We start from the raw sequence: 515,826 nt of genomic DNA, 5'->3' as shown, positions 1-515,826 counted from the left end.
ACAAACTGAGTTTCAGATGGACTAAAACCTCAATCCCAGACCTTTGGCAGGGCCAGAGATCATCTTCCCTAGACTTACGCAGCTGACAGAACCAGGGTGTTTCACTTGAAAGAGGTGTATAACATCAAGACTTGGATCCACTCCAATTTGCCTACCATCACAACAGAAGCACAGCAAATGCCATTTCATTGTTCGGGTTGGCAAAAACATCTCCTCCACAAACTCCATCAGCACAGTTGCACCACAACACACTGTGCTTAGCCCCCCGCTCTACTTGCTTTCCTTTCTGCTGCCTCCCTCCTATCCTAAAGAGTGACATTTGCAATTTTCCATTCCTCCATTTCCAGACCCATGCCAGAGTCCATTGATTCTTGAAAGATCATTACTAGTGCCTCCACAATCTCTACTGCTACCACTTTCAGAACCCTAGGGTGCAGTTCATTTGGTCCAGGTGACTTATGTACCTTTAGATATTTTGACTTTTTGAGCACCTTGTAACATTGACTGTACTCACTTCTCTTCCCTCACAACCTTCAACAGCTGGCACACTGCTATTTGCTATTTTTTTCCACAGTGAAGGCTGATGAAAAATACTAATTTAGTTCATCTGCCATGTCTTTGTTTCCTCTTATTATTTCTCCAGCCTCATTTTCTAGCGGTCCTATATCCGCTCTCATTCTCTTTTTTTATATATACTTGAAAAAGCTTTTTCTTTCCACTTTGATATCATTTTCTAGCTTGCTTTCATATTTCATTTTTCCCCTCAATGATCCTTTAGTTGCTCTCTGTATGGTTTTAAAAGCTTCCCAATCCTCTATCTTCCTGCTGATTTTCACTTTGTTGTATGCCCTCTCTCTTGCTTTTACATTAGCGTTGACTTCCCTTGAAAGCCATGGTTGTACAATTTTGCCATTTGAGTATTTCTTTTTTTTTGTGAATACGTCTATCCTGCAGCTTTCTCATTTTTCCCAGAAACTCAAGCCTGCTCTGCTGACAGCCCTGCTGGCATCTCCTTCCAATTGACTTTGGCCAACTCCTCTCTCATAGCACTGCAACTTCCTTTGCTCCACTGAAATACTGCTATGTCAGATTTAACTTTCTCCCTTTCAAATTTCAAGTTGAACTCAGTTATATTGTGATCACTGGCTAGTAAGGTTTCCTTTACCTTAAGCTCCCTAATTGCCTCCAGTTCGTTACATAACACCCAATCCAGTATAACTGATCCCCTAGTAGGTTCAATGGCAAAAAGTTCTAAAATGCCATCTGGTAGGCACTTAACACATTTACACACTTGAGATCCATTACCAACCTGATTTTCCAAATCTACCTGCATGTTAAAATCTCCCATGACTATCATAACATTGCCCTTTTCACATGCCTTTTCTATTTCCTGTTATAATCTGTCGTCCTCATCCCAGTTACTGTTTAGAGACCTGTATATACCTGCCATCAAGGCCTTTTTACCCTTGCAGTTTCTTAACTCAATCCACAAGGATTCAACAGCTTTCAATCCCAAGTCATATCTTTCTACTGATTTGATGGCATTCTTCAACAGCAGAGCCACGCCACCCCCTCTGTCTACCTTCCTATCCCTCCAATTCAATGTGTAACCTTGGACTTTCAGCTCCCAATTACAACCATCCTTCAGCTACGATTCAGTGATGGCCACAACATCATACCTGGCAATCCGTAATAGTGCATCAAGATCATCCACCTTATTTCTTATACTTCGTGCATTGAGATATAACACTTTGAGTACTGTACTTGCTACCCTTTTTGATTCTGCATCCCTCATGCACTGATACTCACCCTGCTAGCTGCAATTTTGTCCTATCATCTGCCTGCCCTTCCTGACAGTCTGACTGCACGCTATCTTTGTTTTTTTACCATCCGTCCTATCCTGAGTCCCTTCATTCCAGTCCCTATCCCTCAGCAAAATTAATTTAAACCCTTCCCAACAACTCTAACAAACCTGCCCACAAGAATATTGGTCCCCCTCAGGTTCAGGTGCAACCTGTCACTTTTGTGCAGGTCATACCTCCTCCAGAAGAGATCCCAATGATTCAAGAACCTGAAGCCCTGCCCCCTGCACCAGCTTCTCAGCCTTGCATTAATCTGCCAAATCATCCTGTTTCTACCCTCACTGGTGAGTGGCACAGGCAGCAGTCCAGAAATTACTACCCTGGAGGTCCTGCTTCTCAGCTTTCTTCCAAGCTCTCTAAATTCTCTTTTCAGGACCTGTTTGCTTTTCCTTCCTATGTCATTGTTACCAATATGTACCAAGACATCTGGCTGCTCTGCCTCCCCCTGTTGTGGATGTGATCCAAAACATCCCTGACCCTGACACTTAGGAGGCAACATGCCATCCAGGTGTCCCGTTCACATCCACAGAATCTCCCTGTCTGCTCTGACTATTGTGTCCCCTATCACTACCGCTGCCCTCTTCTCCCTCTTTCCCTTCTGCACCACAGACCCATGCTCAGTGCCAGTAAACTGGTCTCCATGCTATTCCCCTGGGATGTCATCCCCCACAACAGTATCCAAAATGTTATATTTATTATTGAGGGGAATGGCCACAGGGGTGCTCTCTACTAACTGCCTATTCATTGTCCCATTTCTTCTCCTGATAATCACCCAGCTACCCACCATGTGCAATGTTGGGGAGACAACTTCCTTGTAACTCTGATCGATGATTTCCTCACTTTCCAGGACAAACCAAAGGTCATCCAGCTTCCCCTAACACAGCTGCAGCTGGAACACTTCATGCAGATGTCGTTCCCTGGGAGACTGTATTTCTGACATGAAGAACACACAATGGCTATTTAAACTATACTAATTACCCCTGACACAATAAGGAAAAGGGGAAACTTAACAGGATATTATAGACCAGTAAGTCTTACATCAGTGGTTGGTAAGTTCATGGAGAAGATCCTGAGAGACAAGATTTATAAACATTTGGAGAGGTATAATATGATTAGGAGTAGTCAGCATGGCTTTGTCAAAGGCAGGTTGTGCCTTACGAGCCTGACTGAATTTTTTGAGGATGTGACTAAACACATTGATGAAGGTAGAGCAATAGATTTAATGTATATGGATTTCAACAAGGCATTTGACAAGGTACCCCATGCAAGGCTTATTGAGAAAGTAAGGAGACATAGGATCCAAGGGGTCATTGCTTTGTGGATCCAGAACTGGCTTGCCCACAGTAGGCAAAGAGTGGTTGTAGACAGGTCATATTCTGCACGGAGGTTGGTCACCAGTGGAGTGCCTCAGGGATCTGATCTGGGACCCTTACTCTTCGTGATTTCTATAAATGATGAGGAAGTGAAGGGAGCAGTTAGTAAATTTGCTGATGACACAAAGGTTGGGGGTTTTGTGGATAGTGTGGAGGGCTATAAGAGGTTACAGCGGGACATTGATAGGATGCAAAACTTTCCTTGGAGCGACGGAGGATGAGAGGTGACCTGATAGAGGTGTACAAGATGATGAGAGGTATTGATCGTGTGGATAGTCAGAGGCTATTTCCCAGGGCTGGAATGGCTAGCATGAGAGGGCACAGTTTTAAGGTGCTTGGAAGTAGGTACAGAGGAGATGTCAGCGGTAAGTTTTTTACGCAGAGAGTAGTGAGTGCGTGGAATGGGCTGCTGGCAATGGTGGTGGAGGTGGATGCGATAGGATCTTTTAAGAGACTCCTGGTTAGGTACATGGAGCTTAGAAAAATAGAGGGCTATGGGTAACCCTTGGTAATTTCTAAGGTAAAGATATGTTAGGCACAGCTTTGTGGGCCAAAGGGCCTGTATTGTGCTGTAGGTTTTCTATGTTTCTATGAAACTTACCCAGAGCCAATACTTCTGAGCCGAAGCCTCCTTTGAGCCAAATCCCAACACTCCCAACAATGGCCACTCTACTTGTCCCTTCTGTCCTTTTATTTACTCCTTTCTGCACTGCTGATTGGGCTACCAGAGTGACACAGAATACCTGCAAAGCTCTCCTTTTAAACGAGTGCCACCAACCTGTGAGAAACCTCCTCACTGGAAACCATCTCGAAATCTGTGATGTGACAAAGATACAGAAAGTTGTTACTACTCAGAGAGTGTGTTACTTTCCACTGGAACAAGCGGAATAGAGTTTGGAATTGGTTTATTATTGTCAGGTACACTGAGGTACAGTAAAAGATTGTCTTACATAGTGCTCATACAGATCAAATGCACTGAGGTAAAACAATAACAGAATGCAGATTAAAGTGCAACAGAGCAAGTAAAGTACAGGCAAACAACCTCTTTTTTCTTATTCCTAACTGAAAAGAATCCATGCTTAGCTTTCCAATTATCTGTGTAGTTTCTCAGGAGATTTCCTGGCATTGGGATTGAGTGGTACAGCAACTGGGAATTGCTTTGTATGTATTTTGAACAAAACTACTGGAAAACAATATTACCAGTACACCCCACAACCTTACATCTACTTTGTTCAACCATTGATAAGATAGAGTCATAGCTGACAAAATGACCACAGATTTTAGAGTACTTTTGCTGATTTTTATGTGTCTCCTAAATCAAACATCTTTGAATTCTGATCAGCTCACATCAGGATAGATGAGAGTGGTGGCAAAGGTTAATCCTGAGCATGAGTAATGAGATCAAAGCGACAGCTCAATGGTTATTTAAATCAGTTCAATTGAAACAATTAAAATGGACATGTCTCCATCCAAACACTAGAATCCCAAAATACACAACTGAGGATAAAAACTGGAAGGACAAACCTCCTTGATCCACCCGCACAAAATGGAAAGAAGTGGTGAACAATTTTTAGAGATTCCCATCAGCTGGTGAAAGCTAATGAACTGCATCTGCTGGCTGCTTCCTTTCTCTGGTCTGGACTGCTTTCTCATATCCTCATGGTGTGTGGCTTTGGCAGAAGTCTGCTACGTTATCTAACATTAATAGTTAACCACAAGGTTTCATTTTGGACATTGTATATAATTTAAAAAATATAATTTGTTTCCAAGCATTCGTAACACCCAATTAAAGAATAAGCAGAAAATACGAACTATTTCCCATTGCCATTGGATCTAACTTGCTTTCACAGCGTTAAACATTGTGTGTACTCTAGCACCAACAGGGTTCTTCTCATTGGAGCTGGTACAGGAGCTTAAAGCCACACAGTCCAAGTTTTAGGAACAGTTTCTTCCCTTCCTCTATCGGATTTCTGAACGGTTCATGAACAGTACTAGTTTCTTTTTTTTTTACCAATTTATTTGTTTTATTGCAATTTTATGTTTTTGTGCTGTACAGCTATGACAAAACAAATTCCATGTTCTATAAGCCAGTGATAATAAACCTGATTCTGATTCCAGTAACTGTGCGGGTACATTCAATGCACGTATTGTATATTTTTCAGAAAACAGCTTGATTACTGTGGAAATTAACACCAGCCTCGACAACAATAATCACATACCATCAGGGGGAGTAAGCACTAGAAAATCTGTAGCTGCTGGTAATCCGAAGCAACACACACAAAATGCTGATGGAACACTGCAGACCAGGCAGTGTCTATGGAAAAGGGTAAATAATCGACATTTCAGGCTAAAGGGTCACGGCAGAAACATCGACCGTCACTTTTTCCATGGACACTGCCTGGCCCGCTGAGACCCATCGGGGGAGGACGGGTTTGTGTGTGACACCGGGGAAGGTTTTGAGTGTGTGACACCGGGGAAGGTTTTGAGTGTGACACCGAGGAAAGTTTTGAGTGTAACACCAGGGAAGGTTTTGAGTGTGACACCGGGGAAGATTTTGAGTGTGACACCGGGGAAGGTTTTGAGTGTGACACTGGGGAAGGTTTTGAGTGTGACACCGGGAAGGTTTTGAGTGTGACACCGGGGAAGGTTTTGAGTGTGACACCGGGAACTACTGTTTGAGGTGAGTCTCCAGCTCGGGATCGGAGTTGAATTGGGACGGGTGGGGAGGGGGCTAGGGTTGGTTATGTGGCCGGGCGTGGTGGGAGACAATCGGAGGTAGGGGACTGGAGACGAGGGACATGATCGGCAGTTGGAATCTGCAGGAACCAGGAGCAAGGTAGTGGGAGAGATGGGGAGGAGGAATGTTGATTGGGGCCAGGGTACGGGGACAGCACTGAGGGTTCGGATCTGCAGGAGAAGGGATTGGTGTTGGGGAATAGGTCTAAGACAGGGCCCAGGGGACGGGAGGTGATGAACAGCACTGAGGGGAGAATGAGGACGAGGGAGTGACATCAGGATGGGGAACAAAGCCAAGGTTTGGGATCTGCTGGAGCAGAGAAGGGAGGGACGGGTGGAGGATTGGGGTGACAGCGGGAAGGAGGATAGGGATTGGGTTAGGGAATCAATCAGATCAGGGGATGGGGAGGATGACATGCTCGGGTTTTGTTAGAGTATGGTTGAGGAATTGGAATGGGGATTTGTGACTGAAGACAGGGAACGGATTTGGGAAGGGGAGCAGGGAAGTGGGGAAGGGGATGAGGAATGAGGGGATTGGGAGAGGGGTTACTAACTGGGAACAGGGAGCAGGATCTGATAGGGTTCGTGATTGGCGGGACGGAGAGTAGGGGATGAGGACTGGACTGGAGTTTGGGATCTGCTGGAACAGGGTAGTGGGGCTGGGCAGAGAAAGAATTCGGGACACGAGTGAATCTGCAGATGCTGGAAATAAATAAAAACACAAAATGCTGGCAGAACTCAGCAGGCCTGACAGCATCTATGGGAGGAGGTAGTGATGACGTTTCGGGCCAAAACCCTTCATCAGGAGTGAAGTAATATGGGATGGTCGAGGGGGGAAAAGAAGTGGGGGAGGGATAAAGGAGAGAGCTAGGAAGTGATAGGCTGGAGCTATAATGGGCTAGAGAGTGTGTTTCTGGTTCGGTGTGTGTGTGTGCATGCCTGCCTTTGTGTGTGTCTGTGTTGTTTGTGTGTGTGTAAGTAAACAGGAATATAGCACAGTAACACAATGATTAAGCTATTCACTGCACAAACTGTCAGCAGAGAAATTTATTTTAACTGTGAGTCTTCCAAAATTACCAAAATATCACCATCAGTCAAGATTTGTGAGATGAGCCCAAAATGAGGAGTTGGAGATTTTAATTTTTGCGCAATAGTCTGAGTGAAATTTGATGTGCTGTGTAGAAGCAGAAGGGGCAGGGGTTTGTACAAATATTATAATTTTTTTTTAATTTCAAAGGTTATAACCAAACATTAAAAAAAATGTATGATGAATCAGAGAAAACCAAGAGGTGGGAAGGAGGCTATGAACGGACGTGGTAAGTATTGTAGTTTCATTTCAGGTTAACTATTTCTCTGCTGTATACACATTCTCCACACTTACCTTATTACTGTCCTTGGCAACCAATCGGCCATTCGATTCTGTATCCGACTCCTTTCAACTTTGGCTGTGTGGCAATAATTCTTGCATCATAAGTCAGTTCATATCCCAAATGAGCAAGCTAGTTCTCTTGTGTACTATTAAGAAAGGGCTGGTCTATGGATAAAAGTTTAAATTAATGTATTAAATGTTCCAGGTCTGTGTGAAAGATACTGTGGTGGCATTTCAACAAAGTGCAGGAAAATATTATTCTTAAGCAATATTTATCCCACAGTGATCATCTGCACAAATATTATTGTTATTTCAAAGTCATTCTGTGCTATCTTGTCTTGTACAAATTGGTCCCCACATTTTATACGTTACACAAATGATTACATTTCAAATGAAAACTGAACCCAGCTTTCCTAGACTAACTTTTTGACTGAAGTGTTTTATTCCTGGAGACATTTGAGAAAATCTGTTCTGTAGTTCTCCAAATCTGTCAAATCCAATTTGAATTGGGCTGACTAGAATTGGACGTGGCTTAATCAATATTTATATAGGTTCACTGTAATGACCCTCCTCTTGTACTTTGTGCCTTTTTTTACGAATCACAGCATCCCATTTGTGTCACTAACTAATTTACCTGCCACTTTAACCAATATGGGGATATTCACCTGTTCTTCTCTGACACAGTATCTTAGAAATGATTTGTTTTGGTTAACCCTGACCTCTGCCCCTCCCCCTCCCCTCCACTAATAGTCTGCTACTTTGATTTACAGGGAAGTCCTAAAGGAAGATGAGTCAGGTTCTCTTAAAGCAACAGTTGATGATCTTCTCTTCAAAGAGAAAAGGAAAAGGTATTATGGAGTACAAGTGAATGCATCTTAAATCATTGAGGCATAGTTTCTGCCTTGTGCAACTGAGGATCTGTTCTTTGGGATGCATCAGTTTAATAAAAGAGAAAACAGCAGAGTCTTTGACCAAGTATCATTAAGTTTCGCCAGTTACCCTGACAAGTTTCCCTTCCTTCCCAAAGATGTTGCCTGACCCACTGAGTTCCTTCAACAGGTTATTTGTTGCCTATTAAATAGATTGACTGAACTATAGTAATTTTCTTTATCTGGAAATGATCTGGTAGATTACAATACACCCTATCCTTGTTATATGTGTCTTCAGACAATGCGGATTCACAGTTATGCGAGGAACACTGCTTTCCTGCCAATACAAGTCAGGTGTGCGCACCTCACGGTCTCACTCCTGCCAGTCTCGCATTGGTTTTGGCAAAGTGTGGATGTGTGATCTTGCGCTCTTAAACTTTTGTTGTTTTTACCTACTGTGCAGTGATTTTGTGCTTGAAATGTTTAACTCTGCCTCCTAAGTGTCCAATGTCTAGTCCTGGGCCATCAGCCAAGCGGTAGAGAACCGCTTTTTAACACTTGAAAAAAAGTTGGGAATTATAAACAGGGCGGCATCAGGTAAAGGTAACACATCTTTGGGACGCTACTTCGGCCAGGGTGAGTCCACGATCAGAAGCATAAAGAAAAATGAGAAAATGAGAAAGTGGCGCAACAGCAGTGTGCGCGGCCACTCCAGGAATGAATATCTGTTATCTGTAAGTAGGGGCCGTGCACAACCTTGATTTGATGGTGATGGACGTGAGAAGCACGGAGGAACATCTGGTGAAACTTCTGACATGCCTGTTTCGCTGCCGCTGCTGCTGTGCGATCGAGAAATCTCCAGAGAGGAAGGCCCCGAATCCTCGGCTTTGCCTGTTGCTTGGCAACCAGGGCCGAGGTCGAAGCGCTCGGTAGAGATGGTGCTCGGTGCTTGGTGTCGGAGGGCTGGTCGGAGGCTCGAAGTTTTTCGGGCAAACTCAAGAGTTGGCTGTGGTCGGATGCTTCCAGAGGGGGCTGCATCGGGAAGCTTTGCGGCGCTGGAGGTTTATGGCAGGAAGAGTTTTTCTTCCTTCTACCATCTATGTGAGATGATGGGCTATCGAGGACTTTGAGACTTTCTTTTACCATGTCCATGGTCTGCCCTTATCAAATTACGGCATTACTTTGCACTGTTGTAACTATATGTTATAATTATGTGGTTTTTGTAAGTTAGTCTTGGTCTGTCTTGTGTTTTTGTGATATCATACTGGAGGAACATTGTATCATTTCTTAATGCATGAATTACTAAATGACAATAAACGAGGACTGAGTGTCCTCACAATCTAACCTAATCTAATCTAATAAATGCTGAGAAAATAAAAAGTGCAGTGATTGATTCACTGCAAGTTTATTCAAAGATCGTTACCAAAGTGCGTAACCGGATTATGACAAAAATGGAGAAAATGTTGAGTTTGTACATTGAGCATGAAACAAAGAAAAATAAACACTTAGTTCCGATCATTTTCGTGTGAAAGCTTTGGAAATTTATGGTCGCCTTTGTTTAGAGGCTAGTGAGGAAGTGTCAAGTGATATTGTTACCTTTAATGCAAGTAGGGGATGGTTTTCTAAGTTTGTAATCGTCACAGGCTTCACAATTTAGCTGTGCGCGCAGAGCAAGCTAGTGCTGAACACAAAGCTGCTGAATCCTACCCTGTGCAGTTGCGGGCTGTGATAACTGAGTTAGGCATCACATCAAAGCAGGTGGTTGATGCAGATGAGACTGGGCTTTTTTTGGAAGTGTATGCCAAAATTCACTTACATAAGTAAGGATGAAAAAGCAGGACCCCACCAGTAAGCACATCTTTCCCTCTCTACCTCTCTCTGCTTTTCGCAGGGATTGTTCCCTCCATGACTGCCTCGTCCACACGTCCCTCCCCACAGATCTCCCACCTGGTACTTATCCCTGCAAGCGTAAGTGCTACACCTGTCCCTACACTTCCTCTCTTACCACCATTCTGGGCCCCAAACAGTCCTTCCAGGTGAGGCAACACTTCACTTGTGAGTCTGTTGGGATAATCTATTGCATCCGGTGCTCCTGGTGCGGCCTCCTCTACATCGGTGAGACCCGGAGCAGATTGAGGGACTGCTTCGTCGAGCACCTCCGCTCTGTCCGCCACAACAGACAGGATCTCTTGGTCGCCACCTACTTCAACTCTGCTTCACGTTCCCATTCGGATATGTTCATCCATGGCCTCCCCTACTGCCATGATGAGGCCAAACTCAGGTTGGAGGAGCAACACCTCATATACCGTCTGGGTAGTCTGCAGCCCCTTGGTATCAACATCAAATTCTCCAACTTCCGGTAATTCCCTCCCTTTCCCTTCCCCCATCCCATTTTCACTCTGCCTCCTCTTCTAGCTGCCTATCACCTCTCTCATAATTCTGCCTTCTACTACCCATAGTGCTTTCCCCTTACATTCCTTCTTCACCTCTCCTGCCTATCCCGTCCCTGCTTCCCCTCCCCCATCGCTTGATCTTTCCTCTGATTGGTTTTTCACCTGGCATCTTCCACCCTCCCCCCACCTTCTTTATAGGACCCTTGCCCCCTCCTTCTTCAGTCCTGAAAAAATGTTGACTGCAAGTTTCAACGGATGCTGCCCGACCTGCTGAGTTCATCCAGCTTGTTGTACGTGTTGAAAAAACTGCGTCAGGTTTCAAGGCAGCAAAGGATAGATTGACTTTGCTTATGTGTTCCAATGCCGAAGGAGACTGTAAGGTGAAGCCTCTCTTAGTTTACCATTCACTAAACCCCTGTGCTCTTAAGGGTTTGAGTACTGTACACCCTAGTATGTTAACTTTCTGTGATTTACTACGTTGAATGTTACCTTAAATTGATGAAATATAATACGAATGTTGCCTTGTGGTACTGCTTTTGTGTCACATTGGTATGAAAATGTGAATAAATTACAGATAAGACATATTTAGAAAGCCCTCCAGAATACATCCTTGTTTTCTCCACTTAAATAATTATTCACATTATGCATTTTCACATTATGTGTTGACTGTGAGGAACGTATACCCCGCATATAACGAGGATAGGGTGTAATTCAGTCAGCATAATTAACAAGATTCTAAGTCATCACATGAGATAAACATGATACTTGCCGAAGAAGATTCAGATTAATTTATGAGGGCCAACGTGGATTTATGAAAGGTAACTTGCATCCAGAAACTTTGAAATTGCACAATGGATTTTTGAGAGATTCACATAAATCATGTCAGTATGGTATTTGATAAGATTTGGAGCCTCCATCAGGTGTATTGGTGAATGTTATTAGAAATGTAAGAGATTCTGCAGATGCTGGAAATCTTGAGCAACACACACAAAATGCTGGAGGAATTTAACAGGTCAGACAGCATCTATGAGGGGAATAAACAGTCAATGCTTCGGGCCAAAACCCTTATCAGAACTGATGAAGCGTCTTGGTCCAAAATATTGACTGTTTATTCCTTTCCATAGATGCAGCCTGACCTGCAGAGTTCCTCCAGCATTTTGTGTGTATGTTGAATATTTTAGAGTGTAGAAAGAAAACAAATTAAAGCACAGAGAATAACATGTAAACAATTATTTTGTGTTTGAATATTGGGCTAGTTGTTTAGTGTAGATAATTGGCATTTAGCTTAAGCAGAATTAGTAACAAAAATAATGCGCAATGTATTTTCAATGAAAGAGGACACTAAAGGCTGATAGAGTAGAGAAATTAATGTTAACTTACTGTTAACGCAATGTTTATCTAAGAAGAATATAGATGGATAATGGGGAAACAATAAAATGGTTTTGGAATTCTGATAACAGTGGTAGGACATTTAGATGAGGTTGTGTGCATATAGGACGTGAAGGTAACAGGTAACAGGACTATATACTGTATTATTTACAGCAGAACACAAAAAATGACTGGGTAGAACTAATTCTGTCAAAGTCATTGGGAAAATTGCTATCAGAAATTTGTCTCCAAATTTGGATTTCTTTACTTTTTTTGAAAAAAGAAAGTTAAAGCCAAAGAGAGGGGCCTTAGAGCCAGAGAAAGTTGTTGCTCTGTCATTGCCTTCTGAGTTGTGGAGCAACAGAGCAGAGGCTCTTCAGTCCATCCAACCCATTCTTGCCCCAGTTTACTTTGTTCTGCCTATATCCCTGCAAGCCTCTTCCCTCTGTGTACTTACCCAGTTGTTCTTAACTGATACCGTTGTACCTGGCTCTCTTCCTCTGGCGGCTCATTCCACGTGTATGATAACATGGGCCCTTGGTCTCACAACCTGCCTTGTTATGATCTTGCCACTTTACCATTTACCGGCACTGCAGATTTTTGGTAGCTTACATACTTTATTCTGCATTTTACCTTATTCTAGTTCAATACACTGTGTAATGATTTGATCTGTATGAACAGGATGCAAGACAAGCTTTCCACTCTATCTTTGTAAATATGACAGTAATAAACCAATTCCAGTACATTTCTATAACATCGTCCCTACATTTCAAATGACATATCCTGGCTAAGCTCTCCCTTTAATCCAAAGGTTCCCAGCCTGGGGTCCATGGACCTCTTGCTTAATGGTATTGATCCTGTTACGAACCCCGTAACTGGGTCACTTACCAGCAAAGATAGAGAGGTCCGTTGAAGTCTGATGGCACTATTTTTAACAGTATTTATTGATAAAAATACACAAAAATAATTTCAATGCAAACATACAGATAATATACGTCGTCAATACTAAATCTAAAAGCGCGGGTACAATAATAATCAATAAGAAATAGCTCTATCATTGTCTAGGGGATAATGTATTGTCCGATGGAAATATAAAAGTCACTCAAGTTCATTCAGGCTGTGGCTTTTGGTTGAAGAGAGAGACGGATTTTTAGAACTTGTCCGTTTTCCTTTTTATGATGTCGATCCTTCGAAATGTTGTCGGTGGTGATCTCTTCTTTAGCTAAGCCGTCTTCCGTGGTAAGGCCCCAATCCCAGGCAATGGGAAAGGACACACGTGGGCCTTCCACTGGCTGTTGCTATTAAACGCTGTCACGGGATTTCTAGCGTTTCTCCTGGTGCGTCTAAAGGGGTTGTTCCCCAGACCCTCTTTTATCCTGACTCACGAGGTCTCAGATGTCAATCAGGTTGGGATGATGCAATCCCTCAACCAACCCCCTCTGATCGTTCCCTGAGGGCTTCCATGAAGTACAGTACTCAATACACAATTCCGTCTCCAAGAGACAATGGCCGTTATCCATGGCTTTGTATCGCGGAAGCCAGGACACATTCCAAACGTCTCTCTCTCATTTCCTGGGTCTCCTGACCTGAATTAATAGCGATCTTGCGATTCTCAAAAAGGAGGGGGCTTCTTTGTACCCTTCGGCCCCTCAGAGTTGGGGCACAGTCGTAACAATCCATTGCATAAAAAAGGTTGGATACTCCTGCTTAAACCTGGCAACATCCTTGTAACTCTTCTCCACACTCTTCTTCAGTTTAATCACATCTTTCCTATAACAGGGTGTCCAAAACTAAACACCACACTCCAAGTGAAGCCTCACCAATGGCTTATACAACTGCAACCTCATGTCACAGCTCCCATACTCCTGTGTTCAACAGTAGGATACAATTGGAAGAAATTTGGGACTTTCTTATCCACGAGCTTCTCCCTCAGAAGTGTTTAAGGTGTGTTAAGGTGATGTGAGTGATTTGAGAGACCAATTTTGAAATCTAATTTCTCTTTACTTTTAACCATCCCTGTGTAGGAGTAACATCACGTACAAATACAGTAACACACACACATAATTTAGTATTGTGCTGAAATGGGTAATAAGAATTGACAACGAGAAGACTGAACGACTCCTATTTCAATGTACTGTTGAAGAGTATTTGCTCTTTGTTGACTCTTATTTTTAAAACTGATCCTTGATTGTAGAAATAAAGGTTTTCCTTTGGTTGCCAAGTTCGAAATAAAAGTTAACAAATGACAAAGCAATGGGCAGCTCAGAGGATTGTTAGGATACAGAGGTGGAACTGGAATAGGTTCCTAATTTTAAAGAAGAAAATGGATAAATATTTGTAACTGATATGAAAGTGAAAGGGTATGTGTGGGACATGAAGATAGGAAAATGTGTAGATCACTTCCAGTGATGTGAAAAGCTCATGTAAATTTCCTAAAAATAACGTTTGTCATAAAATTCCGCAAATAGATAAGTCTGTCTCTGTGTATCCTACTTTAACATAGATAATGGATATTAAAGTAATTGATCTACCACTGAACAGGTACATTGTTATTTTGTCCAGTTCCCATTAATCGTTCTGATTTCTCCTATGTAGAGTCTTCGAATCACATGGCCAAGTTAGACTAGGAATGGTAAGTGTATTTTTAATTGAGAAGATGATATATTGATTTTACTTTGTGTACTGCGGAGATAGCAATATATTCTAGATAATAATTTTTTATTTGTTTTATTTATTCTAATTTGAAGATGCGGCACTTATATGTGATAATAGACATGTCTAAATCAATGGAAGACCAAGATCTGAAACCCAATCGACTTACATCGACGTTAAAGGTGAAATGAAAGTTGTGTGGTGTGTTTTCTTTACCATGTTAGCTGTTTCATAACAAATTGGAGCATTAAGGGATGTAAGTGGCTCTGCTTTTAATTAAAAGGATATGCAATGAAAAGCTACAACCTTTCTGTTCCCCGTCCCTATCTGAGCCTACTACCAACACCTTATTCTTTTTTAAACACAAGAGATTCTGCAGATGCTGGAAATCCTGAGCAACATGCACAAGATGCTGGAGGAACTCAGTAGGCCAGGCAGCATTTATGGAGGGGAATAAACAGTTGACGTTTTGGACTGAGATCCTTCCTCTGGACTATTTTTGCCTGTATTACTTATTCTCTTGAGCTAATTGGATGATTAATTTGTGCAAGTCAAAAAGTAGATGAGGTAATTCCAATGGCGTTGATTTTCTGTTTCACCACCCACCAGCCCCAGATATAGCAGTCCAGGTGTTAAATGAGAGAAGAATTTCAGACTGATGCGTCGAGCAGTTGCTGTAAAGAAATCACTTGTGCAACAAGAAACTATTGGTGAGAAGTGGAACCCTAACTAACAGCAATATGTTTCATTTACTTTCCAACATATCCCCATTCCACTGGGCATTAGTAACAATGTTTTGAAGTTAGAACAGATAAAGCTGAAGTGATAAGTTCATTTCTCCCTTCCTGATGATGTCCACGGTCTGTATTTTCAACGATGAAAAATTGTTAAAGGATAACTGGATAATCAGTTCATCTCTCCTCTATTGATTAGTCGTTATTTCCTGATTTTGAGTAGTCTCATTCTCTGTTACACTGCTTGCATTTAGGGCAGCAATGAAGTCCTCCATCTCTGATGGTGTTCAGGCTTCCTTCATCATGTCAGTAGCTTCCTCTCAGTTTTCACTACTGTCAGTCATGCAAGTCCCAGGACTAAGGAATACATAGAAGGATCCGTGACAATTTTGTTTTACCAGTCAGGGTTGTTAGCTCTGAGCTGAGCCCGTGACCCTGGATGACCAGTGGACCACTGTTAATCTAGCCTCTATCTTTTGATCTTTTTGGTATGGGTGACCCTACCAAGAGCCAAAACATAACGCCCTGACTCCAGCCAACATAGCCCTCTGGCCATTGAGGCACACAGGCTTCCAAATAATGAAAAGGTTGTGGTCCTCTTGGACGGATTTTGAGAAAACCTGATGCTAATCGGTAGCATTTCGTTTCTTTTCATTCAGACCCACTTCACAGTTGCAGTTACTTGCTTGAGAAATTTTTCTTTCATTACATTGCTTTGTGAGCTCTGAATGGGAAGGGCTCTCATCCAGAACTAAGAAGACAAACATAGAAACATAGAAAACCTACAGCACAATACAGGCCCTTCGGCCCACAGAGTTGTGCCAAACATGTCCCTACCTTAGAAATTACTAGACTTACCTATAGCCCTCTATTTTTCTAAGCTCAATATACCTATCCAAAAGTCTCTTAAAAGACCCTATCGTATCCGCCTCCACCACCGTTGGCGGCAGCCCATTCCATGCACTCACCACTCCCTGCGTAAAAAAACTTACCCCTGACATCTCCTCTGTACCTACTCCCCTGCACCTTGAACCTGTGTCCTCTTATGGTAATCATTTCAGCCCTGGGAAAAAGCCTTTGACTATCCACATGATCAATGCCTCTCATCATCTTGTACATCTCTGTCAGGTCACCTCTCATCCTCCATTGCTCCAAGGAGAAAAAATAACGTTATAGTCAGAGATTCATACAATTCAGAAACAGGCCTTTCAATCCACTGTGTCTGCACTGACCATTAAACAGCCAATTTATGCTAATCTCATTTTATTCTTCCTTCGTTTCCTATCAACTGCTCTCATTCTGCCATTCACCTACACACTACAGGCAGTTTTCACCAGGCAAGTAACTTACCAATATCTTTGGGTTGTGGGAGTAAACCTACACAGATTATGCAGAATTCAGAGTCCAGTTTCAAATGGTATCCTCACTGTCTCTTGCTGTCTGCTGCTAATTCCTCCTGGTTAGACATAAGCCCGATACTGTTATGGTGGAAGTCGAAAATAAAAACAGTAAACATTAAAAATACTCAGTACATCAGGCAGCATCTGTGAAGAGAAGATATAAATTCAGGTTTCAGCCCATTTGGTAGCATTTCATGATTAGGTGTAATTCTACAGGCTGCATTTCTCAAATAACAAGAAGAAAACAAGCAGGTACTAGAGAGGTTAATCCTGGAGTAGAGAGCATATCTTATCTCTTGTAGGCTGAAGGGTGCGTACTGTGCTGTACAGTTGCAGGTTCAATGTTCCAGGACTATCTGCATCAACCTTGCACAATAGGGTTACTGAAGGATGCACTTTATACTTGTCAGCTTGTCACGTGTGTGAATTGCTCACTTTGTTACATGAAAGCGTGTGAACATTATTCTTTTTCCTTCTTTCTGCAGCTGCTGGAATACTTTGTAGAAGAATACTTTGACCATAATCCCATTAGTCAGGTAAGAGCAAGTATTTGTTGATCATGTCAAAACAGGTATTTCTGGGTCAGCTAAGAACAGGTATCTGTGGGTCCAGTTAAGAGCAGGTATCTGTGGGTCACCTGTAGTGAGGTGACCAGATCTGAACACAGTACTCCAAGTGGGGTCTAACTAAGGTCTTATATAGCTGTAGCATTACCTCACGGCTCTTGAACTCAATCCCACAGTTGACGAAGCCCCACACTCTATACGCCTTCTTAACAACATTGCCAACCTGTGCAGTAGCTTTGAGCCCAAGATCTCTCTGATCCTCCACACTGCCAAGAGTCTTACCATTAATACTATATTCAGTCTTCAAATTTGACCTACCAAAATGAAACATTTCACACTTATCTGGGTTGAAGTCCATCTACCACTTCTCAACCCAGTTCTGCATCCCGTCGATGTCCCGCTGTAACCTCTGACAACCCTCCAGCCTATCCACAACACCCCCAACCTCTGTGTTATCAGCAAACTTACTATCCCACCCTTCTACTTCTTCATCCAGGTTATTTATAAAAATCACAAAGAGGAGGGGTCCCAGAACAGATCCCTGTGGAACACCACTGGTCACCGTCCTCCATACAGAATATGAACCATTTACAACCACCCTTTGCCTTCTGTGGGCAAGCTAATTCTGGATCCACAAAGCAAAGTCTCCTTGGATCCCATGCCTCCTTACTTTCTGAATGAGCCTTGCATGGGGAATCTTATCAAATGTCTTGCTGAAATCCATATACACTACATCCACTGCTCTACCTTCATCAATGTGTTATGTTACTTCCTCAAAGAATTCAATCAGGCTCGTAAGGCACAACCTACCCTTGATAAATCCATGCTAGCTATCCCTAATCAGATTATGTCTCTCCAAATGCTCATAATTCCTGCCTCTCAGGATCTTCTCCAACAACTTGCCCACCACTAAACTTGTTTCTCAATCATGGCACTGATATTGGAGGGGGGGGGGGGGGGTGGTCGAATTGTGGATTAGTCCCAAAGCATTATTTTTCATTGCAGCAAATTATTAACCATTAAAGCAGGATTTTTTTTTGTATTCAGATTGGTATCATTTCTACAAAGAACAAAAGGGCTGAAAAGCTTACTGAACTTGCAGGTAATGAAGCACATTTAATATTAACGTCAATTACAAATAACATACAGGTGTGCTGATCGTCTGCATGGCAGAACATTCAGTTGCAAAGAGCTGAAAATTAATAAACCGACTGTGGGATGTGATGAGCTGGAACTGGTCTGTCTCTCCTGCTCCGAAAAATCTCTCTGTTCCGATCCACTGTGAATAATATTTGAAATATATACCCAGTGACCTCTTTATTAGGTATCTCTTAACACCAACAGTCATTCCATGGTTAAAGTCACTTAGATCATATGTCTTTCCCATTCTGATGTTTGGTGTTAACAACGACTGAACCTCTTGACCATTCCTGCATGCTTTTATGTATAAGCTGCTGTCATATGATTGATTATATATTTACATTAATAGGCAGGTGTACAGCTGTAACTAATACAATGGCCACTGAGTGTATCTTTTAAATATTACTGCTGGGAGATGTAGCATAAACTAACTCTTAACTGTACAACTTACTGTGAATGTCTGTAAAACACTGCAGTCATCCCAGAAGTGGTCGTAACTAAACAATTCACTGTGCAGTGTCTGTACAAACACTTCAGTCATCCCAGAACTGGTTGTAACTGTATAGCTCACTGTGAGTGTCTATAAACAAAATCCTCCATCTCTTTGTTCTAAATGGATGTCCCTCTTTTCTGAGGCTGTGCCCTTTGATGCTAGACTCCCCCGCCATAGGAGACATCCTCTGCACATCCACTCTATTTAGGCCTTTCAATATTTGATAGGTTTCAATGAGATCTCCCCCCACCCTTTGTTCCAAACTCCAGCGAGTACAGACCCAGAGCTATCAAATGTTCCTCATATGATTACTCTTTCATACCTGGGATCATTCTCGTGAACCTCCTTTGCACCCTCTCCAACATCAACACATCAGACACTCCTCATACACTGACTTGGATCCACTAATGCCCATAATCAATTAGTATGCAATCAACTGGATAAGCTTGAGCACTTAATCTCTTTGGGAGTGACAAGTTTTCCCATTAGAATATTTTTATCTATTTTTTCCCCAATCTGCTCTCTTCCTTTATTTAAGGCCTCACTAATCCATACAAAACCCACAACCCTCTGTCCTTCTTAAGTGAGTTTCCTTGTTGTGTGAATAAGTGCTGTTAAGCTACCTGTTGTGGGGTATTCGAGCAATCACATCCAACATCACACCCCCATGGTAAAATCCTGTTAATCAATTTAACTTATAGCTGCAGATCAGTCATAGGACATCAGGAGGAAGAACCATGAGTGATTTTGTTTTCTTTCCTTCTCCCTGGCATTTAGTTATACTGTAGTTTTGAAATTGTGGTTTGTTTCTCATTGTTTTTGCATTAGGAAATCCAAAGAAGCATAAAGAAGCATTAATTAAAACTGTTGGTGTGTCATGCAGCGGGGAGCCATCTCTTTATAATTCCCTGTCTCTAGCTATGGATACCCTGAAGTAAGTGCCCTTAGAACATATCCCTTCACGGCTTCTCATTTTGTTTCTGTATGTTCAACATGGACTAGATGGGCTGAAGGGCCTTAGCTATGCTGTAGTGTTCTATGACTCTATATGTTACTCTTTCCTGAAGTGTTGTCATCCCTGATTATCTAGAATGAAAACTCAGGACTGATTCCTCAACCACATTTTATTTGACCTGTTCAGGAGAACAGCACAGCCCCTGTCACCACACTGAATTCTGAATGGAGAAATGCCACTTTTGTACAAAATTGTCTCAGTTCCAGATATTGACCAGTTGATAACTCTGTATATTTGAATTCCTTACTTGCAAGATCAATCACCAAACACAATGGTTCAATAGTTCAATTCAATATAAGAGAAATGTATAGAATATACATCTTGAAATTCTTTTTCTTTACAGACATCCACGAAAACAGAAGAGTCCTCCAAAGAATGAGTGACAGTTAAAACATTAACAGGTGTTAACAATCAATAGAAATTAACAACTGAAGATACTTTGAAGTTAGTAAAGTGATTGTCCCTTAGTTGGTGTGTACCTTGCATCCTTCAATTACAATCTTATCTCCATATGCCAAATAGCACCAGGCCCCTGCTGTGCAAAGGGAAGCTATGTTCTTCCTTTAAAGGTCTCACTTGCCTGGGCTGACTACACACTATAAAACCATAAGACCATAAAAAATAGAAGCCATTCAGCCCATCGAGTCTTCTCCACCGTTTCACCATGGCTGATCCGTTTTCCAATCTCCTGCCTTCTCCTTTTATCCCTTCATGCCCTGACTAATCAAGAATCATTCAACCTCTGCCTTAAATATATGTAAAGACTTGGCCTCCAAAGCTGCCCATGGCAATGAATTCCACAAATACACCACTCTCTGGCTAAAGGAATTCCTCTTCATCACCATTCTAAAATGACGACCCCCTATTTTGAGACTCTGCATCTGGTCCGACGCTCTCCTGTCATAGGAAATATCCTCTCCGCATCCACTCTATCAAGGCTTTTCAATATTCAATAGGTTTCAATTAGGTCCCCTCTTGTTCTTCTGAATTCTAGTGAATACAAGCCCAGAGCCACCAGATGCTGTTTATATGCCAAGCTGTTCCATCCCGGAATCATTTTCGTGAAACCCTTTGAACCCTCTCTAGTTTCAGCACATCCTTTCTAAGATGAAGGGCCCTAACCTGCTCTCAGTTCTACAAGTGAGGCCTCATCTGTGCTTTATAAAGTTTCAACATCACATCCTTGCTTTCATATTCTAGTCCTCTTGAAATGAATGCTAATGTTGCATTTGCCTTCCTCACCACAGACTCAACTTGCAAATTAGCCTTTAGGGAATCCTGCACAAGGACCCCTAAGGCCATTTGCAACTCAGATTTTTGAATTTTCTCTCCATTTAGAAAATAGCCAACCCTTTTATTTCCTCTACCGAAGTACATGATCATGCACTGCCTGATACTGTATTCCTTCTGCCACTTTTTGCCCATTCCCCTAATCTGTCTAAGTCGTTCTGTAGCCTTTCTACTTCCTCAAAACTACCTGCCCCTCCACCTATCTTCATATCATTTGCAAACATTGCAACAAAGCCATCAATTCTGTCATCCAAGTCATTGGCATATAACGTAAAAAGAAGCAGTCCCAACACAGACCCCTGTGGAACACCACTAGTCTCCAGCAGCCAACCAGAAAAGGCTCTCTTTATTCCAACTCTTTGCCTCCTACCAATCGGCCACTGCTTTATCCACGCTAGAATCTTTCATGTAATACCATAGGCTCATAACTTACTAAACAGCCTCATGTGTGGCACCTTGTCAAAGGCCTTCTGAAAATCCAAGAACACAACATCAACTAATTCTCCTTTGTCTATCCTGCTTGTTAATTCCTTGTTCAAGGAATTTCCACAGATTTGTCAGGCAAGATTTTCCCTTCAGGAAACCTATGGCCTATTTTAACAAGAGCAAGAGGATAAGAAGTGAAAACACGACCAATCAAGTGTGACAGTGGAAAAGTGTGTATGGAACTGGAGGATATAGCAGAGTTAGTTAATGAATACTTTGCTTCAGTATTCACTACGGAAAAGGATCTTGGCGATTACAGGGATGAGTTACAGTGGATTGAAAAGCTTGAGCATATAGACATTAAGAAATACGATGTGCTGGAGGTTTTGGAAAGCATCAAGTTGGATAAGTCTCCGGAACCAGACGAGATGTACTCCAGGCTACTGTGGGAGGTGAGGGTGGAGATTGCTGAGCCTCTGGCAATGATCTTTGCATCATCAATGGGGACGGGAGAGGTTCAGGAGGATTAGAGGGTTGCAGATGTTCCCTTATTCAAGAAAGGTAGCAGAGATAGACCAGGAAATTATAGAACAATGAGTCTTACTTCAGTGGTTGGTAAGTTGATGGAAAAGATCCTGAGAGGCAGTATTTATGAACATTTGGAGAAGCATAATATGATTAGGAATAGTCAGCATGGCTTTGTGAAAGGCAGGTCATGCCTTACATGCCTGATTGATTTTTTTGAGGATGTGATTGTAGAGCAGTAGATGTATGTAGATTTCAGCAAGGCATTTGATAAGATAGCCCATGCAAGGCTTATTGAGAAAGTAAGGAGGCATGGGATCCAAGGGGACCTTGCTTTGTGGATCCAGAATTGGCTTGCTCACAGAAGGCAAAGAGTGGTTGTAGATGTGTCATATTCTGCATGGACGTCGGTGACCAATGGTGTGCCTCGGATCTGTTCTGGGACCCCTTCTCCATAGGATAGAGGTGTATAAGATGATGAGAGGCATTGATCATGTGGATAGTCAGAGGTTTTTTTTCCCAGGGCTGAAATGGCTATCATGAGTGGGCAGAGTTTTAAGGTGCTTGGAAGTAGGTACATGGGAGATGCAAGGGGTAAGTTTTTTACGCAGAGCGGTGAGTGTGTGGAATGGGCTGCCGGCAACATTGGTGGAAGTGGCTATGATAGGGTCTTTTAAGAGACTCCTGGATAGGTACATGGAGCTTAGGAAAATAGAGGGCTATGGGTAACCCTAGGTAATTTCTAAAGTAAGTACATATTCAGCACAGCATTGTGGGCTGAAGGGCCTGTATTGTGCTGTAGGTTTTCTACGTTTCTATCATGTGTCTCCAAGTACCCCAAAACCACATCCTTAACAATTGACTCCAACATCTTCCCAACCATTGAGGTCAGCCTAATTGGCCTATAATTTCCTTTCTTCTGCCTCTCTCCCTTCTTGAAGAGTGGAGTGATATTTGCATTTTTCCAGTTTTCCAGTGATTCTTGAAAGGTCATTACTAATGGCTCTGAAATCTCTTCAGCCACCTCTTTCAGAAAAAGAAATTTCTGTAAAAAGAAATTTATTTTACTATCTGTAAACTCTGCTTGTCTGGACATTGTCTTAACCCTTCCTTTGCTGCAACTTCAACAGTGCTTCCAAGGTGTATTTGTCCAAATTGAAATGCCATTCAAATTTCCATTAGTTTAATATAGATGACATAACCCTGATTTTCTCTTCTCAATCTAAAGGCACATGCCAGGACATACCAGTCGTGAAATACTTGTGATTTTTAGTAGTCTCACGACTTGCGACCCATCTAACATCTATGATCTTATTAAGGTAAATGTTTCGTAAGTTTTGTTCATTGCTCATGTTGTTGGCTTGCTGTGTGCCTGTTCTGGGAGGGTGCAGAGCTTGGGAATTTTATAATATAGGGCACTGCTTCAAATTCATCAAGTGAGAAATTTCCCAACACAATGACTGTCATTGGGCAGGATAGAGTTGGAATGATTAATACTGTGCCAGCATTTCTATTGAGCTGAAGGAGCAATCACCTTGAGCTACTGTTCCATATTTCCTCAAAGATTCAGGGTTTGTTCCTTGGCCAAATACTAACTGATATAATTTGTGTACTAAGCATGAGGTGGTAAAATACAGGTATAGTTACCCAGTTACAAAGCTGGGTCATATGCAACTGCTCAGAGATCTCCAGTTCCCCTGAAAGGCCTGGTTGTTAACTTTATACTGAGTTAGTACTAACATCAGGCCTTTTAGAGGTAGCATAGTAGTATCTGTTGGGCTGTTAAAAAGATTGTACATTGACTTGATGTCCTAGATCAGTGTTTCCCAACCTTTTTTAGCCGAACGTCCCCCTAAAGCACTTACATACTTTCCAATGCCCCCCAAAAGCACCTTTATACTTGACAACACCCCTCTTAGGCACAATATACTTTCCGGCACCCCCATAATATAAAAACATGTATACCATATGCTAACATGAGAAAATGATTCTGCTTTAAATTTTTATTTGCCTTTAAACCTAGCTTACACGGTATCTGTGTGCTGTATAGCGGTTTTGATATCAGTGTGATCCTGGAGCTTGATGGTTTTTAGCAAGAGTTGAAATATGTGGTTCAAGTTGAGTCAGCAAAAGACTTATGAGCCCATGCGTAACAGTGTCCAAGCGGTTTCTGTTTTTGTGAGTATGTGGTTCACTGCACTGAAGCCTCTTTCAACAAGGTAGGAAGATGAAAATGCAATGAACAGCAGTTTGGCTCGTTTCCAATGACCAGAAAACTTACACAGTGTAACCATATACCAAAAAAGACAACGTTTTTGAAAAGCATTTTTGCTTCATTATTCTGAATTTTGATAATTTTTTATTGCAAGCTCTCTTCCTGTTCTTCCACCTTGCAAAGAAATGGGTTAATTACCCAGTCCGGAATTTCCAGATTGTTCAAATCCTTGAATTAATTCTGAAAATCCTTCTTCAGTGACTGCAGGTATCAGCAGCATTCTTGCAAATCACCGTTTGTGAAAGAGAATGCTATACTTTCCTTGCTGGCAAAGTGTGAGGACATTCTTCTCCCAATGTTTTGCTTGTATATTTCCAATTTTCTGATAAGAGTGGACACTGCACTTTTTAGCTGGATTTAATTGAAATTCTTACCTTGAAGTTTCATATTTAGAATGTTAATTTTGTCATACAGATGGACTAGGTATGCCACATCTCCACATAGAAATTCAATCTTGTTTCCCAAGCTCTTGTCAACTTTGAGCAAAAATTCAGCCACAGTATCAAGAAGATCAAAGAAACGTTTTAAGCAGCAGCTTTTTGACAGCCAACGCACTTTAGTGTGAAGCAAGCGTTCAAATTTTTCATCATTATCTTGGCATAACTGGCAAAATATTCTATTTAATGGATGAGCTTTCATTATGCTGATAGCAGATATTAAAGGATCATGCTTGAAAAAAGCTACAAGCTGAGGTTTTTGGCTGCGAGATGTTGATGATGAATTACACAGTGGATTGCAATCAAGCTTGGAATTTCTGTTTCCATAAATGCCACTAAACCAGCATGGTGACCTGTCATCTATGGTGTTCCATCTATTGCAGAAGAAATCATGTTCCTAATCAGAATATTTTTATCAAATATATTTTGAGCTTGCCATAAATTGATTCTCTGTTGATATTTGTTTCAGCTTTTTACAAAAGAGAATCTTTTCATAAACTTTTCCTTTTTTGATAAACCGAACTTGTGCCATTAGCAATTCCTGGTTGTCTCGCACAGCCGACTCATCCAGTTGCATCCCAATTTCTGTTTCCTGTAGCTCTTGTTGATATGCATTGTCTTCACTCATTTCGTCAATACAACGAGCTACAGAGTTATTACTCAGAGGAATTGATTTTTAAATACTGCTATCCATTTTGAGAACAGCCGTGAGCACTTCTGATACCGCAGGCATTATTAATCTTTCACCAATGGAATGAGATTTTCCACACTTTGCTATTGTTTTGTAAATGTTATAAGAAGCAATGGGACTGCTATCAAGGTAGCTTTTTTGGCAATTGACTCGAGTGTGCAATGCTTTTCAAATGCTTCTTTGATCTGCTGGAACTGAGTAATACCATAAGTAGCCTTTTCAGGGTGTCTTTTAACAGACAGACGTACTTTATGGATCCCGAGGGAAATTGGGTTTCATTACAGCCGCACCAACCAAGAATAGTGAAGAAATATAGCAATATAAAACCATAAATAATTAAAAAATAATAAGTTAATCATGCCAAGTGGAAATAAGTCCAGGACCAGCCTATTGGCTCAGGGTGTCTGACACTCCGAGGGAGGAGTTGTAAAGTTTGATGGCCACAGGTAGGAATGACTTCCTATGACACTCAGTGTTACGTCTCGGTGGAATGAGTCTCTGGCTGAATGTACTCCTGTGCCTAACCAGTACATTATGGAGTGGATGGGAGTCATTGTCCAAGATGGCATGCAACTTGGATAGCATCCTCTTTTCAGACACCACCGTCAGAGAGTCCAGTTCTACCCCCGCAACATCACTGGCCTTACGAATGAGTTTGTTGATTCTGTTGGTGTCTGCGACCCACAACCTGCTGCCCCAGCACACAACAGCAAACATGATAGCACTGGCCACCACAGCCTCGTAGAACATCCTCAGCATCGTCCGGCAGATGTTAAAGGACCTCAGTCTCCTCAGGAAATAGAGATGGCTCTGCCCCTTCTTGTAGACAGCCTCAGTGTTCTTTGACCAGTCCAGTTTATTGTCCATTCGTATCCCCAGGTATTTGTAATCCTCCACTATGTCCATGCTGACCCCTTGGAGGGAAACAGGGGCACCGGTGCCTTAGCCCTCCTCAGGTCCACCACCAGCTCCTTAGTCTTTTTCACATTAAGCTGCAGATGATTCTGCTCGCACCATGTGACAAAGTTTCCCACTGTAGCCCTGTACTCAGCCTCATCTCCCTTGCTGATGCATCCAACTATGGCAGAGTCATCAGAAAACTTCTGAAGATGGCAAGACTCCGTGTTGTAGTTTAAGTCCGAAGAAGTGTTCCTGCAATCTTGATGGTTTCATGGCTTCATTAGACAGTACAATGTTACAAATAAAACACATGGAGCATAGTTGATCTGATGGGAACAGAATAAAACTATACTCCAGGTATGTAGGACTGAATTGACATGCTTTCCATAGTTTCTGTTTCTTAGCAGGATTAGAATTCAAGGTTTCATCACCTTCAGATTCCTAGAGATTGCACTATACATATTTATCCATCATTAACAGGGCTAAATTAAAATAAAACTTTAACACAAACTTGGAATGCCTATCAAATGTTGACAATGGCAGCAAGTTGACATGGATAGAACAATAGTAGTGGCATGCAAAGGAATGGCGAGGTGAAGATGAAGATGATCACAAAAGTGAAAATTACATTGACATTGAATGTTAGTTGGGATACAGCAAGTGTTCAGCAAGCTACCTTTAAACTATTCCGGTTAGTGTAATTGACCAATCATGTAAGGTCCCATAATTATAGTGTCATAGTTAGAGTGCCATTTACTGCTCTCCCCCCCCCCCCCCCACCAGAATTCTTTTACCCCTAATACTCCCATAGGACACGTAACTACCGCCTTGGAGGCTGATAACGACCCCATTGCGAATCACTGTCCTAGACAGAAAGTGGAAAAATAACATTATCAAATTTGCAGATGACACAAAGCTGGGTGGAAGTGTGAAATGTGAGGAGGATGTTATGAGAATGCAGGGTGACTTGGACATATTGGGTGAGTGGGCAGATGTATGGCAGATGCAGTTTAATGTGGATAAATGAAAGGTTATCCACTTTGGTGGCAAGAACAGGAAGGCAGATTACTATATGAATGGTGTCAAGTTAGGAAAAGGGTAAGTACAACGAGATCTAGGTGTTTTGTACATCAGTCACTGAAAGTAAGCATGCAGGTACAGCAGCAGTGAAGAAAGCTAATGGCATGTTGGCCTTCATAACAAGGGGAGTTGAGTATAGGAGCAAAGAGGTCCTTCTGCAGTTGTACAGGGCCTTGGTGAGACCACACCTGAAGTATTGTGTTCAGTTTTGGTCTCCAAATTTGAGGAAGAACATTCTTGCTATTGAGGGAGTGCAGTGTAGGTTCATGAGGTTAATTCCCGGGATGGCAGTACAGTCATACGTTGAAAGATTGGAGCGATTGGGCTTGATAACACTGGAATTTAGAAGGATGACAGGTGATCTGATTGAAACATATAAGATTATTAAGAGATTGGACACGTTAGAGGCAGGAAACATGTTCTCGAAGTTGGGGAAGTCCAGAACCAGAGGCCACAGTTTAAGAATAAGGGGTAGGCCACTTAGAACGGAGTCCAGGAAAAACTTTTTCACCCAGAGAGTTGTGGATCTATGGAATGCTCTGCCTCAGAAGGCAGTGGAGGCCAATTCTCTGGATGCTTTCAAGAAAGAGTTAGAGCTCTTAAAGATGGCGGAGACCAAGGATATGGAGAGAAGGCAGGAATGGGGTACTGATTGTGGATGATCAGCCATGATCAGATTGAATGGCGGTGCAGGCTCAAAGGGCTGAATGGCCTTCTCCTGCACCTATTGTCTATTGCAAACTGCAGGATTTCTACTACAAATTGTCTGGTTTACCTCTTCCGGAAGCTGTGAATCTGCATTGAGTCATTCGCAGTGTTTGTTGTAGGTGATTCATTGATGACAGTGGTGAGGTACTGGAATGTATTTAATACCTCAGCAGAAAGTCAGGCACCCATAGGTTGGGCAGAGGCAAGTAAATTCTCACGTCATTCACAAGAGTATTGTATCATTAAATATTCATTGAGTATTTTAATATATTATAGTGATGCTAATTTTCCTTTAACTTTAAGTGCCTGAAAGCCACTAAAATCCGTGTGTCTGTGATTGGCCTATCAGCAGAGGTCCGTGTTTGCACAGTTCTTGCACGGGAAACTGGTGGTAAGTTTGTTTTTAGTGTTAAAGAAATGAAGTCTACTTATTTTGATGTGCTTGCTTTAAGTTCTGTCTAGTGTTTCAGTGATTAACAAGACGATTCACGTGTAAATCTAAATGCAGGAATAGGTGTTGCAAATGTGGAACGAGCTGCCAGTGCAAGTGGTGATGCAGCTTCAGTTTGAACGTTTAAGAGAAATTAGGACAGGTATATGGATGGGAGGGATATGGTGGGTTATGATCCAGTTGCAGGTCGATGAAACTAGACAGATAAAATATTTGAAACTACTAGATGGACCGAAAGGCCAATTTCTGAGTTGTAGAGCTCTCTGACTCTACGTTTTAAATTTTGCATTTACAACATCTGTTTTCTGATATGTGGGTAAATTGTTAATTATGGTATATTCAATATGTCAGGTGTCTCCAAGTGATAGAGCTTTGACCAGTTGCCATTCTGGACACTGGAAATTTTGAGAGGAGGGAACTTTAATCAGGACCACTGCCCAAGAAAAAAAGGCAAGGGTGGTTTGCAGCAGCGTAATAGAGCTTTGACCAGTGGCCAGTTAGCGTTTGGGATTAATTAAGTTAAAGAAAGGCAGAGGCAAGCTCAGTAGCCATCATTGCAGCGGCTGTCGTCTGAGTGGACGTAGAGTGGTGATCTTATGGCTTTAGCTCTTCGAGGCTTCAGTGAAGAAAGTCTTCACCCAGAGAAAGCAAAACTCAAGTTTTTTTTCCTTCTCTTTATATCTGCTCAGCTAGACAGGCAGGATAGTGCAGTGCTCCTCTTGCGGGATGTGGGAAGGCAGGGAAACCTCCAGTATCCCTGACCACCTCAGCTGCGAGAATTACATCCAGCTGCAGCTTCTAACAAACCACATTAAGGAGTTGGAGCTGTAACTGGATGAACTCCGGATCATTTGGGAGGCTGAAGGGCTGATAGATAGGACACACAGAGAGGTAGTTACACCCAAGATGTAGGACGCAGGAAACTGGGTGACAGTCAGGAAGGGGAAGGGGTTTAAAGAGCTGGTGCAGAGTACCCCTATGGCCAACCCCCTTAACAACATTTTGGATACTGTCAGGCATATTATGTAACAAAGGGAAGTCACAGTGGTTGGGTCTCTGGCACTGAGCCTGCCTCACCTGGAAGGACTGTTTGAGACCATGAATGGTGGTGAAGGAGGAGGTGTAGTGGCCTCACCACCATTCAGAGCTCCAGACAGTCCTTCCAGGTGAGGCGACACTTCACCTGTGAGTCGGCTGGTGTGATATATTTGTCCAGTGCTCCTGGTGTGACCTATATATTGATGAGACCCGACGCAGACTGGGAGACAGTTTCGCTGAACACCTATGCTCGGTCCACCAGAGGAAGCAGGATCTCCCAGTGGCCACACATTTTAAGTCCATGTCCCATTCTGATATGTCTATCCATGGCCTCCTCCACTGTCAAGATGCAGCCACACTCAGGTTGGAGGAACAACACCTTATATTCCATCAGGGTAGCCTCCAACCTGATGGCATGAACATTGATTTCTCTAACTTCCGTTAATGCCCCTCCTCTTACACCATCCCTAATTTTTAATTTCTAATTTTTTTTCGCTCTTTCCCTCCCTCTCACAATAACTCCTTGCCTGCTCTCCATCTTCCGCTGGTGCTCCCCTCCCCCTTTCTTTCTTCCAAGGCCTTCCATTCTGTGTTACTCCCCTTTCTCCAGTCTTGTATCCCTTCTGCCAATCAACTTCCCAGCTCTTAGCTTCATCCCTCCCCCTCCTGTCTTCTCCTATCATTTCGGATCTCCCTCTCCCCCTCCCATTTTCAAACCCCTTACTATCTCTTCTTTCAGTTTGTCCTGACAAAGGGTCTCGTCCCGAAACGTCGACTGTACTTCTTCCTATAAGTGCTGCCTGGGGTGCTGCGTTCCACCAGCATTTTGTGTGTGTTGCTTGAATTTCCAGCATCTGCAGATTTTCTTGTGTTTGGGACATCTCCTTCATTCTAGGTTGAAAAGCCTCATCCTGGGAGCACATGCGATGAAGACGGAGGAATTCAGAGAGGGGGATGGCGATTTTACAAGTAGCAGGGTGGGAAGAGATATAGTCCAGGTAGCAGTGAGAGTCTGTTGGTTTATAATAGACAGCGGTGGATAAGCTGTCTCCGGAGATAGAGACAGTGAGATCGAGAAAGGGAATGGAAATGTCAGAAATGGAACAGGTGAATTTGAGGGCTGGGTGGAAGTTGGAGGCAAAGTGGATGAAATCAACGGGTTTAGCACAGGTGCAGGAAGCAGCACCAATGCAGTCGTTGATATAGCGTAGGAAAATAGCGGGACAGTCACCAGTGTAGGCTTGCAATATAGACTGTTCCACGTAGCCAACAAACAAGCAAGAAGGCATAGCTGAGACCCATGCGAGTGCCCATGGCTACCCCTTTTGTTTGAAGGAAGTGGGAGGACCCAAAGGAGAAATTATTTAGAGTGAGGACAAGTTCTGTGAGGCAGAGGAGAGTATGGTGGAGGGGAACTGGTTGAGTCTAGTGTTCAGAAAGAAACTGAGGGTTTTGAGGCCTGCTGGTGGGGGATGGAGGTGTACAGGGACTGGACATCCATTGTTAAAATAAGATGATGGGGATCAGGTAGCCTGAAATCCTTAAAAAGATAAAGGGCGTGTGAGGTGTCACATATGTAGCTGGGAAGGGACTGAACCGGGGGGATAAAACAGAGTTGAGGTATGCAGATATCAGTTCAGTGGAGCAGGAACAAGCTGAAATTCCTGGACAAGTAGGTTTGTGGATTTTGGGTGGGAGGTAGAAACAGGAGATGTGGGGTATGGGAACGAAGAGGTTGATGGCAGTGAATGGAAGATCCCCAGAGTTGTTGCAGCTGCGGAACTCACTGAGGTGTGGGTGCAGGGGAACAAAGGTGAGGACAGAACATTCTGTCTTAGAGAGGGGAAGGTTGGAGGGCATGATGAGAACCTGGCATGGATGAGAGCTGCAATCAGAAGGGGGAAATGGGGTTGGAGAATGGAGGTTTGGAGTGTTCAGAGATGGTGGGATGAGAGGAAGGTGGAGTCTCTGAGGACCTGAGAAAGACAGGATTGTGGAGTGGTGGTGGGGGAAGGAGAGATGGGGGTTCCAGCGGCAGCGCATGAAGATCCAGTCTGGAGATCAAGGCTGGAGTCGGCACTTTGGTGGTGTCCGAGATGGTTGGAACATGCATTGATGGCGGTGGAGTCTGGGTTCTGAGTCTGCTCTGGATTGTTAGAACCATTGAGATCAGCAGCAGGGATCGTGGTCTGGAGACATCCAGGCCTGCCGGTGTTGGAGTCAACAGACTCTGTGGTCTGTAGACGGGCAGTCTAATGATCCTTGCAATAATAGGCACCAGTGACATGGGTCAGATGAGTGACGAGGTTCTGCAAAGGGAGTTCAGGGAGTTAGGTGCTAAGTTGAAGTGCAGGATCTCCAGGGTTGTTATCTCAGGGTTGCTACCCATCCCTCATACTAGTGAGGCTAGAACTAGGAAGATGATACAGTTTAATGTGTCTGAGGAGTTGGAGCAGGAGGGAGGGCATGAGATTTTAAGATCATTGATCTCTCTTCCAGGAAAGGTGGGACCTATACAGAAGGCATGATTTGCACCTGAGCTGGGGGGAGGCTAACAACCTAGCAGTAAGGTTTGTTAATACTACATAGTGTGCTTTAAACTAGAGTTGCAGGGTGATGGGAACCAGAATGCCAGGACAGTTAGTGGAGAGGGTGTGGAGATGTTGGTAGACAAAGTTAGGATTCAATAGGTTGAGCGTGGTGTGACAAAATTGAAAAGGGTGAATACAGGACTGAAGGTGTATTTGAGTGTGTGCAGTATATGGAATAATGTAGATAAACTTGTAGCACATTTGCAAATTGGTGGGTATGATGTTGCAGGCATCACTGAATCATGGCTGAAAGAAGATTATAGCTGGGAGCTTATTGTCCAAGGATACACATTGTATCGAAAGGATAGACAGGAAGGCAAAGGTGGTGTTCTTGTGGTAAAAAATTAAATCAAATTGTTAGAAAGAGGTGACATAGGGTTGGAAGGTATTGAATGATTGTGGATAGAGCGAAGGAACTGCAAGGGTAAAAAGACCCTGATGGGAGTTGTATACAGACCCCCAAACAGTAGTAAGGATTTTGCCTACAAATTACAATGGGAGATTGAAAATGCATGCCAAAAGGGCAATGTTACAATAGTCATGTGGTACTTCAATATGCAGGTAGATTGGGAAAATCAGGTCGGTACTGGATTCCAGGAGGGGGATTTCTAGAGAGCCTATGAGATGGCTTTTTAGAGCAACTTGTGCTGAGTCCACTAGAGGATCAGTTATTCTGGACTGGGTGGTGTGCATTGAGCCAGAATCAGTTGGAGAGCTGAAGGTAAAATAACCCTTAGGGGAAAGTGATCATAATATGATTGAATTCACACTGAAATTTGAAAAGAAGCTAAAGTCAGATGTATCAGTGTTACCATGGAGTAAAGGGAATTACAGCGGCATGAGAGAGGAGTTGGCCAGAATTGATTGGAAATGAACACTGCCAGGGATGACGGCAGAGCAGCAACAGCTGGAATTTCTGTAAGCAATTTGAGAGGCACAGGATGCATACATTCCAAACAGGATGAAGTATTCTAAAGGAAAGATGACACAGTCACGGCTAACGGGAAGTCATAGAAACATAGAAAACCTACAGCACAATACAGGCCCTTTGGTCCACAATGCTGTGCCGAACAAGTACTTGACTTTAGAAATTACTGACGGTTACCCATTGCCCTCTATTTTTCTAAGCTCCATATATCTATCCAGGTGTCTCTTAAAAGACCCTATTGTATCTGCCTGCACCATCATTGCTGGCAGCCCATTCCACGCACTCACCACTCTCTGTGTAAAAAAACTTACCCCTGACATCTCCTCTGTACCTACTTCCAAGCACCTGAAAACTGCCCTCTCTTGTTACCATTTCAGCCCTGGGAAAAAGCCTCTGACTATCCACACGATCAATCCCTGTCATCATCTTATACACCTCTATGAGGTCACCTCTCACCTTCAGCCACTCCAAAGAGAAAAGGCCGAGTTCACTCAACCTATTCTCATAAGGCATGCTCCCCAATCCAGGCAACATTCTTGTAAATCTCCTCCACACCCTTTCTATGACTTCCACATCCTTCCTGTCGTGAAGTGACCAGAAATGAGCGCTGTACTCCAAGTGGGGTCTGACCAGGGTCCTATTTAACTGCAACATTACCTCTCGGCTCTTAAATTCAGTTGCACGGTTGATGAAGGCCAACACATCATACCCCTTCTTAACCACAGAGTCAACCTGCGCAGCAGCTTTGAGTGTCTTGTTCACTCGAACCGCAAGATCCCTCTGATCCTCCACAGTGCCAAGAGTCTTACCATTAATACTATATTCTGCCATCATATTTGACCTGCCAAAATGAACCACCTCACACTTATCTGGTTTGAACTTCATCTGCCACTTCTCAGCCCAGTTTTGCATCCTATCAATGTCCCGCTGTAACCTCTGATAGCCTTCCACACTATCCACAAAACCCCCAACCTTTGTGTCATCAGCAAATTTACTAACTGCTCCCTCCACTTCCTCATCATTTATAAAAATCACGAAGAGTAAGGGTCCCAGAACAGATCCCTGAGGCACACCACTGGTGACCGACCTCCATGCAGAATATGACCCGTCTACAACCACTCTTTGCCTTCCGTGGGCAAGCCAGTTCTGGATCCACAAAGCAATGTCCCCTTGGATCCCAAGCCTCTTACTTTCTCAATAAGCCTTGCATGGGGTATCTTATCAAATGCCTTGCTGAAATCCATATACACCACATCTACTGCTCTTCCTTCATCAGTGTGTTTAGTCACATCGTCAAAAAATTCAATCAGGCACATATGAAAGTAAGCTAGCTAGTAATATTAAAGAGGATACCAAAAGTTTGTTCCAATACATAAAGTGTAAAAGAGAGGCGAGAGTGGATATTGGACCACTGGAAAGGTAGGAATGGGTGACAACAAAATAGTGAATGAACTGAATAAGTATTTAGCATCAGTCTTCACTGTAGAAGGCAGCAGCACTATGATGGAAGTTCCAGGTGTCAGGGGGCATAAAGTGTGTGACGTTACCATAACTGGAGAAAAGGTTCTTTGGAAACTGAAAGGCACCTGAGTGCCCTAACTGGGTAGCAATGGAGTTGAGCTCCACTAAAGAATTATCTATATCTGCACTTCTTGGCTCTGCACTCCCTAGCAGTCTGCCCAGATCAATAGCTAATCCTCTTGTTAGACACACTTTGCGTATATGGGCTCAGTTCAGGAAATGCTATGGTTTCCAGGGGTTTTCCATTTCTAGCCCAGTCGCACATAATCACCTTTTTTTACCTACTATGTACGATTCAGCATTCCATGTTTGGCACAGGAAGGGCATTAGACATTTTGAAGATCTCTTCATTGATAATTGCTTCGCTTCTTTTCAGCAGCTCTCTGTTAAGTTCAACCTGCCTAACACTCACTTTCACAGATATCTCCAAATCCGACACTTTACTGCTCCTTTAATTCCTAACTTTCCTGAAATGCCTGCGAAAAATGCTATGGACCTATTTCTTTCCATTAATCCACTAGGTAAAGGTTTAATATCAATTATCCGAGATAAACTAGCAGCCTTACGACGGGCCCCTGTGGATAAAATTAAAATGGCCTGGGAGCAGGATTTAAATATCTCCTTATCCGAGGAGAGCTGGGACTCAGTACTCAAATCGGTTAACTCAACCTCCCTTTGTGCTCGCCATTGCCTTTTACAGTTTAAGATTGTTCATAGAGCCCATATGTCTAAATCTAAACTATCTCGATTCTACCCTGGCATTAGTCTGCTCTGTGATAAATGCAAGAGGGGCGTGGCCTCTCTCATCCATATGTACTGGTTCTGTCCTAGCTTGGAGAAATTCTGGAAAGATGTCTTCACTACATTATCAGGTATTCTGAATCAGCACCTAGAACCTAACCCCTTAATTGCTCTGTTCGGTTTTTGGGGCGAGACGGATTTATGTCTGGGTCCGACCAAATGTCGAATACTATCCTTTGCCTCTCTCCTGGCGAGACGCTTGATCCTCCTTAGATGGAGAGATGTTGCCTCGCCCACTCATGCGCAATGGCTTAACGACATTATGGCCTGCTTGGACCTCGAAAAAATTCATTATTCAGTTCTTAATTCGGATCTAAAGTTCCATAAGGTCTGGGGACCTTTTATCGAGTACTTTCATAACCTTCCTCTTGACTAGGGTTTTTTTTTCTTTTTTTTCTTCATTTCGGTCCCTTGCTTTCAGCTCCTTTTTTTTTCTGGCAGTAGGCATTATTATCCTCTGTTGCTAAGTGTATTCGCAGTCTGGGAGTTTGACTGTCCTGACTTATACTCTCTATATTGTGTGGTGGTTGGTCTGGAGTTGTTGTTTTTTTCTTGTGTTATGGGGCTTGGGGAGGACACTAAGCTCACCTGTCTTTAATTTAGGTGCTTTTTTGTTAAATTCTCTTCCTTTGTAGCATATTGTTATTGTATGCTTAATTTTGCACTGTATTAATGCTCCTCATTGGGATTTGGGGTTTTTAATTTTGTAAAATGTTTTGAAAAACTAATAATAAAAAAAAAGAAGGAAACTGAAAGGTCCAAAGGTAGATAAGTCATCTGGACCAGTTGGTGTACACTCCAGAGTTCTGAAAGAGGTGACTGACGAGATCGTGGATCCATTAGTAATGAATTTTCAAGAATTACTAGTTTCGGGAATAGTTCTGTAAAAATGGAACATTGCAAATGTCCGTCCACTCTTCAAGAAGGGAGAGAGGCAGAAGAAAGGAAACTGTAGGCCAGTTGGTCTAACCTCAGTGGTTGAGAAGGTGTTGGAGTCAATTGTTAAGGATACTTGGCACATGATAAAATAGGCTGCAGTCTGCATGGTTTCCTGAAGGGACAATCTTACCTGACAAATCTTTTGGAATTCTTTTAAGAAGTAACAAACAGGATAGACAAAGGAGAATTGGTTGATATTGTGCGCTTGAATTTTCAGAAGGCCTTTGACAAGGTGCCGCACGTGAGGCTGTTTAACAAGCTACGAGCCCATGGTATTACAGGGAAGATTCTGGCATGAATAGAGCAGTGGCTGATTGGCAGGAGGCAAAGTGGGGGAATAAAAGGAGACTTTTCGGACTGGCTGCCAGTGATTAGTTGTGTTCCAACGGAGTCTGTGTTAGGACCAATTCTTTTTGCTTTATATGTCAAGATTTGAATGCTGTTTTGTTGCAAAGCTTGCAGACAGTATGAAGTTAGATAGAGGAGAAGGTAGTTTTGAGGAAGTAGAGAGACTACAGAAGGACTTAGATCAGGAGAATGCACAAAGAAGTGGCAGATGGAATACAGTGTTGGGAAGTGTATGGTCATGCACTTTGGTAGAAGAGATGAAAGGGTAGACTGCTTTGTAAATGGAGAGAAAATACAAAAAACTAAGGTGCATAGGGAATTGGATGTCCTTGTGCAGGATTCCATAAAGGTAAATTTACAGGTTGAGTCTGTGGTGAGGAAGGCAAATGCAATGTTAGCATTCATTTCAAGAGGAGTAGAATATAAAAGTAAGGATGTAATGTTGAAACTTTATAAAGCATGGGAGGTTTCACTTAGAGTATTGTGAGCAGGTTTGGCCCCCTTATCTTAGAAAGGCTGTACTGAAACTAGAGAGAGTTCAAAGGAGGTTCACAAAAATGATTCCAGGATTGAATGGCTTGTCATATGAAGAGCATCGATGGCTCTGGGCTTGTAGTCATGAGAATTCAGAAAAATGAGGGGTGACCTCATTGAAACATATCAAATGGTGAAAGGCCTTGATAGAGTGGATGCGGAGAGGATATTTCCTGTTGTGGGAGTGCCTAAGACCAGAGGACACAGCCTCTGAAAAGAGGGGCGTCCTTTTAGAATGGAGATGAGGAGGAATTTTTTTCACCAGAAGTTGGTGAATATATGCAAATGTTTTCCATTGTCAGCTGTGGATGCCAAGTCTTTATGTATATGTACGCAGAAATTGATAGATTCTTGATTGGTCAGGGCATGAAGGGATATGGGGAGAAGTGAGGAGAATGGAGGTAAGAGGAAAATTGGATCAGCCTTGATGAAATGGCAAAGCAGACACAGTGGGCCAAGTCACCTAATTCTGCTCCTCTGTCTTGTGGTTTTATCATCTTATGACTGTAATATCATATATCACACAATCGAAAATTACTTTTGGAGATGGAACGTAGTTTGTTGATTGTGTCTTAAACAAAGAACAGAACCATTTGCTCAGTTATATGTGGTATCTTAAATTATTACGCCAATATTGCACTAAAATTTGTATTTTTATGAGTTTAGTCTGAAACCCAAGCAGTCATAATACTTAATAAATAGGTTTATTTTTGTGGCATGTACCATGGTACAACATGGAATTAATTGGTATTGGAGATATTTTAGGCACTGGTTTTAAATTGGTCAAACTCATGCAATACAGAAAAGTGAGGCAGAGTCAAGATTTCATGACTGAACTCATCCCTGGGGAAAGATATTAATAGGAAATGGTAGGGCACAATGGGGTGTTACTAATGTGGCAGGGGGATGGGAACAAGTGCAGAGAGACAGAGGGGTGTAAAATAAGGGTAGAAGCAAAAAAGTAGTAAGGTGAAAAGTAAAAGTGGCAGGCAGGCAAATCCAGGGCAAAAATCAAAAAGGGACACTTTTCAACATGGTTGTATAAGGGCTAAGAGTGTTGTAAAAACAAGCCTGAAGGCTTTGTGTGTCAATGCAAGGAGCATTCTTAACAAGGTGGATGAATTGAATGTGCAGATAGTTATTAATGAATATGATATAGTTGGGATCACAGAGACATGGCTCCAGGGTGACCAAGGATGGGAGCTCAACATCCAGGGATATTCAATATTCAGGAGGGGGTGGGGTAGCGTTGCTGGTTAGAGAGATTAACGCAATAGAAAGGAAGGACATTAGCCTGGAGGATGTGGAATCGATATGGGTGGAGCTGCATAACACTAAGAGGCAGAAAACGCTGGTGGGAGTTGTGTACAGGCCACCTAACAGTAGTAGTGAGGTTGGGGATGGCATTAAACAGGAAATTAGAAATGCATGTAATAAAGGAACAGCAGTTATAATGGGTGACTTCAATCTACATATAGATTGGGTGAACCAAGTTGGTAAGGGTGCTGAGGAAGCAGATTTCTTGGAATGAATGCGGGATAGTTTTCTGAACCAACATGTCGAGGAACCAACTGGAGAGCAGGCCATTCTAGATTGGGTATTGAGCAATGAGGAAGGGTTAGTTAGCAATCTTGTCGTGCGAGGCCCCTTGGGTAAGAGTGACCATAATATGGTGGAATTCTTCATTAAGATGGAGAGTGACATAGTTAATTCAGAAACAAAGGTTCTGAACTTAAAGAAGGGTAACTTTGAAGGTATGAGACGTGAATTAGCTAAGATAGACTGGCAAATGATACTTAAAGGGTTGACAGTGGATATGCAATGGCAAGCATTTAAAGATCGCATGGATGAACTACAACAATTGTTCATCCCAGTTTGGCAAAAGGATAAACCAGGGAAGGTAGTGCACCTGTGGCTGACAAGGGAAATTAGGGATAATATCAATTCCAAAGAAGAAACATACAAATTAGCCAGAAAAAGTGACACACCTGAGGACTGGGAGAAATTCAGAGTCCAGCAGAGGAGAATGAAAGGCTTAATTAGGAAAGGGAAAAATAATTATGAGAGAAAGCTGGCAGGGAACATAAAAACTGACTCTAAAAGCTTTTATAAATATGTGAAAAGAAAAAGATTGGTTAAGACAAATGTAAGTTCCTTACAGTCAGAAACAGGTGAATTGATCATGGGGAACAAGGACATGGCAGACCAGTTGAATAACTACTTTGGTTCTGTCTTCACTAAGGAGGACATAAATAATCTTCCAGAAATAGTAGGGGACTGATAGTCCTGTGAGATGAAGGAACTGAGGGAAATACATGTTAGTAGGGAAGTGGTGTTAGGTAAATTGAAGGGATTAAAGGCAGATAAATCCCCAGGGCCAGATGGTCTGCATCCCAGAGTGCTTAAGGAAGTAGCCCAAGAAATAATGGATGCATTAGTGATAATTTTTCAAAACTCTTTAGATTCTGGATTAGTTCCTGGGGATTGGAGGGTGGGTAATGTAACCCCACTTTTTAAAAAAGGAGGGAGAGAGAAACCAGGGAATTATAGACCGGTTAGCCTGACATCGGTAGTGGGGAAAATGCTAGAGTCAGTTATCAAAGATGTGATAACAGCACATTTGGAAAGAGGTGAAATCATCGGACAAAGTCAGCATGGATTTGTGAAAGGAAAGTCATGTCTGACGAATCTTAGAGAATTTTTTGAGGATGTAACTAGTAGAGTGGATAGGGGAGAACCAGTGGATGTGGTATATTTGGATTTTCAAAAGGCTTTTGACAAGGTCCCACACAGGAGATTAATGTGCAAACTTAAAGCACACGGTATTGGGGGTATGGTATTGATGTGGATAGAGAATTAGTTGGCAGACAGGAAGCAAAGAGTGGGAATAAACGGAACCTTTTCAGAATGGCAGGCAGTGACTAGTGGGATACCGCAAGGCTCAGTGCTGGGACCCCATTTGTTTACAATATATATTAATGATTTAGACGAGGGAATTAAATGCAGCATCTCCAAGTTTGCGGATGACACGAAGCTGGGCGGCGGTGTTAGCTCTGAGGAGGATGCTAAGAGGATGCAGAATGTCTTGGATAGGTTAGGTGAGTGGGCAAATTCATGGCAGATGCAATTTAATGTAGATAAATGTGAGGTTATCCACTTTTAATGGTGGCCGATTAGGAAAAGGGGAGGTGCAACGAGACCTGGGTGTCATTGTACACCAGTCATTGAAAGTGGGCATGCAGGTACAGCAGGCGGTGAAAAAGGCGAATGGTATGTTGGCATTCATAGCAAGAGGATTCAAGTACAGGAGCAGGGAGGTTCTACTGCAGTTGTACAAGGCCTTGGTGAGACCTCACCTGGAGTATTGTGTGCAGTTTTGGTCCCCTAATCTGAGGAAAGCCATTCTTGCCATCGAGGGAATACAGAGAAGGTTCACCAGATTGATTCCTGGGATGGCAGGACTTTCATATGAAGAAAGACTGGATCGACTAGGCTTATACTCACTGGAATTTAGAAGATTGAGGGGGGATCCCATTGAAACGTATAAAATTCTAAAGGGATTGAACAGGCTAGATGCAGGAAGATTGTTCCCGACGTTGGGGAAGTCCAGAACGAGGGGTCACAGTTTAAGGATAAAGGGGAAGCCTTTTAGGATCAAGATGAGGAAAAACTTCTTCACACAGAGAGTGGTGAATCTGTGGCATTCTCTGCCACAGGAAACAGTTGAGGCCAGTTCATTGGCTATATTTAAGAGGGAGTTAGATATGGCCCTTGTGGCTGAAGGGATCAGGGGGTATGGAGAGAAAGCAGATACAGGGTTCTGAGTTGGATGATGATCAGCCATGATCATACTGAATGGCGGTGCAGGCTCGAAGGGCCGAATGGCCTACTCCACCTATTTTCTATGTTTCTATGTTAATAAATAGACCTCTGAGTTTAAATCCATAATCCCCTGCCAATGGAGTGATGAAAAAGGCAGATGTCATTATGGCTTTCATATATTAGGGCATGGGATATAACAGTTGGAACGTTGTGTTGCAACTTTACAAAATACTGGTTAGATTTTGCAGAAGTGTGTGTGGTTTTGGATTCCACACAATAAACAGGACGGGGTTGTATTGGAGTGAGTGCAGAGGAGATTCAACAGGATGTTGCCTGGTTTAGAGGACTTTCATGATGGGGAGAGACTAGACAGGCAAGGATTGCTTTGCCTGGAGTGAATGGAGACTGATGCAGATGTACAAAATTATAAGACGCATAGATTAGGGTACATAGATTCCATTTTTCCTCAGTAGGTTTATCACACAGAAAAAGATGAAGGTGACAGAAAGGAGTGGTAAAGAGCATTTCAGGACAGAGTTGTTTTTTCCTTCAGAGTGGTAGATAGCTAGAACTTATTGCCAGAGCAGGTAGTGGAATCAACATACAGTTAATTTAAAGAGATATTTAGACAGGTTGGTAAATAGGCACAGCTTAGTGAGATGCTGACGTAATATCAGCGCAAGGGATGAGATCAGCAAGGTCAGGATGGGCTGAAGGATCCATTCATGTGCTATACAGGTTTCCCCCACTATTCGAAGGTAGAGCGTTGCTATGAAACGGTACGTAAGCCGGAATGTCGTAAAGTGAAGAAGCAATTACCATTTATTTATATGGGAAAAAATTGTGAGCATTCGCAGACCCAAAAGAATAACCTACCAAATCATACCAAATAACACATAAAACCTAAAATAACAGTAACATATAGTAAAAGCGGGAATGATCTGATAAATACACAGCCTATATAATGCAGGAATACTTTTCTACAATTATTGCAGCACTGTCCACTGCAGTGAAAATTTCACGCAAGTGCTCGCAACAGCACTCGCAGCAAAAACACACGGTGCAAGTGCTCCCGGCAGAAACACACGGCGCAAGTGCTCCCGGCAGAAACACACGGCGCAAGTGCTCCCGGCAGAAACACACGGCGCAAGTGCTCCCGGCAGAAACACACGGCGCAAGTGCTCCCGGCAGAAACACACGGTGCAAGTGCTCCCGGCAGAAACACACGGCGCAAGTGCTCCCTGCAGAAACACACGGTGCAAGTGCTCCCGGCAGAAACACACGGTGCAAGTGCTCCCTGCAGAAACACACGGTGCAAGTGCTCCCGGCAGAAACACACGGCGCAAGTGCTCCCGGCAGAAACACACGGCGCAAGTGCTCCCGGCAGAAACACACGGTGCAAGTGCTCCCGGCAGAAACACACGGCGCAAGTGCTCCCTGCAGAAACACACGGTGCAAGTGCTCCCGGCAGAAACACACGGCGCAAGTGCTCCCTGCAGAAACACACGGTGCAAGTGCTCCCGGCAGAAACACACAGCGCAAGTGCTCCCTGCAGAAACACACGGCGCAAGTGCTCCCGGCAGAAACACACGGTGCAAGTGCTCCCGGCAGAAACACACAGCGCAAGTGCTCCCTGCAGAAACACACGGTGCAAGTGCTCCCTGCAGAAACACACGGTGCAAGTGCTCCCGGCAGAAACACGGTGCAAGTGCTCCCGGCAGAAACACACGGTGCAAGTGCTCCCGGCAGAAACACGGTGCAAGTGCTCCCGGCAGAAACACGGTGCAAGTGCTCCCGGCAGAAACACACGGTGCAAGTGCTCCCGGCAGAAACACACGGTGCAAGTGCTCCCGGCAGAAACACGGTGCAAGTGCTCCCTGCAGAAACACACGGTGCAAGTGCTCCCGGCAGAAACACACGGCGCAAGTGCTCCCGGCAGAAACACACGGCGCAAGTGCTCCCGGCAGAAACACACGGTGCAAGTGCTCCCGGCAGAAACACACGGCGCAAGTGCTCCCTGCAGAAACACACGGTGCAAGTGCTCCCGGCAGAAACACACAGCGCAAGTGCTCCCTGCAGAAACACACGGCGCAAGTGCTCCCGGCAGAAACACACGGTGCAAGTGCTCCCGGCAGAAACACACGGCGCAAGTGCTCCCTGCAGAAACACACGGTGCAAGTGCTCCCGGCAGAAACACACAGCGCAAGTGCTCCCTGCAGAAACACACGGCGCAAGTGCTCCCGGCAGAAACACACGGTGCAAGTGCTCCCGGCAGAAACACACAGCGCAAGTGCTCCCTGCAGAAACACACGACGCAAGTGCTCCCGGCAGAAACACACGGTGCAAGTGCTCCTGGCAGAAACACACAGCGCAAGTGCTCCCGGCAGAAACACACGGTGCAAGTGCTCCCGGCAGAAACACACGACGCAAGTGCTCCTGGCAGAAACACACGGCGCAAGTTCTCCTGGCAGAAACACACGGTGCAAGTGCTCCTGGCAGAAACACACGGCGCAAGTGCTCCCGGCAGAAACACACGGTGCAAGTGCTCCCGGCAGAAACACACGACGCAAGTGCTCCTGGCAGAAACACACGGTGCAAGTGCTCCTGGCAGAAACACACGGCGCAAGTTCTCCTGGCAGAAACACACAGCGCAAGTGCTCCCGGCAGAAACACACGGTGCAAGTGCTCCTGGCAGAAACACACGGTGCAAGTGCTCCCGGCAGAAACACACGGCGCAAGTGCTCCCGGCAGAAACACACGGTGCAAGTGCTCCCGGCAGAAACACACAGCGCAAGTGCTCCCTGCAGAAACACACGACGCAAGTGCTCCCGGCAGAAACACACGGTGCAAGTGCTCCTGGCAGAAACACACAGCGCAAGTGCTCCCGGCAGAAACACACGGTGCAAGTGCTCCCGGCAGAAACACACGACGCAAGTGCTCCTGGCAGAAACACACGGCGCAAGTTCTCCTGGCAGAAACACACGGTGCAAGTGCTCCTGGCAGAAACACACGGCGCAAGTGCTCCCGGCAGAAACACACGGTGCAAGTGCTCCCGGCAGAAACACACGACGCAAGTGCTCCTGGCAGAAACACACGGTGCAAGTGCTCCTGGCAGAAACACACGGCGCAAGTTCTCCTGGCAGAAACACACAGCGCAAGTGCTCCCGGCAGAAACACACGGTGCAAGTGCTCCTGGCAGAAACACACGGTGCAAGTGCTCCCGGCAGAAACACACGGCGCAAGTGCTCCCGGCAGAAACACACGGTGCAAGTGCTCCCGGCAGAAACACACGGCGCAAGTGCTCCCTGCAGAAACACACGGTGCAAGTGCTCCCGGCAGAAACACACAGCGCAAGTGCTCCCTGCAGAAACACACGGCGCAAGTGCTCCCGGCAGAAACACACGGTGCAAGTGCTCCCGGCAGAAACACACGGTGCAAGTGCTCCCGGCAGAAACACACGGCGCAAGTGCTCCCTGCAGAAACACACGGTGCAAGTGCTCCCGGCAGAAACACACAGCGCAAGTGCTCCCTGCAGAAACACACGGCGCAAGTGCTCCCGGCAGAAACACACGGTGCAAGTGCTCCCGGCAGAAACACACAGCGCAAGTGCTCCCTGCAGAAACACACGACGCAAGTGCTCCCGGCAGAAACACACGGTGCAAGTGCTCCCGGCAGAAACACACGGTGCAAGTGCTCCCGGCAGAAACACACGACGCAAGTGCTCCTGGCAGAAACACACGGCGCAAGTTCTCCTGGCAGAAACACACGGTGCAAGTGCTCCTGGCAGAAACACACGGCGCAAGTGCTCCCGGCAGAAACACACGGTGCAAGTGCTCCCGGCAGAAACACACGACGCAAGTGCTCCTGGCAGAAACACACGGTGCAAGTGCTCCTGGCAGAAACACACGGCGCAAGTTCTCCTGGCAGAAACACACAGCGCAAGTGCTCCCGGCAGAAACACACGGTGCAAGTGCTCCTGGCAGAAACACACGGTGCAAGTGCTCCCGGCAGAAGCACTTTTTCCAGTAACCTTTAAGCTACAAAGCTACCGAATAACACATAAAAATACACAGCCTATATAAAGTAGAAATAATGTACGCCCAGTGTAATTTCACATACCGGAATCAGGAAGACAGTGAGCATGACAGTGGTGATGGTCTGTTAGGCTGAGTTGTTGGAGGTTGGGGTGGTGGGAATTAGAGGACACTGGGGTGTCATCTCATCATCGTCTGTTTCCATCAGGGCAGGCAGGTCATCTTCTATGTCTGCCTGCCCGCCTCAATGTCGAAGGTCAAGTTTCGTCATCTGCTGTGGCTGATGTGGAAGGCTTGAAAAATGACAGTATGCTTGACTGCTTAGCCTTGCGCATTTTTCTATCATACAGTTCTTTGTAAGCACTCAAACCATCCTGCAAACCTGCCCTAAACCTACGTACCCTTTCAAGATTAAAGTCATACTTTTCTGCAATCATTGCAGCGTTGTCAATCGCAGCGAAAATCTCACGCAATTGCTTCATATTCAGTTCCTGGAGGTCTTCACTTTCGGGCCGTTCACTACTGCGTTCAGCTTCAATTGTTATCATTTCCTCTTCATCTGTCAGTTCTTGGTCATGGGATGCCAAAACCTCTTCAACATCATCTTCGTCAGCTTCCACAAACCCTTAGTCAAACTCACTATATCCTTACTTCATTCACCACGATCGAAATGCTTTATTATGTCTAGTTTTACGCTAAGTGTAATACCCTTATGCGCTCTTTTAGGCTTTCCGATACCTTAGAACTCATCTTGCTAATGGATGCACAAAATAAATTGACGTAAAGCACAGATGCTCACAGACACGTGTTTAAGCAATGCCGGCTAGAATGTAGTTCCTGGGGAGGAGCTAGTCTGCTCGGCGTGCGCTGCCTTTTTTCACATGCTGCCTTTTTCGTAACAGTGAAAACACCTTCTGTTAGCGAAGACTGGTAACTAATGTAGGTCTTTCGTAACAGCGAGTTGATGTAAAGCGAACGTTCGAAAAACGGGAGACAACTTGTACTGTCCCACCAGTCTTAGATCCCACTAGAGGGAGGGTCCAGTACAGTCCCACAACTCTCAGTTCCAGACACAGGGAGGGTCTAGTACTGTACTCCGTCTCTCAGTTCCAGTCACATGGATGTAGTACAGTCCCACTACTCGTAGTTCCAGTCACAGTAGTCTAGTAAAGTCCCACCACTCTCAGTTCCAGTTACAGGCTCTAGTACAGTCCCCCCACTCTCAGTTCCAGTCAGAGTGAGGGTCTAGTACAGTCCCACCAGTTCCAGTGTCAGGTCTAGGAAATGAGTGGGTAAAAGACCAGAGATGTCCTTTTATTATTTTGCTGGCTGATTTTTGATGGCATTGTCAACATTTGCAAATTCTCACTATTTGTGTTTCTCTCTGTGGTTTTCTCTAGACTCCAAGGACAGTATGTTAGATCAGTTGGCTGTTGTCAATTGCCTCTCGTGACATTCCTTCGGCAGGAGAATTGGGGGAAATGGGTGGGAGTATGAGTGAGATTGTGGGAGAATAACTGGGAAATGGAACTGATGGGAGCACCCAGGGAGCTAGCATAGAATTGATGGATCAAATGGATTTTCCTGTGTTAAAAGTGGAAAAAAGTAATATGAACTTCCAGGCAACATTTAATGTGAAGCATGAAGATCCATGAAATGAAAGGACAGAGGAAGTCCTTCTTTCAAATTAATAATGGAATAATGTGATTTTCAGGATACGAAATCCCTGTGTATGTGATTGTTGTTTATGTGCTTATGTTGCAGGTGTACACAATGTTATTTTGGATGAGAGTCATTTCAGAGATTTGCTAAATTATCATGTTCGCCCTCCACCAGCTGATTCCAATTCTGAGTGTTCTCTTATTCGTATGGGTAAGCACATTCTTACTCACAGAATCCTTCAGTACCTGATGTTCTTTGCAGCTTGGTAACATCAACACGACTGAGTACCAGCAGTACCCAAGAAGGAAAAATCCAGACCGTGCACATCATTGTAAGAAACTCTCTTCACATTTTGTGGGGAAACTCAGCCCTTCTATCACGGACAGACACTCACTCTCAGTGTGTGTAAATTCCTGGGTTGCTCTCACTCAACTATTCCTACAACATGGAAAAATACAGATGGGCAGTGAGAAGCTTATGCAATACATGGCCAGCAAATTACACTTTTTTTTTAATGTACAATGTGAAGCTAGGTCACCTTCATATTTCTCATGGACCTTGGTAATTTTGCCTTTTTAAAAGCTTTTCCTTGCTCCTTTTACCTGCTGTTGTTGGTAAGACGTAAGTTGGAGTATTGTGTATACGCTTCATTAAGGAGGCAAACCTTTGCATTGGAAGCAGCTGAGAGATTTCTGAGATGAAGAGATGATCTTAATTGCAACAATTGAGCACATACATTCCATACTCACTGGAATGTAGAAAATCGAGAAGTGATGGAAATGTGTAAGATTCTGAGAGGATGAAATTGTAGATGTTCACTCACAAGGGAGTCTAGGATTAGGTATATTTTCCAAAAAAGGGATAGCCATTTGATTACAGATAATGGGAAATATCTTCTCAAAAAGAGGTGGATCTTCAGAATTCCAACTCTACACAACTGTTGAGTGTTATTGAATACTCTACCCCAGGAATATTGTGTACTTTTCTGGTCGCCTGATTATTGGGAGGATGTGGAAGTTTTAGAGAGGATGCAGAGGAAATCTACGAGGCTACTGCCTGAATTTGAGAGCATGTCTTATGAGGATAGGTTGAGTGAGATAGGGATTTTCTTTTTAGAGCAAAGGGGAATGAGAGGTCACTTGATGGAGGTGTATAAGATTATAATCTGCTGTAGCAGGAGCACAGTGAGAGAGAGAGCCTGTGAGATGTTGAAGTGTTGGGATAAACTTTTTTTTTGAAAGACTCTAGATCATGGTCTCTAGCGGTTTGCTATTGCTTGCTTGCTAGGTGGTGGGGGGGGTTAATGTTTTTGTTGGAGTAAGTGGTGGGAAGGGGGGAGCATTGATGGTTTTGCTGCTGCTTGTGTGTGGGGGAGGGGTTTTTAACATTTTCTGTCATTCATTCTTTGGGGTTTTTCTTCTGTTAGATGAATGTCTCTGTGAAGAGTAAGAATTTCAGGTTGTACATATTCTCTTATATTAAATTGAACCATCTAAGATACACAGATTTGAGGTGTATGGGTGTCCAGGAAGGGGTATCACCCCTCTGGTGAAGGGGCTTGTCAGGTCCATTCTGAGGCAGCTCATGCACCTTTGATTCCCACTGGACATTCAATGCTCACCTTTGGCTCTGAGTAGCTGTTTGCATGCGACAGTGGCCACACCCCAACAGGTGGGCTAAAGCAGCTGAGATCAGCAAGTGGCCTCATACCCCAGTGCGATAGGATATGCATGTCTTAGCATGTGAAGCCATCTCCACTGGACTGGGTGAATGAGATCCAATGGCCCGGAAGATGGTACTGTACCACCCTGTGGAGATCGAAGGGCATGACAAGGCACAGAAGAGGTCATGGTCATCCACTGAAACCAAGGAAACCCCTAGTCTGTGATGCACGTTTGTACTTCCGTACTTTCAAGGTCAACAGAGTGGATCTGTCCCAGTGCAATGGCTTCTCCACTTTAAAAACTCTTCCACATGGGTGTCAATAAGATTATAAGAGTCATAGGTAGAATGGACAGCCAGAGACTTTTTCAAGTGCAGTAATGACATACCAGAAGAGCTGATTGGAGGAAAGAATAGGGGGCATGTCACTGGTAGGTTTTTTACACAGAGAGTGGTGGTTATGTGGAATGTACTGCCAGGGGTGCTGGTAGAGGCAGATACATTAGGGACATTGAAGAATCTCTTAAGTAGGCACATGGATGAAAGAAAAATGAAGGGTTATGTGGGAAGGAAGGATGAGATTGACCATGAAGTAGGTTTATATTGGTGGGCCAAAGGGACAACACTGTGCTGTACTGTTCTATATTTTATATTCAGAGAGTAGATTGTTTACAGAATAGGATAATTAATTATTAAGGAGATGAGTGAAAAACAAAACTGAAGGTCAGATCCATTTTGTAGATATTCCAGTTAATAATATTGCATTTACTTTGATATTGACGTCAACCATTACCTTAGTTTCATGTATAATAGATGTTTTGATTGATAATATTGTTCATTTTATTAGGAATTAATATTCCTTTAATAAAACATTCTTTTTCACTTTTTGTAAGGTTTTCCCCAACATATAATGGCATCCTTATCAGATCAGAATGCGAAACCGTGCTTCAGCATGGCGTGAGTATAGTATTGGAATGCCCATTACAGCATCTGGAGATTTGTGAACTGAGTACAATCATATTAATGATTATGTCGGCTTAATTTAAACTTTTTCTGCTTTTAGACATTTGGACAGCAGTAGTGGACCAATCTTAACACTTGGTGGATATTATTGTCCCCAGTGTAGAGCTAAATACACTGAACTGCCTGTAGATTGTAAAGTCTGTGGTGAGTACATCATAACTTTGAAATGCACTTGAAAAGTATTTCAGCCATCATGTGAAGGTGGAGAAATGCAATGAACTGGAATGTATGAACTACAGTGGTGAAGAAAATTATTTAAATCAGAGGAAAACAGTGGTATAGAGACAAACAGCAGAAGGATGTGTGGGATTCTGATGTTTTTAATCCAAAGTTCTTTTGGAAATCAGGAAAGGCATAAAACATGTTGCTTCACAATTGTTTTATTTAGCATTGATAGAACAAAGGAAATTGAATTGGAAAATAACAAGAGCAGAGGCTAGTAAGTGACAGGAGAGAGAAGCAGAAAGTGGCAGCATAACGTGGTCAGCTTTTTTATACCCCATATATCAGAAACCTTCTAATCAAATTCATAGATAAGAGTCAACCAATCAGATAGCCTCTGTTCAAATAATACAGCACTAGAGAAGCTTCTAGCACTTTCCAGAATGTTATAAATAACTGTAACCACTAGGGGACACACTGAACAACTGCATATATATACTGTTTGCGCTAGGAAATATACGAATAGTTATATGTATATAAGTTGTACTAGCAAGTATTTAATTACTAACCTGCAAGGAAAATGACAATAATTAGTCCAATCTAACAGATGTAACAAAGTGAGCAGAAAAGATGAATGGTTAAGATAAGAAACGTTAAGAAATGTTCAATTGTACCATTTAAGAGAAGTTTGGATAAATACTTGGATAGCCAGGATTGGATGGGAGGAGGGGCGGCGACTAACAGTTCAACATGTACTGGATGGGCTGAAGGGCCTGCTACTGAGCTACAGTGCTCTGTGACTGTGATGGGTGAAGAGTCATGGTGAACCTCTGGCTATCCAGCACATTGGAGACCTGCATGTCCAGTTATCCAGCACATTGGTTATCCCAGTGGAGGGCTGCCAAAGCGACCTGCACCTTGGTCATCTCTGAGGCTGAAGTACGCAGACGTTTCCAGCGAGTGGATAGTCACAAGGCTGTGGGACCGGACAGCATCCCAGGCAAGTACTCAGTGTGTACAGTATGCGGCACAACTGACAGGTGGATTTGCAGACATTTTTAACCTCTCCCTCTCCCAGTGTAGAGTGCCCTCCTGCTTCAAAACATTCACCATTGTCCCTATACCTAAAAAAACCAAGATAACACGTCTGAACGACTGGCATCCTGTCACACTCACCTCAACAATAAGCAAATGCTTTGAAAGGCTGATCAAGGACCACATCTGCAGCATGCTGCCACCCAAACTGGACCTCCTACAATTCACGACCAACATAACGAATCGGCAGATGACGCAATAGCCACAGCTCTACATACCTTTCTTACACATCTGGAGAAGAGAGATGGTTATGTGAGAATGCTGTTCTAGACTATAGTTCAGCATTCAATACATAATTCCCTCCAGGCTCAACAAGAAGCTCAGAGACCTCAGCCTTCACCCTGCCTTGTGCAACTGGATCCTGGACTTCGTCAGATCGCTGGCAGGTGGTAAGAGAGGGCTCCCTGACCTCTGCCTCTCTGACCCTCAGCACAAGTGCCCCTCAGGACTGTGTCCTAAGCCCCCCCCCCCCCCTTCAGTGTCTGTATACCATGACTGTATCGCCACCCACAGCTCCAATCTGCTAATTAAATTTGCTGATGACACTACACTGATTGGCTTAATCTCAAATAATAATGAGGGAGCCTACAGAGAAGTCATCGCCCTGACACAGTGGTGTCAAGAAACCAACCTGTCCCTCAATGTCACAAAAACAAAGGAGATGGTTGTGGGCTACAGGAGGAATGGAGACAGGCTAACCCCTATTGACATCAATGGATCTGGGATTAAGAGGGTGAATAGCTTTAAGTTCCTTAGTATACAACAGTGCCTCTTTCACCTCAGATGGTTGAAGAAGTTTAGCACAAGTCCTCAAATCCTAAGGAATTTCTTACAGGGGCACAATTGAAAACATCCTGATTGGCTGCATCACTGCCTAGTATGAGAAATATACTTCGCTCAATCACAGTACTCCGCAGAGAGTGGTGCGGACAGCCCAGCGCATCTGTAGATGTGAACTTCCCACTATTCAAGACATTTACATAGACAGTCGTGTAACAAGGGCCCGAAGGATCATTGGGGACCTGAGTCACCACAAACTATTCCAACTACTGCCATCCAGGAAATGGTACCACAGCATTAAAGCCAGGACCAACAGGCTCTGGGACAGCTTCTTCCACCAGGCCATCAGACTGTTCAGTTCATGCTGATACAATTGTATTTCTATGCTATATTGACTATCCTGTTGTACTTACTATTTACTATATTACAAGTGACTATAATTTGCACATTACACACTCAGACGGAGATGAAATGTAAAAATTTTTACTCATGTATATGAAGGATGTAAGAAATAAAGTCAATTCAATTCACATTGGAGACTTCTGTGTCAAATGAGCAGATTTTCTGAATGATTGGGAACTATTTCTAATACTCCAACATACTTTTTGTTCACAAGTTTAAATATTAGGCAATATTATCATAAATTTTCCAGTTAATCGGGTAAGTATAAAGGGAGCGGTGTGAAGGAAAAGGGCTGTGGGAACTGGGACCCAGGTGATCTGAAAGGGTTCACATTCAAAGAACTGATCATGCCAAGATCTTTAGGTCCATGGAGGTAGAAGTGAATATTACCAGGGTTGGAGATCTGGAGCAGTAACAAGAATGGTTAGGCTGGGTGTATCCACCAGGTTCAGGGACAGTTATTATCCCTCAACCATCAGCCTCTTGAACCAAAGGGGATAAGTTCACTCACCCCAACACTGAACTGTCCTACATCCTCTGGACTCACTTTGAAGGACTCTTTGTCTCATGTTCTTGAGATTTATTGCTTATTTATTATTTTTTGCTCTTTTTGTATTTACAGTGAATGCCTGCAAGAAAATGAATCTCAGTATTGTATGTTGTGACATATATGTACTTTGCTAATAAATTTTGAACTTTGATCTGCAAACTAGAGGCGGGAAAAGTGATGGTGCAGATAAGCTTGGGTGACTGTGAAGGATTGAAAGCATGGTAATAAGTAGCAGGCAGGAAGTTAAGGTTGTTAGGGACAGGATTTAAGGAAGTCCCTTTTGCCCAAAAAACAGTGAGAAACTGAAGATTGCTGCCTGAGAGAATGGTAGAGGCAGATCTCCTTGATACATTTTGAAAGAGCTTGTCTGAATACTCTGCAGTGCAGTCTGTATGGCTGCAAACAGAGTTGTATTTGTATGTGTATCTGGGCAGCATGAGCCAGTGGAAAGCTCTGCTGTTATAAATACCATCAATTCTGCCTTGACTTTGGCACTTTGAAATGGCACTGAGTATAGATTGGAGAGATATGAATTAAAGATGAGTGGACCAGTAATACAAAGCACTAGATTCAAGACATGCTCTTCTAACCAGCTTTGAGGAAGGCCACCAAATAGTAGTTTCATTTCAGCATTACTGTTTGAATTGGGCTGGTTCCTTGTAAATCACAGAGACATGGATATTGTGCAGGAGCTTGGATACCTTGATTATATTTGTCAAGATCATAATCTCAGTTTCAAATTGCGTCTTGTTGGAGATTTGATCTGTATCTCCTTGGAATTTCATCCCCAAGAACTCCATCTGGATTTTTACTTTGCTGCACCTATAAACTTGATACATGAGAATGCAATATTTTCTTACATATCTTATTGGAAGCTCCTCATGCTTGTTCCCATTACCTCATTTATGTGAAGATTAATATCTCATAAATTCAAAATCTGTCAATATTTATGAACTCTTTGTGTTCTTAGCTATTTTGGTATGTGTAAATGATATGGTGAGAAATATCCAAGTTCAAGAGTATTTTCATCTGATCGTACATATACACAACCAAATGAAGAAACATCCTTCTGGACCACAGTGCACCTCCAAAACACATATCACACACAGAGCATATAAACCAAAATATGACCATATATAAGTTAATAAAATATAATTCAAAATGCATGTAGTGCGTAGCATGGGTAAACAGTAAACAGCTTGCTGTCCTAGTGATGAGACCTCGGTGACGGCAGGGTGTTCATTAGTATTACAGCCTGAGGGAGGAAGCTCTACTGTACTCTCTATAAACACATGACTGTGTGGCTAGGCATAGCTCAAATACCATCTATAAATTTGCTGACGATACAACCATTGTTGGTAGAATCTCAGATGGTGACGAGAGGGTGCACAGGAGTGAGATATGCCAACTAGTGGAGTGGTGCTGCAGCAACAACCTGGCACTCAACGTCAGTAAGACGAAAGAGCTGATTGTGGACTTCAGGAAGGGTAAGACGAAGGAACACATACCAATCCTCATAGAGGGGTCAGAAGTGGAGAGAGTGAGCAGCTTCAAGTTCCTGAGTGTCAAGATCTCTGAAGATCTAACCTGGTCCCAACATATCAGTGTAGTTATAAAGAAGGCAAGACAGTGGCTATACTTTAATGGGAGTTTGAAGAGATTTGGCATGTCAACAAATATACTCAAGAACTTCGATAGTTGTACCGTGGAGAGCATTCTGACAGGCTGCATCACTGTCTGGTATGGAGGGGTTACTGCACAGGACCAAAAGGAGCTGCAGAAGGTTGTAAATGTAGTCAGTTCCATCTTGGGCACTAGCCTACAAAGTATCCAGGACATCTTCAGGCAGCGGTGTCTCAGAAAGGCAGCGTCCATTATTAAGGACCTCCAGCACCCAGGGCATGCCCTTTTCTCACTGTTACCATCAGGTAGGAGGTACAGAAGCCTGAAGGCACAGACTCAGTGATTCAGGAACAGCATCTTCCCCTCTGCCATTGAATTCCTAAATGGACATTGAATCTTTGGACACTACCTCACTATTTTTAATATACAGAATTTCTGTTTTTGCATGTTTTTTAAAACCTGTTCAATATATGTATACTTGTTTATTATAATTTTATTTATTATTATTTTTCTTTGCTAGATTATGTATTGCATTAAAATGCTGCTGCTAAGTTAAGAAATTTCACATCGCAAGCCGGTGATAATAAACCTAATTCTGATTCTGAAGCTGTTACCCAGTGTGGCGGTCCTAGTTCTGATCCTCCTGTATCTCCATCCTGACAGTACTGGGTCTAAAAGTTTGTGGGATGGGTGGTAGGGATCCTCAACAATGCCCCTTTAATCATAAGTTAAACAGAGAGTAATTGTTTTTATTGTTTGTGGTAGGTCTTACATTAGTCTCTGCACCTCACTTGGCCAGATCTTACCATCATCTGTTCCCACTGGATGCGTTCAGAGAAATTCCTTTAGAAGAGATTCCGGGAGAACGGTAGGTGAAGTCTGATCGATAAAGATCAAAAACACAAGAAAATCTGCAGTTGCTGGAAATCCAAAACAAGACACACAAAGTGCTGGAGGAACTCAGCAGGCCAGGCAGCATCCATAGAAAGGAGTAAACAGTGGACGATTCAGGCTGAGATCCTTCATCAGGATTGGAAAGGAAACGGGAAGGACTACGAAGGGGGGAGGGGAGGAAGATGTACAAGGTGGCAGGTGATAGGTGACTCGGGAGAGGGGAAGGGAATGAAGAAAAGAGCTGAGAAGTAGATTGGTTCAAGAGATAAAGGGCTGGAGAAAGGAAAATGATAGGAGAGGACAGAAGAGCATGGAACAAGAGGAAGGGGGAGGAGCACCTGAGGGAGATGTTAAGCAGGTAAGGAGATAAGGTGAGAGAGGGAAACAGGAATGGGCGAATGGGGAATGGTGAAGGAGGGGTTAATTACTGCAGGTTTGAAAAATCAATGTTCATGCCATCTGGTTGGAGGCTACCCAGACGGAATATAAGGTTTTGCTCCTTCAACCTGAGTGTGGCCTCATCATGGCAGTAGAGCAGGCCATGGATGGACATGACAGATTGAGTATGGGAAGTAGAATTGGGTAGCCAGCGGGAGATCCTACTTTTTGTGGCTGACAGAGTGTAGGTGCTCAGTGAAGCGGTCTCCCAATCTTCATTGGATCTCACTGATCTTCTGGAGGCCACACTAGGAGCACCGGACACAGTATTTGACCCTAACAGGCTCAGAGATGAAGTGTTGCCTCGCCTGGAAGGATTGTTTGGGGCCCTGAATAGTAGTCAGGGAGGAAGTGTAGGTGCAGGTGTGGCACTTGTACTGCGTGCAAGGATAAGTACCAGGAGGAAAATCAGTGGACAAGGGAGTTGCACAGGGAGTGATCCCTGCGGAAAGCAGAAAGTAGGGGAGGGAAAGATGTGCTTAATGATGGGATCCCTTTGGAGATGGAGAAGTTATGGAGAATTTGGATGGGAGGGGTATGAAGGACTATAGTCCAGGTGCTGGTCGATAGGACTAGGTAGTTTAATTGCTTTGGCTCAGAACAGGTTGGCTGAAGTGGCTATTAGTGTGCTATAGTGTACTATGATGGTCTGAACATAAAAGAACAGTGCAGGCTTTTCAGCCCACTAGGTTGTGCCAACCCATTATCCTACTCGAAGATTAGTCCAATCCTTCCCTCCTTCATAGTACTCTATTTTTATATATAACCATATAACAATTACAGCACGGAAACAGGCCATCTCGGCCCTTCTAGTCCATGCCGAATGCTTACTCTCACCTAGTCCCACTGGCCCGCACTCAGCCCATAACCCTCCATTCCTTTCCTGTCCATATACCTATCCAATTTTACTTTAAATGACAATACCTAACCTGCTTCTACCACTTCTACTGACAGCTTGTTCCACACTGCTACCACTCTCTGAGTAAAGAAATTCCCCCTCATGTTACCCTTAAACTTTTGCCCCCTAACTCAAGTCAAGTCACTTTTATTGTCATTTCGACCATAACTGCTGGTACAGTACATAGTAAAAATGAGACAATGTTTTTCAGGACCATTGTGTTACATGACACAGTACAAAAACTGGACTGAGCTATGTAAAAAAAAACAAGACAGAGAAAGCTACACTAGACTACAGATCTACAACTCTCAACTCATGTCCTCTTGTTTGAATCTCCCCTACTCTCAATGGAAAAAGCCTATCCACGTCAACTCTATCTCTCCCCCTCATAATTTTAAATACCTCTATCAAGTCCCCCATCAACCTTCTATGCTCCAAAGAATAAAGACCTAACTTGTTCAACCTTTCCCTGTAACTTAGGTGCTGAAACCCAGGTAACATTCTAGTAAATCTTCTCTGTACTCCCTCTATTTTGTTGACATCTTTCCTATATTCGGTGACCAGAACTGTACACAATACTCCAAATTCGGCCTTACCAACACCTTGTACAATTTTAACATTACATCCCAACTCCTATACTCAATACTCTGATTTATAAAGGCCAGCATACCAAAAGCTTTCTTCACCACCCTATCCACATGAGATTCCACCTTCAGGGAACTATGCACCAATATTCCTAGATCTTTCTATAGCTTTAGCAAACCACGGAACTAATGGTTTTGTTATGACAACCAGAGCTTTAAAAGTTCTGATTGTTATTACATCCTTTGAAACCTCAAAGGTTGTGATTCCGTTTTCTTGCTTCAATGGGTTAGTTGTGTACAGCTGAGAAAATTAATCTTCCATTTTAGCCAATTAGAGCAGAAAGTTTCCATGTATTGCCTCAAATTTTTGTAAAGTTACTGAACTTGTATAGTCTTGGCTTAGGGAAGAAAAAACAGGGTTTCTGGCCATTCATTGAGACAACAAGGGGGCCAAAAGGACCATTTGTGCATCTGTTTTTTAGTTTTGAAGAGAAGTAAAAGTAAGAATTCTTTTCAAAAAATGTTGGTTACGTTGTTTCCTCCATCTTTAGATACTGCCAAGGTTGCCAAGGAGATATGCAAGATCTGAATGTAAGTCTTATATATGTATGATTTTTGTAAAATGTTTTTTCTTCTGGGGGTATTAAGACCTTAAGACATAGGAGCAGAATTAAGCCATTAGGCCCATCGAGTCTGCTCCACCATTCATGTCTGATCCTTTTTTCCCCTCTTCAGCCCAACTCCCCAGCCTTCTCCCCATAACCTTTGGTGCTGTGCCCATCAAGAACCAATCAAACTCTGCCTTAAACACACCCAATGACCTGGCCTCCACAGCTGCCTGTGGTAAACAAATTCCACAAATTCACCTCCCTCTGGATAAATAAAGTTCTGCACATCTCTGTTTTAAATGGATGCCCCTCTATCCCGAGGCTGTTCCCTCTTATTCTAGAATCCTCCACCATGGGAAACATCCTTTGCACATCTACACTGTCAAGACCTTTCAACATTCAAAAGGTTTCAATTAGACTCCCCCTCATCCTTCTAAGTTCCATCGAATACAGACCCAGAGCCATTAAATGTTCCTCGTATGATAACAATTTCATTCCCGGAATAATTTTTCTGAACCTTCTCAGGACACTGTCCAAAGCGAGCACATCTTTTCTCAGATGAGGACCCCAAAACTATTCAAAATACTTAAGGTGAGGCCTCACCAGTGCCTTATAAAGCTCAGCACTAAATCCCTGCTCTTATATTCTAGACCTCTTGAAATGTGTGCTAACATTGCATTTGCCGCCTTCACCACCAACTCTACCTGCAAGTTAATCTTTAGGGTGTTCTGCACTAGAACTCCCAAGTCCTTTTACATCTCAGTTTTTTGGATATTCTCTTCATTTTGAAAATAACCTGCACATTTGTTTCTACTAGCAAAGTGCATGATCACGCATCTTCCAACACTATATTTCATTTGTTCATTCTCTTAATCTAAGTCCTTCTGCAGCCTGCCTGTTTCCTCAACACTATCTACCGCTCCACCACTAGTCACTGGCAGCTACAGGATCCTTTTATTTCCACTTGCTACTCGCTTGCTACTAATCAGCCAAAGTGCTAACCATGCCAGTAATTTTCCTGTAAACTTGGTAAGCAGGCTCATGTGTGTCACCTTGTCAAAGGCCTTCTGAAAGTCCAAATATACAACATCCACTGCACCACCTTTATCTATCCTATGTGTAAATCTCCTCAAAGAATTCCACAACAGGTTCCCTTAAGGAAACCATGCTCACTTTTTCGTATCTTGTCTTCTGTCACCAAGTAATTGATAACGGTTTTAAATTTAATTTTTGCAATGTGCTTTCCACTAGCTCTACCGAAGATTGCCTGCAAGACAAGTGCCTTGATAAGGCATTATCTAGTTAATTGACTTATTGTGATTTTAGATATCTGATACCTGATGCAGAAGATATAAGAGCATAAGATATTGGAGCAGAATAAGGCCATTCAGGCCATCGAGTTTGCTCCAACATTCCATCTCAACTCCATCTGATTTATTATGCCACTCAACCGCATTCTCCTGTCTTCTCCCTGAAACTTTTGATGCCCTGACTAATCAAGAATGCATCAACCTCTGTTTAACTATACCCACTGACTTGGCTTCCACAGCCATCTCTGGCAATTAATTCCACAGATTCCACAGGCTAAAGAAATTCCTCTTCGTCTCTGCTCTAAATGGGCATCCTTCTATTCCGAGTCTGTTCCCTCTGATACTATACACCTCCCTACTGTAGGAAACATCCTCTCCACATCCATTTTATGTAGGGCTTTCAATATTAGGTGGATTTCAATGAGATCCCCCCTCATTCTTCTAAACTCCAGTGAGTACAGGCCCAGAGCCATCAAACGCTACCCATATGATAACCCTCTCAATCTTGGGATCATCCTCATGAACCTCCTCTGGACCGTCTCCAATGCCAACACATCTTTTGTTACATAAGCGGCCCAAAACTGCTCCAAGTTTAGTCTGACCAGTGCCTTATAAAGCCTCAGCATTACATCCTTGCTTTTGTATTCTAGTCCACTTGAAATGAATGCTGGTTTTGTAATTGCCTTCCTTACCACCAACTCAACCTGCAAATAAGAAGCCTAGGGATTGGGAGGGGAGGTTTAAAAAAGTAGGCAATTTGTTTTTGTGGTATTAAGATTATAATTCTTCTGTTTCTTGTAGGTATATATGTGCAACGTGTGCCAGAGCATCTACTGCGTGGAGTGTGATATTTTTATTCATGACACCTTGCATTGTTGTCCTGGATGTATTCATAACCAATCCAATCCTTAACAACTGTTGAATAAATGAATAGATCAATGAATAACCAACTATATTTGGGAAATAAAAGTCTGCATTCACAAAGTCTGTATTCATAATTGAGAGCATTTTCAGCATTTTATACTTCGATCAAGTGAGACCTAGATTGCTAATATTGATGCTGACTGGAAACTTTATAAACGTTGCCTGCAAAGAGCAATTCATTTTGTAACACTATTCAATACATTTCATTAAGTGCACTTGAATAAGACAAGTTGCACTGATGTTGAAGGTTCAAAATAAATTTCTTATGAAAATGCATATGAGCTTGATTTCAACGTTTAAGAGAAGTTTGATAGGTAGATGGAGGGCAGGTTGATAGGAGTAGGCAGTTTAAATGGTTCAGTATGACTAGATGGGCCAAAGGGCCTGTTTCTACGCTGTACTTTTCTATGACTTATGTCCCCATGGATCCCATGCCTCCTTACTTTCTCAATAAGCTTTGCATGGGGTACCTTATCAAATGCCTTGCTGAAATCTGTATACACTACATCTACTGTTCTTCCTTGATCAATGTGTTTAGTCACATCCTCAAAAATTACAATCAGGTTCGTAAGGCACGACCTGGCCTTTACAAAGCCATGCTGACTACTCCTAATCATATTATACCTCTCCAAATGTTCATAAAATCCTGCCTTTCAGGATCTTCTCCATTAACTTACCAACCAGTGAGGTAAGACTCACTGGTCTATAATTTACTGGTCTATCTCTACTCCCTTTCTTGAATAAAGGAATATCATCCGCAACCCTCCAATCCCCCGGAAGCTCTCCTGTCCCCATTGATGATGCAAAGATCATCGCCACAGGCTCAGCCATCTCCTTCCTCACCGCCCACAGTAGCCTGGGGTACATTTCGTCTGGTCCTGGTGACTTATCCAACTTGATGCTTTCCAAAAGCTCCAGCATATCCTCTTTCTTAATATCTACATGCTCAAGCTTTTCAGTCTGCTACAAGTCATCACTACAATCATGAAGATCCTTTTCCACAGTGAATACTGAAGTATTCATTAAGTACCTCTGCTATTTCCTCCGGTTCCATACACAGTTTCCCACTGTCACACTTGATAGGTCCTATTCTTTCACGTCTTATCCTCTTGCTCTTCACATACTTGTAGAATGCCTTGGAGTTTTTCTTAATTCTGCCCACCAAGGCCTTCTCATGGCCCCTTCTGGCTCTCCTAATTTCCTTCTTAAGTTCCTTCCTGATAGCCTTATAATCTTATAGATCTCTAACATTACCTAGCTCTATGAACCTTTTGTAAGCTTTTCTTCTTGACTAGATTTATTACAACCTTTGTACACCATGGTTCCTGTACCCTACCATAATTTCCCTGTCTCATTGGAACGTACCTATACAGAACTCTACACAAATATCCCTGAATGTTTGCCACATTTCTTCAGTACTTTTCCTTGAGAACATCTGTTTCCAATTTAAGCCTCCAATTTCCTGCCTGATAGCCTCTTAATTCCCCTTACTCCAAGTAAATGCTTTTCTAACTTGTCTGTTCCTATCTCTCTCCAATGCTATTGTAAAGGAGATAAAATTATGATCACTATCTCCAAAATGCTCTCCCACTGAGAGATCTGACACCTGACCAGGTTCATTTCCCAATATCAAATCAAGTACAGCCTCTCCTCTTGTAGGCGTATCTACATACTGTGTCAAGAAACCTTCCTGAACACACCTAACAAACTCCACCCCATCGAAACCCCAAGCTCTAGGGATATGCCAATTGATATTTGGGAAATTAAAATCTCCCATTGCAACAACTCTTATTATTACACCTTTTTAGGATCTGTTTCCCTATCTGCTCCTCAATATCCCTGTTACTATTAGGCGGCCTATAAAAAACACCCAGTAAAGTTATTGACCCTGCCTGTTCCTAACCTCCACCCACAGAGACTCTGTAGACAATCTGTCCATGGCGTCCACCTTTTCTACAGCCATGACACGATTTCTGATCAGAAGTGCCACACCCTCACCTCTTTTGCCTCCCTCCCTGTCCTTTCTGACACATCTGAAACCCGGCACTTGAAGTAACCATTCCTGTCCCTGAGCCATCCAAGTCTCTGTAATGGCCACCACATCATATCTTCAAGTACTGATCCACACTGTAAACTCATCCGCTTTGTTCACAACACTCCTTGCATTAAAATAGACACATCTCAAGCCTTCGGTCTGGGCGCATCCCTTCTCTATCAACTACCTATCCTCCCTCTCGCACTGTCTACAAGATTTCTCTATTTGTGAGCTAACTTCCTCTTTCTCAGTCTCCTTAGTTTGGTGTCCCCCCGCCCCCAACAATTCTAGTTTAAACTCTCCCGGTTAGCCTTAGCAAACCTCCCCGTCAGGATATTGGTCCCGCTGGGATTCAAGTGCAACCTGTCCTTTTTGTACAGGTCACACCTGCCCCAAAAGAGATCCCAATGATCCAGAAATCTAAGTCCCTGCCCCCTGCTCCAATCCCTCAGCCACGCATTTATCCTCCACCTCGTCCTATTCCTATTCTCACTGTCGCGTGGCCCAGGCAGTAATCCTGAGATTACTACCTTTGCGGTCCTGCTTCTCAACTTCCTTCCTAATTCCCTGTAGTCTTTTTTCAGGACCTCTTCTCTTTTCCTACCTATGCCATTGGAATCAGTATGTACCACAACCTCTGGCTGTTCTCCCCCCACCGCAGGATATCTTGGAAGTGATCCGAAACATCCCGGACCCTGGCACTTGGGAGGCAAACTACCGTCCGGGTCTCCTCACTGCGTCCACAGAATCGCCTGTCTGACCCCCTAACTATAGTCCCCTATCACTACTGCCTTCCTCTTCCCTTCCCTACACTTCTGAGCCACAGGGCCAGACTCTGTGCCAGAGGCACGGCCACTGTTGCTTCCCCCAGATAGGCTGTCTCCCCCCCAACAGTACTCAAATAGGAGTACTTATTGTTAAGGAGTACAGCCACAGGGGTACTCTCTAGTACCTGACTGTTCCCTTTCCCCATCCTGAATGTGACCCACTTGTCTGTCTCTCGTGGCCCCAGTGTGACCAGCTGCCTATCACTTCTCTATCACATCCTCGCTCTCCCTGAGTAGGTGAAGTCATCAAGCTGCATCTCTAGTTCCCTAACTTGGTCTCTCAGGAGCTGCAACTCGACACACCTGGTGAAGTTATCGTCATCTGGGAGGCTGGAAGACTCCAGGACCCCCCACATCTGACACTGAGCACAGAAAACTGGCCTCACACACATACTTCCTACCTTACCTTGTCCCGTTACTGACTAAGCCCATTGAGCCAAAGCGCTACCATTCTGCTGCCTCTCACACCGCTGCCCGCTCCTCACTTTTCCTCACTTGCAGACCCCAATTAGTTTGGATTCACAAAATCTCCTCTATAATCTCCATCAGCACAGGTGCACCATGGAGATGTGTGCTTAGCCTTCTGCTCTACTCACTTTACACCTATGAATGTGTGGCTAAGTACAGGTCCAACACCATATACTATTTTGCTGATGGCATCACTGTTGTGGGCTGTATCAAAGGTGATGATGAATCAGCATACAATAGGAAGACTGAAAACGAGGCTGAGTGGTATAATAACAACAACCTCTCACACAATATCAATAAGACCAAGGAACTGATTGCAGATTTCAGGAGAGGGGAACCAGAGGTCCATAAGCCATTAATCTTTGGAGGATCAAAGGTGGAGAGGGTCAGTAACTTTAAGTTCCTGGGTGTCACGATCTCTGTGGACCTGACCTGTATCCATCGTATAAATATATTGCGAAGAAAGCACAACAGAAACTCTACTTCCTCAGGAGTCTGCAGAGATTTGGCATGTCATCAAAAATCTTGGCCAACTTGTGTAGATGTGTGTTGGAAAGTGTGCTGACTGGCTGCATTGTGGTCTGTTATAGTGTCTTCGAGTGGAAAAGCCTCCAAAACAAGAGGATTAGGCCCAGTACATCACAGATAAAACCTTCCCAACCATTGAGCACATCTGCATGAAACGTTGCTGTTCAAAAGCAGCATCCATCTTCAAAGATCCTCACCACCCAAGTCATGCTCTTTCCTAACAGCTGCCATTAAGCCGACACAGGTGCAGGTGTCTCAAGATTTGCACCACCAGGTCCTTGAAAAGTTACTGCGCTTAAACCATCAGGCTCTTGAACAAAAGGGCATAAATATCATTGAAATGATCCCACAACCAATGAGCTCACGTTAAGGACTCTATCTTGTTACCCCATATTCTAATGTATTATTATATTTGCATTTGTGAAAATATAATACTTCTGTACTCTGGTTGATCTTTCATTGATCCTGTTACAGTTACTATTCTTTAGACATAATGAGTATGTCCACAGGAAAAAAATAATCTCGGAGTTGTTAATGATGACATATATGTACTTTGATAATACATTTACTTTGAACTGTGGACATGACCGGGATTGTTACTGCAGCACATGTACTACATTTCCCAAAAACCCCGACTGGCATGTGACAAAGCATCTACCAGTTTGCACACTGATGACGCCAGGGACGGAGCGCGGTCCAGGTGTGATGACGTAAATTTGGGGCGAACTGACGGCACTACGATGGGTGAAGAAAGTTCAGTTGGGGAGACGGTTTTCCGACGGGGCTGCGGCCAGGTAAGTGCGGGACCGGATTCCCTTCCTCCTCACGATACCCTTCCTCTCTTCCCCCCGATTCACCCTGCTCCCTCCCGATACCCCACCTTCTTCTCGATACCCCTCCTCCCCGATACCTCCTCCTTCCTCTCGATACCCCCTGCTACCACCCCGATACTCCTTCTTCCCCCGCTTCCACCCCGATACTCCCTTCTTTCCCCTGATACCCCCTCCTTCCCCAATACCCCATCCTCCCCCATACCCCTCCTCCCTCCCCTATACCCCTCCTTCCCCACTCCGACATCCTCTCGTTGCCCTCATACCACCTCCTCCCCCCTGATACCCCCTCCTTCCCCAATACCCCATCCTCCCCCATGATACCCCATCCTTCCCATACCCCTCCCTCCCCTATACCCCTCCTTCCCCACTCCGACATCCTCTCGTTGCCCTCATATCACCTCCTCCCCTGATACCCCCTCCTTCCCCACCCAGATTCCTCCTCCTTCTTCTAAAATCTCCTCTTTCCCCTCCTGATCCACCCTCTTCCTCCCCCCTCTGATGCCTCCTCCTCTTCCGCTGCCAGATACCCATATCCATACTCACGCCCGTCTCTCCCTGCCTCGCGTCGGTGAACATCATCCAGCCGCTCAGCCTGTCCTGTTCTTTCAGAGTGATGACTCAGACATCTGGGATGACACGGCGCTGATCAAAGCCTATGACAAGGCGGTGAGCTCATTCAAAGTAAGATCACTGTGGACCAGGTTCGGTTGTAACGTTTCCCCTTGGCTGACTCTGGTCAGAATTGCAGTGCGAGTGCAGGGCTACTGATACTCCCTGTGAGGGCGGTCTCCACAGGGAAGTTGGCAGGTATTGCGCGTGAAAGATGACAGGTTAAATGAAACAATGGGAGGGAAAAACTGTACGTACTGGAAATCTCTGGCAGATCAAACACCATCAGTTCTAAAGCAAATTTAAGTCTAAAACAAGAGCAAGAAGACAAGTGATTGTGCAGATGCTGGAAATCTTGGGCAATACAAGATGCTGGAGGAGCTCAGCAGGTCAGGCAGTATCGATGGAGGGGGGATGGGGACAGTTAACATTTTAGATTGAGACGTACGTCAGGACTGCAGTCTCTTGTATCTCCAAATATAGTCCTGGGTAGTGTAGGGGACTTCAGTTTTGTTCAGGGATCAAGCTACAACAGATTGCTTTTTCACACTGTTTATACAGATTAGATCATTCAACAGTACATTAAGGTGGAACAAGGGAAAACAGTGACAATGCAGCATAGCTGTAGAGAAAGTGCAGTACAGGTAAATGAGGTAGATTGTAGGTGGAGTCCAGTTTATGGTAGTAGGGAACCATTTAACAGTCTTAGAGCAGCAGGGCAGAAGCTATTTTTGAGCCTGGTTGTAGCTGCTTTTAGGCTTTTGAGAGGGAAGAAGAGACAATCACTGGTGTGCATGGGCTCTTCGATTATGTTGGCTGCTTTACCAAAGCAGTGACAAATATAGACAGAGGCCAGGGAGGGGAGGTGACTTTCCGTGATGTGAACGCAGTTCAGTACAACTCTCTGCAGTTTCTTCAGGTTTCAGGCAGAGCATTTGCCACACCAACACACTTGGCCATTGCTATAGATAGATAGATAGATACTTTATTCATCCCCATGGGGAAATTCAACATGTTTTTCCAATGTCCCATACACTTGTTGTAGCAAAACTAATTACATACAATACTTAACTCAGTAAAAATATGATATGCATCTAAATCACTCTCAAAAAGCATTAATAATAGCTTTTAAAAAGTTCTTAAGTAGTTTACTTAAATACATTAAATACAATCAACCCCGGCACTTTAACATATCTTACTCCTGGCGGTTGAATTGTAAAGCCTAATGGCATTGGGGAGTATTGACCTCTTCATCCTGTCTGAGGAGCATTGCATCGATAGCAACCTGTCGCTGAAACTGCTTCTCTGTCTCTGGATGGTGCTATGTAGAGGATGTTCAGGGTTTTCCATAATTGACCGTAGCCTACTCAGCGCCCTTCGCTCAGCTACCGATGTTATACTCTCCAGTACTTTGCCCACGACAGAGCCCGCCTTCCTTACCAGCTTATTAAGACGTGAGGCGTCCCTCTTCTTAATGCTGCCTCCCTATATAACCTATATATAACCTATATAACCATTAAAGATGCCTGCCGTCCACTTTTTACAGGAGAAGTGTCTACATGGACTTCAGTAAGGCCTTTGACAAGGTCCCGCATGAGTGGTTAGTTAGGAAGATTCAGTCACTAGGTATACATGGAGAGGTAGTAAATTGGATTAGACATTGGCTCAATGGGAGAAGCCAGAGAGTGGTAGTGGAGGATTGCTTCTCTGAGTGGAGGACTGTGACTAGTGGTGTGCCACAGGGATCAGTGCTGGGTCCATTGTTAATTGTCATCTATATCAATGATCTGGATGATAATGTGGTAAATTTGCTGATGATACAAAGATTGGAGGTGTAGTGGACAGTGAAGGTTTTCAAAGCTTGCAGAGGGATCTGGACCAGCTGGAAAAATGGTTTTAAAAAAATGGTAGATGGAGTTTAATACAGACAAGTGTGAGGTATTGCACTTTGGAAGGACAAACCAAGGTAGAACATACAAGGTAAATGGTAGGACACTGAGGAGTGCAGTAGAACAGAGGGATCTAGGAATACAGATACAAAATTCCCTAAAAGTGGCGTCACAGGTAGATAGGGTAGTAAAGAGAGCTTTTGGTACATTGGCCTTAATAAATCAAAGTATTGAGTTTAAGAGTTGGAATGTTATGGTGAGGTTGTATAAGGCATTGGTGAGGCCGAATTTGGAGTTTTGTGTACAGTTTTGGTCACCGAATTACAGGAAAGATATTAATAAGGTTGAAAGAGTGCAGAGAAGGTTTACAAAGATGTTGTCAGGACTCGAGAAACTGAGTTACAGAGGAAGATTGAATAGGTTAAGACTTTTTTCCCTGGAGTGTAGAAGAATGAGGGGAGACTTGATAGAGGAATATAAAATTATGATGGGTATAGATAGAGTGAATGCAAGCAGGCTTTTTCCACTGAGGCTAGAGGAGAAAAAAACCAGAGGACATGTGTTAAGGGTGAAGGGGAAAAGTTTAAAGGGAACATTAGGGGGGACTTCCTCACACAGAGAGTGGTGGGAGTGTGGAATGAGCTGCCAGATGAAGTGGTAAATGTGGGCTCACTTTTAACATTTAAGAAAACCTGAATGAGAGTTATATGGAGGGACATGGGCCAGGTGCAGGTCTGTGGGACTAGGCAGAAAAACGGTTTGGCACAGCCAAGAAGGGCCAAATGGCCTGTTTCTGTAATGTTCTGTGGTTCTAAATGGGGTTGAGAGGGAAAATGGATCAGCCATGATGAAAAGTCAGAGTTGACTCGATGGATGGAATGGCCTAATTCTGCTCCTATGTCTACTGGTCTTGTGTACCATAATGTGTTATTGCTAAATGAAGATTGGCAGCATCACCAAGAATAACACATCCCTTCCTGGTGAGATTATAACATTCTAAGCATGTTTTGAATAGAAAAGAATGGGAGTATCACTGGCCACCCCTACAGTGTCCATTGGATCTGAACCCACAGTCACTTCTGCAATTGTACGATCAGTCTTCTGAAGAGTGAACCCACAGAGAGCATCTGGTCTGGATGGTGTCCCCGGCAGAATCCTTAGATCCTGTGCACTTCCGCTGGCGGGGTTATTTGCTGACATTTTTAACCTTTCCCTGCTTCAATATAGGATTCCCTCCTGCTTTAAAAAGACTACTGTCACCACGGCATCTAAGCAAACAATATAACACACTTAAAATGATGACTACCCAGCGGTCTGATGTCCATCATCATGAAGAGCTGCATGAGGCTGGTCATGGCACTCATCAATTCCAGCCTCCAAGGCAACCTTGACCTACTGCAATTTAGCTTGCAGTCTACAGCAGATGAGATCTTCCTCATCCTGGAGCATCTGGACAGTATGAGCACCCATGTCTATTCTGTATTGACTACATTTCTGCCTTCATTACTATTACTCCAATCAAACTCATAACCAAACTCTGGACCTGGGCGTCATGGCCTCCCTCTGTAACTGAATTCTTGACCTCCTGACCAACAGACCACAATGAGGCTACGTCCACACTAGACCAGATAAATTCGTAACCAAAGCTTTTTCTCTTCGTTTTGACCCTCCGTCCACGCTGAAACGGCATTTTCCTCCCCCGAAAATGGAGCTTTTCTAAAATGCCCTCCAGAGTGTGTAAATTTGAAAACGCCGCTTGGGCAGAGTAGTGTGGATGGGGAAACCGGAGATTTCTAGAAACGCTGTCATGATGTGCCAGAACAGATAATGGCAGCAGCGCGGCATTTCATTGTTTTCTTGAACGCAATCCCCACGCTACCTAACAGTTTCAGAACAGATGGCAATGGGACTGAAGCCAGAAGTGTTAGAAATGTACTCACCAAATACTTTGACCCATAACTTACTAAATAAACAAGTATACTCACTTTGCCCTGTTTTCTGTCCTTGCTTGTATGAAGGTGGTTTATCTATTTATGCATGTACTCCTGACAATAGATGTGTAACAGCATACTGTAATATTGTATGGAAATACAAGATAACACTGATGCAGATATGTTTTATACATTTAACGTGCTTTATTAATGCAACAAATTTAGTCAGTTTTTCAATGTTCGTCGTCAGTCGGGTCATACTGTCCGCGAACTGTCGGTTGCCTGCATACACTCCAGTATTTGTTTTTTTTAGTTTTAAGTCCTCTTGTGCGAGATCCAACAGCTGTCAGTCGTTTGGCAATTTCGTTTTAAGTTTTTCTAGTTTGTAACTGCACAAACGCGTACTTTCACAGTGAAATTTGACACCAAACATGTCGCTTGTTTTCTGTTGATGTGTCCTGCGCATGCCCAGTAGGAGGAGGTTTGCCCAAAAACCCGTTTTAATGTGGATGAAGTTATTTTCAAAACTGCTTGGTGTGGACGTAGCCTCAGTGAAGTCAGGCAGCAACACCTCCAGCACAGTTATTCTAAACAGTAGTGTTACACTAGATTGTGTCCTCAACCTTTACTTCCTGTACACTCCTGTCTGTGGCCAGATTCACCTCTAACTCCACCTACAACTCTGCAGATGATAGCACTGATGTTGAGGTTGAGAACATTGACCAAGCTGAAGAATCTATTAGTTGTTCTTTTCTTCAGGGATCACTCTTAAGATTGTTCTGCGTTTTGTCAGTCCAAGGCTTATCTTTCTCCAGGTTCCAAGGCTGATCAGTGGCAATTTGAATTACCACAGAGTCAGGCAGTTCCGCTATGTGGGTGAATGATTATTCAGTGGGTAAATGTATGAAAGAAAGCCAGGGGTAAGGCTGGAGGTGAGATGGGAATTGCTGCAGCAACGCATCTGAAACAAAGGGCAGACCATCTCTTCTGCTTCAGATTTGTGCTCTGCTTCAGGCCTGCCTCGACTCTGAAGAGTACACGACACTGTACAGTGAAGAGTACAATGTCACTTTCTACACTAAACATTCCTCGCAATGTCCCAGTTCCCATTTTGGTTCTGAATTGAATGTACTTGATACCTGTCTCTTCAATCTCCAGGCTCCTAATAAGCCTTCTCTATCCACAGAGGTTTCTCCTGATTCAGGACAACAAATTTATGCCTTTTTAATTCAAAAAGAAGAGTTGATAGACAGTGTAGAATGTTGCACAGGGTCCAAAAAGAATTATTCTGCCTGGGAGTGGTAGAATCTGGGGGAATGAATGTGAATGTGGTGATTGCATGCTGGTTATTGTCAGTGGCTGATTTATGGTTGGTGTGGGCTCTGGGTTACAAGATTGATGTGAGCATGGTGATGATAATGTTGGTTAGTGTCAATTGGTAATTAATACCAACTCTGCTCTGTTTCTCACTCTAATTGTCTCAATGACATGGTGAAATATTTCTGATTTGATGTTCATCTGTTTTCTTCAGAATGCGCTGAAGAATGGTGAATGTGTTCAGCCTTTGTCCAAGGAGCACGGTGGAAGTAGAACTAAGCGAAAAAATAAGACGCACAGAAACAGGAAGAAGAATAATGGCCATCCAACTAGGAAAGTATGGACACCCTCAGTTGTTAAATCCTCTTCTGTGACAATTAGCCACATTAGCCTAGTATCATCAGGTTTTGACTAAGAATGTTATATCTACACTGTCAGAATTTATCTCTTCCAAATACAAAAATCACGTTCTGTCACTGTACCATCCCCAGCTGATGGGGGTATAGGTAGTTCCTGGATTAAGCAAGGGTTCCTGCCCTTCCTGAGAATTCAGCATAAGCAGAATTCTCCATAATTCAGAAACATGTGCTTTCTATAGCTACCCAGATTGTATCCCTCTATGTACACTCAATATAATTGATTTATTTCATTGAATAATTCTGTAACTCTACCCATAATAAAAGAGAAAGAGTAGCTTTATTTGTCACATGTACATCAAAACATACAGCAAAATGTGTTGTTTGTGTCAAGGACCAACAACACAGTGTGAGGATATGCTGGAGGCAGCAGGTAAGTGTCACCATGCTTCCAGTTCTAACAAGGCATGCCCACAACTCACTAATCCTAACCTGTACGTCTTAGTAATGTGAGAGGAAACCCTCGCAGTACAAACTCCTTTCTGACAGTGGCGGGAACTAATTAGGCTAATGGAGTATAAGTGGCGGGAATTAAATAAGCTACTGGAGTATACTGTGTCCAGTCATTTATAAATACCATGGAGTATTTTATGATACTCATTACTAGCTTGATAAATGTATGGGAGGATATGCATATAGTTGGGAGTTCTGTGAGTCAGTTTGGTTGACACTGTGGCCTTGTACTTTTGGTTAAATATTCTAGAGAAACTTATCAAAGTACATGACTTCTCTTATCAGTGGCGAGTTGGTGATACATGTAATGCAGTATGGTCGGAAGATGGCAACATGTACTTGGCTACTGTTCAGTCTATTTGTGAGCAGGAGGGAACGTGTGTTGTAATGTACACTGGTTATGGCAACGAGGAGGAGCAGAGTTTATCAGACTTGCTTCCGGCGGATGTATCCGAAGCAGAGAATGAGGCTGTTGAACAGGTAAACAAGAATTGTTTTTGGTACACATTGTTCGATTTAAGATTGGCCATTATTGTTGTAAGAGGCACACTTTCCTCTTCTTTAACTTAGAAAAATGGGACAGGCCAACAATCAACAGATGAGAGTGAAGCTATTTCACCAGTAATTAAACCTCGGCAATCCAATGAAGCCAAGCCAAAATCTCCAATGGATCAGTCTGCCTGGAACCATCGTTATCCTCCTCGACCACCACCAACATCAGGATTTAGCTTTGTAAGTTCATGAATCAATGGCTCATATAGACATTTTCTTTTACAGTGCATTTTTTTTTACCCCATGCTCTGAATTTTTTTAAAGTCTGTTCCTTATATAATTTGGGGTAGAATTAAATCTCCAGCAATTACTCATCTGCATGTATTCTACCTCGGTCCTGAAAAGAAAGCAGCAAGTTTGGGCTGAATTTGCTACTGATTACATTGCTAGTCTTTCTGAACATTTTTTCCTTTTTTGTTATGATACTCATGCGCTTCATTTTATTAGATTTTCTGTTTTTTTCTTAGCCCTTTGCCAGTTTTCCTTTGTACTGGTGTTCTGTTGTCTTTGTTGTTTATTGTGCTAGCTGAATGGACATTTATCTTCAGATCACCCTCCTAATACTACTGAAAGATTATAGAACTACAAGCAAAACGCTCCATCCAATTTGATTCTTGTGGATCCCGAAAGCATAGAGGTGTCAGCAGATTCAAACTAAATTAGTGTGATTAACAATGAGGTTGTTGATGATCAGCGCAGTTAATAACAAGTTTGTTCTGTGACTTAAGATAAATCTAATACCGTCAAACCTGCAAAACCCTCTGTTGCATAGTTATGCTATAAACTTGTCAGCATTCAGAATGAGCAGAACCCTTGATCTACAATATCTCCACCACCCCAGTCATCATTCACTCCACCCTCACCATGCTGGAATTACATGCTAGATTGTCTGCAGAAACCTTGATCTGCAACCTGTCCACCATCCCTCTACTCTCACCATGCTAAAGTTACATGCTGGACTGTGTGCAGAGTTTTGTGCAGCAAATTGCAAGGATTCTGATGTTTTAATCCAAGGTTTTCTTGGGATTCAGGAAATAGACACAAACTTGTTGCTTCACACGAGGAAATCTGCAGATGCTGGAAATTCAAGCAACACACACAAAATGATGGTGGAATGCAGCAGGCCAGGCAGCATCTATAGGGAGAAGCGCTTTTGACGTTTCAGGCCGAGACCCTTCATCAGGACTAACTGGAAGGGAAGATAGTAAGAGATTTGAAAGTAGGAGGGGGAGGGGAAATGCAAAATGATAGGAGAAGACCGGAGGGGCAGGAAGGTGATTGGCAAAAGGGATACAGAGCTAGAGAAGGGAAAGGATCATGGGACGGGAGGCCAAGGGAGAAAAAAAAGAGGAGGGGAGCACCAGAGGGAGATGGAGAACAGGCAGAGTGAGAAAGAAAAAAAAAAGGAGGGGGAAAAAACTAAATATATCAGGGATGGGGTAAGAAGGGGAGGAGGGGCATTAACGGAAGTTAGAGAAGTCAATGTTCATGCCATCAGGTTGGAGACTACCCAGTCAGTATATAAGGTGTTGTTCCTCCAACCTGAGTGTGGCTTCATCTTGACTGTAGAGGAGGCCATGGATAGACATCAGAATGGGAATGGGAGGTGGAATTAAAATGTGTGGCCACTGGGAGATCCTGCTTTTTCTGGCGGACCGAGTGTAGGTGTTCAGCGAAACGGTCTCCCATTCTGCGTCAGGTCTCACCAATATATAAAAAGCCACACCGGGAGCACCGGACGCAGTATACCACACCAGCCGACTCACAGGTGAAGTGTCGTCTCACCTGGAAGGACTGTCTGGGGCCCTGAATGGTGGTGAGGGAGGAAGTGTAAGGGCAGGTGTAGCACTCATTCCCCTTGCAAGGATAAGTGCCAGGAGGGAGATCGGTGGGAAGGGATTGGGGGAAGTGAATGGACAAGGGAGTCGCGTAGGGAGCAATCCCTGTGGAAAGCTTGTTGCTTTACGATCATTTTATTAAGCACTAATACAACAAATAAAATTGAAAAATGGTCAGTAATAGAAGTCTCATAAGTGAAGGGAGGGAGAAGCAAAGTCTGGTGGAACCGCATGGTCAGCTCTTTTTCTACCCCATAGAAAAGTACATTCAATTCAAACTCATAGATAAGAGTCAACCAATCAGTTAGCCCCTATTCAAATAGTGAAATACCAATGGAAGCTTCCAAAATCATACAAATGTAACCACAAAGGGGACACACTGAACCACTGCATATACATACTGTAACTGTACTAAACATTTAGATGGATATAAGTTATAAAAAAATAGAAGCAGGTAATTTGTTAAACTGCAAAAAAAATTACAATGAAACAGTCTAATCCAACACCAGCTTTTTCTGTGCCTCCCCTAACAGTGGCTCCAAGCATAAAAGCAATAAGGCCAGGCGGTAAGAAAGAAGGTCACTTCTTCCTCTCCAAATCATCCAGAGTCTCAAGTTAGAAAAACAAAACATGGTACTGGCGTATGGTGTGTTGGTCTTCATCAACCATGGGATAGAGTTCAAGAGCCGTGAGATAACGTTACAGCTGTATAAGCTCTTGATCAGACCCCACTTGGAGTTCTGTGTTCAGTCTGGTCACCTCACTACAGGAAGAATGTGGATACTATAGAGAGTACAGAGGAGATTTACAGGGATGTTGCCTGGATTGGAAAATGTGATTTATTAGAATAGGTTGAGTGAAGTAGGCCTTTGAGCAAGGGAGGATGAGAGGTGACCTGATAGAAGTGTATAAGATGATGAGAGGCATTGATCGTGTGGATAGCCAGAGGCTTTTTCCCAGGACTGAAATGGCTAACACAAGGGGGCATAGTTTTACGAAGTAGGTACAAGGGGAATGTCAGAGGTAAGTTTTTCACACACAGAGTGGTGGGTGTGTGGAATGCACTGCCCATGAAGATGGTAGAGAGGGTTCAGAGCAGGTTCACAGTGTAGATATGGAAAGAATGTTTCTCATGGTGGGAGGGTCTAGGACAAGAGGGCACAGCCTCAGGTAAGAAGGCTCCCTTTCAAAACAGAGAAGCGGAGAGATTCCTTTAGCCGAAGGGTGGTGAATTTGTTGCCTCATGCAGCTGGGAAGGCCAGGTTGTTGGGTGTATTTAAGGCAGAGATTGATGGGTTCTTGATTGGACATGGCATCAAAGGTTATGGTGAGAAGGTAGGAGGAGATAGAAAAAAGGATCAGCCATGATTGAATGGCGAAGCAGACTCGATGGGCCAGATGGCCTAATTCTGCTTCTATGTTTTATGGTCTTATAGATGCGGACACAATACGGTCTTTTAAGAGACTCTTAGATAGGTACATGGAGCTTAGAAAAATAGAGGGCTATGTGGTAGGAAAATTTTAGGCAGTTTCTAGAGTAGGTTACGTGGTTGGCACAACATTCTGGGCTGAATGGCCTGTAATGTGCTTTAGGTTTCTATGCTTTTATGTAACTCTCTCCTTCATAAGACCATAAGATATAGGAGCAGAAGTAGGCCATTCGGCCCATCAAGTCTGCTCGGCCTTTCGATCATGGACTGATCCAATTCTTCCAGTCATCCCCACTCCCCTGTTTTCACCCCATACCCTTTGATGCCCTGGTTAATCAAGAACCTATCTATCTCTGCCTTAAATACACTCAATGACTTGGCCTCCATAGCTGCTCGTGACAACAAACTCCACAGATTTACTACCCTCTGACTAAAGTAATTTCTCTGCATCTCAGTTCTAAAAGGACATCCTTCAATCCTGAAGTTGTGCCCTCTTGTCTTAGAATCCCCTACCACGGGAAATAACTTTGCCATATCTAATCTGTTCAGGCCCTTTAACATTCTGAATGTTTCTATGAGATCCCCCCTCATTCTCCTGAGCTCCAGGAATACAGCCCTCCCTTGAATACGTTCCTCATGCAGTAAATATTTCATTCCTGGAATCGTTCTTGTGAATCTTCTCTGAACCCTCTCCAATGCCAGTACATCTTTTCTAAAATAAGGAGCCCAAAACTGCACATGATACCCCAAGTGTGGTTTCACGAGTGCCTGTAGAGCCTCAACATCACATCCCTGCTCTTATATTCTATACCTCTAGAAATGAGTGCCAACATTGCATTCGCCTTCTTCACAACTGACTCAACCTGGAGGTTAACCTTTAGGCTATCTTGCACAAGGACTCCCAAATCCCTTTGCATCTCTGCATTTTGAATTCTCTCCCCATCTAAATAATAGTCTGCCTGTTTATTTCTTCCACAAAAGTGCATGACCATACACTTTCCAACATTGTATTTCACTTGTCACATCTTTGCCCATTCCCCTAAACTAAGTGTCTCTTTTTCCTCAACACTGCCTGTTCCTCCACCTATCATCGTATCATCAGAAAATTTAGCCACAAATCCATTAATACTGTAGTCCAAATCATTGTGAAAAGCAGCGGTCCCAACACCGACCTCTATGGAACTCCATTGGTAACCAGCAACCAGCCAGAATAGGATCCTTTTATTCCCACTCACTGGTTTCTGCCAACCAGCCAATGCTCCACCCACGCTGGTAACTTCCCTGTAATTTCACGGGTTCTTATCTTGCTAAGCAGCCTCGTGCGGCACCTTGTCAAAGGCCTTCTGAAAATCCAAGTACACCACGTCTACTGTATCTCCTTTGTCTACCCTGCTTGTACGTTCCTCAAAGAATTGCAGTAGGTTTGTCAGGCAGGATTTTCCTTTCAGGAAACCATCATGGCTTTGGCCTATCTTGTCATGTGCCTCCAGGTACTCCGTAATCTCATCGCTAACAATTGATTCCAACAACTTCCCAACCACTGATGTCAGGCTAACTGGTCTATAGTTTCCATTCTGCTATCTCCCACCCTTTTTAAATAGCGAAGTAACATTTGCAATTTTCTAGTCATCCAGTACAATGCCAGAATCTATCGATTCTTGAAAGATCATCATTAATGCCTCTGCAATCTCTCCAGCTACTTCCTTCAGAACCCGAGGGTGCATTCCATCAGGTCCAGGAGATTTATCTACCCTCAGACCATTAGGCTTCCTGAGCACCTTCTCAGTTGTAATTTTCACTGCACAAGGTCCAGTACTGACCTGGTTTTCCCAATCCACTTTCATGTTAAAATCCCCAACGATTCATGACATTTCCTTTCTAATATGCCTATCTCCTGTTGTAATTTGTAATCCACATCCCGGCTGCTGTTTGGAGGCCTGTATACAACTGCCATTAGGGTCCTTTTACCCTTGCCATTTCTTAACTCAGTCCATAGAGATTCTACACATTCCAATCCTATGTCATCTCTTTCCAATGATTTAGTATTATTTCTTATACACAGAGCCACACCACCCTCTCTGACTACTAACCTATCTTTCTGATATACTGTATATCCTTGGACATTCAGCTCCCAATGGCAGCTATCCTTTAGCTAAGTTTCAGAGATGGCCACAATGTCATATTTGCCAATCTGTAGCTGAATTTCAAGACTGTCTATTGTATTCCTTATTCCTTATCAATGGTTACAGGAAGAGGGCCGGAGGAGATAGAGAAAAGGATCACCCATGATTGAATGGTGAAGCAGACTCGATGGGCCAGATGGCCTAATTCTGCTTCTATGTCTTAATGGTCTTATAGATGTGGACATAATACGGTCTTTTAAAAGACTCTTAGGTACATGGAGCTTAGAAAAATAGAGGGCTATGCAGTAAGGAAATTTTATGATAGCAAGCAAGCAAGTTTATTTGTATAACACTTTTCAAACACAAGGCATTTCAAAGTGTTTTATACAGAGCAACATATAAAAATCAAACATGAAATTTCGGACAATATATAAGAGAATAAAATCACACAAAAATTAGATATGATATAATAGAAACACAAGGAAATCTGCAGATGCTGGAAATTCAAGCAATACACACAAAATGCTGGTGGAACGCAGCAGGCCAGGCAGCATCTATAGGAAGAAGTACAGTCGACGTTTCGGGCCGAGACCCTGATAAATAGAAGTTACAGTGCAGTAGATTCTAATTAAAAGCTACAACAAAAAGAAAAGTTTTTAGCCTCAATTTAAAATAGCTTAAAGTTTTGAATTGAATAGACTTTATTTCTTACATCCTTCACATACATGAGGAGTAAAAATCTTTACGTTACATCTCTATCTAAACGTGCAATGTGCAATCAATCATAGTAATTTATAATAATTTTTAATAAATAGAGCAGTCAGTGTAATATAGAGTACACTCAAGTCAGCTTGAGTTCATCAGTCTGATGACCTGGTGGAAGAACCTGTCCCAGACCCTGTTGGTCCTGGCATTTATGCTGTAGTACCGTTTCCTGGATGGTAGCAGCTGGAATAGATTGTGGATGGGGTGACTGGGGTCCCCAATGATCTTACAGGCCTTTTTTACACACCTGTCCTTGTAAATGACCTGAGTCATGTGTGTTTCACAACTACGATGTGCTGGGCTGTCCACACCACTCTGCAGAGTCCTGCAACTAAGGGAGATACAGTTCCCATACCAGGCAGTGATGCAGCCAGTCAGGATGCTCTTGATTGTACCCCTGTAGAAAGTTCTTAGGATCTGGCGGCCCATACCAAACTTCCTCAACCGTCTGAGGTGAAAGAGGCGCTGTTGTGGCAGACTTCAGATCCTCTGGAAGGTTATTCCAGATAAGTGGAGCATAGCAACTAAAAGCTGCTTCACCATGTTTAGTTTTGACCCTGGGGATGGTAAGCAGTCCTGTCCCAGATGACTTGAGAGCTCAGGAAGGTTCATAATGCAGCAAGAGATCGGAGATATATTTTGGCCCCAGACCATTCAGTGCTTTATAAATCAGTAATAATATTTTTATGTCAGTCCTCTCTGATGGGCAGGAAGCCACTGTAGGGATCTGAGAACTGGAGTGATATGTTCTACTTTCTCGGTCTTAGTCGGACTCCAGCAGCAGCATGTCGACTGGTCGTCAACAGAACTAGTTTAGGAAATCCACTATGCAACTCGTAATTAATTGAATCTCACACTTTATTGTTTCTGTACAAACATCATAACTGTGTTGACCATGGGCCAACAGCTTAGAACATTAATTTCTACTGTTCCCTCTGTACCAATACTAATTCAGACCAATTTTTCAATTTATAACACCAAAATGAGAGATCTCTGTTGGCCGGATATCAATCCTTTCTTCATCCAGACCCTGGCATGGGGGTTCTTCCTTCTGATAGTGTGTCTCTTGAGAGGGTTATCGCAGAGAGCATACTCGAAGTGTACACTTTTATACTCGTTCCTTACCAATTCAAATATTGCATTCCATTGTCATTGGCTGTAGGTCATCTGATTGACCTTTAACATGTTTTTATTGACTCTGCTACAGGCAAACATCCATTTATTGCCCTCTTCCCAGCAAGTGACAATCAGTAATTTATGGCTCTACGTTCTCTTCAGTAATCAGGTCGAATCACTCCAGGCAGGCACTAGCCCCAACACTCTCAAACCTGCATGTTATGTTGTATCAAAGACACCTCACAAGTAACTCCTTGTTTGGAAATTATCTCCAGTCCAGTAGACTACCTGAAACAACATTGTGTCTATTTTAAAACACAGAAAGAGAAGCAACTTCATCTCAAAATGGAGGATGTAAAACAGTACCACAAAATGGTACCCTCCATCTCCAAGCACATGGCAGGAACAAGGACAATTGATCTGTCTACTTCCACTTTCCTGGAAACATAAAAACATAGAAAACCTATGGCACAATACAGGTCCTTCGGCCCACAGAGCTGTGTCGAACGTGTCCTTACCCGAGAAATTACCTAGGGTTACCCATAGCCCTCTATTTTTCTGAGCTCCATGTACCTGTCCAGGAGCTTCTTAAAAGACCCTATTGTATCCGTCTCCACCACCATCGCTGGCAGCCCATTCCACGCACTCACCACTCTCTGCGTAAAAAAAACTTACCCCTTATAACTCCTATGTACCTACTGCCAAGCACCTTAAAACTGTGCCCTCTCGTGCTAGCCACTTCAGCCTTGGGAACAAGCCTCTGACTATCCACATGATCAATGCCTCTCATCATCTTGTACACAGTTTGGTACACAGATCTCATCATCTTTGAAACAGTTTGGTTCAAAGATTATTTTCTGGAAATTTATAGTGGGATACATAGGCATGCAAATGAGAAGTTCTCCATAATCTCCAGAAAGGGGATAGAAATTAAATTTTAGATTTTCTTGGTCTTTGTTTGTTTGTACAGTGATATCTGATTGGTTATCTTTCTCGGACAATCCCACTTTTGATGTTACAGATCTTTTTTTGTTCCTTATAGCCTGATGAGAAGTTTTGTGGTCCACCACCTTTTCTACCTGGGTGGTTGCCCATGGGTCTCACAGGGCCACCGGTGAGCAAGTTTCTTGTTTTTAAATACCTGCATTTCCAAAGGGCCACATGCATGGTAGAAAACGGTTAGCATAACTCTGGAGTGTCAGTAACCCTGGTTCCATTCCTGCTGTCGTTTGTAAAGAATTTGTACATTCTCCCCGTGATAATGTAGGTTTTCACTAGGTATCTGATTTCTCTCACATCCCAAAGACTTACCCGCAGACCATAGACCATTAGATATAGAAGCAGAATCCAGCCATTTGGCTCATCGAGTCTGCTCTGCCATTCCATCATGGCTGATTTATTATCCCTCTCAACCCAATTCTTTTGCCTTCTCCCTGTAATCATTGATGCCATAACTTATAAAGAATCTGTCAACCTCCACTTTAAATATACCCAATGATTTGGCCTCCACAGCCGTTTGTGGCAGTGGATTCCACAAATTCATCACCGTCTGGCTAAAGAAATTCCTCCTTATCTCTGCTCTAAATCTCTATTCTGATCCTGTGCCCTCTGGTCCGAGACTCCCCAACCACTGGAAACATGCTCTCCATATCCACTCTATCTAGGCCTTCCAACGTTTGATGAGTTTTAATGAGATTCCCCCCCCTTATTCTTCTAAATTCCAGTGAATACAGGCCTAGAGCCATCAAACACTCATTATGCAGAAAGGCCTGTTACTGTGCTGTATCTTTAAATAAAATTAAAAGTAATTTGAATGCTGACTAGTGTTGTAGAAACTTCTCTAGTTAGTTTCTACAGAGAAGTGAGTGCACTTACTCTATATTGTTTCCAAATCCTGACAGCTGTATTTTAAACTACACTTTCCTCGTCCTCAACACAGTTAATTCCTCCTCCTCCACCGATGAGTCCAGATACTACGGATGAGGATGCTGAAGCTTTAGGAAGTATGTTAATCGCCTGGTACATGAGCGGCTACCATACTGGTTATTATCTGGTAAGTACTTGCAATCTAATTCCCCCCCATCATTTGTTTCCAGTTACATGGCTGTCACTGAAGTCAGATTTCTATTGAATTACAAAATTACATCTCCATGGCTCCACGCGGCTTTTGACCACCTAGACAACACAAACACCTATGTCAGGATGCTGTTCATCGACTATAGCTCAGCATTTAATATACCATCATTCCCACAATCCTGATTGAGAAGTTGCAGAACCTGGGCCTCTGTACCTCCCTTTGTAATTGAATCCTCGACTTCCTAACAGGAAGATTACAGTCTGTGTGGATTGCTGATAACATATCCTCTTCGCTGACGATCAACACTGGTGCACCTCAGGGGTGTGTGCTTAGCCCACTGCACTAGTCTGTATATATACATGACTGTGTGGCTAGGCAGAGCTCAAATACCATCTATAAATTTGCTGATGATACAATCATTATTGGTAGAATCTCAGGTGGTGATGAGAGGGCGCACAGGAGTGAGATATGCCAACTAGTGGAGTGGTGCCGTAGCAACAACCTGGCACTCAACGTCAGTAAGACGAAGGAACACATACCAATAGTTGTGGAGGGATCAGAAGTGCAGAGAGTGAGCAGTTTCAAGTTCCTGGGTGTCAAGATCTCTGAGGATCTAACCTGGTGCCAACACATTGATGTAGTTATAAAGAAGTCAAGACAGCGGCTATACTTTATTAGGAGTTCGAAGTGATTTGGCATGTCAACAAGTACGCTCAAAAAACTTATATAGTTGTACTGTGGAGAACATTCTGACAGGCTGCATCACGGTTTGGCATGGAGGGGCTCCTGCACAGGACCGAAAGGAGCTGCAGAAGGTTGTAAATCTAGTCAGTTCCATCTTGGGTACTCGCCTACAAAGTACCCAGGACATCTTTAGGGAGTGGTGTCTCAGAAAGGCAGTGTCCATTATTAAGGACCTCCAGCACCCAGGGCATGCCCTTTTCTCACTGTTACCATCAGGTAGGAGACACAAAAGCCTGAAGGCACACACTCAGCGATTGAGGAACAGCTTCTTCCCCTCTGCCATCCGATTCCTAAATGGACTTTGAAGCTTTGGACACTACCTCACTTTTTTTAATATACAGTATTTCTGTTTTTGCAGATTTTTTTTGATAATCTATTCAATATATGTAATTGATTTATTTGTTTATTTATTGTTTTATTTTTTTATTATTTTTTCTCTCTCTGCTAGATTATGTATTGCATTGAATTGCTGCTGCTAAGTTAACAAATTTCACGTCACATGCCGTTGATAATAATCTTGAATCTGATTCTGAAATGTTAATTGTTCATTATTTTATCTTTAATTGTGTCACCTTAGTAAAAAATATTCGAAAAATGTTCTTGTTCGCATCACTAATCACATTTCAACAGTGAGAAAATAGAGAAGTTAAAATCCAATCATTATTTCACAAAGCTCCAATTGAATCTCTCCTCCTTCCTGTCAGGCAATGCCTTCCAATGCAAGTGGTTGGACTCATTTTTACTTTTTTTTTGTTCTGTTTTGCCAAAGTTAAAAGGAAAATGTTTTGTCTGCATTTACAGACAGCTCATTATTTTGACTAACTTCATCTCCTTACCTCTGTTCTAAGTGAAATAATGGCTTCACCTCTTTCCATAAAACTGGAGCCCCTTGTAACTGGAACCATTCCACTAAATCTTTCATGTGCACACTCACAACCTTCCTAAGTTATAAACCATAAAATACAGAACTCAGAGATTTTCTGTACTTTTTACCATTGTTAGTTGAACTCAGGTTGTTGATACTATCTTTAAACTACTGTCCCCCTGTTGTTTTTCAAAGATTTGTGTACAAACACTCAGCAGCCTGTACCCTTTTGGAATTGTATTAAATTGTATTATCTTCACAATCAGAATCAGGTTAATATCACTGCCATATGTTGTGAAATTTGTTGCTTTGTGGCAGTAGTACATTGTAATACATATTTTTTTTAAATAAAAGATAGTGAAGTAGCATTCATATGTTCAATGTCTATTCAGAAATCTGACAGTGAAAGGGAAGAAGCTGTTACTGGAACATTGAGATTGTGTCTTCAGGCTCCTGTACCTCATTCCTGATGGTACCAATGAGAAGAGGGCATGTTCTGGGAGATGGACATTTCTTCACTCTTCATTCTTACTAGCAAAATAAAATGCATTTCATCCTCTTTGCATTCATTAGGCCTGTCTGTAATGTCTTCATTCTCTCTGCTCTTCCAGGCTTTTGTTTCCTTCACATTTTGAAGTTGTTGCCCATCTTTTCAAGTCCATGTCATTAACATTTATTAAGAAAAGACGCTATTTTCTTGCACCCAGGCACAATGGTATCGTTTAACAAACTGAATAGAGAAATGCACAGTCTCATGTCATGCACACTCTGGTGTGTGGAAAACTGCTGTCTGTTCTAGTAAACAATAGTTCTCTGTAGATGCTTTCTGTTCTTTAACCATGTTACCATCACCAGTTTTATTTTATACCATTTGGAATTGGGAAGTGGCTGAGGAGTCAGCTGCAGAATACGTACACAGACTGGCAGGATGTGTCTGCTGTCCTGATGCAGAATTCGGAATTGCAAAGGATGTAGAATTGGGAAAGTGACTGAGGAGTCAGCCACAGAGCAGCTACACACTGGGAAGGTGTTTCTGTTGTCCTGGTGCAGAATTATTTTTCCTATTAGATGATTTCAAAGTACATTTATTATCAAAGTATGTATACAGTATACATCTCTGAGATGTGTCCTCCTGCAGGCAGCCGTGAAACAAAGAAACACCATGGAACCTGTTCAAGGAAACATCAAACATCCAATGCTTGATAAGCAAACAAATTGCACAAATGGCAAAAAGCGAGCTAACAACACAAGGAATATCAAACACCAAACGAGCAGTCCAGTAGTATTGTTTAGTTCAGTTCAGTGCCATGGCACTCGTCCAAGGCAGGCTGCAGGCCATTCTTCGCCAAAGCACCCAGTCTGCATCAATTGCTCTGATCAAACTGCTCTAAAACAGCAAAAAATAAAGAGTAGTCAGAATCAGGAACATGTGCAATATGGACCTCAAAGTCCCCAAAAACAAGTCCACTGCCTTGCTGATCAATCCTTTTAACGTGGATCCCAAGACTCCTGCACTTTTCTCTGACAGCAACTAGCAAGAGAATTGAATAGAGGACCAGTGAACTTCCAGTGTTACAGTATTAAGTGGCACAGTAATGTGATGTCTGTCTTCATAACTTGAAATCTATCTGCAGTCATTTTCTTTACACAGATTGTTAAGATTTTGAAATCTTGAGTGGCTTCGCTTGCAAGTCTGTGCAAACTGCATACAATCCTGTCCAAGAAGTTTATCTTCATTCCTTCAAAGTCTAAATCAGAGTTTCCCAACCTGGGGTCCACAGACCCCTTGCTTAATGGTATTGGCACATGGCATAAAAGAGATTGGGAACCTCTGGTCTAAATCCTTCCTGATTCATAAGAGCTGAGGTGATTTTTAATGTAGGTGATGGACTGAATTATCCTCCTTTGCAGAAAACCACCATCCTGTCACGCTACTCACTGTTTTCTGTCTTTCTCATCTAGGGCCTCAAGCAAGGGCGAATGGAAGCATGCATGGGGAAGAGTCCTCGGTCTTAGATTATTAAAATGTGAGCTGATGTGTTTTTATAATGTGTGGAACCTCGGTATAATTGCAATTCAGTTGTCATTAACCTGCTGGTGATTCATTATTTTTATTCTAGCTGGTGTCTGACAACCAAAAATTTGTAAATGAGCAAGGAGCTGGAACCAAATCTCATCCTGTTCTCATTTCAACACCCTCATATGCACATTTTATTGGAGCCTGTTCATTTGTGAAGACCCCTCTTGAACACCTTTTCCCCCCAGCTAATCCAGGATCTTGAAGCTCAATGTACAACAGTTGTGCACTGTAGTATTTTCGATTTTCTAAATTTTGTTTTGGAATTGAGATTAAACTGGTACCTTGTAGGTAACCCAACCACTGGCATTGATAGTGAACTATGCTACTCACCAAGCGAAATCCCAGTGTTTTGGCCTTTAGATTTGGGGCTGAGGCTGTCTTTCCAGCTGAAGATCATGTAGACCAGGGGTTCCCAACCTCTTTTTATGCCATAGACCCCTACCATTAACTGAGGGGTCTGTGGACCCTTGCAACACACAAAATGCTGGAGGAACTCAGCAGGCCAGGTAGCATCTGTGGAAAAAAGTACAGTCGATGTTTCGGGCCAAAACCCTTTGGCAGGACTGCCTGGAAAGTCAACTCTATTTTTTTCCATAGGTGCTGCCTAGCCTGCTGAGTTCCTCCAGCATTTTGTGTGTGTGTTGCTCAGATTTTCAGCATCTGCAAATTATCTCTTGTGTGCGGACTCTGGTTGGGAACCCCTGATAGAGCCACAGTGAATGGTAGAGACAAGGGGATTGCAGAGTTTGAATTTATTAACTCCATCTCCTTTCAATGAGATCTCCTGTTTTCAGTATGTAACTGTTTTAGCAAAAGTAAAATGATGATAGATAGGACCCCACAACAGTGCGGTGATTAGTGCAACACTATTACAGCTTGGGGCATCAAAGTTCTGGTGTCCTCTGTAAGAATGTTGGTATGTTCCTTCTTGCGTGCACGTGGGTTTCCTCTGGGTGCTCCGGTTTCCTCCCATGGTCCAAAGTGTTACCAGTTAATTGGTCAGCGTAAATTGTCCTGTGATTAGGCAAGTGTAAATTGGGTGGTGTGGCTTGAAGGGCCCAAAAGGGCCTTTTGTGTGCTGCATCTCTAAATAAAATAAGACTTTCAGTACTGTGTGGCAAAACAAAAAGGTGAGTTGGTGAACTAACTGCATGGTGTGTCCTGTATGGGAATGTGTGACACTGTAGTTCCACTGGCCTGGATCCATCTGCAACTTGACGGATACTCGGATACCAGTTAATGGGTTTTCCTAAAAAGCTCACTTTGGCAGTGTTGCAAATGTGATAAACTGAGAAACATTGTAATAATAAATTTTGCCTTAAGGGTTTGATAGAAATATTATCTATCCTACGAGGAGTGATTGATAAGTTCGTGGCCCAAGGTAGAACGAGATGAGTTATACAGCTCTCTTTAAATGCACATGCAGTTCAACTCTTTGTGTGGTTATGCAGAAAATTTGGAGTTAATAAATCATCAGGGGTGATTGATGTTCGTGGCCTAAGGTAGAAGGAGATATGGGTTATTAACTTCAAACTTCCTGCATGATCACTCAAAGAGTTGAACTGCATGTGCATGTAACGAGAGCTGTATAACTCATCTCCTTCTACCTTAGGCCACAAACTTAGCAATCACCCATCTGTGGACACGTTCTGGAGATCCAAGATCTGAATACTCCATGACCGCTGGACTAAGTGTGTAAATGTAGGAAGGGATTATGTTGAAAAATAAATGTGCTAGGTTTTCTCAACACAGATGCCTTGTGCAGGAAGGCACAGAGTCGACTGTACTTCCTTAGAAGGTTGGCGTCATTCAGTGTCTGTAGTGAGATGCTGAAGATGTTCTATAGGTCAGTTGTGGAGAGTGCCCTCTTCTTTGTGGTGGCGTGTTGGGGAGGAAGCATTAAGAAGAGGGACGCCTCACGTCTTAATAAGCTGGTAAGGAAGGCGGGCTCTGTCGTGGGCAAAGTACTGGAGAGTTTAACATCGGTAGCTGAGTGAAGGGCGCTGAGTAGGCTACGGTCAATTATGGAAAACTCTGAACATCCTCTACATAGCACCATCCAGAGACAGAGAAGCAGTTTCAGCGACAGGTTACTATCGATGCAATGCTCCTCAGACAGGATGAAGAGGTCAATACTCCCCAATGCCATTAGGCTTTACAATTCAACCGCCAGGACTTAAGAACTTTTTAAAAGCTATTATTAATGCTTTTTGAGATAGTGATTTAGATGCATATCATATTTTTTTTTACTGAGTTAAGTATTGTATGTAATTAGTTTTGCTACAACAAGTGTATGGGACATTGGAAAAAAAGTTGAATTTCCCCATGGGGATGAATAAAGTATCTATCTATCTATCTAAAATTGACTCCTTCTACCTTAGGCCATGAACTTATCATTCACCCCTGGTATAGTGGTTTTTTTGGGAAACAGTAACGTCTCTGTTTTTCCCCTCTGCAGGTGAATGTTTCTTTCCTAGGGAGAGGAGTGCAACAGTTCTGCTGCGGATTGTGTCTAAATGAAGCCGTTATACACGAATGTGAATCCCTTGAATTTTGCCATTTTTTTGTATTGAATAGTAAATAAAAACCATTACTTTATTTGCGTGTTACAAAGATGCCTCACTATCTTGGTTCTATTTTGTGATACAATGATGTGAAAATTCACCTTGAAAGTTCAAGTTTTCTTGCAATTGTAACTGTATAAGCAGAATTATGAAATATCATGAGGTGATTGACAATGGCTAACTTAGTTCCATAGCGCCCCCCCCCCCCCCGACGTTGTGGAGCAGAGTGCTGTTTGGGAGGAAAGAAATTCCTTCAGGTGATCAGAGAAATTCATGTGGCAGTGATGTACATTATATTCACTCCTGATTGCCCAGAGTAGCATTTGTACTGTTTTCTCTGAATATTTGTGTTCAATTTGTATAATCAGGCACTTCAGGAGAGTACGTACGTTCCATTTATGTGTATGTTCACTCCAGTACATTCCATTTATGATGTTAGTACCATTCGCTCCTTCCTCAAACAATTAAGGAATGTATCATTTAAAAGGCTGTTAGATTGGATCCAGTGTTCAGTAAAAGGATCTTAGGTGGTGCTCTTTCCCCATAGAGCCTTTGCAGTGACTAGACCAAACTTCAGTGCCCTGCAATGTGCTACTCAGCAGTATTCAAAGTCAGGTCCAGTTCATTGTCATCTGCAGAAGTATATACTGTACACGCACAAGTGCAATGGCAGCATCACAAGCACACAGCATCATAAAAATATAAATTAAACATGTTATGCACAAATTTTATTATTCACTATTTTTCTATTTTCACTCAGACCACTGGAAGACCAAGTTTTGGGCAGATCAAAGTTGTTCTTTCATTGAATTCTTTCACTGATAATCTTTTAGCAGTACTTGATGTGTATCTTGATATGTGTTCTTGGGAACATTCAGTGGATACAAGAATCCAATTATCACATGTAGCAAGATACAGTGAAAAGCTTGTCTTGCATACAGATCAAATCATTACACTGTGCATCAAGTTAAGAAAATAATTCCTGTTACAAAGTTGCTTGAGATAAACCATGAAATGGACCGTTGCATCAACCTTGTCCTTGAGAAAATAGTGATCATGTAGTATGCAACATAAATTATGATTGTAAAGTACATTTAGCCTAATGTCAGAATTCAGGACTAGTTGGTTCCTGTATAAAGATGGCAAGGTTTGGGAAAATGGAAGAACATACATAAGAAATAGAAGCAGGAATAGGCCATCTGGCCTGTCCAGCCTGCTCTGTCATTCAATCAGATCATGGCTGATCTGACCATGGACTCATCTCCACCTCCCTGCTTTTTCCCCATAACCTTTAATTCCCCTACGATGCAAAATCCTATCCAACCTTGTCTTAAACATATTTACTGAGATAGCCTCCACTGTTTCATTGGGCAGAGACTGCCACAGATTCACCTTCTCTCTGGGAAAAGCATTTCCTTCTCATCTCCATCCTAAATCTACTCAATCTTGAGGTTTGTCCCCTAGTTCTAGTCTCACCTACCAGTGGAAACAACTTCCTTGCCTCTATCTTATCTATCCCTTTCATAATTTTATATTTTTTTTATTTTAATAATCTATCCTCTCTCTTTATTGCTCACTTAGGGTTCTTTGTTGCTTTTTAAAGTTTTCCCAATCTACCAGTTTCCCACTACTCTCGGCGACTTTGTATGCACGAGTTTTAAATTAAAGTTCCGAATCACTTTATTGCCAGAATATGAAATTATACCAGAATTGATGCCAAGCGCGGATACATGACAATACTATAACAGACAAGACACTAGTGCAGCTAGTAGTCAAACTGAAATACATGTGAACATTTGAATGAACAGTTTAAGAACTATAAACAGAACAAGGAGCGCAGGAAAGACTAATTAACGGATGTTGTATAGGGACAGTTAGGGTATTACACCTGAGTGACTTTTATTAAAAGGTGAGTGTTGAAAGTTTAGTCAAATCCGATGTAGGAAGCATTGTAACACAAAACGCAGGAAAAATTCAGTAGGTCAGACAACGTCTATGGAACAGTCGACGTTTCGGGACAAACCCCTTCTTCAAGAAGCAAATGTACGGTTTAGGAAGCTGAAATCGGACAGGTCTAGAAGTATTTACAGCATATGCTCTATTTAAAAGGTTCTGCAGAGCACGAACGTGAATTGTATCAGACAATTGTCGGGCTGACATTTTGTGGATGGTGAGCGGTAGGACCCGGCGGAGTCCAACCCTTTTCAGTGACGTCCCCGGTGGTTGCTGGGAACGGGATCAGGGTCGGGGTTGAGGCGGAGACGAGCAGGGAGAAGATGTGAGGTGGTCCGGGCCGGTAGCCGGGGGAAGTTGACGTCCTCATGCCGCCTGACAACACGTGCCGGCGCCCATTACAGGTTGGTGGTCGCAGCTGGAGCGGGTAGGCGGGTGGGCCCGGACTCCAAGGCCCGAGAGCAACCGGGGCTGATGGAGGGGACACCAGGCCGGGCCTAGCCTCGAGGTCCAGGTGAGGTTGTAGGCTTCGCTGGATTGGGGGTTTCGCGGAGGTGCCCAGGCTTCAGGACTTGTCTTAGGGAAGGTGGACGCTGATTCCAGTCTGTCAGACAGCCTCCATGTGCTCAGGAATTCGATGAGGGGACCCAGACAGACGGCTATTGTGGGAACTGATAACGGGAAATGGGACTCCCTCTTCCCACTCCCATCCCTACTCCTCCCCGGGGCTTCTGGCACACTCCCCGCTCAGGCAGGGCTGACATCTACTCTGGGGCCATAAAATTCAACGCAGTTATTGCAGAAAAGGTTTAACCTGTACTCTCGGTGTTGCACAGTCCTGGTCTGGAGAGCGGGAGAAGAGCTTGGGATATTGCCCGGGGGTTTAGGGTGACATCTCTCCCCTGAGCAGCTGCAGTGAAATAAAAGAGCCGGAGTCTTAGTGCGGTAGTTATATAGCTGTGATGCTGATTCACACTTGACAAGTGCGCATGGTGACTCCTGTGAGCCATCGAATAATAGCACCGTCATCTTAAAATATTTAATAATAGCCAGGTCGTTTGGAAAGTCAGGAAAGAAGCCTTCAGTTAATGGAAGTTTTTTTTAAAGTTCTCTTCTGAGGTGTTTGTGATGGTTGCATGGTGATCATTACTTTCAGTAAAGGCCCTTGAGTGATTTTTGCATGACTATTATAGTTAGTTTATTATAGTGAACGTCATGTGAGGTTCCAATACCAATGCCCATACTCAATACACCAATACCCATACCAACACTCAATTCCAATACCCAATGCTATCCAATTAAATTGATGCTTCCACTTCCTCTTATTAGTAACCTTAAGGTTTATGCTTCATGGATTTCAAAGTGGCATGCTTTTGAGGGTTATGTTACCTTTTAGAACACAGAACAATGCAGCACAGTTAAAAAGTACATGCTATTTCACCCACAATGTTGTACTGAGCATTTAGCAAACTCCAATCAATCTAATCCTTCCCTCTTACATAGCCCCTCCCCTCCCAATTTTTTTTCCATTCATGTTGCGATCTTAAAAGTCTTTTAAAGGTTCATAATGTATCTGCATCTACCACCACCCCAGCAGTGTGTTCCGAATCAGAATCGGTTATTATCACCGGCGTGTGACGTGAAATTTGTTAACTTATCAGCAGCAGTTCAATGCAATACATAATCTAGCAGAGAGAAAAGAATAATAAACAAGTAAAACAGTACAGTATACATATATTGAATAGATTTTTAAAAAATGCAAAAGCAGGAATACTGTATGTTTTTTTAAAAAAAGGTAGTGTCCAAAGAATCAGATGGCAGAGGGGAAGAAGCTGTTCCTGAATCACTGAGTGTGTGCCTTCAGGCTTCTGTACCTCCTACCTGATGGTAACAGTGAGAAAAGGGGATGCATTGGGTGCTGGAGGTCTTTAATAATGAACGCTACCTTTCTGAGACACTGCTCCTAAAGACGTCCTGGGTACTTTGTAGGCTAATGCCCAAGATGGAGCTGACTAGATTTACAGCCTTCTGCAGCTTCTTTCGGTTCTGTGCAGTAGCCCCTCCCCCCCAGACAGTGATGCAGCCTGTCAGAATGCTCTCCACGGTACATCGATAAAAGTTTTTGAGTGTATTTGTTGACATGCCAAATCTCTTCAATCTCCTTCTTAATAGTCGCTGTCTTGCCTTCTTCATAACTACATCAATATGTTGGGACCAGGTTAGATCCTCAGAGATCTTGACACCCAAGAACTTGAAGCTGCTCACTCTCTCCACTTCTGATCCCTCAATGAGGATTCCTTCGTCTTACCCTTCCTGAAGTCCACAATGAGCTCTTTTGTCTTACGTTGAGTGCCAGGTTGTTGCTACGGCACCACTCCACTAGTTGGCATATCTCACTCCTGTGTACCCTCTTATCACCACCTGAGATTCTACCAACAATGATTGTATCATCAGCAAATTTATAGATGGTGCTTGAGCTGTGCCTAGCCACACAGTCATGTGTATATACAGAGTAGTGCAGTGGGCTAAGCACACACCCCTGAGGTGCACCAGTGTTGATTGTCAGCGAAGAGGATATGTTATCAGCAATCCACACAGACTGTGATCTTCCAGTTAGGAAATTGAGGATCCAATTGCAGAGTGAGGTACAGAGGCCCAGGTTCTGCAACTTCTCAATGATGGTATTAAATGCTGAGCTGTAGTGGATGAACAGCATCCTGGCATAGGTGTTTGTGTTATCCAGGTGGTCTAAGGCCACGTGGAGAGCCATTGAGATTGCGTCTGCCATTGACCTATTGTAGCGATAGGCAAATTGCAATGGGTCCAAGTCCTTGCTCAGGTCCATGGACCACCATTCTGTGTAAACAAAAATATCTCTGAGATCGCATCCAGTCGCCTTTAAAATATGTTCTGTGTTATTGCCTCCTGGCAATATTCGCTGGCTGTTCACTCTATCTAGACCTCTTATCATCTTATACAACTCTATCAAGTCACTTTTCATCCTCCTTTACTCCAAGGAGATAAGGCCCAGTTTGCTCAATCTTTCCTCATGAGACATCCCTCTGATCCAGGAAATATCCTGGTAAATCTCCTGCATCCCCTCTAAAATTTCTACATCCTTAAGGCGACCAGAACCAAACACAATGCTTTTTGTGTATGTTGCTTATAGTACATTGGCAATGTTAAACAGCTGTTTGTCAATGCTTTAGATAACATTTGAAATGTAGTTGATGTGTACATTTTAAGACCATAAGACCACATGATATAGGAGTAGAAGTAGGCCATTTGGCCCATCGAGTCTGCTCCGCCATTCAGTCATGGGCTGATCCAATTCTTCCAGTCATCCCCACTCCCCTACCTTCTCCCCATACCTTTTGAAGTCCTGGCTAATCAGGAACCTATCTATCTCTGCCTTAAATACACCCAATGATTTGGCCTCCACAGCCACTTGTGACAACACATTCTACAGATTTACCACCCCAGTGAAGACGGACATAAAATAGTCATTCAAAGCCTCGGCCATTTCCTCATTACCTAACATCAGTTCCCCTTTCTTGTCCTCCAAAGGACGCGTTCACTTTAGCTACCCTTTTCTGCTTTATATAATTATAAAAACTTTTAATATCCGTTTTTATATTTTGTGCTAGTTTATTTTCATAATCTAGCTTCCCTTTCTTTATTGCTCGTTTAGTGGTACTTTGTTGCTTTTTAAAGTTTTCCCAATCTTCCAGTTTCCCACTACTCTTGGTGACTTTGTATGCATGAGCTTTTAGTTTGATGCCTTCTTTTATTTCCTTAGTTATCCAAGGCTGGCTGTCCCCACCCGTACTGTCTTTGCTATTAACTGGAATATACTTTTGTTGAGCACCATGAAAGAGTGATTTGAAAGTCTTCCACTGTTCCTCAACTGTCCCACCATATAGTCGGTGTTCCCAGTCTATAGCCGGCTGGTGGCGTAGTGGCATTGGTGCAGGACTTTGGAGCGAAGTTCGAACCCAGCCGGCTCCCTTGCATGCTTTCCATCGGTGCTGGGTTGAGCATCAAGCTAGCAACTCGGCTTCGTAAAATCAAGAAAGCTTGCTAAAAAAGCGCCGTCATGACAGCGTCCCGATGACTCCACTCGGAGTTAAGGTCTTTCTTCCCAGTTTACACTTGCCAAATCCTCCCTCATCCCATTGTAGTTTCCATTGTTTAGGCATAACACACTGGTTTTAGTTTGAACTATTGCACCCTCTATTTGTATGAGAAATTCAATCGTACTGTGATCACTCTTCCCAAGAGGAGCCCTAACTACAAGATCACTAATTTTACCTGTCTCATTGCACAGGACCAGATCTAAGATAGCATGTTCCCTTCCAGGTTCGGTAACATGCTGTTCAAGAAAGCTATCACAGATGCATTCTATGAAATTCTCCTCAAGACTGCTTCAACTAACTTGATTCACCCAATTTATATGCAAGTTAAAGTCCCCCCTGATAATTGATGTTCCATTCTTGCTTGCCTCAGATTTTTCTTGGTTTATTTCCTGTGCCACTGTAATGTTATTATTCAGTGGCTGATAGACAACTCCCACCAGTGATTTTTTGTTTCCCTTTACTATTCCTAATCTCTACCCAACATTCTGCTCCTTAGATCTTATATCGTCTCTCACTATAACACTGATCTCATCTTTAATTAAGAGCACGCCCCACCTCCCTTACCTTCCTGCCTATCCTTCCATATTACCTATCCTTGGATATTTAATTCCCAATCCTCTCCAACTTGCAACCAAACTCTGCAATGGCCACTAAATCATACCCCTTTCTACTGATTTGAGCCACAAGTTCACTGACCTTGTTTTGAGTACTATGGACATTCAAATAAAGTACCCTTACACTCATTGTGCTTTTAAAACCTTGTAATCTTTTACTCTTTTGCACTTTACTTTTTTTCACTCCACTCTTGCTTTTCTCACTTTTGTTTTTTCTTTAGCTTTATCCACACTTTTCCAGTCCGTTGAACCCATCCCCTTACTATTTAGTTTAAAGCCTTATCCACTGCCCTAGTTATGCAAATCGCTTGGATATAGGTCCCATCATGGTTCAGGTGGAGCCCGTCCCTTTGGAACAGCTCCCTTCTTCCCCAATACTGGTGTCAATTTCACATGAATTCAAACCCACTTCCCACACCAATCCTTCAGCCACACATTTAACTCTCTAATTTTCTTCATCCTTTGCCAATTTGCATGTGGCTCAGGTAGTAATCCAGAGATTAATTTCTGCTTTTTGGTTCTGCTCTTTAATTTAGTCCCTAGCTGCTCAAATTCCCTCAGCAGAACTTCTTTCCTTGTTCTACCTCTGTCATTGGTACCCATGTGGTCTTCCCCTCCCACTGCAAATTCTTCTGCAGGTCAGGTAAAATGTCTTGAACCTGGGCACCAGGCAGGCAACACAGCCTTTGAGATGCTCCATCCTCGTGACAGAGAACTCTGTCTATTCCCCTGACTATACTATCCCCAATTAAAACTACATTTCTCTTCTCTGCCTCCTCTTGAATGGCACCCTGAACTACAGTGCCACAGTTTGGGTATCATCCTTCCTACAGCCCCCACTGTCATCCACACAAGGAACAAAAATCTCAGACCTGTTGGTCAAGCTCAAGGGCTGAGGCTCTTCCAGCACTGTCTCTTGGATCCCACTACCCACCTCACTCACAGTCACACTCTCTTGTTCCTGACTACAGACTGGATTTGAGGCAGCTCATCTAATGGGTGTGACTACCTCCTGAAACTGAGAATCCAGGTAACTCTTCTCTCCCCCGCCCTGATATGCCGCAGTGTTTGAAGCTCAAATTCCAGGTCAACAGCTTTGGGCCTGTGTTCCTCAAACAGCCAATTCTCGCTGCAGATGTGGTCACCAGGAACCACAGTGGTACCACCAGCTCCCACATCATGCAGCGACAGCAATCACCTGATCCTACATCATCTGTACATTTAATTCACTGTAATTTAGTGAGTTTTTATTCAACCACTACAAAAGCCTTACCTGCTACTTACCTGTACCTCCTCGCTGAAGCCTCTTGAGCCAAATCCTCATTCCCACTCCTACACTGGTCCACTCCCACAATGGCTGCTCTGACCCTGCTTTACTTTTATTTACTCCTGCTAATAAATTGTGAATCGATTGGTCTGCTGCTAATGCAGCAAGCCCCGCAAAACGATCCCTTTTAAAATTCTTGGCCCCGACCTGTACTAAGGTCGCTCAGAGTGTGAATTGATTCGTCTGCCTCTAATGTGCTGAGCCCTGCAAAATGCTTCTCTTTTAAACTCTTCTCCTGACCTGTGCGAAGCTCTCTGTCTCTACGGATTGATCGGTCCGCTGCGAATGCCAAGTAGTGCAAAATAGTGAATGGATTTGAATGTTGAATAGTTATCAATGCACACCCCCCACTTCGGGAGAAACTTCGGCAATGACGATGACATCCAACGACTAAACTATCTTCTTTTGTATGAGGTCTGATTCCAGACCATTCACCTCTATGGTCTATTTGGACCAAGGGAGGTTCTGGGGATAAAAAAACAAACTAGGCATTGGTGAGTAGGTGCTGTTTGACAATGCTATCAATGTCACCTTCCTTTGATTGTTGGGTAGAAGCTGTAGTTCCTCCTGGATCCATCAGCTGTCGATGTGTCGAATCACTGAATTGTTACGGAAGATTATTTGCATATTCTGATCAGGAGAGCACTTGGCCTGTCCACCCTGACCCAGGTATTTGTAATGCTTTGTGTACTGAGGTTAAAATAGTCCTGACCTACTAAATGGCAAGTGGCAACAGGAGGTGGACAATGATTTAATTAAACCCAGTGATGTAGAAGAAAATCTGGAAAATTAACCTGTTCAGTTAGAGATTTTTGACAATATTGGAATAATTTTAATGTATAATTTTAATTTTAAAATTTAAATTAAAATAGTTTTAAAGTGCCTCTGTGGTTTGAATGAACATATTTTCTGATTCCAGATTAGGGAAGGTAAAATTTGAAAATGGGAATATTCAGAAATTCATTTGAAGGCGGTTGATTGTGTAAAATTTTACAGTTGATTATTTCTTATACCTTACAGAATGTTACGTCGCTCAAGACTCAGCATAAGACCCAATGTGAAACCGGGTGGAAGGGTTCCATCACAAACTGGCAAGGGGGATGACAAGACTTGTACTTCAGACCAGCAGCTAATCTCTGAAGGAAAACCTTCCAATGAGAAAGAAGCTGTTGAAACTCCAGCTGTTATTGGGCCATTGCCAGTGACACCACTGCCCAGTGCAGGTGTTGAACATGGAGACAGAGATGACCTGGATGAACAGCAGGAAAATGTTCCACTTAACAAGTTTGTATTGATTCTGTTCAATATAGTGCAAAAGCAGCATAATTGTAGTTATCACACCCCTTGTTCTACATAATTAGTTGTATCAGCTGTAGGTTGCTGGTTCACTATCATCTGTATGTCTCAATATTGCAGTCAGAATGTTCCTACTAAAGGGATGTGTTTCTTTTGCTGTGTTTGAATAAACAGATTAGTTATAAAATATTTTAGCTAATTATCCAATCATAATTTTAAGAGTCCTGCATATCCATGGTTGTACGGGAATTAAGTGCATTTCATGGGAGAATTCTGGATATTGATATGGGATGACATGCTGTGATTAATGACAGAAAACCAGGCACAAATGGGTGCTGACTTCCAAAGTTAGGGTTATGAACTTCCCTGGTAGCTCAGTATATCCTTCAAATAACTGGGACATACCGATAGAGAAGGCTGTTGTGAGCTGCTGAGTTTGGACAGAATTCCATTGACGGTATAATGGGTTTTTGTATTTAATTTACTCGTCTCACTGACAGCTATCACTCCGTGTTTGAAGTTGATTGAAACATCCCAGAGTGCAGTGGTGGCAGGGCCTGAATGACTTAGTGCAGAAACCTACTTGTGAGGTTCTTGATTAGTCAGGACATCAAAAGTTATGGAGAGAAGACAGGAGAATGGGGTTGAGAGGGATAATATATCAGCCATGATTGAATGGTGAAGCAGACTCGATGGACTGAATGGCCTACTTCTCCTATGTCTAATGGTTTTATAAACAACTGAGTACTGGGGTGGAAAACTGGCAAAGCTCTTTCCCCAACTTTGCTGACATTTAAAACTGTCATGTGTTCGAAATGTTTTTATTTATTCAAAGAAAAACATCGAAAATGTTTGAGGTAGCAAAATGTAATTTTCATTTAAAAAATTTCTTTTTCTTGATTTACAAACCATAAAATCAAAAATTGCTTTTCTTTTTGTTATTACCTCAATGTACTTATGTTTGGAATTAGCTGGATAGATGTAATACAAATGTGACAGTAATAAACCATTACCCTAACATTTCAATAATTAAACACATTAAATAAAAAATGTACATTTTCCTTCCTGCTTGTATCCCTACAATTCTCATTGATTCCGGAGAGGCTTGACTGTTGGGGCCATCTACACAGCACATGTAGATAGCCTCAACAGCGAAGCCATAGAGTGAGAGTGGATATTGGTGAGGCAGGGGGATGAAACGGAGCAATCAAGTGGGAGATCAGTCATGATTTTATTGAGATATGGCCCAGGAACAGAAGGTCAAATGGCCTCTTTTCTTTTCTATTTTTTGTTTCTTTTTCAAAAGATAATTTACAAACTAAAATCTATCTTACTTGAGTACTCAGTAGAATGTTTAATTCTTCAGTGACTTGAGGAATCAGTTGGTCTACATGAGGTGGAAGAATAAAGGAAAGGGATATAAAGGAATAGTTTTCTAATCAGCAGTTGTGTAAACTGGTAAAAACAATTGCTAAGTAAAAGAACATTACCAACAAAATCAAACCACTGTTCCACATAGGAGTGAAAATTGTATTGGAAGTGCAGACATTTTTGAAATGCAGAACACAGAACAGTACAGCACGGGACACACCATTCAGCCCATTGAGTCTGCTCCACCATTCAATTATGACTAATTTATTATCCGTCTCATCCCCATTCTCCTGCCTTTTTCCTTTAACCTTTGAAGCCCTGACTAATCAAGAATATATCAACCTTTGCTTTAACCCTGCCCCAACCCCCGGGCTAATGAAGTTACTCCTCATCTCTGTTCTAAAGCGATGTGTTTGTATTCAGAGGTTATGTCCTCTGGTCCAAGGCACTCTCAAATAGGAAGCATTCTTTCCACATCCACTCTATCTTGGCCTTTCAATATTTATTTTAATTGACAAAACTTTTCAAAGAACATTTAGAGGATTTTTTTCTTACATGTTTGTCAGTTTTTGTGTGTATTCTATAAAATTAAAAATTGTGAATTTTCTTTGAAGGAATGAAAAAGCTGATAAAACTGGAGAGTCTGGAGCTCAAGGAAAGCCATCTATGGCACCTTTGCAAAGAAGGAAACGTTTCTCTACCATGCCAAATTTGGTCAAACCAAGATCAACATCTTTGTCTATGCAGCAGTCGATCAACCTAACAGAAAAATCTCCTCAGCAACAAAGTCTTTTAACTCCTGTGACCAATGTGGTATCATTCCCAGATAGTTCTGTTCCATCGCAGATCACCACCACTGAGAAAACACTTGCTAAATCACCAGAAAAGCGGAAGCCCTCTTCAGGACCAAATATTAAACTGCCAGAAAAGAAAACCCCAATTCCTCAAATACCACAGTTCTCTCCCGTTAAAAACCCTCTGCACAAAGAGTCAGTTGTTGGGGTGAGTTCTACCCGACTGCCAGTGACACGGAAAGTACTATCTTCGCCTCTTAAGGAGAGGATAACACCGAGTGGCACACCTACAAAAGGAATTGTACCATCACCCAGTGTCTCACCGGCACGGCCTAAAAATGCAAAAATTCCATCTGACCTAGAAAGGCTCCAGAAAGCTCGAAAACTGCGAGAAATGATGAAGGAGGAGTTGAAGAGAGAGAAGGTAATTTTAGTAATGTATTGAAAGGGTGAATCTGTCATTGACAGTTATTTCAATAGTAGCCAGTAAAAGCATCTCATCAATCAATCAGGCTTTAAGCAATCACAATAATGGTGTGACTTGTTTAGAACATAGAACAGTGCACTACAGGAACAGGCCATTCGGCACACAATGTTGTGTAAGCATTTAGGACTCTCGCACTCTCCTTCTGGGGCGTCCCCCTGGAACGTATGTATTTCCCCCATATCTGGCATACCCATCCGTGGGTCAGGTCTAATAGAGGCCTGCTTATTTCCTGAGGGGATCAGGAGTGTGCGGTTCAAGGCTGGCTGTTTGACCACTGCATCAGCCCTAGCATTACCCTTAGATATCTCATCAGATTCCCCAGTATGGGCCGCACATTTAATAATAGCCGAACTAGAGGTAGCTATAGAGAGGTGAGTAAGTTGTTTATAAGATAGCATTACTAATGGGGTGGTCAGAGGAAGTCAGGAATCCCATAACTCCAAATGCATAACGGGAGTCTGTGTAAAGTTTGCACTTTAGTCTGTTGTTAGGATACAGGCACAAGTCAGAGCAAACTGCTCAGCCTTCTGGGCGGAGACAGCTATTTCAAAGGAGGCCTGCTCAATTACTTCACTGTCCGTCGCTATCACATAGCCAGAACATCGTTTCCCTGCTGCATCCACAAAACAGCCTCCATCCACCTAAAACGTTACCTCGGGCTTGAGGGGGTATTGTGGAAGGGAAGGGAGAGGGAGGGAATTACCGGAAGTTGGAGAATTCGATGTTCATACCAAGGAGCTGGAGACTACCCAGATGGTGTATGAGATGTTGTTCCTCCACCCAAAGTTTAGCCTCATCATGGCAGTAGAGGAGGCCATGTATGGACATATCCGAATGGGAATATGAAGCAGAGTTGAAGTGAGTGGCAACTGGGAGATCCTGTATGTTGTGGCGGATGGAGCAGAGGTGCTTGACGAAGTGGTCCCCCAATCTGCGTTGGGTCTCGCCGATGTAGAGGAGGCCGCACCGGGAGCACCGGATGCAGTAGATTACCCCAACAGACTCACAAGTGAAGTGTTGCCTCACCTGGAAGGACTGTTTGGGGCCATGAAAGGTGGTAAGAGAGGAGGTGTAGCTTGCAGGGATAAGTGCCAGGTGTGAGATCTGTGGGGAGGGACGTGTGGACCAGGCAGTCGCGGAGGGAACGATCCCTGCGAAAAGCAGAAAGGGGTAGACAGGGAAAGATGTGCTTAGTGGTAGGGTCCTGTTGAAGGTGGTGGAAGTTGCAGAGGATAATATGCTGGATCCGGAGGCTGGTGGGATGATAGGTGAAGCATCCTTGTTTGTCAATTTCTAAACAAGTTGTTGTCCTCACCTGTCCCTTGGTAGGTTTTTGTTCCCATTTCTGATCCCCAGATATAGCCCATTCGTATCCTCCTTCCTGCTGAACATATTCACCTTTAATATTAGTTCCCTTTGGTGTTGATCGAGATTCGAAAGCTGGGTCCCAGTAATATGTCAAAGCTCATTGCATTCGATTTCGGCCATTGTCAGGCCAATCCATATTATTTATTTTAATCATGTTGGCTCATTAAACTGGGGGACGGAATTATTAGAGGCTTGGTCTCCTGCAAAAGTGCCGTGGCAGGCCACAAATCGCTCCTGTTAGTCTGGTCCCAATTTCCCAGGCTTAGGTTTGCATTCAAGTATTTTAGTGATGTTTACAGGTTGTTGGAGAGCCCTCTCTAAGGCTTGAATAATCTGATCTGTCTGTTCGTTCTTCTTATGGATTCCCGCCTGTAACTCCTGACAGGTTTGATATCTTAATTCTGCCTTCCATTTCCGCCCCTCATCAGCTGAGAGAATCATGCAGCAGAGACCGAATAAATGTTGCGGGGTCGCATTATACATTTGTATAGTACTGCGGACATACTGAGCAAACTGTGCTGGTTTTTCTTTTCTATCTGGGGCCTGTTTCATGATCATTATCATTTCTTGAGACTTCCAGGGTGCATACACAGGAATTACTGAGGGCTGTCCCTCCTCCACTGCTCGTGGACTGGGCAGCATTCGGGTGGGCAATTGTCTTAGTGGAGCCATTAACTCCTGGGTTTTATTGGATTCTTCCCTCCCTGTCTTGGAATAATCCTTGGTATTCCCTTCCTGGATCTCAGGGTATAGGGAGCCTCCCCTTCCCTGCCGCTGCTTTTTTACTCGAGCGGCCACCGTTTCTCAGTACTGGGAGGATTGGGGTTCGGGAGCACTGGGTGCACTTGGCTCCGGTAAGGTGGGTGCCCAATCCTCATCGTGGTCACTGTCCTCAAACAGGGTTGGTGTGCCAGCCATGGGTTCAGGATCCCGTATTGGCCCTGGATCTTGCGCGTGGCACTGCCGATCTAAAACTTCCTATCCATATCTGCCTTTGCCTGTTTCCTTTGTTTCTCTCGTTCTCTTTTTCTTCTCCCATCTACCCATTCACACTCTGCCTTTAATGTTTCTCAACTCTTGGGATTTCCTTCTGACGTACATACCTCTACACCCCTTTATCACGTGCATTGTTCCTCCAGCTGGCCAGTAAAGTACTATTCCATTCGGTATCAGTTTATCTTTCCATTCTTTAATCAATAATTTCCACTTTTTACTGCAATTCGTTTTCCAAATTAAATTTACTGCTTGTTCTCAAGGAGTTATATCCCAAGCTCCCCCTGGTGGCCACACACCATTTCCCAGTTTCTTTGTTAGCACTGCACTTAACATCCGGATAGGTTGCAGGGGAGTCCCTTTCCCCTCTGTATCTAACGTTTGTCCCATCCTGTGCTGGTCATTCAATTATATAGTTTAATCGACCAGACCGAAGACCTGTTGCCCAGTTATAGAAATAGATCGGGCCTTTCCTTGCCCATTGTCCAATTAGTTAAGTCGACTCAATTATACAGTTTAATCGACCAGGCCAAAGACCTGTTGCCTAATTCTTCAGCACCTGCAGACTTTAATACTCATAAAACAACTGCTTACCTTATTATCCTGACCCTTGTGGTTTGCTGGATCCTGTCAAGGTACAGGTTCTTCGGGGCGAGGGGCAGGAGTTTTTCGAATGAGTGGAAGGGACGGTCAGAGGTAAAACACCTTGGGGCACCCCACCGCCCATTTACACTCACCTGGAATCCCCTGTCACTTATTTAGCCTTTAGGGGCTTTCCCTATGTTGGGATCCAAGTCACGGCACCAAATGTAAACAAATTCGCTGGATCAATAACCACACCTCAAACTGTTCTTTACTTTATCCTTTTCACCAGTTTATTTGTTCAAACTCAACCAGCTAGAGGTGCAGAACCAAAACCAGAGGGACAGAGTTCCTCCCCCCGGGGGCTCGTATCAGACCACTGTCTAATGTGCAGAAAAGTTACAATTTATAGAACTCGAAAGACAAAGAGCACTTAGTTCAACTGGTATTCCCACCAAGTCTGTTGGAGAAAAAAATAATTACTTAGATAAGAGAGTCCACTAAATCAAGGTTTTAATTACAGGTGGACGTACTGTCCAGTCATTATCAGTTATTCCCTTTGCTAGGCCTTGACTTAATTAGAGACATGTACATTCCTATCCTTGCCAGTGAGTCCTCCCTTTCCCTAAATAACGAAGTTACTTAGCTCAATTCTTGCAAAACCATAAGGTAGGATGTGTGCGACCGATAAGCAGAACCCAATTCGCAGAGCATAACATAGTCAGGAGACATATGCAAGGTCGTGAGTTTGAAACCAGCCTCAGGTGGATTACTCAGGGCAGAATATAAACAGAAGTTTGTACGCAATTTTAACCCGTTATTTACAAGAGTCCAAGAATCATTTCCTACTTCCCCAATACCCTTAAAACTTCATGATGGGCAAACTGGGGTTGGTTTGGAGCTTTAGAGGTTGAGGGGCCCCTGATAAAATGTATAAAATTATTGGTGGGTGAATAGTCTGAGGTTTTTTCCCCAGGGATGGAAATGTCAGAAGTTGAAAGGCCATACAGTAAATTTAAGGTGAGGGAGGTAAGCTTAAGGGAGATCTTTTTTTTTTAAACCCAGGAGCGTAGTACGTGCCTGCAACATACTGCCCAGCAAGTGATAAAAGAAGATAAGACAGTAACATTTAAGAGGCATTTAGACAGGCACATGACTAGCTGGAGAATGGAGGGGTATAGGGCAAGTGCAGGTAGATGGTATTAGTTTCAATTAACATCATTGGTATCGACATCATACACCGAAGGGCTTGTTCCTCTGTTCTGTGTCCTATGAAAAGATATTTAACTTGTTACGTAAACACACTTTAGATTGCAAGGCGGGTGATCTGATCCACTTTGTATTCAAATGTATTATTACTACTTGATAACAGATTTCTTCTTTGCATATTTGTTTTAAGTTTTACTCACCAATGTTGTCATTCTTAACTATTTTCTGATGATAATGTGCTGTTAAACAATCTGTCTTATTTGGACTATTGTAGAAAGCTCATAGGGAATCTGTTCCAGTTTGGGAAGCCAGTAACCCACCAGAACGTACCAAAATGACAATGAGAGACTTCATCTACTACCTGCCTGATACCAATCCAATGCTGTAAGTGACCTAGTAATATTCTGAGCATTTAGTTGTATTTAATCTTTTTTTCCCTATGAGTTGAGCATCTATTAAAGCCAGAACTTATTTTCCATTTCTCCTTACTCTGTGAGAATGTGAAGCTGACAATTGAGTGGCATATTCAAAATAAATTTATTATCAAAGTAAGTGTGTGTGTGTGAGAGAGATATCTCACATCAGCATATAGACCCCGAAATTTATTTTCCTGTGGCCATACTCAATAAATTCACTATAGAATAATATTCATAATAGAATTAATGAAAGACCGCACCGACTTGGGTGTTCAACCAATGTGCAAAAGACAACAAACTGCAAGTACAGAAAGCAAGAAATGATAATAAGTATGTAAGCAATAAATATTGAGGACATGAGATGAAACCTCCTTGAAAGTAAGTCCACAGGTTGTGGGAACATTTCAGTGATCGGGCAAGTGAAATTGAGTGTAGTTATCCCCTTTGGTTGAAGACCTTGATGGTTTTTTTTTAAACTTTTTTTATTGTTTTCAAATAGTTACAGAATAAATGAGAGGGGTAATAACTGTTTCTGAACCTTGTGGTGTGAGTCCTGAGGCTCCTGTACCTTCTGTCTGATGGCAGCAACGAGAAGAGAATATGTCCTGAGTGGTGAGCATTTCTGATGAAGGATGCTGCTTTCCTGCAACAACATCATGTAGATGTGCTCAGTGGTTGAGAGGGCTTTACCCGCGATGGACTGGGCCGCATCCACTACTTTTTGTAGGATTTTCTGTTTAAGGGCATTGGTGTTTCCATACCAGGCTATGATGCAGCCAGTTAATGTACTCTCTGCCACACATCTGTATAAGTTTGTCAAAGTTTTAGATGTCATGCTGAATCTTTTCAGAATCCTAAGGAAGTAGAGGTGCTGCCGTGCTTTCCTTGTAATTTCTGGGCCAAGTACAGGTCCTCTGAAATGATAACACTGGGGAATTTAAAGTTGCTGACCCTTTCCACTTATGGTCCTCCGATGAGGACTGCCTCATGGACCTCTGGTTTCCTCCTCCTGAAGTCAATAATCAGCTCTTTGGACTTGCTGACATTGACTGAGATGTTGTTGCCATGGCACCTCTCATCCAGATTTTCATCCTTTGTCATTCAAATATGCTGATTTGATTTTGCCTTTAACAACGGTGTTATCAGCAAACTTGAATATGGCATTGGAGCTGTGCTTAGCCACACAGTCATGAGTGTAGAGCAGGGGGCTATGCACACAGTCTTGTGGTGCACCTGTGCTAATGGAGATTGTTGAAGAGATATTGTCAGTCCAAACTAAGTGGGGTCTGTAAGTGAGGAAATCAAAGATCCAATTGCACAGCGAGGCATTGAGCTTTGCTGTCCAGATGCTCCAGGGTTAAGTGAAGAGCCAATGAGATGGCACCTGCTGCGGACCTGTTGCTCCAGTAGGCAAATTGGAGAGGATCCAAGTTTATTCTCAGGCAGGGGTTGATATGTTTCATCACTGTGGATGTAAGTGCTACTGATTGATAGTCATTGAGGCAGGTTACCACACTTTTCTTAGAACGTGATATAATTGAATTCTGCTTGAAGCAGTTGGGTACCTCGGAATGATGAAACAAGAGGTTAAAGTTCTCAGTGAATACTCCAGCCAGTTGATCAGCACAGATCTTTAAAACTTGGCCAGGTACCCGGTTTAGGCCAGATGCTTTTCATGAGTTCACCTTCCTGAAAGCTGTTTGCATGATGGTTCTTTCATGTTTTGACAGTCAAAGAAACACAGAGGGCTTTGAGCTCATCTGAAAGCAAAGCCCTCTTATTGCCAATGTTGCCCTGCCACAACTCTTGAGCATCCTTCGTTAATTCAAGTTTATTCCAGAATTGCCACTTTTCATATGAGATGACTTTCTGGAGATTGTACCAGGACCTATTGTAACTTTCTTGGTCACCAGACTTGATCTGGCCCTCAGTAGATTGCAGATCTCATGGTTCATCCAGGGTTTCTGGTTGGGGAAACTGAAATGTTCAGGGTCAAGTTTATTGTCATTTAACCAAGCATGTGCATACAACTAAGTGAAATAACATTCCTCAGGAGCAAAGATACAAAACAGAGTGCTTAAACAGAGCACATAAAATAATATTAACACAATAATGTTAACTGATAAAAATATATTCTGTAGATGTGCAAGTTGACATAAAGTGCATAGACAACATATAGTTAAATGTACAACAGTAATACTGCCACTTGTGCTGTTTATAAATAATGTGGTAGTAGGGTGTTCAGAGCTCTTACAGCCTGGGGAAAGAAGTTGTTACCAAACCAAACAATCCTTGGTCTCATTCTGCAATACTTTCTGCCTGACGAGAGGAGGTTAATTAGATTGTGGGATGGATGGGAGGCGTCTTTGACAATGCCAAGGCCATTTCACATGGTAATTTTTAGTTTTTAAATAGTCGATCATGTGTGGGTTTGGAGCCTCGTTCAGAGTGTACTGAGCATGGATTTCTCCTGAAGAATGCAAATGGGATTTTGGAGCAATCCAGCAGTTTTGTAGTCAGCATTACTCAGCCTAGAGCAGGGGTCACCAACCTATTTTGCACCACGGACCGTTTTAATATTGACAATATTCTTGTGGACTGGCCGATGGTGGGGGAGGTGTGGGTGTTAATCACGACCAGAATGTAGGTGTAAGTCAACTATAAGTCACTTATAAGTGGCTAATCCACTCAATTTTGTTTCTAAAAGGGTTTATTTAACAAATTTAATATTAAACACACAGCGCGTATTTTCCTCGCGTGAATATAGTCAATTATAAGTCAATAGCATCATAACATTTTAAGTAATGTTTTGATATTAAACACATGGCGCATAGTTTCCTCATAAGAAAATATAAAATAATTGCAACACACCAATATCAGTGGGAGCCCTGGGCTTGTTTCCCTGCAACAAGACGGTCCCATTGAGGGGTGATGAGAGACAGCGATACTCGAAGGGGGTTCTTTATGTCCAGTCTATTCCGCAATTTAGTTTTCATTGCAGAAAACCCCGCTTCGCAGAGATATGATGTTGGAAATGGAAGCAATGTTTTTGGTGTTTTTGTGGCTATCTCAGGATATTCAGACTTTGATCCAGAATGCCGACAGTGATGTTATGTCAAATGTACTTTTCATCCCACTGTCATTTGCAAGCTCGAGGAGTTGATCTTCTTCCCGTGCTGACGTTGGTGATTCACCGGGGATATTCACAAATCGGTCATGGACCCATTCCTTTGCACGTCTTGGGTCATTTGTGGTTGGGAAGTAACGCTCAAATTCTGTTGACAGCAAAGTAGGCGATCGTGCACCAGCTGTGAGAAGGACGGTGCAGCCTTAGTCTCTCCCAAAATCGCAGCTAATGTTGGGAACATGTCAAATGTGCCCCTGTCCACTTGCTGTCCCCATAGTTCCAGTTTGGCTTTGATAGCAGACACTTTATCTGCCAACTTGAAGACAGCTGTCATTCTCCTCTGAAGTGATAAATTGAGTTTGTTGATCAGGTTGAAGAAGTCACACAGATAAATGAGTTTTGCTATTCACTCCTCGTCACTGAAGTGTGCTGCTGGTGGTGACCTTTTTCCTGAAAGAAATCTCTGTCGCGGCTGTCTTAACTCAAAAACTGGCCAGGGCTCTCCCCCTTGATAGCCACCTGACTTCAGTGTGTAAGAGAAGGTGTTTGTGCTCTGCATCCATTTCCTCGTAAATCTGCTCAAACAGACGTGAGTTAAGGGATTTTGCTTTGATGTGATTGATAACTTCAACGTCACTTAATATGCTGTTAAGATCAGGTAACATTTTTCGGCTAGCCAGCATTTCCCTGTTTATGACACAGTATGTAGACTGGCATTCAGGAGCAACCTCTTTGACTCGGGTAGTGAAACCAGACAGCCGTCCAGTCATAGCTGCAGCCCTGTTTGTGCATGTTCCAACACAGAATGACCAGTCCAGTTTGCCTGACATGTATTCATTCAAAGACTTGAATAGTTCTGCTCCTGTTGTGTTAGTTGGCAGCGGCAGTGCACACAACATACCCTTGTGCACATCGTCTTGAAATATATATCGCACATAAACCAGCAGTATTGCCTTGTTGTCGACATCGGTAGACTCATCGAGCTGGATAGCATACTATGGTGACTCGTTAAGCTGTTCCAACAGCTGTGCTTTGACGTCTTCCGCAATGTCATCGATTCTCCTTGAAACTGGCAGCTGAAAGAGAAACCTGTGCCATCTTGTTACTGCAGCTTCTCCCAACAGTTCATGGCACATGTCCTTGGCAGCAGGTAGAATCTACGATGCTCTCAGAGCAGCAGCATTGAGGAGGTGGTGGCTCTCAGCACTTGCTTCTGTCCCACTTGCTCACATTTTTTTCCGCTCAAAAAACTCAGCGGGTTTGTCTTTAAGTGCAGGGTACTTGGACTCAAGGTGCCAAAGCAGTTTTAAGGGCTTCATTGCTTCATTAGACAGCTTGTCTCCACATATCACACACAGGGGGCTTGGAGCGTGTGAGTCACTGATCGCATTAAAGCCTTTTATGTACGACTGGTTGTATTTTCTGTTGAAGGAAGCTTTTTATTTGCAGTCTTGGCTTCAGCTGTCTCTGCATTATCATCATCGTTAGGCCTTTTATGTCCCCTACTATGTCTTCCAAAGAAACTCTCAAGTGATGTTTGTTTTTTACTCATCGAGTAGTTATAGGTTAATGATCGACTGATGGCCTTGCGTGGGTAATGGCCTCACATGTGTTCAAGTTCAACAGTGGGCATGACAGGGAATGAGGAAAGGTGTAGCTGGCTCATATTGTTTCATACCGCCGTTTCCTTTTGGCCCGGTAGCACATGCTTTGCGGCCTGGTGGTTGGGGACCACTGGCCTAGAGACGTAAGAAGCTGCAATTCCTGGAATCTGGACCAGGAAGCAAATTCAAGATTCAGGATTGTTTAATGTACTTTCCAGTACACAAGTGTAAAGGAAATCAAAGTAATTGATATTCTGGATCTGATGCAGCTCAAAAAAATATAATAAGATAAAGAACTTAATAATTCTCAAAAAAACACAATAAATAGATTAGACATTGGCTTTGTGAGAGAGAACAGAGTGTGGTAGTACAGGGTTGCTTCTCTGACTGGGGGCCTGTGACTGGTGGTGTGCCACAGGGATCAGTGTTGGGTCCTTTTTTGTTTGTCATTTATATCAATGATCTAGATGATAATTGGTTAACTGGATCAGCAAATTTATGGATGACACCTAGATTGGGAGTGTAGTGGACAGTGAGGAAGGCTATCATGGCTTACAGGGGGATCTGCATCAGCTAAAAAATGGGCTGAAAAATAACAGATGTAAGTTAATACAGATAAGTGCGAGGTTTTGCACTGCAGTAGGACCAACCAGGGTAGGTCTTACACATCGAATGATAGGGCACTGAAGAGTGTGGTAGAATAAAGCGATCTCTGAATACAGGTACATAGTTAATAAAAAATGGTGCCACAGGTAAATAGGGTTGTAAAGGAAGTTTTTGGCATATTAAAAATGTAGAAACTCAGAAAACCTACAGCACAACACAGGCTCTTCGATCCACAATGCTATGCTGAACATGTACTTACTTTAGTATTACCCATAGCCCTCTATTTTCCTAAGCTCCATGTACCTATCCAGGAGTCTCTTAAAAGACCCTATTGTATCCACCTCCGTCGCCATTGCGGGCAGCCTATTCCACACACTCACCCCTCTCTGTGTGTAAAAAAAAAACACAAACAAAAAAAAACACTTATCCCTGACATCTCCTATGTACCTACTTCCAAGCACTTTAAAACTGTGCCTCTCGGGTTAGTCATTTCAGCCTTGTGAAAAAGCCTCTGACTATCCACACGATCAATGCCTCTTATCATCGTATATACCTCTATCAGGTCACCTGTCATTCTCCGCTATTCCAAGGAGAAAAGGTTGAGTTCACTCAACCTGTTCTCATCAGGCATGCTCCCCAATCCAGGCAACATCCTTGTTAATCTCCTCTGCACCCTTTCTATAGTTTCCACACCCTTCTTGTAGTGAGGTGACCAGAACTGAGCACAGTACTCCAAGTGGGGTCTGATCAGGGCCCTATGCAGCAGCAACATTACCTCTCAGCTCCTAACTTCAGTTCCACAATTGATGAAGGCCAATACACTGTACACCTTCTTAACCACAGAGTCAACCTGCGCAGCTGCTTTGAACGTCCTGTGGACTCGGACCCCAAGGTCTCTCTGATCCTCCACACTGCCAAGAGGCTTACCATTAATACTATATTCTGCAATCATATTCGACCTACCAAAGTGAACCACTTCACACTTATCTGGGTTGAACTCCATCTGCCACTTCTCAGCCCAGTTTTGCATCCTATCAATGTCCCGCTGTAACCTTTGACAGCCCTCCGCACTATCCACACCTCCAGCCTTTGTGTCATATTTCCTTGGTAACTCAATGTATTGAGTACAGAAGATGGGATGTTATGTTGAAATTGTATAAGATGTTGGTGAGGCCTAATTTGGTGTATTCTGTGTAATTTTGGTCACCTACCTTCAGGAAAGATGTAAACAAGGTTGAAAGAGTACAGGGAAAATTTACTAGGATATTGCTGGGTCTGGAGGCCCTGAGTTACAAAGAAAGTATGAATAGCTTAGGACTGTATTCTTCAGAGCATAGAAGGCTGAGAGGAGTCTTGATAAAATTATTAGGGGTATAAATAGGGCAAATGTAAGCAACCTTTTAGCATCCTGCCCATAGTGCTTTCCCCTTACATTGATTCCTTCTTCACCTTTTCTGCCTATCCCCTCCCCCACCCCTTGATCTTTCCTCTTATTGGTTTCTCACCTGGCACCTACCAGCCTTCTCCTTCCCACTCTCCCCCCATCTTCTTTATAGGGCCCCTGCCCCCTCCCTCTTCAGTTCTGACTAAGAGTCTCGGCCCGAAACATTGGTCGTTTCCATGGATGCTGCCCGACCTGCTGAGTTCCTCCAGTGTGTTGTGCATGTTGCTTTTTTCACTGAGGTTGATTCAGACTTCAACCAGAGGTCAGGTTTTAAGGGTGAAAGGTGAGGAGTTTAATTGCAACATAAGAGGAAACTTCTTCACGCAGAGGGTTGTGAGGGTGTGGAATGAGCTGCAAACAAGCTCAATTTCAATGTTTAAGAGAAATTTGGGGAAGTGCATAGATAGAGTATGGAGGGCTGTCGTCTGGGTGCAGGTTGATGGTAGATGGCAGTTTAAATAGTTCGGGCGTGGACTAGATGACCAAAGAGCCTGTTTCTGTGCTGTACTTCTCTATGACTATGAATGCAAAAGACATTATGTATTTATATACAAACACTGGCGCTAGAAGGTTTGTGAACCCTGTAGAATTTTCTTTGTTTCTGCATAAATATGACCTGAAATGATCAGATCTTCGTGTAAGTCCTAAAACATAATAAAGAGAACCAATTAAATAAGTAACACAAAAAGCATTATACTTGTTCATTTATTTATTGAGAAACACGATCCAATATTACAATTATTATTTGGAAAAGGTATGTGAACCTCTGCTAATGCCTTCTACAAAAGTTGTTTGGAGTTCTGATCAATGTGATGGAATTGGAGGTGTAGGTTGTAGAGATGCCATGCCCTATCAAAAAGACACACAATGTCAGGTTACTGACCGAGCCTGCTCTCCTCAAGAAAGATCAGTTTATGTTCCCCATGCCTCAATCAGAACAACTTTCAGAGGACCTTGGAAGAATTGTAGAGACACAGAATGCTGGAAAAGGCTACAAAAGCATTTCAAAAGACCAGAGTGTTCATCAGTCCTCAGTAAGAGAAATTGTTTAGTAATGGAGGAAACTCAGTGCAGTTGCTACTCTCCCTAGGAGTGGGCATTCTGCAAAGATCACACCAAGAGCCGGATGGGTAATATCCACAATGAATTTTTCTACTTCTTTATTCTGGAGACATACAGGTGCTGCAGTGATGGTAGACTAGAATGGCAGAGTAAACTCGATCGGCAGAGTGGCCTAATTCGACTCCTATGTTCTGGACTATATCTAATGACCTTGATAAATTACTGAGTGGCATTCATGATTTTGATGCAGGTTGCATCGTTAAGATGGAACTGAATTAAGGTTGTTGTTGTTGCTGATTTATTTCCTAACTCTTTAAAGCATTGACAGATATGGAAGTCTTGTGGGTAAAGTTAAGAATCTACAAAGGAAAAAAGACCGTAATGGGAGTTATATACAGGTCTCTGAATGGTACCCAGGGTGTGGTACATAAATTTCAACAGGAAATAAAAAAAGGCATGTAATAATGTTGAAGTTACTGCTGTAGAAGGGGGTCATGCCAGTTACTGAAAGCGAAGGTTCTCATACTTTTTTCAACATGTACATACATGTAATGCTGGTGGAACGTAGCAGGCCAGGCAGCATCTATAGGAAGAAGCACAGTCGATGTTTTGGGCTGGGACCCTTCGTCAGGACTAACTGAAAGAAGAGATAGTAAGAGATTAGAGAGTGGGAAGGGGAGGGGAAGATCCGAAATGATAGGAGAAGACAGCAGGGGGAGGGGTGAAGCTAAGAGCTGGAAAGTTGATTGGCAAAAGGGATACACAGCTGGAGAAGGGAAAGGATCATGGGATGGGAGGCCTAGGGAGAAAGAAAGGGGAGGGGAGCACCAGAGGGAGATGGAGAGCAGGCAAGGAGTGATTGTGAGAGGGACAGAGAGAGGAAAAAAGAGGGAAATAAATAAATAAGATAAGGGATGGGGTAAGAAGGGGAGGAGGGTCATTAACGGAAGTTAGAGAAATCAATGTTCATGCCATCAGGTTGGAGGCTACCTAGACAGAATACAATGTGTTGTTCCTCTAACCTGAGTGTGGCTTCATCTTGACATTGAATATAGGATCATTTTTCTCAATAATTGTAAAAGTATAATGTTTTTTGTTATTTAATTGGGTTCTCTTTACCTAGTTTTAGGACACATGAAGATCTGATCACACTTTAGGTCATATTTATGGAGAAATAGTAAACATTCTACAGGGTTTACAAACTTTCTAGCACCTTGCAGGTTGTATGTCCATAGAGTGACGCTGGGCACAGCAAGTGTTTGTGTTTGTTCATAAAGTAACTAACAGATGATAAAGTAGTCGTGAATTTAGTGGCTGTATCAGCCTTACTGCTTGGGGAAAGTAACTTTTTTTGAGTCTTGTGGTCCTGGTGTGGATTCTACTTCTCCTCCTCCCTGATGGGAGTGGGACAAACAGTCCATTAGCAGGGTGGCTGGGATCCTTCATGATGTTTTTCCAGGACCTTTCTGTATTAATGTCCTTGATAGTGGCCAGGCTAGTGCTGGTGATGCATTGGGTAGTTCTGATCGCTCATGGAGCACTTTCCTGTCTACTGCAGTGTAGTTTCCATACCAAGTAGTGATACATCTTGTTAAGATGCTCTCAACTGTGTGAATATAGAAGGATGTGTGTATAGACGAGCATGGTTCAACTCTATGTGAGGAAACTCAGCAGGCCAGGCAGCAGGTGTGGAGGTAGAGGGATGGTCAAGGTTTTCCAGTTGAGATCCCAGTGCCTCCACAGATGCTGCTTGACTTGCCAGGTTCTTGCAGCCCTTTGTTCTCTAAGGCCTAGACCAGTTGTTCTCTTTTTTCCAATGCCTGCTTATTAACTCAATTCACATTTGCAACTGATTAGGAGGGGAACTTGGGTCTTTGGACTGTTAATCTAGGCTTCCAGGTGACTATTCACATCACTGAACTACCATGCACCACTGTAATATTGAATGTCATTCATTTCATTGAACAACTGACCTACTGTAACATTGAATGTTATTCACATAGTTCTACTGTGACCCTCTAACATTGAATGTTATCTCATTCTGTGAAATTAAAGATGTGAAATTCGACTTTTTCAATCCTTGTAGATCTTCATTTGAAGAGGAAAGAAGACCATCTCCACCAATTGTAAATAAAGAGTAAGTATATCTTTTTTAAAAAACTTTTTTTATTGCGTTTTCAAGTAATTACAGAATAAAAGTATATGAAAAAAAAATGTATATTACCCATCCCCCCTCCCCTTAACCCCTCTCCCCTAACATCCCTATAGAAAAAAAAGAAGAAAGAAAAAAAAAAGTAAGAGTGCCTGGATATTGGAAGATCCCCACATGCTCCATGGAGTTCGTAATAACTTTAGTATATATATCTATTTCTTTCCCCAAATAACCAATTATTTAATCTTCGGAGCACCTATATATTTAATCCTGTCTTTTGTAAATAAGGGCGCCAAATTTTCAAAAATGTTTCATATTTATCTCTTAAATTATAAGTAATTTTTTCAAGTGGAATACAGCCATAAATTTCTTTCTTCCAACGATCTATACTTAAATATGTATCTGATTTCCAAGTAACTGCAATAGCCTTTTTGGCTACTGCCAGTGCAATTTTTATAAATTCTTTCTGATATTTATTCAATTTGGGTTTCGGTTTTATCCCTTCAATATCGCCTAGTAAAAGTAATATTGGATTATGTGGAAGTTGTGTTCCAATAATTTGTTCCAATAAAACTTAAATTTGTCCAAAAAGGTTGAATTTTAGAACAAGACCAAGTAGAATGTAAAAAAGTACCAATTTCTTGGTTACATCGGAAACACTGATCGGATAAATTTGGGTTTAATTTATTTATTTTTTGTGGTGTAATATATAATTGATGTAAAAAATTATATTGCACTAATCTTAACTGGACATTTATTGTATTTGTCATACTATCAAGGCATAGTCTTGTCCAATTTGTTTCTTCAACTTTAATATTCAAGTCACTTTCCCATTTTTGTCTTGACTTATGGACTCCTTGTTTAATTGCCTGTTTTTGAATCAAGTTATACATACAAGAGATGAATTTTTTAATCTTTCCTTTTTGAATTAAAGTTTCTATTTCATTAGATTTCGGCAATAACATTGACCTAATTTTTCTCTTAAATAAAACCTTAGTTGAAAGTAACAAAAAAGAGTGTTGTTTGATACTTTATATTTATTCTTTAATTGATCAAATGACATTAATATACCTCCTTCAAAACAATCTCCTATATATCTAATCACTTTTTGAAACCAATTATATAAAAGTTGATTATCCATTGTAAAAGGAATAAGTCTATTTTGAATTAAAGATCTCTTTGCTAATAAGGATTTCTTTGTCAACATTTATCTTATTCCATAAGTCAATCAAATGTTTTAATATAAGAGATTCTTTCTTTTCCCGTATCCATTTAGATTCCCATTTATATATAAAATCTTCTGGTGTATTTTCTCCTATTTTATCTAGTTCTATTCTAATCCATGCCGGTTTATCTTTCTCAAAAAAAGATGCAATAAATCTAAGTTGATTTGCTTTATAATAATTCTTAAAATTTGGAAGTTGTATCCCTCCTAGATCAAATTTCCATGTCAATTTTTCCAACGATATTCTTGACATCTTACCTTTCCAAAGAAACTTCCTCACATATTTATTTAACTCTTGAAAAAACTTCTGGGGTAGTTGTATTGGTAGTGATTGAAATACGTATTGTAGTCTAGGGAATATATTCATTTTTATGGTATTTACTCTACCTACTAATGTTATTGGTAATACCATCCATTTATCAAGATCTTCTTGAATTTTTTTCAATAGTGGTAAGTAATTTAATTTATATAAGTTCTTTATGTCATTATCAACTCCTATACCTAAATATTTTATACCATTTGCCGGCCATCTAAATTGAGTTATTAATCAACATTGACTATAATCTCCTTTAGTAAGAGGTAAAATTTCACTTTTATCCCAATTTATTTTATAACATATTTTCCCATATTCTTCTAATCTATAGGATAATTTACACAACGAGTGCAATGGATTTGTTAAATAAAGCAGAACATCGTCAGCAAATAAGTTAATCTTGTATTCTTCCTGATTAACTCTGAAACCCTTAATGTCTGGGTCCATTCTAATTAATTCAGCTAATGGCTCTATCGCCAACACAAATAAAGCAGGTGATAATGGACAACCTTGCCTAGTTGACCTTGTTAACTGAAATGATGTTGAAATTTGACCATTTGTCACTACTTTAGCTTTGGGATTAGTATTTAAGGTTTTAATCCATTTTATAAAAGATACTCCTAATCCATATTTTTCCAATACCTTAAATAAAAAATCCCATTCCAATCTATCAAATGCTTTTTCTGCATCTAAAGCAACTGCCACACTCATTTCCTCCCTCTTTTGCGCTAAATGAATTATACTAAATAACCGAGTTACATTATCTGCCGATTGTCTATTTTTAATAAATCCTGTTTGATCCATATGTATTAATTTTGGTAAGCATTTAGATAGTCTGTTAGATAAGATTTTTGCTAAAGAGTAAGTATATCTTTGATTATTAAAGCTAAACTTAAATTTACAAGAAACTTAAGTAAACTATGTATATGAAGTCACAGTTGTTTTTGGTAGTTTTTATTTGAATAAATTTTAACGTAGGAGTAAGAAGTTAATAAATACATTCCTGGCATCTGTTGGTTGTCAATAAAAGAAACACATACTAATTGGAAAATAGAAACTGAAAATCATGGCCCTAATCACTGCTACAAGTTCTTGGCAAATGTAGTAAAAATATATTAGTTGCAAAGGAAGCTTTATTTTTAATTAATGTAAAACTGGAATGAATTTTGTTTCTCTGACTGTTTTATCACTTCAGCAGCAGCAGAGTGTAAAGTGGCATTTTTAACGTCCCTTCCTCTGACATTATAGGCCAGAAGTGGGCAGTAACAATGCTGCAAATATTGAGGAAGAAGATGAAGAATCTGATGATGCAGTTTTGGGTCCACGAGTTAAAGTAGCTGAAGATGGCTCTATTATTATTGACGAAGAAAGGTATGAAAACAAAATATTAAAGCAGTTCTCATTAACCACTTCAATACTCATCATTTCTTTTTCTTTTTCTTCAGATTTCTTCAGATAAACTTGATTTCTTTTCTTCAGATAAACTTGATTTGCCATATACATTTACTTGTATTAGAAATTTGTGTGTTGGCGCAACATGCAGCAAACAACAACTTTCAACAATTATAAAGAATAAAGAGTTATATTAAAAAATAAAGGTGGGGGTTAAAGTACAGATACTGAATAAAATACATAAATACCTGCATGTGTTTATGATGTAAATAGTATTATAAAAAGTGGTGAAAGTGTTTACAGTGCAGTGATGGGGGTAATAGATAGAGTGGGGTGGGTAGCAGCTAACCAGAATAATTCATCAGATTAATAGCTTGGGGGGAAATAATTTCTAAGAGCGTGAAGTTTTTGTTTTAATAGCTCTACAGTGCTTTCCAAAAGGGAGATCTCAGAAAAGGCAGTTTCCAGGATTGATAGTGTACGCAATGAATTTTACCTCCTGCTTCTGTGTTCTGGAGAATTACGGGTGAGACAATGTTGGTAGACGAGAATGGCAGGGCAAACTTTATGGACAGAGTGGCCTAATTTGACTCCTATGTATTATGGTCTTGTGGTCTGCAGCCAATTACCTTGATAAGGTACTGAATGGCATTGCTTGTTTCAGTGGCATTAATGGCTTTGATGCAGGTTGCATTGTTAAGATGTATGCGATTTTTGTTGCTGATTTGTTTCCCAGCTCTGTAAAGCATTGGCAGAAATGGAAGCCTTGTGGGTAGAGTTACGAAACTACAAGGGTAAAAAGACCCTAATGGGAGTTATATACAGGCCTCTGAACAGTATCCAGGGGATTTCAGTATGCAGATAGATTGGGAACATCAGGTTGGTGCTGGAGGGAATTTGTAGGTTGCCTATGAGATGGTTTTTTAGTGCAGTTTGTGGTTGAGCCCACTAAGGAAAAACCAATTCTGAATTGGTTGTTGTGTAATGAACCAGATTTGATGAGGGAGCTGAAGATAAAAGAAACCCTTAAGAGGGTGTGGTCATAATATCATAGAATTTATCTTACAGTTTGAGAGGGAGAAGTTAAAGTCAAATGTATCAGTATTGTAGTGGAGTAAAGAGAATTACAGAAGCATGAGAGAGGAGCTGGCCAAAGTTGATTGCAAGGTACACTAGCAGGGATAATGGCAGAGCAGCAATTCCAAAGATACAGGAAAGATATATTCCAAAGATTAAGTTGTTAATGGGGTTATGTTACAGACCACACAACAGTCCTAGGGATTCAGAGAAACAAATTTGTAAAGAGATTGCAGATTGTTGCAAGAGATATAAGGTTCTTTAGTGATTTTAACTTCGTACCATCTGCAAATTTGGGAGCAAGCCAACTATTCCATCATCTAAACCATTGATATACAGCAGTAAAAAGCTGCCTGTGGTAACAAATTCCACAAATTCACCACCCTCTGGCTAAAGAAGTTTCTCTGCATCTCTGTTTAAATTGGACACCCCTCTATCCTGACGGTGTACCCTTTTTCCTAGACTCCCCAACTATGGGAAACATTCAAAACCTTTCAGCAATCAAAAGGTTTCAAGAGATTCCCCCTCATCCTTCTAAATTCCAGCAACTCCAGACCCAGAGCCATCAAACGTTCCTCATATGATAACCCTTTAATTCCCAGTATCATCCATGTGAACCACCTCTGGACCCTCTCCTATGCCAGCACATCTTTTCTGAGATGGGCTCAAAACTGTACACAACGCTCAAGGTGAGGCTTCCCTAGTGCCTTATAAAGCTTCAGCATCACATCCCTGCTCTTGTATTCAAGAGCTCATGAAATTAATCCTAACAATGCATTTGCCTTTCTCACCACTGACTCAACCTGCAAGTTAACCTTTAGGGTGTTCTGCACAAAGACTCCCAAGTCTCTTTGCATCTCAAACTTTTGGATTTTCTCCTGTTTAGAAAATAGTTTCCACGTTTATTTCTACCTCTGAAGTGTATGACCATGCATTTTACAACATTGTATTTCATTTGCCACTTTCTTGCCCATTCTCCTAATCTAAGTCCTTCTGCAGTTTACCTTTCCTCAACAGTACCTGCCCCTCCACTAATCTATACCTACACCTCGGGGACTGCAGCAGTTCAAGAAGGCAGCTCATCGCAAGGGTGATTTGGGATGGGCAAAAACTGCTGGCTTAGCTAGCAATGCCCATATTCCATAAGTGAATAAATAATAAAATCTTCATATCATCTGCAAATTTGGCAGCAAAGCCATCTATTCCATCATCTAAACCACTGATATACAGCAGAAAAAGCGAAGGTCCCAACACCGACACCTGCAGAGCACTACTGGTCACTGGCGGCCAACCAGAAAAGGGTCCTTTTATTCCCACTCCCTGCCTGCGACCAATCAAACAATGGTCTAACCAGGCCATTAACTTTCCTGTAATACCATGGACTTTTAACTTGGTAAGCAGCCTCATATGTGGTACCTTGCAAAGGACTGCTGAAAGTCCAAATATGCAAAATCCACTGCAACCCCTTTATCTATCCGACTTGTAATCTCTTCAAAGAATTCCAACAAGTTCCTCAGCCAAGATTTTCCCTTATGGAAACCATGCTGACTTTATCCTGTCTTCTTCTGTGTCATCAAGTACTCCAAAACCTCACCCTTTACAACTGACTCCAACGTCTTACCAACTGCTGAGGTCAGGCTAACTGGTCTATAGCTTCCTTTTTGCTGTGTTCCTCCATTCTTAAAGAGTGGAGTGACATTTGCAATTTTCTCATCCTCTGGCACCATGCCAGAGTCCAGTAATTTATGATGGCTCCACAGTCTCTACCACGACCTCTTAGAATCCTAGGGAGCAGTTCATCTGGTCTGGGTGACTTCTGTATCCTTGGGTCTGTCAGCTTTTTAAGTACCTTCTCCTTTGAAATAGTAACTGCACTCATTTCTCTTCCCTCACACCCTTCAACATTTGGCACACTGCTAGTGTCTTCCACAGTGAAGACTGATGCAAAATATTCATTTATTTCAACTGCACTCTCTTTGGCTCCCGGTATTATTTCTCCAGCTTCAGTTTCTAGAGTCCTACATCCACTCTCATCTCTTTTATTTTTTACAAATTTGAAAAAGCTTTTACTCTGCACTTTGATATTGTTTGCTAGCTTGCTTTCATATTGTATCTTTTCCCTCCTAACGATTCTTTTAGTTGTTCTCTGTAGGGTTTTAAAAGCTTCCCAGTCCTTTGTCTTCCGACTAATTTTTGCTTTGTTGTATGCCCTCTCTTTTGCCTTTACACTAGCTTTGACTTGTCCTGGGCACTGACTGCCTGCAAGTCCAATGGAAATGAATGTTTGTGACAGCTCATAATATAGTGGCATTACATTACTAATGCTTGAAAAATCCACATGAAAATTAATACTCACCTTGAATTGGGCCTTCATTTGGAACTTCAAAAACTTCCTGTAGAATGAATAATTCCAAATTATTTTCTCTGATAAATATCAATTTTAAAACAGCAACTGATTGTGAATATTTGCTCTAGATCCATAATTAAAATCTAGACTGTGACAGACTGCATTCACTTCTCTTCCCTCACACCATTCAATATCTGACACACTTTTAATAGTGTTTTACACAGTGATGACTGATGCAAGTCAAGTCAACTTATATTGTCATTTCGACCATAACTGCTGGTACAGTGCATAGTAAAAATGAGACAATGTTTTTCAGGACCATAGTTAACATGACACAGTACAAAAAAACTAGACTGAACTACGTAATAAAAAAAAACACAGAGAAAGCTATACTATAGACCTGCACTGGACTGCATAAGGTGCACAAAAACAGTGCAGACATTACAATAAATAATAAACAGGACAGTAGGGCAAGGTGTCAGTCCAGGCTTTGGGTATTGAGGAGTCTGATAGCTTGGGGAAGAAACTGTTATATAGTCTGGTCGTAAGAGCCCGAATGCTTCGGAGCCTTTTCCCAGATGGCAGGAGGGAGAAGAGATTGTATGACGGGTGCATAGGGTCCTTCATAATGCTGTTTCCTTTGCGGATGCAGCATGTAGTGTTTGGCGGGAAATGCAAAATACTCACTTTGTTCATCTGCCATCTCCTTAGCCCCTATTACTATTTCTCCAGCCCCATTTTTAGCTGTCCTATATCTACTCTCATCTCTCTTTTTTTACATACTTGAAAAAGCTTTAACTATCCATTTTGATATTATTTGCTAGCTTGCTTTCATATTTCATCTTTTCCTTCCTAATGATTCTCTCTGCAGGTTTTTAAAAAAATTTCCCAATCCTCCATCTTCCCACTAATTTTTCTTTTGTTATATGCCCTCTCTTGCTTTTACATTAGCTTTGACTTCCCTTGACGGCCACAGTTGTACTATTTTGTCATTTGAGTATTTCTTTGTTTTTCAAATGCATCTATTTTGTATCTTCCTCATTTTCCCCAAAAATACATGCCATTGCTGCTCTGTTGTCATCCCTGTCAGCAGCTCTTTCCAATTTACTTTGGCCAACTCCTCTCTCCCATACCACTGTAATTCATTTTACTCCACTGAAATACTGCTATGTCGGACTTCACTTTCTCCCTTGTGATATTGTGGTCACTGCTCTGAGGGGTTCTTTTACCTCAAGTTCCTCTAGTTCATTACATAATACCCAAAATAGCTGATCCCCTAGTAGGCTCAATGACAAACTCCTCTAAAAAGCCATCTTGTAGGCATTGAACAAACTCTCACTCTTGAGATTCATTGCCAGCTTGATTTTCCCACTCTATCTGCATGTTAAAATCTCCCATTACTATCATAACATTACCCTTTTGACATACCTTTTCTATTTCCTGTTGTCATCTGTGGTCCACATTCCAACTACTTTTGGGAGGCCTGTATATAACTGCCATCTGGGACCTTTTACCCTTTCAGTTTCTAAACGCAATCCACAAGGACTCAACATCTTCAGATCCTATGTCACACCTTTCTACTGATTTGATGCCATTCTTTACCAGCAGTACCACACCACCCCCTCTACCTACCTTCCTATCCCTCTGCTGTAGTGTGTAACCTTGGACATTCAGCTCCCAACTACAACTATCCTTCAGCCACAATTTGGTGAAGGCCACAACAACATACCTGGCAATCTGTAATAGTGCAACAAGATCATCCACCTTATTTCTTATACTCCGTGCATTCAGATTAACACTTTGAGTACAGTATTTACTACCCTTTTTGATTCTGCATCCCCAATACACTGATACTCACCCTGCTTGGCTGCAGTTTAGCCCTATCATCTGCCTGCCCTTCCTGACAGTCTGACTGCATGCTATCTTTTGTTTTTTTTTCTTAACCATCTGTCTAATGCTGAGTCCCTTCACCGTGGTTCCAGTGCCCCCCCCCCCCACGAAATTAGTTTAAACCCTCCCCAGCAGTTCTAACAAATCTGCCTACGAGAATATTGGTCTCCCTCGGGTTCAAGTGCAACCCGTCAGTTTTGTACAGGTCATACCTCCCTCAGAAGAGGTGGCAGTGATCCAAGAACCTGAAGCCCTGCCCACTGCACCAGCTTCTAAACCATGCATTAATGTGCCTCTGTGCATCATGTTTCTACCCTCACTATCACATGGCACAGGTAGTAATCCAGAAATGACTACCTGGAGATCCTACTTCTCAGCTTTCTGCCTAACTCTCTTAGTTCCCTCTTCAGGACCTCATTGCTTTTCCTTTCTATGTCATTGATACCTTCTGGCTGCTCTCCCTCCCCCTCCAAAATCCCATGAACATGATTCGTATTGTCCCTGACCCTGCGAGGCAATATACTGTCCGGGTGTTCTGTTCACATCCACAGAATCTGCTCTCTGTTTCTCTGACTATTGAGTCCACTATCACTACTGCTCCCCTCTTCTCCCTCTTTCCGTTCTACACCACGGACGCAATCTCAGTGCAAGTACCTGGTCTCCATGGCATTCCCCACAACAGTATCTAAAATGGCATACTTATTATTGAGGGGAATGGCCACAGGGTTCCTCAGCGTTAACTGCCTATTCACATTTCTATTTCCTCTGACAGTCATCCAGCTACTCGACTGCTGCAACTTTGGGGTGACTACTCTGCAGCAACTCTGATCGATGATCTCCTCACTCTCCCATACAAGCCATAGGTCATCCAGCTGCTGTTCCAGATCCCTAACACAGTCTTCAAAAAGCTGCCGATGTAGTTCCCTGGGAGTCTCTGGGTCATCCAGGACTGCAACATCTGGCATGAAGAACACATAACACCCATTTACAACACTAGGTATAGTAAGAGAAAAAAAAAGTACAAGAAATGAAACAGCATACATTAGAAAAAAATCATGGTTAAAAGATGACATGAAGTTGCTCTACAACATAGAAACAGAAATCTACAGCACAATACAGGCCCTTTGGCCTACAAAGTTGTGTCAACTGTGTAACCTATTCTTGAAACTGCCTGGAATTTCTGTACAGTACTGCAGAGCCCTCTATTTTTCTAAGCTCCATGTCCCAACTAAGAGTCTCTTAAAAGTCCCTGCCTATTGTATCCGCCTCTACCACCATCACTGGCAGTGCATTCTACATAGCCACCAGTCTGTGTGTGGAAAAACCTACCTCTAACACCCCCCCCCCCCCCCCCCCCCGTACCTACTTCCAAGCATTTTAAAACTATGCCTCCTCGTGTTAGCTATTTCAGCCTTGGGGAAAAAGTCTGTGGCTATCCACACGATCAATGCCTCTCAGCATCTTATACATCGCTATCAAGTCACCACTCATCATGTGTCGCTCAAGGAGAAAGCCAAGTTTACTCAACCTATTCTCAAGGTACACTCTCCAATCCAGGCAACGTCCTTGTAACATCCTTCCTCCGTAAACTCTCTATGCAGAGGTGTCGAACTCAATTGCACATGGGGCCAAAACTCAAAGCACACTTTAGGTCGCGGGCCGAACAGGATAAACATTTATTGAACACACTAAAACTAAACATTTTTTGAACATAAATATGAATAAAAACAGACAGGAATATTATTCCAGAAAAAATAAACTAAAACTTTAAATAACTTAAATATTTTGCTCTCCATAAAAATATCTCCTGTCAGTATTATACAAGTCAGAAATATGAGCATGCTGCAAAAAAACCCTGAAAATATAAATAAAATTTGTGCTTTTCAGCAGAAGTTAAAACAACAACAAATCAAAACACTCAGTTTTCTTTGCTCTTATGCCATTTTGTCAGAGCTGGATGCTTGGCATCTTTTCTTGGCAATAAGTTCGTTTAGGTTTGGTGTAAGGTTCTGTGTTGTGGAGATTCTCAGGATGGACTGCAGGTGTTCATCAGTGAGACGACTCCTGTGTGATGTTTTGTTAATTTTCATCACTGAGAAAAGCTTCTCACACAGATATGTGCTACCAAACATGCACAAGGTTCGAGCCGCATGTAGACGGAGCTGAGGCATTGCTTCAGGAATGGAGCGAATAAACTGTACAGGCCCTGCAGTGTCGTACTTTGCCTTTAGTGTCCCATTACACTGTAGCTTTGACTTCAGAATAGCGTTGTATACAGCAACAGACGCTTGACACGGGAATGTTCCCGGGTAGCCTATCGGCAGCTGTTGCACTGCATTATTGGGTCTGTAGTTTGCGTGTTATCAGCGCTTCATATCGCCGGGCCATTAATAATTAAAATAATAGATCTATCTAAAATGATCTCGCGGGCCGGATATAATTGTACGCCGGGCTGGATATGGCCCGCGGGCCTTGTGTTTGACACCTATGCTCTAGCAGGGGTGTCAAACTCATTTTAGGTCACGGGCCGGATTGAGCAAAATGCAGCTTCATGTGGGCCGGATCAGTCTGACGCGTGCGAACGCAGCTTTCGTTGCCTCCGTTTTTTCAGCCTGCTCTCATGTGTCTCAGTCTCTGCTATAACTACAAAGTGTTTCACTTTACAAATTCCGTTTCTTATGAAGAAGACTGCCGACCGAGCAAGACTGCCGAATAAACACTAAAAACCCTGAAAACCTGGTACCTGAATAAACTCAGCTTTAGCCATATCATACGCCATAGGCGCTTCGATTACTGGGGCCAGCTTTAATAGTAATTAGATATTATCTCGCGGGCCAAAGATAATTCCACTGCGGGCCGGATTTGGCCCGCGGGCCTTGAGTTTGACATATATGCTCTATAGTATCCACATCCTTCCTGTAGTGAGGTGACCAGAACTGAACACAGTACTCTAAATGGGATGTAACTAAGGTCTTATATAGCTGTAACATTATCTCACAGCTCTTGAAGTCGATCCCACGGTTGAGGAAGGCCAACTCAATGTACGCCTTCTTAACATTGTCAACCTGTGCATGGACACGGAACCCAAAATCTCTCTGATCCTCCAAATCGCCAAGAGTCTTACCAATAAAATTATATTCTGTCTTCATATTTGACCTTCCAAAATGCACCACTTCACACTTAACTGGGTTGAACTCTTACCTGCTTCTCAGCCAAGTTCTGCATCCTATTGATGTCCTGCTGTAACCTTTGACGTCCCTCCAGACTAAATATAACACCCCTAACTTTTGTGTCATCAGCAAATTTACTAACCCACCCTTCCACTTCCATATCCAGGTCATTCATAAAAATTACAAAGAGGAGGTGTCCCAGAACAGATCCCTGCGGAACACAACTGGTCATTGACCTCCAAGAAGAATATACACCATTTACAACCACCGTTTGTCTTCTGTGGGCAAGCCAATTCTGGATCCACAAAGCAAGGCCTCCTTGAATCCCATACCTCCTTACTTTCTGAATGAACCTTCGATAGGGAACTTTATCAAATCCCTTTAAGAAATCCATCTACACTATGTCCACTGCTCTTCCTTCATCAGTGTGTTTTGTTTCATTCTCAAAGAATTCAATCAGGCTCATAAGGGACGAGCTGCTCTTGAAAAGCCATGCTGACTATCCCTAATCAGATTAAGTCTCTCCAAATGCTCATAAATCCTGCCTCTCAGGATCTTCTCCAACAACTTGCCCACCTCTGAAGTAAGACTCACTGGTCTAAAATTTCTTGGGTTATCTCTATTTCCTTCCCAGAACAAGGGAAAAATATTTACAGTCCTGTGGTACTTCTCCTGTCCCTATTGATGATACAGCGATCATCACCAGAGGCTCAGCAATCTCCTCTCTGACTTCCCACAGTAGCCTGGGTATATCTCATCCAGATCCAGTGACTTATCCAACTTTATGTTTTTCAAAACTCCAGCACATCCTGTTTCTTAATGTCTATACATTCAAGCATTTCAGTGCACTGTAAGTCATCCCCACAATTGCCAAGGTCCCTTTCCCTGGTGAATACTGAAGCAATGTATTCATCAAGTACCTCTGCTACCTCCTCCAACTCCATGCACACGGGTCTACTATTGCAGCTGATTGATCTGTTTCTCACATGGCTCATCCTCTTGCTCTTCACGTACTTGTACAATGGCTTGGGGTTGTCCTTAATCCTGCTCGCCGAGGCCTTTTCATGGCCCCTTCTAGCTCTCCTGATTTCATTCTTAAGCTCCTTCCTGGCAACCTTGTAATTTTCTAGAACTTCAACAGTACTTAGTTTCTTGAACCTTTCATAAGCTTTTCTTTTCTTCGTAGCTAAATTTTATATATCCTTTTTACGCCATGGTTCTTTTACCCTATTAACCTTTCTGTGCCTCAGTGGACCATACTGATGCAGAACGCCATGCAAATGTTCCCTGAACATTTGCTACATTTCTTTCGTGCATTTCCCTGAGAACATCTGTTCCCAATGTATGCTCCCAAGTTTCTGCCTAATAGCATATTTCCCCCACCCCAATTAAATGTTTTCCCAAATTGTTTACTCCTATCCCTCTCCAGCACTATGGTGATGGAAATAGGGTTGTGATCACTACCCCCAAAATGCTCTCCCACTGAGAGATCAGACACCTGACCAGGTTCATTTCCCAATACCAGATCAAGTACAGCCTTTCCTCTCATTGGCTTATCTACATATTGCGTCAGGAAACCTTCCTGAATACACCTAACAAACTCCACCCCATCCAAACCTCTTGCTTTAAGGAGATGCTGGTCAAGATCAGGAAAGTTAAATCTCCCATCACAACCCTACACCCTTCCAGAATCTGCCTCCCTATCTGCTCCTCGATATCCCTGTTACTATTGAGGGGGGGGTCTATAAAATCCCCTAGTAGAGTTATTGCCCCCTTCGTGGTTCTTACTTCCACCCATGCTGACTCAGTAGGCCATCCCTCCATAACTTCCTTCTTTTCTGCAGCCATGATACTATCCCTGATTAGTAATGCCATGCCCCCACCTTTTTTGCTTCCCTCCCTGTCCTTTTTGAAACATCTGAAGCGCAGCCTGTGTTCTGCTTTTGCAAATGCCTCTGATGCTTCCCGCGCCTGCGCACTGACTACTGTTTTTACGAAATCCCCCATGCAAGGAGAAGAAACTCACTGTGTTTGGTCGTGCTCTGCCTGCCTTCTTCTCCTGCGGATGCCTTTGATGCTTCCTGCGCCTGTGCATTGTGCACTAGAATCCTAAGGGATTCTACAGATATGTTAAGAGTAAAAAGACTGCAAGGGACAAAATGGGTCCTCTGGAAAATCAGAATGGTAATTCATTTGCGAGGCAAAATGGATGAGGGAGACTGTAAATGAATTCTTTGCATCTGTACTTACTCAGGAGATGTTCACAGAGTCTGTTGAAGTGAGGCAAAGCAGCATCAGCTTCATGGACCCAGTTCAGATTACTGAGGAGCTGTTTGCTACCCTGAGGCAAATCAGGTTAGATAAATCCCCAGGCCTGACAAGGTGTTCCCTTCAACTCTATGGGAGGCAAGTGCAGAAATTACCAAGGCCCTAGTGAATATATTTAAAATATCCTTAGGGATAGGAGAAGTGCCAGAGGATTAGCGGATAGCCAATGTTGTTCCACTGTTTAAAAAGGCTCTAAACAGAAACCAGGAAATTAAAGGTCAGTGAATCTGATATCAGTTGTGGGAAAGTTATTGGTGGGTATTCCTTAAGGTCAGTGAATCTGATATCAGTTGTGGGAAAGTTATTGGTGGGTATTCTAAGGGACTGTAAGTATTTGGTTAGACATGGACTGATTAAGTATAGTCAGCATGGATTCATGTGTGATTTGTCATATCTAACCATGGACATGGTTCAAAGGGGTTACCAGGAAAATGGATGAAGGCAAGGCAGTAGATGTCATCTACATGGACTTCAGCAAGGCATTTGACAAGGTCCTGCATGGGAGGCTGGTCAAGAAGGTCAGTTGCTCAGCATTCAGGGTGAGGTGATGAATTGGATTTGACATTGGCTTTGTGGGTAAAGCCAGAGAGTGACAGTAGATGATTGCCTCTCTTGACTGGAGGCCCGAGACTAGTGGTGTGCTGGAGGGATCGCTGCTGGATCTGGAGGCATAAATAATGATTTTACAAGAATCACTAGATACTGGAATGGTTCCAGAAGACTGGAAAATTGCAAATGTTACTCCACTCTTCCAGAAGGGAAGGAGGCAGAGGAAAGGAAATTACAGGTCAGTTAACCTGACTTCAATAGTTGGGAAGATGTTGGAGTCGATTGTTAAGGATGGGGTTTAAGGATACTTGGAGGCACATGATAAAATACACTGTAGTCAGCATGGTTTTCTTCAGGGAAAATATTGCTTGCCAAATCTGTTGGACTTTGATGAAATAACAAGCAGATAGACAAAGGAGAATCAATGGGTGTTGTGTACTTGGAATTTCAGAAAGACTTTGACAAGGTGCTGTACATGAGGCTGCTGTACAAGTTAAGAGCCCATGGTACTAGAGGAAAGATACTAGCATGGATAGAGCATTGGCTGATTGGCATGAGGCAAAGAGTGGGAATAAAGGCACTAGTGGTATTCCACAAGGGTCAGTGTTGTGACTATTTCTTTTTACGTTGTATGTCAATGTTTGGATGATGGAATTGATGGCTTGTGACCAAGTCTGCAGAAGATTCGAAGATAGGTGGAGGAGCAGGTAATGTTAAAGAAGCAGGCAGGCTGCAGAAGGACTTAGACAGATTAGGAGAATGAGCAAAGAGGTGACAAATGGAATACAATGTTGGGAAGTGTATGGCCATGCACTTTTGTATAAGAATAAAAGCATAGACTGTTTTATAAATGGAGAGAAAATTCAAAACTCCGAGGTGAAAAAGGATTTGGGAGTCCACTTGAAGGATTCCTTAAAGGTTAATTTTTAGGTTGAGTCTGTGGTGAGGAAGGCAAACACGAGGTTAGCATTCATTTTGAGAGGAGTAGAATATAAAAACAAGGACGTAATGTTGAAGCATTATAAGGCACTGGTGAGGCCTCTCTTGGAGTATTGTGACCAGTTTTGGGCCACTTATTTATGAAAGTATTTGCTGACATTGGAGAGGATTCTGAGGAGGTTTATGGGAATGATTCCAGGAATGAAAAGCTTATTATATGAGAAATGATTGATAGCTTTGGGCCTGTACTCACTGGAATTTAGAAGAATGAGGGGGCATCTCATTGAAACCTGTTGAATGTTGAAAGGCTTAGAATGGATGTGGAGAGGACATTTCCTATGGTGCACAGCATCAGAACCTTGGGATGTCCAGTTAAAACAGAGCTGAGGAGGAATACCTTTAGTTAGTGGGTGGCGAATCTGTGGAATTCATTGCCATAGTGGCTGAGGTGGCCAGGTCATTGGATGTATTTAAGGCATTGGTTGATAGGTTCTTGATTAGTCAGGGATTCAATTATTACGGTTAGAAGGCAGACAAATGGAGATGAGAGGAATAATAAACCAGCCATGATGAAATGGCAGAGCAGACTTGATGGGCTGAATAGCATATATCTGCTCCTCTGACTTAAATTGTTCAATAACATATAAAACAACAGCAGAGTTTTCACTAATTGTTTAAGTCTGTGCTTATAGACAGCCTGCAGTTTCCTACTGTGTGGAATCTATAAACATTCTTGGGTCAGTAATTGATAGGAAATATACCTGAGGCTTGAAGTTATTAAAATTAATATTGTATGTTACAGATATTATGTATGTTTTAACATGTATTATGTTGATATCATACAGTTAATGATTTGAGGGGATTGATGCCCCTTTTATTTTGAAAGACACAATACATCTGAACAAAATTAAACTTCATTCAATATTCAGACAGGCTTTGTGTAGAGATTTCTAAATCAGACTTGCATGGAATAGTGTGCTCAAGTCTGTGGTAGTATTCTTCTGTCTGAGTCAGAGGGAATTGAGTACATTCCTTATTCCAAAGGTGAACTGCCACTCAAGTAAAGTGCTGTAGGAGAGTTCATCCATTTAGACTGACTAACTTCACTTGTCTGTTTTTTTCCCCAATTTTTGATGCCTCAACCCAACAAGTAATCTTAAATATTTCAATTAATTTAGAATCAATAATTCTGGGGATTTCAGCTTAACTGTTAACAAATTCTATAGTATCACACTTAATTTTAATTTTAAGGTTATTTTTGGATTTCCCTGCTAGACCAAACATTTTCTTATCTTGCTAAATGCATTATCATTTAAGTAGCTGAACCAAATCCCCTCCCAATCATTTAAAGACCAAAGAGGGCACAGCCTCAGAATAGAGGGATATCCATTTAGAATGACAGTGAGGTGGAATTTCTTTAGCCGGGGTTGGGGAATCTGTGGAATTCATTGTACAGTGGGCCCTCCTTATCCGCGAATTCCGCATCCGTGAATTCAACCAACCGTGAATCGCGAAAACCCCGAAGTGCTCTTCCAGCACTTGTTGTTTGAGCATGTACAGGCCTTTTTTCTTGTCATTATCCCCTAAACAATGCAGTATAACAACCATTTTACATAGCATTTACATTGTATTAGGTATTATAAATAATCTAGAGATGATTTAAAGTATACGGGAGGATGTGCGTGGGTTATCGTGCATCGGGATCGAAAAAAATCGTAAGTTCTCTTACTAAGTAAATCGAAACAGGTACATCCGGTATTATTTAGCGTCAGTTAGTCAAACTTTTGCATTCGTATTGTTGGGCTTGAAATTCTGCCCTGTGTTCGTTTAGGAAGAGAGACAACCAACACCGGAATATTACAAAACTTGGGTTTATTGCAGAATTCGTAACTGGCACAGCGAATCCACGGAGTCGCTGGAGAAGGCGCGTTCCGACCTCCCCTTACAATCTGCTCTTATTTATATCCCTTTTCCCCCCAGCACAGCCCCCCGCTACATATTAGGTAATATCGGGCACTTGTGTCCATCTTATTGGCCCGATGCCATACACTCACGAGTTACCTGTTTCTTTTGTTTACTGAATCGCGTGACACTAGTAGTTTCGGTGTAGCGGAATCCCCAGTTTCGCTTCCCCCCCTCCCTCGCATTCCGGTCCCCTAATATTACGTGAGCCACTCCTGACCTGTAATGGCAGTCTCGAATTAACCCTAACAGTATATAGTATATATTTTACCTTTCTATGCATATAAAACACTTAAGAACATATGTTTCAGTGCCGGGCTCGGGAAGTTCCCGAGTTCGATCTAGTGACAGATCGCTATCGAGCATGCTCTCCACCGTGCTGGGTTGATGTGGAGGATCAAAAACCCAAAACCCAATAATTAAATCACTGCGTTGCTTAGTAATAATTGTAGCTTTCATCGGGGCAGGGCCTTTCACATGCTCCATTAAAATTGTTCCAATTGTTGACCAACTGTAGCCTAACACTTTTCCAATGACCAGTGGCGTTTCACCTCTTTCTGATTGCTTTATTACTTCCACCTTATTTTCAATCGTGATCGTGATTATTTTCGTGAACAGAAACACCGCGGATTCAGAGCTACGCCGGGTCCTAATGCCCACCGCTCTAAACATGATAAATAAAGTTCGGCGTTCCGCTGGGTCCTAAAGACCACCGCACTGATTCAGGTTAAATAAGGGACTTGAGCATCCGCGATTTTTGGTATCTGCGGGGGGTCTCGGAACCAATCTCCCGCGGATAAGGAGGGCCGACTGTATATTTAAAGTAGAGATTGATAGGTTCTTGATTAGTTAAAGCATGAAAGGTTATGGGGAGAAGACAGGAGAATGGTGTTGAGAAGAAAATGAATCAGCCATGATGAAATAGTGGAGCAGACTCGATAGGCCAAGTGACCCGATTCTGCTCCTATGTCTTGTAAAGATTTTGTACTGAAAGCAAAAATTGTGCTATAGATTGTTCTGACCATTGTGGCTTAATAGGGATATTACTGCTGTTTTCCAAAAGTGGCTCAATAATTAATAAGTGAAGCGATTTACTTTGTTGAATGCTCTGAACAGGATAAAAGATGCCTGAGCCATGTGTAGAAGTGGAGGTCATGATGCATTATTTTGTCATGATGTAATGGCAGAGCAAACTCAATGGGCCAAATGGCCTAATTCTGCTCCTCCATCTTATGGTCTTATATTGACTGTGCAGTTAAATTCAAATGTATTTTATTTTTCTTAAAACAAATTCAGCTTAACGGTTGAGGTTTTAAGGATGAAGACATCTAATATTGTTGAAGAAAATGATCCCATTTTTGAACGTGGCTCTCAGACGACCTATTCCAGCTTCAGAAAGAGCACCCACACAAAGCCCTGGTCTGATAAAGGTATGTTCAGTGACTACTTCAAATAGGTAGTGCTTTCTCTTTTGCTTACTTCAGCTACAATTTATAAGAAATCAAGCTACAATTTTGTAAGTTCCACTCTTGCAGCACACCCTATCCTCGTTATATGCATCTTCAGACAATGCAGGTTCACAGTTATGTGAGGAACCTATTTCTACCAGCGTCTCCTGATATGTGTCCAGAACTCAGTTATGCGAGGAGCACTGCTTTCCCACCAATACAAGTCACGTGTGTACGCCTCACAGTCTTACTGTTGGGACGAGAAGCACGGCTTTCCCACCAATACAAGTCAGGTGCGTGCGCCTCAGAATCTCACTCCCACCGGCCAGTCTTGCATTGGTTTTGGCAAGGTGTGGATGTGCAATCTTGTGCTCTTAAACTTTTGTTGGTTTTACCTACGGTACAGTGATTTTGTGCTTGAAATATTTAACTACGCCTCCTAAGTGTCCGATGTCATGCCTTGGGCCATCAGCCGAGCGGCAGAGAACCGCTTTAACACTTGGAAAAAAAGATAGAAATTATAAACAGCGTGACATCAGGTGAAGGTAACACAGCTCTGGGACGCTACTGCCGGGAACAGAATCTTGCCTTTAAAGTTCTTTTGTTGCTTGACAATGCGCCAGCTCATCCTAAACATTTGGACAGCATTCATCCTAACGTAACAGTACATTTCCTGCTGCCTAACACAACATCACTGATTCAACCACTCGACTAAGGTGTGATCCACATTCAAGGCGTATTTTTTTTTATGGCGAACTATCTCTCAGATGCTGCAAGCAACAGACGATTTTGAAAATCTCAGGAGTTTACCAACGGTGAGGGAATGGTGGAAGTCGGAACACTTGGCTCAAATAGCGATGGACATGGACCCAAGTTTAGAACGGAGTCAGCATTTTAGTCGTTCCCTACCATCAATCCTACTGACCTACAGGCAAATTTATGCTGAAAAACAAAATGCTGCCAACCCTCACCACTTCCTTCAAACTGGTGTCATCTCTTGCTGCCGGCAATTCTAAGAGTTCTGTGAGTCTTCCTTCACCTCTTGCTGTGCTTGATGTGATCCTGACGACCACAACCGTCCACCTTATCCATGTAAAACTGCTCAACACCACAACAACCACTCAATTCCCGGAGCAAACACACCTGCCACTGTTGGTGAGTACTGTATACACTAGTATGTTAACTTTCTATGATTTATTACAGTGAATATTACCTTAAATTGATTAAATATAATATGAATGTTGCCTTGTGGTACTGCTTTTGTGTCGTATTGGTATGAAAATGTGAATAAATTACAGATAAGACATATTTAGGAAGCCCTCTGGAATGCATCCCTATTTTCATCATTTAAATAATTATTCACGTTATGCAATTTCACATTATGTGTCGACTGCGAGGGAAGTATCCCCTGCATATAACGAGGATAGGTGCATTTTTTCTTTTCCTGCTAATACAACAAAATATTATTTGGCCACAAAATTATCTCATCTCCTATGTGCTGAGTTCCAAGTTGACTAAATTATGCACTAGTTTTGCTGTTGTTCATATCTAAGCTGGTTCCATTTGACAATGTGCTTCCATTTGTACTACGTGTCACAGTTTTGCAAGTATTTTTCAGTTCTTTAAGGTGAGTTTTGCTATAGCATAGCTTATTTTTGTTACAGACTGAAAGAACATCTTCAGTCTCAACAGTCCATGTCATAGAAAATAGAATCATACAGTTAATAGTTTGCATCAGATTCCCACAATGTGGTCCCAAGGATAGCCTGCAAACTCCAGCCAAGGTCAGAATTCAAGCTACCTTTCGCAGTATAAGGCAGTGGTTCTACCAGCTCTGCCACTGTACTTAGGTGCCATCTCTATGTTCCCTTTTGCCTTTTATAATATTTGTTGTTAGAATTTGCTTGTGATGGGTTTTCTTATTTTCTTGCATGTAGAAGCCCTAAAGAGGGTGCAGAGGAGATTTACCAGGATGCTATCTGGATTAGAAAGGATGTCTTATGAGGATAGGTTGAGTGAACTAGGGCTTTTCTTTCTGGAGCAGAAGAGGATGAGGGCTGGTTTGGAACATGCACCATCTTAGATCGCAAGACCCTGCAGCAGATAGTGAGGTCAGCTGAGAAGATCATCGGGGTCTCTATTCCCGCCATCACGGACATTTACACTACACGCTGCATCCGCAAAGCAAACAGCATTATGAAGGACCCCATGCACCCCTTATTCAATCTCTTCTCCCTCCTGCCGTCTGGGAAAAGGCACCGAAGCATTCGGTCTCTCATGACCAGACTATGTAAAATTTCTTCCCACAAGCTATCAGACTCCTCAATACCCAGCGCCTGGCCTGACACCTTGCCCTATTGTCCTGTTTATTATTTATTGTAATGCCTGCACTCTTTTGTGCACTTTATGCAGTCCTGGGTAGGTCTGTAGTCTAGTGTAGTTGTGTGTTTTTTTTTCTCTGTTTTTTTTTACGTAGTTCAGTCCAGTTTTTGTAATGTGTCATGTAACACCATGGTCCTGGAGGAACGTTGTCTCATTTTTACTATGTACTGTACCAGCAGTTATGGTCAAAATGACAATAAAAGTGACTTGACTTGAAACCTGATACAAAATGATGAGGTCTGGATGACTGGGGGGATGTCAGAGGTAATTTTTTTTACACAGAGTGGTGAGTGCATGGAACACTCTGAAAGGGGTTGTGGTAGAGACCGATACATTTAGGAGTATTTAAGAAATGCGTAGGCACATGGATGATTGAAAAATGAAGGATTATGTAGGAGGGAAGGGTTAGATTGATCTTACAGTAGGTTAAAAGATCAGCACAATATTTTGTGTCAGTACTGGACTGTGTATGTTCTAATTTAATTTGTAATATGTTCCTTCAGAATTTTTTTTATTTCTTCCAGAAACTGACATGTTCTTTCTCGCTATAAGTATGGTTGGGACGGATTTCTCTATGATTGGTCAACTGTTCCCAAACAGATCACGAATTGAAATAAAGGTATTTTTAACTGATGTTGGAAAAAATTCTCTTTACAAATAGTTGCATGAGTATTTTTGAATATTGGTCCTGTAAATTGGTTGTGAGTGTGAAATGAACTGCCAGCACAAGTGGTTCATGTGAGCTCAATTTCAGCATTTAAGAGAAGTTTGGATAGGTACATGGACAGTAGGGATATGAAGAGCCATGGTCCCTGTGCAGGTCATTGAGAGTAGCCAGTTTGAATGATTTTGGCTGGGCTAAAGGGCCTGTTTCTGTGCTGTACTTCTCTATGAATAAACACTTTATTCAGAGATGGAACATTTAAATTTATCAAAATTATCTTAAAGGGGACTTCCGGTAAGATGGCGATTGTTTAGCTTCTCCGAACTTTTGTTCCGTTACTGTCGCTATCTTTGCACTAAATGTCTCCATTTTTTAAACCTTAGTTAGGAACTATTTCGGTATCTCTTACTTGCCTGTGAATATATCTAACTTACAATGCCTAGCAAGAGTTCTAAATCCGGGAGAAAAGAAGCCATGACCCCGTCGGACGAGACTATGGTGGCACTTGGAAAGCTCCGAGACGAAATCTTAAAGGAATTTAAAACCGCTGTCAAACAGTTAGAAGACAAACTGGATCGGATCAACGATAAAGTGGACAAACATGCTGAACACTTACCTCTCATCGATTCGACTTCTGAAGATTTAGAAAGTCGTGTTCGATACTTGGAGACTCTCTGTTCCAGCTTAGAGGAAAAATCTAACAAACTTCTTTCCAAAATGGTGGATCTCGAAAATCGTAGCAGACGCTGTAACATCAGAATTCTGGGATTACCAGAGGCGACTGAAAAGGGATCAACCGTGAAGTTTTTCGCCGAGTTTCTCTGTGAGTTATTCGGGAAAGATTTGCTTCCGAAGCCGCCCGAGCTCGAACGGGCACACAGAGTTTACGTTCCCCCCAGAATTCTGGGCTCCCGCCCGTGACCAGTAATCTTGTGTTTCCATCAATACCAGGTAAAACACAGTCTGATCATAGAGGCGCGTCGCAGGGGGTCGCTTCCCTTCAAGGATACAACCATTCGCTTTGTGGAAGATTTTGCACCCCAGACCTTAAAGATGCGCGCTGAGTTTAAAGGCGCAATGAAAGTGCTTTTTGATCGTGGTTTCAAACCTTCCCTTCGTAACCCTGCTGATCTACGAATCAAGCTTAATACCGGGAAATATAAGTGGTTCAAATCAGCGAAGGAAGCTGAAGTGTTTGTGGCAAGTCTTCTGGCTATCCAGCCATCTTCAGAATCTGATCGGACCGCATAAAATGGTGGATAAGTACTCCTCGTAGTAAAATTACTTTCTCTGGACTCGGAATTCACTTGAATCACTCGGACATTATTCATTGAAACTTTAAGGGCCGTTGACAATCTCTCCCGGGATTTGGTGTGTGTGTAATCTATTTTTATTCTTGTATAACTTTACCTACAGAGTTCTGCAACTATCGGTTCACAAGTCAACTGCTGATTTATTTTTCCTTTGTTTTAAATATTTATTTATTTTATCTTTTTCTTTTCTTCACCCTTTTTTTCTAATCTCTGAATTTTTTTTCTCCCTTCTCTGTAAATGGTCGATAAACACTTGTCTTGAATTTATAACTTTCCCCTTCGTCTTTTTTTTCTTTTTCCTTCTTACCTTTTTTTCCCCTTTCTCTTACTTTATTCTTCTATAATGTTTCGCAGGTAGGTTAGTTTTGGTTTTCTTCCGATTTTCTCTGTATTAAGTTGTATATTTCTGCAGAAGGTGTTCTAATCTGTAGTTATGTTTTCTAGTGCATAAACTAGTTATTATTTGCTATAATATTTATACAGAAATGTTGTTACTGACACAGATCTGGAAGTTGTATTTGGGTTAATTTTTTTGGTAGAGCTAGCTACTTGTTTTGGTAGCCGTCTAGTTTTGGGTTGTGCGGGTGGGGTGAGTTTTCCAGTTCCAACATCTCTTTATTGCTTAGGACATGTTTTTATATTTTGACCTTACAAATCTATGTTTACATCTCTGCTCCTAGACTGCTATTGGACTGCTTGACTTTTTATATGCCTGCTGCCTTTTATGCATTAGTAATTGATAATGGCTAGTGCACTTAAATTCGTGAGCTGGAATGTAAAGGGACTGAACAACCCTGTTAAAAGGAGGAAGGTATTCTCACATATCAAACAACTCAAAGCTGACATTGCTTTCCTTCAAGAAACTCATATTCGTTGTTTTGATAACTCCCGGCTTCTGTCAAAGTGGGCGGGTCAGCATTTTCATTCATCCTTTGCCGCTAAAGGTAGGGGAGTTTCCATTCTTATTAATTCAAATATTCCTTTTGAACTCCATAATAAAATATCTGATACAAATGGCCGTTTTATTATTGTTTCTGGTAAACTATATAGCACTAAAGTTGCACTAGCAAACCTGTATGCCCCCAACTTTGATGATGTTAACTTTTTTGAACGGTTTTTTTCCTCACTATCAGACTTAAACTCATACTCTCTTATATTGGGTGGTGATTTCAACTGTTGGTTGGATCCTAAACTGGACCGATCGTCCTCTGTTACCAGATCACCTACTAAATCTGCCTTAGCTATTCAATCGGTTCTTAATTCGGATCTAAAGATCCATAAGGTCTGGGGACCTTTTATCGAGTACTTTCATAACCTTCCTCTTGACTAGGGTTGTTTTTTTTCTTTTTCTTTTCGGTCCCTTGCTTTCAGCTCCCTTTTTTTTCTGGTAGTAGGCATTATTATCCTCCGTTGCTAAGTGTATTCACAGTCTGGGAGTTTGACTGTCCGGACTTATACTCTTTATACTGTGTGGTGGTTGGTCTGGAGTTGTTGTTTTTTTCTTGTGTTGTGGGGCTTGGGGAGGACGCTAAGCTCACTTGTCTTTAACTTAGGTGCTTTTTTTGTTAAATTCTCTTCCTTTGTAGCATATTGTTATTATATGCTTAATCTTGCACTGTATTAATGCTCCTCATTGGGATTTGGGGTTTTTAATTTTGTAAAATGTTTTGAAAACTAATAAAAAAATTTAAAAAAAAATTATCTTAAAGAAGTTGCATCATTAAAAAAAGTAAGTTAATCTCTTTCACTTTTGTTTGATTTATTTATTTAAGTGTTTTTTTCCAACAGAACAAATTTAAACGGGAAGAAAAGTTGAATTCATGGAGGATAGACAAAGCATTCAGTAAGTCTGCTGGTTTCTAAATGTGTACGAGCCTCTCTGAACCAGACGGAAGAACAGAAATGTCATTTGGATGCTGGCTGCATTACTAAAGCACTGGGAGATACTATTGAAAAAGGAATCATAATAAATGAACAGCTGATGCTTTAAGAAAATAAGTAAGGAGTCAAAGGACTTAGTCTAAGACAGTGGTTCCCAAACTTTTTTTATGGTATGGGCCTCTGCCATTAACTGAGGGGTCCGTGGACCCCAGGTTGGGAACCCTTGGACTAAAGAAATAGTGGGTATTGTGTGTGTCTGTTCTTTGTGCATCCATGTCAATTATGGCTGTTTAATCTGCCTTGTATCACACAGAAGAGAAGAAGCCTCTCGATCTGGATGTTTTTGGAGAGCTATTAACCCGTGTTCTGGAGGGAGAGGCAAAGAAGAAGAAGGAAAGGAATGGAAGGGATAAAGGTCAAGCTCTGAGAAAATCGGCTACCAAGCGAAACAGGAAAAGTAAATCAATTTCAAAATACGTTATCATGTTTCTTAAATGTACTTTGGCTATTTTTGCCAGCTTCGCATTGTCTCCCACAAATTTGTTTCAACAATAAAGAATGAATGTGAAAGAGAAAAAACATGATTTTCTGTCTAATTGTAAAGGGCATAAAATTACACTCTTGTGTTGTATCATGTGGACTGGTGTCTGGTCAATGCTTGTTAAAGTGACTGTTCTTTATGTGAAAACCAACATGTTATTTAGCCTTTTGGACATTACAAGCAGTTGTGCATCTGCTGGGGAAGCTGTACTTGCAGCAGGAGCGATGGATAGCCATTACTAACAGGAACATGATCTGTATTCTTCATCTAACACTCAATTTTAGGCCACTCTCTGCCTTAGACATAAGACGTGGTCTAAACTCGGCTCCGTTTGTCTGATATGTGGTCCAGCTATATCTTAACCTGGGAGTGTTTATACAAACATATCTGAATGAATTAATGTTATTTATTTTTATTAACTGCTACCTTCTGAAGAAAGGTCACATCTACCCTGCCCCCCACCCATCCTGCCTGAACTGCGATGTTAGAGTACTGCATGTTAGTTCTCTGTTACTGTCAAAAAAAAAAGAGGGAGACACAAACATACCACTTTCTTGAAGAAGGGTCTGGATCTGAAACATTGACTGTTAGTTCATTTTCATGGACGCTGCCTGACGTGCTGAGTTCCTCCAGCATTTTGTGTGTGGTACTTTGGATTTCTAGCATCTGTTGAAACTCTTATGGTTATGATACCACTTTCTGTTGTTTAGTTTCAGTGCTAGTCCCAATGTAGTCCATTGGATTGTAAAAAATTATCAGTTGCCTGGAAAATTCAGGTGCCATGGTAGAGTAGTGGCTGGCATGACCCTGTTACATTTTGGGGTATCTGAGTTTGCAGTTCAATTCCTGCATTCTCTGTAAGAGGACATTTGTTTGTTCTTCCTTTGTTCACATGGGTTTCCTCGGGGTACTGCGGTTTCTTTCCATAGTCTTAGGACATACCAGTTAGTAGGTTGTAGGTTAGTTGGTCATTGTCCCTTTGATTAGGCTAGCATTAAATCAGTGGGTTGCAGGGTGCCACAGTTTGTTGGGCCAGAAAAGCTTGTTCTGCTCTGTATTTGTAAATAATTTTAAAAATAAAGGACTGAAGTGCTTTCAGGGATAGGTAATGCCACTGCATTGTACCTGACCTGGGCACTTGGTGGAAGAACGGTAGTTTATTACCCAGGATTCTTATGAATACAAACACGCTGCATTTTTGATGATAAATGCAATTGTGACCTCTCTTTTCCTGCGCAGGGATTTCTAATAAATGCAGTCGGCCCTCCTTATCCGCGGATTCAACCAACCGGGGATTGGGAAAACCCGGATGTTCTCTCTTCAGCACTCGTTGTTTGATAGATAGATAGATACTTTATTCATCCCCATTGGGAAATTCAACATTTTTTTCCAATGTCCCATACACTTGTTGTAGCAAAACTAATTACATACAATACTTAACTCAGTAAAAATATGATATGCCTCTAAATCACTCTCTCAAAAAGCATTAATAATAGCTTTTAATAATATTTAATAATAGCATGGAAAGACTATTTTTCTTGTCATTATTCCCTAAACAATACAGTATAACAACTATTTACATAGCATTTACATTGTATTAGGTATTTTAAGTAATGTAGAAATGACTTAAAAGTACAGGCAGTCCCTGGATTATGAATGAGTTCTGTTCCTGAGTCCGTCTTTAAGTTGGATTTGAAGTCGGAACAGGTACATCTGGTATTATTTAGCGTCAGTTAGTCAAACGTTTTTCTTAGTATATAGTACATATTTTACCTTTTTATGCATATAAAACACTTAAGAAACATGCGTATTTCAATAATTAAACCACTGCGTTGCCTAGTAATAATTGTAGTTTTCATCGGGGCAAGGCCTTTCACATGCTCCATTAAAATTGTTCTGATCGTTGAGTGATTGTGGTCTAACAATTTTCGAATGACCAATGGCGTTTCACCTCTTTCCGATCGCTTTATTACTTCCACATTTTCAATCGTGATCGTGATTATTTTCATGAACAGAAACACCACGGATTCAGAGCTGCGCCGCTGGGTCATAATGTCCACTGCACTGAACATGTTAAATAAAGTCCGGGGTTCTGCTGGGTCCTAAAGACCACCTCACTGAGCCTGGTTAAATAAGGGACTTGAGCATCTGTGTTTTTTGGTATCCGTGGGGGGTCTCAGAACCAATCCCCCGCGGATAAGGAGGGCCAACTGTATTTCTATGCAAGCATGACAGTAACGATAGAACATGAATTCTTTCTAGTTCTATATTATATATATATATATATATATATATAGAAATATATTATATTTCTAGATTATATATAGAAATATTATATTTCTAGATTATATATTAGAAATAGTGTAAGATGAAAATTGTTTTTATGATAGAGGTGGATAGTTTTGTCTACAAGGACTGAAATTTTTAAAAATCTTACAATTTTTCATTTCCTGCATACTCTGAATATTTTCTTTGCAATTACACAATTTGGAAGGTTCTAGAAAGGTACGCATGATGCCATTTCTAATTTTATCTTTATACATTTAGGCAAGAAATTGGAAGAGACAGAAAGTGATCTAGATGACCCTGATGCAGTTGAAGTGTCTGACCAGGAATTAGCTGAGGCTGACTCTAGCACTCCAGCAGAGGGAACTGGGGCATCCTGCGGTCTGGAAGGTACACAGAATAAAGAAACTGTACAAAATACTCCAATTAAACGCAAACGAAAACGGAAGAAAATGGATGCTGCAGATGCAGTGGCGAAGGACATTACTAAAGACGTGTCAGAGGAGGAGGATGGTATTCAACAGCCAAAACGTAGAGTACAGCAGCGTGAGAAAGGTAAGAGTAGTAGTGTGTCTGCCTGTGCATTTGCTTCATTTAAGGCTGGTGGTTGCAATTTTTATCTTTACCGCTCCTAAATAATACATATATATATTGGTTCCTTGTAAACTTCCTCTCTGAATGACAGATACTGAGTTTTATGTTTCTCTTCTGCTCACTTTCTCTAAGTATTTTCATCCCTGAGATACATGATATTTATGATACATGATACTTGAGATAATTCAATTCAATTCGATATTTCAGGCAACAGGAAATTTACAGAGAAAGTGAGCAGAAGAGAAACATAAAACTCAGTATCTGTCATTCAGAGAGGAAATTTGATTGCAGCAGGTGAACATTACCACACTAACCTTGAGCTGAGTAAACACACCAAATTCTTTGTTTGTGGGTGCTTTTATTGCATCACAATGAAAAATAATTATTTTTGTGTAGGAGCCCAGAATGATTCAGGTTCTGGTAGAAAAGATGGTGTTCAGAAGCCAGTTGGAGAAGCCGAAGATGAAAGCCATACGGTGGCCAATGTTGAAGCATTGGCTGACCAAGAAGCTTCTAAAAGCAAACAACCTTCACGAGCCAAGAGAAGGATAAAGCCCAGTGAGGAAGATAAGTTGTTAAGGTACAAATGATAAACTTGCATGCATATAGTTCCTTTAAGGTATTTGAGATAATTGAGACAATTTAAGGTGATTGGGTGGCACGATAGTATTGCAGTTTGCAAAATGCTTTATCTTGCTAGCAATTGGGGTTCAATTCCCGCCGTTGTCTGTACGGAACTTGTACATTCTTCCTGTGACCGTGTGCGTTTCCTTTGGGTGGTTCAGTTTCCTCCCTCATTCCAAGGTTAGGGTTAGTAAATTGTGGGCTTCCACCAGCATATTCTTGGACTATGTTGATCATTTACACAAACAACACCTTTCACTCTATGTTTCGATGTAATTGTGTGAAATATAGATTAAAGATAAAGATTCGCTTTATATCTGGTTGGTGTCTCAGTTTCAAAATAAAGCTAGTTTTGTCTTGTCCTTTATCTGTGAGTTAAAGCAAGCACTGCAGCTCTTTTCTTAATGGAATGGCTGTTTCTCAAATCTGACTGCGTTGCAGAGGATAAAGCTGAAGTAGGAAGTACAGTGATGTCATGAAACTTTCAGAGAGATGCACAGCAGGTTTCCAATCTCTGATTTGAATGTAAACAGAGCAGTAAACTATGTTGCTGAATCACTTACATGCCAATCTCTGGACATTATTCAATCCTTGTCATTTGCATGTGGGATTTTGTAGTTGGTGTCTTTGGTGCTACTCAAAGAACATTTTGTTATGCTAACAATTTTAAGCATGATGAATAATATCATAAAGAAAATGTTGGAAAGTGAATGAAATAAAAAAGACTGAGAAAATATTCTAAATAATAGAGATTATTAGAGATTAGCTTTATTTTTCACTTGTACGGTTCGCGTCAACAATCAACACAGTCCGGGGATGTGCTGGCGGCAGCCTGCAAGTGTTGTAATGCTTCCAGTGCCATCATAGCAATTTACTAACTGTAACCAGTACGTCTTTGGAATGTGGGAGGAAACCTACCCAGTCACAGGGAGAACATACAAACTCCTTCCAGGCAGTGGTGGGAATTGAACCCTGATTGTTGGCACTGTAGAGCATCATGTTAACCACTACACTACCATGGTTAAAATAGAATTTGGAGACATCTTTTTTCCAAATTATTGTTATTGTAAGAATTGCATTCAAGTTGCTTGGAGTTAATTACTCAAAACTGTCTGCACTTTGACAGATGGACAGTGTCATTTGTAAAGGTTGATTGCTGTGGAAAATTGAGAAGGAAGAAAGTGATGCAAAGCCAGCTTCTACTATTGGGATATTCTGGCTTTGAATGATGAGTGAGTTGATAGAGGGATATCAAATTAGGAGGAGTATAGATAGGGTAAAAGCAAGCAGGCTTTTTCCACTGAGGTTGGGAGAGACTAGAACTGCAGGTCATGGGTTAAGATTGAAAGGTGAAATGTTTAAGAGCAACATGAGGGTTATCTTATTTACTCAAAGGATGGTGGGAGTGTGGAACGAGCTTCCAGTGCAAGTTCAATTTCAACACTTAAGAGAAATTTGGATAGGTACGTGGATAGGAGGGGTATAGAGGGCTGCTGTCCCGGTGCAGGTCAATGGGACTAGGCAGATTAAATGTTCAGAAAGGACTAGATGGGCCAAAGGCTGTTGTGTTCTATGACTCTGACAGTAACTTGCATCAGAACTTTTGACATTGCTATTATTTCATAAAATGTCACTGTGCTTGTTAAGGAATGTCACTGTTTTTGCCATTTATTCATCTGCTGATGATGCTGTGCTATGAATCTTGAAACTTAAGATTGATTTCCCTTTTCTAAATATTTGAACATCTTTCTGCTTAGTAATTATTTTGCCAAAATGTTTGTTGCAGTGACTGTGAGAGTGACACACCGTCAACTACGACCCCCCCAGTCCCAAGAGGAGATTCTAACCAATGTCAGTTTGCTCGGCCTCAGAAATTTAAACCCAACTTAAAACTGGTTGGAAGGAACAAAGCAGATAGAAAAACCACTCTGAAGCCTGGGACATCTTATGACAGCACGGTTGAATCCAGGGCCAATGCTGCTCAGTCAAGGCCTGACTCTGCCCAATCTGAGGCTGACACGATGGAACCCAGGGCTGAAGCCACCCAATCTAGTGCTGACGCAATGAAATCTGGAGTTGATGCTGCCCAGTCAGAGCCTGACTCTGCCCAATCCACGGCTGAAGCCACCCAATCTAGTGCTGACGCAATGAAATCTGGAGTTGATGCTGCCCAGTCAGAAACTGACTCTGCCCAATCCACGGCTGAAGCCACCCAATCTAGTGCTGACGCAATGAAATCTGGAGTTGATGCTGCCCAGTCAGAGCCTGACTCTGCCCAATCCACGGCTGAAGCCACCCAATCTAGTGCTGACGCAATGAAATCTGGAGTTGATGCTGCCCAGTCAGAGCCTGACTCTGCCCAATCCACGGCTGAAGCCACCCAATCTAGTGCTGACGCAATGAAATCTGGAGTTGATGCTGCCCAGTCAGAGCCTGACTCTGCTCAAACTGGAGCCAACATGATGAAATCCAGGGATGACACCACCCAATCTACTGCTGATGTGATGGAATCTGAAATTGATGATGCTCTGTCCAGGGCCTATGATACCCAGTCAGAGGCTGATGATAACCACTCCAGGGCTGATATGATGGAATCCACCAATGTTATGGAACCTGGCGCCATTGCCATCCAATCTTGCACTGATGTAATGAAATCTGGGGTGATTACCACCCAATCTGGGGCTGAAGTGATGGAATCTGGGATCATTGTTGCCCAATCTGCCAACATGGTGGAGTCCAGGGGGGTTATCAACCAATCCGGGGACAAAGTGGTGGAGTCTGGGGGCATTGCCACCCAATCTAATGCCAACGTGATGGAATCTGGGGACAACGTGGAGGAGTCTGGGGGCATTGCCACCCAATTTAGTGCCAACATGATGGAATCTGGGGACGACGTGGTGGAGTCTGGGGCTGTTAGCAACCAGTCCGAGGCTGACATGGTGGAAGAGTCACTTTTACTGGATCATGATGCTTATCCTGGAGGACGAACTGAGATCATAAGTGAGCAGCCAGAAAAGGTATAACCGTGCTGTCCTGTATGTAGACTGTTAAAATTATGTTAGAGACTAACATCTGCAGAGTTTCTTTAGCAGGTGTCTGTATTTGAAATTGATTTTTTACAATTTTGTCAAAAGAGCTGAAATTAATCAACATCTGAACTGCTTCATCAATGTGCAGTCCCCTTCCCTCACATTTTAGGAACAGCATCTTCCCCTCCGCCATCAGATTTCTGAACCGTCCATAAACAGCACCTCATTATTTGCACTATTTATTTACATTTGAATTTATAGTAATGTAATGCCTTTGCACTGTACTGCTGCCGCAAAACAACAAATTTCCTGATATATGACAGTGAAGGAGAGAAGGTGTTAATGGCAGGTTCAGAGCTGTAAAGTTGCCCGCTACTGAAAGTGGATGGGTGTGGCAGGGATGTAGGAGAGGATAGCACTTCTGTGTTTGCATGTAGTGGAAAATAATATTGGATCTCTTTGAAATGAATACAATGTGTGTAATGGGCCAATCTTCAGCCAAGGTGTGCGGCAGTGTAGCATAGGTTATATCCTGGAATAGAGACACACAACTACATCATTTTCACCCAGGAAAAAAGGTCTCTGGCTGTCCACTTGATCTATGCCTTTTGTGAGTATTACACAGTCTGAGATAGGGCTGTTTGTTTGCTGCTTTGCTGCCCAAAAAGAATTGGCTTCACGAGACGGTTTTTGCCTTGCACTGACGTTTACACTGTCACTTTTGAGAGTGATGAGTCTGAAAGAATCGGACACCAGAAAGATTGGGCACTACGAGTAATGAAACTGTGACATAGGCTGTCTTGTGTTTTAAGCTATCAGGGAGATTGACATTATTTGTACTTTGTGAATTGTCCTTTCATCCACGTTATAGGTGTCTGTCAGTAAGTCTTTGTTTTAAACAGATGGTCTGATTTACAAGTGTTCTTTTTCACAGATTTCTATATAATTTTGTGCATTCGTAACAAGCAGCCAGTATTGGGAAAAAATCTTATGTCACTAAACTTGTACAATTGAGGCAGTAATGCTACCTTTAGAATGAAGGCAGTCAACACTGGGAGCTGGGAGAAGTAACTTTACAACAATCATAGAAGCTAAATATGTGTTCCATATTTACACAGCAGATTAAAGAACAGTATTAAATTCACTTAATTGTTTGTACATAGAACATTACAGCACAGTGCAGGCCCTTTGTCCTTTTGGTCGGTCCGTTTAACCTACTCTAAGATCAATCTAACCTTTCTCTCCTACATAGCCCTCCAATTTCCTGTCATCTATGTGCCTGTCTAAGAGTCTCTTAAAGGTCCCTAATGTATCTGCCTCTACCACTATCCATGGCAGGGTGTTTCATGCACCCACCACTCTCTGTATAAAATACTTATCTCTGCCCTTCGATGCACAATGCTGGACTGTCCTCTGACATCGGCCCATGCTTTTCTCCAAACATCTTAATATTATGCCTCCTCGTATTAGCTAATTCTGCCCTGGGGAACAGTCTCTGGCTGTCTGCTTGATCTGATTTATGCTTCTTTTAATCTTGTTCTCTATTTGTGTTTGTTCATTATTTAAAATTTTTGTTTATATAGCAGTTTTGAGGATTTCTTCCTGATCAATTTTGATCTTCCCTTTCATGATGAGATTGATTTTGTGTGTCATCTTTTGCAAGAAAGACTGTATCTCATAGCATTTGTGACATATATTGATTTGTAAAAATGTAATTGATTATTTTGACAAACACAAGGAGTTTTGCAAATGTTTGTACTCTCTTTTTGCTGTTAGTGAAATTGTCTTTGGGTGACTTTGTTCAGAAGCTAAAGTGAATATAAACGAGCTCTGTATTTTTGTGTAGGATGTCAGTAATATATTGAAGTCTGAAAAAAAAGGTGCTGATAAAGCTGAAGAGGTGTCATCATGTGAAGTTCAGGATTCTGTCACTGCACCACGGTAATATATTGCATTTCCTGTATTTCCCTGTTCATCTCAGCAGAGTGCACCATTGTCAAAGCAGATTCATGACCTACTCCCAGGTTTTTCTCAGTGAAGCTGTACAACAGCTGTTCAAGTATTTACAAGAATGGTTTGCCACTTCTTTTAAACTGCATCACCATTAGGGTTAAGGCTAAACCTAATGCATTTATAAATGTGGTATTGGCTTATTATTGTCCAATGTGCCAAGGACAGTGAAAAGCTCATCTTGCATGTTGTTCATACTGAGCAGTTCATTACCAGTGCATTGAGAAAGTAGCCATAGAGCACTACAGGTCAGAAACAGGCTCTTCTAACCATCTTTATAAAGGGTATAAAGGTAGTAAGGTATAAGGGCTAAAGTGTGTGTATTTCAATGCAAGAAGCATCAGGAACAAAGCTGATGAACTGAGAGCTTGGATACATACATGGAATTATGATGTAGTGGCCATTACGGAGACTTGGCTGGCACCAGGGCAGGAATGGATTCTCAATATTCCTGGATTTCAATGCTTTAAAAGGGATGGGGGGGGGGGGAAAGGGGAGGAGGGGTGGCATTACTGGTCAGGGATACTATTACAGCTGTAGAAAGGGTGGGTAATGTAGCAGGATCCTCTTTTGAGTCAGTATGAGTGGAAGTCAGGAACAGGAAGGGAGCAGTTACTCTACTGGGGGTATTCTATAGGCCCCCTGGTAGCAGCAGAGATACCGAGGAGCAGATTGGGAGGCAGATTTTGGAAAGGTGCAAAAATAACAGGGTTGTTATCATGGGTGACTTTAACTTCCCTAATATTGATTGGCACCTGATTAGTTCCAAGGGTTTAGATGAGGCAGAGTTTGTTAAGTGTGTCCAGGATGGATTCCTGTCACAGTATGTTGACAGGCCGACTAGGGGGAATGCCATACTAGATCTAGTATTAGATAACGAATCGGGTCAGGTCACAGATCTGTCAGTGGGTGAGCATCTGGGGGACAGTGATCATCGCTCCCTGACCTTTAGCATTATCATGGAAAAGGATAGAATCAGAGAGGACAGGAAAATTTTTAATTGGGGAAGAGCGAATTATGAGGCTATAAGGCTAGAACTTGCGGGTGTGAATTGGGATGATGTTTTTGCAGGGAAATGTACTATGGACATGTGGTCGATGTTTAGGGATCTCTTGCAGGATGTTAGGGATAAATTTGTCCCGGTGAGGAAGATAAAGAATGGTAGGTTGAAGGAACCATGGGTGACAAGTGAAGTGGAAAATCTAGTCAGGTGGAAGAGGGCAGCATACATGAGGTTTAGGAAGCAAGGATCAGATGGGTCTATTGAGGAATATAGTGTAGCAAGAAAGGAGCTTAAGAAGGGGCTGAGAAGAGCAAGAAGGGGGCATGAGAAGGCCTTGGTGAGTAGGGTAAAGGAAAACCCCAAGGCATTCTTCAATGATGTGAAGAACAAAAGGATGACAGGAATGAAGGTAGGACCGATTAGAGATAAAAGTGGGAAGATGTGCCTGGAGGCTGTGGAAGTGAGCGAGATCCTCAATGAATACTTCTCTTTGGTATTCACCACTGAGAAAAAACTTGATGACGGTGAGGACAATATGAATGAGGTTGATGCTGTGGAGCATGTTGCTATTAAGGGAGAGGAGGTGTTGGAGTTGTTAAAATACATTAGGACGGATAAGTCCCCGGGGCCTGACGGAATATTCCACGAGGCAAGGGAAGAGATTGCTGAACCTCTGGCTAGGATCTTTATGTCCTCGTTGTCCATGGGAATGGTACCGGAGGATTGGAGGGAGGCAAATGTTGTCCCCTTGTTCAAAAAAGGTAGTAGGGATAGTCCAGGTAATTATAGACCAGGTAATTATAGACCAGTGAGCCTTACGTCTGTGGTGGGAAAGCTGTTGGAAAAGATTCTTAGAGATAGGAACTGTGGGCATTTAGAGAATCATGGTCTGATCAGGGACAGTCAGCATGGCTTTGTGAAGGGCAGATCGTACCTAACAAGCCTGATAGAGTTCTTTGAGGAGGTAACCAGGCATATAGATGAGGGTAGTGCAGTGGATGTGATCTACATAGATTTTAGTAAGGCATTTGACAAGGTTCCACACGGTAGGCTTATTCAGAAAGTCAGAAGGCATGGGATCCAGGGAAGTTTGGCCAGGTGGATTCAGAATTGGCTTGCCTGCAGAAGGCAGAGAGTTGTGGTGGAGGGAGTATATTCAGATTGGAGGGTTGTGACTAGTGGTGTCCCACAAGGATCTGTTCTGGGACCTCTACTTTTTGTGATTTTTATTAACGACCTGGATGTGGAGGTAGAAGGGTGGGATGGCAAGTTTGCAGATGACACAAAGGTTGGTGGTGTTGTAGATAGTGGATTGCGGAGAGACATCGATAGGGTGCAGAAGTGGGCTGAGAAGTGGGAGAAGGAGTTCAACCCGGAGAAGTGTGAGGTGGTACATTTTGGAAGGACAAACTCCAAGGTAGAGTACAAAGTAAATGGCAGGCTACTTGGTAGTGTGGAGGAGCAGAGGGATCTGGGGGTACATGTCCACAGTACCCTGAAAGTTGCCTCACAGGTAGATAGGGTAGTTAAGAAAGCTTATGGGGTGTTAGCTTTCAGAAGTCGAGGGATAGAGTTTAAGAGACGCGATGTAATGATGCAGCTCTATAAAACTCTAGTTAGGCCACACTTGGAGTACTGTGTCCAGTTCTGGTTGCCTCAGTATAGGAAGGATGTGGAAGCATTGGAAAGGGAACAGAGGAGATTTACCAGGATGCTGCCTGGTTTAGAGAGTATGGATTATGATCATAGATTAAGGGAGCTAGGGCTTTACTGTTTGGAGAGAAGGAGGATGAGAGGAGACATGATAGAGGTGTACAAGATATTAAGAGGAATAGACAGAGTGGACAGCCAGCGCCTCTTCCCCAGGGCACCACTGCTCAGTACAAGAGGACGTGGCTTTAAGGTAAGGGGAGGGAAGTTCAAGGGGGATATTAGAGGAAGGTTTTTCACTCAGAGAGTGGTTGGTGTGTGGAATGCACTGCCTGAGTTAGTGGTGGAGGCAGATACACTAGTGAAGTTTAAGAGACTACTAGACAGGTATATGGAGGAATTTAAGGTGGGGGGTTATATGGGAGGCAGGGTTTGAGAGTCGGCACAACATTGTGGGCCGAAGGGCCTGTAATGTGCTGTACTATTCTATGTTCTATCTAGTACATGCTGACTTGATATTCTGCCTAGTTCCATCTACCTGCACCTGGACCAACCGCTCTCAACCATGCACCCATCCAAACTTCTATTAAATGATACAATCGAACCCACAACCAGCAATTCCACTGCAGTTTGTTCTACAGTCGTGCCACTCTCTGAGCAAAAAAGCTACCCCTCAGATTCCCCTTGAATATTTCATCTTTTGCTTTCTACCCATGACCTCTAGTTCTAGTTTCACTTCTCAGTGGAAAAACCCAGCTTACATTTACTCTTATTACATTTACCCTTACATTTACCTCATCATTTAGTATACATCTATCAAATCTTCCCCATTCTCCTGCACTCCATTCAATAAAGTCTGAAACTATTCCATATCTTTCCTGTTGGTAGGTGTTAAGAGGAGCATACAATACTCTAAATTTGGCCTTGCCAAAATCTTATATAACTTCAGCATTACATCCCAACTCCTCTACTACTTTCCTCCTGCTGGTCTAGATTATATTGCAAGCTTTGATAGCCTTCCTTAATGTCCACTATGCCCGTTATCGCAGCATAAAAGCCAGGACCACAGGCTCCGGGACAGCATCTTTAACCAGGCCATCAAACTGATTAACTCATGCTGATCTGAGTGTATTTCTATGTTACATTGACTGTTCTATTTATTGTAAATTATTATGATTGTACATTGCACATTTAGATGGAGACATAACGTAAAGATTTTTACTCCTCATGTATGTGAACAATGAATGACTCACTGGTGTAGTCCAAAGGAAAGGTTATGAAGCATAGAAACATAGAAAATAGGTGCAGGAGTAGGCCATTCGGCCCTTTGAACCTGCACCGCCATTCATTATGATCATGTCTGATCATCCAGCTCAGAACCCTGTACCTACTTTCTCTCCATAACCCCTGATCCCTTTAGCCACAAGGGCCATATCTAACTTCCTCTTAAATATAGCCAATGAACCGGCCTCAACTGTTTCCTGTGGCAGAGAATTCCACAGATTCACCACTCTCTGTGTGAAGAAGCTTTTCCTCATCTTGGTCCTAAAAAGCTTCCCATTTATCCTTAAACTGTGACCCCTCGTTCTGGACTTCCCCAACTTTGGAAACAATCTTCCTGCATCTAGCCTGTCCAATCCCTTTAGAATTTTATACATTTCAATAAGATCCCCCCTCAATCTTCTAAATTCCAGTGAGTATAAGCCTAGTCAATCCAGTCTTTCTTCATATGAAAGTCCTGCCATCCCAGGAATCAAATCTGGTGAACCTTCTCTGTACTCCCTCTATGGCAAGAATGTCTTTCCTCAGATTAGGGGACCAAAACTGCACACAATATTCTAGGTGCGGTCTCACCAAGGCCTTGTACAACTGCAGTAGAACCTCCCTGCTCCTGTACTCAAATCCTTTTGCTATGACTGCCAACATACCATTCGCCTTTTTCATCGCCTGCTGTACCTGCATGCCCACCTTCAATGACTGGTGTACAATGACACCCAGTCTCATTGCAACTCCCCTTTTCCTAATCGGCCACTATTCAGATAATAATCTGTTTTCCTGTTCTTGCACCCAAAGTGGATAACCTCACATTTATCCACATTAAATTGCATCTGCCATGAATTTGCCCACTCACCTAACCTATCCAAGTCACCCTGCATCCTCTTAGCATCCTCCTCACAGCTAACACCGCCGCCCAGCTTCGTGTCATCCGTAAACTTGGAGATGCTGCATTTAATTCCCTCGTCTAAATCATTAATATATATTGTAAACAACTGGGGTCCCAGCACCGAGCCTTGCGGTACCCCACTAGTCACTGCCTGCCATTCTGAAAAGGTCCCGTTTACTCCCACTCTTTGCTTCCTGTCTGCCAACCAATTCTCTATCCACATCAATACCATACCCCCAATACCGTGTACTTTAAGTTTGCACACTAATCTCCTGTGTGGGACCTTGTCAAAAGCCTTTTGAAAATCTAAATATACCACATCCACTGGTTCTCCCCTATCCACTCTACTGGTTACATCTTAAAAAAATTCTATAAGATTTGTCAGACATAATTTTCCTTTCACAAATCCATGCTGACTTTGATGATTTCACCTCTTTCCAAATGTGCTGTTATCACATCTTTGATAACCAACTCTAGCATTTTCCCCACCACCGATGTCAGACTAACCGGTCTATAATTCCCTGGTTTCTCTCTCCCTCCTTTTTTAAAAAGTGGGGTTACATTAGCCACCCTCCAATCCTCAGGAACTAATCTAGAATCTAAGGAGTTTTGAAAAATTATCACTAATGCATCCACTATTTCTTGGGCTACTTCCTTAAGCACACTGGGATGCAGACCATCTGGCCCTGGTGATTTATCTGCCTTTAATCCCTTCAATTTACCTAACACCACTTCCCTACTAACGTGTATTTCCCTCAGTTCCTCCATTTCACTAGACCCTCGGTCCCTTACTATTTCTGGAAGATTATTTATGTCCTCCTTAGTGAAGACAGAACCAAAGTAGTTATTCAATTGGTCTGCCATGTCTTTGTTCCCTATGATCAATTCACCTGTTTCTGACTGTAAAGGATCTACTTTTGTCTTGACCAATCTTTTTCTTTTCACGTATCTATAAAAGCTTTTACAGTCAGTTTTTATGTTCCCTGCCAGCTTTCTCTCATAATCTTTTTTCCCTTTCCTAATTAAGCCCTTTGTCCTCCTCTGCTGGTCTCTGAATTTCTCCCAGTCCTCAGGTGTGCTGCTTTTTTTTTTGCTAATTTATATGTTTCTGCTTTGGACTTGATACTACCCCTAATTTCCCTTGTCAGCCACAGGTGCACTACCTTCCCTGGTTTATTCTTTTGCCAAACTGGGATGAACAATTGTTGTAGTTCATCCATATGATCTTTAAATGCTTGCCATTGCATATCCACCGTCAACCCTTTAAGTATCATTTGCCAGTCTATCTTAGCTAATTCACGTCTCATACCTTCAAAGTTACCCTTCTTTAAGTTCAGAACCTTTGTTTCTGAATTAACTATGTCACTCTCCATTAATGAAGAATTCCACCATATTATGGTCACTCTTACCCAAGGGGCCTCGCACGACAAGATTGCTAACTGACCCTTCCTCATTGCTCAATACCCAATCTAGAATGGCCTGCTCTCTAGTTGGTTCCTCGATATGTTGGTTCAGAAAACCAACGCTTGGCAATACATTTGGGCACCAGCTTGGCGATAGGTTTAGCACCAGCTTGGCTGCAGGAGCTGCCAGAAGGATGTTCAGTGATGTCCAGCTGCCCTCGGCTCCACTCCAGATTTGCTGTCTGGGTTTACTCCTCTAGCCTTCATCTCTCCCGAGATTGCCTACAAGGCAGTGGAGCTATTTACCCGTAGCTGAAGATCTGTTTATGATCCCCAGGTCGTGTCCACACGCCAGTGGATCTGTGTGCTACGTGCGGAGGTGCCAGACTTACTCTTGTCCTCTGTAGTTCAGCCTGAATCTGAAAGCAGTTTAATTTTCATGTGATACCATAGAGGAGGCACTACATGAGGTTTGCTGTTGGAGAGGCTATGTTGTGGTAGACAGAGACTTAGGTATTCAGCTCTCCTTTTCACAAGACTGCTAACCAGCGGGGGACAACCACACTACACATCACAACAACCATTTTGCCACTCATTAATATAGATGATAAACAACAATGCACACAGTACCAAAACTTACGCCACACCACTGATCACCCGCCTCCAGACAGAGAGAGACAATGCTCCACTACCACTGTTTGGCTTCTCCCGCAAAGCCAGTGTTGAATTCAAATGTCTACTTTATCCTGAAGCCAAGTGTCTTAACATTCTGGCCCAACCTCACATGTGGAACTTTGCCAGAGGCCTTCCTATGCGTGTACACTGCTGTTTCTTTATCTAACTTGTTGGTAACCATAAGACCTAAGATATAGGAGCAGAATTCAGTCATCTGGCCAGTGAGTCTTCTCTGCTATTTAATCATGGCTGATTCATTTTCACGTCAATCCCATTCTCTTGTCTTCTCCCCATAACCTTTCAGGCCCTGATTAATCAAGAACCTATCAACCTTCTCCTTAAATGAACCCAATGACCTGGCCTCCACAACCATCTGTGACAATGAATTCCATCGATTCACCACCATCTAGCTAAAGAAATTTCTCGTTCTCTCTTTTCTAAATGGACATCGTTCTATTTTGAGGTTGTGCCCTCTGGTCCTAGATTCCCCACTAAAGGAAACATCCTTTTCACATTCACTCTACCTAGGCCTTTCTACATTGGATATTTTTCAGTGAGATCCCCTCTCATTCTTTTAAATTCCAGCAAGTACAGACTCAGAGGCTTCAATCACTACTCATATGATAACCCTTTCATTCCCAGAGTCATTCTTGTAAACCTCCTCTGATCCCTCTCCAGTGTTAGCACATTTAAGAATAAATTGGATAGATACATGGATGAGAGGTGTGGAGGGTTATGGACTGGGTGCAAGTCAATGGGACTAGCGGAATAAAGTTTCAGCACAGACTAGAAGGGCTGAATGGCCTGTTTTCGGTGCTGTAGTGTTCTGTGGTTCTATGGTTCTATCCTTTCTTAAATAAGGCATCCAGAATTGCTCACAATACTCCAAATGAGGCCTTACCAGTCCTTACACAGTCTTGGCATTACACCTTTGTTTTTATATTGTAGTCCTCTTGAAATGAATGCTAACATTGCATTTGCCTTCCTCCCCATTGATTCAACCTGCAAATTAACCTTCAGGGAATCCTGCATGAGGGCTCCCAAATCCCTTTGCACTCCCAATTTTGAGTTTTCTCCCCGTTTGTAAAATAGTCTTTCCACTTCCCGACACTGTATTCTATCTTCCACCTCCTTGCCCATTCTAATCCTTCTGCAGCCTCTCTGCTTCCTCAACACTACCTGCCCCTCCACCTGTTTTCATATTGTCCCCAAACGTTGCCACAAAACCATCAATTTCATCATCCACATTGTTGACATACATCATGAAAAGATGCGGTTCCAATGCAGACTCCTACGGAACACGTCAAGTCAACCAGAAAAGGCTGCCTTTATTCCCAGTCTTTGCCTCCTGCCAATCAGCCAATGCTTTATCCGTGCTTGTATCTTTCCTGTAATGCCATGGGCTCTTACCTTGTAAACTCCTCCAAAAACTCTTGTTAGCTTGATTAGAAATGACCTACCACATGGTTCTGTCCATCCAAATCCTCATATAGCCTTAATGGCATATTATTTCCTATCTAATTCTTAGAGTAGAAGATAAAACAATAACAGACACAGAATGGTGTAGTAGCTACAGAGATAGTGCAGTGCAGGTAGACAATAAGGTGCATGGTCATAATGTGGTGGATTTTGAGTTCAAAAATCAATCTTATCAAACTAGGGAACAATTCAGTAGACTTATAATAGTGGGGTAGAAGCTGCTTTGAGCCTGGTGATATATCGTTCTTTGCATTTGTGTCTTCTGACTGATGGGAGAAGGGATAATAAAGAATGTCCAGATGGGTGGGGTTTTTGATTACGTTCTCTACTTTACTGAGATGGTGAGAAGTGTTGACAGAGGGGAGGCTGTTTTCAGGGATGTGCTGAACTATGTCCAGATCACTGCAGTTTCTTGTGGTCATGGGCAGAGCAGTTGCCGTACCAAGCTGTTATGTCTCCGGATAGGATAATTTGGTTTTACACAAAGTGCTGAACTGCTCTAAGTTATGTAGTTCACATGTGACCAAATACAAAGATTGAGAAATATGGAGAAACTTCTTGTATGTTATAAGGAATATTATAAGGAGTCATTAAATTGAAAAAGTATGAAATATTTCAGTAATTTAAGTGTTGGATTTGGATTTTGTATATTAATATTTGCTTTTCTTCAGATTTGTAGAGAAACCAGGCCGATCAGTAAGGAGCCGTTTGCAGAAGCCCAAGCCAAATTTAGGGAGAGCAGTGATAAGGAAAGATGCATCAATGCAGGAAAGAAAAACAGCTGCACGACAAGAAAATAATATTGCAACTCAAGATATTATGGAGCTCAGTCCTGGTCTTGATGTTAATAAAGAAAGTGAGGCTCACCGCCAGAATGCAAACGTTGTGGATACAGTTCCAATACAGCCGGGCGCAGTCCAGAATCAGTCGAAAGGAACCAATGAAGCAAAACTTGCGGCATCTCTGGTAGATCTAATACTAAAGTCTCTTATATTTCACATCATTTTGATGAATGTGCTGATTGTGCTTTGGCATACTGGGGAGTGTTTAAACTAGAATTGTTGGGGGGTTGGAACCGAACTGAAGAGACTGGGGAAGAGGAGGTTGGCTCACAAATAGAGAAAACTTGCAGACAGTGTGTGAGGGAGGATAGGCAGGTGATAGAGAGGGGACACACTCAGACCGATGGTTTGAGATGTGTCTATTTTAACGCAAGGAGTGCTGTGAACAAAGTGGATGAGCTTAGAGTGTGGATCAGTACTTAGAGCTATGATGTGGCTGTAACAGAGACTTGGATGGCTCAGGGACAGGAATGGTTACTTCAGGTCCTGGGTTTAAGATGTTTCAGAAAGGACAGGGAGGGAGGTAAAAGAGCTGGGGGCGTGGCACTGTTGATCAGAGATAGTGTCACGGCTGCAGAAAGGGTGGACGCCATGGAGGTATTGTCTATGGAGTCTCTGTGGGTGGAGGTTAGGAACAGGAAGGGTTCAGTAACTCTACTGGGTGCTTTTTATAGGTGCCCAATAATACCAGGGATACCGAGGAGCAGATAGGGAAACAGATCCTGGAAAGGTGTAATAATAACAGTGAGGTTGTGGTGGGAGATATTAATTTCCCAAATATTGATTGGCATCTCCCTAGAACAAAGGGTTTAGATGGGGTGGAGTTTGTTAGGTGTGTTCAGGAAGGTTTCTTGACACAATATGTAGATAAGCCTACAAGAGGAGAGACTGTACTTGATTTGGTATTGGGAAATGAACCTGATCAGGTGTCAGATCTCTCAGTGGAAGAGCATTTTGGAGATAGTGATCATAGTTCTACCTCCTTTACAATAGCACTGGAGGGAGATAGGAACAGACAAGTTAGAAAAGCGTTTAGTTGGAGTAAGAGGAATTATGAGGCTATCAGGCAGGAACATGGAAGCATAAATTGGGAACAGATGTTCTCGGAAAGGTATGGAATAAGTGTGGCAAATGTTCAGGGGATATTTGTGTGGAGTTCTGCATAGTAACATTCTAATGAGACAGGGAAGTTATGGTGGGGTACAGAAACCATGGTGTACAAAGGCTGTAGTAAATCTACTCAAGAAAAGAAAAGCTTACAAAAGGTTCAGAGAGCTAGGTAATGTTAGAGATCTAGAAGATTATAAGGCTAACAGGAAGGAGTTTAAGAAGGAAATTAGGAGAGCCAGAAGGGGACATGAGAAGGCCTTGGCGGGTAGGATTAAGGAAAACCCCAAGGCATTCTACAAGTATATGAAGAGCAAGAGGATAAGACATGAAAGAATAGGACCAATTAAATGTGACAGTGGAAAAGTATGTATAGAACCGGAGGAAATAGCAGAGGAACTTTATGAATACTTTACTTCAGTATTCACTATAGAAAATGATCTTGGTGATTGTAGTGATGACTTGCAGTGGACTGAAAAGCTTGAGCAAGTAGATATTAACAAAGTGGATGTGCTGGAGCTTTTGGAAAGCATCAAGTTGGATAAGTCGCCAGGACCGGATGAGGTGTACCCCAGGCTACTGTGGGAGGCGAAGGAGGAGATTTCCGAGCCTCTGGCAATGATCTTTGCATCATCAGTGGAGGTGGGAGAGGTTCCGGAGGATTGGTGGGTTGTGGGTGTTACTCCCTTATTCAAGAAAGGGAGTAGAGATGGCCCAGGAAATTATATACCAGTGAGTCTTACCTCAGTGATTGGTACGTTGATGGAGAAGATCTTGAGAGGCAGGATTGATGAACATTTGGAGAGGTATAATATGATTAGGAATAGTCAGCATGGCTTTGTTAAGGGCAGGTCGTGCCTTACAAGCCTGATTGAATTTTTTGAGGATGTGACTAAACACCTTGATGAAGGAAGAGCAGTAGATGTAGTGTATATGGATTTCAGCAAGGCATTTGATAAGGTACCCCGTGCAAAGCTTATTGAGAAAGTAAGGAGGCATGGGATCCAAGGGGACATTGCTTTGTGGATCCAGAACTGGCTTGCCCACAGAAGGCAAAGAGTGGTTGTAGACGGGTTATATTCTGCATGGAGATCAGTGACCAGTGTGGTGCCTCAGGGATCTGTTCTGGGACCCTTACTCTTTGTGATTTTTATAAAGGACCTGGATGAGGAAATGGACGGATGGGTTAGTAAATTTGCTGATGACACAAAGGTTGGAGTTGTTGTGGATAGTGTGGAGGGCTGTCAGAGGTTACAGTGGGAATTGATAGTATGCAAAACTGGGCTGAGAAGTGGCAGATGGAGTTCAACCCAGATAAGTGTGAAGTGGTTCATTTTGGTAGGCCAAATATGATGGCAGAATATTGTATTAATGTTAACTCTTGGCAGTGTGCAGTATCAAAGGGATCTTGGGGTCCGAGTCCATAGGACACTCAAAGCTGTTGCGCAGGTTGACTCTTTGGTAAAGAAGGCATACGGAGTATTGGCCTTAATTAATCATGGAATTGAATTTAGGAGCTGAGAGGTAATGTTGCAGCTTTATAGGATCCTGGTCAGACCACATTTAGAGTACTGTGTTCAGTTCTGGTTGCCTCACTATAGGAAGGATGTGGAAACAATAGAAAGGGTTCAGAGGAGATTTACAAGGATGTTGTCTGGATTGGAGAGCATGCCTTATCAAAACAGGTTGAGTGAACTCGGCCTTTTCTCCTCGGAGCGACAGAGGATGAGAGGTGACCTGATCGAGGTGTATAAAATGATGAAAGGCATTGATCATGTGGATAGTCAGAGGCTTTTTCCCAGGGCTGAAATGGTTGCCACAAGAGGGCACTGGTTTAAGGTGCTGGGGAGTAGGTACAGAGGAGATGTCAGGGGTAAGTTTTTTTTACTCAGAGAGTGGTGAATGCGTGGAATGGTGGAACAGCAATGGTGGTGGAGGTGGATACGATAGGGTATTTTAAGAGACTTTTGGATAGGTAGGTGGATCTTAGAAAAAAAGAGAGCTATGGGTAAGCCTAGTAATTTCTAAGTTAGGGACATGTTCCGCAGAACTTTGTGGGCCAAAGGCCCTGTATTGTGCTGTAGGTTTTCTATGTTTCTATAAGTATTCTTTTATATAGAATCTGAAAATAAATCCAACTGACAATTCTATTACTTTCACACGTTTATCATGTTCTCTTGTCATCAATGCCCAGTTTCTAGTTGTACAGTTTTCCTTGTCCTCTGTCTTTCATTTTAGTTTGTACTGTAATCTTCTCAAAGTGGAACTTGCCTGTGCATTCATGGAGTATGTGTAGTAAGCTGTCATATGTGCTGAAATTTGCCTTGCTGCGGAACTAATTTCAATTTATTTTTTTGAAGAAAATATGCAGATTTTGTCTGTAGCCAAGTGCTTGGCCACTCTCTTGAATTAGAGTGTTGATGTTAAATGATTTGCACAAATACTCAGTATCAACCACCTGTTTCCCAACTCAGCACTCTGACAAACTTCATTACATGACTTGTATTGCTTCTTCCCAACCTATTGCTATCAATCGTGAGTTAGATTGCTGGGAAGGTTCTGGCATAAAAGGGAGACACTGCCCAGCAGAGTGATCTGAGACAGAGTGGTAGAGCTTTGGCTCAATCAAGCTTTGGTGATAACGGGCTGCAGCTCGATTACCTTCGTCTGGTTAGGGAAAGTTAGGAAGTAATAGAGAGGAGTTATAGGCAAGTAGTCACACCGGGCCCTTGAGAGAGAGATAAGTGGGTAACAGTCAGGAGAGGGAAGAGCAGGAGTTAGATACTAGAGAGTACCCCTGTTGGCGTGTGGCCAAGTGGTTAAGGCTTTGGGCTAGCGATCTGAAGGTCATTAGTTCGAGCCTCAGCCTCGAGGACACAGTGTGTGTCCTTGAGCAAGGCACTTAACCACACGCTGCTCCTGCACATTTATAGCCCAATGGCGACAAATGGTGCAGTATGGACTAGACAAGGCTGTGCCCCTTAATGATAAGTACTCCTGTTTGAGTGCTGTGGGGGGGGGGGGGGTGGGGGGGGAGAACAGCTTACCTGGGGGAAGCAACAGTTGGCCGTGCCTCTGGTCACAGAGTCTGGCCCTGTGGCTCAGAAGGGTAGGGAAGGGAAGAGGAAGGCAGTAGTGATAGGGGACTCTATAGTTAGGGGGTCAGGCAGGTGATTCTGTGGCCATAGGAAAGAAACTCGGATGGTAGGTTGCCTCACAGGTGCCAGGGTCTGGGATGTTTCAGATCTCCTCAATGATATCCTGAAGTGGTAAGATGAACAGCCAGAGGTTGTGGTACCAATGACATAGGTAGGAAAATGGAGGAGGTCCTGAAAACAGGCTAATGCAAGAAGCATCATGAACAAAATGGATGAGCTTAGAGCGTAGATCGATACTTGGAGCTATGATGTTGTGGCCATTGCAAAGACTTGGGTGGCTCGGGCAGGAATGGTTATTTAGAGTGCCAAGATGTTTCAGAAAGGACAGGGAAGGAGGCAAAAGAGGTGGGGGCATGGCACTGCTGATCAGAGATAGTGCCACGGCTGTAGAAAAGGAGGAAGTCATGGCGGGATTGTCTATTGAGTCTGTGTGGGTTGAAGTTAGAATCAGGAAGGGGTCATTATGTAAATTACTCAGAGGGTGGTAGCTGTGTGGAATGAGCTTCCAGTAGAAATGGTAGAGGCAGGATCGATTTTGTCATTTAAAAAAAATTGGATCAGTTTATGGCCAGGAAAGGAATGGAGGGTTATGGTCTGAGTGCAGGTAGGTGGGACTAGGTGAGAGTAACGGACTAAAAGGGCCGAGATGGCCTGTTTCCATGCTGTAATTGTTATATGGTTATAATAACTTTACTGAGTGTTTTTTTTATAGACCACCTAATAGTAACAGGGACATCAAGGAGCAGATAGGAAGACAGATTCTGGGAAGGTGTAATAATAACAGGGTTGTCGTGGTGGGAGAATTTAATTTCCCAAATATTGATTGGTATCTCCAGGGTTCCAGGGTTCCGATGTTTCAGACGTGATAGAGGCAGAGGGATGAAGGGTGGGGAGGTGGCTTTGCTAGTCAGGGAAGATATTACAGCAGTGCTTCGGCAGGACAGATTAGAGGGCTTGTCTACCGAGGCCATATGGGTGGAGCTGAGAAACAGGAAAGGTATGACCACATTAATAGGGTTGTATTATAGACCACTCAATAGTCAGCGAGAATTGGATGAGCAAATCTGCAGAATTAACAGACAACTGCAGGAGACAGAAAGTTGTGATTGTAGGGGATTTTAATTTTCTGCATATTGATTGGGACTCCCATACTGTTAAAGGTCCAGATGGGTTAGAGTTTGTGAAATATGTTCAGGAAAGTTTTCTAAATCAATATATAGATGTACCAACTAGGGAGGATGCAATATTAGATCTCCTATTAGGAAATGAGTTAGGGCAGGTGGCGGAAGAGTGTGTAGGGGAACACTTTGGTTCCAGTGATCACACCACCATTAGTTTCAATTTGATCATGGATAAAGATAGATCTGGTCCTCAGGTTGAGATTCTAAACTGGAAAAAGGCCAAATTTGAAGAAATGAGAAAGGATCTAAAAAGATTGGGACAGGTTGTTCTCTGGCAAGGATGTGATTGGTAAGTGGGAGGCCTTCAAAGGAGAAATTTTAAGAGTGCAGAGTTTGTATGTTCCTGTCAGGATTAAAGGCAAAGTGAATAAGAATAAGGAACCTTGGTTCTCGAGGGATATTGGAACTCTGATAAAGAAGAAGAGAGAGATGTATAATATGTATAGGCAACAGAGGAAATAAGATGCTTGAGGAGTATAAAAAGAGTAAGAAAATACTTAAGAAAGAAATCAGCAGGGCTAAAAGAAGACATGAGGTTGCTTTGGCAGTCAGGGTGAAGGATAATCCTAGGAGCTTCTACAGGTATGTTAAGAGCAAAAGGATAGTAAGGGATAAAATTGGTCCTCTTGAATATCAGAGCAGTCAGCTATGTATGGAATCAAAAGAAATGGGAGCGATATTAAATGGGCTTTTTGCATCTGTATTTACTAAGGAAACTGGAATGGAGTCGATGGAAACAAGGCAAACAAGTAGGGATGTCATGGAACTTATACAGATTGACGAGGAGGAGGTGCTTGCTGTCTTGAGGCAAATCAGAGTAGATAAATCCCCAGAACCTGACAGGGTATTCCCTCAGACCTTGAAGAAGACTAATGTTGAAATTGCAGGGGCCCTGGCAGAAATATTTAAAATGTCGATATCCACGGGTCAGGTGCCAGAGGATTGGAGGATAGCTCATGTAGTTCCGTTGTTTAAAAAAGGCTCAAAAAGTAAGCCGGGAAATATAGGCCGGTAAGTTTGACATTGGTAGTAGGTAAATGATTGGAAGGAATACTAAGAGATAGGATCTACAAGTATTTGGATAGACAGGGACTTATTAGAAAAAGTCAGCATGGCTTTGTGCGTGGTAGGTCATGTTTAACCAATCTATTAGAGTTTTTCGAGGAAGTTACCAGGAAAGTGGATGAAGGGAAGGCAGTGGATGTTGTATACATGGACTTCAGTAAGGCCTTTGACAAGGTCTCGCATGGGAGGTTAGTTAGGAAGATTCAGTCGCTAGGTATACATGGAGAGGTAGTAAATTGGATTAGACATTGGCTCAATGGAAGAAGCCAGAGAATGGTAGTGAAGGATTGCTACTCTGAGTGGAGGCCTGTGACTAGTGGTGTGCCACAGGGATCAGTGCTGGGCCCATTGTTATTTGTCATCTATATCAATGATCTGGATGATGATGTGGCAAAAACTGATGATACAAAGATTGGAGGTGTAGTGGACAGTGAGGAAGGTTTTCAAAGCTTGCAGAGGGATTTGGACCAGTTGGAGGAATGGGCAGAAAAATGGCAGATGGAGTTTAATGCGGACAAGTGTGAGGTATTGCACTTTGGAAAGTCAAACCAAGGTAGATTATACAAGGTAAGTTATACAAGGTAAATGGTAGGACACTGAGGAGTGCAGTAGACAGACAGACAGACATACTTTATTGATCCCGAAGAAAATTGGGTTTCGTTACTGTCTCACTAACTGAGAATAGTGTAGAAATATAGCAATATAAAACCATAAATAATTAAATAATGATAAGTAAATTATGCCAAGTGGAAATAAGTCCAGGACCAGCCTATTGGCTCTGGGTGTCTGACCCTCCGAGGGAGGAGTTGTAGAGTTTGATGGCCACAGGCAGGAATGACTTCCTATGACGCTCAGTGTTGCATCTCAGTGGAATGAGTCTCTGGCTCCATGTACTCCTGTGCCTAACCAGTACATTATGGAGTGGTTGGGAGACATTGTCCAAGATGGCATGCAACTTGGACAGCATCCTCTTTTCAGACACCACCGTCAGAGACTCCAGTTCCACCCCCACAACATCAATGGCCTTACGAATGAGTTTGTTGATTCTGTTGGTGTCTGCTACCCTCAGCCTGCTATCCCACCACACAACAGCAAACATGATAGCACTGGCCACCACAGATTCGTAGAACATCCTCAGCATTGTCCGGCAGATGTTAAAGGACCTCAGTCTCCTCAGGAAGTAGAGATGGCTCTGACCCTTCTTGTAGACAGCCTCAGTGTTCTTTGACCAGTCCAGTTTATTGTCCATTCGTATCCCCAGGTATTTGTAATCCTCCACCATGTCCACACTGACCCCTTGGATGGAAACAGGGATTGCTGGTGCCTTAGCCCTCCTCAGGTCCACCACCAGCTCCTTAGTCTTTTTCACATTAAGCTGCAGATAATTCTGTTCACACCATGTGAAAAAGTTTCCCACCGTTGCCCTGTACTCCACCTCATCTCCCTTGCTGAAGCATCCAACTATGGCAGAGTCATCAGAAAACTTCTGAAGATGGCAAGACTTTGTGCAGTAGTTGAAGTCTGAGGTGTAGATGGTGAAGAGAAAGGGAGACAGGACAGTCCCCTGTGGAGCCCCAGTGCTGCTGACCACTCTGTCTGACACAGTGTTGCAAGCGCACGTACTGTGGTCTGCCAGTCAGGTAATCAATAATCCATGACACCAGGGAAGCATCCACCTGCATCACTGTCAACTTCTCACTCAGCAGCACAGGGCGGATGGTTTTGAACGCACTGGAGAAGTCAAAAAACATGACCCTCACAGTGCTCGCCGGCTTGTCCAGGTGGGCGTAGACACAGTTCAGCAGGTAGACGATGGCATCCTCAACTCCTAGTCAGGGCTGGTAGGTGAACTGGAGGGGGTCTAAGTGTGGCCTAACCATAGGCCGGAGCTGCTCTAGAACAAGTCTCTCCAGGGTCTTCATGATGTGTGAGGTCAATGCCACTGGTCTGTAGTTATTGGAGCCACTGGGGCGCGGCGTCTTCGGCACAGGGACGAGGCAGGACGTCTTCCACAGCACAGGAACCCTCTGGAGACTCAGGCTCAGGTTGAAGACATGGTGAAGTACTCCACATAGCTAGGGGGCACAGGCTTTGAGCACCCTGGGACTGACACCATCCGGGTTTGCAGCCTTGCTTGGGTGGAGACGTTTCAGCTGTCTTCTCACCTGTTCAGCTGTGAAGCCCACCGTGGTTCAGAACAGAGGGATCTGGGAGTACAGATACATAATTCCCTAAAAGTGGTGTCACAGGTGGATAGGGTTGTAAAGAGATCTTTTGGTACATTGGCCTTTTTAAATCAAAGTATTGAGTATAAGAGTTGGAATGTAATGGTGAGATTGTATAAGACATTGGTGAGACCGAATTTGGAGTATTATGTGCAGTTTTGGTCACCTAATTACAGGAAGGATATTAATAAGGTTGAAAGAGTGCAGAGAAGGTTTACAAGGATGTTGCCGGGACTTGAGAAACTGAGTTACAGAGAAAGGTTGAATAGGTTAGGACTTTATTCCCTGGAGCGTAGGAGAATGAGGGGTGATTTGATAGAGGTGTATAAAATTATGATGGGTATAGATAGAGTGAATGCAAGCAGGCTTTTTCCACTGAGGCTAGGGGAGAAAAAAAAACAGAGGTCATGAGATAAGGGTGAAGGGGGAAAGTTTAAAGGGAACATTAGGGGGGGCTTCTTCACGCAGAGAGTGGTGGGAGTGTGGAATGAGTTGCCCGATGAAGTGGTGAATGTGGGCTCACTTTTGATATTTAAGAAAAACTTGGACAGGTATATGGGTGAGAGGGGTATGGAGGGATATGGCCCAGGTGCAGGTCAGTGGGACTAGGCAGAAAAATGGTTTGGCACAGCAAAGAAGGGCCAAAAGGCCTGTTTCTGTGCTGTAATGTTCTATGGTTCTATCTAGCTAGAGCAAGGGGTTTAGATGGGGTGGGATTTGTTAGTTATGTCCAGGAAGGTTTCCTGACACAATATGTAGATAAGCCTACATGAGGAGAGGCTGTACTTGATCTGGTATTGGGAATTGAACCTGGTCAGGTGTCAGATCTCTCAGTGGGAGACCATTTTGGAGATAGTGATCATAATTCTATCTCCTTTACATTGGAGAGGGGTAGGAACAAACAAGTTAGGAAGGTGTTTAACTGGAGTAAGGGGAAATATGAAGCTATCAGGCAGGAACTTGAAAGCATAAGTTGGGAACAGATGTTCTCAGGGAAATGCACGGCAGAAATGTGGCAAATGTTCAGGGGATATTTGAGTGGCATTCTGCATAGGAATGTTCCACTGAGACAGGGAAAGGATAGTAGGATACAGGAAACATGTCGTACAAAGGCTGTTGAAAATCTAGTCAAAAAGAAAAGCTTACAAAAGTTTCAAAAAACTAGATAATAATAGAGATCTAGAATCTACAAAGATCTAGAATGTTACCTGGGTTTCAGCACCTAAGTTACAGGGAAAGGTTGAACAAGATAGGTCTTTATTCCTTGGAGCGTAGAAAGTTGAAGGGGGACTTGATTGAGGTATTTAAGATATTGCGGGCGATAGATCGAGTTGACGTGGATAGGATTTTTCCATTGAGAGTAGGGGAGGTTCAAACAGGAGGACATGATTTGAGAGTTAGGGGGCAAAAGTTTAAGGGTAACACGAGGGGGAATTTCTTTACTCAGAGAATGGTAGCTGTGTGGAACGAGCTTCCAGTAGAAGTGGTAGAGGCAGGTTCAGTATTGTCATTTAAAGTAAAATTGGATAGGTATATGGACAGGAAAGGAATGGAGGGTTATGGGCTGAGTGAGGGCCAGTGGGACTAGGTGAGTGTAAGCGTCAGCATGGACTAGAAGGGCCGAGATGGCCTGTTTCCGTGCTGTAATGGTTATATGGTTATAAGATTATAGGGCTAGCAGGAAGGAGCTTAAGAATGAAATTCGAGCCAGAAGGGGCCATGAGAAGGCCTTGCCGAGCAGGGTTAAAGAAAACACTAAGTCATTCTACAAGTATGTGAAGAGCAAGAGGATAAGATGTGAGAGAATAGGACCAATCAAGTGTGACAGTGGAAAAGTGTGTATGGAACCGGAGGAGATCGCAGAGGTACTTAATGAATACTTTGCTGCAGTATTCACTACAGAAAAGAATCTTGACGATTGTAGTGATGACTTACAGTGGATTGAAAAGCTTGAACATATAGACCTTAAGAAAGAGGATGTGCTGGAGCTTTTGGAAAGCATCAAGTTGGATAAGTTTCCTGGACTAGATGAGATTTACCCCAAGCTACTGTGGGAGGCCAGGGAGGAGATTGCTGAGCCTCTGGCAATGGTCTTTGCATCATCAATGGGGATGGGAGGGGTTCCGGAGGATTGGAGGGTTGCAGAAGTTGTTCCCTTATTCAAGAAAAGGAGTAGAGGTAGCCCAGGAAATTATAGACCAATGAGTCTATAATTATTGATCAGTGATAAAGGTGTATAAGATGATGAGAGGCATTGATCGTGTGGATAGTAAGAGGTTTTTCCCCAGGGCTGAAATGACTAACACAAGAGGGCACAGTTTTAAGGTGCTTAGAAGTAGGTACAGAGGTGATGTCAAGGTTAAGTTTTTTTACGCAGAGAGTGGTGAGTGCATGGAATGGGCTTCCAGCAATGGTTGTGGAGGCAGATATGATAGGGTCTTTTAAGAGACTCCTGGATTGGTACATGGAGCTTGGAAAAATAGAGGGCTATGGGTTACCCTAGGTAAATTCTAAAGTAAGTAGATGTTTGGCACAGCATTGCTGAAGGGCCTGTATTGTGCTGTAGGGTTTCTGTGCTTCTGTTGGCTGATCTCTCATTTCCCTTACTAACTTGCTTTCACCTGGAAACTGAGGTCCAAGTTCTCTCATTATTCATGTATAATCCAGCTGCTCCTAAAGCTTTAGAAACCCTCTGAAAAACTGTTTTCCTTTTTAAAAATTAGAAGAAAGATGTAACACTTCCAATGGTATATCATTCCAAAATATACTCCGAGGTAAACTCTTATGCCCAGTTATATATGACCTATGGCTGATCAGAACTCTTCAAACTTAAGCCCTTCAAATTTATACACCGGCCAGCTCCCACGAGGAAGGGTGTGTGTTGTTAATTGCATAATCAGTTAAACCATCTTTTTTCTCAAGCTAATTGTCTATGTAGTTCCTATCGATGAATAGCTAAAATTAATTGGATTAATTACAAAGCTGAATAAAATACATATTTATGTATCTTTCTTTTCACTGAGTCTTTAATTTGGTAGTGAAATTATTGCCAGAGTATAGATCTGATAACAGGTACATAGTGAACAACTTGTTTGTGCTGATAATTCAATCATTAGTACTGATCAGTTCAACTGTAAAACCAGTTTTGCTTTGGTTTTCAGTCAGAATCCCAGTTTCTCGATGCTGCATGTTCAGACACGGTGGAATCAAAGAGCAAAAATGTTCCTGATTCGATCACCGAGCGACCAAGGAAGACTGGCAATTTTAACAAAGAACAACAATTGGAAAAGACATTTCAGCATGATGAACAGAATGAGCAGGAGGAGTTAACATTAGCTGCTGTTCAGGAAAATATCATGAGCAAGCCAACCAGGTATGGGAATCTACTGACATCAGTGTTCACTTTTCAATTGAATACCCCTCTGTGGATTTGGGGGTAATCTTGATCATTTGCATCCACACCTGAATTTTGCCCAATGCCAACTCATTGAGTAAGCATTACATGAATGGTTCCGGTCTTGGTTTAAGCTTGATGTAGTTTATCTCGATCCCTGTTGGCAGTAGGAGTACTTTTGTTGGTGGCCTTAGTTCCTCAATCAAAGGAAGAAATCCCATCTGCTGAGTATTTGTTGACTAACTGTTGGCCTGTAGAATGTCGAAGTCCTGTTATTAGGCCACTCAGCTCAGAATCTTACAGTGATGATACTCCTTTAATTAAAGTTACACATTTTTGTGAAAATATGGTGCTCATTTTCAGATGTACTATTCAAAACACAACATAAATTGAGAAAAGGGTGACAGTGGGTAGCAATTAAGCACCAACCTTAACCTAGTGCCAAGCTATATAGCACCACCTATAATATGGGAGTTCAATTCCTGCTGCTGCCTGTAAGGAGATTTTATGTTCTCCCTGTGACTGTGTAGGTTTCTTATGGATGCTTCAGTTTCCTCCCACATTCCAAAGACATATGTTAAGGGATAATGAGTTAATGGCATACTCTATTGGTGCCGGAAGCACGTCAACACTTGTTGGCTGCCCAGCACAACCCTTGCTTATTCGATTTGCCACTGTTTCAATGTACACATGACCAATAAAGCTAAATTTTATCTTTATGTATCTGTGGATTGAGTTGCATAGACACAAGAGGTAAATTTGTTTCTATTGTAGATCTGGGAGGCAGCCCAAGCCTACAACATTTTATAACCCTTCAGCAAATCAATCACCGCCAGCTCCTCCCTTCTCATCTGAGGGAGACAGTGAGGGCAAAGTCAGATCTAGACTGGTTCGATCTCAGAAAACTAAATCCAAAGTCAGCAAAATGTTGGGTAAAAAAGAGGCTCAGATTAAAACTGCTGGTAGCAGAAGCCAAGGAACAACAAAGAAGCCACTTGTTACCCTGAGAGCATTCCAAGAGGAGGAGGATGATGAAGAATCAGATGTAGAACACGAGGAGGACATCTATCCCATCAATCCAGAGGAGGTCAACAAAGCACCAGCTTTTGTGCCAATTAGCCTTAGATCACCTGAACCTGTGCAAGCCCAAGTGGAGGAGACGATGGAGGAGGTAATATGTTTTTAAAAATACTCAATACCAGACACTTGCTTCCTGACTAAGCATTCTGATATATTCATTACATGCCTTGTACCTCCTCTTTCTAACTTAACAGCGGATCTCCATTTTCCCATATTAACTTGCTTTGATGTGGAAAATGGGCCAAGTTCTCAGTCATGTGTGAGTGAGTTGCTCACAAAGGGCTGAAAATCTATTCTCCAGACCACTGCATGTTCTCTCGGTTGAAATGTAATTTCTTTTTTCCCCATCCATAGAAGCTGCCTCACCTGCTGAGTGTATGTTACTCTGTTTTTCAGCATCTGCAGAATCCCTTAGATTTATATATTTCTCAAGTTTTATACTTCTCTACACCTCTGCTACCTTATACTACAATTAAGAACCTTGTGCTTTTTATTTCATGTGACATATACGATTACAAACCATACAGTTATGCATGGAGTATTCTGCAGTTCAAAATTCACTGAATGCTGACTATACTTGCCTTATTTCTTAGTTCTTCCTGCTCATTCATTTGCTATACTTAATGAGTTTCATGAATTCTAATCCAAGCATTTCGGTAAGACACAGGAGCAGAATTAGGTCATTCAGCTCATCAAGCCTGCTCCACCATTCCATCATAGCTGATCCTGTATCCCACACAACCTCATACACCTGCCTCCTTGCCAAATCCTTTGATGGCCTGACTGATCAGGGAAATATCAACTTCCACCTTAAATATACCCATGGACTTGACCTTCACTGCAGTCTATGTAGAGCATTCCACAGGTTCACTACTTTCGAGCTAAAAGAATTTCTCTTTCCGTCTGTTTTACAAGGTCATCCCTCAGTTTTGAGGCTGTGCCCCCAGTTCTAGGTACTTCCACCATAGAAAACATTCTCTCCACATTCACCTTATCTCATCCTTTCAACATTCGGTAGGTTTCAATGAGATCCCCATACATCCTTCCAAATTCCAGTGAGTCCAGGACCAAAGCTGCCAAATGCTCCTCATATGTTAACTCTTTCATTCCTGGAATCATCCCACTGAACTTCCTCTGGTCTCTCTCCAATGATCACACATCCTTTCCAGGATAGTCCATTATCCAGGAGACAGTAGAAGTGCCAACCTGCTTTGAATGAAGCTATTCCCCTAGCAATGAGAGATGTACGGTATTGAAGACACTTGGGAAATCAAAAAAAATGATCCTCACAGTACTGCCCTGGTTATCCAAACGGGAGTAGGCTCTGTTCAGCAGGTATGTGACAATGTGCTCCTGATAGGCAAACTGCAGGAGATAGATGGCTGATCTGACCAGGGGTTGGAGTTGAGTCTGGATCAGCCTCTCTAGGGTCTTCATGATGTGAGGTCAGGGCCACTGGACCATAGTCATTCAATACTTTCGGTTGGTCCTTCTTGGGTATTGGGACCACACAAGGTTTTCCACACAGTCGGGACCCTTTCCAGGCTGAGACTCAGATGGAAAATGCAATGGAGAACTTAAAACTGCACAGCACAGTCTTTCAGGACCTTGGGGTTCACACTTTCTAGTCCCAGTGCTTTGCCGTGTCTGAGTTTCCCCCGAGCTCTTCTCACCTGCTCAGTAGTGAAGTTGAGTCCATGATGACTGGGGTGTTGGTAGAAGGTGGGGTTGGGGGAGGTGAAGATTGGGTCAATAGCATTGGTATATGGTGGTGTGGATGGGAGATCAAGGAAGGGATGTGAACAGTGGTAGCCTGTGTTGTTCATCCACGTGTTGAATTGGAGGAGGGAGGAGGAGAGGTGTTGGTGCTGGGTGAGCACTTGGTGCCTCTGCATGTATACTGGTTTGCTGAGGGGATGTGAACAGGAGGGCAGTTGTCAAACCTACTGAAGAATTGGTTTAACTCATGAACCTATTCACAGCTGCTCTACAGCTAGGCTGATTGAAGCCAATAAAATTCTTCATGCCTCTCCATACCTTCCATGTGTTACTCTGCCCAAGCTTGTTCTCGAGCTCTCTCCTGTATTCCTCTTTAGCTGCCTTGATCTTCTCCTTCAGCTCCCTTTGCACATGTTTCAATTCCTCCCTGTCTCCTGATCTAAAGGCTCTCTTTTTGCAATTGAGAAGAGCCTTTAGATCACTGGTGACCCATGGTTTGTTGTTAGGGAAGCAGCGAAGAGTTCTTAATGGTATTACAGTGTTAATGTAGCTAGTGATGTAATCAGTAAGTCTGTTACTGTCCTCCCCATATTGCTTCTGAGGAAAATTAGTGTACTAATTGCAAAGGGGATGAATACTTTTTCAGATTCTTATTTTTGGTTTTAAATTTTTAGTAAATTGTTGACAGGTTTTGGAATCTTTTGATTTGACATGATGCACAATGTTTTGTAGATTAGCTCAAAAATCCAATTTCAATGTATTTTAAATTTAAAAATGAAACAGTAAAATGTGAAAAGTAGTTGTGGGATTGAATACTCAAGGCACTAATAATTATATTTCTGTTTTATCTGTTAGTACATAGGTGGTGCAGTGAGAAAGGATCCAGGGTTAGTGATATGTTCTTCGTGTGAGATGATGGAACTCTGGGAGGCATCCAGTCTCCTTGGTAACTACATCTGAATGAAGCTCCAGTTAGTTATCATGGTCTCTGAGGAGCTGCAGCTCAATGACCTTTGGCTCTTATGGGAGAATGAGGAAGTGGTGAATAGGAACTGTAGAGAGATAGTCGCTCCTAACTTGCAGGTGTCAGGTTCCTGGGTGACTGTCAGGAGAGGCTCAGAAGGGAAGGGGGAAGAAAAGGAGTGCAGAGGTGATATGGGATTCTGTGGACATGAAAGGTCAGGGATGTCTCAGATTGTGTCCATAGGATTCTAAAGGGGAAGTACGAAGTCATGGTACATATTGGTACCAACGACATACTGTGGGTAGGGAAAACGAGCAGGTCCTGAAGAGAGAATATAGGGAGATAGGTAGAAAGCTGGAAAGCAGGACCTCCTGGGTAGTAATCTCTGGATTGCTGCCTGTCCAAGTGCCAGTAAGGGTAAGAATAGGATGATTTGGCAGATGAATGCTTGGCTGAGGAACGGATGCAGGGGGCAGGTTTTCAGATTGCTGGATCATTGGGATCTCTTCTGAGGAAGGTATGACCTGTACAAAAAGGACAGTTTACAACTGAACCTGAGGGGGCTAATGTCCTTGAGGATGCTGTCCAAGTTGCATGCCATCTTGGACAATGTCTCCCATCCACTCCATAATGTACTGGTTAGGCACAGGAGTACATGGAGCCAGAGACTCATTCCACTGAGATGCAACACTGAGCGTCATAGGAAGTCATTCCTGCCTGTGGCCATCAAACTTTACAACTCCTCCCTCGGAGGGTCAGACACCCAGAGCCAATAGGCTGGTCCTGGACTTATTTCCAATTGTCATAATTTACTTATTATTTATTTATGGTTTTATATTGCTATGTCTCTATACTATTCTTGGTTGGTGCGACTGTAACGAAATCAATTTCCCTCGGGATAAATAAAATATGTCTGTCTGTCTGAAAGGTTTGCTAGTAGCAATTGGGAGTGTTTAAACTAATTTGATTGGGGGGGTGTGGGAATGTAGGTGCAGTGTGTAGTGAGACTGTGAAGAAGGACAGACAGATGATAGGGCAAAACTGTAATCAGTGGAATGAGTTGAATAGTATCATGGGAGCATTATTTAAAAGGATGATGAAAACAGGACAGAATGTGTTATGTTTGAGTGCACATAGTATATGAAATAAGGTAGATTATTTTGTAGCACAGGTATGGTGTTGAGAGCATCTCTGAGTCGGGGCTGAAAGAAGAGCAAAGTTTGGAGCTTAACATCCAAAGATGCACATTGTGTCAAAATGACAGATAGGTAGGCAGGTAGGGCAGGTGGCTCTGTTGGTAAAAAGTGAAATCAAATCCATAGAAAGTGGTGATGTAGGATCGGAAGATGTAAAATCGTTGTGGGTAGAGCTAAGAAACTGCAAGAGTAAAAAGACCCTGATGGGAGTATATTCAGAGCTGTAAACAATTTACAATGGGAGATAGAAAGTTCATGTAAAAAGGATAATGTTATGATTATCATGGGGGGATTTCAATATTCAAGTAGGTAAGGAAAATCAGGTTGGTGCTGGATCCTGAGGGAATTTATAGAATGACTACGAGATAGCTTTAAACCAAAAAGCATCTAGCAAGCAGTAGTTCTGTGAATGAAAGCCCCTTCTTAATGAGACAGGTTTGAGAAGAAAGGCCAGCCTGGTTCAAGCTGACAGGATGGCGACATTTACTCTAATAACCACACTCTACAACAGTGGTGTTACAGAGGAGCAATTCTGACTACACAACACATTGAACCTTGAAGTGGATGGGTTACACTCACTGCCCACTGCATTACAGGAGGTAATCAATAAAGTGGCCACTGAGTGTATAAAGGACCTTCTACTGTGTTTAAATCAACTTCTTGGATAGGTCCCTGTATAATAAATGAAATGGAGGGCTATGTGAGAGAGAAGGGTTAGGTTGATCTCAGAGTAAGTTAAAGGGTTGGTACAATATTGTGGGCCAAAGGGCCTGCACTGTGTTAAACTGCTCAACGAAATACTCTTTCTCTATTAAATTGCACTGTTCCAGAGAAAATAGTTCAAACGTTCAACCTCTGCTTTGGACCTCAGATTTCCTATTGTTGAATGTATTTGTGAATTCACCCCCCCTGGTTTTCATGATCTCTGCTTTACGGGTCACTTTTTCTTGTTGCAGGTTAATCTGTTCAGGTTCATTTTTACTATTTTGATTTTACCGTAAATTACGTGGAACTAATTGATATGATATTTCATGCAATTGCCTTCTAATCTGAATAACTTAATAGTTCAAATAGAATATTTTATGCAATATCTGTGTTTCCATGAGATTATGTTATAAATTCGATCTCAGTGAGGAATATTCATTATGTTTGCATAATTTTAATTCATATCACTTGAATTATACTTGTAAGCTTTCTTGTTGCCTGTTCTGTCCACCAGCTTTGATTCAATCACGTCTTCTTTTCCACCTCTCCTGGGGGTAGCGGCTTGCCTTCATTTGAAGCTGTATCTGTGATCTCTCATTGGCACCTGTCGCTCCTATTCCAATCCCTTGACAATAGTTTCCATAAGAATTGTTTATATGATGTTAATTTATTCCATTAACAAGAGTAATACAAGGAATTACTATTTTTCACAGTTGATTTGGTATTATTTGTCATGGTTGCTTTATCTTTATGTTGGTTTAATTCTACATCAATTTTCCTTATGTGTGTACCAGAAACCTGCATTTCTTGTAGGTAGTTGAGTTGATAATTCTAAGATAACCGAGACTAAAATTTAGTGCAATTGTGCAATTTAGTAAAACCGACTGGAAACAAGAAATGCGGCTTTAAAATGTGTTTTATTTGGAAACTTTTCCATACCTCTCACTCCCATTTATCACACACAGCTTGAAATAGCCCTTAATGTCTCAGACAAGAACTATACTAGAGAAGCTGAACACTCACTTCTTGAGTTACGTGATAAACGTGAAGCCAGTCAGTCTTGCACCTTTATTCCAGAGGAAGATTACCGCCCAGCAACTGCTGACCAGATTGAACTTTTTGTTGTAAGTGCAAGTTTCCACAATTGTTTTCAACGAAGCGTTAATGCAGTTATTTAGATAATGTTAGAGAATCGTTGGCAGCTGTGCCCTGAGTAAATAAATCATGGCAAAAGCAAGTTTTAAAAATAGTTTCAAAAGTGCATTAAGTTAAAGGTACTAATGCACTTTACAGGTTAAAATTTTAAAAATAAGGCTGCAAAATATCTGAAAATACTAATTTGTGAATATTAGTGTATTCTCGGCACTGGTTTAAAGACATTCGTTTTAATCCTCACATTATGCATTATGGCAGTCTGTCACACAGTCTAGATTTTAATTATGGATCTAGAGCAAATATTCACAATCAGTTGCTGCTTTAAAATTGATATTTATCAGAAAATAATTTGGAATTATTCATTCTACAGGAAGTTTTTGAAGTTCCAAATGAAGGCCCAAATCAAGGTGAGTACTAATTTTCATGTGGATTTTTCAAGCATTAGTAATGTAATGCCACTATATTATGAGCTGTCACAAACATTCATTTCCATTGGACTTGCAGGCAGTCAGTGCCCAGGACAAGTCAAAGCTAGTGTAAAGGCAAAAGAGAGGGCATACAACAAAGCAAAAATGAGTTGGACGTCAAACGACTGAGAAGTTTTTAAAACCCTACTGAGAACAAAAGAATCATTAGGAGGGAAAAGATAAAATATGAAAGCAAGCTAGCAAACAATATCAAAGTGCATAGTAAAAGCATTTTCAAGTATGTAAAAAATAAAAGAGATGAGAGTGGATGTAGGATGCTAGAAACTGTGGCTGGTGAAATAATACCAGGAGCCAAGGAGACGGCAGATGAACTGAGTGAGTATTTTGCTTAAGTCTTCACAGAGAGCAGAGCATTCTAGCAGTGTGCCAGATGTTGAAGGGTGTGAGTGCAGTTACCATTATAAGGGAGAAGGTGCTCAAAAAGCTAAAGACTCAAGGGTACATAAGTAACCCAGGCCAGATAAACTGCACTCTAGGGTGCTGAAAGAGGTAGCGGGAGAGATTGTTGGCTTTATTAATGATCTTTCAAAAATCATTGGACTCTGGCATCGTACCAGAGGACTGGAAAAGTACAAATCTCACTCCACTCCTTAAGAAAGGAAATTATAGACCAGTTAGCCTGATCTTAGCGGTTGGGAAAATATTGGAGTCAATTGTTAGGGACGAGGTTATGGAGTAGTTGGAAACACAGAACAAGATAGGACAAAGTCAGCATGGTTTCCTTAAGGGAAAATCTTGGCTGACGAACCTGTTGTAATTCTTTGAGGAGATTACAAGTAGGATAGATAAAGGTGTGTAGAGAATGTTGTATATTTGGACTTTCAGAAGGCCTTTGACAAGGTGCCACACATGAGGCTGCTTACCAAGTTAAGAGCCCATGGTATTACAGGAATGTTACTGACATGGTTAGAGAATTGGCTGATTGGTAGGAGGCAGCGAGTGGGAATAAAAGGATCCTTTTCTGCTTGGCTGCCAATGACTAGTGGTGTTATGCAGAGGTCGGTGTTGGGACTGCTTTTTATGTTCTATATAATGATTTAAATGATGAAATGGATGGCTTTGTTGCCAAATTTGCAGATGATACGAAGATTGGTGGAGGGGCAGGCAGTGTTGAGGTTACAGGTAGGCTGCAGAAGATTAGGAGAATGGGCAAGAAAGTGCAAATTAAAAACAGTTTGGAAAATACATTGTCAAGCACTTTGGTAGTAGAATTTAAAGTGCAGACTTTTCTAAATGGGGGAAAAAATCCAAAAACCTGAGATGCAAAAGGACTTGGGAGTCCTTGTGCAGAACACCTTAAAGGTTAACTTGTAGGTGGAGTCGGTGGTGAGGAAGGCAAATGCAGAGTTAGCATTCATTCCAAGAGGTCTAGAATACAAGAGCAGGAATGTGATGCTGAGGCTTTATGGGGCACTGGCAGTATTGTGAACAGTTTTGGGTTCCTCATCCAAGAAAAGATATGCTGGCATTGGAGAGGGTTCAGAGGAGGTTCACAAGGATGATTCTGGGAATGAAACGGTTATCTTATGAGGAACATTTGATAGCTCTGGGTCTGTACTTGCTGTAATTTGAAGGATGAGGGAGTATGTCATTGAAACGTTTTGAATGTTGAAATGCCTGGACAGAGTAGGTGTGAGAGAGAGGAGAGAGGCACGTCCATTTAAGACAGATGTGGAGAAATTCCTTTAGTCAGATGGTAGTGAATTTGTGGAATTTGTTACCACAGGTAGCTGTGGATACTGGGTCATTGGTTATATTTAAGACAGAGCTTGATAGGTTCTTCATTGGCCACAGCATCAAGGGTTACAGGGAGAAGGCCGGAGAGTGGGGCTGAGGAGGGGGACAAAGGATCAGCAATGATTGAATGGCGGAGCAGATGGGCCAAATGGCCTAATTCTTCTTCTATGTCTTACGGTCTTATGGACACAGGGAGTATGTAAGAACCTGACATTTATTTTGCTCATTTATAAAATAGATTATTAACAATGTTCCCTCTAATTTTTAGTAGTCAGTGTGCGCAAAAATCTTATGTTGTGCAAATTTTTTCCTTGTGCCAAAAGTATGTGTGCACTGAATGCACACATGGCACAGTTTATGTAGGTTTACAAAATATTTGACATAACACTGCACAGAATAACAACAAAATAACATTACATATTTAAGTCACTCAGTTATTTTTTTTCTCTCTCCTGTCTTTGGCATTTACCCATTCTTTGTAAACTCTATCTAGACTAATAGAGCTTCCATCCAATTGATAGCTTTTGATTCTCATTAACATATCCAAATAACATTCACCTAAACGGTTTCTCAGTTTGTTTTTGAGTTGATTCATTAGGCTAAAACCTCGTTCACCATCCACACTAGACGCAAGAAAGGTTTCCCCAATGTCCATCAACTGTGCAAGGTTGCAAAATTTCATTTTGAAATATAAATGCCACCATTTAAGCAAAGTTTGAAATCAGTTTGGATTTAAATTTTTCTTGCATGGACAATTTGAAATCATTAAACTAACTATTACAGTATTTTTAGCTAGAAAATCATAATATTTTAGACATAAGGCATTAACTTGTTCATCGCCAAATGTGAAGTCACAATCTGCAATTGCGGAGAAATCAAAAGCTGACCGTTCTTGTACCTCATCTTCAGGAAACCTTTCTTCTAAATGAACACAAAGTCTATTTATAAATGTCAACAGCGAACTTGTATCTACTGTGATGTTTTCTTCACATTGTTGGCTTAGAAAAACTTTAAACAAATTTGCAGTTCTTTTGCGCTTCACGCCCTTCGCTTCTTTTGAATTCGACATAGTGAAACAATTTTTTTTGCAATAAAAACTTAGTAAGCTATCTACAGGATTTGTAACAGATCTTTGTAAACTTTATGATATGAACACTGTCCGCCAAAGATGGCTGCCACCATGATGCAGCTGTACAAACTGGAACAGGAAAGATGAGGTGACGTAAATTAGTGACATGCATTGTGGTATTTGAAAAACGGACTAACTAGTTAACAGAAACATTTAGCTAAAAGATTTTCAATAAGTATAATTATTAATTACTGCATTATCTTAGGTAACTAACCTTTTGTGCGCACATTAATTTCCTTTGTGCGCTGGTTGAAAAACGTGTGTGCGCGCACACGCTCACAGCTTAGGGGGAACATAGGTTGTTAATTCAGTATCACAAAGACTAAATAACAAAGGTTTGACATAGATTTGCACTTTTATATATCTGATACAAAAATGCTCTTGCTGTGGAATGATTGGATAGGATGATTTGAGTGTCTCAGAAACTGTTGACCTCTGGGATTTTCATGTTCAGTGGTCTCTACAGTTTATAGTGGTGCATTAAAAAAATTGTTCTGCGTGGTTATTTGAGCTGTTGTCATCTTTTTCTCAAGGTGAACCAGCCTGGCCATTCTCCTCTGACCTCTCTCATTAACAACGCAACAGTGACATGCAGAAGAATATCTCTGAATGCACAACACAAAGTTCAAAAATTCAAAGTTTGAAGTAAATTTAATATCAAAATATGATGCAGTAAATAGCCCTGAGATTTGTCTTCTTTTCGACAGCCATGAAAGGAAAATCATCAAACCCCCCCCCCACGTGCAAAAAAACACAAATCGTGCAAATGGTAAAAAGGGAAAACACAGGTTATAAAACTCCAAACCTCAAATCATTCAAAATATTCAGTTCAGTTCATTCGAACTGCATATTGTTCTTTAACTTCAGGCCACAAAGCCAGTCTGCCCCAATCAAAATCACACAAAATAGGAACAACGAGAAACCAGAAACAGCATAACATGAATTACAGAGCCCAATCTACAAATTGTCGATTGAACCTTGCCCAAGATCCAGGCTTCCAACATCATCCTCTGGTGACATCAAGTGAGACGCAGAGAGTGTCCATATGAGCGCAGGAATCTTCCTGTGGGAGCAGTGGACAAGAGGGGGAGAGAGGGACCATCACATGCAGTTACCTTTCTCTGGCAACACATCAAACTTAGAAGTGGATGGGCTACAGCAGCAGAAGGCCATGAAAATACAGTCAGTGGCCACTTTGTTAGGTACATGATCTATGTGATACCGGAGTAACACACCCATTTTAGAAATGATCAAAAGATTTTTCTCTCTAAATCATGCTTCATATGCTGATAACTAATTTTTCTCCTTAAAAGAATCTGAACTCATCGGTGTATTTTCAAGTTCTAGACTTAGAATATGTTTAAGTAAATATCTTGTTCTCAAGAATAAATGTTCATCTGTGCAAATGATCGATAGATAGTGAGTCTGTTCAGAAAATATGTTTATAGTGTCACAAGACTCAAAGTACAGAGCAGTTTCTGTTCTCTGACTAGGTTAACTCCTGTGTTGTTTTCTCTACAGAAGGGGAGAGCGGCTGTGCTGAGCTTGGTTCTGCATTTACAGGTGTGATCTGTGTGGACCAGAAGAACTTGCAGGAAGAATCTGGCCTTGCTGGTGAAGTTCCTTCCCTGCAGATCATAGTGTGTAGTGCTGAGAGTGTTGGTGATAAGCCTGACAGACCTGAACCTCAGAATGTTCTTGTAGAGAGAGAGCTGAATGCTGAACTGGACTCGCAAGAACTTCCTCTTCCAAAAGGAGAATCAACTAAAGCTGGTTCTAGGTAATAGCCGTAGTATCACTAGGAAAGGCAAAGTAACTGTCTTCATAACTTGCTCACCACTTTAATTTACTCTAATCCATTCATGTGTGGTGTAAATAGAATGCCACTAGGTTAACACCACAAAAAATACGAGATTCTACAGATGCTGAAAATCCAGAACAACACACAGAAAATGCTGGAGGAACTCAGGTCAGGCCACATCTACAGAAATGAATAAACAGTTATAGAAACATAGAAAACCTACAGCACAATACAGGCCTTTCGGCCCACAAAGCTGTGCTGACCATGTTCAAAGTCGATGAGACTCTTCATCAGGACTAGAAAGGAAGGGGGCAGGAGCCAGAAGAAAAAGGTTGGGGGAGGGGATGCTATAAAGTGTAATTATTTTAGATCTGGTGCTTACTCTCAAAGCAAACCTGTGTTGTACTGTTGGGAACTTGTCCTTCCAGATGCTCAGCTCTATTCCACATACAGTGCAATGTTTTTTTCCCCAGGTTTGAGTTTCTTCAGAATTCTCTCTGTCCTCTGATCCACAAGCTTGTTCAAAGCTGAAGCTGGGTATGGACAAACACCAGATATCCTTTTGCCCAGTGAAAATTGATGATTTTCTGACACTGTTTTCCTTTACTTGAATTTCTCATTGTAAATGTGTTTTTCAAAAAATATTTTGGGTGGTTTTATAATGCATTTCTATTAAAATAGTTTATTTCTATTTCATACCTAAAGAGTTAATTTTTTTAATTTGTAGTTCCTTAGTTACTGAAGAACCTGCTGGTGCACACAACAACGTAGCCAGGAGAAGGGGCAGGTTTCTGAAACCAAAACCCAATCTCAGCAATTCCTCCTCTAGAAGCCGAACAAAAAAGCCCTGTCCTAGCACAGAGAGTGAAGAAATGCAAAGCTTTATAGAGCCAACTGGAGAGGCATTGACAAAGGAAAAGCATGGTATGCAAAATGGGCGGAGCCCAATGAGCAATCTTTATTGTTTACAATGAAAAATTTTATTTTTGTTGAAATAAACTGTTAATTTCATAGAACAAACACGAGAAAATCTGCAGATGCTGGAAATTCAAACAACATACACAAAATGCTGGTGGAACACAGCAGGCCGGGCAGCATCTATAAGGAGAAGCACTGTCGACGTTTTGGGTCGAGACCCTTCATCAGGACCTGATGAAGGGTCGACAGTGCTTCTCATTATAGATGCTGCCTGGCCTGCTGTGTTCCACCAGCATTTTGTGTGTGTTGTTAATTTCATAGATTAAGTCATCACAAGCTCTCTACGATTAATCTGTTTGAATACAACTACGCATAGTTTGAATACGTGTGCACATAGGGTAAATATACTGAATTATAAATTTAAAACTTATTTCAGAATTGTGTAGTATGGACAGTGTGGGTGACTGTTGTGATGGAAATGAGACAGATTCTTTGAGTCTCAAAGGCAAGAGCTCTGGACACAGTTTTAATAATAATGAGTTTATGTACAATGGGAGAAAAGCTTGGGAGCAACACAAGTGACTACAATATTCGCACAAACACGCTTGGAATAGACGAATGTGGGAAAAGTCAGGTCGGCAGTACAATACACGGGAAAACGGCGTGGGGACAGAGTACAGGTACACATACAAGCAAGGGAAAAGTAACTACAATACCTGCCACCCCTTGACCAAGGGCAGGTATAGCTCTCTGCTAAAGGGGCAACAATAAACACTCCCACAACCCTATTCAATGCACAGCTTACCACGTGTCTCCAGTGCTGTTCTGCAGTCTTCAGTCTGGAGTGAAGCAGGATGGTCCCTCAAGGATGGCAAAATGAGAGTGAGCCAAGCACATGTAGCACCCTTTATCAGTCAGGGGGCTTGGAGGGTCCAGCCCAGGTGATTTACCGGGGGGGGGGCCAACGGCTTAGTGCTAGACGGGTTAATCCAATTAAGGTGGCCAATAGTTAAGTGTGCATTGATTAGTTGGCAGGGCGAAATGCTGATTGGCAGGTGGTGTGACTTCCAACCAGGTGAGGGCAGTGCTGTCACGTGACAGGCACGGCTCTCTGGATACAGTGACTATATTGAGAAATAATGTTAAGTGCAATCCTTTTGGAAATAACTGTTGACATTTGACATACATTTATGATAAAAACAAATGTGTGCTCAGTTTGCTTATAAATGTAGATTTTGTTTGAGGAACAAGGTATTCAACTCAAGAAATTCAGCTTAAGGTAATAATGCTGCATTTAACATTGATGTACCTGATTTATAAACCTTTCAAGTCCTCGCAGAAATGATAAACTCACCACTTTAAGCACATTATTTTTATTTCGGGTGGTGGACTTTAGGAGATCTAAGCCTCATATGGAGCCAGTGATCATTAATGGAGAATGTGTGGAGCAGGTTAAGACCTACAAGTATCTGGGAGTACAGTTAGACGAGAAGCTAGACTGGACTGCCAACACAGATGCCTTGTGCAGGAAGGCACAGAGTCGACTGTACTTCCTTAGAAGGTTGGCGTCATTCAATGTCTGTAGTGAGATGCTGAAGATGCTCTATAGGTCAGTTGTGGAGAGCGCCCTCTTCTTTGTGGTGGCGTGTTGGGGAGGAAGCATTAAGAAGAGGGACGCCTCACGTCTTAATAAGCTGGTAAGGAAGGCGGGCTCTGTCGTGGGCAAAGTACTGGAGAGTATAACATCGGTAGCTGAGCGAAGGGCGCTGAGTAGGCTACGGTCAATTATGGAAAACCCTGAACATCCTCTACATAGCACCATCCAGAGACAGAGAAGCAGTTTCAGCGACAGGTTGCTATCGATGCAATGCTCCTCAGACAGGATGAAGAGGTCAATACTCCCCAATGCCATTAGGCTTTACAATTCAACCGCCAGGAGTAAGATATGTTAAAGTGCCGGGGTTGATTGTATTAATGTATTTAAGTAAACTACTTAAGAACTTTTTAAAAGCTATTATTAATGCTTTTTGAGATAGTGATTTAGATGCATATCATATTTTTTTACTGAGTTAAGTATTGTATGTAATTAGTTTTGCTACAACAAGTGTATGGGACATTGGAAAAAAGTTGAATTTCCCCATGGGGATGAATAAAGTATCTATCTATCTATCTATCTAATTCTCAGTACAGCTGCTACTATTTTTCTAAGAGAAAATGTTAGTGCAGAGAATTACTAATTGTGCTGCATGTATAGTTGCTGTTCATTGACTTTAGTTCGGCATTCAATACTGTGATCCCCTCCAAGCTGATCACCAAACTTGCAGCTTGGTATCAGCTCATCCCTCTGTAATTGGACCTTGGACTTTCTGACTAACAGACCCCAATCTGTTAAGTTAGACAACCTGTCCTCCTCCATTCTCACCCTGAGTACCGGCGTGCCTCAAGGCTGTGTGCTGAGCTCTCTTCTGTACTCTCTTCTCACCTATGACTATGTTCCGGTACATGGTTCTAATTCCATAATCAAGTTCGCAGACGACACCATGGTGGTTGGCTTGATCATAGGGGATGATGAGACGGCCTACAGAGACAAGGTCCAGCATCTGGCTGCGTGGTGTACCAACAACAACCGGGCCCTTAACACCCAGATGACCAAGGGGATCATTGTGGAGTTCAGGCATGCTAGGAGCCACACTCGTGTCCCCATTTACATTAACAGAGCTGTAGTGGAGTGTGTATCAAGCTTCAAATTCCTTGGTGTCCACATTTCCGATGATCTCATCTGGTCCCTGAACTCCTCCATCCTGATCGAAAAGGTGCAACAATTGCCCACCGTTGAGAACATCTACTATAAACACTGCTTGGGCAGGGCGAAAAGCATTATCAAGGATGCATCTCATCCTAATCATGGAGTTTTTACTCTCCTCCCATCCGGTGGACAGTACAGGAGCCTCTGCTCCCGCACCAGCAGGCTCAGGAAGAGCTTTTTCCCTGAGGCTGTGACCCTGTTGAACCTCACATCACAGCGCTGAGTGGTATTGCACCCATATTGTACTGTCTCAGTACTTTTATATTTGTCTGCTGTAGCACTTTTTATTCGCAGTTATTTTGTAAATAACGCTATTCTTAGAACTTCTGGTTAGATGCTAACTGCATTTCATTGGCTTTGTACCTGTACTCGGGTTAAAGTTGAATCTAATCTAATCTAATGTGATTCTAGGTAATAAAGCAGAAACAAATTGTGATGACTTGATGCCAGTTCATCTGCTAACAACAGACAGCAGTGAAGAAAATGTAAGCGTAAATCAGATGTCAGCTGATGAATCAAGTGAGATGTCTATAACCAATCAGCAAGAAAAATCTGTGCGTGAAGAACAAGTAAGGAGATCTCAGTATCTGGACCATGCGACCAAGCTTCTAAGTGAAAGGTTAAAATTGTTAGTGTCTGATGAGCAACGCAAATGTGTGGGAGAGGACGATGGAATGAACAGAGAAGAGCATCAGGACAGTGGGTCTGAGCATCTGCGTGAAAGGTTAAACTTACTGATATCTGATGAGCAAGGCAGATGTGTGGGAGAAGCAGGAGGAGTAAATAGAACTGAACATATGGAAAATGGATCCCAGCATCTGACTGAGAAGCTAAGTTTGTTAGTAACTGACAAGAAAGACCAGTGTGTGACAGTGAGTAATACTGAGCCCGTGGACAGCAACATCCACAACTGTGGTAAAGAGTTATTAATGTGTGATGAACAAGAGGAAGGTGTTGCGGGGGAAGAACAAGTGAATATGACGGCGTATCTGGGTGAAAGGTAAGGGACGAAAATTCTTGAACTATTCCTGTAATATCTGGCTGGGTTGTTTTGGCATCTGTTTCAGAGTCTTTTAAGAAAAAAACATACAACAGAAATGTAAGGAAATTTGTGTGTGAGATAAAATAGATTTTATTTACAGACAAATGTATTAGCATACAAAATGCTGGAGGAACATAGCAGGCCAGCAACACTTATTACTTACTGCCAGTTACATCGCTGATGTTGAGAGCGGCAATAGTTCAGGGCTTCCATCATCATGCCAGTAGCTTCCTCCCAGTTTTCACTACTGTCGTTATGCAAGTCCCAGGTGAAGACTCAGCATTACTGTCGCACACAGATGTAGAAGGATTCTTCATTGCTGTTTCGCTAACAGTTGCTAGCCTCGAGTTGAATCCCCAATCCTTGGACTGGTGGACTGGTCTGGCCTCTACCCTTTGATCTGATGTGCATGGGTGACCCTACCAAGAGCCAAAACATAAAGCCCTGACTCCAAACAATGTAGCTCTCGCAGATCATTAAGACATGCAAGCCTCCAAACCGTGGCAAGGATGTGGTCTTCTTGGAGGAGGCAGTATCTATGGAAATGAATAGTTGAAGTGAGGAGCTGAAGAAGAACCTTGGCCCGAAACATTGACTGTCTATTCCTTTCCACACATTTCGTCTGACCAGCTGAGTTCCTCCAGCATTTTGCATGTGTTGCTTTAGATTCCCAACATCTGCAGAATCTCTTGTGTTTAAAATATATTAATATTGTTTGTTTTTGTGTGTGTGTGATGTCAAACCTGTCTTTAGGATGTCTTCAGCACATAATCAACCAGACGCAAGATTTGAAAGTCAGGATGTTGAACAAGGGATTTCCTCAGATACATACTGCGCACAGTCTGCAGTGGCGTTTTGTCATATTGCTGATCCAACACTGTCCATTGAGGCTACAGAAACAACTGCACAAGTTTTGTGCTCGAGTTACTCCCCAAAGGTGAGCAGTATTACCAGGCTGCCCCAGCACTTCCTTAGGTTGTACTGGTTGTTATCACATTACACAGTACATGTAATTAACGAATCTGGATTTTGACAAGGAAATTTGGGTAGATCTTATTAAATAGTAATTTTGCTATGTATTCCAATATAAAATTGCCAATAAAATCCTTTGTTGTGTGTGCACACCTTTAACTCCTGGTGTAGTCGTCGGGGTACCGTCACAACAAGCTTTTTGCACCGATCTTTTTGGTTATTGCTCATCATCGTCTTGGGCATCTGAAACCTGGCGGAGCCCATCCCTTTCCAGGTTTTTTGGAGCCGGCTGGATTCAAACTCGTGATTCAAACTCCGAAGTCCGGCGCTGATGCCACTATGCCACCAGCCGACCTTGTTGTTAGTACCATTTAATAAATTATACTATTTTGTAAAAAGGCAGATGAGGTCCTTTTTAAAAACAAATTCGGGAAAGAGTATTTGGGGAGCTGTAGAAAATTCAGTTTTAGCCCAGCTTTTGGATAGGAGAATGAAGATTACTGAACATGCAAATGCTTGGTGAGATTGGAAATGAATGCACTCCAGTTCTAGTGGAGATGAATCTGCTGAGTAATTCTCCTAACTATTCAGTAACATACTCTCAACATTTTAGGAACAGCTTCTTCCCCTCTGCCATCAGATTTCTGAATGCACAGTGGACCCATGAACACTATTTCTCTGTTTCTGCTCTTTTTTTGCACTACTCATTTAATTTTTAAAATATATGTTCCTTGTTATAATTTTTCTTATATTGTGCAGTACTATTATAGATTCTGTGGATCTAATTGAAAATCCCCTTGCTGTGGATCTTTGCTTTAACCTGGAACAGATGGCGCTTGGACTAAACAGCTTTCTTTCTACCAATTCATGCAATTCCCAATGAAGATATGGAATTTGTTCTTTGTAATTAATGCAGGTCTCAAAAAGTTACAAATGAATTATTTTGTTTTCTTAAAAACTTGATTTAAAATATGATTTTTGTAGATTGACGTACAAGAATGTCAAAGTGTGGTACACCAAGAAGCACTGAACATTTCTGAAGGAAACTTGGGTATGTATGACACAAGCTGCATAAACTGATTTTTTTTTACCCTCCAACCTTTTGTACAGAATACAGAACAGATATTTGATTAAGTAGTAACGGGATGGGGAACCTCGCTGTTAGTGCCAGAGCAGTTAATGGAGAGGTTGTGGAGGCAGATGATGTTAAGACCTCAGACAAAGTTAAGAATCAAAAGGTTAAGCATGGTACAACTAGTGTCCTGAGCTGATTATATTTCAATGCAAGAGTATCATAGGAAAGGTGGATAATAGAGCTGAAGATGAGATAACACACACAAAATGCTGGTGGAACACAGCAGGCCAAGCAGCATCTATAGGAAGAGGAAGAGTCGACATTTCGGGCCAAGACCTGTCGTCATGACTAATGGAAAGAAGAGATAGTAAGAGGTTTGAAAGGGGGAGGGGGAGATCCGAAATGATAGGAGAACACAGGAAGTGGAGGGATGAAGCTAAGAGCTGGAAAGTTGATTGGCAAAAGGGATACACAGCTGGAGAAGGGAAGGGATCATGGGACGGGATGCCTAGGGAGATAGAAAGGGGGAGGGGTGCACCAGTGGGAGATGGAGAGCAGGCAAGGAGAGTGATTGTGAGAGGGACAGAGAGAGAAAAAGGAAAGAAAAGAAGAAAAGGGAAAAACTAATAAATAAATAGATAAGGGATGGGGTAAGAAGGGGAGGAGGGGCATAAACGGAAATTAGAGAAATCAATGTTCATGCCATCAAGTTGGAGGCTACCCAGACAGAATATAAGGTGTTGTTCCTCCAACCTGAGTGTGGCTTCATCTTGACAGTAGAGAGGAGGCCATGGATAGACATATCAGAATGGGAATGGGACGTGGAATTACAGACAGACAGACATACTTTATTGATCCCGAGGGACGTGTGGCCACTGGGAGATCCTGCTTTCTCTGGCGGACAGTGCATAGGTGTTCAGCGAAACGGTCTCCCAGTTGGTGTCGGGTCTCACCGGGAGGACCAGATGCAGTATCATCCGACTCACAGGTGAAATGTCGCCTCACCTGGAAGGACTGTCTGGGGCCCTGAATGGTGGTGAGGGAGGAAGTGTAAGGGTAGGTGTAGCACTTGTTCCGCTTACAAGGATAAGTGCTGGGAGGGAGATTGGTGGGAAGGGATGTGGGAGGCCGAATGGACAAGGGAGTCACGTAGGGAGCGATCCCTGCGGAAAGCAGAAAGAGGGGGAGAGGGAAAGATGTGCTTGGTGATGGGATTCTGTTGGGGGTGGTGGAAGTTACGGAGAATTATATGTTGGACCCTGAGGCTGGTGGGGTGGTAGGTGAGGACAAGGGGAACCCTAACCCTAGTGGGCTGGCGGGAGGTTGGGGTGAGAGCAGATGTGCGTGAAATGGGTGAGATGTGTTTGCTCTCAGCCCATCCTCCCGCCACCCCACTAGGGATAGGGTTCCCCTTGTTTCCTTATCCTCATCTACCACCCACTCTCAGGTTGGAGGAACAACACCTTATATTCCGTCTGGGTAGCCTCCAACCTGATGGCATGAACGTTGATTTTTCTAACTTACGTTAATGCCCCTCCTCCCCTTCTTACCCCATTCCTTATTTATTTATCTATCTATTTAATATTTTTTCCCTTTTTTCTTTTCTCTCTCCCTCTCACAATAACTCCTTGCCTGTTCTCCATCTCTCTCTGGTGCTTCCCTCGCCCTTTCTTTCTCCCTAGGCCTTGCATCCCATGATCCTCTCTCTTCTCCAGCCGTGTATCCCTTTTGCCAATCAACATTCCAGCTCTTAGCTTCACCCCTCCCACTTTCAAATCTCTTACTATCTCTTCTTTCAGTTAGTCCTGATGAAGGGTCTTGGCCCGAAACGTCGACTGTACCTCTTCCAACAGATGCTGCCTGGCCTGCTGCGTTCCACCAGCATTTTGTGTGTGTTGTTTGAATTTCCAGCATCTGCAGGTTTCCTTGTGTTTGCGTGAAGATGAGGTAGCTGGTTTACAAACAGAGGCAATGTGTAGTGAGGCGTGGTTGTTGATGGGGCAAAATTGCAGTCAGTAGGATGAGTTGCAACGTAAAAGATGGACAAAATGGAAAAAGGTGAATACAGGACCGAAGGTGTTGTATTTGAATCTGCACCGTATATGGAATAAAGTGGATGAACTTGCAGCACAGTTGCAGATTGGTAAGTATGATGTTGTAGGCATCACTGAATCATGGCTGAAAGAAGATTATAGCTGGAAGCTTAATGTCAAGGATACACATAGTATCGAAAGGACTGACAAGATGTCAGAGTTGGTGATGTTGCTCTGATAGTAAAAAAATGAAAACATAAAAATCAAAGAGACGGTATACAATAGAGCAAGTATTAGTGGGAGGTTAGAGGATTGGGAAGCTTTTAAAAACCAACAGAAGGCAACTAAAATACTCATTAAAAAGGTAAAGATGAAATACAAAAGTAAGCTAGCCAATAATATTAAAGAAGATACTAAAAGTTTCTTCGGATACATAAAGTGTAAAAGAGAGGTGAGAGAGGATATCGGAGAATTGGAAAACGATGCTGGAGAGGTAGTAATGAGGGACAACGAAAATTGCAAATGTCACTCCACTCTTCAAGAAGGGAAAGTGGCAGAAGAAAGGAAACTATAGGCCAATTAGTCTGACCTCAGTGGTTGGGAAGGTGTTGGTGTTGATTATTAAGGATGAGGTCTTAGGGTACTGGGAGGCATGTGATAATATAGGCTATAGTCAGCATGGTTTCCTCAAGGGAAAATCTTGCCTGACAAATCTGTTGGAATTCTTCGAAGAAATAACAAGCAGAATAGATAAAGGAGAATTGGTTGAAGTTGTGTACTTGGATTTTCAGAAGGCCTTTGACAAGATGCCGTACATGAAGCTGCTTAACAAGCTACGGGCCCATGGTGTTACAGGAAAGATTCTAGCATGGATAAAGCAATGGCTGATTGGCAGGAGGCAAAGAATGGGAATAAAAGAATCCTTTTCTGGGTGACTGGATGATGAAATTGATGGCTTTGTTGCAAAGTTTGCAAACAATATGAAGATAGGTGGAAGGGCATGTAATTTTGAGGAAGTGGGGAGGCTACAGGAGGATTTAGATTAAGAGAATAGGCAAAGAAATGGCAGATGGAATGCAGTGTTAGGAACTGTATGGTCATGCACTTTGGTAGAAGAAATGAAAGGGTTGAATATTTTCTAAATGGAGAGAAAACAAAAAAAGCAGGTGCAAAGGGACTTGGGAGTCCTTATGCAGGTGCTGGCAAGTAGGTACAGAGGAGATGTCAAGTTTTTTTTTACACTGGTGAGTGCGTGGAATGGGCTACCATTGATGGTGGTAAAGTTGGATATGATCGGGTCTTTAAAGAGACGCCTGGATACGTACATGAAGCTTAGAAAAATAGAGGGCTTTGAGTAACCCTAGGTAATTTCTAAAGTAAGTACATGTTCGGCACAGCATTGTGTGTCAAAGGGTCTGTATTGTGCTGTAGGCTTTCTATGTTTCAATTAATTTGTAGGTTGCATCTGCGGTGAGGAAGAATTCATTTCAAGAGGACTAGAATATAAAAACAAGGATGTATTGTTGGGACTTTATAAAGCATTGGTGAGGCCTCACTTGGGAGTATTGTGAGCAGTTTTGGGCCCAGTATCTTAGAAAGGCTGTGCTGTATCTGGAGAGGGTTCAAAGGAGGTTCATGAAAATGATTCCAGGATTGAATGGCTTGACATATGAAAAATGTTTGATGTCTCTGGCCCTGTATTTATGGAATGTCAGAAGAATGAGGGGTGGCCTCATTGAAATCTATCAAATCGTGAAATCCTTGATAGAGTGGATGTGGAGAAGATGCTTCCTATGGTGAGGGAGTCTAAGACCAGAGGGCACAGCCTCAGAATAGAGGGGTGTCCTTTTAGAACAGAGATGAAGAGGACTTTCTTTTCCCAGAGAGTGGTGATTTTGTGGAATTCTTTGCCACAGACAGCTGTGGAGGCTATCTTTGTATATTTAAGGCAGAAGGCAATACATTCTTGATTGGTCAGTGCAAGAAGGGATGTAGCGTGAAAGTAGGAGACTGGAGCTGGGAGGAAAATTGGATCAACCATGGTGAAATGGCAGAGCTGACTTGATAAGCCAAATGGCCTAATTCTGCTCCTATTTCTTATGGTTCATGATTTTCGTTTATAAGAAAACAGATTCACGGGATAGAGACACAGTGGTCACAGCTGGTACTGGCTGCCTGCCCCTAGCTGCCCTGAGAAGTACAAACCCCATTTCCAGAAAAGTTGGGATATTTCCCAAAATGCAATAAAAACAAAAATCTGTGATATGTTAATTCACGTGAACCTTTATTTAACTGACAAAAGTACAAAGAAAAGATTTTCAATAGTTTTACTGACCAACTTAATTGTATTTTGTAAATATACACAAATTTAGAATTTGATGGCTGCAACACACTCAACAAAAGTTGGGACAGAGGCATGTTTACCATTGTGTTACATCACCTTTCCTTTTAATAACACTTTTTAATCGTTTTGGAACTGAGGATACTAATTGTAGTAGATTTGCAATTGGAAATTTTGTCCATTCTTGCTTGATATAAGACTTCAACTGCTCAACAGCCCGTGGTCTCCGTTGTCTGATTCTGCTCTTCATGATGCGCCATTCATTTTCAATAGGAGATAGATCTGGACTGGCAGCAGGCCAGTCAAGCACACACACTCTGTGTCTACAAAGCCATGCTGTTGTAGCCCGTGCCGAATGTGGTCTGGCATTGTCCTGCTGAAATAAGCATGGATGTCCCGGGAAGAGACGTTGCCTTGATGGCAACATATGTCTCTCTAAAATCCTAATATACGCCTCAGAGTCAATGGTACCTTCACATACATGCAACTCACCCATGCCGTGGGCACTGATGCACCCCCATACCATCACAGATGCTGGCTTTTGCACCTTTTGCTGATAACAATCAGGATGGTCGTTTTCATCTTTGGCACGGAGAACTCGGTGCCCGTTTTTTCTGAAAACTAGCTGAAATGTGGACTCATCTGACCACAGCACACGGTTCCACAGTCTTTTGGTCCATCTGAGATAAGCTTGGGCCCAGAGAACTCGCCGGCATTTCTGCATAGAGTTGATGTATGGCTTCCTCCTTGCGTAATACAGTTTCAAGTTGCATTTCTGGATGCAGCGACGGACTGTGTTAAGTGACAATGGTTTTCCGAAGTACTCCCGAGCCCAGGTGGCTATAATTGTCACAGTAGCATGACGGTTTCCTAGGCAGTGCCGCCTGAGGGCTCGAAGTTCACGCGCATTCAACAGTGGTTTCCGACCTTGCCCTTTACGCACTGAGATGTCTCTGAATTCTCTGAATCTTTTCACAATATTACATACTGTAGATGTTGAAAGACCTAAATTCTCTGCAATCTTGTTCCTTTTGAACTGACTAACAATTCTGTCACGAATTTTGACACAAAGGGGTGAGCCACGACCCATCCTTGCTTGCAAAGACTGAGCCTTTGATGGACGCTACTTTTATACCCAGTCATGATACCTCACCTGCTACCAATTAGCCTGCTTAATGTGGAGTCTTCCAAACTGATGTTACTTGAATATTGTGTGCACTTTTCAATCTTATTTTAACTCTGTCCCTACTTTTGTTGAGTGTGTAGCAGCCATCAAATTCTAAATTTGTGAATATTTACAAAATACAATTAAGTTGGTCAGTAAAACTATTGAAAATCTTTTCTTTGTACTTTTGTCAGTTAAATAAAGGTTCACGTGAATTAACATATCACAAATTTTTGTTTTTATTGCATTTTGGAAAATATCCCAACTTTTCTGGAAATGGGGTTTGTAGATGCAATGCTTGAGTTTCTGGATTAGATTTCTGCAGAGGGAAGCTTTCATCACATCTGTGTGCAGTTGGTCTCACTTGTATCCTGATTAAGGAAAATGAGTATTACTTGAGTTGTAGGGAAATGTTGAATATATTAGGGCTTTATTCCCTGGAGTGCAGGAGAATGAAGGTAGCTTTGATTGAGGGAAACAAAACTCATGAAGAGTGAAGATAGGGTAAATGCAAGCAGGCTTTTTTCACTGGAGGTCATGGGGTAAGGGTGAAAGGTGAAATTATTTAAGGCGAACTTGAGGGGAAGTTGTTCACTCAGTGTGGTGAGAGTGTGCAATGAGCAACCAGCAATTGTAACGTTTGAGAGAAATGTAGGTATGTACATGGTTGGGAGGATTGTAGGGGCTATGGTCTAGGTGCAAGTCAATGGGACTAGGTAGAATAATAGCTTGGTATGGGCTAAATGGGCCGAAGGGTCTGTTTCTGTGCTGTAATGCTCTATGATTCTATGACTAAAGTGACTCATTTGCTTCCTTAGTGGATCCAAATGTAATTTCATTATGTCACACACCACTGCAAGACCTGTGTTCGAGTTGGCAGTATTCCAACAGGCAAGGGAATAGAACTCTGGTAACAATGGATAAGAACTGGTAGATGTTTAAATAGGGGTGAGGTCTAATTAGCTCCATGAACTGGCAACTACTGACTTTCTAAGTGGTTGAACTCAGTTAGAAAGGACTGTAAACACAGGCATCCTATCACAGTAAGGGATGACAGTTATTGGAAGGCTGTCGAGGCTTTAGAAAGGGTGCAGAAGAGGTTTACCAGGATACTGCCTGGATTAGAGGGCATATGCTAAAACAAGATGTTGGACAAATTTCGGTTGTTTTCTCTGGAGCAGTGGAGATTGAGGGACAACCTGATTATAAGATTATGAGAAGCATAGATTGAGTAGGCAGATAGTATCTATTTTCCCAATGTTGAAATGCCTAATATCAGAGGGTATGAATTTAAGGTGAGGGAGTAAATTCAAAGCAGATGTGAGAGACAGGTTTTTTTTTTTTACAGAGAGTAGTGAGTGTGTGGAGTGCGCTGTCTTGGATGTTAGAGGCAGATATATTAGGGACATTTAAGAGAAGTTCAGATAGGGCATAGGAACGTGAGGAAAATGGAAGAATATAGACAAATATAATAGAATATAATGTAGGCAGAAGGAATTAGTTTAGTTGGCCATTTGATTATTAATATATTTGGTTCAGCACGACATTGTGGGCCGAGGGGCCTGATCCATGTGCTGAAATTCGGATGGTTTCAACTACAAACTGGTAATAGAATCAATGGTCTAATTAGTACATTTCAGATATCCTTACTGTAATCAGCAAACATAGAACAGTTCAGCACAGTACAGGCCCTTCGGCCCACAATGTTATGATGATCTATATAAACCTATTCCATAATCAATGTAACCCTTCCTTCTTGCACATCCTATAATCCTCCATTTTTCCTACATCCATGTGCCTATCCAAGAGTTTCTTAAATGTCCCCAATGTATTTGCCTCTACCAACACCCCTGGCATTGTGTTCCACACACTCAGCAATCTGTTTAAAGAAAAACGTACCTCTGACATCCTTCCTAAACTTTTGTCCAATCACCTTAAAAGCAACTGATTGTAAATGGTGGATTGTGAGCATTTATTTAGTTCTATAGGTTTGCCTGGCTAATGTATGTGTTGCAGTCCATTTTCCAAATAATTATATGGCATCAGTTTGAGTTAAATTAGTTCTTGGTGGTTTTGTTTTATTTTAGAGAACTTAATGGCAGTGGAAAGCCCAAAAGGGGAGACGATCATATTAACCTTGGTTGAGATCCCAGCCTCCTCTTTAACCGGATACAGTGAGTCCTCTGCTTCCTACATGCCTAATTCAGAAAATAGCCTCGGTTTCACTACATCGTATCCACCTCTATTGACTGAACATACAGAAATTACTGCAAGGTAAACCCTGTTTTTCTACATTTTCACTTTGAAACACAACTACAACAGAAATACATTTACAGTTAGTCCCCGTTTTTCGAACGTTCGCTTTATGACGGCTCGCTATTACGAAAGACCTACATTAGTACCTGTTTTTGCTAACCAAAGAGGATTTTCACTTTTACGAAAAAAAGACACCCGGTTTATACATGTGTTTACCCCGATGAAGACTGCAATGACCGTGAAGCCTTGTGTGGGCAGTTGTTTGCGCATGTGTGTACGTGCCGATTTTTTTTTCTTCTCCAGATCGATTTTGGCTCGCTGTCTTCCCAAGTTTAAGTGAAACTACACCGTACATAAAATATTTCAACTTTATATAAGGTGTATATTTATCATATCATTCCTGCTTTTACTATATGTTAGTGTTATTTTAGGTTTTGTGTGTTATTTGGTTTGATTTGGTAGGTTATTTTTTGGGTTTGGGAACGCTCAAAAATTTTTCCCATGTATATTAATGGTAATTGCTTTTTCACATTACGACATTTCAGCTTACAAACGGTTTCATAGGAACGCTCTACCTTCGAGTAGTGGGGGAAACCTGTAATGCAAAATTGACAATATTTTGATCTCTGACAGACAGACAGACGTACTTTATTGATCCCGAGGGAAATTGGGTTTTGTTACAGTCGCACCAGCCAAGAATAGTGTGGAGATATAGCAATGTAAAACCATAAATAATTAAATAATAATAATGATTAAATTATGACAAGTGGAATTAAGTCCAGGACCAGCCTATTTGCTCAGGGTGTCTGACCCTCCGAGGGAGGAGTTGTAAAGTTTGATGGCCACAGGCAGGAATGACTTCCTATGACACTCAGTGTTGCATCTCGGTGGAATGAGTCTCTGCCTGAATGTACTCCTGTGCCTAACCAGTACATTATGGAGTGGATGGGAGACATTGTCCAAGATGACACGCAACTTGGATAGCATCCTCTTTTCTGACACCACCGTCAGAGAGTCCAGTTCCACCCCCACAACATCACTGGCCTTACAAATGAGTTTGTTGATTCTGTTAGTGTCTGCTACCCTCAGCCTGCTGCCCCAGCACACAACAGCAAACATGATAGCACTGGCCACCACAGACTCGTAGAACATCCTCAGCATCGTCCGGCAGATGTTAAAGGACCTCAGTCTCCTCAAGAAGTAGAGACGGCTCTGACCCTTCTTATAGACAGCCTCAGTGTTCTCTGACCAGTCCAGTTTATTGTCAATTTGTATCCCCAGGTATTTGTAATCCTCCACCATATCCACACTGACCCCTTGGATGGAAACAGGGGTCACTGGTGCCTTAGCCCTCCTCAGGTCCACCACCAGCTCCTTAGTCTTTTTCACATTAAGCTGCAGATAATTCTGCTCACACCATGTGAGTAAGTTTCCCACCGTAGCCCTGTACTCAGCCTCATCTCAACTGTGCAATAAAAGCACAAAAAAGATATTGATGGGTTATTTATATACTACTTATTGGTGCTTGAGTGAGAAAGTGACCAGAGCAGATGAACTGTAGTTAATGTTAAGACTCCTGCTCAGTTGCTTCTCCAAAATCCAGAGGAAATGTACAAGATTCAGAGTGTGGGAAAAGAACATCTACACTACTACATTCCAGCATCTGCAGATTTCCTCGTATCTACACTACTAATTGTTTTATAAAATTAGTTATAAATGATTTGTCATAGTTAATGAGGGATTGGTACTGATTTTATTAATTTATCATCTTTGAAGTACATTAGATATACACGTTTGCTTCTAGATTGATTCCAGATATGTATTTACAGATAGTGAGAAAAATTTTGATTAGATAAGTAATTTAGATTTGTTTCCTTTATTATTTGAAGGAAGTGCACTGGGAAAGCTTATTGTTACAGGGTGTAGGGACATGGTATAGCTATTTTGTTCAGTGTGACTGGGCAATTATATTTTCTTTACAATTTTAAGTTTTAGTAGAACAATAAACATTTTGCAGCACAGACCTGGAATTGGTTTATTATTATCACATGTACCGAGACAGCAAGTAACTTGCTTTTCATAGTGTTCATGCAGACCAAATCACTGCAAAGTACATTGAGAATGCAAAATGCCAGAGAGACTCAGCAGGTCAGGCAGTATCTACAGAGAAGAATAAACAGTCAGAATCAGAATCACTTCATTGCCAGTATGTGAAACATACCAGAACTGTTTGTGGTTCGGTGCCAAGTATAAAACTCAGGACAATACCATAACAGACAATACAACAGCAACCAACAATTTACAAGACAATAGTGCAAACAGCCATGAGCAATCAACAATAAGCAGAACTGTCAAATGTGCAAATATCAGTCATCAAACAAATAAATCTGATCATATGAACAATAATTATGAGAGAGGAAACCAACTACAGTTGAGTCATCCATTAACTTTAGGATTAATGGATTTGTCAGTGGAGGTGCAGTTATTTGTATAAAGTGAGAACAGGAGGGTTGAAAGATCACAGCCCTGGGAGAATCTGTGTTTATAGACTCTCATTTCCAAAGGGATCCCACCACAAAGCACATCTTTCCCTCCTTCCCCCCTCCAATTTCAGCTTTCCACAGGGATCGCTCCCCATGCGACTCCCTTGTCCATTCGTCTCTCACAACTTATCTCCCTCCTGACACTTACCTTTGCAAGTGGAACAATTGCTACACCTGCCCCTACAGCTGCTCCCTCACTACTATTCAGGGCCCCAAACAGTCCTTCTAGATGAAGTGACACTTTAAACCGTGAGTCTGTTGGGGTCATATACTGTATCCAGTGCTCCCAGTGTTGCCTCTTGTATATTGGTGAGATCCGACATAGATTGAGAGACTGCTTCACCGAGTACCTACACTCCGTCTACCAGAAAAAGTGGGATCTCCCAGTGGCCACCCATTTTAATTGCACTTCTAATTCCCATTCCGATATGTCAACCCATGGCCTCCTCTACTATCGCGATGAGGCCACACTCAGGTTGCAGGAACAACACCTTATTTTCTGTCTGGGTAGCCTTTAACCTGATGGCAGAACATCGAAGTCTCGAGCTTCCAGTAGTGCCTCCCTTACCATCCCCCATCCTCTTCTTCTCTCAACTTACCTCCTTGCCTACTCATCACCTCCCTCTGGTGCTCTGCCCCCTTTTCCTTCTTCCATGGCATTCTGTTGTTTCTTATTAGACAAATCGAAGCAAGAGGCGGAGAGGGAAGGAGTAAAGGCATCTTGGAGAGAAGCTTTTTTTTTTAACTGGGGAAAAGAGGCTAGACTGCGCAGGCAAGTGACATGGCGCGTCAAAGGTTTAAAAAGGAGAGGAAGTTTACAACGGTCTTTTAAATTGAAGCAAGAGGCGGAGAGGGAAGAAGTAAAGGCATCTCGGAGAGAAACCTTTTTTTTTAACTGTTCAGGGAAAAGAGGCTAGACTGTGCAGGCGCGTGACATAGCGATCCAGAGGTGTAAAAAAAAGACTGCCATATAAGGTGGCCATCGTCAGAGTGGACTGAGGCAGAGTGGGATGGCTTTGACTGAACAGGCAGAGGTGAGGTTTGAACAGGGCACAACTGTGCAAGCGCGTGAAAGTCAGCCTCTGAGATCAGCGGGAGAATTTAAAAAGCAAGCAGAGGCTGAGGACGAGCTTCACTCCAAGTGAGGTAAGGCCGGGAAAGCTCCTTAAACTAATCTAATTAGCTTAGGAGTAGGGAATGGAGGCAGCAGTTAGGGCAGTTGAGTGCTCTGTTTGTAGTATGTGGGAAGTCAGGGCGAGCACAATTGTCCCTGATGACTACACCTGCAAAAGGTGCATCCAGCTGCAGTTCCTGACAAACCGTGTTAGGGAACTGGAGCTGGAGCTGGATGAACTTCAGATCATTCGGGAGGCAGAGACAGAAATAGACAGGAGTTTCAGGGAGATAGTCATCTCTAGGAATCAGGTGACAGGTAGTTGGGTGACTGTCAGGAGAGGGAAGGGGAATAGACAGAAAGAGCAGAGCACCCCTGTGGCCGTTCCCATCAATAATAAGTATACCATTTGGATACTGTTGGTGGGGACGACCTACTAGGGACAAGTTGCAGTGGTTGCGTCTCTGACACCGAGACTGGACCCTCAGCTCAGAAGGGAAGGAGGGAAAAGAGGAGAGCAGTAGTGATAGGGATTTGATAGTTAGGGGGATAGATAGGAAGTTCTGTGGAAGAGATCGAGAATCCTGGGTGGTTTGTTGCCTCCCTGGTGCCAGGGTCCGCAATATCTCGGATTGAGAATCCCGGGTGGTTTGTTACCTCCCTGGTGCCAGGGTCTGCGATATTTCAGATCGAGTTCCCAGTATTCTCAAGAAGGAGGGTGAGCAGCCGGATGTCGTAGTCCATGTAGGGACAAATGACGTGGGTAGGAAGAGTGAGGAGGTCCTGAAAGGTGAGTTTAGGGAGTTAGGCACCAAATTGAAGGACAGGACCTCCAGGATAGCAATCTCAGGATTGCTACCAGTGCCACGTGCAGATGGGTTTAGAAATAGTAAGATAGTGCAGATCAACACGTGGCTGAAGACATGGTGCAGGAAGGAGGGCTTCAGATTTAGATAATTGGGCAGTTTTCCAGGGAAGGTGGGACCTGTTCCGGCAGGACGGTTTACATCTGAACTGGAGGGGGACAAATATTCTTGCAGGTAGGTTTGCTAGAGAGGCTCCAGTGGATTTAAACAGGATACAAGGGGGGAGGGGAAACAGTGTAGGAACAGATGTATGGGAGAAGGAAGAAAAAGAAGTTAGTAAAGTTGTTTGCACCGTTAGAGATAAACAGAGAGGAAGAGGTGGAGAATTTCTTAAATGCATTTATTTTAATGCTAGGAGCATTGTATGAAAGGTGGATGAGCTTAGAGCATGGATTGATACCTGGAAATATGATGTTGTAGCTATTAGTGAAACATAGTTATAGGAGGGGTGTGATTGGCAACTAAATATTCCTGGATTTCAGTGCTTCAGGTGTGATAGAATCGGAGGGACAAGAGGGGGAGGTGTTGCGTTGCTTGTCAGAGAAAATATTACAGCGGTGCTCTGGCAGGATAGATTAGAGTGCTTGTCTAGGGAGGCTATTTGGGTGGAATTGAGGAATGGAAAAGGTGTAGTAACACTCATAGGGGTGTATTATAGACCACCTAATTGGGAGTAAGAATTGGAGGAGCAAATTTGCAACGAGATAGTAGATATTTGTAGTAAGCACAGGGTTGTGATTGTGGGAGATTTTAATTTTCCACACATAGACTGGGAAGCCCATACTGTAAAAGGGCTGGATGGTTTGGAATTTGTAAAATGTGTGCAGGATTGTTTTTTGCAGCAATACATAGAGGTACCAACTAGAGAAGGGGCAGTGTTGGATCTCCTGTTAGGGAATGAGATAGGTCAGGTGACGGAGTTATGTGTTGGGGAGCACTTTGGGTCCAGTGATCATAATGCCATTAGTTTCAATATAATTATGGAGAAGGATAGGACTGGACCCAGGTTTGAGATTTTTGATTGGAGAAAGGCTAACTTTGAGGAGATGCGAAAGGATTTAGAAGGAGTGGATTGGGACAATTTGTTTTATGGGAAGGACGTAATAGAGAAATGGAGGTCATTTAAAGGAGAAATTTTGAGTGTACAGAATCTTAATGTTCCTGTTAGGTTGAAAGGAAAGGTTAAGAGTTTGAGAGAGCCGTGGTTTTTAAGAGATATTGGAAACTTGGTTTGGAAAAAGAGAGAGAGCTACAATAAATATAGGCAGTATGGAGTAAATGAGGTGCTCAAGGAATATAAAGAATGTAAGAATATTCTTAGGAAATAAATTAGAAAAGCTAAAAGATATGAGGTTGCTTTGGCAAGTAAGGTGAAAGTAAATCCAAAGGGTTTCTACAGCTATATTAATAGCAAAAGGATAGTGATGGATAAAATTGGTCCCTTAGAGAATCAGAGTGGACAACTATGTGTGGAGCCAAAAGAGATGGGGGAGATATTGAACAATTTCTTTTCTTTGGTATTCACTAAGGAGGAGGATATTGAGTTGTGCTCAGGTAAGGGAAACAAGTAGGTAAGTTATGGAAACTATGACGATTAAAGAGGATAAAGTACTGGTGCTTTTAAGGAATATAAAAGTGGATAAATCTCCAGGTCCAAACAGAATATTCCCTAGGACCTTGAGGGAGGTGAGTGTAGAAATAGCAGCGGCTCTGACAGAAATATTTCAAATGGCATTAGAAACAGAGATGGTGCCGGAGGATTGGCGTATTGCTCATGTGGTTCCATTGTTTAAAATGGGTTCTAAGAGTAAACCTAGCAATGATAGGCCTGTCAGTTTGACGTCAGTGGTGGGTAAATTAATGGAAAGTATTCTTAGAGATTGTATATATAATTACCTGGATAGACAGGATCTGATTAGGAACAGTCAACATGGATTTGTGCGTGGAAAGTCATGTTTGACAAATCTTACTGAATTTTTTGAAGAGGTTACGAGGAAAGTTGACAAGGGTAAAGCAGTGGATGTTGTCTACATGGACTTCAGTAAGGCCTTTGACAAGGTTCCACACAGAAGGTTAGTTAGGAAGGTTCAATCATTAGATATTAATATTGAAATAGTAAAATGGATTCAACAGTGACTGGATGGGAGATGCCAGAGAGTAGTGGTGGATAACTGTTTGTCAGGTTGGAGGCTGGTGACTAGTGGTGTGCCTCAGGGATGTGTACTGGGTCCAGTGTTGTTTGTCATATACATTAATGATCTGGATGATGGGGTGGTAAATTGGATTAATAAGTATGCAAATGATACTAAGGTAGGTGGCATTGTGGATAATGAAGTAGGTTTTCAAAGCTTACGGAGAGATTTAGGCCAGTTAGAAGAGTAGGCTGAACGATGGCAGATGGAGTTTAATGCTGATAAGTGTGAGGTGCTACATTTTGGTAGGAATAATCCAAATAGGACATACATGGTAAATGGTAGGGCATTGAAGAATGCAGAGGAACAGAGTGATCTAGGAATAATGGTGCATAGTTCCCTGAAGGTGGGATCTAATGTGGATAGGGTGGTGAAGAAAGCTTTTGGTATGCTGGCCTTTATAAATCAGAGCATTGAGTATAGGAGTTGGGATGTAATGTTAAAATGGTACAAGGCATTGGTAAGGCCAAATTTGGAGTATTGTGTACAGTTCTGGTCACCAAATTATAGGAAAGATGTCAACAAAATAGAGAGAGTACAGAAAAGATTTACTAGAATGTTACCTGAGTTTCTGCACCTAAGTTACAGGGAACGGTTGAACAAGTTAGGTCTTTATTCTTTGGAGCGTAGAAGGTTGAGGGGGGGACTTGATAGAGGTATTTAAAATTATGAGGAGGTTAGATAGAGTTGACGTGAATAGGCTTTTTCCATTGAGAGTAGGGGAGATTCAAACAAGAGGAAATGAGTTGAGAGTTAGGGGGTAAAAGTTTACATAGAACATAGAATAGTACAGCACATTACAGGCTGTTCGGCCCACAATGTTGTGCCGAACCTCAAACCCTGCCTCCCATATAACCCCCCACCTTAAATTCCTCCATATACCTGTCTAGTAGTCTCTTAAACTTTACTAGTGTATCTGACTCAGGCAGTGCATTCCACGCACCAACCACTCTCTGAGTGAAAAACCTTCCTCTAATATCCCCCTTGAACTTCCCTCCCCTTACCTTAAAGCCATGTCCTTTTGTACTGAGCAGTGGTGCCCTGGGGAAGAGGCGCTGGCTGTCCACTATGTCTATTCCTCTTAATATCTTGTACACCTCTATCATGTCTCCTCTCATCCTCCTTCTCTCCAAAGAGTAAAGCCCTAGCTCCCTTAATCTCTGATCATAATCCATACTCTCTAAACCAGGCAGCATCCTGGTAAATCTCCTCTGTTACCTCTTTAGGGGTAACACGAGGAGGAATTTCTTTATTCAGAGAGTGGTAGCTGTGTGGAACGAGCTTCCAGTAGAAGTGGTAGAGGCAGGTTCGATATTGTCATTTAAAGTAAAATTGGATAGGTAGCTAGATAGATAGATACTTTATTCATCCCCATGGGGAAATTAAACTTTTCTTCCAATGTCCCATACACTTGTTGTAGCAAAACTAATTACATACAATACTTAACTCAGTAAAAAATATGATATGCATCTAAATCACTATCTCAAAAAGCATTAATAATAGCTTTTAAAAAGTTCTTAAGTCCTGGCGGTAGAATTGTAAAGCCTAATGGCATTGGGGAGTATTGACCTCTTCATCCTGTCTGAGGAGCATTGCATCGACAGTAACCTGTCGCTGAAACTGCTTCTCTGTCTCTGGATGGTGCTATGTAGAGGATGTTCAGAGTTATCCATAATGGACATGGTATATGGACAGGAAAGGAATGGAGGGTTATGGGCTGAGTGCGGGTCAGTGGGATGAGGTGAGAGTAAGCGTTCTGCACGGACTGGAAGGGCCGAGATGACTTGTTTCCGTGCTGTAATTGTTATATGGTTATAACTCTCCACCTTTTAAATCTACTCATCTTTTTTTCACGTTCTGCCGAAGGGTCTCAGCCTGATACATCGACTGTACTTTTTTCGATAGAGGCTGCCTGGCCTGCTGAGTTCCTCCAGCATTTGGTGTGTGTTGCTTGGGTTTCCAGCATTTGCAGATTTTCTCTTGTTTGTGTTTATAGACATTAGATCGGACAAATAGGAGCCCACTGTTGCATGCTGCTTAGAGTCGAAAATTTTGACTGAGGGCCAGTCCTGATGAAGGGTCTCAGCTCTAAAAATTGACTCTTTATTCTTCTCCATGGATGTTTGACTTGCTGAGTTCCTCTAGCATTATGTGCGTATTATTATGTTTTAAAAGTGCTGATTCTAAGTTAATTAATGAGTATGTTTTTGATTACAGATCTGACCTCTCAGTGGAGGTACCTGCCATACCCAGTATGTCTGAATCAGTAGCAGTTTCTGATGGCAGCTCTGAAGTCTCAGTGGAGGTACCTGCCATACCCAGTATGTCTGAATCAGTAGCAGTTTCTGATGGCAGCTCTGAAGTCTCAGTGGAGGCACCTGCCATACCCAGTATGTCTGAATCAGTAGCAGTTTCTGATGGCAGCTCTGAAGTCTCAGTGGAGGCACCTACTAAACCCAGTATGTCTGAATCAGAGACAGTTTTACAAAGTAACCCCCAGCAATGCAGCTCAAATATGCCAGGATTGAATTCGGGGCAAATGAACAGAAAAAGGCAAGCTGCCAGTTTGATTGATGATAATGATTTTACTGAGAAGAGACCAGAGATGATGTCAAGTTGGGAGGTTCTCAGAGAAAAAATTCCACGGTCTGAGGAAGTTCTTCAATCAAATTCAGCTGCCTTTACATCACCTGAGGTGGGTCTTTATTTCTGTTGATTTAGATTTGCATACATTTGCAGCATTCACCTGATTCACAATGTGCTTCTTTTACAAAAGGTGTAAAGTCGAACTGCTGGCGCAGGAGTGAAATGTCTTGTGAATTTTTTTTTAGGATACAGTTTAATTGGCTAATTAGTTACCCCTTCAGTCCAGCAAGATCAGTAACTTTACTGTTGTGAGATACAGGTTAAGCACCCTTTATCCAAAATGCTTTGGGCCAAAGTGTTTCAGATTTCAGAATTTTTTTTTGAAATATTTGCATCTATATAATGAGATAGCTTCAGGATGGGACACAAGTCTAAACGCAGAATTCATTTACATTATGTATACAGCTATGCATACACCCTGAAGCTAGTTTTATATAATATTTTTATGCTTGAAATAATGTGTACTTGAATCATCAGAAAGGTAAGCTGTCACTACCTTGGCCACCCAGGCAGACATTCAGAGGCTGTTTGGCATCTCATCATCCCCAACTCTGAATTTCTGTGCTACCAGTAACCAGTCTTTGTCTTACACTTGTTTAGCACACGTGTCCTGATGCAGCCATCTAGCACGTTAGATTTTCATCAGCGATGATCTTGACAAATTCATTGAATTTCTCTGCTGCTGCTTAAAATCTTTTCCTAAATATTTAAATGTTTAAAAATTTAATGCCATGCCTTTCCTTAAATTTCTGCAACCAGCTTGCAGAATATTCACAATTACCTTCAATTTTCAGTTTGTTGTTAAGCAGTAGATGTTCACTTTGATGCTAATAAATCTACACTTTCAATACATGATTGAGATCTTCACTTTTCAGTTTATACAATGTTTTTCTATTTTTCATTAACTTCTGCTTAATACATATGTGAAGTCACTTCTCAGAACCATCAAAAAATTTCAGGTCTTGAAGGTTTTGGATTTTGTGATTTTGGTAAGGGATTCACTTGGGTTCACTCTGCCCAATGAAGCAGTGGAGGCTGCCTCAGTAAATATATCTATGACAAGGTTTGATAGATTTTGTATAGTAGGGGAATTAAGGGTTATGGGGATAAGGCAGGTAGGTGGAGATGAGTTCATGGCCACATCAGTCATGATCTTATTGAATGGTGGAGCAGGCTTGAGGGGCCAGATGGCCTCCTCCTGCTCCTATTTCTTATGTTCACAACCTGTAGTGTGATTGGCTTCATCTTGTATATATTTGACAGTTATCATCCAGATTAAATTACTCATAGTATAACACACAAAATGCTGGAGGAACTCAGCAGCTCAGGCAGTGTCTTTGGAGGGTAACAAACAGTTGTAGTTTGGGCTTGAGACCCTTCAGTCAGGATTGGAAAGGAAGGGGGAGGAAACCAGAGCTACTCACAATTCAGTAGCATCACCAGTAAAAGATTGCACAGCATTTTCTCTGTGCTGTTCCTTAGTTGATCTTACACTGGGTTTTGAAATTATGTGCAAACTTCAATATCCATTTTAGCTAAAATGCTTCAGTGTGCAACATCATTCTGTAATATTCCAGCTGTTTTAATTTTAGCTGTTAGATTCTAAGTGGCTGCTATCTTCTGTTTATGCAATACACTGTTTCAAAGGGGTGAAGGAGAAAGATTACACTAGTTAAAAATTGGAGATTCTTGTAATGCTGAGGGTATATGATCATCTACTAGGCCTGTTATTCCACAGTACTATTGTGTTCTTGCTCAAAACATCAAATTAACGTAAAGAAATTGCCAAGCCCTAGTTGATGGTTATCTTGTCTGTGTTGTATTTTACACAGGATTGGCCTGCATCTTCAGCATCCAATACATTGAATAATTACGGTGAGTACTTTTTCACAAGAATTGGCAGTTCATTAATGATTAGTAGCAGTTTCAATTCTTGACTGCTTCCTCCTGTTGCTGTAATGATTCAGTGTGCAACATTATCATTGTGTAACATCCCAGCTGAAACGAGCAGTCAATGTTTTGGGCCAAGACCCTTCGTCAGGAATGAAGAAGGAGGGGGCAGGGGCCCTATAAAGAAGATGCTAAGTGAAAAACCAATCAGACGAAAGATCAAGGGATTTGGGAGGGGATAGGCAGGAAAGGTGAAGAAGGAATGTAAGGGGAAAGCACTATGGGTAGTAGAAGAAGGCAGAATCATGAGAGAGGTGATAGGCAGCTGGAAGAGGAGGCAGAGTGAAAGTGGGATGGGGGAAGGGAGAGGGAGGGAATTACTGGAAGTCAGGGAATTCGATGTTCATACCAAGGGGCTGGAGACTACCCAGACGGTATATGAGGTGTTGCTCCTCCAACCTGAGTTTGGCCTCATCATGGAATGTGAAGCAGAGTTGAAGTGGGTGGCTACCGGGCGATCCTAGTAATTCCAGTAATTCCCTCCCTTTATAGGGCCCCTGCCCCCTCCTTCAGTCCTGACGAAGGGTCTTGGCCCGAAACATTAACTGCTCGTTTCAACAGATGCTGCCCGACCTGCTGAGTTCCTCCAGCTTGTTTGTACGTGTTGATTTGACCACAGCATCTGCAGTGTACTTTGTGTTAACATCCCAGCTGACTGCTCATCTTTGACCATTGATTCTCTCAATTTCTTCCCATACTTTCACGAAGTATCCAAGTCATTCACTGCCATTTCTTTGTCTTATGATCTTATTGATGTTTGTTGAGGGTTGCTGTCAGAGTCTGCACATCGCAGTATTGAGAGTTCATTAAGTACTTAATTGACTAGAGCACCTAGAGACCTGCAAGTAGGAAAAGCTTATAGATCAATTAGTTTTTAAAGTATTGCTGTTGTGTTTCTCCCAGATCTTGCTCACATGAGTATTCCATCAGAATCTGCTGGCAGTTTCACATCCACTCCTTTGGATGTAGTAAACCCAACTCACACAGAAAGATCAACTCTGACATCTGTACCTGTATCTGAAGAAACAAGGAAAGCTTCACAACGAAGGAGAGGTATGTATCTAATTTAGGCAAGTGTCTCACTTGCTACCATTACATATACATGAAATTAAATTTCTTACCTTCTGGATAATGTTGAACATTCGCAGAGATGCATTTATATCCATTCCAGACTTTCCTTTCTCAACAATAAAAATAAGAGTTACTGTTAATGCCATGTTATTGGTAACCAGTTGGAATTGATGTGGTTTCTGTCTTTAGGCAATCTGTTTGGTTTTACTGTTTTTGATGCAATGGTTTCTAACAGTGTGCAATAACAACTAAAGTATTGGTGAGCTTCATCCCCTTCTGAATGCATTAGAATCTGTGATTGATTTAGTGTAACATTTTGTATGTAATGCTTTGTATCATTCAGACTGTGTAGTACTTAATTTTACAACCTGTTTAAAAAGATTCATTCCTGGTTTATTGTACTGTACTGTAGGCCATTGTGTTTTCTAGGTAAACTCACTGTGAAACCTAATTTTTCAACCCCGAGAGCTGCACCCACGCCTGAGACCGGTCTCTCAGCTATAAATGCTGGGAATAATCATCCTTTAAAACTTCCAAAAACTCCCAGAAATGCACCTTCTCTACTTGATAAAGAACAGGCACAAACTGAAGCAGCAGGTAATTCGTCCGTACAAGAGTTTGGTGCTGATGACTATTTCCATGGTGAAACTGAGGCACAAAATGCACCCAGCTGTTCCTCTCCAGAGAATTTGTCTGCAGTTCCAGATGCGGATGCTATGACAGGACAATCAGAAACAAGTGCACAAGATACAGCTCCTATCTCAAGTACAACTCTAACAAGGTAAATATATCTGCGTGGCAACTTGTTTCCATCTTGAAGTTCTTTTTAAACAAACATCTTTGCCTACCTTTTTTAACATGTTCACAGACTGTATAGGACTGATATTTCAAAAACAAGTTCCGATTTTGCGCATTTTTATTTTTCACCTTCATTAATTTCATGGCATAGTAGCATTGTGTTTCCCCATCTTAAGCCCATAGGCCGCCGACAGAGAACTCAGTCCTGGGCCGAAGGATCAGCCCTGTGGCTTCTGCTTTCACCACACACTTTTGTATGTCTTCCAGGCAAAGATCCTTACTCTCCCAGGGCTTTGAAGCTTCTGTTGGTGTTTCTGTAGCTCTGGTTTTTATGGGATGGGATTGCTAGCCCTATGTCCAACCCTCCTCCTTTCACAGCTGGGCTTGGGATCATTCATGGTGTAGAGGTTAGTGTAGCTCTGTTATAGTGCCAGCTGATAGATCAGACTTCAATTCCTGCTGATATCTTGTAAGGAGTTTGTACGCTCTCCCCATGACCGCATGGGTTTCCTCCAGGTGCTCCAGTTCCCTCCCACATTCTAAAACTACCAGTTAGGGTTTATGAGTTGTGGGCATGCTGTCTTGGTGCCGGAAGCATAGCAGCACGTGTACTGCTCAGAATAATCCTTGCTGATTTGATGGGACACAAATGACACATTTCACTGTATGCTTCAGTATACATTTGATAAATAAAGATAATTGCTTTATCAAAAAGTGGAGGTGGATTTAAAATTTGTTCTTTGCATGATAAATTTTTTGATCCATGTTAATATAGCTGCTCTTTAATGCATGCATGCAGATTTCTTCCGGTTTTCGCTATGGTAGTGAAATTGCATTCTTTACATCTTTACATTCAGACTTAAATGAGATTCAGATTTATTTATCACATGTACATTGAAACATACAGTGAAATGTGTCGTTTGCATCAACAACCAACACAACCTAAGCATGCTGTGGCAGCAGTCCAGCCCGCAAGTGTTCCCACACATTTCGGCACCACTCACTCTCCAGGTAAATTCTGAAACAAAACAAAAGAAATTGTGTTAATAAGAAACAAATAGAGTCAACCTTCAGATTAATGGCCTTTGATCAGAACTGGGAAAAGTTAAAAATGTTTCGAGTTGCAGGTAAGGGAGGGTGGTCGACAGAAAAGGAAAGGTCTCTGAATAAGTTGCCAGTGGAAATGAATGACATGAGGTGGCGTTGGGTGACAGAGGTCATTAAAAGCAAGTGACTGCCAGCAACGTATATGTGGGGCAGTTGTACTAGTAATCAAGTGGCTCTGGTATGTCCTGCACCCATCTGTGCAACTTGACTTTTCTGGCTGAAGCACAGATTATCCCAAAATTTTTATTATATTTTTATTTCATGAAGTGTAAACATGCTCTAGGACTGATTTTTCACAATATAGTTCCAAAAAATCTAACCCTTTGTCTATAATATTTTAATTTTTAACAGACAAGGACGTAAACCTCGAGGATTTTTATCCTTCATATCAAAAAAGCCTGCTGAAGGTGAAACTGAACTGAAGCCCAAGAAGATGAAATTTCCGAAAGCACGTGTAATTCTCCCCCAATTTGCTGGCAAGAGGCCCAGCACACCCACTGAAGATGCTGAAGATGTGAAACCAAGTGACTCTCCTCCTGCAAAGAAGAAACTGCGTGAAAAGGCAGCTGGGAGCCGACCCAATGCCAAAAGTGTCCCAACTAAAGTAAGTTACCATTTTGTTTCCTGAGCCCATCACAGTGATTAGGTCAAGTTGATGTATATTGAGATACAACAAATAAGACAGTAAATTATTTTCTATAATTTACTTAATTTGCTTAATTTAATGCCTATTTGGAAGTTAGTTAAGCATGATATCAGGAAGGAACTTTGTTTTCTCCATAAATATTAAATTTTTATTTAGCATTTCAAACATTCTTTTCTCTTGCCAACAATTCACCCCTTGTTATCAAGAACTTACTCAAAAATTTTCCATCTAAGAGCTTTTTCAAGGTCATTAGTTTCAAGGTAAGTATGGGGAGAAATAGGTCTGGTTTGCAGGTTGAGATTCTAAATTGGAGAAAAAGCCAATTTTGATGGTATCAGAAAGGATCTGGCAAGTGTGGATTGGGATTGGCTGTTTTCTAACAAAGTTGTTCATGGTTAGTGGCAGACCTTCAAAAGTGAAATTTTGAGAGTACAAAGGTTGTCAGAATAAAAGGTAAAGATAACAGATGTAATAGTGCAAATTACAGATGTGCAATGAAGCCATATACTTAAGGAGAAGTTGTAGAGTGTTATAGCCACAGGGAAAAAGGATCTCCTATGGCGTTTAGTGTGCACCTTGGTGGAATCAGTCTGTGACTAAAGGTGCTCCTCGGTTTGTCCCATGTGTCATGGAGTGGGGTGAGAGGGATTGTCCATAATGCTTCATAGCTTCTACAGCATCCTCCTCTCACACAACTACTTGGGAATCAAGTTCCACCCCCAGAACAGAACCAGTCTTCCTGATGAGCTTATCAATCTTCTTGGTGTCAGCTGCTTTCACCCTGCTGCCCCAGCAGACTATGGCAGAGAATAGAATGCTGGCCACCACTGAGTTGTAGAACATCTGCAACATAGACTACAGGCGTTGAATGACTAGAGCGTCCTCAGAAAGTATAGTCAGCGCTGTTCCTTCTTGTATAGAGCCTCTGTATTTTTAGACTAGTCCAGATGAGTTCCCAGGTGTTTCTAGTCCTGGAGTACTTCCACATCCGTTGCCTTGATGGAGGTGAGAACTCAGGGGTGTTTTCACCTTCCTGAAGTCCACCACCAGTTCCTTTGTCTTAATGTATTGAGCTGCAGGTGATTCGGCCCACACCCCTCAACCAAGTTGTCCACCACTCTTCTGTACTCAGCCTCTCGACCCCGGCTGATACAGCCCACAGCTGCTGGATCATTCGAAAACTTCTGCAGGTGGCAGGGCTCAGAGTTGTATCTGAAGCCCGAGGTGTAGATGGTGAACAGGAAGGAGGACAGGACAGTCCCCTGAGGTGCCCCTGTGCTGCTAACCACAGTATCTGATACATAGCTCTGCAACCTCACATACTGTAGCCATCTGGACAGGTAGTCTGTAATCCAGGACACCAGTGGAGCATCCAACTGCATCTCTGAGCTTGCTCCCTATTAAAGCATGTTGTATGGTGATAAAAGCACTGGAGAGATCAAAGAACATGATTCTCACAGTGCTGCCTGGCTCATCCAGATGAGTGTAAGCCGTTGAAGCAGGAAAATAATAGCGTTCTCGACTCGATATGTGCTCGGTAAGCAAACTGCAGTGGGTCCTGTGATGGATTTGCAGTAGTCCGGAGAAATGTCAGGACGTGTCTTTCTAATGATTTCATAACATGTGAGGTCAGTGCCACTGGTCTGTTGACACTGGGCATGGTGGGACATGTCTTGGGTACTGGAACGAGGCTGAATGATTTCAAAAGCACAGGGACCCTCTCTAGGCTCAGGCTCAGATTAAAGATGTATTGAAAGACTGCACCCAGATGAGTAGCACACACCTTGAGTACCCTTGGGCTGATGCTGTCTGGGCCCATAGCCTTGCCTGGGTGAAGTCTGATGAGGTCTCTCCTTACTTGCTCAGCAGTGACAATCCATGTGCCATTAGCTCTCCAGTGTCCTTGGAGGGAAATGGAGGGCAAGGGTTGAGCGGGGTGGAGCTGGGGTGGCTGGGTTGTAGAGGGGTAAACAAAAGCCTCCTCGTCAAAGCTGTTGATCCTGTCCAGGTCCCCTGGTCTCTGGTCTTTTTGTACCCTGTAATTGTTTTCATACTACTACACACATCCTTTGTGTTGTGCTGCTGTAGTTTCCTCTCCAGCTTCCTCTTGTAGCAGTCCTTGCCCTGGGCAATCTTCTCCCTCAGTTCTCTCTAAACCAGCCTGATCTCCTCCCTATCTCCATCTCTGATTGCCCTTTTCTTCCTGTTCAGAATGGCTTTGATGTCTTTGGTGATCCAAGGTTTATTGTTTGGGAAATAGCGTACAGTCCTATTTGGAACAGTATAATCCACACAGAAGCTGATGTACCCTGTAATGCATCGATGTTCTCTCCATGTGGACTACAGAGCACCTCCCAGTCAGTCCCTTCAAAGCAGCCCTGCAGGGCCTCATTGGCCTCCTGTGACCATTTCATAACAGACTTCTTGATCACAGGTTGCTGCTGGACTAGAGGCTTGTACAAGACCTGAAGCTGCACCAGGTTATGATCTGAATATTTGCATATAGCAGGTCCAGATTTTCCCTGATTTGATAGTCTACAAACTATGTGAAAGTTGGCAAAGTCCAAGTTGACGTGGTTGAAATCCCCTGTTATAGTTAAGAGGGCATTTGGGTGTAGTATCTCTAGTCTCGCAGTGACTAAGTGAATGACATCACACACCAGTCATGCATTAGCTGAGGGAGGGACGTAGACCCCGATGACAATGGCATGAGAAAACTCTGTGGGCAAATAATATGGTCGGAGTCTTATGCTAAAAATTCAATGACCAGGCTGCATACACACTTCTTCAGTGTGATGTGCCCAGGGTTGCACCATCTGTTCTTCAGAAAAACCACGAGACCTCTTCCTTCCTTCCTTGCTGTTTCGCTGCAACTCCAGTCTGCCATCTAGATTCACATCAGAGTTTGGAATAGCCCCGGGCAGCCATGTCTCAGTGTAGCACATAAGAGGGCTCTCATGGAACACCCTCTCTAGCAATGTTAGCTCTTCCAACTTGTTACTGAGTGATCTTACGATTCCCATGATAATGGAAGGAACATACAACGTATATCTCCCCTTTCTTGTGCATCGTCTTTTTCTAGTCCCATGTCCCCTATATTTCCTCCTCAGCTCCTTGGGAATTTCGGATCTCTCAATGGCCAAAGCTCACTGTTGTAGCCTTTTCAGCTGGTCCCTGGAGTTAACAATGGATCCGTCAGCTGTTTCTGCTAGGACAGACTGGCTTGACAAAAAAGCAGGAACAAATGAGATACTTATGGAGTACAGTATAAGAAATACAAGAGAAAACTTAAGAAAATAAATCAGGAGGGCTAAAAGAAGGGATGAATTTGCCTTAGCAGACAAGGTGAAGGCGAATCCTAAGAGATTCTATAGAGATATTAAGAGCAAAAGGATTGCAAGGGATAAAACTGGTCATCTGGAAGAACAGAATGGTAATCTATGTGTGGAGCCAAAAGTGATAGGGGGAGATCATAAGTGGCTTTTTGCATCTGTATTTACTCAGAAGACGGATACAGAGATTTTAGAAGGAAGGCAAAGCAGCACTGAGGTGATGGAGCCTTTTCAGATAACAGTAGCCAGTAGCTGTCTTGAGCCAGCTAGGGTGGTAAATCCCCAGGGCTTAGACCCTGTGGGAGGCAGGTACAGAAATTGTAGGGCCCTACCAAAGATATTTAAAAGATGCTGAGTGACAGGTAAGGCACCGGAGAATTAGATAGATAGATAGATAGATACTTTATTCATCCCCATGGGGAAATTCAACTTTTTTCCAATGTCCCATACACTTGTTGTAGCAAAACTAATTACATACAATACTTAACTCAGTAAAAAGATATGATATGCATCTAAATCACTATCTCAAAAAGCATTAATAATAGCTTTTAAAAAGTTCTTAAGTCCTGGCGGTAGAATTGTAAAGCCTAATGGCATTGGGGAGTATTGACCTCTTCATCCTGTCTGAGGATAACTAATGTTGTTACGCTTTTTAAGAAAGGCTCTAAAAATAAACCACATCAGGAGTGGAAAAGTTATTAGAAGGTATTCTAAGGGACCAAATATATGAGTATTTGGATAAGGAGGGTCTAAGCAATCTTACAGAGTTTTTCGAGGAACTTACCAGGGAAGTTGATGAAGGCAAGGCAGTGGATGTTGTCTACATGGACTTTAGCAAGACCTTTGAGAAGGTTCCACATATGAGGTTGGTCAAGACGGTTCAGTTACTTGGCATTCAAAATGAGTGAGTACATTGGATTAAACATTAGAAGAAGCCAGAGAATGATAGTAGATGGTTCTCTCTCTGACTGGAGGCCTGTGTCCATTTGTGTGCCACAGGGATCGGTGCTGGGTCCTTTGTTGTTTGTCATCTGTATTAATGATCTGGATGATAATGTGGTTAACTAGATCAGAAAGTTTGTGGAAGACACTAAGATTGGGGGTGTAGTGGACAGATAGGAAGATTATCAGAGCTTACGGTGGGATTTGGACCAGTGGGAAAAAATGGGCTGCAAATTGGCAGTTGGAATTTAATGCAGTGTTCCATGATCCTGAGAAATTCAGGCAAAGAAATGAAAAAAAGCAAATCATCAAAATGTTCAAGTGATTGAAAAGTACAGCACAGATAAATGTTCTCTGCACTCTTTTAACCATTTTTACATCTTTCCTGTAGGTGACAAAAACTGCACACATTACTCCAAATTAGGCTTCACCAGTGTCTTATACAAGCAGAGCCACTTATATGAGCTTTGAACCAGTTTTATCTTAGTTGGACAATGCACACGAGCGTTGCGTAAAAAGAGCTACTTTTAAATCAGGGTGGTGATCAAGATTTCAAAGGCAGTTTCTCCGAGTTGAGGAGCGACCAATCTGCAAGAGGCATTCATTAGAAAGTGTCAATAAAAATAGCATGTGTAAGTGGAGCAACCACTCTTTTGGAGTGTGCCGGTCTTTAAAGTGGCTTTAGCTCATCAGGGCTAGGTAACATTACGCTTGGGTGAATTAGATTGTCCTGTAAGTTGCTGTCTCTGTTCTTATTTGTTCATTCCTCAGCTGTTAGTGAATAGTATAGTGAGAATGGCTCCAGGGACGGTGTTTTGTACTGTGTGTGGGATGTGGGAGATAAACACATCTGCACCAGGTTCACCGAGCTGCAGCTCTTGAGAGAATGTATTCCGGAACTGGAGCTGTAGCTCGATGACCTTCAACTCATACAGATTGAACTCGTAGCTACAGGGAGCTGGGTTGCAGAGACAGGTAACGGATGACTGTCAGGAGAAGGAGAGGAAATGCACAGCCAAAACAGAGTACACTCATGGCAGCTCCCTTCAATGATAAGTATATAACTTTAGATACTATTGAGAGGGATAATCTACCAGGAGAGAGCCACAGTGATCGGGTCTCTGGCACTGAGTCTGGTGCTGTGGCTCAGAAGAGCAGAGAGGTGGCTAGGACTGCAGTGTTGGTGGGAGATTCCTTAGTCAGAGGAACAGATGAGGTTCTGTGGGCGCAATAGAGGCAAGCGGATAGTATGTTGCCTCCCTGGTGCCAAGATGAGGAATGTCTTGGATCAAGTCCATGGCACTCTCAAGTGGGAGGGTGAGCAGCCAGAAGTTTTGGTACATATTGACACCGATGACATAGGGAGACAAGGTGAGGAGGCCCTGAAGAGAGATGTTAGGGAGCTAGGTAGAAAGCTGAGAAACAGGACGTCCAGGGTAATAATTTCTGGATTGCTGCCTGCGCCATGCACCAGTGAAGGTAAGAACAGAATAACTTAGCAGGTGAATGTGTGGCTGAAAAAGTGTAGGAGGGGCAGGGGTTCAGATTTATGGATCATTAGGAGGATCTCTTCTGGGGAAGATATGTCCTATACAAAAGGGACGGGTTACACCTGAACCTGAGGGGGTCCAATACCCTTCTGGGCAGGTTAGCTAGCATTGTTCGGTGGGTTTAAACTAATTTGGCAGGGGGGATGGGAACCGGAGTGACGTTGTTGAAGATGAAGATTTGGAGTATTGTGTGAAGTTTTGGTCACCTAATTACAGGAAGGATATTAATAAGGTTGAAAGAGTGCAGAGAAGGTTTACAAGGATGTTGCCGGGACTTGAGAAACTGAGTTACAGAGAAAGGTTGAATAGGTTAGGACTTTATTCCCTGGAGCATAGAAGAATGAGGGGAGATTTGATAGTGGTGTATAAAATTATGATGGGTATAGATAGAGTGAATGCAAGCAGGCTTTTTCCACTGAGGCTGGGGGAGAAAAAAAAAGAGGACATGGGTTAAGGGTGAAGGGGGAGAAGTTTAAAGGGAACATTAGGAGGGGCTTCTTCACACAGAGAGTGGTGGGAGTGTGGAATGAGCTACCAGATGAAGTAGTAAATGCGGGCTCACTTTTAACATTTAAGAAAAATTTGGACAGGTACATGGATGAGAGGTGTATGGACGGATATGGTCTAGGTGCAGATCAGTGGGACTAGGCAGAAAAATGGTTCGGCACAGCAAAGAAGGGCCAGAAGGCCTGTTTCTGTGCTGTAATGTTCTAAGGTTCTATGAGGTAGTTGGTTTACAAACAGAGGCAATGTGTACTGAGACTCTGAGCAAGGAGAGGCTGATGATAGGGCAAAATTGCAGTCAACAGGATGAGTTGCAACGTAAAAGGTGGGCAAAATTGAAAAAGGTGAATACAGGACTAAAGGTATTATATTTGAATGCGTGCAGTATATAGAAAAATGTCAATGAACTTGTATCACAGTTAAAGATTGATGTTGTAAGCATCACTGAATCATGGCTGAAAGAAGATTATAACTGGGAGCTTAATGTCCAAGAATATACATTTTATTAGAATGATAGGCAGGAAGGCAGAGGGGTGGGTAGCGTGGCTGTGTTGGTAAAAAGTGAAACCAAATCATTCGAAACAGGTGACAAATGGTCGGAAGGCATTGGATCTTTGTCGATAGAGCTAAGGAACTGCAAGGGTAAAAGCCCTCATAGGAGTAATATACAGTTCCCCAAACAGCAGTAAGAATGTGGTCCACAAGTTACAATGGGAGATGGCAAATGTATGCCGAAAGGACAATGTTAAAGTAGTCATGGGGGATTTCAATATGCAGGTACGTTGGGAAAAACTGGTTGATGCTGGATTCCAAGAGTGGGAATTTCCAGAGCACCTACAAAATGGCTGTTTAGAGTAGCTCGTTGTTGAGCCCACTAGAGGGTCAACTATTCTGCATTGGGTGTTGTGCAGTGAAGCAGAATTGATTAGTGAGCTTATGGTAAAAGAACTGTTAGGGGAAAGTGATCATAATATGACGGAATTCACCTGAAATTTGAGAAGGAGAAGCTAAAGTCATATATATCAGTATTACAGTGGAGTAAAGGGAATTACAGAGGCAAGAGAGAGGAGTTGGCCAGAATTGATTGGAAAAGAACACTGGCATGGATGACGGCAGAGCAGCAGTGGCTGGGGTTTCTGGATGCAATTTGGAAGACAGGATATATACATCCCAAAGAGGAAGCATTCTAAAGGCAAGACAACAAACTGTGGCTAACAAGAGAAGTCAAAGCCAACGTAAAAGCCAAAGAAAGGGCATATAATAGAGCAAAAATTAGTGCCAAGTTAGGGGATTGGGAAGCTTTTAAATACTGACAGAAGGCAACTAAGAATCTCATAAAGAATGTAAAGATGGAATACAAAAGTAAGCTAGCCAATAATATTAAAGAGGATACCAGAAGTTTCTTCAGATATGTAGAGTGCAAAAGAGAGACAAGAGTGGATATTGGACTGCTAGAAATGATACTGGAGAAATAGTAATGGGGGACAAAGAAATGGCAACGAACTGAATAAGTATTTTGCATCAGTCTTCACTGTGGAAAACACCAGCCATATGGTGGAATAGCGAAAAGATCCAGGTGTCAGGGGTCATGAGTGTGCAAAGGTAGGGAGAAGGTCTTAGCAAACTGAAAGGTCTGAAGGTAGATAAGTCACCTGGACCAGCTGGTGTACATGCCAGGGTTCTGAAAGAGGTAGCCAAAGAGACTGGATGTTAATATATTTGGAGAGAGATACTGAAGCAGGTCGATAGTTCACAGACATTAATGTGAATAGGGTTTTTTTTAAAACTTTTTTTATTGTTTTCAAATAGTTACAGAATAAATGTGTATGAGAAAAAAAATGTTACCCAGCCCCCCTCCCCTTAACCCCTCCCCCCTAACATCCCTATTAAAAAAAAAGAAAGAGAAAAAAAAAGGAATGCCTGGATATTGGAGGGTCCCCACACGCTCCACGGAGTTCGTAATAACTTTAGTGTATGCATTTATTTCTTTCCCCAAGTAACCAATTATTTCATCTTTGGAGCACCTATATATTTAATCCTGTCTTTTGTAAATAAGGGCGCCAAATTTTCAAAAATGTTTCATATTTATCTCTTAAATTGTAAGTGATTTTTTCAAGTGGAATACAGCCATAAATTTCGTTCTTCCAACGATCTATACTTAGATATGTATCCGATTTCCAAGTCACTGCAATAGCTTTTTTGGCTACTTCCAATGCAATTTTTATAAATTCTTTCTGATATTTATTCAATCTGGATATCGGTTTTATCCCTTCAATATTACCTAGTAAAAGTAATATTGGGTTGTGTGGAAGTTGTATTCCAATGATTTGTTCCAGTAAAACTCTTAAATTTGTCCAAAAAGGTTGAATTTTAGAGCAAGACCAAGTAGAATGTAAAAAAGTACCAATTTCTTGGTTACATCGAAAACACTGATCAGATAGATTTGGGTTTAATTTGTTTATTTTTTGTGGTGTAATATATAGTTGATGTAAAAAAATTGTATTGCACTAATCTTAATCGAACGTTTATTGTATTTGTCATACTCTCAAGACATAGTCTTGACCAGTTTTTTTCTTCAATTTTGATATTCAAATCACTTTCCCATTTTTGTCTTGACTTATGGACTCCTTGTTTAATTGCCTGTTTTTGAATCAAATTATACATACAAGAGATAAATTTTTTAATCTTTCCTTTTTGAATTAAAGTTTCTATTTCATTGGGTTTCGGTAGTAACATTGTTTGACCTAGCTTTTCTCTTAAATAAGCCCTTAGTTGAAAGTAACAAAAAAGAGTGTTGTTTGATACTTTATATTTATTCTTTAATTGATCAAATGACATTAATATACCTCCTTCAAAACAATCTCCTATATATCTAATCCCTTTTTGAAACCAATTATATAAAAGTTGATTATCCATTGTAAAAGGAATAAGTCTATTTTGGATTAAAGATCTCTTTGCTAATAAGGATTTCTTTGTCTCATCGTCAACATTTATCTTATTCCATAAATCAATCAAATGTTTTAATATAGGAGATTCTTTCTTTTCCCGTATCCATTTAGATTCCCATTTATATATAAAGTCTTCTGGTATGTTTTCTCCTATTTTATCTAGTTCTATTCTGATCCACGCCGGTTTGTCTTTCTCAAAAAAGGATGCAATAAATCTAAGTTGATTTGCTTTATAATAATTCTTAAAATTTGGAAGTTGTAACCCTCCTAGCTCAAATTTCCATGTCAATTTTTCCAACGATATTCTTGACATCTTACCTTTCCAAAGAAACTTCCTCACATATTTATTCAGCTCTTGAAAAAACTTCTGGGGTAATTGTATTGGTAGTGATTGAAATAAGTATTGTAATCTAGGGAATATATTCATTTTTATGGTATTTACTCTACCTACTAATGTTATTGGTAATACCATCCATTTATCAAGATCTTCTTGAATTTTTTTCAATAGTGGTAAATAATTTAATTTGTATATGTTCTTTATATCATTATCGACTCTTATACCTAAATATTTTATACCATTTGCCGGCCATCTAAACTGGGTTATTGATCGACATTGATTATAGTCTCCTTTAGTAAGAGGTAAAATTTCACTTTTATCCCAATTTATTTTGTAACCTGATACTTTCCCATATTCTTCTAATCTATAGGATAATTTACGCAACGATTGCAATGGGTTTGTTAGATAAAGTAGAACATCATCAGCAAATAAGTTGATCTTGTATTCTTCTTGGTTAACTCTAAAACCCTTAATATCTGGGTCCATTCTGATCAGTTCAGCTAATGGCTCTATTGCCAACACAAATAAAGCAGGTGATAATGGACAACCTTGCCTAGTTGATCTTGTTAACTGAAATGGTGTTGAAATTTGACCATTTGTCACTACTTTAGCTTTGGGATTAGTATTTAAGGTTTTAATCCATTTTATAAAGGATACTCCTAATCCGTATTTTTCCAATACCTTAAATAAAAAATCCCACTCCAATCTATCAAATGCTTTTTCTGCATCTAAAGCAACTGCCACGCTCATTTCCTCCCTCTTCTGTGCTAAATGAATTATACTAAATAAGCGAGTTACATTATCTGCTGATTGTCTATTTTTAATAAATCCTGTTTGATCCATATGTACTAATTTTGGTAAGCATTTAGATAATCTATTAGATAAGATTTTTGCTATTATTTTATAATCAGTATTTAATAAAGAAATCGGTCTATATGATGATGACTTTAAAGGATCTCTATCTTTTTTTGGCAATACTATTAAAATGGCTGTCGAAAAGGATTCTGGAAGTTTATGCGTTCTTTCCGCTTGGCGTATTAACTCCATAAGAGGAGGAATTAATAAATCTTTAAACTTTTTATAGAATTCAGGCGGAAAACCATCTTCTCCTGGAGATTTATTACTTTGAAGTGATCCTAGGGCTTCTTCGACCTCTTTCAATGTAAAAGGCATATCTAATCCCTTCTGTTCTTCCGTATTTAATTTTGGAAGAGTTATTTGTGATAGAAACCTTTCTATCTGGACATTGTCATTTTGTGATTCTGATTTGTACAACTCAGAGTAAAAATTCTTAAAAGCTTCATTAATTTCTAAAGGTTTATAAGTAATTTTATTTACTCTTGTTCGAATTGCATTTATTGTTTTAGAAGTCTGGTCTGTTTTTAGCTGCCATGCAAGAACTTTATGTGATCTTTCACCTAGTTCATAATATCTTTGTTTAGTTCTCATAATTGCTTTTTCCGTTCAATATGTTTGGAGCGTATTATATTGTAACTTCTTGTTAATGAGTTGTCTTCGTTTTTCTTCTGTCATATTTCTTTGGGATTCTTTTTCTAATTTTGTAATCTCTTTTTCCAATTGATCTATTTCTATCATATATTCCTTCTTAATTTTAGAAGTATAACTTATTATCTGACCTCTCAAGTATGCCTTCATTGCTTCCCACACTATAAATTTATCATCAACTGAATGTGAATTTATATCTAAAAAGAACTGAATCTGTTTTTTCATAAAATCACAAAAGTCTTGACGTTATAATAATATTGAATTAAATCTCCACCTATAAACTGATTCCTCTTTATCTATCATTATCATTGTCATTATTAAAGGAGAATGATCTGACAGTATTCTTGCTTTATATTCCACATTTTTCACTCTATCTTGAATATTTGTTGATAATAGGAAAAAGTCTATCCTTGAGTATGTTTTATGTCTATTTGAATAAAATGAATAATCTCTTTCTTTTGGATTAATTCTTCTCCATATATCAATCAGATTTAAGTCTTTCATCAATGATAGAGTTAATTTTACTGCTTTTGATTTTGTAACAACCTTTGTTGATCTATCTAAAGCTGGATCTAGACAAAAATTAAAATCTCCACCTATTAATATTTTATCATGTGCGTTGGCCAAATTCAAAAAGACCTCCTGTATGAATTTTACATCATTTTCATTTGGTGCATAAATGTTCATAAGGGTCCATAGTTCTGAAAAAATTTGACAGTGTATAATTAGATATCTCCCCGCCGAATCAATTAATATGTTTTGTATTTTAATTGGTAGATTTTTGTTAACCAAAATTGCAACTCCTCTCACCTTTGAATTAAATGAAGCTGCAATAACATTTCCAACCCAGTCTCTTTTTAATTTCTGGTGTTCTGTGTCTGTTAAATGAGTTTCTTGTAAAAAAGCTATATCTGTTTTCATTTTTTTAATATATGTTAAAATTCTTTTTCTTTTTACTGGCCCATTAAGCCCATTAACATTAAAACTTAAAAAGTTTAGTAGATTAGTCATTATTTTTTTTATTATATTATTCCAATCTATAATAATACCTAATCTTTCCACTTTCGTGGTATCTTGGGAAATCTTTATAAAAATCTCCGTGTTGCTATGTGTGTCCCCACCAATCATCCAGGCTAAAAGATAGAAGAAAATTAAAATATAAAGAAAAAAACAAAATACCCCCCTACTAATGTTGTGGAAAAATAACACAACATTACCCCCCTCTGCTGTACGGGTCATGGCAACCGCCATGATTACACACGTGAATCCTGCAGTAACCGATCCAAAGCTCCCCAGCCCCCCCGCAACACAAAAACGTATATGTATAAGAAGAGAAAAAAAAAGAAATAACATTCTCATTTAGTATTTCTAAAATTTTGCTCCTCTTTTCTATAATATCCATAAATGTCCATCACTTCTGTTCGTTGGGTCTATCTTCATAGCGAATAGATGGAAGATCTTGTACAAACTCCTCCGCTTTTCGATAATCGGGAAAAAAATTTTTTCCTTCCTCCAAAAAATTATCAGTGTTGCTGGATGACGCATTGTAAATTTGTAACCCTTTACCCATAAGGCTTTTTTCACTGGGTTAAATTCCTTCTTCCTCTTCAACAGGTTGTAACTTATATCAGGATAAAAAAGAACTGGTTTTCCTGCTATCATCAATGGCCCGTTTCTATTTTTGGCACTTTGGGCAGCAGCCTTCAGGATCTTTTCTTTGTCTTGGTATCGTAAGCATTTTATCAAAATTGATTGTGGGTTTTGATCAGCTCGAGGTCTTGGCCTTAAGGATCTATGAGCCCTTTCGATCTCAATTGGAATTTCTCCTTCCATTTCCAACTTTTCAGGGATCCATTTTTGAAAGAAATTTATTGGATCTTCTCCTTCTATATCTTCTTTAAGTCCAACAATTTTAATATTATTTCGTCTACTGAAATTTTCAAGCTTATCAATTTGTTCCATAAATTGTTTTCTTTCTGATGCCCAAGCAGCATTTTCATTTTCTATTTTGTCCATTCTTTCAACCATGTCCTCCGTTGTAGTTTCCAAGTCCGTAATTCTTTTTTCCATTTTTTCCTGTCTCTTTGTCATTTTATCAAGCATAATCTCCATTTTGGTCATTTTTTTTCGAGTCTTTTTTGATTATTTTTAATTATTTTTAATGTGTCTAATTTACGCATTATTTGCCTCAAAGTCTTTTCTATATTTCTAGAAGGACTTTTAGCTTCTTCTTCATCTGATCCTTCCGAGACACTTGACTCTCCCTCCGATTCACTATCACTTTCAGTTGCAGTGGTAGCTGGGCTTTGTAGTTCTTGTTGCTCCCGTTTGCGCATGCTCCGTCCTTCGGGTTTGCGCAATTCACGATGACCCTTCCCTTTAGGAATGGCCATTGTTGCCGCGGTCTCTTGTTCCGCCTCGCCGGTGGCACAACGTACCTGAGACCGCGGTTCCTCGGCAGACGTGGGCCCCGCTCTTGTTCCAACTTGCGTAATCTTCCCGGTATTACGTAGTTTTCTTCATCTTCCTTCTTTGAGGCATTGCTTGACACAGTCCGGAGTAGTTTATAAGTAACTTTTAGAAGATACTGACTAACTTTTCTTCATTTAGACATTAATTTATTAACTTTTTACGGGAGAGCTGGGTTCCAGCGTCTCGATCCTACGTCATCACGTGACGTCCCCCCGAATAGGGTTTTAAGGGAAAGGAAATCAATAAACGTTACGCCATACAGGGCTTTTGACTAAATGGAAAACGAGTAGCCGACACCACGGCTGAAAGGAATATCTAAGTATAAACTGGTTGCCCTCACCCGCATTGCCTCCATTTTCCGCACTTCGGCCCTCACCCTATCCTCCCGACACCACAACAGGGACCAAGTTCCCCTTGTCCTCACCTACCACCCCACCAGCCTCCGGATCCAGCATATTATCCTCCTCAACTTACGCCACCTTCAACAGCACCCCACCACTAAGCATACCCTCTCTACCTCTCTCTGCTTTTCGCAGGGATCATTTCCTCCATGACTGCCTCGTCTACATGTCCCTCCCCACAGAACTCCCACCTGGTACTTATCCCTGCAAGCGTAAATGCTACACCTGTCCCTACACCTCCTCTCTTACCACCATTCAGGGCCCCAAACAGTCCTTCCAGGTGAGGCAACACTTCACTTGTGAGTCTTTTGGGGTCATCTATTGCATCTGGTGCTCCAGGTGCGGCCTCCTCTACATCAATGAGACCTGACGCATATTGGGGGACCGCTTCGTCGAGCACCTCCGCTCCGTCTGCCACAACAGACAGGATCTCCAGGTTGCCACCCACTTCAACTCTGCTTCACATTCCCATTCAGATATGTCCATACATGGCCTCCTCTACTGCCATGATGAGGCCAAACTCAGGTTGGAGGAGCAACACCTCATATACCGTCTGGGTAGTCTCCAGCCCCTTGGTATCAACATCAAATTCTCCAACTTCCGGTAATTCCCTCCCTCTCCCTTTCCCCCTTCCCACTTTCACTCTGCCTTCTTTTCCAGTTACCAATCACTTCTCATGATTCTGCCTTCTTCTACTACCCATAGTGCTTTCCCCTTACATTCCTTCTTCACCTTTCCTGCCTATCCCCCCCCCCCCGCTTCCCCTCCCCCACCCCTTGATCTTTCCTCTGATTGGTTTTTCACCTGGCATCTTCCCCCCTACCCCCACCTTCTTTATAGGGCCCCTGCCCCCTCCTTCAGTCCTGACGAAGGGTCTTGGCCCAAAACTTTGGCTGCTTATTTCAATGGATGCTGCCCGACCTGCTGAGTTCCTCCAGACTCTGGGATGTAGTCCATCTAGTCCAGTCGACTCATCTACCTTTGAGTTTGCCTAGCACTTTTTCCTTTGTAATAGCAATGTCACTCAGACCTTCTCACAGACCTCTAGCAGATTGTTCGTGAACGCTATGTAAATACTAACAAGAGAAAATCTGCAGATACTGGAAATCCAAGCAACACACACAAAATGCTGGAGGATCTCAGCAGGATATACTTCCAAATGCAGTTTTCCATTGGCAAGAAATAACAGATTGTACCCTGCATACAATTTTAAAGAAAGTGTATTTACTAATTTCAGCTTTATCAACCAGTTATTAAAAGGAAAAGAAAACAATTAAAAGAGTCCATTACAATTAAACCAGTCTAAATATGCACAGTGTTGGAGCTTGTATCATTCAAAAGCTGGGTGTGACTGTTACCGGTAAGTGGTAGAACTTTCCATCTTGGATTCTTTCGACTTACAAAACACTCCTTGTAATCATGTCTTCCCATCATTTCAAATCCTATGGCTGTCTCTCCCGATCTTCTCCTCTCACCAGCTTCCACTAAAAAGTCCCCGAAATCCATCAGTGTCCGTCACAAAATTCCTTTCGCCCAGCTTTCTTTGAAACCTTCTCCCAATTCCACCATCCTGATTAGCTGACATGACATGCCTAAGTTGAACATCATAGCCCTTTATCTTTAGCCAAAACCCAAAAACTATCAGCAGGACAGAAAGCTGCTGAATTAAATAACCTACTGCATTAGCAGTAAAGATCTTAACCAGGGTATTACATTGTCCCCTCAACAAAAATAGTCATGTCCTCATGACTTTGAAATTTATCAAACCATTGTTAATAACCCAGTATTCAGAGGAATTTCATGATTCAGGACCCCCAACTAATTTGTAAACAGTAGTAACATATCTTGCTATGGGGATAGACGCAATATTCTGTTTTCTCAGTGCGTCATATGCCAGCCTATATGGGGGTTTCCTGACTCTCTGTGACCTTCTTATCTCATCTTCAGCCTCAAGCACTCCTTGACATCTTTCCTGTTTACTGGGAGATGCCTCCCTCTGTCCATCACTTGTGCCTTCTGGCTACTCATGTCTCCCAGTTACCTGACTTAGTTCAGCTTCATCCCCACTTACATTGGAGCCCAGCTTTCCTTCACTGTCCAGCATCGTGTCTGCCTGTCCACTGCTGGTTTCCCCCCCACACCTCCCACCACTACATCTCAGGGTGGGAGATTCGGGAGTCTATACATCAATTCTTGGTAAATTTGTATTGGGCAACATATACAACAACCCCATTTCTGCATCCTCTTGAGTCCATGTGGCATCCAGTGGTTAGGTCATTTTCAGGTCTTTCCACTGATTGCCTTTTTGTTCTGCTCCTTGTGCAAGAGTTCCCCTAAGTGTAGAGTCCATGTCAGGCTCTGGGTTAACACGTACCTCCTGCCCTAGGTGTAAAAGGTGCTTTCGATAGAGAATTTTGACAGAGCCATTCCCATCTTCTGACTTCACCCAGAATACTGGCACATTTGCCATCTTGCTCTCTGCTACATAAGGCATAGACACCCAATATGCTGACTCCATTTAAAAAGCAAATATGAGGAAATCTGCAGATGCTGGAAATTCAAACAACACACTCAAAATGCTGGTGGAACGCAACAGGCCAGGCAGCATCTATAGGGAGAAGCACTGTCGATGTTTCGGGCTGAGACCCTTTGTCGTATAGATGCTGCCTGGCCTGCTGCGTTCCACCAGCATTTTGTGTGTGTTGCTGACTCCATTTGTCTTTTTGCTTATATTCAGGATTCCAGGCATGTCTGGTTGAACCTTTCAGGCTGGGGATCACCCTTAGGATGATAGGGCATGGTCCTTTGCTTTACGACTCCAAACAAACTCAGTAACCTATGTATGAGCTGACTCTCAAAAATCCCTTCCCTGATCACTGTGTATCCTTGGGAAGCCATAATGAACAAAATGATTTTCCTATAACACTTTGGCGACTGTATAATATTTTTACGTTATTTATTTAATTGGGTACTCTTTACCTAGCTTTAGGATTATGCGAAGGTCTGATCACCTTTTAGGTCATATTTACCATAGAACCATAGAACACTACAGCACAGTACAGGCCCTTCAGCCCTCCATGTTGTGTCGACCCATATAATCCTTAAAAAAAAGTACTAAACCCACACTACCCCATAACCCTCCATTTTTCTTTCATCCATGTGCCTGTTCAAGAGGCCCTGACTCCTGATGAAGGGTTTCGGCCCGAAACATTGTCACTACCTCCTCCCATAGATGCTGTCTGGCCTGCTGTGTTCTGCCAACATTTTGTGTTTTTATTTATTTCCAGCATCTGCAGATTCGCTCGTATTGCTCTTAAATACCCCTAATGTTTTAGCCTCCACCACCATCCCTGGCAAGTCATTCCAGGCACTCACAACCCTCTGTGTAAAAAAAAACTTACCCCGATGTCTCCCCTAAACTTCCCTCCCTTAATTTTGTACCTATGCCCTCTGGTGTTGGCTATTGGTGCCCTGGGAAACAGGTACTGACTATCCACCCTATCTATGCCTCTCATAATCTTGTAGACCTCTATCAAGTCCCCTCTCATTCTTTTACGCTCCAAAGAGAAAAGTCCCAGCTCTGCTAACCTTGCTTCATTTAACTTGTTCTCCAATCCAGGCAACATCCTGGTAAATCTCCTCTGCACCCTCTCCATAGCTTCCATACTTCCTATAATGAGGTGACCAGAATTGAACACAATACTCTAAAGTGCGGTCTCACCAGAGATTTGTAGAGTTGCAACATGACCTCTCTACTCTTGAACTCAATCCCCCTGTTAATGAAACCTAGGAACCCATAGGCCTTCTTAACTACCCTATCAACCTGTGCAGCGACCTTGAGGGATGTATGGATTTGAACCCCAAAGTCCCTTTGTTCATCCACACTCTTAAGTAACTGACCATTAATCCTGTACTCAGTCTTCTGGTTTGTCCTTCCAAAATGCATGACCTCACACTTGTCGGGATTGAACTCCATCTGCCATTTTTCTGCCCAACTCTGCAGCCTGTCTATATCCTTTTGTAACCTTCGACCACCTACAATTCCATCCAAAACTCCTCCAATCTTCGTATCATCTGCAAACTTACTCACCTATCCTTCCACCTCTACATCCAGGTCATTTATAAAAATCACAAATAGCAGGGGTCCCAGGACAGATCCCTGTGGCACTCCACTAGTCACTGACCTCCAGGCAGAATACTTTCCTTCCACAACTACCCTCTGCTTTCTTCCTTTAAGCCAATTTTTTATCCAAACAGCCAAGGTTCCACTTATCCCATGCCTCATGACTTTCTGGATGAGTCTCCCTTGAGGGACCTTGTCAAATGCTTTGCTAAAGTCCATGTAGACCACATCCACTGCCCTACCCTCATCAATTTCTTTTGTTACCTCTTCAAAAAACTCAATCAGGCTCGTTTGGCACGATCTTCCCTTCACAAAGTCATGTTGACTATCCATGAGTAGACTGTACTTCTCCAAATGCTGGTAGATCCTATCCTTAAGAATCCTTTTCAGTAGTTTGCATACCACCGACGTAAGACTCACCGGTCTATAGTTCCCAGGTTTCTCCCTATTACCTTTTTTAAACAAGGGAACTATATTTGCTATTCTCCATTCCTCCGGCACTTCCCCTGAAGCCAAAGAGGATTCAAAGATCATAGCTAATGCTCCTGCAACCTCTTCTCTCAATTCCCACAACAACCTGGGGTGTATCATATCCAGCCCTGGGGATTTATCAATCTTAATGTTTTTAAAAAGATCCAGCACTACTTCTTCCTTAATCTCCACATTGTCCCGTGTGCAGGCCCGCTCGACTTCGACCTCATCCTGATCAAGATCCTTTTCACTTGTGAATACTGAAGCAAAGTATTGATTTAGGACCTCCCCAACCTCCTCCGCCTCCAGGCACATGTTGCCCTCTTTATCCTTTAGCAGTCCCTTCGTTCTCGTCATCCTCCTATTCTTCACATACGAATAGAACGCCTTGGGGTTCTCCTTAATTCTACATGCCAAGGCCTTCTCATGCCCCCTTCGAGCTCTCCTAAGTCCTTTCTTTAGCTCCCTCCTGGCTACCCTATATTTCTCATAAGCCCCTCCTACCTCCTGCTTCTTATATCTAACATATGCTTCCTTTTTCCTCTTGACGAGTTGCCTCGTGTGTTTCATCAAAATTTAAGCAAAAATATTTATGCAGAAACAGAGAAAATTCTACAGTGTTCGAAAACATTCCAGCATCATTGTAGATGGTTGCCTTTCTGACTGGAGGTCTGTGACTAGTGGAGTGCCGCAGAGACTGGTGCTGGGTCTGTTTGTCATCTATCGGTGATCTTTATGATAATGTGATTAACTAGATGAGTAAATTTGCAGATGTTACGATTCAGCAACAATGAATATAGAATTGAGACAGGTTTTTTATAACATAGAAAAGATTTATTAAACACTGCTCAAAAAAACCCAAAAGTAAACAAATGACTAACTTAACCGGAAGTGGACTGCTATATGGCAGCTCGAACAGTTCTTAAAACGAGAAATGCGAACTCAGTTCTTTAAAGTAGTAGATGCAAAACTCCAAATGATTTACACAGTCATTTAGGAGAGACTTTCCTTGAAGTAATAAATTCTCTTACGTGACGTTACTGCTGATCCCAGCCGAAGTATGCCTTGCCCGAAGGATTTACGGCGAAGGAAATAAAGTGGCTTAAAGGCACTGACCTTTCCTTGGCGAAACATTGCTCCAGTCCTTTCTGCTCTTTAGCAGGGACTATCTGGGATTGCAGGTTACTAATTCCTTCTGAATGAAGATTAAATAAGGTTGAACCTGTTTTACCGCCAACAACACCAACTTTTCTCTATCCTTTCAGCTTCCCGAACTTTGATAATTCTTCACTCTCCGACTGGACTTTAACTGGCAGCGATTTTTCAGAACTGCTGGCACAACAATTTTTACAGTAAATATTAAAACTCCAATTTTAAATGAAATTGTGTCATAAAATCAAATATGCAACAGAACGGAGTCACTGACGAATTAAACCACAAACTGACCTATGTCACAGCGATGCGTTCTCCTTTTATACCTGTTGAAACAGGCCATCGCATGACCTCTCACTGGTGGGAAAATTACATCACTCCACCATCACAAGACCCAGGAGAGCCTCAACTACATCATGGTCATGTGACAGTCACAAGATACCCACGGGTACGTAACAGCAGACGACACTAGGATTGGGGGATAAGTGGCTATCAAGGCTTGCAGTGGGATCTGGACCAGCTGGAAAAATGCGCTGAAAAATGGCAGATGAAATTTAATGGAGTCAAGTTCAAGGTATTACATTTCAATAGGAGCAACCAGGGAAGGTGAATGGTAGGGCACTGAGGAGTGTGGTAGAACAAGGGATCTGGAAATACTGGCACATAATTCATTGACAGTGGCATCACAGGTAGATAGGTTCATAAAGAAAGTTTTTGGCAGATTGGCCTTTACGAGAATGATTCCAGGAATGAAAGGGTTACCGTATGAGGAACATCTGGCAACTCTTGGGTTGTATTCCCTGGAGTTCAGGAGAATGAGGGGAGGGATCACATTGAAACATTCAGAATGTTAAAAGCCTGAACAGATTAGGTAAGGCAAAGTTATTTCCATGGTAGGCGATTCTAGGACAAAAGAATGCAGAGAAATTACTTTAGTCAGAGGGTGGTAAATCTGTGGAATTTGTTGCCATGAGTGGCTGTGGAGGCCAAGTCATTGGGTGTATTTAAGGCAGAGATAGATAGGTTCTTGATTAGCCAGGGCATCAAAGGGTATGGGGTGAAAGCAGGGGAGTGGGGATGACTGGAAGAATTGGATCAGCCCATGATTGAATGGTGGAGCAGATTTGATGGGCCAAATGGCCTGTTTCTGCTCCTCTATCTTATGGTCGTATGCTCTTATGAATCAATGTATTGAGTACAGAAGATAGGATGTTATGTTGAAGTTGTATAAGACGTTGGTGAGGTCTAATTTTGAGTATTGTGTGCAGTTTTGGCCACCTACCTACTGGAAAGATGCAAGAAAGTTTGAAAGAGTACAGAGAAGACTTACAAGGCTGTTGCCATGTCTGGAGGTTATACAGAAAGATGGAACAGGTTAGGACTTTATTCCTTATAACAATAGTAACAGGGATATTGAGGAGCAGATAAGGAAACAGATCCTAGGAAGATGTAATAATAGCAGTTGTCATGATGGGAGATTTTAATTTCCCAAATATCGATTGGCATCTCCCTAGAGCAAGGGGTTTAGGTGGGGTGGAGTTTGTTAGGTGTGTTCAGGAAGGTTTCTTGACACAATTTGAAGATAAGCCTACAAGAGGAGAGACTGTACTTGATTTGATATTGGGAAATGAACCTGCTCAGGTGTCAGATCCCTCAGTGGGAGAGCATTTTGGAGATAGTGATCATAATTCTATTTCCTCTATAAAAGCATTGGAGAAAGATAGGAGCAGACAAGTTAGAAAAGCGTTTAATTGGAGTAAGGGGAATTATGAGGCTATCAGGCAGGAAATTGGAAGCTTATATTGGGAACAGATGTTCTCAGGGAAAAGTACGGAAGAAATGTGGCAAACATTCAGGGGATATTTGTGTGGAGTTCTGTATAGGGATAATAGGTGCAGGAGCAGGCCATTCGGCCCTTCGAGCCAGCACCGCCTTTCAACGTGATCATGGCTGATCATCCACAATCTGTACCCTGTTCCTGCCTTCTCACCATATTCCTTGACTCCGCTATCTTTAAGAGCTCTAGCCAAGAATATAAAGGAGGATAGTAAAAACTTATTTAGGTATGCGAAGAGGAAAATATTAGTTAAGACCAAAGTTGGGCCCTTGAAGGCAGAAACGGGTGAATTTATTATGGGAAACAAGGAAATGGCAGACGAGTTGAACAGGTACTTTGGATCTGTCTTCACTAGGGATGACACAATCTCCCAAATGTAACAGTGGCCAGAGGACCTAGGGTAACAGAGGAACTGAAGGATATTCACATTAGGCAGAAAATGGTGTTGGATAGACTGATGGGACTGAAGTCTGATAAATCCCCAGGGCCTGATGGTCTGCATCTCAGGGTACTTAAGGAGGTGGTTCTAGAAATAGTGGACGCATTTTGGTAATCATTTTCCAATGTTCTATAGATTCAGGATCAGTTCCTGAGGATTGGAAGATAGCTAATGTTATCCCACTTTTTAAGAAAGGAGGGAGAGAGAAAATGGGGAATTATAGACCAGTTAGCCTGACATCAATGGTGGGGAAGATGCTAGAGTCAATTATAAAAGATGAAGTAACGTCACATTTGGATAGCAGTAACAGGATGGGTCCAAGTCACCATGGATTTACGAAGGGGAAATCATGCTTGTCTAATATTCTGGAATTTTTTGAGGATGTAACTATGAAAATGGACAAGGGAGAGCCAGTGGATGTAGTGTACCTGGACTTTCAGAAAGCCTTTGATAAGGTCCCACATAGGAGATTAGTGGGCAAAATTAGAGCACATGGTATTGGGGGTAGGGTACTAACATGGATAGAAAATTGGTTGGCAGACAGGAAACAGAGTAGGGATTAATGGGTCCTTTTCAGAATGGCAGCAGTGAATAGTGGGGTACCGCAAGGCTCGGTGCTGGGACTGCAGCTATTTACAATATACATTAATGATTTAGATGAAGGGATTAAAAGTAACATTAGCAAATTTGCAGATGACACAGAGCTGGATGGCAGTGTGAAATATGAGGAGAGTGTTAGGAGAATGCAGGGTGACTTGGACAGGTTGAGTGAGTGGGCAGATGCATGACAGGTGCAATTTAATGTGGATAAATGTGAGGTTATCCACTTTGGTGGCAAGAACAGGAAGGCAGATTACTATCTGAATGGTGTCAAGTTAGGAAAAGGGGAAGTACAACGAGATCTAGGTGTTCTTGTTCATCGGTCACTGAAAGTAAGCAGGCAGTGAAGAAAGCTAATGGCATGTTGGCCTTCGTAACAAGGGGAGTTGAGTATAGGAGTAAAGAGGTCCTTCTGCAGCTGTACAGGGCCCTGGTGAGACCCCACCTGGAGTATTGTGTTCAGTTTTGGTCTCCAAATTTGAGGAAGGACATTCTTACTATTGGGGGAGTGCAGCGTAGGTTCACGAAGTTAATTCCCGTGATGGCAGGACTGTCATATATTGAAAGATTGGAGTGACTGGGCTTGCATACACTGGAATTTAGGATGAGAGGGGATCTGATTGAAACATATGATTATTAAGAGATTGGACATGCTAGAGGCAGGAAACGTGTTCCCGATGTTGGGGGAGTCCAGAACCAGAGGCCACAGTTTAAGAATAAGGGGTAGGCCATTTAGAACAGAGTTGAGGAAAAACTTTTTCACCCAGAGAGTTGTGGATCTGTGGAATGCTCTGCCTCAGAAGGCAGTGGAGGCCAATTCTCTGGATGCTTTCAGGAAAGAGTTAGATAGAACTCTTAAAGATAGCGGAATCAAGGGATATGGGGAGAAGGCAGGAACGGGTTACTGATTGCAGATGATCAGCCATGATCACATTGAATGGCGGTGCTGGCTCGAAGGGCCGAAGGGCCTTCTCCTGCACCTATTGTCTATCGTCTGACTCTTTCTTGAAAGCATCCAGAGAATTGGCCTCCACTGCCTTCTGAGGCAGAGCATTCCATAGATCCACAACTCTCTGGGTGAAAAAGTTTTTCCTGAACTTTATTCTAAATGGCCTACCCCTTATTCTTAAGCTGTGGCCTCTGGTCCTGGACTCCCCCAACATCGGGAACATGTTTCCTGATGTATGTTCCAATGATACAGGGAAGTTATGGTAGGGTACAGGAACTGTGGTTTACAAAGGCTGTAATAAACCTAATCAAGAAGAAAAGAAAAGCTTACATAAGGTTCAGAGAGCTAGGTAATGTTAGAGATCCAGCAGATTATAAGGCTATTAGGAAGGAGCTTAAGAAGGAAATTAGGAGAGCAAGAAGGGGCCATGAGAAGGCCTTGGCAGGCAGGATTAAGGAAAACTCCAAGGTATTCTACAAGTATGTGAAGAGCAAGAGTATAATATGTGAAAGATAGGAGTGTGACAGTGGGAAAGTGTGTATGGAACCGGAGGAAATAGCAGAGGTACTTAATGAATACTTTACTTCAGTATTCACTATGGAAAAGGATCTTGGTGATTGTAGTGATGACTCGCAGCCGATTGAAAAGCTTGAGCATGTAGACTTTAAGAAAGAGGATGTGCTGGAGCTTTTGGAAAATTTCAAATTGGAAAAGTCGTTGGGACCGGGTGAGATGTACCCCAGGCTACTGTGGGAGGCGAGGTAGATTGCTGAGCCTCATGCAATAATCTTTGCATCATCAATGGGGATGGGAGAGATTCCAGAGAATTGGAGGGTTGTGCATGTTGTTTCTTTTTTCAAGAAAGTGAGTAGAGATAGCCTAGGAAATTATAGACCAGTGAGTCTTACCTCAGTGGTTGGTAAATTGATGGAGAAGATCCTGAGAGGCAAGATTTATGAACATTTGGAGAGGTATAATATGATAGGGAGTAGTCAGCATGGCTTTGTCAAGGGCAGGTCATGCCTTATGAGTCTGATTGAATTTTTTGAGGATGTGACTAAACACATTGATGAAGGAAGAGCAGTAGATGTATTGCATATGGACTTAAGCAAGGCATTTGATAAGTTACCCCATGCAAGGCTTATCTTTTATTTATTTATTTTTTTTGTTCCAGTTTAGTTTAGTGGGTTTTTTCCCTTTATTAAATAAAATTTCCAATCTTTTTTTTTACGATTTGTTAAGAGAAGTTGTGGTTTCTTGATTAAATTGTATATATAACAGCACAACATTATACCTATCTGATTTTGACAATATATACCTTTTTTTGCTGTTTATACATCTTTTGTATTATCTGTTTGCTAATCCTCCTCTGATTTGTGTATTTTTTTACTGGAAAATCAATAAAAAGATTGAAAATGAGAAAGTAAGTAGGCATGGTATCCAAGGGGTCATGGCTTTGTAGATCCAGAACTGGCTTGCCCACAGAAGACAAAGAATGGTTGTAGACGGGTTATATTCTGCATGGAGGTCGGTGACCAGTGGTGGTGTGCCTCAGTGATCTGTTCTGGGACCCTTACTCTTTGTGATTTTTAGAAATGACCTGTATGAGGAAGTGGAGAGGTGGGTTAGTAAGTTTGCTGATGACACAAAGGTTGGAGGTGTTGTGGAGGGCTGTCGGAGGTTACAGCAGGACATTGATAGGATGCAAAACTGGGCTGAGAAGTGGCAGATGGAGTTGAACCCAGATAAGTGTGAATTGGTTCATTTTGGTAGGTCAAGTATGATGGCAGAATATAGTATTAATGGTAAGACTCTTGGCAGTGTGGAGGATCAGAGGGATCTTGGGGTCCGAGTCCATAGGACACTCAAAGTAGCTGTGCAGGTTGACTCTGTGGTTAAGAAGGCATATGGTGTATTGACCTTCATCAATCGTGGAATTGAATTTAGGAGCCAAGAGGTAATGTTGCAGCTATATAGGACCCTGGTCAGACCACACTTGGAGTATTGTGCTCAGTTCTAGTCACCTCACTACAGGAAGGATGTGGAAGCCATAGAAAGGGTGCAGAGGAGATTTACAGGGATGTTGCCTGGATTGGGGAGCATGCCTTATGAGAATAGGTTGAGTGAACTCGGCCTTTTCTCCTTGGAGCGACAGATGACGAGAGGTGACCTGATGGAGATGTATAAGATGATGAGAGGCGTTGATTGTGTGGATAGTCAGAGGTTTTTTCCCAGGGTTGAAATGGTTGCTACAAGAGGACACCTGTTTAAGGTGCTTGGGAGTAGGTACAGAGGAGATGTCAGGGGTAAGTTTTTTACTCAGAGAGTGGTGCGTGTGTGGAATGGGCTGCTGGCAACAGTGGTGGAGGCAGATACGATAGGGTCTTTTAAGAGACTTTTAGATAGGTACGTGGAGCTTAGTAAAATAGTGGGCTTTAAGTAAGCCTAGTAATTTCTAAAGTAGAGACATGTTTGGTACAACTTTGTGGGCCAAAGGGCATGTATTGTGCTGTAGGTTTTCTATGATGTATATGTTCTATGTTCTTAGAATGTAGAGGGTAGAGAGGAGATTTGATAGAGGTATACAAAATTCTGAGGTATTTAGATAGGGTAAATGCAAGCAGGCTTTTTCCACTGAGGTTGGATGGTAGTAGAACCAGAAGTCATGTGTTGTGAAGGATGAAAAGCTTAAGCAAAACATGACAGGAAACTTCTTCACTGTGAGGGTCATGAAAGTGTGGAGCAAGCTGCTAGCACAAGTGGTGCATGCAAGCTCGATTTCAACATTTAAGGGACGTTTGGATAGGCATATGGATGGTAGGGATATGAAAGGCTTTGTTCCGAGTGCAGGTTGATGGGAGTAAACAGTTCAAATGGTTCAGCATGGACTAGATGGGCTGAAGGGCCTGTTTCTATATTGTACTTTTCTATGACTCTATGAGAGTCCAATGATCCAAAAATGTGTAGCCCTCCCTCCTACATCAACACCTTAACTATGTGTTTATCTGTATGATCTTTCTATTGCTCCCCTCACTGGCACATGCACAGGTAGCAATCCTGAAGGTTCTGTCCTTTAACTTAGCACCTAACCCCCTGAACTCACTTAGCAGGGCCTTTTCATCCATCCTATCCATGTCATTGATACTGACATGGAGCACAGCCTCAGGCTGCTCACTCTCTCAATCTGGCTGTGGATTCAATCTGAGATGTCCCTGATCCTGGCACCCTGGAGGTACTAGACCATCTGGAATCTCATTCTCCTCCACAGAGCCTGCTTTCTGTTTGCCGAACCAATGAATCCCCTATCACTACAGCTCTCTTCTTCTTTTCCCTTCCCTTCTGCGCCACAGAGCCAGGCTCAATGCCAGAGACCTGACTGCTGTGGCTTTCCTCTGCTAGGTCATTCTCCCCTGACAGTATCCAAGGCGTTACAGCTGTTGTTGGGATTGGCCAGAAGAGTACTTTGCACTGGCTCCTTAACTCCTTTCCCTCTGCTGATGGTCTCCCAGTTACCTGTGGTCTTCACCTTGTGTGTAACAACCTCCCTGGAAGTCCTGTCTGTCACCCCCTCAGCGTCCCGAATGATCTGGTGTACATCCAGTTTCAGTTCCAGCTCTACCTCCTTAACACTGTTAGCTGCAGCTGGATGAACTTCTTTCATGTGTAGTTGTCAGGGACACTTGAAGTCTCCCTGCCGCCTCACATTCTGCAAGAGGAGCATGTCAAGTCAAGTCAAGTAAACTTTTATTGTCATTTTGACCATAACTGCTGGTACAGTGCATAGTAAAAGTGAGACGATGTTTTTCAGGACCATGGTTTACATGACACAGTACAAAAAACTAGACTGGACTACGTAATTTAAAAAAAACACAGAGAAAGCTATACTAGACCACAGACCTACACTGGACTGCATAAAGTGCACAAAAACAGTGCAGGCATTACAATAAATAATAAACAGGACTGTAGGGCAAGGTGTCAGTCCAGGCTTCGGGTATTGAGGAGTCTGATAGCTTGGGGAAGAAACTGTTATATACTCTGGTCGTAAGAGCCCGAATGCTTCGGAGCCTTTTCCCAGACGGCAGGAGGGAGAAGAGATTGTATGAGGGGTGCATGGGGTCCTTCATAATGCTGTTTCCTTTGCGGGTGCAGCGTGTAGTGTAAATGTCTGTGATGGCGGGAAGAGAGACCCCGATGATTTTCTCAGCTGACCTCACTATTCGCTGCAGGGTCTTTCGATCCGAGATGATGCAATTTCCGAACCAGGCAGTGATGCAGTTGCTCAGGATGCTCTCAATACAACCCCTGTAGAATGTGATGAGGGTGGGGGGGTGGGAGGTGGACTTTACTCAGCCTTCGCAAAAAGTAGAGACACTGCTGGGCTTTCTTTGCTATGGAGCTGGTGTTGAGGGACCAGGTGAGATTCTCCGTCAGGTGAACACCAAGAAATTTGGTGCTCTTTACGATCTCTACCGAGGAGCCGTCGATGTTCAGCGGGGAGTGGTCGCTCCGTGCCCTCCGGAAGTCAACAACCATCTCTTTTGTTTTGTTCACATTAAGAGACAAGTTGTTGGCTCTGCACCAGTCCGTTAACCGCTGCACCTCCTCTCTGTAAGCTGACTCGTCGTTCTTGCTGATGAGACTCACCATGGTCGTGTCATCGGCGAACTTGATGATGTGGATCGAGCTGTGTGTTGCAGCACAGTCATGGGTCAGCAGAGTGAACAGCAGTGGACTGAGCACACAGCCCTGGGGAGCCCCCGTGCTCAGTGTGATGGTGTTGGAGATGCTGCTCCCGATCCGGACGACTGAGATCTCCCAGTCAGGAAGTCTAGGATCCAGTTGCAGAGGGAGCTGTTCAGGCCCAATAGGCTCAGCTTTCCAATCAGTTTCTGAGGGATGATTGTGTTGAATGCTGAACTAAAGTCTGAACAGCATCCGAACGTATGTGTCTTTTTTGTTCAGGTGGGTTAGGGCCAGGTGGAGGGTGGTGGCAATGGCGTCATCTGTTGAGTGGTTGGGATGGTACGCAAACTGCAGGGGATCCAGTGAGGGGTGCAGCAGGGTCTTGACGAGCCTCTCGAAACACTTCATGATGATGGATGTAAGTGTAACGGGACGATAGCCATTTAGGCAGGACACTGAAGACTTCTCCGGCACGGGGACGATGGTGGCGGCCTTGAAGCACGTTGGAATGGTGGCGCTGCTCAGGGAGATGTTGAAGATGTCAGTGAGAACATCTGCTAGCTGGTCTGCACATCCTCTGAGCACTTTACCAGGGATGTTGTCTGGTCCAGCAGCCTTCTGTGGGTTGACCCTGCACAGGGTTCTTCTCATGTTGGCGACGGAGAGACACAGCACCTGGTCATTCGCAGGAGGGGTGGACTTCCTTGCCGCCACGTCATTTTCCGCCTCAAACCAGGCGTAGAAGTTATTCAGCGCATTTGGGAGGGAGGGATCACCTGCACAGTCAGGTGATGTCTTGTAATTGGTGATGTCCTGGATGCCCTTCCACATGCGCCATGTGTTGCTGCTGTCCTGAAAGTAACTGTGGATTCGCTGGGCGTGTGCACGCTTTGCCCCTCTGATGGCTCGGGACAGTCTGGCCCTTGCTGTTGTTAAAGCTGCCTTGTTGCCTGCTCGGAAGTCGGAGTCACGGGTCCTCAGCAGCGCACGCACCTCTGCTGGTCATCCATGGCTTCTGGTTGGCACGTATAGTGATGGTCTTGGACAGAGGAACATCATCAATGCACTTGCTGATGTAGCTGGTCACTGATGCTGTGTACCCTTCTAAGCTGGTAGAGTTGCCATCGGTTGCAGCCTCCCTGAACATGTGCCAGTCAGTGTTCTCAAAGCAGTCTTGAAGAACAGAGATGGCTCCTGCTGGCCAGGTTTTCACCTGCTTCTGAACTGGTCTGGAGTGCCTGACGAGCGGTCTGTATGCTGGGATTAGCATAACAGAGATGTGGTCTGAGTATCCAAGGTGGGGGCGGGGCTCTGCCCGGTACGCGTCAGGAATGTTTGTGTAAACCAGGTCCAACGCGTTCTCCCCCCTCGTTGCAAAGTCCACATACTGATGGAATTTGGGGAACACTGACTTAAGGTTCACGTGGTTAAAATCTCTGGCAACAATAAACACCATCAGGATGTGCGTTCTGCAGTTCGCTAATAGCCCCGTACAGTTCACAGAGCGCCTCCTTAGCATTAGCGCTGGGGGGGGGGGAATGTAGACACCGAATATAAGAACAGAGGTGAATTCCCGTGGCAAATAAAATGGTTTGCATCGAACTGCCACAAACTCCACTAACGATGAGCACTGTCTGGAAACCAGCACAGAGTTCTTACACCATTCTGTGTCGATGTAAACACAGACACCGCCACCGCAAGCCTTACCGGGGACAGCTCCATCTCTGTTCGAACAAAACAAAGCTAGCCCGTCTAGCTGAATGGCAGCGTCCGAAATCCCATCAGTGAGCCATATCTCTGTGAAGACATACACAGAGCAAACTCTGTACTCCCGCCAAGTATTACGTTGGAGTCGGATGTAGTCCATTTTATTGTCCAGGGAGCGGACATTGGAGAACAGAATGGACGGGAGAGCTGGCCGGCTAGGGTTTGCTTTGAGTCTGGCAGGGACCCCTGCCCGTTTACCTCGCTTCTGCTTCCTCGCACATCGCTTTCAACATCTCCATCTCCGGCTCCCAGCATTAGGCAAGTCCGAGGATTGTAGGCCCGTTCCCCTCAGCAAGCCGACGTCGCGTAATTCAGCCAGCAGATCTTTGTGGAGGTTTGTTTTTGGGTGATCTCTGTATTGTAGTAGTATCTGGCGAATGTAGATAGTCGCTCTGTTATCCATGTGCCCTAATCGAAAATTGTGTATCAAACTTAAAATAGAAAATTAAATTAAAGTAACACCAGGTCTGAAAGGCTGCCTCAAGTATTTTGTCTGATATCTCAACTGCTTTTTTGTGCAATAGTTAAGAAAGAATGAATAACATTAAAAAGAATCCTACGGCCTACAACTCTCCTGACCGAAGCCTCGATAAGCTCAAACCTGAACTCCTGGCTCCACATAATGGCCACCCTGCTTAAACCTAACTTTTTATTGGACCTTACGAGGTGTGTAATTATCCACAATCCAATGCATCGTCGGGAACTGTGGTGCATAAAATGTGCCGACTGTACTCACTCGTTTCTTTTAAACTGTGTTCCTCCACACAATGTGGTGTCTCCTCAGGACTGTGGTGAGCATAACATGCCGACTGCGCCCGCATGCCGCTTTCTCCTCGTATTCAATATGGTGTCTCCTTGGGACATGTTATCCTTGAGCTTTTGTTTTACAGGTCATTGTAAGTTGTTGAGCAATAGATGCTTGTGTAAAGCCCTTGTTAAGATATGCTAATGCTATGCTAGGAGGTAGCTTATATTAGCAGTGTGCCGTACTGGAAAGTGCTTTGGCTTCAGCTAAAGATAAGGAGCCATGTTCTACTTTGGTATGTGTGTCAGCCAATCAGGACTGTGGAATGTGAGAGAAGGTCCTAGAGGGTTGTGGGGAATGTTTTCCTGAAGGACAGTAGTCTGGTTTGGGGTCTTTTTGGCGGGAGCTGCAGAGTGGGGCACGGGGAAAATGCTACAGAATGCTGTTAGGAGAGTCCCCATTGAAAGAAGTTGTTTGTGCCAATGAATGGCTCCAAGGAGAAAAGGCCAATACTCCTGAGAAATAGCCAGTTTGTTTGAGGTGGTCTTTGAGGGGAATTCAGAATGTGGGGGTGTTTTCACATAGACTGTGGGTCCAATGTGTGCCCATCCCCCCCATTACACCCCAACTACTCCAGTGTGAGCAACGTCTTGTACACGTTGGACTTATTTAACTGTAATGAGCCCTTTTATTTTTTTCCTTTTTTCTGTAACTGTTTGTTAAAGTTGGAAATTTGGTCAATTTACTTTCTTTATAATTTTATGCTGGTATATGATCTGTCATTTCTGGGCTCCTGATAACTGTGTGCAGATGGTACTTATACAAATCAAAGTTTCTTTAATCAGAACATCACATCATTCCTGTTTGGTTGAACCACAAATCGTACCAAACCTAGATGTATATTGTTTATGAAAGGTGGCCCTCTCACCACTGAGTTGCATGGCTGTTAGTTGATGAGCCATGTTTGCATATGAGCCCGGTGAGGGTGTTACACCTGCACTGAGTTTTCCAGCTTTTATCCGTGCACAGCTGTAAATACCGGACCTGAGAGCGCTGATTCAGATGTGGAAGTAGAGAATAAACTGAGTGGGGATTGTTTATTGTATTCTGCTTATAGTAATGTCTGCAACAGATTCACAGTGGACAATCTCACTGGCTCTCCACTGTATGCTTTAGAGCATCGAGACAACCACAGGACATGTCAGGCTGCTGTTTATTGATTACAGCTCGCTGTTCAACACCATCATTCCCTCAATATTGATAACAAAGCTTGAATACTCCTGACCTTTGCAGCTGGATCCTTCATTTCTTTATTTGGATACCACAGTCAGTGCAGGTTTATTATTGTCACGTGTACAGTCAAGAAGTTGTCATTGCTTACTGTTCATACAGATCAGATCATTACACAGTGCATTAAGATAAAATAATAAAATGTAGATTAAAGTGTAACAGCTATAGAGAAAGTGCAGGCAGACAATAAGTAGTATGCAAGATCATAATGAAATCGACTGTGAGGTCGAGTCAATCCTATCATACAAGAGGTCCATTCATGAATCTGATAACAGTAGGATAGAAGCTCAAGTGCCCTTGAGCCTGGTGGTATTTGCTTTCAGCTTTTGTATCTTCTGTCCGATGGGAGGGGCTTTTTATTTAATTTAGTAATTTATATTTTTTAAGACTTTGCATTGTACTGCTGCCACAAAACAGGTTTTCAAGTGTCATACACTCTTACTTGTGTCCACGTCTTTACAGGTGATGTGTAACTCCTCACTACAGAGTTGGCAGTCAGAATCGTATGCAGAGGAGGCCTGCTGTGCCGTGGAACAGGACACAGAGCGGGTGCTGCCAACAAGTGTGGCAGAATATTTCTTCAGTGACATCTTCACAGAAGTGGATGAACAGGATTGAATGCAGGGTGTATGTAAAGCTGCTGAGTTATTTGGTACGGGTACATCACAAAATAATGTGATTATGTTCTTGTCTTAATCACAACATTGGTGTAATGCAATGTACGAGCCTGCACAGGCCTGGTTGCAGAACTTCCATACTGCTGCCAATGTAGATACAAACTGTTGGGTAACCACTGTACAAAACTCAGAAAATTAGCCTTTCTTGAAAAGATATATCAAGGTTTTACATGGTAATTTATTGTAACAATGTTTTTATTCATAGAAGTGTTCTTGAAATAAAGAAATATTCTTTAAATATATTGTAAATTCATTCTGCAGCTAAGCAATTGTGTACAATACTGAAGAACCTTTCATTCACTGAATGTAATGAACTCTTTTGTTGTAATAGATAATGTACACTGAACATTGGCAACTTGATTTACGTTTACATTAATGTAAATTCTATTAGAGAAAGGGCATACAAGATGTGTGCTTACTCATTTCTGTGTATTGTATGAACTTCCAATCAGTGGAAGATGTATGGCATCAAATTATCACTTTTAAACACGGGAACCAGAATCCAGTCATTCAGCTTCTCATATATTTTGCAAATGTATTTACTCCCTGAATAAGAGTGGATTGAATGGAATATTTTGTAGATTTTGATGAGTTGAATGTGATCATATTGGAGCATAAATAGTGGAAGCCAAACCAAAAATGTAGATACGAAGAAAAGCAATGACTAGATAATGTAATTCAAAAGGAAAAATTGTATTACTGAATTAATTCATTTACATCTAGGCTGTAAGATAAAAGTGTATAATGAATTTTCAGATTCTTTTGTGTAAAAAGAAACTTTTGTGTACATTTGTGTAAAAAAAAAAATAATTACAAATGTACCTGATTATTACGTCTCATTCTAAAGGTTTGTTAAACAATTTGGGACGCAAGTCAGAAAATTGCCCTATGATAACTTTGAAGAGTCTTTCCTCATTTCCAACATTGTTGTAATAATGAGGATTGTACAAATTTTATGAATATCTGATGATATAGGAATGTTTTCAACACCCCTTTTGTCCTTTGAAGAATGTGCCTTGTCCAGCTCCCACATTGATGCTATCTGATGACACACCTTTGAAACAACTTATCAAAATGAACAATTGCAAGTGCAAATATGAATGAACATCTTCATTGTCAGGTTAATTTGAAGAGTTACTGTGATTGAGTGAAGTTTCAAGTTGCGGTGGACAGATTTATTTGCATGTCATACATGTCAATAATGAGAGACAAGGTTTCTTTTTGTGAAATTACCTGCATAGTGTTTTCGTCATTTGAAAGAATTTGCACATTTAGTCTAGATTTTTACTTTTGGTTGATTGACTTTTTTTTAAAATTCCTTCCTGAGATGCATTTCTATAAAATTGTATTAAATATGCTCTTTTAAGTACCATCATAAAACTGTGCTATTATATCATCTTTTAATATGGGACATAATCACACTTAGAGATAATTTACTTTTTTTCTATTTGAATTATTATTTAATATTATGCTCAGGTGGCTTTGATATTTTCGATTACTTAAATATTGGAGAAAATCAGATAAAAAGGTCTTTAGAATGAATGAAAAGGTGAACTTGTTAGCTGACCCAGCTGTGCTCCAGGTTGCAATGTGTAAACATCTGAAAGAGACTATCAAAAGTTCAGAGGTTAGGAAGAAACATATTATCCAACAATTTGTGCCATAGTTCAATCTCCAGTTACGGTTATAAGTAAAGTACATTGAGAGATAGTAACTTGTGGATTTCATCCTATTACAGTGAGACAAATGATTCCTGAACCTTGACCACTTTGTCTTGAACTTCTGACAGTAGTCTCTGGACAAAGTGAGTTTCTGGACCACAGGAAATCTGGTGAATGAAGATTGTTAATTGGGCACTGTTTTGAATAGCACCAGGTTGTAACTTCAAAAGCAGAAAATGAACAGAATTATGCAAATCCTATTGTTATGCTCTTATGCGGAACTGGACTTTTACATTTACCTTGCCCTTGGTTATACAGTTGGGTCAGTGACACAACCTAATGATCCACATCTGTAATTTACTGCTCTGCTTGCTCTTCACTGGGTTGCAAATAGGTATGTGATCACTTAGTGAATCACTAGCTCATGTCATTTCAGCATCTTCTTTGTTTGGAAGGAGTGTTATTACAGTGCTACTGTACAGACAAATCCATCTTGTAAATTCTGTAAATAAAAATCATCTATAATTTCTGTTTACAATAGTGTAATATTATTGAGACTTTTAATCATTCCAACATCGGCTATTTTGTGTTCCAAACTGTTGAAGACCGTGAATATAAGATACAGATTAGCATTTTATTCATGTGCAGTGAAACATTCAGTGAAATGCATTGTTTTGCACCAATGATTAACACAGTCCAAGGATGTGCTGGGGGCAGCTTGCAAGTATCCCATGCTTCCTTTGCCAACACAGCATGCCCACAATAGCCCGTACCTCTTTCGAATGTGGGAGGAAACTGGTGTAGCCAGGGAAACCTACATAGTCACAAGGAGAACATACAAACTCCTTACACACAGCAGCAGGAATTGAGCCCTGCTACAAAATACAAAGTAAATTTAGTATCCAAGTACATATATGTATACAACCCTGAGATTAATTTTCTTACAGTCATTTGTAGTAAATACACAGAAACACAATAGAATAAATGAAAATCTGCACACAAAGATAGTGTGGGACTTAAGGCTCCTGTACCTCCTTCCTTATGGCAGCAGTGAGAATAGAGCATGGCTTCGTGGTGGGGATCCTTGATGGATGCTGCTCTCCTGTGAAAGCACACCATGTGGATGTGCTCAATGGTGGGGAGAGCTATACCTGTGATTGATTTTTTGTATGCTTTTCCATAGTGTTTTCATACTAGGCTATGGTGCAACCAGTCAATGAACTCTACAGCACATCTATAGAAGTTTATCAGACTTTTACATATAACCATATAACAATTACAGCACAGAAACAGATCATTTCAGCCCTTCTAGTCCGTGCCGAACACTTACTCTCACCTAGTCCCACTGACATGCACTCAGCCCATAACCCTCCATTCCTTTCCTGTCCATATACCTATCCAATTTTACTTTAAATGACAATACCGAACATGCCTCTACCACTTCTACTGGAAGCCCGTTCCACACAGCTACCACTCTGAGTAAAGAAATTTCCCCTCGTGTTACCCTTAAAATTTTGCCCCCTAAATCTCAACTCATGTCCTCTTGTTTGAATCTCCCCTACTCTCAATGGAAAAAGCCTATCCACGTCAACTCTATCTAACCCCCTCATAATTTTAAATACCTCTATCAAGCCCCCCCCCAACCTTCTACGCTCCAAAGAATAAAGACCTAACTTGTTCAACCGTTCCCTGTAATTTAGGTGCTGAAACCCAGGTAACATTCTAGTAAATCTTCTCTGTACTCTCTCTATTTTATTGACATCTTTCCTATAATTTGGTGACCAGAACTGTACACAATACTCCAAATTCGGCCTCAACAATGCCTTGTACAATTTTAACATTACATCCCAACTCCTATACTCAATGCTCTGATTTATAAAGGCCAGCATACCAAAAGCTTTCTTCACCACCCTATCCACATGAGATCCCACCTTCAGGGAACTATGCACCATTATTCCTAGATCACTCTGTTCCTCTGCATTCTTCAATGCCCTACCATTTACCATGTATGACCTATTTGGATTATTCCTACCAAAATGTAGCACCTCCCACTTAGCAGCATTAAACACCATCTGCCATCTTTCAGCCCACTCTTCTAACTGGCCTAAATCTCTCTGCAAGCTTTGAAAACCTACTTCATTATCCATAACACCACCTACCTTAGTTTCATCTGCATACTTACTAATCCAATTTACCACCCCATCATCCTGATCATTAATGTATATGACAAACAACACTGGACCCAGTACACATCCCTGAGGTACACCACTAGTCACTGGCCTCCAACCTGACAGTTATCCACCACTAATCTCTGGCATCTCCCATCCAGTCACTGTTGAATCCATTTTACTACTTCAATATTAATATCTTAACGATAGAACCTTCCATGCGGAACCTTGTCAAAGGCCTTACTGAAGTCCATGTAGACAACATCCACTACTTTACCCTCATCAACTTTCCTCGTAACCTCTTCAAAAAATTCAATAAGATTTGTCAAACATGACCTTCCACGGACAAATCCATGTTGACTGTTCCTAATCAGATCCTGTCTATCCAGATAATTATATATATCATCTCTAAGAATACTTTCCATTAATTTACCCACCACTGATGTCAAACTGACAGGCCTATAATTGCTAGGTTTACTCTTAGAACCCATTTTAAACAATGGAACCACATGAGCAATACACCAAGCCTCTGGCACCATTCCCGTTTCGAATGACATTTGAAATATTTCTGTTAGAGCCGCTGCTATTTCTACACTAACCTCTCTCAAGGTCCTAGGGAATATCCTGTCAGGACCCGGAGATTTATCCACTTTTATATTCCTTAAAAGCACCAGTACTTCCTCCTCTTTAATCCCCGTAGTTTCCATAACTTCCCTACTTGTTTCCCTTACCTTAGACAACTCAATATCCTTCTCCTTAGTGAATACCAAAGAAAATAAATTGTTCAAAATCTCCCCCATCTCTTTTGGCTCCACACGTAGCTGTCCACTCTGATTCTCTAAGGGACCAATTTTATCCATCACTATCCTTTTGCTATTATTTACTAGTTCCTGAGGATTGGAGGGTGGCTAATGAAACCCCACTTTTTAAAAAAGGAGGGAGAGAGAAACCGGGGAATTATAGACCGGTTAGCCTGACATTGGTGGTGGGGAAAATGCTAGAGTTGGTTATCAAAGATGTGATAACAGCACATTTGGAAAGAGGTGAAATCATCGGACAAAGTCAGCATGGATTTGTGGAAGGAAAATCATGTCTGACGAATCTTATAGAATTTTTTGAAGATGTAACTAGTAGAGTGGATAGGGGAGAGCCAGTGGATGTGGTATATTTAGATTCTCAAAAGGCTTTTGACAAGGTCCCACACAGGAGATTAGCGTGCAAATTTAAAGCACAAGGTATTGGGGGTATGGTATTGATGTGGATAGAGAATTGGTTGGCAGACAGGAAGCAAAGAGTGGAAGTAAACGGGACCTTTTCAGAATGGCAGGCAGTGACTAGTGGGGTACTGCAAGGCTCAGTGCTGGGACCCCAGTTGTTTACAATATATATTAATAATTTAGACGAGGGAATTAAATGCAGCATCTCCAAGTTTGCGGATGACACGAAGCTGGGCGGTGGTGTTAGCTGTGAGGAGGATGCTAAGAGGATGCAGGGTGACTTGGATAGGTTAGGTGAGTGGGCAAATTCATGGCAGATGCAATTTAATGTGGATAAATGTGAGGTTATCCACTTTGGTTGCAAGAACAGGAAAACAGATTATTACCTGAACGGTGGCCGATTAGGAAAATGGGAGATGCAACGAGACCTGGGTGTCATTGTACACCAGTCTTTGAAGTTGGGCATGCAGGTACAGCAGGCAGTGAAAAAGGCAAATGGTATGTTGGCATTCATAGCAAAAGGATCTGAGTACAGGAGCAAGGAGATTCTACTGCAGTTGTACAAGGCCTTGGTGAGACCGTACCTAGAATATTGTGTGCAGTTTTGGTCCCCTAATCTGAGGAAAGACATTCTTGCCATAGAGGGAGTACAGAGAAGGTTCACCAGATTGATTCCTGGGATGGCAGGACTTTCATATGAAGAAAGACTGGATCAACTAGGCTTATACTCACTGGAATTTAGATGATTGAGGGGGGGATCTTATTGAAACGTATAAAATTCTGAAGGGATTGAACAGGCTAGATGCAGGAAGATTGTTTCCGATGTTGGGGAAGTCCAGAACGAGGGGTCACAGTTTAAGGATAAAGGGGAAGCCCTTTAGGACCGAGATGAGGAAAAACTTCTTCACACAGAGAGTGGTGAATCTGTGGAATTCTCTGCCACAGGAAACAGTTGAGGCCGGTTCATTGGCTATATTTAAGAGGAAGTTAGATATGGTCCTTGTGGCTAAAGGGATCTGGGGGTATGGAGAGAAAGCAGGTACAGGGTTCTGAGCTGGATGATCAGCCATGATCATACTGAATGGCAGTGCAGGCTCGAAGGGCCGAATGGCCTACTCCTGCACCTATTTTCTATGTTTCTATTAATATAGCTGTAGAAATCCTTTGGATTTACTTTCACCTTACTTGCCAAAGCAACCTCATATCTTTTAGCTTTTCTAATTTCTTTCCTAAGATTATTCTTACATACTTTATATTCCTCGAGCATCTTATTTACTCCAAGCTGCCTATATTTACTGTAGCTCTCTCTCTTTTTCCAAACCAAGTTTCCAATATCTCTTGAAAACCACGGTTCTCTCAAACTTTTAACCTTTCCTTTCAACCTAACAGGAACATAAAGATTCTGTACACTCAAAATTTCTCCTTTAAATGACCTCCATTTCTCTATTACATCCTTCCCATAAAACAAATTGTCTCAATCCACTCCTTCTAAATCCTTTCGCATCTCCTTAAAGTTAGTCTTTCTCCAATCAAGAATCTCAACCCTGGGTCCAGTCCTATCCTTCTCCATAATTATATTGAAACTAATGGCATTGTGATCACTGGAACCGAAGTGCTCCCCAACACATACCTCTTTCACCTGACGTATCTCATTCCCTAACAGGAGATCCAACACTGCCCCTTCTCTCGTTGGTTCCTCTATGTATTGCTGCAAAAACCTATCCTGCACACATTTTACAAACTCCAAACCATCCATCCATTTTACAGTATGGGCTTCCCAGTCTATGTGTGGAAAATTAAAATCACCCACAATCACAACCCTGTGCTTACTACAAATATCTGCTATCTCCTTGCAAATTTCCTCCTCCAATTCTCACTCACCATTAGGTGGTCTATAATAAACCCCGATAAGCATTACTATACCTTTCCCATTCCTCAATTCCACCCAAATAGCCCCCCTAGATGAGCCCTCTAATCTATCCTGCCAGAGCACCGCTGTAATATTTTCTATGACAAGCAATGCACCACCTCCCTCTCTTGTCCCTCCGATTCTATCACACCTGAAGCACTGAAATCCAGGAATATTTAGTTGCCAATCACATCCCTCCTGCAACCATGTTTCACTAATAGCTACAACATCATATTTCCAGGTATCAATCTATGCTCTAAGCTCATCCACCTTTCTTACAATGCTCCTAGCATTAAAATAAATGCATTTAAGAAATTCTCCACCTCTTCCTCTCTGTTTATCTCTAACAGTACAAATAACTTTACTGTCTTCTTTTTCTTCCTTCTCCCATTCATCTGTTCCTATACTCTGGTTCCCCTCCCACCTCATATCTAGTTTAAATCCGCTGGAGCCTCTCTAGCAAACCTACCTGCAAGAATACTTGTCCCCCTCCAGTTCAAATGTAAACCGTCCTGCCGGAACAGGTCCCACGTTCCTTGGAAAACTGCCCAATTATCTATAAATCTGAAGCCCTCCTTCCTGCACCATGTCTTCAGCCACGTGTTGATCTGCACTATCTTACTATTTCTAAACCCACCTGCACGTGGCACTGGAAGCAATCCTGAGATTGCTATCCTGGAGGTCCTGTCCTTTAACTTGGCACCTAGCTCCCTAAGCTCACCTTTCAGGACCTCCTCACTCTTCCTACCCACGTCATTGGTTCCTACATGGACTATGACATCCGGCTGCTCACCCTCCCTCTTGAGAATACTGAGGACTCGATCCGAGATATTGCGGACCCTGGCACCAGGGAGGCAACAGACCATCCGGGATTCTCGATCTCTTCCACAGAACCTCCTATCTGTCCCCCTAACTATCGAATCCCCTATCACTACTGCTCTCCTCTTTTCCCTCCTTCCCTTCTGAGCTGAGGGTCCAGTCTTGGTGCCAGAGACACAACCACTGCAATTTGTTCCTGGTAGGTCGTCCCCACCAACAGTATCCAAAACAGTATACTTACTGTTGATGGGAATGGCCACAGGGATGCTCTGCTCTTACTGTCTATTCCCCTGACAGTCACCCAACTACCCGTCTCCTGACTCCTAGGGCTGACTATCTCCCTGAAACTCCTGTCTATTTTGGCTCTGCCTCTCGAATGATCCGAAGTTCATCCAGCTCCAGCTCCAGTTCCGTAACACGGTTTGTCAGGAGCTGCAGCTGGATGCACCTTTTGCAGTTGTGGTCATCAGGGACAACAGTGCTCGCCCTGACTTCCCACATACTGCAAACGGAGCACTCAACTGCCCTAACTGCTGCCTCCATTACCTACTCCTAAGCTAATTAGATTAGTTTAAGGAGCTTACCCGGCCTTACCTCACCTGGAGTGAAGCTTGTACTCAGCCTCTGCTCGCTCTTTAAGTTCCCCCACTGATCACAGAGGCTGACTTTCACGTGCTTGCGCAGTCGTGCTCCGTTCAAACCTCGGCTCTGCCTGTTCTCGCCAAAGCCTGATTGAGCCAAAGCTGTCCCACTCTGCCTCAGTCCACTCCGACAATGGCTGCTGTATATGGTGGTCTTTCTTTTTAAACCTCTGGCGCGCTACGTCACGTGCCTGTGCAGTCTATCCTCTTTGCCCCGATCAGTTAAAAAAAAACAGCTTCTCTCCAAGCCGAAACCCTTCAACCCTCCTGATGAAGGGTTTCGACCCGAAACATCGTTATTACCTCCTCCCATAGATGCTGTCTGGCCTGCTGAGTTCTGCCAGCATTTTGTGTTTTTTATTAGCTTCTCTTTGAGCTTCTTTTACCTCTTCCCTCTCCGCCTCTTGCTGTGATTATGCTGAATCTTTGCAAACTTCTAAGAAAGTAGAGATGCTGATTGGCTTTCATCGTAATGTTACTCGGGGCCCAGGACAGATTCTCTGAAATGATAACACTGAGGAATTTAAAGTTGCTGACTCTCTCCACCTCTGATCCCCTGGTGAGGGCTGGCTCATAGAAGTTTCCTGTAGTCAATAATAAGCTATAAGAAATTTCATCAGTGTACTTCATTGATTTCAAGTTACCTTCTTAGTTTTGTCATTAGCATTATTTTAATGTTTAATATTTAAATGTTTTAATTAATGTTTAATATTTAAAGCTTATCAACTTCACAGTGGCAGGATACTGTAGTAATATCCATTGCTGTTTTGTTCTGTATTTCCTGTATGGTTGAGGACATCCCACCAGTATGTATTGAATTCCACTGCATTTCTTTCTTCTCTAAAAAGACATCCATGATTCTTTAATCCATTTAGCTTATAAAAATATGTAATAATACATTCTTTGAAATATGGGGACTATTTATTGCTCATCACTATTTCCTCTTATAAAACCACTTGGATGAAAGGCCCAAAACTGTTCACAATACTAAAGGTAAGTGCCTTATAAAGCCTCAGCATCACATCCTTGCTCTTGTACTCTAGACCTCTTGAAATAAATACTAACATGGCATTTGCCTTCCTCACCACTGACTCGACCTGCAAGTTAACCTTCAGGGTATTCTGCACAAGGTCTCCCAAGTCCCTCTGCATCTCAGTTTCCTGTATTTTCTCCCTGTTTAGAAAGTAGTCCACACATTTATTTCTACTACCAAAGTGCATGACTGTGCATATTCCAACATTGTATTTCATTTGCCAATTTCTTGCCCATTCTGAGTCCTTCTGCATCCTACCTATTTCCTCAACACTACCTGCCCCTCCACCAATCTTTATATCATCTGCAAACTTGGCAACAAAGCCATCTATTCCATCATCTAAATCATATATATAGCATAAATAGAAGTGGCCCCAACACTAACCCCTGCAGAACACCAGTAGTCACTGGTAGCCAACCAGAAAAGGATCCCTTTATTCCCACTTGCTGCCTCCTACCAATCAGCCAATGTTCTAACCATTTCCAATAACTTTCCTGTGATATCATGGGCTCTTAACTTGGTAAGCAACCTCATGTGTAGTACTTTGTCAAAGGCCTTCTGAAAGTCCAATTACACAACATCTACTGCATCACCTTTATCTATTCTTCTTGTATTCTTCTCAAGGATTCTAACAGCTGTGCCAGGCAGGATTTTCCATGAAGGAAACCATGCTGACTTTGTACTATCTTGTCCTGTGTCACCAAGTACTCCATCACCTCATTCTTAACAATTGACTCTAACATCTTCCCATCACTGAGGCCAGGCTAACTGGTCTATAATTTCTTTTCTGCTGCCTTCCTGCTTTCTTAAAGAGTGGAGTAACATTTGCAATTTTCCAGTCCTCTGGCAACATGCCAGAGTCCAATGATTCTTGAAAGATCATTTTCATGCCACCACAATCTCTAATGCTACCTCTTTCAGAACCCTGGGGTGCAGTTCCTCTGGTCCCGGTGACTTATGTACCTTTAGGTTTTTCAGCATTTTGAGCACCCTCTCTCTTCCTTCACAGACTACAACATCAGGCATACTGCTCGTCTCTTCCACAGCAGTTTATTCAGCACCGAGACGGGAGGATCCCTTTAGAGCATAGGTGTCAAACACAAGGCCCGCGGGCCATATCCGGCCCGGCGTGCAATTATATCCGGCCCGCGAGATCATTTTAGATAGATCTATTATTTTAATTATTAATGGCCCAGTGATATGAAGCGCTGATAACACGCAAACTACAGATCCCATAATGCAGCGCAACAGCTGCCGATAGGCTACCCGGGAACATTCCTGTGTCAAGCGTCTGTTGCTGTATACAACGCTATTCTGAAGTCAAAGCTGCAGTGTAATGGGACACTAAAGGCAAAGTACGACACTGCAGGGCCCGTACAGTTTATTCGCTCCATTCCTGAAGCAATGCCTCAGCTCCGTCTACATGCGGCTCGAACCTTGTGCATGTTTGGTAGCACATATCTGTGTGAGAAGCTTTTCTCAGTGATGAAGATTAACAAAACATCACACAGGAGTCGTCTCACTGATGAACACCTGCAGTCCATCCTGAGAATCTCCACAACACAGAACCTTCCACCAAACCTAAACGAACTTATTGCCAAGAAAAGATGCCAAGCATCCAGCTCTGACAAAACAGCATAAGAGCAAAGAAAACTGAGTGTTTTGATTTGTTGTTGTTTTAACTTTTGCTGAAAAGCACAAATTTTATTTATATTTTCAGGGTTTTTTTGCAGCATGCTCATATTTCTAACTTGTATAATACTGACAGGAGATATTTTTATGGAGAGCAAAATATTTAAGTTATTTAAAGTTTTAGTTTATTTTTTCTGGAATAATATTCCTGTCTGTTTTTATTCATATTTATGTTCAAAAATGTTTAGTTTTAGTGTGTTTAATAAATGTTTATCCTGTTCGGCCCGCGACCTAAAGTGTGCTTTGAGTTTTGGCCCCATGTGCAATTGAGTTCGACACCTCTGCTCGAGAGGGAGAAATGTGGGTGGGAGGGGTGTGAAGAAGTTAGGGATGTTGCTGGTGTGCCCCTTTGGGAAGGGGATCTGCAAAGCACTGGATGGGTGGGTCCCTGCAGAGAGGGGTAGAAAGGACATGAGAAAGAGTGACCCTAGTTGGAAAGGGGATTTGCTTGGCACCAGACAGGAGAATCCCTGGTTATGGTGAGGGGAAGGGTATTAAGGTCATAAGAAGTTTGTGTCATTGTCGCTGGGCAGTGGATCTGCTCAGCACCAGGGCGGGAGCCTTGTCTTTAGGGGACGGGCCTACGCCGGATCCACCAGTGAAGGAGGAGCAGAGGAGGGACTCCGTTGTTTGCAGTGCCGGCGGCTAGGTTGGAGCAGGTCGGAATGCAGCGGGTAGCCAGGCTGTGGCCCTGGATGGGCAAAACGAGGGCCTGGGGGGCGCACGGGCTCCGCGGTTACCATGGCGACAAGGCGGTGACAGTGGGCACCGAGGCTGAGGCCGGTTCCGCTCTCTTCAAGGTAGGCCGCACCCGATCCCGGGACTTACCCGCATCCAAGCCCCGTGCGATGCAGGGCCTGATGGGACGGGAAAGGGAACGGACGGGTGCTGCCGAGGTCAGGGTGAAACAGCCTGGAATCTCTACTACAGCGAGGCTTTACTGAAACAGGCTGTTCGCCCGACCTTGAATGTTATTGCAATATGTGATATTGGATCTTTTACAAACTATGCCTCTGCCCTGATTTTTATTTTAATTAGGATTTATAATCAAGAGATTTATGTGATGAGTAACTGATCCAATATGTGTTCACTCAGTATTAAACTTTCCCTTTTAGGCATTGAAAGAATAGAGCCAAGGTGGAATAGATGCATATTAATAAGAGGAATACAGGAGAGAGGTGGAGAAAAGTTTGGGCAGAGTAGCACACGGGAGATGTGAAAGGACATTAGCTAAGCTGTAGAGACCCAGAATGTAGCTGTGAATAGGCTGATCACACCACCCTCAACATGCCAGCCCAGGCGCCAAAGTACCCAATGCTCCCTCAGCACCAACACGTCCCCTCCTCCTTCTCCCCCCCCCCCAGTTCATTGTGTGGATGAACAACACAGACTATCACAGTCAACATCCCCTCCTTGCACCTACCATCCACACCTCCACATTACCAATTACTATCACCCTGATCTTAACCTTCCCCAGACCTCACCTTCCACCAAATCCCCAGTCATCATGGACTCATCTTTACTACTGAGTAGGTGAGAAGGGCGCTAGGGAAATTCAGACATGGCAAAGCGTGGGGACTGGATGGTGTGAACCTCAAGGTCCTGAAGGAGTGTGCTGAGCAGCTGGATGGAGTTCTTCAACACATCTTGAATCTGAGTCTCGGCTTGGAAAGGATCTCAACTGTGAGGAAAACATTATGTGTGGTTCCAGTACCCAAGAAGGTCCAAGCAAAAGTCTTGAATGACTACCATCCAGTGGCTGTGACCACATACATCATGTAGAGGCTGGTCCTGGTTCACCTCTGACCCCTGGTCAGATCAGCCCTCGATCCCTTGCAGTTTGCCTATCAGGAGTTCTTTGGAGTTGACAATGATACCACCTACCTGCTGAACAGCTCCTACTCCCATTTGGATAAGCAGGACAGCACTGTGAGGATCATGTTTTTTGATTTTTCAAGTGCCAACAATACCATATAGCCCTTATTGCTGGGAGAAAGCTCCTTTCAGTACAGGTTGGCACTTTATTTGTATCTTGGGTAGTGGACGATCTGACTGGTAGAGCACAGTATGTGTGGCTTCAGAGCTGTGTGTCAGACAAGGTTATAACCAGCACTGCAGCCCCACAGGGGACTGTATTGGCTCACTCTCCCTTTTCCTTCTTGATTCCCCCTTGTCCAACCCTGTATCCCTTTCACCAATCAACTTCTAGCTCTTTCCCCTCCCCTTCCCTGTTTTACTTGTCACTTTGTGAGTCTTCCTCCCCTTTCCCCAGTTTCTTACTCTGACTCCTCATCTTTTTTTCCCCAGTCCTCATGAAGGATCTTGGTTTGAAACATTGACTGTTCTCTTCAACATAGATGCTGCCTGACTTGCTGAGTTTATCCAGCATATTATGTGTGTTGCTTGGATTTCCAGCATCTGCAGATTTTCTCTTGTTTGTATTGGCTCCCTTCCTGTTTACCCTGTATACCTCAGACTTTAGATACAACACTGAGTCACGTCATCTGCAGAAATTCTCTGATGGCTCAGTAACAGTTGGATGTATTAAGAGAGTACTGGAAGATGAACACAGGGCCCTGTTGGAGGACTTTATCCAGTGGAGCAAGCTGAATGATCTGCAGCTCAACTTCATTAAGACAAGGGAGATGGTGATGGACTTTAGGAAAACTAAGCCTGCTCTGCTCCCTGTTACTATTGATGGTGAGGACCTACAAGTACCAATGACGTAGGAAGAAAAGTTGAGGAGGTCCTGAAGAATGAGTATAGCGAGCTTGGTAGGACGTTAAAAATCAGGACCTCGAGGGTGGTAATCTCAGGTATGCTACTTGTGCCATGTGCCAGTGAGGGTAAGAGTAGGATGCTCTGGAGGATGAACATGTGGCTGAGGAACTGGTATAGGGAACAGGGTTTCAGATTTCAGGATCATTGGGACCTCTTCTGGGGCAGGTGGGACCTGTACAAGAGAGACGGGTTACATCTGAACCACAGGGGGACCAATATCTTTGCAGGGAGGTTTGTTAGTGCTATTGGGGGGGGGGGGGGTTTAAACTAGATTTGCAGGGGGATGGAAACCAGAGTGTCAGAGTAGGTAGTGGAGCGGGGGTGAAAATAAATTATTTTAAAGTTTCATGCGAAGTCACAAATAGAAGGGTTGTGTGTGGTGGTAATAATCTTCTGAGGTGTGTCTATTTCAATGCGAGGAGTATTGTGGGAAAGGCTGACATGCTGAGGGCGTGGATTGACATGTGGAGTTATGACATTGTAGCCATTAGTGAAACTTGGCTACAGGAGGGGCAGGACTGGCAGCTTAACGTTCCAGGGTTCCGATGTTTCAGATGTGATAGAGGCAGAGGGAAGAAGGGTGGGGGGTAGCATTGCTAGTCAGGGAAAATGTTACAGCAGTGCTCAGGCAGGACAGATTAGAGGGCTTGTCTACCGAGGCCATATAGGTGGAGCTGAGAAACAGGAAAGGTATGACCATATTAGTGGGGTTGTATTATAGACCACCCAATAGTCAGTGAGAATTGGAGGAGCAAATCTGCAGAGAGATAGCGGACAACTGCAGGAAACATAAAGTTGTGATAGTAGGGGATTTTAATTTTCCACATATTGGTTGGGATTCCCATACTGTTAAAGGTCTAGATGGGTTAGAGTCTGTAAAATGTGTCCAGGAAAGTTTTCTAAATCTATTTATAGAGGTACCAACGAGAGAGGATGCAATATTAGATCTCTTATTAGGAAAGGAGTTAGGACAGGTGACGAAAGTGTGTGTAGGGGAACACTTTGGTTCCAGTGATCACAACACCATTAGTTTTAACTTGATCATGGATAAAGATAGATCTGGTCCTCAGGTTGAGGTTCTAAACTGGAAAAAAGCCAAATTTGAAGAAATGAGAAAGGATCTAAAATGCGTGGGTTGGGACAGGTTGTTCTCTGGCAAGGATGTCGTTGGTAAGTGGGAGGTCTTCAAAGGAGAAATTTTGAGAGTGCAGAGTTCGTATGTTCTTGTCAGGATTAAAAGCAAAGTGAATAAGGATAAGGAACCTTGGTTCTCGAGGGATATTGGAACTCTGATAAAGAAGAAGAGAGAGATGTATGACATGTATAGGAAACAGGGAGCAAAAAAGGCACTTGAGTATAAAAAGTGCAAAAAAATACTTAAGAAAGAAATCAGGAGGGCTAAAAGAAGACATGAGGTAGCTTTGGCAGTCAAGGTGAAGGATAATCCAAAGAGCTTCTACAGGTATATTAAGAGCAAAAGGATAGTAAGGGATAAAATTGGTCCTCTTGAAGATCAGAGTGGTCGGCTACGTATGGAACCAAAAGAAATGGGGGAGATCTTAAATGGGTTTTTTGCATCTGTATTTACTAAGGAAACTGGCATGGAGTCAATGGAAATAAGGCAAACAAGTAGTGAGGTCATGGAACCTATAGAGATTGAAGAGGAGGAGGTGCTTGCTATCTTGAGGCAAATCAGAGTAGATAAATCCCCAGGACCTGACAGGGTATTCCCTCGGACCTTGAAGGAGACTAGCGTTGAAATTGCAGGGCCCTGGCAGATATATTTAAAATGTTGGTATCTACGGGTGAGGTGCCAGAGGATTGGAGGATAGCTCATGTTGTTCCGTTGTTTAAAAAAGGCTCTAAAAGTAATCCGGGAAATTATAGGCCAGTAAGTTTGACGTTGGTGGTAGGTAAATTATTGGAAGGAGTACTAAGAGATAGGATCTACAAGTATTTGGATAGACAAGGACTTATTAGGGAGAGTCAATACAGCTTTGTGCGTGGTAGGTCATGTTTAACAAACCTATTATAGTTTTTCGAGGAGGTTACAAGGGAAGTGGATGAAGTGAAGTCAGCGGATGTTGTCTACATAGATAGACTTCAGTAAGGCCTTTGACAAGGTCCTGCATGGGAGGTTAGTTAGGAAGATTCAGTCGCTAGGTATACGTGGTGAGGTAGTAAATTGGATTAGACATTGGCTCAATGGGAGAAGTCAGAGACTGGTAGTGGAGGATTGCTTCTCTGAGTGGAGGCCTGTGACTAGTGGTGTGCCACAGGGATCAGTGCTGGGTCCATTGATATTTGTCATCGATATCAATGATCTGGATGATAATGTAAATAGGATCAGCAAATTTGCTGATGATACAAAGATTGGAGATGTAGTGGACAGTAAGGAAGATTTTCAAAGCTTGCAGAGGGATCTGGACCAGCTGGAAAAATGGACTGAAAATGGCAGATGGAGTTTAATACAGACAAGTGTGAGTTATTGCACTTTGGAAGGAAAAACCAAGGTAGAACATACAAGGTAAATGGTAGGACACTGAGGAGTGCAGTAGAACAGAGGGATCTAGGAATACAGATACAAAATTCCCTAAAAGTGGCGTCACAGGTAGATAGGGTAGTAAAGAGAGCTTTTGGTACATTGGCCTTTATAAATCAAAGTATTTGAGTTTAAAAGTTGGAATGTTATGGTGAGGTTGTATAAAGCATTGGTGAGATCGAATTTGCAGTATTGTGTGCAGTTTTGGTCACCGAGTTACAGGAAGGATATTAATAAGATTGAAAGAGTACAGAGAAGGTTTACAAGGATGTTGCCGGGACTTGAGAAACTGAGTTACTGAGAAAGGTTGAATAGGTTAGGACTTTATTCCCTGGAGCGTAGAAGAATGAGGGGAGACTTGATAGAGGTAAATAAAATTATGATGGGTATAGATAGAGTGAATGCAAGCAGACTTTTTCCACTGAGGCTAGGGGAGAAATAAACCAGAGGACATAGGTTAAGGGTGAAGGGGGAAAAGTTTAAAGGGAACATTAGGGGAGGCTTCTTCACACAGAGAGTGGTGGGAGTGTGGAATGAGCTGCCAGATGAAGTTGCAAGTGCGGGCTCACTTTTAACATTTAAGAAAAACTTGGACAGGTACATGGATGAGAGGGGTATGGAGGGATATGGGCCAGGTGCAGGTCAGTTGGACTAGGCAGAAAAATGGTTCGGCACAGCCAAACAAGGGCCAAAAGGCCTGTTTCTGTGCTGTAATGTTCTATGGGTGTGCACCTAGATGACAGATTTGAATGGAGAACCAACACAGTGGCTGTATACAAGGAGGGCCAGAGTTGCCTCTACTTCCTGAGGAGACTGAGGTCCTTTGGAGTATGCAGGCCTCTCCTTCACATGTTCTACCAGTCTGTTATCACCAGTACAATCTCCTATGCAGTGGTGTGCTGGCACAATGGCATCAACACAGATGATGCCAACAGGCTCAATAAACTGATTAGGAAGTCTGGGCTCTGTTATAGGAGTCAAACTGTATACAGGTGTCCCCCGCTTTACGCCTCTTCGCTTTTACAAAAGACCTACATTAGTAATCTGTTTTCGCATTACAAAGAGGATTTTCGTTTTTATGAAAATTTTTCCCATATAAAAATTCTTCACTTTACGCCATTTTGGCTTAAGAAATGTGTCATAGGAACACTCTACCTTTGTAAAGGGGGGAACACCTGTACACTAGAGGCTGTGGTACAACAAAGGACCCTGTGGAAAATCCTGGCAATTCTGGACAATGTTTCTCACCTTCTGCATGCCACCTTGGCTGAGCAGAGGAGCATTTTCAGTAATAGACTAAGACAACTGCGCTGTTCCAAAGAGCACTATATGAGGTCACTCATACCTTTGGCCATTAGACTCTATAATGAGTCAACCTATAGCCACCAAAGTGATGGCCGTTTGAAGTAACTTATTTTTTATTTTGATTTCTCTTCTAATATTTGTATATCTGTGCACTTGCAATGGTACTGTGACACTGTAATTTCCTTTGGCATCATTGAAATATCTGTCTATCTATCAATCTAAGCTGTTTAACAATCAACGGTATAAGATGTTAGTGAGACCACATTTGGAGAACTGTGTCCAGTTCTGCTCACCTACGTATAATAAGACTGAAAGAGTATGGAGAAAATTTACAAGGATTTACAAAAAATAAATTTCTAAATTTATTAACACCCGAAATAAATTCTGTGTGCAATTTCGGTCCTACAGAAAAGATGTAAATACGTTTGAAAGAGAACAGAGAAAATTTACAAGGATGTTGCCGGGTCTAGAGGACCTGTGTTATATTGAAAGACTGAATAGGTTATAGCTTCATTCCTTGGAACGTGGAAGACTGAGAGGAGATTTGATGGAGGTATGCAAAATTATGAGGGGTATAGATAGGGCAAATGCAAGCAGGCTTTTTCCACTGGTTAATTGGGACTATAACTAGCGATCATGGGTTAAAGGTAAAAGGTGAAAGGTGAAAAATTTAAGGGGAACATGAGGGAAAGCTTCTTCAATCAGAGGGTGGTGAGAGTGTGGAATGAGTGATGCATGTGAGCTCGATTTCAACGTTTAAGAGAAGTTTGGTTAGGTACATGGATGGTAGGGGTTGGAGGTCCAGATGTGGGTTGATGGGGCTAGGCAGGGTCTGGCATGCACTGTATGAGCTGAAGGGCCTGTTTCTGTCCTGTAGCCCTCTATTACAATATAGCTCTTCTCCCAGAATGGGGTCTTACAGAAAGAGGCCATTGAACCTATCTGTCCTGTGCTGCCTCTTTGGTGAGATCACCCTGCCATTTCCTTTCTCCCACCTGCCTCCCTGTTGAATCTGTTTTCCATGTGTCATGCCAGTCTCATCCTGTTTGGCCCTTAGCCCTCTAACACTCTCCTATCCATGTACTTATTTAAGTGGCTTTTAAATGTCCCTGTAATGGACCTATGGCCTTCTAAGGCAACGTCCACAATAGACCGGATAATTTTGAAAACGCTGGTTTCATGTAAACACGATAGGCGTCCACACCAGGCGTTTTTGAAAATACCTCTGTCCACATTAAAACGGGTGTTTGGGTGAATCTCCTCCTACTGAGCATGTGCAGGACACATCTGTGGAAAACAAGCGAAGAGGAAACGGTATACTATTTCCATTTCTGCAGTGGCGTGCTATTTCCATTGGACAAAAACTAGAGTACCTACAACAACAGTGAAAGAAAGTTTTCAACACTGTCTTTGAGGAATAAAAAGAAATCCTCCACTGGAAAAAGCAGGCTGGACTTCTTCGTTTGGACATACAGTGAAGTCGAGTTGCTTCTGCAAGTTACAAACAACTACAAAGTCAGCAAAGTAGTGGAGAAAGTGGACTGGGAGTCGTGCCAAACCAAATGCAGCAATATCCTCAACCGCTATAAAGAACTACCTCGTGGTAGAGTGGTCAGAATATCTGGTTAAGGACTACCTGCACAAATTGGACGATATAACCAATGACAGTGTTTTTAAAAAGCTCCAGTTACCCCGTACACACTACACCACCCAACTGGTGTTTTCAGATTTACACACTCTGGAGAGCATTATAGAAAAGCTCCGTTTTCGGGGGAGGAAAACGCCATTTCAGTGTGGATGGAGGGTCAAAACGAAGAGAAAAGATTTGGTTACGGATTTATCCAGTCTAGTGTGGATGTAGCCTAAGATTCTCCTATCCACATACTTATCTAAATGGCTTTTAAACGGCTCTCGAATGGCCCTCTAACATCCCCATGACACTCTAATTCTCTCCTATCCTCCAACTTACCTGATGATTTTTAAATGTTGCTGGTGTGTCTTTCTCATCCACTATTTCAGGCAGCTCATTCCAAATACGCCCACACTCTGCATGAAGAAATTCTTCCTGATAATCCCTTTAAAATCTCTGGCCCCAACTTGAAATCTATGTCCTCTAGTTTTTAGCACCCGTCCCTAGGAAAACTAATGTGTTTTCATCCTGTCTATGCATTTCATGATTTGTATACCTCTATCAAGTTACCCCTTATCTCTAATGCAGGATAGCTTATTGCTTTAAATACTTTCCATATTTACATATGATGTGAAAAGAAGCTGTCGATTCTCTGCTGGCGCATAGAGTAATTCCATTCTCCCAATATTTTTTCTGTATAATATTCTGCCCCCACATTCCTACCGGCTCAGCCCAAGTCCTAAACATTGAGGTCAGTTCACAGCACCCTTTATGGACGTGGGAAACCCACACGTTTACTAGGTGAATGTACAAACTCCACACAGCCAATAATGCATATCAGAACTGAACTTGAGTCTGGACATGTGGAACATCTGCTCCATTAGCTGTCTGATTCTGCTGGTTACTCTTTCTCATTGCACCAAAGAGGTGAAGTGAGTATCCTCTGATTTCTGGCTGATTGCCAATTTTGGAAAAGTGTCCTGGATCTGAGGGGATTGAACCTAAAATTATACAGTCTGTGCACAAGTACAAGTTTTCATTCCTGATACCACTCTCATAAATCTCATTTTTGTTGGGAGATTCTAATTTCCCAAATATCGATTGGCATCTCCCTAGAGCAAGTGGTTTAGATGGGGTGGAGGTTGTTAGGTGTGTTCAGGAAGGTTTCTTGACAAGGTATGTAGATAAGCCTACAAGAGGAGAGGCTGTACTTGATTTGGTATTGGGAAATGAACCTGGTCAGGTGTCAGATCTCTCAGTGGGAGAGCATTTTGGAGATAGTGATCATAATTCTATCTCCTTTACAATAACATTGGAGAGAGATAGCAATAGACAAGTTAGAAAAGCGATTACTTGGAGTAAGGGGAATTATGAAGCTATCAGGCAGGAAATTGGAGGCTTAAATTGGAAACAGTTGTTCTCAGGGAAAAGTACGGAAGAAATGTGGCAAATATTCAGGGGATATTTTGCTGTATAGGTATGTTCCAATGAGACAGGGAAGTTATGGTAGGTACAGGAACCATGGTGTACAAAGGCTGTAATAAATCTAGTCAAGAAGACAAGAAAAGCTTACAAAAGGTTCAGAGAGCTAGGTAATGTTAGAGATCTAGAAGATTATAAGGCTACTAGGAAGAAGCTTAAGAAGGAAATTAGGAGAGCCAGAAAGGGCCATGAGAAGGCCTTGGCGGGCAGAATTAAGGAAAACCTCAAGGCATTCTGCAAGTATGTGAAGAGCAAGAGGATAAGACGTGAAAGTATAGGACCTATTAAGTGTGACAGTGGGAAAGTGTGTATAGAACCCGAGGAAATAGAAGAGGTACTTCAGTATTCACTATGGAAAAGGATCTTGGTGATTGTAGTGATGACTTGAGCTTACTGAAAAGCTTGAGCTGAGAATCACAAATCCTTCCATGGTCACCAAATTATAGGAAAGATGTCAACAAAACAGTGAGAGTACAGAGGAGATTTACTAGAATGTTACCTGGGTTTCAGCACCTAAGTTACAGAGAAAGGTTGAACAAGTTAGGTCTTTATTCTTTGGAGCGTAGAAGGTTGAGGGGGGACTTGATAGAGGTATTTAAAATTATGAGGGGGTAGATAGAGTTGACGTGGATAGGCTTTTTCCATTGAGAGTAGGGGAGATTCAAACAAGAGGACATGAGTTGAGAGTTAAGGGGCAAAAGTTTAGGGGTAACATGAGGGGGAACTTCTTTACTCAGAGAGTGGTAGCTGTGTGGAATGAGCTTCCAGTAGAAGTGGTAGAGGCAGGTTCAATTTTGTCTTTTAAAAAAAAATTGGATAGGTATATGGACAGGAAAGGAATGGAGGGTTATGGGCTGAGTGTGGGTCAGTGGGACTAGGTGAGAGTAAGCGTTCGGCACGGACTAGAAGGGCCGAGATGGCCTGTTTCTGTGCTGTAATTGTTATATGGTTATATGGTCTGTACAGTTAATAAAGATGTCTTAATGTGATTGAATAAACTATCGCTACTTAAAACCGACAGAAACAATGCCACTTGTGGCCGTACTTACTCATAGTAAACATGGCTGCAGGTCAGGGATACAGCTGCATTTTTAAAAAAAAACAGGGTTTTGACTCCCATTACCAACTGTCTTGCTGGCAAGTACAGGTGGCCCCCGTTTTTCAAACGTTTGCTTTACAATAGCTCGCTGTTACGAAAGACCTACATTAGTACCTGTTTTCGCTAACCAAGAGGATTTTGGCTTTTACGATAAAAAAGTTGTGCGGGCAGTTGTGTGCACGTGTGTATGTACGTATGTGTGTACGTGCCGATTTTTTTTCTCCAAATTGAATTTGGCTCACTATCTTCCCGATTTGATAAGTGAAACTACACCATACATACAATATTTCTACTTTATATAGGCTGTATACTTATCATATCATTCCTGCTTTTACTATATGTTAGTGTTATTTTAGGTTTAATGTTTTATTTGGTATGATTTGGTAAGTTTTTTTTTGGGTCTGGGAATGCTCAAAAATTTTTCCCATATAAATTAATGGTAATTGCTTCTTCACTTTACGACATTTTGGCTTACAATCAGGTTCATAGGAGCATTCTACCTTCGGATAGCGGAGGAAACTTGTATACAGTTTCTAGTAAATAAAATCGAAGATCTCCGAGCAAGGGTGCTGTAATAGAGGGACATTAGAACTGTGTTCATCCTTTATTTTACAGAATTCTGGTTAACCCTTTCCGTACTGGACGCAGTGATTCAAATTGACGGGTTCACTATACACCGTTAGGATAGGACTGTCGAGTCTCAAAAGCAGAGGTGGAGGTGTATGCCTCATGATCAATTCCTCTTGATGCACAAATGTATTAGTGTTGTCCCACTTCTGCTCACCAGACCTGGGATATCTTGCAGTTAAGTGCCAGCCATTTCTCTGGCCTCGGAGGATTTCTGGAATCGATTTGGTAGTGGTGTACATTTCAGCTGTGATCTGTGACGACCCTTCTTCCTATCATTCCTTCCCCTTCTCACCAACACTCCCAAGTTTTGTATCCAAATCAGTCACATAATGCAACAGACACAAAATGCTGGAGGAACTCAGCAGGCCAGGCAGAACCTATGGAAAGGAGTAAACAATCACTTCTTTCTTTATCCTCCTCTTTCACCCTCACCCACATCCCTTCCATTTTGCGCATATCTGCCCTCACCCCATCCTCCTGTCACCCCACCAAGGATAGGGTTCCTCTAGCCCTCACCTACCACCCCACCAGCCTTCGTGCCCTGCACATAATTCTCCTTAACTTCTGCTATCTCCAATGGGATCCCACATCTTTTCCTCCCCCCAATTTCTGCTTTCCATAGGGATCACTCCCTACACGACTCCCTTGTCCATTTGTCCCTCCTCACTGGTTTCCCTCCTGGCAGTTATCCTTGCAAGCAGAACAAGTGCCTCACTACAATTCAGGGTCCCAAATCATTAGACCATAATATATAGGAGGAGAATCTGAGGAAGTATATGCGGAATTAAAAGCACTAAAACCTAACTGACTTACTTGCAGCTTGGCTAATAATGTTGCAAAGTTAATCAACACACAAAGAAGTGCTTGTTGCATGGGAAAGCTGCCAAGGATGGCTAGCAACAATCAGAGTGTGTATGTGATAACGAATGTTATCCTTTCATGCCCTGATCACATCTCCCTTGACCTGCAGATTTTCCGATGCTCTGTGGTTCAACTGAGCAATGCAAGATTGCTAATAAATAGTATGTACTTTTAAGTAAACTGTATTTGACAATTATTCCCTTGGTCTGAAACTAAAGTCCTCTGATAGAGAGCCAGATTGACAAATTTGGCCCATCGAGTCTGCCATTTCATCATGACTGATCCAGTTTTCGTCTTAGCCCCAATCTGCTGCCTTCTCTCCATATCCTTTCATGCCCTGATCCATCAAATGTCTATTAGCCACTACCTTAGATATACAGAGATTTGGCTTCCACAGCTGCCTTATGCAAAGAATTCCACAGATTCAACACTTTCTCTAATTAAATAATTTCCTCCTCATTTCCATTCTAAAAGAATGCCCCACTATTCTGAGGCTGTATCCTTTGGTCTTAGACACATCCATCATAGGAAACATCCTCTCCACGTGCACTCTATCAAGGTCTTTCACCATTCGATAGGTATGAATGAGGTCACCCCTCATTCTGCGTTCTAGTGAATAGAGTCCCAAACCATAAAGTGCTTTTCATATGACAAGCCATTCAATGCTGGAATCGTTTTTGTGAACCTCCATTTTCAGCATATCCATTCTAAAATAAGGGGTCCAAAACTGCTCACAATACTCCAAGTGAGGCCTCATCAATGCTTCATAAAATCTCAACATTACAACCTTGCTTTTATAATTTGGTCACATTGAAATCAATGCCAACATCTTACCACAGATTCAACCCTACTGTACAAGTCCTACCTTCACTGGAAGAGAGCTCAATGATCCAAAAATCTTATGCCCTCCTTCCTACACTAACAACATAGCCATGTATTGAACTGTGTAATTTTCCTAGTTCTGGCCTCACTGGGTACGTCCTAAGATCACAACCCTGGAGGTCCTGCCCTTTAATTTAGCACCCATAACTCCCTGAAATTCCTATGACCTCTTCACTCATTTACCCAGGTCATTGGTACCTACATGGACCACGACATCTGGCTTTTCACTCTCCCACCTAAGTATGCTGAGGACTTGATTCAAGATGTCCTGGACTCTGACACCCAGGAGGCAACATAGCATCTGGGAATCTTGTTCTCACCTACAGAGCCTTCTGTCCACTCCCCTAACTAACAAATCCCCTCTCACCACAGCATGCCTGTTCTCCCCCTTTCCCTTCCAATTCGCAGAGGCTGACTCAGTGCCAGAGACCTGACTATTGTGAATTTCCTCTTTTAGGTCAACCCTGCCCCAACATTATCCAAAGTGATATACCTGTTGTTGAGGGGAATGACCACAGGGGTACTCTGATCCCTAACCCCTTTTCCCTTCCTGACTGTCATTCAGTTTCTTGTCACTTGCACTTGAAAGGTGTGCCTACCTCTTTATATGTCCTATTTATCACCACTCAACATAGAAACATAGAAAACCTGAAGCACAACACAGACCCTTTGGCCCACAATGCTCTGCCGAACATGTACCTACTTAGAAATTACCTGAGGTTACCTATAACCCTCTATTTTTCTAAGCTCCATGTACCTATCCAGAGGTCTCTTAAAAGACCATATTGTATCTGACTCCACCGCCGTTGCCGGCAGCCCATTCCACACACTCGCCACTCTGAGTAAAAAAAAACTTAACCCTGACATATCCTCTGTACCTAAACTTATCCCTGACATCAACCTCCTGAATGATCTGGAGTTTATCCAGGACCAGCTCCAACTGCTTAACACTGATTGTTAGAAGTTGCAGCTGCATGCAAACTGTATTCCAGGTGAGGTGGCACTTCAGCTGTGAGTGTGCTTGGGTCAGCTACTGTATCTGTTGCCCCCGTGTTGCTTTTTGTATATTGGTGAGACCAGATGTAGATTGGCAAACTGTTTTCCTGAGCACCTACAGTCCATCCACCAGAGAAAATGGCCACACATTTCAAGTCTACTTCTCATTTCCATTACAACATGTCAGTTCAATGCCTCCTCTCCTGCCGCAATGAGGCCACACTCAGGTTGGAGGAGGAACACCTTATATTCATCTGGATAGACTCCAACCTGATGGCATGAACATCAATTTCTTGAACTTCTGGCAATTGCCCCCTTCACCATTCCCTAATCCTGTTTCCTCTCTCACCTCATCTTCTTACCTGCCCATCACCTCTCCTTTTCCTTCTACCTGCTCTTATTAGATTCCTCTTCTCCGGCCCTTAATCTCTTTCACCATTCAACTTCCCAGCTCTTCACCCAACCCCTTTTCAGGATTCACCTGTGTTACGTATCCCGTAACTGGATCACTTACCAGCAAAGATAGAGAGGTCCGCTGAAGTCTGATGGTACCATTTTTAAACATTTTTATTTATAAAGGGGCACAAAAGTAAGGTTAATACAAACATTCAGATAACATACGTCGTCAATACTCAATCTAAAGTGCAGGTATAGTAATAATCAATAAGAAATAAGCTCTATCGTTGTCTAGGGGTAAGGTATATATTGTCCGCTGTATATCTAAAAGTCTCTTGCGTTCACTGCAGTTCCACCAGGTGCCGTCTTCTGGGGTGTCGTGGTGGTGCACTTTTGTTAGAGAGAGAGAGATAGAGATTGAATGAAACAGTTACCCGGCGGGTTTTTTCCAACCTTTAGGAGTTCGATCCGTCGAAGTCTCATTGGGGGGGTGACCGTTCACTCGTGGCCTCTCCGGTAGCTAAAGCCGTTCTTTCGTGGTGAGGTCGCCAATCCCAGGCAAGGAAAAGACGCACATGCACCCCCCCACCGGCTGTCGCTATTAAACCCTGTCACAGGATTTCTAGCTTGTCTTCTGGTGCATCTGGGGGGCTGTCTTTACAACCCCTCTTTTATCTGAACTCACGGGGTCTCAGATATCAATCAGGTTGGGATGATGCAATCTCTCTCCGTCTCTCCAACCACATTGCCCTGAGGGTATACACGTAGTACAGTTCCCAATTCACAAAGGTGTCTCCACGAGACGATGACCACAGTCGCCAGCTTTTGTCTCGCCATGAAACGAGGGACACCGCACGTATCTTTCTCTTCTCTTGGGTCATTGACCCCCCCCTTCACTAGGGCTCTTGCGATTCTCACAAAGGAGGGGGCTGGGATCATAACACCTCCCCTCTTAAAAACGTTTTTACCAGCGGTTAAAACGGAGTGGTACAGAGTCTTACAGGGTTTTAAGATCTAACATAGTACAAAAGCTTTTCTTTTAACTACAGAGCTGTACCGTCATACATTTTTCAGCGTCTAAACAGTTAACGATTACCGTGGCACTTCCTTTAATATGGTAACATCTTGTCCCTGACTAAAGGCTGGTAGCATCAGATTTCAACAGGCAGGGTTCCAAGGGGGTTGTCTTTGTTATTCACATGCTTTGTCAAAATCCCGTACAGCCGGTTTTTCTATTTAAAAATGGCGGCCCCATTAGCCGTCACCTCTTTTCCAGTGAGTTCCTACGTGGGGGACGTGGGTAATTTGGCGAGGTACTCTCCCGCCTTTCCGTTCCATAAGGGTTATTCTCTCAACACCGTGTCCCAAACTTAAATCATCATGTGAATTTCCACCCAATTCTTTAATGTTACACAGGTAGCTAACCCTTTTGTCAAGACCATGCAGGCTGATGGGTTTCAGTTCGAACCTTTCCCTCAGGCCGCATTTAAATTTTGGCTTTTTCACAGCGCTCTCTTGAATAACAACAGCGTGTGGGGCACCTTTACATTCCAAATCAACCTGTAATTGATGCGCAGGCACCGCGTTACCAAGCCCTCATTTCTGTAGCTTGGTTGCTTCTTCTGACACCAATCTAAACTTTAAATTTTCTTCATTCGATTTGCGAACTACAAACTTCCCGTTCCCTTCAATAATAATGTTTATCCCCCCATGGTCGAGTTCCACTTTAAGGTTCACCACCCCTTCGTGTACCAACACCTGGGAACCCTCCCTTCCCCCAATTATCAGGGTTAACCCTGTCTCCACTGAACCCCGTCCATCTGACCCACAGGGACTGCATTCCTTTTCAACTGAATCAAATACCTCAAGACTTTTTCTGAGCTCCATTACTAGGTTCAGTACCACGTGCATCCACATCTTGGACACACTCAAACGGGACATCTGCGTCTTCCAGGCTTTCAATACCCGTACCCTTTTCAAATTCTAAATTCCCCTGATCCTCCCAGTTCCTCTCTGGGCAACTCCCTTCCGGAGTAAACTCAACCCCGTGGGCTGAAACAACCTCGTCTGCCAACCCAGCAGACCTCTCCAAGGTAATGGCATCCTTTTCATCTAGGACTGCCTTCATCTCATTATCGGGAACACCTTGATAACTCTCAACTTCTTCATACAGGGCTGCCACCCCCGACAGATCATCCATGTCCAACTCTGGACCTTTTAACAGCTTTTTCCATTTCTCATCTTTATTTCCTACCTCTAGGACCTTTCTCTTCGCTAAGGGAAGATCTAGCTCCTCTCCCTTAACCCCTTTCACTTTACTACTCTTCGGTTTACCACCCTCAGAACCCTCGTGGTACAGGGTCGGTAGGACCGTCTCGGCCAAATCAATACTGGCCAGATTTAAACTGCTCGCTTTCTCAGCTGCCTTTCTCGACAGGCTGCGAATGCTCGCACCTGTGGTACAGACTGGAGCTGCGACGGGCAGGGCTGCAATCCTCACAGGCTGTTTGGGCCGTGTCATCCTTGTCCAAACCTGCCCCCCGGCTAAATCATTTCCGAGGAGGACGTCCGCGTCAGTTCTCAGGAATTCTGATGGCACCCCTATTTCGACTGGTCCAGATACTAGCTCACAATCCATAATTACCTGATGTAGGGGCACCATTTCTATTCTTGTACCTATCCCCTTCACGGCGACCATTCCCCTTCTCCGACCGAAATCTAGTATCTCACGGCGGATCAACGACAGCTCCGCCCCAGTGTCTCGCCAGATTCGGACGGGAATGGGTGGGTCTCCCCCCTTCACGGACACGGTTCCGGGTGACAGCCAAGTCTCTGACCCCTCTCGTACTCTGTCTACCCTGGGCTCTCTCGTCGATTTACTGATTACCACGGCACACCCGATAGGGACCGCTGCTTTCCCTTTTTCTGGCTCCTTTCTCGGAGCAAAGCACCTAGAGGCAATATGTCCTCCCTTCCCACAATTAAAACAGGTCAAGCCCGGAAATCTCGGGCCGCCTGGCCTTTCCCCCTCAACCTTACCACTAGCTCCCGGCAGGACCTCTGCCTCAGCCGGTGGACTTTCCCTACCGTTCCGACGGTCTCTCGGGTAACCTTTTGGCGAGGAAAACTTTATCCTGTGGGTTAGGGCATATTCATCTGCGCACCTAGCAATTTCTGAGATGGACTTATTCGCCTTCTCATTCAAATACATCTGGATCTCCTCCGGAACACACCCTTTTAATTCCTCAATCAGAAATAACTCCCTGATACGCCCATAATCCCCGTCCACCTGTTCCGCGGTGCACCAACGGTCCAAGAGCACACCCTTTTCATAGGCTAGCTTGGTATACGTTTGATTCCACCCTTTCCGTAAATTTCTGAACCTTTGTCTATAAGCTTCAGGTACTAGCTCGTAACTCTGGAGAATGGCCTCCTTTACTTTGGCATAATTCTTCTCTTCCCCCTCCCCGACGGACAATGCCGCATATGCTCGTTGTGCCTTCCCCTTTAACACACTTTGTAACAACGCCACCCACTGCTCTTTGGGCCACTTTTGATTTACTGCCACCTTTTCAAAAAGCAAGAAATAACTATCAACATCCGACTCTTCGAGTGGAGGTACTACCCTCAAGTCCCGACTAACATTAAACCTCTCGTCTCGATCTAACCCTAGATCTCTTCGCTCTTTCTTTAACTTCTCTATCTCCAAGTCATGTTCCCTCTGTTCTCGTTTCTCCTCATACTCTCTTTGCTTTTCAGCTCGTTCCCTCTCGTTCTCGGCTCGTTCCCTCTCTTTCTCGGCTACTTCCAGCTCTTTTAGCTGAATTTCATGCTGTCTTCGCTTTTCAGCTTGGTCCTGCTCTTTTTTCACCTCTAACTCCTTTATGTGGAACGCCTGCTCCCTTTCTCTCTCAGCCCCTTCCAGCTGCTTTATTTTAAATTCATGTTCCAACCTTAATTTCTCCAACTCTAGCTGATCCATCCCACTAGCTGGTACTTTTTCAGGGATATTTTCCAATACCTCAGCTTCAAACACATTCTTCCCAATGTAATACTGAGTTATGGCCCCTCGCACCTCCCGCTTTTTCATGGACGACCTCACTTCTGTGAGGTCCAATCCCTTCACCAAATTTAACAAGTCTGATTTGGTGGCCGCCTCTAGTGCCTCTACAGTCGGGTTTTTCATAAATTCATCCACGTCCATCTTTGCTGGTTTCCCGTCTGGCTACCCGCGTACTAGATCCAAATTTTTTTGACTTACAAACCCAATTCACTGCCCTCCCAATTTGGTTTCAAATCTCGAGACGAGGCCCCACGTTGTTACGTATCCCATAACTGGATCACTTACCAGCAAAGATAGAGAGGTCCGCTGAAGTCTGATGGTACCATTTTTAAACATTTTTATTTATAAAGGGGCACAAAAGTAAGGTTAATACAAACATTCGGATAACATACGTCGTCAATACTCAATCTAAAGCGCAGGTATAGTAATAATCAATAAGAAATAAGCTCTATCGTTGTCTAGGGGTAAGGTATATATTGTCCGCTGTATATCTAAAAGTCTCTTGCGTTCACTGCAGTTCCACCAGGTGCCGTCTTCTGGGGTGTCGTGGTGGTGCACTTTTGTTAGAGAGAGAGAGATAGAGATTGAATGAAACAGTTACCCGGCGGGTTTTTTCCAACCTTTAGGAGTTCGATCCGTCGAAGTCTCGTTGGGGGGGTGACCGTTCACATGTGGCCTCTCCGGTAGCTAAAGCCGTTCTTTCGTGGTGAGGTTGCCAATCCCAGGCAAGGAAAAGACGCACATGCACCCCCCCACCGGCTGTCGCTATTAAACGCTGTCACAGGATTTCTAGCGTGTCTTCTGGTGCGTCTGGGGGGCTGTCTTTACAACCCCTCTTTTATCTGAACTCACGGGGTCTCAGATGTCAATCAGGTTGGGATGATGCAATCTCTCTCCGTCTCTCCACCCACATTGCCCTGAGGGTATACACGTAGTACAGTTCCCAATTCACAAAGGTGTCTCCACGAGACAATGACCACAGTCGCCAGCTTTTGTCTCGCCATGAAACGAGGGACACCGCACGTATCTCTCTCTTCTCTTGGGTCATTGACCCCCCCTTCACTAGGGCTCTTGCGATTCTCACAAAGGAGGGGGCTGGGATCATAACACCTGTCACCTTGTACTTCTTCCTCCCCTTCTCCCACCTTCTTACTCTGAGTTCTCAGCTTTTTTTTCAGTCCTGATGAAGGGTCCATAGATGCTACTTCGCCTGCTGAGATCCTCCAGCATTTTGTGTGTGTTGCTTGGATTTCCAGCATCTACAAATTTTCTTGTGTTTATCAGTCACATTCTGAGTGATTGTCAGTTTTCTTTTACTATTAATTTGAGGATGTGGTGTTTAATGTCCACCTGAAATTACCCCTGAGCTGAAAAGCTTTACTTTTGTACTTGTACATCTGTGTGTGGTTTTTTCAGTTTTGTCCTTACCTTCTTACTTGATTGGCCTCTCAGTAGTGTCAGTCTTGTGAGTGTGAATGAACGTGGAGAAACACCCCTACAGGCCAGGCAAAAACTGTAAGAAGGACCTTTCATTTTCAGGTGCATTCCATAACAGAGCACCTCTCCTGTCCATTGATGCTGAATCTTCGGGTATTTATTTATTAGCGATACAGTGAGGAACAGGCCCAGTGAGCCGTGCCACCCAGCAACCCACCCATTTAATCCCAACCTCATCACTGGCAATTTCCATAACTAATTAACATACTGACTGCTACATCCTTGGACTGTGGGAGAAAACTGGAGCGCCCAGAGGAAGCTTAAGGGGAGAACATACACCCTCCTTACAGATGGCGCTGGAATTGAACGCAGGACTCTGATGGCATGAGCTGTAGTCGTGTCATGCTGATGGCCAGGCTGCTGAGGTGCCCTATGAGTTACTGTATGAATTTATCAGCAATGGCAATCTTTACTGTGGAATGCAATTGTTTGTCACCTCACCTTGTCCAAGTTAAAAATACGCTTTATACATATGAATTACTGTAAAAGGCACTGTGTGGAAATAAACTTTCCAAGCTTATCCTTAGATCTCTGTTTACCTTCAAGGAAAATCATGAAAGAATGAAGATATTAGTGGCAGAATTGAATGAACGAACAGAGAAAATCAGATTGGGTAAGTTTTCAAAATTGTGAAGTAAAACTGTTGCTATTCAATGAGTTTCCACGTATTTAGTGAAAACTATTGAAATTCAGAGAAAGATTAGCTTTATTTGTCATAATTACATTGAAATGATGATACATAGAATGAAATGTGTTGTTTGTGTCAATGATCAACACAGTCTGAGGATGGGTTGGGGGCAGGCTCCAAATGTCACCACGCTTCTGGCAGTAGCATAGTGCGCCCACAATGTACTAACCCTAAGTCAGACATCTTTGGACTGTAGAAAGAATTGGGAACCCATGCAGTTATAGAGGGTGTGTACAAACTCCTTACAGACAAAGGTGGAAATAACCCCAGGTTGCTGGCTCTGTAAAGCGGTACACTGCATTGCCATCTTCATGACATCACCCTGTGATTTTTTTGGCCTAGCTATTGGTAGCTGAGACTGTGATTTGGAGCTTGCTGTGTGTAAAGATGGTGGAATGTAACATAAAGGGCTTCCTAGCCTTTTATAAAAATAATTTGCAGGGCTTTGTGGGTAAAGCAGGGTGGTGAGACCAAGCATTGTGTTCTGCTGAGAGCTGTGGATGAGTGATGTGTCTGTCTTCTCTACTACTGCCTGTGTGGACGAGTGACGTGTGACTGTTCCCTGTACTGGTGTCTGTGTGGAAGAGTGAAGTGTGACTGTTCTCTGTACTGCTGTCCATGTGGACAAATGACATGTGACTGTTCTCTGTATTGCTGTCCGTGTGGACGAGTGACGTGACTGTTCTCTGTATTACTGTCTGGATGAGTGACGTGTGACTGTTCCCTGTATTACTGTCTGTGTGGACGAGTGACATGTAACTGTTCCCTGTACTGCTGTCTGTGTGGACGAGTGACGTGACTGTTCTCTGTATTACTGTCTGGACGAGTGACATGTGACTGTTCCCTGTATTACTGTCTGTGTGGACGAGTGACGTGTGACTGTTCCCTGTACTGCTGTCTGTGTGGACGAGTGACGTGTGACTGTTCCCTGTATTACTGTCTGTGTGGACGAGTGACGTGACAGTTCTCTGTACTGCTGTCTGTGTGGACGAGTGACATGACTGTTCCCTGTACTGCTGTCTGTTTGGACGAGTGACGTGTGACTGTTCTCTGTATTATTGTCTGTGTGGATGAGTGAGGTGTGACTGTTCTCTGTATTACTGTCTGGACGAGTGACATGTGACTGTTCCCTGTACTGCTGTCTGTGTGGACGAGTGACATGACTGTTCCCTGTACTGCTGTCTGTTTGGACGAGTGACGTGTGACTGTTCTCTGTATTATTGTCTGTGTGGATGAGTGACATGTGACTGTTCTCTGTACTGATGTCTGTGTGGACAAGTGAAGTGTGACTGTTCCCTGTACAGCTGTCTGTGTGGACGAGTGACATGTGACTGTTCCCTGTATTACTGTCTGTGTGGACGAGTGACGTGTGACTGTTCCCTGTATTATTGTCTGTGGACGAGTGACGTGTGACTGTTCCCTGTACTGCTGTCTGTGTGGACGAGTGACGTGTGACTGTTCCCTGTACTGCTGTCTGTGTGGACGAGTGACGTGTGACTGTTCCCTGTATTATTGTCTGTGGACGAGTGACATGTGACTGTTCCCTGTATTACTGTCTGTGTGGACGAGTGACGTGTGACTGTTCCCTGTACTGCTGTCTGTGTGGACGAGTGACGTGTGACTGTTCCCTGTATTACTGTCTGTGTGGACGAGTGACGTGACAGTTCTCTGTACTGCTGTCTGTGTGGAAGAGTGACATGACAGTTCTCTACTGCTGTCTGTGTGGAAGAGTGACGTGACAGTTCTCTGTACTGATGTCTGTGTGGACGAGTGACGTGTGACTGTTCCCTGTACTGCTGTCTGTGTGGACAAGTGATGTGACAGTTCTCTGTATTACTGTCTGAGTGGGTGAGTGACATGTGACTGTTCTCTGTACTGGGTTAGTTCTGGAGCATTCCTTCGACATGGTTAAGTCTGGACAATTCCCCTGAGCAAGTCGGGTTTTATGTCTCTGAAAGGTGATTTTATGTTGCTCCCAGTGTTTATTGATCTGGCTTTCGAGCTCAGATGATTGAACCCATATTAAGGGATGTTCACTTAGAGACAGGCGTGAGTCTGTCACTGGGTTGATATGATTTTGAGTTGCATTCTGTGTTCTCATTTGTGGTTTGTGAACAGAACTTTACAGTGGACACTTTAGAGTATTTTTTTTATTTTTGAAGGACTTCTGTTCCCACCGGGCTATTTTGTTGACATCGGGAGAATTAGAGTTCATATGTTTCTCTCAGCTCCTTGTATCACACACAATTCCACACGACTGAGTTTCAATGGCAAATGCACAATAATGGACCAGAATAAATAGCAAACCCAGAGATTTATGTTAAAATCAGTTATTGTTTAACTAAGTGCCAATATCATGTGTAGGCACATGCACAGTGAAACTTTTATGATCCAAATGTTTTAAAAAACTTTCAGCAAGTCTAATGTATTGTGGTCGAGTTTTTAGAATCAGTCAAAATACCTTCACCTGTGAGCAGCTCTGATGGTATTTAGAACAAATTTGATGTTTTCCTTTATACTTCTGAGTCTATTTTAACTTTTACAATAGCTGTTTTTGGTAATTTGCAAGATGAAAATACAATGGATTCTGGTTAATTGCGACACATCAGAAAAATACATTTTGGCTGATTTAAGTGGCTGCCCTTATTAGCTGAGGTTTCATAGAAATAGTTAAAATGTATAAAAAAAGGCAAACTGAGTAACAAATTATGTATTTAAGTGAAGTTCAATACAACTAGAACACTTCAGTATTATAAAACTGTGTTTTAGTTCCTAACAGTTATCAACAGAGGAATTCATGCTATGTTCATTTGATAGACTGTAAATGAACAAAATCAGTGTAAGCATCTATTGCAGATAATGGACTGCCTTCATGCAATGCTTTCAACAGTTGCATCCTCCAAATCTACATTTTCATTGTAACATTCAAGATGACTGTGGATACCTTCAAGTTCTTTGTAGTCCCTAACTTGCTAAAGTACTAAAATTGTTTGATTTTTCACTCCCAGCCATTTCTGGCATCTCCAAGCCTAAATGCTTGAAACTGCAGTGAGCAAAACATTTCTGAATTTCTTACTACTTACTTCTTGGTCACTATCAGTGACAAAAATCACTGCTTTTTGAACACAAACACACACCACTGATGCTATTTAAAAACTGTTCGCTCTAAGCATGGAGCAGTGTCTAACCACCATACAAACGCCTGTCCCAATTAAGCAACGTATTGTCCCAAATAAGTGAAGGGAATCCCAGCTATTTTCTTGATTAGTGTTTGTTCTTTAAAAGTTGTCCCAATGAGTGGCCCAGTGAACCGGAATCCACTGTATTCATTTTGACTTGTTTGTCAAGTTACGTTTGTTACAGTAACCTTTTATTTATGATACAGGGGGAGGAGAAAAGGCTCGGCAGAGGCACATGTCCCGAGGAAAGTTGCTTCCTAGAGAACGTATTGACCAATTGTTAGATCCGGGGTGAGTGAATGGTTTCTTCTCTGAAGGACAATGTGTATTCACAGATTCTTACAGTTGTGGGATCTGTCATGAGACTTCCCCTTTGTCTCAGTCTTGAGCAAGTCAAATAGGAGTAATCTAATTTACTATTTGCATAAACTTAATTAAATGCATTGTTCTAGCTGAACACCTTCTGTAAAATACTTCTAGATTACCTGTTTCTCATTAGGCACAACATAAAACAAGTACTTTCATTTCTTTTAAAAGCAGATCTAAATTTCTATGAATTAAAAAACAGATTTATGGTGCAGATAATATATGAAGAATTTTCTGTTTCCTTCTCAGATTTGTTGTTTAGAAATATAGCCGCTCAATTTTATTAAAAATATGTGTGTAAAATTGTAATTCATGGCAATCTCATGATGCATTAGATGTTTATTTGACATAAGAATTGAGTATCAGTCGCGTACAGGAGAATGCAAAGATACTTGTACAATGAAAAGCCTCAAGATGAATACAGTTGAGGATAATCAGTTTATTATTGAAAACTCAGCAAAATTTAGCTTCTCATGAGTTACTACTTTTTTCAAATAACCAATGCTTGGAGACATGACTAGAATAGGTAATCAGAATATTCTTTGATGGTTATAAATATACAAAAGCTTTCTTAAAGTTTCTCAGGGAAGGGAGGCTGATGTTTGTCACCAGTCCCCAATATTGTTCACATTGCCATGGATCTTCTTTACCAGGCTACATGTAGTGGTTACCCAATAAACTATTACCTTCAAATTACCATTATGTTCAAATTTAACATTAATATGCCAGTAAATAAAACCATTATTTAAATATTTCTTCTATCAAGTTTTGTTGTGATTCAAGTTTCACACTTTCAGAAAGAATACCTGTTTTGTTTTTGCCCTGAGTATATTGATGCAGTGAATGAAAATAAAAATTTGGTGTGCATTGGACTTCTAATTCCATCATAATTTTGGTCTTTCACTGAAACAAAGGAGTCTTAAGTCATTGAGGTATGTGCTTATTTAGTAATGGAGGTGCAGTGTAGAAGTGTACCCATACCTGAACAAGCCTGTGTAACACTGCATCAATGAGTTACTCTAAAAGATGCTCACTACTGTGTTTGTAATAACCATTGTGTTGCATTGTAGGGCAGGCTCCTACGGGAAGCATATTATCCAGGCAGGGTGTTACCAGTGAAAAGTACCATAGAATTACTTTTGTGTTAAACTTGTTTGGTTTGCCAGGTCACCTTTCCTGGAGTTTTCCCAATTTGCGGGTTACCAGCTGTACGGAGATGAGGAGGTGCCTGCGGGAGGCATCATTACAGGCATCGGAAGTGTATCGGGGTAAGCTTCATTTTCCCAACTGCCTCCTGTATGGAAGACTGAAGTGGAAGGTAGGTAGCTGGTGGAAAATTAATCTGTGTCCTGATGGCTATGCTGAAACAGTTTTGTGCTCAGAAACTAGAACAATTCTCATGTTACACAGACAGGAGAATTTAACATACAGGGTTCTAGGACCTCAAAAGAGGATGAGTAGTTAGGGAAAAACTTGTAGAAATTTTACACCCAGGAAAGCAGAGGGGAAAAGATCAGATCTTAGTTTATATAGATCATAAAATAATACAGCAGTAGTTAGGCTATTTGGCCCACAATGTTACGTCGTTCTTGATGCCAGTTTGTACTAAATGTCTAGTGAAAGATCTTTGCCTGAAACATTGACTGCTTAGTTCCTATCATAGTTGCTACCTGATTTGCTGAGTTCCTCCAGCATTTTATGTGCGTTGCTCTGGATTTCCAATGTCTGCAGAATCTCTTATGTTTTTACTAAATGTTCCTCTTCTTTATATCATCCATATCCCTCTATTCCCTTTATATTCATGAATTTCACTTCATTATTAACATGTGAAATGCTTAATTTCCACCTGCAGCTTATAGTTTACTAAACATAAAAGACTAAGAAATCTTTTCAGAAAGTATTTTTTTTATTATTTCTGTCCTTTGTATTCACATGAGCAGGAACTGTGGAAGAAGGGCGTTATTGAAATGCTGCAGAAGAACATTAGGCCATAAAGAGGTAGAGTTGAGCAAATTTATGGGCCTGAAGATAGCTAAGTCCCCTGGTCCTGATGGAATGCATCCCAGGGTACTGAAAGAAATGGCAGAAGTTATAGTCAAGGCTTGGTGATGATTTACCAAAATTCTCTGCACTCTGGGCAGATCATGGCAGATTGGAAGATGGCGAATGTCACACTACTGTTCAAAAAAGGATGTAAGCAAGGGCAAGTAACTATAGGCCAGTTAGTTTAACATCTAGTTGGGAAAATACTTGAAGCTATTATTAAAGAAGAAATAGCAACGCATCTGGAAAGAAATGGATCCATCACAGAGACGCAGCATGGATTCAGCAAGAGCATTTGACAAACTTTCTGGAGCTCTTTGAGGATATAACAAGCGCAGTGGATGGTGGGGGGGTACAGATGGATATTATTTACTTGGATTTCCAGAAGGTGTTCGATAAGGTGCCATGTAAAAGCTTAATCCATAAGATAAGGATGCATAGAGTTGGGGGTGACGTATTAGCAAGGATAGAGGATCAGTTAACTAATAGAAAGCAGAGAGTTGGGATACATGGGTATTACTGTGGTTGGCAATCAGTGGTGAGCAGTGTGCCGCTGGGTCCGCAGCTGTTCACGATATACATTAACAATCTGGAAGAGGGCACAGAGTGTATTGTATATAAGTTTGCTGATGACACTAAATTGAGTGGAAAAGCAAATTGTGCAGAAGATACGGAGAGTCTGCAGAGAGATATAGATAGGTTAAGTAAGTGGGCAAGGGTCTGGCGGATGGAAGTACAATGTTGATAAATGCGAGGTCATCCATTTGGAAGGAAAAATGAAAGAGCAGATTGTTACTTAAATGGTAAAAATACTGCAGCATGCTGATGTGCAAAGGGAATTGGGAGTGCTTTTGCATGAATCACATAAGGCTGGTTTGCAGGTGCAGCAGGCTTTCAAGAAGGCAAATGGAATGTTGGCCTTCATTGCTAGAGGGATTGAATTTAAGAGCAGGGAGGTTATGCTGTAATTGTATAGGGTACTAGTGAGGCTGCACCTGGAGTACTGCATCCATTTCTGGTCTCCTTGCTTGAGGAAGGATATACTGGTTGGAGGCAGTGCAGAGAAGGTTCTCCAGGTTGATTCCAGAGATGAGGGGGTTAGACTATGAGGAGAGATTGAGTCTCCTGGGACTGTACTCACTGGAATTCAGAAGAATGAGGGGAGATCTGGTAGAAGCATGAAATTATGAAAGGGATAGATAAGACAGAGGCAGTAAAGTTGTTTCCACTAGTAGGTTAGACTAGAACTAGGGGACCTAGCCTCAAGATGCAGGGGAGTAGATTTAGGATGGAGATGAGAAGGAACTGTTTTTCCCAGAGATGGTGAATCTGTGGAATTCTCTGTCTAATGAAGCAGTGAAGGCTACCTCTGTAAATATATTTAAGACAAGGTTGGATAGATTTTTGCATAGTAGGGGAATTAAGAATTATGGGGGGAAAAAGGCAGGTAGGTGGAGATGAGTCCATGGCCAGATCAGCCATGATCTTATTGAATGGCGGAATAGGCTTGACAGGTGAGATGGCCTCCTCCTGCTCCTGCTTATGTTCTTATGTAAGACCCTGAATTAGGAGCAGAATTAGGCTACGTAGCCCATTTAGTTGCACTCCATTCCATCATGGCTATTTATTATCCCCCTCAACCCCATTCTCCCACCTTGTCCCTGTAACATTTGACACCTGGCTAATCAGGAACCTATCAAGCTCCACTTTAAATGTACCTAATGATTTGGCCTCCATAGCTGTCCAAGACAATGGATTCCACACATTCAACACCCTCTGGCTAAAAGGACGTCCCTCTGTTCTGAGGCTGTGCACTCTGGTCCTATACTCCCCCACTATAAGATAACCTTCTCTCCACTTCCACTCTATTTGGGCCTTCCAAAATTCAATATTCGATAAGTTTCAGTGAGACCGCCCCCCTCTATTCTCCCAAACATTAAACCATGGGCATAGGCCCATTGGGTCTGCTCCACTGTTCCATCATGGCTGATTTATTATCCTTCACAACCGTATTCTCCTGCCTTCCCCCTACAGCCTTTAAAAATACCTAGCCTTCAGTCTTGAGTAATTTACCTCTGTGTGCCGCTTTCTGGTCTTCTTGTTCAGTCATGTCTGGTCAAATGAAATTATAGAATATCGGGGTCCATAGTATTCAGACGTAGTAACTGAGGAGAGTACTTGGGGGAGTGAGGTCTATGTTGCCCTGTGGATTTTAAGATGAGAAGAGACAGATGGAATACACTATATGGTCATGCACTGTGGCAGAAAGATTAAAGATGTAGACTACTTTTAAAATAGGGAGTAAGTTCTGAAATCGCAGATGCAGAGGGATTTGGGAGTCCTTGTGCAGGTTAATTTGAAGAACTCTTAACAGATTTGTCAGGCAAGATTTCCCTTTACAGAAACCATGCTGACTTTGACTTATTTCATCATTAGACTCCAAGTAACCTGAAACCTCACCCTTAATATTGGACTCCAACACTTTTCCAACCACTGAGGTTAGGCTAACTGGCCTATAATTTCCTTTCTTTTGTCTTCCTCTCTCCTTCAAGAGTGGAGTGACATTTGCAATTTTCCAGTCCTCTGGAACCAACCCAGAATGAAGTGATTCTTGAAAGATCATGACCAGTGCATCCGTTATCTCTTCAGCATCTTCTCTCAGGACTCTGTGATGTAGTCCATCTGGCCCAGGTGACTTATCCACCTTAAGACCTTTGAGTTTGTGTAGCACTTTTTCCTTTGTAATAGCAATGTCATTCACTCCTGCTCCCTGACACTTACGGACCTCTGGCACACTGCTGGTGTCTTCCACAGTAAAGACTTGTGTAAGTTCATCTGTCATTTCTTTGACCCCCATTACTAACTCACCAGCATCATTTTCCAGTGGTCCAATATCGACACCCACCTCTTTTACTCTTTATATAACTGAAAAAACTTTTAGTATCCTGCTTTATATTATTGGCTTGTTTGCCCTCACATTTAGTCTTTTCCCCTTCTTAAGGCTTTTTTGTTGGAATTTGAAAACTTTCCAATCATCTGACTTCCCACTCACTTTTGTTACATTATATACCCTTTCCTTGACTTTTATGCAGCCCTTAACTTCCCTTGTCAGCCATGGTTGCCTATCCCTGCCATTTGAGAACTTCTTCCTCTGTGGGACATATCTATCCTGCGTCTTGTGAACTATTTCCAGAAACCTCTGCCACCTCTTCTCTGCTGTCATCCTGGCCAATATCCCCCTCCAATCCACCTGGGCAAGCTCCTCTCTTACATCTCTGTAATTCCCTTTGTTCCATTGCGATACTGATACGTGTGAGTTGTGCTTCCTCCTCTCAACTTGCAGTATGAATGTTGAGATCACTGTTTCCTAAGTGTTCCTTTACCTCCCTCATAAAATCTGGATTATTACACAACCCCCAATTTAAGATAACCTTTCTCTGGGTAGGCTGAAGCACAAGCTGCTCTAAAAAAACCACCTCATAAGTATTCAACAAATTCCTTCTCTTATGATCTGATACCAATCTGATTTTCCCAATCCCCTTGCATATTGAAGTCCCCATTACTATTGTGTCATGACTCTTATTACATGCTTTTTTCAGCTCCCTTTGTAATCTCAACCCCACATCTTGGCTACTATTTGGAGGTCTATGTATTATTCCCATAATAGTATTTTTTATCCTTGCAGTTTCTAACTCCACCCACAAAGATTCAACATTCTCTGACCTTATGTCACCTCTTTCTAAAGATGTAATTCCATCTCTTACCAACAGAGCCACACCACCACCCCTGCCTTCCTGCCTGGCCTTTTTGATACAAAGTATACCCTTTGATATTAAGCTTCTAATGATGATCTTCTTTCAGCAACATCATACTGACCAATCTCTAATTGCGCCACAAATTCGTTCATTTTATTCCAAATGCTACGTCCATTTACATTCAGCACCTTCAATCCTCATTCTTCATCCTTTTGAATTTGCCTTTGTGATATAATTTAACTCTTTAAACTATCTGCATTTGTACCCAATCATTGGCTCGCACTTCCTTACTTTCATGTTACATCCATCATCTACTTGTAAACCTGCAAGCTGATTGTCAGCTCTATCATACTGGTTTCCATTCCCCTGCCATATTAGTTTGAACTAGTGCAAACCAGTGCTTTGTAGGGGTCCCATTCTGACATGTCAGGCCATGGCCTCCGCGTTTGTCAAGTTGGAGGAGCAACGCCTTGTATTCCATCTGGGTAACCTCCAACCTGATGGCTGATGGCATGATCATCGATTTCTCAAACTCCGGCAATGCTCCCTCCCCACCACCTCATTCACCATTCCCCATTGCTATTTCCCTCTCTCACCTTATCTCCTTACTTGCCCATCACCTCCCTCTGGTGCTCCTTCCCCTTTTCATTCTTTCATGGTCTTCTGTCCTCACCTATCAGATTCCCCATTCTCCAGCCCTGTATCTATTTCACCAATCAACTTCCCAGCTCTTTACTTCACCTCTCCCCCAACCAGTTTCACCTAACACCTTGTGTTTTTTCCTCCCCTCCCGCACCTTCTAACTCTGACTCCTCATCTTTTTTTTCCCTCCAGTCCTGATGAAAGGTCTCGGCCTAAAACGTCGACTATACTCTCTTCCATAGACGCTGCCTGGCTTGCTGAGTTCCTGAGCATTTTGTATGTGTTGCTTGGTTTTCCAGCATCTGCAGATTTTCTCTTGTTTGTGATTGGACATATTTTCTTTCCCTCAGTATCCATGGGTAAAACCACTATCATGAGTATAATCTCACCTGAAAAGAGTATCAATATTGAATATATACAGTTGAAGTCAGAAGTTTACATACACCTTAACCAAGTACATTTAAACTCAGTTTTTCACAATTCCTAACATTTAATCCTAGAGAACATTCCCAGTCTTAGGTCAGTTAGGATCACTATTTTAAGAATGTGAAATGTCAGAATAATAGTAGAGAGAATGATTTATTTCAGCTTTTATTTCTTTCATCACATTCCCAGTGGGTTAGAAGTTTACATACACTTTGTTAGTATTTGGTAGCATTGCCTTTAAATTGTTTAACTTGGGTCAAACGTTTTGGGTAGCCTTCCACAAGCTTCTCACAATAAGTTGCTGGAATTTTGTTTCATTTCTCCAGAAGGAACTGGTGTAACTGAGTCAGGTTTAGGCCTTCTTGCTTGCACACGCTTTTTCAGTTCTGCCCACAAATTTTCTATTGGATTGAGGTCAGGGCTTTGTGATGGCCACTTCAATACCTTGACTTTGTTGTCCTTAAGCAATTTTGCCACAACTTTGGAGGTATGCTTGGGGTCATTGTCCATTTGGAAGACCCATTTTGCAACCAAGCTTTAACTTCCTGGCTGATGTCTTGAGATGTTGCTTCAATATATCCACATAATTTTCCTTCCTCATGATGCCATCTATTTTGTGAAGTGCACCAGTCCCTCCTGCAGCAAAGCACCCCCACAACATGATTCTGCCACCTGTCACGCAGGTGAGAAACTGCTAGAAAATTCAGCAGTCTAATGAACAAGGAGGCAATTAAAAGAGAGATCACTCTGACTTGGTTTTGATAACACTTTTAATTGTAACCTTGAGAGAGAGAGAGAGAGTACGGCACCAGCTGAGACTCGAGTTGGGAAGTCACCATGGTAACAGCTCAGAGCGGTTGAGCTAACGGACGGTTGGAATTCCGGATGGAATATAAAAGTTGAGGCGTTGGTCTGATAACGGCAGAGGAGACATGACACGGGAGAAGTGCGGAAGCTACCCGAGAAACCACTGGTGGAGTTTAAGACCACCACAAGGGTGGAGGCCACGGACCGATTAATTTTGATCTGTGATTACCAGTGTGGTTAAGAGCTTTTTTGCTTGTGGGGGGGGTCTGCTGGTGGTGAACCCATGCTGTTGGTTAGTAGACCGTTCCCTAGAAGGGGCTCTGTCTGTCTGTGTCTTGTGTGGGGTTCACACGAAGTGACTCTAAAGACTTCGGAAGCAAGAACAACTAAAGCTGCCAATTTAAACAACGACTCAATTAATTCTCTCTTTCTCTCTCTCTCCATCAATTCAACTCAATGCAACACAAAGTGAATTGAACTGCTTAAACTTACCTGACACCGTAAGACTGATATCTACTTCTGGGACTTTTTTTTTGTATCCGCACACACATTTGCGGAGATATATATAATAATTTATAACCTGTATCATATTATCTGGTTTTAATGATATGAATTCGTAATAGAAATAAATATAGTCTTAATTTATAGTAAACCAGATTCCAGGTGTGTTTCATTTTTTGCTGGTCCTTTTCAACTTGTCACGAGATTCATGATGCCACCCCCATGCTTCACAGTTGGGATGGTGTTCTTCGGCTTGCAAGCCTCACCCTTTTTCCTCTAAACATAATGATGGTCATTATGGCCAAACAGTTCAATTTTTGTTTCATCAGACCAGAGGACAGTTCTCCAAAAAGTAAGATCTTTGTCCCCATGTGCACTTGCAAACTGTAGTCTGGCCTTTTTATCATGGTTTTGGAGCAGTGGCTTCTTCCTTGCTGAGCAGCCTTTCAGGTTATGTCAATATAGGACTCGTTTTACTGTGGATATAGATACTTGTCTACCTGTACCTCCAGCATCTTCACAAGATCCTTTGGCTGTTGTTCTGGGATTGATTTGCACTTTTCGCGCCAAAGTACATTCATCTCTAGGAGACAGAATGCATCTCCTTCCTGAATGGTATGACAGCTGCGTGGTTCCATGGTGTTTATACTTGCGTACTATTGTTTGTACAGATGAACATGGTAGCTTCAGGCATTTGGAAGTTGCTCCCAAGGATGAACCAAACTTTTGGAGGTCTACAATTTTTTTTCTGAGGTTTTGTAAACTTCTGACCCACTGGAATTGTGATATAGTCAATTAAAAGTGAAATAATCTGTCTGTAAATAGTTGTTGGAAAAATTACTCGTCTCATGCACAAAGCAGACGTCCTCAACATCTTGCCAAAACTATAGTTCAATATGAAATCTGTGGAGTGGTTAAACAATGAGTTCTAATGACTTCAACCTAAGTGTATGTAAATTTCTGACTTCAACTGTATGTATAAAAACTAGCTCTGTAGGCAGTATTTTTTAAAAATAATTTCATTTATTGGCAATTTTTAAAAAATGCTGTTATCTTTGCTAATTCGATATGACAATAAAGAGCGTGTACTCACCGAGAAAAGCAAATGACCTTCCTTTCAAAATATAGTTTCAGGGATTTAATGGAGGTTTTAGCGGTAGATAGTGATGCAGTGCTAAGCTTCACCTGTTCTCGCCTCTCTGCAGTTTAGCCATTTCTGTCAGATGACCCCACTTACATAACTGCAGCTTAACTACATAACTTACATAACGTTTTTATAAGTATTGTGACAGGCATGGGTCGGTGGAAGGCAAATAGAACCAGCCTCCTGCTGCATACTTGCTGATCGGCCTTGCTGCAGACTGCCCCGCTCAATCTGCAGTTTGTTTGTGATACACAGAACCATTTTAGAACAATAGAAAACCTACAGCACAATACAGGCCCTTTGGTCCACAAAGCTGTGCCGAACATGTCCTTACTTTAGAAATTACCGAGGGTTACCCATAGCCCTCTAATTTTCTAAGCTCCATATACCTATCCAGGAGTCTCTTAAAAGACCCTTTCATACCCGCCTCCACCACTGTCACCGGCAGCCCATTTCATGCACTCACCACTCTCTGTGTAAAAAAAACTTACCCCTGACATCCTCTCTGTACCTACTTGCATGCACCTTAAAACTGCCCTCTTGTGCTATCCATTTCAGTCCTGGGAAAATGCCTCTGACTATCCACACAATCAATGTCTCTCATCATCTTATACACCTTTATCAGGTCACCTCTCATCCTCCGTCGCTCCAAGGAGAAAAGGTCGAGTTCACTCAACCTATTGTCATAAGGCATGCTCCCCAATCCAAGCAACATCCTTGTAAATCTCCTCTGCACCCTTTCAATAGTTTCCACATCCTTCCTACAGTGAGGCAACCAGAACTGAGCACAGTACTCCAAGTGGGGTCTGACCAGGGTCCTATATAGCTGCAGCATTACCCCTCAGCTCCAAAACTCAATCCCACAATATTTAATTATATTACTACAACATTGGCCATACCAGGCTTTCCATCTTAATCCCCTTCTGATTAGGGTTTTGATATGGAAAACCTGGCAACTGTTGACAATCTTTCAGTTGGAATTAGTTGTGAAAGCTTCCCTATTAACATGTAACTTTCTATAACAAAATAATCATAACTTATAATAATGTGTTGGTGGAGCACATTGCAGAGTATCCTGCTGGGTCACGCCTGCCTGCTCACTGTATGTAGGCAGGGTGTGGAACGGGGCTCAGCGGGCAGTCCACCAGTGTGTGAACGGTGATATGTGCGTGGTTAATCAGCAGCAGATATAACGATCGACATGCTGCAACCCCACCCCACACACACGCACACGTACATAAGCTGGTTTGCTGCCACATTTGCATATTTTCTCATTGATTTCATTCAGCATTCCAATAGAATGACATATATTCATTTTTATTTTTATTTATATATTTTAGTAATACTCCATTAAAATACAGGCAGTCCCCGGGTTAAGTACGAGTTCCATTCCTGAGTCCGTCTTTAAGTTGGATTTGTGCATAAGTCGGAACAAGTACATCCGGTTTTATTTAGCATCAGTTAGTCAAACATTTGTCTTAGTATATAGTATATATTTTGCCTTTCTATGCATATAAAACACTTAAGAAATGTATGTATTCCAATAATTAAATTACTGTGTTGCTTAGTAATAATCGTAGCTTTCATCGGGGCAGGGCCTTTCACATGCTCCATTATTCTCATTTTATCCATTATCCTTTAAAATTGATCGTTGACCGACTATAGCCTAATGCTTTTCCAATGACCAATGGTGTTTCACCTCTTTCCAAACGCTTTATTATTTCCACTTTATTTTCAATCGCGATCGCTTCCCCTCAATGGAACAGAAACACTGCGGGCGGCGGGTCCTGAGCTCCGCTGACTCCCGAGGTCTGCTGGGTCCTAAGGACCACCGGACTGAATTCCCCGGGTCCGCACTGAATTCCCCAGGTCCGCACTGAGAAGGTTAAATGGGACAAGTGGGGGCTGTGCTGGGTTTGGGTATTTGATCCTCCACAATATTCCGCATGGGAATTTAAACTGGAGGTGGCAGTGTTTTTTTTTAATGAGGTCGAGTTGCGAGCTCGACATGAACCTGGCATGGATGGTACGGGAATCACTGGATCGACATCAACCTGGAACGGGAGCGGTCTGTCACTAAATCGAACTTGGGAACCTCCACTCTCCAGCCCAGCGCTGATCTCACTGTGCCACCAGCTGACTAGAATGGAGGGTGGCGGGGTCAGGGTGAATCTTACTAAGAAAAATTTAAGCCAAGTACAAAGTTAAACACTCAACACAGTGTCAACAGCAACGACTTAAAATGGTGGACGGAGTCGTGATCTGACTTAAAATGGCAGACGGCATTCTCCTTCCTCGGTTCGTAAGTACGAGTTGTCCATAAGTTGGACGTTCGTAACTCGGGGACTACCTGTAGTAAACTTATCATGGCCCGTTTAGAAACTGGGTTTCATACGGGCCTCAGTTTCATATTTTTACTTGAGGTCCGTATGAAATCCGGCATGGTCCCATGCTGGGGCGTATATCCCACGTTGAGAAGCACTAGTTTAGAAGAATGTGGGGGGAATCTCATTGAAACCTATTGCATATTGAAAAGCCTACAGAAAACAGATGAGTCTAGGACCAGAGGACACAACCTCAGAATAGAGGGACGTCCATTTAGAACGGAAATAAGGAGGTATATCTTTCGCCAAGGGGTGGTGATTCGGTGGAATTCATTGTGGAGACCAAGTTATTAGGTATATTTTAAGCAGAGGTTGATAGGTTCTTGATTAGTCAGGATGTCAAATGTTATCAGGAGAAGTTGGGAGAGGGATAATAAATCAGCCATAGAGTTGAAGGGCAGAATAGCCTAATTCTGCTCTTGTGTCTTAATACTCTTATGGTGTTTGGTTTAACTTACAATGGTGCCAAGTCTGCTGAATTTTTCAAGATTTACTGCAGTGGTAAAGCGTTGGGTTGAGATTGTTTGTTATACTTTCTGAAACTGGGAGATTGCAAGGATGTTTCCCTTTGAGCTTAAGGCAGAGCTTATATCTGGTATGATTGAAAAAATATTTTGCCCCTCTGTTTGTTGGGATGGAATTATGGTTTGCCATTATGAAGTGTACACCTTCGTGTGGACAGTAACCATTCCAGACCACACTTGTTTTTCAATCGGCAGGTATGACAGCTGGTGAGAATGTTTACCTTCCTATGGGTTCTCAGAGCAGCTGAAGGTGTGACTGATTAGAGCTTTAAAGTGGGTGGAACTTATTAAGCGTGTTACCTCAACAGGCCTGCATGCAGTTCAAATGTAAATTTCATGTTAATTTGTTTCTAATCTTCTGATCATTGCTTTCAGTTCTCTCTGATCATCAATATTCCAGAACTTCACTTCCACTGGATTTTGTTACAGACATTGGATAATTTAGCTGTGATTCATCGTGCTGGATGGTGTTTCATGGATGTGTGAAGACGGAAAGCTTAGGATTGCTTTTGAATGTTAATATCTAAATATTTTGCATTTAGGCAAATATTTTCTGTTGTCTGAATTAATCTCTGCTTCGTCTTGATTGCCAAAATAAGGATATTTGTGTGGAAGGGGGAAACAGCAGAGATTTACCATTTTGGTTCCCAGAGTAGAGAATAAATTATGTGACCAGAGGTTAAGTAGTCTTGGCCTGTTTTGTGGGTTCTCTCAGGCCTCTCAACAGCTCTCCCTGTGGATGGTAGAAAAAGTGAATGTATCGGTGTTGCTGGAAGATTGACTGGCCCAGAAGGAAATCGGAAGATGCATAAGTGCATCGATTTAATAAATGGTATACCACAGAATTAAATTTGGGACCCTGACTTGTTTACATTTTCAAAAATATCTTGTTTAAGATCATGAGATGTATGAGAGTTAAATTTATTGAAGATAGGTTAGGAAGTTAGTTATGAAGCTACATAAGGATGTAGGTAGCTAGAGGTAAAGAACTGGCAAGTGGTGGCAAAATATGAAGGCGCCCATTTTGGCACAAATTTTTATCTGCAACTCCTATACTCAATGCCCAGATTTGTTCCAACTCTGTCACTGTTCAATTTTTAAGTCATTGCCCTTGTTTTCAAGTCCATCATTGTTCTTACCTCCATGTCCATCATTATCCTTGTCTCTGCAGCCTCTGTAAGGTATCTCCATGTCCATCGATGCCTTTGTCTCTACAGCCTCTGTAAGCAATTTCCATGTCCATCGTTGTTCTCGTCTTTGCAGCTCCTGTAAACTATCTCCATGTACATCGTTGTCCTTGCCTCTGCAGTCCTCAAAGTTCAAAGTAGATTTATTATCAAATTACATATATATCACCATATATATCACCCTGTGATTTGTTTTCTTGACGGCATACTCAGTAAATCCAATAACTATAGTAGAGTCAGTGAGAGGCCACATGCAACAGGGCAAAAAAGAAAAATCTATGTAAGTATAAAAGGAAAATAATATAACAAATTAATAAGTAATAAATATTGAAAACATGAAGAGTCCTTGAAAGTAAGTCCATAGGTTGTGGAAACAGTCAGTGTTAGGGTGAGTCCCATGAGGCGGCACGGCACGGCAGCAGCAGCCTTTCAGACCTGGTGTTACTTTAATTTTCTAATTTAAGTTTGATACACAATTTTCGAATAGGGCACATGGATAACAGAGCAACTATCTACCATCGCCAGATACTACTACAATACAGAGATCGCCCAAAAACAAACCTTCACAAAGATCTGCTGGCTGAATTACGCAACCTCGGCTTGCTGAGGGGGACAGGCCTACATTTCTCGGAATCACCTGATGCTGGGAGCCGGAGATGGAGACGTCGTAAGTGGTGTGTGAGGAAGTGGAAGCGAGGCAAGTGGACAGGGGTCCGTGCCAGGCAAAAAGCAAACCCTATCCAGCCGGCTCTCCCGTCCATTCTGCTCTCCAATGTCCGCTCCCTGGACAATAAATTGGACAACATCCGACTCCAACGAAATACTTGGCAGGAGTACAGAGTTTGCTCTGTGTATCTCTTCACAGAAACATGGCTCACTGAGGGAATTTCGGACGCTGCCATTCAGCTAGACGGGCTCGCCTCGTTTCGTGCGGACAGGGATTCAGCTCTCTCCGGTAAGACTCGCGGTGGTGGTGTGTGTATTTACATCACCACGGAATGGTGTAAGAACTCTGTGCTGTTTTCCAAACACTGCTCATCGCTAGTGGAGTTTGTGGCTGTTAGATGCAGACCATTTTGTTTGCCACAGGAATTCACCTCTGTCCTTATATTCAGTGTGTACATTCCCCCCAGCGCTAATGCTAAGGAGGCGTGCTGTGAATTGTCCAGGGCTATTAGTGAAATGCAGAACACACACCCTGATGGACTGCTTATTGTCGCCGGTGATTTTAACCACGCGAACCTTAAGTCAGTGCTCCCCAAATTCCATCAGTATTGTGGACTTGCAACGAAGGAGGAGAATGCGTTGGACCTAGTTTATACAAACATCCCCAATGCGTACCGGGCGGAGCCCCACCCCCACCTCGGTTACTCAGACCACATCTCTGTTATGCTAATCCCAGCATACAGACCGCTCGTCAGGCGCTCCAGACCAGTTCAGAAGCAGGTGAAAACCTGGCCAGCAGGAGCCATCTCTGTTCTTCAAGACTGCTTTGAGAACACTGACTGGCACATGTTCAGGGAGGCTGCAACCGATGGCGACTCTACCAGCTTAGAGGAGTACACAGCATCAGTGACCAGCTACATCAGCAAGTGCATTGATGATGTTACTCTGTCCAAGATCATCATTATACACACTAACCAGAAGCCATGGATGACCGTGGAGGTGCGTGCACTGCTGAGGACCCGTGACTCCGCCTTCAGAGCAGGCGACAAGGCAGCTCTGACAACAGCAAGGGCCAAACTGTCCCGAACCATCAGAGGGGCAAAGCGTGCACATGCCTAGCGAATCCACAGCCACTTCCAGGACAGTGGTGACACGTGGCGCATGTGAAAGGGCATCCAGGACGTCACCAATTACAAGACAACATCACCTGACTGTGCAGGTGATGCCTCCCTCCCAAATGCGCTGAATAACCTCTACGCTCAGTTTGAGGCGGAAAATGACGTGGCGGCAAGGAAGTCCACCCTTCCTACAAATGACCAGGTGCTGTGTCTCACCATGGCCGATGTGAGAAGAACCCTGTGCAGGGTCAACCCATGGAAGGCTGCTGGACCAGACAACATTCCTGGTAGCGTGCTCAGAGGATGTGCAGACCAGCTAGCAGATGTTCTCACTGACAATTTCAACATCTCCCTGAGCAGCGACACCGTTCCAACGTGCTTCAAGGCCGCCACCATCGTCCCCGTGCCGAAGAAGTCTTCAGTGTCCTGCCTAAATGACTACCGTCCCGTTGCACTTACATCCATCATCATGAAGTGTTTTGAGAGGCTCGTCATGAGGCATATCAAGACCCTGCTGCCCCCCTCACTGGACCCCCTGCAGTTTGTGTACCGTCCCAACTGCTCAACAGATGACGCAATTGCCACCACCCTCCACCTGGCCCTAACCCACTTGGACAAAAAAGACACATACGTTCAGATGCTGTTCATAGACTTTAGTTCAACATTCAATACAATCATCCTTCAGAAACTGACTGGAAAGCTGAGCCTACTGGGTCTGAACACCTCCCTCTGCAACTGGATCCTAGACTTCCTGACTGGGAGACCTCAGTCAGTCCGGATCGGGAGCAGCATCTCCAACACCATCACACTGAGCACGGAGTCCCACCAGGGCTGTGTGCTCAGTCCACTGCTGTTCACTCTGCTGACCCATGACTGCTGCAACACACAGCTCGAACCACATCATCAAGTTCGCCAATGACACGACTGTGGTGGGTCTCATCAGCAAGAATGACGAGTCAGCTTACAGAGAGGAAGTGCAGCAGCTAACAAAACAAAAGAGATGGTTGTTGACTTTAGGAGGGCACGGAGCGACCACTCCCTGCTGACATCAACGTCTCCTCGGTAGAGATCGTTAAGAGCACCAAATTTCTTGGTGTTCACCTGGCAGAGAATCTCACCTGGTCCCTCAACACCAGCTCCATAGCAAAGAAAGCCCAGCAGCGTCTCTACTTTCTGCGAAGGCTGAGGAAAGTCCATCTCCCACCCCCCATCCTCATCACATTCTACAGGGGTTGTATTGAGAGCATCCTGAGCAGCTGCATCACTGCCTGGTTCGGAAATTGCTCCATCTTGGATCGCAAGACCCTGCAGCGGATAGTGAGGTCAGCTGAGAAGATCATCGGGGGCTCTCTTCCCACCATCACGGACATTTACACTACACGCTGCATCCGCAAAGTAAACAGCATTATGAAGGACCCCATGCACCCCTCATACAAACTCTTCTCCCTCCTGCCGTCTGGGAAAAGGCACTGAAGCATTTGGGCTCTCATGACCACACTATGTAACAGTTTCTTCTCCCAGGCTATCAGACTCTTCAATACCCAGAGCCTGGACTGACACCTTGCCCTATTGTCCTGTTATGGTCGAAATGACAATAAAAGTGACTTGACTTGAGTGAAAATTTTGGTTCAAGAGCCGGATGGATAACTGTTCCTGAACCTGGTGGTGTGAGTCCTAAGGCTCCTGTACCTTCTACCTGATGGCAGCAGCAAGGGAGCATGACCTGAGTAGTGGGTTTCTCTGATGATGGATGTTGCTTTCCTGCAACAACACTCTGTAGAAGTGCAGATGTGGCTCTGAAAGCTACAGTATCTCTATGCCTGCCATTGTCCTTGCCACTGCAGATCATGGAGTCATAAAACACTACAGCACAGAAATGGGCCACTCAGCCCATCTAGTCCATGCTGAACCATTTAAATCGCCTACTCATATTGACCTGCACCGGGACCAGAGCCCAACCATCCTTGTACCTATCCAAACCTCATAAATTTTGAAATTGAGTTTGCACGCACCACTTGTGCTGGCAGCTCATTCCACACTCTCATGACCCTCTGAGTGAAGATGTTCCCTGTCATGTTCCCTTTAAATATTTCACTTTTCACCCTCACACATGACTGCTAGTTGTAGACTCATCCAACCTCAGTGCAAAAAGCCTGCTTGCATTTACCTTAACTATTTAGAAAACCTACAGCACAATACAGGCTCTTTGGCCCACAGTATCTTGTAGTGGTAGACAATATTGAACACAACATACCCCTCACAATCTTGTATATCTCTATTAAACCTCCCATCAAACTTCCACGTTCCAGGGAAGAAACTCCTAACATATTCAACCTTTCCCTATAACTGGGGCCCTCAAGTCCGGGCAATATCTTTGCAAATTTTCTCTGCAATCTTTCAATCTTATTTACATCTTTCCTGTAGGTAGGTGACCAAAACTGCACAGTTAGACTTCACCAATGTCTTATACAATTTCAGCAGAACATCCCAATCCCTGGACTCAATACATTGATTTATGCAGGCCAATGTTCAAAAGCTCTCTTTACAATCTTGTCCACAGTACCTGCACCACTTCCAATAAATTATGTACCTGTATTCCCAGATCCCTTTGTTTTACCACATTTCGCAGTGCTCGACCGTTCACTGTGTAAGACCTACCCTGGTTGGTTCTCCCAAAGTGCAACACCTCACACTTATCTGCATTAAATTCTATCTGCTGTTTTGAATCCTTTTTTTCAGCTGGTCTAGATCTCACTGCAAGCTTTGATAGTATTCCTTGATATCCACTACACGCCTAATCTTGGTGTCATCTGCAAATTTGCTGATCCACTTTACCACATTATCATCCAGATCATTGAAATAAATGACAAACAACAGAAGTCCCAGCACCGATCCCTGTGGTACTTCCCTAGTCACAGGCCTCCAGTCAGAGAGGCAACTATCTACTATCACTCTCCGGCTTCTTCCACAAATCTACAGTACTTCCCCATCTTGAATGCCAAGTGAATGAACCCTTTTGACCAACGTATGCAGCCACTGAATGCTATCTAAATGTCCAATGGTGTCTTTGCTTCTGTAGTCTTTGTAAGCCATCTCATATCTGCACCCACCTAATTCAGTCCTCTTGGACATTCTGATTTTAATGCTCCTTTGTCAGCCTGTTTACTGCTGCTTTCAATTTGAGTTTCCTTCTGTAAACCTCTCCATCACTTCCCCAAGCATCCTTCATAATACTCAAACTATATTTTTGACCAAATTCCCAAATATCTTTTTCTGTGACAGAGTACACTTTTTGTTTGGAAATCCTCCTGTCTCAAGTACGAGTTGTCACTTATCTTCTCCGGTCAGAGATCTGTGGACTCTCCCTGGTAGTCATTGGTCTCTAATCCAGTGTAAATGATGCTTTTCTATAGAAACTTGACAAGTCATTCCAAGGATATCTGCTTGCGTAAGGGAAGGCTTGGACTTCTATTGTATGTAAGCTGGTAAATCTGCAAAACCAGACAATACCTATCAATCTCCCAGATGGCAGGAAAAATCAAATTGTAACATTGGATTTTCTCACAGCAAAGGGCCATTAACTTCCTCCAGGCTCCAGTTATGACAGTTTTTAAATATGTAGAATTTAAGGGCATCATTGCTGTATAGTTCTACTTCAGCATCTTTGATGGCTTGTTAAAAAAGTCCATTGACAGGGCTGGACTTGATTTACTATGGGATACTACCACAGTTTGGGTGATTTACTGTGGGAGTCTACGTGATTCACCATGAGGTACCCTGAGAGTCTGGATGATATACTGTGAGAGTCTGGGTGATTTAATATGGGCTACTGTGTGAGTCTGGATGATTGTGAGAGTGGGTAATTTACTATGGGGTACTGTGAGAGTCTGGGTGATTTACTGTGGGGTGCTGTGAGACTCGATGATTTGCTGTGGGGATCCATGGGAGTCTGCGTGATTAACTCTGGGGTACCCTGAGGGTTGTGGTGATTTACTATGGGGTACTGTGAGAGTCTGGGTCATTTACTGTGGAGGACGTGAGACTGGGTGATTTACTATGAGATTCAGAGTGATTTACTGTGGATTTTTTTTGCTAGACGTGAATTTATTTTTGACTTTGATGCTGTCAGAGGTAGGGATGTAGGAAAGCTGGACGTTAATTTGGAAAGTTAAAATTTCCTCCTGTCTGGAAGAATGTTTTCAATTGATGGTTATATGATTTTTTTCCTTGTTCTGCACACTGCAGAACATATCCTATTGTCAGTGTTTCTAATTCAGATTTCCAGCAAGCTTTAGATTTTGAAGGATTTTCTGTATCAGTTGTCCCTAGAAGGCGCATTAGAGAAGGGTGGTTTAGTGTGAATATGGTCCGTGGAACAGAAAGTGGATTCCATGGATAAAGTGAGAGAGAAGTTATGGGGATATGGGAAGGAAATGAGAGAAAAATTGAAGTATCAAGGTAGATGTAGAAAGAATGTGAGGAGCTGTGTTTTGACAGGTGGATTTTTGGGTATAACACACACAAAATGCTGGAGGAACTCAGCAGGTCCTGAAGAAGGGTCTTGAACCAAAATGTATGCTGCCCGACCTACTGAGTTCCTCCAGCATTTTACCTTAGATTTCCTGCATCTGCAGAAGTTCTTGTGTTTTGCATTTTTAGAAAGCTTTTAACAAGGTGCTAAACAGGAGGCTGCTTCAAATGTTTACCGGAACGATGCAAGCATTGATTGACATTGGCAGGATGCAGAGAGTCAAAATAAAGAGCACCTTTTCTGATTGGCTGCTAGTGACAACTAGTGTTCCATCTGGGGCCGGTATTAGAACCCAATCTTTTCATGTTACATGTCAATGATATGGATGATGGAATTGATGGCTTTTTGGTCACTTTTGCAGTTGATGCGTAGACAGGTGGGGTTGAGGAAACAGGCAGTCAGCAGAAGGACTTGGATTGATTGGGAGAATAGGCACAGAAGTGTTAGATGGAGTATAGTGTTGGGAAGTATATGGTCATGCATTTTGGTCAAATGAATAAAGGTGTAGACTATTTTCTAAACAGAGAGAAAATTCAAAAGTCAGAGGTGCAAAGGGACTTAGGAGTTGAGTTCTTGTGCAGGATTCCCTGAAGCTTAACATACAGGTTGAGTTTGTGGTAAGGAAGGCAAATGCAATGTTCAAGTCAAGTCAAGTCATTTTTTATTGTTATTTCAACCATAACTGCTGGTACAGTACACAGTAAAAATGAAACAATGTTTTTCAGGAGCATGGCGCTACATGAAACAGTACAAAAACTACACTGAACTATGTAAAAACAATGCAGACAAAAAAAAAACTACACTAGACTACAGACCTACCCAGGACTGCATAAAGTGCACAAAACAGTGCAGACTACAATAAATACTGTAATAAGCAAGACAATTGGCACAGTAGAGGGCAGTAAGTTTCAAGTCAAGTCAAATCACTTTTTATTGTCATTTCGACCATAACAGCTGGTACACTACACAGTAAAAACAAGACAGCGTTTTTCAGAACCATGGTGCTACAAGAAATAGTACAAAAGCTACACTGAACGATGTGAAAACAACACGGAAAAAAAGACACTACACCGGACTACAGACCTACCCAGGACTACATAAAGTGCACAAAACAGTGCAGGTATTACAATAAATAATAAACAAGACAATAGGCACAGTAGAGGGCAGTACGTTGGTGTCAGTCCAGTCTCTGGGTATTGAGGAGTCTGATAGCTTGAGAGAAGAAATTGTTGCACAGTCTGGTCGTGAGAGCCCGAATGCTTCAGTGCCTTTTCCCAGATGGCAGGAGGGAGAAGAGTTTGTATGAGGGGGGCGTGGCGTCCTTCATAATGCTGTTTGCCTTGCGGATGCAACGTGTAGCGTAAATGTCCATAAAGAGAGACCCCGATGATCTTCTCAGCTGACCTCACTATCCGCTGCACGGTCTTGCGATCCAAGATGGTGCAATTTCCGAACCAGGCAGTGATGCAGCTGCTCAGGATGCTCTCAATACAACCCCTGTAGAATGTGATGAGGATGGGGGGTGGGAGATGGACTTCCCTCAGCCTTCGCAGAAAATAGAGACGCTGCTGGGCTTTCTTTGCTATGGAGCTGGTGTTGAGGGACCAGGTGAGATTCTCCACCAGGTGAACACCAAGAAATCTGGTGCTCTTAACGATCTCTACTGAGGAACCGTCGCTGTTCAGCGGAGAATGGTCGCTCCATGCCCTCCTGAAGTCAACAACCATCTCTTTTGTTCACATTCAGAGACAGGTTGTTGGCTTTGCACCAGTCCGTTAGCTGCTGCACCTCCTTTCTGTATGCTGATTCGTCGTTCTTGCTGATGAGACCCACCATGGTCATGTCATTCATTTTAAGAAGACTGGAATATAATAGCAAGAATGTGACATTGAGAATTTATAAGACATTGGTCAGACTGTGCTTTGAGTATTGTGAGCAGTTTTGTGTTGTTTATCTAAGAAAAGATTCAGATTCAGTTTATTGTCATTTAGAAACCACAAATGCAATGCAGTTAAAAAATGAGACAACGTTCCTCCAGAATGATATCACAAAAGCACATGACAAAACAGACTACACCAGAACATCCACATAACGTTTGGCAATCCCCAAATCCAGAGTCTGGAGAGGCTGCTGCGTATTAATATCGCGCTACCATCTTAGCACGTTCCCTGGAAAGGAGCTCCAAATCCACCAGACAAAACAAGACCAAAAACTAAAGCTACAAGACCTGCACAAAACCACATAGTTACAACATATAGTTACAACAGTGCAAACAATAACATAACTGATAAAAAACAGAGCATGGTCACATTAAAAATAGTCCAAAGATGTTATAAGACTATAAGTTCAAAAGAAACCACCACACAGTTTCCACAAGTCCTCAGGGTCCCGATAGTCTTGTCATCCCACGCCGGCCATAGAAGGAAATACCCCTGCTATGGACTTCCATGGCGCTGCCCGACTCAGCCTCGCAGACTCAGCACACAATGAAAGCTCCGTTGAACCCAGCCTCGCAGACACAGCACACAGTGAAAGCGCTCCAACCACAGCGGACTCCGAGTCCGTCGAACCTCCGAGCCTCCGACCATCCCCTCCGGCACAGCCTCTCCGAGCACCATCCTGTGCTGAACGTATTAAGACGCCCCCGCCAACAGCCATCGGCAACGCGACCCCGAGGACTGGGGGCCTGTTCTTCCCATCAGAGACCTGGACCTCACAGCAATGAAGGAGGTCTTCCTGGAGATTTTCAGATGTTCCTCCATGCTCCCATGTCCGTTTTTCATCTGATTATGATTGCGCACAGCACCCCGCTTCACAAATAACAGATAATCAGCTCCGGAGTGGCCGCTGCAAGCTGCCTCGTGCCGCCATCTTGGAAATTGATGTGCTGACATTGGTGAGAGTCCAGAGGAGGTTCACAAGAATGATTCTGGGAATGTACGGGTTAACATATGAGGAGCATTTGATGGCTCTGGGGCTGTACTGCTCAGAGTTTAGAAGAATGAGGGAAGATCTCATTGAAACCTAGGGTAGAATCTCTTTGAAACCATTTGACTATTGAAAGGCCTAGACAGAGTGGATGTGGAGAGGATGTTTCCCATAATAGATCAGTATTGGACCAGAGAGCACAGCCACAGAATGGAGGAATGTCCATTTAGAACAGAGATGAGGGGGAATTTCTGTACCCACAAAGTGGTGAATTTGTGGAATTCAATGATATGTAGGGCTGCAGAAGCTAGGTCATTGAGCATATTTAAGACCAAAATACCATAAGATATTAAGAGCAGAAGTAGGCCATTTGGCCCATCAAGTCTGCTCTGCCATTTCATCATGGCTGATCTGTTCCCTCTCAACCCCATTCTCCTGCCTTCTCCCCGGTACGGGGAGATTCTTGATTTCATGCACTGATCAATCAAGAATCTATCAAACTCTGTCTTAAATACTCAAAGACTTAGTGTCCACAGCTGCATATAGCAACAAATTCCACAGATTCATTGAACTCTGCTGAAAAGAAATTCCACCTCATCTCTGTTCTAAAAAGACTTTCCTCTCTTCTGAGGCTGTGCCATCTGATCTTAAACTCTCCATAGGAAACATCCTGTCCATGTCCACTCTAATCAATGCCTTTCAATGTTCGATAAGATCCCCCTTCATTCTTCTGACTTCCAGTGAAAACAGACCCAGAGCTATCAATCAGTCCTCGTATGTTAATCTTTTTGTAACAGGAATCATTCTAGTGAACATTCTCTGAATCAATGTCAGCATATCCTTTCTAAGATAAGAGGCCAAAAACTCACAATTTTCCAAGTGAGGCTTCACCAGTGCCTTTTAAAGCCTCAACATTACTTCCTAATCCTCTCAAGTGCATTCGACTTCCTCACCACAAACTCAACCTGCAAATTAATCTTTAGGGAATCTTGTGCAAGGGCTCCCAGGTTGCTTTGCTCCTTGGATTTTTGAATTTCGCTCCATTTAGAAAATAGTCCACCTTTTTATTTCTTCTCCCAAAGTGCATGACCACACACTTCCCAACACAGTATTCCATCTGCCACTTCCTTGCCCATTCTCCTAATCTGTAGTTATGAACTTCCCATCATTCAGGACATTTACAAGGACAGGTCTGTAAAAAGAGTACGTAGGATCATTGGGGACCCAAGCCATCCCAATCACAAGCTGTTCCAACTGCTACTATCCAGGGTGTGGTACCATAGCCTAAAAGCCAGGACCAACAGGCTCTGGGACAGCCTCTTCCACCAGCCCATCAGACTGATGAACTCACATTGATTTGAGTGTACTCTATAGAGTGGCATGCAAATGTTTGGGCACCCCCAGTCAAAATTTCTGTTGCTGTGAATAGCTAAGCGAGTAAAAGATGATGTGATTTCCAAAAGGCATAAAGTTAAAGATGACACATTTCTTTAATATTTTAAGCAAGATTACTTTTTTTATTTCCATTTTTTTACAGATTCAAAATAACAAAAAAAGAAAAGTGCCCAAAGCAAAAGTTTGGGCACCCTGCATAGTTAGTACTTTGTTAGCAAACCCTTTGCAAGTATCACAGCTTGTAAACACTTTCTGTAGTCAGCTAAGAGCCTTTCCATTCTTGTTTGGGGGATTTTCACCCATTCTTCCTTGCAAAAGACTTCTAGTTCTGTGAGATTCTTGGGTCGTCTTGCACACACTGCTCTTTTGAGGTCTCTCCACAGATTTTCGATGATGTTTAGGTCGGGGGATTGTGAAGGCCATGGCAAAACCTTCAGCTTCCGCCTCTTGTTGTTGTCCATTGTGGATTTTGAGATGTGTTTAGGATCATTATCCTGTTGTAGAAGCCATCCTCTTTTCATCTTCAGCTTTCCTTTTTTTTTTAAGCAGATGGTGTGATATTTGCTTCCAGAATTTGCTGGTATTTAATTGAGTTCATTCTTCCCTCTACCAGTGAAATATTCCCCATGCCACTGGCTGCAATACAAGCCCAAAGCATGATCAATCTATCCCCGTGCTTATCACCTGGAGAGGTTTTCTTTTCATGAAATTCTGCACCATTTTTTCTCCAAACATACCTTTGCTCATTGCGGCCAAAAAGTTCAATTTTGACTTCATCAGTCCACATGACTTGTTTCCAAAATGCATCAGGCTTGTTTAGATGTTCCTTTGCAAACTTCTGACGCTGAATTTTGTGGTGAGGATGCAGGAAAGGTTTTCTTCTGATGACTCTTTCATGAAGGTCATATTTGTGCAGGTGTCGCTGCACAGTAGAACAGTGTACCACCACTCCTAAACACTGCTAAATCTTCCTGAAGGTCTTTTGTAGAAAAACAAGCAGTTCTCTCAGAAAGTTTTCTTGGTCTTCCAGACCTCAACTTGACCTCCACCGTTCCTGTTAACTGCCATTTCTTAATTACATTACGAACTGAAGAAACGGCTACCTGAAAACGCTTTGCTATCTTCTTATAGCCTCCTCCTGCTTTGTGGGCATCATTTATTTTAACTTTCAGAGTGCTAGGTAGCTGCTTAGAGGATCCCATGGCTGCTGATTGTTGATACAAGGTTTGAGGAGTCAGGGTATTTATAAATCTTTGAAATTTGCATCACCTGGCCTTTCCTAACGATGATTGTGAACAAACCATAGCCCTAACAAGCTAATTAAGGTCTGAGACCTTGCTAAAAGTTATCTGAGAGCTCAAATATCTTGGGGTGCCCAAACTTTTGCATGGTGCTTCTTCCCTTTTTTCATTCTAAAATTGTACAAAACAGAAATAATACTCTAATTTTGCTCAAAATGTTGAAAAGAATGTTTCATCTTTAACTTGATGTCTTTTGGAGATCAGTTCATCTTCTACTTATTAACTATTCACAGTAACAGAAATTTTGACGGGGTGCCCAAACTTTTGCATGCCACTTTATTACATTGATTGTTCTGTTTATTATAAATTATTATAAATTACTGTGATTGCACATTTAGATGCAGATGTAACATAACGATTTTTACTCCTCATGTATGTGAAGGATGTAAGAAATACAGTCAATTCAATTCAGTAAGTACTTCTGCAGACTCCATGGTTCCTCAACACTAGCTGCCTCTCCACTTATTTTTGTATCATATGTAAATTTACCCATAATTCCATCAATTCCATCATTCAAATCTTTGATATATAACTTAAATAACAATGGCCCTGACACAATATCCTGAAAAGGGGGAGCAGCCAGAAGTCATGGTACATATTGGTACCAATGACATAGGTAGAAAAAGGGAGGAGGTACTGAAAAAAGAATACAGGGCATTAGGAAGGAAGCTGAGAAGCAGGACTTCAAAGTTAGTAATCTCAGGATTGCTGCCTGTGTCACTGTGATAGCGAGGATAGGAATAGAATGAGGTGACAGATAAATGCGTGGCCGAAAAATTGGAGCAGTTGGCAGGGATACAGATTTCTGGATAATTGGGACCCCTTCTGGGACAGGTGGGACTTGATCAAAAGGGACAAGTTGCACTTGAATCCGAGGGGGACTAATATTCTTGTGGGCGGGTTTGCTAGAGCGTAAACTAATACGGCAGGGGGATGGAAACCAGTATGATCGAGCTAAGGGTGAGCCAACAGGTTTACAAGTAGATGATGGATGTAACATGAAGGTAAGTAAGGACAGGCCAATGATTGGGTACAAATGCAGAGAGAGCAAAGAGTTAAGTTGTACTAAGCGGCAAAATTCAAAAGGGCAAAGAATGCAGTGTTGAAGGTGTTGTATTTAAATGTGTGTAGCGTTTGAAATAAGGTGGACAAACTTGTGCAATTAGAGATTGGTTGGTATGATATTGTGGGCATCACTGAGTCATGGCTGAAAGGAGGACATAGTTTGGATATACTTTGTGTTGAAAGGACAGGCAGGAAGGCATAGGCAGTGATATGGTTCTGTCGGTAAGAGATGGTATTCCATCTTCATAAAGAGGTGACATGGGGTCAGATAATGTTGAATCTTTGTGGGTGGACTTAAGAAACTGCAAGGGTAAAAAATATATATAGGAATCATATATATGCCTCCAAGCAACAGCCAAGTTGTGGTGTTGAGATTGCAAAGGGAGTTGGAAAAGGCATGTAATAAGGGTAATGACAGAATTAGAATGGGGGACTTCAACATGCAAAGGGATTAGGAAAATCAGGTGGTGTCAGATCGCAAGAGAGGGAATTTGGTGAATGCCTATGAGATGGCTTTTTAGAGCAGCTTATGATTGAGCCTACTCAAGAAAAGGCTATCTCAGATTGTATGTTGTGTAATTACCCAGATCTTATTAGGGAACTTGATGTCAACGAACCCTTAGGAGGCAGTGATCATAATATAATTGAATTCATACTGCAATTTATGAAGGAGAAACCTAAGGTCACATGTATCAGTATTGCAATGAACATAAAACATAGAATAATACAGCACATTACAGGCCCTTCGGCCCACAATGTTGTGCCAACCCTCAAACCCTGCCTCCCATATAACCCCCCACCTTAAATTCCTCCATATACCTGTCTAACAGTCTCTTAAACTTCACTACTGTATCTGCCTCCACCACTGACTCAGGCAGTGCATTCCACACACCAACCATTCTCTGAGTGAAAAACCTTACTCTAATATCTCCCTTGAACTTCCCTCCCTTTACCTTAAAGCCATGTCCTCTTGTACTGAGCAGTGGTGCCCTGGGGAAGAGGTGCTGGCTGTCCACTCTGTCTATTCCTCTTAATAGGAATAAAGGAAATTACAAGGCATGAGAGAGGAGCTTGCCCAATTGGATTGGAGGAGGATACTGCTGAGGATGCTGGCAGAACAGAGATGGCTGAAGATTCTGGAAATAGTTCACAAGGCACTGGATAGATATGTCCCACAGAGGAATAAGTTCTCAAATTGCAGGGGTAGGCAACTATGGCTGAAAAATGGAAGTTAAGAACTGCATAAAAGCCAAGGAAAGGGATATAAGGTAGCAAAAGTGAGTGGGAAGTTGGATGATTGGGAAGATTTTAAAATGCAACAAAAGGCAACTAAAAAAGCTATAAGAAGGGAGAAGATGTGATATGAGCACAACTAGCCAATATTTAAAATGAGCACTTTGCATCTGCCTTCACTGTGGAACACGCTAGTAGTGTGCTAGAGGACAGTGAGTGTCAGGGAGCAGGAGTGAGTACCTTTGTTATTACAAAGGAAAACGTGCTAGGCAAACTCAAAGGTCACCTGGACAAGATGAACTACATCCCAGAATTCTCTGAGAGATTGCTGAAGAGATAATGGATGCAATGGTCATGATCTTTCAAGAATCACTTGATTCTGGCATATTCCCTAAGGATTGGAAGATTGCAAATGTCACTCTACTCTTTAAGAAAGGAGGTAGGTAAAAGGAAGGAAATTGTAGGCCAATTGGCCTAAACTTAGTGGTTGGGAAAGTGTTGGAGTCTATTATTAAGGATGAGGTTTCAGGGTACTTGGAGACTAATGATAAAGTAAGTTAAAGTCAGCATGGTTTCTGTGAAGGGAAATTTTGCTTGACAAATCTGTTAAGAGTTCTTCAAGGGAGTAATAAGCAGAGTGGACAAAGGAGATGCAGTGGGTGTCATTTACTTGGATTTTCAGAAGGCATTTGATAAGGTGCCACACGTGAGGCTGCTTAACAAGATGCCAGCACATCTTTTCTTAAATAAGGAGCCCAGAACTGTTCAGAATATTCAAGGTGAGGCCTCATTTGGTTGAAGTTATTGCTTTACAAGGAGGTCATATTGGTTACTGAAAACAAAGGTTTACATACTTTTTCCAACATTTACATGGAATCTTGTATCATTTTTCTCAATTGATAATTGAACAAGTATAATGTTTTTGTGTTTTTTAAGTATAATGTTTTTGTGTTATTTATTTAATTGGGTTCTCATTATCTAATTTTAGGACATATGGAAAGATCTTGGCACACTTTAGGTCATACTAATGCAGAAATAGGGAAAATTCTACAGGGTTCACAAACTTTCTAGCACCATTATATGGTCTTATGCTTTTCAGTGTTGGTTCTGAACCATGTGTTATTTACAGGGTTGAATGTTTGATTGTTGCCAATGATGCGACAGTGAAGGGAGGGTCATACTATCCAATTACCGTGAAGAAACATGTTCGAGCGCAGGAGATCGCCAAACAGAACCACCTTCCCTGCATTTATTTGGGTAAGATTTCAGTTTGTGTATAGTTACTCACTACTTCTGAACTAAATGTTACTGAGTTCATACACAATCTGTATATTTTCTATTCTATCTGTGGAATTCTCTGCCACAATCTGTGGAATTCTCTGCCATAGGAAACAGTTGAGGCCGGTTCATTGGCTATATTTAAGAGGAAGTTAGATATGGTCCTTGTGGCTAAATGGATCGGGGGTATGGAGAGAAAGCAGGTACAGGGTTCTGAGTTGGATGATCAGCCATGATCATACTGAATGGCGGTGCAGGCTCGAAGGGCCGAATGGTCTGCTCCTGCACCTATTTTCTATGTTTCTATTTGAAATAAAATGTTTTTTTTCACCAACAGTACATATTTCAAAGGTTCAATTTAATGTCAGAGAAATGTATACAATATACATCTTGAAATGCTTTTTCTTGGCAAAACATCCACAAAAAAAAAGTGCCCGAAAGAATGAACGACAGTTAAACGTGAAAACCCCGAAGTACACCCCACAACTCACCCCTCCTGTGTGTAATCAGCGGCGAGCAACAATCCCCCTTACCCCCACCGGCAAAACAAAAAGCACACCCGCGACTGAGCACAAGCGTGAGCTAAGCGATAGCAAAGACACAGATCTTGCAGTTACCCCAAAGACTATCGCAATTCATCTGGCATTCAGCAACCCACAGGTTCTCTCTCTCCCTAATAAGGGAGAGGGAGGTGCCCCCCATTTTCACAGCAAGCGGAAGACATAACAGCAACCCACTGGTTTATGATGTTAAAAAGCCCGTTTCATCGCATTTTACAAACTCTGTGCCCAAAGTTTGCAAAGATCTTGGGTTTTCGAGCCCACAGTAAAAGATTTCCCGGCCTCCCCGACAATACACGAGTCTCCTGCCACGACACCGAACCTCGATCCGCCCGTCTCCAGAGCCCCGAGATCTTAGGCTTCTAAACACGAGGCTGCCTCTCAGGCCAAACCCTTGGCATGCTGAACCAGAATGGCTGGTTCTGAAACCCTGAGAACGGGTCCCATTCCTGCAAAGAACCAAAGTCTGCATGTAACTCCAGGTCAGGGTTTTCGAAAGGAAAAAATAAAGATATTAAAGATGGAAATAGAGCTGTTTCCAAAGATACAAGCAAAGGAGTCGCCATTTAGTGCCATTTTAACAGACAGACAGACAGACATACTTTATTGATCCCGAGGGAAATAGGGTTTTGTTACAGCCGCACCAACCAGGAATAGTGAAGAAATATAGCGATATAAAACCATAAATAATTAAATAATAATAAGTTATTCATGCCAAGAGGAAATAAGTCCAGGACCAGCCTATTGGCTCAGGGTGTCTGACACTCCGAGGGAGGAGTTGTAAAGTTTGATGACCACAGGTAGGAATTACTTGCTATGACGCTCAGTGTTGCATCTTGGTGGAATGAGTCTTTGGCTGAATGTACTCCTGTGCCTAACCAGTACATTATGGAGTGGATGGGAGACATTGTCCAAGATGGCATGCAACTTGGACAGCATCCTCTTTTCAGACACCACCATCAGAGAGTCCAGTTCCCCCCCCCCACAACATCACTGGCCTTACGAATGAGTTTGTTGATTCTCCGCCTCCATCGCTGTCATTTTGAGGAGAGAGTACTATAGCTATATGATGTAGGGGCAAAGTTAGGCCTTCAGCCCATTGAATCCTCTCTGCCATCCCATCATGTCTGATTTATTATTCCTCTCAAATCTATTCTCTTGCCCTTTCCCTGTATCCTTTGATGCCTAGACTAATCAAGAGCTTATCAACCTCCGTTTTAAATATACAAATGTAGACAATGGTAGTGCAGTGGAGGTAATGTAAATTTCCCACAGGCCTCCATAAGAGACCTATAGTAGAATAATGAATGCAGAGTTCATGGATTGCTAACTGCTCGGAGGACAGTCGGCATAGAGTGGGGTAAAGGAAAGAATGCTGGTGTATTAGGGGTGCCCAGCTTGTCTTCATGACTCAGCAATCAAAAATTTGGTATCTACTTTTGGGGATGACATAAAATCCGGCCAGCTGGTCATCAATCAAGCGCATGGCATCTGTGTCCCTTTGCAATGCACCAATAATTGTCAAATGATGAACAGGTCAATTAAGTGCCAGATTGACTATATTGGTAGGAAGATTAACATGATCAATAATTACCTAGCAGGAGTGAATGTCAGAGGTATGTTCTTCACATTGAGAGGTGTGCCAGAAATTTGAGAGTATCAGGGGCCAAAAGTGAGTGCAGTTGCTTGAAAAGCTGAACTGTCTAAAGGTAGATAGGTCACTTAGACCAGATGAGCTCCACCCCAGGGTTCTGAAAGAGGTGGCTGAATAAACTGTGGAGGTATTAGTAATAATCTACAGAAAGCTACAGGAAGTTGTAAAATTAGTCAGCTCCATCTTGCTTACTAGCCTCCATTGTATCCAAGAGACACACACACTTGCTGTAATGGATTTGCTTATTTTATTTTTTTATTTCTATATTATCATGAATTGTCCTGCTGCTGCTAAATTAACAAATTTCATGACAGATGCAGGTGATAGTAAACCTGATTCTGATTCTGATCTTTCAAGAATCACTAGATTCTGGAGTGGTTCCAGAGGACTGGAAAACTGCAAATGGCACTTCACTCTTTAAGAAGGGAGGGAAGCACCCTAAAGGAAATTATAGGGCAGTTATACTGAATTCAGTGGTTGGAAACATGTTGGAGTTTATTATTAAAGATGAGATTTCAGGGAACATGATAAAATAGACTAGTCAGCATGGTTTCCTTAATTGGAAATCTTGACTGACAAATCTGTTGGAATTCTTTGAGGAAATAACAAGCAGGATAGACAAAGGAGAATAGGTGAATTTTGTTTACTTGGATTTTCAGAAGGCCTTTAACAAGGCTGCCACACATGAGGCTGCTTAGCAAGATGGGAGCTCATGGTTTTACAGAAAGGTACTCTCATGGATAGAAGATTACCCAACTGGGAGAAGGCAAAGGGTGGGAATAAAGGGTGACTTTATGGTTGGCTGGCAGTAACCAGTGGTGTTCCACAGGGGATGATATTGGGACCTCTTCTTACATTCTATGTCAATGACTTGGATGACGGAATTTATGCCTTTGTGGCCAAGTTTATGGATGACACAAAAAATAGGTGATGGGAAAGGTGGTATTGAGGAAGCAGAGAGTCTGCAGAAGGACATAGACAGATTAGGAGAATGGGCAAAGAAGTGGCAGATGGAAAACAGTATAAGGAAGTCTATGGTCATGCACTCTGGAAGAAGGAATAATAATGTAGACTATTTTATAAATGGGAAGAAAATTTTAAAATCCGAATTGTAAAGGGACTCGAGTCTGTGTGCAGGATTCCCTAAAGATTAACTTGCAGGTTGTGTCGGTGGCAGGAAGGCAAATGCACTGTAAACTCATTGAGAGAGTTGGAATAATAAGAACAAGGATGTGATACTGAGACGTTATAAGGCATTGGCCAGACTGTACTTGGAGTACTATGAGCAGTTTTGGGCCCCTTATCTAAGAAAAGATGTGCTGGCTTTGGAGAGAGTCCAGAGGAATTCATGAGAATGATCCCAAGAATGAAAGGGTTAGCATACGAGGAGTGTTTGATGGCTCTGGGCCTGTACTCACTGGGGTTTGGAAAAATGAAACCTGTTGAACATTAAAAGACCTAAAGTAGAGTTGGATATAGAGAGGATGTTTCCTATAGGTGAGTCTAGGACCAGAGAAAACGTCCTCAGAATAGAGGGGCATCTATTTTAGAAAAGATGATGAATTTCATGATAGAACGGCAGAGCAGCCTCGATTGGCCAAATGATCCAATTCTATTCTTTCGTCTTCTGATCTTACGATACTGAAGATATGAGAGATAAATTTTCTTGCCATATTATAGAAAATGATAGTGGGATAAAAATGATTTCCACATCATAAAATGATGATCAAGTTGGGTCTCCCTTCCCTTGAGACCTAGACGTGACCTACAGGAGTTGTTTAAATGTTCGATATGTTCAGTGATCTACAGGAAGTGTTTAGACATTTGATATGTTTAGTGATCTATTGGAGGTCTTTAAATGTTTAAATGTTTCACATGGCAAATGATACTTAAGGGGTTGACAATGGATATGCAATGGCAAGCATTTAAAGATCGCATGGATGAACTACAACAATTGTTCAACCAAGTTTAGCAAAAGAATAAACCAGGGAAGGTAGTGCACCGGTGGCTGACAAGGGAAATTAGGGATAGTATCAAGTCCAAAGAAGAAACATACAAATCAGCCAGAAAAAGTGGCACACCTGATGACTGGGAGAAATTCAGAGTCCAACAGAGGAGGACAAAGGGCTTAATTAGGAAAGGGAAAAAAGATTATGAGAGAAAGTGGCAGGGAACATAAAAACTGACTGTAAAAGCTTTTATAGATATGTGAAAAGAAAAAGATTGGTTAAGACAAATGTAGGTCCCTTACAGTCAGAAACAGGTGAATTGATCATGGGGAACAAGGACATGGCAGACAATTGAATAACTACTTTGGTTCTGTCTTCACTCAGGAGGACATAAATAACCTTCCAGAAATAGTAGGGGACTGAGGGTCTAGTGAGATGGAGGAACTGAGGGAAATACATGTTACTAGGGAAGTGGTGTTAGGTAAATTGAAGGGATTAAAGGCAGATAAATCCCCAGGGCCAGATGGCCTGATCCCAGAGTGCTTAAGGAAGTAGCCCAAGAAATAGTGGATGCATTAGTGATAATTTTTCAAAACTCCTTAGATTCTGGATTAGTTCCTGAGGATTGGAGGGTGGCTAATATAAGCCCACTTTTTAAAAAAGGAGGGAGAGAGAAACCGGGGAATTATAGACCGGTTAGCCTGACGTCGGTGGTGGGGAAAATGCTAGAGTTGGTTATCAAAGATGTGATAACAGCACATTTGGAAAGCGGTGAAATCATTGGACAAAGTCAGCATGGATTTGTGAAAGGAAAGTCATGTCTGACAAATCTTAGAGAATTTTTTGAAGATGTAACTAGTAGAGTGGATGGGGAGAGCCAGTGGATGTGGTATATTTAGATTTTCAAAAGGCTTTTGACAAGGTCCCACAGAGGAGATTAGTGTGCAAACTTAAAGCACATGGTATTGGGGGTATGGTATTGATGTGGATAGAGAATTGGTTGGCAGACAGGAAGCAAAGAGTGGAAGTAAACGGGACCTTTTCAGAATGGCAGGCAGTGACTAGTGGGATACCGCAAGGCTCAGTGCTGGGACCCCAGTTGTTTACAATATATATTAATGATTTAGACGAGGGAATTAAATGCAGCATCTCCAAGTTTGCGAATGACACGAAGCTGGGCGGCAGTGTTAGCTGTGAGGAGGGTGCTAAGAGGATGCAGGGTGACTTGGATAGGTTAGGTGAGTGGGCAAATTCATGGCAGATGCAATTTAATGTGGATAAATGTGAGGTTATCCACTTTGGTTGCAAGAACAGGAAAACAGATTATTATCTGAATGGTGGCCGATTAGGAAAAGGAGAGGTGCAACGAGACCTGGGTGTCATTGTACACCAGTCATTGAAAGTGGGCATGCAGGTACAGCAGGCGGTGAAAAAGGCGAATGGTATGTTGGCATTCATAGCAAGAGGATTTGAGTACAGGAGCAGGGAGGTTCTACTGCAGTTGTACAAGGCCTTGGTGAGACCACACCTGGCATATTGTGTGCAGTTTTGGTCCCCTAATCTGAGGAAAGCCATTCTTGCCATAGAGGGAGTACAAAGAAGGTTCACCAGATTGATTCCTGGGATGGCAGGACTTTCATATGAAGAAAGACTGCATCGACTAGGCTTATACTCGCTGGAATTTAGAAAATTGAGGGGGGATCTTACTGAAATGTATAAAATTCTAAAGGGATTGGACAGGCTAGAAGCAGGAAGATTGTTCCTGATGTTGGGGAAGTCCAGAACGAGGGGTCACAGTTTAAGGATAAAGGGGAAGCCTTTTAGGACCGAGATGAGGAAAAACTTCTTCACACAGAAAGTGGTGAATCTGTGGAATTCTCTGCCACAGGAAACAGTTGAGGCCGGTTCATTGGCTATATTTAAGAGGAAGTTAGATATGGCCCTTGTGGCTAAAGGGATCAGGGGGTATGGAGAGAAAGCAGGTACAGGGTTCTGAGTTATATGATCAGCCATGATCGTACTGAATGGCGGTGCAGGCTCGAAGGGCCGAATGGCCTATTCCTGCACCTATTTTCTATGTTTCTATGTTTAGTGATCTATATAACCATTTAACCATGTAACAATTACAACACAGAAACAGGCCATCTCAGCCCTTCTAGTCCGTGCCGAACGCTTACTCTCACCTAGTCGCACTGACCCGCACTCAGCCCATAACCCTCCATTCCTTTCCTGTCCATATACCTATCCAATTTTACTTTAAATGACAATACCTAACCTGCCTCTACCACTTCTACTGGAAGCTCGTTCCACACAGCTACCACTCTCTGAGTAAAGAAATTTCCCCTTGTGTTACCCTTAAACTTTTGCCCCCTAACTCTCAACTCATGTCCTCTTGTTTGAATCTGCCCTACTTTCAATGGAAAAAGCCTATCCACGTCAACTCTATCTATCCCCCTCATAATTTTAAATACCTCCATCAAGTCCCCCTTCAACCTTCTACACTCCAAAGAATAAAGACCTAACTTGTTCAATCTTTCCCTGTAACTTAGGTGCTGAAACCCAGGTAACATTCTAGTAAATCTTCTCTGTACTCTCTCTATTTTGTTGACATCTTTCCTATAATTCGGTGACCAGAACTGTACACAATACTCCAAATTCGGCCTCAACAATGCCTTGTACAATTTTAACATTACATCCCAACTCCTATCCTCAATGCTCTGATTTATAAAGGCCAGCATACCAAAAGCTTTCTTCACCACCCTATCCACATGAGATTCCACCTTCAGGGAACAATGCACCATTATTCCTAGATCACTCTGTTCTACTGCATTCTTCAATGCCCTACCATTTGCTATGCATGTCCTATTTGGATTATTCCTACCAAAATGTAACACCTCACACTTATCAGCATTAAACTCCATCTGCCATTGCTCAGCCCACTCTTCTAACTGGCCTAAATCTCTCTGCAAGCTTTGAAAACCTACTTCATTATCCATAACACCACCTACCTTAGTATCATCTGCATACTTACTAATCCAATTTATCACCCCATCATCCAGACCATTAATGTTTATGACAAACATCATTGGACCCAGTACAGATCCCTGAGGCACACCACTAGTCACCGGCCTTCCAACCTGACAAACAGTTATCCACCACTACTCTCTGGCATCTCCCATCCAGCCACTGTTGAATCCATTTTACTACTTCAATATTAATACCTAAATCTACAGGACATGTTTAAACATTTGATATGCTCATTGATCTACTGGAGGTGTTTAAACATTTGTCATGTTTAGCAATCTACAATACAAAAATCAAGATGGACTTCAGAAGAAGTTTCCTTACCGACAGCATGGTGGTTAGTGTGGAGAGAGCTTGGACAAGCAAGAGAGGCTCTGCAGACAGATTTAAATGAAGGAAGGTTTGGGGGGGGGAGGTATAAACAGCAGCTTGGACTGGATAAATGCTGCCAGATGTACTCTTAATTCCTTCATGATCATGTACAATCTGAGTTGACCATGCATATCTTATAGACAATAGGTGCAGAAGTAGACCATTCGGCCCTTCGAGCCTGCACCACCATTTTGAGATCATGGCTGATCATCTACTATCAATACCCGGTTCCTGCCTTGTCCCCATATCCCTCGATTCCCCCATCCATAAGATACCTATCTAGCTCCTTCTTGAAAGCATCCAGAGAATTGGCCTCCACTGCCTTCCGAGGCAGTGCATTCCAGACCCCCACAACTCTCTGGGAGAAGAAGTTTTTCCTTAATTCTTTCCTAAATGACCTACCCCTTGTTCTCAAACCATGCCCTCTGGTACTGGACTCTCCCAGCATCTGGAACTTATTTCCTGCCTCTATCTTGTCCAATCCCTTATATTCAAAGAATATCAAAAGAGCACCAGATGCTGGGAAGCTGAAATAAAATCAGTTAGGAACATTCAATGACTCAGGCAGCCTTTGTGGAAAGAAACAGCGTGGTAACATTTCACTTATATGAACTTCGTCAAAACATATATTTGTGTTTTTCCGTTGAGGCAAATTACAGAGAAATTTGTAGAATATTATTTCTGCCTAATGACAGATATATTAGCAAAATTTTGGACAAATGTTAAGAATTGTTAAAATGGCCCTTTCACGTTCTATAATTGTTTGTATAACAGTTAAGGTAGGATTGAAATTAAATATAATAGAGAAGAAAGGTAGTACATTTGATGTTTTAAATCTTTTCTCCGTTATGTGTCTTCAATCAGTTGACTCAGGGGGTGCAAACCTCCCACGACAAGCAGACGTGTTTCCAGATAGAGACCATTTTGGACGCATCTTTTATAATCAGGCCGTTATGTCTTCAATGGGAATTGCTCAGGTAAAGGAATGATTTCAGATCCATTGTTTACATTTAGTTAGTTTAAATGCAATATAAAAATATTAAGTCAAAATTGCTTGTAAGCCTCAAAATTTCTCTCAGAAAAAGAATTCCTATTTGAGACTAATAATTCACTGAGGATATATTATTCATTTATATGTTTGATAACTATCTCATAATTAAGGATTCAACATTCAATATATTTTCAAGTGCACTGTTGTAGAGAAGATGGAACTGTGGTGCCTGGTTAGTTCACATCTTCTGCAGAAACAATTAGCTATATTTGTCAAATAGACGTTGAAACATACAGTGACATGCATTGTGTGTGTCAAATCAAATCAGCGAGGATTGGGCTGGGGAACCCCCAAGTGCCGTCACGCACACTTCTAGCACGTTCACTGCTCATTAACCCTAACCGTATGTCGTTGGCATATGGGAGAAAGCCCATGTGGTCATGAGCAGAATGTACAAATGCCTTACAGGCAGCAGTGCGCATTGAGCCCCTAAACTTACAGCTGCTGGTGTAAAGCGATTACACTAACTGTTGCTCCTATAAGGAGGGAATACAACGTTTTTGCTTCAAGTGGAAAAAGCTTTCAGTTCAAACAAGAAGGTTGTCAGTTTAAGGCACAGATTAATCAGGTGATCAGCTTGTATCCGGCCGTTAAATATACTCTGAGTCGTTCTGAATGTGGAAAACTACAAGTAAAATGTATGGTGTTATTTGATCAAATAAATCATAGGGGAGAAATCACAAACAAATGCATGAGTGGCAAGTTATATTCTTTTAATGAGAATAGTTAATTTGCCATGAATCAGTGAGAATAGTTAATAGCCACTGTGAAACAGTGAGAGTAGTAAGAACTCACCATGAAACTGTGAGAATAGTTAATAACTCACCATGAAACAGTGTAGTTAATAACTCACCATAAAGCAGTGAGAATGGTTAATAACTTACCATGAAACAGTGAGAATAGTTAATAACCACCGTGAAACTGAGAATTGTGAATAACTCTACCATGAAACAATGAGAATAGTTAATGGAGGTTGGTGACCAGTGGTGTTCCGCAGGAATCTGTTCTGGGAACCCTTCTTTTTGTGATTTTTATAAATGACCTGGTTGAGGAAGTAGAAGGGTGGGTTGATAAGTTTGCTGATGACACAAAGGTTGGGGGTGTTGGTGGTAGTCTGGAGGCTTGTTTGAGGTTACAGTGGGATATCGATAGGATGCAGAACTGGGCTGAGAAGTGGCAGATAGAGTTCAACCCAGATAAGTGTGAAGTGGTTCATTTTGGTATGTCAAATTTGAAGACAAAATATAGAATTAACACTATATTAATATAGTAAGATTCTTGGCAGTGTGGAGGATCAGGGAGATCTTGGGGTCCAAGTCCATAGGACACTCAAAGCTGCTGCGCAGATTGACAGTGTTATAAAGAAGGCATATGGTGTGTTGGCATTCATCAACCATGGGATTGAATTCAACAGCTGTGAGTTAATGTTACAGCTATATAAGACCTTGGTCAGACCCCACTTGGTGTACCGTGTTCAGTTCTGGCTACCTCACTACAGGAAGGATGTAGATATTATAGATAGAGTTCAGAGGAGATTTACAAGGATGTTGCCTGGATTGGAGGGCATAACTTATGAGAATAGGTTGAGTGAACTTGGACTTTTCTCCGTGGAATGATGAAGGATGAGAAGTGACCTGATAGAGGTGTATAAGATGATGAAAGGCGTTGATCGTGTGGATAGCCAGAGGTTGAATTGGCTAAAGATCATTCCTCAATTATGAGGCTAGTCCCTCAAGTTCTGGATACCCCCACCAGAGGGAACATTCTCTCCATATCCACCTTATTAAGTCCTTTCAATATTTTGTTGGTTTCACTGAGATCCCCATGCATTTTTCTAAATTCCAGTGAGTACAGACCTAAAGATGACAAACACTCAGATGATAATGCCTTCATTTCTGGAATCATCCTCTAAAACCTCTCTGGACTCTCTCCAATTACAATACATTCCTTCAGAGATATGGGGCCCAAAACTGTTGACAATACTAAGTGCAGCCTGACTATTGTTGCATAAAGCCTCAGCATTATCTCATTGCTTTTATATTCTATTCCCCTTGAAGTAAATGCCAACATTGCATTTACCTTCTTTACCACAGACTCAACCTGTAAATTCAACTTCTGGGAGTCTTGCACAAGGATTCCCAAGTCCCTTTGTGTCTCTGATGTTTGAATTTTCTCCCCATTTAGATAATAGTCTGCACTATTTTTCCTTTTACCAAAATGTGTTATCATACATTTCCCAACACTGTATCCATCTGCCACTTTTTTTGCCTATTCTTCCAATTAGTCAAAGTTCTGCTGCAATCACATTGCTTCTTCAGCACTCTCTAACCCTCTATCTTCATATCATCTGCAAAATTTGCCACAAAGCCATCAATTCCACTATCTAAATCTCTGTCAAACAATGTGAAAAGTAGCAGTCCCAATACTGATCCCTGAGGAACACCACTAGTCACTGGCAGCCAACCAGAAAAGACCAATTTATTCCCACTCACTGCCTCTTGCCTGTCAGCCATTCCTCTATCCATGCCAGTATCTTTTCTGTAATGAAATAGGATTTTATCTTGTTAAGCAGCCTTATCAAATGCCTTCTGAAAATATAAGTAAAAGACATCCACTGCCTCTCCTTTATCCACCCTGCTTGTTACTTCCTCAAAGCATTCTAACAGATTTGTCAGACAAACTTTCCATTTACAAGAACTATGCTGACTTTGACTTAATTTATCATTAGTCTCCAAGCAGCCCGAAACCTCGTCCTTAGTAATAGACTCCGACACTTTCCCAGCCACTGAGGTTAGGCTAACTGGTCTATAATTTCCTTTCTTTTGTCCTCCTCCCTTCTTAAAGAGTGGAGTGACATTTGCAATCTTCCAGTCCTCCAGGACATGCCAGAGTCAAGTGATTCTTCAAAGATCATGACCAATGCATTCGTTATCTCTTCAGCAACCTCTCTCAGGTCTCTGAGCTATAGTCCATCTGGTCCAGGTGACTTATCCACCTTAAGACTTTTGAGTTTGCCTAGCACTTTTTCCTTTGTATTATCAATGGTACTCACTGCTGCTCCGACACTCACAGACCTCTGGCATACAGCTAGTGTCTTCCACACCCCATAACTACCTCACCAGCATAATTTTCCAGTGGTCCAGTATTGACACTCACCTTTTTATTCTTTATTTAACTAAAAAACTTTTAGTATCCTGCTTTATGTTATTTACTAGTTTGCCCTCATATTTCATCTTTTCCCTTCTTATAGCTTTTTTAGTTGCCTTTTGTTGGATTTTAAAAGTTTCCCAATCATCCAACTTCCCATTCACTTTTGCTAACGTATATGCCCTTTTATTGGCTTTTATGCAGTCCTTAACCTACCTTGTCAGCTATGGGTGCCTAGACCTGCCATTTGAGAGCAGCTTCTTCTGTGGGACATATCTATCCTTCGCCTTATGAACTATTCCCAGAAAATTCAGCCACCTCTGCTCTGCCATCATCCCCGTCAGTATCCTCCTCCAATACCTGTTGTTAAGGAAGATGGTTACGAGGGTACTCTGTGTTGGCTCCTTGACCTCTTTCCCCTCCCGACTGTAACCCAGTTTCCTGTGTTGGGTGTAACTACCTCTCTAAATGTCCTATCTATGACCCCTTTCAGCCTCCCTAATGATCCGGAGTTCATCCAGTTCCAGCTCCAACTTAATGCAGATTGTTAGAAGCTGCAACTGGATGTGCATCTTGCATTTGTAGTTGTTAGGGACACTGGAGGTTTCCCTGCCTTCCCACATCCCAGAAGAGGAGCATTCCACTATCTTGCCTGGATTTTCTACTGTCCGAGCTGAGCAGATATAAAGAAAGGAATGAACAAAAAAACTTACCCTCGAGCTTTATTTTGTTTGCTGTATCTAACTGCTAAAGTCACAAAGAGCTAAAGCCTCAAGATCACCACTCCAACTCTGTCCACTGCGCTTGCCCCTGCCTTCCTTTAATTTGCTCTTGCTAACTAATCCAAAACACGAATTGGTCACTGGTCAGAGCTCTATTTCGCTGTAGCAACCCACTTCTTCCTTTTGTACTCGGACAGTGTACCTGAGTGAAGTACTCTCTTGTAAAAACTTCCAATATCCAGATTGGTTGCTGGTCAAAGCTCTATTTTACTGTAACAACCCATTATTCCTTTTTCTATTCGGCCACTGGCCTGAGTGGTTAATGGTTAATAACTCACCATGAAACAGAATAGTTAATAACCACCGTGAAACAGTGAGAATAGATAGATAGATAGATAGATAGATAGATAGATAGATAGATACTTTATTCATCCCCATGGGGAAATTCAACTTTTTTCCAATGTCCCATACACTTGTTGTAGCAAAACTAATTACATACAATACTTAACTCAGTAAAAAATATGATATGCATCTAAATCACTATCTCAAAAAGCATTAATAATAGCTTTTAAAAAGTTCTTAAGTCCTGGCGGTAGAATTGTAAAGCCTAATGGCATTGGGGAGTATTGACCTCTTCATCCTGTCTGAGGAGCATTGCATCGATAGTAATCTGTCACTGAAACTGCTTCTCTGTCTCTGGATGGTGCTATGTAGAGGATGTTCAGAGTTTTCCATAATTGACCGTAGCCTACTCAGCGCCCTTCGCTCAGCTACCGATGTTAAACTCTCCAGTACTTTGCCCACGACAGAGCCCGCCTTCCTTACCAGCTTATTAAGACGTGAGGCGTCCCTCTTCTTAATGCTTCCTCCCCAACATGCCACCACAAAGAAGAGGGCGCTCTCCACAACTGACCTATAGAACATCTTCAGCATCTCACTACAGACATTGAATGACGCCAACCTTCTAAGGAAGTACAGTCGACTCTGTGCCTTAGCTAATATCTCTACCTTGAAGTGGTGAGAATAGTTAATAACTGCACCATGAAACAGTGAGAATAGTTAATAACCACCATGAAACAGTGAGAATAGTTAAAAACTCCACTGTGAACCAATGAAAATGGTTAATAACACCATGAAATGGTGAGGATAGTTAATAACTCACCATAAAACAGTGAGAATAGTTAATAACGGCATGAAACAGAATAGTTAATAACTCACCATGTAATAGTGAGAATAGTTAAGAACTCACCATAAAACAGTGAGAATAGTTAATAACGGCATGAAACAGAGAATAGTTAGTAACTCACCATGTAATAGTGAGAATAGTTAAGAACTCACTATGAAACAGTGAGAATAGTTAATAACTCACCAAGAAATGGAGAGAATAGTTAATGAGATGGCATGAAACAGTGTGTAGTTAATAACTCACCATGTAACAGTGAAAACAGTTAATAACGGCATGAAACAGTGAGAATAGTTTTTTTCATTTTAAAATCTTTTTTATTAATTATTGAAGATTAACAAAAAAGATACATTAAATCAATATGTCATTATGTACAATAAGGAATTAAATTAGCAAATAATTGATTAACAAAGCTAAGCAATATATCAATAATAATAAGAAAAAATAAAGTGTTAAGTATTTTTTTGAAAGAAAAAGAAGGAAAAAAGAACTCCTACTAATTGAAAAAAAAAACAAACAAAAAAACCCCAACTGCTACCATCCGGGAAGCGGTACCGCAGCTAAAAACCAAGACCAACAGGCTCTGGGACAGCTTCTTCCACCAGCCCATCAGACTGATTAACTCACGCTGATTTGAGTGTATTTCTATATTACATTGACTTCTGTTTGTTATAAATTACTATGATTGCACATGGCACATATAGATGGAGACGTAATGTAAAGATTTTTATCGTCATGTATGTGAAGGATTAAGAGATAAATTCAATACTTAATGAAAACTTTGCTTCATTGCTCACCAGGGAAAAAGACTTTGGCAATTTTGGGGATGACTTACAGCAGACTAAAACACTTAAGCATATAGACATTAAGAAAGAGGATGTGCTGGAGCTTCTGAAAAGCATTAAGTTAGATAAATCTCTGGGGACCGGATGAGATTTACCCCAGGATACCGTGGGAAGCGAGGGAGGAGATTGCTGAGCCTCTTGTGATGATCTTTGCATCATCAATAGGGACAGGAGAAGTACTAAAGGATTGGAGAGTTGCAAGTCTGTTCCCTTGTTCAAGAAAGGGAGTAGAGATAACTCAGGAAATCATAGACCAGTGAGTCTGACATCAGTGGTGGGCAAGTTGTTGGAAAAGAACCTGGGAGACAGGATTTATAAGCATTTGGAGAGACATAATCTGATAAGCGATAGTCAGCATGGTTTTGTCAAGGGTAGGTCATGTTTAACAAGACTGATTGAATTCCTTGAGGATGTAACAAAACATATTGATGAAGGTAGAGCAGTGGATGTAGTGTATATGGATTTCAGTAAGACATTTGGTAAGGTTCCTCATGCAAGGCTTCTTCAGAATGTAAGGAGGCATGGGATCCAAGGAGACCTTGCTTTGTGAATCCAGAAGGCAAAGGGTGGTTGTAGATAATTCATATTCTGCATGGAGGTCAGTGACCAGTGGTGTTCCGCAAGGGATCTGTTCTGGGACCCCTACTCTTAATGATTTTTATAAATGACCTGGATGAGGAAGTGGAGGGATGGGTTAGTAAATTTGCTGATGGCACAAAGGTTGGAGGTGTTGTGGATAGTGTGGAGGGCTGTCAGAGGTTACAGTGGGACATTGATAGGATGCAGAACTGGGCTGAGAAGTGGCAGGTGGAGTTCAACCCAGATAAATATGAGGTGGTTCGTTTTGGTTGGTCAAATTTGAAGACAGAATGTAATATTAATGGTGCAACTCTTGGCAGTGTGCAGGATCTGAGAGATTTTGGGGCCCATGTTCATAGGACACTCAAAGCCGCTGCACAGGTTGACAGTGTTGTAAAGAAGGTGTATGGTGTGTTGGCCTTCATCAACCATGGGGTTAAGTTCAAGAGCCGTTGAGGTAATGTTACAGCTATATAAGGCCTTGGTCAGACCCCACTTGAAGTACCGTGTTCAGTTCTGGTCACCTCACTACAGGAAGGATGTGGATACTATAGAGAGAGTGCAGAGGAGATTTCCAAGGATGTTGCCTGGATTGGAGAGTGTGCTTTATTAGAATAGGTTGAGCAAACTTGGCCTTTTCTCCTTGGAGCGATGGAGGATGAGAGGTGAACTGATAGAGGTGTATAAGATGATGAGGTGCATTGATCGTGTGGATAGCCAGAGGCTTTTTCCCAGCGCTTTAATGGCTAACACAAGGGGGCATAGTTTCAAGGTGCTTGGAAATAGGTACCAAGGTTATGTCAGGGGTAAGTTTTTCACAGAGAGAGTGACGGGTGCGTGGAATGCACTGCAGGCGGTGGTAGTGGAAGTGGATACAATAGAGTCTTTTAGATAGGTACATGGAGCTTAGAAAAATAGAAGGCAATGTGCTAGGGAAATGCTAGGCAGTTTCTAGAGTAGGTTACATGGTCGGCACAACAGAGTGCTTAAGGAAGTAGCCCAAGAAATAGTGGATGCTTTAGTGATAATTTTTCAAAACTCCTTAGATTCTGGATTAGTTCCTGATGATTGGAGGGTGGCTAATGTAACCCCACTTTTTAAAAAAGGAAGGAGAGAAAAACCGGGGAATTATAGACCGGTTAGTCTGACATCAGTGGTGGGGAAAATGCTAGAGTCCGTTATCAAATGTGTGAAAACAGCACATTTGGAAAGAGGAGAAATCATCGGACAGAGTCAGCATGGATTTGTGAAAGGAAAATCATGTCTGACGAATCTTAGAGAATTTTTTGAAGATGTAACTAGTAGAGTGAATGGGGAGAGCCAGTGGATGTAGTATATTTAGATTTTCAAAAAGCTTTTGACAAGGTCCCACACAGGAGATTAGTGTGCAAACTTAAAGCACACGGTATTGGGGGTATGGTATTGATGTGGATAGAGAATTGGTTGGCTGACAGGAAGCAAAGAGTGGGAGTAAACGGGACCTTTTCAGAATGGCAGGCAGTGACTAGTGGGGTACCGCAAGGCTCAGTGCTGGGACCCCAGTTGTTTACAATATATATTAATGATTTAGACGAGGGAATTAAATGCAGCATCTCCAAGTTTGCGGATGACACGAAGCTGGGCGGCGGTGTTAGCTGTGAGGAGGATGCTAAGAGGATGCAGGGTGACTTGGATAGGTTAGGTGAGTGGGCAAATTCATGGCAGATGCAATTTAATGTGGATAAATGTGAGGTTATCCACTTTGGTTGCAAGAACAGGAAAACAGATTATTATCTGAATGGTGGCCGATTAGGAAAAGGGGAGGTGCAACGAGACCTGGGTGTCATTGTACACTAGTCATTGAAGGTGGGCATGCAGGCACAGCAGGCGGTGAAAAAGGCAAATGGTATGTTGGCATTCATAGCAAGAGGATTTGAGTACAGGAGCAGGGAGGTTCTACTGCAGTTGTACAAGGCCTTGGTAAGACTGCACCTAGAGTATTGTGTGCAGTTTTGGTCCCCTAATCTGAGGAAAGACATTCTTGCCATAGAGGGAGTACAAAGAAGGTTCACCAGATTGATTCCTGGGATGGCAGGACTTTCATATGAAGAAAGACTGGATTGACTAGGCTTATACTCGCTGGAATTTAGAAGATTGAGGGGGTTCTTATTGAAATGTATAAAATTCTAAAGGGATTAGACAGGCTAGATGCAGGAAGATTGTTTCTGATGTTGGGGAAGTCCAGAACGAGGGGTCACAGTTTAAGGATAAAGGGGAAGCCTTTTAGGACCGAGATGAGGAAAAACTTCTTCACACAGAGAGTGGTGAATCTGTGGAATTCTCTGCCACAAGAAACAGTTGAGGTCGGTTCATTGGCTGTATTTAAGAAGAAGTTAGATATGGCCCTTGTGGCTAAAGGGATCAGGGGGGTATGGAGAGAATGCAGGTACAGGGTTCTGAGTTGGATGATCAGCCATGATCATACTGAATGACGGTGCAGGCTCGAAGGGTCGAATGGCCTACTCCTGCACCTATTTTCTATGTTTCTATGTTTCTACAACATTGTAGGTCGAAGGGCCTGTAATGTACTGTAGATTTCTTTGTCCTATGAAACAGTGAGAATAGTTAAAGAAAGACTCCATTGTGAAAGAGTGAGAATAGTTAATGAAGTTATTCTGATATTAAACTAAACAATTCAAAATGAAACAGTTATGACATTAAACTGTATAACTCACAATGGAACATTTCTGATATTCAGCTGAATAGCTCACCTAGAAGCAGTTCTGATAATAAAAACTATTTGTAAATTTTTTGATTATTTCTCTGTTTCTAGATTGCAGTGGTGATGGGTTCATGCACAGCAGGAGGGGCATACGTACCTGCCATGGCTGATGAAAGTATTATCGTGAAGAATCAAGGAACAATTTTCTTAGGAGGCCCACCTCTAGTACGTGTAGTTTCTGTGTGTATGAAACTCTGGGATTGGGGTGAAAATGACGATCAAGCTCGTATTTGTCATAACAACTTCATATGAATAGCTGTGCCCTTGTCATTTACCAGGGTCAGCTTTAGGATTCCATCTATCAGGTATTTCTGACTGAATTTTTATTATTCACAACAAAGGTACAAAAGTATACCAAAAGGTTACAGTCATAAGGTAAGAGGCATAGATTGAATGGATAACCAGATACTCTTTCCAAGGACAGAAATGGTTCATATAAGAGGGCATAATTTTAAAGTACTTGAAGGAAAGCATACAGAGAATATTGTAGATAGGTTTTTCCACACAGAGACTGGTGTGTGCATGGAACACACTGCCAGGAATGGTGGCAGAGACAGATGCAGTAGGGACATTTAAGAGACTTGTAGATAGGCACGCTGATGAAAGAAGAATGAAGGGCTATGTGGGAGGGAAGGGTAAGATTGATCTTGGAGTAGGTTAAAAAGTTGGCTGAACATTGTGAGTCGGAGGGCCTGTACTATGCTGTTGTGTTCTATGTTCGGCATATAAGTGACAATCAGAATCAGGTTTATTATCACCGGCATGTGTCATGAAATTTGTTAATTTAGCAGCAGCAGTTCAATGCAATACATAATACTGAGGAAGAGAAAAAAATGTAAAAATAAATAAATTGCAATGTCTATATATTGAATAGATTAAGAATCCTGTAAAAACAGAAATAATGAATATTAAACAAAAGTGAGATTTTGTTCATGGGTTCAATGGCCATTTAGGAATCAGATGGCAGAAGGGAAGAAGCTGAATAAAGAGAGTGTCTAACTCTCAGTATTTGATGACTAAAATTCAGAAAAATGCAGGGAGGGGGATCTCACTGAAACCTACTGAATGTTAAAAAGACTGTATAGGGTGGATGTGGAGAGAATGTTTTCTATGGTGGGGGTATCCAGAACTAGAGGACACAGCCTCAAAATTGAGGGGCGACACTTTAGAACAGAGATAAAGAGGAACTTTTCTAACCAGAGAGTAGTAAATCTGTGGAATGCTCAGCCACAAACTGCAGTGGTGACCAATGTTCCCTCTAATTTTTAGTAGTCAGTGTGCGCAAAAATCTTATGTTGTGCAAATTTTTTTCCTGTTACAAAAGTATGTGCGCACTGAATGCACACATGGCATAGTTTATGTAGGTTTACTAAATATTTGACATAAAACTGCACAGAATAACAACAAAATAACATACATATTTAAGTGATCCAAAAGCTGCCCCAGTCAGTGCTGTCACAAAAACAAATGAGGCTGTAAGAATTGATAACGAGGGACCAGAGCATCTTGAAAAGATAAACATAGTGCCCACTAGACTAGAGAACTCTGTTGTTTTGGCCAACTTTGCTGATAAGGCCTCTCACTTAACCCCTAAACAGAGCAAGCAGCTGACAAAACTAATTAACAGGCATGCAGATTTATGTCCCGATGTCCCGAGGCGATGCAAGGGGACAATACATGATGTTATTGTTACTTCAGCCCAGCCTATTAAACAGCACCCCTATCGGATGAATCTAGAAAAGAGTAAGCTAGTGGAAAAAGAAATTCCCCCTCATGTTACCCTTAAACTCAGGCTCAGGTACAGCTGTTAATAGCACATCATTACGTAGCCGAGGGGAAATTCGAAGAGGAGGCGTTGGAAATGTTTGTTGAGGGTAAAGCACTAACTGAGGCTGAGGTTCAGCTTCAGGCAGAGAAAATGAAGTATGAACATGAGTTCCGGATAAGGAAGCTGGAGGCAGAGCAGGAGAGAGAAGAGGCTGAAAGGCAGAGAGATGAAAGGGAGAAAGAGTTTGAGCTGGAAAAGTTAAAGGCATTGCAGGGAGGGGGACAGGCCGTAGACCTAGTCAGGGGGTTCAAGGTTGGTCAGGAGGTTAAGTTGGTACCCCCATTCGAGGAGATGGATGTCGATAGGTACTTCCTCCATTTTAAGAAAGTTGCTATCAAATCAGGACTGGCCTAAGGAGAAGTGGGCTGTTCTGTTACAGAGTGTTCTTAAGGGGAAGGCTCAGCAAGCCTATTTGGCATTGTCTATGGATGAGGCTAAGGATTATGAGGAAGTAAAGCGGGCTATACTGAGGGGTTACGAGCTGGTTCCAGAGGCATACCGGCAGAGATTCCGGAATTTGAGAAAGCCGTGGGACCGCACATATTTAGAGTTTGCCTGTGAAATGCACATGTACTGTGATCGCTGGTGTGCCTTGAAAGGGGTCAATGGAGATTTTGAGAAGCTGAAACAGCTGGTGCTGATTGAGCAGTTTAAGAGCTATGTTCGCGAGGGTATGAGGACCTATTTAGATGAGAGAGAGGCAGAAACACTGGCTGGTACCCTGGCAGGGGAGATAAAAGACGAGTCTGCTGAGACGCCAGCAGACACGCCACTGGACACTGAAAGAGTGTTGTGCACCCACAGGAAGGTGGGGGCTTGGAGGATCGATTTGGGGGAATCGGTCAGAGGCTCACAGTGTGTGAAGGCAAGCCGTTGGGGGCTTGTGTGTGTGTCCACCCTCGCCTGGGTGACAAGTTCATCACTGAAGAATGGTCTGGCCTGGAACGGAGGGGTCATAATCGGTGACCACAACGGTACAACAGAACAAGAAGACAATGGAAGGTTTGCCTGCTGCAGCTACTCATCTCTCACTCGCTCTCTCTCTCTCTCTCTCTCCAACAGTACAACAGTACAACAGCAACTACCTCGACTGAACAGAACTCTGCATTATCTTAAGACTATTCATTTACCCCTAGAATTTGATAGAGCTTGGTTTTGATTCCTTTTCTACACTTCTGTATATATCATTACTAACCTGTTTTATATGTATATTTGCATTTTATTGTACTGTATTACTAGTTTACTAATAAACACTTTTAGTTACAGTACCACCAGACTCCAACGTCTCATTCCATTTCTGCTGGTTTGGTAACCCAGTCACAGGGTACATGACAGGTGATTTTAACTTACCACATATTGACTGGGAGTCCCACACTCTGAAGGGGCTAGATGGCTTGGAGTTTGTCAAATGTGTTCAGGAACGTTTTCTAAATCAATATATAGAGGTACCTACTAGAGAGGATGCAATTCTTAATCTCCTATTAGGGAACCAGACAGGTCGGGTGACAGTAGTATGTGTAGGCAAACATTTTGGGTCCAGTGACCATAAGTTAGGTCTTTATTCTTTGGAACGTAGAAGGTTGAGGGGGGACTTGATAGAGGTATTTAAAATTATGAGGGGGATAGATAGAGTTGACGTGGATAGGCTTTTTCCATTGAGAATCTCCAGGGGAGATTCAAACAAGAGGAAGTGAGTTGAGAATTAAGGGGCAAAAGTTTAAGGGTAACATGAGGGGGAATTTCTTTGCTCAGAGAGTGGTAGCTGTGTGGAATGAGCTTCCAGTAGAAGTGGTAGAGGCAGGTTCGATATTGTCATTTAAAGTAAAATTGGATAGGTATATGGACAGGAAAGGAATGGAGGGTTATGGGCTGAGTGCGGGTCAGTGGGATTAGGTGAGAGTAAGCGTTCGGCACGGACTAGAAGGGCCGAGATGGCCTGTTTCCGTGCTGTAGTTGTTATATGGTTATATGGTTATAATGTGAATGTAAACCTGAAGGGGTTTCTACAAGTATATTAAGAGTAAAAGGATAGTAAGGGACAATTTGGTCCCCTAGAAGAACAGAGTGGTCGTCTAAGTGTGGGCCCTCATGAGATAGGGAGATATTAAACAGTTTTTTTGCATCAGTATTTACTCAGGAAACTGGCATAGCATATATGGAAGGAAGGGAAACAAGCAGTAGTGTCATGGAACATATAGAGATTAAAGAGGAGGAGGTGCTTGCTGCCTTACAGTGAATAAAGGTAGATAAATCCCCAGGGCCTGACATGATATTTCCTCAGACCTTGAGAGAGACTAGTGTAGAAATTGCAGGGGCCCTGGCAGAAATATTTTAAATGTCCTTAGCCACGGGTGCAGTGCCAGAGGATTGGAGGGTAGCTCATGTTGTTCCGTTGTTTAAAAAAGGCTCCAAAAGTAAACCAGGTAATTACAGACCGGTGAGCCTGACATCAGTAGTAGGTAAATTATTGGAAGGTGTTCTGGGCGATCAGATATACAAGTATTTGGACAGCCAAGGGCTGATTAAGGATAGTTAGCATGGCTTTGTGCGTGGTAGATCGTGTTTAATGAATCTTGTAGAGTTTTTTAAGGATGTTACCAAGAAAGTAGATGAAGAAAAGACTGTGAATGTTGTATACATGAACTTTAGTAAGGCATTTGACAAGGTCCCACATGGGAGGTTAGTTCAGAAGGTTCAGGCACTAGGTATCCATGGAGAGGTTGTAAACTGGATTTGAAATTGGCTGTGTGGGAGAAGACAGAGAGTGGTAGTGGATGATTGTTTCTCAGACTGGAGGCCTGTGACTAGTGGTGTGCCTCAGGGAGCTATGCTGGGACCATTTTTATTTGTTGTCTATATCAATCTATATCAATGATCTAGATGATAATGTGGTAAATGGATCAGCAAATTTGCTGATGACACTAAGATTTGAGGCGTTGTGGACAGCAAGGAAGGTTTTCAAAGCTTGCAGATGGATCTGGACCAAATGGAAAAATGGGCCAGAAAATGGCAGATGAATTTAATGCAGACAAGTGTGAGGTGTTGCATTTTAGAAGGACAAATCAAGGTAGGACATACACACTAAATGGTAGGGCACTGAGGAGTGCGGAGGAACAAAGGGATCTGGGAGTTCAGATACATAGTTGCCTGAAAGTGGCGTCACAGGTAGACAGGGTTGTAAAGAAGGCGTTTGGCATCCTGGCATTCATAAATCAAAGTATTGAGTATAGGAGTTGGGATGTTATGGTGAGGTTGTATAAGACATTGGTGAAGCTAAATTTTGAGTATTGTGCGCAGTTCTGGTCACCTAACTATAGGAAGGATATCAGTAAGATTGAAAGAGTGCAGAGAAGATTTACTAGGATGTTGCCAGTTCTTCAGGAATTGAGTTACAGGGAAAGATTGAACAGATCAGGACTTTATTCCTTGGTTTATTTGATAGAGGTTTACAAAATTATGAGGGGTATGGACAGAGTAAATGTGAATAGGCTCTTTCCACTTAGATTAGGAGAGAGAAATACAAGAGGACTTGGCTTTAGGGTGAAAGGAGAAAGGTTTAGGACAAACATTATGGGGAACTTCTTCACTCAGAGAGTTGTGGGAGTGTGGAACGAGCTGCCATCTGACATAGGGCTCACTTTTAAGTTTTAAGAATAAATTGGATATATACATGGATGGGAGAGGTCTGGAGTGTTATGGACTGGGTGCAGGTCAATGGGACTAGCGGAATAAAGTTTAGGCACAGACTAGAAGGGCTGAATGGCTTGTTTTCTGTTCTGTAGTTCTAAGTTAAGTGAAGAAGCTAGCATTCTATGGTGAAACATTTGCCCTCCCCTCATACTGGCAAGCAGAAATATTAATGACACCTTCTGATTGTTGGACACCTGTAGGTGAAAGCTGCAACTGGTGAAGAGGTGTCAGCCGAAGACCTGGGAGGTGCTGATCTCCACTGCAGGTAAACCACCATATTCAACAACTCTTGCTATATTTATTTGAACAAATATATTTATATTCTTACAAGAGATCTGTAGATGTTGGAAGTCTGGAGCAACACATACCAGATACTGAAGGAACTCAGCATGTCAGGCAGCATCTGTGGAATGAATAAACAGTTGACATTTCAGGCCAAGACCCTTCATTGGGACTGGAGGGGAATGGGTAGTATAATATTCTGGATTCTGACATTTCGGTCTTGGTGAAGAGTCTGAGCCTGAAATATCAACTGTTTATTCTCCTCAATATTTAATACTCTATCAAGTTTCAAAATGTGCTTTTTTTAAAGGCCATCAAGTAGTCCTTCAAATCTGTTTCTTATGCTGTTGCATTTTAGAATTTTGATTCAGAGTACAGTTTCTGGTATGTTTACATTTACAATTCACAGTAGAATTTCTTATAAGATCTTCAATTCACAGTATGGTTTCTGGTATTCTTAGATTTTCGATTCACAGCACAGTTACTTTCAGGACTGAAGGAAGTCCATTTAGAACAGAGATGCAGAGAAATTACTTTAGTCAGAGGGTGGTAATTCTGTGGAATTTGCTGCCACGAGTGGCTGTGGAGGTCAAGTCATTGGGTGCATTTAGGCTAATTAAGGACCTTTCTATCTCTGCCTTAAATGCACCCAGTAACTTGGCCTCCACAGCCACTCATGGCAACAAACTCACAGAATTACCACCCTCTGACTAAAGTAATTTCTCTGCATCTCTGTTCTAAATGGACGTACTTCAGTCCTTAAGTCGTGCCCTCTTGTCTTAGACTCCCCTACCGTGGGAAATAACTTTGCCATATCTAATCTGTTCAGTCCTTTTAACATATGGAATGTTTCTATGAGATCCCCCTCATTCTTCTTAACTCCAAGGAATACAGCCCAAGAGCTGCCAGACATTCTTCATACAGAAACCCTTTCATTCCTGGAATCATTCTCATGAATCTTCTCTGAACCCTCTCCAATGTCAGTATATCCTTTCTAAAATAAGGAGCCCAAAACTGCACAAAATACTCCCATGTGATCTCACGAGTGCCTTACGGAGCCTCAACATCACATCCCAGCTCTTATGTTCTACACCTCTAGAAATGAATGCCAACATTACATTTGCCTTCTTCACCACCGACTCAACCTGCAGCTTAACCTTTAGGGTATCCTGCACAAGGACTCCCAAATCCCTTTGCACCTCTGTATTTTGAATTATCTCCCTATCTAAATAATGGTCTGCCCGTTTATTTCTTCCACCAAAGTGCATGACCATACACTTTCCAAAATTCAGTATCTATTCAGTATCTGATATTAGTCGCCAGCTTCCTTTCCTAATTCATCTTTTCCTTCCTAATAACCTTCTTTGTTTTCTTCTGCAAGTTTTTAAAAGCTTCCCAATCCTCTATCTTCCCACTAGCTCTGGCTTCCTTGTATGCCCTCTCTTTTGCTTTTACTTTAGCTTTGACTTCGCTTGTCAGCCACGATAGTGTCCCCCTTCCAACCAAAAATTTTTTTTTATTTGGAATATGTCTGTCTTGCACTTCCCTCATTTTCCGCAGAAAATCCAGCCATTGCTGCTCTACTGTCCTTCCTGCTAGTGTCCCTTTCCAGTCAACCTTGGCTAGTTCCCCTCTCATGCTATTGTAATTTCCTTTTTTCCACTGAAATACCGACACTTTGGAATTTAGTTTCTCCTTCTCAAATTTCAAAGTAGAACATAGAACAATACAGCACAGTACAGGCCCTTCGACCCACAATGTTGTGCCAACCCTTAAACCCTGCCTGGCATAATAGGACATTGATCATATTGCCATCAGTGTTCCCTAAGGGTTCCCTTAACCTTAAGCTCTCTTATCACCTCCGGATCATTGCACAACACCCAATCCAGCACAGCTGATCCTATAGTGGTCTCAACAACATGTTGTTCTAAAAAGCTATCCCATAGACATTCTACAAATTCTCTTTCTTGAGGTCCAGTACTGGCCTGGTTTTCCCAATCCACTTTCATGTTAAAATCCCCAACAATTACCATGACATTGCCCTTCTGACATGCCTTTTCTATCTCCTGCTGTAATTTGTAATCCATATTCTGGCTGCTGTTTGAAAGCCTTTATACAACTGCCAATAGGATCCTTTTACCCTTACCATTTCTTAACCCAACCCATAGAGATTCTACACCTTCTGATCCTATGTCATTCCTTTCTAATGATTAAATATTATTTCTTATACATAGGACCACACCACCCTCGCTGCCTACTAACCTATCTTTCCAATACACCATATATCCTTGGATATTCAACTCCCATCCTTTGGCCAAGTTTCTGATATGTTTAGATTTTTGATTCATAGAAATCTGCAGCACATTACAGGCCCTTGGGCCCATAATGTTGTGCCAACCGTGTAATCTACACTAGAAACTGAGTAGAATTTTCCTATCGCATAGCCCTCTATTTTTCCAAGCTCCATGTACCTATCTAAGAGTGTCTTAAAAAATCCTATTGTATCCGCCTCTACCACCTTCACTGGCAGTGCATTCCATGCACCCACCACTCTCTGTGTGAAAAACCTACCTCTGATGTTCCCCTTATAGCTACTTCCAAGCACCTTAAAACTGTGCTCCCTAGTGTGGACCATTTCAGCCCAGGGAAAAAGCCTCTGGCTATCCACACGATCAATGTCTCTCATCATCTAATACACCTCTATCAGGTCACCTCTCATCTTCTGTTGTTCCAAGGAGAAAAGGCTAAGTTCGCTCAACCCATTCTCATAAGGCATGCTCTCCAATCCAGGCACCATCCTTGTAAATTTCCTTTGAACCATTTCTATCATTTCCACATCCTTCCTGTAAGTGAGGTGACCAGAACTGAACACCGTACTCCAAGAGGGATCTGACCAGGTTCCGATATAGCTGTAAAATTACCTCACGGCTCTTGAACTCAATCCCATGGTTGATGAAGGCCAACACACCATACGCATTCTTAATAACACTGTCAATCTGCGTTGCAGATTGGAGAGCCCTGTGGACTCGGACCTCAAGATCTCACTGATCCTCCTCACTGCGAAGAGTTTTACCATTCATATTATATTGTCTTCAAATTTCACTTACCAAAATGAACCACTTCATACTTAGCTGGGTTGAACTCCATCTGCCACTTCTCAGCCCAGTTCTGCATCCTGTCGATATCCTGCTGTAAACTCTGACAATACTCCAGACTATCCACAATGCCCCCAACATTTGTGTCATTAGCAAACTTACTAACCCACCCTTCTACTTCCTCATCCAGGTCATTTATAAAAATTACAAAGAGGAGGGGTCCCAGAACAGATCCCTGCTGAACACCACTGGTCACTGTCCTCATTACGAACCATTCATAACCACCCTTTTCCTTCTGTGGGCAAGCCAGTTCTGGATCCACAAGGCAAGGTCTCCTTGGATTCCATGCCTCATTAATTTCTGAATGAGCCTTGCATGTGGAACCTTATCAAATGCCTTACTAAAATCCATACACACTACATCCACTGCTCTACCTTCATCAATATGTTTTGTTTCATCCTCAAAGAGTTCAATCGGACTCGTAAGGTACGACCTGTCCTTGACAAAGCCATGCTGATTATCCCTTATTAGATTATGTCTCCAAATGCTCATAAATCCTGCCTCTTGGAATCTTCTCCAACTACTTGCCCACCACTGAAGTCAGACTCACTGATCTATAATTTCCTGAGCTATCTGTACTCCCTTACTTGAACAAAGGAACAACACTTGCAATCTTCGAATCCTCTGGTACTTCTCCTGCCCCTATTGATGCTGCAAAGGTCATCACCAGAGTTTCAGCATTAACTTCCCTCGCTTCCCACAGTAGCCTGGGGTGTATCTCGTCTGGTCCTGGAGACTTATCTAACAAGTTAGGTCTCTATTCATTGGAGCGTAGAAGGTTGAGGGGGGATTTGATCGAGGTATTTAAAATGTTGAGAGGGATAGATAGAGTTGACGTGAATAGGCTGTTTCCATTGAGAGTAGGGGAGATTCAAACGAGAGGACATGATTTGAGAGTTAGGGGGCAAAAGTTTAAGGGAAACACGAGGGGGTATTTCTTTACTCAGAGAGTGATAGCTGTGTGGAATGAGCTTCCTGTAGAAGTAGTAGAGGCCAGATCAGTTGTGTCATTTAAGGTAAAATTGGATAGGTATATGGATAGGAAAGGAGTGGAGGGTTATGGGCTGAGTGCGGGTAGGTGGGACTAGGTGAGATTAAGAGTTCGGCACGGACTAGGAGGGCCGGAATGGCCTGTTTCCGTGCTGTGATTGTTATATGGTTAATAGCTTTCAAAAGCTCCAGTACATCCTCTTTCTTAATGTCTGTGTGCTCAGGTGTTTCAGTCTGCTGTAAGTCATCCCTTATCTTGTCGCTCTTCACATACTTGTAGAATGCTTTGAGGTTTTTCTTAGTCCTGCTCTCCAAGGCTCTTTCATGGCTTCTTCTAGCTCTTCTAATTTCATTCTTGAGCTCCTTTCTGGCACCCTTGTAACTCTAGAGCTCTAACAGTACCTAGTTTCTTGAACCTTTCGTAAGCTTTTCTTTTCAATCCAATTTCTGGTCTGTTTAGATTTTTGATTCACAGTACAGTTTCTGATATACTTACATTTAAGATTCACGGTACAATTTCCAATATGTTTAGAATTTCAATTCACAGAACAGTTTCTGATATGTTTACATTTATGATTTACTGTACAGTTTCTGGTCTGTTTAGATTTACAATTCACAGCACAGTTTCTGATGTGTTTTGGTTTTTGATTCACAATACAGTATAATACAGGAAGTGTATATGTCGTTGAAGAATGGTAGTAGTTTTATTGTCTCAGTTTCCTCCACCCCATATTTTAGGTCCAGTGTGTGGTCAGGGGGCAGTAATGGACAAAGTACCAAAATGTATTACTGTTTGTTTGCACTCTTGTACATACCACATTCCTGCAGTCTTGTACATGTTATATTCCTGCAATCCCTACAGGGCTCTGGTCACATTAGTAACAGCATACACACTTACCACATTCTCCCAATCGATATGGTAAACTGTTCATTTTGAGAACTGATTCTAGTTTCGAATACCAAAATGGAAAAGTAGTGAAAAAGTCCAGCTTTCAATCCAGGATCTTCACCATATTTTATCACCAGTGACTTGTATGGAATAGAGTGACAGGTTGAACCAAATTGTTAGTTTTGGTTTTATTAAATTCTCATTCACACAAAGGTAACTTTGCAAAAACACAACTACTGATTTACTCAAAGTTGAAGTTAACGAATAATTTACTTGTGGTTTCTTTAGAAAGTCTGGTGTTACGGATCACTATGCTTTAGATGACTGCCATGCTCTTCATTTGGCACGAAAGGCCATACAAAGTCTCAACTATCAGAAGAAACTTGATGTAAGTAGTCAGCCACCAGATCAGCAGAATTTTGCACTGAACTCATATTTTTATACAACATCTTTGACACAACATTTATAATTGGAGATATTATGTAGATTTAAATCTCAGGGCAAAATGTGGAACTTTCTCCATGATTGCCTCCTGGACCTGAGCAAAGATTTACCGAGTTTTAACAGGCAGACACAGTAAAAAGGCACCTTGTCCAACATGTGTCACAGTGTAAGACAGATTCAGATTTACCCATGACCACAGCAGCATGGTCATGGTCACTTCTACTCTTGTTAAATAATGAAAACAGAAAATATTGGAAATTTTGTTTTTATTTTAGATTTCCAGCATCTGCATTATGTTAATTCTATACACTCATTGGCATATTTAATTTGTTAGCATTTTGAGTAATAGAACACTACAGCACAGCCCTTCAGTCCATCTAGTCTGTACAACTGACTCAACAATGGATACTTCCAAAAGCATTAATGACCAAATTTTGTTGTGTTTTACTCACAGCTCTGCAGAGAAGTACCAGCATTTATTTTTCCAATTTGGGATTTCTGTGTGAATGTCTGAACTTACAGACAAATCCATGAACAGTTTCCCTGTAGCACACCACCAAAAACAAAAAATTCAAAAATGATAAAGTGACTCCAACAAGGTTCTATGAAACAGCTTGCCCAACAACTACATAAGGCTTAGACTCCAAAGCTTGTTATCAAGATTCATTTTCTTGAGGGTAATCACAGTAAATCTAAGAAACACAATAGAATGAACGAAAGACCATACCCAAACAGGATGGACAAACAACTGGTGTGCAAACAAACAAACTGCAAATACAAAAGAAAAAAAGTTATAAGTATCGAGAACATGAGATGAAGAGTCCTTAAAAGTGATTCCATAGGTTGTGAGAAAAGTTCAGTGATGCAGTGAGTGAAGTTGAGTGAAATTATCTCCTCTGGTTTGGGAGCCTGATATTTGAGGGGTAATAACTGTTCCTGAACATGGTGGTGTGCTCCAATACCTATTTCCTGATGTCAGCAGCATGAAGAGAATATGTCCTGGGTGGTGGGGGTCCTTGATGGATGCTGCTTTCCTGTGACAGCACTCTGTGAAGCTGTGCTCAGTGGTGGGGAGGGTTTTACCTGTGATGGGCTGGGCCGTATCCACTACTTTTTGAAGGATTTTCCATTCATTTGGTGTTTCCACACCAGGCTGAGAAGCAACCAGTCAACAAACTCTCCACCACACATCTATAGAAATTTGTCAGAGTTTTAGATGTCATGCTGAACGTTCACAGAATTCTAAAGAAGTAGAGGTACTGCCATGTTTTCTTCGTAATTGCTGTTATGTTCTGGGCCCAGGACTGGCCCTGGGGAACTTAAAGTTGCTGACCCACTATGTCTCTGATCTCCCGATGAGGACTGGCTCATGGATCTCTGGTTTCCTCCTCCTGAAGTCAATAATCAACTCCTTAGTCTTGCTGACATTGAGTAAGATGTTGTAAAGGCACCATTCAGACCCACCATGTTTTTTGTGGGTTCACTGTCCTGAAAGCTGCTTGCGTGTCAGCCTCAGAGACTGAAGTCACAGAGTCATCAGTGGTTGAGGTTCCTTCACATTTTAATGGTCAAAGTGAGGATAGTAGCCATTGGACTCATCTGGAAGTGAAGTTTTGTGGTCACCTGTTTCATTTAATTTCACTTTTTACGAGGTAGTAGTATCTAAGCCCAGCCACAGCAGGTAAGAAACAGAAGAGATTCTGCAGATGCTGGAAATCTAGAGCAACACACACAAAATGCTGGAGGAGCTTTGCTGGTCTGACAGCATCTATAGAGTCAACAATTTGGGTTGAGACGGTTCATCTTGGCTCAAAACATCAACTGTTTATTTGCCTCCATAGACGCCATCACACCTACTGAGTTCCTGCACCATTTTGTTTAAGCCCTTTTGGTAATAGTTGTGGATTAACTGATCATCTCATCTGTAAACTTCTGTGGTTCTATATAAATATGCATTTGAATCCTGTATGATTCACAATTTGTTTTTTCTATCCTGCCATGGCACCTGTTAAAAAAATTTTTTTTTAAGGTTCGGTAATTGCAATGCTGTTCAGTTTTAAAGGCAGTATTTCTTATTGATTGATCCTTTAAACAGAGTTGACAGAAATTTTAAGAATTTCTTGTGGCTCTCTAATTCTGTTCCATTTCTTTGCTTGATGTATGAGCATAATCATTTCATTTCAGAATTTATCCAAAGAGAAAAACATTTAAAAGTTTCAAAGTAAATTCATTGTCAAAGTACATACATGTACAGCATAGACAACAACCCTGAGATTCATTTTCTTGCGGGCATTCGCAGTAAGTTGAAAGAAACACAATGGAATCAATGAAAAACTGCACACAACAGACATAGACAAACAAGCAATGTGCAAAAGACAAACTGCAAATACAAAAAGAAAAGGAAAAAAAAACAAGCAATAAATATTGAGAACACTAGTTGTAAAGTCCTTGAAAGTGAGTCCACAGGTTGTAGGAACATTTCAGAGATGGGTTGTGAAATTATCCCCTTTGGTTCAGGTTGAGGGGTAATAACTTCCTGAACCTGGTGGTGTGAGTCCTGAGGCTCCTGTACCTTCTTCCTGATGGTAGCAGCGAGTCCAGACTGCGGCCTGGGTGGTGGGGTCCTTGATGATAGATGCTGCTTTCCTGCAACAGCGCTCATTGTAGATGTGCTCATTGGTGGGGTGGGCTTTACCTGTGATACACTGGGCTGTATCCACTACTTGAATAGAATTGACTTTATTTCTTATATCCTTCACATACAGGAGGAATAAAAATCTTTGCGTTACATCTCTGAATGTTCAATTTATAGTAATTTGTAATAAATAGTATATACAACAGGACAGTCAGTATAGCAGAGAAATACAATTGTATCAGCGTGAATTAATCAGTCTGATGGCCTGGTGGAAGAAGCTGTCCCAGAGCCTGCTGGTCCTGGCTTTAATGCTGCGGAACCGTTTCCCAGATGGTAGCAGCTGGAACAGTTTGTAGTTGGGGTGACTCGGGTCCCCAATGATCCTTTAGGCCCTTTTTACGCACCTTTCCTTGTAAATGAAGGGAAATGTCCCATGAGGCAGCGCAGCACGGTAGCAGCGGCCTTTCAGACTTGGTGTTACTTTAATTTTCTAATTTAAGTTTGAACACACAACTTTTGATTAGGGCACATGGATAACAGAGCAACTATCTACCATCGCCAGATACTACTACAATACAGAGATCGCCCAAAAACAAACCTTCACAAAAGATCTGCTGGTCAAATTACGTGACTTCGGCTTGCTGAGGGGAACGGGCCTACAATCCTCGGACTTGCCTGATGCTGGGAGCCGGAGATGGAGACGTCGTAAGTGGTGTGTGAGGAAGTGGAAGCGAGGCAAGTGGACAGGGGTCCGTGCCAGGCAAAAAGCAAACCCTAGCTGGCCGGCTCTCCCGTCCATTCTGCTCTCCAATGTCCGCTCCCTGGACAATAAATTGGACTACTTCCGACTCCAACAAAATATTCGGCGGGAGTACAGAGTTTGCTCCTCGTATGTTTTTATAGAAACATAGCTCACTGAGGGAATTTCGGACGCTGCCATTCAGCTAGACGGGCTCGCCTCGTTTCGTGCGGACAGGGATTCAGCTCTCTCCGGTAAGACTCGTGGTGGTGGTGTGTGTATTTACATCAATACAGAATGGTGTAAGAACTCTGTGCTGTTTTCCAAACACTGCTCATGGCTAGTGGAGTTTGTGGTTGTTAGATGCAGACTATTTTATTTGCCACAGGAATTCACCTCTGTTCTTATATTCGGTGTGTAAATTCCCCCCAGCACTAATGCTAAGGTGGCGCTCTGTGAACTGCACGGGGCTATTAGTGAACTGCAGAACGCACACGCTGATGGACTGTTTATTGTTGCCAGTGATTTTAACCATGCGAACCTCAAGTCAGTGCTCCCCAAATTCCATCAGTGTGTGGACTTTGCAACGAGGGGGGAGAACGCGTTGGACCTAGTTTATACAAACATCCCCGACATGTACCAGGCGGAGCCCTGCCCCCACCTCAGTTACTCAGACTACATCGCTGTTATGCTAATCCCAGCATACAGACCGCTCGTCAGGCGCTCCAGACCAGTTCAGAAGCAGGTGAAAATCTGGCCAGCAGGAACTATCTCTGCTCTTCAAGACTGCTTTGAGCACACTGACTGGCACATGTTCAGGGAGGCTGCAACTGATGGTGACTCTACCAACTTAGAGGAGTACACGGCATCAGTGACCAGCTACATCAGCAAGTGCATTGATGATGTTACTCTGTCCAAGACCATCACTATACGTGCCAACCAGAAGCCATGGATGACCGCAGAGGTGTGTGCGCTGCTGAGGACCCGTGACTCCGCCTTCAGAGCAGGCGACAAGGCAGCTCTGACAACAGCAAGGGCCAAACTGTCCCGAGCCATCAGAGGGGCAAAGCGTGCACACGCCCAGCGAATCCACAGCCACTTCCAGGACAGCAGTGACACATGGCACATGTGGAAGGGCATCCAGGACATCACCAATTACAGGACAACATCACCTGACTGTGCGGATGATGCCTCCCTCCCAGATGCGTTGTATAACTTCTTCGCCCGGTTTGAGGTGGAAAATGACGTGGCGGCGAGGAAGTCCACCCCTCCTACAAATGACCAGGTGCTGTGTCTCACCGTGGCCGACGTGAGAAGAACCCTGTGCAGGGTCAACCCACGGAAGGCTGCTGGACCAGACAACATCCCTGGTAGAGTGCTCAGAGGATGTGCAGACCAGCTAGCAGATGTTCTCACTGACATCTTCAACATCTCCCTGAGCAGCACCACCGTTCCAACGTGCTTCAAGACCACCACCATCGTCCCCGTGTAGAAGAAGTCTTCAGTGTCCTGCCTAAATGACTACCGTCCCATTGCATTCACATCCATCATCATGAAGTGTTTCGAGAGGCTCACCATGAAGCATATCAAGACCCTGCCCCCTGCAGTTTGTGTACTGTCCCAACCGCTCAACAGACGACACCATTGCCATCACCCTCCACCTGGCCCTAACCCACCTGAACAAAAAAGACACATACGTTTGGATGTTTTTCATAGACTTCAGTTCAGCATTCAACACAATCATCCCTCAGAAACTGATTGGAAAGCTGAGCCTACTGGGCCTGAACACCTCCCTCTGCAACTGGATCCTAGACTTCCTGACTGGGAGACCTCAGTCAGTCCGATTTGGGAGCAGCATCTCCAACACCATCACACTGAGCACGGAGTCCCACCAGGGCTGTGTGCTCAGTCCACTGCTGTTCACTCTGCTGACCCATGACTGCTGCAACACACAGCTCGAACCACATCATCAAGTTCGCCAATGACATGACAGTGGTGGGTCTCATCAGCAAGAACGACAAATCAGCCTACAGAGAGGAGGTGCAGCGGCTAACGGACTGGTGCAGTGCCAACAACCTATCTCTGAATGTGAACAAAACAAAAGAGATGGTTGTTGACTTCAGAAGGGCATGGAGCGACCACTCCTCAACGGCTCCTCTGTAGAGATTGTTAAGAACACCAAATTCCTTGGTGTTCACCTGGCGGAGAATCTCACCTGGTCCCTCAACACCAGCTCCATAGCAAAGAAAGCCCAGCTGCGTCTCTACTTTCTGCGAAGGCTGAGGAAAGTCCTTCTCCCACCCCCCCTTCCCCCCATCCTCACCACATTGTACAGGGGTTGTAATGAGAACATCCTGAGCAGCTGTATCACTGCCTGGTTTGGAAATTGCACCATCTCGGATTGCAGGATCTTGCAGCAGATAGTGAGGCCAGCTGAGAAGTTTATCGGGTCTCTCTTCCCGCCATCACGGACATTTACACTACATGCTGCATCCGCAAAGCAAACAGCATTATGAAGGACGCCATGCACCCCTCATACAATCTCTTCTCCCTCCTGCCATCTGGGAAAAGGCACTGAAGCATTTGGGCTCTCATGACCAGACTATGTAACAGTTTCTTCCCCCAAGCTATCAGACTCCTCAATACCCAGAGTCTGGACTGACACCTTACTGCCCTATTGTCCTGTTTATTATTTATTATATTGCCTGCACTGTTTTGTGCACTTTATGCAGTCCTTGGTAGGTTTGTAGTCTAGTGTTTTTTTTTAACGTAGTTCAGTCTGGTTTTTGTACTGTGTCATGTAACACCATGGTCCTGAAAAACGTTGTCTCATTTTTACTATGTACTGTACATAGCAGTTATGGTCGAAATGACAATAAAAGTGACTTGACTTGTCTTAACTTAAATGTCCTGAATAGTGGGAAGTTCACATCTACAGATGCGTCCGGCTGTCCACCACTCACTGCAGAGCCTGCGATTGAGGGAAGTACAGTTCCCATACCAGTCAGGATGCTATCAATTGCACCCCTTTAGAAAATCCTTAGGATTTGGGGACTCATGCCAAACTTCCTCAACCATCTGAGGTGAAAGAGTTGCTGTTGTGCTTTTTTCACCACACAGCTGGTTTTCCATTCAAAGGCATTGGTGTTCCAAAACTAGGCTGTGATGAAACCAGACAATTTGCTCTCCACCACACATCTATAGAAGTTTGTCAACGTTTAGATGCCATGCCAAATTTTCATAAACCTCTAAGAAAGCAGAGGCACTGCCGTGCTTTCTTCATAATTGCACTTATGTGCTGGACGCAGGACAGGTTCTCTGTAGTGATAACACTCAGGAATTTAAAGTTGCTGACCCCTTCCACATCTGATCCTCTGATGAGTACTGGCTCATGGACCTCTGGTTTCCTCCTCCTCAAGCCAATAATCATCCCACAACCATCAGGCTCTTGAACAAAGGAGATAACTACATGCACTTGCCTATCCATTGAGATGTTCCCACAACCAATGATCTCACCTTAAGGACTCTTTATCTTGTTATCTCATGTTCTTGTTATTTATTACTATTTATTTATATTTGTATTTTCAGTTTTTTTGCTTCTGCACTCTAGTTTATCTTTCATTAATCCTTTAATACTTACTATTCTATAGATTTGCTGAGTATGCCTGCAGGTAAATGAATCTCAGGGTTGTATATGGTGACATATATGTACTTTGATAATAAATTTACTTAGAACTGTAAACATTTTACTGAGCTTGTACATAAGCAATTACTTGTTAGCAGTTGCTTGTTTGTTTAGAATCTTTCATTATTGAAAAATATCTAGCCACATAATTTAGTGATTCGAACTCTTTGGTATTTTTGATATACTTCATATGTTCAGTAATATAATTTATTAGTCATAATCAAAATAATTTGAATTTCACTTTTTGTTTAGGCATTAAATATGCTGTTTCTCCTTTCAGGTAACAGTAGAAGCCCCAGATGAGCCACTTTTCCCCGCTGAAGAGTTATATGGGATAGTTGGTGATAATCTGAAGAAAAGTTTTGACATTAAGGAGGTATGGGCCAACAGTTCTCTATCATAACCTTTTGTCTTCAGTTATCAAGCCAGTTGTGATATTACCCTTATTTCATGCCCTTTCCAGCTTCCCTTGCAATCTTAACCCCACATCTTGGCTACTATTTGGAGGCCTATATACAATTCCCATAATGCTTTTTTTTACCCTTGCAGTTTCTTAACTCCACCCACAAGGATTCATCATTCTCTGACCCTATGTCACCTCTTTCTAAAAAATGTAATTCCATCTCTTTACCAACAGAGCCACATCACTGCCTATGCCTTCCTGTCTGTCATTAGGATAAAAATTATATCCTTTGATATTAAGCTCCCAACTGTGACCTTCTTTCAGCCACAACTCATTGATGCTCAGAACATCATACCGACCAATCTCTAATTGCACCACAAGCTCATCCACCTTATTTTGAATACTACATGCTTTTAAATGCAGCACCTTCAGTCCTGCATTTTTCGCTCTTTTGAATTTTACCTTTGTGGGTACAATTTAGCTCTTTGCACTGTCTGCATTTGCACCCAATCATTGGCTTGTCCTTCCTTACATTCATATTACACCCATCATTTTCTTGTAAACCTTCTGGCTCATCCTCAGCTCTATCGTACTGGTTTCTATCCCCCTCCCATATTAGTTTAAACCACTCCCAACAGATTTAGCAAACCTGCCCGCAAGGTTGATGGTCCTCTTTGGATTCAAATGCAACCTGTCCCTTTTGTACAGATCATGCCTGCCCCAGAAGAGGTCCCAGTTATTCAGAAATCTGAATCCCTGCACTCTGCTCCAATTCTTCAGCCACGCATTTATCTGCCTCCTCATTGTATTCCTGTCCTCACTGTTGTTTACCACAGGCAGCACTCCCAAGATAACTACCCTTGAGATCCTGCTTCTCAACTTCCTTTTCAGAACCTCCCCTCTTTCTCTACCTATGTCGTTAGTACCATTAAGGAAAATGACTTCTGGCTGTTCACCCTCCCTTTTCAGGATACTGCGGATGCATTCAGAAACATCGCGAACCCTGAAACCTGGAAGGCAAACTACCATCCTTGTTTCTTTTTAACATCCACAGAATTGCCTATCTGTCCCCCTAACTATTAGAGTCCCCTGTTACTGCTGCCATCCTCTTCTATTCCCTACCCTTCTGAGCCACAGGGCGAGATCTGTGTTAGAGGCACGACTGCTGTTACTTCCCCCAAGTAGGTTGTACCCCCTCCCCAACGGTACTCAAAATGGAGTACTTATTGTTGAAGGGGACTTTCATCAACCATATTTGCCATCTACTCAAAAAACTTACCAAGTTTGGGAAGGGTGACCTCCCCTGCAGAGAGCTATTCTGACTATCTCTAATGCCTTTCCAGATGCACATAAATTCTGTCAGTTACTGTTGGAGAAGAGAGGGTCTGCAGAAGGACTTAAACAGATTGGGAAAAATGGGCAAAGTAGTCAATGGAATATAGTATAGAGAAGTGAATGGAATATATGTATGGTCATGCACTTTGGTAGAAGGAATAAAGCCATTGTCTATTTTTGAAGTGGGGAGAAAAATAAAAATTCAGAGGTGCAAAGGGACTCGGGAGTCCTTGTGCAGGATTCCCTAAAGCTTGGAAATTGAGTCAGTGGGGAGGAATGCAAATGCAATGTAGCATTCATTTCAAGTGGAATTTGTATAAGAGCATGGATATGATGCTGAGGCTTTATAAAGCATTGGTAAGACCACACTTAAGAGTATTGTGAGCGGTTTTGGGCCTCTTATCTAATATAAGATCTGCTGGCATTGGAGAAGGGCCAGAAGTTGTTCACAAGAATAATTCTAGGAATGAAAGGTGAACATATGAGGAGCGTTTGATGGCTCTGTGCCTGTACAGGCTGGGTTTTATTTAGTTATTTATTCATTTATAGGATGTGGGCGTTGCCAACTAAGCCAGCATTTATTGCGCATTCCTAGTTGTTCTTGAGAAGATGCTGATGAGCTGCCGCCTTAAACCACTGCAGTCCCTGAGGTGTAGGTACACACACAGTGCTGTTATGGAGAAAATTCCATGATTTTGACCCAGCAACAGTGAAGGAACGGCAATATGTTTCCAAGTCAGGATTTCTAAGTGTGGTGTTCCCAGGTATCTGCTGTTCACGTCCTTCTAGATGCTAGAGTGGTCGTGGGTCTGGAAGGTGCTGCCTTAAGAACTTTGGTGTGTTGTTGCAGTGCATCTTGTAGATAGTACACACTGCTGCAACTGTTCGTCGATGGTGGAGGGATTGGATGCTTGTGGAAGAGGTGCCAGTCAAATGGGCTGCCTTGTACTGGATGGTGTCAAGCACCTTGAGTGTTGATGGAGCTGCACTCATCCAGGCAAGTGGAAAGTATTCCATTACACTCCTGACCTGAGCCTTGTTGTTATGATATGGCAACAATGAATATAGAATTGAGACAGGTTTTTTTTATAAACAAATAAAACATTTATTAAACACTGCTCAATAAGAAATGAAAAGTAAACAAACGACTAACTTAACCAGAAATTAACGGCTATACAGCAACTTGAACAGTTCTTAAAGCGATAAATGCGAACACAGTTCTTAAAGCAATAAATGCAAACACAGTTCTTAAAAGTGGTAAATGCAACGGCCAAATTATTTACACAGTCAATTAGGAGAGACTTTCCTGAAGTAACGAATTCCTTGACAACGTGACGTTACTGCTGATCCCAGCCAAAATATGCTTTGCCTGAAGGATTTGCGACGAAGGAAATAAAACAACTTAAAGGCACTGACCTTTCCTTGGCAAAACGCTGCGTCCAGCTCTTTTTGCTTTCACGATGTAGGAGCTATCTCGGACGCAGGTTACTACCTTCTGAATGAGGGTTCAATAAGGTCGATCCTGTATTACTGCTGACGACACCAACTTTATTTGATCCTTCGGGTCTCCGCACTTCAATAGTTCTCCACTCCGACTGAATTGCAAAGGTAGGAATCAGAACTGGCAGCATTGTGGCGAACTCTGCGGCAATAACCTTTGAGACTTAAGATAGAAAGTAAAACTCCACTTTAAAACAAAACTGCGTCATGAGACAAATACGCAGCATAATGGAGTCACTGAAGAATTAAACAATGAACTGACCTGTGTCACAGCAAGGCTTTCCCCTTTTATACCTGTTGAAACAGGCCATCACATGACTTCTCACTGGCGGGAAATTTACATCATGTGACCTCACACTGGTGGGAAATTACATCACCCCACCATCACAAGACCATTACATCATGCTCATAAGACAATCACAAGATACCCACGGGGTATGTAACACTTGTCGATGGTGGACAGGCTTTCGGGAGTCAGTAGGTGAGTTACATGTTGCAGGATTCTTAGTTCTGGTAGCCATGGTGGTTTGTGTGGCTAGACAAGTTCAGTTTCCTGTCAATGGTAACCCCCAGGATGTTGATAGTAGGGGATTCAGTGATGATGTTGCCACTGGATGTTGAGGGATGATGGTTAGAGCCTCTCTTACTGGAGATGGTCATTGCCTGGCACTTGCATGGCTCAAATGTTACTTGCCGCTTGTTAGCACAGGCCTGGATATTGTCCATTTCCTGCTGCATTTGGGTATGAACTGCTTCACTACCTGAGGAGTCACAAATGGTGCAGAGCATTGTGCAGTCATCTGCAAACATCCTCACTTCTGACCTTATGACAGAGGGAAGGTCATTGATGAAGAATGACAAAAGGTTCAAAGGTTCATTTATTATCAAAGTATGTATCCATATACAACCCTGAGATTTGTCTTCTCCAGATAGCCACAAAACAAAGAATGAACATGAAACATCAAAACCCCCTGCACAAAACACAGTGAGAACATCGACCCCCAAACCCCGTCCCCCGCACAAAAATTAGCAAGAACAACGACCTGAAATCCCCAAACCTCTTCCCCTCACACAACAGAACAGAAAGGCACAGGAGCAAAACTTAGTTTATAGAAACCATAAGTCAGAAAAAGTCCATAAATGCAATATTCCAATCCATAAATGCTGATCCATATTAACATCGTCCTTCATCGTCAAAAGAGAGAGACACCATACGAACACGGAGGCCTGCCCACCTGCCACAACGAGTCACACAGCGACAGACCACTCACAGGCTACTCTTCGGGCACTGATCAAAAGGCAGGCACAGTGCTGCACTTTCCATTGCCTTTGGCATTTGCACTTTCCATCTCAATCTTCCTCTGTCTCTGTCTCAATCTTCCTTGACGCTTTAATCGGCAAATTGTTGTTGAACATCAGCTCACGTTCCATCGCTAAGTTTCTTTGCATTAAGGTTGTCCTAGTACATGCTCACTTCACGGAATCTTCTCAGAGACAACAAAGTGCTGAATCACGCAAACAATCTCCAACTGTAAATCGCAAGCTATAACAGTTCCAGAAACACTTTTACAATGAAAAACAGCTGCAGAAGAAGTAAAATAGATATATTCATAGGCTATCTGGAAGATGTTGACCAAAGGAGCATTGTATGCTGATGCCATCTTGAACGTATGGGGGATCCCATTGAAACCTATCAAATATTCACAGGCCTAGATAGAGTGGATGAGGAGAGGATGAGTCTAAGAACGGAGGCCAAAGCCTGAGAACAGACGGATATTCATTTAGAACAGAGAGGAGAAGTCACTCCACTCTTCAAGAAGGGACACAAGCAAAAAAAGGAAATTATAGGCCAATTAGTCTGACCTCAGTGGCTGGGAAGATGCTGGAGTCAATTGTTTAGGGTGTGGTTTTGAGCACTTGGAGACACATGATAAAATATGCCATAGTGTGCATGGTTTCCTCAAGGGAAATTCTTGCCTGACAAATCTGTTGCAATTCTTTTAAAGAAATAACAAGCAGGATAGACAAAGGAGAATTGGTAACATAGAAACATAGTAAAACTATAGCACCCCACAATGGTGTGCCGAACATGCACTTAACCTTAGAAATTATGTAGTGTTACCCACAGCACTCTGTTTTTCTAAGCTCCATGTACCTATCTAAAAGTGTCTTAAAAGACCCTATTGTATCTGCCTCCACCACTGTTGCCGGCAGCCCATTCTACGCACTCTCCACTCTCTGTGCAAAATACTTGCCCCTAACATCTCCTCTGTACCTGCTTCCAAACACCTTCAAAACTGTGTCCTCTCGTGTTAGCCATTTCAGCCCTGGGAAAAAATCTGACTATCCACACAATCAATGCCTCTCATCATCTTATACACCTCTATCAGGTCACCTCTCATCCTCCATTGCTCCAAGGAGAAAAGGCCAAGTTCACCCAACCTATTCTTGTAAGGCATACTTCCCAATCCAGGCAACATCCTTGTAAGTTTCCTCTGCACCCTTTCTATAGTTTCCAAATCATTCCTATAGTGAGGTGACCAGAACTGAGCACAGTCCTCCAAGTGGGGTCTGACCAGGGTCCTATATAGCTATAACATTACCTCTCAGCTCTTAAGCTCAATCCCACGGTTGAAAAAGGCCAATGCACCATAAGCCTTCTTAACCACAGAGTCAATCTGCGCAGCACCTTTGAGTGTCCTATGAACTCCGACCCCTAGCTCCCTCTGATCCTCCACACTGCCAGGAGTCTTACCATTAATACTATATTCTGCCATCATATTTAACCTACCAAAATGAACCACCTCACATTTATCTGGGTTGAACTCCACCTGCCACTTCTCAGCCCAGTTTTGCATCCTATCGATGTCCCGCTGTAATCTCTGACAGCTCTTCACACTATCCACAACACCCCCAACCTTCGTGTCATTAGCAAATTTACTAACCCGTTCCTCCACTTTCTCATCCAGGTCATTTATAAAAATCACAAAAAGAAGGGGTCCCAGAACAGATTCCTGAGGCACACCACTGGTCACCGACCTCCATGCAGAATATGACCCATCTACAACCACTCTTTGCCTTCTCTAGGCGAGCTAATTCTGGATCCACAAAGCAAGGTCCCCTTGGATCCCATGCCTCCTTACTTTTTCAGTAAGGCTTGCATGGGATACCTTATCAAATGCCTTGCTGAAATCCATATATACTACACCTACTGCTCTACCTTCATCAACATGTTTAGTCACATCCTCAAAATATTCAACTAGGCTCGTAAGGCACAACCTGCCTTCGACTAAGCCATGCTGACTATTCCTAATCATATTATACCTCTCCAAATGTTCATAAATCCTGCTTCTCAGGATCTTTTCCATCAACTTACTAACCACTGAAGTAGAACTCACTGGTCTATAATTTCCTGGGCTATCTTTACTCCCTTTCTTGAATAAGGGAACAACATCTGCAACACTCCAATCCTCTGGAACCTCCCCCATCCCCATTGATGATGCAAAGAATCATTGCCAGAGGCTTAACAATTTCCTCCCTCGCCTCCCACAGTAGCCTGGGGTACATCTCATCCGGTTCTGGCAACTTATCCAACTTGATGCTTTCCAAAAGCTCCACCATATCCTCTTTCTTAATGTCTATATGCTCAAGCTTTTCAATTTGCTATAAGTCATCCCTACAATTGCCAAGATCCTTTTCTGTAGTGACTACTGAAGCAAAGTACTCATTAAGTACCTCAGCTGTCTCCTCTGGTTCCATACACACTTTTCCACTGTCATACTTGATTGGTCCTATTCTCTCATATCATATCCTCTTGCTCTTCACATACTTGTAGAATGCCTTGAGGTTTTCCTTAATCCAGACAACCAAGGCCTTTTCATGGCCCCTGCTGGCTGTCTTAATTTATTTCTTAAGCTCCTTCCTGCTGGCCTTATAATTTTCTAGATCTCTATCCTTACCTAGTTTTTTGAAACCTTTCATAAGCTTTTTTTTTTGACTAGATTTTCAACAGCCTTTGTACACCATGTTTCCTGTGCCTTACCATCTTTTCCCTGTCTCATTGGAATGTACCTATGCAGAACGCCATGCAAATATCCCCTGAACATTTGCCGCATCTGTGCCGTACATTTCCCTGAGAATATCAGTTCCCAATTTATGCTTCCAAATTCCTGCCTGATAGCTTCATATTTCCCCATACTCCAATTAAACGCTTTCCTAACTTGTCTGTTCCTATCTCTCTCCAATGCTATTGTAAAGGAGACAGAATTATGATCACTATCCCCAAAATGCTAATCCCACTGAGAGATCTGACACCTGACCAGGTTCATTTTCCAATTCCAGATCAAGTACAGCCTCTCCTCTTGTAGGCTTATCTACATATTGTGTCAGGAAACCTTCCTGAGCGCACCTAACAAACTCCTCCTCATCTAAACCCCTTGCTCTAGGGAGATGCCAATCAATATTTCGGAAATTAAAATCTCCCACTACAACAACACTTATTATTACACCTTTCCAGAATCTGTCTCCCTATCTGCTCCTCGATGTCCTTGTTACTATTGGGTGGTCTATAAAAACACCGTAGAGTTATTGGCCCCTTCCAGTTTTTACATACAGAGACCCAGTAGACAATCCCTCCATGACTTCCTCCTTTTCTGCAGCCATGACACTATCTCTGATCAGCAGTGCCACACCCCCACTTCTTTTGCCTCCCCCCAGTCCTTTCTGAATCATCTAAAGCCTGGCACTCTTAAGTAGCCATTCCTGCCTTTGAGCCATCCAAGTCTCTGTAATGGCCACAGCATCATAGCTCCAAGTACTGATCCACCCTCTTAAGCTCATCCACTTTGTTCATGATGCTTCTTGCATTAAAATAGACACATTTCAAACCATCAGTATGGGTGTATCCCTTCTCCATCACCTGCCTATCCTCCCTCTCGCACTGTCTCCAAGCTTTATATGTGAGCCAACCGCCCCTTCCTCTGCCTCTTCAGTTCGGTTCCCACCCCCAACAATTCTAGTTTAAACGCTCTCCACTAGCCTTAGCAAACCTCCCTGCCAGGATATTGGTCCTCCTCGGATTTTTTGTACTGACAGACAGACGGACGTACTTTATTGATCCCGAGGGAAATTGGGTTTCGTTACAGCCTCACCAACTAAGAATAGTGAAGAAATATAGCAATATAAAATCATAAATAATTAAATAAACATGAGGTAATCTGCAGATGCTGGAAATTCAAACAACACACACAAAATGTTGGTGGAACACAGCAGGCCAAGCAGCATCTATAAGGAGAAGCACTGTCGACGTTTCGGGCCGAGACCTGACGAAGGGTCTCAGCCCAAAACGTCGACAGTGCTTCTCCTTATAGATGCTGCCTGGCCTGCTGTGTTCCACCAGCATTTTGTGTGTGTTGTAATAATTAAATAATAAGTTAATCACGCCAAGTGGAAATAAGTCCAGGACTAGTCTATTGGCATAGGGTGTCTGACACTCCGAGGGAGGAGTTGTAAAGTTTGATGGCCACAGGCAGGAATGACTTCCTATGACGCTCAGTGCTACATCTCGGTGGAATGAGTCTCTGGCTGAATGTACTCCTGTGCCTAACCAGTACATTATGGAGTGGATGGGAGTCATTGTCCAAGATGGCATGCAACTTGGACAGCATCCTCTTTTCAGACACCACTGTCAGAGAGTCCAGTTCCACCCCCACAACATCACTGGCCTTACAAATAAGTTTGTTGATTCTGTTGGTGTCTGCTACCCTCAGCCTGCTGCCCCAGCACACAACAGTAAACATGATAGCACTGGCCACCACAGCCTTGTAGAACATCCTCAGCATCGTCTGGCAGATGTTAACGGACCTCAGTCTCCTCAGGACATAGAGACAGCCCTGACCCTTCTTGCAGACAGCCTCAGTGTTCTTTGACCAGTCCAGTTTATTGTCCATTGGTATCCCCAGGTATTTGTAATCTTCCACCATGTCCACACTGACCCCTTGGATGGAAACAGGTCACCGGTGCCTTAGCCCTCCTCAGGTCCACCACCAGCTCCTTAGTCTTTTTCACATTAAGCTGCAGATGATTCTGCTAGCACCATGTGACAAAGTTTCTCACCATAGCCCTGTACTCAGCCTCATCTCCCTTGCTGATGCATCCAACTATGGCAGAGTCATCAGAAAACTTCTGAAGATGGCAAGACTCTGTGTTGTAGCTGAAGTCCGAGGTGTAGATGGTGACGAGAAAGGGAGACAGGACAGTCCCCTGTGGAGCCCCAATGCTGCTGACCACTCTGTCTGACACACAGTGTTGCAAGTGTACATACTTTGGTCTGCCAGTCAGGTAATCAATAATCCATGACACCAGGGAAGCATCCACCTGCATCACTGTCAGCTTCTCACCCAGCAGAGCAGGGCGGATGGTGTTGAACGCACTGGAGAAGTCAAAAAACATGACCCTCACAGTGCTTGCCGGCTTGTCCAGGTGGTCACCCCTGCCCCAAAAGAGGTCCCAATAATCCAGAAACCTGTGCCACTGCTGGTACCAAAATGTATCCAACTCCCCCATTCCTTTGGGTTCATCAGATGCGTGGAGAGGGATTAGCTTTGCAACATGGGCAACAGCTTGTTCTCCATATTGAACCATTCAGACTTGCATAACCAGACAACTAGGACGCAACATCCATAGTTTACCCTGACTGACAGAGGCCTCAAGACAGACTATATGTGCATCAAGGGGAAGAGGATAACTAGAAAGAGTGTGGGTCTACTCTTTTGCTTGGATATGGAGAATGTGAGTGAGGTACTTAATGAGTACTCTGCTTCAGTATTTACCAAGGAAAAGGATATGGAGGACCAGATCAGTACTGAGTGTATAAATAAGTTCAGGCATTTAGAGGTCAAGGAGGAGGAAGTCTTGGGCCTCCTAATGAGTATTGAGGCGGCTAAGTCACCAGGTCCTGATGGAATTTACTTCAGTTTATTGAAGGAGGCAAGATACAGGATTGCTGGACCTTGACCAGTATTTTTGTGTCCTCTTTAGCTATAGGCAACGTCCCAGAGGACTGGTGAGTGGATAATGTTGTACATTTATTTAAGAAGGGAACAATGGGAAATTCTATGTACTCTAGACTGGTGAGGCTCACGTCAGTTACAGGGAAATTGCTGAAGAAAATTCTTAGGGAGAGGATGATAGCCAGTGTGGCTTTATGCAGGGCAGATTGTGCCTTACCAACTTGTTGACTGAGTTTTTTAACAAGGTGTGATGAGGGTAGGGCAGTGGATACTGTCTATATGGATTTTAGTAAGGTGTTTGACAAAGTCCCTCATGGAAGGCTAGTCTGGAAGATTAAGATGCAAGTTGGATAAGACTCCAGGACTGGACGAGCCTAATTGAATTTTTTGAGGATGTGACTGAACACATTGATGAAGGTAGAGCAGTAGATGTAAAGTGTATGGATTTTCGCAAGGCATTTGATAAGGTACCCCATGCAAGGCTTATTGAGAAAGTAAAGAGGCATGGGATCCAAGGAGACCTTGCTTTGTGAATCCAGAATTGGCTTGCACACAGAAAGCAAAGAGTGAATGTAGACGGGTCATATTCTGCATGCAGGTCAGTGACCAGTGGAGTTCCTCAGGAATCTGTTCTGGGACCCCTTCTCTTTGTGATTTTTATAAATGACCTGGATGAGGAAGTGGAGGGATGGGTTAGTAAATTTGCTGATGACACAAAGGTTGGGGGTGTTGTGGATAGTGTAGAATAGTGGTCGCTGACCTTTTTAAGCCCAAGATCCCCTACCTCGGCCTTAGTGAAAGGCGAGATCAACCCCAGATTGATTAGTTACACGCATGCACACTGGGGCAGAAAAGATCAGAAGTAAAACCCCGCAACCCGGAAGTAGAAATAATGCATAAACACCAGGGGTACCCACCCTTTTTTGTACCGCAGACCGGTTTAATATTGACAATATGCTCGCGGACCGGCCGATGGGGGGGAGGGGGGGGTGCTAAACACGACGGGAATACAGCGATACTCAAAGCAGGTTCCTTATGTCCAGTCTATTTCACAATTTAGTTTTCACAGCTCTCAGCACTTAGCTGCTGTCCTGCGCTGCTCACATCTTTTTCCACTGAAAAAACTCAGCGGGTTCGTCTTTAAGTACAGGGTGCTTGGACTCAGAGTACCGAAGCAGTTTTGAGGGCTACATTGCCTCATTAGACAGCCTCCCGGCCCGAATTCCAGCCTCTGCCTGCCTGCTGCCAGACGCCTTAGCCAGGTGTGGCTGTTCGTGGGTGGGGTGAGAGGACAAAGTCAGGGTTGGAGGTCCCCGTGCCGGGGCTGCGGCGGTCGCAGTCCGGAGAGAGCGACCAACCGAGTGAGGAGAGCGACAGGCCTGCGCCCACCCCCCTTGTAGGATCTTTCGGCCGACAAAAGTTTGTTTCAGCAGATCGCAGCGAGGTAGCAGCTCTGCTACTTACTAAACCCTGAGCCCAAATTAGGTCATCTGTGAATATTTTAGCACTGGGTTCCCCACGAACATTCAGTGTGCTAAACAGGTTTAGAGACGGTGCCCATCTGTCCGCGCTCCAGGCTGGCAGCAACAGCACTTCCCGCCGGCCGCGCCCTGAGCCAGTAGCATCAGCACTTCCCACCAGCCACACTCTGGGCCAGTAGCTTTGGCGGTTCTCGCTGGCCGTGTGAGACTAACCAGTGACCTCTGGCACGAGGGTATCACTACGTTTAGGCGACTGATGACCTCGTGCGTTCAAGTTCAACAGTGGGCTGACAGGGAATGAGGAAGGTGCAGCTGACTCATATTGTTTCCTCGCGGCCCGGTCGTTGGGGACCAGCGCGTGGCAGGGGAGCTACACGCATGTGCACTGGGCAGAAAGAACAGAACTAAAACCCCGCAACCTGGAAACAATCTCTCAACAGTATTTGTGTATTTCTTTTTCTTTTTTTTTTGGGATCTACTGGGAAAGTCTCAAAGATCGACCAGTCGATTGTGATCGACGGGTTGGCGACCACTAGTGTAGAAGGCTGTCAGAGGTTACAGCAGGACATTGATAGGATTCAAAACTGGGCTAAGAAGTGGCAGATGGAGTACAACCCAGATAAGTGTGAAGTGGGTCATTTTGGTAGGTCAGATATGATGGCAGAATATAGTATTACTCGTAAGACTCTTGGTAGTGTGGAGGATCAGAGGGATCTTGGGGTCTGAGTCCAGAGGACACTCAAAGCTGCTGCGCAGGTTGATTGTGTGGTTAAGAAGACATGCGGTGTATTGGCCTTCATCAATAATGGAATTGAATTTAGGAGCCGAAGGGTAATGTTGCAGCTATATAGGACCCTACTTGGAGTACTGTGCTCAGCTCACTACAGGAAGGATGTGGAAACTATAGAAAGGGTGCAGAGGAGATTTACAAGGATGTTGTCTGGATTGGGAAGCATGACTTATGAGAATAGGTTGAGTGAACTCGGCTTTTTGTCCTTGGAGCGACAGAGGATGAGAAGTGACCTGATAGAGGTGTATAAGATGATGAGAGGCATTAATTGTCAGAGGCTTTTTCCCAGGGCTGAAGTGGCTAAGATGAGAAGGCACAATTTTATGGTGCTTGGAAGTGGGTACAGAGTATATGTCAGGGTAAGTTTTTTACGCAGAGAGTGGTGAGTACAAGGAATGGGCTGTTGGTGACGGTGGTGGAGGTGGATACGATAGGATCTTTTAAGAGACTCCTGGATAGGTACATGGAGTTTTGAAAAATAGAGGCCTATGGGTAACTGTAGGTAATTTCTAACATAAGTACATGTTCAGCACAGCATTGTAGGCTGAAGGGCCTGTATTGTGCTGTAAGTTTTCTATGCTTCTATGTTGGTTGCAGGAGGGGCAGGACAGGCAGCTCAATATTCTAGGATTCTATTGTTTTAGACGTGACAGTGCAAGAGGGATTAAAGAGGGAGGAGTGGAGTTATTGGTTAGGGAAAATGTTAGGGCAGTGCTCAGTCAGTACAGACTGGAGAACTCATCTAGTGAAGCTTTATGAGTGGAACTGAGAAATAAGAGAGGTATGATCACATTAATGGAGCTATATTAAAGATCACCCAACAGTGTGAAGTGTCCGGTGACTGATGAGTCCAATCTGGGTATGAGGTACTTCCCAGTCATTGGGCAAATGTGTGAAGGTTCTGTAGCTGAGATGCCTGCTGCTCGTTCTTTCCACTGTTGATTCTTTTTTGCTTCAGCGTTACGATTCTTTTCAGCTTTGCTGGCACCTTTATTGAGAAGGCTGTGCCAGGATGAGTGATTGTAGGCAGCATGTTCCCAAGAAGTGTGATCAATCTCAAGGGCCTTGAGTGAAGTCTTGAGTGTGTTCTTGAATCGTTTTCACTGAGCACCATGAGAGTGCTTCGCTGTAGACAGTTCCCTGAAGAATAACTGCTTGGGAATGTACTTCTCTGACATCCCAATGATATGGCCTGCATATCTGACTTGATGTTTCGTCAGCAATGTGTGAATGGTGGACATATCTGCTGCAAAAAGCACTTTCGTGTCAGGAATTCTGTCTTGCCAACTGATTTAATTGATCTTTCATATACACAATCCGCATTTCATACACATAGAGGAGGGTGGGTAGGATGACAGTGAAGTGGTCTTTCAGCTTGGTCTTCAGAGTAATTCCACATCGCCTGCCCCAAACAGTCTCCATAACTTGTAGTCTCCATATGGCATGGTAGTCTCCATAAATTGGCACTAGCCTTGGCGATCCTGCAGCTGACCTCGTTGTCAACGTGAACTACTCTTGAAAGGGTGCTGACAAGAGACGCGAATTTGTCAACTGCCTGGAGCTGCTAGCCATTCACCAAGATGGATGGACCCACATAGGATTGATAGGGGCTGCTTGGTACATGATTTGTTGCTGATGGTGAGACCGAAGTTGTCACATGCAGTGGAAAATTTGTCGGTGTTGTTGTCCTGTGTGTGGGACTTAGAGCTTGCGTTGAGAATGTAGTTGTCATCGAATAGGAGATCTCTCAGCACTGTCTCTTTGACCTTAGTATCAGCTTGAAGCCTGTGCAGGTTGAACTGCTTGACATCCATCCTGTATTTGATGTGGATTCCAGGATACTGCCATGGAATGCTTCAGTCAACATCATGCTGATGAGGGTGAGCGCCAGGATGCATCCCTGTGAACCTCTTTCTTCCTAGGCATCTCAGGAAATGGATCATTAGCCCTTGCTGGCAGTGTTGAGAAACCCACCGTTCTCCAGTCCTGCCAAATCCGTGAGAGCGGGATGTCTCTCCCACCCAAGCCCTGGTTTGTGTGAATGCTGTGTGATTTGCTTCCCTGTTACAGCTTGTTGCCAAGAAATAACAGACAGCACACTGCATATAAAGGAAGTATACATATGCATATTAACATATCTAAAGATTTACAGAGAAGATTTACTAGAATGTTACCTGGGTTTCAGCACCTAAGTTACAGGGAAAGGTTGAACAAGTTAGGTCTTTATTCTTTGGAGCGTAGAAGGTTGAGGGGGGACTTGATAGAGGTATTTAAAATTATGAGGGGGATAGATAGAGTTGACGTGGATAGGCTTTTTCCATTGAGAGTAGGGGAGATTCAAACAAGAGGACATGAGTTGAGAGTTAAGGGGCAAAAGTTTAAGGGTAACCCAAGGGGGAATTTCATTACTCAGAGAGTGGTAGCTGTGTGGAACGAGCTTCCAGTAGAAGTCGTAGAGGCAGGTTCGATTTTGTCTTATAAAAAAAAATTGGATAGGTATATGGACAGGAAAGGAATGGAGGATTATGGGCTGAGTGCAGGTCGGTGGGACTAGGTGAGAGTAAGCTTTCGGCATGGACTAGAAGGGCCGAGATGGCCTGTTTCCATTATAGTTTCCGCGCTGTAATTGTTATATGGTTATAAAGAGTTAGTAATGAAAAGAAAGAAAATAAAACAAAAAGGGCCAATTATAATTATAATTAGTCAAATGTGCCCAGGTTGGATCTCAAGTTTTCCAAAAGTCATATTCACTGATCCTTAGTAGATTCCCACACATTGCTCCATTGAATCACAGTCCCTACCAGATTGAATCCTATGACCAGTTCTCTCCAACATCTTCTCTCTTCATCTCCTGCCAAGCAAAGACCAAAGCTCACACCAATGTCAGGCACAAAAGACCCCACTCCCCCAGCCTTCTCCTGATTGGATGGCTCACATTCAATGTGTACAGGTGCTATCTCTAACAATAACCCAAACACTGCTGCTACAGAAAGACCATTACATGAAATACCCTACATTAGCAGTGAAACCTTTATCAAGGCATTACATGTGCCCTATCTAAACATCTGCCGATTTTTCCAGATAACCCAAACAGATACACCTCTGCTCCTTGATGTGGTTTTGGTTACCGAGAGTAATTGGCTGAAAGAGTACAGAGAAAATTTACAAGGATGTTGTAGGGTCTGGAGGACCTGAGTTATAAGGAAAGGTTAAATAGGTTAGGACTTTACTCCTTGGAACGTGGAAGACTGTGTGGAGATTTGATAGAGGTATACAATATTTTGTGGGGTATAGATAGTGTATATTCAAGCAAGCTTTTTCCACTGAGGTTGGATGGGACTACAAACAGAGGTCATTGGTTAAGGGCAAAAGTTGAGAAGTTAAAGGGAAACTTCTGCACTCAGAGGGTTGTGAGAGTGTGGAATGAGCTGCCAGTGCAAGCGATGCATGTGAGCTCAATTTCAACATTTAAGAGAGGTTTGGATAGGTACGTGAATAATAGGCAAAGGTACATGGCAAAGGACTGGATGCAAGTCAATGGGAGTAAGCAATTTAAATGGTTTGGCATGGACTGGATGGGCTGAAGGGCTGAATCTGTGCTGTACTTCTCTGATTGTATAAGATTGTGGGAGGTATAGGTAGGGTAGGCAGATAGTATCTCTAATCCCAGAGATGTTCAGATAGGCACATGAATGTGAGGAAAATGCAGGGATATGGACATTATGTAGCCTGAAGAAATTAGTTTAGTTAGCAATTTGATTATTAATGTAATTGGTTTGGTACAGCATTGTGGACTGAAGTGCTTGTTCCTGTGCTGTAGTGTTTTATCTTCTAAAGCTCTCTGTCAGTATCAACATACCCCTCATGATCTTACTGTGTTCCGTGTACTTCTTCTTGGTGAATACCAATGTGGTGTTTTCATTTAGGACCTCACCTCACGCACATTCTCTGGCTCCAGACATAATGTAAATTCTCTTCTTTGTCCTAGTGGACCCATCTTTTTCCTAGCAACCCCTTGCTTCTGATATATGTATGAAATGCATCACAATTCTCCTTAATCCTACTTGCTAAAGGCATTTCTTGGTCCATTTTTAGACTACCTGGTTATTTGTTTAAGTTCTTTCCTTCTTCCTTTATATTCCTTATAGATCTTGTTCAATTTCATCTTCCTGTACCTTATATATGTTTCCTTGTTATTTTTAACTAACACCTTTTCTTGTCAGCCAAGGTTCGCAAACCTTGCCATCCCTTTCTTTAATTGACTTTGGATTCCCCTAGCACTACCACTCACTTAGACCTTGATGTACAGACAGCCAGGGTGTTGGAAGAAAGGCATGAGGAGAGATGAATTGTGATTGGCATTGGTGGGGTAATCTGGGTACAAGAGGGAAGGTGCTCCACAGCTGAGGGAGAGAGATTCGCTTTGAAGAGCACCTGTGTCAGGATGAAGGTTAGAGCCAGAAGTGGAATTCCTTTTCAGGTGATGTTGAAGGTCCAGACTGGGAGATCAAATGCGAGATCCAGCTATTGGTTTGGAATCCTTTCAGTGTTGGAGAGGAGTGACAATACGGGTAACAATTTAACTTTCCTGGTCCCCAAAAGTTGGCGCTATGAAATTAAGGCCATGCTCTCATAGAATGTCCTACAACATCTGCTTGCTCGACAGTGTAGTCCGATGCCCCTCGAGTGCTCCTTAAGCAGAAGAAAGATGGTGTCTGGCACCTCCCTGAGGTAGAAATTTATCAAGGTGGTCTTTGCTGCCTCCCTGAGTTGGAAACTGTCTCTGAGTAACAGACCCTGAATTACTTATTCATGTTTGCTGACAAGGTTGAACCAGAAGTACTGTGAACAAAGATTACTCTAGGCTTGAGTCATAGAACACTACAATACAGAAACAGGCACTCCAGCCCATGTAGTCTGTGCCAAATGGGATTGAGAGAGATAATAAATCAACCATGATGGAATGGTGGAGCACAACTGATGGGCTGAATAGCCTACTTCCAATTTTATGTCTTATGTTCACCCCTGGCAGGGTGTTCCATGCACTCACCACTTTCTGTGTAAAAATGAAAAATAACATTTACCGCTAGCAGTGCCCCTATACTTTCCTCCAATCACCTTAAAATTATGCCGACTTGTATTAGCCATTTCTGCCTTGAAATAAAGTCTGGCTGTCCACTCTGTCTTTGCCTCTTATTATCTTATACACTTCTATCAATGACAAGAGTAATAGTCAGAGACTGGGGCAGAAATGAGCATAGAACAGCACAGCAAGCAGAGCCCTTCAGCCCACAATGTGTGCTGAACTTTTAACCTGCTTGTACAATGTGAAGACAGCTTTAGTTACAAGTATATTGATCATCCTTGACAGTGCCTTCAGAACTTTCCTTTGGCCTGATGAGTGTAAAGGGGTCATTAAAGAGAAGCTAATTACTACTAATTACTCCAGTAAATAATTAATTTTGGACTTTTTGGGCTATAGTACACACACTTGGGATCAGTTTTGTTAAAATTGGAATTGCAAAATGAATGGATCTGAAATAAAACTTTTCCAAAAATATGATTGATTGGTTTGGACAGCAGATGAATTACTGATACTAGCCCAGAGTGTTATAAGCTGTCACAGTTGCGAAAGATCAGATTAGATTGGCTCTTTGCAAATGAAATAGTGTTTAGTATTGTGAATGTGAGATTGCTAGCTGACAGCCAAGAGCTGGAAAGTGAAGGTACAGAGGAAATGTTTCTTGCTTTTCACTGCAAGGTATCACTATAGTTTGGCTCTGGACCCAGTGTGCGTGTCAAGAATGGGTTGGGTAAGAAGTATTTGCAGTCTTGGGGTTAGAGAAGTCTGATTTAAATCAAGTGGAATGCCCTGGTAAATATTTTACTGTTAATGTTGTAGGGTGTTTCATGTAATGGTCTTGCTGTAGAAGCAGTGTTTGAGTTATTGTTAGACATAAGGGATGCTTAGGAATGTGGGTCATCCCATAAGGAGATTGGAATGGGGAGAGGGTTCTAGGGAAGGCTGGGGGGAGCGGCTTTGTGATTGACATGGTATGGTCTTTGTCTTTTTTTCGGCGGGAGATGAAGAGGGAAGACGCTGGACAGATAGCTCATGGGACTAGATCCAGTGGGCAAACGCGATTCAATGGAGCCAAGGCACAGAAATCTACCAAGGATCGATGAATATGGCTCTTGAAAGATTTGAGCTCCAAGTGCACATTTGGCTGTTAATTATAATGCACCCTCTTTTCTTTCTTTCTTTACTAACTTTTTGGTTAAGATAATGTTCACAAATATACTTTATAATTGTATGCAGTGTACGATCTGTTATTTCATGACGGCTATTACAGGGCAGTAAATCACATAGCATTCACACAAACCAGGGTTTGGGTGGGCGATACATCCCAACCCCACAGATTTGGCTTGACCAAAGTCATACACTACCTAGCGTGCGAAGCCTGAGAAAGGTGGGTTCTTGCCGTGGAATCCAGTGGCTGTTAGTGAGAGGCTAAAGAGCTGCATTTCCAGAGACGCCTAGTAAAAGGGGGTTTCACCTGTTTGAAATACAAATTTCAAAAATTACAATACAATACAAAAATACAAATATTTTTAAACAAGCTCCATTGCTGACACATTATTATCTTTCCAGGTAATTGCCAGAATTGTGGATGGAAGTAGATTTCATGAATTCAAAGCCTTTTATGGGGACACATTAGTTACAGGTACAGTTTTAGTTGAAATTTATGGTTTAATTATTAAAGGTTCAAAGCTGTACATCATAGTCCTTTTGTGGAAAATATACAATCAATGCTAGTCATAAATATCTGAATTTTCTTTAAAAGAGCAATTATAGATAATGTACAGAATGGTCATAATAATAATGACAAATCAGTTGTTTACCATTATTATACCAGAACTGTGACCAAAACAGTGAAAGCTTGGAGAGATTTTGGAAATTAATTTAACCACTGCTATTTCATCACATAAAGATGGCTGAATCAGGAATATGGGTTACTGTTTGCTGGCCCAAACTTGCTCTATCATTCAGATTATCTTGTGGCTGAACTCACTCTACTCTCTACCTTCATGAATCCATTCAATAACCCGTAAAACTCTCTCACAATTTGTACAATAACCCTTCAAACCCTATTCAACTATCTACCCACCTCTGTCTTACAAGTGTGTGGAGGGTTTGCTTCTAGTCACCATTGGGGAAGAGAGTTGCAAAGATCTTGGGTCTTGGAAAGGAAACTACTTCACCTTAACTGTCTTAAAAAGGTACCTCATTATGTAAAGACAATGATCCCTATTTCTAGGTTCTTCCATAAGAGAGAAAAAAAAATCAAATCAATCTTGTTGATACTCTAGATTTCAGTCAAGTTTCTTTAATGATCCCTATTAGGACAAAAATAAGAACAATCAAGTATGACAGTATAAAAGTGTGTATGGAACCTGAGGAGATAGCAGAGATACTTAATGAATACTTGGCTTCAGTATTCATTACGGAAAAGGATTTTGGAGATTGTAGGGATGATTTTACAGTAGATTGAAAAGCTTGAGCGTGTAGATATTAAGAAAGAGGATGTGCTGGAGCTTTTGAAAAGAATCAAGTTGGATAAGTCACTGGGACTGGACAAGATGTACCCCAGGCTACTGTGGGAGGCGAGGGAAGCGATTGCTGAGCCTCTGGCGATGATCTTTGCATCATCAATGGGGATGGGAGAGGTTCTGAAGGATTAGAGAGATGCGGATGTTGTTCCGTTATTCAAGAAAAGGAGTAGAGAAGCCAGGAAATTATAGACCAGTGAGTCTTACTTCAGTGGTTGGTAAGTTGATGGAGAAGATCCTGAGACATTCGGAGAGGCATAATATGATTAGGAATAGTCAACATGGCTTTGTGAAAGGCAGGTCATAGAAAGCTAATGGCATGTTGGCCTTCATAACAAGGGGAGTTGAGTATAGGAGCAAAGAGGTCCTTCTGCAGTTGTACAGGGCCCCGGTGAGACCACACCTGGAGTATTGTGTTCAGTTTTGGTCTCCAAATTTGAGGAAGGACATTCTTGCTATTGAGGGAGTGCAGCGTAGCTTCACGAGGTTAATTCCCGGGATGGCGGGACTGTCATATGTTGAAAGATTGGAGCAACTGGGCTTGTATACACTGGAATTTAGAAGAATGAGAGGGGATGTGATTGAAACATATAAGAATATTAAGTGATTGGACATGCTAGAGGCAGGAAAAATGTTCCCGATGTTGGGGGAGTCCAGAACCAGCGGCCACAGTTTAAGAATAAGGGGTAGGCCATTTTGAACAGAGTTGAGGAAGAACTTTTTCATCCAGAGAGTTGTGGATCTATGGAATGCTCTGCCTCAGAAGACAATGGAGGCCAATTCTCTGGATGCTTTCAAGAAAGAGTTAGATAGAGCTCTTAAAGATAGCGGAGTCAAGGGATATTGGGAGAAGGGAGGAACGGGGTACTGATTGTGGATGATCAGCCATGATTACATTGAATGGCGGTGCTGGCTCGAAGGGCCGAATGGCCTACTCCTACACCTATTGTCTATTGTTTATTGTCATGCCATACGAGCCTCATTGAATTTTTTTGAGAATGTGACTAAACACTTTGATGAAGGTAAAGCAGTAGATGTAAAGTATATGGATTTCGGCAAGGCATTTGACAGGGTACCCCATGAAAGGCTTATTGAGAAAGGAAAGAGGCATGGGATCCAAGGGGACATTGCTTTGTGGATCCAAAACTGGCTTGCCCACAAAAGGCAAAGCGTGTTTGTAGACAGGTCATATTCTGCATGGTCACCAGTGGTGTGCCTAAAGGATCTGTTCTGGGGCCCCTTCTCTTCGTGATTTTTATAAATGACATGGATGAAGAAGTGGAGGGATGGGTTAGTAAATTTGCTAATGACACAAAGGTTGGAGATGTTGTGGATAGTGTGGAGGGCTGTCAAAGGTTACTGTGGGACATGGATAGAATGCAAAAATGGGTTGAGAAGTGGCAGATGGAGTTCAGCCCAAATAAGTGTGAGGTGGTTCATTTTGGCAGGTCAAATATGATGGCAGAATATAGTGTTAATGGTAAGACTCTTGGCAGTATGGAGGAGCAGAGGGATCTTGGGGTTCGAGTCCATAAGACATTCAAAGCTGCTGCGCAGGTTGACTGTGTGGTTAAGAAAGCATACAGTGCATTGGCCTCCATCAATTGTGGAATTGAGTTTAGGAGCCACTATAGAAAGGGTGCAGAGGAGATTTACAAGGATGTTGCATGCCTTATGAGAATAGGTTGAGTGAACATGGCCTTTTTTCCTTGGAGCGACAAAGGATGAGAGGTGACCTGATAGAGGTATATAAGATGATGAGAGGCATTGGTCGTGTGGATAGCCAGAGGCTTTTTCCCAGGTCTGAAATGGCTAACACGAGGGCATAGTTTTAAGGTGCTTGGAAGCAGGTACAGAGGAGATGTCAGGGGTAAGTTTTTTACACAGAGAATGGTGAGTGCGTGGAATGGGTTGCTGGTGACATTGGTGGGGGCGGATACGGTAGGGTCTTTTAAGAGACTCTTGGACAGGTATATGGAGCTCAAAAAAGTAGAAGGCTATTGGTAACCCTAGGTAATTTCGAAAGTAAGGACATGTTTGGCACAGCTTTGTGGGCTAGAGGGCCTGTATTGTGCTGTAGGCTTTCTATATTTCTATGTTTATTTCTGGTTTCTTCCGTAAGAGAGAAAAAAAATTCAAATCCATCTTGTCGATACTCTAAACACGCCCAGCGAATCCACAACCACTTCCAGGACAGCAGCAACGCAGCGCATGTGGAAGAGCATCCAGGACATCACCAATTACAGGACAACATCACCTGACTGCGGGTGATGCCTCCCTCCCAAATGCACTGAATAGCTTCTACGCCTGTTTTGAGGTGGAAAATGACATGGTGGCGAGGAAGTCCACCCTTCCTACAAATGACCAGGTGCTGTGTCTCACCGTGGCCGATGTGAGAAGAACCCTGTGCAGGGTCAACCCACGGAAGGCTGCTGGACCAGACAACATTCCTGGTAGAGTGCTCAGAGGACGTGCAGACCAGCTAGCAGATATTCTCATTGACATCTTCAACGTCTCCCTGAGTAGCGCCACCATTCCAACGTGCTTCAAGGCTGCCATCATCGTCCCCGTGCCGAAGAAGTCTTCAGTGTCCTGTCTAAATGACTACCGTCCCGTTGCACTCACATCCATCATCATGAAGTGTTTCGAGAGGCTCGTCATGTGGCATATCAAGACCCTGCTGCCCCCCTCACTGGACCCCCTGCAGTTTGTGTACCGTTCCAACTGTTCAACAGACGACACCATTGCTATCACCCTCCACCTGGCCCTAACCCACCTGGACAAAATAGACACATACGTTCGGATGCTGTTCATAGATTTCAGTTCAGCACTCAACGCAATCATCCCTCAGAAACTGACTGGAAAGCTGAGCCTACTGGGCCTGAACACCTCCCTCTACAACTGGATCCTAGACTTCCTGACTGGGAGACCTCAGTCAGTCTGGATCGGGAGCAGCATCTCCAACACCATCACACTGAGCACGTGGGCCACCCCAGGGCTGTGTGCTCAGTCCACTGCTGTGCACTCTGCTGACCCATGACTGTGCTGTAACACACAGCTCGAACCACATCATCAAGTTCGCCGATGACACGACCATGGTGGGTCTCATCAGCAAGAACGACGATTCAGCCTACAGAGGGGAGGTGGAGCAGCTATCGGACAGGTGCAGAGCCAAAAGCCTGTCTCTGAATGTGAACAAAACAAAAGAGATGGTTGTTGACTTCAGAAGGGCATGGAGCGACCACTCCCCGCTGTACATCGATGGCTCCTCAGTAGAGATCGTTAAGAGCACCAAATTTCTTGGTGTTCACCTGGCGGAGAATCTCACCTGGTCCCTCAACACCAGCTCCATAGCAAAGAAAGCCCAGCAGCTTCTCTACTTTCTGCGAAGGCTGAGGAAGGTCCATCTCCCACCCCCCATTCTCATCACGTTCTATAGGGGTTGTATTGAGAGCATCCTGAGCAGCTGCATCACTGCCTGGTTTGGAAATTGCACCATCTCGGATCGCAAGACCCTGCAGTGGATAGTGAGGTCAGCTGAGAAGATCATCAGGGTCTCTCTTCCCGCCATCACAAACATTTACACTACACTCTGCAGCCGCAAAGCGAACAGCATTATGAAGGACGCCTTGCACCCCTCATACAAACTCTTCTCCCTCCTGCCATCTGTGAAAAGGCACTGAAGCATTCCAGCTCTCACGACCAGACTATGTAACAGTTTCTTCCCCCAAGCTATCAGACTCCTCAATACCCAGAGCCTGGACTGACACCTTGCCCTATTGTCCTGTTTATTATTTATTGTAATGTCTGCAATGTTTTGTGCACTTTATGCAGTCCTGGGTAGGTCTGTAGTCTAGTGTAGTTGTTTTTTTCTCTCTCTGTTTTTTACGTAGTTCAGTCTAGTTTTTGTACTGTGTCATGTAACACCATGGTCCTGAAAAATGTTGTCTCATTTTTACTATGTACTGTACATAGCAGTTATGGTCGAAATGACAATAAAAGTGATTTGACTTGAAATTTCAGTCAAGTTCCTTTATGTTCTTTCAAACTGCAGTGTGCACAGGTGGGGACTGTCCCACCTTTCTTACAGTGACATTCTGCTTGCTTTCCTAGTTACTCCCGTTACCTACACAGGGTCCTCTGTGAACCATTCAGGAGGGAATTCCAGATTGTTTGGATAATTTCACATCTTCCCTCACTTTATTCCATTTGGTTTTTCCTGCTTGGTTAACTTTTATCCTTGGTTCCTCATTATAATGTTCTCTCCCACCATCTTCATTTTATTGGAAAATTTTAGCAAAATGCCTTGGGTGCCCTTATTTCAGATTATTTCTATAAATTCTAAAATGATCAGCTGCTCAGACTGGTTGGTGTTCCTTATTCAGACAGTAATACAGATAAATTCTTCTTACAAAGTGTATTGAAAGTTACATTTGTTAAGGAAAAGAGCAATCTATCAGGTCAGTTCAGATAATTGTGATGTTTCCTTGTGGTTAGTTATTTATAAGCAGTATTTGAGTACATAAAATCATTTTCAATAAACGTTTAAATTTTGATGGAACATTCAGTACAATCATAACTTTAAGAATCAGCATCAGGATCATAGAATATAGGACAATTGCCTTGGCCAACCTGTTTACCTACTCTAAGATCAATCTAATCCTTCTCTCCTTCATAGCCTCCATTTTCTGTCATCCATGTGTCTAATACCCCTAATATATCTGCTTGTGCTACCACTCTGGTGGCACATTCTACGCACCCACCACTCTCCATGTAAAAAAAAATTACTTCTGACATCCCTCTTATACTTAACTCCAATCACCTTAAAATCTGTCTTCTCGTATTAACCATTCCTGCCATGCTGAAAAGTCTCTATCTACTCAATCTTTGCTTCTTATCATCGTGGGCACATTGATCAAGTAACCCCTCATCCTCCTTCGCTCCAAAGAGGAAAAACCCAGGCTCACTCAACCTATCCTCACAAGGCACACTTTCCAATGCAGACAGTATCCTCTGCACCCACTCTAAAGCTCCCAGACTCTTCCTAAAATGAGGCGATTTGACATATGTGTGATTTTTTTTGTTGTTTTGTGGCGTAAAAGGAGTTTATAAGTTGCAATAAAAACTAAACTAAAATTTAGGTGCTTGCAAGTAGGTGTAAGGGGGATGTCAGAAGTAAGTTTTTCACACAGAGTGTGGAATACACTGCTAGCAAAAATGGTAGAGACGGATACAATAGGGTCTTTTAAGAGACTCTTAGATAGGTACATGGAGCTTAGGAAAATAGAGGGCTATGCGGTAGGGACAGTCTAGGCAGCTTCTAGAGCTGGTTACATAGTCGGCACACCATTGTGGGCCAAAGGGCCTGTAATGTGTTGTGGATTTTCTATGTTCTATGTATGTTTCTAAATAGTTCCTAAAACATTAAGTGTGCACCTTCAGGCTCCTGTACCTCCTCCCTGATGGTAGTAATGAGAAGAGGGTATGTCCTGGATGATGAGGTATAATAAACTATTGTGATCAAAGTAGTATTTAAGAGCACATTTGCTTAAAATTTCCTTAGTGTTTTTCTCCTCTGGCATATTTCAGGATTTGCAAGGATTTTTGGATATCCAGTTGGCATTATTGGAAACAATGGAGTTCTTTTCTCAGAATCTGCCAAGAAGGTTTGTTGACAGCATCTGTTTCATGTGATTACAATGTATTCCGTTTGCAATAAATAGAAAGTAAATTATAATCCTCTGAGAGGAAAAACTTCCACTACCTACCTGTGGTCACCTACGAAAAATATGAAAGTTAAACAAAAAATATCAAGAAGATTGAAAGAGTGCAGAGAAAGTTTACAAGGATGTTGCCAGGGCTTGAGGACTCAGGGGAGGGGGGGAATGGAATCCTGGCTGACATGGGCTAATGAGTTGAAAATCAGTTCAACCTCCACCCTTGGCTTTGAAATCTTAATCTTTTAAATCCGGCTCGGTGCTGAAATCAACCGAATATCAGCTCGTTTTTCACTCTCGTGCTAGGACCCCACCCCTTCAATCCAACCTGATATCTACTCCAGCAATGACCAATGCGCTGGTACCTGCATTCTGGAGAGTGCAGTTCACTGAGTCCAAAACATCAGATCATTCAGACGGTTCAAAAATACAACTCTCAAAGGGAAATTACAGGCTGCAGATTACAGTAATTGTAATCCAGAAAAAAAATTCGGTATATTTAGTAGAATAGTTAGTAGTTTTGTTAGCTACCTACAAAATATCTCTGTATATCATCAGCACCTTCTTGAACCAAGAATGGTTGTCTTGGAGAAGCATTTTAATCAGGTGCATGTCATACACAGGCAAGAGTCTTCAAGTTGAGTGATGATGTGAGGGACCTGGGCCACTTGTCCCAATTTTCTGCAGAATCTGGAACAAGCCCACTTTTAACAGTCCACAAGTAACAACAAATCAGGGAATTTTAGTTGGCAGTCAGCTTAAAAAAATCCAGAAATCTAGAGCAACACACAGAATGCTGGAGGATACAGCAGGTCAGGCAGCTTCTATAGGAAGGAATAAATAGTTGACGTTGTGGGCCAAGATCTTTCTTCAGGTACAGATCTCTGGTATGAAACAGCTTTATAATGGCAGTGGAGAAGGCACATGTACAAAAACGTACCAAGGGTACTTTTGAACATTTGACACAGAAAGGCCTGAGGCTCTCTTGCATTCTGTCTGTTGTTTTCTGACATTTTGTGTATTGACTGAGATTATTGCATTTCTATTTATTGAACCAGTAACACAGCAATGCGTCATGCATTTGAGCAACTTTCTGCCTAAGACTGAACATCAAAAACACAGGCAGTTCTTTTATTATTCTGATCTGCAGCCCTTTATTTGCTTTTTTTAACCCACAGTTCAATTGTAAAATTCTAAAGACAAATTTTAATTGTACGAAGTGTACTTGAGCCATTTTGAGAACTAATGGCATTGTGACATGTTTATTTACACTCATCCACCTGGGAGTGAAATGTCAAACAGCTCCGTGACTGCACTGATTGAATTTGGGTGGCATTGGCTGGTTTTAATCAGAAATTTAGTCACAAAGTCAATATATTTCATCCTTGTAAACATTACTTGGGTGTAGCATCTGCTGCTGATGGATGCCTTCATTACCTTTGCCTTTACTTTGTGTAGGCTGGCTTATTTCTGTTTCACAGAATTACAATTTGCTGAATTAGTGAATTCCCCATCCCCATCAACATCAGAATCAGAATCATTGGCATTCATCGTGAAATTTGCTGTTTTGTGCTGGCAGTACAGTGCAAAACCAAAAATATACTGTAAGTTGCAGACAGAAATATACTAAAAAATTGAATAAATAGTGCAAAAATAGTGAATCAGAGTTCATGATTCATGGTCTGTTCAGAAATCTGATAACAAGGAGGAGGAAGCTGTTCCATGAAGGTTGAGTGTGTGTTTTTGGGCTCCTGGTAGTAATATCCATTGTTGAGATGCTGACTTCTACCAGGATTTCAGTGCATAACCATCATCCATTCTGGACCAGAGTGCCAGAACAGATGGTGGAGAAGTTGTGCAGACAGATGTTGTTAAGACCTCAGACAGAGTCAGGAATCAAAATGTTGAGCACAGTGCAAAATATACACGTCTTGAGCTGTGTATATTTTAAATAACATAGAATATAGAACAGTACAGCACAGGAACAGGCCATTCGGCTTACAATGTTGTGCCGAACTAGCTAAAAAGCAAATCAAAAACACCCAAACACTAATCCCTTCTACCTACACAATGTCCATATCCCTCCATTTTCCTTGTATCACCGTGCCTATTGAAACGTCACTTAAAAGCCTTTAATGTATTTGTCTCTACCACCATACCAAGCAGTGAATTCTAGGCACCCACAACTCTCTGAGTGAAAAACTTGCCCCTCACTTCCCCTGTGAACCTACCCCCTCTCACTATCAAAGCATGCCTCCTGGTACTACACATTTCAACCATGGGAAACAAATATTCCCTGTCTACTCTATCGATGCCTGTCATAATCTTATAAACCTCTCTCAGTTCTCCCTTCAGTCTCCAGTGCTCCAGAGAAAGCTACCCAAGTTTATCCAGCCTCTCGTTATAGCACACGCCCTCTAAACCAGACAGCATCCTGCTGTTCCTCTTCTGCACCCTCTCCAAAGCCTCAACATACTTCCTGTACTGGCATGACCAGAGCTGTAGACAGTACTCCAGATGTGGCTTAACCAGAGTTTTATAAAGTTTCAACATAACCTCTTGATTTTTCAATGCATTAAGTATCATAGGAAAGGCAGCTGAACTTGGAGCATGGATCAACACCTGGAATTATGATATTGTAACCATTAGTGAGACTTGGTTACAGGAGGGGCAGGACTGGCAGCTCAATATTCTGGTGTTCCTTTGTTTTGGACATATCAGCATGGGAGTGATTAAGGGAGGAGTGGTGGCATTAGTAGTCAAGGAAAACTTGGCGGCAGTGCTCAGTCAAGACAGACTGGAGAACTCCTCTAGTGAAGCTTTATGAGCAGAACTGAGGAATAAGAGAGGTATGACCACGTTAATGGAGCTATATTATAGATGACCCAACAGTCTACGGGACTTAGGGAAACAAATTTGTAAAGATTCTATAATGTTGCAAGAAACATAAGGTTATCATAGTAGCTGATTTCAACTTTCTACACATTGACTGGGACTCCTATACAATAAAAAGACAAAATGGGATAGAGTTTGTCAATATGTTCCCAAAAGTTTTTTTAATCAGTACACCGAAGTTCCAATGAGAGAGTGTGCAATACTGGATCAGCTATTAAGGAATGAGACAGAGCAAGTGACAGAAGTTTCTGCAGGTGAACACTTTGTATATAACCATATAAGCATATAAAAATTACAACACGGAAACAGGCCATCTCGGCCCTTCTAGTCCGTGCCGAACGCTTACTCTCACCTACTCCCACCGACCTGCACTCAGCCCATAATCCTCCATTCCTCTCCTGTCCATATACTTATCCAATTTTACTTTAAATGACAATATCGATCCTGCCTCTACCACTTCTACTGGAAGCTCGTTCCACACAGCTACCACTCTCTGAGTAAAGAAATTACCCCTCGTGTTACCCCTAAACTTCTGCCCCTTAACTCTCAACTCATGTCCTCTTGTTTGAATCTCCCCTACTCTCAATGGAAAAAGCCTATCCACATTAACTTTATCTATCCCTCTCATAATTTTAAATACCTCTATCAAGTCCCCCTAACCTTCTACACTCCAAAGGATAAATACCTAACTTGTTCAATCTTTCTCTGTAACTTAAGTGCTGAAACCCAGGTAACATTCCATAGAACCATAGAACACTACAGCACAGTACAGGTCCTTCAGCCCTCCATGTTGTGCCGACCCATATAATCCTTAAAAAAAGTACTAAACCCACACTGCCCCATAACCCTCCATTTTCCTTTCATCCATGTGCCTGTCCAATAGGCTGTAAAATACCCCTAATGTTTTAGCCTCCACCACCATCCCTGGCAAGTCATTCCAGGCACTCACAACCCTCTGTGTAAAAAAACTTACCCCTATGCCGCCCCTAAACTTCCCTCCCTTAATTTTGTACATATGCCTTCTGGTGTTTGCTATTGGTGCCCTGGGAAACAGGTACTGACTATCCACCCTATCTATGCCTCTCATTCTAGTAAATCTCCTCTGTACTCTCTCTATTGACATCTTACTTATAATTCGGTGAGCAGAACTGTACACAATACTCCAAATTTGGCCTCACCAATGCCTTGTACAATTTTAACATTACATCCCAACTCCTATACTCAATGCTCTGATTTATAAAGGCCAGCATACCAAAAGCTTTCTTCACCACCCTATCCACATGAGATTCCACCTTCAGGGAACTATGCACTATTATTCCTAGATCACTCTGTTCTACTGCATTCTTCAGTGCCCTACCATTTACCATGTATGTCTTATTTGGATTATTCTTACCAAAATGTAGCACCTCACACTTACCAGCATTAAACTCCATCTGCCATCTTTTAGCCCACTCTTCTAACTGGCCTAAATCTCTCTGCATCTACTGATGACAAGCCATTAGTTTCAAAGTAAAAATGAAAAAGATACTCCTGCCTCAGCAAGAACCTGGACCCATTGCAAATTGCCTTTTGCCACAATAGGCAGATGCAATGTCAATGGCTCTTCACATGGCTTTAGACCACCTGGACAACACAAACTCCTACATCAGGATGCTGTTCATCGACTATAGCTCAGCATTTGATACCATCATTCCCAGAATCCTGATTGAGAAGTTGCAGAACCTGGGCCTTTGTATCTCCCTCTACAATTGCATCCTCGACTTCCTAATTTGTGCAGATTGACGATAACATATCTTCCTCGCTGACGATCAACCTCAGGGGTGTATGCTTAGCCTACTGCTCTACTCTCTATATACACATGACTGTGCGGCTAGGCATAGCTCAAATACCATCTATAAATTTGCTGACAATACAGCCTTTATTGGTAGAGTCTCTGAGATGGCGCACAGGAGCGAGATATGGTGTCGCATGGAATGGTGCTGCAACAACAACCTGGCACTCAACGTCAGTAAGACGAAAGAGCTGATTGTAGACTTCAGGAAGGGTAAGATGAGGGAATGTATACCAATCCTCATAGAGGGATCAGAAGTGGAGAGAGTGAACAGCTTCAAGTTCCTGGGTGTCAAGATCTCTGAGGATCTAACCTGCTCCCAACATATTGATGTAGTTATAAAGAAAGGAAGGCAGCGGCTATACTTTAGGTGTTTGAAGAGATTTGGCATGTCAACAAATACACTCAAAACCTATACTTGTACCATAGAGAACATTCTGACAGGCTGCATCACTGTCTGGTATGGAGGGGCTCCTGCACAGGACCAAAAGAAGCTGCAGAAGGTTGTAAATCTATTCAACTCCATCTTGGGTACTAGCCTACAAAGTACCCAGGACATCTTCAGGAAGTGATGTCTCAGAAAGGCAGCATCCATTTTTAAGGACCTCCAGTACCCAGGGCGTGCCATTTTCTCACTGTTACCATCAGGTAGGAGGTGCAGAAGCCTGAAGACACACACTTAGCGATTCAGGAACAGCTTCTTCCCCTCTGCCATCCGATTCCTAAATGGACATTGACTCTTTGGATACCTCACCTTTTTTAAATATACAATATTTCTGTTTTTGCACATTTTTAAAAATCTATTCATGAGAACATAAGAAATAGGAGCAGGAGTAGGCCATCCAGCCCATTGAACCTGCCCCACCATTCAATAAGATTATGGCTGATCTGTCTGTAAACTCAGTTCCATCTACCTGCCTTTTCCCCATAACCCTTAATTCTCTTACTAGGTAAAAACCTATCTTACTGTTTCTTAAATATATTTAGTGAGGAAACCTCAACTGCTTCCCTGGGCAAAGGATTCCACAGATTCACCACTCTGGGAAAAACAGTTTCTCTTCATCTCCGTCCTAAATCTTCTCGCCTGAATCTTGAGGCAATATCCCCTAGTTCTAGTCTCACCTACCAATTGAAACAACTTTCCTACTTCTATCTTATCTATCCCTTTCAAAATTTTGTATGTTTCTCTCATTCTTCTGAACTCCAAAGAGTATAGTTCCAGGCGACTCAATCTCTCAATAGACAATAGGTGCAGAAGTAGACCATTCGGCCCCTCGAGCCTGCGCTGCCATTCCGAGATCATGGCTGATCATCTACTATCAATACCCGGTTCCTGCCTTGTCCCCATATCCCTTGATTCCCCTATCCATAAGATACCTATCTAGCTCCTTCTTGAAAGCATCCAGAGAATTGGCCTCCACTGCCTTCCGAGGCAGTGCATTCTAGACCCCCACAACTCTCTGGGAGAAGAAGTTTTTCCTTAACTCTGTCCTAAATGACCTACCCCTTATTCTCAAACCATGCCCACTGGTACTGGACTCACCCAGCATCTGGAACATATTTCCTGCCTCTATCTTGTCCAATCCCTTAATAATCTTATATGTTGCAATCAGATCCCCTCTCAATCTCCTTAATTCCAGCTTGTACAAGCCCAGTCTCTCTAACCTCTCTGCGTAAGACAGTCCGGACATCCCAGGAATTAACCTCGTGAATCTACACTACACTTCCTGTATAGCCAGGATGTCCTTCCTCATAAGTTAACCCTTTCATTCCCTGGAATCAGCTTGTTGAGCCTCCTCTGCACTGCCTCCAAAGCCAGTATATCCTTCCTCAAGTATGGAGACCAGATCTGCACACAGTACTCCAGGTGCGACCTCACCAGTACCCTGTATAGTTGCAGCATGACCTCCCTGCTCTTGAATTCAATCCCTCTAGCAATGAAGGCCAACATTCTGTTTGTCTTCTTAATAACCTACTGTACCTGCAAGCCAACTTTTTGCAATTCATGAACAAGCACTCCCAAGTCCCTCTGCACAACAGCATGCTGCAATTTTTCACTATTTAAATAATAATCTACTCTTCTATTATTACTTCCAAAGTGGATGATCTTGCATTTACCAACATTGTATTCCATCTGCCAGACCTTGGCCCACTCACTTAACCTATCTACATCCCTCTGCAGACTCTCCACATCCTCTGTACAATTTGCTTTTCCACTCAGTTTAGTGTCATCAGCAAATTCTGCTACGCTACACTCAGTCCCCTCTTCCAAATCATCAATGTAAATGATAAACAGCTGCGAGCCCAGCACCAACCCCTGCAGCACCCCACTCACCACTGGTTGCCAACTGGAGAAGCACCCATTTATACCAAATCTCTGCCTTCTATCGGTTAACCAATCCACTATCCATGCCAGTACACTTCCTCCGACTCCATGCATCTGTATCTTAAAGTCTCTTGTGCAGCACCTTATCGAACACCTTCTGGAAATCCTAGTATACGACATCCACCTGTTCCCCTCTATCCACTGCACTCATTATGTCCTCAACTCCAGTAATTCCATATTCACTATATGTAATTAATTTACTTGTTTTATTATTATTTTCTCTGCTGCTAAGTTAACAAATTTCATGTCACATGCTAGTGATAATAAACCTGATTCTGATTCTAGTCCATGGGTTGAGGTTCTAAATTGGAGAAAGATTAATTTTGATGGTATCAGAAAGGATCTGCCAAGTGCCTTTTAGGCCTCCTGGGGCTTGCCATGGATCTGGATCAGCTTGAAAAATGTGTTGAAAGATGGCAAATGGAACTTAATGCAGACATGTGCAAGGTGTTGTACTTCAGGATAACCAACCAGAATAGGTCTTACACAGTGAACAGTAGAGCACTGAAGAGTGCAGTAGAACAAAGGGATCTGGGAATACAGGTCCATAATTCATGGAAAGTGGTGTCACAGGTAGATAGGGTTGTAAAAACAGCCTTTGGTATATTGGCTTTCAATAAACAAAGTATTAAGTACAGGAGATGGGATGTTACGTTGAAGTTGTTTAAGACATTGGTGAGGCCCAATTTGGAGTATTGTGTGCAATTTTGGTCACCTAACTGCAGGACAGGAAAGATGTAAATAAGGTTGAAAGTGTACAGAGAAAATTTACAAGGATTTTGCCAAGTCTGGAGGACCTGGGTTATATGGAAAGATTGAATACATTTAGACTTTATTCTTGGAACGGGGAAGATTGAGAGAAGATTTGATAGAGGTATACAACATTATGAGGGGTATAGATAGGATAAATTCAAGCAGGCTTTTTTCACTGAGGTTGGGGGGGGACTACAACTGGAGATCTTGGGTTAAGGGTGAAAGGTGAAAAGTTTAAGGGGACTTATTCATTCAGAGGATGGTGAGAGTGTGGAATGAGCTGCCAGTTTAAGTGGAGCATATGATCTCCATATTGCTAGCATCACTAAGATTTTTGCACAGTACTGTATTTGTCAGCATGAAGTGGAAATCGAGTTTGTAAGTCTGGCAGGAGCAAAGGATGTGAGGGTGGAGCACTGCGGGTGGAGTCTGGAACAGGTGGCAGAGAAGGAGTGCTGGGGCAGGGTGTTGCCTTGAGACACCAGGCAATATCACTTAATTCTTAACAATTGGTTTATTGATCATTACAGAATGCTTCCCGTTCCCTCCCCTTTCCTTTCCTGTTTCTACCCTCCTTGCCCCCTTCCCTCTCTCAGTTCACAATAGAGTCAGGTTTATCAGCAGAAGCAGTAGAATGCAATACATAAAATTACTAGAAGGTTGTGCAAAAGTCTGAGGTACCCCAGTTATATATATGCGCCAAAGACTTTTTACACAGTACTGTAGTTCCATCACCTTAGCTGAAGATGGAATCTAGCTTTAGATCACTGCACCCTTTCATTAATTATGCACTGTATGCAAAAGTAGTGTGTTTGTATAGTTTCACAATGGTTAACTGTATGAGTATAAAATATTCCAATGTGAATCCCTACTGGAAATGCTGCTTAACTAACTAAGCCCGAAAGCTTTCAATCTCTCATTGAACTGTTCTCTGTATTTCCTCATTGATAGGAGGTAATTTACTGGCCAGACTGTCACTTATTGCTCACACTCTACCTGGTTACACTTAACAAGTGAGCACCTTTATGAACTGCTGCTGTCCGTCCACAAGATGGCAGCTTGGTTTTCCAGACCAGAGAGTGATTAAATGTTGATCCTGTCTTTTAGAAGCATTTGATTAGCGGGGAAAAAAGCATTGTGTTTAAAATGTACAGGCTTTTTCATTGTGGCATCACGTTTTTTTATTTTTGAAGTATTTATATATAATCCAAACCATTCCCAGCCCACCAATATCATCTGTCGACTGGCCTCCGACACTTGCTAGGCAACACCTTGGCTTTGAGACCCAGTCCTCGCATATGTAAAACGCAACTAGATAAATAAATATGTACATAGTCCAGACCCCCTCAGTCCATTTTAAATCTTCAATCGCCACAACTGTGCTATGCCACCCCTAGTAGAGTGTGATGGCTCAGATGCCTCATCTTCCACAGCTGAAAAGCAAGCGACCTTGCAGTTTGAGGCCCAGCCCATTGAATGCTGCTAAAAAAAATCTGCTGTCGGCCACAACAGTGCTTGTCTTCAGCTGAGCAAAACCCTGAGAGGACAGCTCCGATTCCATTCCGGACACTGTGCCACACTGCCCCCGGTGAAGTGCAAGGGCCTTGTTACCCCACTCAGGGTAGCTGCGCAATCAGGCGACACCGTGGTTTCAGGCCTAGAAGAGGGACGCCTCACGTCTTAATAAGCTGGTAAGGAAGGCGGGCTCTGTCGTGGGCAAAGTACTGGAGAGTATAACATCGGTAGCTGAGCGAAGGGCGCTGAGTAGGCTACGGTCAATTATGGAAAACCCTGAACGTCCTCTACATAGCACCATCCAGAGACAGAGAAGCAGTTTCAGTGACAGGTTGCTATCGATGCAATGCTCCTCAGACAGGATGAAGAGGTCAATACTCCCCATTGCCATTAGGCTTTACAATTCAACCGCCAGGAGTAAGATATGTTAAAGTGCTGGGGTTGATTGTATTTAATGTATCTAAGTAAACTACTTAAGAACTTTTTAAAAGCTATTATTAATGCTTTTTGAGAGAGTGATTTAGATGCATATCATATTTTTACTGAGTTAAGTATTGTATGTAATTAGTTTTGCTAAAACAAATGTATGGGACATTGGAAAAAAATGTTGAATTTCCCCATGGGGATGAATAAAGTATCTATCTATCTATCTATCTATCTATCTAGTCCTCACTACAGCTGAAGGACTCTGCCTCTGCTAGCATCCAGTAAATCATCTTGACCATTTAACATCACAATGGCTGCACAAGAACTATTTGCCTAGATTGTGTGGTCATCGCTGAGATGCCTGTGATTCCCCCCCCCCCCCCCCACCAATTAACGTAATTACCCCCAGTGCTGTTCTGCTTAAGCCAATTTTCTGCCCAGAACTGGTGAACCATTATGTGGAGGGTGGAGGTATTGGGATAAATTTTGATAATTTAAAGATTAGGCAGCTCAAAGCCTTAGCTTTTGAAGTTTTGTAAAATATAGAAACATTCTGTATCTTTAAATTGTTGAAACACAACAAAATACTAAAATTAAAGCGTTTTAGTAAGAGTAAATGCATTTTATGGACAACTTCAGTTAATTGGAACTTCTAAAAAAGCATAATTAAAACCTTTTTTGGTCCCTTGATGTATTTCTTCTCCATTCATATTGATGGGAATGTTCGTGTATCAGGTCAGGTTCAATGCCTGTTGTTCAGGAATCAAATAAATTTATTATCAAAATACATATATGTTACGATATACAGCCCTGTTGAAACATTTCAATATTGGGGTAAGTGTAATTGAGTGAAGTTACTTCGGTTCAAAGGTCGGAGATTTGAGTCGCTACAGTTCATGCTTCAGTGCTGATTGCATGATGAATCCAATCCTGAGCACAGTTGGGAAAACAAGTTTAGATTTTCCTTGTTCTTCAGTGAAAATACTCCACAAAGCCGGAAAGAAAATTTACCTTGTTATTCCCCATACATTCCACTTCCCGAAAAGAAGCCTCAACTAAGCTTTTCCAATTCAGATCTGTCTGCTTTATTATTGATTTTATTTTCATTTCGAGATACAGCATGGTAACAGGCCCTGCCAACACAAAAGCCCATGTCACCCTATTACACCCATCTGACTACTAAACTGTACGTCTTTTGAATGTGGGAGGAAACTGGAGGACCCAGAGAAGACCCATGCAGACATGGGGGGAATGTAAAAACTCATTCCAGACAAAGGTGGGAATAAAACCTGAGTCTCTGGTGCTATAATCACAGTACGTAATGGTGCCAGGCTGTCCAAAATTTTAAGTGTTTTCTTTATCAATATTTCTGAACTCCCAAAATCCCTGAAGATCTTTCTCTTATTTTCTTCATTCCCTCTTGAAACTACTTTTATACCTGCTTCCATGAGGAATTCAGACAAATTTTTTAAAAATTATTTTATTTAGAGATACAGTGCAGAACACACCCTTCCAGCTCTACTGTGATTTCAATTCCAGCATGAGGTGGGTTGTGTGTAGTATAAAACCCATCCCACCCTATACCTGTGGGATAAATTCTTATTTCTGGTTTTTCAATTCCGGTCTTTTATCCTTTCACAACATCTCTCCAAGCCACTGAAGATGCGCTTCTGTTGTTATTTAAAATGTATGATGTTGGCATAGTATTTGCTTTAAGGGAAGTGATAAATATAGGAAAAAAGTTAATAATTTAGCAGTATTTAACTTGTATTCAGAGTTGTGGTGTTCTAATGGAATTTTGTGGTCTATTTCACCCTGATAATGGTTGCATGAAATGGGAAGTTTTCTGCTGTTAGTGAATTACTGCTGTCTTGGACATTTATTTCAGTGACCTAGAATACAAAACCCCAACATCCTCTAACCAAACCACTTTTTAATTGCAGGGAACACATTTTATTGAACTTTGCTGTCAGCGGAATATCCCCCTCATTTTTCTACAGAACATCACAGGTGAGAAAAGCAAAGAACAGTCCATATTCAACCTCCTCTTACAATTCTGTAGGGGTATACTGAAAACAGTTTTGATCCAAATTTATTTTTAATTACTGTTTTGCTCTGTTTAGAGCACCCAATGCCAGTGCAAAGATGAAATGCTAATAAGAACCTTAAACTTTGTTTGAGTAACACTTGGATACTGTGTGCCCACGCACAATGAGACTACATTTATTTTAATTGTAATTTTAACAAATGTTACTTCAGTGGTTTAATTGCAACCCACTCACTAGCATGCTCCTTGACTGAGCCCCAATGAAGGAACCTTTTAAGGGGAAAAAACTGTAAAAGACAGACAGCAAAACAAAATAATCAACATTAGCCAGGAATTATATTGACAGACATCTCAGTACCTCTCCTTTATTTAGTTATCTATCCATTTCCCAGCAATCCACAGACCCCTTGGTTAATGGCTGGGGTCCATGGCAATAAAGGGTTGGGAACCCTGATTTAGAGATCCAGCCCAACAAGCCTCGCCACCCCGTAACCTTACCTATTTGACTCTAGCCTGTACAACTTACAATGCCCAGTTAACCTACTACCTGGTACATCTTGGGCTGTGGGAGGAAAGCAGAACACCTGAAGGAGATCCATGTACATGCAGGAAGAACATACAAACTTAGCGTCAGGAGAGATACCAGAGGATTGGAGAATAGCCGATGTTGTTACGCTGATTTAAAAAGGATCTAAACAGAAACCAGGAAGTTATAGGCCAGTGAGTTTGACCTGTGGGAAAGTTATTGCAAGATACTCTAAAGGACCAAATATATAAGTCTTTGAATATAGATGGAATGGATAAGGATAGCCAGAATTGTGCATGATAGAAACCAATCTTAGAGATTTTTGAGGAAGTTATCAGGAAAGTGGATGAAGGCAAGTTAGTGCATGTTGTCTACGTGGACTTCCCTGAGGTGTTTGACAAGGTCCTGCATGACAGACTAGTCAAGAAGGTTCAGCCGCTCAGCATTCAGGATGAGGTAGTAAATTGGATTAGACATTGGCTTTGTAGGAGAAGCTAAAGAGTGGTAGTAGATGGTTGCCTCTCTGAAAGGAGGCCTGTGCTACAGGGATCAGTGCTGGGTTTTTTTGTTGTTTGACATCTATATTAATGATCTGGGTGATAATTTGGTTAAGTGGATCACCAAATTTGCAGATGACACCAAGAATGGGGTGTGTGGACAGTGAGGAAGACTACTGTGGCTTGCAGAGGGATCTGCATCAGCTGGAGAAGTGGTCTGTAAAATGGCAGATGGAATTTTATGCAGACAAATGTGAGGTTTTGCACTTCAGTAGACCCAACCAAGGTAGGTCTAACACAATGAATGGGAGGGCATTGATAAGTGTGATAGAACAAAGGGATCTGGGAATACAGGTCTATAATTGATTGAAATTGGCATCACAGGTAGATAGGGTTGTAAAGAAATGTGTTGTAGACTTTCCTGAAGCTTCAGTATGATGTGATTAATTGGTGCTGTTTATCTTTTAAGGCTTCATGGTTGGAAGAGAATATGAAGCTGGTGGAATAGCTAAGGACGGGGCGAAAATGGTGACCGCTGTTGCATGTGCAAATGTTCCTAAAATCACTGTAATTGTTGGTGGTTCCTATGGAGCAGGAAACTATGGAATGTGCGGAAGAGCATACAGGTATGGTGGAATTCTTTGAAGAAATAACAAGCAGGATTGATAAAGGTTGATGTTGCATACTTGGATTTTCAGAAGGCCTTTGAAAAGATGCCATACATGAGGCTGCTTAATAAGCTACGAGCCTGTGGTATTACAGGAAAGATTCTAGCATGGATAAAGCAGTGGCTGATTGGCAGGAGGCAAAGAGTGGAAATAAAGGAAGCCCTTTCTGGCTGACTGCCAGTGACTAGTGGTGTTTCACAGGAGTTTGTGTTGGGGCTGATTGTTTTTACATTATATGACAATGATTTGGGTGATAGAATTGATACTTTATTGCAACGTTTGCAGAAGATATGAAGACAAATGGAGGGACAACACAAGTGAATCTGCAGATGCTGGAAATAAATAAAAACACAAAATGTTGGCAGAACTCAGCAGGCCAGACAGCATCTATGGGGGGAGGTAGTGACGACGTTTCAGGCCGAAACCCTTCATCAGGAGGGACAGGTAGTTTTGAGGAAATAGGCTACAGAAGGACTTAAACAGATTAGGAGAACAGGCAAAGAAATAGCAGATAGAATACAGTGTCGGAAGGTGTATTAGGGTTGCCAACTGTACCAGATAATCTGGGACGACCCGTACATTGGGCTAAATTGGTTTGTCCCATACGGGACTGCCCTTGTCCTGTATTTGACTGTTACTACTCTGTAATCACCAGAGGGCAGACTTACAGACAGATCCTAGATCTGATACAACAGCGTGTGTGCATGTTGTGTGTGCTATTGACGCCACGCATGAGTGATTCACCTGTCATCCAATCACAGGCCCCCTTATGCACATCAGTTGTGTGCTATATTTTGCTAATTCCTGCCAAAACAAAAAGTTTCAGTAATGTCTGGAGTTGTTCGTTCGGTTTGGCTTGTGCCAATAAGAATAAACCTCCAAAAAGAAAAGACTGTGCAGCTATAACAAGCAATGGGAAGAAAAAAAGACGTGGGTTAAGCCCGTCAGCGGTGACTCAACGTCAACGAAGGCCTTCTGTACTTTATGCCGTCGGGAACTCTCAATTGGCCATGGAGGTGAGAATGACCTAACTCAGCGTGCTTCTACAGAAGTGCACAAGAAGGCCACACTAGCTAAAGGTGCAAGCGATATTGGTGCATTCTTCGTGAAATCTACTGTGGAAAATGACAAAATCGCAGCAAGTGAAGCCTCGTATGTGTACCACAGACTCAGCTACAACAGCACTGAACTGTGTTGCTAAGCTCAACGGTGCTTTGTTTAATTACTCAAATGTTGTGAAGAAGATGCACTTGGGAAGAACGAAAGCTGAGATGATTACAATGAATGTTTTAGAACCAAAGACTGCGTGGGATGATCTGTCCCCTACCGAAGAAGGTGGGCCCGCGGAGCCCATGTATATCTCAGCTGCCACCCATGCCTCAAGCAAGGGAGATAGAAAGATAATTCCAGTGTGCGTGAGATATTTCTCTGTGTCTGATGGAGTGCAGTGTAAGTCACTTGACTTTTATGAAGACAGTGATGAAACTGCAAATGGCATACATCAAGCTCTGATGAGCTGTCTGGAAAAGTATGAACTGGATATTAGACACATCACAGCCTATTCAGCAGATAATGCCAATGTAAACTTTGGAAAACACCACTCATTTTACCAATTATTGAGCAGTGCCAACAATTGCATTCTGAAAGCTAATTGCCCAGCTTACATAGCTCATAATGCCTGCAAGCACATCTGTGATCAGCTGTCAGTGGATATTGAAACAATTGTTCTAATGGTCTACAGCCTCTTCTCAATATCTGCTTCCCAAAGAGAGGAACTGCATTCATTTTTTGCCTTTGTTGACATTGAGTGGCGTGAAATTCTGCGTCATGTTTGCACATGATGGCTCTCTCTTCATCCAGCTGTCAAACATCTCCTGCAAAGCTGGCCAGCTCTGAGTCATATTGCAGATCCCTTGAGAGCTGACCCTGTGGCATTGAAGAGGATTTTTGAGGATGAAGGAAAAATTGGAGCTACTGAAATTTATCTGTGCTTTTTCCACAACATGGGGTGTGTTTTTGACCAACTCGTAAAAAAGCTGGAGGAGATAAAACTCTGCATCACAGATGCTACAAGGAAGTCTGAAAGTTCAAAATGAAGATGCTTCAGTGGAAATAGGACAGCTTTTTTGGATACCAGATCAAGCAGCTGATGGACAAGCAAGTGCCAGCACAAAGGTCCACGCAGCAACAGGACTTTGTGAAGTTCTATGACTCTGTCATTACATACATTGACAAGTGGTTTGATTTCTCACCGGAAAATGTAATGATGAAACTGAAACCGATTGGCCTCTGTGAGGAGCTCTCCTTCACTGACCTGGAGCAGGTGGTGGCTACCCTCAAAATGACAGAGACAGTCAATATAGACCAACTCTATGAAGAGTTTTGTGCCAGCCGGGAGGAAGTACAGAAAGCCAGACAGGATACCACAAAATCCACCAATGAGAAGTGGGTGGCAGTTTTCCAAAACATAGGGAAAACCAACGATCAACATGTTCAGGATTGCCTCAGTGTGCCAAGCTCAAATGCCTTTGTAGAGAGGATCTTCTCTCTGATGACCATTAAATGGTCAGACTCAAGAAACAGATGCAGCACAGAGCTGATCAAAAATGAACTTCAAATATCTGTGAACTGTGACTTCTCTCTGGCTGTGCAAAAGGACAAAGGACTGCTTGAATCAATCAAGAGCAGCAAGAAATATCCATGGAAAAAGTAGACTTGGTGAGTCCCCCCCCCCCACCTTTTCCTCTTTTGCAGTGATTATGTGTCTGCTCTATAGGCACATACAGACAGGGTTGTTTTGTGTTATTTCATGTCTGACTGGTAGTCAGATTATGCTCTGTATTATGCTTTGTCATAATTTGGTGTTAGAGTGAAGATATCTATACATCGTTCATATATTGCATTAGTTTACCTATTCAGGTCGCGCGCTCTCTCTCTCTCTCCTCTCCTCTCCTCTCCTCTCCTCTCCTCTCCTCTCCTCTCCTCTCCTCTCCTCTCCTCTCCTCTCCTCCCCTCCCCTCCCCTCCCTCCCCCCTCCTCTCCACCCCTCCCCTCCCCTCCCCCCATTACCATTTGCTAGCTGCCAACCTCCTCAGTCACTTCACCCCGGGCCTGCACCATACCCACACCGCCGTGGCTCGCCACCTTTTGTCCCTTATTTGGGAGTGAGAAAGTTGGCAACCCTGAGGTGTATGGTCATACATATCTTAGAAAGGGTGTGCTGAAATTGGAGAGGATTTGAAGGGGGTTCATGAAAATGATTTAAGAATTCAGTGGCTTGTCATATGAAGAGCATTTGATGGCTCTGGGCCTGTATTTACTAGTATTCAGAAGAATGAGGGATGACCTCATTGAAACCTATCAAATGGTGAAAAGCCTTGATGGAGTGACTGTGGAGAGGATGTTTCCTCAGGTGGGAAGATCTTAAGTCTAGAGGACAAAACCTTAGAATAGAGGGGCATCCTTTTACAACGGAGGTGGGGAGCAATTTCTTTACCCAAAGAGTGGTGAATCTGTGGAATTCTTTAAAAGCTGTGGAGGCCAAGTCTTCCTGTATATTTAAGGTAGAGGTTGATAAGTTCTTAATTGGTCAGGGCATGAAGGGATACAGGGAGAAGGCAGGAGATTGGGGCTGAGAGGAAAAATGGTTCAGCCATGATGAAATGGCAGAGTGAACTTGATGAGCCAAATGCCCAAATTCTGCTCCTTTATCTTATGGTAATTAGTTGGACAGCTAGTATGTCTGTGATATTGCGGCGATGGCAAGATGGCGGCGTGACACAGCAGCTTGCAGCAGCTACTCCAGAGCTGATATCTGATATCTGTTATTTGTTAAGCGGGGTGCCGTGCGCAATCCTAATCTGATGAAAAACGGATGTGGGAGCATGGAGGAACATCTGGAAATCTCCAGGAAAGCCCTCTTCATTGGTGCTGCTGCTGTGAGGTCCGGGTCTCTGCTGAGAAGAACAGGCCCCCAGTCCTCGGGGTCGCGTTGCTGGTGGCCGTTGGCGGGGGCATCTTAATACGCTCGGCAGAGGATAGTGCTCGGAGAAGCTGTGTCGGAGGGGATGGAGGTTCGACGGACTCGGAGTCCGCTGCGGTTAGGGCGCTTTCACTGCGTGCTGTGTCTGCAAGGCTGGGTTCGACAGAGCTTTCATTGTGTGCTGCGTCAGCAAGGCTGAGTCCAGCGGCGCCATGGAAGTCCATAGCGGGGGTATTCCCTTCTGCTGCCTGCGTGGGGTGATGAGTCAATCGGGACCCTGAGGACTTATGGAAACTGTGTGGTGGTTACTTTCGAACTTATAGTCTTTTAACATCTTCGAACTATTTTTTACTGTGCCCAATGTCTGTTTTTTATCAATTATGCTGTTGTTTGCTCTGTTGTAACTATATGTTGTAACTATGTGGTTTTGTGCAGGTCTTGTAGCTTTCGTTTTTGGTCTTGTTTTGTCTGGTGGGTTTGGAGCTCCTTTCTGGGGAATGCGCTAAGATGGTGGCGCAATATTAATATGCAGCAGCCTCTCCGGACTCTGGATGGGGATTGCCAAACATGTGGATTTTCTGGTGTAGTCTGTTTTGTCATATGCTTTTGTGATATCATTCTGGAGTAACGTTGTCTCATTTTTTAACTGCATTGCGTTGTGGCTTCTAAATGACAATAAACTGAATCTGAATCTGTATCTGAATATTGGCCAGATAAACCTTGTTCCTTATAATTGAAGATTAAGATGAGGTTAGTTGTTCAAAAAAAGGAAGGGCACAAGCTTCTTGGAATGAATATTTTTGTCGTCTTTTCTATATTTTCTTTTGTCCCTATAAATAACTGGAAGCAAATGAATCTAAAGGTAGTATATAGGGAAATATACAAACTTTAATCAATTTACTTTGAACATTGAAGGAGGTTTTGTCTACAGCAAATGAAGAACACAATCATAAATTAGAATCCCTATTCTCTCTAGTTAGGCCATCCAAAGAATTTCAAAATGGAAATCCAGTGCATGACAAATAACTGCAAGTGAAATGAACTGTGTCTGTGTACTGGGCGAGTGAGAGAGGAAGAAAATGAAAACTACTCTGAACTAACAAATCATTAAGATAGAGTAAAGTGAGGAAAAGCAGTAAGCTCTGCATGGTTATCAATTACATTAATCTTCATGGATAGGAGTGTACTAATGATGTTGAATATCTGTTTCAGGATAAGTGGAACATATTTTAAATCATTTGACATCTTGGAGATCAGATGTTTAGCTTTGAGACCCTTAGGACATGTGTCAGATGTAGACAGAAGTCCGGTGTAAGTGTCAAAAGAAATACAGCAGCTCACAACCTGCCTATCCACGTCATCAGCCATCTCCCCAGCAGTTCCCACATTAGCTTCATGAAATACTTTGGGACCAACGAAACCAGAGTGGAATCCAGTCAACATCAATCCCAGGGAACTGTTTAAAGGGAAGATGCAACATTCTAAATGCTGAGGAACACACACAAAGTGCTGGTGGAACACAGCAGGCCAAGCAGCATCTATAGGAAGAAGTACAGTGGACATTTCGGGCCAAGACGTCGACTGTACTTCTTCCTATACACGCTGCCTGGCCTGCTGCGTTCCACCAGCATTTTGTGTGTGTTGCTTAGCATTTAGAATGTTGCATCTTCCAGCATCTGCAGATTTCCTCATGTTTGCAATTCTAAGTGCTGAAACCTGTTATCATTTTCAGAGTTTTGGTGACAAGAAAAAGAAAAGCCTCATTTAACAATCTACTGAGTAAAAGAATTAGAATCTGGCCTGTCATAGTCGTTGGACACAGAAGGCTATTTAATATTTTCTGTAGTTCCTTATCTAAGACATTTAAGCTTCAAAGATCAAGTCTGAATTGACAGTCTGGTAATGCAGGTTTATTTTGATGTTTTGCAGTCATATGGCTAGCATAATATTTTTAAGGTGATTGGAAGAAAGTACAGAGGTAAGTATTTTTACAGAAGACTTGACACTTATTTCAAAGGCAATAGAATATAAAAGCAAGGAGATAATGCTGAGCAAACACTAGGAAATCTGCAGATGCTGGAAATTCGAACAACACACTGCTGGTGGAACACAGCAGGCCAGGCAGCATCTATAGGGAGAAGCACTGTCGACGTTTCGGGCCGAGACCCTTCATCAGGACTAACTGAAAGGAAAGATACTAAGAGATTTGAAAGTAGGAGGGGGAGGGGGAAATGCAAAATGATAGGAGAAGACTGGAGGGGGTGGGATGAAACTAAGAGCTGGAAAGGTGATTGGAAAAGTGATAGAGAGCTGGAGAAGGGAATGGATCATGGGACGGGAGGCCTAGGGAGAAAGAAAGGGGGAGGGGAGCACCAGAGGGAGATGGAGAACAGGCAGAGTGATGGGCAGAGAGAGAGAAAAAAACAAACAGCTAAATATGTCAGGGATGGGGTAAGAAGGGGAGGAGAGGCATTAACGGCAGTTAGAGGTCAATGTTCATGCCATCAGGTTGGAGACTATCCAGCCGGTATACAAAATGTTGTTCCTCCAACCTGAGTGTGGCTTCATCTTGACAGTAGAGGAGGCCACGGATAGACATATCAGAATGGGAATGGGACGTGGAGTTAAAATGTGTGGCCACTGGGAGATCCTGCTTTCTCTGGCAGACAGAATGTAGGTGTTCAGTGAAACAGTCTCCCAGTCTGCGTCGGGTCTTACCAATATATAAAAGGCCACACCAGGAGCACCGGACGCAGTATACCACACCAGCCGACTCACAGGTGAAATGTTGCCTCACCTGGAAGGATTGTCTGGGGCCCTGAATGGTGGTGAGGGAGGAACTGTAAGGGCAGGTGTAGCACTTGTTCCGTTTACAATGGTAAGTGCCAGGAGGGAGATCGGTGGGAAGAGATGGGGGGTCAAGTGGACAAGGGAGTTGCGTAGGGAGCGATCCCTGCAGAAAGCAGAAAGGGGGGGAGGGAAAGATGTGCTTGGTAGTGGGATCCCATTGGAGGTGGCAGGAGTTACGCAGAATTATACATTGGACCTGGAGGCTGGTGGAGTGGTAGACGAGGACAAAGGGAACCCTATCCCGAGTGGGGTGGCGGGCGGATGAGGTGAGGGCAGATGTGTGGGAAATGGGAGAGATGCATTTGAGAGCAGAGTTGATGGTGGAAGAAGGGAAGCCCCTTTGTTTAAAAAAGGAAGACATCTCCTTTGTCCTGGAATGAAAAGCCTCATCCTGAGAGCAGATGCGGCAGAGACGGAGGAATTGTGAGAAGGGGATAGCATTTTTGCTAGAGACAGGGTGGGAAGAGGAATAGTCCAGGTAGCTGTGAGAGTCTGTAGACTTATGGTAGATATCAGTAGATAAGCCATCTCCAGAGATGGATACAGAAAGATCAAGAAAGGGGAGGGAGGTGTCAGAAATGGACCAGGTAAATTTGAGGGCAGGGTGAAAGTTGGAGGCAAAGTTAATGAAGTCAACGAGCTCAGCAAGCGTGCAGGAGGCAGCACCAATGCAGTCGTCGATGTAGCGTAGGAAAAGAGGGGAACAGATACCCATAGAGGTATCCTTGTCCACTCGTCCCCCCCATCCCTTCCCACCAATCTCCCTCCTGGCACTTATCCTTGTAAACGGAACAAGTGCTACACCTGCCCTTACACTTCCTCCCTCACCACCATTCAGGGCCCCAGACAGTCCTTCCAGGTGAGGTGACACTTCACCTGTGAGTCGGCTGGTGTGGTATACTGCATCCGGTGCTCCCGGTGTGGCCTTTTATATATTGGTGAAACCTGACGCAGACTGGGAGACCGTTTCGCTGAACACCTATGCTCTGTCTGCCAGAGAAAGCAGGATCTCCCAGTGGCCACACATTTTAATTCCACGTTCCATTCCCATTCTGATATGTCTATCCATGTCCTCCTCTACTGTCAAGATGAAGCTACACTCAGGTTGGAGGAACAACATTTTGTATACCGGCTGGGTAGTCTCCAACCTGATGGCACGAACATTGACTTCTCTAACTTCCATTAATGTCCCTCCTCCCCTTCTTACCCCATCCCTGACATATTTAGTTGTTTGTTTTTTTCTCTCTCTCTGCCCATCACTCTGCCTGTTCTCCATCTCCCTCTGGTGCTCCCCTCCCCCTTTCTTTCTCCCTAGGCCTCCCGTCCCATGATCCTTTCCCTTCTCTAGCTCTGTATCACTTTTGCCAATCACCTTTCCAGCTCTTAGCTTCATCCCACCCCTTCCAGTCTTCTATCATTTCGCATTTCCCCCTCCCCCTCCTATCTGAAAGATTTGAAATTTCAAATCTCTTAGTATCTTTCCTTTCAGTTAGTTCTGATGAAGGGTCTCGGCCCGAAACGTCGACAGCGCTTCTCCCTATAGATGCTGCCTGGCCTGCTGTGTTCCACCAGCATTTTGTGTGTGTTGTTTGAGATAATGCTGAGACTTTGTAAGAGCCTAGTCAGGCTGCACTTGGAGTATCAACAGTTTTGGGCCCCATATCTCAGAAAGGATGTGTTGTCATTGGAGAGAGTCCAGAGGAGGTTCACGAGGATGATTTCGGAAATGAAGGGATTAACATATGAAGAGCGTTTGACAGCTTTGGACCTGTACTCACTGGAATTTAGAAGAGTGCAGGGGATCTCACTAAAGGTGTACAAGATGATGAGAGGCATTGATCGTGTGGATAGTCGGAGGCTTTTTCCAGGGCTGAAATGGCTAGCACGAGAGGGCACTGTTTTAAGGTGCTGGGGAGTTAGGTACAGAGGAGATGTCAGGGGTAAGTTTTTTATGCAGAGAGTGGTGAGTGTGTGCAAAAGGCTGCCAGCGACAGTGGTGGAGGCAGATACGATAGGGTCTTTTAAGAGACTCCTGGATAGGTACATGGAGCTTAGAAAAATAGATGGCTAGGTAATTTCTAAAGTGAGTACATGTTCAGCGCAGCATTGTGGGCTGAAGGGCCTGTGTGCTGTTGGTTTTCTATGTTTCTATGAAACCTACCGAATGTTGAAAGGACTAGATAGGGTGGATATGGAGAGGATGTTTCCTGTGGTGGGGAATCTGCAGCTACAGGGCACAGCCTCAGAGGGGTGACCTTTTAGAACAGAGGTAAGGAGGAAATTTTTTTAGCCAGGGAGTAGTGAATCTGTGGAATGCTCTGCCAAGGACTACAGTGGAGGCCAAGTCCGTGGCTATATTTAAGGGAGAAGTTGATCATTTCCTGATCGGTCAGGGCATTAAAGAATCTGGCAAGAAGGCAGGTGTACGGGGTTGAGTGGGATCCAGGATCACCCATGATGGAATGGTGGAGCAGGTTCGATGGACTGAATGGCTTAATTCTGCTCCTACATTTTATGGTCTGTATGTGAAATATGCTGCCAGTGGTGGTGATAGAGGTGGATACATTAGGGACATTTAAGAGACTTAGGTAGACACGTGGATGACAGGAAAATGGAGGGTTATTTGAGAGGAAAGGGTTAGAATGATTTTAGAGCAAGATAAAAGGTTAGCACAACATCATGGGCTGAAGGGAATGTACTGTACTGTGTTTCAGGAAGAATAACGCCTTCTGAAGTGTGAAGTTATATTTTTGAGTAGAAGTGTTTATTTTGTTGTATTTATTAATCAACTTCATGAAAATGAAAAGGTTTGAGGGATGGGCTGGAACAATTGGGATGAGTAGCTGCAATCATAGACCAAATGGCCTGTTCCTGATATCCAGTCATATTGAATGGTGGAGGGGACACCAAATGGCCTGTTCCTGCTCCAATTTCAAATCTTTATAATCAAGTTTTCTGTTTACCCATCAGTCCAAGGTTCCTCTACATGTGGCCCAATGCTCGTATCTCAGTGATGGGTGGTGAACAAGCTGCAACTGTTTTAGCTACAATTACAAAAGACCAACGGGCGAGGGAAGGAAAGGAGGTTAGTATGAATATGTGATCCTTTCATATGATATAAGCTGATGTAATACATTTGGCATAGTAGGGCACAGGTCAATAATTGTTCCAGGTAATTATGGAGAGGGTTCACAGGAGGTTCATGAAAATGATTCCAGGATTGAATGGCTTGTTGTATGAAGAGCGTTCGATGGCTCTGGGCCTGAATTCACTGAAATTCAGAAGGATGAGGGATGACCTGGTTGAATCCCATCAAAAGGTAAAAGGTCTTGATAGAGTGGATGTGGAGAGGATGTTTCCTATGGTGGGGGAGTCTAAGACAGAGGACGCAGCCTCAGAATACAGGGGTATCTTTTTAGAATGGAGATGAGAAAGAACTTCTTTAGCCAGAGAGGTTGAATCTCTGGAATACTTTGCCACAGGCAGCTGTGGAGGCCAAGTCTGTTTGCATATTTAAGGCAGAGGTTGATATATTCAGGACAGGAAAGGATACAGAATGAGTTTGTGGCACAATTAGAGATTGGTTGGTATGATGTTGTGGGCATCTCTGAGTTATGGCTGAAAGAAGGCCATAGTTAGGAGGCAGGAGGGCATAGGCGGTGGTATGGCTCTGCCAGTATGAAATTGAATTACTTCTTCAGAAAAAGGTGACATAGGGTCAGAGAATGTTGAATCTTCATGGGTGGAGTTAAGAAACTGCAAGGATTAAAAAAAATTATGGGAATTATATATAGGGTTCCAAATAGCAACCAAGATAAGGGTTGAGATTGCAAAGGGAGCTGGAAAAGACATGTAATAAGGATAATGATAAATTTGTAATGGGGGATTTCAGTATGCAAGAGGATTGGAAGAATCAGGTTGGTATTGGATCACAAGAGAAGGAATTTGTTGAATGCCTATGAAATGGCTTTTTAGAGCAGCTTGTGTTTGAACTCAAGGAAAGGCTAGCTTAGATTGGGTGCTGTGCATTACCCAGATCTTATTATGAGCTTAATGTAAAGGAACCCTTAGGAGACAGTGAGCATATTGCGATTGAATTTGAGAGGGAGAAGCATAAGTCACATCTATCAGTATCATGATGGAATAAAGGGAATTACAGAGACATGAGAGAGGAGCTTGCCCAGGTGGATTGGAGGATACTGGCAGGGTTGACGGCAGAGCAGAGATGGCTGAAGTTTCTGGGAATAGTTCACAAGGTGCAGGATAAATATGTCCCACAGAGGAAGAAGTTCTCAGATGCAGGGGTAGGCAACTGTGGCTGACAAGAGAAGTTAAAGACTACATAAAAGCGAAAGAAAGTGTGTATAAGGTAGCAAAAGTGAGTGGGAGGTTGGCTGATGAGGGAACTTTTAAAATCCAACAAAAAGCAACTAAAATATTATAAGAAGGGAAAAGATGAAATATGAATGAGAATATTTCTCACTCTCTTATTGGCTGCCGGTGGCAACTAGTGATGTGCCACAGGGGTTGGTATTAGGACGGATTCTTTTTACGTTGCATATTAACGATACAGATGAAGGAATTGATGGCTTTGTGACCAAATTTGCAAATGATACTAAGATAGAAAACATCCTCTCCACATCCACTTTGTCCAGACATTTCAGTATTTGATAAGATGCAAGGAGATCCCTAGTATTCTTCTTTTGTGTATATCACAGAGCTATCAGATACTATTCATATGACAAGCCATTCAATTGTGGAATCATTTTCACAAAGCTCCTTTGAACCTTCTCCAATTTCAACTTCTGAACTCTTCTTTTAAACTTAATGCTGCGTCACCAGCAAATTACCTCTTGCGCTGATCAGCCCCCCAAAAGAAAACTGAAAGCTCTCAAGCTCATTTTAAACTTCATGCTGCATTACCAACAAACGACTTCTCATGCTGATTTCAGCCTGCAGAAAGAAATCCGCCATGCTAAACATTTACTGTTCTGGCTCTGCTTCACTATAGCTGAAACGTGTACCATTAACAATAGACAATAGACAATAGCTGAAGAAGTAGACCATTCGGCCCTTTGAGCCTGCACCGCCATTTTGAGATCATGGCTGATCATCTACTATCAATACCCGGTTCCTGCCTTGTCCCCATATCCCTTGATTCCCCTATCCATAAGATACCTATCTAGCTCCTTCTTGAAAGCATCCAGAGAATTGGCCTCCACTGCCTTCCGAGGCAGTGCATTCCAGACACCCACAACTCTCTGGGAGAAGAAGTTTTTCCTTAACTCTGTCCTAAATGACCTAACCCTTATTCTCAAACCATGCCCTCTGGTACTGGACTCTCCCAGCATCTGGAACATATTTCCTGCCTCTATCTTGTCCAATCCCTTAATAATCTTATATGTTGCAATCAGATCCCCTTTCAATCTCCTTAATTCCAGCGTGTATAAGCCCAGTCTCTCTAACCTCTCTGCGTAAGACAGTCCGAACATCCCAGGGATTAACCTCGTCAATCTACGCTGCACTTCCTCTACAGCCAGGATGTCCTTCCTTAACCCTGGAGACCAAAACTGTACAAATACTCCAGGTGTGGTCTCACCAGGGCCCTGTACAAATGCAAAAGGATTTCCTTGCTCTTGTACTCAATTCCCTTTGTAATAAAGGCCAACATTCCATTAGCCTTCTTCACTACCTGCTGCACTTGCTCATTCACCTTCAGTGACTGATGAACAAGGACTCCTAGATCTCTTTGTATTTCTCCCTTACCCAACTCTACACCATTCAGATAATAATCTGCCTTCCTGTTCTTACTCCCAAAGTGGATAACCTCACACTTATTCACATTAAACGTCATCTGCCAAGTATCTCCCACTCACTCAGCCTATCCAAGTCACCCTGAATTCTCCTAACATCCTCATCACATGTCACACTGCCACCCAGCTTAGTATCATCAGCAAACTTGCTGATGTTATTCTCAATGCCTTCATCTAAATCGTTGATGTAAATCGTAAACAGCTGTGGTCCCAATACCGAGCCCTGTGGCACCCCACTAGTCACCACCTGCCATTCCGAGAAACACCCATTCACTGCTACCCTTTGATTTCTATCTGCCAACCAGTTTTCTATTCATGTCAATGTCTTCCCCCCAATGCCATGAGCTCTGATTTTACCCACCAATCTCCTATGTGGGACCTTATCAAATGCCTTCTGAAAATCGAGGTACACTACATCCACTGGATCTCCCTTGTCTAACTTCCTGGTTACATCCTCGAAAAACTCCAATAGATTAGTCAAGCATGATTTATCCTTGGTAAATCCATGCTGGCTCAGCCCAATCCTATCACTGCTATCTAGATATGCCACTATTTCATCTTTAATAATGGACTCTAGCATCTTCCCCACTACTGATGTTAGGCTGACAGGTCGATAGTTCTCTGTTTTCTCCCTCCCTCCTTTCTTAAAAAGTGGGATAACATTAGCCATTCTCCAATCCTCAGGAACTGATCCTGAATCTAAGGAACATTGGAAAATGATTACCAATGCATCCGCAATTTCCAGGGCCGCCTCCTTTAGTACCCTAGGATGCAGACCATCTGGACCTGGGGATTTGTCAGCCTTCAGTCCCATAAGTTAACTAATAGGTTAACTAAACCTATTTACTTGTCTGGACTACTTCGGAACAACTTAATTTCACTGGCACTTGTTGTTCTGCAGCAGCTGTGCATTGCAATATATCTATCAGAATCAGAATCAGGTTTATTATCACCGGCATGTGTCGTGAAAGTTGTTAACTTAGCAGCAGCAGTTCAATGCAATACATAATATAGAAGACATTTTTAATCTCTCCCTCTCCCAGTGTAGAGTCCTCTCCTGATTCAAAACATCCACCATTGTCCCTGTCAAGGTAACATGTCTGAACAACTGGCGTCCTGATGCACTCACCTCAATAATAAGCAAATGCTTTGAGAGGCTGGTCAAGGACTACATCTGCAGCATGCTACCATCCAAACTAGACCCTTAGAATTCGCCTACCAACACAACCTATCGATAGATGATGCAATAGCCACAGCTCTACACACCATCCTTGCACATCTGGAGAAGGTTGCTTATGTGAGACTGCTTTTCTTGGACTACAGTTCAGCATTCAACGCCACAATTCCCTCCAGGCTTGACAAGAAGCTCAGAGACCTCGGTTCACCCTGCCTTATGTAGCTGGATCCTGGACTTCCTGTCAGATGACTGGCAGGTGGTTAAGAGTGGGCTCCCTCACCTCTGCCCTTCTGACCCTCAACACAGGTGCTCCTCAGGGCTGTGTACTAAGCCCCCTCCTTTGCTCTCTGTATACCCAAGACTTGTGTCACCACCCACAGCTCCAATCTGTTAATTAAATTTGCTGACTGATTGGCCTAATCTCAAAAAAAAAGAGGCAGCCTACAGAGAAGAAGTCACCACCCTGACACAGTGGTGTCAAGAAAACAACCTCTCCCTCAATGACACAAAAACAAAGGAGCTGGTTGTGGACTATAGGAAAAATGGAGACAGGCTAGCCCCTATTGACATCTGTGCTTCCCTCAATCATAGGACTCTACAGAGAATGGTTCAGACAGCCCAGCGCATCTGTAGGTGTGAACTTGCCGTTATTCAGGACATATACAAAAACAAGTGTGTAAAAGGGACACGAAGGATCATTGGAGACCCAAGTCACCTCAACCACAAACTGTTCCAGCTGCTACCATCTGGGAAACAGTACCGCAGTATAAAACCCAGGACTAATAGGCTCTAGGACAGCTTCTTCCACCAGGCCATCAGACTGTTTAACTCATGCTGACACAGCTATATTTCTATGTTATATTGACTGTTCTCTTATGAACTCAGCCTTTTCTCCTTGGAGCGACAGAGGATGAGAGGTGACCTGATAGAGGCATTGATTGTATGGATAGTCAGAGGCTTTTCCCCAGGACTGAAATGGCTAGCACAAGAGGGCATAGTTTTAAGGTGCTTGGAAGCAGGTACAAAGGAGATGTCAGGGGTAAGTTTCTTAAGCAGAGAGTGGTGAGTGCGTGGAATGGGCTGCCAGTGTCAGTGGTGGAGGCGGAAATGATAGGGTCTTTTAAGAGATTTCTGGATGGGTATGTGGAGCTTAGAAAAATAGAGGGCTATGGGTAAGCCTAGATAATTCTAAGTAAGGACATGTTCAGCACAGCTTTGTCGGCCGAAGGGTTTGTATTGTGCTATAGGTTTTCTATGTTTCTACGTTTCTATTCTGTTGTACATACTATTTATTATAAATTACTATAAATTGCACATTTAGATGGAGACGTAATTTAAAGAATTTTACTCCTCATGTATATGAAGGATGTAAGTAATAGTCAATTCAATAAATAAGTAAATTAGAGTATACGTATGTTGAATAGGTTAAAAATTGTGCTAAAACAGAAATAATATATGTTAAAAAAGTGAGGTAGTGTTCACAGGTTCAATGTCCATTTAGCAATTGCATGACAGAGGGGAAGAAGCTGTGTGCCTTCAGGCTTCTGTACCTCCTACCTGATGGTAACAGTGAGAAAAGGGCATGGCCTGGGTGCTGATGGTCCTTAATAATGGATGCTGCCTTTCTGCGACACCGCTCCTTGAAGATGTCCTGGGTACATTGTAGGCTAGTACCAAGATGGAGCCAACTAAATTTATGACCCTGTATGACTTATTTCGCTCCTGTGCAGTAGCCCACTCCCATACCAGACTGTGATGCAACCTGTCAGAATGCTCTCCACGGTACATCTGTAGAAGTTTTTGAGTGTATTTGTTGACTACCAGATCTCTTTAGACTCCTAATGAAGTATAGTCGCTGTCCTGCCTTCTTTATAGCTGCATTGATATGTTGGGACCAGGTTAGATCCTCAGAGATCTAGACACCCAGTATCTTGAAGCTGCTCACTCTCTCCACTTCTAATCTCTCTATGAGGATTTGTATGTGTTTCTTCGTCTTATTCTTCCTGAAGTCCACAATCAGCTCTTTCATCTTACTGACGTTAAGTGCCAGGTTGTTGCTGCTGGCATATCTCACTCCTGTATGCCCTCTTGTGTCCATCTGAGATTCTATCAACAATGGTTGTATCATCAGCAAATTTATCGATGATATTTGAGCTATGCCTAGCCACTCAGTCATGGCGATAGAGAGAGTAGAGCAGTGGGCTAAACACACACCCCTGAGGTGCACCAGTGTTAAAGTTGAATCTGAATAAAGCTCGGGAGATCAGCTTCTTATAGATACAACAGTTTATTGCCCCCCCCCCCCCCCGCAGGAGTTTGAGACCCAGTTGTCGAAGGGAAGGCACGTAAGCACTGCTACCATCCAACAAGTAAGCCCCTTAGTCAGGTTACAACTGTATATTTATACATAGTAAGTCCCATACATTACTGTTGCAGATGTTATTAGAATTGGTACTCCCACCAAGTCTGTTGGTGCAAAACTTAGTTACGGTTAAGAGCATTTGTTTAATTACAGATTAACAATTACAGGCTGGATATGTACTGTCCAGTCCTTATCAGTTATTCCCTTTACAAGGCCTGACTTAATTATAGACGGATGTTTATTCCAGCCCTTATTGGTGAGTCCTTCTCCCCCTACTCAAACGAGGGTACAATGTATAATGTTATCAATGTCGATGTCTCTCTCTGCATACCAAAGGAGAACTAGTATAAGCTGTGTTTTTTTTAGCTAACTGCTGAAGACAGAGTTTACTTCAGTTCAAAAATTCCTATTCAGTCCTAATTATTCTTTTAGCCAGAGGTTATGAATCTTGTATTTCCTGGGTTATATGCTCAGAAAGGGACCACATGTTACTATATTCGTCGGGTATGTAGCTACAGCATTCTTTCCCTATAATGGCACATGTTCCTCCTTTTTCTGCCAGAATGAAATCAAGGACCATCCCGTTCTATAGGACTGTTTGCCGGATGGCAGTCATTTCAGTGGATATTTCTGTTACTTGGGCCTGTGTTTCTGTCAAAGCCCCTGTAGTATTGTTGGCCAGCTACTCAAGTGCTGTAGCCAAATTGATTATCTCTTGTAAATTCCTGGCTACTTCATAGGAGGGAAAAGCAATCATCAAAAATCGCTCATTCTCAGTTATTCCTCTCCGCTGCCTGTTCCAATGGGGGTGATCCTGCAGCTGGGCCTTGACTCTCAGATTGGGTACTAAATATGCACGGTAACAACAGTCGGTCCATCCTTTGCTGGGACTTTGCGTGTCCCAACTGCTGGCAGTTTCCCTTGGGAGTCATATATAGGCCTGATTTCCACACACCCAGTGGGTGCTATTTACTGGTTGGGGAGGGTCTGCAGTGCTATAGGTGGTACAGCTGCTATTTCCCAGAAACAATGCATCTACCCCTCCCTGGAAGTTACAGTAACAGGTGACATTTACTACTCTGCTGCTGGGCACCTGCAGGTATGGCCAGGATGCATGTCTCCCAGTATATGAGGTTCCATTTGGTGGGGGCCTGAGATACCATCCCTCAAAACACTTGACAGCCACAGTCACCTCTGACTGGACTACAATTCCGTGCCTCACTTCCCCAGGTGTTATTTGAGAAATCCCAGGCTGAGAGTTCTTCACTCTGGTTGAGTGGGATTACTGATATAGGATTCATAGTTTTACCATGCTGCAGAATTTCAGCGCAAAGCCAGCAGCCCCCTAATTCTACCTGTTTGGCATAAGTGTGACAGAGAGACAGAAAGGTGTTGACATGGGGGACCCCCAGATGCTGGGGTGAGCCATCTCAAAGACATAAGCATGAACACCACTATCAACCAATGTATTTCCCTTTAGTCCGAGAGAGTCCTACTCGATTCCTTCGGTAACACGTTCACAGTCTGTTCGATGTATCCACTGAGATTGCCCCTTCAGTTTCACAGTCATGGGAGTGGTCAGTAACACCTGATATGGTCCTCTCCACCGAGGTCTGAGTTTCCCTTGATCCCAATTCTTGATCAGGACAAAATCCCCAGTTTCTAGGGTGGGATAGTCACTCCTCTCTGTGGGGTAATTCTCTTCCTTGTGAGCCTGTCGTACCTGTGAATGTAATGCTTGGAGAATCTTGGTTAGTTGACATATATATTTCTCCATCTCTTCCCCCAGGATATGCATATCCAATTTTTGCTGGTAGATTTTCTAGGAGCAATGGTACAGAAGATCTTGGTCCCCAGAATGTCCTCATGGGCCTTCCATAAATGATTTCAGCTGGTGACAACCCTGTTTTCCCCTGTGGGGTAACCCTCATGTGCAATAGGCTAGCGGTAGGACCTTCAACCAAGTGAGTCCAGTCTCTGCCATTAGTTTGGCCAGTTTACTCTTCAGAGTGCCATTGGCTCTTTCCACAATGTCAGCGGCCCATGGGTGGTGTGCACAGTGGAACTGTTGCTTGATAGCTAGTTCATTACATACCCCTTCGTTTACTTTCGCCACAAAGTGTGGGCCATTGTCAGAGCTCGGCATTTCTGGCAGGCCGTACCTGGGAATTATTTCCCGTAATAATACTTTCACAATAGTCATAGCAGTATTATTGGTAATTGGAATAGCTTCAATCCATCTACTAAACACATTTATAATAACCAAGCAGTATCTATAACAATGTACTCTAGGCAATTCAATAAAATCAACTTGTAGACATGAAAAAGGTCCACCTGTCAAGGGAGTCGTACCCGGTGTGCAGGGTACAGGTTACCAACCATTCCCTCCTTTCCCAGGTGTGTACAATTATGTATATAATCGACCAATATTGGTAAAAACTGTGTAGGAACACAAACCTGTCCCGCTGGGGTGATCCAAGAACCTAGGTTGGGGTCTTTCTGGGACCACAGTTTGTGCTCCTCCTGAAAAGTATGTACCTCTCACATATCAGGCAAACTTGTTCTGCTTAAGTCACGGAGGGTTGCTTGACGGGAACCCAAGGGGACTACAACTACTGAGGATTGTACCTCACTCTTCGCTGTTTCATCTGCTAAAACATTGCCTTTATCAACCCAGTCGGACATGCAGGTTTGGGCTGCACATTTAATAATAGCCAAAACTTGAGGTAGCTGTAGAGCGGTGAGTAAGTCGTTTACAAAGGTAGGATTACTAATGGGGTGGCCAGAGGAAGTCAGGAATCCCCGATGTTCCCAGAGAGCCCCATAGTCACGTGCAGCTCCAAATGCATAACGAGAGTCTGTGTAAACGTTCACACTTTAGTCTGTTGCTAGGATACAGGCAAGAGTAAGAGCATACAGCTCAGCTTTCTGGGCTGAAACAGCAGCTTCAAAAGAGACCTGCCCAATTACTTCACTGTCCGTCGCTATCGCATAGCCAGAGTATCGTTTCCCTGCTGGATCCACAAAAGAGCTTCCATCCTCATAAAATGTTGCCTTGGGCTTGAGGGGGTATTGCAGAATGGATGAGAGAGTCTGTCTTTTTTTCAAGGTGATCCGGACAGGGGGACAGTTGGTGCGGCCGACTTCATGGCCTGAGATTGCCCAGAGATGGGGTACAATGTCTTGGGTTCAGTCAATATTAAAAGAGTGTCTTACCAGATGTCCTGTCTTCACCTCAGACTCTTTCCAGTATTGGAGCTGGCCCGCAGCCAAGTCGTGTCAGTCTCCCATGGTGCTGGAGGTTTGTTTCACCAGAGTGTAGGCAAGGAACCCTAGACTCTTTGGCTTGAACCCAGCGCAAACTCTAACGGTAATATGAGGAACCACCAGTCCTGTCTGTCACCAAACGAAACCCAGAACTTTGGCCAGTAATGCACTGCCTTCTCTTCCTTTAACTTCTCCAGTCACCGTGACTGGAAACTTCTGTCCCTCAAAGGGTGCATAATATTGGCTTTCCTCAGTTGAGCACCCAGTGGGATCATAGCACAGTCACATGAGGGTCTGCCTCCGGCAGAGGGGGGTTCAGACAAAATGGAGTCCAAATTAAGTGCCCACCACTGGGAGGTCGGAAACTGGGGAAGCTGTCGGTTGTTCTCTAGTCCCAGGGTGATACCCTTGTCTGTGCATAGAATCGCAACTTCCAACGGACAGAGCAAGTCTCTCCCTGCTGGACTACACCCCAGACTGGTGGTAACTGTAAATGAAAGCTCACATTGGTTCCCCTGGAATTCCACCTGCAGTGGCCGGGTACGTGAATGCATATGTTCCATGCCTTCAAACCCAGACAGAGTGATTGTAGTGTCCGATAGCTGGAATCCCTGTTCCGATACTACTTCCTGATCAAGAGTGGATATGGTTGCCCCCGTATCAATCATAAAAGGAATTGGAATTCCAGCAACTTGCAATATTACATTGGGCTCTTCCTGAGGGGTGGTACTCATGGTAGGAAGCATCCTTGCTTGTCAATTTCTAGACGGGTTTTTTTTTTTTTTTTTTTTTTTTTTTTAAATAAACTTTTTTTATTGTTTTCAAATTGTTACAGAATAAATGTGCATGAAAAAAAAAGTGTTACCCAGCCCCCTCCCCTTAACCCCTCCCCCCTAACATCCCTATTAAGAAAATAAGAAAGAGAAAAAAAAGGAAATGCCTGGATGTTGGAAGATCCCCACATGCTCCACGGAGTTCTCATTTTTTTTAAAATATATGTTAAAGTTCTTTTTCTTTTCAATCTATAATAATACCTAATCTTTCCACTTTCGTGGTATCCTGGGAAATCTTTATAAAAGTCTCCATGTTGCTATGTGTGTCCCCACCATTCATCCAGGCAAAAAGATAGAAAAAAATTAAAATATAAAGGAAAAAAAAAAATACCCCCCTACTAATGTTGTGGAAAAAAGACACAACATTACCCCCCTCTGCTGTACGGGTCATGGCAACCGCCATGATTACACACGTGAATCCCGCAGTAACCGATCCACAGCCTCCCAGCTCCCCCGCAACATAAAAAAGTATATGTATAAGAAGAGAAAAAAAAATACTATTCTCATTTAGTATTTCTAAAATTTTGCTTTTCTCTTCTGTAATATCCATAAATGTCCATCACTTCTGTTCCTTGGGTCTATCTACATCTTTAATCCATTACGTTTGGAAGCCTCTATGTGTAGTTAGCGAATAGATGGAAGTTCTTGTACAAACTCCTCCGCTTTTCGGTAGTCGGAAAAAAAAAATTTTCTGTCCTCCAAAAAAATTATCAGTGTTGCTGAATGACGCATTGTAAATTTATAACCCTTTTCCCATAAGGCTTTTTTCGCTGGGTTAAATTCCTTCCTTCTCTTCAACAGGTTGTAACTTATATCAGGATAAAAAAGAATTGGTTTCCCTGCTATCATCAGTGGCCCGTTTCTATTTTTGGCACTTTGGGCAGCGGCCTTCAGGATCTTTTCTTTGTCTTGGTATCGTAAGCATTTTATCAAAATTGATCGTGGGTTTTGGTCAGCTCGAGGTCTTGACCTTAAAGATCTATGCGCCCATTCAATCTCAATTGGAGTTTCTCTTTCCATTTTCAATTTTTTAGGGATCCATTTTTGAAAAAAATTTATTGGATCTTCTCCTTCTATATCTTCTTTAAGTCCAACAATTTTAATATTATTTCGTCTACTGAGATTTTCAAGCTTATCAATTTTTTCCATAAATTGTTTTCTTTCTGATGTCCAAGCAGTATTTTCCTTTTCCATTTTGTCCATTCTTTCAACCATGTCTTCCGTTGTAGTTTCCAAGTTCGTAATTCTTTTTTCCATTTTTTCCTGTCTCTTTGTCATTTTATCAAGCATAGTCTCCATATTGGTCATTTTTTTTTCGAGTTTTTTTTGGTTATTTTTAATTACTTTTAATGTGTCTAATTTACGCATTATTTGCCTCAAAGTCTTTTCTATATTTCTAGAAGGACTTTTACCTCCTTCAGCTGATCCTTCCGAGAGATTTGATTCTCCCTCCGATTCACTATCACTTTCAGTTGCAGTGGTAGCTGGGCTTTGTAGTTCTTTTTGTTCCTGTTTGCGCATGCTCCATCCTTCGCGTTTGCGCAGTTCACGATGGTTTTTTCCTTTGGAAGTGGCAAGCGTTGCCACCATCTCCTGTTCAGTATCACCGGCGATACAATGTACCTGAGATCGCGGCTCCTCGGTAGACGTGGGCCTCGCTCTTGTTCCAACTTGCGTAGTCTTCCCGGTATTAGTTTTCTTCATCTTCTTTCCTTGAGGCATAGCTTGACACAGTCCGGAGTCGTTTATAAGCAACTTTTAGAGAGTATTGACTAACTTTTCTTCATTTAAACATTAATTTATTAACTTTTTACGGGAGAGCTGGGTCCCTGCGCCTCGATCCTACGTCATCACGTGATGTCCCCCCCCTCTAGACGGGTTATTGTCCCCACAAGTCCCTTGGTAGGTTTTTGTTCTCAGTTCTGATTCCCAGATATAGGCCACTCGCGTCCTTCTCCCTGCTGAATATATTCACCTTTAATATTAGTTCCCTACGGGGTTGATCGGGATTCAAAAGCTGGGTCCCAGTAATATGTCAAAGCTTGTCGCATTCGATTTCGGTCATTATCAGGCCAATCCATATTATTTGTTTTAATCATGTTGGCTAATTTAGTTGGTAAGCATTGGAGCAGTAAGGCATTGAACTGGGGGGATGGATTCCCATTATTAAAGGCTTGGTCTCCTGCGAAAGTGCCGTAGCAGGCCACAAATCGCTCTTGATAGTCTGGTCCCGATTCCCCAGGGTTAGGTTTGTATTCAGGTACTTTAGTGATGTTTACAGGTTGCTGGAGAGCCCTTTCCAAGGCTTGAATAATCTGATCTGTCTGTTCGTTCTCATTATGGATTCCCGTCTGTAACTCCTAATAGGTTTGGTATCTCAATTCTGCCTTCCATTTGTGCTCCTCATCAGCTGAGAGAATCATGCAGCAGAGACCGAATAAATCTTGTGGGGTTGCATTATACACTTGTATAGTACTGCGGACATATTGAGCAAACTGTGCTGCAGACTTTTCTATCTGGGGCCTGATTCATGATCATTATCACTTCTTGAGGCTTCCAGGGTGCATACACAGGAATCACTGAGGGCTATCCTTCCTCCACTGCTCATGGACTGGGCAGCATTCAGGTGGGCAATTATCTTGGTGGAACCATTAACTCCGGGGTTTTATTGGATTCTTCCCTCCCCGTCTTGGAACAATCCTCGGTATTCCTTTTCTGGATCTCAGGGTATAGGGACCTCGCATTCCCTGCCGCCACTGTTTTACCCAAGAGGCCACCGTATCGGAGTACTGGGAGTATTGGAGTTCAGGAGCCCTGGGTGTACTTGGCCCCTGGTAAGGTGGGGGGGGAGGGGGAAGGTGCAGTGGGTGCCCACTCCTCATCGCGGTCACTGTCCTTAAACAGGGTCGGTATGCCAGACATGGGATTCCTTGTTTCCCTATTAGTTCGAACTTTAGACTGACGTTCCTGTCCTCTCCTATCTAGGTCAGCCTTGGTTTGCTTACGTTGTTTTTCCTGTTCTCGGTTTCAGCGCCCATTCACCCATTCACACTCTGCCTTTAGCGTCTCCCAACCTTCTGCAGTACGTACCTCTCTCCCTTTGTCACACACATTATTCCTCCAACTTGCTAATAATATACTGTTCCACTTCGCATCTGCCTTATCCTTCCATTCCTTTTCAACAATTTCCATTTCTTTCCACAGTTCTTTTTCCACATCAAATTTACTGCTTGCTCTCATGAGGTAATATCCCAGGTTCCCCCCAATAGCCACATTTTGTTCCCCAATTTCTTACTCAGTGCTGCAGTCAACATTTGCAAATCTTTTTCCTTATCTGGAAAACTCTCACATGCATTGTGTAGGGCTGCTCCTGGCCCACTCGTATCACTCGACTGCAATTGACCCATGTTCTCTAAGTAATTTACTTGGCACAAAGCCTCCTGCTCAATTAATAAATCAGATAAATTTACCTGGCTTGGCACCTCCTGCCCAATTAATAAATTAACCCGGCTTGACACTTCCTGCTCAACTGATAAAGTCGACCCGGTACGTCTGCCTCCTGCCCAATTAGTAAAATTTACCCCGTACCACCTCCTGCTCAATTAATAAATTGACCTGGTGAGAATTGGTACATGTTCCTTTGTCTTACCTTTCCTGAAGTCCACAATCATCTCTTTCGTCTTACTGATATTGAGTGTGAGGTTGTTGCTGTGACACCACGCTCACTAGTTGGCATATCTCACTCTTGAATGCCCTCTTGACTCCATCTGAGATTCTACCAACAATGGTTGTATCATCAGCAAATTTATTGATGATATTTAAGCTATGCCTAGCCACACAGTCATGGGGATAGAGAGAGTAGAGCAGTGAGCTAAGCACACAGCCCTGAGGTGCACCAGTGCTGATCGTCAGGGAGGAGGATATATTTTGAAAGTTTCAAAAGCACATTTAATGTCAGAGAAATGTATACAATATACATCCTGAAATGCTTTTTCTTTGCAACCATCCACGAAAACAGAGGAGTGCCCCAAAAAATGAATGACAGTTAAATGTTAGAACCCCAAAGTCCCCCCCAGCTCCCCTCCCTCCCATGCATAAGTGGCAGCAAGCAACAATCCCCCCCTCTCCCCCACCAGCAAAAAAAAATTGGCACCCACCACCCTGCACTCGAGCATGCAGCAAGGCAACAGGAAAGACACAGACTTGTAGTACTCCAAAGACTACGCATTTCACCTGGTATTCAATATACCACAGGCTCTCTACCTCCCCCTAATAAGGGAGAAACAGGTATGTCTGTTTCACAGCGAGCAAGGAGACTTAACAAACAACTCGCTGGTTTACAATGTTTAAAGTACGTTGTGTCACACACAGCCAAAGATCGTCTGCCTCCCACGACAAACCGGTCTGTCGATATACCCGCCTTTGAGATTATCACCAATCCACACAGATTGTGGTCTTCTGGTTGGGAAGCTGAGAATCCAATTGCAGAAGGAGGTACAAAGGCCCTGGTTCTGTAACTTTTCAATCAGAGTTGTGGGAATGATGGTGTTAAATGCTTAGCTAGAGTCGATTGACAGCAACCTGACATTGGTGTTTTTGTGTATAATTAAATGAGGAGTGCAAAAAGAGAGAGCAAACAAAATAATGAGAATAGTGAACATGTGTTCATTGTCTGTTCAGAAATCTGATGGCAGAGGGGAAGAAAAACATTAAGTGACTGTCATCAGGGTCCTGTATCTCCCCTCTAATGGTAGTATGAGGAAGAGAGCATTTGCCAATATTTCCCAAACCCATGAATTCTGAGACCAAAGTACACAGCACTCTAATTTGGAGATGTGTTGTAATGTAGGGATGGGCAAAAATGTTGACTTTTCCCAAAAGATGAATTCGGGAAAGATGGAAACCGTTGCCACATTAAATGTAAATCCAAAATTTGCAGATTCTGGAAATCTCATCAAATGCCGATTGTTTTAATGTGTGTTGTTTCTGTAGTTCTCTGCAGAAGATGAAATGGCTCTAAAGGAACCAATCATTCGGAGGTTTGAAGAAGAAGGCAGCCCTTACTACTCCAGTGCCAGGTAAAGTAAAACATCTAATTCCACGATTCATAAAGATCGGAGGTTCTGCAGATGCCACATATCTTGAGCAACGCAAAGAGATTGATCAGCTTTACTTGTCATATGTACATCAAAATATACGGTGAGATGTGTCATTTTATGTCAAATCAAAACCTAGGATTGTGCTGGGGGCAGCCCACAACTGTCGCCACACTTCTAGTGCCAAAATAGGATGACGACAGTTCACTAACCCTAACCTGTACGTCTTTAGAATGTGGGAGGAAACTGGAGCACATGGAGAAAAACCAGGCATCATGGGGAGAAGGCATTAACTCCTTATAGACAGCAGCGGAAATTGAAATCTAATTGATTTTTCAGCTGCCACTGTAAAAAGTAATGCTAACCACTATGTTACTGTGCTGCCCTGACACACAGGTTGCTATGAGAGAACCCCATGACAGTACACAAAGGAGCTTTATCAGTTTCTTTTCTGCAAAAAATAATTATTATGATACAACCACGGGAATACAGGAATTTGGTTAATTTCAATTGATGAATTGATCCTGTCAAAAGTTGTTGATAAAGTTTATTTGTTCGCGGTGGAATTTGATTTTATTTGACAGGTACCCAATATGCCACTGTGAGTAATTGATCTGGAACGCTATGCACTTAATGTTTTTAATAAAATTTACAATGAGATGGGTCAAGTTGAAAAGAAAACTAAAATCTTCTTCACCAAATTGTCATTATTAAAAGTGATGTCACAAAATGACAGATACGGTTAAATCTGTTTGTTATCAAGTCAGCTGTTTTGTATTTGCCAGTATGCTTTTGCTAACCTTCACCTTGTGTAAACATTGATTTACAGACAACAATGTCAGATCTTGCATCTCTCATTCGATTTGCAGATAGTGTGCAATCTTTTCAGAGAACCATTGCAACACCAGAGGCCACAGGAATCACTGAGCCCTGACCACAATATGTAACAACACTCCAGGCTGTGCCAGTCTCTGGATATCTGCTGTAGCCTTGTAAACAATTTTTCTTCAAGACTTTCTGCAGTTCTTGTTTTGAATGCCATGACAGAAGCTGTTTCTCCTGCCTTTTGATAAAGTTCATTACAGATAACTAAATAAAGTTGGGGAAATTGACCTTTTTTCCTCTCTATTTAACCATATAGCAATTACAGCACGGAAACAGGCCATCTTGGCCCTTCTAGTCTGTGCCGAACGCTTACTCTCACCTAGTCCCATAACCTTCCATTCCTTTCCTGTCCGTATACCTATCCAATTTTTTTTAAATGACAAAATCGAACCTGCCTCTACCACTTGTGCTGGAAGCTCGTTCCACACAGCTGCCACTCTCTGAGTAAAGAAGTTCCCCCTCATGTTACCCCTAAACTTTTGCCCCTTAACTCTCAACTCATGTCTTCTTGTTTGCATCTCCCCTACTCTCCACATCAACTCTCTCTAGCCCCCTCATCATTTTTAGTACCTCTATCAAGTCCCCCCTCAACCTTCTACGCTCCAAAGAATAAAGACCTAACTTGTTCAACCTTCCTCTGTAACTTAGCTGCTGAAACCCAGGTAACATTCTAGTAAATCTCCTCTGTACTCTCTCTATTTTGTTGACATCTTTCCGATAATTCCGTGACCAGAACTGTACACAATATAGTATTTGGTTTACAATATATACAATATTTGGTTCGGCTGTGTTCCATTTTTAATGAATACCAATATTCATAACATTGAAATCTCAAGCTAATGAAAATACATTTCTCAAAGAATATTGTCAACACCATGCTATTTGTTCTTTGTAAAATGGAACTTCAATAGTCAAATCACCTTTGTTTGTATGTTAAGCTTTCTTTAGGCAGAATTCTAATCTGGTTGCTTAAATGGTATTACATTAATTGCAAGTAAGTTGAATTAAGAGATACAGTAAGTGTAAGGTTTGAAGAAGAAGGCAGCCCTTACTACTCCAGTGCCAGGTAAAGTAAAACATCTAATTCCACGATTCATAAAGATCGGAGGTTCTGCAGATGCCACATATCTTGAGCAACGCAAAGAGATTGATCAGCTTTACTTTTCATATGTACATCAAAATATACGGTGAGATGTGTCATTTTATGTCAAATCAAAACCTAGGATTGTGCTGGGGGCAGCCCACAACTGTCGCCACACTTCTAGTGCCAAAATAGGATGACGACAGTTCACTAACCCTAACCTGTACGTCTTTAGAATGTGGGAGGAAACTGGAGCACATGGAGAAAAACCAGGCATCATGGGGAGAAGGTATTAACTCCTTATAGACAGCAGTGGGAATTGAAATCTAATTGATTTTTCAGCTGCCACTGTAAAAAGTAATGCTAACCACTATGTTACTGTGCTGCCCTGACACACAGGTTGCTATGAGAGAACCCCATGACAGTACACAAAGGAGATACACAAAGGTGTGGGAAACAAGTAAGAAAGTTATGGAACCTTTGACAATTAAAGAGGTGGAAGTACTGGCGTTTTTAAGAAACTTAAAAGTGGATAAATCTCCGGGTCCTGACAGGATATTCCCCAGGACCTTGAGGGAAGTTTATGTAGAGATAGCAGGAGCTCTGACGGAGATCTTTCAGATGTCATTAGAAACGGGGATTGTGCCGGAGGATTGGCGTATTGCTCATGTGGTTCCATTGTTTAAAAAGGGTTCTAGAAGTAAGTCTAGCAATTATAGACCTGTCAGTTTGACATCAGTGGTGGGTAAATTAATGGAAAGTATTCTTAGAGATAGTGTTTATAATTATCTGGATAAACAGGATCTGATTAGGAGTAGCCAGCATGGATTTGTGCGTGGAAGGTCATGTTTGACAAACCTTATTGAATTTTTTGAAGAAGTTACGAGGAATGTTGACGAGGGTAAGGCAGTGGATGTTGTCTATATGGACTTCAGCAAGGCCTTTGACAAAGTTCCACATGGAAGGTTAGTTAAGAAGGTTCAGTCATTAGGTATTAATGCTGGAGTAATAAAATGGATTCAACAGTGGCTAGATGGGAGATGCCAGAGAATAGTGGTGGATAATTGTTTATCGGGATGGAGGCCGGTGACTAGCGGGGTGCCTCAGGGATCTGTTTTGGGCCCGATGTTGTTTGTAATATACATAAATGATCTAGATGATGGGGTGGTAAATTGGATTAGTAAGTATGCCGATGATACTAAGGTAGGAGGTGTTGTGGATAATGAGGTGGGTTTTCAAAGCTTGCAGGGAGATTTATGCCGGTTAGAAGAATGGGCTGAACGTTGGCAGATGGAGTTTAATGCTGAGAAGTGTGAGGTTCTACATTTTGGCAGGAATAATCCAAATAGAACATACAGGGTAAAGGGTAGGGCATTGAGGAATGCAGTGGAACAGAGAGATCTAGGAATAACAGTGCATAGTTCCCTGAAGGTGGAGTCTCATGTAGATAGGGTGGTGAAGAAGGTTTTTGGAACGCTGGCCTTTATAAATCAGAGCATTGAGTACAGAAGTTGGGATGTAATGTTAAAATTGTACAAGGCATTGGTAAGGCCAAATTTGGAACATTGTGTACAGTTCTGGTCACCGAATTATAGGAAAGATATCAATAAATTAGAGAGAGTGCAGAGACGATTTACTAGGATGTTACCTGGGTTTCAGCACTTAAGTTACAGAGAAAGGTTGAACAAGTTAGGTCTCTATTCATTGGAGCGTAGAAGGTTGAGGGGGGATTTGATCGAGGTATTTAAAATTTTGAGAGGAATAGATAGAGTTGACGTGAATAGGCTGTTTCCATTGAGAGTAGGGGAGATTCAAAGGAGAGGACATGATTTGAGAGTTAGGGGGCAAAGGTTTAAGGGAAACATGAGGGGGTATTTCTTTACTCAGAGAGTGATAGCTGTGTGGAATGAGCTTCCCGTAGAAGTAGTAGAGGCCAGTTCAATTGTGTCATTTAAGGTAAAATTGGATAGGTATATGGACAGGAAATGAGTGGAGGGTTATGGGCTGAGTGCGGGTAGGTGGGACTAGGTGAGATTAAGAGTTCGGCACGAACTAGGAGGGCCGGGATGGCCTGTTTCCGTGCTGTGATTGTTATATGGTTTATCAGTTTCTTTTCTGCAAAAAATAATTATTATGATACAACCACGGGAATACAGGAATTTGGTTAATTTCAATTGATGAATTGATCCTGTGAAAAGTTATTGATAAAGTTTATTTGTTCGCGGAGGAATTTGATTTTATTTGACAGGTACCCAATATGCCACTGTGAGTAATTGATCTGGAACGCTATGCACTTAATGTTTTTAATAAAATTTACAATGAGATGGGTCAAGTTGAAAAGAAAACTAAATCTTCTTCACCAAATTGTCATTATTAAAAGTGATGTCACAAAATGACAGATACGGTTAAATCTGTTTGTTATCAAGTCAGCTGTTTTGTATTTGCCAGTATGCTTTTGCTAACCTTCACCTTGTGTAAACATTGATTTACAGACAACAATGTCAGATCTTGCATCTCTCATTCGATTTGCAGATAGTGTGCAATCTTTTCAGAGAACCATTGCAACACCAGAGGCCACAGGAATCACTGAGCCCTGACCACAATATGTAACAACACTCCAGGCTGTGCCAGTCTCTGGATATCTGCTGTAGCCTTGTAAACAATTTTTCTTCAAGACTTTCTGCAGTTCTTGTTTTGAATGCCATGACAGAAGCTGTTTCTCCTGCCTTTTGATAAAGTTCATTACAGATAACTAAATAAAGTTGGGGAAATTGACCTTTTTTCCTCTCTATTTAACCATATAGCAATTACAGCACGGAAACAGGCCATCTTGGCCCTTCTAGTCTGTGCCGAACGCTTACTCTCAACTAGTCAACACCATGCTATTTGTTCTTTGTAAAATGGAACTTCAATAGTCAAATCACCTTTGTTTGTATGTTAAGCTTTCTTTAGGCAGAATTCTAATCTGGTTGCTTAAATGGTATTACATTAATTGCAAGTAAGTTGAATTAAGAGGTACAGTAAGTGTCCACTGAATGTGAAGATAAGATTGTTGCCTTGAAATCACTCATTTGTACTTGTGAACATACTTGGGTGAGGTTTAACCAGTTTTGCCATCTAATTTCGCTGAAGCTGCAACACGTGGGCGGGTCTGTCACAGGAAGAACAGAAAAATTAGAACATTTAAATATCTAGCGCAGAAAATTAGAAAGTATTAACAATTTATCAAGTTTAACGATTAAAGTTAGAAACATAAAAAACCTACAGCACAATACAGGCCCTTCGGCCCACAAAGCTGTGCTGAACATATCCTCACTTAGAACTATCTAGACTTACCCATTGCCCCCTATTTTTCTAAGCTCCATGTATCCATCCAGGAGTCTCCTAAAAGACCCTATAATTTCCACCTCTCACCACCACCATCGGCAGCCCATTCCACGCACTCACCACTCTCTGTATAAAAAACTTACGCCTAACATCTCCTCTGTACCTACTTCCAAGCACCTTAAAAATATTCCCTCTCATGCTAGTCAGTTCAGTCCTAGGGAAAAACCTCTGACTATCCACATGCACCCCTCATACAATCTCTTCTCCCTCCTGCCATCTGGGAAAAGACGCCAAAGCATTCGGGCTCTCACGACCAGACTATGTAACAGTTTCTTTCCACAAGCCATCAAACTCCTCAATACCCAGAGCCTGGACTGACACCAACTTACTGCCCTCTACCATGCCAATTGTCTTGTTTATTGTTTATTATTTATTGTAATGCCTGCCCTGTTTTGTGCACTTTCTGCAGTCCTGGGTAGGTCTGTAGTCTAGTGTAGGTTTTTTTTTCCTTGTTGTTTTTACATAGTTCAGTGTAGTTTTTGTACTGTTTCATGTAGCACCGTGGTCCTGAAAAACGTCTCGTTTTTACTGTGTACTGTACCAGCAGTTATGGTCGAAATGACAATAAAAAGTGACTTGACTTGTCTTGACACGGTCACTGCCTTTCATTATCTTGCACACCTCTATCAGGTCACTTCTCATCCTCTGTTGCTCCAAGGAAAAAAGACCAAGTTCTCTCAACCTATTCTCATAAGGCATGCTCCCTAGAACATCCTCGTAAGTCTCCTCTGCACCCTTTCTATGGTTTCCAGGTCCTTCCTGTAGTGAGGCGACCAGAATTAATCACAGTATTCAAGTGGGGTCTGACCAGGGACCTGTATAGCTGTAACATTACCCATCAGCTCTTAAACTCAATCCCACAATTCATGAAGACCTGCATAGCAATTTTGAGTGTCCTGCGGACTCAGACCCCAAGATCCCTCTGATCCTTCACACTGCCAAGAGTCTTGCTATTAATGCTATATTCTGCCATTATATTTGACCTACCAAAATGAACCACCTCACACTTACCTGGGTGTACTCCATCTGCCACTTTTCAGCCCAGTTTTACTCCTATCAATGTCCCGCTGTAACCTCTGACAGCCCTCCACACTATATTGTGTCAAGAAACCTTCCTGAACACACCTAACAAACTCCACCCCTTCTAAACCCTTCATTCTAGGGAAATGCTAACCAGTATTTGGGAAATTAAAATCTCCCACCACAACAACCCTGTTATTATTACTCCTTCCCAGAATCTTTCTCCCTATCTGCTCCTCTATGTCCCTGTAACTATTGGGTGGTCTATAAAAACACCCAATAGAGTTATTGACACCAACCTCTTCCTAACTTCCACCCACAGAGACTCCATAGACAACCCCTCCATTACTTCCTCTTTTTCTGCAGCCATGACACCTCTCTGATCAATAGTGCCACACCCTGCCTCTTTTGCTTCACTCCCTGTCCTATCTGAAACATCTAAAGCCTGGCACTTGAAGTAGCCATTCTTGCCCCTGCACCATCCAGGTCTCTGTCATGGCCACAACATAATAGCTCCAAGTACTGATACACGCTCTAAGCTCATCCGCTTTATTCATAATACTCCTCACATTAAAATAGACACATCTCAAACCATCGGTCTCAGTGCGTCCCTTCTCTATCACCTGCCTATCTTCCTCTCACACTGTCCACAAGCTTTCTCTATTTGTGAGCCAACCTCCCTTTCTTCTGTCACTTCAGTTCTGTTCCCACCCCCAGCAATTCTCATTTAAACTCTCCCCAATAGCCTTTGCAGTTTATTATAGTTGTATATTCAGAAAAACACAACATTTTAATTCCAAGTGGTTTCCTTTGTTTTTTACAATGTTTAACTTCCAAAGTCTAACAATGCTACTGAGGGATTGGAGCAGGGGACAGGGATTCAAGTTTCTGGATCACTGGGACCTCTTTTGGGGCAGGTGTGACCTGTACAAAAAGGACAGGTTACACTTGAATCCTAGGGGGACCAATATCCTGGCAGGGAGATTTGCGAAGGCTACTGGGGAGACTTTAAACTAGAATGGTTGGGGGGTGGAAATCAATTTGAAGAGACTAGGGGAGAGGAGGTTCGTTCACAAATAGAGAAAGCTAGTAGACAGTGTGTGAGGGAGGATAGGCAGGTGATAGAGAAGGGAAGCGCCTCAGACCGAAGATGTAGGGGAGAAGGAAGAAAAAGATAATAAAGTTGATCACATTGTTAGGGATAAACAGAGGAAGAGGTGAGGAGTTTCTTAAATGCATTTATTTTAATGCTAGGAGTATTGTAAGAAAGGTGGATGAGCTTAGAGCATGGATTGATACCTGGAAATATGATGTTGTAGCTATTAGTGAAACATGGTTGCAGGAGGGGTGTGATTGGCAACTAAATATTCCTGGATTTCATTGCTTCAGGTGTGATAGAATCGGAGGGGCAAGAGGAAGAGGTGTTGCATTGCTTGTCTGAGAAAAAAATTACAGCAGTGCTTTGGCAGGATAGATTAGAGGACTCATCTAGGGAGGCTATTTGGGTGGAATTGAGGAATGGGAAAGGTGTAGTAACACTTATGGGGTGTATTATAGACCACCGAATGGGGAGTGAGAATTGGAGGAGCAAATTTGTAAGGAGATAGCAGATATTTGTAGTAAGCACAAGGTTGTGATTGTGGGAGATTTTAATTTTCCACACATAGACTGGGAAGCCTATTCTGTAAAAGGGCTGGATGGTTTGGAGTTTGTAAAATGTGTGCAGGGTAGTTTTTTGCAGCAATACGTAGAGGTACCAACTAGAGAAGAGGCAGTGTTGGATCTCCTGTTAGGGAATGAGATAGGTCAGGTGATGGACGTATGTGTTGGGGAGCACTTTGGGTCCAGTGATCACAATACCATTAGTTTCAATATAAATATGGAGAAGGATAGGACAGGACCCAGGGTTGAGATTTTTGATTGGAGAAAGGCTAACTTTGAGGAGATGCGAAAGGACATAGAAGGAGTGGATTGGGACAATTTGTTTTATGGGAAGGATGTAATAGAGAAATGGAGGTCACTTAAAGGTGAAATTTTGAGTGTACAGAATCTTTATGTTCCTGTTAAGTTGAAAGGAAATGTTAAAAGTTTGCGAGCGCCATGGTTTTCAAGGGATATTGGAAACTTGGTTAGGAAAAAGAGGGAGATCTATAATAAATATAGGCAGCATGGAGTAAATGAGGTGCTCGAGGAATATAAAGAATGTAAAAAGAATCTTAAGAAAGAAATTAGAAAAGCTAAGAGAAGATACGAGGTTGCTTTGGCAAGTAAGGTGAAAATAAATCCGAAGGGTTTCTACAGTTAGATTAATAGCAAAAGGATAGTGAGGGATAAAATTGGTTCCTTAGAGAATCAGAGTGGACAGCTATGTGTGGAGCGGAAAGAGATGGGGGAGATTTTGAACAATATCTTTTCTTTGGTATTCACTAAGGAGAAGGATATTGAATTGTGTAAGGTAAGGGAAACGAGTAGGGAAGTTATGGAAACTATGACAATTAAAGAGGAGTAAGTACTGGCGCTTTTAAGGAATATAAAAGTGGATAAATCTCCGGGTCCTGACAGGATATTCCCTAGGACCTTGAGGGAAGTTGGTGGAGAAATAGCAGCGGCTCTGTAAGAAATATTTCAAATGTCATTAGAAACAGGGATGGTGCCGGAGGATTGGCGTATTGCTCATGTGGTTCCATTGTTTAAAAAGGGTTCTAAGAGTAAATCTAGCAATTATAGACCTGTCAGTTTGACATCAGTGGTGGGTAAATTAATGGAAGGTATTCTTAGAGATGGTATATATAATTATCTGGATAGACAGGATCTGATTAGGAATAGTCAGAATGGATTTGTGCATGAAAGGTCACGTTTGACAAATCTTACAGAATTTTTTTGAAGAGGTTACAAGGAAAGTTGACACGGGTAAAGCAGTGGATGTTGTCTATATGGTCTTCAGTAAGGCCTTTGACAAGGTTCCGCACAGAACGTTAGGAAGGTTCAATCGTTAGGTATTAATATTGAAGTAGTAAAATGGATTCAACAGTGGCTAGATGGGGGATGCCAGAGAGTAGTCCTGACGAAGGGTCTCGGCCCGAAACGTCAACAGTGCTTCTCCTATAGATGCTGCCTGGCCTGCAGTGTTCCACCAGCATTTTATGTGTGTTGGTGGATAACTGTTTATCAGGTTGGAGGCCGGTGACTAGTGGTGTGCCTCAGGGATCTGTATTGGGTCTAACATTGTTTGACATATACATTAATGATCTGGATGATGGGTTGGTAAATTGGATTAGTAAGTATGTAGATGATACTAAGATAGGTGGTGTTGTGGATAATGAAGTAGGTTTTTAAAGCTTGCAGAGAGATTTAGGCCAGTTAAAAGAGTGGGCTGAATGATGGCAGATGGAGTTTAATGCTGATAAGTGTGAGGTGCTATATTTTGGTAGGAATAATCCAAATAGGACATACATGGTAAATGGTAGGGCATTGAAGAATGCAGTAGAACAGAGTGATCTAGGAATAATGGTGCATTGTTCCCTGAAGGTGGAATCTCATGTGGATAGGGTGGTGAAGAAAGCTTTTGGTATGTTGGCCTTTATAAATCAGAGCATTGAGTATAGGAGTTGGGATGTAATATTAAAATTGTACAAGGCATTGGTAAGGCTGAATTTGGAGTATTGTGTACAGTTCTGGTCACCGAATTATAGGAAAGATATCAACAAAATGGAGAGAGTACAGAGAAGATTTAGCAGAATGTTACCTGGGTTTCAGCACCTAAGTTACAGGGAAAGGCTGAACAAGTTAGGTCTTTATTCTTTGGAGCATAGAAGGTTGAGGGGGGACTTGATAGAGGTATTTAAAATAATGAGGGGGATAGATCGAGTTGACATGGATAGGCTTTTTCCATTGAGAGTAGGGGAGATTCAAACAAGAGGACATGAGTTGAGAGTTAGGGGGCAAAAGTTTAAGGGTAACACGAGGGGGAATTTCTTTACTCAGAGAGTGGTAGCAGTGTGGAATGAGCTTCCAGTAGAAGTGGTAGAGGCACGTTCAGTATTGCCATTTAAAGTAAAATTGGATAGGTATATAGACAGGAAAGGAATGGAAGGTTATGGGCTGAGTGGAGGCCAGTAGGACTAGATGAGTGTAAGCGTCGGCACAGACTAGAAGGGCCGAGATGGCCTGTTTCCGTGCTGTAATTGTTATATGGTTATATGGTAAAACTTCATAAAACTGCTTTGTTGCCTTCCTGTGTGATGAATTCAGGCTCTTCACCTAGTTAGCTCTACACATGAGTAACATTGCTGCTCTCCGTCCTTCATTTTGGTAAATAATTAATAAATTAATTATTACTGTATCGATTTTTCACCAGCCAATAACTCAAGGGTCACCAGTGTATATCCTTCTTTCAGTTGCCTGTTAACTCCCAGTGTTTATCTTGAAATGTTTTTGCAAAGGATTGAAAATAGTTTCCAAGTAATATCCTGTTACATTGGACCAAGCTTGCCTTTTAAATATTTACTTTTATTGCACCTGTTGTGAAACCTGATACAGGAAATGAAATGGTTGACTGTTTTCTTAATGGAGAGAAAATACAATAAAAAACTAAGGCACAAAGGACTTGGGAGTCCTTGTGTAGGATTCCCTAAAAGATAATTTGCAGGTTGAGTCTGTGGTGAGGAAGGCAAATGCAATGTACGTAAAAGCAAGGATGTAATACTGAGAATTTATAAAGCACTTGTGAGGCATCACTTGGAGCTTGAGCAGGTTTGGGCTCCTTATCTGAGTAAGGATTTGCTGAAACTGGAGAGGCTTCAAAGGAGGTTTATGTTAATGATTCCAGGATTGAATGGCTTGTCATATGAAGAGCGTCTGAAGTCTTTGGGCTGTATTCACTGGAATTCAGAAGAATGAGGAGTGATCTCATTGAAACCTATTGAATGGTGAAAGGGCAAACAGGAGAAAATCTGCAGAAGCTGGAAATCTGAGCAACGCACACAAAAATGCTGCAGGAACTCAGCAGGCTAGGCAGCATCTAAGGAAAAGAGTATAGTCAATGATCCAGCATTTTGTGTGTGTTGAATGATGAAAGGCCTTGATAGTGTAGATGTGGAGAGAATGTTTCCTATGGTGGGAGGGTCCAAGACCAGAGGGCACAGGCTCAGAATAGAGGGTCAGCCTTTTAGAATGGAGATGAGAAAGAATTTCTTTAGCATAGAGTGGAGAATCTGTGGAATTCTTTGCCACCGGCTGTTGTGGAAGAAGACTCTTTTGGAAGAAGACAGCGAGGCTTAGAGGAAGTGCGGCGGCGGCCATTTTCAAATTGCTTCTCAGATCGGAGTTCTGAGAGGTGGGACTGCGCAGGTGCATGAAGGTGGCCTGGGAAGGAGGGAAGATATAAAAAGGAGAGAAAGAGTGAGGTAGTTCTCTTTTGGAAGAAGACAGCGAGGCTTTGAGAGGAAATGCGGTGGCGGCCATTTTCAAATTGCTTCTCAGATCGGAGTTCTGAGAGGCGGGACTGCGCAGGCGCATGAAGGAGGCCTGGGAAGGAGGGAAGATATAAAAAGAACACAGCATTAAGCAGCGGGCAGCTTCGTTTGCGGGCAGCGGAGTGAGCCGGGAGCAGAGTGTAGGGCTTGGGCTCAGAGGGCTTAGGCGGAAGAGGGCACAGTAGGCTTATCTTTTAGATCTCCTTGTTATTTTCAGTTATTCGGGAAGTATGAGTGTGAGGGCAGCTTGTTGTTCTCGGTGTCGGATGTGGGAGATCCTGGAGTCTCCGAGCCTCCCGGACGTCCACATCTGCGCCAGGTGCGCTGAACTGCAGCTCCTGAGGGACCGAGTTAGGGAACTGGAGCTGCAGCTCGATGACCTTTGCCTGGTCAGGGAGAGTGAGGAGGTGATAGAGAGGAGTTACAGGCAGGTGGTCACTCCGGGGCCACGGGAGGCAGATAGGTGGGTCACGGTCAAGAAGGGGAAGAGGCAGGTACTAGAGAGTACCCCAGTGGCTGTACCCCTTGACAATAAGTACTCATGTTTGAGTACTGTTGGGGGGGGACAGCCTACCTGGAGGAAGTGACAGTGGCCGGGCCTCCGGCACAGAGGACGGCCTTGTAGCTCAGAAGGGTAGGGATAGAAGAAAGAGGACCATAGTAATAGGGGACTCGATAGTCAGGGGTTCAGACATGCGGTTCTGTGGAGGTGATCAGGAGTCCCGAATGGTAGTTTGCCTCCCTGGTGCCAGGGTTCGGGACGTTTCTGATTGCGTCCAAGATATCCTGAAGTGGGAGGGTGAGGAGCCAGAGATCGTGGTACATGTAGGTACCAATGACATAGGTAGGAAAGGGGAAGAGGTCCTGAAACGAGAGTATAGGGAGTTAGATAGATAGATAGATAGATAGATAGATAGATAGATACTTTATTCATCCCCATGGGGAAATTCAACATTTTTTTCCAATGTCCCATACACTTGTTGTAGCAAAAACTCATTACATATAATACTTAACTCAGTAATAATATGATATGCATCTAAATCACTAACTCAAAAAGCATTAATAATAGCTTTAAAAAAAGTTCTTAAGTCCTGGCAGTTGAATTGTAAAGCCTAATGGCATTGGGGAGTATTGACCTCTTCATCCTGTCTGAGGAGCATTGCATCGACAGTAACCTGTCGCTGAAACTGCTTCTCTGTCTCTGGATGGTGCTATGTAGAGGATGTTCAGGGTTTTCCATAATTGACCGTAGCCTACTCAGCGCCCTTCGCTCAGCTACCGATGTTAAACTCTCCAGTACTTTGCCCACGACAGAGCCCGCCTTCCTTACCAGCTTATTAAGACGTGAGGCATCCTTCTTCTTAATGCTTCCTCCCCAACACGCCACCACAAAGAAGAGGGCGCTCTCAACAACTGACCTATAGAACATCTTCAGCATCTCACTGCAGACATTGAATGACGCCAACCTTCTAAGGAAGTACAGTCGACTCTGTGCCTTCCTGCACAAGGCATCTGTGTTGGCAGTCCAGTCTAGCTTCTCGTCTAACTGTACTCCCAGATACTTGTAGGTCTTAACCTGCTCCACACATTCTCCATTAATGATCACTGGCTCCATATGAGGCCTAGATCTCCTAAAGTCCACCACCATCTCCTTGGTCTTGGTGACATTGAGACGCAGGTAGTTTGAGTTGCACCATATCACAAAGTCCTGTATCAGTTTCCTATACTCCTCCTCCTGTCCATTCCTGACACACCCCACTATGGCCGTGTCATAGGAAGGCAGTTAAGAAGAAGGACCGCAAAGGTAGTCATCTCGGGATTACTGCCTGTGCCACGCGATAGTGAGAGTAGGAATGGAATTAGGTGGAGGATGAATGCGTGGCTGAGGGATTGGAGCAGGGGGCAGGGATTCAAGTTTCTGGATCATTGGGACCTCTTCTGGGGCAGGCGTGACCTGTTCAAGAAGGACGGGTTACACTTGAATCCGGGGGGGGGGGGGGGGACCAATATCCTAGCGGGGAGGTTTGCTAGGGCTACAGGGCAGACTTTAAACTAGTAAGATGGGGGGGCGGGAATCAATTTGAGGAAACTATGGGAGAGGAGGTTAGTTCACCAGTAGAGCAAGTAAGTAGACAGTGTGTGAGGGAGGAAAGGCAGGTGATGGAGAAGGGATGCGCTCAGCCTGAAGATGTAGGGGAGAAGAAAGAAAAGGATAATAAATTTGAATGCATTGTTAGGGATGAAAAGAGAGGAGGAGGTGGAGAGTATCTTAAATGTATCTATTTTAATGCTAGGAGCATTGTAAGAAAGGTGGATGAGCTTAAAGCGTGGGTTGATACCTGGAATTATGATGTTGTAGCTATTAGTGAAACATGGTTGCAGGAGGGGTGTGATTGGCAACTAAATATTCCTGGATTTAGTTGCTTCAGGTGTGATAGAGTAGGAGGGGCCAGAGGAGGAGGTGTTGCATTGCTTGTCCGAGAAAATCTTATGGCGGTGCTTTGGAAGGATAGATTAGAGAGCTCCTCTAGGGAGGCTATTTGGGTGGAATTGAGGAATGGGAAAGGTGTAGTAACACTGATAGGAGTGTATTATAGGCCACCTAATGGGGAGCATGAGTTGGAAGAGCAAATGTGTAAGGAGATAGCAGATATTTGTAGTAAACACAAGGTGGTGATTGTGGGAGATTTTAATTTTCCAAACATAGATTGGGAAGCTCATTCTGTAAAAGGGCTGGATGGTTTAGAGTTTGTGAAATGTGTGCAGGATAGTTTTTTGCAACAATACATAGAAGTACTGACTAGAGAATGGGCAGTGTTGGATCTCCTGTTAGGGAATGCGATAGGTCAGCTGACAGATGTATGTGTTGGGGAGCACTTCGGGTCCAGTGATCACAATAGCATTAGCTTCAATATAATTATGGAGAAGGACAGGACTGGACCTAGAGTTGAGATTTTTGATTGGAGTAAGGCTAACTTTGAGGAGATGCGAAGGGATTTAGAGAGAGTGGATCGGGTCAAGTTGTTTTATGGGAAGGATGTAATAGAGAAATGGAGGTCATTTAAGGGTGAAATTATGAGGGTACAGAATCTTTATGTTCCTGTTACGTTGAAAGGAAAGGTTAAAGGTTTGAAAGCGCAATGGTTTTCAAGGGATATTAGAAACTTGGTTCGGAAAAAGAGGGATGTCTACAATAGATATAGGCAGCATGGAGTAAAGGAATTGCTCGAGGAATATAAAGAATGTAAAAGGAATCTTAAGAAAGAGATTAGAAAAGCTAAAAGAAGATACGAGTTTGGTTTGGCAAATAAGGTGTAAGTAAATCCGAAAGGTTTCTACAGTTATATTAAAAGCAAGAGGATAGTGAGGGATAAAATTGGTCCCTTAGAGAATCAGGGTGGTCAGCTATGTGTGGAGCTGAGGGAAATGGGAGAGATTTTGAACGATTTCTTCTCTTCGGTATTCACTAAGGAGAAGGATATTGAATTGTGTAGGGTGTGGGAAACAAGTAAGGAAGTTATGGAACCTATGACAATTAAAGAGGTGGAAGTACTGGCGTTTTTAAGAAACTTAAAAGTGGATAAATCTCTGGGTCCTGACAGGATATTCCCCAGGACCTTGAGGGAAGTTTATGTAGAGATAGCAGGAGCTCTGACGGAGATCTTTCAGATGTCATTAGAAACAGGGATTGTGCCGGAGGATTGGCGTATTGCTCATGTGGTTCCATTGTTTAAAAAGGGTTCTAGAAGTAAGCCTAGCAATTATAGACCTGTCAGTTTGACATCAGTGGTGGGTAAATTAATGGAAAGTATTCTTAGAGATAGTGTTTATAATTATCTGGATAGACAGGATCTGATTAGGAGTAGCCAGCATGGATTTGTGCGTGGAAGGTCATGTTTGACAAACCTTATTGAATTTTTTGAAGAAGTTACGAGGAATGTTGACGAGGGTAAGGCAGTGGATGTTGTCTATATGGACTTCAGCAAGGCCTTTGACAAAGTTTCACATGGAAGGTTAGTTAAGAAGGTTCAGTCATTAGGTATTAATGCTGGAGTAATAAAATGGATTCAACAGTGGCTAGATGGGAGATGCCAGAGAGTAGTGGTGGATAATTGTTTATCGGGATGGAGGCCGGTGACTAGCGGGGTGCCTCAGGGATCTGTTTTGGGCCCGATGTTGTTTGTAATATGCATAAATGATCTGGATGAAGGGGTGGTAAATTGGATTAGTAAGTATGCCGATGATACTAAGGTAGGAGGTGTTGTGGATAATGAGGTGGGTTTTCAAAGCTTGCAGGGAGATTTATGCCGGTTAGAAGAATGGGCTGAACGTTGGCAGATGGAGTTTAATGCTGAGAAGTGTGAGGTTCTACATTTTGGCAGGAATAATCCAAATAGAACATACAGGGTAAATGGTAGGGCATTGAGGAATGCAGTGGAACAGAGAGATCTAGGAATAACAGTGCATAGTTCCCTGAAGGTGGAGTCTCATGTAGATAGGGTGGTGAAGAAGGCTTTTGGAACGCTGGCCTTTATAAATCAGAGCATTGAGTACAGAAGTTGGGATGTAATGTTAAAATTGTACAAGGCATTGGTAAGGCCAAATTTGGAATATTGTGTACAGTTCTGGTCACCGAATTATAGGAAAGATATCAATAAATTAGAGAGAGTGCAGAGACGATTTACTAGGATGTTACCTGGGTTTCAGCACTTAAGTTACAGAGAAAGGTTGAACAAGTTAGGTCTCTATTCATTGGAGCGTAGAAGGTTGAGGGGGGATTTGATCGAGGTATTTAAAATTTTGAGAGGGATAGATAGAGTTGACGTGAATAGGCTATTTCCATTGAGAGTAGGGGAGATTCAAACGAGAGGACATGATTTGAGAGTTAGGGGGCAAAGGTTTAAGGGAAACACAAGGGGGTATTCTTTACTCAGAGAGTGATAGCTGTGTGGAATGAGCTTCCCGTAAAAGTAGTAGAGGCCAGTTCAGTTGTGTCATTTAAGGTAAAATTGGATAGGTATATGGACAGGAAAGGAGTGGAGGGTTATGGGCTGAGTGCGGGTAGGTGGGACTAGGTGAGATTAAGAGTTCGGCACGGACTAGGAGGGCCGAGATGGCCTGTTTCCGTGCTGTGATTGTTATATGGTTATATAAGTCTGTATGTGTATTTAAGGCAAAGGTTGATAGGTTGCTGATTGGTAAGGGCGTGAAGGAACATGGGGAGAAGGAAGGAGTTTGAGGTTGAGAGGAAAATTGAATCAGCCATGATGAAATGGCTTAATTCTGCTCCTATATCTTACAGTCTTGTATTATCACAAGATCACAAGACAAAGGAGCAGAAGCAGGCCATTCGGCCCATCGAGTCCGCTCCGACATGAGCTAAACTATTCTCCCGTCTAGTTCCAATTTCTGGCTTTTTTATGATTATGATTACTATTGTTGTTGTTGTTGTTGTTATTATTATTATATTATATTATTATATATAGTTATTATCATAACTATTATGATCACTTGCTCCTAAGGATTCTTTTACCTTAAGCACTCTTTATCAATTCTGGTTCATAGCACAACACCTAATCCAGAATAAGCTGATCCCCTATTAGGCACAACCACGAGCTGCTTTAAAAAGCCATCTCATAGGCATCCTAGAAATTCCCTCTCTGGACCTAACACCTACCTGATTTTCTCAATGTACCTGCATATTGAAATCCCCCATGCCTATTGCAACATTGCACTTTTGCCATGCATTTTGTATCTTCCATTGTAATTTGTAAACTACATGCTTATTACTGTCTGTATGTAACTCTCATCAGGGTATTTTTACCTTTGCAGTTCTTTAACTCTATCCAGAATGATTCAGCATCTACTGGCTGTTAATGCAGATATCTTATCAGCCAATCATGTGGCAGCAACTCAATGCATAATAGCATGCAAACATAGTCGAGAGGTTCAATTGTTGTTCAGACCAAGCATCAGAATGGGGAAGAAATTGTGATTTAAGTGACTTTGACAGTGAAATGATAGTTGGTGCCAGATGGGGTCATTTGAGTATCTCAGAAACTGATGATCTGCTGGTATTTTCATGCACAGCATTCTCTCGAGATTGTAGAGATGGTGCGAAAAACAAAACCATCCAATGAGTGACAGTTCTTTGGGCGATAACACCTTGTTATTGAGAGTGGGAAGAGGATTCAGCAGATGCTGTAAATCTTACACAATGCACAAAAATTGCAGGAGGGACTCAGCAAGTAAGACAATATCTATGGTCAGGAGTTGAACTGTCAATGTTTCAGGCCAAGACCCTTCTGGCTAGAAGCGTTGACTGTCTATTCTCCTCTACAGATGCTGTCTGACTTGCTGGTTTCTTCCCTGCCCACCTGCTCTTCCCCCCCTCACCTGGTCTCACGTATCATCTGCCAGCCTACACTCCTTCCCCTCAGTCTCCACCCCCTGCTCCTTAATCTTCTTATTCTGGTTTCTGCCCCCTTCATTTCCAGTTCTTATGAAATATCTTGGCCCAAAACATCAACTGGTTATTTCCTGCCATGAATGCTGCCTGACCTACTGAGTTCCTCCAGCATTTTGTATGTGTTTCTCTGGATTGCCAGCATTTGCAGAATCTCTTGTGTTATAAGTGCCCCGTATTGACTCACCCTCTGGCATTTTGTGTGTGTTGCTCTGGATTTTTCAGTATGTGCTTCATATTGAATCACTCTTTAACTCCTTCAGACATCACTTTGTAGTTTTACTGTTTTATTCATTATGAAATGCCAGACTAATTTATTTCCTCTAACTACGGTCATCAGTCCAGCCTATTAGTTACAATTAGTAATGGATTTTCAAATGCCATTTCTGTGACTCATTCCTTATTTAACAGTAGCGTTAACCCTGTTCATGATGGACTTGATATTAAAGTCACTGGAAAGGCCATTCAGACCAGTAATGAAATACAGTACATTATACTCAATACCAAGTTTTTAAATCAATATTTTCTATCAAATCTGTTTATTTCTTTTATTTTTTTTACCGGAATGATATTTGCTACTCATTGAATTCAGATAATGGTAAAATTTGGCAGCTGATACTGAATGTCTTACTGCAGGAAGGGGGGAGGCTGTTTACCCCACCATGTTTGCAGAGGAAGCTTCCATTTGGTGTTTTTAACAACAAGTGACTCCAGATCAAAATATAAATTCTGAATCCATATACTGTTATCAGTGAAATATCCATCAAAGGGTCAGATTTTGGTGAAGCTTTTAATGAAGAAGTGAGGAGATTACTGGAGAGAATTCAGTAATATAGAACCTAGATTATGAAAAGTTCAGCAGTTGAAGATATAATCCTCGGAGACCTAAATAAAAAGATACATGGAGCTGAGAAAGATTGTAGAGGTGGGGAGAGCAGCTGCCTTAAATCAATGTAAAGGGAAATTTGTTCTAGACATGGCTGTAAGTATAGGTAGAGATTTGGCCTTAAATCAGTGAATGGCTAAATGGTAATTTTTAAATTTGAGATGTTGGAAGGATGTACAGATGATGGGTAAAGGGAAGATGAGATAAGCTGAATCTCGGATGTGCTACTAGTTATACAGTATAAGGAAAGTTTAGAGTTGACCAAAGAAGGACGAGAATATGGTAACAGACTATCAAAGGCAGAATATCAGGTTCATAGGCGTAGAGTTAGCGATGGGCAGAATTGGAGATGATGAACATACTCCTTCCCTATTTTGACAAAGGATCTTTGACCTCCTGCACATTGGCCTGACCCTTGAGTATTTTACCATAACTTAGTTTAGATTTCCAGCATCTGCCATTTTATCAATCTTAAAAGATGATGTTTGTGAGCTTTCCCACTGTCTTACTATAGAAATTCTGACTTTTCTCTGTTAGATGTCAAACTGTCCTGTAATACAGACATTGAATGGACTGGGAGATCAGGAGAGTTTGAAACAGATCTCATCACTGTAAATCCTGCAAATCTGGAAAACTTCAGCAACACACTCAAAATGCTGGAGAAACTCAACAGGTCAGGCAGCATCTGAGGAGGCAATAAGCTTTCGACTTTTCATGCCCAAGACCCTTCATCAAGACTCACCAGGAGTCCTGATGAAGGTTCTCAGCCCAAAAATGTTGACTATTTATTGCCCTCCATAGATGCTGCCTGATCTGCTGAGCTCTTCCAGCATCTTGTGTGTTGCTCAAGATTTCTATCTCTTGTTTTTTTGAAAGTTTTATCTGATCTGTTTGTCTTGTTATTGTGTAATTTGGAAACCTCTTATCACGTGCTCATGGAAGTGAAGTTGTTCAATAGTTAATTCTGTTTACTGTGTAGATCGTTGACACCATTAGAGTGTTTTAAGTGCTTTTCTGTAATTTTCAGAAATTTACCCACATCAGCATTTATCTTTATTAATTCTTACTAATTGAAATTTATTTCCTTATCTTTCTAGACTGTGGGATGATGGCATAATTGACCCTGCAGACACAAGGTTGGTGATAGGTTTAAGTCTCAGTGCGGCACTCAATGCACCCACAAAGAAAACAAACTTCGGAATTTTCAGGATGTGAACTTGACTTTTATTATTAGATGGAATGTTTCTCAAATCTCAGCTGTGACCAAGAAGCAATAGCTAAAATATTGTTACATTTTGTGTAATAAAGTTTGTGTCCAAAACCGTTTGTCTCTTTTTAAAAATGAGGATTATTTTAAAAGCATCACATTATGTTGTTACATTGGCCAGTGCATGTCCAAACCTTGTTGATTCAGATTTGGATGTAATAGTCATTGGGAGCTTTGTACTTATCGATTTTGCTCTGCATGGAGTCTATTGTTTGACACTATTGATACAGAGAGCCATGATGTTTGATTGATGCCTGTTATTTCACTACCACTTGTGTGCAGTCTCTAATTGAAAGAAAGCATGTAGTGACTCCTAACTCTTCAGTTTGTCTGTCTTTGTGATTTATGAGATAGGTATTACCAGTAGAATTTATTAATCATACACCCCCACCCTTTTCGTGTGACTTTTGGCCTGTCAGCTTGGCTTTGGCTGCTTTTAAAACAATAGCAATTTGATTAAAGGAGGAATTTCTAATGACTATTATATTCATATGAAAAAGGTCAGAAGAGGCTGTATTTCATTAATATTAGTACGCTGGATTAAAGTGCCTGCTGGCAAATACTTTTTAAAGACCATGTGACATAGGAGGATTAGGGCAATCAACCCATCGAGTCCGCTCTGCCATTCCATCATGGCTGATTTATTATCCCTCTCAACCATTCTCCAGCCTTCTCCACATAACCTTTGGCTAATCAAAAACCTATCAACTTCTGCTTTGAACACCATTAGATTGCTATTCATAGGTAAAATTTGGTGATAGTTTAGATATACATATGTTTTCCTTTTGAAATATATGCAGCCTCGCTCTGAGGTGTTCCCTGATTTGTACAGTGAAGAAACCAAATTCAAATGGGCGCAGACACAAATTGGTAAACCGAACAGATGAACTCTATTGCAGAGAAATTGGCAGTGATTCACTTTGAAATGAAGAATGGAGGTGACAAAATAAACTAAAGTTACACACGCAAAATGCTGGAAGAATTCAGCAGGTCAGGCAACATCTATGGAAAAGAGCAAACAATAGACGCTTTGGGCCGAGATCCTTCTTCAGGACTGAGAAGGAAGGGGAAAGATGCCAGAAAAAAGGTGGGGAAAGGAGAAGAAGGACAAGCTAGAAGGTGATAGGTGAAACCAGGTGGATAGGAAAGATAAAGGGCTGAAGAAGAAGGAATCTGATAGGAGAAGAGAGTGGACCATAGGAGAAAAGGAAGGAGCAGAGATCAAAATAAACTAAATCATAATTATTAAAGAGACCTGGGATTTTACTGTATATCAATGATTCAAAATCAATAACCTATATTAATGTAAAGGGAAATGTTAAGGAGACCTTCATTATTTTGGTATTGTAACCATCTTTTTATAGAAGGTTTTCTTTAAATAAATAATTTAACACTTTTTATCAGTATTACTGACTTGTCATATCATCTTCAAAGTGTTAATTATATAAATCCTTGGTCTCTTAAATAATTACCGCTCTATTTATTTTGCCTGTTACATTCTTCATTTCAGTATAGAATGTAGGGGACAATTCAGACTGACAGAGAAAGAACAATTCCCAAATGTATGTGCAAAGCTGAAATCCCCCTTGTTTCCCATTAAAAGTGCATCGTATGTCTGGTGTCAGAATGCTGAGCTCAGTTATACAATTTATTGTCTGACTTATTTAGGTACAATTCTTGTTAGAATCTGATTTCCTACCTTTTATTGACACTGATTGAACTATATTGGTTTGAAAACAGTAATTAATAAACAGTAAACACTAATAAATAAACTGGAATCTGATTTGTGTAGTTGCTTTCACAATGAAATATACCTTATTGAAAATACTTTCTCAATAACACCATTGGGAATTCATGTAGTTAGTTCTACATATTATTTCTGTGCATGAATGGTTAACTGCAGCAGATGATTACTTGCATCTCAGTTGAGAGAACCGGATTACAAACTGCTTGTATTACTATTGCTTACCATCAAGGATGTTTAATCAAGATTCTACCTCACTGTAAATGCTGTAATTTCAAATTCAACGTTCCTTTGTCAGGAAATACTTGGTGATCAAATGGGGATAAAGCTTACGAACTGCCAGCATCTTTGCAAATGATTTAATGAAATTAATTTCTCTATTGAAGAAACTATTTATACTCTCCAGTGTAATTCTTCACTCATACAACAGATGGTTTTGATGCCTTAACATTTCACTGTGACATTCATATTTGCATATTTTGATGAACAGATCTGAGAAAGTTTGGTGTGAATAAATCATAAATGTTCATTAAATTTATAGTTTATTGTAATTACAAGTGTTTAACTAATCCTTTGTCACTTGTGCACTCGATAAACTGAATGTTTAGATTTCTTTCAAAGAAATTCCTTGAAGATAGTGAGTGTATGCAGATAAAACTTTGAAGGTTCTTTAGAATGACTAATTTGAAATACTTATTGTTAAAGATGATGTACATATTTGAAATATATATTAGAAAGCTGAATTGCTAATGCTTATCGCTAGTACAAGGAAGTATAATTTTAAGGTGATTGGAGGAAAGTATAGGGTGATGTCAGAGGTAGGTTTTTATGTGCTGCCAGGGGTTGTGCTACAGGCAGATACATTAGGGACCTTTAAGAGATTCTCAGATAGACACGTGGATGATAGAAAAATGGAAGCTATGTAGGAGGGAAGGGTTAGATTGATCTAGGAGTAAGTTAAATGGTTGGCACATTATGGGCCAAGGGGTCTGTACTGTTCTAAGTTGTTTAATATACAGCCAAGAAGTTTGTTTACATTAGGTCAATGAAAACAAAACAAGGGATTTATAAAATCATAGTTAAATTGTGTAAAAGTTTACATTTCTATATCTTCTATAATCTTTGAAAATCCCTCATAACTGAAATCTAGTCACCATATTGGGAGCCAGAATGTTACAGCAACCAGATATATACAGGGAGATCTGACAAACATCATCTTGACAAAAAGTTAATTATTATGGAAGTGATTGTGCTTAAAGAAGAATTCTGCTCTTTAAAGATTGCCATGGGATGTTTTCAATTTATCTGAGAAGAGACTATAGTCTACTTCGTTGTCCCTTGCATAAGATGCCTTCTCTCAGTGCAGTATGACTTAAGTATGGTACAAAATTGTCAGTCTGGATTTAGTATTCAGGTCTGGACCGAAAGATGCACTGACGACCTTCTGGTTTTCAGCAAAGAATTCTACCACAGACACAGCTGACAAATTGCTTGCTCGATTTTATTAGAGAAGTAGTTTTATCAAGTTTCATTAATTGTTAGATTTTTCAAAGGGCACATATTTTATTCATTTGATTCATCTTGTCTCATGGTTTCTATTAGAGGCTTTCTCATAATTCCTCAATTAATCAACAAAATGATGTAAGTGACATCTTCTCATTTATGAAGACAGAGGAGGTGGCGATTTGGCCCATTTTGACAACACTGGCTCCTACAAAGTAATGCAATTAGTCCCATTCCCATTATACCCTACAACTTATTTTCTAACATGGCCGGTAGTTTCCATTTAACATTTAGTTACTATTAACCCATAAAGAGTAAGTCACAGCAGCAATTAACCCACAAGCATGTAGATTTATAGAGTACCATAGCATAGAAACAAACTTTGGCCTATCCAGCTCGTGCTGACCCAATCTTCTGCCTAGTCCCATCTACCCAAACCCGGATCATATCCATGTACCTATTCAAGTTTCTCTTAAATGTTGCCATTGAACCTATATCCACCATTTCTGCTGGCAGCTCCTTCCACGCTCGCACCACCCTCTGAGTGAAGAAGCTGCTCCTCAGGTTCACCTTTCATCCTTAACCCATGACTTCTAGTTTGAGTCTCACTCAACCTCAGTGGAAAAAATCTTTCATGTATTTACCCTACCTTTGGCCTTCCCTCATTCTTCTGTGCTCAAGGGATAAAGTCCTAATCTATTCAACCTTCCCCTATAACTCAGTTACTCAAGTCTCAGAAAGAATTTTGTAAATTTTCTCTCTAAATTTTTTCAATCTTATTGATATCCAGAAATAATTTGGAAAATTTGTAGCTCAGGTGGTCGATGGGGTCGATGGTTGGGTTGAGTTGTTCTCCAGTCTTGGCAATCTTGTAAACACTTTGTCACCAGTTGAGGAGACATCACCTGTCTGCTGTTAATTGTGGACAAGACAAGACAAGACCATGTGGTCTACAAAGTTCAAAACAAGGACTGTAGCAAATATTACATTGGCCTAACTGGGAGAAAATTATCCACAAGGATCCATGAACATCAACTGGCTGTCAAACAACATGGCCAACTCTCCCTAGTCTCTAACAAAAGATGAAGAGGGGCACAAATTTGACTGAGCATCGGTGAAAGTCATGCATAAGCAAACACGGAGCATACAAGGGAATTCTTAGAAGCATGGTTTTCCATGAATAATTCTGTAAACAGACATGTAGACCTTGATCCTATATATGAGTCAATGCAGATAAAATTCCAGACCACAACACATGAAGTTAACCACACAACCAATCAGCGATGAGACTTCCTCCCTACATCACAATTGAGTTTCTGTAATTATGACCAATCAGCTGATTGATCAGTACTGTATACAAAGGCCAAGCATTTGGAGGACACCACAATTAACAGCAAACTGATGATGTCTCCTCGTATGGTGATGACATATTTGCAAATAAATTGCCAAAATTGGAGAACGATTCAACCTAGTTATTGATATCTTTCCTGTAGGCAGATGGCCAGAACTGCACATAATACTCCAAATTAGGCCTCCCCAATGTCTTATACAATTTCAACATGATATCCCAACTCCTGCCTCACTACATTGATTTACAAAGGCCAGTGTGCAAAGCTTTCTTTACCATCCTATCTACCTGTGACACCACTTTCATGGAATTATCAAGGATTCCCAGATCCATCTTCCACTGCACTCCTCAGTTGCCTACTACTCACTATGTAAGACCTACCCTGGTTGGACCTCCCAAACTGCAAAACCTCACCCATGTCTGCTTTAAATTTCATCTGCCATTTTCAGCCCATTTTTTTCCAGCTTGTCCAGATCCTGCTGCAAGCTTTGATAGTCTTTTCTGCTGTCCACTACACCCACAATCTTGGTGTCATCCATAAATTTGCTGATCCAGATAGATGATAAATAACAAAGGGCCCAGCACCAATGCCTATGGCAAATCACTAGTTACCAGCTTCCAGTTAGAGAGACAACCATCTCCTACCACTCTTTGGCTTATCCCACTAAGGCAATGCTAAATCCAATTTACTACCTCAATCTTCCCATGTGGACCTTTGTCAAAGGCCTTGCTAAAACCAATTGCCTTTCTTTCATTAACTTACCTCATAACTTCCTCAAGAAATCTTTTTTTAAGATTGCTTAAACACAAAATACCATGCACAAAGCTCAAGTTCATTGTCATTCAACTGCACACATGTACACAGCTAAATGAAAGGTTCATCTGGGACTAAAGGGCAAAACACATTACATATATCACACACACACACACCTAAAATACTGTTAACACAATAATATTCACAGACTGAGTGAACTCAGCCTTTTCTCCTTGAAGATGAGAGGTGGCCTGATAGAGGTATATAAGATTATGAGATCATTGATCGTGTGGACAGTCAGAGGCTTTTTCCCAGGGGCTGAAGTGGCTAACACGAGAGGGCAAACATGAGGAAATCTGCAGATGCTGGAAATTCAAACAACACACACAAAATGTCCGACGTTTCGGACAGTGCTTCTCCTTATAGATGCTGCCTGGCCTGCTGTGTTCCACCAGCATTTTGTGTGTGTTGTAACATGAGAGGACACAGTTTTAAGGTGTTTGGAAGTAGGTACAGAGGAGATGTCAGGGGTAAGTTTTTTACGCAGAGAGTGGTGAATGTGTGGAATGGGCTGCCGGCAACAGTGGTCGAGGCGGATACGATATAAGAGTAATATATAAATATATATTACTGTTATATATATCGTTATATATAAATATATATTACTCTTATAAAGAGTATAATATATAAGAGTAATAACGGTACTGGCTTGTTGCCTATCCCTAACCAGGCCGCGTCTATTCAAATACTTATATATCCATTCCCTTGGAATATCTTCCAGTTACTTTCCACTACTGATGTCAGGCTCACTGGTTTCTAATTTTCTGGTTTATTCTTAAAGCCTTTCTTGGACAATGGAACAATATCAGCCAGCCCTCTAACACTTCATCCATGGCTAAGGACATTTTAAACATCTCTGCTAGGGCCCCTGCAATTTTTGCACTAGCCTTGCATTAGGTCAAAGGAGACTCCTAGATGAACCCTGGGGATTTATCTGCCTAAATTTGCCCCTTGATAGTAAACACTTCTTTTTATGGTCCATGATCTCACTGCCACTTTGCCTCACTTCTATGGCCTCTGTGTCCATCTCCAAATAAATACAAATGCAAAAAAAAATCAATTTAAGATCTCTCCCATATCCTTTAGCTCCATGCATAAATTACCATTCTGATTTTCTAGAGGACCTATTTTTGTCCCTTACTATCTTTTTGCTCTTAATATATTTGTAGAAGCCCTTGGGATTTTCCTTCACTTTGTCTGCTAGAGCAACCCCATGCCTTCGTACAGCCGTCCTGATCTCTGTCTGAAGTGTTTTCTTGTATTACTTATATTCCTCAAGCACCTCGTTTGTTCCCACCTGCCGTGCACCTTCCTTTTCTTAACAAGGGCATGAGTATCAAAAACCAAGGTTCCATACACCTGTTGTTTTTGGTCTTTTATTCTGACAGAAACATACAAATTCTGTACTCTAAAAATTTCAGTTATGAAGGCATCCCAATCACCAAGTACACCTTTGCCAGAAAATAACCTGTCCAACCCACACTCGCAAGATCCTTTCTGATATCATCAAAATTGGCCTTAGATTCTCAACCCCAGGACCAGACTTACCCTTTCTATAATCATTTCAAAACTAATGGCATTATGATCACTAGATGCAAAGTGTTCTCCAGCACAAATGCCTGTCACCTGCCATGTTTCATTCCCTAATAGATCATGTATCGCACACTCTCTAGTTGGGACCTGTTCATATCAAAGAAAGATTTGACAAATTCTTTCCCTAGTTTCTTGCAAGAGTCTGCAATCTCTACAAATTTGCTGCTCTAAATCTCGCAGGCTGTTGGTTGGTCTGTAATATACTGAAGCTCCATTAGCCTGGTAATACCTTTCTTATTCCTCAGCTCCACCTCATGAGATAAGTTCTCCAATCTGTCCAGTCTGTGCACTGTCATGGCATTTTCCCTGATTAGTAATGCCACTTCTCCTTCCTTAATCCCTCCTGCTCTGTCGCATCTAAAACAAGGGAACCTTAGAACATTAAGGAGCCAGTCCTGCCCTCTTGGAAACTTTCCTTAACACATTTGACAAACTCCATCGCATCCAGTCCCTATACAATATAGGAGTCCCTGTCAATATGTGGAAAATGTCTGGGATACTGGAGGAAATCACAGCTCCTGAAGGAAATGTATGCCTCTTCAAGGTGATAATATGAAAGATCAGCACAGGCAGGATTGAACTGAGATCTCTGGAGGAGTCTGGCAGCAGCACTACCCGCCGCAACACTGTCACCATCATTCAGCGCAACTTCATACAAAATAGAGACGCTCTCTGTGGTAGACTCAAGTCAAGTCACTTTTTATTGTCATTTCAACCATAACTGCTGGTACAGTACACAGTAAAAGCGAGACAACATTTTTCAGGACAATTGTGCTGCATGAAACAGTACAAAAACTACACTGAGGTATGTAAAACAACACAAAAAAAAACTACACTACACTACAGACCTACCGAGGACTGCATAAAGTGCACAAAACAGTGCAGGCATTACAATAAATAATAAACAAGACAATAGGCACAGTAGAGGGCAGTAAGGTGTCAGTCCGGGTATTGAGGAGTCTGATGGCTTGGGGGAAGAAACTGTTACATAGTCTGGTCCTGAGAGCCCAAATGCTTCAGAGCCTTTTCCCAGATGGCAGGAGGGAGTAGACTTTGTATGGTGCAATTTCCAAACCAGGCAGTGATGCAGATGCTCGGGATGCTCTCAATACAACCTCTGTAGAATGTGATGAGGATGGGGGGTGGGAGATGGACTTTCCTCAGCCTTCGCAGAAAGTAGAGACGCTGCTGGGCTTTCTTTGGTATGGAGCTGGTGTTGAGGGACCAGGTGAGATTCTCCGCCAGGTGAACACCAAGAAACTTGGTGCTCTTAACGATCTCTACCGAGGAGCCGTCGATGTTCAGCGGAGAGTGGTCGCTCCATGCCCTCCTGAAGTCAACAACCATCTCTTTTGTTTTGTTCATATTCGGAGACAGGTTGTGGGCTCTGCAGCAATCTGTTAGCCACTGCACCTCCTCTCTGTTTGCTGACTTGTCGTTCTTGCTGATGAGACCCACCATGGTCTTGTCATCAGAGTGATGCAACAGATGGTCCAGTCCTGGATCACGTCACCAAGGCTCTCTGGGTACTAGCAGTATGTGAACGTACCTGGTACAAGCGAATTTTGACATGGAGGATTGACTTGATTCCAAACGGTTAGCCAGCGGGGTTTTGTTTGCAGCCACCTAGACTCCATAGTGCCAACTTTTATTGCTCTTCTGGCTTAAGCTGTGTAATTGGTTACAAAAGCAAAACATTTATTTCTGGGGGGGGTTTTGCATACGCAAGAATAGAACTTTAAACTTTACGGCTAATCAGAATGCTTCTCCAATGTTTTTTCTCCCGAAAGTCACGAGCAAAGGTACTATTTGGAAAATTCTCCGTGAATAATACTTCACAAGTAATGACTCAGCATTAAGTTGGCTGCGGTGGTGTAATGAATGGGTAAAATGTGGTGTGAAGGATGTACAACATCTCTGGAGACGGGGCTTGTCGTGTTCATCTGGGGCAGCTCACTCACCTTTGGTCCCCACCGGACATTTGGCTCTCACTGTGGCTCCAAGTAGCTGTTTGCATGCGACACCGGCAACGATCTGGTATATGGCTTCGACTGGCGGGCCTTATACCCCGGCAAACTAGGGATCTGTCTGACCTAGCTTATGAAGTCAGCTCTGGCGGATTGAGTGGATGAGATCTGCAGTGAGATCCAAAAGGTATGACGAGCCTCAGGAAATCATGGTCGTCAACTGCAACCAAGGAACACCCCAGCTTTGACGACTACACATACCACCGGACCCGGAATTCCGTGGTCGAGAGAGTGGAACAACCCCAGAGCAACGGGTTTTCCACTTTAAAAACTCCCGCAAAGACTTCCTGTCGTCGTCAGATAAGACATGTGGAATGAGGTTTAACTCAAGTTGAAAAGTGAAGACATGGAGGAGGTAGAAGACACAGGTTTACAGTAACGGCCAAAAGTCTGCTTACATGTCATTGCTTAATAGAAGAAACTCACTTATCATCATCATCATTATGTGCCGTGTCGTATGACATGCGCGATCATGGTCTCTATAACTATGATTATTCTTGGAAAATCTTTCTAAAGAAGTGGTTTGCCTTTGCCTTATTTCGGGTAGTGTCTTTACAAGACGGGTGACCCCAATCATTGCCAATCCTCTTCAGAGATCGTCAGTGGTCACATAACCAAGACTTGTGATATGAACCAACTGCTGCTACGACGGCTAAGCAGCTATGCCTGCTGGCTAGCGAAGGGAAGGGCGCCCTACACCTCCTTTGGTAGAGACATATGTCACCTCGCCACCCAGAAGAAACGATGGCTGTCAAATGGGCATTCTGACATCTGGAGGATGACAGGGAAAGAGCTGGTGATTTCTAAGAAGAGGGAAAACCTGTTCCACATCTTCTAACGCTAGGAGCAGCATGCAAAGGATAATACGGGTAGATTGTTATGGGATGCTATTGCTAATGACACAAGATATTACCAGCGACGCCTGTTCCGAATTGGATGGGTAATAGGACAATCAAATAAGGAGAACAACGATGTGTAGGGTAAATGTAACAAGTTTACAGTTACAGAGAATTTGGGATTTGGATCATACAAATGGCAGAGGTGCATACAAAGAATTCAACTACTGGACTGTAATTTTAAGCAGAAAGGATGTTTTCCAAATGACATATTTCTTTTAAATGAGCAAAACTTTCAATGGTCAAAAGCCTTGAGGTAATGTTGCAGCTCTATAAAACTGGTAGGCCTCATATGGAATATTGAGTTCAGTCTGGTTACCTCATTGTAGGAAAGATGTAGAAGCTATAGAGACAGTGTGGATGAGAATTAGCAGGACAGTATCTGGATTAGAGTGCATGCATTGTGAGGATAGATTGAGTGAACTAGGGCTATTCTCTTTGGACCAAAAGAGGGTGAGAGGGTATTGTGCTATGTTCAAGTTCAAGTTATTATCATTCATCCATACATGTGTATACCACAAATGAAGCAACATTCCTCCTGGTGCCAAGGTGCACAACACAGTACATATAACTCACACGCACAACACATAATGTAATATTATCACAAATAAATTACCAAGTAATAAGGTGCACTTATGATGCTTTCAGTGTTCAGACTGGGGATTGTTATTGGCAGGATGAAGATGGAGGGGAACAATACTTAAGGAAGTGTCCAGTGTGCACACCACCACTTAACAAAGAGAATAGAATAGGAGGGTAGTGGTCAGGAAATGCATGGAGAAATGGAGATGAGAGAGAAAGGTGAAATGTACGTGAGGGGTCTGCTTGATACATATTGAACAGAATCTGTGTGTGTGGAGACAGGAGGGTGGTTGGTGGGGGTTGTCTATTGAAGACAGTTACTGAACATATGATTTCCATCGTAGTGATTTTACAGACCATGATCTTTTCACCTTCGTTAGACATGAGTCATGGGAACAGGGAAGAAGAGTATAACGATCTAGTTGGAACAGAAAAAAGAATCATATATCAGAGCCATCTACCCACTGTAAACACAAAAGATTCTGCAAATGCTGGAAATCCGGAGTAACACACACAAAAATGCCAGATGAATCAGTAGGTCAGTATACCTCTACAATGACATTTTATTTCTAGTTTTCTTCCATCCTGTAGCATTAACTAATTTCCACCTGATTCCATCTGTCCCATGTTCACCTTTCCTTGAACATAATATTTCATTAGAGCAAGGGTCCCCAACCTGGGGGTCCATGGACCCATGCTTAATAATATTGGTCCATGGCATAAAAAGGGTTGGGAAACCCTTAATTAGAGCATGCTGTAGGAAAAGGTGACTAACTGAATGTCTGTTGCAACAGTTTGTTCCAAAGTATTGTACAGAAACGCCCTGTCACTGTATATACTCTTCCCCATTCTGAAACAGAATTTTCATCAGTTCCAGAAAGTGGTTAAAAAAATCATTCACAATATTGTGGCTTTGACTCGAAGCAGCCAAACAAAACATCTTCACTGAGAAGAGGACATTTAGATTGACAGTACTGTATTTGGCAGATCTGACTATCCCTTCTTGGAAGCGAGGGACTGGTACCAACCACATCTAATATTTTAAACTGAGGGGGTGAGATTACTGACTAGCCTCTCAACCTTCTCCTCGCCAAGAAATTCGTCCATACCTGCTCTGTAGAGCAGTACAACTCTTCTCACTCCACTGCTTTTCCCTCAATGCTCTGCTTTGTTTTTCAAATACACTCCCAGCTGCCTTCTTAATGTGGAGTTAACTTTTGGACCCTGTGGAATTGTGCTCTTGCGTTTGTGTCACCTCTTCCCGATATTTTTAACCAAACTTACCACCGTGTTTCATGCTCTGGACAACTCATTGAAACGGAAATATTGAGCAGCAACTTTCAAAGCAGCAAACACAATTAATATAAATATTTGTCTTTTAAAACCCTAAGTCTATCACATCAGTAACTAAAGCAAACTCTTCTCCTATTTTAGGTCAGATTTCTTGGGTAGTGCCTTCGTCACATGATTAGACACCAGTCTGTTTTCTTACATATATTGTATTTGTATTCTTATTATATATATGCCCGCGTCGGTGCGGGCAGCGGAGCGGGAGTAAGGAGTGCTCGTGATCGACATACGACTGGAGATCGGAGGATCAGCCGTTGTAGGTAGGCCGAGACCCTCGGACCTACCTGGAGAATACCTGAGGAGGAAGGTAAAGCTGCGCAAGCGCGGGTGACGTCAGCGGCGAGCGCGGGGTTTGAAAAGCGACCCACTTTCAGGAGCGGGCAGCGGAGTGCACAGGAGCAGAGTGCTGGGCTTTGGCTCAGCGGGCTTCGGCGCAAGAGGACTTCGACAAGAAGTCATTTATTCTAGATTTCATTTATTTTGACTAATCTAGGATCAGGTAATGGGGGAAACAGTTAGAGCAGTGGTGTGCTCCGTATGCAGTATGTGGGAGGTCAGGGTCAACACAGTTGTCCCTGATGACCACACCTGCAATAGGTGCATCCAGCTGCAGCTCCTCTCAGACCGAGTTAGGGAATTGGAGCAGGAGCTGGATGAACTACGGATCATTCGGGAGGCAGAGGCAGAGATAGATAAGAGTTATCGGGAGGCAGTCACACCGAAAAGACAGGAGGTAGGCAAATGGGTGACAGTCAAGCGAGGCAGGGGGAACAGACAGAGAGAGAAGAGCACCCCTGTGGCCGTTCCCATCAAAAATAAGTATACCGTTTTGGATACTGTTGGTGGGGATGACCTACCAGGAACAAGCTGCAGTGGTCCTGTCTCTGGCACTGAGGTTGGACCCTTGACTAGGAAGGGGAGGAGTGAAGAGAAGAGAGCGGTATTGATAGGGGATTCTATAGTCAGGGGGGCAGATAGGAGATTTTGTGGGGAAGACCGGGAGTCTCGGATGGTATGTTGCTTCCCTGGTGCCGGGGTCCGAGACATCTCAGATCGGGTGCAGGTTATTCTCGAGAGGGAGGGCAAGAATCCAGATGTTGTGGTCCATGTAGGGACCAATGACGTGGGTAGGATGAGTGAGGGGGTCCTGCATGGGGAGTTCAGGGAGTTACGTGCGAAGCTGAAGAGCAGGACTTCCAGGGTAACAATCTCAGGATTGCTACCTGTGCCACGTGCGAGTGAGGCAAGGAACAGACGGATTATAAAGATTAATACGTGGCTGAGAGGATGGTGCAGGAGGGAGGGCTTCAGGTTTGTAGATAATTGGGCTTTGTTCCAGGGAAGGTGGGATCTGTTCCGAAGGGACGGTTTACACCTGAACTGGAGTGGTACTAACATTCTTGCAGGGAAGTTTGTTAGTGCTTCTTGGGGGGGTTTAAACTAAATTTGCAGGGGGCGGGGATCCAGAATGTGAGAGAGGATAGCGAGAGGAAGAATAAAGGATAGGTGGGGACTACGCGGTTCCAGAATATTAAGTGTGTAGTAGAGGAAGGTGGGGCGGAACAAGTGATAAGGAGGACTCATGTACAGAGGGATGGTCTGACAGAACATGGAGTTAAATGTGTTGAAAGAATAAGTAAATTTAGGAAGGACAACAAAATTCTAGGGGCGTATAGCCCGATGGGAGTTCGGGGAGCTGGGTTAAGCACAATAGGCAGCGATTCAAACAGAGAGAGGAGAAATGGGCTAAAAATTCTATATCTGAATGCACTAAGTGTCAGAAATAAGGCGGATGAGCTTGAAGCCCAGGTGCGAATGGCTTAGCTATGATGTTGTTGGGATAACGGAGACATGTCTGCAGGGAGATCAGACCTGGGAAATGAATGTACAAGGGTATACATGCTATCGTAGGGACAGAAATATGGGCAGAGGGGGTGGGGTGGCCCTGTTGGTGAGGAATGAGATTCAGTCCTTTGCAAGGGGGGACATAGAGTCAGGAGAAGTAGAGTCTGTGTGGATAGAACTGAGGAACAGTAAGGGCAAAAGGACCCAAATGGGTGTTGTCTACAGGCCACCAAACAGTAGCATGGATATTGGGTGCAAGTTGAATAGGGAGTTAACATTGGCATGTGGCAAAGGTAATGTCGCAGTAGTTATGGGGGATTTCAACATGCAGGTGAACTGGGAGAATCAGGTTGGTGCTGGACCACAGGATAGGGGGTTTGTAGAGTGCCTACGGGATGCATTCTTGGAACAGCTTGTACGAGAGCCGACCAGGGACAAGTCTATTCTGGAATTAGTGTTATGTAATGAACAGGATTTGATAAGCGATCTCACAGTAAAGGAGCCATTAGGAGGTAGTGATCACAATATGATAAGCTTTTATCTGCAATTTGAGAAGGATAAGGGCAGCTCGGAGGTGTCAGTGTTGCAGATGAAGAGGGGAAACTATGGAGCCATGAGGGAGGAGCTGGCCAAAGTTGACTGGACGGATAGCCTAGCAGAAAAGACAGTGGAACAGCAATGGCAGGTATTCTTGGGAATAATGCACAAGGTGCAAAATCAGTTCATCCCCCAGAGAAGGAAGGATTCAAAGGGGGGAAAGAGGCCACAGTGGTTGACAAAGGAAGTCAGAGATTGCATAGCATTAAAAAAAAGGGAAATATGACAGAGCTAAGGTGAGTGGGAGGACAGATGATTGGGAAGTGTTTAAGGAACAACAGAACTTAACTAAAAAGACAATACGGGGAGAAAAAATGAGGTATGAACGCAAGCTAGCCAGGAATATAAAGGAAGATAGCAAAAGCTTTTTTAGGTATGTGAAGAGAAAGAAGATAGTTAAGAACAACGTTGGGCCCTTGAAGAATGAATTGGGTGAAATTGTTATGGGAAACAGAGAAATGGCAGAAGAATTTAATGAGTACTTTAGATCTGTTTTCACTAAGGAAGACACAAGCAATCTTCCAGATGTATGGATGGGCCAAGAACATAGGGTAACAGAGGAAATGAAACAGATTGACATTCGGAAGGAAACGGTGATGAGAAGACTGATGGGACTGAAGGCTGACAAATCCCCAGGTCCAGATGGTCTGCACCCTAGGGTACTAAAGGAGGTGGCCCTGGAAATGGCGGATGCATTGGTAATCATTTTCCAATGTTCCTTAGATTCAAGATCAGTCCCTGAGGATTGGAGAATGGCTAATGTTATCCCACTTTTTAAGAAAGGAGGGAGGGAGAAAACAGAACTATCGACCTGTCGGCCTAACATCGGTGGTGGGAAAGATGCTAGAGTCCATTATTAAGGATGAAATAGTGGCATATCTAGATAGCAGTGATAGGATTGGGCCGAGCCAGCATGGATTTACCAAGGGTAAATCATGCTTGACTAATCTGTTGGAGTTTTCGAGGATGTAACCAGGAAGTTAGACGGGGGAGATCCAGTGGATGTAGTGTATCTCGATTTTCAGAAGGCATTTGATAAGGTCCCACATAGAAGATTGGTGGGTAAAATCAAAGCTCAGGGCATTGGGGGGAAGGCATCGACATGGATAGAAAAATGGTTGGCAGATAGAAAACAAAGGGTAGCGGTGAATGGGTGTTTCTCGGAATGGCAGGTGGTGACTAGTGGGGTGCCACAGGGCTCAGTATTGGGACCACAGCTGTTTACCATTTATGTTAACGATTTGGATGAAGGCATAGAAAATAACATCAGCAAATTTGCTGATGATACTAAGCTGGGTGGCAGTGTGACATGTGATGAGGATGTTAGGAGAATTCAGGGTGACTTGGATAGGCTGGGTGAGTGGGCAGATACTTGGCAGATGGCGTTTAATGTGAATGTGTGAGGTTATCCACTTTGGGAGTAAGAACAGGAAGGCAGATTATTATCTGAATGGTGTAGAGTTGGGTAAGGGAGAAATACAAAGAGATCTCGGAGTCCTTGTTCATCAGTCACTGAAGGTGAATGAGCAAGTGCAGCAGGCAGTGAAGAAGGCTAATGGAATGTTGGCCTTTATTACAAAGGGAATTGAGTACAAGAGCAAGGAAATCCCCTTGCATTTGTACAGGGCCCTGGTGAGACTACAGCTGGAGTATTGTGTACAGTTTTGGTCTCCAGGGTTAAGGAAGGACATCCTGGCTGTAGAGGAAGTGCAGCGTAGATTCACGAGGTTAATTCCTGGGATGTCCGGACTGTCTTACGCAGAGAGGTTAGAGAGATTGGGCTTGTACACGCTGGGATTAAGGAGATTGAGAGGGGATCTGATTGAAACATATAAGATTATTAAGGGATTGGACAAGATAGAGGCAGGAAATATGTTCCAGATGCTGGGAGAGTCCAGTACCAGAGGGCATGGTTTGAGAATAAGGGGTAGGTCATTTAGGACAGAGTTAAGGAAAAACTTCTTCTCCCAGAGAGTTGTGGGGGTCTGGAATGCACTGCCTCAGAAGGTAGTGGAGGCCATTTTTCTGGATGCTTTCAAGAAGGAGCTAGATAGGTATCTTATGGATAGGGGAATCAAGGGATATGGGGACAAGGCAGGAACCGGGTATTGATAGTAATTGATCAGCCATGAGCTCAAAATGGCGGTGCAGGCTCGAAGGGCCGAATGGTCTACTTCTGCACCTATTGTCTATTGTCTATATTGTAATTCTAGAAAAAGAACCCAGTGCTTTCCAGGCGTATATAACGAGCAAACTCGTAACCGTCTGGAAGCTCAGGAAGAGTTTATTCGTTATTGTAATTCTTATTCAGGAATGATCACCAATATCATTTTGCATTATTTCGAAGCACATACTATACATGCATTAATTATTACCGATACACACATTCATATTGAGGCTATTAGTGTCGGCTGGCGAATCCTGCCTTGCCCTTAAGTAGATAACCATTGAGAGTTTGTGGTAAATGGCTCGCTTTATCATGATGTATTGTTCAGACTTCATAACTGCTTATATGTCGTAGGTACATTTCGAATTTGACTAATCTTCTGAGCGAAAACAAGGTACTCGCTAAGGATTTTATCAGATGAACCAAACTGACACAGATTTCATTAGGTCAATTTCTGGAATAAAACATCAGATAAAAGGTTGCTGTGCAAACACGTGTCTGCTAATATAGCAGGAGGAATTCTTTCAACTCCTGTAGTCGGTAGTGTATGTTGTGTCCTAGCTGTCTACGTGATACGCAAACCAAGAGAGCAAGCTATTGCACATCTAGCAAACTTCCCCTCTTCACGCAGCTGAGAATCTGAAGTGACGGTAGAGACCATACATTTTGGCACCAGCGTGTCGCTAAAGTTGCCAGTCGGCATTGAACTCAATGTAAGACTGTTTTAGGGACTCCAGCTCCAGATTTTTCCTTGGGATTTAGTCCGGAACTCTTCCCCATTACTGGGTATAGCCGCAAGGCAGCGGAGGTTTGAGATCAGAGTTTTCCTTCTTGATAAACTGCCAACCACGGCTGACGAGCCCCATCTGCCCGAAGCAACAGGCTTTAAGGCGCCAGTAACTCGCTTTGTCCCTTCTCCTGTCAGTAGCAATGGTTCCATCGCGCTTAGTAGCTGAGCCACACATGAAGGCCAGGAGTTGGACTTGGTTGTAAGAGGCTATTTGAGACGCACACCATTGGGAACATTTAATGGGTACTGGGAGCTTATCCCCACTATCTTCCACGGCTATGACAACCTTTTAGGAACCAAGCTTGGTACCATAATGATATTGTATGTCTATCATGTGCCGTTCAGACTATTCGGTTAGATATCGGGAACCATGAGGGACATTCACTGGTATGTGGTGTAGGCATTAAATAAACATATACTAAGCGATTAAAAATACTTTAACTGAAACTTTTCCAATAAATTTTCTTCCTATGTACAATATATATGCTTGAGAACTTCACGGCACGAGGGAAAATCAGGTACAACTGCAACGTTTCTGCGGTGAAATTAAGCTTCAATCAAGAAACTTTTACAATTATATTATGGAGATTTGGCCACACAACACTGAAACTTTGCCCTCGCGAATTAGTAAGAATCCATTGTTCTGGAAGACGTAAATCACAGTCACAAAACTGGTCAAAACTGACGGTGAGCTGGTGGTTTCTCCTTTCTACAATGAAATGCCCATGAGATGTGTCATCTTTATTTCGATTTCTGAACCCACGACCCTTTGGCAAGAAAGCTCTTTTTCTGAAGATTCTACCCAGTCAGTTTGTGTGGCCAGTTTGTATAAAATTATGCCTGTTTTTCGATGTATTCGGAGTTAAACCGCCAGCATTTATTTTTTAGGAGGGTCTCTGTGATCGTTGACTGGAGACTGACATCTCGTTCGATACTTTTCAAAGGTGTATTGTTGGTAATAGTGCGGAGGGTCAATAACAGACTTGACAAATTCATCTGATATGAAAAGAAATAAATTAGTTCTTTTGGTTCCAGTGTGATTTACTTTCTATTTTTGAACATTCTTAAAATCTTATTGGACAGGGAGATTTACAACGCTTCTTAAATATTACGTGGGGATCTAGAGCGTCAAATGCTGGGGATCTATATGACTTAAAGATGGAGTCGAAGAATACAGTAAGGGTTTCAGTAAAGTGCATTCAATTTGGTTTATCGATTTAAAATATTATTTAGGTTGAGATGTAACATTTTATTGATTTTTACGGCACGATAGATCCCACAGGAGTTTATGTCATTAATGTAGCTCTCGTCTGCATCTTTATTTTGATGATACTATTACATTCTTTACATACTTCCTGCTCCTAGTTGGTGAGTTAGACTCTTTTACGCACATACATGGGGAAATCATGGCGATGTGCACACGAATAAACCACGAACCCAAGATTACAACAAGCAGATTTCCTTCTCTATTTCTGCGGACATTTCGCCTTCACGAGTACAACATATACCTGGTTGAACTTAATGTACAGGCACATTTCATCATCGTTACTCCCCAAAATAAAAGGTCAGTACTCGCACTCTCATTCCCTTCGACACTTTTATCTATTCCGACATGCGTATGCAATATAATTCACTGACATTGAGCAACAATAACTCAGCAGCTTCTTTGCCTTCTTCCCCCGAGAGTTGCTTTCTTCAGTCAAGAATGAATCGAATGTCTTCTTCAGAAAGGATCGCTTTCTTCCGCACTCCTTCATCGCTTGGATTTGCGTTGTTTCTGACGTCAATGTTCCAAGCTGCTGATTGATTTTTTTGGGAGTTGTTTACTTATCTGAAAAGTGATGTTGGCTATATAAAGGCCGATAGAGTTCAAAGCCGAATCTTTTCGGAGGTGGTCAGTGTAGGTGTTCAGCACCATGGAGAGCTCTCGATTCTGCCTTCTCACTCTGCTGAGCGCCGCGCTGTTCTATAATTCCCACTGCCAGGTACACGAGCTGCAGGCGCGATCTGTGGATCATCACTCCGTTAAAGAGGACTCCTCGCAAGAAAAAGAACTGGTATTGTAGTATGATACTTTGCTCGTTTTATTTGACTACTTAAAAAAACTTGTTTTTTTAGAGTTCCTAAATTTATCTGCAGAAACACATTTGATTTTATATCGAAATGTCCCACACGGCAGATGGTACTTTAATTTCCGTACAAGTTAGTAGATTGAGTTGTAAGCAGCGTTTCCTTCTCTGAAATAACACCATCTTTTGTTCGAAAGGTCAAATAGGTGTAGATACAGGTCTCCAACCTTCTCTATTGTTGTTAACAACTCCGTTCGTTCTCCGGAAGGAAAGCTGGTGATCCCTCGCCTTTTGGCTCTCATGAAATATTAAAGTGTATGCTTTTGCGCAGATTGAAGCCTTGCAAGAAGTTCTGGAGAAACTGAAGAGCAAACGGATGCCAACCTATGAGAAAAAGTTTGGAATGGTCCCTATGGTAAGAACTTCAATTAAAATATTGTAGAATCTCTTTCCATCTGTTCATCCAATGCGGATTTCTGTCTCCTGTCCCTCCACATCAAGGTCCTTCCCCGACACCGCCTCCTCTGAACTCATAAGAACTTAAGAATTAGGAGAAAGAGTCTGCCATCTGGCCCGTCAAGCTCCACCGCCATTCAATAAAATCATGGCTGATCTGGCCATGGACTCAGCTCCACCTACCTGCCTTTCCCCCCCATAACCCTTAATTCTCCTGCTATGAAAAAATCTATCGAACTGCGTCTGAAATATATTTACTGAGATAGTCTCCACTGCTTTATAGGGCAGAGAATTCCACAGATTTACCACTCTCTGGGAAAATCAGTTCCTCTTCACCTCCATCCTAAATCTACTCCCCCGAATCTTGAAGCTCTGTCCCTGAGTTCCAGGCTCACTTACCAGTGGCAACAACTTTCCTGCCTCCATCTTATCTGTCCCTTTCATAGTGTTATATGTTTCTATAAAATCCTTTCTCATTCTTCCAGAAGAATTACACATTTAGCTCTGTAATATAGCAAACTTTCTATGCCAAGTGAATTGGCAAAGAGTCACTAGGTTTTGAATGAGAAGCAAAAGATTTAAAAGGTACCTGGAGGAGTAGGTTTTTCCATGCAGAGGGTGGTGCGTATATGGAATGAATTGCCAGAGGAAGTGGTTGAGTCAGATACAGTTGTATATTTTAAGGAGAACTTGGACATGTATATGGAGATTAAAGGAATATGGACTAGATATAGGAAATTGGGACTAGTTGGATGGGCATGAACCCATTGGGCTGAAAGGCCTGGTTCTATGCTGCATTGGTGTAGGACTCTATGATCCTAAATTAGGAACAATGTAGTCATTAATAACTAAACACAATATGAACTGATATTGTCAAATGTATAGTTAAAACACAAACTTGGTGTATGTAAGAGAGATACATTGCTCCATTCAAAGTTGTGGAAGATTCACAATTCCTTTTGCATTTTTTGCACTGCTCTTGTTTAAATCAAGGTCATTCAGCAGAAGGGAATCTCTTCTTCCCTTCATATTTTATACCATATAACAATTACAGCATGGAAACAGGCCATCTCGGCCCTTCTAGTCCATTCCGAACAAAAGTAGTTGATGGGGCAAAGTTACATGTGGAGGAACAGCTTAGAGATGGGAGGTGATAAAGATGATTATAAAGTCAGTCATGGATAGCTGTGAGTGTGAGAAAGGGACACCTTTGGTTTCACATGCTCTGTTTGCTATAATGCAATATCTTCTTTAGAGCCTTAGTTTAGATTAATGCAGAGGAGGTAGTTGCTAGGAAGGTCTGAGCCAGTTGCGGATAGTAGTGTGGCTAAAATCCAGGGAGGATCATCTATTTCACAGCAAAACCAAGAGAATCTGCTGAAATCTGAAGCAATACTGGAGGAACTCAGCAGGCAGCATCTATGGAGGAGATGCTAACCCTCGCATTAACCCTAACCCTAATAAATAATCGACACTTTGACCTGAGACTCATAACACATTTCCTGATGAAAGAACTCAATCCACAATGTTGACTCTTTATTCCTTTCCATAGACCTGCTGAGTTCCTCCAGCACTTTTTATGTTACCTGAGAAAAATAAAATTTGTTTTTCCCTAAACTGTATGACATTTTCAGAAATGAAATTATTTTACTCCCAATTTTAAATAACATGACAGGATTTGACAGGAATATTACAATTGTTTCATTCAATCTTCAATGTGCATTCTATTATGTTTAATATTAATAATAAAAAGCTAATTGGTATTTTCTTTTTATTGTCAGTGTGATGCTGGGGAACAATGTGCTGTTAGGAAAGGAGCAAGAATTGGGAAACTGTGTGACTGCCCCAGGGGAACCTTCTGCAACTCGTTTCTCCTGAAGTGTTTGTAGAGAAAAATAACCAAATTTGTGCATTTGCGAAACATCGTTATTTCAACAGTATCTAAATACTTGAAACTAATCCGGCCAATAAAAAGTAATCTACCTACCAAAAAAAAAAAGAATGGTGAAATGCATGGATATGACCATGTGTGGGAGATAGAAAAATGTGTCCACAGTTGCTACGGCACCATTGTGTACAGTTGTGTCTGTTACCTTATGGTGAAAAGTTGTTTTTGCCTGTACTAGTTACTGAGTTATGAATAGTTCACAATATACTATGTGTTTATCTTTCAGTCACAGAAAGGTGTGACTAGTTTATAATACTGTATTTTTGTATTTAGAATGCATTGAACCTATGAATAAAATCCATTCTAGGCATCCTTTGCTCTGTCACGGTTCACTTTGTAAATCACAATGCAAACTAACTATACAGAAATGTCACAGGTTTTCAGAATATTATAATCACTAATAAATAGATTGCTAAGATAACTGCTACTATAATTTTCATTTAAGTAATCATAAAATTCCAAAATGCAACAACTAGCTAAAAATTAGCAATAATTTTAGTTTGTAATCACCCTAACAAACAAAACACCAGTGTTTATGGGGAAAAAAGATGCAACACTGCACTTGTCTGGAACATATTTCATGAAAGGAACAACTGAGTGATTTCATCTTCTGTCACACACCATTACTTAGAATGATGAATAGACCCCTTGGAATGTGTAAATGCTGCCTTTTGGCTGAGTGTTGATGTTTCCAGTGTGTGGCCTTTTTATTGATATACACCATTTGCTGCACTGAATTATTTTATCCACACTGAAATGCATAAGGTCATGTCTGAATTGAACTCTACATTCAGCTGTAATGAAATAAACATCACAGCTTGATTGAGACAGTTTGCAGTTCTTACACTTTGACCTGAATATTTGCATTTAAGGTAACCATGAAGCTGATTAAATCTTTGTTGGTGAATACATAGACATCAGGAAGCTGGTAGAACTGGTATCTTACCTGCATAGAACATTGTCCTGCTCCCATCCACTGTTAATATATTTGAGAGAGGATCAGAGGAGATTTACCAGGATGCTGCCAGATTAGAGAGCCTGTTTTATGAGGACAGTTTAAGCAAGCTAGGGCTTTTCTCTTTGGAATGAGAGAGAATAAGAGGTGACTTGATAGAGTTGTACAAAATGATAAGAAGCAAATATACAGTGGACATCCAGAGATCTCTTCCCAGGCTAGAAATGGCTAATATGAGAGAATAGACTTTTGATATGTTTGGAGGAAAGTATAGGGGGGTGGATATCACAGAGAATGGTGAATACATACATGGTTGGTGCAGGAGTGGTGATAGATGTAGCGATGTTTAAGAAACTCTTATTCTGGCACTGATAGAGAAATGGAGAGCTATGTGGGAGGGAAGAGTTAGATTAATCTTGGAGTAGGTTAAAATCTCAACACAACATTGTGGGCCAAAGAACCTGTACTGTGCTGTAATGTTCTATGTTCTATGTTTAAGCAGTGGATACTCTTCCTCAGTAAAACACAATTTGCATAATCTGAAGAACATCATAAGACATGTGGCCGACAATGAAAGACTGCATCAGCTTGGGTTTTCAGCCAGAGTATAAAAGGAAACAAACTGTGCAAATACAAAAGACACGAGGTTGCCTTAGCAGACAAGGTGAATGAGAATCCTAAGGAATTCTACAGATATGTTAAAAGCAAAAGGATTGTAAGAAACAAAATTGGTCTTCTGGAAGATCAGAATGGTACTCCAGGCATGGAACCAAATGAGATGGGGAGATCTTAAATGATTTTTTTGTATCTGTACTTACTCCGGAGATGGACATGCAGTCTACAGAAGTCAGGCAAAATGGCATCAACTTCATGGACTCTGTACAGATTACAGAGAAGGAGATGTTTGCTGTCTTGAGGCAAATTAGGGTGGATAAATCCCCAGGGCTTGACAAGGTATTTCCTTGGACCATGTAGAGGGCAAACGTAGAAATTGCTGGTGCCCTAGAAGAGATATTTAAATCGTGCTTAGAGCCAAGTGAGGTACTGGAGAACTGGAGGATAGCCAATGTTGTTCCTCTGTTTAAGGGAGGCTTTAACAATAAACCAGTAAGTATAGGCTGGTGAGCCTGACATCAGTGGTGGGAGTTATTGGAATGTACTCTAAGGGACCAGATATATGAGTATTTGACAGACATGGGCTGATTAGGGATAGTCAACATGACTTTGTGCATGGTAGGTCATATCTAACCAATCTTATAGAATTTTTCAAGGAAGTTACCAGGAAAGTTGATGAAGGCAAGGCAGTGGATATTGTCTACATGGACTTCAGCAAGGCTTTTAACAAGGTCTTGCATGGGAGGTTGTTCTTGAAGGTTGAATCGCTTGGTACTCAAGCTGGTGAAGTAAATTGGACCTACCAATTTAGGTCTTACACAGCAAATGGTAAGGCACTGAGGAGTGCAATAGAACAAAGGGGGAATATACAGGCCCATAAGTTATTGAAAGTGGCACCACAGGTAGATAGGGTCGTAAAGAAAGCTTTTGGCACATTGGCCTTAATAAATCAATGTATTGAGCACAGGAGATGAGATATTATGCTGAAGTTGTATAAGATGTTGGTGAGGCCTAATTTGGAGTATTGTGTGCAGTTTTTGTCACTTACCTACAGGAAAGATGCAAATAAGATTGAAAGAGTACAGGGAAAATTTACAAGGATGTTGCCGGGTCTGGAGGACCTGAGTCATAAGGGAAGATAAGGTTATGATTTTATTTCTTGGAATGTAGAAGATTAAGACGAGACTTGATAGAGGTACACAAAACTAAAAGGGGTACAGATAGAGTAAATGCATGCAGGCTTTTTCTGCTGAGGTTGAGTGGAATTAGAACTAGAGGTCATGAGTTAAAGGTGAAAAGTTTAAGGGAAGCACGAGGGGAAAGTCCTTCACAGAGGGTCGTAAGAGTGTGGAATGAGCTGCCAGCTCAAGTGGTACATGTGAGCTCAATTTTCAATGTTTAAGAGCAGTTTGGATAGGTACATGGATGGTAGGGGTAGGGAGAACTCTCATCCCAGTGCAGGTCAAAGAGAGTAGGCAGTTTAAACAGTTTGACATAGACTAGATGGGCCGTTGAGCCTGCTACTGTCCTGAACTTTTCTATGGCTCTAAAATTAAATAATAATAATAATAATAATAATAATAATAATACGAAGAAGAAGAAGAATTGAGAAGAAATATTGAGAACATGAGATGTAGAGTCCTTTCAAATGGGTCCATAGATTATGGGACAAATGAAGTTGAGTGAAGTTATCACCTTTGGTTCAAAAGCCTGATGGTTAAGGGGTAATAACTGTTCCTGAACCTGGTGGTGTTAGTTTTGAGGTTCCTGTACCTTCTTTCTGATGGATCAGGGGTAATAACTGTTTCTGAATCTGGTGGTGTGAGCACAGAGGCTCCTGCACCTTCTTCCTGATGGCAGCAGTGAGAAGAAAGCATGTCCTGAGTAGGGGGGTCCCTGATGATGGATGCTGCTTTCCTGCAACAATACTTTGTGTAGATGTGCTCAATGGTTGAGAAGGCTTTACCCAAGATGGATTACTTTTTGTAGGATTTTCCATTCAAGGGCATTGGTATTTCCATGCCAGGCTGTGATGCAGCTGGTCAATATACTCTCCACTACACATCCTATAGAAGTTTGTCAAAGTTCTAAATGTCATGGCAAATCTTTGCAAACTCCAAAGGAAGTAAAGGCAGTGTCATACGTTCTTCATAATTGCCCTTGCATGCTGGGCCAAAGTAATAGCACTGAGGAATTTTAAGTTGCTGACCCTCTCCAGCTGTGATCCTCTGATGAGGACATCTTGTTTCCTTCTCCTGAGGTCTATAATTCGCTCCTTGGTCTTGCTGACATTAAGTGGGAGATTGTTGTTGTGGCAACACGCAGTCAGATTTTCAACCTCCCTCCGAATAAAAGGTGGTGATGTATCAGCATATCCGAGGGAGCTTTTGCCACTGCTGAAAGTGCAGCTAATCTGATTATGAAGTTTAGGCACACATTCCATGAGGAAGGAGAGAAGCTGTGGGCCTATATTTTCAGGTTGGAGAAGCTGCTGCACTGTCTGTGTCACAAAGGGGGCAACCAACAGTCTGAGAGAAATTGCTTGAGGATGGAACAAGTTGTGAAGGGGTGCGTTGTCACATGATGTGATTGCTGTACATATTCGAATGACACGCAAAATGTGCCCTCCTCCATCTTTTACCGAGTGATTCAGAGAAATTAGAGAGAAGGAAAACATGATTGAGAAGTGAAACATTCCCAAAAGCTATGTAGTGTCTTCAGTAGTAGTCTATGTTGCTAAAGTGGCCCCTGATACCATGGAGATAGAGTTTTTGAGGAATGAGGTGGATAAAACTCTAAGCTGGGCTGATTCAATGGATGTCTGCTAAGTTTCATCTAAATGTGGCACATCCATTTGGAAACCCAACCTGCCTGTAGGCCTTACGACACAGTGGAATACTGCAAAGAAGGGTCCCTTGACTAGAGAGGTGACAGACATTTTTTTGTGACAACTGTTGAGAAGATGGACATCTATGAGGGACAGAAAAATCTTTGAAAAGTAATTTAGCAGTTAATCAAACAGAGAAGAAAAGAGGCAAATCTATTATGGGACCCAGTAAAGGAACAGGCTGGCATTTGGAGAGGATACATTCCAATCAACGTATCAAGGGAAATACTAAAGTGCAATACACTATTCTTGAAGCTTTAGTGGGACCAAATTCTGATATATCTATACAGATTAAAGGCTAGAGCCATACTTGACACAGGTTCTCAAGTTACTTTGCTTAATAGATCCTCTTACAGCCGGTATTTGATGCATTTACCATCGATGCCAATCAGTGCCCTTAAGATCTGGGTGCTTAGTTCTGATCAGTACCCATATTAGTTATTGAAACTGGAGTTTTCAGAAACAGATGGTGGCGTAACTGAGACTATTGACAGGCCAGTGCTGGTCTGCAGATCTGGTTGAAAAGGGTGAAGCTTCCATTTTTGTGGGAACAAATGCTCCCATTATGGGAAGGCTCGTGGGAGCATGCAAGGAGAGAAATGGAGAAATTTTTTTGAAAACCTTGTCCATTCACCCTGTGTTCAGAGCTGCTTTGAGAAGGTGCAAGTTCCTCGTAAGCAGGACAATAAGCATAAGTGAGGAACTGTGTGGTACACCCAGTCTAAACATGTCCTGGTACATCCTGGAGGAGTAGCTAGAGTTACGGGAGCTCCCCAAATTTTCCTTGGCCATCCACACAGATGCTCCTGATGATCAGGAAGAAGAGTTACACTTACCTGCAGGAGTGCTGGTGAGACCTGAACTGCTGAAATCTTCGACTGACTATGCAAATAGGATGGCAGTGATTATCAAGAACACATCAGGGAGAGAGGTTCCCCTTCAGGTGTGGTGTGCCGACAGTCCCTCTTTTTCCTGTGATGGTTGTGTCTAGTTTTCCTGGGGAAATGGAAGAGAAACAGTCTCCTGGATCAAGGAAGTCAACATCGAAACCATGCAACTTCTTTGACTCACTAATGCCTGAGGAATGCAAAAGGAGATTAACAGAACAGATATTGGGAGGAGAAGATGCCTTTTCTACTGACAAGTCTGATGTTGGTTGCTCCAAGAGTACTTCCCACACTATCAGAGTGACTAAGGACACCACTTTTTGAGAGAGGTCTTACAGGTTAGCATCAGCAGAAGCTGAAGATGTTCAACAGCACCTACTTAAGCTGCAAGAAGGTGAGTTTAGTCATGGAGCAGGGGGAACCTGAGCCACTTGAAGATACAAGTGATAGACAGGAAGAGTCACAAGGAGAAATTGAAGATGGGATAAGAATATCTCAGAGAGTCCAGAAACCCCTAGATATGATGGCAGAGGAGGTACCTGGGAAAGAGGATGTTATGTCCATTCTCATGGTGAGATATTCCACTTCCATCTACAAATGGATAGGAGGTCCTGAAATCACAAAATTCATTTAAATACCATGTTATTAATAATGGCTTAATAAGTTCCAGAGTCATTAGAGCATGACTATTTGGTAGAGGGAGTGTAATGCTCTGGTTAAGATTTCTACTGCTATGCTGTAGGTATTTCATTTTAGCAGTTTTGTAAAAGCAGAGTGTTTTGCTTTTAGAATGTTTTGGTTTCAGCTAAAAGATAAGGTGCTATGAGGTTCAATTTAGGAATGTTGTGTCAGCCAATCAGCATGGTGGAATTGGGGGAAGGTTCTAGAGAGAGCTGGGCAGAGTGAGACTTGTGACAGATATTGTGGTTCTTGGTTTCTATTTGATGGGAGCTGCGGAAAAGACAGCAGGGGAGATGGCTGAGGATGCCATGGGAAGGAGTGGCCCTGCTGTATGAAGTGGCTCCAAGGAGGAAGGTCCGGTGAGAGTGGCCATTGGTTTGAGCTGGATCTCAGCTGAGGTTTGGAATGAGGAGTGTACTTTCACGCAGACCTTGGGTCCAGCGCATGAGTCAAAAGACAACTTCAAGATGAGCAACACACGCGAAATGCTGGAGGAGCCTCCTCCTGTCACATCCTTGCAAGCAGAACAAGTGCTACACCTCTTCCCAATGGCCACCCATTTTAATTCCACTTCCCTTTCCTATTCTGAAATGTCAATCCATGGCCTCCTCTACTGTCACAATGAGGCTATACTCAGGCTGGAGGGACAAAACCTTGTATTCCGTTTGGATAGCCTCCAACCTGATGCCAAAATCATCGATTTCTCAAAATTCCAGTAATGCCCCCCCACCTCCTTCACCACTCCCCCTCCCATTATCCCTTGCTCACCTGATCTCCTTGCTCACTTATTGCTCCCTCTGGTTCACCTCCCCCTTTTTCTTTCTTCCACGGCCTTCTGTTCGCTCCTATCAGACTCCCCTTCTCCAGCTCTGTATCTCTTTCACCAATTAACTTCCCAGCTCTTTACTTCATCCCTCCCCCCTCCACTTTCACCTATCACCTTGTGTTTCTCTCTCCCCTCCCCCTCCTTTTAAATCTACTCCTCATCTTTTCTTCCCCAGCCCTGCAGAAAGATTTCGGCCTGAAACATCAACTGTACTTTTTTCCATAGATGCTGCCTGGCCTGCTTAGTTCACACACATTTTGTGTGTGTTGCTGGGATTTCCAGCATTTGCAGACTTTCTCTTGTTTATGATTCAAGATGAGCTCCAACTTTATGTGTACATTTAGAAACATAGAAACATAAAAAACCTGCAGCACAATACATGCACTTCGGCCCACAAAGCTGTGCTGAACATGTACTTACTTTAGAAATTACCTAGGATTACCCATAGCCCTCTATTTTACTAAGCTCCATGTACTTGTCCAGGAGTCACTTAAAAGACCCTATTGAATCTGCCTCCACCACCGTCACCGGCAGCCCATTCCATGCACTCACAACTCTCTGCGTAAAAAACTTACTCCTGACATCTCCTCCGTACCTATTTCCATGCACCTTAAAACTGTGCCTCTCATTATTTTATTCATCTCTATCAGGTCACCTCTCATCCTTTGTCGCTCCAAGGAGAAAAGGCTGAGTTCACTCAACCTATTCTCATAAGGCATGCTCCCCAATCCAGGCAACATACTTGTAAATCTCCTCTGTACCCTGTCTATGTTTCCACATCCTTCCTGTAGTGAGGTGACCAGAACTGAGCACAGTACTTCAAGTGGGGTCTGACCAGGGTCCTATTTAGCTGCAACATTACCTCTCGGCTCCTAAACTCAATCCCATGATTGGTGAAGGCCAATACACCGTATGCTTTCTTAATCACAGAGTCAACCTGCGTAGCAGCTTTGAGTGTCCTATGGATTCGGACCCCAAGATCCCTCTGATCCTCCACACTGCCAGGAGTCTTACCAATATTCTGCCATCATACTTGACCTACCAAAATGAAACACCTCACACTTATCTGGGTTGAACTCCATCTGCCACTTCTCAGCCCAGTTTTGCATCCTATCAATGCCCCACTGTAACCTCTGACAGCCCTCCACACTATCCACAATGCCTCCAACCTTTGTGTCATCAGCAAATTTACTAACCCATCCCTCCACTTCTTCATCCAGGTCATTTATAAAAATCACGAAGAGTAGTGGGTCCCAGAACAGATCCCTGAGGCACACCACTGGTGACCGACCTCCATGCAGAATATGACCCATCTACAACCACTCTTTGCCTTCTGTGGGCAAACCAGTTCTGAATCCACAAAGCAATGTTCCTTTGGATCCCATGTCTCCTTACTTTCTCAATAAGCCCTGCATGGGGTACCTTATCAAATGCCTTGCTAAAATCCATATACACTATATCTACTGCTCTACCTTCATCAATGTGTTTAGTCACGTCAATTTGGACTGAGTTAACTGTAATTGCCCCTTTTTTCTTTTCCCTATTAACTGTTTGATAAAGCTGAAATTAGTAAATTTGTAAATATACTTTCTTTACAATCTTATGCAGTGTATGGTTTGTTTTTTCTTGCCAACTGTCACTTGTGTATGGGCAGTATTTATGCAGCATTCACTTAAATCAAGGTTTCCCTAATTGGAACATCGTGATGTTTCTGTTTGGTTGAACCTCAACTCATACTGACCATAGACGCCTATTGTTTATGAAAGGTGGCCTTCTGACTGCAGGGTCCCGTGGCTGTTAGCAAGGCTGACAAATGAGTTTGCATATGAGACCAATGAAGGAGCCACATACACCACCAGTGCACATTCAGTCACACACAAAAAAAGCCAAGTCCCTGAGTGTCATATGCTGTACATTGATGGCCCTTGAGGAAAGGTGGAATTATCTCATGGCAGTGTGGGGTGGGGGTGGGTGGTGATTGTGGGAAAGGTGGAATTATCTCATGGCAGTGTGGGGGTGGAATTACCTCGTGACAGTGTGGGTGTGGGAGAGTGAGTGGTAATGGTGGTGGCATGGTGTGCCATGGAGGAATGGCAGAAGTTATAGTAGAGGCTTTAGTGATAATTTACCAAAATTCACTGGACTTTGGGTGAATGTCACGCCACTGTTCAAAAAAGGATGTAGGTAAAAGGCAGCTAGCTATAAGCCAGTTAGTCTGACATCTATAGTTGGGAAATGCTTGAAGCTATCATTAAAGAAGAAATAGCGAGGCATCTGGATAGAAATGGATCCATTAGGCAGACGCTGCATGGATTCAGCAAATGCAGGTCTTGTTTGACAAGCTTACTGGAGCTCTTTGAGGATATAATGAGTGCAGTGGATAGAGGGGAACAGATAGATGTTATTTACTTGGATTTCCAGAAGGCATTTGATAGGGTGCCACTGATGCACCATCAATAACTCTCAGAGACGTGAGGCGAGATATCGGCTTTTATTGACTGGAAGAAAGAACAAGTAGCAATTGACCACCATGCTACATTTGGGAGACTGAGGGCAGGGCTCAGGCCCCAATCACCTTTATACTGGGGTCTGTGGGAGGAGCCACGGTCAGTGGGAGGAGCCACAGGAGCAGTCAGCAGGGGGGGGCGTGTCCAGGCCGGTATATGTAGTTCACCACAGCCACTTATCCATACGATAAGGATGCACAGAGTTGGGGGTGATGTATTAGCAAGGATAAATGATTGGTTAACTAATAGCAAGCAGAGAGTTGGGGTACACGGGTGTTACTCTGGTTGGCAGTCAGGGGTGAGTGGTGTGCCACAGGGATCGGTGCTTGGCCTGCAACTGTTCACGATATACATTAACGATCTGGAAGAGGGGACCAAGTACAGTATATCTAAGTTTACTGATGATACTAAATTGAATGGAAAAGCAAATTGTTCAGAAGATACAGAGAGGCTGCAAAGAGATATAGATAGGTTAAGTGAGTGGGCAAGGGTCTGGCAGACGGAGTACAATGTTGGTAAATGTGAGGTTATCAACTTTGGAAGGAAAAATGAAAGAGCAGATTATTACTTAAATGGTAAAAAATTACAGCATGCTGTTTGCAGAGGGACTTGGGAGTGCTTCTGCATGAATCATAAAAGGTCGGTTTGCAGGTGTAGCAGGCTACCAAGAAGGCAAATGGAATGTTGGCCTTCATTGCTAGAGGGATTGAATTTAAGTGCAGGGAGGTTATGCTGCAACTGTGCAGGGTACTGGTGAGGCCACCCTTGGAGTACTGTGTGCAGTTCTGGTCTCCTTACTTGAGGAAGAATATGCTGGCTTTGGAGGCAGTGCAGAGGAGGTTCACCAGATGAATTCCAGAGATGAGGGGGTTAGACTATGAGGAGAGATTGAGTCACCTGGGACTGTACTTGCTGGAATTCAGAAGAATGAGAAGAGATCTGGTAGAAGCATAAAATTATGAAAGGGATAAATAAAATAGAGGCAGGAAAGTTGTTTCCACTGGTAGGTGAGACTAGAACTAGGGGACATAGCCTCAAGATTCAGGGCAAGTAGATTTAGGACAGAGATGAGGAGGAACTGCTTTTCCCAGAGATGGTGAATCTATGGAATTCTCTGCCCAATGAAGCAGTGGAGGCTGCCTCAGTAAATATATCTATGACAAGGTTTGATAGATTTTGTATAGTAGGGGAATTAAGGGTTATGGGGATAAGGCAGGTAGGTGGAGATGAGTTCATGGCCACATCAGCCATGATCATATTGAATGGTGGAGCAGGCCTGATGGGATAGGTGGCCTACTCCTGCTCCAATTTCTTATTTTCCTATGTTCTTATGAGGAACCATAGGAGAGCGATCAGGGAAGGCAAGGACAGGTATGTAAGTTAGAGGTTTATGAGGGCGGATTCCACAGAACCTGAATATCATGAAAAAGGCTTTGGATTTGTGCAGAAGGGCTTTTATCACAGAGACAGTGGCAGTCTCTGTTAGATGTCTCTATACGTCACTCTGCTTCACCAGACCTCCCTGTGTTAGCACCTCTGACCCACCGAGAAACTAAAATGAGAACTTGCTGACCTGGTGGACTTTGTGCATTGTGCTAATTATCCTTAATGATGCATTTATTTCACGTTGTACTACACTGTCGATAAACATTGCAACGAGTAATGAGGGAGAGGGCTTGTGTCACTGACTCAAACACTTCACTGTATCCCCAGGCAAAATGGATCCAGAATCCCTGATCACTGTGTTGCTCTAATCCACCCAGTGCCAAAGATTTTCATTAGTCTGAGTCTTAGGCAGTCTGGCAGAGGTGTGACAGAGCTGTGGGCTGGTTAACAGCTGAATCACAACAGCAGATATTCATCTGCTGAGCCGCCAGTCGGAAGAGAATTTATTGTCCGGTATCTGAGAATGGAGAAGTTGTGTGGATTAAATGGCTGGAAACAATTGCTTGAATGATGGAGGACTTAAAATGAAAGATAATAGATCTGGATCAAAAAATAGTTCCTTTAATAGCTGGGAAAGCAAATTTGTAAATATATTCATTTCAATTACTGACGATAACATTAACACAGATGACACATTTCTCTGCATGTTTCAAAATGTGAGATAAGTAACTCAGAGTCTAAACTTAATGAAGGACATGGGAAAATCAATGAGAAGACTGAATGTAATGTTTATTGAGTGAATATTTCTGATGAACTGATGACTTAAGCCATCTTGTCAATCTCAAGACTCTGGTGGTGTATCAGGTACTTTTCATTCAAAAGAGAGAGTCACCCAGACAGATGACCATTGTCAGACTGCCTTTCCTGTGCCTCTAGTTAAGTTGAATTCCTACTTTCTTTGGGGAAAACAATCATAAAATCCATGTTAAACTCCTTCAAACAAAACAATAATTTTAATCAAAAAGTAATTTACCGATTGAAACACTGAGCATATACTAAATATAAAACTCAAAAATATTCTCCTTCAGCACACACACAGGAGTATTCTGTGAAAGGTTTGATTTAGTGATTAGTGTGTGGAACTCTGAGTTGCCATGGTAACGGAATACATTGCAATAACAATACAAATCTTGTGATCTGAATATTTATAGCTATTATTTCTGACTAGACAGAACTAATTAAAATAAAGGTATAAAAGTGAGTTTGAACAAAATGATATGACTTTCTATTTTATGAGGTTGCTTTGAAGGCTATGTTAATGCTCTAGATTTGGTCTGAAATATTTCAATCCTGCATCCTAGGGTACTAAAGGAGGTGGCTCTGGAAATTGCGGATGCATTGGTAATCATTTTCCAATGTTCCTTAGACTCAGGATCAGTTCCTGAGGATTGAAGAATGGCTAATGTTATCCCACTTTTTAAGAAAGGAGGGAGGGAAAAAACAGAGAACTATCGTCCTGTCAGCCTAACATCAGTAGTGGGGAAGATGCTAGAGTCTATTATTAAAGATGAAATAGTGGCATATCTAGATAGCAGTGATAGGATTGGGCCGAGCCAGCATGGATTTACCAAGGGCAAATCATGCTTGACTAATCTATTGGAGTTTTTCGAGGATGTAACCAGGAAGTTAGACAAGGGAGATCCAGTGGATGTAGTGTACCTCGATTTTCAGAAGGCATTTGATAAGGTCCCATATAGGAGATTGGTGGGTAAAATCAGAGCTCATGGCATTGGGGGGGGGGGGGAGATATTGACATGGATAGAAAACTGGTTGGCAGATAGAAAGCAAAGGGTAGCGGTAAATGGGTGTTTCTCGGAATGGCAGGTGGTGACTAGTGGGGTGCCACAGGGCTCGGTATTGGGACCACAGCTGTTTACAATTTACATCAACGATTTAGATGAGGGCATTGAGAATAACATCAGCAAGTTTGCTGATGATACTAAGCTGGGTGGCTGTGTGACATGTGATGAGGATGTTAGGAGAATTCAGGGTGACTTGGATAGGCTGAGTGAGTGGGCAGATACTTGGCAGATGATGTTTAATGTGAATAAGTGTGAGGTTATCCACTTTGGGAGTAAGAACAGGAAGGCAGATTATTATCTGAATGGTGTAGAGTTAGGTAAGGGAGAAATACAAAGAGATCTAGGAGTCCTTGTTCATCAGTCACTGAAGGTGAATAAGCAAGTGCAGCAGGCAGCGAAGAAGGCTAATGGAATGTTGGCCTTGGGAATTGAGTACAAGAGCAAGGAAATCCTTTTGCATTTGTACAGGGCCCTGGTGAGACCACACCTGGTGTATTGTGTACAGTTTTGGTCTCCAGGGTTAAGGAAGGACATCCTGGCTATAGAGGAAGTGCAGCATAGATTGACGAGGTTAATCCCTGGGATGTTTGGACTGTCTTACGCAGAGAGGTTAGAGAGACTGGGCTTGTACACGCTGGAATTAAGGAGATTGAGAGGGGATCTGATTGCAACATATAAGATTATTAAGGGATTGGACAAGATAGAGGCAGGAAATATGTTCCAGATGCTGGAAGAGTCCAGTACCAGAGGGCATGGTTTGAGAATAAGGGGTAGGCCATTTAGGACAGAGTTAAGGAAAAACTTCTTCTCCCAGAGAGTTGTGGGGGTGTGGAATGCACTGCCTCGGAAGGCAGTGGAGGCCAATTCTTTGGATGCTTTCAAGAAGGAGCTTGATAGGTATCTTATGGATAGGGGAATCAAGGGATATGGGGACAAGGCAGGAACCGGGTATTGATAGTAGATGATCAGCCATGATCTCAGAATGGCGGTGCAGGCTCGAAGGGCCGAATGGTCTACTTCTGCACCTATTGTCTAATGTCTAATAAACCCCAAACAAAAGTTTACAAACTGTGCTCTTTATTGCTTCTTTCACTTACAATTAACATAGAACAGTACAACACAGTGCAGGCACTTTGGCCCACAACTTTGCATCAACCTTTTAACCTACTGTTCCAGTAGGTTATACTGACCAGTTTGACCCTTCCCTCTTACATAGTCTTCCATTTTTTTTGTCATCTATGTGCCTGTAAGAGTTTATTAAATGAAGGATAATAGTGAAAAAGTGATGTGAATGTGAAAAAGTCTCTGGCTGTCCACTTGACCTATGTCTCTTTTCATCCAGTATACCTCAATCAAGTCATCTCTCATCCTCCTTCAGTCCATAGAGAAAAGTAAGGATGCTGTTGTGCTGTAATCTTCTGTGTTCCATATTCTAGGTTCTATGTTCCATGTTCTAGGTTCTAGGTTCCTTATTCCATGTTCTAGGTTCTATGGTCTATGTTCCACATTCTAGGTTCTATGTTGCATGTTCCATATTCTAGGTTCTAGGTTATACATTCCAGGTTCTAGGTTCTATGTTCCATGTTCTAGGTTCTATAATCTGGGAATAATGGTGCATAGTTCCTGAAGGTGGAATATCATGTGGATAGGGTGGTGAAGAAAGTTTTTGGTACGTTGACCTTTATAAATCAGAGCATTGAGTATAGAAGTTGGGATGTAATGTTAAAATTGCACAAGGCATTGGTAAGGCTAAATTTGGAGTATTGTGTACAGTCCTGGTCACCAAATTATAGGAAAGATGTCAACAAAATAGAGAGTACAGAGGAGATTTACTAGAATGTTACCTGGGTTTCAGCACCTAAGTGACAGAGAAGGTTGAACAAGTTAGGTCTTTATTCTTTGGAGCATAGGAGACTGAGGGGGGACTTGATAGAGGTACTTAAAATTATAAGAGGGATAGATAGAGTTGACGCGGATAGTCTTTTTCCATTGAGAGTAGGGGAGATTCAACAAGAGGACATGAGTTGAGGGTTAAGGGGCAAAAGTTTAGGGGTAACACGAGGGGGAACTTCTTTACTCAGAGAGTGGTAGCTGTGTGGAGCGAGCTTCCCGTAGAAGTGGTAGAGGCAAGTTCGATTTTGTCTTTTAAAAATAAATTGGATAGTTATATGGACAGGAAAGGAATGGAGGGTTATGGGCTGAGTGTAGGTTGGTGGGACTAGGTGAGAGTAAGCGTTTGGCACAGACTAGAAGGGTCAAGATGGCCTGTTTCCGTGCTGTAATTGTTATATGGTTATAAGGATATTGCTACTCTGCTACTCTGAGTGGAGGCCTGTGACTAGTGGTGTGCCACAGGGATCAGTGCTGGGTCCATTGTTATTTGTCATCTATATCAATGATCTGAATGATAATGTGGTAAATTGGATCAGCAAATTTGCTGATGATACAAAGATTGGAGGTGTAGTGGAGAATGAGGAAGGTTTTCAAAGCTTGCAGAGGGATTTGGACCAGCAGGATAAATGGGCTGAAAATGGCAGATGGAGTTTAATGCAAACAAGTGTGAGATATTGCACTTTGGAAGGAAAAACCAAGGTAGAACATACAAGGTAAATGGTAGGACACTGAGGAGTGCAGTAGAACAGAGGGATCTAGAAATACAGATACAAAATTCCCTAAAAGTGGCATCACAGGTAGATAGGGTAGTAAAGAGAGCTTTTGGTACATTGGCCTTTATAAATCAAAGTATTGAGTATAAGAGTTGGAATATTATGGTGAGGTTGTATAAGGCATTGGTGAGGCCGAATTTGGAGTATTGTGTGCAGTTTTGGTCACTGAATTACAGGAAGGATATTAATAAGGTTGAAAGAGTGCAGAGAAGGTTTACAAGGATGTTGCCGGGACTTGAGAAACTGAGTTACAGAGAAAGGTTGAATAGGTTTGGACTTTATTCCCTGGAGCGTAGAAAAATGAGGGGAGACTTGACAGAGGTATATAAAATTATGATGGGTGTAGATAGAGTGAATGCAAGCAGGCTTTTTCCACTGAGGCTGGGGGAGAAAAAAAACCAGAGGACATGGGTAAGGGTGAAGGGGGAAAAGTTTAAAGGGAACATTAGGGGGTGCTTCTTCACACAGAGAGTGGTGGGAGTGTGGAATGAGCTGCCAGATGAAGTTGTAAATGTTGGCTCACTTTTAATATTTAAGAAAAACTTGGACACGTACATGGATGAGAGGGGTATGGAGGGATATGGGCCAGGTGCAGGTCTGTGGGACTAGGCAGAAAAATGGTTTGGCACAGCCAAGAAGGGCCAAAAGGCCTGTTTCTGTGCTGTAATCTTCTGTGGTTCTAAGGTTCTATGGTTCTACTGTTAATCATTGAAATTGAGCTTTCAAACTTCTTTACATCTTTCCTGCAGATAGGTGTTGAAAATTGCTTATAATACTCCAAATTAGGCCTCACCAACATCTTAGACAACTTCAACATAACATTGCATCTCCTGTACTCAATACATTGAGTTATGAAGGCCAATGTTCTGTTCTTGGCACTTGAGTGTGCATAATTCTTCTGGGTAGGGATTCATTATGTTCAGGATGAAGGTATCTCCGCTCCTCTCTGAAGTGAATTGGTTTCCCCCGACTTTGAGCCTGACACCTCTGGATACTCCAGCCAAGGGGAGCATCATCCCTGCATTTAACCATCACAGAAATTTTTTATGTGTCAGTGAGATTGCATTCTATTGATTCCAAACTATGGAGAATGTAGCCCCAGTCTGTTTAATCACCCTTCTGTGCAGAACTGCCAATCATAGGAATAAACTGGGTAAAACAATGTGATGCCCACATTGTTGCAGGTACTGTCTTTTCCTTAAGCCATGCCTCGGGCTTGAGGATGATATACTGCCATGCCATTTTTATGTAGCAGACTCTGCCAGCGAGGGTCAAGAGGGCAGGTAGATTGGGAGTTCTAAAAGTGTAAAGCCTATTCTGTAGGAGAATTAGTGTTGAGGGTCTCAAGGACTCTGTAAGGAGAGCCCTTTTCCAGAACATCTCACAGACAAGCTGAAAATGCCTACTCATTGGGAGATCCAGTGAGTCCAAAGCTCTGAAGTTTATCTTTGAGGAGTCTTGGCTTCTTGATCAAAAAGTACAAAGATTTGTTCAAGCAGACCAGGAGATAATAAACTGTAAATATGCAACAGCCAGATTGGAGAAGCTCTGTGCCTCAAGAGTAAAGAAACGGTTGTACAGGATGATTGAGGTCCAGCAGGGAAACCGTGAACTACAGAGTGGATGTGGATGGAAACATGTGGTACATCTAGCAAACTGCTGCCAACCAGACAGGTGAGGATATCAATATGTCCCAAATGCCCAAGGACCTGCCCTATGGGAGGCAAGAAAGGAGGTAAATTTATCACCCTGAGAGGCAATTGGCACTATTGAAAGAAGCACTTTGACAAATTCTTTAACCCTGACTCTGTCATTGACATGACCCCTTGACTTCATCCAGAGCAAACTATCAGATAAAGTCTTACCAGGACATTCAGCTCAGCCAAAAATGCCATTTTTCCCACACATTAAGAGCCTCTTCCACCTTGTTTTACCTGAGCCGTTCTGTCTATCCTTCTACCTCTCCCTTCACCATGTAACATTCCCTGAAACCATTCCATGCCATTTGTCTCAACTCACTTTCTCACTATTTCTGGAGAAAGAATCTTCTCTCCAACTTCTTGTTGGATTTCTCCATAAGATATACTGATTAAATGATTCACAACAAGAGAGAATGACATTCTGCTCTGACTAAACGTAAAAGCAATTTTATTCCTGCATCAAGATGAATCGTTCTGTGAGCTCTTAAATTAAACCTGGCATGGATGTACACAAAGTACTACTCACACCACCACACTACCCCGATCACAAACTTAAATAAACACCTCCAGTCTTTTCAAATGACACCAGTAGCCTTTGTTACATAGTTCAATTAATGAGTGCAGCGTGTTTGACAGATGTGGCAAATAAAGTCTGAATTCTCATCTTTATAAAGGTAATTTCTAAGTAATAGACAATAGACAGTAGGTGCAGGAGTAGGCCATTTGGCTCTTCTAGCCAGCACCGCCATTCACTGTGATCATGGCTGATCATACCCAATCAGTACCCCGTTCCTGCCCTCTCCCCATATCCCTTGACCCTGCTATCTATAAGATAGATAGATAGATAGATAGATAGATAGATAGATAGATAGATAGATAGATAGATAGATAGATAGATAGATAGATAGATAGATAGATAGATACTTTATTCATCCCCAAGGGGAAATTCAACATTTTTTCCAATGTCCCATACACTTATTGTAGCAAAACTAATTACATACAATACTTAACTCAGTAAAAATATGATATGCATCTAAAATCACCCTCTCAAAAAGCATTAATAATAGCTTTTAAAAAGTTCTTAAGTAGTTTACTTAAATACATTGAGTCCTATCCCGGCACTTTAACATATCTTACCCCTAGCGGTTGAATTGTAAAGCTGAATGGCATTGGGGAGTATTGATCTCTTCATCCTGTCTGAGGAGCATTGCATCGATAGCAACCTGTCGCTGAAACTGCTTCTCTGTCTCTGGATGGTGCTATGTAGAGGATGTTCAGGGTTTTCCATAATTGACCATAGTCTACTCAGCGCCCTTCGCTCTGCTACCAATGTTATACTCTCCAGTACTTTGCCCACGACAGAGCCCGCCTTCCTTACCAGCTTATTAAGACGTGAGGCGTCCCTCTTCTTAATGCTACCTCCCCAACATGCCACCACAAAGAAGAGGGCGCTCTCCACAACTGACCTATAGAACATCTTCAGCATCTCACTACAAACATTGAATGACGCCAACCTTCTAAGGAAGTACAGTCGACTCTGTGCCTTCCTGCACAAGGCATCTGTGTTGGGCTCTATCTAACTCTCTCTTGAATGCATCCAGAGACTTGGCCTCCACTGCCTTCTGGGGCAGAGCATTCCACATATCCACCACTCTCTGGGTGAAAAAGTTTTTCCGCATCTCTGTTCTAAATGGCCTACCTCTTATTCTTAAACTGTGGCCTCTAGTTCTAGACTCACCCATCAGCGGGAACATGCTTCCTGCCTCCAGCGTGTCCAATCCCTTAATAATCTTACATGTTTCAATCAGATCCCCTCTCATCCTTCTAAATTCCAGTATATACAAGCCCAGTCGCTCCAATCTTTCAACATATGACAGGCCTGCTATTCCGGGAATTAACCTTGTGAACCTCTGCTGCACTCCCTCAATAGCAAGAATGTCCTTCCTCAAATTTGGAGACCAAAACTGCACACAATACTCCAGGTGGGGTCTCACCAGGGCCCTGTACAGCTGCAGAAGGACCTCTTTACTCCTATACTCAATTCCTCTTGTTATAAAGGCCAGCATGCCATTAGCTTTCTTCACTGCCTGCTGTACCTGCATGCTTGCTTTCATTGACTGATGTACAAGAACACCTAGATCTCGTATTTCCTCTTTTCCTAACTTGACTCCATTTAGATAGTAATCTGCCTTCCTGTTCTTGCCACCAAAGTGGATAACCTCACATTTATCCACATTAAACTGCATCTGCCATACATTTGCCCAGTCACCCAACCTGTCCAAATCACCCTGCATTCTCATAACGTCCTCCTGACATTTCACACTGCCATCAGCAAATTTGCTAATGTTACTTTTAATCCCTTCTTCTAAATCATTAATGTATATTGTAAACAGCTGCAGTCCCAGCACCAAACCTTGCGGTACCCCACTGGTCACAGCCTGCCATTCCGAAAGGGACACATTAATCGCTACTCTTTGTTTCCTGTCAGCCAGCCAATTTTCAATCCATGTCAGTACTCTGCCCCCAATACCATGTGCCCTAATTTTGCCCACTAATCTCCTATGTGGGACTTTATCAAAAGCTTTCTGGAAGTCCAGGTACACTACAACCACTGGCTCTCCCTTGTCCATTTTCATAGTTACATCCTCAAAAAACTCCAGAAGATTAGTCAAGCATGATTTTCCCTTCATAAATCCATGCTGACTCGGTCTGATCCTTCTACTGCTATCCAAATGTGTCATAATTTCCTCTTTTATAATTGACTCCAGCATCTTTCCCACCACTGACGTCAGGCTAATCGGTCTATAATTTCCTGTTTTCTCTCTCCCTCCTTTCTTGAGAAGTGGGACAACATTAGCCACCCTCCCAATCAGCAGGAACTGTTCCTGAATCTATAGAACATTGGAAAATGATTACCAATGCGTCCACGATTTCTAGAGCCACCTCCTTAAGTACCCTGGGATGCAGACCATCAGGTCCTGGGGACTTATCAGCCTTCAGACTCAACAGTCTATCCAACACTGTTTCTTGCCTAATATAAATTTCCTTCAGTTCATCCTTTACCCTAGTTCCTTTGGCCACTATTACATCTGGGAGATTGTTTGTGTCTTCCCTAGTGAAGACAGATCCAAAGTACCTGTTCAACTCGTCTGCCATTTCTTTGTTCCCCATAATAAATTCACCCGTTTCTGTCTTCAATGGCCCAATTTTGGTCTTAACTATTTTTTTGCTATTCACATACCTAAAGAAGCTTTTACTATCCTCCTTTATATTCTTGGCTAGTTTACCTTCGTACCTCATTTTTTCTTGGCGTATTGCCTTTTTTGTTATCTTCTGTTGCCCTTTAAAAGCTTCCCAGTCCTCTGGTTTGCCGCTCATCTTTGCTGTGTTATACTTCTTCTCTTTTATTTTTATACTGCTCTTTACTTCCCTCGTCAGCCACGGCTGCCCCTTACTCCCCTTAGGATCTTTCTTCCTCTTTGGAATGAACAGATCCTGCACCTTCTGCATTATTCCCAGAAATACCTGCCATTTTTGTTTCACTGTCTTCCCTGCTAGGGTATTGTTCCATTGAACTTTGGCCAGCTCCTCCCTCATAGCTCCATAGTTCCCTTTGTTCAATTGTAATACTGACACATCCGATTTTCCCTTCTCCTTCTCAAATTGTAGGTTAAAACATATCATATTATGGTCACTACCTCCTAATGGTTCCTTTACCTCGAGGTCCCTGATCAAATCCAGTTCATTGCACAACACTAAATCTAGAATTGCCTTCTCCCTGGTAGGCTCCAGTACAAGCTGTTCTAAGAATCTGTCTCAGAGGCACTCCACAAACTCCCTTTCTTGGGGTCCAGTACCATTCTGATTCTCCCAGTCTACCTGCATGTTGAAATCCCCCATGACAACTGTATCATTACCTTTGTGACATGCCAATTTTAACTCTTCGTTCAACTTACACCCTACATCCAGACTGCTGTTTGGAGGCCTGTAGATAACTCCCATTAGGGTCTTTCTACCCTTAGAATTTCTCAGTTCTATCCATACTGACTCTACATCCCCTGTTTCTATGTCCCCCTTCGCAAGGGACTGAATATCATTCCTCACCAACAGAGCCACCCCACCTCCTCTGCCAGTCAGTCTGTCCTTTCGGTAAGATGTATATCCTTGAATATTCATTTCCCAGGCCCTGTCTGCTTGAAGCCATGTCTCAGATATTCCCACAACATTTCCAACTGAGCCTCAAGCTCATCTACTTTATTCCTTATACTTCGTGCTCAGGCTCATCTACTTTATTCCTTATACTTCGTGCATGTTTGGCACAGCATTGTGGGCTGATGGGCCTGTATTGTGCTGTGGGATTTCTGCTTCTATGTTTATAAACTAATGCATTTTCCCTCCAAGTGCTGGTGTAAACCCAGGAAAAAAAAAAGTGAAATGAGTACCCATGTTGGCCACGGATACTTGACATCCCATTTTTTGGTGGGATTTGCCCTTCAGCAATCACAATTCTCGATGTTAAGCACCTTTCTGCAGATCTGGAGCATGCAATTGCTCCTCCAGAAAACTAATATTGCAGCTACATGGTGTGACTGATATCCTTTCTCCTACAGTTAATGGGGCTGCTACATTGCAGGCCAAACTTTCTTTATTGCTTTCACATTCACTTTATCTACATTAACTGCATCTTCCTATTTACCAAGACAGTATCAAAAATATACTGAAAAAATCTATCTTTTCTGATGACAGGTATTTGGTTAACCAAAGATATACTGTATGTAAAACTCATTCTCACTAAGCATAGCACAACATTGTTAATTTTCCAGTGTTTTAAGAATGGAATAAACAGTCATCATGGGGTATCACAAAAGAATATCTTTGAGGAAATTGTGTTCAAATCTGACACCAGAGAAATGACGCTCAATTGATTTTGCATTTTCACGGTCCAGTCAGCACCACCTCTGTTCACACTGATATTGTTCCTTAACTAGAACACTGATAATAACCAGCATTACATATCACTGAGGGGAGGAAAACCTCCAGCAACTCCTGCCTGGGATTTTGTGGAGATCTTATCTCTCTGTTTTGGCTTTTAACAGTGGATTTGAAATGAATGTAAATGTTAGAAGGTTTATATATCACAAAAAAATTACATTCACAACCAAAGGACAGGCTTTATAAGGCAAATCAAAGTGATTTCTCTAACCTTAGACTACAAATCCTAGGGTTCATGGGGAAAAGTTTTGAGTCACAGTATTTCAAACTCAACTTAAAACTTGTCATTGTTGGTAGTAACGTTCTGGGTAAAGTTGTGGATGCAAAGTTCATTTCAACATTATAGAGAAATTTGGATAGGTACATGGATGAGACGTGTATGGGAGCTATGGTCCAGGTTTAGGTCAATGATACCAGGCAAAGGTACTGGTCCAACACTGTACCATTGAACATCTCCACCAGATCCTCTCACATTCTGTACCATCCAACAGCTCCAACAAATCCCCCCAGAATCAGAACAAATAAACACCTCCACCATTCCTACCACACTCTGCTTCATTCAACATCTCCACCAGATCTTCCGACACTCTGCAGTGTACAACATCTCCACAATTCCTCCGACATTTTGCATCATTCAACATTTCCATCATATCCACGCACACTCTGCACCATCTAACATCTCCACCAAATCTATCCGCACTCTGCTCTGTTCAACATTTCCACTACAGCCACCCACACTCTGCACTGTTCAAAAGGTCCACCATATCTTCCCACCCTCCACACCATTCAACAACTCTGCCATATCTTCTCATAATCTGCAGCGTTGAACATCTCCACCCTTTCTCCCACATTCTGCACTGTTCAAAATCTCTACCCTTGCTCCCACACTCTGCACTGTTCAACATCTCCACCATATCATTCCACATTCTACACCTTACAACATCTCCACCATATCTTCCCATACATTGAACCTTTCAATATCCACACTCTGCATCATTCAATATCTAAACCCTTCTTCCTACACTCTGCACTGTTCAAAACCTCCACCATTCCTACCACACTCCGCACCTTTCAACACCTTCACCATATCCTTCGACACATGGCACTGTTCAACAACTGCACCCTTCCTCCCACACTCGGTACTGTTCTCAGTATGTGATCACCATATCCTCCCACTCTGCACCATTCAACATCTCCACCCTTCCTCCCATACTCTGCATATTCAACATTTCCACCAAATCTTATCACATTCTGCATATTCAACAACTCCACCATATCCTCCCACTCTCTGCACCGTTAACATCTCCACCATATCCTTTCCCCACTCTGTACCGTTCAACAGCGCCACCATATCCGCTCACACTCTGTACTGTTCAACATCTCCATCATATCCTCCCACACTCTGTACCATTCAACATCTCCACAATATCCTCCCACACACTGTACCATTCATCTTCTTCACCATATCCTCCCACACTCTGCAGCATTCAACATCTCCACCATATCCTTCCAGACTCTGTACTGTTCAGCATCTCTAAGATATCCTTTCACATTCTACACTGTTCACAACCTCTACCATAGCCTCACACACTCTGCATTTTTTAACATCACCACCATATCTTCCCATATTCTGTATCATTCAACATCTCCACCCTTCCTGCCACACTCTACAACATTCATCTCCTCCATATCTTCTCACACTCTGCACTTTGCAATATCTCCACAATATCCTCCCATGCTTTGTACCATTTAGCTTCTCCACCCTTCCTCTAACACAGAGAAGGCAGGAGAATGGGTTTGATAAGAAAACTATTGATGCTTGATCATAAGAACATAAGAAATAGGGGCAGGAGTGGGCCATCTGGCCATGGACTCATCTTCACCTACCTGCCTTTTCCACATAACCTTTAATTCCCCTACTATGCAAAAATCTACCAAACCTTGTCTTAAATATATTTACTGAAGTAGCCTCCACTGCTTCATTGGGCGGAGAGGTGGAGTTGACTCGATGGGCCAAATAACCCAGGGTATTTTGTCCTATAATGCCTCCTACATTTTAAAGCAGCAAATAACCAAAGGCGGAGCGAGCTGCCTCTGTTTGAATACCCACCACCTCTGACTCCTTGAGATAAACGCTGCTGACCATCACTGAGATGAATCTTTCTATCTGGGATTCTCCAGCTGATCAACCACTCACTTAGTATAAGAGCATAGGACATTAGGAGTTGAATTTAGCCATTTGGCCCATTGAGTCTTCTCTGCCATTTTATCATGACTGATTTATTTACCGTATAAAGCCATTCTCTCTGTAACCTTTGACATCCTTACTAATCAAGTACCTATCAACCTCCACTTTCAATATACTCAATGATCTAGTCTCCACAGCCATCTGTGGCAATGAATTCCACAGATTCACCATGCTCTGGCTAAGGAAGTTTCTTCTCATCTCTGTTCTAAAAAGATGTCACTGTATCATGAGCTGCGCCCTCTGATCCTCAACTCCCCCTCTCTAGGAAACATTCTCTCCAAATCCACTCTACCTAGGCCTTTCAACAGTGAGCACAGATCTGTCTATCATGAGGGGACCATGTGTTACATGAGCGTTGTTTCACACATTGCTCCCATGGTATTCCATGAAGTCTTTTTGCCACAGAGATAGATTGCATTTGATAGCTTGCACTGGCAATGGGGCATTTTGGCTTGTGCTGGGGTGACGACAGAAACTTCAGGGATTAAGTTACATAGGATCTGGAGCCCCAGTCCCACAGTGTGGGCTGGGTTGCCATTCCATGCTGAACTTTACACCAAAGTCATGATAGACCCTGCAGGGGTTGCCAGCCTTGGAGTCATTGGTGGCAGCCATTGAGGATTCTACATTCCTTGTTATCCATGGGAAGTGCTGCCCTTCCTTTACAAGGAAAAGGAATCACTGTTTAAAATAGGTCTGGAGTTGGAGATGGGAGTTTTAAAGTCTTAACACTTTTTAAATTTCCACCTTTGCTCTTCTATTTTCATAATATTTTTGCTAGCTTATAATGAGTGTATGTTTCTTACCCATTAAACCGGAGACTTAATAGGCACAGAACAATTGAAATTCTAGTCTGCTTTGTTACATTACTGAATTAACATGTCAGGAAATGTAGTTTTAAAATTATTCTAAAATTTTCAGCTTGAGATTGTATCCTTCTTGAAGAACTGGTGCAATGACACTCCTATAATATGTCTACCAAGAGGGAGATTGTATAATATAGTCCAAACATCAATGCCTCCAATCCATTTTAAAATCATTACATTCTTTCAGTAAGCACTCTGGGACAAGTAAAATGCTTTGGGAATTCAAAGGCATAAACTCATGTGCATGCAACACACCTTCTGACGCAAAAGACAGCAGAGTGAAGAACTTCGTTAAAAATGGCTGTCAATCAAGTTAAGATAGAAAATACATCAGGTAATTATTTTTCAGCAGTGATTTCAATCTGGCAATCACTGCAGTTCAGTGTAGACAGCAATTGGCATCACAAGCACATTGTTAAAGTATTGACATGCTTCTTCCATCATTTACAGTTGAACAGTGAAAAATAAACTGTGATATCATTATTTATGTCATTCAGAACAAAAGTTTGCATTTGTGTATAGCCTTCCTCCAACTTAGGATATTCCACTTGATGGTAAACCATGTAGATTTATAACTTTAATCCAGGAGATGAGGCTGCTAGTCTGAACACAACAAAGTCAAGGAAAGAAATCAATAGGTAATCTACTGGGTGAAGAATTGACAATGTACATTTTACAGTACACAGGGCTTGGATGGTATTGCCTCTGCTAGGATTATTAGAAACATAGAAACATAGAAAACCTACAGCATAATACAGGCCCTTCGGCCCACAAACCTGTGCCGAACATGTCCTTACTTTAGAAATTACTTAGGGTTACACATAGCCCTCTATTTTTCTGAGCTACATGTACCCGTCCAGGAGTCTCTTAAAAGACCCTATCATATCCACCCCCACTATCGTCGCTGGCAGCCCATTTCATGCACTTACCACTCTCTGCGTAAAAAACTTACCCCTGACGTCTCCTCCATACCTACTTCCAAGCACCTTAAAACTGTGCCCTCTCGTGCTAGCCATTCCAGCCCTGGGAAAAACCCTCTGATTATCACACGATCAAAGCCCCTCATCAATGTTTATTATTTTTTTGGCGGAGTAATTTCTATTGTGAATCTCCTGCATTATTAGAATCTTGTTAATTCAGTTCATCACCAAGTGCTGTGGTGTTCCCTGTGCTGGGTTTTATGGGTACATTACAGAGACTTGGATGGCTCAGGGACAGGAATGGTTACTTCCAGTGCCAGGCTTTAGATGTTTCAGAAAGGACAGGGAGGGAGGCAAAATAGGTGGGGGCGTGTCACTTTTGATCAGAGATATTGTCATGGCTGCAGAAAAGGAAGATGCCATGGAGGGATTGTCTACGAGTCTCTGTGAGTGGAGATTAGGAACAGAAAGGGGTCAATAACTTTACTGGGTGTTTTTTATAGACCACCCAATAGTAACAGGGACATTGAGGAACAGACAGGGAGACAGATTCTAGAAAGGAGTAATAATAACAGGGTTGTCATGGTGGGAGATTTTAATTTCCCAAATATTGATTAGCATCTCCCTAGAGCAAGGGGTTTAGATAGAGTGGGCTTTGTTAGGTGTATTCAGGAAGGTTTTCTGACACAATATATAGATAAGCCTACAAGAGGAGAGATGATACTTGATCTGGTATTGGAAAATTAACTGGTCAGGTCATGATCTCTCAGTGGGAGAGCATTTTGGAGATAGTGATTAATAATCCTAGCATTGGAGAGGGATAGGAACAGACAAGTAGGGAAAGCATTTAATTGGAGTAAGAGGAAATATCAGGCTATCAGGCAGGAACTTGGAAGCATAAATTGGGAACAGACAGGGATATGTGCGGAAGAAATGTGGCAAATGTTGAGGGGATATTTGTGAGGAGTTCTGCATAGGTACGTTCCAATGAGACAAGGAAAGGATGGTAGGGTACAGGAACCGTGGTGTACAAAACTGTTGTAAATCTAGTCAAGAAGAAAAGAAGAGCTTATGAAAGGTTCAAAAAACTAGTAAGGATAGAGTTCTAAAAGATTATAAGGATAGCAGGAAGGAGATTAAGAACGAAATTAGGAGAGCCAGAAGGGGCCATGAGAAGGCCTTGGTGGACAGGATTAAGGAAAACCCAAGGCATTCTACAAGTATGTGAACAACAAGAGGATAAGACGTGAGAGAATAGGACCAATCAAATGTGACTGTGGAAAAGTGTGTATGGAACCGGAAGAGATTGTAGAGGTACTTAATGAATACTTTGCTTCAGTATTCACAACAGAAAAGGATCTTGGTGATTGTAGGGATGACTTACAGTGGGTAAGTCACCAGGACCGGATGAGCTGTACCTCAGGCTACTGTAGAAGGTGAGGGAGGAGATTGCTGAGCCTCTGACAATGATCTTTGCATCATCAATGGGGACGGGAGAGGTTCTGGAGGATTAGAGGGTTGCAAATGTTGTTCCTTTATTCAAGAAAGGGAGTAGAGATAGCCCAGAAAATTATAGACCAGTGAGTCTTACTTCAGTGGTTGGTAAGTTGATGGAGAAGATCCTGAGAGGCAGGATTGATGAAGATTTGGAGAGGCATAATATGATGAGGAATAGTCAGCATGGCTTTGTCAAAGGCAGGTTGTACCTTATGAGCCTGATAGAATTTTTTTGAGGATGTGACTAAACACATTGATGAAGGTAGAGCAGTAGATGTAGTGTATATGGATTTCAGCAAGGCATTTGATAAGATACCCCATGCAAAGCTTATTGAGAAAGTAAGGAGGCATGGGATCCAAAGGAACATTGCTTTGTGGATTCAGAACTGGCTTGCCCACAGAAGGCAAAGAGTGGTTGTAGATGGGTCATGGAGGTCAGTGACCAGTGGTGTGCCTCAGGGACCTGTTCTGGGCCCCCTACTCTTTGTGATTTTTATAAATGACCGGGTTGAGGAAGTGGAGGGATGGATTAGTAAATTTGCTGATGACACAAAGGTTGAAGTGTTGTGGATAGTGTGGAGGGCTGTCAGAGGTTACAGTGGGACATTGATAGGATGCAAAACTGGGCTGAGAAGTGGCAGATGGAGTTCAATCCAGATAAGTGTGAAGTGGTTTATTTTGGTAGGTCAAATATGATGGCAGAATATAGTATTAATGGTAAGACTCTATAGATATCTATATCTATGTTCCATAGATTCAGGAACAGTTCCTGCTGACTGGAGGGTGGCTAATGTTGTCCCACTTTTCAAGAAAGGAGGGAGAGAGAAAACAGGAAATTATAGACCGGTTAGCCTAACGTCAGTGGTGGGAAAGATGCTGGAGTCAATTATAAAAGATGAAATTACGACACATTTGGATAGCAGTAGAAGGATCAGACCGAGTCAGCATGGATTTATGAAGGGAAAATCATGCTTGACTAATCTTCTGGAGGTTTTTGAGGATGTAACTATGAAAATGGACAAGGGAGAGCCAGTGGTTGTAGTGTACCTGGACTTCCAGAAAGCTTTTGATAAAGTCCCACATAGGAGATCAGTGGGCAAAATTAGGGCACATGGTATTGGGGGCAGAGTACTGACATGGATTGAAAATTGGCTGGCTGACAGGAAACAAAGAGTAGCGATTAACAGGTGTTGGGAACACTTCTTTTTATGCTGTATATCAATGATTTAGATGATGGAATAGAGGGCTTTGTTGCCAAGTTTGCAGATGATACAATGGGGCAGGTAGTTTTGAGGAAACAGGTAGGCTGCAGAAGGACTTAGACAGATTAGGAGAAAGGGCAAGAGTGGCAAATGAAATACTATATTGGAAGATGCATGGTCATGCACTTTGGTAGTAGAAATACATGTTCCAACTATTTTCTAAATGGGAAGAAAATCCAAAAATATGAGTGGCAAAGGGACTTGTGAGTCCTTGTGCAGAACACCCTAAAGGTTAACTTGCATGTTGAATCAGTGGTGAGGAAGGCAAATGCAATGTTCGCATTCCTTTCAAGAGGTCTAGAATACAACAGCAAGGATGTGATGTTAAAGCTTTATAAGGCACTAGTGAGGCCTCACCTTGAGAAATGTGAAGTTTTGGGCTCCGCATCTGAGAAAAGATGAGCTGGCATTAGAGAGGGTTGAGTGAACTCGGACTTTTTTCCTTGGAGTGATGGAGGATGAGAGATGACCTGATAGAGGTGTACAAGATGATAAGAGGCATTGGTCATCTGGATAGCCCAGGGCTGAAATAGCTAGTATGAGAGGACACAGTTTTAAGGTGCTTGAAAGTAGGTACAGAGGAGATGTCAGGGGTAAGTTTTTTACACAGTGAGTGGTGAGTGCGTGGAATGGGCAGCCGGTGACAGTGGTGGAAGCGATATGACAGGGTCATATTGTTATATGGTTATAAGGTCTTTTAAGAGACTCCTGGATAGGTACATGGACCTTAGAAAAATAGAAGGCTATAGGTAAGCCTAGGTAATTTCTAAGGTAAGGACATGTTCGGTATAGCTTTGTGGGCTGAAGGGCCTGTATTGTGCTGTAGGTTCTCTATGTTTCTATGGTTCAGAGGAGGTTCACATGTATGATTCCAGGAATGTAAGGGTTATCATACGAGGAATGTTTGATGCCTTGGGTCTGTACTCTCTGGAATTTAGAAGGATGAGGGGAATTTCACTGACCCTTTAGAATACTGAAAATTCTACACAGAGTATATGTGGAAAGGATGTTTCCCATGGCAGGGAGGTCTAAAACAAGAGGGTACAGTTTCAGGATAGAGGGGCATCCATTTCAAACAGTGATGCGGGGACATTTCTTTAGCCAGAGGGTGGTGAATTTCTGGAATTTGTTACCACAGGCGGCTGTGGAGGCCAAATTGTTGGGTGAATATATAGGGCAGAGATTGATAGGTTCTTGACTGGACATGATATCAAAGGTTATGGATGAATGCTGGGGAGTGGGGCTGAGAAGGGGGAAAAAGGATCAGCCATGATTGAATGGTAGAGTAGAATTAGGCCATTCAGCCCATCGAGTCTGCTCTACCATTCCATCATGGCTGATCCGGTTCCTACTCAAACCCATACACCTGCCTTCTCACCATATCGTTTGATGCTCTGACCAATCAGGAAATGATCAATTTCCACCTTAGTTCTGGGTATCCCCACCATAGGAAACATCCTCTCCACATCCACCCTATCTAGTCCTGTCAACATTCGGTAGGTTTCAATGAAATCCCCCCAACCCCGCATTCTTCTAAATTTCATTGAGTACAGGCCCAAAGCTGCCAAATGCTCCGCAAATGTTAACTGCTTCATTCCCGGAATCATCCTTGTGAACCTCCTCTGGACTCTCTCCAATGACCACACATCTTTTCTGAGATATGGGGCCCAAGACTGTTGACAATACTCCAAATGTGGTCTGACTAGTGTCTTATAAAGGCTTAGCATTATCTCCTTGCTTTTATATTCTATTCCCCTTGAAATAAATGCCAACATTGCATTTGTTTTCTTTTCACAGAGTCAACCTGTAAATTAACCATCTGGCAGTCTTGTATGAGCTCTCCTAAGTACCTCTAAACCTTTGATGTTTCAGTCTTCCCCCATTTAGATAATAGTCTGCACTATTGTATTATCATACATTTCCCAATACTATATTCCATCTGCAACTTCTTTGCCCATTCTTCCAATCTGTCTAAGTCCTGCTGCAATCATGTTGCTTCCTTCGGGCTACCTACTCCTCCATCTATCTTTGTATCGTCCGCAGACTTTGCCACAAAAATATCAATTCCATTATCTAAGTAACTGACAAACAATATGATATGCAGCAGTCCCAATACTGACCTCTGAGAAACACCACTAGTTTCTGGCAGCCAACCAGAAAAGTCCCCTTTTATTCCCACTCACTGCCTCCTGCCTGTCAGCTATTCCTCTATCCATGCCAGCGTCTTTCCTGTAACGACATAGGATTTTATCTTGTTAAGCAGCCTCATATGTAATGCCTTATCAAATGCCTTCTGAAAATCCAAGTAAATGACATCCACTGCCTCTCCTTTGTCCACCCTGCTTGTTACTTACTCAAAGAACTCTAATAGATTTGTCAGGCAAGATTGCCCTCAACAGAAACCATGCTGACTTTGACTTATTTTACCATTAGTCTTCAAGTGCCCTGAAACCTCACCCATAATAATAGACTCCAACACTTTACCAACCACTGAGGTTAGGCGAACTGGCATACAATTTATTTTCTTTTGTCTTCCTTCCTTCTTAAAAAGTGGAATGACATGTGCAATCTTCCAGTCCTCTGGGACCATGCCAGAATCAAGTGATTCTTGAAAGATCATGACCAATGCATCCGTTATCCTTCAGCAACCTCTCTCAGGACTCTGGGATGTAGTCCATCTGGTCCAGGTGGCTTATCAATCTATCTTAAGACTTTTGAGTCTGCCAGCACATTTTCCCTTCTAATAGCAATTGCACTCACTCCTGCTCCTGACACTCATGGACCTCTGGCACACTGCTAGTGTCATCCATAGTGAAGACAGATGCAAAGTAACCATTAAGTTCTTCTGTCATTTCTTTGTCCCCTATTACTACCTCACCAGCATCATTTTCCACTGGTCTAATATCAAATCTCACCTTCCTTTATTCCTTATATAACTGAAAAAACTTCTGGTATCCTGCTTTAAATTAATGGCTAGTTTGTCCTCATATTTCATCTTTTCCTTTATTATAGCATTTTTAGTTGCCTTTTTTTGGATTCTAAAAGCTTCCCAATCATCCAACTTCCCACTCACTTTTACTACCTTATATGCCCTTTCCTTGGTTTCTATGCAGTCCTTAAATTCCTTTGTCAGCCACTGTTGCCTACAAATGCCATTTGATAACTAGTCAAGAAGAAAAGAAGAGCTTACAAAAGGTTCAAAAATCTAGGTGGTGCACCATCAATAACTCACTCTGAGACGTAAGAAGCGAGATATCGGCTTTTATTGACTGGAAGAATGAACAACACTACATCCTGGAGAATGAGGCCGGGCTCAGGCCTCAATCGCCTTTATACAGGGGTCTGTGGGAGGAGCCACAGGAGCAGTCAGCAGGGGTCTGTGGGAGGAGCCACAGGAGCAGTCAGCAGGGGTCTGTGGGAGGAGCCACAGGAGCAGTCCAGACAGGTATACGTAGTTCACCACACTAGGTAATGATAAAGATCTAGAAGAGTATGAAGCTAGTAGGAAGGAGCCTAAGAATGAAATTAGGAGAGCCAGAAGGGGCCATGAGAAGGCCTTGGTGGGCAGGATTAAGGAAAACTCCAAGGCATTCTACAAGTATGTGAAGAGCAAGAGGATAAGATGTGAAAGAATAGGACCAATCAAGTGTGTATGGAACTGGAGGAGATAGAAGAGGTACTTAGTGAATACTTTGCTTCAGTATTCACTACGGAAAAGGATCTTGGCGATTGCAGTGTATATGGATTTCAGCAAGGCATTTGACAAGGTACCCTATGTAAGGCTTATTGAGAAAGTAAGGAGACATGGATCCAAGGGAACATTGTTTTGTGCATTCAGAACTGGCATGCCCACAGAAGGCAAAGTGTGGTTGTAGACGGATTATATTCTGCATGGAGGTCGGTCACCAGTCCTGTGCCTCAGGAATCTGTTCTGGGACCCTACTCTTTGTGATTTTTATAAATGACTGGATGAGGAAGTGGAGGGATGGGCTAGTATATTTGCTGATGACACAAAAAGTTGGGGGTATTGTGGATGTGTGGAGGGCTGTCAGAGGTTACAGTGGGACATTGATAGGATGCAAGACTAGGCTGAGAAGTGGCAGATGGAGTTCAACCCAGATAAGTGTGAGGTGGTTCATTTTAGTAGGTCAAATATGATGGCAGAATATAGCCTCAATGGTAAGACTCTTGGCAGTGTGGAGGATCAGAAGGCTGTTGGGGTCTGAGTCCATAGGACACTCAAAGCTGCTGTTCAGGTTGACTCTGTGGTTAAGAAGGCATACGGTGCATTGGTCTTCATCAATCGTGGGATTAAGTTAGGAGCCAAGAGGTAATGTTGCAGCTATATAAGACCCTGGTCAGACCCCACTTGAAGTACTGTGCTCAGTTCTGGTCACCTCACTACAGGAAGGACGTGGAAACTATAGAAAGGATGCAGAGGAGATTTACAAAGGATGTTGCCTGGATTGGGGAGCATACCTTATGAAAATAGGTTGAGTGAACTTGGCCTTTTCTCCTTGGAGCGATGGAAGATGACGGGTGACAAGATGATGAGAGGCATTAGTCGTGTGGATAGTCAGAGGCTTTTTCCCAGGGCTGAAATGGCTGGCATGAGAGGGCACAGGTTTAAGGTGCTGGGGAGTAGTTACAGAGGAAATGTCAGGGGTAGGTTTTTACAGAGTTGTGAATTTGTGGAATGGGCTGCCAGCGATGGTGGTGGAGGTGGAAATGATAGGGTCTTTTAAGAGACTCCTGGATAGGTACATGAAGCTTAGACAAATAGAAGGTTATAGGTAAGCCTAGGTAATTTCTAAGGCAAGGACATGGTCGGCACAGCTTTGTGGGCCGAAGGGCCTGTATTGTGCTGTAGGTTTTCTATGTTTCTTCCTCTGTGGGACATAACTATCCTGTGCCTTGTGAACTATTCCCAGAAACTTCAGCCAACTCTGCTTTGCCATCATCCCAGTCAGTACCCTCCTCCAATCCACCTGGGCAAGCTCCTCTCTCATGTCTCTGTAATTTCCTTTATTCCATGGCCATACAGATACATGTGACTTATGCTTCTCCCTCTCAAATTGCAGTATGAAATCAATTATATTATGATCACTGTCTCCTAAGGGTTCCTTTACATTAAGCTCCCTAATAAGATCTGGGATATTACACAACACCCAGTCTAAGATAGTCTTTCCCCGAGTAGGCTCAAGCACAAGCTGCTCTAAAAAACTATCTTGTAGGCATTCAACAAATTCCATCTCTTGCGATCTGACACCACCCTGATTTTCTCAATCCCCTTGGATATTGAAGTCCCCATTACAATTGTGTCATGACCCTTATTACATGCTTGTTCCAATTTCCTTTGCAATCTCAACCCCACATCTTGGCTACTATTTGGAAACCTATATATGTTTCCCATAATGAATTTTTTACCCTTCCAGTTTCTTAACTACATCCACAAAGATTCAACATTCTCTGACCCTATGTCACCTCTTTATGAAGGTGTAATTCCATCTCTCACCGGCAGAGCCACACCATGACCTATGCTTTCCTGTCTGTCCTTTCGGTACAAATTATATCCTTTGATGTTGTTTGGAGTACTGTGCCGAAACAGCAGGAATGTTCCTACGCAGGTCTGACAAACAGCTTGAAAATGCAGCAAGCTTTTTAACAGGAGTCATTGTTTAGGATGCCGCGCATACGCAAGGGGAGTGTTCCCACGCAGGTCCAACAAAGATTTTCAACGGGAAACCCAGTCTCTCTAAAAGAAAGGTATGCCGAGCGGAGGGGTCATTGTGGGAGTAGTTGTCTTCAGAGTAGTCTGAGGCAGAGTAAAAAGGCTTTGGCGAGAACAGGTGGGGGCAAGGTAAGTTCATCCCTTATTTCTTATTCAACTCTATGGAGAATAGGGGGTATGTCTGTCGAGCCAGAGTTCTGTTCTGGGTGTCAGATATGGGCTTTCCACAAGACCTTCAGCCTCCCTGATGGCCACATCTGCACCAGGTGCATCGAGATGTAGCTCCTTAGAGACTGTGTTAGGGAGCTGGAGCTTCAGGTCAGTGACCTTCAGCTTCTCGGGAAAGTGAAGCAGTGATAGACTGGAGCTACAGGGAGGTAGTCACCCCAAGGCTACAGGAGACAGATAAATGGGTGACTGTCAGGAGAGGGAAGGGAGAACGTCAGATAGTGGAGAGAACACATGTGGCCATCCCCTTCAACAATAAGTACTCCATTTTGAGTACTGTTGTAGTGGGGGCGGGGGAGGGAATGACCTACCTGGGGTAGCAATTATGGCCGTCCATCTGGCACTGAGTCTGGTTGGCCCTGTGGCTTGGAAGGGTAGGGAACTGAAGAGGATGGCAGCAGTAATAAGGGACTCTATAGTCAGGGAACAGATAGGCAATTCTGCGGACACAAAAAGGAAACACGGATAGTAGTTTGCCTTCCAGGTGCCAGGGTCCAAGGCATTTCTGGTCACATCCACAATATCCTGAAAAGGGAGGATGAGCAGGCAGTTAATACTCATTAGGAGGCTCACACTTCCTCTTGCTTGAACTCCAAACGCTCGAACATAGTTATACATTCAGCACTGAACTCTTGGTAACACATACAAAATGCTGGAAGAACTCAGCAGGCCAGGCAGCATCTGTGGAAAAGAACAAACAGTCGATGTTTCTGGCCGTGAGCCTTCATCAGGACTGGAATGGAAGAAAAGTCAGAATAAAATGGTGGGGGGAGGGGAGGAAGAAGTACAATGTGGTAGATGATAGATGAGACTAGGAGAGGGGAGGAGTAAAGAGCTGGGAGGTTTATAGGTGAAAGAAATACAGGGCTGGAGAAGGAGGAATCTAAAAGGATAGGTCAAAAGACTATAGCAGAAAGTAAAGGGGCAGGAGCACGAGAGGGAGGTGATAGTCAGGTATGGAGATAAGGTAAGAGAGAGAAACAGGGATGGGGAATGGTGAGAGGAGGGTAAAATGCCATCCCCCTTCTCTCAGTTTCTCTGTCTCCACCCCATCTACTCTCAGGATGAGGCTTTTTTATTCCAGAACTACTGAGATGATCTTCAAAGAAAAGGAGCTTTCCTTTCCCCACCATTAATGCCGCCTCACCTGCATCTCTTCCATTTCACGCACATCTGTCCTCATCCATCCTGCCGCCACTACACTGGGGTTGGGTTCCTCTTGACCTCCTCTGCCACCCCATCGCATCCAATTCATAACTCTCCATAACTTCCGCCCTCTCCAAGGGGATCCCACCATCAAGCCCTCCCCCCAATTCCCGTATTCCACAGGGATCCCAGTCATATGGCAGTGACTTCTGGGGTAATGGCGGCACGTTTGAACACTGCAGTCTCTCGGGGGCCAAATAAAGGTGGTTTTTTCTTTGTAAAATTTGTTTTTTTGCAATCCAAAGACAATTCTTCTCCATGAACATTGAGTAATGCAGGGCTACTCCACCAGTGAACTGTTCGTTGATCGGAGTAGCTGGACTGGTGTCAACAGTGGAGCCGGTCGAAGTGTTGAAGAGGTTGGTCAAGATGTTGAAGGAGTCTGTTGGAATATCAGAGGAGTCTGTCGGAATATCGGAGGATCCCATCGGAATGTCAGAGGAGCTGGTTTGTGTTAGCAGGAGCTGATCTGGCTGTAGACAGTGTTGCTCCCACTACTCAGATGCACCAGAGCTGGTACAGTATAACTGTGGGAGATTGTCTCTGGCTGTTCACTTTCGATCACAAGACTCTGTTGGACAGGGATACTGTAAGTTGCTGCAGGCCTGTTACCCTTGTCTGGTGGTGGGGCATTCGACATGGGAGCTGTGCAGTCTCAGTTGTAGTGAGAATTAGGCCTCAAGCTTTGGGCTTGCCTGCAGCTGCATGCCAGGTGAGAGATGCAGAAGCAGTACAGTGCATTTGAGCTTGGCTGGGGCCTGGCCTCACCCATTGGTGCTGCCCTCCCATGTTCAAGCAGTGGAATGACAGGCTGGATTGCATGTGTCTGCCAAGGTGACTTTAACATCAATTGCTGGATGTTGGTGCTCAGGGTCTTAGACTACATGTTTCTTTTATTCAAGAGAATACTCTTGTTTGCTTGATATTATGAATTATGTTACTCACTATTTTTGAATGTTTGTTTGTTATGGCCCTAGAGGAACACTGTCTCATTCAGCTGCATCTATGTATGATTTGAATGATAATTAAACTTGATTTGATTGATCCCTACGCATCTCCCTTGTTCTCTGGTCTCTCCCTACTGATCTCCCTCGTGGTACTTATCCTTTGTTAGCAGAACAAGAGCCACACCTGCCCCTAAATCTCTTCCTTCTCTACCATTCAGCCCCCAAACAGTCCTTCCAGGTGAGGCGACACTTTACCTGCGAGTTTGTTGGATTATCTACGGCATCCTGGTGTGGCCTCCTGTAAATTGATGAGACCCGACGTAGATTGGGAGAGTGATTTACCGAACACTTCGTTCCATCTGCCACAAAAAGCAGGATCTCCTGGTCGCCATCCATTTCAAATCCTCTTTGCTTCCCATTCTGACATGTCCATCCAATGCCTCCTCTCCTGCCATGATAAGGCCACACTCAGGCTCGAGGAGAAAACCTTGTATTCCATCTGGTTAGCCTCCAACCTGATGCCATGAACATCAACTTCTTGAATTTCCAGTAATTGTCTCCCTTCACTATTCCCAATTACTGTTCCCCGCCCCCCTACCCAGCGTATCTCCTAACCTGCCTATCACCTCCCTTTGGTATTGCTCCCTCTTCCATTTCTTCCATGGTCTTCTGTCCACCTCTGTCAGTTTCTCCCTTCTTCAGTCCTTTATCTCTTTCATCTGTTTCTTTGCTTCACCCCCTCCCTCTCTCCTGGTCTCACTTATAACCTACCATCTTGTACTTCATATCCTTCCCCCACCTTCATACTCTGACTTCTCCTCTTCCCTTCCACTCCTGATAAAGGGTCTTGGCTCGAAACATCTGCTGTTCACCCTTTTCCATAGATGTTGCTGGCTGGCTGGCTTCCTCCAGCGTTTTGACTGTGTTGAGTTGGAGTTCCAGCTTCTGCAGATTTTCTCGTGTTTGTGTTACTCCTCTCCTGGTCTTCGTCCATATCCTTTTCCTTGGTAACCACTGAAGTAATGTACTCACTAAGAAACTCATTCACATTCTCTGCGTCCAAGCAAATGTTCCCCCCTTTATCCTTGAGTGGTCCTACCCTCTTCTTAGTTACCCTATCACTTTTGATGTATGTATAGAACACCTTGGGATTCACCTTAATCCTACTTGCTGATGACTTTTCATGGCCCCTCCTGGCTTTCCTAATTCCTTTCTGGGATCTTTATACTCCTCAGGTTCTTCGTTTGATCCAAAGCTTTGTATACTTTTCCTTTTTCTTCTTGACTAAATTAATCACCTCTCTGGACATCCAAGGTTCTCTCATCTTTCCATTCATGTCCTTCCTTCCAACAGGTACATACCTTTCCTGTACTTTGTGCAATTGATCTTTAAACATCCTCCACATCTGATGTGGACTTGCTAGAGAAAAGGTTTTCCCAATTAATGCATCTTAGTTCCTTCTTATTCCCCTCCAATTTAAAAGTCCAATTGCCCTACTCCAATTTAAAACTTAACCAGGAGGGACCATACCTAATCTTATCTGTAGCTATCCTGGAGGTTAAGGAGTTTGGTCACTATTCCTTAACAGCTCACCCACTGCAAAGTCAGTCACCTGGCCAAACTCATTACTCAACACCAGGTCCAATACAGCCCCTCCTCTCATTGAAACCTATCAAATACTGAAAGATCTTGATAGAGTGGATGTGGAGAGGATGTTTCCTATGAAGGGGAGTCTAAGACCAGAGGACACAGCCTCGGAATAGAGGGGCATCCATTTAGAATGGAGAAGAGGAGGAATTTCTTCGGCTAGAGGCTGGTTAATCTGTGAAATTCTTTGCCACATGCAGCTGTGGAGTCACTGGGTATATTTGAGGCAGATTCTTGATTAGTCAGGGCATGAAGTTATACAGGGAGAAGGGAGGAGATCGGGGCTGACAGGAAAAATGGATCAGCCATGATGAAATAGTGAGGTAGACTTGATGGGCCAATTGGCAGAATTCTGCTCCTATACCTTATGGTCTTATGTGCTCTCAGAGGGATTTTGCTGCCTGGTTTAGGCTCCAGTCTTACACTGTCTTAGGGAACAATCAGAACAATGGCTTCTTTCATCGATTACATTGTCTCATTGTTACAGTGTCATGGAGAAGTACAGCACAGAAACAGGTCCTTCAGCCCATCTAGTCCATGCCAAAACTATTTAAACTGCCTACTCCCATCAACCTGCACCTGGACCATAACTATCCATCCCCTAACATCCACGTACCTATCAAACTTCTCTTAAATGTTGCAATTGAACTCACATGCACCACTTGTGCTATCAGCTCATTCCACACTCTCCTGGCCCTCATTTCCCCTCATGTTCCCCTTCAACTTTTCACCTTTCACCCTTAAGCCATGATCTCTGGTTGTAATCCCACACAACCTCAGTGGAAGAAGCCTGCTTGCATTAACCCTCTCTGTACCCTTTATAATTGTGTATACTTTTATTAAATCTCCTCTCAAGCTTCTATGCACTAAAGAATACATAAGACTATAAGACCATAAGATATTGGAGTAGAATTAGGCCATTTGGCTCAAAGAGACTGCTTGCCATTTCATCATGCTAATCCAATTTCTCTCTCAGCTCCAATCTTCTGCTTTCTCTTCATTTCCCTTCATACCCTGACCAATCAAGAATCTATCAACATCTGCCTTAAATATACATAAGGACTTAGCCTCCTCAGGTGCCTATGCAAAGAAGTCCACTGATTCACCACTCTCCAACTAAGGAAATTTCTCCTTGTCTCCATTCTAAAAGGATGCCCCTCTATTCTGAGGCTATGTCCTCTGGTCTTAGACTCTCACATATAGGAAACATCCTCTGCACATCCACTCCAGCAGAAGGCCTTTCACGATTCGATAGGTTTCAATGAGGTCACCCTCAGTCTTCTGAGTTCCATTGTATACAGGCTCAGAGCCATCAGATGTTCTTCATATACACAAGCCATTTAAACCTGGAATCATTTTTGTGAACCTGCTTTGACCCCTCTCCAGTTTCAGCACATTCTTTCTAAGGTGCCCTAAACTACTCACAATACTCCAAGTGAGGCCTCACTAGTGCTTTATAATGTCCTAACCTATTCAAACTTTCCTTATGACTCAGGTCCTTGAGACCCAGCAACATCCTTGTTGATTTTCTCTGTACTGTTTCAACCTCTGTACTCTTTCCTGTAAGTAGATGACCAAAGCTGCATGCATAACTCCAAATCAGGCGTCACCAATGTCTAATAGAACTTTAACGTAACACCGCATCTTTATGAGGCCCAATGTGCCAAAAGCTTTCTTTACAATGCTATTCCACCCTTGGAATCCAGCACCAATCTGATTTTCCCAATCTACCGGCAGCTTGAAATCTCATGAATTCATGCTTGATCTTCTACTATTTTTCTACACTATCCTCAATATTCCCTCAATATCCTGGAATTACAATCTCTGCTTTGAATGAATGTGAAGTATAAGCCTCCACGATCCTCCAGGTAAAGACATCTAAAGATTTTCCACCCTCAGTGTGGAAAAGTTTCTCCTTATCTTGTTCCTGATTGATCTTCTTTTGAGACAGTGATTCTGGGGGAAAACAGATGTATTGTTGCATCACTGTCTGGTATGGAGGAGCCACTGCACAAGATCTGAAAAAGCTGCAGAAAGTTGTAAACTCAGTCAGCTCCTTCATGGGCACTAGCCTCCCCAGCATCCAGGACATTTTCAAAAGGCGATGCTTCAAAAAGAGCATCCATTAAGTACCCCATTGCTCAGGAGATACCCTCTTCTCATCGCCACTATAAAGGAGGAGGTACAGAGCCTGATGGCACACTCTGAATGTTTCAGCAACAGCTTTACCCCCTTTCCTCACCCCCCACCATCAAATTTCTGAATGACCAATGAACCTGTGGACACTACCTCACTACTTTTCCTCTCTTTTTGCACTATTAATTTAATTGAATTTATATAAATGTGGCTACACAGTTGCTCCTCAAATGGCAAACCCAGCATTCCTAGAACCAGACCAGTGCATTTTTGCTATATGCTCTTAAATGCAAAGTATATCAACTTTGAGATATTGGGACAAAAACTGCACAGATTCCAGGTGAATTCCTCACCAAGAACCTATATAGTTGAGTAAGATATCTGTACCATACTAGATACATCTTGCAATAAAGTGTATTGCAGCATTATTACAGCTGTGTGTAGACTTTCAGTGATATGTAAAGAACACCAGGTCTCTTTGCACATCAACAATACCAGACATCTCATCAGATTTTCTCTTTTCCACGCTAAAGTGTGTAAGCAGTTTCCACATTAAACTCTACTTGCTATGTTTCTCCCTGTTCACACAGTTTGCCTATATCCTCCTTATACACGACCGCACATTATTCTGTTATTAACAAACTTGCAACTGTGACATCTGTGCCCTCCCTCCCCATCATAGCCAAAACGTTGACAGATGAGATGTGGCAAAATACAAGTCCCAGTCCCTGCTGATTGTGCTCATCACATTTTTACTGAGCTCTTTTTATTCCCCTTCCTTGTTTTCTGTCTGTTAACCAACATTTAATCTTTGACACCCCGCCTGAGAAAAAGGAAAATCTTGTTGAATAAACTACTGTCTTGGACATTATCAAAAGTGCTCTGATATGCCAAATACACCACATGAATTAGAATCATAGAACCATAGATTTATATAGCAGGAATACAAGAACTTCAGCTCAATTTCACTATGGCAATCAAGATGCCTGTCTTAGCTAGTCGCATGTACCTGTGTTTGGCCCATATCCCTCTCAACCTTTCTTATTCATGTTCTAGTCCAAATGTTTTTCAAACATTGCACCTGCTTCCCCCACTCCCTCAGGTAATTCATTCCACATCTCCACCATCCTCTGTGTGAAGAAATTGCCTCTCCAATCCTTGCAAATCTCTCCACATTAAGCAGATGCCCTGCAGTTGAGACTCCCCCACCATTGGGGGAAAATCATGACCTTTCACCTTTATCACTGTCCTCACCATAGTTGCCTCTCTGGCACAAGATTAGTATAACCAATCAGAGAAGAACTTCTCAGCAAGGCTTTTCAATCATTCAAGTAATTTTGAAGAACTTTTGAAATGTGTGTACAGGAACAACTATTTCCCTTCAGTCATTCAGTTTTGAACAAACCTGCACAATTCTCATCACTACCTCGGTATAGTAATACTATGAGCACTTCAATTGCTTAGCACTAAAACAGACATTTTTTTGTTCTGATTCTGTTCTCTCTTGAAAAAATTTGTGTATGATTTAGGTTAAATTTCTGTTTTTCTTGTGAATGATGCTTATCTGATGTTCTGTGCCTGAGATGCTACTGCAAAGAAGTTTTCATTGCACCTGTGCATAGATGTATTTGTGCATATGACCATAAACTCAACTTGGACTTCAGCTTTGATGCGATATTGTATGAGATCGTAACCACGAGGATGTAAGATACTTTTATATTAAATGTTCATTCATTACAGACTCAGTGGCTGGCTTTTCAAAGTAACATTGAAACTTCACACACTTTACAATAGAGCCCTGAGTCGGTTTGTGCGTGAGCCTCAGTGAGCTAATTCCTTTTATTCTTCCCATGTTCTCTACTTAAATTAAACCAAATGTCAAGCTTGTCACATTAATTAGACATTATAGTAATTATGATGCAGGTGTTAAGATTATTTAATTACATTACTAATGTACCTAATGTGAAAGGGTTCCCCCTTGGGATATCTACAGGGCGTCATTTTCCATATTCAATAGAACAATAACTAGCAAAGTCATGTAAAATTTCCAAAGAGGTGGTGCAGTCTGTCATTATAATCATCATTCTACTTTGTCCAAGTGGCCATTTTCTACCAAAGTCTATTTTCATTAGTGCTAATGCTTCACATTTTTAGTGATGCTACATGCATTTGGAGACAAAGTTAATTTGAAAAGAAATTGCAAATAGAGTTGGTGCTTGAGACCAGCATTCACACCGCACCTTCAACACTCCCCTACCTTCTCCACATTACACACTCACCTCAGAACACCTCTCCCTCCACCATATTTCACACCTCACTTTCAACACTCTTTTATCTGCAATTTTTTACATCACCCTCAGAACTCTTCTACCTGGTCCATATATCACAGCGGACCTTCAGCACTTCTCTATCTGGTCCTCATTTCACTCCTCACCTTCAACAATCCTCTAACAGATTTACGAGTCAAATCTCACCTTCAATGTTCCTCTACCTCATCTTCAAAGCTCCACATTTCACACCTCATCTTAACTCTCCTGTACCTGGTCCATATTTCACATCTCACTTTCAATACTTATCCAACTGCTCTAGATTTCACACCTCACCTTCAACCATGCTCTGCCTTGTCTACATTTCACGCCTCACCTTCAATACTCATTTACATGCTCTAAACTCACACCTTACCTTCAACACTCCTCTATCTAGTCCATTTTTCACACCTCACCTTCAATACTCCTCTATCTAGTCCATATTTCAGAGCTCACATTCAACACTCCTCCACCTGTGCTACATTTCACACCTCACATTCAACACTCCTCCACCTGTGCTACATTTCACACCTCACATTCAACACTCCTCTACCTGTGCTACATTTCACACCTCACCTCAACACTCCTCTACCTGTGCTACATTTCACACCTCACATTCAACACTCCTCCACCTGTGCTACATTTCACACCTCACCTCAACACTCCTCTATCTAGTCCATATTTCAGAGCTCACATTCAACACTCCTCTACCTGTGCTACATTTCACACCTCACCTTCAATACTCCTCTATCTAGTCCATATTTCAGAGCTCACATTCAACACTCCTCTACCTGTGCTACATTTCACACCTCACCTTCAATACTCCTCTATCTAGTCCATATTTCAGAGCTCACATTCAACACTCCTCCACCTGTGCTACATTTCACACCTCACATTCAACACTCCTCTACCTGTGCTACATTTCACACCTCACCTCAACACTCCTCTACCTGTGCTACATTTCACACCTCACCTCAACACTCCTCTACCTGTGCTACATTTCACACCTCACCTCAACACTCCTCTACCTGTGCTACATTTCACACCTCACATTCAACACTCCTCCACCTGTGCTACATTTCACACCTCACCTTCAATACTCCTCTATCTAGTCCATATTTCAGAGCTCACATTCAACACTCCTCTACCTGTGCTACATTTCACACCTCACCTCAACACTCCTCTGCCTGTGCTACATTTGACACCTCACCTTCAATACTCCTCTATCTAGTCCATATTTCAGAGCTCACATTCAACACTCCTCTACCTGTGCTACATTTCACACCTCACCTCAACACTCCTCTGCCTGTGCTACATTTCACACCTCACCTCAACACTCCTCTACCTGTGCTACATTTGACACCTCACCTCAACACTCCTCTACCTGTGCTACATTTCACACCTCACCTTCAATACTCCTCTATCTAGTCCATATTTCAGAGCTCACATTCAACACTCCTCTACCTGTGCTACATTTCACACCTCACCTCAACACTCCTCTACCTGTGCTACATTTGACACCTCACCTTCAACACTCCTCCACCTGTGCTACATTTGACACCTCACCTTAACACTCCTCTACCTGTGCTACATTTCACACCTCACATTCAACACTTCTCCACCTGTGCTACATTTGACACCTCACCTTCAACACTCCTCTACCTGTGCTACATTTCACACCTCACCTTCAATACTCCTCTATCTAGTCCATATTTCAGAGCTCACCTTCAACACTCCTCTACCTGTGCTACATTTCACACCTCACATTCAACACTTCTCCACCTGTGCTACATTTGACACCTCACCTTCAATACTCCTCCACCTGTACTACATTTCACACCTCACCTCAACACTCCTCTGCCTGTGCTACATTTGACACCTCACCTTAACACTCCTCCACCTGTACTACATTTCACACCTCACCTTAACACTCCTCCACCTGTGCTACATTTGACACCTCACCTCAACACTCCTCTGCCTGTGCTACATTTGACACCTCACCTCAACACTCCTCCACCTGTGCTACATTTGACACCTCACCTTCAATACTCCTCCACCTGTACTACATTTCACACCTCACCTCAACACTCCTCCACCTGTGCTACATTTGACACCTCACCTCAACACTCCTCTGCCTGTGCTACATTTGACACCTCACCTCAACACTCCTCTACCTGTGCTACATTTGACACCTCACATTCAACACTCCTCCACCTGTGCTACATTTGACACCTCACCTCAACACTCCTCTGCCTGTGCTACATTTGACACCTCACCTCAACACTCCTCCACCTGTACTACATTTGACACCTCACCTCAACACTCCTCTACCTGTGGTACATTTGACACCTCACCTCAACACTCCTCCACCTGTGCTACATTTCACACCTCACATTCAACACTCCTATACCTGGTTCACAATCTACATCTCATTTTCAACCCTCCTAACCTTTTACATCTCATGTTCAACACTACTCTGTCTGGTCAACCTCAGCTTGATACTGTTCAATATTCTACACGTTTCACACCTTACCTTCAAAATTCCCCTACCTTCTTCACATTTCACACCTCACGTCAACACTGATTTACCTGCACCACATTTCACACCTCAACGTCAACACTCCTCTATCTGCTCAACAATCCACACCTCACTTTCAAAAGTCCTCTACATCCACATCCCACCTTCAATTCTCCTCTATCTGCTCCAAATTTCACAACTCACCTTCAACACTCCTCTACCTGCTCTACATTTCACTCCTTTAAACCCTCCTTTACCTTGTCCACTTTTCACACCAGACCTTCAACTGTCCTTCACCTGGTTCTTCTCAACTCAACACTGTTGTACCTGCTCCACATTTCACACATCAACTTAAGCACTTCTCTACCTGCCCCACATTTTTCATCTCACCTTCAACACTGCAAAATGGTCCACATTTTACACCTCACCTTCAACAAACCTCTAGCTTCACTGCATTTAACTCCTCACTTGTATCACTTCTTTACCTGCTCTATAATGCACACCCCATCTTCAACATTACCCTTCCTGCAAAAGAGTTGGGGTGTGCTAATCAGGGATAGTATCACGGCTGCAGAAAAGGAGGAAGTCATGGAGGGATGGTCTACTGAGTCAGAAACAGGAAGAGGGCAATAACTCTACTGGGTGTTTCTTTATATACCACCCAATAGTAACAGGGATATCGAGGAGCAGATAGGGAGGCATATACTGGAACGGTGTAATAATAATAGGGTTGTTGTGATGGGTGGTTTTGAGTTTCCTAATTTTGACTGGCATCTCCTTAGAGCAAGAGGTTTGGATGGGGTGGAGTTTGTTAGATGTGTTCAAGGTGGTTTCCTGACACAATATGTAGATAAGCCAACTCTAGGAGAGCCTGTACTTGATCCAGTATTGGGAAATGAACCTGGTCAGGTGTCAGATCTGTCAGTGGGAGAGCATTTTGGAGGTTGGGATCACAACTTCAACTCTTTTACCAAAGTACTGGAGAGGGACAGGAGCAGACAATTTTGGAAAACATTTAATTGGGGTGGGGGAAATATGATGATATTAGGTGGAAACTTGGAAACTTAAATTGGGAGCAGATGTTCTTAGGGAAATGTATAGCAGAAATGTGGGAAATATTCAGGGAACATTTGCATGGCGTTCTGCACAGGTATGTTCCATTGAGGCAGGGAAAGGATAGTAGGGTGAAAAAACCATGGTGTACAAAGGATGTAGAAAATCTAGTTAAGAAAAAAGAAAAGCTTATGAAAGGTTCAAGAAACTAGGTACTGTTAGAGTTCTAGAAAGTTAAAAGGTTGCCAGAAAGGAGCTTAAGAATGAAATTAAGAGAGCTAGAAGGGACCATGAGAAGGCCCTGGTGAGCAGGAATAAGGAAAACCTGAAGGCATTCTACAAGAATGTGAAGAGCAAGAAGATAGGACCAATTAGTGGAAATGTGTTAATGGTGGCGGAGGAGTAGCAGAAGTCCTCAATGAATACTTTGCTTCAGTATTCACTACGGAAAGGGACTTTGGCAGTTGAGGGGTGAATTACAGCAGACTGAAATGTTAGAGCATATAGACATTAAGAAAGAGTATATGCTGGAGCTTTTGAAAAGCATTAAGTTGAATAAGTCACAAGGTCTGGACGAGATATACCCCAGGCTACTGTGGGAAGTGAGAGAGATTGCTGAGACTCTGGTGATAATCTTTGCTTCATCAATAGGGACGAGAGACAAACCTAAGAATTGGAAGGTTGCAGTCGTTGTTCCCTTGATCAAGAAAGGGAACAGAGATAAACCAGGAAATATAGACCAGTGAGTTTTACTTCAGTAGTGCCATGTTGTTGCAGAAGATCCTGAGAGGCAGAATTTATGAGCATTTGGAGAGACATAATCTGATAAGTATAATCAGCATGGCCTTGTCAAGGACAGGTCATGCCTTACAAGCCTGACTGAATTCTTTGAGGATGTAACAAAACACATTGATGAAGGTAGAGCAGTAGATGTAGTGTATATGGATTTCAGCAAGGCATTTGATAAGGTTCTCCATGCAAGGCTTATTCAAAATGTAAGGAGGCATGGGATCCAAGGAGACCTTGCTTTGTGGATCCAGAACTGGCTTGACTACAGAAGGCAAAGGGTGATTGTAGATGGTTTATATTCTGAAGGGAGGTTGGTCATCAGTGATGTTCCGCAGGGATCTGTTCTGAGACCCCTCCTCTTTGTGATTTTTATAAATGACCTGGATGAGGAAGTGGAGGGATGGGTTAGTAAGTTTGCTCATGATACAGAAGTTGGGGATGTTGTGGACAATCTGGACGGTTGTCAGAGGTTACAATGGGACATCGATAGGATGCAGAACTGGGTTGAGAAGTAGTAGCTGGAGTTCAACCCAGATAAGTGAGAAGTGGTTCATTTTGATAGGTCAGATTTGAAGACAGAATGGTAAGAGTCTTGGCAGTCTAGAGGATCAAAAGGATCTTGGGCTCTGTGTCCATAGGGCACTCAAAGCTGCTGCACAGGTTGACAGTGTTGTTAAGAAAAAGTATAGTGTGTTGGCCTTCAACTGAGGGACTGACTTCAAGAGCCGGGAGGTAATGTTAAAGTTATAGAAGTCCTTAGTTAGACCCCACTTGGAGTATTGTGTACAGTTATGGTCACCTCACCAGAAGGATGCAGATACCATAGAGGGAATGCAGAGGAGATTTACAGGGATGTTGCCTGGATTGAAGAGTGTACCTTATCAGAATAGGGTTGAGTGAACTCAGCCTTTTCTTCTTGGAGAGATGGAGGATGAGAGGTGACCTGATAGAGGTGTATAAGATGATGAGAGGCATTGATCGCATGGAGAGCCAGAGGCTTTTTCCCATGGCTGAAATGGCTAACAAGAGGGGGCAAAATTTTAAGGTGCTTGTAAGTAGGTACAAGGGTGATGTTTTTCCACATAGAGAGTGATGGGTGCGTGGAATGGATTGCCAGAGACTGTGGTAGAGGCAGATACAATAGTGTCTTTTAAGAGACTCTTATATAGGTACATGGAACTATGGGAAAATCAGGTTGGTGTCAGATCCAAGTGTGGGAATTTGTTGAATGCCTTTGAAATGGCTTTGGAAAGTAGCTTGTGCTTGAGCCTATTAGGGGAAATGTTACCTTAGATAGAGTGTTGTGTAATAACTGAGATTTTATTAGTCATTTTAATGTCAAGGAACCCTTAGGAGGCAGTGATCATAATATGATTGAATTCATACTGTAACTTGAGAGGACGAAGCACAAGTCACATGTATCAGTATTGCAATGAGATAAAGGGAATTATAGAGGCATGAGAGAGGAGCTTCCCTGGTGGATTGGAGGAGGATACTGGTGGGGATGATGGCAGAGTATAGATGGCTGAAGTTTCTGTGAATAGTTCACAAGGTGCAGGATAGATATGTTCCACGGAGGAAGAAGTTCTTAAATAGCAGGTCTAGGCAGCTGTGGCCGACATTTGAAGTTCAGGACTGCAAAAAAGCCAAGTAAAGGGTATATTAGATAGCAAAAGTGAGTGGAAAGTTGGATGATTGGGAAGCTTTTAAAATCCAATAAAAGGCAACTAGAAAAGCTATAAGAAGGGAAAAGATGAAATATGAGGGCAAACTAACTAATAATATAAAGCCGGATACCAAAAGATTTTTCAGTTATATAAAGAGTAAAAGGGAGGTGTGAGATGACATTGGACCACTATAAAATGATGCTGGTGAGGTAGTAATAGGGGACAAAGAGATGGCAGATGAACTTAATGGGTACTTTGCTTCAGTCTTCACTGTGGAAGACAGTAGCAGTGTGTATGTGAGTATGTGAGTGTCAGGGAGCAAGAGTGAGTGCCATTGCTATTACAAAAAAAAAGTGCTAGACATACTCAAAGGTCTTAAGGTGGATAAGTCACCTGGACCAGATGGACTTCATCCCAGAGTTTTGAGGGAGGTTGCTGACCAATGCATGATCTTTCAAGAATCACTTGATTTAGCATGGTCCTGGAAGTCTGGAAGATGGCAAATGTCACTCCTCTCTTTAAGAAGGGAGGAAAGCAGAAGAAAGGTAATTATAGGTCAGTTAGCTTAACCACAGTGGTTGGGAAAGGGTTGGAGCCTATTATTAAGCTTGAAGTTTCGGGATACTTGGAGACTAATGATAAAAATAAGTTAGTCAGCATGGTTTCTGTAATGGGAAATCTTGCCTGACAAATCTGTTAGAGTTCTTCAAGAAAGTAAAAAGCATGGTTGACTTGGATTTTCAGAAGGCATTTGATAAGGTGCCACACATGAGGCTTATTAACAAAATAAAATCCTATGGCATTAAGGGAAAGATACTGGCATGATTAGAGGAATGGCTGACAGGCAGGCTTGTGGGAATAAAAGTGGCCTTTACTGGTTGGCTACCAGTGACTAGTGTAGTTCCTCAGTGTTCAGTATTGGGACCTCTACTTTTCACATTGTTTTTCACATGCGGCAGAGAGGGCCTCAAGGTGGCTGTGGCTCAAGAGAGGGGAGCCATGGAGTCATATGTAACTAGCCATCTGGACACAAGCTGGGGTCTGATCAGCCCCGGCTGGGTCACCTGGAGAAGGGTGTATGATGCTGAAAGACCCGAAACACCTGATGATTCCAGGAACATCTCTGATGATGTGTCCAGAAGCATCAGTAGATGTATGCACACAGTGGAATTGATAGCTTTGTGCCAAAGTTTGAGGATGATACAAAGATAGGTGGAGGGGCAAGTAATGCTGAGGAAGCAATGTGATTGCAGCAGGACTTGGGCAAATTGGAAGAATGGGCAAAATAGTGGCAGATGGAATACAGTGTTGGGAAATGTATGATAATGCAATTGTGCAGACTATTATCTAAATGGGGAGAAGACTGAACCATCAAAGGTGCAGGGGGACTTCGTGCAAGATTCCCAGAAGGTTAATTTACAGTTAGAGTCTGTGGTAAAGACAGCAAATGCGATGTTGGCATTTATTTGAAGGGGAATAAAATACATAAGCAAGGAGATAATGCTGAGCCTTTATAAGACACTTGTCAGATCGCACTTGCCACCCTCCTGCACATGTCACACCTCACCTTCAACAGACCTCTAGCAGGTCTGCATTTCATGCCTCAACTTCAACACTCCTCTACCTACATTACCTTTCACTGCTGACGTGCAACACCCTTATCTCAGTGCATATCTCACAGCACTGTTTCAGCTCTGCATTATCTTGACCACCTCACATCAACAATCCTCTACCTGCTCCATATAGCACACCTCACCTTCGAATCTTCTCTTCCTGGTTCATATTTCAAATCTCAGCTTTAACTCTGCTTTACCTGGTCCACCTCACTTCAACACTCCTCTACCTGTATGACATTTCACGCCTCGTCTGCATCGTAAGACCATAAAATATAGGAGCAGGATTAGGCCATTTGGCTCATTCAATCATGGCTGATGCTTTGTTTCCTCTCCACAGCCCCACTCCCCAGCCTCCTGTAACCTTTGATGCTGTGTCCAATGAAGAAACTATGAGCTCTGCCTTAAATACACCCAACAACCTGGCTTTAACAGCTGCCTGTCGTAATAAGTTCCACAAATTCACCACCCTCAGGCGAAAGAAATTTCTCCGAATCTCTGTTTTAAATGGATGCCCCTCTATCCTGAAGCTGTGCCCTCTTGTCCTAAACTCTCCCACCATGGGAAACATCCTTTCCACCTCTACTCTGTCTGAGCCTTTCAACATATGAAAGGTTACTCCATATTTCACTCCTTGCCTTCAAACTTTTCTATCTGCTCAAATTTCAAACCTTACCTTCAACATTTCTCTACCTGCTCCACGTTTCACACCTCACCTTCATATCTACTCTAACCCATCCATGTTTCACATCTCACCTTCAACACTGCTTTAACTGCTCCACCTCACCTCAACAGACATCTACCTGTTTCACATTTCACAACTCACCTTCAAACCTCCTCTGCCTTCTCAAAAATTTCACACCTCATCTTTCCTTCGACACTTTTCTACCAGTTGTACACCTCACAGATTACCTTCAATACCACTCTACCTGCTCCACGTTCCTCTCTTCAGTTTCAACAACCTTTTACTTGCTCCACATTTCATACCTCACCTCTACATGGTCCATGTTTCACAACATTTCTTCAACACTCCTCTACCTGGTCCTCATTTTGCACATCACCTTCAGCACTCCTGTACCTGGCCCACACTTCACCCCACACCTCCACCATTCATCTACCTGTAACACATTTCACACCACACCTCAAGACTCCCCTACCTGTTTTACAGTTCACATCTCATATTCAACACTCCTCTACCTTCTCCATTTTTGACACCCCTCCCTCAACAGTCCTCTACCTGTTCCACATTTCAGATCTCATCTTCAACATTCCTGTACCTTCTCTGCTTTTCACACTTTACCTCAAAACTCCTCTACCTGAACCATGTTTTGCACCTCACCTTCAACACTCCTCTATCTGGTCCACATTTTACACTTCAGCTTCAATGCTCCTCTACCTGCTCTATGTTTCACACTCACCATCAGCACTTCTCTATGTGCCCCACATTTCAACTCACCTTCAACTCTCCTCTACCCATTTTAGATTTCATATCTCACCTTCAACACTCCTCTACCTTTTAGATTTCACATCACACCTTCAACACTCTTTTACCTGTTCTATCTCACCTTCAACACTCCTCTACTTGCACTGTATCATGCCTCACCTTCCCCACTTCTCTACCTGCTCCACATTTCACATCAAACATCTATTGGCTTCAATGCTGCCCATCATTTGAACTGCTGCCATAGTGTTCACGGCCATCTTGTGTCCGTAGCTTTAAGCCACCATTCTTTCTAGTAAGAAACTTCAAAGATCATAGTTCAAAGTAAATTTTAACTTTACTTCATGTGTGAAGTATGTGTACATATATGTCACCTTACACAACCCTGTGATTAATTTTCTTGTCATAGTTGACAAACGTATAATAATAACAACTATAACAGAATCAATAAAAGATGGCCCAACTAGTAAGTTTAACTAGAGTGCAGAAGGCAATAAGTTGTGCAAATACACAAAGAAGTAAGAATGAGAATAAATAACTAAACAATAAAATATTGAGAACACGAGATAAAGAGTACTTGAAAGTGCATCAGTAGGTTGTGGGAACATTTCAGTGTTGAGGCAAGTGAAGTTGAGTGTAGTTATCCACTTTTGTTCGACAGTCTGATAGTGAGGGGTAATAACTGTTCCTAAACCTGGAGGTTGGAGTTCTGAGGCTGCGGTACCTTCTCCTGATGGTCACAGTGAGAAGAGAGCAGGTCCTCATGATAGGGGGTTGCTGGTGGTGCTTTCCTGCAACTGTGCTTCATGTAGATGTGCTCAGTTGTTCAAACAGCCTTACCCATGATGATTGACCATATCTACTACTTTTTGTAGGATTTTCTTTTCAAGGGTATTGGTGTTTCCATTCCAGGCTGTGATGCTTCCAGTCAATATATTCTCCACTATACTACGGACTCATTTTCATGAACTCTTCTTCTCATAGCCAACTGGTTAAGGTGTTGGTCTAGTGATCTGAAGGTCGCTAGTTTGAGCCTCAGCTAAGGCAGCGTGTTGTGTCCTTGAGCAAGGCACTTAAGTACACATTGCTCTGCGACAACTCCGGTGCCAAGCTGTGTCAGCCCTTACTCTTCCCTTGAACAACATCGGTGGCATGGAGAAGGGAGACTTGCAGCTTGGGCAACTGCCAGTCTCCCATACAACCCTGCCCAGGCCTGAGCCCTAGAAACTTTCCAAGGTGCAAATCCATGGTCTCTCGAGACTAATGGATGCCTATTTTTCTATCTTCTCACATTCTCAATATTTATTGCTTATTTAATTACTGTCATTATTTTGTTTTGGTTATCTGCTTCTTTGTATTTACTGTGAATGCCTACCAGGAAAACTAATCTCGGTGTTGTATATGGTGACATATGTACTTAGATAATACGTTGAAATTTGAGCTTTAAACTTTGAATTACAATGCTATAATTATTGACAATCAAGCACCTGTTGTTACTTTGCCAGTTTAAGAAGTAATTCTGCTCTCCCTCACATGCTCCTAAATTATCAGTTCTTGCATGATTCCACAGTTCTTCCTCCAGTTTAACATTTTGAGAGAAAAGACTCCTGTCTGAGGGAAATTGGCTCAGTTTGTATTAATAGAAGTGTGAAATGTTAACTTTCAGTCTATATTTTCAGCCAATTACTCTCCAGCACAATGAGTACTCCAGGGAAATCTATTATCCAAAAGCTATACATTGTGTGAGTAATGAGCAGTAGACGCGGAACAAACACTGCTGATAATACGAGCAGTGACAATGCCATTTAGCAAAATACACACACTGCAAATAAAACAAAATCCATCAAGGTCTCATCTTCATTGCTGATAGACACAACTTAACCAACCAAATGTTACATTATATTGATAGGTCTCACATTCAATGAAAATATTGGCCACTAAATAACATGGGGCTTTGGTTTACAATTGGATTTAAGAAGATTTAAAGACACCAAGCAGAGGATTCTGGAATTCTGAAGGTGACTGCACTTTGAATTATGTCCCCTTGTTTCCTGCTCAAATGAATACACAGATAATAAAGGAAAAAATATCTATATTCAAAATTTAGTGAAAAAAGGCCCTCAAGGAATTTTCATCATTTTTGCAGAATAGATCGAAGTGAGTCTTACTTCAGTGGTGGGCAAGTGTGTGTCTTACTTCAGTGGTGGGAAAATAGTTGGAGAAGATCCTGAGATACAAGACTTAAGAGCATTTGGAGAGACATAATCTAATCAGGGATAGTCAGCATGGCCTTGTCAAGGGCAGGTCATACCTTACGAACCTGATTGAATTACTTGAGGATGAAACAAACACATTGAAGGTAGAGCAGTAGATGCAGTATATATGGATTTCAGTAAGGCTTTTGATAAGGTTCCCCATGCGAGGCTCATTCAGAAAGTAAGGAGGAATGGGATCCAAGGGGACATTGCTTTGTGGATCCAGCATTGACTTATCCACAGAAGGCAAAGAGTGGTTGTAGATGGTTCCTATTCTGCATGGAGGTCTGGTGGTGTTCCACAGGGATCTGTTCTGGGACTCCTCCTCTTTGTGATTTTTATAAATGACCTGGATGAGGAAGTAGAAGGATGAGTTAGTAAGTTTCCTGATGACACAAAAGTTGGGGGTGTTGTGGAGAGTCTGGAGGGTTGTCAGAAATTACAGCAGTATATTGGTAGGATGCAGAACTTGTCTGTGAAGTGGCAGATGGAGTTCAATCCAGATAAGTATGAGGTGGTTCATTTTGGTAGGTCAAATATGATGGCAGAATATAGTGCTAATGGTAAGACTCTTGGCAGTGTGGAGGATCAAAGGGATCTTGGGGTCCGAGTCCTTAGGACACTCAAAGCTGCTATGCAGGTTGACAGTGTGGTTAAGAAGGCATACAATGTATTGGCATTTATCAACCGTGGGATTGTGTTCAAGAGCTAAGAGATAATGTTACAGCTATATAGGACCCCGGTGAGACCCCACTTGGAGTACTGTGCTCAGTTCTGGTCACCTCACTACAGGAAAGATTTGGATACCATAGAGAAAGTGCAGAGGAGACTTACATGGATGTTGCCTTGATTGGAGAGTGTGCCTTATGAGAATAGGTTGAGAGAACTTGACCTTTTCTTCTTGGAGTGATGGAGAATGAGAGGTGACCTGATAGAGATGTATATAATGATGAGGGGCATTGATCATGTTATAGCCAGAGGCTTTTTCCCAGGGCTGAAATGGCTAACACGACAGGGCATAGTTTTAAGGTGCTTAGAAATTGGTACAGAGGGAATGTCAGGGGGTAAGTTTTTCACACAGATTCTGGTGGGTCGTGAAACTGGCTGCCGGCAGCTGTGGTGGAAGCAGATACAATAGGGTCTATTAGATAGGTACATGGAGCCTAGAAAAATAGAGGGCTAAGAAATGCAACAGAATCAATGAAGGACCACACACAACAGGACAGACAAACAATCAAAGTGCAAAGAACAACAAACTGTGCAAGTACAAAAAGAAAGAAAAATAAATTATAATAATAATAATATTAATAAATAATAAATAAATATTGAGAATATGAGATGAATATTTCTTGAAAGAAAGCCTATATGTTGTGGGGAAAGTTCAATGTTGGGGTGAGTGAAGTTAACCACTCTGGTTCAGGAGCCTGATGGTTGAGGGGATAACTTCATTCAACTCCATTTGTCCATAGTCAGTTGCCAGATGCCAGTTTACAGTTACACTTCAGAGAAAGTTAAGTTCTGGGAGATGGGGGAGCTTGTAAAGGTTGAATTTATTATAATGTCTCAGCAGCACTTCATTGTTGTACAGTACTTTGTTATACATTTTGATTCTGACTTCTCTGGAGTATTTTTTCCCCAAGCTATTTCAGCAAATCTTCTGAAGAAAAAAATTGGGGTATATTGTCACTTTACCAAGGTTTTTACTTTGCAGATTACTGCAGATGTTTTGGATTCACTAGGAGGTCCACAAGTCAGTCCCCATCAGGGGGTCAGAGGTGGTGAGAGTCAGCAACTGTAAGTTCTTTGGCATTATCAGAATCAGGTTTATTATCACCGGCATGTGATGTGAAATTTGTTAACTTAGCAGCAGCAGTTCAATGCAATACATAATATAGCAGAGAGAAAAAAATAAATACTGTAAAATAAAAATAATAATAAATAAATAAGTAAATCAATTATGTATATTGAATAGATTTTTTTAAATGTGCAAAAACAGAAATACTGGATATTACAAAAAAGTGAGGTAGTGTCCAAAGATTCAATGTCCATTCAGGAATCGAATGGCAGAGGGGAAGAAGCTGTTCCTGAATCGCTGAGTGTGTGTCTTCAGGCTTCTGTATCTCCTACCTGATGGTAACAGTGAGAAAAGGGCATGTCCTGGGTGCTGGAGGTCCTTAATAATGGACACTGCCTTTCTGAGACACTGCTCCTTGAAGATATCCTGGGTACTTTGTAGACTAGTGCCAAGATGAAACTGACTAGATTCACAACCTTCTGCAGCTTCTTTCGGTCCTGTGCAGGAGCCCCTCCATACCAGACAGTGATGCAGCCTGTCAGAATGCTCTCCACGGTACAAGTATAGGAAGTTTTTGAATGTATTTGTTGACATGCCAAATCTCTTCAAACTCCTAATAAAATATAGCCTCTGTCTTGCCTTCTTTATAACTACATCGATATGTTGGGACCAGGTTAGATCCTCAGAGATCTTGACACCCAGAAACTTGAAGCTGCTCACTCTCTCCACTTCTGATCCCTCTATGAGGATTGGTATGTGTTCCTTCATCTTACCTTTCCTAAAGTCCACAATCAGCTCTTTCGTCTTTCTGACATTGAGTGCCAGGTTGTGGCTGCAGCACCACTCCACTAGTTGGCATATCTCACTCCTGTACGCCCTCTCGTCACCACCTGAGATTCTACCAACAATGGTTGTATCTTCAGCAAATTTATAGATGGTATTTGAGCTATGCCTAGCCACACAGCCATGAATATATAGAGAGTAGAGCAGTGGGCTAAGAATATACCCCTGAGGTGTGCCAGTGTTGATCATCAGTGAGGAGGATATGTTATTACCAATCTGCACAGATTGTGGTCTTCCGGTTAGGAAGTCGAGGATCCAATTGCAGAGAGAGGTACAGAGGCCCAGGTTCTGCAACTTCGCAACCAGGTTTGTGGGAATGATGGTATTAAGTGCTGAGCTATAGTTGATGAACAGCATCCTGACACAGATGTTTGTGTTCTCCAGGTCTAAAGCCATGTGGAGAGCTAGTGAGATTGCATCTGCTGTTGTGGCGATAGGCAAATTGCAATGGGTCCAGGTTCTTGTTGACCAACGTCTCAAAGCATTTCATCATTGTCGATGTGAGTGCTATCATTTCAGAGGATCTGTCCTGCGTCCAGCACCATCTGTCCTGTGCCATTACAAAGAAAGAACAACAGAGCCTCTACTTCCTTAGAATTTTTCAAAGAGTCATCATATCATCCAAAACTTTGAAAAACTTTTATAGATGTGCAGCGGAGAGTATATTGACTAGTTGCATCATGGCCTAGTATGGAAACACCAATGTCCCTGAACAGAAAAGCCTACAAAAAATAGTGGATATAGCCCAGTCCCTCACCAGTGTCACAGGAAAGCAGCATCCATCATCAAGGACCCCACCACTGAGGCCATGCTCTCTTCTCACTGTTGTCATTAGGAAGGAGGTACAGGAGCCTTAAGTTCCAGACCACCAGGTTCAGGAACAGTTATTACCACTCAAACATCAGACTCTTGAACCAGAGTGGATAACTTCCCTCACCTCAAACCTGAACTGATTCCATAACCTATGGACTTACTTTCCAAGATTCTGTAACTTAAGTTCCCAATATTTACTTATCTATCTATTTATCTGTGTTTGCTCAATTTTGTTACCTTTTGCACATTTTTTGTCAGTCTCTGTGTACAGTTTTTCATTGATTCTATTATATTTCTTTCTATTTACTGTGAATTTCCACAAGAAAATGAATCTCAGAGTTGTATATGGTGACATATATGTATTTTGATAATAAATTGACTTTGAATTTTGAAATGCAGGGTCTGTAGTAATGTTTCCCAGACACAGCTAATGAATGCATGAGTGTTGTAAAAAGACAGACAACGGATTCCTGGAGTGGGTCAGCACAGAAACAAGCCCTTCAGCCCTCAACCTCAATGCTGACCCCATTTTTCCAATCCAATGGCTGTGTCTATGTTTGTGGAATTGCCGGTCCAATGTTTCTTAAACATGGAAATTGTATGTAATTCACTGCCTCTGACAGTGAGTTCCAAATAACAAATGTGTCCGGAGGAGAAACTTTCCCTTTAAATTTCCTTCAAAATTCCTTCAGTACTAACCTGATACTCTGTCTTTACCTCTGTAAGGGAGCAACGCAATGACATTTATAAAACATTCACCAACTGCTGGAGGAGCTCAACAGGTCAGGCATCATCTATGGAGGGAAATGGAACACCAAGGGAAAAGATGGTAGCCTGTCCAATCTCTCCTTATAACCCAGACTTTCAGACCCAATCCCATGCTTATGAATCTCATCTGCATCCTTTATAACTTGAGGGTTATGTCCTCTCTACATGCCCACAACCCCTCCAAGGCTTGTTTATACTCACATTTGTGCCGGGAGCCAGTGTCAAAGACAAAGATTAGAAATCCTGATAATTGCCTGGAATCAGTGATGATTGACAGGAGGTCATCAGCACAGGAACCAATTACACTGATGGTTTCACCAACATCATGTACAGCTATAGTCTGTGTTCCAATTCATGTAGCTAACTAATTGCCCTGATCAATGAAGGCAAGCCTGCTTTCTTTAGCACCTTGTCCACCTGCATCATAACTTTTGTGTATTCCCTAATAGCAAGTCAAATATCACACACTCTCTCATTGGGACCTCTACATACTGATTAAGAAAACTTTCCTGAACACATTTAACAAACTCTATCACATACAGTTCTTTTACACTAAGAGAATCCTAGTCAACAAGTTCAAAGTTAAAAACTTATTGCCTTTCCAAGGCCTGACTCCAGGAAAGAGAGAATTTCATGTGCACAATGCCCCAGGAATCAGTGCTTTATAGCAGAAAAGCGCCAGGGGATTAACCACCATGTACAAACAAGCTGGATGAACACAGCAGGTCGGGCAGCATCCATTGAAATGAACAGTCAACGTTTCGGGCTGAGACCCTTCGTCAGGACTGAGGAAGGAGGGGGCAGGGGTCCTATAAAGAAGGTGGGGGGAGGGTGGAAGGTGCCAGATGAAGAACCAATCTGAGGAAAGATCAAGGGGTGGGGGAGGGGAAGCAGGGAGGAGATAGGCAGGAGAGGTGAAGAAGGAATGTAAGGGGAAAGCACTATGGGTAGTAGAAGAAGGCAGAATCATGAGAGAGGTGATAGGCAGCTGGAAGAGGAGACAGAGTGAAAGTGGGATGGGGGAAGGGAAAGGGAGGGAATTACCGGAAGTTGGAGAATTCGATCTGGAGACTACCCAGACAGTATATGGGGTGTTGCTCCTCCATCCTGAGTTTGGCCTCATCATGGCAGTAGAGGAGGCCATGTATGGACATAACCGAATGGGAATGTGAAACAGAGTTGAAATGGGTGGCAACCGGAAGATCCTGTCTGTTGTGGCAGACGAAGCGGAGGTGCTTGACGAAGCGGTCTGCGTCAGGTCTCACCGATGTAAAGGAGGCCGCACCGGGAGCACCAGATGCAATAGATTACCCCAACAGACTCACAAGTGAAGTGTTGCCTCACCTGGAAGGACTGTTTGGGGCCCTGAATAGTGGTAAGAGAGGAGGTGCAGGGACAGGTGTAGCACTTACACTTGCAGGGATAAGTACAGGTGGGAGCTCTGTGGGGAGGGACGTGTGGACCAGGCAGTTGCGGAGGGAATGATCCCTGCGAAAAGCAGAGAGGGGTAGAGAGGGAAAGATGTGCTTGGTGGTGGGGTCCTGTTGAAGGTGGCAGAAGCTGCGGAGGATAATATGCTGGATCCGGAGGCTGGTGGGGTGGTAGGTGAGGGGAATTAACCAGATTTGCCAGTTCTGAGTGAGTTACAAAGATAGACTTCTTTTACTGAAGAGTGAGAAAGAGAACTTCTTTTCCCATTGTTCTACTTGCTCAGATAGTCAAAGCAATGCCTGCCATTTCCCTCCACTCCAGTTTTTAACCATGTTGGTCTGAGTCATAATTCATGCTAGTCTCTGACAGAGTAATACACTTTAAATAACAGTAATGTTTTAAAATCTGTGCTTTTTTTTAATGGCCATCTATTTCCTCTGCAGTCAGAGGCAGACTGCAGCACAAAGGAGACACCCAAAGTGCAGATGCCAAAATCCCAAGGAACAGGTGCAGGGATCTGCTGCAAACTGTCAAAGCATAAACCAACCGAATGGCAATTCCACTCACTATTCTGGCAAGTGGCTCTTCAGATACAGAGGCTAAAACTACCTGAAAAAATGCTGCAAATCAAGAATGGCATGAAAAACGTGAAAGACGACCGACAAAAGGAAATGCTATTTATTGCAGGCCACTGTGAGGGAAGATCTACATGGCCGTCAATGTCTGCACTTTGCAGGACATTGCTCTGCAGTCAAATATCCCTTCCAAATGGATTTGTCAAATCTAGATTCTCAACTTTGAGGGAAGAGCTATTGTTGATTTCTGGAGTGCAGCCATGAGGAATAAAGTGTCAGAAAGGGTATATGTGATCAGGTACAGGCTCCGCAAGCTTCTATAATGAGAGAGAACTGGCTTTCAAGACCGGTGCACACCCTGACGTTGGTTCCTGGTCAAACTAAAGCAACAAAAATAGCAGTGGCTTGCACTTGTCTTAAAGTACAAGGCAATATAAATCCAAAAATCTTCTCAGACACATCTGGTTTTTAAACCATGAGACATCGGAGCAAAACTAGGGTACTCAGCCCAAGTCTGCTTCACGATTCCCTTATGGCTAATTTATTACCCCTTTCAAAAGCATTCTCCTGCCTTTCCTCATAATCTTTGAAGCCCTGACTAATCATGAACCTATCAATCTCCATTTTAAATATACTTAGAAACATAGAAACCTACAATACAATACAGGCTCTTCGGCCCACAATGTTGCGCCAAACATGTACTTATTTTAGAAATTACCTAGGGTTACCCATAGCCCTCTATTTTCTAAGCTTCATGTACCTAACCAGGAGTCTCTTAGTGACTTAGTCACTTGGCCTCCACAATTGACTGTGGCAGTGAATTACACAGATTCACCACCCTCTGACTACTATAAATTCCTTCTCAGCTCTGTTCTAAAGAGACAGCCCTTTATTCTGAGGCTGTGTTCTCTGGTACTAGACTACCCCACTATAAGAAACATTCTCTCCACATCCACTCTATCTAGATCTTTCTATATTCAATAGGTTTCAATGCGATCCTCACTCATTCTTCTAAACTCCAGCAAGTACAAGCCCAGAGCCATAAAACGCTCCTCATATGTTAACCCTTTCATTCCTGGGATTATTCTAATGAATCTCCGCTGGACCCTCTCCAATCCCAGCACATCTTTTCTTAAATAAGAGGCCTAATATTGCTTTTAATATTCTGGGTGCCATCTGACCAATGCCTTATAAATCTTAAGCATTACATGCTAGTCTAGTCCTCTTGAAAAGAATGTTAACATTGCATTTGCTTTCCTCACCACTGACTGACCTTCAAGTTAAATGTTAGGGAATCCTGTACAAGGACTCACAAGTCTCTTTGCACCTCTTATAATTGAATTTTCACCCCATTTAGAAAATAGTCTACAGCTTTATTCCTTCTACCAAGGAGCATGACCATACAATTCCCTACATTATGTTCCATTTGCCCATTCTCCCGATCTGTCTAATTCCTTCTGCAGACCCCTGCTTCCACAACACTACCTGTCCCTCCACCTATCATCTGAAAACCTGGTCACAAAGCCATCAATTCCATCATCCAAATCATAGATGTAAAATGTGGACAGAATCAGACCCAACACTGACACCAACGGAACACCACTAGTCACCTGCAGCCATTCAGAAATGGCCCCCTTTATTTGCACTCATTACCTTCTGCCAGTCAGCCAATCTCCCATCCATACTAGTATCCTTCCTGGAATATCATGGAATATCATATGATGGAATATAATAGCATCTTGTTCAGCAGCCACATGTGGCATATTATCAAATGCCTTCTAAATACCCAAATAAACAACACCCACTGACTCTCCTATCTTGCCTGATATTTCCTCAAAGAATTTCAACAGATTTGCCAGACAAGATTTCCCCTCAAGGAAATCATGCAGACTGCTCCATTTTATCACATACCTCCAAGTACCCTGAAACTTCATCCTTACAAACGGACTCCAACATCTTTCCAACCATTGAAGTCAGGCCAATTGGACTATAATTTCCTTTTCTTCTGCCTCCCTCCTTTCTTAAAGACAAGTGACATTTGCGATTTTCTAGTCCTCATCTGACCAGGTTCATTCCCAATACAAAATCAAGTACATTATCTCCTCTTGTAGGCTTATCTACATATTGTGTCAAGAAACCTTCCTGAACACACCTAACAAACTCCTCCCCATCTAATCCCCTTGATCTAGGGAGATGCCAATCAATATTTGGGAAATTAAATTCTCCCATCACGACAACTCTGTTATTATTACACCTTTCCAGGATCTGTTTCCCCATCTGCTCCTCGATATCCCTGTTATGATTGGGCAGCCTATAAAAAACACCCAGTAGAGTTATTGATCCTTTCCTGTTCCTAATCTCCACCCACAGAGACTCCATTGACAATCCCTCCTTGACATCCACCTTTTCTGCAGCCGTGACGCTATCTCTGATCAACAGTGCCACACCCACCTCCTTTGCCTCCCTCCCTGTCCTTTCTGAAAGATCTAAAACCCGGCACTTGAAATAACCATTCCTGTCCCTGAGCCATCCAAGTCTCTGTAATGGCCACCACATCATAGCTCCAAGTACTGATCCGTGCTCTTAGCTCATCCGCTTTGTTCACAATGCTCCTTGCATTAAAATAGGCACATCTCAAACCGTCAGTCTGAGCACGTCCCTTCTCTATCACCTGCCTATCCTCCCTCTCGTACTGTCTACAAGCTTTCTTTATTTGTGAGCCAGCCGCCTCTTCCCCAGTTTCTTCAGTTCGGTTCCTACCCCCAACAATTCTAGTTTAAGCTTTCCCCAGTAGCCTTAGCAAACCTCCTCGCCAGTATATTGGTTCCCCTAGGATTCAAGTGCAACCCGTCCTTTTTGTACGGGTCGCAGGAGAGGGAAGGGGCAGGTACTAGAGAGTACCCCAGTGGTTGTACCCTTTGACAATAAGTAAAATTGGGTCCCAAAAGTGGTCCCAATGATCCAGAAATTTGAATTCCTGCCCCCTGCTCCAATCCCTCAGCCACGCATTTATCCTCCACCTCATTCTATTCCTCTACTCACTGTTGTGTGACGCAGGTAGTAATCCTGAGATTACTATCTTTGCGGTCCTGCTTCTCAACTTCCTTCCTAACTCCCTGTAATCTGTTTTCAGGACCTCTTCCCTTTTCCTGCCTATGTCATTGGTACCAATATGTACCACGACCTCTGGCTTGTCTCCCTCCCACTCCAGGATAATGTGGACACAATCTGAAACATCCTGGACCCTGGCACCTGGGAGGCAAACTACCATCCGAGTTTCTTTCCTGCGTCCACGGAATCACCTGTCTGACCCCCTAACTATAGAGTCCCCTATCACTACTGCCTTCTTCTTCCCTTCTGAGCCACAGGGCCGGACTCCGTGCTGGAGGCACAGCTACTGCTGTGTCCCCCAGGTAGGCTGTTCCCCCCAACAGTACTCAAACAGGGGTACTTATTGTCAAAGGGTACAGCCACTGGGGTACTCTCTAGTACCTGACTCTTCCCCTTCCCTCTCCTGACTGTTACCCACTTGTCTGTCTCCCATGTTCCTGATGTAACCACCTGCCTATAACTCCTTTCTATCACCTCCTCACTCTCCCTGACCAGACGAAGGTCATCGATCTCCATCTCCAGTTCCCTAACGCGGTCCCTCAGGAGCTGCAGCTCAACACACCGGGTGCAGATATGGCCGTCTGGGAGGCTGGAAGTCTCCAGGACCTCTCACATCTGACACCAAGCACAGAAAACCGGCCTCAAACACATACTTCCTTTCCGCAATTAACACAGGTAAACCTACCTTGCCTCGTTACCGCCTAAGCAGTTGAGCCAAAGCCCTCTCACTCTGCTACCTCTCACTCCGCTGTCCACTGGATATAACGTTTTCTTTTTAAACTTTTCCCGCCCTACTGGCTGACATCACGTGCCTGCGCAGTCTTGCCTCCCTTTACCCCAAGTAGTAAAATGCCTTTGCTCCGGAAATCGTTAGTGTTTGATTGCTTCAAAGACGGGAGAGAGGCTGCACATGAAACGCTGCACATGCACCAGGGGCGCAGATCTGTGTCAGATTACTCCAGAGAGTGCCGGACCCTCGCCACCTCCAGTGGCTGGGACTCGGAGGCACAGTACCACACCTTCCTGAATAGCCTCTCCGAAGACAACTAAGATGAGCTGGTCACCCAGGACCTTCCAGCCACCTTTGAAGCCCTGGTGGATTTGGC

The 515,826-nt window shown here is 42.6% G+C and overlaps 5 protein-coding genes across 12 annotated transcripts; all 5 read left to right on the top strand.

Annotated features, from left to right (window-relative positions):
* Positions 1 to 5,800: 5,800 nt before the first annotated feature.
* Positions 5,801 to 60,200, top strand: gtf2h2 (general transcription factor IIH, polypeptide 2). Of its 2 annotated transcripts, none has more exons than XM_073066191.1 (16): positions 5,801 to 5,915; positions 7,209 to 7,287; positions 8,111 to 8,188; positions 14,566 to 14,602; positions 14,718 to 14,804; positions 17,242 to 17,292; positions 18,370 to 18,424; positions 19,784 to 19,889; positions 23,440 to 23,530; positions 28,606 to 28,693; positions 47,074 to 47,181; positions 49,527 to 49,590; positions 49,697 to 49,800; positions 55,034 to 55,136; positions 57,634 to 57,673; positions 59,802 to 60,200. In XM_073066191.1, the coding sequence occupies exons 2-16, from the start codon at positions 7,232 to 7,234 to the stop codon at positions 59,910 to 59,912; spliced, it is 1,179 nt and encodes a 392-aa protein (XP_072922292.1). In that variant the 5' UTR covers positions 5,801 to 5,915; positions 7,209 to 7,231; the 3' UTR covers positions 59,913 to 60,200. The 2 variants fall into 2 exon arrangements, with proteins under 2 accessions (XP_072922292.1, XP_072922302.1); XM_073066201.1 differs by lacking the exon at positions 5,801 to 5,915 and adding an exon at positions 5,972 to 6,071.
* A 4,156-nt stretch (positions 60,201 to 64,356) lies between these two features.
* Positions 64,357 to 87,418, top strand: smn1 (survival of motor neuron 1, telomeric). Of its 3 annotated transcripts, XM_073066157.1 has the most exons (9): positions 64,357 to 64,576; positions 65,225 to 65,296; positions 70,576 to 70,698; positions 71,516 to 71,710; positions 71,801 to 71,962; positions 80,097 to 80,168; positions 80,994 to 81,107; positions 84,703 to 84,767; positions 87,279 to 87,418. In XM_073066157.1, exons 1-8 carry the CDS (start codon positions 64,391 to 64,393, stop codon positions 84,754 to 84,756), a joined length of 978 nt encoding a protein of 325 aa, XP_072922258.1. In that variant the 5' UTR covers positions 64,357 to 64,390; the 3' UTR covers positions 84,757 to 84,767; positions 87,279 to 87,418. The 3 variants fall into 3 exon arrangements, with proteins under 3 accessions (XP_072922258.1, XP_072922268.1, XP_072922277.1); XM_073066167.1 differs by lacking the exon at positions 65,225 to 65,296; XM_073066176.1 differs by lacking the exon at positions 80,097 to 80,168.
* A 2,187-nt stretch (positions 87,419 to 89,605) lies between these two features.
* On the top strand, positions 89,606 to 245,668 carry LOC140738594 (uncharacterized). 5 transcript variants are annotated; one of them, XR_012101407.1, is made up of 32 exons: positions 89,606 to 89,741; positions 96,435 to 96,698; positions 98,696 to 99,299; positions 103,789 to 103,898; positions 113,860 to 113,910; positions 116,712 to 116,834; positions 132,414 to 132,547; positions 135,472 to 135,566; positions 138,713 to 138,767; positions 139,119 to 139,262; positions 141,894 to 142,187; positions 142,623 to 142,806; positions 144,637 to 145,867; positions 147,726 to 147,820; positions 156,935 to 157,229; positions 169,003 to 169,214; positions 170,010 to 170,406; positions 175,865 to 176,023; positions 176,425 to 176,461; positions 180,930 to 181,188; positions 181,937 to 182,133; positions 185,345 to 185,933; positions 186,729 to 186,912; positions 187,932 to 187,998; positions 195,649 to 195,835; positions 204,750 to 205,227; positions 207,011 to 207,053; positions 208,032 to 208,181; positions 208,629 to 208,980; positions 210,456 to 210,708; positions 230,827 to 230,936; positions 243,261 to 243,365. XR_012101407.1 is itself a non-coding variant. In XM_073066114.1 (31 exons), the coding sequence occupies exons 2-31, from the start codon at positions 96,436 to 96,438 to the stop codon at positions 243,414 to 243,416; spliced, it is 7,398 nt and encodes a 2,465-aa protein (XP_072922215.1). In that variant the 5' UTR covers positions 89,606 to 89,741; position 96,435; the 3' UTR covers positions 243,417 to 245,668. The 5 variants fall into 5 exon arrangements, 4 of the variants coding, with proteins under 4 accessions (XP_072922215.1, XP_072922226.1, XP_072922235.1 ...); XM_073066114.1 differs by lacking the exon at positions 230,827 to 230,936 and having other exon boundaries at positions 243,261 to 245,668; XM_073066125.1 differs by lacking the exons at positions 175,865 to 176,023; positions 230,827 to 230,936 and having other exon boundaries at positions 243,261 to 245,668.
* A 9,536-nt stretch (positions 245,669 to 255,204) lies between these two features.
* On the top strand, positions 255,205 to 431,656 carry mccc2 (methylcrotonyl-CoA carboxylase subunit 2). Its single transcript, XM_073066056.1, has 17 exons — positions 255,205 to 255,415; positions 275,326 to 275,392; positions 278,853 to 278,937; positions 280,179 to 280,280; positions 307,792 to 307,919; positions 316,364 to 316,476; positions 325,839 to 325,952; positions 331,506 to 331,570; positions 336,910 to 337,009; positions 344,405 to 344,500; positions 363,296 to 363,368; positions 369,844 to 369,920; positions 381,721 to 381,787; positions 383,317 to 383,473; positions 393,318 to 393,432; positions 408,792 to 408,877; positions 429,192 to 431,656. Exons 1-17 carry the CDS (start codon positions 255,281 to 255,283, stop codon positions 429,307 to 429,309), a joined length of 1,698 nt encoding a protein of 565 aa, XP_072922157.1. The 5' UTR covers positions 255,205 to 255,280; the 3' UTR covers positions 429,310 to 431,656.
* Positions 431,657 to 448,467: 16,811 nt separating this feature from the next.
* On the top strand, positions 448,468 to 451,400 carry LOC140737202 (cocaine- and amphetamine-regulated transcript protein). Its single transcript, XM_073063498.1, has 3 exons — positions 448,468 to 448,674; positions 449,018 to 449,101; positions 450,924 to 451,400. Exons 1-3 carry the CDS (start codon positions 448,534 to 448,536, stop codon positions 451,029 to 451,031), a joined length of 333 nt encoding a protein of 110 aa, XP_072919599.1. The 5' UTR covers positions 448,468 to 448,533; the 3' UTR covers positions 451,032 to 451,400.
* Positions 451,401 to 515,826: the final 64,426 nt, after the last annotated feature.

The sequence above is a fragment of the Hemitrygon akajei genome, chromosome 2 (assembly GCF_048418815.1).
Source record: "Hemitrygon akajei chromosome 2, sHemAka1.3, whole genome shotgun sequence".
Lineage (NCBI taxonomy): Eukaryota > Metazoa > Chordata > Chondrichthyes > Myliobatiformes > Dasyatidae > Hemitrygon > Hemitrygon akajei.
The sequence above is the reverse complement of the archived record's forward strand: the minus strand, read 5'-3'. Positions and strand labels throughout refer to the sequence as shown.

Coding starts and splice junctions, on each gene's coding strand:
- gtf2h2 (XM_073066191.1), top strand. CDS start 7,232: ATGTATGATGAATCAGAGAAAACCAAGAGGTGGGAAGGAGGCTATGAA. Junction 18,425..19,783: donor AAAGCTTACTGAACTTGCAG/GTAATGAAGCAC, acceptor TTTTTGCATTAG/GAAATCCAAAGAAGCATAAA. Junction 28,694..47,073: donor TCTTGCACGGGAAACTGGTG/GTAAGTTTGTTT, acceptor CTTATGTTGCAG/GTGTACACAATGTTATTTTG.
- smn1 (XM_073066157.1), top strand. CDS start 64,391: ATGTACTACATTTCCCAAAAACCCCGACTGGCATGTGACAAAGCATCT. Junction 70,699..71,515: donor ATGGCCATCCAACTAGGAAA/GTATGGACACCC, acceptor TTCTCTTATCAG/TGGCGAGTTGGTGATACATG. Junction 81,108..84,702: donor ACCATACTGGTTATTATCTG/GTAAGTACTTGC, acceptor TTTCTCATCTAG/GGCCTCAAGCAAGGGCGAAT.
- LOC140738594 (XM_073066114.1), top strand. CDS start 96,436: ATGTTACGTCGCTCAAGACTCAGCATAAGACCCAATGTGAAACCGGGT. Junction 116,835..132,413: donor ATTATTATTGACGAAGAAAG/GTATGAAAACAA, acceptor AAACAAATTCAG/CTTAACGGTTGAGGTTTTAA. Junction 182,134..185,344: donor ATTGACAAAGGAAAAGCATG/GTATGCAAAATG, acceptor ATGTGATTCTAG/GTAATAAAGCAGAAACAAAT.
- mccc2 (XM_073066056.1), top strand. CDS start 255,281: ATGCAGCGGGTAGCCAGGCTGTGGCCCTGGATGGGCAAAACGAGGGCC. Junction 307,920..316,363: donor CCTTCCCTGCATTTATTTGG/GTAAGATTTCAG, acceptor GTCTTCAATCAG/TTGACTCAGGGGGTGCAAAC. Junction 344,501..363,295: donor AAAGTTTTGACATTAAGGAG/GTATGGGCCAAC, acceptor TTATCTTTCCAG/GTAATTGCCAGAATTGTGGA.
- LOC140737202 (XM_073063498.1), top strand. CDS start 448,534: ATGGAGAGCTCTCGATTCTGCCTTCTCACTCTGCTGAGCGCCGCGCTG. Junction 448,675..449,017: donor CCTCGCAAGAAAAAGAACTG/GTATTGTAGTAT, acceptor GCTTTTGCGCAG/ATTGAAGCCTTGCAAGAAGT. Junction 449,102..450,923: donor AGTTTGGAATGGTCCCTATG/GTAAGAACTTCA, acceptor TTTTATTGTCAG/TGTGATGCTGGGGAACAATG.